The sequence below is a fragment of the Pelecanus crispus genome, chromosome 1 (genome assembly GCF_030463565.1).
Source record: "Pelecanus crispus isolate bPelCri1 chromosome 1, bPelCri1.pri, whole genome shotgun sequence".
Classification (NCBI taxonomy): domain Eukaryota; kingdom Metazoa; phylum Chordata; class Aves; order Pelecaniformes; family Pelecanidae; genus Pelecanus; species Pelecanus crispus.
The window spans coordinates 191,808,168-192,384,883 of record NC_134643.1 but is presented as its reverse complement, the minus strand read 5'-3'; the positions used below and the strand labels follow the sequence as shown (position 1 = coordinate 192,384,883).

General features: G+C 41.1%; 9 protein-coding genes across 15 annotated transcripts; 4 read left to right on the top strand and 5 right to left on the bottom strand.

Moving 5' to 3' along the window:
• The first annotated feature begins 13,060 nt into the window (after positions 1-13,060).
• VWA8 (von Willebrand factor A domain containing 8) lies at positions 13,061-116,877 on the top strand. Its single transcript, XM_075710520.1, has 25 exons — positions 13,061-13,076; positions 23,195-23,325; positions 25,428-25,538; positions 39,224-39,391; positions 41,333-41,497; positions 41,879-41,928; positions 42,261-42,369; positions 45,286-45,390; positions 50,645-50,776; positions 52,122-52,256; positions 52,337-52,414; positions 58,655-58,815; positions 60,008-60,121; positions 68,832-69,000; positions 69,345-69,422; positions 72,577-72,692; positions 73,563-73,669; positions 75,731-75,837; positions 78,957-79,028; positions 91,173-91,249; positions 105,193-105,268; positions 105,962-106,097; positions 107,416-107,535; positions 109,492-109,697; positions 116,722-116,877. Coding segments are annotated over exons 1-25 (2,880 nt in total). The 5' UTR covers positions 13,061-13,075.
• A 96,976-nt stretch (positions 116,878-213,853) lies between these two features.
• On the bottom strand, positions 213,854-237,153 carry RGCC (regulator of cell cycle). The gene is made up of 6 exons (XM_075719020.1): positions 237,099-237,153; positions 236,759-236,947; positions 226,876-226,983; positions 225,313-225,375; positions 215,337-215,535; positions 213,854-214,085 (listed from the first exon to the last, which is right to left on the bottom strand). The coding sequence occupies exons 1-6, from the start codon at positions 237,151-237,153 to the stop codon at positions 213,854-213,856; spliced, it is 846 nt and encodes a 281-aa protein (XP_075575135.1).
• Positions 237,154-254,989: 17,836 nt separating this feature from the next.
• NAA16 (N-alpha-acetyltransferase 16, NatA auxiliary subunit) lies at positions 254,990-328,431 on the bottom strand. Its single transcript, XM_075708922.1, has 20 exons — positions 328,378-328,431; positions 315,643-315,727; positions 313,295-313,399; positions 309,021-309,178; positions 307,589-307,723; positions 301,348-301,501; positions 299,633-299,752; positions 297,395-297,490; positions 293,536-293,642; positions 267,195-267,267; positions 266,787-266,956; positions 266,271-266,423; positions 265,257-265,385; positions 264,471-264,684; positions 261,062-261,255; positions 260,225-260,333; positions 259,437-259,535; positions 258,704-258,847; positions 255,923-256,020; positions 254,990-255,649 (listed from the first exon to the last, which is right to left on the bottom strand). The coding sequence occupies exons 1-20, from the start codon at positions 328,429-328,431 to the stop codon at positions 255,449-255,451; spliced, it is 2,598 nt and encodes an 865-aa protein (XP_075565037.1). The 3' UTR covers positions 254,990-255,448.
• MTRF1 (mitochondrial translation release factor 1) lies at positions 328,402-348,398 on the top strand. Of its 3 annotated transcripts, none has more exons than XM_075708950.1 (10): positions 328,402-328,432; positions 336,373-336,831; positions 340,888-340,979; positions 341,827-341,908; positions 342,140-342,247; positions 342,339-342,511; positions 343,701-343,818; positions 345,024-345,160; positions 346,768-346,866; positions 348,198-348,398. In XM_075708950.1, exons 2-10 carry the CDS (start codon positions 336,396-336,398, stop codon positions 348,318-348,320), a joined length of 1,368 nt encoding a protein of 455 aa, XP_075565065.1. In that variant the 5' UTR covers positions 328,402-328,432; positions 336,373-336,395; the 3' UTR covers positions 348,321-348,398. The 3 variants fall into 3 exon arrangements, with proteins under 3 accessions (XP_075565065.1, XP_075565057.1, XP_009483756.2); XM_075708942.1 differs by lacking the exon at positions 328,402-328,432 and adding an exon at positions 333,749-333,761; XM_009485481.2 differs by lacking the exon at positions 328,402-328,432 and having other exon boundaries at positions 336,348-336,831.
• Positions 348,399-352,267: 3,869 nt separating this feature from the next.
• On the bottom strand, positions 352,268-377,400 carry WBP4 (WW domain binding protein 4). Of its 2 annotated transcripts, none has more exons than XM_075724944.1 (10): positions 377,370-377,400; positions 370,344-370,416; positions 368,779-368,841; positions 368,552-368,675; positions 367,519-367,740; positions 366,567-366,622; positions 363,370-363,436; positions 361,214-361,374; positions 359,953-360,182; positions 352,268-357,473 (listed from the first exon to the last, which is right to left on the bottom strand). In XM_075724944.1, coding segments are annotated over exons 1-10 (1,206 nt in total). In that variant the 5' UTR covers positions 377,372-377,400; the 3' UTR covers positions 352,268-357,265. The 2 variants fall into 2 exon arrangements, with proteins under 2 accessions (XP_075581059.1, XP_075581053.1); XM_075724938.1 differs by lacking the exon at positions 377,370-377,400 and adding an exon at positions 376,200-376,326.
• A 204-nt stretch (positions 377,401-377,604) lies between these two features.
• Positions 377,605-473,552, top strand: ELF1 (E74 like ETS transcription factor 1). Of its 4 annotated transcripts, XM_009491514.2 has the most exons (10): positions 433,170-433,361; positions 433,749-434,058; positions 442,240-442,414; positions 450,242-450,349; positions 450,692-450,694; positions 450,968-451,132; positions 455,767-455,850; positions 458,872-459,064; positions 460,257-460,724; positions 471,879-473,552. In XM_009491514.2, the coding sequence occupies exons 2-10, from the start codon at positions 433,987-433,989 to the stop codon at positions 472,492-472,494; spliced, it is 1,884 nt and encodes a 627-aa protein (XP_009489789.2). In that variant the 5' UTR covers positions 433,170-433,361; positions 433,749-433,986; the 3' UTR covers positions 472,495-473,552. The 4 variants fall into 4 exon arrangements, with proteins under 4 accessions (XP_075583542.1, XP_075583549.1, XP_009489789.2 ...); XM_075727427.1 differs by lacking the exons at positions 433,170-433,361; positions 450,692-450,694 and adding an exon at positions 377,605-377,647; XM_075727434.1 differs by lacking the exons at positions 433,170-433,361; positions 450,692-450,694 and adding an exon at positions 402,757-402,783.
• Positions 473,553-475,806: 2,254 nt separating this feature from the next.
• On the top strand, positions 475,807-504,400 carry SUGT1 (SGT1 assembly cochaperone of MIS12 kinetochore complex). The gene is made up of 13 exons (XM_075716066.1): positions 475,807-475,835; positions 475,910-475,955; positions 479,872-479,962; positions 482,250-482,319; positions 482,669-482,739; positions 487,598-487,651; positions 489,398-489,414; positions 490,459-490,484; positions 491,117-491,213; positions 492,281-492,388; positions 502,057-502,147; positions 503,019-503,200; positions 503,854-504,400. Exons 1-13 carry the CDS (start codon positions 475,807-475,809, stop codon positions 503,953-503,955), a joined length of 984 nt encoding a protein of 327 aa, XP_075572181.1. The 3' UTR covers positions 503,956-504,400.
• Positions 504,401-510,758: 6,358 nt separating this feature from the next.
• Positions 510,759-525,110, bottom strand: CNMD (chondromodulin). Its single transcript, XM_075727563.1, has 7 exons — positions 525,039-525,110; positions 523,622-523,753; positions 520,415-520,555; positions 517,683-517,796; positions 514,780-514,933; positions 513,313-513,515; positions 510,759-510,974 (listed from the first exon to the last, which is right to left on the bottom strand). Exons 1-7 carry the CDS (start codon positions 525,108-525,110, stop codon positions 510,759-510,761), a joined length of 1,032 nt encoding a protein of 343 aa, XP_075583678.1.
• Positions 525,111-548,217: 23,107 nt separating this feature from the next.
• Positions 548,218-551,829, bottom strand: PCDH8 (protocadherin 8). Its single transcript, XM_009484674.2, has 3 exons — positions 549,418-551,829; positions 549,060-549,270; positions 548,218-548,591 (listed from the first exon to the last, which is right to left on the bottom strand). Exons 1-3 carry the CDS (start codon positions 551,827-551,829, stop codon positions 548,218-548,220), a joined length of 2,997 nt encoding a protein of 998 aa, XP_009482949.2.
• Positions 551,830-576,716: the final 24,887 nt, after the last annotated feature.

Genomic DNA, 576,716 nt, shown 5'->3' with positions numbered 1-576,716 from the left:
CCCCTCCGCCCAGCCCCCCCACCCCCTCCGGCACAGCTGGGGGCGAAGGGGGTGCCCCCCGCCTTCCCCAGGCACCCCGGCGGCACAGCCAGGCTCGGCCCACGGCCGCCGCACCCGCGGCCCACGCCGGCCCCTACCCGCCCCGGCCGCCGCTCGGCCCGGCGCTAGTTTCCGGTGGGACTTTGTGCCGCGCCGTTTCCCTTCCCCTCCTCGGCCCGGCCCGGCCCGGCCCGGCGGTCTCCCCGCGGCCCATGCAGTCGCGGGTGCTGTGCCTGGGCGGCGGGGCCGGGGGCCCCGCTGCCCGCAGGGTCCGCCTGCTCCTGCGGCAGGTGCTGGGCGGCGGCGCGGCCGCGGCGCGCTCCGGCTGCCTGGAGGTCAGGGCGCTGCACGGCTCAGGTAACGACCCCGGCCCCCCCGGGGCGGCCCGGCCCGGCCCCCCCCGGGCCTCCCTGCAGCCTCCCCCTGGCTTCCCTTGCCCCGGCCAAACCCCAGGCTCTGGCACCCGGCCCGGGGATGTGGGCAGCCCCGCTCTCCCCTCAGCCAGGCGGCCCGGGGGAGGCCTGGAGGCAGGTTAGCACCTCGTGGGCTGCTGGTTTGTCCAGTTTGCGCGACCGTCCCTGTTTCTTCTTACGCTCGTGAGTATTGCGTGAGGGGAGAGGGCAGAGTTCCGTCACAGGCTTGCAGGGACGCTTAGCGTGGCTTTCCATAGCTTCTCTTTCAGAGCGTTTCCCCCGCAGTGAAGCGAGGAGCAGCCCCGCAGCCTGTACCTGTGAGAACTGCCCTTCCCCATCAAGTGGCTTATTCCCACCTTGCCATGCTTTCTGTTTCTGCAGCGCACGGCTTTGGCCTTCCGCTACAGCAAAGCCACATCCACGTCAGGGGTTGCCAAGGCTGGTGCGTGTCTGAATGTGTGCCGGCAGCGTGTGGTAATGAGATAGGGGGTTGACCTTGAGCTTGCATATGCTAGGAAGGATGACCTGAACTGGCCTGGAATATCCTCTGGTGACCTTTGAGACCGATGACAGGCCTGTGCCAAGCAGAAGCGGCGTTTGGCAACGGTGATGTACGCCTGTGGTAGCTGGCACTTTTCTGGATGAATGCCAAAAGCAACAAATACTACTACTAAATACAGAGCAAGTGATGAGCAGCTGTAAATTAGGGAGACAGAATAACAGCAAGTGATTTTGATGGTGGGGTACTCACTGAAGCTCTTAATTACACCCCTTTAATACCATTTATCTCCATTTTTATTTTTTTTAATCTGTTTATTAGTGGACCATCTCTTTAAATACGTGTTTGGTTTCTCAGAGGTTTCCCAAGAAGGAAGCCTTTGAGAAATTGATAATCATAAAATACCTTCAAGAATTTTTGAACAGAAAATATTTTATTTGTGAAAAGTACAAAAAAGACTACGGTTATTTATCTAAAACCAAATAGGAATAACAGGGAACAAGTTAACAATGTGTGAAACAAGCACCTGAAGAAGGTAGCTCAAAAATTTTCAGCCTTTAGTTGGGATGAATAACCTTAAGAACAAGAAGAAATTCAGCAAAATGAAATGGTAGCAAATGCAGTATTACTAAAAATACTTCATAATTTCCATGTGCTATGGAATGTAACTGAGTGTAACTTAGCAATATTCATGAATACACTGTATATGTATATGAATAATAGGAGTATTCCCAGTTACAGTCAATGATGGTAACAGTATTCATAGAAAGATTGAAATCCCAAAGGTCTAGACAATCTTGTAGTTTATTAAATGCAGGCTAAGAGATAATATTAGGGATATATGCCCTCCCAGCACCTGAGACATCTCATTCATTGTAGTGCTTCCGATGCTCCTCTGAATTGAGACTTTGATATTAGGAATACTATTTTTTTTTTAATTAATTTTATTTTGAAGATGATTGCATGTCTTCTTGCAGGCCCTATCACTCCTAAGGTTACTGAAGTTACAAAGAAATGGTCTGAAATTTTTGTGTGTTTTTGCTATTTCTATGCAGCTGCTGTAATGGCAAGTCTTGTTGTAAGCAGTGTTGAGGTTGCATGTCTCTTCCCTACTGATAAAGAAAATATTTCTGAAAAGGCTGGAAGCTGTTAACAGTCAAGTAAGCAGCAAATTGTTGTCTACCCAATAATTTGGATCTGACATCTCTGCCAGATCAGATTTATTGCCTGTGATGGTACCTTTAAAGTGTAAGGGAGAAACTATTGCCTGATTTTGTCCAGTTATATGTGAAGGAGCCATGCTTAGTTTTTCGTCTCTGTCTTTGTAATGCAAATATGGCTTGCTGGTGCACTGGGGGATGTGGAGGAACAGCTAGAGCTATCTAGTGGTAAAGCTTAAGAGAAATCTCAAAGTGAAAGACAGAGGCACTCAGTGACTAAAGGGTAATGGGAAGCGTTTGGGTTTGCACAACTTATTTAATGAGGGAAACTTAATTTATAGTAACAATTGTTGTGGAAGGAGGACTATGAGATTACTTTTTAATGCAGGTTTCATGTTTCCTTCCAAAAGACTGAAAAGAATCAAGTTTTTGTAGACTGCAGTTATTTGCAATGAATTACTATTTTAGACACAGTATGAGCTGAAAAAAGTGAAGTTCTACATAGAATCATAGAATCGTTTAGGTTGGAAAAGACCTTTAAGATCATCCAGTCCAACCATTAACCTACACTACCAAGTCCACACTAAACCAATCAAGGGTAGACTAGGCTAAACCATGTCCCAAAGTGCCACATCTACCCATTTTTTGAACACCTCCAGGGATGGTGACTCTACCACCTCTCTGGGCAGCCTGTTCCAATGCCTGACCACCCTTTCCATAAAGAAATTTTCCCTAATTTCCAACCTAAACCTCCCCTGGCACAGCTTGAGCCCTTTTCCTCTCGTCCTATGGCTAACTACGTGGGAGAAGAGACCAACACCCACCTTACTACAACCTCCTTTCAGGGAGTTGTAGAGAGCGATAAGGTCTCCCCTCAGCCTCCTCCAGGATAAACAACCCCAGTTCCCTCAGCCGCTCCTCATAAGGCCTGTGCTCCAGACCCTTCACCAGCCTTGTTGCCCGTCTCTAGACACGCTCCAGCACCTCAATGTCTTTCTTGTATTGAGAGGCCCAAAACCGGACACAGTATACCAGGTGCGGCCTCACCAGCGCAGAGTACAGGGGGACAATCACCTCCCTGCTCCTGCTGGCCACACTATTCCTGATACAAGCCAGGATGCTGTTGGCCTTCTTGGCCACCTGGGCACACTGCTGGCTCATGTTCAGCCGGCTGTCGACCAACACCCCCAGATCCTTTTCTGCCAGGCAGCTTTCCAGCCACTCTTCCCCAAGCCTGTAGCGCTGCATGGGGTTGTTGTGACTGAAGTGCAGGACCTGGCACTTGGCCTTGTTAAACCTCATACAGCTGGCCTCGGCCCATTAGTCCAGCCTGTCCAGGTCCCTCTGCAGGGCCATCCTACCCTCCAGCAGATCGACACTCCCACCCAACTTGGTGTCATCTGCAAACTTACTGAGGGTGCACTCAATCCCCTCATCCAGATCATCGATAAAGGTATTAAACAAGGCTGGCCCCAAAACAGAGCCCTGGGGAACACTGCTTGTGTCCGGCCGCCAACTGGACTTAACTCCATTCACCACAACTCTCTGGGCTCGGCCACCCAACCAGTTTTTTACCCAGCGAAGACTACGCCCGTCCAAGCCATGAGCTGCCAGCTTCCCAAGGAGAATATTATGGGAGACGGTGTCAAAAGCTTTGCTAAAGTCCAAGTAAATGACATCCACAGCCTTTCCATCATGTACCGGGCGGGTCACCAGGTCATAGAAGGAGATCAGGTTGGTCAAACAGGACCTGCCTTTCATGAACCCATGCTGGCTGGGCCTGATCCCCTGGTTGACCTGCATATGCCTGTTGAGTTCACTCAATATGAACCTCTCCATAATCTTTCCCGGCACTGAGGTCAGGCTGACAGGCCTGTAGTGTCCCGGGTCCTCCTTCCGGCCCTTCTTGTAGATGGGTGTCACATTGGCAAGCCTCCAGTCATCAGGGACCTCCCCTGTTAACCAGGACTGCTGATAAATGATGGAGAGTGGCTTGGCAAGCTCCTCCGCCAGCTCCCTCAGTACTCTTGGGTGGATCCCATCTGGCCCCATAGACTTGTGAGTGTCCAGGTGACATAGCAGGTCATTAACTGCTTCCTCCTGGACTATGTGGGCTCCATTCTGCTCCCCATCCCTATCCTCTATCTCAGGGGCCTGAGTACCCTGGGGATGACCGGTCTGGCTGTTAAACACAGAGGCAAGGAAGGCGTTAAGTACCTCAGCCTTTTCCTTGTCATCGGTGACAATGTTCCCCCCCACATCCAGCAAAGGATGGAGATCCTCCTTGGCTCTCCTTTTATTGCTGATGTACTTATAAAAGCATTTTTTATTATCTTTTACAGCATTGGCCAGATTGAGTTCTAGCTGGGCTTTTCCCTTACATAACTCAGGTCACTGACGTTTAATTATTTGCATCTGTATGTAGTATGAAGTTTTTGAAAAAATGGGAATACACAATATCAGAGATGCTTTAAGAGGTTGGTGGGAACAAACGCTGGATTTGGTGAAAACTGAAGAGCTGGAAAAATAAAAATCGTTGCCAGTCAGATAATACAGGCAAAGGAAGGTCTCTTGTGTGCTTTGCTCAATGTACATAAACCAACTTACACTTTGTCACTTGTGTAGACCAAAATATATACTAGCTTCATTTGCTGTTTTCTGCAGCTCTGCCTGTCCAGGTTCACTTCCTATGCTTTCCAAAACCTGGCCAGTCCCAGTTCCTAATTAAATCTGTGTTTAAAGCCTAAAAGATAATCAGTAATACATACAAGAGTATCCGCTGAGTATAACAGAGTCAGTTGTGACAACTGTATTAGACTTCAGAATCCTGTAATGTTAATCATTGGTGTACAGGATCTAAGTGATTGTGGTAAAAACTTACAATCTGAAAAAAGTCTATGAATGGGACCATGTGTTTAGAATGGGTTTTGGGTGGGTTTTTTTTTTCCAGGTCTGTCACTGTCCAAAGACTAAAGAACTGGTTGATGATGGATGTAAATGCTTTCTAGGACATTCCCTTTTCCGACTTTACTTGGGTCATTATCTTGTTGAAGTTCACATGTTGACAGCTGGGAGTGTGGTTCTGGCGATATTTTTTTCACTGGTAAAACCTACTTAAGAAACTTAATTCTTTCATCTTTCTCTTAACATTCCTGCTATTGCTCATTGCCTCTGTAGTTTTACTTAGGGGGCTGCACTGTGGCAAGTGAAATGATTCCAGTGATCTGATTTACAGCGAGGCATTACAGTTGTTGCATCAGCACAACTGAGAAGGCAGCAAATGGAGACAGGAATTTTCAAAGCCAGTTGTGAAAGTTTGCAGAGTTATATCCAAGTTACTCCAAATTATTCTAACATTTAAGAGAGAAAAGGTTGGTGGCAAAAAAATCGTGTCTTTCATTAGACACACTGATATAGCTGGAAGAAAGGGATGAGCTGTCAGGCAGATAAGCTTCTGTACGCTCTTCGGTAGCATTTCACAGTTGTTCCCATGAGTAGATGTCAGCAAATAGCTTCTGAGTTTTAATTTTTGGCAGTTGTTCAAATTTTAAATTTTCCTGTTTAGAAACTATTACATTCCTGATACATGTCGATGTGTTCTGCAAGTCCTGCCCATTTTAATAAATAAGGCTGAAGTTGAACCTGCTTGGCAAACTCAGGGACTTAGGATAGTTGCGTAGGAGATGCCATAGTGAGTTTTAAAGCTGTTTTGGCTATTTTGGTTATCTTTTCAGTAAATGGTAAGTTTTAAAAACAATTCTATTGATTTTTCAGTTGTAGTTTCTTTTCAGTTGAAATACATTGTTGAAATAATACTAATGCATTTGATGCCTAAGCTCAGTTTAGAATAGACTGATAGTCTGACTTTTCTGCACTGAGCAAACTGTACTTCAGGAATCTTCATATAGTTTTAAAACACTATGAGCTAACTTTTCACATAAGTAGCACTGGTCGTGGAAGATTTGAAAGACACACTGAAGATGTGGTGGGCATCTGTTACTGTATGACTAAGAGGAGGTTGTGGATATCGCTTTCTACAGACAGCTAGCAGAAACCTCCCACTCATGGGCCCTCATGCTCATGGGGGATTTCCACCATCCAGACATCTGCTAGGAGGGCAGTCTGGCATTGTGCATGCACTCTTGGTAGTTTCTAGACTGTGTTGGTAAAAATTTTGTAACACAGATGCCAGAGAGCCTGGTCAGGGGTAACTCTTCACTTCATCTGCTGCTCACAAGTAGGGAAGAACTGTGGCTGGTTTGGTCATAGATAGCAGCGTGGATCGCAGTGACCGTAACATGATTGAGTTGTGGATCTGGAGGAAGGCTGGGAAGGAGAGCAGCAGAATTAGGATCCTGGACTTAAGGACTGCAGGCTTTCACTAATTCAGTGGATTGGGAGGTAGAATCTCTTGGATAACAACCATGAAGAAGAAAGGTGTCCAGGAGAGCTTGAAGATTTTTAAAGAAGACTTAATGACAGCTCAGGAATGAACCATTCCACAGTGCAGGATGATTTGGTATTTCAGCAGGAGGCCTGCTTGGCCAAGCAAGGAACTTCTCAATGAACTAAAACACAAAAAGGGGGCATACACAAGTGGAAATAAGGACATACAACAGAAGAGGAGTGTAAAAGTGCTATTTGATATGCAGGGACAAAATCCCTACCACCTACCAAACTGCAGATCTTTAGTCCAGAAGGACCTCGATAAACTTGAGGACTGGGCCAACAGAAACTTCAAAAAGTTTAAGAAGGAGAAGTACGAAGTTCTGCTGCTGGACTTAAGCGTTGCTGTGTTTCATGAAAGGCTGGGGAGGAACTAGCTGAGTAGCAGCTTTGCTGAAAAGACTGTGGGGTTGCAGTGGATGTCTGGTTGAATATGAGCCAACACCTCATAGCAAAAAAGGTGAACCACAGACTGGGCTATGTTAGGAGCATGGGCAGTGGTAAAGGGAGGGTTCATCTCTACAGAGCACTGGTGAGGCTATGCCTGGAATGCTGTGTCCAGTTTCCAGTTCCCTAGTTCTAGGGAGATAATGAGAAATTGATGGAGTCTGCTTGAGGGCTACCAAAATTGTTAGGGGCCTAGAGCACCTGATGGTGAGGAGAAGATGAGGGATCTGGGCTTGTTAGGTTTGCAAGGAGAGGTCTAAGGGTGGAGAAATCTGTTGGCAACTTACAATTATAATTACAAAAATGATTAAATCTAACTCTGCTTAATAGTGGTAGGTAATATATCAAGAGGCAGTCATCACACATTGGGGCTTGGGGGGCTCAGACTGGACAATAGGACAAATGTTTTTACTAGGAGAGTAGTGCAGCAAGGGAAAAGGTTGGCTAGAAAGGCTGTGGAGCATCCGTCCTTGAAGGTTTTTGAGACCCAGTCAGCCAGAGCCACAGCTCATCAGATCTCGTCTTGGTAGTAAGCTGATGTTGAGCAGGAAGTTGGAGAAGATGACCAGTATTTCTAAAGTGTTTTGGTAATTGATGACATGGGCAGCTTTGCAATTCTTTGACGTGGTAAGCATATTACTAAGAGATATTCTGAAATTTATATATCAAGTCTATGTGAGATTGTCATGGTATTAAACGTATTTAAAACTGACCTTTCACATCATAACACTTTTGTAATTGAGCATCATCAGACTCCCTACCTTCAGGGTATGCTATTGGCCCAAACGAAAAATAGCTGTCTGCTAAGAAATAATTGTAAGCTTCATACATGACTGGATGTCAGAGAAGATTCTGCGTTCATGTTGTTGATCATCTACTAATGTAGAAAAATGGAGGAAAAGGTTCACTTCCTGGAGTAAATACCAAGATTTCATTTTAATGACACTTTGGACTTTAATCAGTAAAGAGAATCGTTAGCCTAAAGTAGACAATTGAAAAATCAAGCATTAGCTTCAAAACTGAAAATTAAAAACATAGAAGGTCTAACAATAATGTTGAGTAGAGATTAAGCAATATTCAAATGTTGTGTTTGAAGTAATTATTTTGGTTTCTTAGAGGGAAAGACTTTCTTTCTGCTCATAAAAAAGGACAACTTAAGTGAAGTGGATTTTTTTGCTTAAATTGGAGATGCGTTTTGTGCATAAACATCCAACTATTTCAGTCAGCAGCAGTTGTCTGCACTGTCCTGTTGGAAGCAGCTGAGCTCCACTTCATCTGTATGTGAAGGCAGTGGTGGTCAAGGAGCAAACCTAGTGAGTGTGGGGAATGGGTTTCTGTCCCTCATACTCATGTGTTTGGGAGGCTGCTAGTGCCAGTATAAGATGCAGAATAGGTTACGGCATTACCCAGTGACTGCATGTAGTGCTTCTTTTCTGCTTCTTAAGTTCCTAAATTGTAGTTGAGGTGCAATCTGTTTATCTTCAGATATGACCAGTGTTGCTATAAATAATTTGAACAGTGGTGGCTTTTTCTTCTCAACATATAGGAAAAAATAATTAGGGAATAGTCTCTTCTTGGGAGGGGGAGAGGAGAAGAGGGGTAGTTGGTGTGGTACTGGCTTTTAAATAGAAGACCAGTGAAAGGTGCCAAGCGCACAATAAAGCTGCATCTTTGAGAAGGCTTCTTACTGAGATTATAACATCAAAGCATGCACAGTGGGTCAGAGCAAAGGTCCATCAAGTCCTACTATTCTGTATCTGGGGGAGAATAAAAGCACAGAGTCTTCATGCAGGGGTGCCCTGCCAAAGTGCTCTTCCAGCCTCCGGCTGCCTCTTCTGCAGCTCAGGGGCTTGGGGTGGGAGGTGGTACCTTTCCGTTCGGTGGACTGAGTGGAAGAAATAGGCCTCCTCACCTGAAGAGCCCTTGTCAGTTATCGTAAAAAGCAGATGCAGGTATTAATATTGTTTTCTGTCTAAAATGTAGCTTTAAAGAAGAGAGTGTAGCAGGGTCAATGCAAGGCAGTTACTGGCTAGCTGTCTGTGCATGTGTGAATTGCCATTTTGCCGGAGGTGCAATTCACACCTGTCTGTTCCAGATGCAGTGGAAAGAGCTCATTGCATGTTTTGAGGCTGTTTTCATATCTCCTTATTTCAGAGAGTCTCTTCAGGGTCCTGTTACTGGGTCACAATCTGCCAATTTCTGACCCAGATTGCATGGGCTCTTAAACGACCTGCTCTGTCTGTATGTTGTATGCCCCCCCGAATGGGATGTCCCCCTTACCTTTTGCATTCTGGCTTATTTGGCACTTGTTTTGTTTCAGCAGCTGTATCTCTTTCTGTACATTGGGCACTGCTTGCTTCCCACTTTTCCCCAAAGGCTGTGGTATCTAAGATTACTGTTTTCTGCGTGGGAGATAAGAAAGCAGGGGCACATCTTCACTGCTTGCCTGAGCAAGCCTGATACAGGCTACAAAGTCTCCATCACAAAACCACGTGTGTATAGCTTTTGTCTTCAATAGCGTGGTAGTAGCTTTTGAGATGGGTTGGAATATTCATGGGCTATTCCATAATTTGCAGTGGAGTCAACTAATTTGGGATACATGTTCTCAAATTATGAGTCTTGCTAGTTTAACACCACCATTTTACCAAGCAGGCTGTTGTCAGTTCCTTGGCAGCTGGTGAACCATAGGAAAGAACCTGTCTGGGATGACATCTCTGTTCAAAGAGTTTGGAAATGCAGTGGAAATGGAGAAACCAAACATGAGATTTTAAACAAGTACAGAAGAAACGAGTAAGACAAGAAAACATAGCCCAGGTGGAAGTGTGTGATAAGATTAGTGGGCTAATCCCCCCTGTGCTCATTTAGCTAGAAAAATAGACTCTGCTGCCTTGGTTTATTGTTGCTTAAAGTTCTGTTAAACACTGCTAAAATTTTTACTTTTTGGACAGATGCAAGCTGGAGGCAACATTTGTCTCCAGGCAGCAACAAACCTGTTAAAAGCTGAATGCCCTGACAGTATGCTAAGGATTTTGTGTGCTCAACTCTCTCCACATCTTGCAGATAGTTCCTTCCCAGCCCGTTTTTCATGAAAGTTTGTAGGGTCCATTAATGGCTGGAATATTTGTGGAATTTTTGGACACGAGTAGATGTGTTGATCAAGGGTTAGCATGTTATGGACTGACATAAATACCACCAGAAGAGATGCATTTTCCATTTTTCACCTAGACCAAGCTTTTTTTTTCTTAGGGAGTACAGGAAGTCAACTAAGGCTTTTTAGTACTGTGCCAATAAAGTAGGTAATTAAAATTCTCTCCTGTAGATGATATCATCATTCCAATGTACTGAAAAAGTCTGACACCTTGTTGTTTCAGCATCTTGCCCCTACTGTGTTTTGGAAGACTGCGTATGCGTGAAAGAGTATTTACAACTTGAGCTGAGGTGATTTGAGCTAGGAGCTAATTAGTCATATACTCTTGTCTCATTGCATGTTGGCTGGGGAATGGTGAGAAAATAAACTGGCACTAATTTCCTAAGGATATATCAGGCAACCTGCTCTTTTTAGAATGTTAAAATTCTTCCTGGCTGAGCTAATGAGAGAGGTGTCAACTTTTTCAGGAAGCAGTGGGCTCCTAGGATGTTTTCATCAACTTGCAGGCATTTTGGTCAATCCTTTAGCTGTTCCCTAGTGAGAAAGAGTGATTGGAGCTGCAGCAGCAGAAGGGGAAAAGGAGATGATGCTTAGGCAGTAAAATAGTTTTCTCACTTTAAAACTTAGAGAAGTGGGCAAAACCCTGGGAGAGCCAAAGCCTAGATTTTACTCCCTGCAGTGGTTGTGTCTGTTCTCAAGTGACTCTTTAAGATCTATAACAATTCCCAGAATGGGGACCAGGCCCCTAAGCCATTTGCAGGACTTTCTTTTGGAGTGGGTTTGAATGCTTCAGGCTGAAGGGGGCACAGTACTCCTAGGTGCATTTGAACTGCAAATTCAGCGAGGGCCAGGAAGTGAGCTAAAGCCCTAAAGCCCTAGACTGCTGCCTAATTGTTAGCTTAGCCCCGGCTCTGTTTGGGGCCATTCCACTTCTTGGCTCCCACACGGATATGCCAGAGAAAGGTGTTTTAGTTCTAGCAGGGAGAGTGGGAACTGCTTGGTGCTGCTTGTCCTTAGGACTAGGGATGAACCCTTGGCCACCTTTTATTTGGCAGTACTGCTGTTGCCTAAGTCTCCCACTTTCTGGCAAGCCATTGAAGCACTGTATTGTTGCGTAAAATGCGGGAACAACCACCAGCTTACCGCCTTCTGCGAATGTTTTAAGGAAAAAATGGGGGGCTGATTATTTGGACTTCAGGAGCAACATAAAGACCCACGTGCAGGCATGTATGTCAGGCTGTGAATCCCAGTCTCAGCATTGTTGTTAAGCCCTTAAATTTGGGAGCAAATCGGCTATAATCCTTTCTTTGCCGCTTGCTGTTTGTTGCTGTAGGTGATTCTTTTCTGGCTATAAATCTAGTCCTGAATGTGTAACCTTTCCCATGGATTGTGTGAGTCATGTCAGAACCTGGGGATTCTCAGTCCTGTGAGGTAAGCATTTGGGTGTGCTGGAAGAGAACTGCATTTGAGTGTAAAACTAGAGTCACTGCTGAATGAAAGGAGAGTTGCTGTATGTATGGGAGGACTTTAGTTGCCTCTATTAATTTGGACAAGCTGCTGCTTCAGCATCTCCCTCTCTGGTTCCAGCATTGGTCTTCCGAACTCTTTGACTCCTTATGCAGTGCTAGTGATAGGCAACCATAGACTGCATCCTCTTGGATGGATTAGGACAAGGTGCAGATCTACAAAAGGATTTTTAGAGTTGGATCTTGTTTGTGGGCTATGTACTTTCTACATCTCATTTCTGAGAAAAGCACAAGCACAAGAAACAGTTCTAAAACTTGGCCTCAATTCATGGAAAGGTGGTGTGATCAGAGTGCTGTGGCAGAACTGCACCCTTGTGCAGCGGTCTTACTACAGTAATCCTCTCCATCCTCATGCATGCACTACAGTGCCTCTTGGGCAGTGAAGGTGGTGTTATCTTCAGTAGCAGTAATGGAAAAAACATCATTTTACTAAAGTCATCTTAGTTTCATGGTCTTAATACTTGTGAACTCATTTACATGGCCCAGATGGTCTCTTGAAAAAAATAAACTTTGAGTTTGTTGCCAGTCTGCACCTCATTTTCTTGGCTTCACAGGTTTTGGGTATTGTGCTGTTTTTCTGTGTAACCACTGGTGCCTTGGTGCTCACCCATTTCCTAGCTGCAAACTAGGTTTCACTTCTGATTTCATGAAAAGTACACAGGGCATGCCCTGCAATTTAATTCAAGCCTGTGGTTGCAGAAAGGTGGATAAGACAGGCAGGTCCTAGTAAGAGACCAGTAAATAAAATGGCCAAGTGCTGTAGTTTTGGTGAAATCCAGAGCAAGAAATGGTTGAGATGTCTCAGACCTTGGAAAGGTGCCAGGTTCTGCAGCATAGGGTCAGAGGATGCAGGAAAGGCCCACTGACATGAATTTGTTGTTTTGTACCTGCAACAGATAACCGTTTCTGGCTGCTTGAAAACTCAGGGAAATCATCACCACTGCAAGTGTTTGTCACTGCTAGTTCTGCAGACAAACATGCTAAAGTTTTTATTTCAATAAATCAATGATGGTAGCTGGAATGGGGTTCTACAGTGAGCTTGAATTCCATAGCTCCCAACAGAGTAAGTTATGGTTACAACAACAGCAACAAAACAAAAAAAAGTCAAGGAATATTAATTAAATTTAAATTGTCCTGGTACCTGATTTATTGAAAAGCAGCAGAGCCTAATTAGTAAACTAATACTTCTCAAACACATTAGAGGTTGCTTTGTGAACACACAGTCTTACCACAGCAGGCCTATGATTTGAACTTTAATACAAGGACATTAAACACTTTAAAAGTACCTGGGAACTAAAAGACATCTTTTCTCTTTTTTAGGTGGTACTGTCACTATTGGAGATGTGTCTTTTAAACTCAAAACACCGAAGAACCCAGAACTTGTTCCACAGAACTACAGTAAGAATCTGCTTTCCTTTTGAATGAGTTTCAAGGCTTTATTTAAAAAACTTCTAGTCACTCAAGTCATCCCACTGACTTCACTGAAATTATCTAAGAAAAATGTTTTGAAGAAGCATGCAATTTGAGGAAGGCTATCTTTGCTGAGTTCTTTATGGTATCTCTGATTCAGCTGGTTATATAGGAATCTCTTAACTTTGAATGTAACTTGTCCCATTGGTCAGTGGGACAGTAAAAGGATCATTTGTGTATGTTTAAATATTTTGTTCAGAAGGGGTCTCATCCAGCAATTACTTCTAAAAACAATACAATAATCTCAAATTGTTTGGTCATAAAACTGTGGCAGTTTAAAATTATCATTCAGTTGCAATATCATTGTATGTCCTAGGAGTTTTCTGCTGCATGGCAGATGTATGATGTTTTTCTACTGTGATATTTAGTATTCCCAGATTGTCTCATTATTGTTGTCAGCAAACATACAAATCTTTGCAATCCATCAAGTTAATGAGAAGTCAATTGCATAATGGTAAAAAATGCTATCAAATACTTACAAAAGACACAGCCAATTATGCACATTAACAATGTGCATACATGTACTTACAATTAATTCACATTACATTTTGATACTTTATTAAAAATGCCACGGATTTGCAGCCATCCGTATTTCCTGTTTGTTTGCTGAGAATACATGCTTCTTGAGCTTTTCCTTTTACACTGTGGATCAGCAAGTGAATCATGTTTTCGTTGTGGCATTTCCTAGGACAGTATAGGTCAACTATTTCCTGAGGATCCAAAATGATCGGTTGCCATTTGTTCAACACTTTCACATGTAGGCCACTGGATGTCCAAAATTTAAATTAAAAAAACCCACCAACAACTGATTTTTCCACCCAGATAAATTTTCAGACCAAAACAAAGCACACATGGCATTCTAAAGGGGTGTGTAAGTCTTATACTATGCTTAGACAGGGCCAAGCATCGAGAACTCCCAGTGACTGTTGTTGCTGGGCTTGCAAGGTTCTACAGCTGGAAATGGAGTGTAGTCATTCACTTCAAGTGAATTGGCTTTCCAGCGTGTCTAAATTCATTCCATGACATTTTGAAGCAGACACCAAGAAAACCGCTGGGTGGCATTGATAATATCAACAGTAGACTCGCCACTGCACAGCTGACAGGGTAGTGGGTAACTGCTGGGAGAGAGATACTGAGGGCAAGAGGGATGTTACAGGCGTACAGGGAGTGCTACTGGTACAGCATCAGAAAGGGCGGGAGCTGCTGCGTGAAGGTTTACATTGTTGTGTTCTTAGGCAATAGTACTTAAGTTCATCAGGCAGGCTTTAGGTGGCCCTGCTTGAGCAGGGGGTTGGACAAGACGACATCCAGAGGTCCCTTCCAACCTCAACTGTTCCATGTTTCTGTGATTCCTGATTTTTGTAGTAACTGTGGGATAGTAGAGCTGTGTCACTATTGACATGTTTAGATGACGGTTTCGTAACTCTGTTCTGGCGTGCAACATTTCTTCTGAAATGTTTGTCCTTCGAGAGGTGTAGCAGGAATATAGAATCATAGAATAGTTTGGGTTGGAAGGGGCCTTTAAAGGTCATCTAGTCCAAGCCCCCCTGCAATGAGCAGGGACATCTTCAACTAGATCAGGTTGCTCACAGAGCAATATAGAGAGGAAGATTTGTTTGCTTTCAGTCTTTGACTAGTGTGAAGTCTGCCACTAGTCTGGTAGGCCAGATCGCTGATCTGCATCTGGATTGTGGGCTGCTTAATTGCCATACCCCAGTAGGCATCACACTGTGATGCTTTCCTACCAGGTGATCTGAGGTACCAAAGACAATCCAATGCCATGTGTCAGCTCTTGCTGTTACAGGGTAGCCCATGAGGAAAGGGTTTCTGGTTTAGACTGTAGTGACACTTTCCATACTTTGTGAGTTCCCTGGGAATGCGGCCAAACAGTTGAGAAATGCTGCTCTGTAGTATTACTTTCTACAGCTTCTTAAATGATAGATTTTTGCTTTTCATAATTTGTTTTGTATGCCTATTTTATCATTTTGGTCATGAAGTAAGGACATCGGTTGTCTATGTCAGTGACTGATGTGATCTGTTTCTCTTATTTACATATCTTGTAGATTTTTTTGCCTTCTGCTTTTCTGTGCTCTATGAAATGTGTTAATTTTAACCATGCCTCGCTGCCTTCCACCCTTCCACACCATGCCAGTCACTATTACGTGTTTTGGTCAATCTGCACTTTTCACTAAGATAGATGTTAGCTCTAAGTTGCTATAACAGTATCTCTTTCAGTTCTTTGGACTGGGAAGGTAGGAGAATTACGAAAACATTTGGTAGGACCAAAGAATCAGAGATTTTTCTGGTTAACAATTATAAGAAGGAAATAGTGGTTGAAAACTAATCTGACAGCAAAAAAGTTATTAAACATGGAACTGTACAGAATCATGGGATCTTAGCTAAAATCTGATACTACAACTAAAAGTAACGTTTATTAGCACGTATTAAGTGTATTAGTTGTTTCTTTTTGTTTTAATAATCATGACTGAAAAGAGTCTATGTCATGCTTGGGATACTGTTGTTCATCAGTATTCACGTACTTACAGTAGGATTACTTAAGGTATGAAATTTTGCTTATAAACCTAAATATTAAATTAGTTAAAATTAAGTAAGGTAGAATACTCATGTATTTAATAGCAGAAAATCAATATGATATTGTTTTCTAGCCTATCATTTGTGTAGAATAGAACGCTTCTGCTTTTGTTATTGTGCTGATAAAAGACATGTTGAAATGCAGTGGTGTTGAAAGTGCATATCTATAATTTACAGCAAATTTTAGGGATGTTATAACTTATTCTAAACTCAGCATTATTATTCTAGGCTTAAAAATAGCCTTAAAATCTGAAAAAAAAATGGTAACACAGTAAGGAATGTAAATGTATTAAGTACCGACAAAACTTTACATTTGTCTTTTTGTCACATAATTGATACCAAAATATTTCATCCTTTGTGATACCACATTAAACTGATTTTTAATTCCTTTATTGAACCCGGAAACATTTTGCAGAAACAGATAGGATAGGATAGGTATTGCTGGTTACCTTATGTTTTCATGTCTTTGCTTTTCAGGTTTTATGCTAGGTACCTAGAAAGTTCTGTATGAAATACTCCATTTTGTGTGTTAAAGTAAAATACTAATTTTTTTTGGCAAATGGCTTTTTATTGGAAGATGATAATTAAAGGTATATAAAATCTGAATTGTCCTTATTTTTCTTTTTATAAATGACAAGTAAAAATGAGTCATACACAAGGGAATTTTTTTTATAGGATTTCTGTCATAACTGTCTGACATGTTCTAGAAAGAGGGCACTTATTTTTGCACCGCTTGTTCTTTTATCAGTAAAAATAAAACCTACATTTTTAAAATTTCACCATGCCTGAAAAGCACGATCGTTTCTTTAATTATACTTTGGAGAAACTTTGTACGGCTTTCCATGATAGTTTAGATCTAAAATTGAATTGTGAGAACGCACAATGATTTTTTTTTTTTTAAATGTTGAGTTAATGTCAGTGCACTGCTTTTGTTAATAGTTTCTGGAAATTTTATGAGAATGACAATGTACCTGATATTTCATGTACTTATTAATCCTGACAAAACAATTCCTAACATAGCTCTTCCACGGCACTTTGGTCAATGACAGTGAATCCTCGTTAAGGCAGGAAAAAGGATGTTCTCTTGCAACACCACGTCAGCTCTGCTGCTCTCTGAAGGTGCAAGTCCATTTGGGAGTTTGGCTATAGCCATGTTACATGCAACTGCATTGAATTGTGGAAGATTAATTTCAAACAGTGTGTGGTTTTATGCCACATGTCCTGAGTCTGAGCACCCTCCCCAGTGTGTGATCAAAAGTGACATGCATGTATACATGGGGTTAAATGATAAATCCTGTTAGTTTTGTCAGTTGAGATATATGGAAGACTAATTGTTGTGAGGAATTGAAAGAGAAGGTTTGTGCATATAATAATGAAATACAAAAAAAGTAGCACTAAATGGATTTCTGTGCGTGGGAGGGAATTGTTTTAATGTTGAGGAAATTGGGGGTATTTCTCTGGAGTAGGCTTCGTGGTGCCAGGAGTTCCTGTTGTTTATTCTTCATCTTTTCAGGTTCAGTATTGCCTTAACAGTAAGACACCTATGTGTCCTTCTCTCAGAATGGTACGCACCGTGTGCTGAAGCAGTGACAAGTATGTGTGTTCAGTTATTGCTCAAAGTAGGTTCAGATTTGCGCTAGAACGTCCGTTCGTTCTTTTTTCTGTTAACTTTAAATCCGAGTGTCAGAGTGCAACACGTTAGAGACAGGTTGTATTGCAGGATGACTGTAATTTTGTGCTAACAAAGACTTTTGTCATTACATTTCTTCTTTCCTAGCCTAAGGAAAGATGTCTTGTCAGAGATGGTGATTTATTTCAGCACTTCGAGTTTTCATGTAGGCTTGCAACTGATCTGCTACTTGGCTGTTACCACCGAATCCAGAATCTGAAATAGTGGTTTTATTGTCAGTAGAGTTCTGAACATTTTACACCATTTTCCCCGTTTTGTCTATACCGAGAGTAAGGCACAGGGACACACGAGGACATGGAAACCTTCAGTGAAGGTCTGGGTGGAGCTCAGGGAGTTGTCTGCGCTGTCCCTTCTGCCTCAAAGCAGGGTCAGCTGAATCACAACCATTCCTGAGAGATGTTTGTCCTCCCTGTTCTTAAAATATGCTGGTGATGCAGATTCCAAAACATCTCTGCACACTTTGCTCTAGTATTTAACGATTCTTTTGTGAAGAAAGCTTCTTTTGATGCCTCATTTAGATCTTTTTGGACATACTTTTAGTTCCCTGGGGCTGCTTCTATCTAGCCTAACCATGATGTACAGATAACTTTTTTCTTCACTGTGGTTCTGTCTTGTGTACTGGAAAACAGTTATTATGATTTTTCTGTCATTTCTTTTCTAGACGAATTTCAGTGTCTTTAACTTTTCCTTGTCTTCCAGGCTTTCCATAATTATTATTGCTCTTTTCTAGAATCTCTCAAACTTATCTGTGCTGGACTGAGCTGTTGCGCTCAAAAGCAGACACAATTATGTCCCTCCAGTTGGAGTCTGAGCTACAGATAACTGCTCTGGCTATGTATTTCCCTATGAGTTGTACATCCAGCTAAGAATAGTTTCATTTATTCCGTGTTTATGTGTCACTAAGAGAGACTTGGTCTTCTGAATCCCATTCAGTGTCCCTTCCAGAAAGCTATTTGGTTTTACATGATTCCTTTATATTCTCTTTTCATTTATACTCACATGGAGAAATGTGATTTACCTGTGTAGATCTCACACTTTCCTGTAAAGCAATGGATTCAGAGGAATTAATGATAAATGAGTTTCTGTTCTCATCCAAGAAGTAACTTCCCCTTTTCTAAGTCCATGCAAAGACTCGCAACTTGTTTCCTTATCACCGCGAGAGCAAGAATTGTGGAATGGACCGTTTCTATGAAAAATTTATGATGAAAAATAGTATTTCAGTGAAAACTGTCTGTGATATAACCACATTACGAGACTTTGAAAACTCCTTGGGTTCTGTGCGTCAGCATAAAATTGGAAGAGCAGCAGTGTTTTACTTGCAGAGTGCTAAATGAAAGCAGCTGAAAGCAGGCCATATAGGAGTGCCTCCCTCTTCACCTCGGCCACGCTGCCTCCTTTACGGTGTGCTGGGCAGCTTGCTCTCTTCCTTCATTGTCCCCCAGCCTGAACAAGCTATGAAGTAAGTCTCAGTGAGCTCAGAGTTTTGCATGTTTTAACTTTTTGAAATGTATTTATGTTTTTAGACAAAGACTCCTTGTCCCCTCCTTCCTTAACCGTATTTTACAACGGCCACCCCCTGTGCTGGATGTACTGCAAACTGCTGTGGAAAGCTAAAGGACCGCCTTGGTAATCAGAAGAGAGGGAGATCTTTTTCCCCTCATGAACTTTCACCTCCCCTGACAAAAGCAGCCATTCTCAGACTCTGAACATGCACTATAGCAAAGGTTCAGGGTATGCAGAGGTCTTTTTTATTCTGTTGAAAATTATATACATTGGTGTCTTCTAAGTGCCTGTTGGTTATTATGATACTAACCAAACTAGAGTCATACAAGGACATGAGCTCTAATGTATGTAGTACCACATCTGGAGTAGATACTCTTGGGAATCAGTTCATTTAACTGTCTGCCTTCTGAACAGTAGGAGGAGGTAGGTGTCTCCTTCGTTTATGGAATGTCTTCTGTAGGTGGGACACAAGGACTTGCCAGCAGATATTGTCTGCTATCTCCAGTGAATCTTATGGCTTCAGTGAATGTAACACGTGCCAAGAATTCAAGTATGAGTGAACTGGAAAATTTCCGAGGCTAGCATAGCCATTTCAGTCTTGGTTTTATCAAAAGCTGATTTGTGGATCAAACAAGAGCAGCTGCTGCATTTGCTTCAAAATCTATCTACAACATTTTCTTGTTTTCTTATTTAGGGATTTCTCCATTCAGCTTCAACTGCTCACTTTACAAAATGTTTGCGCAGATTCTGCTAGGTGTTGTCCTACTTATCACATATTATAAAGCAATAGAATGCAATTTCTTTTGCTGGCCATCCTTGATAGATAGGAATAGCAAATTGTAGCACCGACTACTCTCCTGCATGTGCCAGATGGTGTCTTTGAGAATACACCGTAGAGGCTTCCTACGCACAATCCTGCAGATTAAGACTATAGGGCCAGCTACTCAACTAGTGCAAATCAGCAGAGTGCCACTAAACAGATTGTGCAAACCCAGTTTGCATTAGATGCTATCTGACTCATGGGATAATTAATAAAAATTGCTGTAATATACATGCTGTTGCTTTTTTCAGCTAATTTTCCCTGTCTTCTAAATGTAATAGAATATGATTGTATGCTGCTTGTAGTAAAGTTAATACAGTACTTGAACAGATAGGAATTTTTCAAGTTGTGTTAGAGAAAACATAAAAGCTTTGCAATGTAGATGACGGAATAAAAGTAGTCTAAATACACAGAAATAATATGCAAGATACTGTGTATGTGCATCTGAAATTGCTTTTGAAAAGCATACTGTGCTTTGGAAACAGTTTATGCAGTATAGACTGCATGTACAAAAAAAATTTGTATTCTGATTTTTGGAAGGAGAAACTGGGAAACTGAAGTAGGCTTAATATCTGGAGCGACGTACAGATATTACATGTTAGAATAGAAGGAACTGACAAGTGGAAGCTGCTGTCATGACAGTTCACCTTAGGCGATGCTTGCTTTGAATTTTTGGCACTGTTTGTAATGGGCTTCCTCTGAGTGAGTTTGCAGATGGTCGGTGTGCTGACTTTGTGATTGAAAACATATATTATAATTGATTCAGCTGTAATCTGTATGCGAGGAGAATGATGTGAGTGGTGAAGCAATGAAACCATTTCCTAGGAAATGTATCAATAAGGAATTGTGTCTTTCCTGTCCGTTTCTCAAAATGAAAAAAAAAAGAACAGTTAGGAAATTATAGGAGATTTTTTAAAGTTGCATTTTGCATATTAATATTTTGGAGAAAACTTGGACTGTTTAAACACAATTACAAGAAAGAATATGAGTGTGTCATATATATATTCCTTAAGGTTTGCGGGGGGATCACGCTCCTAAGATTTTAGATTTTTTGAGTGCTGTACGCTCATGTTCTTTTTTACACAACAGTTTGCCTTGCAGATGCTGCTGAACGTTGTTAAATCCTGTTTCTATTTATGGTACTGCTTTTAGGTCTGACCCGAGTTTTTTTCTTGAGGCCATCCTAAAAATAAAGAAGATAGCTACACGTATATTAATATGAATTACACCAGAGGCGTTTGTAGTCATGCTGTGTCAAAGCTGGTTTTGCCATGCTTCTAATGCATGAGTTTTGACATGAAAGAATTCAGTGTTTCAGCAAGATTTCCAAGCTTATTTGTCCACTTCAAGTAACTTCTTTTTTTTGAGAACAGCTATTATAAAAATACACTAGAGGCACATTGGCATGCTTATACAACAGGTAGGAGTAATAATGAATGTGCCTCCGTGAGACTTCTGTATTGCAATTTTAATGGTACCTTTAATATAATAGTTTTTATTTGTGTGGTGCTTTTCAAATTACCATACCTGTCCAGTAGCAAAGTTTGGACAGAGCAGTTTTTCTGGTGTGATGTATTACCCTTTATTTCCCAAAGAAAATAGATAATAAGAACTTCCTTAATTTTCTTGAAAATCTGGTAGAAAGGAACATGTTACTCTCTGTGAGGAATTTATTTGCATTTGGCCTGTTGCGTGTGGTACGTGTGGTGTGCATTGCTTTTGGAAAACAGTATTGCAGTGAAGAAGAAGAAAATATTCTTACATTCATATGATCTTTACCGTACCATATATGAAAGCTAATCCTAGGCATGCTAGTGACAGTTACTTAGGAAACAAAACAAAACAAAAAAGCAAATGTGAAATGTTTATTTACAGTTAAAGGGATAATTCTAATGCATAGATTGCTCACCTACATGTGTATGCTATTCCCATTCATATTGGTGGTAATGATATAGTGGATTTCTCTGGAAGTAGAAGAGGACTTCAAATGGTTTTCCTGAGTGCCAGACCAAAACATTCAGTTAAAATTTTTGATAAAGTTTTCCTTAGCCAACTTTATGCTTGAAAAATCTTCCTTGAATCTCATACAGTCATTTAATAGTGTTTCTTTGATCTTACAAAAATGAATTTTAATTCTGGTATACAAAGATTCAACAGTGAACTGTAACCCCTCAGAACTGAGGGCCACTTACTGCTTGCTGTGCTTAACCCTGCCCCTACCCCTGCCTTCCCTATCTCAGCAAAGCTGATGTACAACAGAGGCTTGGTTTTTAAAATTTTGGCTTCTAATTGCAACCAGTAATCACACTGAAAAAAGTAAATACCCAACTATTACTTCGAGGATTTCATTGCCTCTTGCTCCTCTCTTACTGCACTTCAGCATCCCAGACACTACCCTCAAGGCTCCAGCTTCAAACCCTGTCATCGGTCTTGTCAGATTGTTCGGAAAGCAACCATATACGTACATGCATACATAAATCTCCCTCCTGGCTTGCTTGTGTTCTCCTCCTCCTACACTAGTGCTTTTTGCTTGTGTCTGAGAAAGGGCCAGGCTTTGCTGGGGGGTGTGTGAAGGAGTATTCTGGGGATAGAGCGATGTACTGCAGCAGGAATGGTACCCCCTCCTTCAGTGTGTTCTTTCTGCATGGTGCTTTCCAGTGCTGCCAACATTTGCATACATGTGGTAAGGTTCTTAGTTTAATTATAATCAGGTTATTGCTTTTTAAAATAATAAGGGGATGGTATTCTTAATAGAAACAAGTGGATCTGCTTTGCGTTGTTTTTTTGTTATGATTTTGGAAGCTGCATGGTATTGATGTAGTGATATTGCAAGGTTTGCATTTTTTAGATAATTTAATTTTCTTTTTTATTGTGTCAAAATGTAAACAGGAATGCAGTTGTCTTTTAAGAAAATAGCAAATTAAGTGTATCACTGAACGTTAATTTTAGTCTGATGCAAGCAGAGTATATACATTTTTATATATATTTTTTAAGTTCATGATTCACAGAAGCATTGGGATACAGGCTGGATAAATTTTCTACAAATCATTAATGATATATCTATATTGTATTAACTGATGCTGAGAAGTTCACTCAACAGTGGGGAATAAAAAACAATCTTTGCATTGATCAGTTTAATGTGAAATGAGAATCAGCATTTTTTTCTGGTTTTTTTTGTTGGGTTTTTTTTTGAAGGATGAAGTTGGGAAGAGAAAAAGGCAATGGGTAAGATAGGTATATAAACTCATATGTAAATTAAGTAGTCTGATATAAACTGTGTGTGGAATTCCCTGCTTTTCAGCTATCCAGCTTTAGGACAGCACATCTTTGTGTCTTTGTTTTATTTTTGGAGATAAGAACAAAAAAAATGTGTGAATGGCCAGGTATCTAACACTTGTCAAAATTAAATAATGTGTTCTTATCTTTGTATTTCTTTCAAAGTGACGGATTCTTTGGCCCAGTCTGTTGTCCACCATTTAAGATGGATAATGCAGAAAGATCTTCTTGGCCAAGACGTCTTTCTTATTGGTCCTCCTGGGCCTCTTCGGCGATCTATTGCCATGCAGTATCTGGTAAGTAAGTTGGCTTAAATTCTTGGAGATAGAGTCATTAATGTCAGTTAGTCATTCCTCTACCAGCCAAATTGTAAAAGGTAGTCCTAGAAAATCTTACAGTAACCTACTTAGGAGGTCAATAATTTTTTCCATAAATATGTTTTCCAAAGTTCAGTTTTTGTTATAGATGAGTAGAAAGTACAGACATTTTAATACATGTTTTTCTGCTTAAACTCGGGGGGGGGGAGGGAAGAGTTGGAAAACTGTGTTACCATATGCTATCACAAATGGAGAAACAGTTTGTTCTAGGCATTATGTATGTTAGAAGATTAAGATATCTGCCTACTGTTACAGACAACAAATCGTTTTTGCTTCGTTATATAAAAAAAAGGAAAGAAGGGAAGGATTTGGGAGAGGAGTGTTCTGAGTAACATTTGGGAACAGTTATCATGAGTGATTAGAAAGAGTAGATGCGTGTATGATCCTCTCTTGGAATGTGGGAAGGATTTGCCTACATCCATCTGCATGAACCATGGCAGCACCATGTGCAAAATTTCACATTTAAATCATCAGTGCCCTTAAATGATCAGGAAGAGGGGGTTGTCTGCCCCAAAAGGTGATGTGGGTAGGACTTTCTCTGCCATGAGCTCTGTCTAGAATCTGATTGGGCAGAAAGATTACAAATGGAGGCGTATAAACAATTGTCATAAAGATCAACCATTTCCTTAAAAGTCAAAAGATCCTAATTCAAAGACTCGTTCTCAGAAGTGAAGCATACAGGAGAGCGCTGCAAGATTTTGAACTTTGCAAAGTAGAGTAATGATTTCTTAATTCAGCAAACCAGATATGCTACTTGATAGCTCGATGCATTCCTTAAAATAAATGAGAAGAGGACTTGGGAAACACCCCATATCCAGGCATGGGACATAGACTGTGTCGTGTTATTTATACTGCTGTTTGTATGCACCTGAGCTATGTTAGAAAGGCTGCAGCTTACTGTTTCAGTGCCATACAACAATTATGTGAAGGCTGGTCTTTGCATGTGAGCTGATACATGCTTTGGTGCCTTTAATGAAGCTATAGAAGCCCGGAAAACTTTGATCTGCTCTTGCTGAAAGCTACTACTATGTGTCCATACACAGGGCTAATTATTGAAGAAAACTCTCCTGTATTTCACCTTCTGTTTTTCCTTTAATTTTAAGAAAGTACAATTGTGTCTACCTGCAGCATAAAGGAATTGGTGGCTCTGTAACCAATAGGCACTGAAAAAGTGGCAAGGAAGTAATTTTCATGGGGTTTAATTCCTTTGCTTGATTTTTTTTCATACAACTATAGTTAAAAGCAGCCTCTTAAGAGAGATCTGTTAAACGTATCATACCTTTAATTGAGGGGTGAGGGCTAAGAGCATTTCAGCATGAATCTGTTTCATAGCAGGTTGCATGATAACCCAGATATGGAAGTAGCAGGAACATCAGGTATATATGGTTTTTTTATTTTTTCTTTAAGATAGAAAATTCTCAGTATGTCTCATTGAATCAAAATAAACAAAACAATAACCCAAGGGTTCTCATTTTTTAAATACTCTATAATTTTACAGATGCAGACTGCATCTCATGACATTAAAGGGAGAGAGGGTAAGAACAGCATAGTTTATCAGTGTACTGGCAAATCATATACAGGAAACAATCACAACTGTGTCACAGTATAAGTGTTACTGAGCAGTGAGAGTTGAAGCTTTTCAATCTTTTACGGAAAACTTATGATTTTTATTCATGATTTGCAGATGCTGATTGTTTTTCAGAGGCCAGAACCAGAAGATTAACTTACAGAATGTTACAGATGTTCAGTGGAAAGAATATATAGCTAGTTAATATGGTTTTGGAACAGGTTTGGGGGAAATAAAAGTTTATTGAGCAGAAAATCAAACCATTTTGTTTGAGGCAGAACACACCGTAAACTTTTTAAAAGTAAGAGATATTAGATTTTGTTCAGAGTTATTTCAGATCACTGTGCTGCTGCCTAGAGCTCTTTTGTACAATTATACCACTAGGCCTATTGTTAAAGTTCACTACTGGGGTTAGAGTCTTATTTTTGTAATAACTTTAGACTATTGTCCACAGGAGCTAACAAAGCGGGAAGTCGAATATATCGCGCTATCAAGGGACACCACAGAAACTGACCTCAAACAGCGACGAGAGATCCGAGATGGTAGTGCTTTTTATCTTGATCAGGCAAGTTGCAGTCACACACCACCTAATTATTGTTTACAAGTAGTTTGAAGGAAGTCATGGTTTATATGATGAAAAATTAGTATGTGGATTACTGACTGACATGTTTCTGATGCAGTTAGAAAGTCTCATATAACACTCTTGATCTCGTTATTACCAGAAATGTTATCTTTACCTAAATCCAAGATTACTCTGTCCCTTAAGCGTACTACAGGGTTGATTTAGGCAGACTACTTTTTATATGCTTCTGTAACGAGGAGTGAGATCTATTCTGGGCAAGTTAGACAAGCACTTCTCTTGGTGTGTCTCTTCCCTAACAATTGTAGCACATTAGATGTAATCCTGAAATTAATCTTCTGATCTAGTTTTATTGAAAAAGAGTCTACTTCATGTATTTTAAGACTGCTCTGTGTTGTGAAACCCAAGCATAGTAAATGGAGACAGTTGGGAGATTTGATTTGAAAGCTCACTGGTGATCTGGACTAAAATAATGATTTAAACACTCCTGCCACCAGTATGGCCCCAACCCATTAGCTGATTTAGTACAACCATAGAGTGACTTAGATTAGATAAGATTTCTCTTTGTAAGTTATCAATGATATGTCTCCCTTTTGATTATGCAGGTAAAATCATCATAGAATCATAGAATCATAGAATGCTTTGGGTTGGAAGGGACCTTTAGAGATCATCTTGCCCAACGCCCCTGCAGTGAGCAGGGACAGCTTTAACCAGATCAGGTTGCTCAGAGCCCCATCCAACCTGACCTTGAATGTTGCCAGGGATGGCGCCTCTACCACCTCTCTGGGCAACCTGTTCCAGTGCTTCACCACCCTCATTGTAAAATATTTCTTTCTAATGTCTAGTCTAAATCTATTCTTCTTTAGTTTAAATCCGTTATTCCTTGTCCTGTCACAACAGGCCTTGCTAAAAAGATTCTCCCCATCTTTCCTGTAGGCCCCCTTTAAGTACTGGAAGGTTGCAATAAGGTCTCCCCACAGCCTTCTCTTCTCCAGGCTGAACAATCCCAACTCTCTCAGCCCTTATTCACAGGAGAGGTGCTCCAGCCCTCGGATCATTTTTGTGGCCCTTCTCTGGACCCGCTCCAGCAGGTCCATGTCCTTTTTGTGCTGAGGGCCCCAGAGCTGGATGCAGTACTCCAGGTGAGGTCTCACCAGAGCAGAGCAGAGGGGCAGAATCACCTCCCTCGACCTGCTGGCCACGCTGCTTTTGATGCAGCCCAGGATACGGTTGGCTTTCTGGGCTGCAAGCGCACATTGCCGGCTCATGTCCAAATACACACTTCATTTAGAATGCCTGTTTTCCTAGATACCTAAAATTTGTATACAAGTTAGGTTTCTAATTAAATAGGGTGGGTCAGTTCCTCTAACGTAGTGTCAATTTAATGTGTTCCCTAGAACAGTTTTCAGTTGGTGATGCTAGAGAGATTAATGATATCACCATCATACGAGTGATTTATGGGTGGAAAGGGAGATGGGAACAGGACAGGAAAGAGAACCTAGAAGCTTTGTTTTAAAGAAACATTTTCCTTTTCTTTTCTCTTAATTCCCAATGATCTCTTTTTCAGCCTCCAAACTTAAAGAAACCTTTAAATAAATTTTTCTTGAAACCACGTGTCCTGGTTTCAGCTGGGATAGAGTTAATTTTCTTCCTAGTAGCAGGCATAATGCTGTGTTTTGGATTTAGTAGGAGAAGAATGTTGATAACACGCTGATGTTTTTAGTTGTTGCTGAGTACTGCGTATGCCAGTCAAGGACTTTTCAGCTTCCCATGCTCTGCCAGGTGCACAAGAAGCTGGGAGGGGGCACAGCCAGGATAGTTGATCCAAACTGACCAAAGGGCTATTCCATACCATATGACGTCATGCCCAGTATATAAACTGGGGGGGGTTGGCCGGGGAGCAGCGATCGCTGCTCGGGAACTGTCTGGGTATTGGTCAGCGGGTGGTGAGCAATTGCATTGTGCATCACCTGTTTTGTATATTATTATTGTTATTATCATTATTATATTGTTATTATTATCATTACTATTTTACTTTATTTCAATTATTAAACTGTTCTTATCTCAACTTAGGAGTGTTTCTCACTCTTACTCCTCCAATTCTCTCCCCCATCCCATCGGGGTAGGGGGAGTGAGCGAGCGGCTGCGTAGTGCTTAGCTGCTGGCTGGGGCTAAACCATGACACCACGATAAGTGACTTTGAGTGATGGAAGATCCTCAGAATGAAGGACAACAACTAATGTAAATAGGGGGTTTTTTTTAGTTACTTCTGGGACTTCAAATTATCTCATACTTATCTGGAAGTATGGGAGTTGCACAATATGAGATAATTTAAAGTACTGTACTGTGGATTAGGACTGTAAGTGGCTTCTCATTTACCAGAGGATAAGAGCATTTGTGTAGGCTGTGAGGTTAACTCATTAACTCATGTTAACTCCACGTCTAACTGCTGTTATGGACAGCCTTATCCTCATGCTTGCTACAGGATAGTCAAGGTAATTTACCCCTGGTGTAAGAGCATTAGTTAGCTAACATTTGTAAGAGCTGCTGTATCAGGGACTATAAGAAGGTCACCAAGATGTGACATGGTCTGTTAACCCTGTATTTTTCTGAAGACTTTGATCCCAATGTATGTGTGAGGCAGCTTGCTTCACTTTGTACAAGCTGTTTTGAGTGATCTCACTCCAGTAAGAACACTCTAGAAGATTAGCTTTCTAAAGTAAAGGTCTAAGATTACCTTTCTTCCTCAATCTTTTGGGAATTTTCAGTTAAAAGGTTTTTACCAGAATCCAGCACAGCAGTACTTCAGACCAAGACTTGACTTTAGTAAGATACCGAAGTACTAAAATCAGTCAGAATCATGATGTCTTTCCTCAGCTCGTGTTACTCATCCCATATGTAACCAATGTCTGTTTAAACTCTGAAGGGAAAATAAGAAAATAAATCATTGGTATTTAGATGAGTACTTTTAAAATATTGGAAAAATGAAAGATGAATCTCACAGATAGTGATGTTCCGGCTGAAGTTTTCTAACCCTACATTTTAGTTAGACACATAAAATATGGTACATGGTTATGTTTAGAACCGTCACAGATCTAATTATAGCTCAATAATAAAAGGGAATAAAGTTTTACAGGTTACACTGGCATTTGAATTTTAGTTAGTTTATTTAATGATTTTGAGGTTTGCAGATGGCTGTACCAGTTCAAAACATTACAGAAGCCAGACGCTCTTTAAACCCCAGACCATGAACTGTTTCAAGACAGAGGAGGCTATCAGTAGGTAGCCTTAACAAAATGAGGTGTTCAAAAAAAGGGTAGATGTGGCACTTCAGGACATGGTTTAGTCTAGTCTACCCTTGATTGGTTTAGTGTGGACTTGGTAGTGTAGGTTAATGGTTGGACTGGATGATCTTAAAGGTCTTTTCCAACCTAAACGATTCTGTGATTCTAAAATATTCCCCAAAGAGGTTGAATTGATCCCATTGCCACCGGTGAGCTAAAGAGAAGGTGAATTCATACAAGGGACTAAAGATACAGACTATGCTTTTCAGATTGACATACCATTTCCCTTCCTGTGGAATCTCATGGTTGCTCGTCATGACACCCAAGGGAAGACAGCAAAGCTTGAAAGTCTGGTTTCCAGAACATCCACTGTATGAATTCTGTGGGTCAAATAAAACTTAGCTGTTGTTTAAGATAGATGAGGCTCTGTGCATGCAAGTCATAATGTAGTAGTGTACTTATCTTACACTTTGAATAATAATGTACTGTAATGAAAGCTGGCATTTTGTTACCAGAAATGACTTTAATATAGTGAATCATCAGGTCTGCAGACCCACAAAGGTTTGCAAAGTTGTCTGTGAGTGATTGTTAAGATATTACGATTGTTTATAGCTCTACATTTAATAGTGACAGATTAAATGCTGTAAATTGATATCTCAGAGGTTTCAAAACATCTGATATATTTTAACATGAAGTTACTGAATATGACTGCAATTAGTTATTTAAGATAGACTTGGAAGATGGTGATTTGGAAGCAGTGATTGAAATTCCCTATTGAAATGTATATTGAAGGGCCGATATATCAAATATCCTTGCATATTAGCATTTCTGAGTACTAGAGTGAAACAAATGGGAGAAAATTTGGGGTTAGGAAGTTAGAAGAGATATCTGATGAGGGGAGAAAAGAAAGGGGGAGTCTACCGCAGAAATAGAGGACCATTAAAATAAAGGTAAACATTGAATTATCAAATTCATTCCCAATTAAAATTGTGTAAAATAAAGGACCTATAATGGGGTAATGGTGAATTATTTGTTTTCATTCATGTACTGACAGCAGAAAATTCTGTTTTCTTGTCTTTACCTTGGGCCATTAATTTTGGTTTTCAGCTGTTAATTCACTGTTAAAAGCCTCAGAAATGTTGTTATTGCTCTTATTGAGATAATTAAGTAACCCTTGGTTTTATTCTGTAATTTATTGCATGGGTTAATTATGTTGTGTATCAAGTAATTAGTTAGAATTACTTTATATAACTTAAATATTTAAATGGCAGCTTCAAATTTTACTTTTATTGGTAGAAGAGATGGTCTTGCAGTGTGGTTTTGTGTTTCTGTAACGCTTTGTAGTTGAGCTGCCAGCTTGATTGAACCAGTATGGAGATTCTAATACCAGCATATTGTATTTTCAAAAATTAAGGAATTATATTTGATAATTTTATGTCTTTTTCTTTTTTTTTCCCCCCTTTCCATTTCTGGTGCAGTTTTGCTTTTTGTTGTGTGTTTACAGCTGTAATACCTCTGGTTTACTCTTATTACTACAGCCTCCCATATTTTTAATTATTACATTAAAGGAAATCCTACACTGTTTGAATGTAGTGGATGCAATTGGGAGAGCAGCTAAGTCATTTTCTTAGTGCTTGAGAGGTGTATTGCTCCAGGATTGTGCCGCAAACTGTGTTGCCTGGAATGCCTGCATCTTCCAGCTTTTGCATTAAATGAAACAAGCTTCCCAAACACAGACCACTTAATAAAGTGTACAGTCTTTTCTGTTTGGGACAATCAAACTAACTGAGGTTGGAGTAAGCAGAAAAATATTGTATGGTTATGTGCTGAAAAATTAGAAATACAGTGTCATGGTTTTGAAGATTTGCTGATTAAGCTGTATCCACTGAGTGGATAAGTATGTGTATCACTGTCATTTCTGGATATACAGAGTTAGAGTCAGTTTTGGTGTATCTTTGAACTATGTGAACATACTTGTTTTAGTAGAATACTTTTGCATCCCTAACTGCACCAGCATCATGTTATACAGTGATAAAATGTAAAGTTGATTGTCCAGATACCAGAAAAATGATCTTCTACCATGGCTTGAAAGACTTAATGTAGTAATCAATTAAAAGTGCAGAGTGACAGAAATGACAGCTTAAACTGTCCTGTCTGTAAAATGAACATGACATGAAATCCCCTGGAGTAGCACTACACAGGCTTGAGTTTGCTTTCTTTTAATCAAAAAAGATGAGAAAGAGCATTATAAAATAAGACATGAGATTAATTGAATGAAATTATAATCATATTTGAGAGTGTGTGTGTGTATACATATGTATATATGTTTGTGCACACATATAAAAATATTCTTGCTATACCCTACCAATGAGGTGGGTAAGAATAATTCAACTTTTAAAAAAAATAACCAGTGAGTGAAAATTGTGTGATTCTGTTACTTATTAACTTACTACCTTGGAGGTGACGGTGGATTTTTGATGAGCTGGTAAGTTAGCCACAGCATAGGCATCGTCAGAAAGTATAACTTAGTTGACTGACTGTCACTGCAATATCTGTCTGTCTAGTACAGGGAGCTAGATAGCAAAGTCTGTAGAAAGAAGAGACAAGCAATGCAGTGCTCCAGAAGTATGAATGTTGCTATTAATTTTCTTGTTGTGTCCGACATTGCACAGAAAGAGGGAAATATTAGGTAGAAACCAGTAGTATTTGGATGAAGTTAATCTGTATTGGCGTTGACATAGGTTAAACCACAACAATCTTGTATTGAAAAAAGAAAATGCATGATAAGGACCCCTATACAGTAGCCTCTTAAGTCGAAGAAGTGATTTTGTTTTAATCATTTGCAATACTTCTTTTACGTTTCTAGAAGTGTCAGCTTTTAACTGGGTTTGTTAGGTTAGCAGTTCAGACTCTGGTATCTTGTTTTGATGTAGAGGTCATATAGATGAGTGTCTGCAATGTCATGTGAGGAATACTAGGAGTGTGTGTTTATAATTCCTTACAGATTAAAATCAAAGGTGTGGGGTTCTTTTTTCTTATGTTTGTGACTTACATACATATTCCACTTTCTTTTCAGCTAGAATTTCCTACAAAGCGGGAAGGGGCAATACTTTGTAACATGTGGGGTCACGACATTCATAGGCAAAGTGGACTTGATGGATGGTACTCTGATCAAAGTGATAAGTTACTTCATCATTTTTAGATATTTGTCAAGTACTTGATTTCCTTTTTATCCTGGTACTCATCAGGAAGAAAAATTTAAATAACCCATCTCCCTTACTCTTGTCCAGAAGACAAGAGTTGTATAGAATGAAGGTAAAAACTCCTAGGTTTCTTTCTTTGTAGATAATTTGTACTGGTAAATCTGTTCAGAAACTCAGATTGCTTGCTCCTGGGCCTGCTTTCTGCCCAGGATGCAAAATGTTTCACATACTTAATGTAAATGTACAGTTGTACTAATATACCTGCTGTAAAGAAGCTAAAATGGCCAGACCCTGCCTAAGTGGGGACATAATCTCTTGTAAATACAGTTTGCAGGCACTGTTACAAAAACACCTGACTGTCGTGCTAGGGGGAGTGGTGATGGAAATAAAACAGATCATTTGATGTGTGGTAGTTCAAAAAAGGAAAAAAAGAAATCATGTGGAGGAAGCTGAAATCAATGACTCGGGAAGCTGAAATCAGTGACTGTGAAATGAAAGACTGTTCCAGTTCTTGTCACATTAACATACTTATGATCTTATCACGTTGATTCACTTCCTAGGGTAAACTTTCCTAGCCTCGTTTTCTGATTCAAACCTCCAATAAATTCAGGTTGTTTCTTTTTCAGTTGCTTTTCTTTCTTTCCGTGCCATGGTGTTGCATCATGAATTAGGTGCTGTCGTGGTTTAGCCCCAGCCAGCAGCTAAGCACCACGCAGCGGCTCGCTCACTCCCCCTGCCCCGATGGGATGGGGGAGAGAATCGGAGGAGTAAGAGTGAGAAACACTCCTGGGTTGAGATAAGAACAGTTTAATAATTGAAATAAAATAAAGTAAAATAATAATAATAACAATATAATAATAATAGTAATAATAATATACAAAGCAAGTGATGCACAATGCAATTGCTCACCACCCGCCGACCAATACCCAGACAGTTCCCGAGCAGCGATCGCTGCTCCCCGGCCAACCCCCCCCAGTTTATATACTGGGCATGACGTCATATGGTATGGAATAGCCCTGTGGTCAGTTTGGATCAGCTATTCTGGCTGTGCCCCCTCCCAGTTTCTTGTGCCCCTGGCAGAGCATGGGAAGCTGAAAAAGTCCTTGACTGGCATAAGCAGTACTCAGCAACAACTAAAAACATCAGTGTGTTATCAGCATTCTTCTCCTCCTAAATCCAAAACACAGCACTATGCCTGCTACTAGGAAGAAAATTAACTCTATCCCAGCCAAAACCAGGACAGGTGCTCACCAGTTCAGGCCATTCTTCCTCACTGAAATGTTAGCTACTGCAGACAGCTGGAGTCTGTCTTTGGATACTAACTAGCCTGGCTGGTGGTGCTCTGGTATACTGTGATTTCTGTGTAATCTTTTTTTCTTTTTTTATAAAGAAGGAGTGAATAACAGTATTAAATGCAACTTCCCCTGTAATTTTCCTAACCTCACGGGGGAAAATTAGCTATAAAACCCACCCAGAAAACACTTGATTAACTCAGTGGGGAGGTAGGCTGAATGGTGAAGAGGTAGCCCCCCCCTCTGTTACAGAGGGAGAAAAAGATTGAATTATTTAGTTCTTAAGTTACTTTTTAAATTTGAATAACCACATTAGTTACTCTTACATTGATTTTTTTAATAAAACCTGAACATCACATTTGGAATATATGTAACTCAGTATATTTGTGGCCTAAAATTGTAAAATGCAAAACTAGAGTTTATCATCATCTACAAAGTGAAAAAATTTATAACAAAAAATAGAATACACATGTTGGATGAATAGTAGGTCTGTTTGTAAACTCATCTTTGAATGGCATTATGCATTCAGAACTTTTTTATTAAGTACATGTTATTTTAAATGACTAACAAGATTTTACAAATATTTAAGGAAAAAGATAACAGTAAGTTTTTATAAAAACTTGACGTTGTTGCTTTGAAACTGGTTGAACATGGCTTTTAATAGCCCTTTATCTTACTACTTAATTTTTGACAATACTTTTATTTTGGAGGAAGTATGTTATCACTTCACTCCATTAAATAGTCATCATTTCAGAGTTGCTCTGCAGCTTTCCTGTTTGCCTAACTCATGAGAGAAAACAATAACTAGGGAATTAAGAGGCCTAAAAACTGAACAAATACATTGAAAGAAATTCTTTGGTAGAGGCATACCATTAGACATGCTGTTATTCTACAGTTATTTTTAAAATCTAGCAAAGTAGATTCCCCAATATGAGACAGCCTTATATGCTTCGCTGCCCTCAACAGCTGTTTGTACATCTATCTTTAGACTGTCTCTGAATTTCTAGATAATTTGCTGTTTCCATATAAATATTATAAAAAACTCGATGATCTTACTAGTTCTGTTGCATCTTCTTAAAAGAGTAACCTGAGGCACTTATAGTAAATTACAAGTCTTGGTCAATGTCCTCTTCCTTCCCCAGTAAAATGAGTAAAAGCTTATAGCATACTCCATTCTGCATTTCTGTCATATCTTTTCCTAGTATCTTTTACTTGTTAGTTTTAATGATTTAAATTTGAAAAACTTGATTAATTGTACTTAACCTGTGGAAAGAAATTTAGAAGATACCAGTTTCCTCTGAGTTTTGTGGTATTTGGTAGCTTGGTAGGTTACAGGGACTCAAATTAATGTCCACCTCCCTGGAAGACAGGCTGCACCATGGATTTAATAGTTCAAGTTCTGTTAGCCTGCTGCAGCCAGTCAGCATAGTGTTAGCTCAAAACCAGCCAAAGTTTTGTGTTGTCTTTACCAGATGGTTGTTAAGGATCTCTTTTCACCATAAGAGACATCTGGACATATCATTGTTGGGATGTTAATGAGATGCAGGAGTGAATGGAAAGACTTGGGTGGATGAGTTTGTGTGGGATATTGTGCGGGTGATGGGAACAAGATATTGTGTTGGAAGGGACATCTAAAATGTAGGCTGCAGATGTAGGGAAACCTTACCTCACTAGTTCTTGTGTTCACTGAGCTACTTGTTCTGTTGTTTTTCTACATTGTAGTTTTGGTTGCTGTGCTTGAGTTGTTGTTACAGGGACCCAGTTTTCAGACCGGGGCGAGTCATCTTCTAAAAACAAACTTATGTTGAGGTAGCTCCTTAAAAATAGACACTTATGTAGTGATTACAGTTGAAAACTTCTAGCAGCATTTTTTTTTAATACAGTTCTGAAACGTAGCCTGTACATCATATTCAGAATGATGCCCAGGTCTGAAAAACTAAAGCCCTTTAGACTTCTGTGACAACCTTCCTCACGGATTTCAGGGTGACCAGAGTTTTCTGGTTTACAATATACATTTTCCTGAGAGAAGATAACTACTGTTTCAGTTCTGGTATTTTAAACTATACTGTTAAAATTTCTTGTGCCTTTACAAACTATTTTGGTTAGCTTTATAAAAATGTCCTCCTTTTTCTGGTGTTTGTGCATTTCAAAATGTGCATTGTGATGAGCTTTTTTTCTCTCCTTCTTCCCTTTCTGAAACTGTATGACTTCATCCATGTACTTATATGCTGTGATTTATGTCAAAATTGGGGTTTATAGCTTCCTGCAGTTGTTATATTTTGCACTGCTCAAGTGGAGGAGCTCACCATGGTTCAACTATGGGAAAGGCAATGAAAGTCTGCTTAGGGTTGTTTCCTTCCTAAGGTGTTTTTGCCTTTAAAGGTAAAAATATATTTTGCCGTATGAAACCAAGGTAAGCAATCTGTGTTACGTATTTGTTGCATAAAGCCATTACTATGAGAGCAGCACTGTGTGAAGGATTTCTGCTCCCGGCCTGCAGTAGCTGCAGGTATTCCCTGGAGCAGGTATCCAGGTTACCATCCTCCCAGAGCCCTAGGAGCACGGGTGGGAGGCAGCAGCATGTGTCCTCCTCTGATGAGCAAAATAATCCCTCGCTGCAGTTACAATAAATCTGAAAGTAAACATTTAACAAATCCCTCTCGGCCTTTTAACAAGAATTAATACTTTTAATCTCAGGTTTATCATCAAGGTTGCACAATATAAGCCCCCCTGTCAAATTGTGTTTTATGTTAAACATTTAGAACAAATGAGACTGGTGAGAGAGGGAGGCAATGCAGCTATTTCTGGGTTTTCATTATAGGATTATGAAGATTTGTTTCTTGGAAGCATTTTTAAAAAATTATTTTCAGTGACAGATTGCAAACTTACTTTCCTTCCTCTGATTTTTTTTTTTATGCATTTTAGTTTCCATACCAATCCATCAATACACAGACAAAACTGAAATAATGATTCAGAGGATGCCTTGTAGTATGCCTAGCTTATTGCAAAAACTTATTACTCATTACCAACCAGAATGCAGAAATTCAGCCAGAGATATGCAGCTGTTTTGGTCTTAAGAGCAGAATTCATGCTATTTAACACAAGCACTTTAGAGGTAGATGAATTGTGCATTTATTTAGTAGTATTTTGGAGAAAAATTTCCAATATTTCAGATATGCTTTCAAGACATATGAGGAGCACAATTTGGAAGAAAGCCAGTCAGAGTACATTAGCACCCAGGTGGTGATGGTGTTACTGTTGTTATGGGATGTGTTTGATTAAGAAGTGAAAAAACATGGTTGTGCATTCAGCCATTCCCAAAGCATATACATATAGGTAGGCAAAGACCGACTGCAGCATATCTTTTGAAATATCATTGTGCTGAGCAATAGAATTTTGAATAAAAACTTCAAATAGTTTCCACACTCTGCAAACTGTGTACTTTTTAAATTTTGATCCTGTAAGCTGATGATCAGCAGGCAACATAGTGTAGCAGGCTACTTCTCAAGATTGCACTGCTAAGGGAGAGCATCTTCTTTCTTGAAGTTAATGGTTGTTATATACTTCCCGATATTCGCTGTCTACCCCTACAGCAGACTGCTTTCATGTACAAGTTCAGGAGAGAGATTTATGTTGATACTGGAAGCCTGTTATTTCAGCAAGCCTTCATCCATAGTGTGAGTGTCTCAACATGAGTCAACAAGATTCTATGGATACTCAAAATATTTTGAAACCATATGAACAGAATGTGTATTTTCCTCTGGCTAGTAAAACTCAGTCATAAAGTCTTCATAGACTTACAATATGCAGAATCCAACCAACTTGGCAAATAAATTGTTTGTTAAAGCATATTCTGGCTGTATCTCCAAACTGTGTTTAGACAAAATAGCATTTTGTTCATGCCAGGTATTGGACTGGCCGCTGGAGACTCAGGTTTTCTATTCAAGCAGGTTGGAGCAGATTTTTGACTTGACCAGTGACCTTCCTAGAGAAGAATGTTAGTACAAAATTTGTCCTTTATACAAATTTTATGGGATGAGGAGAGAGGAATTTTATATTGCCTGTTAGTAGAATATGATGTCCTGACTTAACAAAAAAACCAAAAAATCAATTCACATACTGATTGCTTTTGGAAAGAATTTGTGATTTAGTGGAAGAGAAATAATCTGAGGACTATTACTTGCTTAATGGGATTATTCCAGGTTCCTCAGATACCGATCATGAGGCTAGATATTAAAACGTTAGATAGAATGACTTTCAGAGAAGAGAACTTGATCTGTAGATGTGTACCAGGGTTTGTGAGGGCCTTTTTTCAGTGACGTTTGCTTGAATCCAGATTAGATACAGGAATTATTTCCATCTTAATAATGATGTGAAAAGGTTACGTTATGGCTAATTTGCCAGTAGTTAGTTATGCTTCTGTACTGTACATAAGAAGCATCTAAATTAGTCGCTCTTATCATTTAGTGTTGTCTTTATCTTCTCAGATGGATCACTGATTCTGCTGTATGCTTTGTACCATGTAGCAATTCATTTGTTGTGCTGAACTGTTCTTTGTTTCTAGTTTATGCTTATACTTTTGTCCTTTATACATCTGCTTTCATATGTAATGCTTATTTTTGTTCTTGTTATTTTTGTATTCTGGTACCTCTTCATTATTCTCTCCCATATCTTCCTTCTTTCTCTCTGTCCCAGTTTTTGGCATCTATAGTATTCATCAGAGATTTCTACCTAGCATCATATGACAGGTTCTTCTGTAGGAGTTTATAGGAGACATGCTGGGAAGAGATTTCATTTGTTCTCCCTTTGCAACTGTGCTTGTGTCTAAAATTGTGTTAAAATGTAATAGGAATGCAAAGGAAGACTCTTTGGTGCCTCTGAATGTTGCCTGTGCCTAAACCTGCCCCATTATTAATCTGATTAAACTTTTGCAAATTGGAAGTAGACAAGAATGCAATGAGTTTCAGAGTCTTTTACTGGACAGTAATTGTGAACATTAGATATGAAGTGTAGTTAATTTAGCTGAGTGAATGTCATTGACTGCAAGAAAGTTGCACAAAATTACCAGCACCAGAGTTTAGTTTTACATTTTGGCTCCACATTATGCACTTAAATAAACAGCCACATATAAACAACTAATAAAGTGAAATACAGAAAAGAAATAACTTTCTATCCCAAAGGCTCCAAAGATTATTAAGTTAATGGCTACATTTTTATTCTGATTTTGTAGAAGACCATGTTCAGTCAGGGAGTATAATTCTAAATCTTAGTTTTATTACAGTTTTTAACATCTGATTATTTGTAGCACTATTTTGTTTTTATCATCCGTGTTTGGTTTCAATAGACATGTTCTAGTCAGACTAAAGCAGTGTACTGAGGATGAATTACACTGGTGCCTAACCAGAGCAATCTGAAGGAATACCTGACTTTTTTCTAAATATTTTAATATAATTGTAAACATATAAAACCACCTTGATTGTATGTTTTCTGTATAAATAGCTGTCCCAGAATTGTTAGATCATGTTAAAATACCTGAAAAGTACCAAATAATACGCAACATCAAAAAGAAGAGGTGCCACTTACTAATATATACTGGGTATACACTAAAATGTCTGCAAGGTTTTACATTTTATTCTGTTGGTACAAAATATGGGAATTTATTTTTGTCAATCCGTGTAATAGTTAGGAGATGAAAGTCCAGCTCATGAATGTGTAGCACTGTTACGGCAATCAGCTGTCACTCTTCCTGATTGCTACTGATGTGAATCTAATTGATTCTTATAGAAAAGAATACTGTTTTGGGAAGCACCTGGAGGTTCTTTTTCAGCAGGATTTAATGAGGTATGTAATGTTTATTTCTATTATAATGCTGGGATTTTATTTCTTAAAAGTGTGCAGTTCGTGCGGCTACTGAAGGCAGAATCCTCGTGCTGGAAGGTTTGGAGAAGGCTGAGCGGAATGTCCTGCCAGTGTTAAACAATTTGCTGGAGAATAGGGAAATGCAGCTTGAAGATGGTCGTTTTCTCATGTCTGCAGAGCGTTACGACAAACTTCTGCAGGTATGGAAATGCTGTTTGGTTTTTCCATTTTTGTTTTCCTTGATAGTGCTGAAATACCATTATGAAGGGGAGATGTATGCATGAGCCAAATGGGGCAAATCTCAGCAAGGTGGTTTTTCTGGGATGTTCTGTGGGATGAAATAGGCAGGGTGAAAATGATGTGAGAAGTCAAACTACTGCTTGCAACAACAAAACAAGCAACAACATTTCATCAGTATGTTGTCTGTCCACGTGAAAAAGAGTAGTCCATGTTAACCTTATATGAAGCCTGTATGTCTCTAAAATGTGAAAGCCACAATGTGAGAGTAACCAAAATGTACTTGTGAAAAGAGATTTAAGTTGAAGTTGTTCCCATGAAGTTCAGATAATGCTTCAACACTGCAATAGCGTTGTGCTAAACTCCTAAAATGTTAGGATACCAAAAAAATGAGGTCAAGATGAGCGATACATCAGTGCTGTCTTGCCTTTAATTTATGAAAATGTGTGTAAACAGCCAATCTAAATTACAGGAGATGGTCAGAGAATTTTCATTTGATACGAAATGGGATTTTAGTGTCTGCTGCCATTGCTGCTTTCCTTTTTTGGGGGGCTTTGAGCCCTACTGCTTAAATTTGAGTGAATACCTTTCAGGTTTTTGGGGACCTCAGTAAATTTCATCAGACAGTTTCCATTAGTACTCCACATCTTACTTTCATGTACTGTAGTTCCCAGTTGCATACCTGTCAGTCTCCCATAACAGTCTGACCCCTGCTCACTCATGTTTCTGTCTGTCATACCTAACTGTGGTTAGGTGTGTAATTCAGACCCATGTGGCACAGGAAGGAAATTTGTAATAAGCCTTCTGTCATTGATCCTGATTTGTATGAAGTTGCCAACTATGCTGAAGTACTGTAGTGGATTTCTGAGAATATATCATTATTTCTTATGCCTCTTATCTGTGGTTACAATTCTTCTGATCCATGCCTTTTCCAAAAACATTTTTATAATATTTAATTAGTAGATACAGTTGTTGGAAAAGTAAGCTTTTAAAATGTAATTATATTTAAAGACTGAAAAAGAGAATTCAAACTTAGATAGGCTTTGGTTGCAATTATGCAAAGCATCTGCCTCTTCTTTTTTCCTTTTTAACACTTTCCTAATGATAAAACATTTCGAAATGAGTGCCTCAGGCACACTGCTAATAGTATATGAATTAAATAAATCTCTTGCTACAATACTAAATCTAATATTGTTGTTTTATTGTGTGGGGAATTGCATTATATAAGCTACTGTTCATTTTCTCTTCTCCTGTGTAAATAATTACTGTACACCTAGGTCTGGAGGAAATGTACTCATGGTTTCAAGGAAGACTTAACTGTGATGTGGGAAGACTAAGGAGTACATTTTCTGTGTGCAGTGAATCTCTTACATGACAACAACTGAAATACAACTTTTAATGTCCTCATGAAGGAGTCTAGTTCTGCATTATTGCTTATAATAGAGCATAATTTGTAAGTGAAACTTTTGAAATGCAGATTTTAGTCTCCTTTACAGTTACAAGAGGAGGGGAAAAAAGAATGAAAAAGCCTTGCTCATGGTAACCCACTTCTAATGTTTAGAGTAAAATAAATTTTGTGGTCTGTTTATTTTCTATTCCATGTGAAAACAATGTTATAATGAGGGGTCTTCGGTCAAATTGCTACAGGCCTGAAAGCTGCACCTAATCAAGCATTCTATCTACTTTCATTTTGGAAAAGCTTGCTTTTACCATTCACAGATTTGACTAGTGCAGAGCTTTGTAGCCCCTCTGAATGAACGATGAGAATATTACCGCATTTAGGCTGAAGGACCAGGGCTGTTAGTCAATCAGCAGGTTAGTCATCATAAATTTTTGATGTTGTAATATTTGGGTTTTTTGTTTGTTTTTTTTTTTTTCTTGTTGCTTTATTTTAATTAATTTAGGATCATACAAAATCAGAGTTAGATTCATGGAAGATTGTTCGGGTTAGTGAAGATTTTCGAGTTATAGCGTTGGGCCTGCCAGTACCTAAATACTCTGGTAACCCTTTGGATCCACCCCTTCGCTCTCGATTTCAAGCTAGAGATGTTTATCATCTGCCCTTTAAGGTAAGTGTCTTACAGAAGAGTTGGATTATCTGTACCGAGTACAGCTAATATTTTGACGTTACGTTTTACTTACCTCACCTCTGAAAAGAATCGCTGGGGAATAAATTTATCTTAAAGGGTATTTTTCATACTGGGGCCTAATAAATTCCTGAAAAGCAGGCTTAGCGTTGCCAAGGAATCCTGCAGCAGAAAAATAACTTACGTAAAAGAAAGATTTGATAATCTTTCTTCTTTTTAAATAGAATTAATTCTGTGTCAAGGAGCGAGTAGACTCCTCATGTCTAGAGAGGAAAAATAGAAAATGCCTCGTATATCATGAGCTGTGACCCACAGTATGATCCCGAAATTAATTTACTCTGTGATTTTATGTTCTATTTTCAGGACCATCTTCAGCTATTATATTCAATTGGATCAAACATTTCCACAGAGAGGTAATTTTTCGTAATTAAAAAAAAAAAGAAAAATGGAATGAATGAAGAAAAGCAATGTCCTTTCAGGATTCCTTGCTATTTTTGTGTCTTCTATCACTGCATGGAGACCAGAACTGAAGAAGTTTTTTAATATGTGTAGGTGTATGCTCACACAGCTTTTCGTATGCAGCCTTCATATAATGAATCTTAATGCTTTAGAACTTCAATCACACCTTACTTATTTGCACTCAGAAATGGTTTCAGCATCTTATACTGTATTTAAGTTTTTACGCTTTAGTATTTTAAATATAGATAGCATGTATAAAACTCTGTAATTACTTTTTCCTATGCAGAATTTCTCAGCTCCTGTCTTTTGCTACAACTCTCTGCTCTCAAGAATCTTCTACACTGGGACTTCCAGATTTTCCTTTAGACAGCTTATCGGCTGCAGTTCAGATTTTGGTATGTGCGTACACATGTGCTGTGAAACTATATGCGCTTAAAATTTCTCAAAATTAGATCTGGATTATTTGTGTTGTTAGAAGAAGACTAACATGAACATTTAAAAAATAAACCCGAAAAAACTAGGGATGGTTTGAGGGAGAAAAGCCCCAGTCAGATATCTCTGGATAATACTTTAACCAAGTATATAGCGCAAGACTGAAGGACGAAGTATGGCGTGACACAAGATTTGTGATATGATTAAATGTATCTTAGTGCTCAAAATAATGGTTTATGTTCTGCTAAATTGTCTCACCTGACTTCAGGGGCCAGATGTCACAGTTTACCTGATGACACTGAGGTAGTCAGTGGAGAGAAATAAATGTCACAAGCTAAAAGTGCTTCTGATTTAATGGTATGCATGTAAATCAGATTGATTGCGTTACAGAGACACCTATTACTCTCCATTGACCCAAAACAACTATTCAAATGTGGGTATAGGAGAAAGTTAAGTTGTATGAGATGAAGCCTACATTAGATCTTTGGGTTGGCTGGTGGATTTAGAATAAACATAGACATAGAGGGTTATCTGCAGGTGCAGGTTGTGCACACCTGAAGATGCAATACTTTCTGACAGCTACAGTCTGTAGGGAAATACAGCAGCTGTACACTTGCCGAGTTCACAGTGGCAGATCAAGCAGGTCAGGACTAAAGCTGTGTCAGTCTTTCTGCTTTCTCTGACAGGCTTTTGTCCCTTGGACTTTATAATTATGTGGTAAAAAGTTAAAATAAGAACAGAAGGTGCCTCCTGAAGGAAGTCAGGGTGATGAAGTCTGTATAAAGAGAGGGAGGGGTTGGTACCCTTTTGCATGCAGGAAGATATGGTCAACCCAGCAGGGTAGAACACCAGGACAGCTTCTCAAACCCTCTCTCCAAGGTGCAAGTGTGTGTAGAAAGGATAATTCCCTGTTGTGTGTCCTGTGCAATCATTTTACCTAGGTACTGCTCAGTGGCAGATTACTTTTACGTATTTTATTGGCTTATATACATCCAAACATACCAATTACTTGTGCTACTGTGTGCTCAGTCCCCTCAGTTGTGCTGCTTACTTACAAACATAATTTTTTTCTGAACTAGTGATACTACATCAGATGTTAAGAAGTGATTAAAATTCAAGTTCAGAGAAATGAAACGGTATTCAGAGGGCTTTAGGAAAGAAATACATGTCGGATTTTAAAATAAATTACAACTTTTTATTCTTTGAGCCCTGTAGTGAAAAATTATTTTTAAATGAATGCCAGATGGCTTTCAGAGTAATGGAAGGAAAATGAGCCCTAAGCTATTATCTAAACTATGGAATGAAGGAAGCATTTTATTTTACATTAGAGAATGTGAATTGTTATCATTGTATGACAGTGTCTTTTTTAGGTAGACGACAACTGTTTCTTTTAGAATTAGTTTTAATCACTTGGTTTTCTAAGCCGACTGTTCTCAGTTGTTCTAGCTACAGCATTTTTCCTTCAGATGCTGGGTCACTGCCATCTTCTAGCTTGGTTGATTTAATCGTTTAAAAGTGTGGAGGGAATGCATTGTAATGACTAGCTTCTTATCTTGTATCATGGATTCACATAGTCCCAAAATGTATTTCTCAGGTTGAAAAGTCCTGCCCACTGAAAGGGAGAGTTTTTTTATAGGGTGCTGTTCTGAAGAGGCTAATTTCATACAAGCCATTGTAATTATTATTAATTTGAGATAATGTGGACAAATTATATGTTATGTCTTTATATATAGACAGAGGGCTTTTAAAATGCAATAAAGGGCTCCCTGATCCTTTAAGCAGTACATTTACTACAGTGCCTCAAATGGTTTATTTTTACTGATCTTTTTTTAATATGGAACATTATAAATAGTATTACTGATTATAAGTATGAATTGAATTACGCATTTCATAAAATATGCATCTCCTGATTTCATTTCTAAGCAACTCTTTTTTTCAGTTGGGTGCCTATGTAAATCCAAGTGTATAACTGAAAATCAGTTGATTTTATTTGAATTATGTTATTTACTTTTTACTTACTTTGAAGGCTTAAAAAAGTAGTGCCAGTCCACTGACTGTTTTTCGCCAGTGTTACACACAGCTAGTCCTTAAAAATTTGCAAGTCTTTTTTGAAACAATCAATCAAGCATTACTTGAGGGTTTTTCAAACACTTTTTTCCACCATGAAAGGCTTTATGCATATGTTTCTTGAGTATTCATAATGGTATTCCCATTTCTTTCTGTACTACTGTGGCAAAATAATTGAATCTTTGTCTAGTTCAGGCAGCAACTGACAAAAGAATTAATACTTACAACTAACAAGGAGATAGTAAAGAAAAAAAAAGTTGTTTTCAATGTTGTGTAGAAAGTGCAAGCATACTTAGTAACTCATTTCAAAACAAAACAGTTTTGATGAAACTCTTCAGAAATCTCTAGGAATTGATTTGTTAAGTAGAATCTGTACAATGTAATAGAATCAAATTTAAATACTAGAAATTGCTGTGAATGAGTAGATATTATTCTAATATAGATTTCTTATCATATCGATTCTTTTCTGGTAGTACTATGAAACTCAGTTACCTGTGGTGGGATTTGTCTCTCCTAACCTTAAATGTCTTTAGGTATCTGAGCCAGTCACTGTAGCTACCATTTATGCTCAGGAAAGAAAGTAATTTTTAGGACATAGTTCTTCTGATCTACTTAGACATTTATATTATAATGCATTGCACCTTAGAAATGCCTGTTTTGACATTTGATCGAATACTGCATGTAGTGGTCATTTGTATATTGCTGTTACAATTTTATTTTAAGTTCAGTGCTATATAGGATTTTGAGGTTAATGGCTGGTGATAGAATGAGCCAATAATTTTTTTTAATTCGTATTTTTTAATTTGAATTAGGATTCCTTTCCCATGATGTCAGTCCAGCATGTTATTGAACGGCTTTACCCCTATAATGTTTTCCTTGGAAAGGAAGGCAGGACTGCAGTCAAAGATGCATTAAAAGTAAGTATTGCAAGTATATATTATAATGCCAGGGAGCGATGGATTATGACAGTTGTTCTCCTGACTAACGTTACTTCACTACTTCTGTAAAAAAAAAAAAAGAAATCTTAAGTAAACTAAATGGCTACATTATTCCTGATGCTAAAACAGTATTTAACAAAAAACCTTCATAAGCTAGTAGATTTCATTATAGTGAAAGGTGAAGCTTCTGTGTTCTGTAGCATATTTAGACCTCAGTTCAAAACTATACAAAACCCCCCATTATATTAAGTGGTTAAGTAATTTGAAAGTAGCTACTTACATGGTTAAGGTAGTCAAATGCTTAAAAAATACCTCTGGCATTTGACCGTTAAGGGCCTTTTGTTGCTTGTTGTTGGTCAGATCTGTTTTTGGTTGTTTTGTCCATGTTTAATAACAGCTTACAAAGCCTATGATTTTGCTGGGTTATTCCATCTATGCTTTTAAAACTTTAGCACAGTGCCAGCTTTCTTTCATTTTTGAATATGTTGTAGGAGTTATGGACGTTGTTCAACATTAGCATTCACAGCTTAGAGCATCTTACACAGCTCTTTCAGTCCTGAAAATTAGAAGTTATTTGTACATGCATATTTAGAAATAACCAACTTTGTAGCTAGTGAATTTTTGTTTTTCCTGAAACCAAGCATATGTGTCAGGGAAATAAATGTTTGTAGCCCATCCCTGCTGACACCTCCCATATACTGCCTGTTTGCCTTGGAGCTCAGTCCTGTATTCCCTGTTTAACCAGGCTGGTCTTCTACTTGTATTCCTGAGTTTTGGGATGAACAGTCCTTGCGTTTGAAGGAGGTTGTCCTGAATGACCTGCTAGCTTTCATGAATCTTGAAGTGTAATTGCAATTGATGGGTTAATTTGTGTGAATTGAATCACTTCTTAGTATCAGATAACATTTAAAGAAAATAAAAACAAATTTCATATAATAAAATGTAAGGTTTAGGCATCAGACTTGGAGACAGATATGGGGAAGTAGTAATCTAGCTGATAACATATCTTAATTTCAGGATGTCTTCCCTTCAGCCAGTAGTTAGGCTGAACAACTAGTTTTGGCAGCTGTTAGACCCTGTGCATATTTCTTGAAGAGATCATATTCTCCAGGCATTGTCTTCCCAAACATTATCTTCAGCTTGGGTAAATCCTTTCCTTATGTGCCTCCTTGCTCACTGAGACTCCACCAATACCTAGATATTCCTCATAATTCTTATTCTCGATAATGAATTAATGTGAAATATTGACTTATACCTTCCCTGTGAGTGAAAGTATTTGGTTACAGTGTTAGCCTTGGATGTGTGAAGATGCTTTGAAATGCAAATCTCTTGTTGAGTGGATCTAGTTGGAGTTAAAACCTGTCTTAGGCTATCTCTGTCTATCAGCCAACTTTTTCATTTGATACAAATGTGGCTCCTTGTGTCAGAGTAGTTAGCATCAAAAAAAGTGTTTATGGATAGCACACTAATCAAGCATCAGCAGTGATCTTGAGAGTTGCTTGCCATACAGAATATTTGTACAAGTGGTATGGTTTGCAGCATTCATTAGTTAGTTAGCTTGCAACAGACAGGACAGAAGTACCAAAATAAACTTGAGAATGACATGCCTTTGTGTACACTTATTTGAAGTTTCTGCACTTTGGAAACTGTATCAATTTCTATTCTGATTCTTACAGAAAATCTTCAACTTAGAAGATCTCGCAAAGGAAAATATGGCTTGGTTTGAATTCTGCCCTTTAAAATTATTCTGTACTTGCATGGAATATTGGCATGACAAATTATTTTGACTGACAGATGAACATTTGAAATGTGATTGCAAAAATTCAGTAAAAATTTATTTAAGCTTTTTCTTTACAAGATTTAGATATAGAGAAATCACTGCGTTCAAGGAAAACAGCCTCCTGTTAAACGTTCCCAAACAATAAGCTGAAGCACATATGATGTCTCCCACAGGATTGAAGTTTTCTTTCCCGTACACTACTGATAGGCATTTATAAAACTGGCCATCTTCATTTAGGCTGGTTTGGTGGCTCGTAAGAGACTCCAACTGTTCAGTAGTTATTTCTTCATTGTTCCATAAACTTTTAGTATTTTACTTCAGATTCATCAGAGATTTTGGGTTTGCTTTTTTAATTCTCACATGCCTTTTGTGTGCCCTTTTTTCCCAGTGTTGGAAACACCCACTCTCTAATCAAGAGAATCTTCCCATCAGATTTTAGAAACAACATATAAATCAGATTTGTCTTAATAAATGAGCAAGTCCCTCTTAGCCTACTGTCCAAGTGCTTAACTTCACTCTTAAGACCTTTCTACAATTTGTCTTCATTTTTTTATGCCTTGATTAATTCTGTGTTTACTGTCTTGTTCTTATATCAAATAAAAGCTTTTTTGTTCCCTTTGACTCATTTTTGTATTATTTGCACACCCACTTCAATCTTAGCTGACCTCCTCCTCAAAAACTGTTTCTCTGCCTTGCAGTAGGGAATCTTCAGACTATGTAGGCACTCTCTCGCAGAGAGTTGGCTAATAGTTCAGAAAACTGGAATCTTCTTTCTTGTCTAGAGAATTCTGTTCACTTCTAAGATATCTCTGTTGGAAATTTTGGTCTAAGGAAGGATTTGTTTCTCTTTTATTCCCCCCAAAGTAACTTACAATCTTCGGGGGTTTGCATTAATAAATGCTCTTAGTGCCAATACATACCATCGTAGTGGAATCTGTCCTTCAGACTGCACCTATCTATCCCATCTTGCACTTGCAGTTCATATTTTGCTTCTTGTGAAACAGTTCAGTCCTCTTGTTCCTTGAAAAATTCTCTTTCCTTCCAATGCAGAGAATCATCAAGAAAGATCAGTTGCCTTTGGATGCCTCTTTTGGATAGCTTAGCTGTCTTGTAGGTTCAGCATAGTGGTTATCTGCAAATACGTCTCATTTAAGCTCTCTGTTCCTTTGACCAGCTGGATCACCAGCGTATTCTTTGCAATTTCCATGCTGAGACATAACTGATCATTAGATACTTCCAAGTGGTCAGAATCCCTCTTTTTCCTTTTTTCTAATTTTTACAGTGTGCCTTTTCTCACACGTTTCTAGGCATATGGAGTGTGGCCTCTGATGATTATGGACTGCCAAACCACTTCCCTTGGTTTTGGTGGCTAGCCTTTTCTTTCCTCTTGAGTCTGAGCCAATTAAGGCTGCCCACTTCAGACTCTCCAAGTATCTTCCAATCCTTCTTATACTGAATGTGCTCAATAGTTGTCCTTCCAAGCTACAGAAAATTTTTTCCTTTGCACCTATGAACTTGGACTTTGTGTAGAGGAAGTTGCTCAGGCAGAAGAATGTTTACTGTGTTGTACATCCATTACATGCCACTCTGATTCCATATTTAGCTATCATAATTCTAAATGAAGAACTGTGTCAAAGAGATCTGTCTAACTCTGAAAGCCACAAACAGTTTTGTTAAATGAAGAACTGTGTCAAAGAGATCTGTCTAACTCTGAAAGCCACAAACAGTTTTGTTGGCTGCTCCTGTCCAGGTGTAAGTGTGGTAGCTTGTTCAATTACTACATTATCCATTTCAGCAGCATCTCTGTGCTTACATGTGATGAATTCAAATTGTACAAATTCAGTTAGATGAATTCAAGTTGTATAAACTCAGTTAGGATCTGTACAGAGATAGACAGTCCTCTTTCACTGTCCTAGTTTAGGGTCTAAAAGGCTAGCTGCAGAACCCTCAACAATGTTTTAAGAAAACAAAACAAAACAAACCCCCCCCCTAAAAAAAACAAACCAAAAAACACCTTAGAAATTTTAGACTCCAAGACCTTTGTGTACAAGGTCTGCTGCTGCTGTCTCCGAATCTTCCTTGTTTGATACAGAGGTTGCTGGCGCAGGTAATGTTCTTGCTTGCTCACAGTTATTTTCTTTTGTTGGTGTATGACTAAGGGTTCTTAGTGTACAAGCAGTTTGCAATTTCATGTATGAGCAGCTTTGTCCCTATCCAAAATGCCATTAACTTAGTAATAATATTGCAATTTACTAATGAACATAAGAGTGAGAACATCTGTAGTTCATTTCACAGAATCATAGTTGGAGCATTTCTTAGAATCATAGTTTGAGATACTACTCAGTAGGCATTCCTGTCCTCTGTTATTGTTTAAACATTTAATGGTGTCGGAAGTAGACTCAGTTGTTACAATAAGAATATAATTTGGTGCAGCCCCTTAGTCAAGCACATTTATCTTAAATTTATGTTTAAACATGAAATTTTTGTAGGCTCTTGTTCCAGATTGGGAATTTACAAAGTAATGAAGAGCCAACGCATTTGTATGAATGCATCTCAGTTTTCTTTCTAAACTTTAATAGGCGGTGCTGTGAATCCTACTAGTAATAAAACTACATGCATTTAAAGAATTATTTTACATTAGTGACTTCTGTTTAAAACCCCCTTTTTTTCTAAGAACTCTAAGGACTTGGATAATACTCCTTTTTCTCTTGTTTACTCAGCTTTCATTCTGTTGAATAAAATGGCTCTATGAGTTCAGTAATTTCAGTTAGTGGCTTTTTGGTGCATAAACCCCCTGTATGACTTCCCCTTCCCCAACAAAATAGACTTTTTACAGGATTTTTTAGATGTTTTTCATGCTTTCTATATACAGCATAAAATAGAGTATAATGCTCAAAAGAGGATTGGGAAGACAGATGCATGGGTTTTTGTCCTTGATATACCCAGAACATGCTGAAGGCTTAATTTGTACAGGTTGTCCTCAATTTTCATTGTATGATAAGGCTGTGGAGCTAAGTAAACATAATGTTTGATGGTTATTTTTATTGGTAGCCAGATGTTTAAATCTGCAGTTGGTTATAATGAGCTGTGGAGGTAGGTGATCTATTATTACACATGCTAAGGGCTATCATCCGTTTCTCTTATTATTTTGGTCTGTCAGGCTAAGACCTGGCAAAATCACCATATGACATTTTCACTTTACATCTGTCACTACAGTCAGAGTAAGTAGATGGTATACAATCTTTTTGCTTTCGTTTTAAATGTAAAATATATAGGCCATCAAGAATGTGAACGCAGGTATGTGAAGTAAAAGTTGAAGTAAAGTAAATGGATTTAGGACTTCACAAGCAATTATTCTTGAATATACTTCTGGCCTGGTTTTCAGAAGGAACGGTTTTAAAAACCAGAAAGCTGTATTTAATAACTAATTTCTCCCACTCCCTAATTCCACAGCGTTTTGAGCTTCAAGATTCAAAAAGCCATTTGCTTCCCAGAAGGATTACAAAAGTAGAAAGTGTACAAGGAAACAAACCCTTCAAGGCTGATGTAACTGTCCAGATTGGTGAAAAAGAAGTGACGTTCCAGGTATGAATTTATATATTCATTGAAATGTATATATTTTTAGATATCATTAACTTGTTTTCATCTCATCGAGAATATGACACTTACAGTTCGATACTAAAACTCATTTGCAATGAATATTTTTTGATAAACACATGATATTTATTATAGATATTTATTTAGCATTTAGATACTGGAATATTAGATTATGGATACACAAGATTTTATTTCTAGATAGACTCATACTTTCCTACATGAGATTAATTTAATTTTCTTGTGTTAAAAGAAATGCTAAAGAATAGATGAAAGAAAAGCCTCTAAATTTCATATTTTTTTATTGGATTAGAGTAACAGAGAGTACTTCAAATGCTCTTGGTGCTGCTTTCTCTTTTTCTTTTAACAAAAACAATAGTCTGTCTACACTTCAAATAAAATCTAATGAATGCTTGGTAATGTTCCGACAGGATGTTGGGAAAATGGAACAAAAGTAATCACATCAAATATGATTAGTTTGAGTTTCTTCCAATGAAGTTTATGACCTGCTAGGTGGTGAAATAAGGTCTTATTCAGGAAACAGATGCTGATCTGAGAATTTGAAGTTGATGTTGAATTTGGAGAGTCTAGAGAGTCTGTAAAGAAGGTGAATTAGTGGGAGTCAGAGAGAGATCATATTAACATTGGTGAGGAATATCCAGAGAGTTTGTACCATGACAAAGTGAAAAGGGGAACAGCAGGAAATGGGAATTTGTCAGAAAAAGGTGAGTCTGTAGGGACCTGATTCAGCTCTTTTCTGAGGGGAAGATTTTTGCTTTTGTTTGAAATGTAGGTGATACCTTCTGAAAACAGGTCTGCAGAATGTCTCTTTGGGAACAGGAGGGCATAAGGAGTTTGCTGATGAAACGGTTCCCAGACTAAAATGGGAAGTGGAAATAGAGCAAGTGCCTTAACATGGGGAATGATTGAAACTCTCCAAAGTTCTGGTCAGAGTAGCTCCTTCAGATTTTCACAATACAGATTGCTCTTTCTCTTACGTGTTCCTCTGAGGAGCAATAAATATTGGTGGTTTTTATATTTTGTCTCTAGCACAAAGAGCCTCACGTTCTTTGCAGACCCCAGTGCTGTAATTTAATTGGTTCACATTTTGTTATTTTTTGTTTTCATGAAGATTGGGCGAAGGAGGTGTGAAGGAGGTTGTCTATTAGAAATTATATGATTGAATGTTTTTAAGTGAAAGATTTAAGTTTGATGGATGACAATCATCAGCAAAATATTACAGTAATTTTGAGAAGCGTAACCCAGTCCGTGCAAAGCCTAGAGTTATCACAGTATAGCTTATTTAGCATTTTGATTTTTTTTTTTCTCCTTACAGGTTCCAGCTGGGACTGGGCTGTTAAAAAAGCATCCTCAGTCAGATACCTTCATAAGGACTTCCAGCCATAATCAACTGTTGGCAGAAATGGTGCAGTCCCATATGGTTAAAGATATGTGTCTAATTGGAGGAAAAGTAAGAATTTAAATTTCTTTTCTGCCTCCTTCCCCATGTTCCTTAGAATATAATCTAGTTCTTATTTTTTAACCTTTTAGGGCTGTGGCAAAACAGTTCTTGCTAAGGAGTTTGCTGATATACTGGGATACAGCATAGAACCTATCATGCTGTACCAGGTAAGTAAACTATCTGCTGATGATCATGCTTTAAATATGAGCCATGTTCATATACAGCTGCAGCTTTTAAAATCACTGATAATCACTGATATGGGTTAAAAAAATAAAGGATAGCAAAGATTTCAAAGATAGCAAAGTTTTCTGATCATTATAGAGCATTTTTTACTCTCTCTGTTAGAATGCTCATCTAAGATCTCTTCTTACTGCCAGCCTAAACAGAGGGGGTACTGGGCAGCAATATAGATAGTACAACGTTTTTACATATAAACTAGCCCTGATACTGCTTTCCTTCAATTTTATTGACTTCATTGTGAATGTGAAAGAGAGGTAATCTAAATAAAATGTAAGGAGAATAGTTTAACACAGTGGTCTTTCTCCTAGCTGTAGAGAGTTGACAACTCATTCTGTGATTTGGCATGACTGAGTGTCATAAAGAAAACTTTGTCTTTGTGTTGTCTTGGTTTTGGATGGTTTTTTCCCCTTTTGAAGTACGTTTCCTGCCTTTAGGTCAGAGTGGTGACCACTTGTAATTCATGCATGTTGAATACCTCTGGGAAACCTTTTGTGGTTTTTGGAGGGTTTTTTTTTTTGGTCCATACACTGTTTAATCTTAAAATGGAATTCTCCATTATCGATACTATTTTTTTATTATTATGGAAGACAGTTTCTTTATTGTATTGAGAATACATAATGGGTTTTATCTTTTTGGGGAATTTGTTCTAAAGTTGTTTCTCATGTTCTGTAGGCTTAATCTTTCTTCTGGGTTTTTTTTGATGTGTTTCTTCTGTCAAGATTGCCTAATATCCTCTTACATGTTTATTTTTTCTGATGCCTAACAAGTGTCATTTTAATATTATAAATTCTGTGCCTTTTCTTTTTCTACATTTCTGTTTAGTCTGACAATTACAGTTGTGGTGGGACTGTGTTGCAGTAGAGATTAGCAGATAAGGTTCCATGTTAAAAAATGTTGCATCCTAGAAATATAAAATGAGGGCTGGTGTTTAAATGTAATATACACGTATTACATTCAATGAATATTAACTTCATGATTCATACGGCTATAAGGAACAGACAGTAATCTTCTTCTGCCCTTAGCCTAATTGTTGCCAATTTATTTATGTTATGTCTTAGTACAGCTGTGCCTTTAAAGACATATTTTGGGCGAAGTATGTATTAAGACTGTTTGAGACATGCACAGGCAGTTGACGTAGTTGCCTCAAAATGGCAGCCATGGGGTAAAATGACAAGAAGGAAGAACTGGAGCAGTCGTAAGGGTGTCCATGGGCTTTGAAGGTGGTGGTAAGGAGCTGCTTGTTCTAGCTGCATTTTTCATGAGTTGGTGGTAAGGAGCTGCTTGTTCTAGCTGCATTTTTCATGAGTTGGAAGACATTTACAGTAATTGAAAAAGTAAGGGCAGAGTGAATGTTTTTACTAAGTAAAATGTACAGTTTGTATTTAAAAAGATTAACATAGAAGTAGTAGTAATGGTTCCAGGAGGGTTGAACGTGCAGAATAATAAGGGAATGAAGGTTATGGAGCTGTCAGTTTTCTCACAGTGTGGTAAACATGGCACAGTGGGGCTGCTGTACATGTAGGGGTTTCCCCTTTGATTTCACCTGGACAGTGCTTCAGGCTTTCTCACAGCACTAGAGTTTTTTTGCAAACCCCAAGCTCTGTCATGCTTAATAGTGCTCTCCCATAGCCCGTGGTCACTCAGTACGTGTTTGGAAAGAATTGTCAGTCTTAGATCTTGATACACGCTAACCTCATGACATAAACTGAAAAATTACAGGATTAAAAAGTAGAATTAATTAATTAATTTGCTAGCTTTTCACAGTAGAGATCACACGTATAAGGTTTTCTCCATAACCTTGAGGAATGAAGTCAAGAGGCTCCCATGACCTTGTGAGAAAAAATACACCAAATATCACAGGATTTACAGTTGTAAGTGATAACTGGCAATGCTACAGGGGAACATTGCCAGCAGATTTAATGCAATATATTGGTCTCTTTCTTCCATCCCTTTGCTGCTTTAAATTTTTCCCAGGCAGCACGGAGACCTCTAAAGGGAGAAATGGCAGTGGCAGCTGATTTGGAAGTGCAATGGCATGTGGGGAGAGAGAGGGACACTGACAGAAATGGATGGTGGGGTTTAAGGATTGAAACAGACAACAAGTGAGAGAAAATAGCAAAGAGAAATACTGCTGATGATGAAAAAAGAAAGACAGTCCATTTTATGTTTTCCTGCACCATTGAGAACCTCCCCAGACAGGATCCCGCTGCTTTTCCTTCCCCCTATATGGCTTCAGCTGATAAAGGCGCAGACTCTGAAACTGTGCCTGCATAGATGGAGTCAGACAGATGACTTCTGCCCTTTTCTTACACTTTAATGCAGCCAGGTGCAAGCAGATTTGGCGTCTGAAGCTACGTATCCTCATCAATGCGATGTTATGTTCATAGTAATATACCTGGATTCCCAGCAGCACCTATTACCTTCCGTATAGTGGTACATTAAGATAGGTGTGTAGTTTCTGAGCCAGAACTGAGTGTGTCCGGCTAGCCTGCATACTTCTCTCTGCTCTTGTCACTGTAAACCTATCTTTAAATTATCCCAGGAAAGTAACTTTTGCAACTTGACAAACCTGCTTAAGGACAGGCACACCCTAACACTTGTTTTGTTGCATGCAATACAATATTGGGTACTCACCAGCAAAATTAGACAATTACTTGGTTAAAAAAATAGCCACTGTTTTTCAACATCCTACCTTTGATTAGTACGGCTTCGCTGAATAGGAGCAGGCGATTTGCTTTTTGGAGACACATGAGAAGAGCTGACAATTAAATTAGTTAATTCAGTAAGCATCTTTCTTTCAGAGGGATCTGTAATTCCTACAGAAATAAATTTAGATGAAGGGTTTGAAGTATTTCCCACTAAAATGAACCTTTCCTTTGGTTTCACCAGGGTTTGGTCAAGTTCAAAGGGCAGAGGGTTTTTACAGAGAGGCGTTTTGGTGATATCAAACAGTATCGCTAAGGCAAATAAATAACTGTGAGCTCGTTCACTATAAATTCCTGTGTAGACAAGTCTACAAAAGATCCACGTGTGTCTATACGTCTAGATACTTCCTATGTGCAATGTCTTACATAATCTCAAAAGTTTTTACAGGAAGCAGTATGTAAGAAAATGATTGAATGTAGCTGAGCTATACATCTTCTGATAAGTTTTAAGAATGCTTTTTTTTTTCTTAAAATATATAGTAACACATCAGGGGGTTTGCATAGCAAAGTAATAGGATAATTTAATGACAGAACAAATGTTAAATGTATTAATTCATACAGTAGTTCAGCAGTAATGACCTGGACCAGTGAAGGCTATGAGAAGTTTGATAATGCTGTGAATTTAGCAGATTTTTCTACTTTGGTTCACTTTTTTGAGAGACACACGATATTGTCCTAAATCCATGTCTAAAATTAAGGAGGCTTTCGTTTGTCCTGTGGTTCATTTTTATTTCCCAATAATTTCTGCAGGCACGAAAATAAGTAGTGGGGTACTTATCCTTGGTCTGAAGCAATAGCACTGTTTTTCTTCAGGCTCTGTGAAGAAATGAATTCTCAGATTTTTATATGTATAATTTTAACTTTTAGTTTTAATATTTGCTTCATCATTCTTTCCATCTGAAGCTGATTTAAGGGCTTGAATAGTGTGAAAAGGCATAGCTGTTTATATTGATTTCACAGAAAAAACCTCTAAAAGCTTTTGTGTTGTGCGATGAGAATCAAATTTACCTAAACCAAGGGTTCCCTAACCTTTTGAGCATATAGACCATCTCTTCTACTAACAGCTGGCTCAGAGAACAATTCCCGTCTCATTTGTAATATCTGACATCATTCTATGGATGTCTCATTATATGCAATTCCATGTAGGAATGAATTCCTTTGCTGACAAAGGAAACTCATCCTGATTAGGAAAGGTTTGTTTTTAAGTTGTCTCTTAATGCAGTTAAGCAACAGCAAATGAGAAGCAGCAGCCAGCTAGTTCTTTGTGGACTGTAGTTAGGGAAATTTCGGTTTAAATTGTTTAAAATAAAACATTTTCTCCCCTCAGAGTTTCAGGGGGAGGAAAAAAGCAATATTCAAAGTGATGTTACAACAGTTTCCCAGCAACTTGTTCCTTTTCTTCCCCAGCAAAAACAGTCTTTTAAGCACAGCACTAGTGTTTGTGTATTGTCATGTTTTTGTTTCTAGGATTTCTTTTTTTTTCTGCATGACCTCACCTCATCATTTTTCTTTACAAATTCCTTCCAATTTTTATTTGAGAAATACTAAACAAAATGTGAGTCCAAACTGGCATGCAAAGCAGGAAACATAGATTTTTCACCTCATAATTGCCAAGAACGTGATTAGCACTGTGAGCCATGAAAAATGGCTAGGTTGGAGGCTTGTATTGCTGTAGCTACGAAAGGAAGTGGAACAGAAGTTATCCTACTTGTTTTCTCTCCTAAACTACTTCTTTCCTGTATGCAAGGTATTTTAGAAAATAAAGCCAATGTAAAACACGTAAGTTACAATGACTGTTACAAATTAAAGTAAGCATTTTGTTTCATAAGGTAATATAATATTGCCATTGCTTAGCCCAAAATGAGGGGAAAAAAATAATTCATATATTTCTATTACTTTCCCTTCAAAGGGAGGGATTTTTAGTGTTAGAGTATTATAATACTGTATCTCATAATCCTATTTTAAAAATTGGTTTAGAATAAATAAATAGAAACAATAAGTCACTGGGCAGGTACTTAGCCATAAAACAAATTCCTTACAGAAACTGTGCAGCTGTTAGCAAATGATACTTCTTTTTAATGCATCACTAAATTGAATCTCATTCAACCATTTAAATTACAGTATAAACATTCATTTTATATTTCAGAAAATATTTTGCAGCAAAATACACTTCTGAGTTTATCTCCAGGAAATTAATGCATGGTTCTCAAGTCATTGTTGGAATTACAGATGGACATTCTATATAACATACTAGACTCCAAATAGGTTCATACTGTATGTTGTTTCATTCCTCTAAAGGTGAATTATCAGGTGTATTAGTTAAATAATTCACTTATACAGTCTTTACTAGCTACTGAATGCATACTTCTGATGCAAGTCCTGAAAACACTTAGATTTTTCTCTGGCTTTGCAAAAAATGTTTCATGTTCTGGTTTTAGTCCAGTTCATTAATAAAATAGAAAAGAGCAAACACAGCAGTAAAAAAACCCCAGAAATACAACAATAAAAATACGGTCTGGTTTTGTGGGTTTGAATGTGGAACTTTATATTACACGAATGTGGAAGCACTGAAGGAACCAGGCTTTGTCCTGTTATTTTAAGGCTTTTAAGGAAATGTAGAAAGAGGAAATGATTCAGGCCATATGACGTAATGTGTTCTATTTTTATTCTTGAAAGTTCAAAGGGTTTATAGTTGTGAAAAGAACATATGCAAAAGCTACAGCTACAATAGAAAATATTTTTCTCATCTGATTTTACGTTAAGTTGTGCTCACAGCACAGCCTGAGGAAGGAATTTCATCTTCACAAAATGACTATTACATCTTTGTTGCTCTAGTGCTTACCTGTTATAATGAAACATCTAAAATATCTGTGCTGGAGTCTATGCTAGATTTTGCCTTTGGTTTTGGTTTATCCCTTAAGCATTATTTTGTGATATGCTATGTGCTTTTGATATTTTGTGTGTTACTGGCTTCTTTCTTACTCGGTCCTTTATTCTCTGATGCTTTCGCTGCATTTTCCTTCTGAGAGGTGAAATGTCATGCTAGTTTGTGTTCAAGGTTGATGACGAAATCTTTGCTCTTTCAGGTGACTTCTATATGAAGTAAGTGACTCGTTTGTTCCAGGTGTAAATTGCTGCCCCCTTCTGTACACAAAGCTGTGTACAAGTTGTGATATGCTTGCCTTACGAGTAAGTGGGGGTGGAAAAAAGGCTTTTGTTCTGGTTTCAAAGAGGTGCTATTGGCAAGCCTAGAACTTCCAAAGACTGTTTAACATAATGTGCGTGTAGATTTGTGTGTATATTTCTAATAGTCTTTGGAAAAGTAATTGAAGATTTTCTGCTAATCTTCTTTGGGTATATTCTCAGGAAAAACAGAATGCAGGTTTTTAAGGAGAAAGCATGTACCTCTAGATGAAGAAAATAGAGCATAAATATATTTTTCTGATTAATTGGTATTTGCAGGATATGACAGCTAGAGATTTGCTACAGCAAAGGTATACTCTTCCTAATGGAGACACTGCTTGGAGACCATCGCCACTTGTTACTGCTGCTCTGGAAGGAAAGCTTGTTATTCTTGATGGCATTCATCGAATTAACCCTGGCACTCTAGCTGTACTTCAAAGGTCAGGATGTGAGCACAGATAAGTTGGGTGCGCGCGATCTGTTTGTTGAGCGCCTGCATACTGAGGAATTAAGTCCCTTCTGGTGAATATGACTCTATAACTTCAAGAATACAGTAAAGATCAAGCTGAGCATTGAAGTTTCATGGAGTATGTAATGTTCACTCTTTACATACTTAAAAGCAGAAGCAATTCTTTCATGTTCTTTGTAAGTCTGTAATAACAGGAAATTTCAGCTCTTTGCAAATACAGAATGCAAGTCTGAATTGGAGAATGAGCTAGATTTTACTCTGACCTTATGAAATCTAAAAATTGGTAATATTTGTGCAGTGATTTGAAAAGGCAAGATGTCAGAAAATGTTTAAAATACTTTGAATGCATTCTGCTTCTAAATAAAATGTGATCATTACAGTTATATGTAAAAGTATATTTTATATTGCTTGCAAAGAACTCTTTCTAAACATTATTTCATAATTCAATAAAAAATAAATTAAACTTTGCAGAACAGAAGTAGTAATAGTAAATACTATGTTAATAATAATCTATACTGTCAGGTCAAACTTTTCTGCTATTTCACGTGCCTGCATCATATGCTGTCTTTTGCAAACTTAAAGGGCATCACCAACTTTAAAAGCAGGTTGTAAAAACATTTTGTGCCTTCTTTTATTATATATATTTGCAGAAGGGTAGAAGAGAGAATTATGCTTGCCTGTTTTTTCCCTTTTTAATCAGTTTAGCTTTGCCTTCTGGTTTTTCTTCTGACATGTGCATGCATTATATCTAATCAACTTTTGCATAAAAAAAATAAAACCTGGGTCTGTATGTATGTTAATCATTAAAGCCAACTGAAATATATTGCTTCAAGAAACAAAACAAATATATTACTTGGTACAAGTATAACAGAATGGCTGTTTCATGCCATTTATGCACACTACTGGTAAGACAGAATTTTTTGTTTTTCATTTTCTTACCATATCTATTAAAACTAAGTTGACTAACTGACTATGCACTGAAACTGTTTACTTAGGCATATTATTTTACCTTCACAACTGGATGCATCTTAAATTGGTATAGCTTTTTCTTTCTACTATGACCCATGTTGGCTGAGGCAGCTTTTCAAAAAAGCATGAGTTGATATAAGTATTTTAAAAAGTAATCAAAGGCTAGATAAAGCTTATTCTTTATTTTCAAACAGACTAATACATGACAGAGAACTGACTCTCTATGATGGCACCAGATTGTTAAGGGAAGATAGATACCAAAACTTAAAAGAAGAATTACAGATCTCTGATGAGAAACTACAGGAAAGGTAATGTGTGAGCACGACTATAGAATGCAAACAGTGTTTCATCCTGTAAAGAGCTTAACCTCGTCTTTTTTTTTTTTTTGACAAAAATGTCATGCAAAATGCTTCCCTATTAAATTCATACCTTGTAATTACTAAGAGAAACATATTTTAAAAGTCAGTTTCCTCATGAGCTTTTCTTCTTTTTGTGGCATGGGAAAATTATATCCTGTTTAGAGTGCTTGAACTAAAAGGAAAACATTCAGTATCCTTTAACAGAAGGAGTTTGAAATTGAAGAGATATTATAGTACATAAAAAATAGATATAAACGTATATAATATTTAATTTTGGATCAGTTTATTAAGAGAGTTGGAAAATAAAGCTAGATTGAAGTTAAATACAACATTACTTTCTTTTGCCTCATTAGCTAGAAAGCTGGTATTTAATTTACAACTAATATGGGGCAGGAAATCCTAAGGATGGGTTGGGACCCATTATGCTTATTCTTTTTGTTTCTTCACTTCCACTTGTCTGCTAGAAACATTCCACGGATAGAAATGTTTTCCAGTCCTCTGAGGCCATACTTGATACACAGTCAAACACTGCTGACCAATTCTAGTTCATGGGAGGGATATTGTTGAGTGTACGTCAAAACAAATGCAATCTAATATTCAGTAGTATATAAGGAGCTAAACATACTGTGATTCTTAAATGACTCTAACCTCTGAAAGAACAGTAGAAGTTTTATGTCAGATGTCTGTGCGCATATTTACACTGCAGAGTGTGCATGTGCCCAAACTTTGAAGAAGCCTTATCGGTTATATGTCGCCCTTTTCGGCATTCATGATGTGCCACCCTGTTTCTCTCAATTGTCTCGCTAAATAATTTTTTTTTTCTTTGACCTCCTTCATAGTTCACCCTTTAGAAAAGCTGTTTTTCTTTTACTGCATGGTGATTTTGTTATTTCTGGTTCCTCTTTCATCCAAAATACTGTGTTTTTTTTAAAAAACCCCAGCAACAAACCAAACCAAACTTCATTTTAAGTCTTCCATAGCATGCATTTTTATTTTTTTTTATGTATGGTGTAATCTAAGCCTACTTGTTGCAAATTGTATCCATGCTGCTGAGGCCATACACCCAGATAGATGGGCATTTCCTGCATTTGTTTTATATGAGTGAAGAACTATGTATTAGGGAAGTGGACTGTTTATCAGGATTTTAAGCCTAGACTTCGAAAAGGGAGGCAAAAAAGCTCCAAGGATCCATCTGGGATGGTATCCCAACTTTGCATTGGACTTTGTACTTCAAAATACATCTGGTTACTGTGTGGGTCTCCACCCTGCTCTGTGTTCATGGTCTTGTCCAAGGTGCTTTCAGGCAGAATGGCAGTGGCTATGCTGTTTCGCTTACTGCATGGTACCCTTTAGTTCATGCCAATATACTCAAAAAACCTAGACAATTCATCACACAATCATCTTCACTACTGCCCCTCTTCCTGCATCAAATCTCCCTCATAAGAAAAGAGCTTTACATCTGGATTCTGTGTCTCCCTGTTTGTTCTAACTATGGCTGTTTTGGCAGTGGGCTCCCTTATAACCTTCATTATCTGTTAGACCATGAGAACTGTCCGAGCTGTCTTCTTTAATGACTGTTCTGCAGACCCATCTTCCTATGGTGCCACCTCTGTACACACTTTCCTTCCCTTCAGTATCGTTGAGTAACCTTTTGGTTCCACTGTTCAGTGCTAATTGTGCATTGCTTTTGACTACTTTGGAGGCTCCAAAAGTCTCTTTTTGGCTTTCCTCGGAATGCTGTCCCCCTTTCCTTCAGACTGCAATGTAATGCTTTTACCTAGCCACCTTAATACTTTGCAAGATAGTGTATTGTGAATTGCTAAGTTCTGAATTATGTATTTGGCTGACAGTGAGCTTTCACCCTCTAATCCGTAAATAAGGGGTGTCTGTTATCTTAGACAGGAATACATTTCTGATTAGTACTTGATCTTAAACTAACAAACCCCCCTGTGTAGGCGTTCTTGCATGTGGAAATTCAGTGTGACCATTTAGCACCGTCTTGAATACAGATGAAAATTCTTGGTACCGAATTAGCTGAAGTCCATTGTGCTGAGAATCCCACCTTCTTCTAGGTGAAACGTTCAATCTGGCCCCTGTTCAACTTTTTTCTGTAATGACATATTCAAAAGAAGCTAGGGTAAAGTAATGCAAACACATATCCGCTTCTTTGGTTTTGGCTGTGGGCTTCTTTAGCATCAGTGAATCACTGCTCTGTAGAGAAGTCACTGTTCTGATCAGCCCTTGAGGAACCGAAGGTGTTCCAGGACCTCACCCTTGTTTTGGTCCCTTACATATTCTGAAAACATCACTACCTTTCACTGGCTTCAGGATGCAATGTCAATAGTTGCTCTTTGATTTCAGGACTGCATTCCTCCCTGCTACTCACCCTTTTCAGCAGCAGTTACCTGTCACTACAAGCTTCAGTACCTTCCAGTGTTGCAGAACATCTGTGCAGAATCAGCCCTTCTCTCCAGACACCTTCTTATCAAATGTCTAGGGTGCTGACAGCTGATTTAATCACAGACTAAGAAAACATGATGGTGTTAACCATCCCTCATTTGCCTGCAAAAGATTACCTTGTGGAGACGTTATATAGAATATGTTGTAACCTGAATTTATTAGCAGATTGGCTGGACAAATTCTAACTTTAAATCGTGACTGGGAGATGCTTTCGATATTGATGAGAAATGTTGTGTCTCTTGCTGTGTGTCAGTGGCTGTGGCTAGTGACCTTAGCTATATTTCTGATGTTAAGAGTAAGATGAAAAAAGAGCGTTACTTATCCTGATTTACTGGATTTGACTAAAGTGATTTCGGTACAGTTGCTCTTTGAGAGGCCTGCAGAATATACAGTTCCGTCATTCCCAGTTCTGCTGGGACTGAATCTGGAGTACTTGATGAGTGACACATTAAGACTAGTGTTAATTTTCCAGTAAGGGAGTTCCCCATGGAAAGTGGTTTCAAGTTTTGTTTGAATCAGGAGATTGTTCTGACTCTTTTTTCCTAAATCCGACTCAATCAGCCTCTATTCCCATTTGTATATAGGGAATCAATATGGTACATAGAATACATATTAAGTTACAAAAGTAACTTTTTATTTTGTTATTAACCTTTTTATTATCTACCTGATCTCATGTACTAACGTAGTTCTTAAGAGAAACAGAGGAAGGGGAAAAAACATACTGAGAGGTACATCAATGATTCAGTGGAAGTGCATGACAGTTTTAAATGTCTAAGCAGTCAGGCAGGACCTGAATGAAGCAGCTGAAAATAGTCATAAACAGAGGAGATGTAAGATCAAGAGAAAAAGGAGTATTTCTGAAGGACTAGAATTTGAAAGAAAGAAGCCAAAAGCTTCATTAGGAAATCATTCGATTAGGAGAGGGAAAGGCCATCTTCAGGATTTCAGTTAAAAGCAATAGCTGGAGACTGGAAGGCAGCTGTGATAGAGAAGAACTGATACGTTACTGCCATATGTCAGAGAAACCGAGAGCATGGAGTGCATGCTTCTTCCCCCGCCCCCAATTTGGGTCAGCTTTGCTGTGCATGAGTGTTCTTGATTGTAGTGACTATTTGTAGTCTAGTTTGCAGTTTGTGTCTTCTGTGCTATTTCTAATGATTCATAAATACAAAATAGCTCACTGTTACTCTCTGTTCCCTTAATTTAAGACTTACTAATGAGGTGGCCAGATGCTGTTGTAAGTTACATAAATACAAATATGTCTTTCATAATGGAAAAGAACAACTGATAATGCTTTTTAGTAGACTACTTGGACTCAGTACTTTGTGCATGGAATTTTAAAACAGAATTTCCATTTAAATCCATTTTAGAGAAAAGGAGTACTGTTGCTAACCAATGAGCCAAAACTTCTGTAAACATTTTTTTTAGTCTGTGTTTGTAAAAGGATTTGACATACCTAAAGATTTTTCCTATTTTGAAGAACAGAAAAATTTGAGATATTAATGGAGAAGTTTTAGGGGATCCCTTCTTCAGACAAGCAAGACACATTTTGTCCTAAGCTTTCATACTCCTATGTGAAAATATTTGATAGTAAAAAAAAAAAAAAAGTAAAAAAAATGTTTTTTCACAGTTTTAGTGCCTTTAATTTTTAGTGCTTCAATAGTAATAATACTCATATATGTAGTAGAATGGAGAGGAGAACACTGCACAGTCCATCACTTAACTTCCAACCCTGATAAGTCAAGAGGTTTGGGGTTTTTTTTAAATAAAGGGATGGTATTTCAGATCACACTATGGTCTAAAGAAATCACATGCTTCTGTATACGAACGTAAACAGTATTACAGTAGAGAATGTGAATGTGCTTAAACCATGGCAGTGTCAGTAGCAGTGCTGGACAAAGAGGGAAGTATTGTTTGGTTTTCAGATTGTTTTCAGGTTTTGCAGGTTAAAACACTATTTTTCATAAATTATACCTTTGGACAACTTTATTTAAAGGTTTTATTACCATTGTAAGAGCTAATAAAATATATTCTTATTTTAAATTATGTTCATTATTGTCATTGAGTTATATGTTGACTATTAATTTCATTACATTTCTACATCTGTCATGTCTACTGGCATTTTTCTGAGAAGGGCTTCAGACTGGTGGGTGCAATAGCTCTGTGAGGACTGACAAGTGCAAGCAGTACGTTTGCCCTTGTGAGATTTTGGGATAGTCCTTGGCCTGCTGACAAGCCTATAAGCTACAAGGTAACTAGCAGCGGGCACAGACCACATTTTCCTCTGTTCTTTCTTGTGCCAGTTTGGCTGCGGAGTTAAGTTAGCAAACAGTCACAGTAAGATGACATTCACTCATTTGAGGAAACTTAAGTATTTTTGTTTATGAGTTTGAGGAGAAGAAAAAAAAAGCTGGCCTTGAGAAAGTGACAGATGATCCTTAAAGATCTTTTACATAGACTGAAATTATAGCTGCTGATTCCTTACTCATTTAATGATTGTATGATTCATTTTCCTGAACAGGTTCAGAGATTAAAAGAAAGTGTGCTCAAGTACTGTGCATATCCAAGATTTCTGCATAGAATTTCTTCTGTAATCATCCATTACTTCACTGAGACAGATACTGTAAAGGTAGCACACAGCCTTTACAAGATGAGCAGTGAAGTGTTGGTTTGTCTTACGATGCAGTATTTTAACCTGTTTGGGTGGATATCCCCCCCACAACACGCGCACACACACACAGATAATAAGTCCTTGGTGTGGTGAGCAGAAAGGCAGCTATTATGGGAAAATCTAGAAGTAGGTATATAACAGGATTGTTCAGAAGCTAAAAGAAGTCGCTCATAATGCATGGGTGGGTTTAATGCCCTGCAGACAGTGGATTTTCCATGCGATTAGGTTGAAAGGGAACACACAGTAGATGAGACAAATATAAGATGTGTCAGGGAGTGAATTTAGCAAGCAATACAAGTTTTTAATTGCTTACATTTTCTAGCTTTTACTTCATTTTTTGTTGTGTTTTCTTTTTTTTTTTCCAGTTTAGTGAATTTGTAGATAAAGTAATCTGTTAATTTTAGACGGTGGTGAAATTTAAGAAAAACAGCAAGAAAACAACAATAGGTTATTGTGGTCCTAGTGTTATAACAATTCCCAACTCATAAAATTTGATAGAAAATGAGATTTATTAAATCATGTTACAGGAAAAGACAACCAAACTATTTTGGCATTAGGTGGCATTAGGAATTACTTTTTTTTTTTTTTTTTTTTTTTTTTTTTTGAGAAGCCTCAATTGCTCAGAACCACATGTCAATAGCAAGAAAATCTTTCCCTAAAATCACCCAGAACAGACCGTGTTCTGATCTTCCTCTTGAGAGCTGTGGTGGTAATCCTTGGTTGGAATTAAACACAGATGTCAAAAGAAGGACATGCATATTATTAGGAGAGTGCTCTGCTACCTGTGTTGTCAGGGAACATTTAATAGAGAGAAGGATAGAGAGTCTCTGCATTAATCAACTAACACCAAATCTTCCCACTGCGTTTGAGGCTCATTAATTTAAAAGGTGTCAAATTTTTAACAAGATACACTTACTTGGCCTTCATGTGCAAAGAACACAAGATGTCAAGGGTTTCTTTTTTTACAAAATATAGCTCCATGTAGGAGCTCCATATTGTATTCCTTTAAAGATTTGATCTGTAGTACGATGGAACAACTTTGAAGCTCTTCAGTTGCGCTGATGGAAGCTGGGAACTTCCAGAGCATTGCAGGATTGAGTCATTTGTGACATTTGTTTTAGTAATACACTTAGCTTGACATTTTCAATATTGCAAACATTAGTCCAAACAATAGGCTTTTGAAGTAGCCAAATAGTTTTATTCATGTTTACAAACTGGAAGCCTACAGCAGTGATATTGTGATATGTTCAAGTCCGGAGAGTACGTCAGTGACTTAAACTGATACCACCAAGTTAGCTTGCCCTGACTTTGCATCTCCTCTCCTCTGACTTTTCCCTGTGCCCTCCCTGGGTGTCCCCACCATGCCCTTCAAGTTAGGCAGTGACGTGGAGGCGGTACAAGAGAAATGTGTTCCCTTTACTAGGGAAGCTGACTGCTTCTTCTGTTCTTTTATGGTATTGCAGAAGGACCAGAATTGTTCCTTCGGATTTGGTGGATTTCTGGAGGAGGGTTGTTTTTCTTCTTAGTAATGGCAGGGGGGAGGTGAGTCTGGAAGTATATGTATTTATCCTGTCTAGGAAATGTTTTCTTCTGTAATAAGGTTGGCAAATATTCCCTGACCTTCTTTTATGCTTAGTGACAGTGACATTCCCATTGGTTTCTCTTTCATGTGATGTTTTCAGACATTTATTTCTATTTTTATCAATCAGGGAGTAGCTTCTAGGCTTATGACTTTCAGCTGAGAGTAACTCATGCCACCCCTTGTGTTTGCTTTGATACAAGAGACTGTTTGCTATAATTGCTCTGTTGTATCACAGGTTTTTTGTTGTGACGAACAGATGAGCCAGCTATGCAGTAGTTTTGTTAATTTGTGTTTAATGATCATAGTCTGTCTTCAGATTCTCTTGCTTATGCCGTAGTTTCCCCCCTCAGTTTAACCAGGAAGAATACTTGCCTCCAAGTGTTCTGATTTCAAATGTAGTAATTTCTATGGAAAATGGCATGATAACAGGCATATCTAGCAATATAAACTAATTAAATTTCACTTGCTTTTTCCGATTTAACATCTCTTATTTTAATAAGAGTACTGTGAAATCAATTGTTGAAAACAGGCCCTCCTTGCACAATTTGAGTGGCTTTTGTATCTGACTTGTCACTTTTTATTATTTCTGCCCCTTCTAGAGATCATGCAATTGTGCTGATTGATGAGTAGCAATGAATTCCCAGTCTGAAGAGGTGATAGTATTACATAGATAAGGGAGACAAAAGATGTGAAGAAGGCAAAGATACCAAAAACCATTAGGCAGCAGTCTTCTACTGCCCTAATACACGCATCTAGAAGTTGTGTATTTTAAGTTTGCGTTGATCACAGTAAGCTCCCATTATCTTTGGTGGAATCAAATAAGCAGGTGTTTAAGAGACTGTTAGTCACCAAATCCTGCAGTGTGAACTAGGGGACACTGACTGAAGCTAGCAGGGCAGTGCCATAAAGATTTAAAAAATAATAATAATCAAAGTACCTTTTTCAACCCTGAACAGTGCATGTGTTGCCACAGGAAGTTGTGGAGGCAGATGGGTTTAAGAAGTTCAGAAAGGGATTAGACAAATTTGTGAGTAAACAGACATTAAAGCAAGTAGATATCTACCCTCCAATGTCTTTGAAGATATGATTGTGAGTGCTGGGAGAGTATGAGGGGGACAGACTACTGGTAGTGGCTAGGCTTTTGTGCTTTCCCCAAGGAGTAGCTCCAGCTGTCATAATCAGAGACAGAACATGTAGCGAGACGGGTAGATTGAAGGACCCAGTAGGGCATTTCTTAAGTTCTTGTAAGTCTTAATCTGCCATTGGAGGCACCTGTCTCCCCATGCTGACTCTAAAATGCGCCAAGGGTGAGCTGACTCATTTGGTCTTTGAAGTATAACTTTCAGGAATATTATGAAGTTAGGCATATTAATCCCACCCCAAGAGTCTAGGTGTTTTTCCAAGGGCCACAAAGAGCATCAGTAAGAGGAATGTTCCTAAACTGTTACTAAATCCATCTCTTCCTGGTAGCTAGGCCAATTTCTACAGTGTCATCCTTTCTGTCAGTCTAATTGAGTAAAAGAAGTTACTCATTACTGCAGCTCCGGTAGATCTTGTTCTGTCCCTGATTTGCCTGTGAGACATCCTGCTTTAGGTAAAGCATTTGTAAAAGTCCGTCAGATGAGTGAGATGTGTCCATTCCAGACATACAATGCAATAGACTGTAGCTTAGTCGTTCGTATTTGTTAATCTGGAGGCATGCAGGTCCTGTTGCAGATGAGGAGACTAGGGTACCCTTCTGAGCATAAAAAAAATTGTAAATTTAGAAAATTGTAAGTCATATTATGCAGTGTTTGTCTTTTTTTTTTAAAGTTGCGTTGCAAATGGTCTGAATAGACTGTGATATGATTCAGTATAATAATTCTTTTTTTTCATCCACTGTAAAAATTAAATTTTATATTCACTGCTTAAGCCAGGTAATGCATTTTTAAACTCTTTTTTTGCAGGTCTATCTTTCCTATCCATCCTTCTTTCAGAATAATGGTCTTAGCAGAACCTCCTGTCATTGGTAGTAGTACCCAACAATGGCTGGGTCCAGAGTTTCTGACACTGTTTCTTTTTCATAATGTTCGATCTTTAAGCAAGAGTGAAGAAATTGAAGTTATTAAAAAAATGGTAAGTACGTTCAACGTTTTAGACACTTACTATTGCTTACTGAACACGATTCTTTACTATGTAAAAAATATTTTGCTATTTCAGTGTAGCATAAATGAGTCTTCATTTTCAAAGCTTATCAAAGCAGCATATCTGCTTATCCTTTAATGATATTGATATAAATTAGCATTCTTATTGTGATATTAAATGATACTGTAATAGAAAAATGCTCTTTGTCAAAACTGTATTCCTTGTTGGTTGACATAAAGCAACTGCAGCAACTGTATGCTCATTGCATCTGGGTGTAGCTGTATTGGAACTTGCATATCTTGCAGTAAGATTAATACTGTTTTTCTTTCAAGCAGATTCCAAATGTACCTAGTGTTGCTGTGGAGCAGTTGTTGTCATTAACACACAAGCTTCGGGAGACAAATGATGCCACGGTGAGCTTTTATTTTTTTTTTAAACTTTACTTTCTCTGACTGTGACTGTTTCTTTTAACAGAGGCTGGGTGAAGCATGCTAAGCTATAGTGTTATTTCAAAGGCTGCCTGATTGGAAAACCAGCCCCAGAAAATTATTGCTGGCAATTACTGCAACACATGCTGTAAACTTTTTTGATTTATGATGTACGTTTTTAGAATCTGCATAAGTAAAGCTTTTAGGAAATTGCCCGAATCCCAGAGAAGTCAGGCAGAACAGTACACATGTTGTTGATGGGTTTAGATACATGGCTCACAGTGAAACATGCTTGAGGTACCTTTTGAATAGGTATGGATATAATCATGCGTGTCCAAATGTTTTTTGATTACTTCAGTCATTGGAACTTTGGTAGCTGAAATTATTGGGGCCATTATAAAATGCCAACAGGCAACAGCAAAGGCTCAGAAAAAGGAAAGCTCCAGAACTCCTGGCTATGTTACTGCTACAGGCTATTCTATTAAAGCAGTCTTGTCAAGGAAAAGATGTTCTGCTGACATAGTAACCACAAAATTCTTTAAAAAGATACAGTCAAATCATGGTGAAAAGAAAAAGAAATTAGTGCTATGGCAACTAAAGCACTGGATGTTTTTAATTTAACTAAAATGTAAAACACTTTTAGTGGAATCCAGCAGTTTAACTGGTATGCAAATGTAATCTGTTCTCCTTAATTTTCATAATTTTATCATGGTTAAGTTTTTACAGTATTACTATTTAAGAAGCTGAGAGAGGCTGTTATGCTCTTCTGAGCTTAAAAAAAGTAAGTAAAACGGTTGACTTTTAGGTACACCTTTTGGACAGTGGTGGTGGTGTTATCTGTTTAGCTTCCTACACCTAGTGTATAAATGTATTGGTTTTGACATACTTGGAGACATACCATGCCTGAACAGAGCAATACAAAAATCCTTTCCAAATACATGGATGCCTATAGCATTGTGAAATATCTAAATGAAGTATGTGATGTTGGATGAGAAGTGAGTCACAGTATGGATTGAGGGAGGATTCTTGTAGATCAGCAGTGACATGAGACATGTTGGGAATAGCATACCTGTGCGGAGAGCTGAAATGTGTGCCTTAGGTATGTCACGCTATTTATAGAGTTGCCTAAGTAAGTAAGCCTCTGCCAGAGATTGTCCTGAAATATTAACCATTGTTTGAAGTGATTTTGTTAACAGTAGAAGAATACCTGTAGACTGTTCGGCCTGTGGGCGTTGTCTTCGTCATTGCAGTTGTTTGCTTGATTTGCAATAGAATCTAGAGACCACAGTCAAGATCCTGTTAAATTAGATGCCTCATAGATATATATTACAAAGACTGTCACTAACCCAATTTTGAATTTACAGTTGTTCAATATAAAATAAGAAAAAAAAACCCAAAAAAGGTAAGAGAAAAGAGGAAATTTTGTTCCCAAAACTCTTAACTGACAGTTGCAAATATTTAGATGTGATACAGCTTTTCCTCTGTGTGCCTGTCCTCTATGCTTATTTATTTCAGTGCATGCTATATATTATTTAAACTGTAAAATGTCTATGTCCTTAGAGATTGGACTTAATCAAGGTGGCATAATGTATGAAATACACTACTTCAGTTACTATGCCCAGCTGCCATTCTCCATCCGTGCAGTCCCATAGGTTGTGACTTAGGAGGATTGATTACCTGCCAAAACTTTCTCTACTTGGGAACCTGTCAGCTGTTTAAGATACTTTTGGAGAGTATACAAAGGCAGTGAGGGTTCTGGCTAGTGAGCAGGGGTAACAAGGATACAACATTCACGCCACTCCCTTGCCCATGCTTCACACATGGCTGAGTAGGTTTTGAAATAACTTGAAATGCTATCATTTACATCACAGTGTCGATAATGCTGGGTCGTAAACTACAATAGTTCAGAAGATGCTTCACAATCTTCCATCAATGAAAGCAGGAGGGGCAGGAGTAGTACTCTTTGCAGTTAGCCCAATCTAAGTCATTCTTGCTCATTGCTCAGAGCTATGCTAAAAAGTATTATCCTTTGCTTTCTCAGCATTCGAGAAAAGTTTTGTTTGTCAAAACTGCAGTTTTCCAGGGGAAAGAATTGGTGTTAGACATTTTTCATGCTTAAAAATTAAGGGAGCAAAAAAGGCTCTGCAATTCATGAAGTGTTGCTTTTCTCTATTTTTTTCCAATTGAAACAGCATAATGTATTAAGATAATTGTAATGCAGTTAGAAATAATTTATGTGAACCAAACCAAAACATTTTACCTAATTAAAACGTTTCACTTGACCCAGGCAAACCGTGGCATGACTTATCAGATCATGCTCATTGTTGTATGTTTCCTGCTAAAATAAGGAACCTGTTTGTATTAGATACCTTCATCCGGTAGATACAATTATGGAATGATTTCTTTCTCAGTCTTTATATCTCTCTTTCAATACATGGTCACTTGTTTTGGGGTTTTGTTTGTTTGTTTGTTTTTTAAATTTTGCTGTATTTGTTTGAGGTCTGTTTTGCCAGGCATTGAATCATTTTTGTAACTCTTTGCTGAATGATGTCCAGTTTTTAGCATTTATTTTAACATGTGGACAACAGAAAAGGACACAGTGTTCCAGTAACGGCCCGCCCAGAAGGCGTGTGCAGAGGTGATACAATCTCCTTACTGCTGCCCAGTGTTGTCTTGTTTATACATCCAAGAATCCTGCCAGACCCTTTTGCCAGAGCATTACATGTGGAGCTCGTATTCAGTTTGTCAAGAGCAGATGAGTTTTTGTGACATTGGTCCTTTTACAGTGGCTAACCTCCTTGTTATTGTTAATATTGTTTAGTGTTAGGTTTTATACAGTGAATAAAATTCAGTTATCAGCACATTCTTCTTCCTGCTGCTTATCTAGTGAAATCGTAAGGCTAATCTTTTGATGACATCATGATTTCCATGGCAGTGAATTACTGCAACAAATATGGAATTACAAGCCTGCAGATTAAAAAGCACAAGCTGCTGTAGGAGGCAGAATGCACCTATGAATTAGGAGAAAGGTTGAAATAATTCCTTTTGGATTACTTTTTTCTCCTGACTTGTTTGATTTAAATCCCTGAGATCCAGTCCCAGAGATCAAATAATTAAACTGCTGTGTATTTTTTGACAGGCACAGTCACTGGCTTCATCTTTATCTACTCGACAACTATTGCGAATTTGTCGTCGACTGTCACAACATCCAGATGAAAGCCTTTACTATGCTGTTAATAAAGCCTGCCTTTCCAGGTAGAAGTGCTAGTTTTGGTAGAAGTTCAAGAGCTTCTTGGTCAGTTGCTAACATGCAAGATAGCTTTTAATGCATTTTAGTAGACAATACAGTTGCTGTCCTGCTCCTTAAAGTCTGTCATTTCTTTAGAAGTATTTCTGTGGTATTCTCAAACCTAGGAGGTAAGTAGAAATGACTTTGTACTCTTTTCTCATCTTTTTGAAGATATTTCATTACATTATATAAATTAGGTCACCATTAGCAGTATTACTTCACTGTCTCAAAACAAAACGGAGTTATAGTAATGTCTAGTATGACTAGATGTTTGGTGGAGGCTTGGTTTCAGTTCTAAAAGCTGTATCTAGAAAAGTTACCAACATCTAGGTTTTTTGTTTGTTTGTTTTTTCCAAAAGAAAGCAAATTATAATTACCAAATGGTTTGGAAAACTGAAAGGGCCTAGTTTGGATACCTCAGAGCTCACTCTTTCTCTTTGGTCCTGGGGTCCAAGTGAACTGAGTCAAGAGAAAAGGTATTTCCGAAAAAACATTGTTTCTATTGTAGCTCTTACTGGCAGTGGAATGAGGACATTACATACTTCCAGTCCTAATCCATCCTACGTTACAACCCTGTTGCAATATTCGATAGCACTGAAGCCTTTTAAAATGAGCATACAGCCACAAATGTAGTTCATTGCCTGTGGAAGAAACTCAGTTTCTCTCCTTAGGGATAGGTGAAATGTTGAAGACTATTTGAGTGTGAAAGGAGTAGACATTCAGAGTTTGGAGGTCCAAGTAAAGCTTCATACTGATTTTAGATTACAGAAAATACTGAAAACTTTAAAAAAAAAATTCCTTGAAATACAATCTCCCTGTTATTTTTCTTCATTCAGGTTTTTACCAAACCTTGCCAGATCAGCTTTACATAAAAATCTTCAGGATTCTCGTATTGAGACAAGTTCAAATGACATGAAGAAATTAGAGGAAAAGGATTACACATGTAAGCTTCTGCCATCTTTTGTCCTGTTCTTCATGACTGTTACTCAGACAGTTGAGCATATAAAGATGTATTAATTATCCTCAAAATTAAATGTGGTTTGCTCCAGTTATATACCTTTGACTTTGTTCTGTCAGAATGCAGTACTGCCCTCAGTATGTTGATACTTTTGTATTTTCTGCTGTATTCCCAGCTCATGGAATTTTGTCCTCCATCGTGTTTAAGTGTTTCCCAGTCTATAAGATCCATGACCTCAAGCTTTCTTGGACTGCCCTTTTTTTTTTTTTCCCCCTCATCACTGATAACTACTCTTCCGTACAGTTACAGCGCCTTGGTTTGATCTTCGTATTTCTCTGTTCTCTTTTTTTACCATCGCTTCTTTCTCTCCACTGTTAAAATCAACCTTTTTCTCATTGAGACTCTTGTAAAAGTCTTGGATTATGTTTTGCTTTCATTCTGGCACACACAACTTTGTTAGTTTCCCTTCTTTCTGTTCTCTTTGAATTGCTGTGTTGTTAGATGTGGGCTTTATTGAGCAGGTCTTTGTCTCTTTACCTCATCCAGCTTGTACTCATTTGCAGTAGCTTTCAGTGCTACACATATATTTCGGCTTCTGCCATTTTTCTAACTTCTGCTTTCTCATTCCCGCGTGACCCTTGGTCTTCATGCTAGCTGTATATCTTTTCATATCTTCTGTCAGGCAGCACCCTCTGAGCAATTTGTCATTTTCCATTCACTAAACTTCTCCTTTACTTCACCAGTGTTGTCTCTGCTGTCATTCTTCTGTATGTTTATTCTCAGTTTTGTGATATATTTGACTTTGGTGTTTTTACTGTTAGATCTTTGCAGTATTAGACACATCTTTGGTTTTAATTAACATGTATCCTGTCTTTATAGATGTTAATTGTGTGTATATATGAATATATATGTAAATACAGATATATTAATGTATCTATTATACACAGTATAATATATATGTGCAGCCATATATATGTGTATACACATATATATACACATATACATATGCAGCCATCCGTGTATTATTATATCTGTGTTTGTATTTTTTGTACATATAAAAACCTATATATATAAAATAATTTGAACTCTTGCCAGTTGTGTGATGCTACCTGCTTAGCATTCTTTTTATTTTTTATCTGGACACATCCCTTGAATTTTCTTTATGTTTCTCTGTTTCATGCCATAAAGATAGAACCATATAGAACAATAGGTGAACAACTAAAAACATCTGTCTAGAAATTAGGTTATTTTCAGTTTTACACCATACCAGATTAAGAAGTTAGTGGCAAAAAATTATTACTGTTTTTATTGCACAATATTATTGTTTACACTTAGTTTCTATTTTCCTAAGGACAGAATTTATGGTTCTTTTGATCTAAGAAATTTTTATAATGTACTTTTTCTCTCAGAGCTGTAGTTGAAGGTTGCTTCAAAGAGTACAAATTTAGCCAGTTTTGACCAAAATGTTAAATGTGTCCACATTCTGGCATTAACCCATTTGAGCAAAAATGCAATGCTGAAAGGGGGAATCAACAGTGAGTCTATACTGTTGCAGTGGGTTGGCCTCTGCTCTCAGCCAAGCAGCCCCACAGCCGCTCGCTCACCCCCCTCTGCACACCACTCCCCAGTGGGACAGGGAGAGAGAACAGGGAGAATAAGAGTGAAAAAACTTGTGGGTTGATGAAACGCAGCCTAACAATATTGGTGATATTCCAGTAATAAAATGAGAGTATGAAATTAAACCAAAGCAGCAGTCACAACTTCTCGTGTTTCTTATGGAACTTTTCCCTTAAGATCCCCTATTCATGATTTATTCTAATTGACTTATTTGCAATTTTAAAGATAATTCAAATTCATGATAATGCAACCTCCTGTTAATGGATCCTCTTTCAAGCATTCTCTGTCTTTAGATAGAAATCATTTACTGCAACCCACAGCCTTGTTAAAATTTGAAAATTGTCACTTGCAAGTGTTGGGGATAGACTGCCTGTCTGTTCAGAGGATGCTGTAAGTAATGCATTTGCTTGTTTCCTGAAAAATGTCTAGGTGAAATAAACAATGGGATTCTGAAGATAGGGTCTGTGACGATGCCAATTTATAACTCAACCAAGAAAGTGAAAGTGCCTGATGTTTTGTTTTATGAAAATACGCAAGTAAGTACGAATCTCTGGCTTCTGAGGTACAAAAAGTTTGTTAAATGTGTATTAATGTGTGTGTTCATATATATTAAATAATGTACTAACTAAATTTTAGGGGTATTTCTGAAGTAGTTTCTTTAAGATTTGATGCTCATTTCAGATGTCTTCACCATCCCTTTGTGAAGAGATTGTAACAATCCTTTTGAATATTCATAAAATATGAAGTAACAGCGACTGAAACTGGATTTTATTTAGAATGATTTGATCAGATGTTGTGTTGAGTGATTTTTTTTTTTTTTTTAATTTTTTATTATTGCTGCTGGACTGATCCAGTCTTCAGGCTGGATTATTGATTCCATCCTGAGACCATGTTTTACAGGCTTGTCGCATGAAGTTGTACTTGCCTTTTATTAGAATTACACTGCATATTTGAAAAGCAAGGCGAAGAGTAATCAGTTATTAGCTAATTGGTTATTAATTATTTTAATTAGTTTAGTTTATTAATTAGTCATTACTGTTATTAGTGTTAATTAGTTCATAGTAGTGAAGAGTAATAGTAATTACTGAACACAATGAAAGTGAGTAATTAGTGAACACAATAAAAGGGAAGGGCTTGGTGACTGTGGTTTTTTTGGTTTTTGTTTCCCTTCCCCCCGTTTTGTAGAGGTAGGTGTACTGCAGCTTTCTTCTCCATCTAGTGTGGAAGCCTCAAAACTGTCAGACAAGGATATCCTTAGCAAGAGAATTACCCTCTGATCTACCTTTAGAATATTTTGCCTCTGAAAGGCAACACTGATAGCGTGATCTTGTGAAACATTTTTCTTTAGGGGCCTGGTGTGGGTTTGCTTACTTTTCCTTTCCTATTCTTTTTTCTTCCACTTGCAATTTCTCCACAGGAAGTCTATGCTACCTGTGTATCACCTACTGAAGGTGATGACAGGCTGTGCAAGGGGAACAGGTGACAGTCGTCTTCATCTTCCCTAATAACATTTCATGTGAGATTTTGTTCTGTGTTGCCATTTGAGTAAAGTACTTAATTTGGGTCTGTTGGAAATGAAATCCTGAGTCTTGCTAGGACTTAAATCTGTATTGCTTTTTCCACCTTCTTGCTTATAGGTTCAGAAAACTGTACACAACCTGTGTTCAGATACTATGCATCTGTTTTATAGGATAGCTGTTCCCATTTCTAAATGAATTCTACCCTTATTTTCTGTATTGCTAGTTTGTAGTTCGGTCATTCAAGTGCTGTAATGATCATTTAGCAAAACCTCCTGGAGAACAAATTTGATTTATGAGTCTAATGCACTATTTCCTCTTTATTATCTGAAACTAGAGAAACTGAAACAGAGAAAAAAAAATATCCTCAGCCCTTTGCAGTGCTGCACAACGTAATGAAATACATAGTTTTTGCCTCTGTGTGTTTGGTCTTGAAACATTTCGTGTTCCAGTGGAATTTGGCATTGCTGTGGAACATTGCTGTTGGTCCACAAGTGGCACAGGGATGGAAATAATTTTTAGGTGGTAGGCCAAATGGCACTTTCAGGCCAGGCTTTGGGGAACGTGGATTGATAAATTTGACACAATGTTGATGTATCTACTAACAAGTCCTTTGTGTAAATAGTTAATCTGAAATGTCTGCATGCATCCTAATACAATGCTAATTCACATCCTGGTGGAAAAAGAAAGGAAAAAAAAAAAAAAAGAAAAAGTATCAATACATAGCATCTCTTGAGGGAAAGCTGTTCTGCAGGGGAACTATAATGTACACATATTTGTGCAATTTAGGATAAAAAAAGAAGTCATCAGAAGGAAGTACTCATGCCTTAGCAATAAAATAAAAAATATAACCAGTGTGTGTGGTAAAACTGACTTCCTAGAATTTATGCTGTATCTGGTCAAAGTTATTCTCATCAGTTATAAATTTCCAGTGTATATGCATGCCAGAAAATATAATAATTTACCCAGAAGTCCTCTCCTTAAATTGTGTATTGAGTATTCAGTAGTCTTTTGACATGCCTGGTTAGGATTTTGTGGTATTAAGCTGTGTTTACAAGAGTTTCTTTCCCCACCCCCAGCCTCTGTTCTGGAGAGATTTGGAAACCTAAAACATCTTTAACACATTTAGAAATGGAGCATTTCTATGCTCAGAAATTACAGGCAAGCTACTGATTTTTGTTTTGTTTTGTTTTTTGGGTTTTTTTGTTTAAAATCAGGTACTGAAGATGAGATGATGATGTGAAAAAATATATGTTTTTCTAAAGGCAAGCATTCATTTCTCTAAGTAGGTTGTCTGACCTACTTACAGATGACCTATTTTTACTAGATACAGTGCAGAAATATACATTACCTTATTGCAAGTAAAGTAGTCTGCATTGACACATTATCCTTAAATCCTTTCGATCCTTTTAAACAAATTATTCGTGAGGAGCAAGATAAGGTTAAATGATGTGCAGTGTGTGTTACCTTTTATGATATTGGATGTATGTAAAATACACCTCAAGCACTTTGGCTTCAGTTAGGCAGTCTAATTTAGAAGTTGTAAGACACATAATAAACACTTTTGTACTTGAGCTTGCGTTTTCCTATCTTTGTTTTCCTTGAAAATAAACTTTGATTAGAATAGAAAAGTGTATTTGTCATTAAGCTAGACCTGGTGTTTAATCTTTAATAAAATAAATGTGCATAATTTACATATTCATGTCAGCTGCCTTTTATTCTCTGTTTCATTCCTTCTTCCCAGTACAATTGCTGGAAAATTGTCATACACATATTAATGGAAGTTCTTACACTCTGGGTGACAAGCATTCAACTAGGCTAAAAGGAAATGCATTAGGAGTGATTATGGACAATTAAATATATTTAGGGAAATCAGACACCCACAATTAGTTAGAGCAGAGGAAATTCATAAGGAGAGTTAGTATTTTTGTTTCATTGTTTTAGTCACTGGATAGATTGCCTCTGTTATTACTGGCTGAGAGACTCTTGCTATGACATAAATAGCTGTAAGTATAGAGTTCAAAAAATTTGGGCCCCAAATCCTGAAAGTAAAGTTCCTGTTGTACTACTATCGTTAGTGAATGCATAAACTTGAGAGTATAAAAACAGGGGTGAAAATTCTTTTTTTGTTTCTCTAGCACATGATGGTAATGGAAGATATGCTAAAAGACTTTCTGCTGGGAGAACATCTTCTTTTAGTTGGCAATCAGGTGAGTTAAACATCTCCTACAATGCACGGAACAAACTCATCATTTAATAATGAAATTAAATCTCTGGTTTGCTTCATTGAAATTACATTCGTTTGTACTGCTGAGGTATTTGACCCATTTTTTGATTCTTTGTATACTAGTGTCCATGGCTTTTATGGGCACATATCTGTGGAAAATGTAAATGCCTTAAATGTTTTTTTTCATTGCTGTCAGAGTAAAAAGTCAAAACATTAATATTTATATGTAACATCATTACCATTAAAATCTTCAGTTAATGGCTTTGGTTATCCTTCTTGGCTATTTGTCAAACCTCTTCTTTAAAATCTACAATGGTAGATAAGAGGTGTACACATAAGTATTATCTAAATCTTATTTATTGATAGCAAAATACCAGTTTTCTCTAAAAGAGATACAGATTCACTTTATTCTCTGGGTAGTATCTTTGTTGATGGAGACTTTATTGGTGAGATCAAGGGGGCTGTTGTGTTCTTTTAGTTGGTTGTTGCTGTTTCATGACACCTTCTAACAGTTTATAGGCTGCCCAAGATGAAGTATGGGCGGATGTTCTCCAGTTGGGTATGTTTGAAAGTCCTTGTTCTTCAGAACCATCTTAAACTATTACTGGAACTGTTAGCTGACTTGAACAGAATTATACACTTTGCCAGTTAACTCTGAAAAAAAAGAGAGCTTTTGTTATTATTTCTCTATGTTTGAAGTGTTCAGGGAAGTGATACTTCCCAAGCTGCCAGGCTGGTTTTTCCCTCATAAAGTAATCTCCCTTTAGTTTAGCTTTCCCTTAGCAAGGATACAATAATTTTCTAGCAGATGTTTCTCTTTATGTTTTGCAATAGCCTTTGGAAAAAGTCTAACACAAACCACTAATGTTCTAACCTACATGGCAAGGAATATAAAATGCTAATTGTTATTAATGTGCATATATTAAAATAACAGTGTACAGTTTTATATACAGTCTCATCTATTTAGAGTCCTTGTTAACAGCTTGAATGCTGTACTTGAAACCTCTGTAGATTTTGCTGGATGATGCCAGCTTCTCCCAAAAGGTTTTGTCTATCCATAAATAGAAATTAATCTATTTCATAAATGAAATAAGATCTATTTATTCTATTTCATAAACAGTGCTGTCTATGCCAGCTTCCAAGTTGGTATTGAAAATGTTATATAGTACAGATTGCCTGCAGGACCTGCTTTCAGGGAATAGCAAGAGTGGGCTGCTCCAGAGGAGAATGGAGGCAGGGACAGTGTCCTTAATGACAAGGTTCGCAGTCCCGCAGTGTCCAAGCAAGAAGAGTGGGTCTGGGGGCAGTAGCCACGGTCAGCCAGGTGCCCAGTGGCTGCCAGACAAATCTGTGGTGATGAGGCAAGTCTGAGGTCAAGCTGGGAAGTCAGGCCAGCAGGTCCAGGCTGGGATCAGCAAGGTACAGGGCCACAGTGTAGGTTGGGAAGGGACCAAAGAAAGGACCTGAGTGTAAATGCAGCTCCCAAGCCATGGGGGGCAATGGGGACCCCAGTGAGGCAGCAACACCATGTCCCAGCTGACCTTCAACACAGGCAAGTAAAACCCTAGCTGGGGGGAAGAGCTTGCAGAGCCCGGTGGTACACCCAGGGCCCTGACACATGCTTCATATGGCTCTACCAATTTGGCAAAAAAATTTTGAAGACTATGCGAGTACCATTTTTAGGGTATAAAGTATTTTCCCAGCAGTGCTGTACTCATCTTTAATAATTTAATGTGTGCCACATTTTCTCCAAGCTTATGAAACTCTAATTGAAGGCAGTGTTGAAAGATTTAACTGGGTTGAAGTATTGGAACATACTGCTTTGATTCTAGACATCAGGTCAGCTGTATCTTTAAGCTGGAAAATCGATTGATTTGCTGTGATTTCTCTTTGGCAATCAGTAATACTTACAGGTTTTGTTTTTTGATTGCTAATGTACTTCTGAGTACTTCCAGGTGTACTCTTTACTAATTGGTTCCACTGTGTTTATGTGTGACTGAGAAAAGGCCAACTGGCCTTTTCTTTTTGAAATACTATTTTTAAGTTTGAGCACTGTATCTGCCATTCTGAAGTCTTTTAGGACCACACCAATCATCCTTATTTCTCAGGGATGATCGCTAACCATTTAGAAATGGCTTGGCTAATTCCTTAAATATATTACTGTAAATTCCTTAAATATATTACTACATACTGCAGCATGTGATAAATCCTGTTCAAGTACTTTAAAAGCAACCGTATTACATCAGTATGCTTTCATGCTATATGTGCAGGTACCTTCCCATTGAAGATTTTAGAGTTTTCATCCTCTTTTGGTAAAGCAAATAGTTAAAAAACAGGATTTTTTTGCTGTTCAGGTACTTTAACAATTCAGTCTGTAATAAGAAGGTAGGGGGTTATGATTGCTTGATACATGTATCAGTGTGTACTCATGTTTTGCATTTGGAAGAAATAGATAAATGTTTTTGTGGGGAGATACAAAATGCTGTTTTGAGTTCTGTTCTGTTGTACTTCTTGTTGGTGAATGAGTGAATCATGGAAATTCAGTGTAAATAACTGACAATTCAAATACTCTGAACCTGGGTATTTCAAAATATATGACTAACATCCCTTTGAATGCTCATGTTGTTTCCTAGATATTTAAATGAGTTGAGTTGGCATATACCCTAGAACATAATTTGGTCCATCAAAATAATGACTATGTAAGTGAGTATCTCTGTTCAACTGTGATTTGATGTGCAAGGCTTGACCTGTAGTCTTTCTTTTAGAGACTGGATTTGGTTTTGCCTGGTTGCCTGAATGTGGTTTTCCTCTTTTGCCTCTTTTGTTTTCATAACACATGTACACACACAAAATCCCTGTTAGCTTAAGACCTCTCTCTTTATTTCAGAGTCTGTAAATGTAGTCTCTTTTGTGTATTCTTTTTAGTTAAGAGCTGCCTGGTGAGAGTCCCTTTACCAAGATTGTTTTCAAGATATGAACTTTGATGATTAATATTTGAAATTCAGTAAATTAGAATTAAATTATCTTGGTGAATGTTAGGGGCTGGTTTTCTTAATGAAACCAAGGAGAATTTGAAGACAAGTGTTAGATACCAACATTCTTTAGAAGTGTTCAGCTTCTGAAGTAAACTACTTTATAATCCCCTTCATTCATGTGTGTTCCCTGGAGCTTATATGGCCCTGGAGCTTATATTTCACAGCATAAATGATTACATGAAATATGGTTTTGTCTAAATATTTGTTTACGTTGGTTGTTGATTTATTTTGGATGCTAACTGGAATGTGCTTCCATTTCATATATAAGCAAACAGGTTTCTTTGGGTCCTTGGGAAAGGCAGTGGATAGGTATGAATTTTCAGCTATGAAATAGCTGAAAATTAGGGGAAATGCCAGTACTTTAAATATGGCTTCTGATACTGCTTCCTGAAAGAGCCTGTAGTCTGAGTGTGAATGAGACTATCTATGACCATCTATAGTTTCTCAAAGCAGCTATAAAGCATCTTCTTCCTTAACTGAGAGTAAGCAGCTATTTATTGCTCTCAAAGCAACAGGCAGACAACAGCAAGAGTCCTATTTAGTAAAGGTTACTTATTCCAGACTTTGCAGTGACTGTTTATTTAGTCATTACATATAGTTCTTAGAGCTGCTCCCGAGCTTTCATGAGACAGACTGGAGTATTTATTCTTACTACCAAGGACAATTTTTAGGCTGTGTTTTTGTGAAATTTTTCCTGATGAACGTTGTGCCGCTACTTGGTATCTTTTACTGTGTCCTTGAATTTCCTGTCTTTGGCAAATAGGAGAGAAACTATGTTAATAAACAGAATTTGTTTCTGTGGAAAAACCTTGAAAAATAGCAATAGCTGAAACCCTTTTATTTTGTCTCGCAATTTTAAATTTTACATACAACTTTCCCAAATATATAGAGAGAGGTGTTGGATGTTTTCACCTTTATTGGTCATAGGTGAAATCTTGGCAAACATCAGCTGTCTTTGAAGATACCAAACAAAATATTGATAGTTATAAGGGATTTGTGGCTTTCTTGTCACTTCTGAATTACTTTATAGCCTTGAAGTTCTAAAATACCTAACCACATGTTAAACAAATTTGAGATATTTTATTTGGCATTATTCTGTTGCCATGACTTATAGTATGAGCTGTTCAGATAGCTGGTCTCATAAATTAAAGAGGTTTTGTTGTAGCAATGAATCCTGAACATTTCTGGGTTTAGGGCACAGTTAGCATACAGGAAGTATTTAATAACAAGTTGTGTTCAGTTTGGCTTTTAGAGTTACTCTATTTTCATTCACTGTATAAATGTGGCATAATATAAATTTGAATATAGTACATAAATATCTTTAAAATACACTTCTACCATGATCTACCATGAGTTACCTAAAACAGCACAATTGCACTTTTATGTAGCAGGACAGATGCAGCTTGTACCAGGTCCAAGAGTTCTGCTATGCCTTGAGAACTGCATGTGATCCCTGGCCACGTCTGCATTAATGCTTCACTAGCCCTTATCCATAATACATATGTTTTATTTTGATTCAAGTTTCAATATGTACAGCCGATATTCTTAGGTGCATTTTAGTGTGTGCTCCTTGGCTTGACTGTACTCTGTCAGCTTTGGCACACAGTGCTTGGCCTTTACACTTATGTTGTCTGTTATAGTCTTTGCACCATTTTCAAAGTGTGGAGCATAGCAATGAAAAGTGGCTGAGTGGACATTACTCTCCATATTGTATAAATGTTACCAAAATTATAAGGAATGTTCTCTTTGTCAATCTTCCTGAAGAGTGGACAGAGGAGATGCAATACATTGGGACAGCCTCAGTGTTTATCATGACCATTCCCTATTTGTCATCTTTTGCTTGTTCTTGTCTTTCCAGAATTCTCAGTTTCTCTTTTGTCTTCTAGTTTTCTTCACTGGCAATCTTTATGGCTATTTCTAAGTATTTGGTACTGGCTGGTCTACCCTTGAAAATTAAATATTTGTGTGACCAGATCCATCCTGCTTTTATGGTAAATTACTTAATAAGGAAGAGCTGGGGTTTTTTGTTGTTTGTTTGTTTGTTTGTTTGTTTATGTGTTTTAAAAAAACCAAACAAGGCAACAAATAATATATTTCTCCTCTTCAAGAATTATTATTAAGGCTTAATGGATGCTGGAGTTCCACATTTTGTTCTGGTTTTCCTATTGTTTATGTTCTCTTTTCAACAAGAAACACAAAGTTGATAATCAATAAGAATAATCAGAAATGCCATTCAGTTACTGATTAAATTACTGCTGAATACAGAAAGCATTTAAGTTTTGTCCTCCTTCATTTGATGGTGTGGCAATTGGGATTGTACATCTTGTTCAAAATTGCTCCCACTCTACTTCCCCATGTACAAGGAAAGCACCTTGCAAGGTGATAAAACAAGCCTGTTCCTGGATAGCTTGCAGTGTAAGTAGATGATGTATAGATAAGGGAAAATCAGAAAGAAATATGAAGTAGCATAAGAATGAAGAATTCTATAAAGGTGCTAAATATTGTTGTAAATAGTTTGAAAGAAGACCATGACAAAATCTCTGGCAGCACTTAGCAAAAATGTTGATGTGAGCCCACAGTAAGCAGAGTATCACAAATACATTAAAAGAACTTAAAAATGTAATGGCCGTTTGACACATTTGGTAATTTATTTCTGCTGCCTGCCCTTAACTTGAGAGATCAACTTAAATGAACTCTTGGGCTTTCACTAGGAATTTATTTTATTCTTGAAGAATTTAGTAGGTAAAGATATTTAAAAGGACATGCTTGAATAGATCTTTCCTTCTAAGATAACGTTCTTCTTATCTCATTGTGAAATTGAATTAAGTAGATACTAAGAGTATAACATCAGTCACCAGAAAACTTGGAACAGCAAATGCTTGGCATTTTAACTTTTCTAGAAATAAAGCACTTTGTTTTCCTGCTTAAACTTGTGTAAAAATGGACAGCTTACTTTGCAAGGCAAGAATGTACTATCCTAAACCAATTTTTTATTATTATTATGAGCATGAAGAAACTGAGCTCCAAATGAGCTAAATTAAGCCAAATACTATGGTATTTTTTGCCTAAGGAATTCTGTGTGAAAGTTTTGGAGAACTCAGAAAATATTTCTTTTACTTGCTACAGTCATAACAGTATGTGCACATATGAGAATAGGTGTGCTCTTTAAATGTGTATCTGCTTACATTATTGCTTTCTGCCTTTACAAGTTACATTGAAGAACCAGAATAAAAAAAGAATCAATGAATTGATTTTTCTTTTGGATGTTTCTTCCCACATATTCTTTCTACTGTAAATTTTTCATGTGCTCCTCTCCATTGAACCACAACTGTCTTACCTCGCTGGAAATGTGAAGATCATATTTAGCCTGATAGGGCTCTGGGTTGAAGGTTGTACTTAAATTCAGAAAAAGGCATAAACTTTACAAGCTTACCTAGACCTGTAGTCAGAGATGTATCCAAAGCATTCAATTAATTACTTCTATCAGAGAATTGAATTTATCTCTTCTTACGGTGAAATTTTTTTATTTTACCATCACCATAATTTTTGCATGCCCCAGATGATAAACTCAGAATACAATAATAAGATCCTAAACCACAGAACATTCACTGTTGTGACCGATAAATTGCAGCTGGGGCAAGACCTAAATCACCACTGCTTTTGCACAGCTATTATCCTTTGTTACTAACATCCAAGCGAGGTAGCAATGATAGGGTCTATCGTCATGGTCCTCTGGTAGCAATGTCTGGTGTCTGCTAGTGACACACCTTCTGCAATTGGGTTCATGAAAGGCAGGTCCTGCTTGACCAACCTGATCTCCTTTTATGACCTGGTGACCCGCCTGGTAGATGATGGAAAGGCTGTGGATGTCATTTACCTGGACTTTAGCAAAGCTTTTGACACCGTCTCCCACAATATTCTCCTTGGGAAGCTGGCAGCTCATGGCTTGGACGGGCACACGCTTTGCTGGGTAAAAAACTGGTTGGGTGGCCGAGCCCAGAGAGAGGTGGTGAATGGAGTTAAGTCCAGTTGACAGCCGGTCACGAGCAGTGTTCCCCAGGGCTCTGTTTTGGGGCCAGCCTTGTTTAATATCTTTATCGATGATCTGGATGAGGGGATTGAGTGCACCCTCAGTAAGTTTGCAGATGACACCAAGTTGGGTGGGAGTGTCAATCTGCTGGAGGGTAGGATGGCCCTGCAGAGGGACCTGGACAGGCTGGACCGATGGGCCGAGGTCAGTTGTATGAGGTTCAACAAGGCCAAGTGTCGGGTCCTGCACTTGGGTCACAACAACCCCATGCAACGCTACAGGCTTGGGGAAGAGTGGCTGGAAAGCTGCCTGGCTGAAAAGGACCTGGGGGTGTTGGTAGACAGCCGGCTGAACATGAGCCAGCAGTGTGCCCAGGTGGCCAAGAAGGCCAACAGCACCCTGGCTTGTATCGGGAATGCTGTGGCCAGCAGGAGCAGGGAGGTGATTGTTCCCCTGTACTCGGCGCTGGTGAGGCCACACCTCAAATACTGTGTCCAGTTTTGGGCCCCTCACTACAAGAAAGACATTGAGGTGCTGGAGCGTGTTCAGAAAAGGACAGCAAGGCTGGTGAAGGGCCTGGAGCACAGGCCTTATGAGGAGCAGCTGAGGGAACTGGGGTTGTTTAGCTTAGAGAAGAGGAGGCTGAGGGGAGACCTTATCGCTCTCTACAACTCCCTGAAAGGAGGTTGTAGTGAGGTGGGTGTTGGTCTCTTTCATTTTCTTCATTTTCATTATTCAGCCATAAGTTTCTGTGATAATGACGCTATCGATATAACTCTTTCTGTTGAGTCACAAACTGAGAACTCTGACATGAGGGTTCTGTATACTAAAATTTATTGAAAAGTCAAGGTTGTATTTAATTTTGTAATAATACAATTTTTAAATTAATTATACAATAAAATTTCCAAAGGTGAAAAAGCAATAAACTGGTTTTTTTCCACCAGTTTCAAAATTTGATTAATTCTTCTGTAATGAAACTGGTGCTCTGCTATGCAGGATGGCTGTGTGCTGAAATGGAAAAGGTGTGATGGCAATGTCTCAGCTGAAGGGCAGTACTGAAGAGCACAACGTGGCAAGCTCTTTAACTGCTTCAGTATGACCTGCAAATCATTTAAAAGAAAATAAAAAGAGGCAGCATGGTTTAGATTTTTTTTTTCCCAATACTGTTATTTTCTAAGAGGCAAACTATTAATTTCAAAAACCTGGGTCCAGTTCTTTTGCACTATAACTTTATTGACTTTAGTTGGGCTGTGCAGGGGAGAAATTTGTCCCACTACTGTAATAGCTGCATCCTGAATTGCAAAATGCCTCCTGGGACTTGTAACAACCTTGTTTACATTTGAAATTGCAGTTACTGCTAGAAGATTAAGTCATTTTATCCTTGGTAACAAGTGTTTACGATGTCAGGAGAATTTTTAACTAAGGGATTATTTTGCCTTCTAATTGCATAATTTCCTTTTTGTTATTCATTAGTGCAGATATTTACTTCCCATTTTTCTATTTCATTTGTCCCATATGCCTGACGGAATAAAAATTGTCTAATATTTGCTTTCTGAAATATTTTCGTTCAGTTCAGCTGAAACACCAACACAGGTATTCTTTTCTGTCTAATTAGCATATGTTTATATTTCTGTTAAATTAAGTCACTGCAATAGTACGTATATAAATAACATGTTACATTAGTTATAAGTGTTAATGGCGAACTGGTTTGTGCTCTTAATGTTATTTTAGGCTGCAGTAGTTGCAAATTACATGAGATTATGTTCTGAATCCAGTCCAAGTTCAACTCAGTCTTTTAGTATGTTCATATGAAAGGTAGTTCTGATTCTTTCTGCTTAAATAGTTTACTGCCAGCTATGTGGGTGATCCAGCTTGATCTGTGGCACTGGGTATAGGCTCAGGGGAAAGGAAGGTGACTTTGTTGCCATTTTTATTGTTTCTTGTTTCTGAGGTGCCAGTAACTCATTTCAGATGGGTTTTTTCCCAAATGGGTAAGCATTTTCCACATTTCTTGTTCACCTGAAGAAGACTACCAGGCGATTCTTTATCCCATGAAGGTTGGGTGAACTTGGAATAAACCTACTTTTCTTGGCCTTACATTAATGAATAGTACTTAAGGAAGGAACTCATCAAAGCTCTTTTTTGCAGATTTTAATGGTGCTAAAGAGCCTTCTGAATAGCTTTGGTCTCTTCCTTCCTTTCTATTATACCGAGCCTTCTCAATGGAGTAACTGAGACAAAGAGAAGTGGTAACTTGTCATGAAGTAGGAATGTGGAAGGGTGGAATCAAAGAGCTTTGACTTGAACTTTGCTCCAGCTACTGTTGCCAACCGAGGATTTTATGTGGTACACCACAGCCTCTATGAAGGCACATAATGTACTCTCTGAAGCAGTTCAGTCTAGAAGTTGGGCAACTTTAACATGTTTATAATAGCTAAAATCTGGTGGGAATGCCTTTTGGCTTTTGAATACTGCGTGCACGTTCTAAAAAATGTATCGCGTTCTGAAATTGAGGTACACTTAAAATGAAATAAAAGGCGGTGTGCGGGGAGTCTGGCAAGATGCACAAATACAAATGAAGAAGGGGCAAGATGTGGTCATGGCACAGCTCCCATTGGCTTCACTGTGTTACTTTGGTAACCGTGCTCTCCCCGGTCCTCCACAGTGGTGCTCCACCATGCTTGTGTCCTTTGAGCATTCTCAAAAGTGAGATGCGCTCCTGTTAATACCCTTGGTGATAACAGCATAGATAGAAATACGCAAAACCAGCTATTTGGTCCTCTTTCTATTGGAACTGGAGATGGAGAAAAAAAATCTAGCAGTGTTATTTTGTAATTGGGAAAATACTCTTTTCAGGCATAATTTTAAGAATCTGTCATAAACATACAAACTACATGCGCTTTCCGTTAATGCACATGAAAGCCAATTTTTTTTTTAAATTACAGTAACCATTTTGTTTGATATTAAGTATGTTTTACATTGATTCAATATGTTGATCTATTTCTTCATCTTTGTACTTGCCGCAGCTGGCTGGAGTCCCACTCTGCAGAGAAAAGGATATGCAATCCGCTTGGGATTGTTACAGAAGACTGTGTGCTGACATCTGCCCAGTTGGCTTTAGCTCTCTTAGGAAAAGTAAAGGAAGCTGTTTTCAGCATGGGTGTTTTGTGCTTGACATTAGGACTATTCCTCTTTATTCACCCATTTATGATTTCAAGTATCTGACTGCAAGTAGTAGGAAACATATGGGAATAAAACTGTCTGTGTGCACTACTAGAGGATTCTTACCCTGTTTCTGGTTACTTTTGATGTTTCTGATGCAATTCCTGAAGTTGTGTATTTCCCCCCGAATGGGTATGTTCTTTGAGTTCCTGGAAGAATCTGTTAGCACAGTTTCATCTCCTGTTTCAAAGCAGTGGAGAACTGTGTTTCCAGTGACAGTTTTCAGAAATGACTGGTGATAGATATTAAGTGTGTTGCAGCTTCTTACTACACCTGTCTGTAAAGCTGTGGATTCTTCTGAAGGATCAGCTGGAAGAAAGTTCGTGAGGAGGCGTGTGGCAGAGCACTAACTTGAGTTGGCTTTCCTGTGTTGCAGTCGAGTCCACAGTAGAATCTAGGTAGTTCTATTTTTGTCAGCTCTGCGGTGTATTTTTTTTTTTCTTTTCCTCTCATGGTGAGAACTCTCCTTCCATGATTTCAGCTACTATGCATATGTGCACGATTCTCCATTCTCATAAATGTAGTCAGATGAGAGACTGTGGTCCCATTTTGAGAAGCTTAAACAGTTTGCAGTTCTGCAGCTGGCAGTTACCATCTATCAGCTAGAACGTAGTCATAAATGTCATAACTTGCAGTTCTGAATGTCTCTATTCTGTTTCAGTGCCAAGTGAAACAGATTAGCGGGTCTCAAGTTGGTTTAATCTAATCTCTTTAATCTTCCTGTGGGTTATATTTATCTACTTTACTTTACACTGGTGTGGACTACTATATGCATTCATGCAGTCAGAATGAGAATCTCAGCAGAGAGGCAGTGTCTTGTCAAACAGCTTTTGGCTGGGTTACAATTGAACTTTTCTTTCTACTCATTCTTTTTCTTTTTCCTTTGCAACCCTTGGCAATCTCACTCTCATTCTGAGCTCCCGAGTCTGCAGCCATGTCCTTGCAGGAGGGATAAGAATTTCTGCATCTAAACTGTCATCTTGGTCTGCATCTACATTAGCATTTTAGACCTGATCAGGAATGTACTTCCAAAGGAATCTCCTTACTGCAGTTTGATAAGTGTCAAGGGACGTATGACCTGGATCCTCTTAGGATGAGACTAAAGTGGAGGATGTTCTCCAGCAGCACACCTAATTCATGCCTTCTGCTAATTCCTTCCATGGGACTAGGCTAGGCCTGGGCTGAAGTACCAGCTCCTGAACCGCTTGTACAGGACACACCGGGGTGTTAACAACACCTGTTTCCCTTCAGAAATCCACTGCCATCATTCTGCACAGCTTGCTAATGCAGACATCCTGCAATAGGAGAGTTAGAGATCAGTTTGATCTCCAACCCAATTCTGACTCCATCTGGACCTTTTTTGTTAACTCCAGTGGAATGGGATTAGCAAATATTACCAAGGCAGTGCTCTAATTCCACATGACAGTTACACGATGTTTCCTATGACCACCAAGAATGACCTTTTCCTATTAAGTGCAAGCCAACTTCCTAGCTTTCGCAGCCTCGCAATACCTTTGTGAAATAAAAGGGCTGGAAAAAACTGGTGTTAGTTAAAAGGATGCATCGGCACATGTGACATAACTCTAGGGACACAGTCCTATTTCTGGTTATTCCTAGTAAGACAGATAAGTATTTTGCAAATATATATATATATGCAAAATGAAATGTATATCATTAAACTGTGCTCAGAATTCTTTGATGTGTATTGAAATTGTATTTGCCTATAAAGGAATATGGAGAGTATTTTACCAGTTTTGGAGAGTTGTTATCTTTTCTTTGTTTATAACTCTTAAATGTGTACATCTATATTATGTCTTAATATTATATTTATTTACTGCAGGGTGTTGGGAAAAACAAGATTGTTGACAGATTCCTTCACCTTTTAAACAGGCCCAGAGAGTATTTACAGCTGCATAGGTAAGAATGTTACATTTCCATACTTTGTGTTTATAATCTGATTTCCCGTGTTTTAAAACTCATGTCTCTGAAGCTTAATTTGTTCTTACTGTTTGAACAAAGACCCTGTTATGGTAGGTGGCACACAAACCACAGGAATGTATCCATTTTATAAGCAGAGGCAATAAGCTGACAGGTTGAGGAGGGGGTTGTCCTGGTTTCGGCTGGGATAGAGTTAATTTTCTTCCTAGCAGCAGGCATAGTGCTGTGTTTTGGATTTAGTAGGAGAAGAATGTTGATAACATGCTGATGTTTTTAGTTGTTGCTGAGTACTGCTTATGCTAGTCAAGGACTTTTTCAGCTTCCCATGCTCTTCCAGGCGCACAAGAAACTGGGAGGGGGCACAGCCGGGATAGTTGATCCAAACTGACCAAAGGGCTATTCCATACCATATGACGTCATGCTCAGTATAGAAACTGGGGGGGGTTGGCCAGGGAGCAGCGATCGCTGCTCGGGGACTGTCTGGGTATCGGTTGGCGGGTGGTGAGCAATTGCATTGTGCATCACTTGCTTCGTGTATCATTATTATTATTATCGTTATTATACTGTTACTATTAGCATTACTATTTTACTTTATTTCAATTATTAAACTGTTCTTATCTCAACCCAGGAGTGTTTCTCACTCTTACTCCTCCGATTCTCTCCCCCATCCCATCAGGGTAGGGGGAGTGAGCGAGCGGCTGCGTGGTGCTTAGTTGCTGGCTGGGGCTAAACCACGACAGGGTACAAGAAGCTAATGCAATCACATTGCTTAATATAAGAGGAAGTAGGAGTGTACTGATGTTGAACCATGCTCAAGAAGAGAATAGTATTTTGCTGTCATTTCTGGAGAGATTTCCCTAAGCATGAGGTACTGTGTGAGGGAAAAAGTTCAAAGGTGCTTGTTTGAATATATCACTCATAGACAAGAAACATTTTTACATAATAAGGCTTTATGGTTTTTTTCCTTTGGCACTCCTGCTAAGCACATGTATTCTTTTCTCACCTGTAAACATTTGGATTAGGAAATTATATTTCTTTTCATATGCAAGGTAAAAAATGGACAACAAACAGATTGAAAACAATTCAAAAGGTGAAACAATATCAAATTATCTGCCTGCTTTTTATGATATGAATTTTAAATGAATACATTGAAATAAAGACTGAGTATGTCTAGAAGACTCAGTTTCAATTGAACTGCATCCTTTTTCAACTTCATTCCTAACCTTTACCTCTCTGTCTTCAACTTCCTAGCTTCATCACCCTGTCTCTTTCCATAATCATTGTTTTTTAAATAATGCTAATAAAAATGTACATCTTTGATATTTTGCTCGTTAACAACAGTCTCTGTAACACTTTCACTTTCTCCCCCAGCTTTTTGTCTTCAAATGTCTTGTACTTGTATTCCTGATGCTTAGAGAGCTCTATCTCATTGGTTTTCTATTGCTGGGGGTTTTTTTATACTACCTCTCCTAGACTTCCATCACTTCTTTGTGAAATACCGCTTTTGTGACCCGCTACTTTCAGCTTTGTGCTAACTTTCCTGCTGTCTTCTCTGCTTGGAGCAGCCACCTGCTCCTTCTGGATAAAATACACTATCATCTTTGCAAATCCCGATTGTTTCACAAAATACTACGGTATTTCTGGCTTTCTCTGTGTGTGTCTGAAAAATTGTTACCCAGTGAGGTGTGGTCAAGCAGAACAGGAATATAAATTCAGATAGCTCAAAAGAATGTTGGATAAGCATAATGTTTGGGGTGATGATGGGGTTGTAGAATGTATTAGTTACAGTATGCCAGTAGATGCATCGCTAGGAAAAACAAATGTGCCTTTTTTGTCTAGCCAAGACAAACTTCTATAGGCTCTGTAAAGTACTGCTTATGGTTACAGAGTTTTAGAGATAGATTGAAGTAGAAAATTATGAACAGTTGTATGCAGTTCTACAAAAATAATTCCTGAATATAGACAAATCAGGAATTTCTATTTCCTGGGTAGCATTTTGAAATACTTTGTGAAGAACTCGGTCTATAGAATACCTTGGTAAACTTTATACGGTGTTTAAACAAGGATTACGATATTGGTAGTGCACACTTTTGGATTGCAAAACAGAATAAGAGCAAATTTACATAAAAAAACCCAAAACATTTCACTACTAAGCTTTTAGATATTTTGTGGGGAGAAATGCAGTCAGTAACTTGTGGCACAGATGTATTTTATTAGAAAGTATGCTAGAATGTGCACTTCATCTTTCATAGCCCTGGGTGTTTCGGCAGATGTCCTAGCTAGCTACTATCAATACCATTAAGAAGCCAACAGGAAAGTATTTCTAAATATCATACCTTTAATGGTGCTTGTATACCTGAATTACAGATCTTGAGAAATTTAACATTCGAAGCATGCATTTTAGTTGATTACCTTGTAAGGGAAAGGAATAATATTAATGCTTTCTTCATGAAAAATGAGGCGATTCAGTGTCAGATGAAGGTGGACATTCTCTGCCCTTTCAGAAATGTGTCTGACAGTTGGTACCTCATTAGTCCTTGGAATTTGGGTTGCAGACTCTGTTCAGTTCCACTTCAACTAGTCTCTCTGGAAATGAGCGTGCACTTGTCAGCTGCATATCCTGAGGCTCTGAGTTTCTAGTGAGGTAGTGAATCTGTCAGAAAATGGCTGATGATGGCGTCATGAGTTCTTGAATTTGCCCATACTGACTGTCACTTCATATGATTAGCTATAGAACAAGTAATACGCATGTATGTATAATAATGCCAATATGGAATGGGTGTTGCAACTGAATAGTATCTGTTCTGGAGTAGAGAGATATACCCTTAGCTATAAAATATCCTTGTTGGTGGCTATAGTTAAGATGTAGCCACAGAAGAAACTGCTGGAGTAGATAAAACTGTAAGAGCTTTAAAATTAATATAATGAAGATCTTTACAAAAATGTAGTGTTATGTAATAAATAAAAGTAGTGAATAAATAATAGACAAAAATAATTAGATTGAAATTCAGAAGTATTCTGATTTACGAATCTAATTGCCATTTTTCAAAAAATGTTTTTTTTAAAGGTATTTAAGTGCAAAAAATCAAGAAGATATTCCAGAAATGTTTACTTTCAATAGCTTGTGAGGTAAATAAGGGGGAAATACACTGTGGTGTAGTGTAGTACAGTTTGTTATGCAATGTAATTGATGTAGGTGTCTTCTGTAGAAGAATACCTCACCCGTTTTGCCAACAAACAGAACACAGAAGAACTAAAAATGCCATTAAATCTGGTTTGGGGTTGGTTGTTGATTGTTTAGTTAGGGTAGGTTTTTTGTTTGGTGTTTTTTAGTAGGTTTGGATTGGGTGGGGGTTTTTTGTTGTTTTGGAATTTTTTTTTACTGTCTTGATGAAACAGTATAAGTAGTTCTGCTGATTTAACATTACATATGTTCGGTGACATTCAAGGAGGGAATAAATATTGCCTTATAGGCAATGAGCTATTCCCAGAAGTAATTTTTAAATCTCACATTTTATGTCATATACTTCAAGATGATGAGAGGAGATAGAAGACAGAAAAAAGAGAATGCTTTTCCTTAAACATCCTTTCTGACCTGTATTTACTCGCTCTACCACTGATTCACATGGGAAGAGTCAGCATGACCTTAAGGTTTCAATTGCTTATGGAGGTTATAAATCCTTTTTCATAACCTTTCTTGCAGCACCTCATTGAGAAGTTTTATTTTCTTGAAATTGTTAAGTCTTGTAAGTCATTTTGGGACCATAAAACCGAAAATCTTAACTGGAAGTAAGCTGTGATTAGATTTAATAAGGAAAGAAGCTAAGAGAAAAGTTTGCTTATAAATTATTCAAAAAGTTGGCTGCTTCCTCTTGGATACTTCCTAATATTAGGAGTTGATCAGGAGTTGACCAACTCATCACATTAATGGTGGGGTTATAGGACTCTTTCTGAAATGGGTAATTTGGCGTAGGCTCTGCATGGCCTTTCTCTAGGACTGTTCTTATGAAGCATCTTGCTGCTTTTCCTTGTTAAGGAAGAACTTTCATCTGCCAGGATTTCCCAGACACTCCTTTCCTACAAGAGTAAGTTTCAGCAGAGAAATCCTAAATTTTGTTTAACTTTCAGGGATGGTTGTCTCCATTTTGTGCACCCAGGACACTGGCTATGCATTGCAGAACAAACAACAGCATTACCTTGCCTAATATTAAACTTCAAGGTTTTACTGCTTTCGCCTTGAGCGTGCATTCATCATGCTACTAGACAGGTGAAAATCTATGAGGCCTGTGCAGTCACAGGCCAACGAGATATCTGTGTAGAAATTAAGCACATACTGGCTGACTTTCTAAGAAACTTTGATGTCCTCCAAATAAATGTAACACAGAGTCAAGTATTTGTGTTGCTCCTAAATGAGTGAACCCTGGAAAGCCTCATCATTTTATGAACCTTGCTGTTATTACTTTTGCCATCTGTCATGTGAGTGATGTGGAAAGAAATTGCCAGTGGTTCTACACAAAAGTCTGAAGTGACGTTTGGTAGACTAAATTGTGGATCTGTAAAACAAATTTCATTGAATCAGGAAAAAGATTTTCATGGAAACTGATACTATCTTCCTTTAAATTATGAAGTCTGTTGGACCAAAAAGATTCCACAGAAGGAAGAAAAAAATTAAAGCTTTGGAGAAGACTCAGGCAAGAACATGTACCATGTTAAGACTATAAAATTGTTCTGGACAAGCTGGAGAGGTGGGCCTGTGTGAACCTCATGAGGTTCAACAAGGCCAAGTGCAAGGTCCTGCACCTGGGACGGGGCAACCCCCGATATCAGTACAGGCTGGGGGACGAAGGGATTGAGAGCAGCCCTGCAGAGAAGGACTTGGGGGTACTGGTGGAGGAAAAGCTGGACATGTGCCAACAATGTGCGCTTGCAGCCCAGAAAGCCAACCGTATCCTGGGCTGCATCAAAAGCAGCGTGGCCAGCAGGTTGAGGGAGGTGATTCTGCCCCTCTACTCTGCTCTGGTGAGACCTCACCTGGAGTACTGCGTCCAGCTCTGGGGCCCTCAGCACAAGAAGGACGTGGAACCTGTGGAGCAGGTCCAGAGGAGGGCCACCAAAATGATCTGAGAACTAGAGCACCTCTCCTGTGAGGCCAGGCTGAGAGAGTTGGGGTTGTTCAGCCTGGAGAAGAGAAGGCTGCGAGGAGACCTTATTGCGGCCTTCCAGTACTTAAAGGGGGCCTATAGGAAGGATGGGGGCAATCTTTTTAGCAAGGCCTGTTGTGACAGGACAAGGAGTAATGGTTTTAAACTAAAGGAGGATAGATTTAGACTGGATATAAGGAAGAAATTTTTTACAATGAGGATGGTGAAGCACTGGCACAGGTTGCCCAGAGAGGTGGTGGAGGCCCCATCCCTGGCAACATTGAAGGTCAGGTTGGATGGGGCTCTGAGCAACCTGATCTGGTTAAAGCTGTCCCTGCTCACTGCAGGGGGGTTGGGCTAGGTGACCTCTAAAGGTCCTTTCCAACCCAAAGCATTCTATGATTCTATGATTCTTCTTAGCACTGATGAGAGTAATAGATAAATATAAAAATGTAAGCTCCCAGCTCTCCCGCAGTTGTTAAGCAGAAATTTCTCTGAATTGTTTTCTCGCTTCATGCTCTCTCAGCCATAGATCAGCCGTAGGAAATGCAAAAGTTGCAGCCCACCATCTCCTCTGTAGAGTGGCTGTCACAGGCATTCCTTTACACAATTCACAGTGTTCAGGAATGAGAAGTACTGATCTTTTCCATTGCAATGGGAACTTGGTTACTCTCAGCTAGTGGGAGAAGTGGATCCCCCCTGAGCTACTGCAGATGTGACCACTGAAGCCATGATATGTAAAACTAGACAACCTCAACTCTGATGTCTTCAGTATGTAGATCTGCAGTTACTTAGTTGTGTAAGAGCATTGCTGTCACTTACAGAAATAGAAGCTTTTGATGAGTAGAGACTGCAGTGTAATCTACATCAATAATTTATTGATGGCTTATGAATGGATTTTCTGCTGCTCAGAGCCTCAGTGAATCTGCGGAAGATATGAAATGATGAGTTTTGTTCAAGTCTTCTCTTTCTGTGTATCATGGTAATAATCTTCTAGGAAATTAGTTTATTGTCAAAAAAGAGAATACAAATTTTCATGAAGTCACATGACAAAAAGAGGGAGTGTTTTTTGGTGTAATGTCAAAAAAGTTAAAACTGCTTATAAATACGGTTTGATGCCTTTTCATGAAGTTTTCTTCTTTAGCTTTTAAATAAAAGGGTTTGTGCCCTTAAATTAGCCATAATAAGTCTTAGTTCTCCATGTGATCTCTTTTCTTACAAGTTGTTTTCCACTTTCCTTGGCATTAACATATATGATAAAGCAATTTGGCTTTGCTGTAAATTTGATGTTTCACCACTGTCAATAGAATACTAACTGCTATAGAAATTCTATTTGTTATCTGATAATCTTACTATTATTTTGGAAGATAGTATACTACCTTATTCTGTTTTCCTAATGTTACATTTCCTTTTAAAGAATTTACCTATTGTATTGCATCTTCCTGTCAAAGTTACTGTGTTTGTTCTAGTGACTGATGATTGGAAAGTGTGATACAGGGTTCATTTTAAAAATCTACTACCTTTTGTGTTGTGCCTTCTCTAGCTCCCTAATAAATTACAGTAATCTGATGATCTTTTCTTCCAAAAATTAACTGAGTTTACATGTGTTATCCTTTTCAAAATAAATGTAATTTTGCTGTGATCTTTAACAATCAAATTAATGGAGAGGTTTGGGGTAGGAAAATGAGCTTATGGTGTCCCTACAAGCAATACTTACTACAAACTGTCCATTAATCTTTAGATGTTAATTTTCTTTCCCTCTTCTTCAGCACACATAATCAGTATAAAATCTAATTACCGGTTTCCCCTATTGAGATAATTTAAAACTACCCGTTCAGCTTTATTGACTTCAGATTTTTTAAATTCTAATTTAAAAAGTTGTTTCAGAAAGAATAACTTCCTTTGCCCAAGACACAGATGAACGCCTGACACTGTAGAATTATAGTGTACTTTTTCTCAGAATTGCATTTGGTTATCTTTTCTTGAAAGAATATAAGACCATGTAAAATAATTTAAATGCTGATACAGCTTTGCAGGTCTGTTTTCAAAAATGAACAACCCAGAAAAGCTACCTCCTGTAGTGGACTGTTGTTGAAGCAAGTGCTCTTAAGCTGCACTGGCTTATTAGAGGAATCCATTGAACACAGTGAAGATGTTTGTGTGTGTGGTGTATTTGTATGTTGGCAGCCACAAAAAGAAGGCTAGGTAATTTTTCCTGATGATTTTGAGTCATGAATGTATATGTCTAGAGTATTTTCTTTTAATGTTGTACAGTAACTTTATAGTGTGTCCTTTATTCTTTGCACAGCTCAGGGTCCCTTTTCTTAAATATGTCAATACAGAGTTGCAATGCAAAGCTTCTAAGAGTTCATGCAAGCTAATGGTCTCTGTTTCCAATGTTAGGTTTTCATAAGCTGGCTGACTAGCTCTGCTATTGTCAGATTCCAGGTGTTAGGGAGCTATTTCATTTGTCTTTTTGTAGGAATTGAATTCAGCTTGACTATCCTGTGGCGTGGCTGTTAGGAAAAATAGCTTAGGTTAGAAGATGCTATTGTTTCATTTTCCTCTAAAGCTGAAGTAACAGTTTCTTGCTGTTTACTTAGTGAAATGTATTCTCGTACACAATAAGGGGAGCTGTAGGGTGTCATGTTTCTTCATTTATGGATTTTACAATTAGGATAAGTGAATTTCTTATGTTGTTATAACAAATTTTGTGAAAACATTGCATCTCATTTTGAAAGATGGATCACATATAAGTAATTCTGTAACTTGATTTAAGCATATAACCTGAATTAAACATATAATTCTCTTTGGCCTTTGTTCTGCCACCCACAGTCACACTGAGTAATGAGTACCTTTACACTCCAAATAATTTCTTGGATTTTAAACAAATATATGTCCTGCTGAGTAGCTATAACAGCCTAGCAGAAAAAAAATGGGGATTTAATTATCAGCACATACAGATGAGTCAAAAAGGTTTTACAGTGTCATTTGAACAGAGAAATGAGACAGCTGACTGGCTTTTCAGATATTTCAGAATTTCCTAAACATAGCAGTCAGATCATGCAATGCAATGGCTGTATGATAGGTTGGCTAAAGAAATTCATTTGTAAATGTCAGAGTCATGCAGATTCTTTCTTTGTGTTAAGATCGCCTACTCTTCATCAGGATAATCCATGAGTGGATTAGCTAACCAATTAAAGGCTTCAAATGGCCCTTGGCCTAATTATTTTTCAAATACTCTTAAAATAGGGTCACAGCAGATGGATATATTCATGTCTGATTGAAATGTAATTGAGAAGATATATAATCTTAGTATATAGATATTTAGATAGATACCTCACAGAAATGAAGAACAACAATTATTAGAGCATATATTCTGTGTCTCTGATTTTTCCTTTCAAGTACCATTAAGTTCCATTTGGAAAATGAGAGGAAGGTCAGACCTGAATTTGGTTTATCTAAGCTTGTTACCATGAGCACCAACCCTTAAAACACAAGATTGCTTTCCATATCTGTTCTCTTACCCTTTCAGCCTCAGTGTAAGTACATAAAAAAGACAGTACAGTGTTCTTCAGCACTTGTCAAGATGGAGTAATTCCAGTGAATATGGATGTCTGTAATGTTAACCGAGGTCATGACGCTGTGTCCTGTATTTGGTTGAAAGCCTTCTTGGGGACTCAAGTCTTAAAATAAAGCATTGGAATACCTTTTCCTTTTCTTACGTTAGATGATTATGAGTTAATTATACAATGGATCACATTCTGTTTTGGTGTTTACATTTCAATGTTCTGGGGAGGACAAGTGTCAAAACATACAATGAGTATTTGCAGATATGTCATACCTGGGGGTGTTGGTCGACAGCTGGCTGAACATGAGCCAGCAGTGTGCCCAGGTGGCCAAGAAGGCCAACAGCATCCTGGCTTGTATGAGGAATAGTGTGGCCAGCAGGAGCAGGGAAGTGATTGTGCCCCTGTACTCGGCGCTGGGGAGGCCACACCTGGAATACTGTGTCCAGTTTTGGGCCCCTCACTACACGAAAGACATTGAGGTGCTGGAGCGTGTCCAGAGAAGGGCAACAAGGCTGGTGAAGGGTCTGGAGCACAGGCCTTATGAGGAACGGCTGAGGGAACTGGGATTGTTTAGCCTGGAGAAGAGGAGGCTGAGGGGAGAGGAGACCTTATTGCTCTCTAATTAATGATTCCTAGTTTTTACTTTCATTAAAAAATAATCCAGCCACCAAGCCAGGAAACATGAAATTGCTACTCTACCCTTAATTGGTTTAGTGGTGGACTTGGTAGTGTTAGGTTAATGGTTGGACTGGATGATCTTAAAGGTCTTTTCCAACCTCAACAATTCTATGATTCTATATAGACAGCATTAACATTTTTAATGAAGAATTTCATGCATTGATTTCATTTCTCTAAAGAAGCATCTTTCAACAGGTGGTCCTCCAGATGAGCTAACACAAATTTGAGGAGAAGATCATTCTCCTTTGTCCTTAATTTTTCCTCCTGGCTAGTTTCAGCTCCTGTGTCTCATCACAGGATATCCAGAATGCTTGGAGATTTACTTTCTTTCCATCTTTGCCTCCCATCCTGCCCTATTTCAAGGTCTGTTGATAGAGGTATTCAGCTCTTCCAAACAACTCCAAATTTTCATTTGAAAAAAGCCTGGGAGAAAGTTTCTTTCTCCCATGAATGGAATAAGAAATGCTGAATTCATTGATTGTATTTGTGTAGAGGATGATCCTATTCTAAACAATAAATAGCAATCAGGTGCAGTTCCTCTCCTCTTTTTGGAGTAATTTTTAAAATTCAATTATTTAATAGAATTTGGGTACTTCTTGAAAACTGACAGGGTCAGAATGGACTGGACAGTCTCTGTGGTTGATGGAAATTTCTCCTGATGCATCTCATAGTTCTTCCCTGGAAAGAAAGCATTGCTGTCAAAGAAATAGTAACTGTCACAGACTAGTATGTTCAAGTAAGTCTGTAGAGCTCAGAAAAAGCTGCCTTTAGGGTAAATAATGCACCAGTAGCAAAAAATAAATAAAAAGCAGTGATGTGAGCTAATAAAAAAAAAAAAAAAAAGAATTCTCAGAAGTCTTACTATGAATTGAGTGGTACTGTCAGAAGAGTTGCTGAGTTTCAGTAGCAGATTTTTTTTTTCTTTTTCTTTTTTTTTCATTTTTTTCTTTTTTTTTATGGAGAGCTTGTGAGGACGGCTTGCTTGATAAAAATAAAAACACATTCTTAGGAAAGACATTAGCGAGCTTTTTGTATTTTTCTTTAACAATCAGGAGAAGACAAATCAGTGCAGTTCAGCAGGATGACAGTATGTCAGACAGCTTTCTCATTCACTTCTACATTCCTACAGTCTTGCTTCTTTGTGTCAGAATTATTTTCATCTTGGGTGCCAAATGTGATGAAATTAGGAGGTTTTGATATTCATGTCTTTGTTAGAGCCTAGTTAATATTAAGACACTAATATTAATAAGTGAATGTGAATTACAGTTTTTAGTTCCTTTCCTGTGGGAGTGCAGTCTAATGTTTTGAGTTCCACACATATTTTACATTTAGGAAAATCTGCATACTGTATTGTTCAGAAAGATTTCAGACTTAGAATTTTTTTATTATTCTATATTTCAGTGTCTTTACATTTACGTATTTCATTACTAAGCGGAAATTTAAGAAGAAAAAAAAAAACCCTAAGGAGGCAAACTATTTTAGCCATTCTTTACCATGTTTAGGTCATGTTAGGTTTCTGAAGAACAGAAATTAATGACATGTAATTGCATAGCTTATGATTCTGAAAGGAAATTAACATTTATCTGTACTAACCCTGGCAAAATCATTCTTATATACATGGCTGAATGTAATAGCCTAAGCAAGTACAGGAGTTTTTCGTTCACTTATGTCATCAAGCCAATGGAATTACTATTTGGCTGTATATTTAGCTTCTATAATACATTGCAAATGCCCTGAAATATTTCCTTAAAATATTAGGGCTAAATAACAACAAAGTAGAAGAAAGGAGGGAACCACAGATAAAATTAGGAAAAAGTTAGAAACTGGATTTAGGATGTCAATTGTTCTTTCATTTTGATTCCTTCTACAATTTTTTTTTTTTTTAACTTTCATATTAGTGCTTAAGTAAACTATAAACTCTTCTAGTATTTATTTCCCCCAAAGATACGGTCAATTCTGTCTTCCCTGAAGAATGAGATTATCCTAAGGATTTCTTGTGCTGCTGGTATTAGTAAGCACAAGTTACTATTCCATATCAGGGGGTTGTGAGTGGTCTCTGCAGAGCCAGAGGATTAACTAGCTCACCAGAAGTAAAATACACTATTTTGTGTTACCATAAAACACCATTTGACATTTGTGTCTTTCCTTCCATCACCACCTGTGCCCATCCATGCCACCACATCTTCCTTTCCTGCCACTGTCTGTTCACTTCATTTTTTTCATGCATTGGCTGCTAAGTGCAAATTTATGATCTGAAAAGCATCTTTCACCTTCCTTTACCTTATTCTTGTCCTGTGCTTTCCTTAGATCTTCCCATTTTCTCCTTTCTGTTACTTAAAAGAGATCAGAGGTCTCACGGGTTTGACAGATCCTTCCTCTTTTCTCCTCGGATTAACCCCTTAAATGATTTTTCCATTAATTATTTCTGACTAATTAGTAACCTGTGACTGTGCCTTCGTACACATCAGGGTTTGGTTTACACATGGTAAAATTCTTCCACATCTGTGACTGTATAGTATTGAACCAGAAATGATAACTGCTAATGGTGGTAGGCTGATAAATGCAATCTGAGAATTTAGTCCCTAAATAATCTGCTTTCAAGGAACAATGGTCATTGGCTTAGTGTTATTTTTGTGTTCATTATTGCTTTCTCTGCCCAATGTAGAAATGGGTAGACAAGCAGGATGACAGTAGAAGCTTTGTTTTTATGTCCGTGGTAGGATTTCTAAGATAATAGATTCATGCTACTGCTTATTTTGGTGGTTTAAAAAATTATGTGTTGCATGTGAATACAATATGAATATTACTATTTGGGGGAGTGTTGCTGCTTGTGAGAGGCCTCAGTTGACGGGATCAAATGAAGTGGAGGTGATCCCAGGTTTATAACCTTTCCCCTCCTGTATTAAAGTTCAGATGGTAGCCAAATATTAAAAATCTCTGTTCCCGCCCTATGCTTTATTCCTGTGCATAGGAAACACTGGGATAAATCAGTCATGAGTTTAAAGCTAAACATGACATTATTAGTTGTTAGGGACAGAAATCCTGCTGACAGCAGTTTCAAATAAAGGAAACCTGCATGTTATACTGTCAGTTTAAAACTGTAATTGGAAGCTGGTCATTTAATGGTTTGCTGTAAACAGTACCGTGTTTGATTTCCTGTACCCACAGAGCTTATCAGAATATTGTTGGTTTTTTACAAGGTGTTACAAAATTAAAGATAGAACTAAGGTGGATGTTTGGAACAGTGAGTCACCTTAGCTTAAGCAAACACTTTTGTTATATGGCATGGCTGTGAAAGGTAAGAGACTTCTGTTGCATGAAATCTCACATGCAGTACAAAGGTTACCAACCTTACCTATCAGCCAGCGTGTGGATCTCAAGCAGCATAAGTGAGTCTCTCCTGATGGGTTATGTCACCTGAATAGCCCCTCATTCTGTTGATGCAGACTAATCCAAATTTTGAAATACAGGAGGAAAGGGATGGCATAGCCTACTTCCCCTAAGATTGAATTGGATATCCCGTTGCCCATGAAACCGTGAGAATCATGGGGATCTTCTGTTAATCACCCATCTCTGGATTATTCCTTAGCTCATTGATCCCTGTCAACCCCAAGGTAAATGGGGTTGGTTTTACAGCTCTTGACAAAGGTTTTGACAAGTATTTCATAGAATCGGGAGGGGCTTTCCTTCGGTTACGGGCATAATTTATAAGGTAAATCCAGCGTGGCAATTCCTGTTGCTGGCCCTTTCTGAATTGCAACTGTTTTTTCTTTATCTGTACATTCATTGGTGGTTGAAAAAGATGAAAATAGTGAAGATTAAGCAATATTCTCATTACAGATTTTACTTAACACTATTTTTAATTTGAAGGAAAAAAACCCGTTTGAATCAATTCAAACATAAATACAATTTCAAAAAGCAATACTATGCTATTAGAGCCTCTGTCCCATCTAAGAGCTTACACTATCAGTGATATAAAATGTAGCAAGTGCTAGTAAAAATTATTCCACCTGGTATGATTTAGATAGAACTAAAATTAGTTGATTTTTAGAATTCCACATGAGTATTTTTAGACTTACTTTTTTTCTAGGTGGTATGTGGAAAAGAGCAACTAAGACATTAATGATTTGACTGTGATACTGCAAATTCCTGTTTGGTTCTTCTGGGGAGATTCCCCGGTTTGTCATGACAGTTTAAGCATGCTTAACTAAGAAATAGTAGTAACAGTAGTAACGTGCCTACATGCAAAAGCTACAGATTCACTTTTCAGTGTTTTCATTGCCAGGGTTTATGAGAAATTGAGAACTACAGTGAAAGCCCTGGCAGGGACAGGGATACTCACCTTTGACCACTAAGGTGGCACAGCATTGTTCTCAGTTCAAGTTCTTCAAGAATTCTGAAATTTAAAAAAAAAAAAAAATCCTCTTAGAAAGAGAGAGCCTTCAGTTTTTCATTTATTCATTTTGCATTTTATTGTAAATAAAATTCCTTTGTATTTTAAATTAATACTGTCCATTTTTCCATATTTCAGGGATACCACTGTACAAAGCCTTACCCTACAACCTTCTGTTAAAGATGGTCTTATTATATATGAAGATTCGCCACTGGTCAGTAGTAACATTTGGATTGTATATTTGGAAATGTTTTTCATTAAAAACAAGTAGTTAAACATGCTGGGTTTTCAAATAAGAAAATTCTTTGTGATTTGATGACTTTCATGGCATAATCAGTGAGTGTGGTAACATTTCATTAACTTTTACTTTGGTCACATTTGTCTTGTTTGCTGTGCCAAATGCTGAGTAAGATGGTAGTCTTGAGAGCCTGCATGCACAAAATGAGTATGGAAAATAATTTAGTATTAACCTGACACATTCTAACTGGTAGAATGGTATTTTACTCCTTCTCTTTTGTAGCATTTCACACCTACCTGCTAAGTTGGACTCCAGACAGCTCTTGCAGCCCTTCTTTAGTTCTTTCAGCTTCATGTTGACAGTCTAGATGCAAACTGCTTTTGCACTTGTCTGTCAGCACTCCAATTCATTCTCAGTCAGCCTCCTCACTTCCCTCCCTAGCGCAGCCTTTTCCGTCCCTATTCTGAAGAAACAGAAACACCCACCTTTCTTGTCTCACCTGCTTCCTCTTTTCTCTGCTACAATTTGGTCATAGCTTATCCCTGTTCTGAGTCCCTTCCTTGTCTCAGTGCCACCACAATGTCACTACTACTGACTGAGAAATCAGTAATGCGGTTTCTTGCAGTTATTTTGCGGGGGTTGTGATGTTTTGATTCTTTTATCTTCTAGGTAAAAGCAGTGAAGTTTGGACATATTTTGGTAATTGATGAGGCAGACAAAGCACCAACAAATGTTACCTGTGTCTTAAAAACTTTAGTAGAAAGTGGGGAAATGGTTTTGTCAGATGGAAGGCGAATTGTTGCCAGTAAGTAGATAGCCTTTTGATCATTTACAGTAAAATGTAACATGTTGAGTTACTAAATAGAGATCCAAGAGTCCAAGTGGAAAAAGTACTTGATGCTAAATGGTTAACAAGTAAGGAATTTACAGTCATTTTCTTTACTACTTTTGCAATAGCCACAAAGGTCTTCTTAAATTAGCATTCTCATGATTTTTGCTGAAAAATTAAAAAAAAAAGAAACCCAAACATAAAAAACGTAACAAACTGTTAGTTGACCTCTCTGCTTCTCATTCGCCATAAGAAATAAAGATCTAGTTGACCAAATTACAATCTTGGTTATGCCCATCTGGACATTTAGGGTATAATTTGATCAGATCTAGAATTGAACATTTGAGTGTATCTAAGGTTGAATTGTTAAGGGTTTCATCTAATCAAATATTGCATATACTTATATTATTTAAATATGTCCTGCAGGATGAGAGTATTTTGTAATTTAATGGAATTTAATTCATGCGAATTGGAGGAACTAAATATTTTTCATTATTTTTCAAAGAAAGACTATGTTTGAAGTACTCTCATGTTAGTAGACACTGTACTTAGGTAATGAGTTTCTTTTTAACAATATTGGGAGCAGTGTTTAGGTATAAGTGGAGCAATCATTCAGCACTCGCATGGGCACAACACTTGAGTTTTGCTTGTCATTATGAACTGTAGGTGGGCATTTTTTAAAATATCTTGCTAGCCAGTTTCAACTATTACTATAATTTTTTAGAGGAGGTAAAAGGATTCCCAAACTCCATGTGCCACTGGAAGCATGCTGTAAGGGAACAAGTGGGGCCAGTCTGACTCATTTTGGAGAAAGAGAGTCTTCACATGTGTGAAATCATGTGTCTGTGGCTTCTCACACGTTTTTGTAAATAACCAGGAGGAATTTCAGTCCTGTGTTCCCAGATCAGATAATGTCAGACCTATATAAAAACACATTGTATTCACCATTGGCTTCAGCATTTTGGTGAAATTAAGTATAAACAGGACAGGTAGTCCCAACCCCAAGAACAGTGGATGCATTTCTATTTTTTTAAATGAAACCCTTCAATTAAATTTTCATGAAACAAATTATGCAACTTGAAAATGAAACCTAGAACATTCGTGGTTGAGTGACATGCTAAGAAGCTATTGAGCCTTTTTTGGTCACTGTTCTTCTAGTTCTAAGAAGAGCGTAATTAGATTAGAAGAATTCTTCTAATTCTAAGAATTCTTCTTCTAATCTAATTATGTTCATTTAGTTCATTCATAATGCAATGCTTAAGTATGCAATTAATAAATTTTATTTCTTTTCCAGATCATGCTCATGTAGAGGGGAGAGAAAATGTAATAGTTATTCATCCTGATTTTAGAATGATAGTTCTGGCAAATAGACCTGGATTTCCTTTCTTGGGTAATGACTTTTTTGCCACATTAGGTAAGTGATTCTTATTGAATGGTGATCTTTAATAGAATTGATTAATAGAATGACCATCTTTATTCATTAGATTTCATGTGGAGAAGGGGTCCTTATGCATATTGATCCTTTGTTTCACGTAAGACACTTGGGGTGAGATTCAGCTTGAAGACTAACATGTAAATTTACGTATCTTAATAAAAGTGTCCAAACTTGCCCTGAAGTGAACAGCTGTATGTGGTTACCTGTGTTACAACCAATTTGTTTTATAGGACCTGAACAAGCACAGCAGACAGACAAGGCTACAAGAAATCTTTGTTAATGAGTGTATATTGTATACAAATATAGCAAAACCATGAATTGTAAGCAGCTTGATACCTGACTTTGGTGGTTAACACAACTGCTCACCATTTTTTTCCCCATATCAAACAAGCTACAGGCCAGGTGCTGTCCTCTTCAGTACAAGAGATGGGAGCTTGATGGATGGTTCTTTTCTCTCCTCTCAGCAGTGGAGGCTACTGTCTTTTTTGGTGTTAGCGCTGTGCTACCTGCTTCTTAATCCTCATTAGCCCCTCCATGCCCATGGCTGTGTATGATAGGCCTTATTAAAATACATATTTGACAAAACACTGAATTCATCCTAGTTTCAGGTAAGGCTGTCCAAATTTCACACCAAAGTTTTTCATATCAGCAGCAGCCTCATTTCAGAAAGTTCCTGGTAGGTCCTAAAAATCCTGTGTATCAGCAAAGATTCCCCACAGCTTTATCTCACAACAAAAGCAAGAATTTACATTGCATAAGGGCAAGTGATGAAGAATTCATTAGCCTGCATAATCCAGGGTTAGTCTAAGTGGGCCTCTGGCAAGGCTTTGGCAGTGTTACACCAGGGCTATAAACTGAATAGCCCTCCAGACTCCACTGACTGTGTTATCCATGTTAGCTTAGTTTAGGCATTTATGTGCAGGCACCTTAATTTGTGTGTTTTTATCTGTTAGCTTTCACTGTAATGCTTATTCTGCAAGAAATAACAACACACTCATAAAAGCAGATGCAAACCCAATTCCACACTGCATGATAGCTTTCTGTTTTTCAGATGTAGTTCCCAGTGAAATGGGAATTCTGTGTCAGAGACTCATTGGCTCTGAATTTCACCCAGCTATGTTTCCCCAAGATGTTTTAGTATAGCCTGTTTCTTTCTCGTGACCTAATTTCCCTCCTTACATGGACCCTTTAAACAAAATCAGTCATCCCAGTATTATTGCTTTTGGCCCACATGGCAGAGGCTTGGTTGAGCTTTTGGGGTTCTTCACTGATTTTGTTTTTCGAGCATAAGGGGCTCTTCTGCTTTTAATCCAAGTCCTTTTTCAGCAGGATCTGATCATGCTTCTGCAAAGTTTTGTACAACTGTTAAAGGACTCTTTTTGAATAAACTCAGTTTTGTAGATTATATAATTGGGACCAATATAATGCAAATATACGGAAAGAATATATTGCCAAATACCATACTTCAAGACAGGCAGAGAGAAAAGATAAATCCAGTATTTCCTCTAGACCTCTCAATTGGGTTTGCATTAGGGCATTCCTGCATATCAAGGTTTCCGTGCATCCTGTGATGTTTTGAAGGTGTTCACAAATTGTGAACAACCTGTTGTTCTTTCTTTAAACATTTTTTCTTTTCTTTTTTTCTGCATTTATTTGACTTACGTTTCTTCTTGAAGTTAATTTCTCCCTTGTGATCACCTTCATTAAAATGATAGGAGACATATCTGTGTTTCTGGGAACCTCAATGTTCTTCATAGCAAGTTCGTCCTTCACATTTTGCGAAGTAGTTTTTGTCTTGTTTTGTTTTAACAGCCAGGTACTCAGCATCCTCTTGAGCCATTGCTTTTCCACTTAAGGTGCTGCATGAAACTTAAAGGGGCTGTTGTGATGCTATCTCTTTATAAATTACTTAACTGTATGCTTGCTTTCTTTTAGGGGACATTTTTAGTTGCCATGCTGTTGATAATCCCAAACCTCAGTCTGAACTGGCTATGCTTAGACAATATGGTCCTGATGTTCCAGAGCCGATTCTTCAGAAACTGGTGGCTGCTTTTGGAGAACTGAGGAGCTTAGCTGACCAAGGAATTATTAACTATCCCTATTCAACTAGAGAAGTTGTGAATATTGTAAAACATTTACAGGTACAGTACGTCACATTTCATTGAAAACTTGACTTCATCGCTACTAATTTTCTAATGCTTGAAGGTTTTAGAAAAAGATGCAATTACTGTTCATGCATTTTAATTTCATTTTTCAATAAAAGTTTTGCATTGTGAAGGAATTATCATATTCAGATGTTCAGATAGTCTGAGGGTAAGGAGGGCAGATGTACACAGGCAGATATTTTTTCTGTGTGTTTATTTATAGATATAGAAAATACCTGAGAGTCTGTTTTTCCACTATGTGAGAAAATATCACATTTATACTGTGAATACAGTATGCAATGCTTATACTAGCCTACATTATAAAAATTCCATATTTGGCATACGATATTTCCAGAATAATGCAACTTTATGCTGCTGTACAATTTTCAGTTTTAATAATTTCCTGGGGGAAAATGACCCTGCTGCGTTACAGTAATACATCACAGGTGGAATTTTTCTAAGGGAAATGTTAGAGGGATAACAACTTAGCAAACAGGTACTTAGGAACCATGATTGCTTCCTACACACATTTTAACTGCAAAATCATGAATTCTGACTTAATGATGTTTGGTTTTTAAAGGTTACAGTAGAGTCTGACTTCTGTGTTTGATAAATTGAAGGATACTTTTTGTCTGAAGTATTTGAAATATGAAGTATCTTAATACTCTTTGAAATAGCAATGCTTTTATTTTGTTCTGTGTTTAATCATAAAATAACAATTTAATAATTTATAGATTATTTCTTGGAATTATTGAATCCTAGATTGAAAAAATTAGTGGAAATATTAATGTAATTATTACAATTAGAATATAATTCCTCATAAATTCTTTGGCCTACTGTCCTGTGTTTAACACTGCATAGTATAACAGAGTTGCATGATGGTTTTGTGTTTGTGCTCATGAATATATTCAGATATAATCACCCATATACACAGACATTTAGATCCTACAGCTTAGAATTACTACTTTTTAAAATCTTCAGTTCATCTAGATTTCTGGGGAGGATAGATTTTTGTGCTTCTCAGTCTCTAAGGTGAATGAAGTCTTGACACAAAGTAAATTGGTGCAACTACAATATCAATAATATAAAGAAAAAATAATTATATCTTTATAACTTTGTACTAAGGGTTAACAAAATTCAGACCTAAAAGCTGAGGAATCCATCCAAATAAACATGTAAGCAGAGTATTTTGTTAGGATCCAGTACCAGTTGGTAGGTATTCACTTAGCAAACTAACAGGAACATGTACCATGTTGATAATATCACTGAAGTCTTTAAACACAGAGTTACATTTGAAATGAAAGTGGAAAAATTACAAACTTGATGAACAGTTGCTGTGCTGCTGAAAAGCTGGTCGTTTAGGTTTTTTGTTAAATGAACTCCTTCCCATTTTCATACTCTTGTCTGTTCCTACCTTCCATCATAACTAACCTCCCTCCTTCATCTTCTGTCTCCAAGTAACCTTCAGTTTGCGCTGTCTTCTGTCACCAACTGGTGTGGAAACATATGGACTTAATTCTTTTTGTCTTTGAGTGTGAACAGCATCTAATTGAAGATTAGAAGAGCTGCTTTGCTCGTTGTCTTAAGGGCACTTACTCCCTGCTTCTGTCTCCTTCACTTAACCTGATTAGTATGGTCACTTCAACCTGGGCATTGGGCACGGATCAGCGGGGGAGTTTCCTGTCTGCTAAGTTTTCACCTCTTTCAAAGTCAAGTGTAAATATCCAAATAGATCTCCAACATGCAGCTTTGATTTCTGCTGTAACATTTGTTTTCAAGATCCCAGTCTCTCTGAAAGGATGCAACATTTTGTTTACTGTAACTTGTTTTTCAGTCTGAATAATAAAAAGGCTGGGAGTAGCCAAATATAAACAATGAATATAAACATAATGGTTATTCCAAAGTAAGAAGCTTTTAGGTCTTCAGGTAGAGAAAGAAGAGGAAGGAGGGAAATGAGTCAATAAAATTGCTGGTCCTTAGGAAGGAAGGAGGGAAGTTAGTCATGTTGTTAAACAATTTCCCTTACAGCAGTTCCACAGCCCCACTCTCTTTGTACTATTGTGTTGACTTCTTTCACATAATTTTGGAATTTTTTGCTTCTGCAAAAGAGAGTTGGTTGTTTTGGAGAAAAAAATTGCTGTTGATTACTGTTATCTGAGAGAACATCTGAGCATCGGGGCCAGTCAGTTAAGAAAATATTCTGATTACTGTGAGATCAACATATTAGGCTAATCTCTGCACTCTGATTAGTTGTGGTCTATACTAACTTCTTCTTAAGGAAAGGGTTTTTTGGTGAAGCTCAAGATACCAAACTGGTTTAAAGACCTGAAACTGCAGGCATAGGGAAAGTTGTCTACTCTGGCTGCCTAACTTGGTTGCTGTACCTGTTTCTCCCCACGGATTGTATAGGGAATTTGGGTCTTGCAGCTCTATATTGCAGGTGAGCTGATTATAGCCTTTTTGTCTCCCTCACCTGCAGTTTTCAGATTGTGTCAAATGTCAGAAGTATTGATGCTAATAGTGGCTTATGGGCAAGCTGAGAAGCTCTGCTCTCATTCCGTTGGGCTACCATATGCTGCCCGTAACTGCTGGTGTATGCTATGACTGCTTGTCTACAATCTAATGTACAAGTTTTCATGAGACCTTTTGTGTGTTGTTTTGCAGAGTTCAGGTTTACCCGATGTCCCTGGTAGATGCTAATCAGGCAAGCTGCATTAGTCCAGATAAAATGGAAATAGGTTTTCTACTACCTCTATTTAGTTTGGGAAAGCTGAGATTTTTCTGATAGGCCTTCTTCTTTGTTTGCATATGAGATTGCTTTTTAATAGTAGGCACTGGTATAACAGTTTTCAAGCAGCAAATGTCTAAGGTACTTTCTGGCACTGAAGTCTACTAATCATCAGGCTTTTAGGCCTGTTCAGCAAGCTTTTGTACTAAGATAGTACTTTTTCTCTGTTCAGCCTATTCTTGAAAAGAAACTAGGCATATCATATCACAGTTTATATCCCTTTCCCTCCTTGCTGCCCTACTCGCATGAATAACCAACCACCTTTTACCCTTTTGGCCAACTGCAGTGAATCTCAGTTACCAGTTTTCAAAGATAATTAGATTTCTGCTGGTTTAATCAAAATCGGCGGCTATGTGACAGAGAGGAACAGACTGAAATCAGTATCCCCGTGAATGAAAAGGCAGGGGGAGAATTCAGGTGTTTTGCTTGGCAGTACCCACTAAAGACATGAGCACTGGTTAATCAGTCAGTATGCATGTCGCTCAGGATGAGCCACAGACGTGGTGCTTCTTGCCCTGCTGAGAGGACAACTGAGGAGATGCAGAGAGCTGGCAGCGTTCAGTGAAAAGGCGTCAGGGATACAGGGGGAAGCCAAGGGCACGGAGGAATTGGCAGGTAGGGAGAGATCTGTTAGTGTCGTGGGGGCAGGGTGGGCCTTTGGGATGGTGCTGGCAGGACGGGAAATGTGCCGGCATCTGAAGACACTAGAATAGAGTATGTAGGGAAGTGAGTGGTAGTGAGAACACAAGGTAGAAGTCCAAAACAAAAATCTGGACTCATTACAGACTGGATACCATATAATTTGTCACTTTGTTTTGAGGGTAGTGGTAGAAGTACAGTAGACCTCAATGTGTATAGCATATTTTAGTTAAGATTCTGTATTTGTACTAAGAAACTACGATTTTGCTGATAGTTTTTAAGCAGACTATAGCAATACATGTACTCATGGAAAGTTAGGTCCATAAAAATAGGATTTTTCACCAAGCCGAATTCTGTCACAACTTTGTATCAAATAAAGCATAATATAGATATAAAAAAAATAGAAAATTGTTAGAAAGTAACATAGGTTTTGCTTTTCTTTTAAGGAATAGCCAAGAATCTAAGCTGTGAAAATACTCTAAGGTACACACAGAGGTGTTACTTGTAAGGCAAAGAATCAATGAATGAGAACCAGACAGACTGATGAGTGATCAATATTTTCTCCAGTAATCTGATTTTAAAAATCAATAGAAACCAAATGAATTTTTTTTTTAAATGTTCAACTCAAACATTCAACTTTTTTTTTTTTCTTCAGGTGAACTGTCGTTGCCTTTCTACAGTAAGCCGTTGTCCCAGGCAGTTATTAGAAAGTGGTTGGATTTGTTCCAATTGAAAGCAGAGAGTTGTGATTTTTTTTTTTAATAACTGAAGTAGAGGGCCTTTTGACAAGTGGCTTCTGTTCGGAACAGGTTTTATTGACAGCAGTGATCCATTGTACCTGAGGAAATAAATTTTTTATGATGTCCTACTGATCAAAAGGCATGGATTGAGGCAGTTCATTGAGGAGAAGGGTATCGGTATCAGAAGTTACACAATGATTTGGAAAACCGTGGACATACTTGGACACTACTAGTGAAAACCAGATAATATTTGAAGCACTTGACCAAGGTTTCTGCAGTATCTAATGCAGGGCAGGTAGAAGAGTAGTTCATGAGTGAACAAGATAGCTTGGTGCCAGTTTATTGATTGTGCTTCTGAGTGAGAAGGGAAGAACACAGAAAATGCAGTATTCATCATCATAAATGTTCTAAAATAATTAGTTAAGGAAAGGTTTTGGTTATACAGAGTATGCACAGTTCTTGACATGCTTTGTTCTTGTTATCAAAAAGAAGACACACTTGAAAACAGACTGAGATAGGGTCCTGCACACTGAGTACTAAGTAGCTTTACATGTTTTGAAACTTAACTGTGGTGTACATTTTCATAAGTCTGTGGGCTTTTTTTTTTTTTTTTTTGGCAATATGATGTTTACTTTGACTCCAAGGTGCAATTTACATTATAGCAGTTAGTCCTTTCACTACTGAACATTGTCACAAAGTTTTTGCATTTACATTACATGTAAGGTATTTATACAGTCTTTAGTTAGAATAGCTGTCGGGAGAAATTTTATTTTTAGTTACCTGTTTCATGCAGTAAGGAATGGACATTGTAACCAGTGTGGCACAAGCTGTAGGGCAACTTTATATTATCCCATAATAACCTGTACTTTGCTAATCTGTAATAATGCAGAACTTCTAATAGGTTCCTCATGGACAGGTTTAAAAAGCACGACATAGTTTAGTGTGTTTTTATACCAAAACTAGTACTGAAATATTCTGTGGCATGTACACCACAGATTAAAAAAGGTTTGTACAAGCCTATTTCTAGCAGTAGTATTTCATTCTACCACAGTAACTAGCTAATTTTAGTATTACTTGTATCACGGTTATTTTATTTCAGAGATTACATATTTATTAAGTTGGGAAAATATTAAACTCCTGACTAAGGCTGATGTTTGATTAAGAGTACAGGACAAAACATTTATGAAAATTTTATGTTTTCTTCTGGTTTAGTTTTCATTTCAGGACTCAGATATCTTTATTTTTTAGCGCTTTTATACATTCCTCTGGCACTTCTGTTAACTCTGGGTTTGAAGTTATTTGTACCAGCCTTGCTCACTAATGGGGAAAAAAGAGATAAGACTTCAACTCCCTAAAATACTTCTTCACATGTTTATCTTCATCACTGTCAATGTGTCATTCTGAGATAGGGGGATACATGTCCTGGTCGCAAAGATCTAATATTTGAACAAAAGACATATGAAGAAAAAGTGAGAAGTTTAAAAATAAAATAAAAAAGATTCTCATTCCTGTCTCTTGCCAAAAAAAGGAAAATGAAGCAGTGGTGGTAAAATTCTAAGATATATAGTAATTTGGTGATGATTTTTTTTTAATTCTTTTCATTTACTCCATTTACGTCTTACAAGAGTAAGGTGATTTTTTTCAGATGTTTTATTAAAGAGTATCTGTGAAAAGGCTCAGTGACGTAGATGTGTTGACATGTTCAACTTAAACAGCTGTTGTAATCAACGGCAAATAAAATCTAAATTTTGCACAATACATATTCTGTTTAAATTATCTAAATGTGCCTTTAAAAAATAAGCTTATTGGAGCCTGAAATTATGGCTGCATACATTAAAGTCCATGTTTACTGGAATCTGCCTTAATTTAAATGGGGACAGGCACATGTTTGCTATTGGCGTTTCAGGGCAAATCAAAAGACAGTGGAGGTTACTGACTAAGCACTGGGAATCAGTTTGCAGAAAGGCTAAGCCAGCTTTTGACACTTTTAGTGTCTTCTGCAGGTACCAAAAAAATCCTTTGTTTCAGCTTATTCCTACTACATGACTTTAATTGACTGCTCAGTCAAGGCTTTTAAGTCTTGCTGGCTTCTAGGTCTTAGTGGGAAATGAGAGGCAGAAAAATGTGTTCTATTCTTGCAGAGCAATAATTAAAAGGTGTGGGAAGATGTGAGGGTCCGAAACCTGGAAGAGCACACTGGCCTTAAATCATCAGCCCAGTTCAATAGCAACACTTTCCTTTGTTGGAAATAACTAATGACATTTCGATAAACTGTTTTTTCTTTATGTATATAGCACATTTCAGATAGTAATTTTCACTAAGAAAACAAATGATTGTGCATCTTAATGGATTTTAGTAGAAACAGAAATTCACTTATGACCTAAAGTCATTTTTAGTAAGCAGTGTAACTTCTGCTTTACTGTATTCAACATTAAGAATCAGAATTCTTAAATGAATTGTATAATTGAATATAAGAATATATGTGTGTCAGATCTTCTCTGCTAGCAGAAAGTAGTTCCAAATTTAAAAAATATGTTATTATATATTCCAATGATTACACCATCTTGTTATGAATATGTATAGTGAAAATAATTCTTTAAAACATGAATGATGTTGAGTAGTTAAATAATTGTCTCCTGCTTGTTTGTTTAATTCGGGTTTAGTGTCAATAACTTCATTCTGACTTGAAGCAATGTACCTTCTTTAGTCTGGAAACTAAAAAAAATTTACTTGAGCACTTGTCTAAGTTGAGCAAGGTTACTGTTACAACTATTAATTTTAGAAGTATTTAATTATATGCTGTAACTTAACAGATATTCAGTAAAAGAAATTTGGGGTCTTTGTTTCTTCACAGAAATTTCCAACTGAAGGACTGGCAAATGTTGTTCGAAATGTATTTGACTTTGACTCCTACAACAACGAAATGCGTGAAATTTTAATCAGCACTTTGCACAAATATGGGATACCTATTGGAGCAAAACCAACCAACGTACAGCTGGCCAAGGAGTAAGAATAACATAAGATATATATTAAGAAGACAGGTCTCTCATATTCACATTTTTAGTGTGTTATCTTGCTGCTAACTGACCTGGAATACTTGAAGTTAATCCTTCTCTGGTTCAAATTTATATTCCTCCAAATAAGTTACAATATAAATTACTTTATGATAGCATATTTGCTTATTACTAATATTTAATCTTTAATGTCCATGTACATATTGATAGTTTGTATGGCAAAGAGATACATATATTAATAAAGGGAAATACTTGTTTCTTCTCCTGTGTTTTTAATTGAATTGCAACACATTTCTCTTCTGTTATTTATGACCTAGATCAGTAGCAAAAAAAAAAATTGTCCTCAGTGGTAGTGGGATTTTGTCTTTGATACTCACAAAAGGCTCTACAAACATACTTCTGCAGAATAGGGCCATGCATGTAAGCTCCAAGAATCATTTTTGTGTGTGTCTGTATATCACTATTATTCTTTAATTGTATTAACAGTTGACATATTATACCATATACTTTTTCAGAGGTTAGAATTAAAATACCTTTTTTTTAAGACTACACTACAGATAGCAGGCTTAAGTAGATCATAGTGAAAAGCAATTAGAAAACTTACTCTGGCTTGAACTCTAATACATAATTTATTTATGGAGAAACAAATATTTCCCTTTCATGAAGAAAGCTTTATGGATATATGGAAAACTGAATTTTCCATGGGACATACTACTTTCACATTAGCTAAGGAGGGACTGATTCTTATGACATGATGTCTTGATATTAGGTGTCCATGTGTAGGTTTCTCCTGCTGGAGCACCACTGTTATCGTATCTAACATCCTACATACAACTATTAAAAGAAGATTGGCAGTGTAATGACTGTGGTGTACCTTTTCGTTTTGATGACAGAAGAATTACGTGGCTAGGGAACCAGTGCTTGAGCAACTACAGTGCCTGTCAAATTGGCAGTACGCACTTGAAACTCTTGCCATAGTTTCTTTGCTAGAAGTCCCTTGGTAATTCTGTTTTAAAGAATTATGGCCTTTGTCATAGTTTAGGAAACGAGAGAAAGACTGCTGTAAATGGGAACTGTTCAGTCTAGGAGTGAGAAGATAGAAGAAAGATCTGATAGTTTTGAATTAGGGATAATCACCTGGTCATTTTGAATCCATCACTGAGGTTTTATAGGACAGGTTACAGCAAGGATGACAGACTTACAAGATCCCTGCAAGATGGTCATCAAAAACTTCACTTGTCTGACAGCTGTGGGTGCATACTCTGTGCACTGAAGGCCAAGAAGAGGCGAAACTACAGGAGCAGTTCACATACAGTTGATCAAAGCAACTTTTTCTTAGATCTCACTATGCAAGACTGGGACTAGGCTGGCCACCTGGCTCTGATGATCCAGCAGTCTTGGTCTCAGTAGCTCACTTGCACCCACCACAGCTTGCACTTCAGATTATCCTGCTGTTCCATTCCAAGACAGCCTTGCTGTTGGTCATGAGATTTAATCCTATGGAGCTTGTAAGCCACAGGTGGATCCCCTTGAATTACAGATACATCTTTCAGGAATGGTTTAGGCATAGTTGGTTCTGCCTTGGGGTAAAAGAACATCTAGATAATCTCCCCAAATCTCTTCCAGCCCATATTGCAAGCCCACGTGATGGACACATTGAGGTAATTGGATATGGTGTTTGGACCACTGCAGAAGAAGTTCTTCCTGAAGCTGCTGCTTGTTTAGAACTGGAGTACTGACCTCCTCTATATTGTTTTCCAGGGATTTTAGAGTAGGATAGTGGTGCTAATCTAGTCCATCCCACTACCTTCAGGAAAGACGCAAGTTAATCTTCTTATCTGATTTTTTTGTCATGATTCATGCCTGAAAACCTTTGGAGATGGAGTTCTATAACCTCCCAAAGCAAGTCAGTCTTGTTCCTTAATATCTGTGCCATTAGAAAATAATCTCTAAACTAAACACACCTAGTACACTCAATCTTCCCCCTTTTTTAAGGTTTCTGGTTGATGTTATTTTTCTTTTATGATCCCCCTCTCCACTTCATTCATGTACGTCTTTAAGCATTGTGCGTGAAACTGGGCAGGTTAGTTTCTGCTAGAGCTAAGTAGAGTAGTATGAGAGTATAGAACAGTGAAGTATTTCATGCAGCAGTCCCTTTTAAAAAAGCCGGTATGTTTGCACTTCTTGCAATATTTAACTCATGTCTAGTTTTCTAAACATGAACCTTCATCTTGCCAGATGTCCCTCCTCATTGCAGGGGGGTTGAACTAGATGACCTTTAAAGGTCCCTTCCAAACCAAACTATTCTATGATTCTATAAGCAGGTAGGAAAACAAGCTTAAAATTGAAAGCAATCTTGATAAGTTCGAGAACTAATCTGAAAAATACAGTAAGAAAAGTGCAAGCATGAAGGATGGTGATTACATAAAGTGAAGATGGGGTAAGCACTATGCAGGGTTCTGCAGAAAGGATCTGGAGGTTCATATCCTTGATGAAATTGCCATTCCCCATTTTTCCTCCTGTCACTATCCACTTCCAGGTACTTGCTATAAATTGAATATTTGTTTAATATGAACTGACTTTTTTATATGTAATGTAAATATGAAATATGTACATTTTAACAGCTTTAATTTTCTCTTGAGACTGTGGTGTTTTTTCCCTCCCCAGGTAATCTGTAGTTAATCGTTGGACCTGTCTCATACCATATGTGTCTCTTGTCCATCCTGTGCATTGCAGGGGAAGCAGAGGGGGGGGCCTGCACTTGACTATCAGGGAGTGGGAGGCCCAACATAAGACTGTTCTGCATGTCTGGTGTTTATACTTTTAATCAAAAAGTGTTTAAATAAAGTACGGAGATCTGGTTGGTAAGGAATTTTGCTGGTTTCAAACTATATCTTTCTTAAGTCCAAAAAAGTTTGCTGGGGTAAAATTCTCTTCAGCTGGATAGGTCACAGGCTGTTACTGAAGTCCTTGAATTAATACATTCTGTGCCAGCACTGAGCTGGTTTACAAGATGAGGTATTAAGCAGCTTTGTTGCCTGTTCATGTCTACAGCTGTACTAGTACGATAGCTGGCTGTAGGCAATTTTCATTCAGTGGAACTTTAGTCTTAAAGATTTGTAGCCGTTTTCCAAGATGTTCTCAGAAGGCTAAGTGGGTAACTTTTTAAAGCAGGTTCTGTTGACGTTTTGAACACAGTTGTTTGGTGGTTTGTTTTGGTTTGTTTTGTTTTTTTAAATTAGCCTAAAATTGATTTCTTTTCTAAAATCAAAATATACAAATGAAAGAAATTGTGTTCTGTAGATGTTACTTTGAAAAGTTTTCCGGCAGCAGAAGCCACTAGAGAATTATCTTTTGACAGATTGTCTCCCCTTAGACTGCTGTGCATGAAGAAAATCAGGCTAAATAGTAATTTTTTGTAGAATTGTCCCATCAACTGTAGGTCCTGTGCAATCACCTTTTCTAAACAATATACCTGCTTATATAACCATTTCATGGGCAGTGATGATCTTGTAGAAAACCAGGATGTAAAATTAAGAGTAAATAAACATAAAAAAATATTTCTAAATTTTCCTTAAGCAACAGGCTTTGAGAGATCCATAATCAAAGAATTGGTCAGGAATAATTCCTTAGAACTTGCTTTTAAGTCTTGGCTTTCTTACAAGATTACTGCAGTCTGCCATTTAGTTCTTCTTTTCTAGCAACCCTTTCCAGCTTTTGAGGAAAGGAAAAATCACAGATCATGCTGTACACTCCAGCTGGAGAGAGCAGTGGAGTTTCAGTACCATTCTTACCCAGCCACTGCCCTTTTTACACCTGTCAGATCTCTTTGCTTGCTTTTGCCGGTGGTGACATTTGCATGGTATTCTGTCTGCCTTTTGTGTAAACGGTATTTGGTTAATTAATCTGAAATGCAGCAGTGTGGAAGGCATGCCTTGTGAAGCTTTTTACTAGTACTGTCACTTCAAGTTATTTGCAAAACTTGCTTGTTACAAGTCCTGGGAGAAGAAAATCTCCCTCCTTCACTGCATATCGTATATATTCACTAGAGGAAACCTGTTAAGATGTATACACGTTTTCAGTGTGGCCATGTTGTTCCAGTCCTGCATCTTCACTTTCTCCTGAAGATCGTTCAGGAGGCAGACTAGTTATAAGACCTTTAATGCTACCAGCTTCTTCAATACTCTTAGTCTTTCTAAGACCGGATTTATAAGAGAGAGCAGTGAGATGGAGTGAAAAAGAATTGTCAGGCCCTGGGAGAATAAGATCCATATTATTCTTGTCAAAGAACTTCGTATGATGAACTCTGCTTTCTGTTTTATTCCTAAATTCTGATCTACCTTTCCCTTCTCTTTGCTGTCCATGACGACTTGGTCTGCTGTCCCAGAGAAACTAAGTCATTCAGAAAAAAGAAAGAGAACAAAACCTCAAGAATCTAGGAGAAAGGAGAAATCAGTTTTCCTGAGGGAAGAGAGGAACTGTTAGCAAAGCAAATCTCCAGAAAGCTGAAACAGAGTGGAAATGTTTTGTTTCTTTGGGAATGCAGTCTGTAATTCTGTTGCTATATAAAGCAGGGTATTTGGTTAGAGCTGGTTATTAACATATGTTTTGTTTTAAAATTTAATAAGTATTCATGATTAGTAGTGAACCCGTTGATTTCTAGGATGTTGTCCATGGGAGTAATCTGTAAGGAATTAAAACCGAAGTCCAAATCTTTGTGGAAGTTGATGTTCCATTGAGCTGACGGGAAACAATTGTTGCTGATTATAGGCATATCAGAGATTATGCTACTCAGAGTCACCATAACAAAAAACAAAAAAAATCTCCCTTTTCTTTTTGCACACAAGACAGTTTTGGCTCAAGACATAACCAATGTTTTGCCAACAAATCATTTTGAAACCCAAATGGAAGCCTGAAGTAACATTCCAGTTCATGGATAAACTGACATTTAGTCTAGTGACTTGACTGCCATTTTCTGAGTGCATGAATAAATTTATCTGAGAATTGTGTGTATGTTGAAATAGTGCATCCTGAATGTTTTTTTCCTAATGGTGTTGAATGTTGTATCTACAATATACTGTATTTGAATTTTTTTTGAGTCTGGCTTAATTTCTTAATTTGGGAAAAATCTGGCTAGACTAGCTAGGTGTAAAGAATGTAAAAATGCAAACTCAAGTGAGGAAGAGTGCAAAATAGGTCACTCTTCAAACATTGGTATCTATTGGTACTCTTAACTAGGCAACAAACAAGCAATGAAGACTCTACTCGTTCTTTGACTAAGAGAGGGAATTAAGGAGATGCACTTTCCTCATTACATGCCCCAATGGCATATTGCTGGCAGCTGGGTATGTATCTATGAGCACCAACAATCTATAGCATCCAAACCATTTTCTGTTTGCAAAAAGTGTCTCTGGCTATCTAACTGCCTTGGCAGATAGTCCAAACGCAGAATGGGGATGGAGGCTGAGTGACTGTCCGCCTGTGAGTACTGGCTTCTCCAGGTTGCTTGAGATTTGGTGTCAGTATACCAGTAAGAAATGTTAATGCAGCTTCCATGCATGACTTGCGAAGATCAGAGTATATTAGTGTTCATTCCCTGGATTTTCCTTTAAGTTCTCAGTGGGAAAAAAATAAAGTTAAAATTCCTCAAGATTCAGATGTAGTCCAACTAAGGTTTTTTGTTTTTTGTTTTTTTTTATTTGGGATCTCTTCTTATTCTGAAAAGAATATCAAGAAGAAATGAAACAAACCTCTAATATCTAGAGGGGCCAGGTTGGTTGTGTGGAGAGGGGAAATAATTGAAACAGTAGGAACAAGCATCATCAGACAGGACAGAAGAGACCACGCACAGACTTCTAACAAACAGTCTAAGAGAACTTCTTTTAAAATAGACTTTGGAGATATTTATAGAAACTGGGAGAAGGAATGTCTTCTGCTGTCCTGCCAAGTTCTGTAGCTGTACAATAATGTGCAATGGTGTGTAACACAGAATGCAGTTTTGATAGGAAGTCTTTTTAGGAGCAACTGATCCCAAATAAAAGAAACCAAAAGTGACTGAGTTCATTAGCTTGAAGGTATTCATGCCAATTAACAAAGTTAAACTGCTTTCAGTGGTTGCAAATCACTTCAGAGGAAAGAAATAAAAGTTGTGTTCTCCCTATTTTGCTGTCAAACTACTTTGTCATACACCAGCATTTTCTTTTCCTATATAAATGAATTTTGCTGTGGCCCATATATTTCTTCCCTAAATAAAAGGTGCAGAACTGAAGAAATCAGACCAAGGCAAGCAACTGAGGCTTTCAAAGATGTCCCTGTCCTTTCTGTAGACTCTACTGGCCAGAAAGCAGTGGGATACTCTCACATCTGTATTCCTTTGCCTTTGTTCATATCAGTGGCAAAATATATGGAAATAATTCGTTGAACTTTTATTGCATGGTTAACTTGCCACAGTGTTTACTGTGCTTATTCTGCTGGTTTTTTAGATGAGCGTGCCACTGGCAGGAGTTCCTTTAAGTGGTACTATCACACCCTGACTGATCTGAATAAAGCAAAGCAAGAGATGGTTTGGATATATTTTATTACATATCTCAATTCAGATCAGAAGAGTTTTCCTTTTGAGGCCATGTTATGTGAATTGCTCCTTCTTTTATGGTGCTGTTTAGGTTGTGACTGTATTAGTATTCCAGAAGGCTAAAATTTTTGTGATTTAAAATGTAAAAGAAATTAAATATTTTAGCGAGGAAGCATTTTCTACAAGAGAATCTTCAGATATGTATTGTTGGAAAAATGTAGTTGTTTAAATGATTTATTCCATATCAGTTGCTGGTTAATGAATGTAAAAATTCATTTGTTCCTACATTATTTGACAGACTGCCATTACCAGATCATAAATTTATGGGCTACTGGAAAGTTGATCAGCCAGGGAATGCACAACAGAAACTGCTGTGTCCAACAGAAACTCAAAAAATAGATGTAAAGGTTTGTCTTTTTCTTTTTTTTTTTCTTAAATTCAAATAATACTGTTTTTTTGTGTTGGGATGTGAAGAATCTAAAATGTGATTAATTTATTCAGGAAAAAGAGTATATACAAAGCATGGTCCTTGTTACCTGTTCTTGGGTTTTTTATACTGACTAGAAAAATGAACGTTTTTGTATACCTGGCCCTCACAACATGAGATGTGCTTTAAAATCAGTAAGTTTGGTCAGAAGTTCTTGAAAAGAGGTTTTTAGAAGGATATTGAAAATACCGTATTTGAAGGAACTTTGTAGCTGTTTTGGATGTTTGGAGGTGGCCAGTTTCAGGCCCCAGATCTCAATTTTTGGATAAGATCAGAGACCGAAAAGAAAGCTGTTTTCTGTTTCTATTTTGCATGCAGCTGAATTCATACAGGTCTTTGGCACTGCGAAGTTCAGATCTGAACCTTTGGTACAATTTGACCTGCAGCCAAAGCTTCTAAGTCCTTTTCAGCTTTGAGTTCTTGGCTTAACTTCAGTAATTATTAGTCCAATGAATAAGGAAAAACCTGAACTGCTAATGTGATGTAGGGGTGAGATTTAAACTTTGTATAATAAGGAATTGCTCTTGAACTTCTTTGAAACAAAAAATATTCTGATTTTTTCCTTCAATGGACTGTGTTTTATCAGTACATGATAGCTCCTTTGTGCCACTGAGCAGTAGTAGTTTCAAACCAATAAAAGAGTAAAGAGGAAAGGCATGATGGTTTCTATACTGAAAGAAAATGGCAGTATGGACATTTAGAGAGCTTGCAGAAAAGCATTTCCTCTTCCCTTTTATTTATTTAGTAATTGCTCTTTTTCAATTGTTAATGGTATTAACAGTCTTGAAGAAGACTTCTAGATTTCCATAAAGAATGGTGGGTGAAATATTTTAGCAAGCTGTCATTGTTATCATTTGTTTCAGGGCCCTGTGTACTTAAATATCCAAGGATTTCCACTGGAACGACATGAAGCCAGATCCCTCAGTTTTACAGAAGAACTTGCTTTTTGGACACTGCCTTTGGGTGAAGTTAACTTAGTTTGCGATGTCACAGTAACAAAAGGTGCGGTAAGAAAAGCTAGTAACTTTTGTAGTGATCCCCAATATTATAAGTATATGAAATATCCTAGAGATGAGGAAGAACTAGGCTGTTGACTTCCTAAGTGCTCACCAATAGCCAGTGGCAGAATATAAAAGGGCAATGCAAGGGATTCTAAGTGTAATAACACCACTTCGGTGCATTTACAATAGTGTGTGTTTCTGGCTATGTTTGCAATGGAATATAGGAATAATACTAATAATTGGAATATAGGAATGGAAGATATGGAGTATAGGAATAATAATTTATCTTTTTGCTCTTTTTTTTTTTTTTTAACAGTAGATGTAATACAAAAATAATCAGCCACTGAAATGGGAGCATAATTTCACTGAGAGATTGTAGTCATTGTAGGGACATGCATCCTTCCCAAACTAAGAGGAGGATATGTAATTAAAGTAGAACACAGCCACAAAATTGCAAGTCTGTCTAGTCTTTACATTCAATACTGTATTGCTTCAGAAAAACAATTCTTTGACTTTTTCTCTCTCTAGGTCAATTCAGTTTTAACACAAATCTTGTAACTTGCGGAGTGCTATGGGATTTTTTTTCCTGTGCTTATACTGATTAAAATTCTTTCTCACTGGATCAAGCCTGCCCTAGTTGCCTATACTACTTGTGTCCCAAAGTGAACAAACACATTAACAAACTTTTATGATAGCGAAACAGAAATTACATGGCTTTGGATCAATTTTAAGAATTGTGTGAAAAAGTTCTGTATGAAATTTGCGTTCATTCCATGTTAAATTATTAAATACATAAATTGAAAGGGAGAATGAGATAGAGAAGGAGGGATAACCAAGTTTATAACCAAACAAAAACATCTGGATAGATTTTGTGTATACTAACAGCTGGCAGGCGCTGCAGTCATATCTACACAAATGTGCTTTAGACTACTTGTTTAAAGAGTTAATTGTGTTGTGGCAAGATTCTGCCTGTAAATGTTTAGTTAGTATCAAGAGACCATTTCTCTCTTTATCTTCATGTGTCAATGGTAGTAATTTGGCTGTACATTTTGCTATATCATCTGCCGTGTTTATGACATATATACATTTCCAGAAGAGCAATGCACAGTCAGTAACGTTTCATTAATTTTATTTTCTAATTTCAGAAGAGGAAGCCAAAAATATTCTTTACGTTACTACTTGCAATCCTGTTTCCTTATACTTCATGAACGTTTCTAGTAAGAGTGGATACTTTGTGGATCTTTATGACCTCTTCCCAAGAACAGTTGGAAATGTCTGGCAACCTTTTGTGACTGTGGCACCACTGGGAAATCCACTCAAAGGTCAAGTGGTTCTACATGAAGAGGAGGTAAAAAAAATTAAAACACAGCTAAATATTTAGTGATGAGCAAAGTAGTATCATAAGGGTAGGATTGCTGAGGAGTCTACCTCTATAAATTGAAATAGCCTGGACAACCATACTCCCTTCTGAATGGTCTCTTTTTCACTATACTTGAAGCTTGTGAGTTGCCTTCAGCTTTAGTTTTTATGTGGAGATTCTCCTCTTGCACTTTTTAGCTGGACAATGTCCTGTTGCATTCTCGAAGCTGAGTTCTACCTGCTTATCTTATTTCTCTTACTCACAGAGGGAGACTGGCCTTCATGGGAGAAAGGGAGATAGTGAGTTGAGTTCAGGAGTCTCAGTCAAGCAGCATATGTTTGCAAAGTGCAAAGTAAGCTGGTTTATGCTGTGAACTTACATTCTGCTCCGATCTTGTGCCTTTTCACTTTTCAAATAGTATATGAAAGAGACATTTTCTGAGTCACAAAGTAAAATGTTGCTTGTGTTTACTTTGTGCCATTATTTTTGATTTGTTTTGTGAATCCTGATATTTCTCATTCTGTAACATCTGAAGTACTGAGACTAGAACAAAGACATGTAAGCCTTGACATCTAGTGTATCAGCAATGCAAATTTAGAACCACTGATGACTTCAGCATTGGTTTGACTCGAATCCTTTTTTTTAAAGTCAAGTATTGCATACTTTCCACATACTTTCCACTTCCCATTACTATCAGTGAACTGACTGGAACATTTCCAATTCAGAACTACTTTGGCCAGGAGTGGGAAGAGACAAGTTGACAGAGTCCTGCTGCTGTTCATTTTTAATATTAATAATAGTTTATTATGCTACCTACCAATCATAGTGGTTTGACATGGGCATTTAATGTGATCATTATTGTTGGTTGGTTTTTCCTTTTCCTTTTGTTGTTCTGAGTTTCTTCTGCCCATTTTTCAATAGGTGAGAGACTCCGATCTAAAAGAACCTTTCCTACATTGAGTTGGAGTATTAAGTAGTTTTCAGTAATTTCATAACTAGTGTCTTTGTGGTACTGTTGTTCCAGTAACATTTGTCAAGTGTTGACGCCACTTTCTGGTCTCAAACACTACAGTTAAGCTCAATGCCTTATGAGAAACACCATTCTTCTGCCTTTAGTAGAACTGCCTATGCTGCCTTTGGCTTTGTCTTGGACACTTTTCAATGCCAACTGGAAAAAAAATTATTCTGAAGTTACCTGCTCGTGGTGATTGCCTGTGCGTTTATCTTGAGCAGCTATAGAAGTACCATTTGGGCTATTTTGAGATGCACATAACACATTTGTTTGGTTCTAAACAATCCTTGGCCTTTTTTGGCAAAGTCAATGCAGGAAACTGTAAAACAGATGGCAGTCTATCTCGTGTCTAAGAATGTTTAGAATGTCTCGTGTTTTTTAATATAAAGCCCAGCATATTCTTTGCTTTCTAAGTCTCTGAATGTTTTACCGTGAAAATAATTGTCCTGCTAGTTTTGTTTTTAACCAAATCACAGCAGCGTTTGGTGTCAGCAATGAAGGTTTTATCAAAGGTTCGTCTGTGAAGCTTTAGGTAGTTAACTGACTGGTTTTGCCTGTCCTCATGGAATATATTTTTCAGTGACAGTATGAATTAAACTCTGAAATAAAGTTTTTTCTGTGGAGCAACTATGGTAGCTCAGCGCCCCTTTCCAGATGACTCCAGTTGAGCTGTAACTTTATGTTTTTCTCTGGCAAAGCTTAAATATTGCCAGTGTCAGTCTTGCCTTTCTTAGCAAGTGCTACAGGTGAACAAATCCTGTCTGAAAATAAGCCTGGTTTACACTGCTGGAAAATAATACAGAATTACAATATTCTGAATGCTTTGCATTATCTTAGGACTTTTTACATAGTATTAACATTAAGATAGACCTTACTCATTGAGTGTAAAAATGTTTAATTCAACTACAAACTTGGTTGCAAAAAGTCATTGTATACTTAGGACACCATTCAAAAGTAATTTTAGACTTCTTGAGGATCTTAAGTAAGCATCTTGCACAGAAAAAATTATGAAAAAGGATTCTCTTGTGTATTGCATGTTGGTATCCATGGACTACATTAGTAACTTATTTGGGATTGGTTTTAAATGAGGCACCAAAGCACAGGTGAGACGAATGCTGCTGTTGTAGTCTTCACACCCTCTGCTACCCTTCCTTACGTTAGGGCTCACGTGTTACGATCTCTGCATTTCTAGTTCCCACTGAATCACAAGAGGGATTCTCAAGTATTTTAATTTTTCCACATAGAGCTTAGGTTTTATTCAGAACTCTTCCTGCAGTGGAGCCATGGGAAAAATCATGTGCTTTCTTTGTGCACCTGTGAGATGAGGTGGATATTGCTGTATATGAAATTAAATCCATTATTATTGGTGTTAGCAGGTAAGCATATAGCCTAAGCTAATCATCCAAGTACCTTCTGTATCTGGTGGGAGGATAAAGGTGATCTGCAAGAGCAATTCATCCCAGCTAAGGTAGAGCATCATGAATTGCCTTCTGGAGGTGCCTCTCTGTTTCCACTGGCTACAGAAGGAACCTTGACATACAGTCAAGATGCCTACCTTCAGGTGTAGTAGGGTCACTGCCAGCCTTAAGTTCAGAATTTGCAGCATTCACATGTTAAGACAAGTAGATTAGTGGCACATCTGTATTTTGGGCAAGGCTCCAAGGGTTAGCTACTTGTGCTAAGGGTGCATCAAACAGATCTTCAAGAAAAACAAGTAATGTAAATGATGTATGTGACACTTTAGAGGTTTGTCTACGTGTACTTGCAAAAAGACCAAGAAATATTAACAGTATTTGTAGAAATAAGAAGTTGCATTTAATAAATTTAAAAAGTCCACTTGACAGCTGGTATTTCATAACTAATATAATCCATTAATTAGACAATACAAGAAGCTAAAGATTTTTCCCAATTTTTTGTTTAAATAAAGGTCTTTAGAGATGAATTTTTCTGACTAAGTTATAAAAAAGAATGATTTTAAACAGATGATAACCTTCTTGGAAAGGATGAGATGATGATATTGTGGCTCTTCAAATAAGCTTGTGTGATTTATTTTCCAGATGACATCCATCTGGATTCAATAGAACCCTCCAGTGAAATAAAATGAAAAATCACCATTCCTTCCTGTCCTTTTAAATCATATTTTACTAAAACTAAACTTCTCGGGTATTGAACTTAATAGCAGAAATCAGAGATTTATCTGCTTTTAAGCCACCTTTACATCTTCTTGGAAGAAAGAGTAGATGATTCTGTTCCTCACAGTGGCCATTGGTCTTGGTGAATGCAGCCTGTTTTGACTCTATCTTTTTGGTCAGACTAAGCTGATAGACTTTGAAAAGACTGTTCAGAAATCTCGAGTCATTTCCTCGTAAGATGGGAACTGCATTCATCTTTTCAAAGCAGCAATGCCTCTGCCCTGTCCTCCCAACGAGTACTTCAGGGTGTACCACTATTTCATATAAAGCTTTGTGCTGACCTATTTCACTTTTCTTTTTCTTTCTGCACTGATTGCTTTTACTGCTCAGGAGAGCAAATACAGACTGAAAAGAATTTTGATAACTTTATGCATGATTTTATATGGGATTATAGGAGGAAAATGCACATGGAGAATTGATTTGCATATAAATTAATTGCACACTTCCATTTTTCCTTACAACACTTTGCTCTGTTGAAAGGCTACAACTGGACGGACAGAGTAACCTATGGGCTACCTCAGGGAGCACAACAGGCTTTGCCCAGGCAGTGTCCTGCCAGCATCCTTTAACTCTGCTTTTATCTTTGTTGGTCAGGAAATGGGGTAAGGAGAGAGGGAAGTGCTTTTCCCTGTCCCACGTGCAGCTGGAGCTCTTTGTCAAAGCTCTCAGAGAGCAAGGGAGTGAGGGAGTCTCTGGCACAGAAGCTGACATGGAGAGCCACCTCACTCACTACGTGTAGAAGATGGCAAACATCCTTTAAAAGAAGACTTTTTTTAACAGTTTATGATCTAGCCTGAAACACAAGTGGGGACCTGCATATGGAAGTACCTGCAACATACTAGTAGTAACATCTGAAACCTCTAGTCCCCATAATGTTCCGATGTATGCTTTCAAGAGGAAGGGTGTATTTTCTTCAAAAACTGGTTGACATTATTAAATTCTCTTCTTTTTTTGGATGCTATGTAAGACTTTCCTTTTCTATAAGCACACCTTATAGAAGAGGAAAGGTGTGCTTATAAAGGTGTGCACCTTCTATAGAAAAGGTGAAGACTTTCCTTTTTTATAAGCACAAAGCTTATATCTCTACTTGCTGTTCTCAGTTCACTGAAGTCTCTAGTACTATCAAGTCTCCGAAACCATCTGAAAGACACCACGTGCATTAATCAGAACACCAGTAATCTACCTGCATACATTTCCCTACCTCTGAAGGCATGGAGGTTTGAGCCCCAAACCATAAATTCTTGCACAGACTTTTTTCACTTGAACCTAATAAACACTATGTGTCTGTATCTGTGCCTAATATTTACAGCATCAGGATTGTTCTGTGTGCATCACTCAACGGGTCCTTGAGTGGCACTAATAGAAAAGGTGCTTGTGGGACAGGAGGCAAGGAGAGGTGCAGAGGGGTTACCCTGTCAAGCTAAGAATCAGCCTCATCTGAAGCTGACAGCGAAGAAGTGTTGGTGTTTGTGAGCTTGCTTGCTCACAACGTGAGCATTGAGGGGAGAAGAGAACGAAACTGAGAGTGAGTACGGAAAGAATACAAGAGGGTTAAACTCTATTATTTGTACGGTCCCACTCTGAAATTGGAGTGTATTCCTTCCCCTAGCTCTCCTCCCTGTCTGCGAGACCATAAGGAAAAACTTCCCATACCAGCAAAGTGAAATCACAGCCCTGCTTGGTTTAAGGACTTTTAAGAGGAAAATGCTGGCTAAAATAAAAACAGCAGTAAGGAAAGGGAAACTTTGCAGTAACTAAAAATAAAGGCGCACCACTTCACAAGAGTGGTTACTGCATCTGTCCAGAGTTTGGAATTCCAGACATCAGGGTCGGGAGGTCACCCAAAGGTTACTTTTCTCCCAGTCAAGAACAAACACAGCGGAATTGCACACCAACGTCTTTTCCCAGCCCACTTGAAGAGTTGCCAAAGCTGCTCTTGGATGTGTTCACAAGTGACGCAAAAATCTATTCTTAAACACAGACAGAATATACATCAGTCACTTAGCACAGAAGGAAACCATTAACATCAAAAGGGGTGGAGTAGAGAGGCTTTTTATATTACCAACTGCTCTCATAAATTTAATGCTAAGTGGAAGAATGTAGTTGATTTGTATGTGTTTTTTACCTCACGTGGAAGGCTAATGCATTGCTTTGGTACAGCAGTGCTGTTGCAGAATTGTATAAATAAAATATGGCAGAAAACCAAAATCCAAAGCAAATGCCCTATTTTTTTTTCCTGAACCACATTTCCATAATTTTGGTTTGTAATACATAAGCAAACTTCTTTTTTTAGAAGTATTGAACTCTAGCTGAAATTTCCAAATGCTCCAAATAACATGGTAATATTTTAAATGCTTTACCATATTTAGCTTCAAATGACTGTCATTATTAAATAAAGTTAATTCTCCCAAATAATCCTAGTGAAAGTATGAAGTGTACCCAAAAAGAACAAAACCGCTGTGACTCAGATTGTTTGTATTTGTTTTATTTAGGAGAATTTGTGGGAATTTATGTTTTAGTCCCTTAACGTCTATCGTGCGTTATTGCAGATGTTGTACGTAGACAGTTTACTTTTAGTAAGTCCTTGCAGAACCTAATGTCCTTGCAGAACCTAACGTTTCCTTGAATGGCAAACAAAAAATTCAACCCAAGGCTTAATTAACTTGTTCTTTTGTACCTTTTAAATTTCATTTGATGCAGTTAAGGTTGGCCCTGAATGATTGTTTTCTTGAACTCTTAGTTAAACACATTAGGAGCAGCTATAGTACTTTGTAAAAAGAAATGTTTAAAACGGCTCCATCATTTGACAACATGTGTGGACCCTGGGGCATGGAGTAACAAACTGAGAAATCTGAAGAAGTTCAAAATTTAGCATACCATATTTTCACATGTGATATGTGGAGGGCACTTGCACCACTCTGTTCAGTATCCTGTGTGCTTCTGACCAGCATCCTCTTGAGTCACCCTGCTGTCCTCCAATAGTTGTTCTACCTCTGGCACTGTAAGCTTGTCTGAGCATGCAGGTCACAGAAGGATTGTCAGCACTGGGATATTTAATAGGCTCCACGGTATCAGAAGTATGAACTTGGAGAGAAAGTACTAAGCCATTTCTTCTCTCGCCAGTTTTTCACCTTCAGTGTAACTGAAGTAATGGGTACTTCAGAGGAACGCTAAGAAAACATAAAAACTGAAATGAAATATTTTAGTGACTTGACAAAACAAAACTGGTATGTCTCTCACCTGTAGCTGACTACAGCTTGGACACATAAGCCATACTAGTCTAGCTCCTAGAGCTTATGCAGAAGTGAATGTGAGATACATAGATAAAACATTATGGAAAAACTGGAATATCATTCCAGCCCTCTTTGCATGTATTTAACCTCTACAATTAAATTTCTCTAATTTTGAAATGAACAAAGAAGATTCAGCCTAGGTTTTCCAACAAAATCTAGATGAACTTTTCAAAATGTCCTAAGTTGCTAGAGTTGCAAAAGTGTTTCAGATGGATTTGTTGTAGTCTCTTAAATGGGCTCGAGATGTACACAGATCTGCTTTTTATTTACAGAGCAACGTTGTGTTGTTGCTGGATACAAAAAATGGTGCCCTTCGCCGACTTTTGCTTTTACCAGATGCTCAGGAGTCTCCTAAGCGAACATCTTGGTGGAGCAGCAAAGAAGAGATGGTAAGGAGTAGCACCTGCTTCTCTTACACAAAGGGGTTTTTTTAAATCAAAGCTCAATGTTGGAAAAACCGCCCCAGGATCGTTTGTCTTTCTGGTTTTACGGCCCAAACACTCAACTGTTTCCTCTTATGTGTGTTTAAATGCCTTACACATAAAATAACATTGTTATGGAATAGTGATAAGAAAAATATAAGTAAGTTGTATTGTCTGAGGATAGGTATCTTTTAAAAATCCCTCTTTGGAGCTAGAACTGGGAGTAACGGAACATTTTGTTACAAGGGATTATGTCCAAAATAATGAACTCCTTTATGATGCAGTTATATGACTTGGGACGATGCAGGCTAGATAGCATTTTGAGAGGTAATTAATGGCATGGATTATTCTAAATAAAGGAAAAATGTAGTACACTTTCAGGGGAGTCAGGGAAACTCACTGGGACGAATCTAACAAACACTAACTGCTGAATGACATATTTTTATACAGAGCAGCTACAAAATGTGCCGAGAGTTTTCAGACAAAAACTGGCTGGTGTTCTACAAAGAAGCAGGGTGAGAGTAAATTATATCCTTGTATTACACTGATTTATAACAGATCTCGTGTACATCCCTATCTGATTATTCTTTTCTTGGCCTCCAATTTTACAGAAACCGCCTTATTGTACTGGATGTATTGGAGGGTCAAACTCACACCATCTCGCTTCCAGTCAATCTGAAATCTGTTTTTCTGGTGGCTGAGGACCGGTGGCTCTTGGTGGAAAATGAAACAAATCAGTTAGTTAAGCCTAGTTTTCTTGATGGCTTTATTTCTTGTTTGTGTCTTGTTTATGTTCAGGAGTTTCACTTAGAGTTGTTTTTTTCAGTTTGTGAGACTGGCTAGACTTAAACAGTTGGTGTTTAAGATGCAGCTTTGCTCTGGTGAAAGTGCAGGTAGGCTTTTAGAGTAGGAATGTACAGGATATGCCTGCCTAAATTCATGCCTCTGAAAATCTAGACTAGCTTTGATTGTATGCATGTTAATACTGTTTTTACTGAGGTGGTATTGGTCCTTAGAAATGAGAATGTTTGTCAACCTAGCTTTGGGAATAGAGCCACATCATCCAGAGTTAGTGCCTGCTTGCTTTACCTTCATGGTCACGTGAAAGAAATATTACTCTGCTGTCTTATTTTTATAAATGCACAGCAAATAAAAGTGTGTAAATAGTTACCAGAAGACAAATCTGCCACTTGCTCGCTTACCCTTTCCTGTCTCTCAGATGTTTGGTAAATCATATTTAGTTTTAGAAAAAGGTGTTGATAAACTTGTTTATATAAATGTAGAATGTTTTCACTATTTTAGAAGATAAAAATCCTTGTTTAGAGTCACAAGCTTAATCAGGAATTATTATAAATGTGTATCCTTTACAGGAAATTTCTTTTAACCAAGCGTGCCCATATGGAAGCTGAAGACAGTGAGGTTTGCCAGTTGTATGCACTGAGTGAAGAGCCAGCTGACATGGGATTTGGCTTAACAACAGGTATTGAATGCAAGCTTGGCTTGCTCTTTTTTTTTTTTTTAATAATTTCTGTGTTTGCAGCTGCACAAACAAGGCTCTTTTACTTTAAAGGTCTGGGTAACCTCTCTGATTCTCTTTTTGTCCTCCCCTTATCATGTTTGGTTAATAATAACTTTTCACAAAGCATGGCAAATTCCATGCTCAAACTTCAGGTTGTTTGAATAAAGCATCTTTGTTTCATTGCAGCATTTAAGACCCTCAGTCATGGACTGTCAAGAAATCTACAAGCATACAGGATGGAAAAGGAAAAAAGATGACTATGCAGGAATTAGAACGTAGGAATAGAAAGGCCAGATATGTTGATGAGTCCAGTCTGTATGCTGTTGCAGGTCTGTTACACACACTCAGATGAGCTAGAAGACATTTCACAACACTTATAAAAATACAAAAGGCCTACAGTCAGAACAGAATTCACGGTTTCTGAAGTTCTGCAGATAGTGTGCAGGAGGCCACTGGGGCCATCACACCTGTGTTAAAAGATAGGGGAAATTTGTTCGGTAAAACTCTCAGATGGTGCTAGGCATTGAAGCATGCCTTAGATACAGAAGGCGGCAGAAATCTCCAGTGGTCATCGTTCTGCCTGGTAAGATCTGCCTGTCTTCAGATCTGATGACATTTTTAACCCTGAGCATTTGATCACAGTGCACAAAATCTTTAGTCTACCTGGTTTAATAACACTGGAATTACATTTGCATCCCACCTAACAGTTTATAGGCTTTGGCCTATCTCCAGTGTGTCTCAGGGAGAGACAGGAAAAAAAATAGAGAAACCACTTTATATCTGTTAAAGAGGAAAAAAGTTTCATCCTGGTCCTTGTGGCTAGCATAAGTGTGAAGAATGAGATTAATACAGTGTAAACATGATACAAGCAAATGTTATTGACAAATAACAAAAACAGCTTACTTTACACAAACAGCAACAAATTGGATGCCGAAGACTCTAACCACGGCTTAAATATCTAGGATCCTTTTTATCTCTTGTACAGTTTACTCTTATCAACTTATCAAGCTCCATCAGAGCACAGTAGTTTCCTTCCTCTTACTACCTTATTTAGAAACCATTATAGAGTATCATTCCTGAGATGGGTAGAAACATTATTATAATTTCCAGTCTCAGAATATTTGTGGACAGTTTATTGCTGCATGCTTTTTGTGCTATTTTTATCCTTTGTTATCTTATTTCTTCTCTTCCAATCTAAAAAGTTATCATATCCACTCTCCACTTTTTTCCAAATCATCCAGCAAACCCCGAATGTAACATCTTCAGCCTTTTCTCATTCTTTGAGGCAGAATCTGTGGCAGGAGAACTAAGAAAAGGTAGACCAGTGTGGGTTTGCCACTGACCCAAACCAGTAGCCCATTCATCTTTTGAGGGAGGAAAGATTCTCTCCCGCTGCCAGGTTAACGAGATAGTCTGCCCATTGAAGTGGAAACAGTTTATGCTGCAGAACTGGAGATAGTGGGTTCTGACTGTGTTGATAATTTGAGGGAAGGTAAAGGGCTGTTACAGTTGCACAGAATAAAATTTAGTTTTCCTTAGCTTAAAGAAAATGAAAACTAGACCATTGTTTACCAGAAATGTGGTACAAATAACATTATTTAAATTGCAAAGACAGCAAGACAGCTACCAAGAAATGTCACATTGACACTTACCTATGCAAACCTACATTTTGCCTTTTTGTGCATTTGCATTATAACAGTTTTCAATGAGATCACATGCTGTTCTATTCCATAGGCTTCCTGCCTCATTTACACAGTAGAGGGCAAAATTAAGTGGTAGAAGCAACTACAAAGCTAGTATTTCCTGATTTTAAGTACTTAACTTCACAAAAATAACATTATTTCCTGACTTCTTTTCTGTGTTATAGCATAGTATAATCAAATCTTCTGGTTTTTAGTAATTTTATGCTTAAAGTAATAGCAATGATCGGTGCTCAGCACTCTTACAGTTAACATTGTTTCCTATTGCACATCTGGATTTAATGACTTTCATTTTGTTTAATTTCCCTGTTTAGCGTCAGAACTGTGTGTGCCGCATGCAGTTTCAAGTGACCAGCTATCTTCAGAAAACCTCAGTGCAGCTGTGGGACAAAAGATCAGCTCCCCCAACAGGATTTTCTCAGATGAACATAATTATGCTACTATTGTTATTGGTTTCCCAGACCTCTTGGTAAATACTCAGCATTATTATACAATGAAGTAATATGAGCTTACTTATTCTGTAACCAGTTAAGTACCTGTTTGCCAAAAGATATGGAAAAAGAAGGGAATGACAGTGAATGACAAACTTATGTAGTGTACACCATTTCATAGGGTAGTCTAAACTCGAGGGATTTCACTGGAGTTTGAAATAATAAGAAATTGGACAACATAGAATCATAGAATCGTTTAGGTTGGAAAAGACCTTCAAGATCATCCAGTCCAACCGTTAACCTACACTACCAAGTCCACACTAAACCAATGAAGGGTAGACTAGACTAAACCATGTCCCGAAGTGCCGCATCTACCCGTTTTTTGAACACTTCCAGGGATGGGGACTCTACCACCTCTAAAATTCATTGTAAGTTCTGAATAGTGCTGGCTAGAGGAATATTTTCTAAATCATGTATTTTTATAGATTTTTAATTAAATATAACCACTGAGAAAAAGGATATCAGTATCATTTTGGACTGCTCAGTGTGAACTTTTTGCTCAGTGTGCAGCAGCTAGCAAGACTCTAGAGGTAAGAAAATGAAAAAAGATACAGAAAATGGTAAGAAAACTATACAGCCGCTTCGCTATTTAATAATGTAGTTAAGTGTAAATACTGCATGTAATTGTGCTCACTCCTGTGACACAATTAGAAAAGGACCAGAAAGGAAAGTGAAACTTAACAGTGTAATGACTAAGGCTGTTGCAAGGAGTGGAGGTAAACACAGGGAAAATAAAAGCAGTATGTTTAATTCTTTGGATTTGTTTATATTTACTACCTAGTGATATGTAAAAAAGGATGGTGCTTGTGGAATAAATAATTCTATGTAATGTTTGCTTAACAAATTGGGGCAATTAGAAAAATTAACTGTTAACAGACATGAATTTTGGGAAAGCGAAGTGATTGAAGAAAATATTCTGAAATCCAAAATTACTCAAAAATATGGTTTTTTCAATAAGACATTCCCTGTCTTTGCAATTCGCTTTTGAGTTTTACTTGATTTGGATTTATATTACCACATTGATTATACTAGCTTTTCATATTATTTATGATAGATGTCAGTTTGTTGCTGGAAAAGGGAGGGAGTACCAAAGATGCTACACACTTCAATACCAACACTGGCGATGAAGCATTTTGCTCTCCCTGGTTTAGACTGAGGCCATGTCTTTCCTTATACGTGGTTTTAAATGTCCATGTGAATGTCAAAGAGGGAGTGCTAAAGGTGAACGTGAGGGTGGTGGGACAAACCTTCAGATTCAGAGCTTAGTGTTAATGATGCAGGTGTTCAGTATGAACAAGGTATCTAAGCTCTTATTTGTACTAGCAATGCTCAGCTGACCAAATGTAGAAGCCTTCTTCAAGATGAGATGATGTATTCTTTAGGCTCTACTGACTGTAGCAGGAGATGAAGCACCTGGCTCACATGTGGACACCTACATTTATGTCTCTGAACCTGGAGCCAAATCCCAGCCTTAATGCCTAGCTTTGAATTAATTACTGAAATATCTGTTTGCTTTTATCTACTTAGATTATGGCAGCAGTTTGTTACATAGTTTGATTCCAGATTAGGTTATTTCAGTGCTTTCTGTTCCTAATTCAGCATGAAAAAAATGTTGGTTCAACTTCAGATCTTCAAAGAGTCTCAATTCCTAAAACTTGTGTAGGTGGTCTGGTGTTTTCCACTCCTATAGGAGTTTTTAATGACAAAATAATGAAGGTCTTTTCCTTGTCATGTGGTGACATGAGAGGTAACCACAGTAGCTGCATTTGATTTTAAATTAGATAAGAAGTGGAGCTTATTGAGAAACATTTGTTCTTAGGCTCAATAATAATAATGTTTTGTTCAGTAGAGTCCTTCTCTCTTGCAGTCTCCTAGTGAAGTGTATAGCTGGAAAAGAAACTCCTCTCTGAGTCGCAAACGTGCTTCTCCTTCTGATCCATTTTATTATGGAGCCCGGAGGAAAACAGCAGCTGCAAAACAAACCAATTGTGTAACTTTATTGGCTTCTAATCAAATAGTCAGAATTTTAGCACCTGGAGATGTGCCTTTGAAAGACATTTACCCAAAAGGTAAGAGGTTCACATACTTGTGCTGTACACACTTGTTTTTGTTCTGTAAACTGCAGTCACTCATGAATCTTTGCAAAATGTTTTTGAAGAGTCACAAAGCAAGCATTTGAGGAGGAATGAGAGTAGTTGCACTCATTTTTAAAATTAATTTGGATCTTACTAACATGCTGAATTATACTTGTGAGGAATTAACAAGCTACCTATACTGTGAATATCCCAGTAGATGGGATCTCCCTCTGTCTGCACTGGGAACCAGCTACAGGAATATGATCATTCCAGTTCAGCAGTTGGCCTTCACCAGTATTTCTGACCTCTCCTCAGTGCCACACAGACACACAGGGATAAGACAAACCTGTTGTCCATCTAGCTCAGCATGTTGTCTCCAGCAGGGCCAATAGGAGAGGTTATTTTGGGAACGTATGTGAGCCTGGCCACTTCTATGTCTTTCCCTTCATATTTTCTCAACATTGGCAGTTGTTTTGCTAGGGATGTTGCAGGGGACATCCCTGCCTCAGCCTCTTTGAACTTGTGTGTCTCCACAACAAGCTCACAAGTTCACTACTCTCTGTGATCAACTGATCTTCTACCAGATAAATCAGGTGCCCCTCGTTCTAGCATTGCAGGGTTGGGTGAATAACAGTTCTGCATTCATCTTAACCATCACCTTCATGACTTTGTAAACTTCAGTCACATCTGCCTTTTCTCCAAACTGGAGAGACCCAGGCTTTTTAGTTCTTCTCTTGTCTAAGAGAATGTTACATGAGCAACATTTACATACAGCAAAACCATACTCCACTTGTACACTAATAAAGCAGTTATAGACTACAGACCTTCAGATGTTTTTGTGCTGCCATGCCAAGCTTTCTGTTATCATTGTATCTTTAGCTTCTTCAGCCAATAACTAAAAGTATACCAATTAGTGCTAAATAACAGGATTTGTGAGTTTTGCATTAATTACCTCTAGAAATCTCCAAGAAAAGGTCACTATCAAAAGAGAAAACCCCCAAAATATTTGCATATGGTAGAATGGCAGGGTTTTTGAATGCATCAGCACGAGAAGCTATTCCAGATTTATTCTGTATGTGAACTCTCTGTCCCATACTAAATGCTTTATTCCAAATTAACTCCCTTTTACAAAATAAATGACCTAATATGTCTGCCCTCATTTAATGCAGATTAACTTCCCTGTGTAGAGAAATCCTTTTATTTATTACTAAAAGGATAAAACGTTTACTTGACTAAAGAAGTAAAGTCAAGGATATAAACAGGGTAGAAAACTGAAGTTACCTACATTTGTAAAGAAAAGGGTTAGCTTTTAAAAAGATTGAACTTAATAAAACATAGTTAGAGTTAGCATGACGATCTTGAAACTAATTATACCACTTCAGGCTGTAATCGTCTCATACTTTATAAAGTGCAGAAGGATCAGACTGGGTCATGTTTTTTAAGCCCTCACAGTAAAAAAAAAAAAAAATCTGGCTCTGAAGTGGATGGTATAAAAATTCAGAAGGTAAATCTTCTGAGCTTTTGTAAAAATTAGTTTATTAATTTGGGACTGAGGGAGAGATACAGTGTTCCCAAATGATACCTGAAATTGAGGTCTTGGCAGTTATTTCTAATAGTCTTTTAAGTTGCTGTGGTATAACACTTCATAATGCTAGATTAATATAATTAAAAATCAGGGGAAATTCTTCATGAATCCTGGATACTAGTGACCTGAGCAAATTATCTGTCTGAGGATTGGCTTCTGTCTGACTGAGCAATTTAATTTATATCTGTTGTTATAGCTGAACAAGATACTATTTTTTTTTTCCTCAACTATGGTGAAATATATTAATGAATAGTGATTGATAGGTTTAAATTTATAGAAAATTTCATGAGGCACAGTTTGTACAGTGCTTTATGGCCATTTAAGTTGAAAGATTTAAGGCCTTCTTGAAGATCATATAATTGATTTTTCTTTTCTAAATTATGTTTTAATTTATGAATTACCAAAATTGATCTTGACTGAATCATGTTTAATATGACCTTACTGATACAACTAAATTGGACCTTAGCAGGACTCTAGTTTTTCTATTCCATAGCCTTTTTTCAGGACTTCAGACATTTCCATTTACCAGTTAATGGTAAACTGCTGTGCTACTCAGCATGGTCATGAAAAAAATGGAAAAAATGAATGAACAGTGAGGTGACAGTGTTTGCTGATGATACTGGTTATTATTCACGGTAGAAAGGATTCACCATGAAGGATTACAGAAGCACTACAATGTTGACTGCAATAGAAATGTCAGATGATGTATAGATAAATGTAATGTACGTGAAGGACGAAAGAAAGAGTCCTACCTCTACATCTAAAATGATGGGGCTGATCAGTACATCTCAGGAGCATGATTTTGGTGTTATGATAGATAGTTTCATTAAAATATCAGTTCAAAGCTCGGTAGCAGTCAAAAAAAGCAGATCAAATGTTAAGAAACTAAGGAAGAAACAGAAAAAACAGAGAACATCTTTATGCTGTTGTGTAAATTCATGTGTCCTTAACAGTGCGTAGTTTTGGTCCTCCATTTTAAGGTGGGAGAAGGCTGAAGTGGGGTAAGTTCAGGAAAGGGCAGCAAGGATGAGCAAGATTACATCAGCCAAATCTCCTGCATGTGGAGACAAGATCTGGAAAGGGGCATATGGTGGAGTTCTACAAGAACATGTATGGCATGTAAATGTGGAAGAAACCACAGTTTTACACTCGGTACCAGAGTTAGGGGACAGCTAATGAAGCTAGTAGGAACTTCATCAAAACAAACAAACAGAGGTGGTTCTTCACAGAGCAGGGGACCAACCTGTGAAACTGCTTCCCAAAGGATGTTGTGAATGCTGAAACATGGATCCACAGGAAAACTGGAGAAACTCGTGGCGAGTTACTAAATACATAGACATAAAAACATAGAGACCATATTCACCTTAAGAAGCCCCTAGACTGGAAGTGGTTGGTGACTTGAGGAAAATTCCATGTGTGCTTATCCGTTCTTACACTTTTCAAGCATCTAACTACTCTTGGAGACAGGATACTAGATTAGAGAGACCTAGTATTGCCATTGTTATGGCATGAATCCAAAATCTTTCCAAGTGAAAAAGGGAAGACAGAAGAAAAGAGACATGCGCTCATGTATTCACTTCAAAGGTGAGATTATAAGGTACTAGTCCTTACTGTGCCCGTTTGGGATCCAGTATTTACAACCCTCTCTGCTGGGCTGTTGTTTCTTCTGGAGTTTGCCTCTCAATCTCACTAATTGACAGAATATTTAATTGAATGCACATTTAACTGCTGCCAGTAGCTTCTTAACCGTCTTGGTCCCTTGGAGATTCAGTGTTGCTTATTCCTGATTGTGCTGCATAATTCATGGGGGCCTTTGGATGTTTTGGTGATTTGTCTGTGCTGTTGTTCCTGCATTGGAAACATGTAGTTACTTACCTTCGAAAGTTGTATAAGGCTTTGTTCATAAGTCTTTGTATCCTTTCTTGGGAGATGGTATAGTGAAGCAAAGGCATTCTGTTACATAAAATGGAGTATGTGGCAGTCCCTTGAAGTTCTTGCACTAATGTCTTACGTTGCCTTTGAGAAGTTGTTTTATATTTTTGCTTCAGTTTAAATATCTATCAGGCTTTCTTTCTCATCTTCTTGGACAACTGGTCAGTTCTGGCAGACAGCCTTCCATTTCTATTAATAATTCAAAGTACTCAGCCAAACTCTAGCATACTCCAATATGTCTGACCAAAACTGTTCCAGGAACAACAAGCAAAGAAATAATTGCCTTTGTGTTTTATTGGAACTGTAAACTGGGATAATAGTTATGTTTGAAAAGAAACTATAACAAGTAATAATTTCCCCAAAGACTGCCAAATAGATATGTGGCCACAAAACATAAACTCAGACAAGAGATTGTGGCAGAATCCAGTAAATAAGTATTCATGTTTATTCTAAAAACAAGGCTATAGAAATCAGGGCTATTTGAGAGCAAATATTTACTTGGATTCTCAGCACTTTCTATATATGAATATACAATAACAGTCTATTACTGAGTGCATGTCTTTATTAGTGTGACAGTAACTGGAACAACATGTAGTGTAACACACACAGTTACAGGAACAACCTCAACGCATCATCTGGTCCATCTATTTATATAGGGACAGGATGACACGTTTAGACTCTACTTAACTGATGTTTGTCAAATAATTGGCCTATTGCAATGCTTCGCTCTCCTTGTATAAGAAAAGCATTTCCTAGTATCCAGGTTTTTTTGCTGTAAACAAAACTGAATACTTCGTGTCACCTCCACTCACTCAGGATAATATTGCTGTCTTTATAAGCATCTTTTTGATATTATGGGACATGTGTTTTTTTCAAAAAAAAAGTCTCTTTTTAGACCCCCCAAAAAGTAGTAAATTCCTTACATCTGTTCTTGTAGCCCATCTGTTCTAACCTCTTTGTCACCCCCAGGACTATCTCACGTGTCTCTGTTTTCCTTAAAGTTTGATGTCTAGAGCTGCACATAGATATTCTTCTCCGTCGGGCTTCAGCAACAGAGGAACAAACTGCACTTGTTTAGGTCTGATGTTCATATTTCATCGTAAGGTTCTTGACTGCAGTTCTGGGGCCTGGCCAGTTGTTCCTGTGTTGCATTTAAACATTTGATTACCTTTTCTTCAGCTTCCTACTCTGCAATCCTTTGTCTTTTTATAATTTATTTTGGTTGATTTGTGGTCTCTCTCTAATTTATTAACTTAATTTTTAATTCTTATCCCACTGTTCTGTCCCATCCAGTTCAGTATCAGCTCTATGTTCTAGATCTTTATCAGAATTGTTAACGTGTATCTTACTCTCCATTAATGCCAAAAGAGGGAGCACATTTTAAAATAGTAACCAAATCTAGGCAAAAGAAAAAGGTCTCTGTGGCCCACAAACCTTCATTTTTCCAGACTTTTTTTTCCTGCTTCCAATATGTTTGATATTTCCATTTTTATGAAGATGAGTAAAGTCAACAGATGTGCATACTATAGATATGTAGATACAGTAGACATGCATAAAGTGTTGGTGAGGGTTATTCTTTATACTCGTTTGAATTTTAGATCCTTTTATACTGCTGATCTTGCTGGTCTTTTCTGTGTGTGCTGTATGCAAGCATCAACACTTCTGCAGGTAACATCAGGCTTTACTTCATTTCAAGGAGGTGAAAGATATGTTGTTTCAGAAGGAAATCTAGACTTGCTTTCATCTTGTGACAATGATATTTTGTACCCATACTATACAGTGTAATTCAGTCTTCTGGTTTCTTTTCTGAAAAACTTAAATTCCTCAGTTTACTCCAGGCAGATGAAAGCCGGCTCCTAACTGGAAGCCACTTCTGAGCCAGGCAGAGTGTACTCATATATTAGCAAAAGCCAGCATAGGTGTGCACACACACATGCGCACGCACACACACATGAATTTGTTTCTGAGCAAGGGACCGTAGTATTAGCTGTATTCATTAAACTGCCTGTGAACAGAATATTAAATGTCTGATAGTCTAGGGCTGTTTACTATGAAGCTATAAAATCTTTGAGTACTGAGAATCTACCTGCAAAAAGTGGTTCAATTTAAGGCAACAGCATTTAGGTTAATTTTATTGAGAAATTTTCAATCGGGAATCATAAGCACAATGTTTTGAAATGTTCCTCAATATGCTTTTAAAGTCAGATATACAGCTGACATTATCTTCAGTGGCAGATAAAAGCAGTGAGTTAGGGATTGCATTAATGCCTGATTAGTGCTTTTGTGAGTAGAGCTATATTTGTGTGCAATTTTGACATTTGCTATACACATTCGTTGTTCTTTTATAATTGTGCCTGTCTGGTTGCTCACTACCAAAGTAGTAAAACAATTCTGTATTTGCAAGTTATACTCCTGTGTTGAATGCGAAAGCTTATCATTTTGACAGGTACTGTGTAATGAAATGTTTAAATTTAATCTACTAAATGCAAATGCAATAAACAGTTAATCATGCATCAGGAAAATAACAAGTTTGTTTATTTTCAGATGTCACTCCTCCACAAGCTGCTGGATACTTGGAAGTAACAGATCTCAACTCAAAGAAAATCAAATACATTGCTATTCCTAGGTAACTGATTTTATTGATTAGAGCAGCCTCTGTCTTACAGGAAGGGCAAAGAGAATTTAGTGTGTATTATTACTTCAGGGTAAGCAAATATTTCTTCTGATGTGGAAAGTAAGAATAATTCATACTTAGCGTGTAAAATTCTGCAACTGTTGTAGCAGATTTTTGTCAACGTCTTTCATCTGTTTAGTATGTGCAAATGTAGCACTTAATTAGTAAATATGAAAGCTTTCTCTTCTGATTTTCATTCCCTTTGCTCTTTCTCCCTCTTCACCCACTTTATCCTCTACACTCTTTCATTTTGTTTTGCTATCTTTATTTTCTTCTCCTTTTTCTCTGTCTTTAGGGTCTAACAAAGATAGGCAGAATGATCCAGTGCTAGGTGTTAGGAAACCAGGAATCAAGTTCTGGTCCGATACAAAGTTCACTTTGAAAATAACTTGAGCTTCTCTATGTTTTGGTTCTCCCTTTAGAAAATGTACATTCCCTCACAGGTGTCTTGCATGATACACAACTATCTTCTATGATACATTAAAATAGCCAGATTATGTGGCTTCTGTATGGTTTTAACATCTATCTCTTACCACTGTAGAGCATATTTGCAAATATTTTATGATATAAACATATATTTTGGTTACAAATTGTCATTTTCCACTGCAATAATAATAAAGGTTTTTGTTTTAAATTGCAGTGTCTCAACTTTGCATGTTTAAATAGCGCATGTATGAAACCCACACATGAGGAATTTTATACTTCTTTTTTTTAATTCTATCCATTTGATGTTGGTTTTGACAATATTAATTGATTCTCATTTAAATTAATTCTGCTTCATTAATCATCTGTGGAATTTTTGAATTAATAGAGAATTAATTTTGGACTGTTCACCATTTTATAATTGATCCATTGGCCTACATCTTACACAGTCATTCAAAAATGTAAGGCACTTAACATAGAAATAGGAGTGAACCACACTTTATTTTACACTAGGATTTTATAAGAAATTGCAAAAATTACAAAGCCAAACTTCAACATCATGACCCTTAACCTAGTATGAGGATTTAAGCTATTTATGGCAAACCTGAGCAGAAGTCCAGATTTAAAAATGTACTCCATTAGGAACTGATAAATAAAGTGACTTTTTATATATATGAATAGTTATATGCTAAAATCTAACAACCTTTCCTCCTCCTGGCATAGCTAGCCTGGTCAAATGCTGAGATAACTCTTCCTCAGTTGAATTAGTACACGGCGATTTCAGTCTTAGGTAGAAGTATATGTGTTACCAGTTCTTTCATCTTCAAAGATTATTAATTGTAGTATTAGTACAAGTTGCCAATGTTGTCATTGACAGTACTAAAAAAATGCAAAGAATGTATTCTACTTTATCTAAATTTCCCCTCATATTATGTATCTATTAGGCCTTCTATTTCAGCAGTAAATTTTTGTCTGCAAGTTAACTGTTTAAAACAGTGCTAAGATTCTCTGTACATAAAGCTGTGCCATCTTTAGATGAGTGTTTAAATCTTCATTTTTTTATTAAAGCGCTAGAGAAATGTGTTACTTTAAGTTGATGGAAAGGTATTTTCCTCAGTGCCCAGGTCATGTTCTCTCCTATTTCTTTTGTCGTTTTGTATTTTTCTATAACGTATTTTTAAATTTTTCATGTTCTTTATAGTTTTTTTGGTTTTCTTCAGATAGATGATATATAGCAGTGGGTTAGACAACACATTCCCTTTCAGCCTGATCTTTTATACTGCTTTTTATACTGACAAGTATTTTTCGATCATACCCACTTTCTGTAGGTGGAATGTTTCAGGTAAAATAATGGGTCTGCAGGACTTAGTTATAGTCTCTCACGGAATGAGGATGTAATTTCATTTAATTGCGACCTTAACTACAGAAATACTCATCCTCTTTTTAATTGCAACTTCAAGAAAAATCACATTAATTCTTGTTTTTCAGATCACAGTCTCTCTCTCCTTATACATCTTGGCTCTCTAAGATCTCGGACGCCGATGCCCTGTTGGCACCACTGGGCAAAGTAGGTTTGGTTAGTGTGGACATGGGAGGTGGTGTGAGGCTCTGGGAGACCGGCCTAGACAGCCTCCAGCGGTCGCTGCAGGACTGGAGGAACATGATTGGCCAAGAAGATGGTCGACCTGTGCAGGTAGGAGTTCACAAAGCTGAAGTGAAAAACATATAACAAAATGAGTTGCAAGTGAGTTTTCAGCTGGGAGAGGGGTCGGGGGAGAGATGTGTTGGAAAACACTGTGAAGTGGAAATATGCCTGCAAGAAAAATCAGACAGACATCTTCACTGGGAAAAAAAAAACAGACACAATAGTTCAGTTAAAAAACTTGTTTGTGACCCCTGTAATTATGGTTACTGACAGTCTCTTTGTCTTGCAGTGTTTGTATTTTTGCCAAATTCCAGTCCATTTAAATGCAAATCAATTTTTTATCTCCTGCTGATTTTTAACTGCAACTTTCAAAATGTAGAATAATGAAATTAATTTTTAAGGAAAGCATATACTTTTCCAGAGTTCAAATACTTGCAAAAAATTACTGTGTTTGTACTTTAGTAAAGAAACTTGAAACCTAGGTGGAAGATGCCTTGAGTTCACAGTAGTGCCTTTGGGTAATTTTGAAAATTCTCCCAGCTGAGCAGAGTTACAAGGGTCTCCATACAGCCATGTTCTCATGTGGAATGTTTAGGTAGATGCTGAAAATATACAGCATATACATGTATGCTGTGTGTGCATGTATGTATGTATACGCAAGTGTTAATGTACTGGCTAATATGTGTGATCACCATTGCAACACAGAGGGAAAAGTCAGGACTGTTCAGTTGCATCTTTAATTTCTGCTAGTGATTGGAGAAGGTATCACTTTACTTTGAAGAACTTGAGTGTGCTTTAGGAGAACTTACCCACTTTTGACTAGGAAGATCCTGTCTCTGTCTACCATTGCAGTTATTTCTGTTTCATTAACTTCTGTAACCACTTCACAGTACATTAGAATGGGAAAAAGGGATGAGTCTTTTCTAAATTAGATCTCTCTATTTTTGTTTACAAGGTATCCAGGTATCTCAAGTGTGAATAAGATTTATTAGGGTAAAAACATAGCTCTTCTTTCACTTTCTTTTCCCATCTGAGCTCCCTTCCTGCAGGATGTTCTGCAGTTACAGAAACTTGTGCAAGAACTGATGTATTCTTGTTACTGGACCTCAGCAAATGCCTTTTATGAAAGTCACGAGAAAAGGAAACTATTACCCAGTAGCACGTTTGTGTGGATCCTTGTTGCTTTACCAGTGCCATTTTTCTTACCAATGCAGTAGCACTAGCACCATCTTATGGTCAGATATAGTCAGTTTACACCAGCCCAGTTTCATCTATTGGTCAAGTTGACCAGTAGAAATGAAGAGAGCCAGGAGGAACAGTTATAGTTTCACTTGTTTTAATAGTTGGTTGGGTCATCAATAGAAATTAAATAGAAAAAACACTGATTACATTATCATATAGTTGGGCTGTTGTTTTTCAGTAAGCATTGTTTACTGTTATGTCTCATTTAGACAAAATACAATGCTTGCATAAAAATAATTAAAAGGTGCATCATTTAGAGGTATTTCAATAGATGGTAAAGCATTGTGCCCTTTAGGCACCTGAAATCTCCGCAACAAAATCTTTTTTCATTTATCCGTGATTATCAGCAAAACCACTTATTTTTGTATTCATTCCACTTAATGTTCTCTTGCTGTGGACTGTTGCCCAAAGTGTTTTATGCTATGGCAAGATTATACTCAGAATGCCATTGTTTTCAGAAGTCCCAGGACATACCCAAACCTGTTGAGTGCATAAAAATGTACTTGGTCAAAGATTACAAAAGCATTGGCTTGTAATTAATGATAATATATATCTGAACCTTGAAATTGAATCACAACATTTTTGGCAATCCTTGTGTAGTCTTGATCTAGACAATATTACCATGCAAAATGACATACCAAAGCTGAGCATGGTCTCTTGTTATTTCAGTACCAAGATTGTCCAAAGAAGTGATCTGAGTGATCAAAAAAAAAAAAAAAGTTGTTGTAATCTAAGATTTCTTAGGGGTTTATTTTGGCAGGTTTTTTTGGTATCTGTGTTGTTTGATGTATGTGTGGAACCTGCAGTAGATGCATCATCTCTTACATGCATGAGATGAGTTTCTGAAATCGCAGCGCTGTGTGTTTGGGTGTATGTCAAGGCCTAATGAGTTAAGTAGTTGCAACTCTTGATTTCCTATGGACTCTTCTGTCTCATTTTCAGTATAGCAAGCCTTCCTCATAAACATTCAGGTACCTAGTTGGAAATTAAATCATATTTTCATCTAAGTGAATAGTTAAAAAAAAAAAGACTTCTTTCCATTTTCCCATCTTTCTGCTGTAATCCTAAAACAGGGGTCACAATCTCCTGGAAGATCACAGATCTTAAAGATCAAGGCCTGGCTGTTCTACAGTACACTGCTTCTTCAAGGATGGTTATTGCTTACATCTTTTTGGCCTGCAACAGAGGCCCATTCTACATAGGTGCTCTGTATGATGTGCCTTTTCCTCAGAAACTTAAAAATCTGAAATATTTGGCTCAGACTATATCTGCTGTAAGAGCTCAAGTGGGTTTCTTAAATGATCCAGATTCAGCCGATATAATGTCAAGATCACATACTGTAGGACTGAACTGAGGAAAGATGCGGCAAATGCAAATAGAGTGAGCACCAGCCTTGCTAATACCAGCTGTTTAAAGTGGATAAAGTACTTGGCATTGATAGCTCAGCTACCAGAAGCTTCTTGTGCTTCAGATGGTAAAATCACCTATACCCACCCATGAGTAAGCGCATGCGCTGTGTAGAACCTGAATAATAAAACAGCTTCATCATCCCAGCTCTTTAGTCTCAAGACTGATGGGTGACACTCAGTTTGAAAAATCATGTACTTCTTTGCAGATGACTCAGTCCAAAGGAAGTGTGTAAGAGAGACACTGACACCTGCTCAGGGCAGGTTTCTACCGACTGGGTCAACAGCTCAAAACATTTCAAAAGCCCATGTCCCTGAAGACCATTCCCACAATGTCTATCAGTAATAGTCCACCTGTTGGGGGCAGACCTTTATTTGGACAATTTGTTAGTATGAAACCAGGCCCTTTCAGAGACAAGAAGCCACCTGAAAATGTTCTCTCCCTTTTTGTCTCCCACTTTGCTTTTGTGACTTGACCTGATCTGTCTATTTTCTAGCAAAAAGCCAACTGAACAGTTAAGTCGCGTTAGAGTTTACAGCATCACAAAACTGAGCTGCAGAATGAATCTAGAAAAACACATGAATGACAAAAAAATCTTTGTTTGCTTCTGAGTGGTTTGAACAAATGCACTGGGGACGGTTCTGCAGTAGCGTGTAGAAATTCATGCAGTACTGGCCCAGATTCGTTCTGTTAGAAGAGGTCCTAGAGGTGGACAACTCAGCATGACTTGGATGTATTTTGGATATGTTTCAGGCCTTGGCACTAAAAGGAGACATGAATGAAACGTGTGTAAGAATAGGGAAGGCTTTAGATTAAGGTTTGGGGAGATTTCATTCAAGATATTCTGCCCTGGGGAACTGACTGAGTTTTCTGTCAGAAATGAATGCTTTTATCTTAAATTGCAATTCCTTTTCCCAGTAGTGCTAGAGGCATGTTCTTTTGGTTTCTGCTGTGACTAGTTAACATTTTACTGATACAGTGTTTCCACAAAGCATGAATCATTGTAGCTAGCTAAATGAAGAAGTGAAAAGAATTACTTCATCCATCCATAACTGTTTCCCTTTAGACACCCCTAAACATTTAAGTATGTAATTATTGCAACATCTGGAACCAGTAAGCATTAGCATTGCTTTCCAGAGGAAGGAACTGAGACATAAGGAAGGCAGGTCACTTGTTCAAGTGCATGCTGTATGTCGACACTGCAGTGTCAGAGGTGGGATAAATGCAGTATATACCCATAAGGATATATAAACGTACTTTGTACCTGTGTTGCAGAGCTGAGTAGCTTGATTGTCCTTGAATGCTGCAATCAGTACGAACGTACCTTAAATTGAGAAAAAAAATGCATATAAATGCAGTGCAGCCACCTAAGAAAACAAATGTCAACTCTAGATAGCTCGATGTTGAAACATGCTTAGGTGAGCATAGACATATTCATCAAAACTCAGGAAGTGCAGTAAATGGATATTTTTCTCAGATTTAAATGGCTGTCTTCACAGTCTTATAGCAGTGCTCAAAAATGATAATAGAACACATAAGTTATTCTGTGTCCTGTGAACAGCTAGAAGACATGAACGTATGGTTCATATCAGTAACATGAGGGCAATGTATATATGCTCATCATTAATATCTAAAAAAATTAAGAGTGGTTTTGTTGTGTGTCTTAATTGCTCACATCATCCAGGATGCAAGGGCTTTTTGCTAAAAACAGCGTTTTGATGAGTTCAGCAGCACTCAGTAATAGTCTCATGTATTCTATTTGTTTTCCACTCAACTAATCATGCAGAACTCTACATGAATTATTCACCCTTTATGTGAATTAATATTTAAATTAAGTTAAAATTAATATTTTTAATATTTTTGTTCATTGAATGCATTTTTTTTTCTTTTGATTTTCTGAAGCTGAAGTTTGTACTTGAAAGTTTAAGGTAATGCAAGTTGGTTCAGCAGTTTCAGTGATCCCAACTTGTTTATATTTACTGCTCAGGATCTACTTTAATTTATACTGACAAATTTTAAATTTTCTTTTTCCTTTTTTAAAAGTGACATTTTACTTTAAAACATTTTAACAGAAAATTCAGCCTTTTCCTGATGTTAAGACTGAACTGGGCAAATCTGCAGTTCTTGATTCGAAATAAAAGCCTGACCTTTAGCAAGAGTGGCTAGTCTTTCTCCCCACCACCACCCCCAGCTCTGTATTTTCTACTTTAGACCAAGTAGTTTTGCTGACCACATGAGGGCATCGGTGAGCTAATAACAGGGATTTTGCTCATCTCTTAAATATTGTCGGTGCAAACCCCATAAATTATGAAAAAATACGTGCAGTGGAGAGTTTTTGTAAGTTTGGAATAACCGTGCGATGGCATTCTGCAGTCCTGTGCAGGATCCTGAAAAACTTGAAATACTGCAGATCACAGAGTTACCTAGTCAATAAGTGACTATACAAGGTATAGTTTGATAGCATTTGCAGCTCTGAGATCTGTGAGCCCCAAATACACAGTTTAGGTCCGTGACCCTTTACTGGACTGCATGATTCATTTTAGCAAAGTGAGGAGTAGCAGACATATACCACCCCTTGAAGCAAGGCATCTGAGCGTGGGATAGCATAATGCTAGCAAGCCACGAACCCACAGAGCTCGGTAAGTTCATATCTCTCAAAGTCTTCACTGGGTAAAGCAACTCAGATAAAGATCATCAGTTCTCTGTCAGACACTTTTTCTCATATAAATGTCCTCAGCTGAAATGAGGCCCTTGCTGGAAACACTATACAAACACATCTAAAATACATTCCCTTTCCTGAAGACTTTCCAGTCTAATTAGAGCAGACAGACAAAAAGCAGGAGTGGAAACAACCTTAACTTTCTGTTAGAGCAGGCTGATCCAACACAAAGTTCCTCTTTCTTCCTCTGACCTTCCTGTGAAAGCCCACAGTTCTCATGAGAGAAAATATAATAACCTCAACGCACCATCTTTCAGATCTCAAAAAGTCTGCAGCAGTGCACATTGCTGACGTAAAGGCTGGAGCTCCCAACACCGGTGAAATCCTACTGTCCCAGCGAGACAAATGCATGCTAATAATTCTGCTCTTGTGAAAGGTGTTCCCTAATTACTGAAATGTAGTGCAAATTTAAATCATCTGATCTGTTACAGTAGTGCTAAATATTGGAGGCTTTCCTTTAGAAAACAAAACAACATAGCTGATCCTTAATAATTTAAGTCTCTGCTTCTTAAGGACAGATTGGACAAGGTCCTAGGTCTGTAGAAAATAAGGCTTTTCTGCTTCCATGTGTAATTTTTTTCAACTTTCTTTTGACCATGCAATGTCCTGGCAGTTTTCTGTCCAGAATACTCCAAATTGTCAGTGTGTGTTAACTTATCCCATCTTTTTAGCTGCTGATTATTCAGGGTGTTCCAGAAGAAACTGAATTCAGTGTTTCCCAAGTTTATTGATCTTAGGAGATTTGTAATAGTCAAGATAAATAACCAAGCCAGACACTGTCTGTCTGCTCTGATTATATTTTGTAGTAGATTAGCATACCAAAAAGGTGATGACCTCACATTTTTGTGATTGTCTAGGCAAATTTTAATAATGACAGAGGAAAATGGAATTTACACAGGTGTTAACGGAGGATCTGTTAGATGGAAGCAAATGTATGATATTCTCTCATTACTTCATTTAGTTATCCAGCTTTTAAGCCAAAGAGTACATACTCATGAACAAAAGACTCTAATGCATCTACTGCTGCAGAGTTTCTGAGCTGATTCTTAGACTGACAGCATTTAGTTCAAACAAAGATCCACTCACAGCAGTGACAACTGCATTTTATATAGTGGGGTTTTTTTAGCTGGTGCATATACACTTCATTTGCAAGCCAGATACCCCTTTGTATGGGTTTCAGTCCAAGTCTCCACCTCTTTCCACACCCAGGTTAACCTACCTGTGATTTCACTTTTATTTTACAAATCCAAAATTCCATTAAAGCTATGATGCTTTGAATGGTTGAGACAGCAGTTTAATGCCTGTATGAATTTTAAAAGTTACATTTAGAGAGAGGTGTTCACAGGAGTCAGATAATACATGAAGCTTCATTAGCTCATTTTGAAATCTTGCGAAGTTTTACAGACAAGATAGAAAATCAAAATGAAGCCAAAATGAATGAAGAAAGCCTATTAAATGTATTTTATACTGCAGTGCATCTAATGTTTTTTCACTTCACGATACAATTGAAGACAGAGTGTATGTCATAAATTATTATTGTCTCATCTAATACTGAATATTCCTTTCTGTGGAAAAAATTACTTGTGAGGTCAATTTTGCACTGTTGATTTAAATAGAAATTGTGCTATTAATTTTTAGCACATAGAAAAAAGCGGTGCATGATAAGGTACAAGTAAGAGGCCGCTAGATTTTTTTTTTTTTTTCCTACTTTTGCCTTTCTCTCACTAGTTCGTGTAAGTACATTATAAAACGTTTTCTTTCTGTCTTTGGTAGAATCACTTTTACAATAGAATATAAAACCACCATGGAACAGGCAGATTAGGCTTTGATTTGCCTGATGTGAAACTTCTATATATTCTTTGAGAAAATAATGCATATATTCATGCTGCTGATAAAGAATGTGTTGGAGGAAGGGATGTTCTTGTGACCTGTTAAATGCAGCCTAGGGTAACACCAAGGTTTTAAGGTTGTTGGCAGGCTTGGGGGGAGGAATAAAAGAAAAGAAAGATTTTGTTTCATAGAAAAATCAGTCTTTTGCACATCTGCTGAAATACATTCTGCATTCCATGGAATGCATTTCCTAATCCTTTGTGCCACTGTGGGACGGGTTACTTAATGCCTTTTTCACCTGGACAGTAGTCATGTTTCATTACAGCCAAAGTCACTCTCCTTTCATAATAATGTATGGTTTTGATGGTTTGGTTTTGTATGATTTTGATGGTTTTCATTTCTTTTCCTACAATGATGGACCGAGGCCAGTTGTATGAGGTTCAGCAACACTAAGTGCCGAGTCCTGCAGTTGGGTCACAGCAACCCCATGCAACACTTCCCCAAAGCTTGGGGAAGAGTGGCTGGAAAGCTGCCCAGCAGAAAAGGACCTGGGGGTGCTGGTTGACAGCCGGCTGAACATGAGCCAGCAGTGTGCCCAGGTGGCCAAGAAGGCCAACAGCATCCTGGCTTGTATCAGGAATAGTGTGGCCAGCAGGAGCAGGGAGGTGATTGTCCCCCTGCACTCGGCGCTGGTGAGGCCACACCTCAAATACTGTGTGCAGTTTTGGGCCCCTCACTACAAGAAAGACATTGAGGTGCTGGAGCGTGTCCAGAGAAGGGCAACGAAGCTGGTGAAGGGTCTGGAGCACAGGCCTTATGAGGAGCGGCTGAGGGAACTGGGGTTGTTTAGCCTGGAGAAGAGGAGGCTGAGGGGAGACCTTAACGCTCTCTCCAACTACCTGAAAGGACGTTGTAGTGAGGTGGGTGTTGGTCTCTTCTCCCAAGTAGTTAGCGATAGGATGAGAGGAAATGGCCTCAATTTGTGTCAGGGGAGGTTTAGATGGGATATTAGGAAAAAACTCTTCACAGAAAGGGTGGTCAAGCATTGGAACAGGCTGCCCAGGGTGGTGGTTGAGTCCCCATCCCTGGAGGTGTTTAAAAGACGTGTAGATGTGGTGCTTAGGGACATGGTTTAGTGGTGGACTTGACAGTTCTAGGTTAACAGGTGGACTGGATGATCTTAAAGGTCTTTTCCAACATAAACGATTCTGTGAGTCTGTGATCTGATATGTGACCAATCCTTGTCCATAGTGCTAATGAAGAAAGCAAACTATTTAAGAAAACATCAATATTTTAACTTTATAGTATCTGTAGTGTTTTTATATTCCTGTAATTCTTATTTTTCAACAATAATTTATTGTATTGTATGGAAAATAACATATATTCTTCATTGACTATAAACTGCCCTGTTTAGTATATTGTATATTAATGAAAAGTCAAAATAGCAGATTAATTCTTTCCCCCGATCCCCCAGGTATGCTAGGATAAGAGCGGATATCTTCTAATTTGCGTTTTAGCAGGGTTCTTTCCTTTATGATGAAAAGAATAAATGAAGAATGGGATCTTGACAGTTTAGGTCCTGCCTACATCTGCCTACTTTCCAGGACTGTCTAATCACGCAACTAATTAATCTATTGCTTGCCTCCTTAGTTTGCATTAAACTAAGAACCTAAATCATGTGAACTGTATTCCACCTCAAATCTTTCTGATCAACAGTAAGAAACACCCAATAATGCAGTATTATTATGAATACTAGGATAAGTGTTTGTGAAAATAGTTACTGTTTGAGCACTTCAGCTTTTTCTTTTTAAAAAGTCTTCCTATGTAAATATTCTTTACAGCTGTAAATACTGCAGCTGTGACCCTGTTTGCTTGTATTTTGTAAAATGATGTTTTGCCCATTTGTGTGTGTTTATTAAGTTGTGACACATGAAATTGTGCCGCTCTCAATTTTACTAAATGTGTTGTATGTAGAATGCTTAAAAGGGCTTAGTAGAAAGGTTGGTTACTTGTTCGTCACTGCATGTAGCAAGAAGGAATTCCTTTTATTTCTGTTATCAAGATGTAAAATCCTATAAGGAATGGCCAGCTCTGTTTAAACATACCCAAAAGGATAAGAAAAAATATGATTTGGGGAGGTTTGGGGAATGGAAATATAGTCCATTTTTTAAAGTACAAATTGCATCCCTTTACACCTGCAGAATGTTAGCCTGGAATTAGAGTATTTTTTCTGTTCTTTTCCCCCTTTTAAAGTTGTATCCAGAGTATTAAAATAAGCATTGTGTTTTGCGTAAGAAGACTAAATATAAGTTAGTCCCAGCAGGGCCAGATGTATTAAACTAAGAGGGGAAAGGTCTGTTTCCCTGTACATGGGGCAGCTTACCCACACTGGAAACCAGAGTTTCTTTGCCAGTCCTCAGGGAGAATCTAGCTTTTGTTGCTGTGAGCACCTCAAAGGAGCTTTTCTAGCAAGCACTCCTGAATGGGAGGCACTGACACATCCTGTGCCCTTCGGGAATTTTAATGAAGTTAAAGAAGTAAGCTGCTGTATTAAAAGACCATCTACTCTCTAGGCAACTTGCTGTGTTGAACAGAAGCTTGTCCTGTACAGGGTAGGGTGACAGGAATATCTACAACCGAAAAATCAATCTACATCAGAGACGTATCCCACACTGCATCAAGGAAAAGGTCCTTCACGTTTTACTGGAAGCCATCATTCATTTATTACTTTAATAATCAAACCTAGAAATATTTTCAACCTCGTCTGACTTCTGCTTACAAAGTCTAAAAGATATTTCCTAACCTGTAAACACGAGTTCTTTTTCTGCCAGTGGTTAAGTCTAAGTATGTGTTCTGCCCCTTGTTTTAGAGACCTTTTTACAAGACTGTAATGGAGGTATGGCCACCTAAGACAGGGAGAGTTGTTGGGTTTATCTCCTGCATGAAACTCCCAGGAATAAAGAGAGTTTCAAGTGGGAAAACACAGGAGATGATATTCCCTCTCTCTTTCCCTGTCTCCGCAATAAAGATAGCTCCTAGAATTTTAGTCTTCAGTTTATTGAAACAGACTTGAACAATGAGGAGGTGGTGTATGGGCTTAAAATGCATGGCTGAAAAGTTGGCAGTGTTGAAGGTCGTGAATACTCTGAAACATGAATGATGGAATAACAGACATACTGAAATGTTCATTTCAGTTGACTTTGCTAAGTGTCTTTTACCCATTAAATCGGATACTATTATAAACATGTTAATAGGGAAATCAATATATATTTAGTCTAGATGTACTTTGAATAGTTCTGTAATAGCATCTCATAAAAGTCAGCCAATTTAATTATTTTATTGCCATCAGACATACAGCATCATAGAATCATAGAATGCTTTGGGTTGGAAGGGACCTTTAGAGGTCACCTAGCCCAACCCCCCTGCAGTGAGCAGGGACAGCTTTAACCAGATCAGGTTGCTCAGAGCCCCGTCCAACCTGACCTTGAATGTTGCCAGGGATGGGGCCTCTACCACCTCTCTGGGCAACCTGTGCCAGTGCTTCACCACCCTCATTGTAAAAAATTTCTTCCTTATATCTAGTCTAAATCTATCCTCCTTTAGTTTAAAACCATTACTCCTTGTCCTGTCACAACAGGCCTTGCTAAAAAGATTGCCCCCATCCTTCCTATAGGTCCCCTTTAAGTATTGGAAGGTTGCAATAAGGTCTCCTCACAGCCTTCTCTTCTCCAGGCTGAACAACCCCAACTCTCTCAGCCTGGCCTCACAGGAGAGGTGCTCCAGCCCTCGGATCATTTTTGTGGCCCTCCTCTGGACCGGCTCCAGCAGGTCCATGTCCTTCTTGTGCTGAGGGCCCCAGAGCTGGACGCAGTACTCCAGGTGAGGTCTCACCAGAGCAGAGCAGAGGGGCAGAATCACCTCCCTCGACCTGCTGGCCACGCTTCTTTTGATGCAGCCCAGGATATGGTTGGCTTTCTGGGCTGCGAGCGCACATTGCCGGTTCATGTCCAGCTTTTCATCCACCAGTACCCCCAAGTCCTTCTCCGCAGGGCTGCTCTCAATCTTTTCATCCCCCAACCTGTATTGATACCGGGGGTTGCCCCGTCCCAGGAGCAGGACCTTGCACTTGGCCTTGTTGATCCTCATGAGGTTCACACAGGCCCACCTCTCCAGCTTGTCCAGGTCCCTTTGGATGACATCTCATCCTCCTGGTGTGTCAACTGTACCACTCAGCTTGGTGTCATCTGCAAACTTGCTGAGGGTGCACTTGATCCCACTGTCTATGTCATTGATGAAGATGTTAAATAGCACCGGTCCCAGTACGGACCCCTGAGGGACCCCACTTGTCACCGGTCTCCATTTGGACATCGAGCCATTGACCACGACCCTCTGGATGCGACCATCCAACCAATTCATTATCCATCGAACAGTCCACCCATCAAACCCATATCTCTCCAATTTAGAGAGAAGGATGTTGTTGGGGGACTGTGTCGAACACTTTACAGAAATCCAAGTAGATGACATCCATTGCTTTTCCCTTGTCCGCTGATGCAGTCACTCCTTCATAAAAAGCCACGAGGTTGGTCAGTCAGGACTTGCCCTTGGTGAATCCATGCTGGCTGTCTCGAATCACCTCCCTGTCCTCCATGTGCTTGAGCATGGCTTCTAGGAGGATCTGTTCCATGATCTTCCCAGGCACAAAGGTGAGGCTGACAGGTCGGTAGTTCCCAGGGTCCTCCTTTCTTCCCTTTTTAAAAATGGGCACAACATTCCCCTTCTTCCAGTCAGCAGGGACTTCACCTGACTGCCATGACTTTTCAAATATTATGAAGAGTGACTTGGCAACTACCTCAGCCAGTTCTCTCAGGACTCTGGGATGCCTCTCGTCAGGTCCCATAGACTTGTGTACACTGAGGTTCTTCAGGTGGTCTCGAACCTGATCTTTCCTTACAGTGTCACATATAAATGTGACATGCTGAAGACTGGCTATTGTTTCTTTTATTATATTTGGCACAAGCAAATTGGGGGCAACCGCCACCTGTTAAGATACAGAAATGCACAGTTGTACTACTTGGGACTGCCTTTGAGATGGTGAAGCTTCTTTTTAAAGACATTTTTTTCTTCTCAGTTTCATTGCAATGTATGATTAAGGTTACTGGGAGCTAAAATACTGTTAAGCTCACTTGTATGAAATCAGCTGAAGCTAATTTTGATAATGCTTTTGGTCAGTTTTACTGATAGAGAATGAGAGATTTGTTTGCAAGATATTAGAAGAAAACGAATTCTGAGCTCAAAAGGGAAGTACTGTAATTGTGAAAATAGCTCATATATTAGAATGAAATGCTAATGTAAGGATGGGACATAAATAATTTTAATAATAAAGTACAGCAGCCCTCTCCATAATTCACACACTTTTGTTAATGAGTTATTGCAAGCTCCTTTCTTCTCATAGTTGTGACAGTGTCTTGCAGAGGCAATGCATGTTGTATCTGGGTCAGCTGGATGAGCCTCAACAAATTAACTCCTGTCTTACTGAGGGATGATAAAAGTATCAAACTGTGATATATGACAGTGCTTCCTTACTCTGCAGGGGTTAATTTTATTAAATTAGATGATTTCACATCAGAATTCAATCGCACATTCACTTAAGTGGCATGAATGTGGTTCTAGATCCACTTCCAAACATGGTTAAGATTTGGTTACTACACAATATAAAGTTCCCTTACCACAGTTTGCCTGACCGGCTGAAGTCTAGACAAAACTACCAGCCTTTGACTCATCTTCAGAGTGTCCCTTATTACAGATTGGTATGTATTTAATAGCTGTTTGGCATAAATATGACACAGATGTGAAACACCTGGTTTCATTGTGTTGTTGAGTGCATTAAATCATGTAACTGGCTTCTCTGAGCCTCTTTATCTTCTTTACATTACTGTATGAAGGATGATAAGATCACTTAGTTTCCAAACTGAAAGTGTTTGTATCAGTTTCCCTTATTCAGTTGGCCTTTAGAATCCCAGTGTTGCCAGAAAAAAAAATGAGGTGTAGGCATGTAAAACTGTTTTGGCATCCATTCATGTATCTCAAGGAACTCATATAGACCGAGTTGTACAGATACCACATATCTCTCACTGAATGTAAAATGAGAGTTCAGTTCTATTCCTGTCTGGCTGCCCTTGCTGTCAGGAGTGAATGGATGTGTAAAAGGCAGGACCAGAAAATTAAGTCAAAGCATTAACGAGTCTTGGTATTTGCTGTTGTTTCTTCATTTCCTTTTTTTTCTCAAGCGCTTCCTTCACACCATTGCCTCTTCAGAAAAGCACATTCCTTTAGCATCTTTCTGACCTGCAGTCTTCGTGATCTTCTTGCACAAAATTTTTGTTTCTTTGCTTCATTGACTTTGGAAGACCTACAGAGTCTTCATCCACAAAGTCCTTTCAAATGCACCCATTACCCATTGGTGTAAGTGCGTAAGAATACAATACAGTCAAAGAAAAGAAGAGAACAAAAAGATTGTAAACCAGCGACTAAGATCATTGATGATTAGTGAGAATTTGGACTTTATAGAGAATAAAGTAAGAATCACATGTATCCCAGGAGAGGATGGCAGTTGTGCTTCTTGTGTGGTGAGAACTTTGAAGAAGAACCTGCCCAAACAGGGAGTGGAAAAGTGCCTTCGTGCTCTGGTCATGAATCACCAATATGTATAAACAAGTTTAGATAATGCACAACTGACACGTGTGCCGTGTGTTTTGGAAATTGTGGTTATTTTGGAAATCAAAAGGAAGGCTCAGAAGGAAAATTTCACAGTTTTTCCAGCTATTCTGACCTCATAGCTGAAACTCAAGGCTACTAGGATGAATTAGTCTGTTGTTTTACAAAGCTGTGATGTGCACACCAGGCAGTATGAAATCTTCACAATAATGCAGTAATGAATAGCGCCGTTCAGTGCATGTATAGCTAGAAAGAGCACAGATTTCTCTCAAAAAGAGATGTTTAGTCAAAACTCTTGCTGAAAGAAACAAAGCTGATAAAAGTCTTGCAATAGGTACAAATGGAAAGTATTCAGGAGGGGACAGATCAACTTTTGAGCAAGCAAATTATTTATATATTTGGAAAATACCCATCACAACAGTAAGAGAAATCTCAGTAGGTTTAGAAATTCCAATCAGACAAGCTTGGAAGAGTTACTATGGCTTTCTTAGATTTGTTTGAGCTTTTTCTCTGCTCTCAGTACTTGTTTTTCTTGTCTTCCTTCTCACTCCAGACAAACTAGATTTTTCCCACTGACTGTCTTTCAGTTTGCCAGGTTCATAATACATCCAGTTTTGGATCCTCTGCCTTAAATCTACCTTTCCAACAGTTTCTAACATCAAGAAATCCCCCAGCCCTCAGAGGGGTGACTTATCTATGACTCTTCCATCTCTTATATCTGTCACGCTGAAGAATATATCTTTGTCCAAAAGTTTTTCTCTTCAGTTTTTTTCCTCACCCTTCCTCTGATCCTTCCTTCCTCACATCCAGACTCAGTGATTTACTGTTTACTTCTTTCTAAAATACATTTTCAATTCTAATCTAGATATTTGCTAGTCTAACTTCTACTTTATAGAGGCACCTTCAGAGCAGAGAGTAGTAGTTGTAAAATTGCCTTGAAACACTTCCATAGAGACAGGAATGGGGAGGAGAAGAGCGTAAGTCACCAATGGAATTATCTAAGAGCTCAAAGAAAAATCAGAGAAGTACATCCAGAAGAGCTTCTTCAAAGGGCCCTACAGTGTGCTAATTTTGTGCAGTTTCTAAGTATATGGTAAATTTAAAAAACAATTACCCCAGCAAACCAGTGCTAATAAAAATTGGTTGTTAAAGCATTCAGATGTAGCAAAATTCTACTACCTTTTGTGTGCATAGATGTTACTTAAAAAACAAGTAAATGAATGAAACTGCTGCAATTCACTGGCGTGACATTTACACATCTGCTGGTGGTGTTCCATTCTAGTATCCTTAAGTTTTCAATTATTTTACCTAGTAACATATTAACTATATAAAAAAGATTAGTAAAGAGGTCACATTCTTAAGCTATGATAGATTGTACCACTTGTTTCTTTTTTTTTCTCTCTCTCTCTCATGCAATTTTTTTCAAAGTTTTAGTAGAAATCAAATGTTGGATGTTCTGCTGTCCTTTTAAGAACAAAAGTCACAAATCATTATAAAATAAAAGATTTTCTATTAACCATGTGCTGTTTCAAAGTTACAAATACCTGCTTTAATCAGATCAACACTATTGTAAAAAAGGTTTATATTAGAAACTTGTCTAGTACATATGTACTAGAAATATTATTTCTGAACAACTTAGTATATGTAAGAAATAGATGTGAGCAACAAAGCTCTTTCGTCTACAGAACTTTCCACTCAAAATTTAAACAATACTTGTATTTCAAAATATTTAGTGATTTTTTTAATGGGAAAACTTGACAAAAACAGAATATGGTATTTGGATCACTGATGATGCGTTATGTTTGCCTCAGAGCTTCCTTTTGCAGAATTTTGAGTATTTTTCTATGAAGAATGCAGAAGGATGAAAATGTAAAGGATTTTCCATCATTTTGTTGTTTCTCTTCACAGAATAATATTTCATTTTGATTCATGAGGCTGATACTACAGTTTTGGTTTTATGATTTTATTTTAAACTAAGTTCAGTGATTTTTGTTGACCTGTGTTTCTGATAGTTTTGAAATCTACCAGTTATGCAAAAAAGAACTGTTCATTTTGGAGGAAATCTTTTAAACCAAAAATGTATATAACCCTAAGGGTAATATGCTGTTGTGGTTAAGTGTCTTTCTTCCTATACAAATGTTAAATTAATGTAATTTATCAGATTAGATCTTGATTTTACACTAATGACATGGTTCACAGAGGATGTATTGTACCTCTTTGAATTAATACAAATTCTATAAAGAGAAAGAAAATTATGTTTTGAATAGCCGCCAAGACACTCTTGGTAGAGCACATGTTTTCAGTTCGAAAACATGTATGGAATTCATGTCAGCATAAAGTTGAGTCTGCAAGACAGTGAATTCCAGGATTAAACTGCTCTACAGTCCCAGTGAAAACCCTGATAATGCCAGTGAACTTCTGAGAAGGCAGTAAATTGTAGTTATTGGGGCACATAAATTAATCAGAGAATTAAATGTGGTGTTAGATGAGAAGAAAGTTAATTTGTAGAGGTTAAAAACATCCATTTTACATCTCTGTCATTAAGTTTCATAAAAAAAATTAAGTGGCATTAAATTATAGAAGATTAGTAACTGAAGGGCAGTTCACACATGAATCATTGATTCACTACATGACTCAGAGTTGGTAATGGGAAGAAGTATTTTTACCTTCAGTCACCTACTTAAATCCAGCCCCAGCCTAAAGTGACTCAGCCCTGACCGTCAGACAGCTGCTGGGTGTTCAGCTGTGCAGTGAATCGATGGGGAAAGTGCAGTCAGTAGGCAGGTGTAGAAGAGTCACCACTGTAGGCTCTTGTAGTCATGGCAGGGAAGTTAAGGATTACATCAGCATGTCATTTGAACTAGCCATTTACTGACGAATCTCAGAGAAGAGTATGGCATTTCTTTAGTCCCTGTTCATGAAAGGGAATGGGACTTCTGCCCATCAGTAAAAAATGCAGAGCTCTAGTTGGGTGGGCGTGAAATTTGTGAATGGATGTACAGCCAGGTGTTGCCAGTACTATGAGAAGCATTCAAACTGCAGATGATCCTGTCTACAGGGGGATTTTTAATTATGTTGGCAATTGTCAGGAAGCACTTTTCCAGTGTGGATTAGATTTGAAAGCACTGGGTGGTCAGATGTGGCAGTAGACTTAGATCTGGTGTGGGTCTAATGCGCCACTCAGGAGCCCTGCTTTACTGTCCTTTATCCTGTTGTCTTCAGTAGGTGAGATGTTGCATTTATTGAATTAATTCCAGTCCTACAGCTCTTCACCAGACCTGGTATGTTATTGTTAGGTTGTTAGAGTGTTTTCGTTGCTATAAGAGAGACTTACAGCTCTACATTTTATTTTATAGATAACCATTCAGAGGGACAGTGGTTTGGATGTTAGTTCCCCCAAACATGGAAAAGTGGATCCAGACAACATGCCGCATGTTGGTGGAAATACTTGGGCTGGCGGAACAGGTTTTTCATTCTTTTTTTTCTTTAATGCATCACTGAAGGATGTCTAAGGGAGATGCTGTGCAGTCAAAAATAGATTTATACAAGGCCACGCTCTGCTTAGAGCAATTTTACTCAATACAGTGTCGCTTTATGGTCAGTGAAAAGAAGTATATGCAGTGTCTAACTTAAACTGTATATAGCATATCTCTACTTCAATTACATTTTGTTGTTTCTTTTCATTGGTCATATAGAGAACCAGAAACTTGGAAGCTGTAGAAACTAGGCTGAGTCATTTGCCATTCTCTTAGGTAGCCACAGCTATTTAGGTAGTGTAGGCAAGAGGCACGCAGAATAGCCAAAGTGCCTCCTAATTCTAAAAGGGCATGATAGTGATCACTAGATAAAGTAGTTTGGGAATGGTGTAAACCAACAAATTCTAGGCATAAGACAGGGTCTGAATGAATGGCTTTAAGGACCAGGAGCTTTGAGGAGATGTACAAGACTTATATGATCTATAGTCCCCTTTGTACAAGGTGGAAAGCGTTATGAATCCAGTCTCAAGGGACTATAAACACAAATGTTACATTGGAGTTGTTCTTAACCGTGATAGCTGTTTGGTTTTGAAAATTTTTGGCAATAAATATTTCTTCTGGGGATTGTTGGCAAATTTTTTTGGAACATCTGTAGATTTGACAACAGGACCTTTAAAGAAAATGCGTTCTTATTTATTATTGAATGCATATTCTTAATTATTTTTTATCTCAATCATGTTAGGTGGAAGAGACACTGCGGGGTTAGGTGGCAAAGGTGGGCCATATCGACTGGATGCTGGCCACAGAGTTTACCAAATATCTCAAGCTGAAAAGGATGCTGTTCCTGAGGAGGTTAAGAGAGCAGCTCGAGAGATGGGTGAAAAGGCCTTTAAACAGAGGTAATGTGAAAGTCTTTATTTTTCCTTCCATTTCCCAGGATAATTTGAAAAAGATGGCCAAAAGGAATTTTCTTTCTTAACTGTATTTATCAACTACCTTACCCTGATCATTGTCATTTAACAGAGCTTACCAGCATGTGTTTAACTGAATGTTTCCTTGAATTAAGGCACACTTTTAAAATGTCTGTGTGATTTGGTAGAGTAAGACATAGCTAGGTGCCTAAGGAAACTGATGTGAATATTTATCTTTTTAAAAAAGGGATCTACCTATGAAAGTTTGTTTGAATTATGATGAATCCAGATTGTATGTTGTTAGGAATTCATCACCTAACAGATGTCTTTCAAAATGGACCATTATGAGCAAATTGCTTCTGTTTGAAAGACTTAATAGCCAAATGGTGAGAAGATTTGAACTACCAGAGCTCAGCAGAGACTTACACAAACCACAGATCTTCCCAGCATTAGTGTAGTGCATGGTTACTAATCAACTATTTCCCAGACTGTGCACAGAGATTCAGATTTCTTCCAAGGACTGAGCTCTCAAGTCAAACTCTGTTACTTTGCATAAAAAAAATCAAAGTGTATTGACAGTCATTCCAAATGAGTTTTATGTTTCAGTCCAGAACATACTGCAATGTGAGTATCTGTCTGAAAGTAGAGAGTACTAGACACAGATTCTAGACACTAGACATCAGAGCAAATAAATTTAGAAGCAGCTTAATGAGCTCACATTTTGTTGCTATTAACAAAGTGATTCCCAATAGGGGGCAAATGTGGGTGCTGTGAGGAGCAGGTGAGATTGCCATTTGCTTCAACTGATGTGTAAATAATTAGGCTGTTAATCATAGAGCACGCACTGTACATGAATCACTGTATTTAAAAACAGCAATTTATCTATTGCATTCAGGTCAAGTTTCTTTTTTAATCATGTTTTTATTAGTAAATTACCTGGAGCATTTAACATTGCCGTTAGAGCATTAGTGATTAATTGAGACAGGGAGAATGTATAGATTATGTCAGTGCTTCAAAGGAAAATACACTAAAAGGCAAAATACCTTTTAATAGTGATTTAATTTACACCAGCAAGATACAGAAATTTAAATTAAAAATAGTCACTTAAGGTTTTGTTTTCAGGGGAAAGGCAGACCTTGTTATGTCTTTTTTCCTGGTGCTTTGTGGGGAAGACTACTTTTAACCGTTTCTACATCCCCATTCTTCAAAATTGCTTATCAGTTGCTTCATAATAGAAACAATAGATATGTATGGTCTTGGATACTGTACATCTCTTTGTGCCTATGCACATACACACACATGGCATGCTTTGATGGGTTTCTACCTGCCTGTATGGTGGTTTGTGAAGTTCATGCTAGGGGAAATTCCTGGATACTGCTACATGTTGTGGAAACAGTGCAGCTGTGTCCTGTAAAATCTGAGTGTCTGTACATGAGATAACAATTCATGTCCTGCTAAAACCAGTGAGCTGGCATGTACCAGCTGTAAATGTAGCCTATTCTGAAGCCACATTTGACTTGGATTATTATTCTGTACCTCTTGGTTACTTGTGGGACCTAACAGATAAATGTAAAGAACAGGGAGGTTGGAGCCCTCAGGCTGAAGAAAAAAAACAGGAGGGACTGCATATTCCACTGCTTTGTTTATGCATGATTATCTGGAAGGGAGAATTTTAATATGAAAGCTACCTGGCTAGATAGTGCTTATAGTGGAAAACATTTTAAATTGCCCTATTTCACTAGAATGAAGTTAGCAACTGCTCTTGAATAGATGCAGTATTTTTCATGGTATTTTTCTGAACTAGCTTTCACTGTGGATTGATGTAGAGTCTAACAAAGTAAAACTGCATGTGAGGTTTTTTTTGTTTGAAACAAAATGTTTTCTTCATTGATGTGAAGATACTGAACTCCATTGGCAGATCAGTGAAATAAAGTGTACAGCACTGAAAGTTACCTTTTCTTGCCTATAATGAATAATAGTTGGCTACAATGACTATGTCTATGCAAAATTCAAAATATAAAAAGATGTAGTCATACTAAAGACAACAAAGATTTGATGTTTGATTTAATATTGTCATTGAAGGGCTAGTCTAAACAGCAATTCTCATGTATACTATGTGTTCCAGGCAAGGAACTTGCGATGGTATTAAAAAACTTGTCATTAGAAATATAACTAGCCTATACATACTTGACTATCCATTTATAGTTCATTTAAAAATCAGTATTTTCACAACAGTGTGAGTGAGGTTATGCTGTTATGAAGTGCTTGTTTGAAATGAGCTGTGCACAGATAGGCCAGGACATTCTAGCTCAGGACTGAACCCAGCCATGTGCTGATGGTAGGATGGCCAGATACACAATTGCTGCCTCGCTATATGATGGGGGATCATGGAAAATATCAAACAATGCACACTCCCAGCATATCCACCTGTCCCCTAGCTCATTCTTCACCGGTAGACCTCTGTAATTACATTCCACTTGTGAGTTTCACCAGTTTTAAGAGTATCTGCTTGGCTACAATGTTGAGAAGGATGATACAGAACTTCAAATGGGTACATCTTAACTTATAGAAAAGGCATGTATCTTTTTTTATGGTGCAGGTGTTGCACTCTCTGTTAGACCTCTAGACAGGATAGTATTCAGTGACATGACTCATTTTTTGTGGAGGAGCACATTTTTGTTAATGTTCATTTAAAACTTCTTCGTTTCAAGATTTCGTCATTTTATGAAGCACAAAGATAGGTATTTGAGACAGAGTTACTAGTTGTAGGTCTTCAAGGACAGATTTTATAGCGTGTGTTTACTTAACCTTTGTGTTAAAGTATGGATCATGATATGTTTAAAATACTTAGACGGTGAAGTAATGAATAGGCACTCATGAGCCTTTTATGTACAGATAGTAACACCTGAGCCAATAAAACCTTTAGAATTTGATCACAGTTTTCAGAACATCTGATTTACTTCCCAAACATTAAAGCAGATTAGGAGAGAGACAAAGGATTAGTAACTTTAATAAATGTTAATGTAATGCAATCCCTGTAGACATTGGTGGTCATCTGCCTTTTCAAAAATTCACAAAAGCAGCTGCCACTTCTTTGATTTGTCTCTTGTGTCTGGTTATTACAGTCTGAATTTGCCTGTTATCAAGTAAGCTTGTAATTTGCATATGTAAATGGATGATATTCTTGTTTCCAAAGCTGTTCTTAGCTCCCTGTTCTTTGCTTTAGATTGAAAGAGATTCAGATGAGTGAATATGATGCATCAACTTATGAAAGGTTCTCTGGAGCAGTCCGACGTCAAGTTCAGTCACTCCGCATCATCTTAGACAATCTGCAGGTAATCTTAGATTCACTGATAAAGGAACATGCTGAGCTCAATACATTAGTCCCCATATAGTATCCTGCTAATATCCTGTTACCATCTGACTATCATACCCTTGAGGGCTAAAAGCAGATTCAAGTTATAATCATGATTAGGAAAAAAAGTCTCATATTACTATTTCAAAAGCAGCTTTCAAGTGGATCCTAGTGCTCATCTCTACCAGTTACAGTATTCCCATACCACAGCTTACAGAGATTACTTATTCAGGAGCACAATTTTGTGAAAGAAAATACTGTACATTATTAAAAGAATACGTGGTGGTGTGTAGATCACAGCCTTTGTCTTTACCTCCTGTCCAAAAGACTTTTTTACCTTAGAAGTGCAAATGCTCTAGATGTTAAAAGAAACACTCACTCCAGGTCATAGCTTTACTGCGTATGCAGCTGAAAACATGAATTTTTCTCAGGTTTGTTTTTAACTCTTGCTAATAAGAATAGGCGTAGCCCAAATCTAAGTGGAAGTTGACCAAAACCACCAGTTTGCCTTTCTTCTAGTAATTGGTCCTGTGGTTGTTCCAGATTTTGTTAATACTGGTGTTCATATATGGGGTAAATAAAACAAAAAGGGCATTGTTTCTAGGAGGAATCTGTTAATCTTCAGTGAAAATTAAAAGAAAATTAATTTTACTTCTTATAAGACAACTCTGATTAAAAATATTTCTGTTGAAGGCTACCAACTGCTGTTACGCATATACCTTAGTCTATTAGTTAATCACTGTGCGATGTCTAATCTGTCTCCTTAGTTCAGCAATAAAACCGAAATATAGAAAGAAATTACTTTGTATGATTGACAGACTCCTCCTGCATCAAAAAATCCCATCCCCTGGTGTTGCAAGAAAGAAAGGTAACATTTTTCTTTGCCTTACTTATATCTGTAAGGCATTGTGACTACGAAAACGCTACTATAATCACATACATATACAGAGAACCATTAGCTGGTTTTATTATGAATGCATCAATTCAGAGAGCTCCTCATATAATGAACATTTAAGATGGTCATGATTAGGTGATTCATGCACCTAATATGTGTTTCAGTTCAGGACATAGGCTTTTGCCTTGTAAAGACAGGTTTCAATTGAAAAATTTTAGATACAAATCTCAGTTTTTCCTACATCATTTATATCTAGTTACCTTTTTTACCGTGTTTCTAGTAGATATGCTGTTGGAAGCACACTCTAGGTGTGAAGTGAATAAATGAATCTTCAGTTTAAAGTCTTATTTTAGTCTGCCTTATCTATTCCATGGAGCCAAAATTCTTACTTTCAGGGATCATGTTAATCATAATCAAAATATAACATATTTTAATATAAGGAGATATATCCTGTGGCTTTGTTAAAAAGGTCATTTTAATATCAAGGCAAAGTCTTATAAGCCTCAGTATTTTATGAGACTTTGCTAACTTCCTGGCAGAATCTATAACAGCTAACCACAGAGCTAGTAAATCTACTTTATGATGAAAAAAACCTGAACTCGCTGAATTTGGAAAAGCTAGCTTGTAGAATAAGAGCAATATTGAAAGCAAATTTTTAGCTTTATAAATTTTTATACAGATTTTGGTAGGTTTTTTTATTAGAAGATGCACTTGGAAAACAAAGATAAATGATAACAGGAATTACTTAGTTGCAAAATGCTTTCTGTTAACTGGGAGACTGAGTCCAAGCATATTTGATGTTATCTTTTTGAGGAAAAAAAAAATGTATTTGAATTCTTCAGCATGGTAAGTTATTCAGCCGTGATGAAGGACTATGCCTCTGTCTCCCCTTTTTCTGGATAGTCCTATGTACACCATGGGTTCTCAGCTAAAACTGTTTTCTTTCTGTTACCAGTCAGACATTCCTCATTTCTCAAATAAGAAGTCAATGGCATAGTCAGTTGCGGTAAACTTTGCAGCTCAGATGTCTGTGTGTTTTTAACTTTGTGAAAATCCCAAATTACCTTCTCAGTAGAGAACGCTTTTGACTTTTTAAAAATGTTTGAGTTCGCTTTGTTTTAAACTCAGAGTGTTCACATAATGGAAATATATTGTCCATGTTTATTTAACCTGGATTTTCTTTTCAACATATGCCTTTTTATTGTTAGGTTTGCGGGGTATTTTTTGTATTTTTAAAAATATGTTCCTTTGATTAAATTTTACATCACAACAATCAAGAGGCTGGGATTCAGGTCCAGTTGTTGATGGCTCACAAAAATTAGTAGCAGCAGAAAGAGATGTTTGGAATAGGCTGATCCCTGAAAGTGATACATAAATACAGTCTGAGAATGTAATTTCATTGTTCATTTTACTTTGCATAACTCCCTGATCTCTGTCAGCCCTTTGACCAACATTAACAAAACACTCTGAGTTGTCATTTATCTTCTGTAGAAGTAGTGAAGCCAGAAGTCCAGGAAATCTGGTCAATGATGAGCTTTCTCCTCTCTCCTAATGCTGGACAAACCCTGAATAACATTTGTCTGTCTGAACTTCAGATTCAAAAGCTGACTGACTGATTCAAAATCTCAGTTTTTCCTACATCATTTATATCTAGTTACTTTTTTTACCATGTTTCTAGTAGACAAGCTGTTGGAAGCACACTCTAGGTGTGAAGTGAATAAGTGAATCTTCAGTTTAAAGTCTTATTTTAGTCTGTCTTATCTATTCCATGGAGCCAAAATTCTTACATTCAGGGATCACGTTAGTCATAATCAAAGTCAGCCAGTCACTCAGAAAAGCCTTCTTAGATTTTAGATGACTTGCCTTCCAGAAAGTACTTCCCTTTTTATTGATTATTACAGAGGGAATCTGGGGCAACTGTCCCTGTAGCTTCTGAGCATCATTTAGGCACCTACATTTAAAGTGGGCAAACCTGAGCCTGAGTCACCAATTTAGACTGTGTGGGCACTGTCTGGTCATAGCAGCAAGAATAAAATAGCGGCAGTCCAAGAATAAACATGGCTCAGAAAGCTGATGATGCAAAAACCCTGTGCCCCATCAGTAGTAGTTTTCTGATTTCAGCAGCTAAGGGAACATATGCATAGCGTTTTCCCAGGAACAAATGCAGACCACAACTGGCAGTATTTAATACCATCCTATACCATTATGAGTTACATATTTAGATGTGATCGCTTCACATACAGAACTTTTTCTGTGATATTTACAGACATCACAGTTACATTTTGTAATCTTTTTTTTTAAATATGCCTTTGGTATCTGTCAGTGAAAAGAATTACTGCAGTGGTGTATTGTGATCAGCCATTGCCATGCTGATAAGATATAGTATCTAGCACATTCTTCTAATTTCAAAAGCAACACAATGAGTACAGTATTTTTTCATCTATATGGTCGCACTATATTACAATAATAATGGGTTGTATGCCCTTTCTGGTAAAATATCAAAGCAAGGTATATATGTAATAGTTCTTTTTCTCTAAAAATTGTAAATGCTTTTAAACTTAGGTTGCTTTTAAGCTTATGAAAATTATATAGTGAAAATGCTTTGAAGCTTTTCTGTAATATGTATGCGTAATATATTACACACGTGCTTAAGGGGATTTTTTTCAGCTTTCCTAAAAGGAAATAAATTCTTAGGAATTCTGTGTGAAAGAGGCAGATGCTAAGTAGTGTAAATAATTTTAACATTATTTTGGAAACAGGTTATGTCAGATTTTTGTCGGCATTCTTTCCTATTTTAGGAGGGAATGTCAACTCTGTGTTCCTCCAATAAAATTTCAGCTCAAATACTGGCTTTGGTTACATAAGTTTCAAATGGTATTAAATGGGTTTGAAATATGTCCATAGTTAAAAGCAATTTCTTCTCACACTGCTATTCCTTGAACAGCAAATAGCCACAAAGCTAAAGCATTGTCAGTGAAAACAGTAATGAAACTAGTTGAGAATTTGCTCAATGAAACCGAAACTTTATAATCTTCTGTTGTTTGTCCCTCTTGCCTACTGAAAGGAGGCAAATGACAAAAATTTGACAAAATAGCAGCACTAAGGAAGCATTAAGGATCTGTCTCTGTTTCAGTACTTATAGTGGCTAAGATGACTAGGAACAAAGTCATCTCATCTGCATCATCCTAAGGTGCATGATTCATTTTAGACAGGCTCTGCTCACTCAGCAGCCTGTTGTCTTCAGGAGCATTTTTTAATGGTTAGTTGGAGTGTTGTTGAAATTTGCCATGGTTTTTCCTACTGTGTTTTTCACAGCAGGAAAACTTCTACAGTGTGACAATTTGGTGGAGCATGTAGAGGTCACCTGGAATTTGCAGGTATCTTTTTGTGATGTTACACAACTCTTCGGGCAACAAAGGAATCGATGATCCTATGGAAAAAGGGACTTCAAATTTCATCCCAAGAATATTTTAATGATAGTGGAAACTGCTAGTTGGTGGTACAAACTAATTCATGGATGCCCCGCTGCCAAAGTGGGTTAAAGCTAGGTTGACTGTAGCACCATAAAAATGTATCAGAAGGCACAACTGACTGAATTCACAACCTAAGAAGTCTTTTCCACTTTCCCCTTCTGTGATTTACTAAAAGGCAGAGCTTTCCATGTATTGGCATTGGTTTTGCCTCTCATCAGGAAGCATCTGTAAAGCTTTTGACACTACCTAACTAAAAAAACCGGTGTTTGTCACAGCTATGTAAATTCCGTACTGTGAAATTAATTAATCAAATCATTTGCCTTGTGGCTTCGTATTCTTTCTGCCCACTTATTTTCATAGGTAAGTAGTCCATTAGTCTTGAGTAACTATAGGCTGTAGACAGTAGTCCAGAACAACTTCTTCCATATGCACCAAAAAGAAAAACTCATAGATTTTGACCAAAGCAAAATCAAAGGTTCTCTGAGGCCTAAGAAGCCATCATCTGACTGCTCAGCCAGTACAAAATTATAAAGATTCGTCCTCTCAAATCCCAGGCCTGCAGTTTACTGGAGATTTGTAATGTTACACTTCCTGCTCATCAGAGAGCAACCGATTTTCATTCCTAAGAACCAATGTTTAAGGCAGTTTGTGTCCTGCTGGATATTTGATTTGCCTCCAGCTGCTGACCAGCAATTTGCTGAGAGTGCAAAAGCATTATACATATATAAATTTTAAATCTGCTTACCTTGCTGGGCTTACTATTAGGATGAGCAACTTCAGCCTGAAGATTTAAGCAGAAATTAAATAAATCGTGAAACCCATGTATGCAGACTTTACTGTCTTTAGATGGATATTATGTATTGTGAACCATAATGAAGCTATGTTTTGAAAACTTTCTACATTGCTTATAACATTAAAACACTTGAGTCTTCAATCTTAAGTGCTCACTTCTATGTACAGGAGTTCCATGAATATTTGAGTTCCTGGATTGTAATGCATATTCATCAAGTCAGGCTGTAGATAACCAGTGTCCTTTTAAATAAAACAAAAGAAGCATTTAGTGGACTGTCTCTTGAGTATCACAATTTTCAAGGTTTTTATTTTAAAATAGAAGAAGACTTTATTGTTAATATTGTTTTAAAAGAAACCACTTACCATTACCTAAGGTGAATACTACTTGGTTTTACCTTTAAGTCACCCGATGTTTTTTTCTTGCGCTGCTTGGATGGAGAACACATAACAAATGGTCAGTTATGCTTGTCCCTCTGGTTGTATGTATTTCTACACAGGCTTGTTACACAGTTTTTCAGCATATTTGCAAGAAAAAAGGTTAACATTTCTGCAGTCCACAGTTAAACTCCCATATATGAAACAACTTTAAAAAGACAAAATTACAGAGGGAACACCATCTTTGTCAGCGTTAATTTTTCTTTCAGAGAAAAAGAACAAGACAGCTATGAAAACGTGTTTGGAATTCTTTGACTTATGCCAAAACTATCACATCATTACAAAGAAAATTCATACGTATGTCATGTTCAGTAGGTCTTAAATTGTCTAACATACACTCATGTCACTAAGTGAATTAAGATTTCTTTTCGGTTGTAGGCCAAGGGTAAGGAAAGACAATGGCTGAGACACCAAGCTGTTGGAGAACTAGATGACACCAAAATCATTGATGGGCTGACAGGAGAAAAAGCCATATTTAAACGACGGGGAGAACTTGAGCCACAAGTAAGTGTCCAACAAGAGGCAGGGAAAGGTGGGGAAGAGCTTAACTGGTTTGCTGATTTCATAGTGGCTATACAATATCTGTGTTTGGAGTTTGAGTAAGTTACAGGGATGAGAAATTCAGAAGAATCATCTCTGGCCTGGGAAGTCCCTGATATAGAGGCAACCACAGGATGGAAAATTTGCTTTACCTCTTCTTATAGTCTTCTGTATGTATTTCCTGTTGGCCACCCTCAGAGAGAGAATGCTGATCTAGGCAGTGCTTTGTTTTGATCCAGTGCAACAGTTTTTATGTTCTTATTTTATATTTTAATGAGCTGAAGGTGATTAGCAGAAACATTTTGTTTGTTTTTCTAAGAAAAAGGAAAATGTTTTGTTACTAATTTAATTTGATTTTTGTTAATAAATACCCTGATACCCTAGGAAGTTTAAAAAAAAAAAAAGTGTTTTACAAATGTCTTCTCCTTATTCCATGATATGGAAAGAATTTCAACTTCCACAGATACTTGGATTTGCAAGAATAAAAATTATAATTGGAAAAAAGTGTGAGGAAAAGCCACTAAGATATGATAATGTTGTCCGTCCTATGGCTCAATTCAGCCATTCCTTAGAAGACATTATGGTTAAACCTATGTGAGTCAGCAACAGAGAAACCACTTGAATCAGACCAACAAAACCTGGCCAAAACTGGTGGGGCTCGTCCATAATATTTAACGGTAATACTTAATGACAGATTGCAATTTTTAACTACACTAAGAATTTATTTCAAATAGCTGAGTACAACATCTTTTTGCATGTCAGCTACCCACATCTGATGAATCGTTGGTATTATTTTTTATGCTACTTGGTCCTTATGTCTGTTTCTTTGAACAGTTTATGGAACTTGGCACTGCCTGCATGAAAGATCAATAAAGGAAAAGTTATTAGATCTTCATTTCTCTTTTTTTTCATTTACATTCATTTATTCAATGTATCAGTTTTAAGGCTTTGTAAAAATAGTTCAATTAGGGAAAAAAAGGACACCTTTAAGTTTTGAATAAAAACCAAAATAAATGTAAGATTTAATGGGCCCTCTCTCCCTTTGTTTTTGGGAGGACAGAGATGCTACAGTCCATTAAAAGAGTAATTAAAAGAATAAAGCACAAAAATGCTCGCAACCCTTTACAGGTAAAAAAAAAAAAAATAGTTATTTTTTTTTTAATGTGACTCATTTTTTTTTCCAGATCATCTTTAATAGCCTTGTACTTGAATCCAGACTCATCTCATTGCACACTAAATAAAACACCTCCCTTGAATGTACTGTGCCAAAAATTGTTAAAACAGATGGGGATTGTTTTCAGAAAAAAGTAATAGTTTCAGCATCAGAATGAAGAAGAAACTAGTAGTTAATCAGAACAAGATTTCAAACATTTTTTGAATGTTATTAACCTCAGCAGACAAGTTTTTACAGTCTTATACAGGTCCCTGTTAGTACCGTAAGCCAAGGAAAAGCATTTCCATTATGAGCCTTGGCAGAAAGAGCAAATTTGAGAGCCTCTTTACTGAAATAAAATCTTAAGAATCAAAACTGAGACAGAAAAAGTATTTTCCTGACAAGAATGCATGGAATTATTTTGAGCTATTTTGTCTCCAGTCGTTGAAGGTGAGGGGAAAGAATGAATTGAGGTATCTGTTAAATAACTTGTTTGAAACAGTTAGAAAAAAGGTTAAAATGTTTTTGTTCTTTTTTTAAAAATAATCAGTGTTTGCTGGATAAAAGTATATTGCTTCACAAAGTGTGTTGGGTTGTCTTTCTGAAATGTTTTATCCTTACCGATGTTTAGCTTTCCCATTTAGATTGGATTTTTTTCTGCTGTGTTTCCCTGTCAGCCTGGGAGCCCCCAGCAGAAACCTAAACGCTTGCGCCTGGTAGTGGATGTTTCCGGTAGCATGTATCGCTTTAACGGGGTGGATGGGCGACTGGAACGCTCCATGGAGGCTGTCTGCATGGTCATGGAAGCTTTTGAGAATTACGAGCACAAATTCAAGGTAATTACAGCTGGTCTAGGAGCTCTGTGGTTATTGCACAGGCTATGTGGAGCAGTGGAAAAAGTGTTTCAGCAGTCAGTCTAGCCAAAGAACATTATTCATTCCCACAAGAAATAAAGACATTAATCTGTTTCTAGCAACCTGAAAAATAATACTAGTGAATGGATAAGAAACATTACACTCTTCAGCAGGGGGGAATTCAACCTAAGACTTTTAAGACTTTGATTTAGCAAAATGTGCTGCCTTTTTCTGTATTTATTTGCTTCTTCGAGCAGAAATGCTTAAGCCTACAGAACACAAGTAAATATGAGCTTCAGGACATGCAAGGATGCCTAGCCTTTCCATCTGCCCAGAGTACAGACAGTAGTACTTTGTCGTGGGAAAAGACCAAACTTCTTTGTCTATTATTTGTGGTCTTCCAGTTACCTGAAAGCAAGAAAATAATTTCTTATACTGAAAGATATTAGGTTCCAAATATTATTTAATGGTAGCCTGCAAAGGAAATGTAAATAAATTTTTTACCGTTTTTTGTCTCAGTAAGCGTAAACAAGGTCTAGGGTACATTTCTTTAACCTTAAAAAAGACAGGAATATCCAATCTTGAGTTAATTCTTGACAAACTCAATGTTTAATGGAAGAATAAAGATGTCCAATTCCTTTACTGAAGAGCATCTCAAACATAAGACTTAAAATACATCTGAACAAAATGTAAAATCTCCTAAACAAAATTAATAGAAAACTTAGTCCAGATCAATTCAGCCAGGTCTGCTTCACATTATTGCTCCGGCAGCATAATCCTACAGGTTTCTGTTCTTCAGTAGAATCTCTTGTACAAAAGCATGCCGTATGGAGACGTGTACTTCTAGAATGTCTTCTAAAGTTCAATCATTCAGACTTCCATTTGTCAGGTAAAAGGCTATAAAAGGAGACAAGCATTATGTTTTTAGCCTACTTTCCTAAGGAAAGAAGGCGTGTGCTACCATACTCTCTGGCAGTCATGCTTTCTCCCCTTTAAACATGCTTAAACAGAGTATGTTGCCAAATTTCAAACAGATTTGTAACGGTGGTTCTGTTCCCAAAGACACTAAATTCCTGCAAGCGTCATTAAAATAGGCCAGATAGAGAGTTTGTTTGTATTCCTGTTGGAGAAAAATGCTGTAACCATAGGCTTAGACCTTAGCCCAGAGAAGCTATGTGGCAACTCAACTGTAATTAAGAAAATCATAGGAAATGAGGGCTTTATTGGTTCAACTGCTCATGTATCTCCTGCTCACTGATAATAGAAAAGTTGATGACAGATATTAACAGGGCAGTGTAATTACACAACACAGTTTATGTAGCTTGGTAAATGAGGCATATCTGAGCAACACATATACTAGTTGCAGGATCATCCACAAAGGAAGAAGAAATAGCAGTAGTGGACACAAGGATAAATATGATATATTGGGGTATAGTCAACATGGCTTTTGTAAAGGTAAGTAATGCGTTCTGAAGGGTCTGTATGTATGTGACAAGCAAGGTTGATAGAGTCTCCTTAGCCAAAAGCATTTGACAAAGTCCCTCGCCAGAGGCTCATGAAGAAATTACTACTTTGGGGATAAAAGGGAAAGACTTCAGATGGATAAACTACTGCTTAAAATATAGAAAACAGACTAAGTGGTCATTTTTTAGAGTGAAGAAGTGAAGGAAGGTCACTGGTGGACCTGCGTTGGGATTTGTGCCAGAGCCCATGTTGTTATGTTGTTTTATATATTCATTAGTGATCTGTAAAAGGGGATGGATAAGCGAGGTGACAAAACTTGCTAGTTGGGTGAAGTTATTTGGGAAAACAAAAAGGGAAATCCAGCTGCAAGAAGTTGGAGAAGGACCTGGCCGTAAATGACGACTGGGAAACAAAATGTCAGATGGTGTTCAGTGCTATTAAATGTAAAATGCTGCAGATGGAAGAAAACAATTCTGATTTTAAATACACAGTGACGACATCTCAGCTGTTAGTGCTCACTCTCAGCTATATATTAGTGCTCAACAAAGAAATCTTGTAATTATGTTGCATGGTTCTTTGAACACTCAGTGCCCACCAGCTGTCAAAAAAGCTAATTGACTGTTAGAAATTATTAGCAAAAGAACAGAGAATAAAGCAGAGGCATCAGAATGTTGCTGTAAACATCCATAGTGCATTCACATCAGGAGTAATGTGTGCAACTTTGGTCCGCCATCTCACAAAAGTTCTTGTAAAGCTGAAAAAGAAGAGAGGGTGACAAAGATTACAAAGGGTATGAAAATCTCCCCGTACAAGAAATGGCTAAGGAGGCAAGAACTGCTCAGTTTGGAGGAGATAAAAGTCAAGGGGCTTATAAAACCTTGAGTAAAATGGAAACAGTGACCAAGGGACAGTTGTTCATTCTGCTCTACTAAAGCCATTCTGCTCTTGTTATGAACAATGAATTATTTTACATTTACACAACAGAAGACAGTGGCTTAGAAGGTGATGACACTGAAAAAAGATGTAGTGCAGTGGTAGATAACCAGCTGTCCTTATTTCCGGTGCATCTCTATCGCTGAGAACCCAGACATGACCCTCAGGTGCATGGTAAAGGAGTAACACGTAGAAGTAGACAGCCAGCCAGCCCACTGTGCAGAATTAGTAAGATCATTAAGAACTGTCTTCAGTTCTGGGATTTTAAAATCTGTTTCATTACCTTTTAAATCCCTCTGTGTCTGTTACAGATTATTATATTTTGCTTGGCAATAGTTGCTGTTGGCCAGTGTTTTGCCCTGCACATAGATGAAGCCCTGTATTTGGCCGTGCAAAGAGCTCAAAGTGCAGTCAGTTGTAACAGTAAATGTGCCTCTCTAACAACCACTTGCCGTTTATAAAAACACTTACACAAAAACCATGTGCAGTTATTAGATGTGAAAATTGCCACTCTGATGATAGTAAGACAGGAGTAGTAATGTTATCCTTACAATCTGAGTCAAGAGAGCTGTAAGGCCAATTTTATACTTAAAATAACAGTGGTGAGGAAGATGCTGGAAATTTTAGTGACATACCAAGGAAAAAAAGTTGTCATCAGCTTCTACATCTGTTCAACTTCAATTGCCTCTAGAGTAACTCTCCTCCATTTAAGGGCTCCTTCCACTGGATAGAGAACTGTGGGAGGCCTTGATTCAAGGCTGGCCAGACCCAGCGTGAACTTTGTCAACTTCAGAGCCGCTTTTGCCCAAGGGAAGAAAAGTATTTCTTTCTCTGTGCTGCCTCACTGGGATTTGACTCACTCTAAGCATAATATCTACAAGAGTAGACCAGAGATGACTAGGACAGCAAACAAGATGCGGCCTTATGTTTCACAGGCCACTGAAGTCAACCCCCAAAATGAGCACAAACAGAGGCTTTTATTAACTAGTCACGTTTGAACCATATTCTTAACATGATCCAATGATTAGGCTAAAGTATCTCTCTTTGACCTACATTTCACAGTCCTCTCATATGAGAAATCTCCCATGCATGTGCTGATGGACTCTTTGAGTCATTCCTTTGACAAAAATAAATAAAATTTCTGAAATCTCCAGCTCAAAAATACAGATTTTTTGTGTGTGTGTGTATAATCTGGTATGGCAGTTGCTACACCTGCATGAATGCGATCAATAACCAGAACGTGTGCCAGTTCCTCATTTTTTAATGAGTGTAATTAGGTCTTCAAAGAGTAAGAGAGCCAGTGATTGTTTTAAAATATCAGTGACTCTAGTCTGTAAAACACTAACACTTTGCAAGATGCTGCTAATTTTTCTCAGGACAAAGCCGAAGTTCAGGTATGTCTTCAAAAACAGCATACATTTCTCATGTCTAAAAGGGGAACCATATGAAAAAAGAGAAAAGAACACACAACTGTGTTGTGTGCAATGAGAAATCTGCAATTTATCACTTTTTTCTTTCTCTTCCTTATCCTCCTCTTGCCTTCCAAGAGTGGTTTTATAAAAATATAATTTTTTGGCCTTTAGATATGCCTGCTGTTATCTGTTCCTGTTGTAGCCCCATCTGCAACGGTAGCAACAACATGTGCTGCAAATTTGAGGGGTGTCTTGTGCAACGTGTTGAACCTGGGGGACCATCAGGCTTGTTGAGCAAAGCATTCAAAGGGGATTTATATAGTGAAGTTCCCTTCTGCTATCTAAGTGCAGTGCAAACTTCAGAAACCAATTCTTGGTTCAAGATCACTTTTCTGCTGGTGCTTGGTTTAGTTCTCTGCTGCATAAGGTTGTGAATGAATCAGATGGGCTTTTCCTCGGTTGTTTTATCCTGTCAGCTGAGCTTTCCCCATGGGTGGCACCCCTTGGTATCACTGATGATGTTGATTGTCTGATTGGTTTTTACAGCACTGAAGGAAGGTAGAGAATACTGTCTCCCTGCCTTATTATACAGAAGAGCCAAGTATTGGGTATGTGACTGTACCAAGCAGGTAATAATGAAGTTATCCTTCACAAAAAGTCAGACAAGTGCCAGCAGGTATTTGTCAGCTTTTTATGCTTGCGTAGGACAACCTACCTGCTTCCATTTCCCAGAAGTGCAGGCAGTGAATCATTCCTTGTCAAGGGGGAAATGGGAGGCTCATCCCACAGTCGGGAAATCCATTTAAATTAACAGCCATCTTTCAAAGCCCTCCTCCAATGTCATCTCATCCATGCATCCTCTGAAGTGCTTTATTAAAGAGAAGAGTGGGAGTGACTGAGATAACAGAAGCCACATTCTCAGTCTCATCCTAATAATGGAAGTTAAATATGTTCCTACAAATGCCTCTTGACCCCTTTAAATGTGGGGATACATCACTTAAACATGCAAGTTATAAGAAGTAAGTTATTTTGCAGGATTAAAGTTCTTACATCTTTTGTACATCTCATTTTAGGTGCCAATTATTTGAAAATGAACAGAAGGGCAGTTTGTTCTTTGTTTTATCTGAGGTAGTATTCTGTCTGTCACGCAAACCATACGGATTTATATCATCCCTAATTACTGTTATTTGTACCCATGATGGCAGATTTAGCAGGCATGACCAGTAAATTATCCAACAGCAATTTTATGAAGCCTTTAAAATATTGTAAGTGGTTCAATAAATCGCATGTTGTGTAACTGGTAGGAAAAGCCTGACTTGTTATTTATAGCAATATTAAAGGTCTACTGCAGATTTTATATGCCCATTTCAGCATTCCCCATTTCTAGAATTTACTATGGAGGCAGCACTGTTAACTCAGGAAAAAAAGAACTGTTCCACATGCTTGGCAGAATAGTTTATTTTAATAATAAAGAAAAGGTTTGAAATAAATTCAGAAAAAAATAGTGTTCAGTGTTGTCCAAAGAAGAGATGTATTTATAAAGATCTAGCCCTTCGGCAGAGGCCTGTCTAATTCACACTGCCTTTTACATTCAGCATGCATCTTCTTTCAGCATTTTAAATGCCTTCAGAAATTAAACCTTTTGGCATGGCAGCTGCAGAAGACAAAGTCTTCCATTTTACCCATTTTAGACAGCAGCAACCATCCATTCAGTGCAAAATGTGACAGTGGAATAGGGATTGTTTTAACCTGTAAGGAAAGAAACCAACAAAATGATGCTATTTCGAGAGACGTGTTTACGTATTATGTACTCACAGCTCTGAATAGATCAGTCCTTGTCTCGGTGTACCTGAGGCTATTGGAAAAGGAGCCGCTCTCTACCACAATAATAAACTAATAAGCCTGCACTGTGGCAAACAAGTGTTTCACTGCTGGATTTGTCCTGAGAAGCCTGTGCTTGCAATCTATTTTGTAAAACAAATCAAAAGCCAGTTCCAAGTAAGATCATATCACGGCTCTTCTCTCAATTTTAATCCATCCACATAAATTCTCCTAGGGAATTTATGAGCAAAATGCATCGGATCCCTGCTTCTGAGAGGCCCTTTTTCTGTGCTCATCTTTAGCTCCAGTGCTCGTGCAAAGGAAGGAAACTGGTTCTGACAAAGCGTGTGTGTACCTGCATGTGTTAGGGTTCCCAGCTGGCCAGGGCTGTGGAGCTGTCTGCAACTTTTCTTTAAGATGAGTGCACCAAGATAACATCGAAACACTGAGGGTTCATTTTACTAGAACACAAATTGTGAGGAGGTAATAATTTACTGAAAGAAAACCTGGATGAGAGATTTAAATCCTCCTTCTTTGCCCTTGCAGAGTGGGGTTCTTCACTCCAGTTTTACTCTGTCCCAAACCCTGTTTTGCTGAGTTGCGGTAGACTCCGTGCATTCCTGTGGGGAAACATCTCCCTTCTGTCACCCCTAAAGCCTGGCTGTGAGCCTGCTCTCATCCCTCCCTCCCAGGGAGGGTCTCCCAGCCTGCAGTCTTATGCCGACTTCAGTCAATCCAAGTCAGTGCTGCTACATTCCTGTCCCCACCTTTGCTGGGGCATAAGTACTCATCTGACCTCGCAGTTTGGGGAGCTAAACTGCCCAAAAGCAGCCTCATGGTCATTAGCTTTTGGCCACTCCTGGTCCTTGACTTGAATTCCAAGGGATCAGAGGACCATGAGGACCAGCACATGAGGGCTGGTGACCGCAGCACTTCTCTTCTGCAGAGCAGGTGCTCAGGCATGGCGAGATCTCACCCTGCTTTTGGGGAGGCCCCACTTGACCCAGAACGCAGCAGGCAGGACAAAGCAAACAGGCACTTCTTCCTTGCTGCCTCCCCACACTTTTTTAATCACAAATAGTGTAGTAAACTGTCGGCAAAGAAACATGGAAACAAATAAGAAATATATGTTCTCTGGCGCATGCATGGGCACACACAGAGAATAATAAACAGCTAGCCAAGGAGGGAGCAGACAGGACATGATGTTCCCAGGTGAATGGCTTTACGTGCCTCTGGTAGTTTGCTCAGATCATTTCAGCCTCACTTTGCCCATACCTGGGTTGTATGTTCCCACCTCGTGCAAGAATGTAGAGGGGACCCAGCCGTAGGGTCAACCTCTGGTGTTTCATCCAGGAGCTACAGCGGTTCCCTTTACGCAGACTGTCACACTGAGTTTACACCCAGCCTTTTTGAGATGAAAGGTCAGTCTGCTATTAGCATGTGCCAAGCACCAAAATGATATTCCCAAATAGCAAAGTTTGGCCTATTCCCATGAACTCAGTATGGCAGAGCTGATACCAGGACACCTGGTGGGAGAGGTCCGTGAAATGCTGGGAAGGAGCTCGTTACAAAGGAATCAGGCTTCTTTTTACACAGGAGAATGACAGCATTTTGCTTTAAATAATTAGGTTGTTGATTTAAAAGTTATACCGAATACAAAACTGCTCAGCAAAGGACATGCAGGGTTTCGTAATTAAGAGCCTACTCTGAAGATCTGTGGACATTTCTGATGTTACATAAGAACCACATTAGCGCTGTATATTTTCCGCTCCATTAAATCACTGCTTTATTTAGTTCCTCTGATTTGAATAACCTCTGGTTTTTAAAACAATACACATGTATGCTCTCTTTGTGTGTGGTTCACGTTCTGGATTTATTCCTATATTAACTCAGAAGTATGTTGAATGTAACCTCAACATTATTCTCAAAATTTGTGTATTTTCATTTGCCATGTCTTGTCTCCAGGAAAGATAATGGTTGGGGGAAGCAGAAACACCAGCTAAATATTCATCAGGAAAGAGAGAGTCTGAAGCATTCCTGGTGATAAGAAATAGGTTTTGAAGAGAGAGCATGTGTCAAACTGGAAGCTTTATGTGAGGCTGGGTAGCAAACACAAGAAATGGAAGAGCTGAGGAGAACAGGAATGGGAAAAGCCAACCAAGCAGAATGAAATGGGACTACCTGGGGACTAGGCTTTATAAAGATTTCCTAGGGGAAGTAAGTCTAGGTTATGTGAGGCTGTCATAAAATGGTCTGACCCTGGGCAAAATAATGTAGCACATTTGCTGTTTTGCAGAGGGAGGTGTCACCTTTAAAAATGTTCCAGCTGTTATGGCTTTCTTTCACCTTAAGCAAATTAGTGGTATGGAAACAATTAAAAAGAGCTTTGTTGATAAAGAACGCCATTTCCCCAGTGTCCAGAACCCGACTTATACCAAATAAAGTAGTCTTCAATAGGAAAGAAAATTCTGAAAGTCTTTGAGGATGAGACCTGCCTTTTACCAAATGATTGTGTGGGAACTGGGGATGGTGAACCCAGCAGGGACCTGTAGGCAGTACTTGAATAAAAGATAACAGAAAGGCAAAATATTGCACAAGGGCTCCCTGTCAACTAAAGACAGCTCTGTGCCAGCTAGTCAGGGGAAAATACAGGCATGTTCATGTTGAGGAATTGCCAGCTCAGGTCTCTCCGGGCTCTGGATCCGTGCACTGTGCTCTATTATTTGGTGTAGACAGCTCTTAATGCACTTTTGTCCTGCTTATGAATTCTCCCTGGGGTGACTGCCACGTCCACAACACAAAGGGCAGGTCAGGACCTTCCCGTAACTCAGCTTGTCTTGGTTTTCATGTATCGACAATAAAAATCTCACATAAAACAAAGGCCTTCCCAAATTACATTATTTGTTCAACAAGATATTTGAGCTATTACAGCTCTACGTGTCATGTTGTTGCAGCATCTTTCACAGGAGAATGATGTGCCCACCATCTCCTTTGAAAACGTACAGAGACTCTTGGAATTCACTTCTCTACATACTTTCAGCAATGACTTTGATCTATTATGCACAAAAATAAAGAGTGCTGATTTTCAAAAAAGAAGGCTTGTAATACTTTTTTTTCAGAGCAGAATGAGGTCACAAAAACGATCCATCAAACATGGGAGCTACTCTCAAACAATGCACTTCTTGTTTGTCAGACTCAAGAGGACAAAAATTGCTACTTTAAGAAAATAAGCGGACAATGTGAGAGGGCAAGGTCTTGATCTTATGCACCACCGCTCTCCAATTGGTGGGATCATGTGAAAAACAGACCATGGAAATAAGTAACTGTTCTTTAATGTCATTATTTAGCAATTCTTCCCCATGTTTTCATGTCAGTGAGAAATTGCAAGTAGTTCCCTTAAGCAGCTCATAAACAGAAGCAGGGAACAGTATTTGGGTTTTCTTGTTGAAAGCGAATTGCCTTTGATCTGTCTCATGTCATTGTGACCCAAGGGCCATTCGTGACTAACGGATGACTGATGAAGTTTCTTTCTTGCAGTATGACATTGTTGGACATTCAGGAGATGGCTTCAACATCGCCTTGGTTGGGAGTGACAAAGTTCCCAAGAACAATAAGCAAAGATTAGAGATTCTTAAGGTAAATCCTAGCGATAAGTGATGATGGATAATTAAGGATTTTATGACTGCAAAGGTAAAATTGTAGGTAGGTCACAGGATGCAAAACATAAGGAGAATGAAGTAAAAGACAGACAAGAAAGCGAAATCTGTGTATTTGCATCAAGCTGAAACAGGACCTTTCAGAAACTTGGCAGAAAACAAATTGTGCCAAAATAGTAGAAGGTAGATACGCCTTTTTCTGGACTGCTGAGTCATAAATGTGTCATTTTGACTCCCTGTCAAAGGATATAGGAAGTTCCAAACATTATACAGTGATATAGACAGCTCTGCCTAAACAATGTGGTGATATTATTAGTGCGTAAGTGACTAATTTAAACTGTAGAGGGATACCAAGTCATTGATTTAGCCTGGTATCTTTAAAAAGTGATGTGTCACAGTAGCAGTAGGAAAATGTGTCAATGCTAGACTCAAAACAAAATTGTGTTAAACACACAATTGCAAAGTGAGTGTGTTCATCAAGACTTTACTGCAATAGGATGCAGAAAAATTGTAGGATTTACCTGGTTGGCAGCTCAATAGGTTAGAACTGTGTATTTGAACTTCCTTTCAAAAGTACTTTTGAAAGATCAGCGGTTACTTGGGTTAGGACAACTGGATTTTCTAATGTCTAAAATTTCTTGCCTCCTGCATAGGAATGCAGTCAATGCAAACAGTGTATTTATTTCATAAAAGCTCAAACAAACCATTTCAGCATTTTTAAACCTTGCTGCCGATGTCAGGAGTCAAATATTTGATAACAGCTGTAGCACTATTAGGGTTTGGAAGTCTACTACGAATTATAAACAGGCAGGAGCCGGTCACAGTACTAGGAAACTACGCCCTGTTTTCTTCCTTAAATAGATAGGAATGTAGCTACTCAAATTGCAGCTGATCAAAGTATTTTACCTTCCTTAAGATCCAGTCTAATTCTGTCCATGCATAGATTTTGTTTGTTTGACCCACTGTGTTTTTAAGAAGTGACACCTGTCTTAAAATACAACGTATTATGTACAAAAAGCTGCATGTTCTGTAGCATCTGGAGCACTGTCCACATTTCTGAAGCATCCCCTAATAGAGCATAACTAAATATTTGCTCCCCCCGTGCCAGCTGAAATTAATGTTTATTCATAAAGTCATTCATAAGTCATCTTACATATTTGCACTTGGTTATGCTGTGCACACAGATCATGCATGCCCATGCTCAGTTCTGCATGAGTGGAGACCATACCTTGGAAGGGACAGAGCATGCCATTCGTGAAATCGTCAAGGAAGAGGCTGACGAGTATTTTGTTATCGTCTTGAGTGATGCAAATCTCGAGCGATACGGTATTCAGCCATCAAGGTTTGCCCAGGTCTTGACCACCAATGCTCAAGTCAATGCTTTTGCTATATTTATAGGATCCTTAGGAGACCAGGCAGATAGGTAAGTGTATTTGGTTTATCCCTAATATAACTTTCTTTGTTTCCATTCATCATAAATCTAAACCATGCTTTTATTGCACTGAAGTTAGGCATAGTTGCCCATGCTGGTGTTCTGCACTAAGGTTTTGATCATAAAATCATAAAATAGTTTGGGTTGGAAGGGACCTTTAAAGATCATCCAGTCCAACCCCCCTACCATGGGCAAGGACATCTTTCACTAGATCAGGTTCCTCAAAGCCCCATCCAGCCTGACCTTGAATAATTCCAATGATGGGGCATCCACAACTTCTGTGGGCAACCTGTGCCAGTGTCTCACCATCCTCATTGTAAAAAATTTCTTCCTTATGTCCAATCTAAACCTACCCTCTTTCAGTTTAAAACCATTGTCCCTTGTCCTATCACTACAGGCCCTGGGAAGAAGCCTCTCTCCATCCTTCTTATAAGCCCCCTTTATATTTTGTAAGGCCACAATAAGGTGTCCCCGGAGCCTTCTCTTCTCCAGGCTGAACAACCCCACCTCTCTCAGCCTTTCTTCATAGGAGAGGTGTTCCAGCCTTCTGACCGTTTTCACGTCCCTCCTCTGGACCTGCTCCAACAGGTCCATGTGTTTCTTGTGCTGGGGACCCCAGACCTGGAAGCAGTGCTCCAGATGGGGTCTCACCAGAGCAGAGTAGAGAGGCAGAATCACCTCCCTCAACCTGCTGGCCACGCTGCTTTTTATGCAGCCCAGGATACGGTTGGCTTTCTGGGCTGCGAGCACACGCCGTCGGCTTGTGTCCAAGTTTTACTCCATCACTGTGTTTTTTTTATGTACTATCAAGAAGCAGTAGCTTTGACTTGTGTCAGAAGGAGAAGGGTTCGTGGATCCTTGCAGTTATGGCCAGCTAGTTCAGAGCATCCAAAGGGATCACCTGAAGCCATCCTCCCATGGGAGGATGTGCACTCTCCCCATATGTAATACCACTACATAGTCATGACAGAGACATGGTGCCTTTGCCATTGCCCAGTATGGGGTTTGAATGCATGTGGGCCTAAGAAAAGAGATTAAAGCAAGAGAAGCTGGAGTTTAATGGTCTTTAAGACTGTCAAAAATTTGACTCAGATACTCCCCTTGTGTTAGAGACCTAAATTCTTTGGAGAGTCTGAGCCAATATACCTATTTTTGCTACTACATAATTTTACTTAAAATTGTTTGAGCAGAGGAGAAAATAAGGAAATTCTGTCCCAGGTGATGTTCTATATCCACCAAGGACCAGTACATGCAACAAAAAGCTGGTAGAGCCACAGATATCAACGGTGCCTTTTCTGCTTCTGTTTGAGTCTTCAACTAGAGCAGAATGAGAGAAGGTCCAAAGGGAATTGGCCCTTGGTACGTCATTTTAATCAGAAAAGGGCTGAAAGATACAGCTGCACAGCCAGCGTTAGTCATGTCTGCAGGTCTGTACATCAGAGCTGTGTTATGCATGAAAAAAGAATCCATTCTGAAAGATTATAATTACAGAAGGTCCTTTTACTTCTGCTAGAAATAAAAAAATAAAAAAAAGCATTGACCTTATCCTGCTGTGTAAGAGGAGATCTTATAATTGCCTAGTTCACTGGGTATGGAAAATGCACACAATGCTGTCACTGAAATGCATTTCTATGTACGTGGAAGTGCAGAATTAGACAAAGCCTTCCTGTAACTGCTGTGGGGGAAGGAGAAGGGAATTCTCTGTTGCAGCTTTTTTAAAGCTCCCTTTAAAGCTGAGACTTAACTTAGCATTGGAGAAATGGTGTGGAGCATAAACTCCTTTAAAAAGCAGTCAAGAAATAAATTCCAAGCCTGCTGACTGGACGTGAGGGAGATGGGGTTTGTAGTGTGCATCTTTTTTAGCTTTCTTAAGGGGGGGTTAAGCTGTGCATAAAAATGTGTCAGGCTAATATTGGCAGAAAAATATCTTTCCATCTAATCTGCTGCGATCTTGAAGAGGAAATACAAAGAGCACATTTAGAATCACTGGCAGTGTTGAACTGAGAGAGCTGAGGGCTCATGGTAATCTGTTTAGAGTAAGTAAATGTCTTCATTTCCAGAGTAAATCTCTAGCTGCCCTCAGAAGACCAGTTGTGGTAATACCTCATAGGGTCACTGGTACCTTGATCAAAACGGACTTTTTGCACGTCAGGAAGAGGACGTGAATAGAAATCTCTAGAAAGTCTTGATTGTCTTGCTTGAAAGGACCTCTGTGACTTAGCTGCTCTCAGTGTTTCCTCCCACTGCTGCTTTCCCAAGCCTTTAATTGCATGGTGACAGCGACGTGAACGGCATGGGTTGGCAAGGTATTCAAAAGGAAAAACATCCGTTCTTAAGGAACCCTGGCTTGTGGTAGGGAAGATAGTTTGAAATGGTAATTGTGTCTTGTCCCTTATTCTGCTCCTTAGGCTGCAGAGGACGCTACCAGCAGGTCGGTCTTTTATTGCCATGGATACCAAAGAGATCCCCCAGATTTTGCAGCAGATCTTCACATCTACCATGTTGTCAAGTGCCTAAGCATCACTGATGTCATGCTGCGTGAATTCAAAGAAGAAACCCAGTCCTGCTGGAGATACAAACCCTAAAACTGAGGATAAACACAGTTATTAATAAAATACATACTGTTCTCTAATCAGCAAAGCGACCCAAATCTGCATGACAGCCAGGCTGTAAAATTTCACCCAAAACATCTCAACTGACTTAGCGCGTTTGAAGAATTGCAGTGGGGTGGAGGTGAATTGCAGGATGGCAACAGAGCGAATGTTGTTCCAGAGGGACAAATAAATAAAGGACGGTTTGTGATCGTTCCTCTGCCTGCCATGTTGCCAGCACTACAGTATCATCTCACCCTGTTCTGTTAAACACGGTTCACTGGGATTTGATAATATTATGCAAGGCAGAGCCAGGCAATCTGTTTCAGTGTTTTGTGTGCATATGTTTGAATGGGTAGTTAACTCCATCTCTGATTTAAACAGGACTGCTCTTGTCTGGCAGGAAGCCCTTCCTTCCTCTTCTGTTGCTTTCTTGTCCTGACAGGCATCGGGGCTTCACCACTGGATGCTGGGAACAATGGAGCAGTTTGGAAACACTGACCGTCGCGTGTAAACATTCATTATCTGATCAGGCACGGTGCTCAGAGTTGTCAGATCTAGAGAAAGTGGCTGTTCAGAAGGAAAACAAAACAAAAATAGATTCTTTCAGTTCTGCCTGGGAAAAGTAAGGGGAAAGGGTCAAAATGGTCTTAAGGACCCAACAGCTGGCGTTTCCAAGGAGGGGACTACTGCCGTGTCTCCTTTGCGTGACCGATGATGCTGTCCCGCTGCGCTGTTGCCCAGAATCCCCAGGATGGCCTCAGTACCTGGAGGTGTCTTTTCAGTCAGGAGACAAAAAAGTTACTAACGCTTTGCTCAAGCTCCTTCATGATCTGTTTTGCTTGGGTCTTTTGAAGGTGAAACTGGAGGAGAGATCTAGGCATGAGAAAATAAGTTCTTTGTTGTAAAGGAAGAGGAAAAAAAATCTATTTTTATTTTAGGAAGATATCTGTGGTGGGGTATATTTAATATCCAGGATAGTTATAAACACTTATTTTATAATTCAATTGGTGGGTGTTTGGCTTGTCCCATGAGGCAATAATCCCTCTTTATCTACTAAAGAATAGGTATCTTGTAGTACATCGGGAACACAGGAATACTTGCAGAATTGGATGTATGATTCAACTAAGCAGGAGGGTGTGCATCATCGCTTATACTCTGGTGGTATTAATTTGAGGGTACCTGAATAGAAAAAAGTCAAGGGAGAGTACTTATAAAAATCTGAAGGACAAATTGCTATACTTCCAATATTTCTCTTAATCCCGCAGTTGTTCGAGCTGCACTGTGAGCAGTGTATTTGGAGGTGAGGAGGCAAATTAATTTGATCGTGTTAAATACAACCATCGGTGTTTTACAGGGTCTGTTTCTAGTGGTCATTCTCTACTCCATCTGTCCTGCAGAAAAATTCTTTACCAGACCACCAAAAATGTCCCATATTTAGGATGTGTTTCAAAGCCTGGCCAGCTTCAAAACTCTTTATGGCAAGAGAGGACGGAAGACGTTTTTCAAAGGCTTGTTACTATTGTTATGATAACTATATATGTGAAAACAAAGAAGTTGAAGATGCAATTCCTGTTTGGAGAGAAGAGAATTGGGAGGGGAAGGTTGGGAAGGTTATCCCTGGCTGGGACAAATGCATGTACACGCACATATGCACAGACGCGGCTACTAAGGGGAAGTACACTTCAAAATATATCTTGGTCCTGTAAATACATGATGAGATACTAAATGCAACCAAGAATTGGCATATTAAAAAGTCTTTAAGTAAATGTGTTTTTACATGGAAATTCCTTCAGCACCTCTGCTTTTATCGCCAGCAGTCCTTCAAAAAAGAAGCATTTTATTACAGTTAATTAGCAAATGTACTGTACACTTTCTAGATGACTTGAATGGATAAATTTTCTCACCTCAGATTTACACACAGTATAATACTGTTGTTTTTATTGTAAAAAAATAGTGTTATTTAAAGGGAAACTCTAAGGTAAATCCATTTTTAAATCTTTTGTTTGATTATCCCTGTAAATTGTATTTCATGTCATGCTATTTAAAGTTAGCTTTCTGTACTGTTTGGCTTTATTCTTTGTTTCAGGAGATCTCTGTTGTGCTTCAGTTCACGTTTCATGGGCCCACAGGATACGGCTGTGTCCAGGGCCAGGCTGGCCGGGAGGGTGGCTGGGAGAGGGTGGAAACAATTCCCAGTAGATTTTGGGAGAAAGGGAGAAGAAATGAATGAAACATTATTATTTTTTTCAGTTCAGAAGTGGGGGTTTCAGGTTTTGCTTTTAACAACACTTCATTGCAGAGCATATTTGACCCGACAGCGTCTTTCTAAATTGTAACAATTCAGGGCAAAATTTTCCCCAGGCCGTGCATCTCTCACCTGCTTTAATGCCCGTCACTACCCCAGGGAAATCAAAGCAGCAGCTGTGCTTTTCCCTGTCTCTCAAGGACCGGCAGGGTTATTTCACCGCTCAGAAATTCAGCAAGCCCTCTTCTTTCATGTCCCTGGACTTGCAGAACTTCTTAATACGCATCTATTTTTAGTTAGTAAAATGCCTAAGAGTGACGTGGCTTTGTTTAACTAACAGCAGCACCAGTGACTGCTCTCGTTGCAACGCATGCACCAGCGTTGTGTGTCACTCATTCCCTCTGAAAGCGTGTTAAGGTATTTTTCATCTCTTCTCACAGTTTTTTAAGGCATTTTCGCACTCATCGGTTTTTATGAAAAGGCACTGTTTCGGCCAATGAATAGAGCTGCCGGTTGGAGCGGGTCCTGACCTATCGCTAATGCTTTAACAGCATTAGTCACATCAGCAGTAGTGATTTTAACTACCTCTTATAATGCAGATTTTGGTCTAGTTCTGTTTATATATGTAATGTGTTCATACTTGCTAGCCAGTTAGTAACAGTACACAGTCATTTAGGGTTATTATTGAACTGAGGTGCAAAAAAAAGTTACAGAAAGCCCAGGCAGGTGTGATCTCAGTCAGAGCAAAGCGCGTTCAACATTTAGAGACATAAGCAGCTTCACGCGACTACGTGTAAAAGTGACGGGTTAGCATGAAGTGCAAGGAGAGTTAGGAGGGACTCCTAATCTTTGACTCCAGCAGTCTTTTTTTTTTCTTCACTTCTTTTCCTTAACCAACATTAGGTGTCAAACGTGATTGTGAATGTCGTGCTAGAGCTTATCCATTAGCCTGATAAAATTAAGACTGAAGATCCTAATTGCTGACCAAATGTACTGATGTAATGTTTGAGCAAAAAGGCATACAACAGGAGATTTAGATACTGTATTATATGTGCAAAATCAAACCAAAAAAAGAACCCTGATGCCTAGTTGAAAGTACAGATAAGAGATGCAAGAACACCAGAGGTTTTCTGTATCTGTACAGTTAAGATTTTTTTTTTAAATTATTACAAAGCAAGTATTAAAATAATTCAGACAATTAATTAAAAAAACAAGCAGTTGTGCTGTGTTGGCTATTGCACATTATCGTGTTCATTAATAAATAACGTTCCTATAAAAATGAGAATGTACAAGATATTTACTGAGAAATAAAAATACAGTTTTTCCTAACCATGTATCGAATCCATAAAGCTGATTTGAAAATACAGTTGGTGTACAGAACTGTAGATTAGGAAAGGTTCGGGGTTTAGTTAGTGCTTTAAATGCTACTATTTTAGTGAAAATAGGTAAAGTTCTTCAGTTTGTGTGCTGTAAATATAATGGAAGTTGTTGTTCAGCACCTAGATAATTCTGCTTTCTGGGGCAAGCATGTCTATTTTGGCCCTATCTAAAAAAAAAAAAAAAACCCAACCAAAAAACAATCTTGCATTCTATCACTTACCATTCTTTCTGCCAGCAAACACACTCTCCTGTCCTGACAATGAACCTTTTAGAAGAGGAAGGTCAACATTTCTCCCTCTCAGCCCTTGTGTATGCTGTATAGTAACAGCGCTCAACACGTGGAAGCTTCTTACATGGTCGATTACATGTGGAAGACATTTTGTCCAACGTAATAGGTGTCCAACAATCCCTGAACATCACACAAGGTAGGTTACAGTCCTTAACCCTGGCTTGGTGCTCTGGGTGTTACAGTTAGTGAATGACAGATACTGATGCCCAAAGCATTTGAGCCTTTTGGAATAGTCCAGTGAAGTCAAGACCCTCCCATATCGGTTGAATTAAAATGCCTCCCGCACCGTATGGGACTGTGCTGTTAGGGATATTTTCTCCAGGACAGTTCTCAGTGTAGCTGTTTGATGTGACCATGCTCTTTGCTGGGAATGTTGGTGATGTCTAACCCAAGAATATGTGACTGTTTACAACAGTTTGTAGTGAACAAATTCCCCCAGAAAAAAATACGCTTGCAAAGCAAACCCTTCAGCTGAAGGATTTCATCTTCTAGGAGAGAGGCTTTACACCGGACATTTTAATCCTTAAAACCAGAAAAGGGCTGTCTTTATCGCAGGTCATGCACTGATTCATAAGCAGGCTGTTTAAGAAAGTCCTTTTGCAAAATTGCTGCATGAGTATAACTGTCAGTGGTTTATTTCTCAGTTTGCAGATTGCTGCAGTGTGATGCACAGAATCTATTCTGCACCAGCAATCCTGAGAAAGAGGAAAACTATGTTAGTCTCTGATACTACAAGCATTGAAAGGTTACTTGTATTGTTCAGTCTTCAAACAGGTTAAAAACAGTGTCATCAAAATAAACAGGTAACAAATTGCCTGAGAAGTGCTTTTGCTTTTGAGATTGTTGTGACAATGTGAACAGCATCATCACTGAATACAATGTTTTAAAGTCAACTACATTTTCTGGGAAATAAGTGTATGTGGGAAGATTTGAAGAAGAGATTCAACATTCTTCAAGATTAAGATGATGGTGAGGGTTTTTCCCAAACATGAGGACAGCATTATAAAATTTGAATAACTTCTTTTTCAGGACTGTCTGTTCTCCAGCTTTTGACAGGATAAACAAACATATGAAAATCTACTTTAAAAACCCAAACAAATCATAGAATCATCAAATGGTTTGGGTTGGAAGGGACCTTAAAGATCACCTAGTTCCAACCCCCCTGCTGTGGGCGGGGACACCTTCCACTAGACCAGGCTGCTGAAAGCCCCATCCAACCTGGCCTTGAACACTTCCAGGGATGGGGCATCCACAGCTTCTCTGGATGACCCGTTCCAGTGCCTCACCACCTTCATACTGAAGAATTTCTTCCTTACATCTAATCTAAATCTAACCTTTTTCAGTTTAAAGCCATTAACCCTTGTCCTATCACTACATGCCCTTGTAAAAACCTTAACATTACTCAACGCATCATTAGTCAGAACATTAGGACGAGAGGAAATGGGCTTAAGCTGCGCCAGGGGAGGTTTAGGTTGGAAATTAGGAAAAATTTCTTTATGGAAAGGGTGGTCAAGAATTGGAACAGGCTGCCCAGAGAAGTGGTGGAGTCACCATCCCTGGAAGTGTTCAAAAAACAGGTAGATGTGGCACTTTGGAACATGGTTTAGTCTAGTCTACCCTTGATTGGCTTAGAGTAGACTTGGTAGTGTAGGTTAATGGTTGGACTGGATGATCTTAAAGGTCTTTTCCAACCTAAACGATTCTATGATTCTATGATCTGGCATTGCTTGCATGTGGAAAAATTCTATATCCTCTACCCTACACCTGTGGAAGATCCTATTCAAGAAAACACTCACAGTAGGTATACTGATAGTTGGAAATGTATAAAAGGTCTCCAGTTTTGACCCTGGATTCCCCAGCCACCACATAGTTTTGCTATGGACAGGCTGAGCTGTGCAAAGCCGGGTAGGGCTGGAAACTAGACCCTGACTTTGGCTGCCTGATGCTGCAGATCCCTCCCAGCTGGGTGTAATCAGGCACCAGAGCTCCCCCAGTTCAAAAACAACTGTAAGGGAAGAGAGCGGGGTTGGGGGGCGGAAAGGACAAATTCCTCATTTTCAACCTGCTCAGCTTCCTGAACTGGCTTGTCTTGAGCGCCAGTGCAAACTGAGGCAGGAGAGAGATGGAAACGTGCAGATGAAGGGGCAGGGCTGGGAAGATCTGCCAGGCGTGGCCGCAGCAATAAAATTACCCACAATAAAAACCACATCCCAAAGCCAGGAGAGGCTCAGCAGAGAAGGCACGTCCAGCTCGCAGAGCAGGAGTGAGATGCTGCTGCGTCGTGGCCAAGCCCTGCTGCAGGGACCACGCAACACAAAACCATCCTACCCCCAGGGAGGGCAGGCTCGGAGCCAGAGCTCTGCTTCTAAAGTCAGCACCGCGTTGGAGCCATTATGGGCACATTGGCTTCAGCCCTTCAACTCTGCGCTCAGGCATCCTCAGCCGTAACAGGCAGAAAACAAACTCCTTCCCTACCCCAGGCACGTGTTCAGGAGGAATTGAGGCTTGCTAGCATCATCAGACAAACAGTGGCATAGGGACTGGACTAAAACATGAATGTTCCCTGAATACTAATTTTGTGAGGTTTTTTTTTTTTTTCCTTTTTAAATGCGTACAAGTTAGTTCCTTCTAGCACAAGCCAAAATATTAAAGTCCCTGGAACCTCTTACTGAGGGTGGAAACTGAGCACCTATAAACTAAGTATATCTCACAAATATGACAAAAAGCGCCCTTTTTATACCAGGACTTGATACAAAACCCATTCTTAGCAACAGCCTCTTCAGTTCAAATCATTAAATGAGTATTTCATGTTAACTTCTCTGGCCAGGCTCTCTGAGTAAGAAAAATGACAATACAACATGCAGGCGGTGGTTTGGAAAAAGTCCAAAAATAGCTTTACTTGGTTAGGAAAATGTGTCATACGGGACAGTGATGTGAGGAATGGTGTCCCAGATATTTTTGCTGTCGTCATGACTAAATCGTGCTCCATGCCATCTGTACCAACATCTGCATTTCAGCTTGGATTTGTTCAACGTCCGTAAGGTCACCTACTATAGTTTCCAAATTGACAATTATAAATAAGTTTGGTTTTTTCAAAGAAATGCATTTGCGTAGGAACAGGGATGCTCCCCTGCCATGATTTACAGAGAAGTGTTGAAGCAAGGAACATGCCTCCCTGTTATCATGCTCCGCATATCACGCTGTCCCCGTCCCAAAAATATTTGGTGGTAGCAAAGGAGCAACCTTAGCATTGCCTCCTCCTGCTCGGGCAGTGCAGGGAAGGGCAGTGCAGGGACAGATTTAGCAGGGGCAAGGACATCTAGGCGTCTCCGCTGGCCCGTGCAGCTCACGCTCCGCCATCCGAGCCGGTGCCCCACCAGTTGCTCCTCTCCTGCCCCTTCCTTGCCCCTTCCTTCCCCCCAGCTGGGGGTTGTGTCCGCCCAGGAATCTCTGCCAGCCTAATTTGCTGCTTCTGGCTCATGGGAAAGACCAAAGTCCATTTTAATGAAAAGCCTGCAAGCTCTGCATTCAGCAGCAGAAAGTGCGGCAGAAATTTGAAGCACCAAACTGACTTTTTTTTTTTTTTTTTTGCATCTGAATTATCTGAAACTGCTCTGCAGGTCCCTCCCACTTCCTGCTGTCCCCAACCCCCTTGGTGTTCCTCACCGTATGGAGGGTGAACAGGGAACACTGAAACTCTGTGTCCTCTTTCTCTGCTGTCACAGTGAGGGGAAAGGACTGCGTACCTCAGTGCATCCCTTTAGCAAGAAGTCACATAATGTGCCTAAAAATGAGCAAAAAAAATCATACTGGGGATACAGCTGCCATAGTCCTCCTCATTCCCTCAATTTTCTGACATGACCCACTTTCAATGTGGCGTGGTTGCAAGAGAGCAAGCCAGATGCAAGAGGCAAAGCAAGACCTTAATATTTGTCAATATATTTGCTATAAGACCCCAGCTTAAGGACCGTGTTTATGTTTAACACAGACTTAATGGTACAGAGGCTGAGCATTCAGGCAGCCAAGACCGGCAAGCATGCCCGTAGTGGGGAGGCATGCCAAACTAGCTGTAAGCTGACATCTGAGGGCAGCAATCATGTTAGGAAGAGCAAACACTGAAAGAAGCCCCTGCCTGATGGTTCACGCTCACTCAGGGCCACGCTGACCTGGTGCATGTGGTGCTGCAGCACTGCAGCAGCTCCCCGTGGCCTCACCAGCTTCTCCTCTGCTGTTATCTTCTCACTTGAAGGAGGCAGAGATTGTTTCCTGCTCCCAGTAATGTAGCTTGCACCAGGGAAGAATGCAAATTCGCTGTGGTTTCACAAATTCGCTGTGAAGGCCGTAGCTGAGCACTGAAAAGGCATGGACATGTTAGGTTAATGGTTGGAATGGATGATCTTAAAGGTCTTTTCCAACCTAAATGATTCTATGATTCTATGACTGGTGGGGCATCGGAGTCGGGGCAGTCACTACAAGTGCTGCTGAGAGAATTTGTTAAGTCACCTTACTCTCCCTTATTCTGCCATTTTTAAGTCATCTCGTTCTGCCATTTCACTCAAGAAGGTCTCCATGCCCAAGAAACAGCAGATTTCCCTCTTCGTTATGGTGCATTCAAGAACTCAAAGCTCTCCTCTCCTGTAGTGCCAGCTCAGAAAAAACCTCACCATCTCTCTGCTGCAAATAGTCCCAACAGACCAAGGAGCCTCAATGGAGTTTGGTCTTCTGCAGGTAGGACAGGTTGGAAGCAGAAGATCTTAAAATACACAAGATCTGGATTAACACAGCAAAACACCCATGCCACAACACGAAGGAGCCAAGCCCTGAACTGCAGCATGCGTACCCAGACATGGGCTGGCATTAATGCTGCCTGTGCATTGGATGCCGAGAAGTACAAATTCTTTTATTTAGGTTTTTAGCATGTGATATTATATCTCTAAACTCATTAGTAAGTTTTATAATGCAATGAAAACATAGACAGTCCTTTCTGCTCTGCTTTTTAGTTATAAGATCGACTGTGAATTTTTATCCACGTGCAAATGAATGGATAAATTATTCAGCTAGGGAAGAGCTAGATACTGCCAAAGGCCAAGATATCATTTAAAACTAGTATCTTATGTCATTAATCCAATACTTGGAATCACAAAATACAAGCAAAACATCTCTATAAATGCAGCTCAATGGTTTACAAAGCAGTGGAAAGATTCTGGTGTTTTAACTTGTTGAAAGCAGGTCAAAACCTATTAGCCTTTTTTTTTAAAATCATCCTTTCTCTTTAGTACACCATCTAAGGTGGCTTAGCATTGATAGGTAGATGGACAGGTACTATATAGACAAGATAAATCTCAGTCACTGGGATGTGCAAGACCCCCTTTCCTTTCTCAGCGTTGTCTGGATGGCCTGACTAAAAGATTTTACAAGTGATTTGCTAAAGCAAGCCAGTAATTTCCACTAAGCAGCTAGAGCAAGTCATTACATTAATGCCTAAGCATGAGCCTTACAACAAACTACCATGCGAGCCTTTTGAGAAGCTATTTGCATACTCCACACAGCACACCTGTGATAAAATCTATTACAGAAATCGTAGTCAGCATGTGGTTTTTACAAGCTTCCTACTCCTCTAGCACTGGTGTGCACCCTCATCTGAAGTACGTTGCCTCAGTAATGTGATTTGCAGGGTGAAAAGAAAGGAAGCAGCTATTCTCCAAAAAAACCAAAAAGTCAAAGGATCCTTCCTTCCACCACCAAAAACGATGAAGAGAGAAGAGGGAAAGCAGGAGAGGAGAACTCACTTTGCTAAAATAAATGAGAAAAAAAATAGATACAAGAGGGCTGGCTAGAAAGAGGTGGGAAACGATCCAAAGGCCAAGCTGAGGCAAACAAAAGCAAGTAGTCAAGAATAAGTGTGCCCAGGCACAGAGAGAGACAGAAGAGACCCTAAAAGAGCCCTTTTCTGTCTCTATTTAATCCTCTCAAGTGCAGTGGAGAGCAGCTCTGAGTAGGTGTCGGACTCTAGACTTGGCGTCTCCACATCCCACCCAGCAGCTCTTCCCCAGCCGCGCTCACCCTTCGAGGCCAGGGCTTTGCCGAGCAGTGTCTCCCGGTGCTTTCGGCTGAAACGTGCTCAGCATATACTCCAGAAACCAAACACACCTCTTCAGAGGGCCCAGGGCATCCTGTCTGTCACCCCGCAGCCTGCAAACCCCAGCCTAACTTGAGATGATGGCAGACAGCAAACCAAAAAGGTCACAAAGCTTTTTCCGTTATCGTGGAGGAGTCTGAAAGCAGCATTATTTAACTCAACCGTCTGCTTGTAACAAAAGGCACATTGTTTCTCTGGATGATTTCTTCTAGGAAAAGCGCGTGTGTGAATGTGAGAAACTTGGGGCTAGCAAGGCAGTGAATGTCAAAGTTTAGTCATTTTTCCTCAAAACAGGAATCCAACATCTCATAAGTTTAAAAAAAAAACCAAAAACACAACACCCCCTTTGAATTGCTCAAGTTTCACACTCCGTCCGAAACTAGGTAAGTGTCCTTCGCTTGGCCCTTAAATTCTTCTTAATCTCCAGAGTTTTGGATGGTCCTGGTCCTACACTGTAAGGGACCAGGTCCAGGCCTGAATCTCCACCTCCCTCCACCCAGCTAACGTGCTGAACCACCACATCCCTAACTAGTGATGTAGCCACTAACATTGTCCTCCTCCGCTTTAGGGTGTATCTCACACCATATAGCATTTCCTCCCGTTTCTTATCTCCTGCTTGAGCAGGATCACTGCAAGTGGGGAGAATTCGTTGGGTTTAACCTTGTTATTTGGGACATTGTCCTGTGGATGCTAATCAGCCAGCCTTGTCCACACCGGAGAGGATATACCAGTACGCTGCCAAGCCGCCCGTAAGGCAGGCATGCCTTGTACGGGAAAGGGTGGGGAAAAATGAAACAAGATGGGGCTTGCTCAGAGGGCATTGAAGTGGCATGGTACAGGATTACATTGGGTCAAGATAGGAATTAAGATTCTTGCAACAAATCCATAATTAAGACAGTTTTAATTTAACAAGGGCTAGCGCATACAAATATTTCAGCATTTAAACATCCCTTTGTAGTAACTGAAACTCCCAATATCTTTGTGCCAGTCATGGACCCTTGGTTAACACCGAAAGGCACCGAGGTGAAAGAAACTCTTCAGGGAGGCAAAGACAGAGAACATTTACCCATAGGCATAAAATGAACTACTTCCACTACACATAGTTGGGGGTTGAACATTATTTATTTTCAGTTCAGATGCTGTGGTGTTTGTGAAGACACAGCTGGTAGTGCAGTTGAACCTTATTTTTCCGGAAAGTTAGTTATTCTATTACTATTTATTCAATATCTCCGTGATTACCATAAAGCACACCAGGAGATTTGCAATGATCATTTGCTTGTGGAGAAAACTTAAAGCAGAGACATCCTATGATCGCATTAACCCTTGTGCAGCCAGATGCAATGCTACCTATGTGCCAGTTTTGGCACAACCTAATTGTAACAAAGTGTTTTAGGAAAGGTCCAGCTCTGTCTTGCATGCCCACGTGAAGATGACTCCCTTCATTTAGGCTGATGGGGTCTGTTAATTTATGCTCTGTGTACCTCATGCATATTAAAAAAAAAAAAAAAAGGTAACAAGGAGACCGCAATCAGAGGATTTTGAGGGGTTGTCTTTTCTCTCCTGGTGGGCATGGCAAATGTGTTGGCTCCCATCACTCAGGGGCTACCAGGTACAAAAAGGCAGCAGGATGGCAGCCCTCTGGGTCAGTTTGGAAGATCTGAGAGGGTCAGCTCCAGCCCCCTGTATGCAGAAAAGCAGGAAGAACCTAAGGACACAGACAAATAAAAAGTTCAATAAGATGAGTAATCCATCATCCAAGGTCCTGCTAGCTATGCAGCAAGGTGCCAGCACACACTAACCTGTTTCTAGGTCTGCCCAGACTTAGACCCCACAGTTAGTGGCCGAATCATTTTTATGTGTTCTTCCATCTTTTTAGCACAGCCCTGTCAGAAAACCCTTAGAATCAAAAATTTCTCTCCAGCTCCTCCAAATGCAAGAACAGGGTTTGGCATTAAAACCCCAGAAGTTACAATTTGCAACCAGACACCCCATTGTGTTCTCGTGGTGACCGGCTGGGTTTTGTCAATTTTGTCTCTGAAAAGAACCAGCTCCTTTGTCCAAATAACTGGAAGAATAGGGAGTATAACAAAAATACCCAAAAGACCTCCTGCCTCGGAGGTAACCCCATCCTCCTCTGGGTGCAGACCACCAGCCCTTGTCCCATGGCTGCCAAGTGGGCAGGAGGGCCAGGTCAAATGGGAGCTCACCCTTCCCTTGGCTGGGAGAGCACCAAAACGGTGCAGACCCCCCAGCCAGGCACCTCCTCCTGCAGGGAACTGGGTGGGCACTGGGGCAGGGGAGGCTGGCGGTGGGCACAGAGCAGCCCCTGCACCCGCTTCCCCCAGGCGAGCCATCCACGTCTGTGTTTCTAGCATTTCCTAAGCCCCGTGAGTTCAGGAAATCCCAATCGCTAACCAATCCCTCATTATCTTAAAACCAAAAATCCTGTTAATGGTTTTACCTCATACCCTGCAGCTCTGGAAACCTGCCCGGCTCCTTCTTGAGTTACTTACTTCAGCTGATGATTTTGGCAGGTTTTTCCCCCAGATCTTGGCTACCGTTCCTTGGAGAAACTGTGCCTAACCCTCTTGCGTTGTGGTTGTCCGTCCTCAAGCTTGGCTCCGCAGGGCCTTTACTCCTGCACCGTTCATAGACTAAAAACTGAGTAAGCAATTAAACAGTGCAATGCACAGAAGCTCACAGGCACCTAAAACCAATTAACAACTTCACCATGTGTTCATTAGTTAAGAAAACATTTCCGTGCATACCCATATAATAAAAATACTGACAGCGTTTAAACCTGCTTTCCATAGCCTAGCTTAAAAACTAAGCTTTATTGCAGCAGTTCTCCCATGATGAGGCTGAAAGGCACAGCTCTTGCTCCTGTGAGTATTTTATTAAATGAAGTTCAATAAAGTTCCCATTTACAAGCATCTCTTGTGCTGTTATCTGGCATGCAGTACAGAAGACAAAAGCCTTCTGAGCCAGCACCTTACCTTTTATTAAAAACACTGTTAAGGTTTAGTTTGGGGGTCTTTTGAAGGTCAGCAGGTTTTAATGACCATCCTTATTTCCAACACCGAAAGCCGAGCAGGGGCTGTGCCAGGCACAGCCATGGACAGCCAGGGGGAGAAAGCAGTTCCGAGCTTCAAGCTGAGACATCATCCATCCAGAAAGAAGACACGGATGTAGGACGGGGTCTTGATTCCCCAAAGACATGCATTTGTACCAGATAAAACATAATGGGCTTCTACAGTTTGGGCTCAAATCAACCATCTTTTATTAGGTGAAACCTTTGGGGAGTTGCATCCAACCGAAGTTGCCCGTGATTTGTCCTTCCTGGCACTAAGGTATAACCATGGAGGGGTTTCAGCCGGGCTCAGCATTAACCCCATCAGTGCCTGTTGCATCCTCAGCTGCATTTTGAGTCAAACAGCTCAAACAGGGAACTAAAATGCTGTTTTTAGGAGGGATGGACAACCTACAGGTGGGTGCTCCGTTGCATTAGCTACCACCATCCACAATGCAAAACCCACTGGCAATGGTGACAAGGACATCGGAGACCAAGCCATACCTCCTGAAAGAAAGAATACCGAAACATAATACTCTTTAGGGGGGGGCTCAAATAATTTGCCCCTTCCAAATTTCACTTGCAGACCTGTTCTTTACCCTACCACATGTCTCCTTAGAGGACCATTGCCCCAATGAGCCACGTGGGTTGAAGGACTCGGATCTCTCTTGGCCCCCCCTCACAGCCCATTGATATTTCCTCTTCATCCCAAGTTAACAGGACAAGCAAATCTGGGAGTCGTGCTCAAAGTACGCCAGCTGCTGCACAATGGCGTACGAACAAAGAAAACCCGTGTTCCCAGGCCTGGCATCTCCCAGCAGAACAGCCTCCTCTTTGCGGCTTCAAAGAGCCCAGCACTATTTATGGCACTTCAGTTTCTGTTCTTCAGCAATTTCATGTTCATTGGAAAACGACTTTCTAATTTTGTAATGCTACACAAAAAGCACAGACGGGGTGGATTTGTCAGCTGCTCCTGCCTGTAAAAAAACAATAATTTTACCACCAAGTCTTCCATCAGCAGACCATTCCTCCCCCTTCCCCAACACAGATCTCTCTCCCACCAAAGAGCTTTTTCAGGCTCTACCTTTGCAAGTGGACAAGTACCTCACCTCTGGCAAAGCACTTTCTCAAGGGTGATGGTCACTTCGGGAAGAAATGCACAGGGCAGGACTCACAGAAGGTCATTTTACATTTCCAGGCTTTTAAAGAGCTGTGAAGCCTCATTGACAGCTGGGGTTAAGGTTTTTCAAGACTAGATCAGCAGAGCTGTTGCACTCTTGGCTTGTCCCAGCTTGCCACAGCTCTGCTTACCCATACTTCTGGCCATACTTGTTTTACTGTGCACAGAGAGAGTATTTTGTTATGCCTACATGATATATAGGCTTGTATGACACCATCTCTGAAACCACTAGTCCCCACATACACAGTGGTACAATACAAAAGATGGACTTTTTTTCCCCCCTTCTGAGCTCCAGCTTATTGATTTTGGAGCTCTCAGTTTTTGTTCAGAGATCATGAAACTCTGTTTGGAGATGACATTAAGTGACATTTCCCCCCACCTTTTTAAGTGAAGTTTCTAGCCCTTCTGGTTGCAGGAGAAGTTTTAAAGATATGACACAAGTCAAGCAAATTATTAAAATGCCATAAGGCAAAGAAAAGAATAATAGTTTCTGAAGTCTTCTCTGAAATCAGGTTTGAGACAGTTTGGAGTCTCATTGATGTGTTTTGAATACTTGTCATAGCTTTAGCTTCCTAAAATGTTCACATCTAAGGAAGGCAGACAAAAACATAGATGTCTGTTTGACCTGAGTGAATCAGGGAGACCATCCTGAAAGATAACATGATTTTTGGCTAAGTATGTGTGTCCTCAGTGGTTTGCTATTTGACCTTTCTTACCAAACAGCACTTCAGTGGTAGGATTGGGAGCTATTCCCCAGCAACTTTTTGAGCCACTTTGTCATTATTGAATATTTTAATATCCTTTATATTTCTCTCCAGATTTCATATTATCTACCATGATGTGTTTGCTCCTGCTTAGTTGGGCATGTCCTCAAAGACTCCTACTTGCATGGGTGTCATTACCACTGAGGGGCAAGCCTTGGACCACCAGTTTCTAAGTCTTTCAAAAGTCTTGCAAAATCCGTACACACTGGTTCCAGCTGGGGCATTTCACAGCTGGGCTGCTGGAAAGGTCTGGAGAGCTTTCCCCACACACACACACTTCGTGATGCCTCAAAGTCCAAGGCATCTGATGGGGGCGGGGGGAGTGCTGAAGAAGGTGCTGGAGCATTTCTGGACTTCTGTTCACAACTGGGGAAGAGGAGAAGCTTGAAGCCGAATCTGCCAGCAGCCTCATGTTTCCAAGGCAAGACCATCATTCGTAGTGGACTTAATATCAGCTTTCACCAGAGATAATTTGGGATCTTGGTGTAAAAGAACAAGCATGTGGCATCCAAAGCTAGCATGTTATTCAGGCTCCTTGCAGACTCAGCACAAAAAGCTCAGCAAAGGCAGCAAGGTATGCCATAAATTAATGTATCAGACTAACTATCCAGAAAGAAACAATTAGATGAGGTGTAACTACTTAAAGGCACACAAGTGTGCAGGAACAGGGGTAGCAAAAAAATTTACTGGTGTAGATCACCTGTATGCCATACAATGGAGATGACCGGGTTCTCCATTAGCTGGAGTCCCCTTCATGTACTCTTAGCACTGTAATTAATGATGCTTTCCTCCTTCTGCAAGATTTTCCATGCTGCCAGAAACCCTTCCAGAGCAGGATATATAATTTAGCTCTGTCCCACCGGTGCTGCCCCATCTCATCAATGCAACAGCCACGAGTCCCGGTCTAGGACTTGCTGCAGCCTGGCTCGGATCAGGGGCAGCTCTGGACCAAGGGCTTACTGAAAACAGAGAGCATGAACAGACTCCAGCCCCTCAGACAGGGGCAAGGAGCAGCACTGCAGCCCTGCGATGCTGCTGCTTGGCCAGCGAGCAGAGATTGATAACCACCTTCAAGCTGGGGCCAAGAACCACCAGGAATCCCCCTTCCCACCACTCCCGGCATTTCCCAACAGCCACGTCAGAACACAGTTTTTTTAAGCATTAGCTAAGTACAAGAATACACGTAGCTGCAGTAACCATGACACAGATTTTTTTGTGCCTGACAGTATGAAAATCTCTATATTCAAATCTAAGCCACATATGCAAATGATGGAGCAACGAGCTGAACCGATCACCTGCTGTTTGCTTGGCTCAGTGCTTCAGCAGCAACAGAGCTCAGCCACACGCATCCCCCTCTCCCTCCATGGACAGAGAGAAGAAATCGAGCTTTTCACCTTGCTCCATGCCTCAATTTGCTTCCCAGCTGAGGATAAATCTTCCCACGAAGTCGAAGCACTGCCTGAAAGGAAGGGGACATTTCTCTTCCCCTGTGAAAATGCTCTGCTGTGCCCAAGCTCCGTTGGGTTTCGGGTTGTAAAGTCACAGGCAGTGACTGCTGCTTCTCCTGTGGTTTTGCTTCATTTAAAACCAAGTTCAGATGTTTAAACATTTGTCATTTAAACGGTTTGCAGTATGATTGGCTCTTACCTCAGTATAGTTTCAGATGGGGTTTATTTTAAAAAAGAAAAAAGAGAAAAATATGGCCCCACACTCATCTAACACTGATCTGGTGCACCTGCAGGTCCCTGGCAAGCGGGAAGAGGTGAGGAGTGGTCTTGCTCTTCCCGAGACCACCGAGCCACCCCCACAGCCCACAGTTAGACCAGATTTGGGGAGGGGGGGGCTATGAAACCACTCCATCCTTCCACTGCAACCTTGAGGACCCACTGTTCCTTTGGGAAGTCAAGAGGATGCTGCATTTCTGAAGTGAGCTAACCTGTTCTTGCTCTTTTCCAGAGCATCCCTGAGCTTCCTAAGGAGACTGTTCAACCCAAACATCTCAGCCCCGGTGGGACTGTTCTGCCCAAGTGTGCACTCCTTTCTCATGGGACTACATAAAGTGATAGATAGATTTTTTCAGCCTCCTTTATTCACACTTGTTGCGTGCTACAGCTATCTCCTTGATGGATGCAGCAGTTCAGTGTGAGGCAAAAAGAGACTAAGACATACTAAACACTAATTTAACATGTTTTTTTCCAAACCCAAGCCCTATGTTTGTGAACCCCTAAGACAAAATACTGCTATTCCCATTCAAAGTCAATCTGAAGCTAAATCTTACATTTCTATTGCAGAGGTTTATCTCCATGGGCACCATTAAAGTTGGTAAAAGTGGAATGGAAAGATGCCCAGCCAAGCCATGGTGCACATGTCCAGGGTGAGAAGATATTGGTTCCCTGGATGTAATTTACTGCTAAGTCTCCACCTTTTTTGCAAGGAAAAGAAATAGCTACAGGTACTGATTTTTCTATCACCACTAGTGACACTTTATGGGAGTGAAACAGTATCTATTAAGCACTGATTTTCAAATTTTTCATAAAAACTTCTGCATTGGAATACTTAACTCTTAAAAGCCCAGTGGTCATGGGGCACCTTTGAGCACTAAGGATACCCTTACCTTTGCTCAGCAGTGGACACCTCAGAAGGGATCCTTGGAGAGCAGTGGTGAGAAAGGCATTTCACTGGGGAGCAGGGAGGTGTTCGGGAATGGGGCTGGGTTTAGGTGCTGATCCTGGGCCAGCACTTCCCTCCAGCAAGGACCTCGGTCTCAGAGCCTAAAACCGGCTCATCGCTCTGCTTGTAGGCAGCTGCGGCTCCTTGTCTCAAGCATCGTCTCCCCCTGCCCGGTTTTGGCATCTACATCTTGCAGAAACAGAAGTTTTTGTCAGCGAGAGCAGCAATGCAGTCAGTAATTTAAAAGCCTTGGAAGCCTTTCCACGTGCTGGAGAACTTTTATGATCAGCTGCTGCCAATATTCGGTCACAAAGACAGGCCCCCGCCTCAGATCTTGGCTGCAGACCTGTGTCCTCGACCAGCCACAGAGTATGAGCTTGGAGCAGAAATACTGGAGGAAATCCTAGGGTGTACATTAAGCACAGAAAATCAGAGTAAATGCTCACGACAGTGCCTTTTAACGCTCATCTGACACATGAACTCAATCCAAAATGGAAAACTTCGATATGGCCTACAGGGGACTGAGAAGCAACTTGGCCCACACGCGGTGCACGGGAGCAGAATTTTGCCTGGGATGTTGAAATCCGGTTCTCAAAGTCAGCACGTGTTTTGGGGTGAAAGAAAGCCAAAAAGGGCTCTGAAGGGAATCACAGCTGGGGGCTGCACCCTAAAAGGGAGGAGGCACATCTCCAGTGAGTCACCTCCTTCTGGAAGAGGGATACTTGCTTGCAAGGCGTCTTTATTTCAAGCAAAGTCAGTCACTCCTGAGTCATGCCAAAGCAACATTTCACGGCTGATCAGGAGGAGAAAAATGTTCACGCGGCCTTTCCCAAGGAGAGGGGGTGGCAAGCACCATGCTGGGGCATGACAGTGTCCAGCTGCAGCCCCAGTCCCTTTCAGAGAGCCCTTCCTCCTCTCTGAATCCTAAAACCCAAAAGGGGACAAGGAAGAGGTGGAAGGGGCCTGGAGTTCAAACTGGAGCAGCTCAGCTCCCCAGGAAGGGATGCAGTCGCCCCCCCCCACACCCCCTTGCATTGAGTCAGGGGCCTGGAGGACACCCAAACTGCACCACCCCGGCTCTCGCACAGCTGCCGAGGCCGATCACTCCAGCCGCAGGAGAGCCTGCCAGCCCCAATTCCTGTTAGCAAGAGTAATTTGGGGGGGGGGGGGGGTGGGGGGGGCGAGGGGGGAGCATGGGAGGCAGGAGAGGAGACAATGGCGGGGGGGGGAGAGAGCGGAAAGAGGATATCTCCCAAGAAAGCCAGAAAAGCACCTACACATACTACATAAATAAATAATACTTTTCTGTCCCTAATTTTGACACACGTGAAAATAGACCCTTTTGCTGTGCCTGCTGATGGATCCGGGGGGGGGGGCGGATCTGAGTGCCTGCAAGGGGTGTCCCCGGGGGGCAGGCACTCCTTGGAGACCCTCTTCATGTCAGGATGGAGGCAAGGAGAGAGCTGCAGACGTCCACCCACTGCCCCTTCCCACAGCCCCTGCAGACCCAACAGCTGAAAAGCCCCAGATATTGGGCAACTTTAGCACTCCTAGGGAAAAGGCAGAATTCCTCCCCCCACACTCCTCAAAACTCTATTTCCTTCCACTGAAGCATCTTGTAGCCCTCAAGGTTGCAAGCTTACCAAAAAAACATAAATGGGAGGGACTGTTTCTGCATGGTTTATAAAGAGAGAATACCTGTGCGCACGTAGGAGGAGAAACCATCCACTCAAGCTTACTCGCCCAGGAAAAGGACCCATGTGAAGCTTATTATTTCAAACCACCATCATTTCCCTAAAATTGCTAGGGTTGATTTGGCTTGCAGATGGGGACTGCCAGGAGACACTCTCGCATGGAGTCAGGCCTAGGAGCTCGGGGTCTTTTGAACATCACTACACAACAGCCATTAACTTCAAGCACGATGCTGGCACTAAGTCACATCAGCTTCTCGTCCGGGTTGCTGAGGTTTCACACTATGGAGTCAGCAGCTTTCTCAGCTCTGGTTAAAGCAAGTAGTGAGCTAAATAGGAAAAAATTGTCTGAAGCCAAGTCTTTAAAAGCTGAAATGACTGTGGCTTACACATAATCCACCACTAAAGTATGTCTTGATTTTTATTGAGCTGGCTCTCCGGTGCACATTCCCACATCGACTGCTTCAAATTGCATCAGGTGGGAGCATCGCACTACGACTTGTTCGCAGCTTGGACTGCGGCTTGGTTTCCAAAGGAGCAAGGCAACAAGCCAGGTAGATTCAATCTTGCCGTGCAGCAACAGCCTTGTGTCAATATTTGGGTGTGGTTTGGGCAAGCTTCTGTTAAAAACAGTTTATTTTTCCCAAAGCTTTGGCCAGCAACTAAATATGCTAGAAGGGGCAAGACCCACAAGGCCTATCTGTCGGCTTTTTTCCTCTGGATGAGTGACAGTATTATTAACACTATAATCCATCTATGCAGCATATCTGAACATGATTCAGGATGCATTTCTGCCAGCCCTCCTTTGATGGTACCAAATGAGGGTACCCAAGCCAGAGGGCATGAGGCTTTTAGTGGGTTTTCATGCTACCAGTCCTACAATTTCCTAAACCCCTCTTTACCTACCGCTAGATGGAGGAGGAATGGTTTACTTCAGCTGGTAGAGTTTGAGGTCAAACTTCCTTTAAACCGAGAAGTTAATCCCCAAAAGGTCTGGACGCTGTACCCAACGACTTCAGCAAAACTTAGAAGCCATTAGTGATGCTCGCCTGAATCTGCAGGGAGCTTGACACAGCAGTGGACAGCCATAGCATCCCAAAACAAAGGCATCTTTGCTCCCTTTGGGGGTAACCAAGCGTCCTGGGGTCTTTTTGTCACACAGCCCAGAAGACGATGGGATCGCCCAGGTGGCAGAGGCAAGGTCCCATGGGGATTGCAAACAGAAGCAGCAGAGAAACACTGACCCCATGAACATGTATACACATACATACCATATAAATATATACCTTTTTTTTTCTACTTCTCCTCCGGTTTCATGAAATTAGATGAAGGCATCAAACTGGGCTCTGCATATAGGCTAGCAAATCACTCACAACATGAACTGGGGCTGTCTGGAGATTTTACATCTTTTTTCCATTAGGAACAAGAGACTGTTGTAATTCTGGCACTGAGATGAGCTGAGGGCATCAGTTTCCATGCAAATCCCTATGATATCAGCCTGATTATGGGGAAAATAGAAGTTTGACAACACAGCAGTTGGAGAAAAGCCAAAAAGTAGGCAAAATGAGAGGACGAGCCCTTGTTTGAGCAGTGCTAAGAGTGGTTGGTTTTCCTGCCTTCTCCCTTTAGCATGGTCACTTTGCAACCACACATCGCTACCGTATAGTAGTGTTCTTTCTTCATAAAAAGTCTACATTTGCAAGGCTGGCAAGTCTCTCAACTTGCCATTTGGCTCTCACAAAAGCCAGGAAAAATTAATATTTATCTTGAAAGTATTTATTACAAGAGGCAAAAGATACAATGGAACTGGGTTGGCTTTGGGAAATGGTTGGTAAACTGTAGAGGAAACCATCGGAAATGATAGCAGTGATTTAACAGACACATATTGCAAATGCATTTTTACATACAGATATAAAGCAGGAATTACACTTTTGGGAGTTTCCAGTCTGTTAGCATGGTACTGCACGCAAAGACACACCAGCTCGTGTAGCTCTGGCTCTGGAAGCTCTTCACCAAACTGTTGTATGGCAGAAGCTGAGAAAGAAACCATCACAGCCCAGTGGCCTTGAAATCCTCCCTGCCCTTTCCTTGCTTCTGCAGCGTCACCTCTGCTACCGAGCTCTCATTTTAAGGACCTTCACTGTCATATTTCAGGCCAAGCTTTTATATCTATATGTATGGAAACATATATATGCATGCCAAATCTCAAAAGGAAAGGCTTTCCTTGAGGAACTGGATGAGTGCAGAGTCTGTTTCCCGTTTCGGATATCGTCATCGCCACACCAACTGCTCACCCCTGGGTGGAAAGAGAGAAGAAGCCTGAGAAATAAGAGTTGCCTGAAATTTTTTTGTCAAAAGCTAGATGAGTCGTCACAGTGAAACAGTTTGAAATGGAGGCACTCTGAAAGTGAAAATATCTGCGTTAAAAAAATTGCTCAAGGAATGTTTCCAGAAATGTTTGAGTGTTTTTATTCTCCCCTCCATTTCATGAGGTGCTAATGATGGCATGTCACAAGATAGCACAGAAGCTCAACTGTCCTATTGTATTTTGAGTATCAGCCAGTACTCAGCACCAATTTAAAACACCTTTTTTTAATGTCAGGCTTTCATTACACGGGAGCCAAGAGACATTTCGAAACAAAGATGTTATTCAAAATGCATAGGGAAGACTGCCTCTTCGGCTTGGTAATGTAAAATTTATTTTTAGTCAAAAAGAAGTCAGTTTTTGGAAAGGTCACTGAGAAAGCACAATTGGCAGATGCGGAGGTTAGCTGAATGACTCCTTATTTAGCCACACAGCCGTGAGGACTAGAGAAGAGTGGCAGATGGCCCAGCCATCACTGGGAGAAAAGCTTGTTTTAGTCTTAAACACAAGTCCATAGACTCCGGAAATTAAATGTGAGCCATTGTGAATGCGTCATATCAAAGCAATACTAAAACAGATCTGACATTTTAAATATTTAAATATTTTCCAGGCAAGATTACCCTCTATTTTGGTGCATGTTTCCTTCCTCTCCATCCCCATTCCTGATAGGGATAAACAAAGCAGCCCATACACCCAGGGCCCATCCTCTGAAGCTGAGGACGAAGAAAAGAAAAAAATACAACAGACAGCGAATTCCAATAACTTGGTGTCAACGCTCTTAATTGTAGAAATCTGCGTGGGAGAAAATCCTCCCAAAGACACAGACTGAGCTGCTGATACTGCCGGCTAATTTTTTTTCCTAAGGGGTAAGGAAAACAAAGAGCCCAATAAGGGTAAAATCTGGCTGTCTTTAGGTGCACATTTAAGGTGACTATGTCTCACGATAGGAGAATTTAATGATCTAGGGAGAAAAGTAGGGTTTTTCCCTGCCACACAGTTCTTTTGGATTTTTTTTTTTTTTTTTTTGGTGAATTTCTTTGTGTACCATGGGAGTTTACAAAATTTTTTACATTTTTTACACCACCACATGCTTGCACTTTGCTCAGTATCATCACAGTTCTATTCCCACTCCGAACCATTGGCAATGCTTCGATGTTCATCTTCAGGTTGGAGGGATGGCAGCACTTTAGCATGAGCATTTCCCAAAGATATCTGCTCCAAGATCTGTGGGAAAATGTGATTTTGTGGCGCTCTAGCAAGGCATTTCACCCAAGGGTGAAGCAGAACTGAAAGGTGCTGCTAAACGTAGATGCTGAACAGAGATGATTTGACACTTCACCCCGGAAAACAGAGAGAAGGTAGCCTTATTGCTGCCAGCAATGAGTTTTTCCAGAATTGGCTCTTGTTTTGAGAAGTTACCTATTCTAGTAAGATGAGGCCAACTGCGTTCCTGCAGAAGTGAAACATCTGAGGGCGCTGGGATATTTAAACAGAATTTTCTGGTCTCATCCTCTTCTAGCAATGCTGGTGACCAGCTGAAGCTGAAGATGGGATTTGCTGGAGCTGAAGGAATGCCTCCTCAGCAGCCAGCTTGCAGGTCAGCTTTGGGAGACAACTGAAAAAGAACAACATGGGCCAGCATTTTTCGAAGACCCACAATTAACATTTATCAAGAGCTGGAAAGACTCCTCAAGGTAAAGAAGCCACCCAGGCATCTGCCTGTATGGGACTGTAGGGACTCTGGCCTTGTGGACACAGCAACGGTGAAAAACCTCCGTGGCAGAACAGCTCGAAGACCTCGGAGCCCTCCAAGGCAGCGCAGCACGTGTCGGCTACCCACACCAAGCCCTGCATGGCGGGGAAGGACGCAACAGCATCCTCGGGAGAGTTCACCAGCACCAGCAGAGCCCTCAGACTGCAGCTATCGGGAGGACCGGGAGATATAAGAAAAGCTACAGCAAGAGGTGAATTTGAAAGCACCCACGATTGATGTTTAAACTGACACACAGCAGGCCAAAACGGTACCAAAAATGATACCAGCACTGAAAGAAATAAAATGTAAACAGATAGAATTCAGGGTACGTATGGATCAGCTTATACCCATCAGTGTGCATTCAAAATAAAGATATGAGAGAATATTCAGCTGACACATGAGAGGATTTGGTGAGTATTAAACAAAATGGAAATGGTACTTTGACCGGTGAAAACCAACAAAATTGTGACCAATGGCTCCAAGCAGCCCTGTGAAAAGCCAAAAACACTAGACTAATGCGAGGCAAAAATGTTACTTCTCTGAGATGAAACAAACATGTTTTACATGCAAGGTTAAACTCAGCAAGCAGAGCAAGAAGGTGGCTGAGAAGATGGGACCGTGCCACCACGCCCCTCACTGAAGAGAACTCATCACAAGGACTCTTTGCAATCAGTTTTGCTCTTGTTAATTTTGACGCAGGTGCTTGGGAAATTCCAAAAGCTGCCAAGAAGCTGTGCATATTTCCCACATGGACATGCTGCTTTAGAAAGCAGGTAAACTTCCAGGAGAGACACTGGAAACCAGAGAAGACTTGTCAGCTCAGCTGCTGGACAATCCTGGGCAGACATGTCATGGACCAGCCTTTGGATACGATGACCACGGTCACTTCATAGAGGAGTCATAGAGTCATAGAAGAGTCGCTCACAGACAAGTCATAGAGGAGTCAGCATAACTACAGTCACTTTATGAAGCCAGGGTTATGCATCACCAAAATAATATTTTTCAGGCCAGCGACCAAATTCTGCTACCCAGAAACCTAAAAGCTGGGTTTGGTGAAGTTGATGGGATTCTCAACATCAATCACTGATAAATCACCAGCAAATAGAATTTAATTTACACATAGACTTAAAAATGTTAACAAGTTGGAGTGGCCGATGGATGTATTTTTCCATAGATTCTGTGACAGCAAAACCCTACATTTTTATCAAGCACATTAAACGAAGCATGCACCACTGGACATGCCAAGATTTCCTTCCTCTAACACAAGAGCCAAGTGTAAAACTAAACCTTTTCTCATCAGCATGAACGAACATGAATTAAAAACCCTGTGGTTAAAACACCCCGCAAAACAGACAGGGGAAACAGAAAACTACATGAGCCAGGAGAGAAAGGTGAAATAGGATCTTGGAAAACCCTTACGCATCAAGCCCCTTTCTTATTTTATTGCTCTGCAGTGCTCGATGCTGCTCTAATGCAGGCAAGGCACGTGCAAGGCTGCCGCTCAGCCAGACGTGCCGGCGGGGGGCAGGAGCAGGGCCACCCCACAGCCCCATTCGGCCACCGAGGAGGGATGTGACGAGGGAGCTGCCATCCCTCGTGACACAGCGAAGCACCAATGCTGCTGGGGAAAGCCACAGTCCAGGAAACAAAAGGCTAAAGGCTTGTTACGTATGCACGCTATTTACTCCTACACTTTTCCTATGGCTCTACAACTCAGGGGGACGGGGCCAGCCAGGATACAGGAGATTTACAATCCTGGAGAGATGAGCAGAGTCTCATTAGCTTGGCTCTGGCTCTGCCTGCTTTCTGCCTCTGCGGCCACAGGAAAGGGGCTCATGTCTCGCAGCACTTTCCCACAGAAGCTGTGTGAACGTTGAGCCACAGAACGGGGGTGAAGGAGGAAAAGGAGTCTGCAATCCCTGACTCTCTCTCCCTCCTTTCCTCCTGCCTCTCCGCAGACGGAACGGCTGCCGGGCGGGTTGCGATGCTCATCTTTTGGCCAGATTTGAGAAGGGAGCACTGGAGGGAGGGGTTTTGCTGGGTATAAAAGAAAGCAGAGGGAACAGAAGAGCTCATGGGAAGCATTTCACATTAAGAGGTACCTTGCACAATTGGTGAAGGTGTGAGGAACTGCATGGTTAGATTGGATGGTTGTCGTGGTTTAGCCCCAGCCAGCAACTAAGCACCACGCAGCCGCTCGCTCACTCCCCCTACTCCGGTGGGATGGGGGAGAGATTCGGAGGAGTAAGAGTGAGAAACACTCCTGGGTTGAGATAAGAACAGTTTAATAATTGAAATAAAGTAAAATAGTAATGATAATAATAACAGTATAATAATAATATACAGAGCAAGTGATGCACAATGCAATTGCTCACCACCCGCTGACCGATACCCAGACAATTCCCGAGCAGCGATCGCTGCTCCCCGGCCAACCCCCCCAGTTTCTATACTGAGCATGATGTCACATGATATGGAATAGCCCTTTGGTCAGTTTGGGTCAGCTGTCCTGGCTGTGCCCCCTCCCAGTTTCTTGTGCGCCTGGCAGAGCATGGGAAGCTGAAAAGTCCTTGACTAGCATAAGCAGTACTCAGCAACAACTAAAACATCAGCGTGTTATCAACATTCTTCTCCTACTAAATCCAAAACACAGCACTATGCCTGCTACTAGGAAGAAAATTAACTCTATCCCAGCCAAAACTCCGACAATGGTTTAGCTTGGCTATTGGGAAAAATTTCTTCATGGAAAGAGTAGTCAAGCATTGGAACAGGCTGCCCAGAGCGGTGGTGGAATCACCATGCCTGCAGGTATTCAAAAAACATGTAGATGTGGCACTTTGGGACTTGGTTTAGTGGGCATGGTGGTGTTGGGTTGATGGCTGGATTGACGATCTTAGAGGTCCTTTCCAACCTTAATGATTCCTAGTTTTTACTTTCATTAACAAATAATCAGCCACCAGGCCAGAAAACATGAAATCACTACTCTACCCTTAGTTGGTTTAGTGGTGGACTTGGTAGTGTTAGGTTAATGGTTGGACTGGAAGATCTTAAAGGTCTTTTCCAACCTAAATGATTCTATGATTCTATGGTCCCTAGTGAAATGTATTACTGAAATGCGTTACACCAAGCAAGGATACTAATGCTTGTTGGACAAGTTTCTGGAAAGCACTGAACTCCGTAACTTCTCCCCTGCAATCAGTGGGGCTGGAGCTGTCCAGTAGCAAGCTCAGAAAAAAACCACCAACTTGCTTCTCTTAATTTTGTTCAGCGAGGGCTCGGGAATGCCAGAGGCACTTGCTAGGACAAGGCATTTCCTATGAGATTATTTAAAGCTGCAGAAGTGCTGCGAGCAAGAAGCCCTAATCATAACTCAGCATTAATGCAGGCTTCGGACCACTAACACCACCGGTTTCCTTTGGCCAAGCCATTGGGCGAGTGCCAAACTTTCACCGTCTCCCTCTAAGTTAGGGTTGCTGCATGCCTGCTGCTCTAAAGTGGTATTTATTAGAGCATGCCAAAGAGCTTTGAGACAGCGATGTGTAGCTGCTACTGCGTAATAAACTACTGTTGTATTAGCAGCACATTGTACCAGCTGTTAACAAAATAAATTGTCTGGGATGCTATTTGGAGACTAAGAGCCGAGCTGTTCTGTTTGGCCTCTAAGAAAAACATGCATTTTGTTTCACATCATAAACTCTATACATAAACAAACATAAAGCTACTGCTTATAAATCAGTTTTCCAAGAGCATAAAGCTTTTGAACCATACACAGCCTTAAGAACCAGTCTAGGAAGACAGATTGCCAAGATCAAAGCTTACCACTGTGCAAGAGCCCACTGAAGTCACAGCCCGAAATTGTGGAATATTTGTGGGTATAAGTTCTTAGCACAACCCTGCTGCCAAGACCCACGGGGGAATAGCGACAAGCCCCACCTACCATCATGAACCACTCTACTTCTCAGAGAGACCAAGAAAAAGCAGGGGACAACATGATCACCCACTCAAGTTTAACCTAGATATTAAGCTGAAGGTCTCCATAGATGTTTTAAATAGTGTCCAGAAATTCCTATTTGCGTTGCATGAGGAAGCTGACCCCCCCCCGCCCCCAATTTGTAAGACTTTCTGGAGCACTGATGGAGCTGTCAGCCCAGCTACGTACTGACACAGAGTTAAATCCCAGCCCGCCTGCAAATTTTGCCATGCACTTCAGTGGCATCCAATTGGTCCTCAGCCACGAAGCCACTCATTATGAATAATTAACCTAGAAATTATCTGCAGTTGAGATACCCACTGGCACTGTCCTAGAATACATTTTAAAAAAAAAAACAACCAAACCAAAACAAAAAAACCCCAAAGCTTCCAGACAACCTGCTACACCAGCATGGTTGGCCTGACTTTGAGGACAAGGTGGGGTACGTTAGCTGGGCTGCTGACGCAGAGCACCAGCGGGGAGCGGCGCAAGAGGAGAGCACGCTCTTAGGGTGCCTAAAGCCAAAAAGCAAATGCCTGGAGGTCAGCACCATGGCACCCAAGCACCAGCCCGGGGCTTCCCTTTGTTACCCTGCCTGGCACGGGGTGGGGGACAGATGCCCCAAGTCACAGGGCTGAAGCAAGCTGCCATGCTTGCACAATGTGACGCAAAGCTTCAAAAAAACAGGTCACCCTGGCCAGTTGGGTAGTTTTGCCTCTGCTCTTCCAGCTCCACAAACTGTTACACTCTAAGGCCAGTCGTAGGCAGATTTATTTCAACACACACACTTATCTTTAGGCAGAAAAGATTAAGAAGCCCAAGTGAAAAGCCTGCTCATGCGCAGTCTTTTGCAATATTAGCTGTAGCAAAGGAACATCATCAGGGGATAATTCAGCCTCCCTCTCCTTGTAATGGCTGTTGAAGGAGCCAAGGGCAACATCCTAACTTCAGTGTTTTACCTAAGTGCGTAAGTCAGGTGGGATCGGTCCTGACCTGATTTGATAAGCTAGCAAGATTTTTTCTTTTTGCAAATGTGAAGACTGCATATATACCAAATTACTGTGGTCTGGTTTTTGAGACAAGGGCAATGTTCTTAATTATAAATACTGATCTGAAATACACTATAAACAGAACCAGAGGATGGTGGTCAGTATTACAGCCATACTCTATGGAGAAGGCAACACTCGCTTCCAGCTTGAAGCACATTTAAGCATCCGCAAGCCTCCCAGAGAAGCCAGTGAGTTCTGCATGCCTTGGGAGAACACAGGCACAGGCCTCTAGTCTGTAGTTTTTTAAGAGCTGAACTGACAAATGTTTTCATTTCCAAAACATAGACATGAAAGAGCAAGAGCAACCAAAGCACTAGCATCCCTTTGTATTGACTGGCCTTTTTAATCCCACAAGCCAATCTACAGCATTTAACTGATAGCCTTGAATCTGTAAGAAAGAAAAGGACCTTGAAAAGATTTGGTTTACAGCTCTAAGCCGATGAGATATAGCAGCCAGGATCATCTTACATTATTGTGAAGTTATTTAGACAGCTAGAGCTGTTAGCCAGGCTGCAATGAAGTCATTAATGTAGAAAGTAACATAGCAAACAGGAGTTTTCCCTGTTGAGAATATGGAGTTCGTGCTGTTAGTATGCAGAGCTGGATTTAGTTCAAGAGCTGCTGCTGTCATATTGGCTTTATGATTGGCTTTGCTTCCAAACATCACAATGTTGGAAGTTTCTCTCCAGCAGTCTAGCAGATGTCATGTCTAGCACGTTTAGGCACCTTCAGATAAATGAAATCTCACGTAACGTGGACTCCAGTGTGGTGCAGATACCTCTTGGATGGTCAACCGGGTCCATCTGAGCTGAACACCATCCAAGATGATCTGCATCTGAGTTCCCTCTACAGAGACCCACGCTGGGTAGACCTCTCCCACTGGTGAATTCTTTTCCCTTCACTTCAGCTGTGAAGCAGCTGGACAATGATCTAAAAGCAACAATTAACCATACAAACTAAAAAAATTTGTGTCTGCAGACACAAATGTTTCCCAGCAGGCAGAAGCGCTCTGTCTGGGTTTTCTCTTTGCAAGCATCCACTACTGCAACCAAGGTTTACATGAATCTGTGAAGCTGTGAACATGGTTTCTTGTCCCCCTTCTGATCCTTCGCATTAGGTAGCCCTGCTGAAAATCAGTTCCACGCCCAGCGTGTACTGCAAAGCCAATACCAGTAACGATGCAGGGGGAAGGCACTAGGACAACAGGCTGTAGGGGCTGGTAGGGGTTGAGTCCTTCCCTATAAGCAAACTCCATCACTGCAAACGCAACCGTTTTCCTCCCTCCCAAATACTCACCTGACTGTCAGTGCATCAATGGTGGCTACAGACACAGATGCAGCCAGGGGGAAAAAAAAAAGAAAATCCCTCCTTTGGCTCTTCTCTTTTATTAAGCGTTCAGAAAAATGAGCACTTTACCAAGCTTAATGAGTTATCACGTATCAGCCGAGCCTGGGTGACGGCACCCAGGACACACACAGTCAATAGCAAACCCAAGATAAGACACGTTAGCTCAAGCCTCAGTGATGGAGGTTTAAACTAATCCATTTAACCTTGAATTTACAACAGGTAAAGAGCATACGTGTAAATAATTGTTGCACCTCACCTTACATACGTTAAGCTGTGGCAATACATCTGCTTAGTCTAAGCTCCTTGTTTCCATTTCTGGATGCGTGGCATTGGCACGACAGGGCTGAGTCTCTTCTGAATCCAAATTCAGCATCACAGCACAAGAGGGAGGTCAAAACAAGGATTAAAAGGTCATGCTGGTCCATAAAGACAGTGCAGCCTCCAGCAGTGCTCACTGGGGATAGAGTATTGCAGGAACTTTTCTCAGCAATGCATTTTTCAGTGCCATATGTAATTAGACAATGAACTTAAGCCATAATCATACGCCAGTGAAATGACAGCTACATTACTGTCTTCCTTCTGACACAGCGAGAGGTTCAAAACTGAGCATAACAAACCGGAGGGAATTCAGATCAACAGCTCTGCAGAAGACACTCCCAGATTTTGCAGCTGATGACCTCCAGAACTGCTGTATAAGCAAGCAGAAGTCTCCACCTGCTCATGTACAAATAAGATTAAAAAACCCAAACAGATGGTGACCTAATCCCCAACTCCATCCCCAACTGACATTACACAAAATGAAGAACATGCCTTGCTTTAAACCTTTGCTTATACCGGGAAGATCTTCAAAATTGGGTGTCTGTAAGGACAAAGGATTGCCATTCCGAAGTACTGTACTAATTTAGTGATATCACTCTATAAAGGGAGACGTCCAACTTTACTGATTATAGGCCCAGAACATTCGACAGGATCAAGCAACAACTGAACATGCAGAGGGAAAGTGGAAAACTCATGCCCAATGCCTCACACAATCCAATCTGAGGAACAAACAGCTGTCCATCTCCCCCATACCCTGCGATCGCTTGAGGTGGTCTCTTCCAAAACTCCTGGCTTAACTCACGCTTAGTCAGGGTATTCTGCCTTCAGGACGGTAACATCCACCATTCACCACCACTCCATCGTTCACCCTACCAAAGAGCGTTAAAATGCAGAAAGCCAGCCAAACTGCTGCTACTATTCCAGCAGCTTTAAAAACATGCCTTATGCTAATGATGTTATTTAAAAGAAAAGTGTGAGCTCATCTCCGGTCTCCCGGTTCCCCTTCCGTCAGCTTCTACTGAAAGGCAAAGTGCCTCTCCCACCCCATGTAACAGCAAGTCCTACACCAGCCAAGGGAATCCCCCTCCCTGGCTTTGCACAGCCACACATCCCTTTGCATCTGGGACCCAAGAGAAGGGCCAGGCTCCCCTCTCAGTTTCACAGAGACAGCCAAAAGGAGGATCTGCTCCTGTGTGTTCATCATGTAGTAGCAGTGAATTTCCATAGTGCTCTGGCTTTGCCAGAGCACGCCTACCTTGCTGCTCAAAATGGGTTTCTTGCTGTGCAGGAGCCTCCGAGAAGGTCCCAGAGCATGCAGAAGCACATCACTGTCTCAAACTTGAACCATCCCACCTTCCTTCACGGACTTCACAGTTCACCTAGAGCAACATGAAGCATCACCCTCCTAAATCAGTTCACTCTGTTCTAAGGGACAACTTGCCACCTAAACATATGGTAGGAAACGTTGCAGCGAGTTTTTCCTCTTCATAAAAAATACTCCACCATCTTACATTGCCCTTCTGCCTGAAAGGAGGGAGAAAACCCACACAACCACCTCAAGATTGTTTCAGACTAACTGAAATGTACCCAGTTCAGAATTTCATTTTCTTACCAATGAATAAAACCAGAAAATTCATATAGTGTTTAACAAGATCCAAATGTTTTGGCCAATTTTTAGAAAATCCAAAGCAGGGAGATGGATTTGCACCATCCTCATGGTGTTCCCATTAGCAAATACACAGTAGACTTTCCCCTAGCTGCAGAAAATGGGTCCAAATCCATCCTTTAAGGTCCCTAAGCAACTGGCTGATAGCTGTGCCACAGGCACAGACACATCCTTCTCCAGACACAGACACACCAAAAGATGATAACAGACCAAGGGGGCACAATATCTGAACCACTCATGCAACTCCTCATTAGCCTGCTTTGGTCAAAATAAGACCTGGAGTTCAAACAAGCCCAGCTCGCTTGGTCTGAACAGATTAGAGAGCAATCACAGCACTAGCCCAGACAGCAGAGGCAACTGTAATGCCTGCAGCAGCTGGAGGAGAGCTCACATAATGACATCTCCAGTGCCTAATACATACGGAAAGAATCAGGTTCCTTGTAAAAATACAGCTTCATCTTCCATTCTTTCAGCACAACACTGATGACCAAGAAGTCTTTTTAGAGTGGTAGATTGTTTTGGACCCAAGGGTCTGGTATCAGAAACATGCAGACACTTAAGTGCTTTCTTGGTGATACAGGATTTCCATACCTGTAAGCCCATGGGCCTAAACATCTGACTTCCCAATTAGTACTTCATGTAGAATGGTATGTAATTTTAAAGCTAGCTTTTACACAGGGTTTGAAATAGTACAGATTTGAGCAATAACACCTAAGTCAGTGTTATTTCATTTGTATTAAAGGAAATCTGAAGTAAGTTTGACCAGTTTTATTATTTTCCTGATTGTCTTAATTTTACATAGTACAAAATTCTTTTATTTAAGCAATTTGAAAAGAAAAATATGAAGTTCCACATGAAGCCAGCATCACATTTTGCCTAAGAGGAAATACACCCTTATCAAATGTTTTAAAGCTTGATGTTTTCAATAAGAGCTTAATCTGTACTTATGTTTCAGAGTTTGCATGTTTATATGAAGCTTTCAGACATCTGGATTCCAGTTCAGGGTTTATTTGCATACAAAAATATATTATAATGGCAAAAAGCATTAAAAGTTCTCAACTATATAAAATTACAAATATATTTTCATAAATGCAACTTTAAATTAAAATTCAAGCTATATTTTAAAGCAAAATACAGCTGTAACACTTAAGTTATCTTATTCCATCTGCTGCGAAGTAACAAAACTGATGTCACCAGTTAAATACTTGTAGGAGTTTACAAAGGTTATGTTCAGAAGGTGAATATCTGGGGTAGCAGAGTTATCGGACAAGGGCAGCAGTTCTCAGTGAGAGATGTCACTTAGCCTTCAGAGGACATTCATAGGCAAGCACAATGCCAAAGATTCACTTCACATACCTGGAAATACAAAACAAGATCCTTAAGTTCTATGTTACTTAAGATTGCATGGTGTTGACATACCAGACACCCTGTCTATACCCAGCTTGCTAGACTGCCTGACAGGTCAAAATTATGCCCTTTTTTAATTAGCACAAGGGCCAAAAGGTTAGTGTGTAAAAATTTAAGGCAACTACTGCTCTACTGAGTGCATTAGGCTTGAAAAGACATCTGTACAAAGTTCCAGGTAACTTCAAGCATATAAATACAACAACTCCTTAAAAATGTGATGACAAAATCAGATGGAAGTTGGACTTTTTCCTCAGAATCTCCCTGCATGATAAAGATAGCGTATCACTGTAAGACAAGTGACACAGTGTGAAAAAGTGAGACGGCTGAAATAACTAGAGATTACAGTTGGGAGAAGGGGGGAGGACACAGACCAAAACAGTACAGCAGGTGGCAATCCCTGGCTTCACCTTAGATGTGCCTTGCAAGGGGACAGTGAAACCAATATACTATAGGTAGCCCCTTCAGAGCTAGCTGCAACACGGCTGTGCAAGATACAGCAGTGTAAGTATTTGGTGCTTTGGGGGTTTCATTGTTCTACACAAACCTTCAGACTCAAGTTTTTCAGAAGAGCAATCAGTCAGTGAGGTGTCAGTGGTAAAGATGGAGTTAGCTCAAGCATGTGTCCATGACAGAAGTCAGGAAACCAGAAATGTATTTTAAGTAAGAGAAGTGAAACCAGGATTAAATACAAGTAAACAACAGGGAAGTAGGAAGCTCATAGGGCAGCTGTCTTGAGTTAAGTCCAAGGCAGATGGCCAAGGCTTCAAGAATTACAGGGAAGGGAAAATACCTAATGAATACACAAAACTCTCAGTTCATAGGGCTTTGGGGGTTTTTTTTTGGGGGGGTGGGGGTGGTGGGGCGGGTGTTCACGCTGCTATTTAGGTCTAGTCCTACAATTTCTTGTTTTGAGCTCTATAGTCTGGTTCCATTAAAAAAACCCACAGAACAGTATCATGTCTGTAACAGCACAGGAAGAAGCAGAAAAAAATAGGCAGAGTACATGGTTGGGAATAGAAGGGCATTTTTTTGGTTTTGTGTTTTTCTTTAAAAATCTTAATGAAGAACCTGGAACTGGAAAATACAATTTCTAGATAGGGACAGAAAAAAATTATCTAAATTCCATTCCTGGCAAAGACAAGAACAAACAGGATTTTGACATTTAATCTAAGTCAATAGATAGGTATCTGCTCCTTAATTCTTTCATAAAGCAAAGTCTAGAATAAAAAGGTTTCCCTCACCTATGGTTACTCCTCCAGTTACTTAGCTTTATAATGAAGAAACAAAACCCTACTTTTTAGCTGAGTTTTGAGTATTTAAGAAAGCAATGTTTACTTGATCTACACACTGTCAAGGAGGGGTGAATTGCAGCTGCCTCAGAGGTAGGGACAGAAGTTCATCAGAGTACAGCCTTTGTCACACAAGCTAAACTGCATGCCTTGAACATTCAGGCAAAGACCAGAATTTAGTCTATTTTACTTCCTTATCCACATAACGATCCATGGGACTAGCAAACTAAAATGAAGCCACGTTATGTCAAACTATTACTACCCTTCCCTTCCCCCTCCTCCCCTTACATTGGCTTTCACTCTTTGACAGTACCAAGTGAGATGCAGCCTACTAATAAAAAAATCTACTTACTTGCTAGTGTCCTGTCAAGATCAGCAATGAAGGCTTCCAGTTCTTTTGTGTCTCCAAGCTTTGCTGCAAAATAAGAGACAGTCAATACCGCTTAGACATGACATCTTTCTCTGGCCAAAAGAAACATTGGAACCACACAATCCCCCAAGTAATTTTCAGTGGTATGAAACATGCTGTGGATTATTTTCAGGGAAGTTCAGTAGGGTTGCTGCAATGTCCAAATGCATTCTTAGAAAAGAGGGGAGACTGAATTAAAATTCTAGTTTTGATAGTTTTGCATTTGTCAGAAGCAAAGCAAAGCAATTCTCTATTTAGTTTCCTTAAAAAGCAGAGGCTGAAGTGGAGGAAAAAGCTGTCAACTAATCCATGTCCCTGCTACTGTGGGAGTCTTCCTTATTGCATGTATTCAGATATTGCATTCACTGCCCTAATAAACCCCACCCAGTTAGCTCCCAGTCCTACCTAAATCTAAGCCTCTTAAATCATGTCAGTATCACTGGTTTGCTGTGATGTCAGATATTTTGATCTTGGCCCATACACTATAAATCTGGATCCAAACATCCACCTAAATTTCCGCTCCCGAGAACACTACTGGTTCCATTCAATCTAGTTTTGCTGCAAGTGGCTTCCTTACCTCATTTCTCTGGTCTATTCCAAGCTGGTTCCAACTCTATTTTTCTCTTGTCTTCTCATCAGGAAGAACATCTTGACCTTTAGTGTAATTCCTTGCCAAGTATTTCCTGCCAGTTTAACTGAACGCTTTTTTGCTACTTCTTATTAACTATTACTGATTATTTCTCCCTAGTAGCACACTAATTAGAAAGAAAACATTTAACTTGTTTTTTGTGACTGGTCACTGTGGAAAAGGCATGAAAGCGTGAAAAGCTCTTGAGCATGCATCTGAGAAGACTCGTTGCAATGAAAACACTGTGTAGTACATATGTATGACTGTTTATTGATATGTCTACTCCAGAGTTAATCTAAGTTAACCTGAATGAAACAAGCTCCTGGGGAGTTAGATCAGCTGCAAGACAGAAGCCACTTTGAAACAGCATAGCTACAAAGGAGGAAGGAATTACTAATACATGGATTGTACCAGCCAGTGCAAGGTCTATATGGATCTGAGTAATTGTGTTAACTTGAATGGCAGCATACAGCTTCAGAGAAGTCACCTACTGCACCCCTGCATTCAGGCTACATATTTCTGTATATAGATGGGACACAAACTACTTAGCTGCTTCAGTAAGAACTAACACAAGTTAATTCCGAAGTGAAGTATTCTGTAAGGAATATCACAATTCCTGATCAAAGAACTCTGATATAGTTCGGTGTTTCAAAATCAAGAGTTGCTGGGTCACCTGTGAAGAAGTGTGGATGCAGTGTGCTATTGCTGTTTGTGATCAACACAATAATACTTGCATCTGTAGTGCACTTAACAGTAATCCTTAGTTTTGTTGTCATTTAAAAAAAAAGTCAATACATGCATGTGAATCCTGACTCACAGAAAGAAGTCTGTATGGTTGAGAACTAGGAAGAAATATCAACAGTTAAAATTAAGTTTACCTTTACAAGGAGTTACTGATGGAGATGGCAAGCTTGGAGTAGATGCAGTTGGAGAGTTAAGCTTTTCATCACTGAGGCTGAAGCTATTTCTGTAGAGTGAATCTGCACCTGTAAAAAAGTTACATTATAAAGTAAAATTAACACCTCCTGCAACTTTGCAATCGAATTAAAAAAAAAGAGAGAAATGGGCCATTTTCTACATGGGCTTCCACATCTGTAAAACTCAAATTTACAGTTTTTAAAGCCAGAGGGACAAATAAATAATCTATTATGTGAAAGCTGTTGTTCCCACATCTACTGTTAAAAAGCAAGCAGTCCTAGGCCCAATTCTCACTCCCCAGTAAAGAAAGTGTCAGCTTTCCCTGCAGTCAGCATCGGTTGGAAAATATTACAGGAATGGCAATTACCCCACATCCACTAAACTAGGCCTGATTCACAATATTCTGGCAAATTCTGGTTACCTGAATTTTTCAAAAGCTATTGGAAAAAGCTGAATAAAGAGCTCCAGAAAAAGGACAGTCCCCCAGAACAGAGAACATATTCAGTGTTGTCCTCATCCCTGAGGCAAACTCACCCATTTCTCCATCCTCTGCTGCTTTAGGTCTTGTGTTCTAGAAAAACTGTATGGCATCTTTCAATTTTCTTTTATTCTGTAACTCTCTGGAGTTCACAAAGCAGTAAATCTGTACACAAGATGTTCTGCAACCTTATCTTAGGTGGTCTTTCAAAGAAAGCTTTTATGCCATGGAAAGCAACGGGAAAGGTTCCGGTATCATTCTGATGTTCTTGGATTTTAGGCAAGGCCTTAAGTTTCAAAAGTATCAAAAAATTATCTTTATCTTGCCTCTTTTCATAGAAAGAATTCCACCATGCACAGTGCACACGAAGTATTAGTCATGGCTCCACTGGAAGGAGGAATTGTCATTGTGCTAGACACACTAAAACTGCTGGTTCCTGCAGTTTTGAGCCAGTGACCTGAAAACTGTTGTTCTACAAAAAGAAACCATTGTAACATGAACATGGCATTGGTGTCCATTTATTTGGCGCATTTCCTAGGAAATAAATTTATGTCTCATTATGGGGTGGTGACTACCACTGCTTGCCATTGAGGCCAGCAATTCTGCCTACCTGCAGCACACGTAGCATTTGTCCTTGGAGCCCTAGCCTAGGAGGTGGTTACACTGCATTGTCACACTTCCTTGAACACCTGTCCCATTTGCTATGCCAGGAGATGGCTGCCTTAATTTAATTAAGGGTGTCTTGCTGAATTAGCAAAAGGGGGCAGGACCACCGCTCACCTTGCTAAGATCTGCACATCTACACCTTCACTGAACACCGCCACAATGTTTGCAGATATTAACCGTAGAGACCATCCTCCAGCTGACTACTCCTCTACCATAAGTTCCCCCTATCTTTGGGAAGAAGAGCGTGTGTCTATACCCTGTCTCCTCTAGCCTGCAGTCCTTACCAGCATGAAACCACCTTCCACAGAACTACACAGGTACAGTGACAAATCAGACCAGACAGGACAACTGCATCTACTAAGCCTATCAGATATTGCCTCAGCCATAGGCTGAACGTCTAGTAATTTCTCCTGCACTAGCTTCCAAGCCTACCTCTGTTGCAATACACATTCAGGAAGCTTGTGTGAGATGCTTCAACCTGGAGTAGTTTCCTCTTTCACATGCATGTTGGCCCACCACAGTACTGTTACCTTTCCCAGTTCGCTCTGCAATCAGCTCGGATCCTGTTCCGGCCAACGCACACGCTACCTGCAGCACTGTGCAAATGTGAGCTATGACATGAATGACATCTGTTACCTGGGACTATTGCTTGCCCAAATCAGCCACCAGTTGGTATTTCTTGTTTAGAAAGAGGGGTATGCTTCTTCATGCTAGCTTTTTATTGCAATTTCTTTATCTTCACTCTTAAGTGCCTGTTCTCCTCTCTAAATGTGAGCAGATTAAAACCAATCTACCTGAAACTTCAGATACAAGAAAGATTTGAGGAATACAATGCAGAATTGAGATAAATTTAGATAGAAAAATGGAAAGTAAGCCTCTTTAAAAGTAGCTCCTAAAAACATAAAGAACAACCTGGGGAGGAGAATCTGACACTGCTCTGCAGTGATGTGTGTCACCAGTGTTGTACTATACAATACGAACCCTGTACATTAATGCACTGAAAGTAACAGTTAAAGGTATTACAAATTTCCTCTTGAAATCAGCTTACAGACCAACTTTCTACTAAAACCACATTTCTTTTCAGCCAAGATGCAAACCCTGGTGACCAAGAAACTTCGAATGGAAAATTCTAGCTGTTCAGGACAAAACCCCTACACCACCACAAAAAAAGCCAAGTAACTCATAACACCTCACATGACCAGTCCTGTAGCCAAGAGCACAACTCACTGAAACACTGACAGAATAGACCAAAGATAAAACACTGTCCAGGTCATGTATTTGAAAAGACCAGAACAAGAACTTTCAAATGATTAAAGGTTTTGGAGCTGGCTGAATTAATGAAAAATAATCCAGAGAACAACAGTTGTAAAACTGAGTGTACTTTTAATGTGGAGTCTATGCTACTAGTGTCCAGACACCAAACATAGCGATGCTGGGAATTTACATTACAGACAAATCCTTCTTGTACACCAAATCTAAAGCTCCAGTTGCTCTTATATACAGCTGGAACAAAATGTTCTTTTTGTGAATGCTTGCAAGGGCAACTCAAATTACAAAAGCTTTAATAAGCCATTTAAATTGGTTGCAAACTATTCACACAATTCTTTTTATTTATATCCATGTACATATCCAAGCTAGCAGTCACCTTAGATTCTTTCTGTGTTTTTTTCTCTCCATATTCCTTCTATAAGCAGTTGAAAGTACTGACTGCTCACCTCGTGATGTACTGAAACCAGAAAATGTTATTTCATACTGGCTTCCACAAACCGTATGCTGGGAAATATTTACAACTGGGCAAAGAGAAACTAAGACAGAACTGTTGCTTTAAATACCTGAACATTTTTCGTCCAGTTTCAAAAGGTGAAGCATTTTCATAAAACAGTGTCATATTCTGATAGGTTGTAATATTAATAGTTTCAGGAAAATATCTACGTTTGTCTTTCTCAAAAAGCAAAGACATACTTTAGCTACTGGCTTTGGCTTACACATGCCACCAAGCCGCAGAAATTCTGGTGACAGGAGAAGAAATGCATTGACTTCCCTATCAAGGTCATTATAACTGCTGAAAACAATGTACTCTTAAAAAAAAATACTTGTGATATCCATCGCACAAAAATATCTGCTTTGGAAGAGTGTGGCTGTAGGGCAGAAAGCTCTGGGAAAAGGACACTTCAGTCCTCCCTCTCTGCCAGCTGCCACAGCCAAGATTTGCTCATTCACCTCCAATAATGGCCCTTGGAAGACTTCCACTGCCACACAAACACAACATCCCCTGCAACCCAATAACCAGAGGCTGAGCCAAGGATCTCTCATTGCTGCTGTCCTTCCTCATCCAGCCCCTTCTCTCCCACTGCAATGCAAGTTTATCTATCATTCATTAGTTATTTTTCACTTTGTATTTTGAGTCTACTGCCTGCACACTTATAAAAACTATGCCCTTTTGGCTGTTTAAGGAAAAAAAAAAACCACTCAAACTGTCTCTTTAAAAAAAGACCTTAAAATCTGAGAGTTAAGCTACTGAGTTGATTTACATGAGTCAAACTAAACTAATAGCTGCAAAATTAGGGGGTTGGAATAATATGGGTGTATCTTACTTTGGCAAAGTAATCTGTAGTTAGTATTGACCTTTGCTGTTCCAGTATATGGTTAAACCACAAAGAAAAACCACAGCAATACCATGTAAATATAGAATGTCCCCATGAAATGAGCAATTGAAAGGTTCTGGGCAGTAATTAACTGAAGGAGGAAAACCTCAAACTTTTCATTTAGAACAGACAATGGAAAAGTTCAGCTGTCTGACTTCTTTAATATTATGCTCTTTCTAGTACCATAGTTCAGGATACAATTTTAAAGAGCACTGGAGTCAGTAAAATTTTTACTGCAGTCTTAAGTGGGGAAAGTTTTAGAGGAAAAAATAAATCACAGCCCTAGGGTTTTCAGAGAGGAACTTGAAAATTCCACTTAAGTCTATGAGCCATGAATTTATCATAAAACAATAGTTCAGCATTTAATGAAGAGACTGCACAACTCATTCCTAGTCAGAACATAGCCTATTTGCTAAAATAGCAAAAAAAAGAAAATCAGGAATTTCTAATGCCAACAAGAGAAGTGAGAAATATTCCTGATGCAAAGAGCTTGTTTCACAATATATATGTTGCAGCTTCCAAGGATAGTGTTTATTTTTATCACAATCACAGTTACACTTGGCTGCAGTGTTTATTTTCTGCCTAGCTGACAAACTTCTATTCCAATGCTGACAAAAATCACACCTTTTTCACTATCTACATGTCTAGGCTTCATGATTTAGAAGATTTCAAATCACATAGTTACAAGGAAGTTATCTAGGAAGCCTGAAATTCAGATGTACAAGCGTGCCTTCTCATTATATACAAAGCTTACCTTTCCACTCCCCCACCACACTTACTATCTGTGAGGCAGTGTTTCCAACTCCAACCTTCCCCTTTGCTAATGCTTCCTTTCTGAAGTGTAAGGGAAACAGGTATGCTGGAGAGGTAAGAACAGGAAATCTTACAAAAAAGCACATTTCTCATTAAATTGAAATATCTGGAGAGAAGCCTATACACCTGAAACTTCTGGGTTTTCTTCCTTTTGAATGTGTAAGTAATTTAATAAAACATTATTTCTCAGATGATTCAATAAAAGGTTATTTCTTCATGAGAGTCTTGCTTCATTTTTTCATTATAAATACTGTATTGCCTTCTTGTTAGAGACAGGGCATTAGAAATTTGCAGAAACAATCCACTTCCTTAACATGTTCTCCTCTTCATCATGTCACACTGGGATTTGCTGCTAAGACCAAAGGCTCACCTACCCCACATTCTATCTCTCATAGTAACTCATAGCAGATGCCTACAGAAGAGCTTAAGAGTGGTGCAGCCATACACTGATACTTTCAAGATAAACTCTACCAAGTTCTAGCGATGCACAGATCAATATGTTTTCTAAGACAGCAGTAGTATCTTAGCCTACAGCAGTCCCCAATGGCCACATCCCTCCCGTTGTGATTTTATCTAGTTATTTGAGTATGTAAACTTTTCACATCCACGATACCTTAAGGCAATATATTTTACAGTTTAGTAATACACCATAAGAAGAAATAACTCCTCTTATTTCTTTGAAACATGCTGATTTAATTTGATTTCTTCATACTGGGTGAGGTAGCAGTCACTTTCCTAATGTCACTTAGGATTTTCTGGAAGACTAGCTTGTCCCCACCCAAGTCATCCCTCCTTTGGGGTGACAGTCCCAGTCTATTTAGTCATTTGGAAACTATTTTATTTCTTCAATCATTTCTGTCGCCTTTTTCTGTAGCTTCTCTAGAAAAGATTGCAAATATAAGCGGGTTTTTCAGGATGAGTGCTGCAGCATTAACAGTGGCTTATGCTTCATATCTAGATAGTGGAGGCATTAGCACAACCACACAGAGACATGCATGGCATGTAAACACAAATGCTTGCACAACACCAAGCATTGGGAGCCAACAGATACTGTGCAACCCCTAAGTAAACCTGCACCTACTTGATTTTGAAATTATAAAATTAAGAGTTCTAGATGCACTCGAGGTCTTTTGTTGTGTTTAAAAGCCAGGAGGTATTTGCAGAAAGCATTTACACACTCCTAAAAATAACTACGAAGACACACTTCAGGCTGTATGAGTGCAAGAATTGAATCGATACATTTATTTTGCAATGCTTTTAACAGAGAGGCTGGAAGCTGAACCTGTCTCAAGGAAACACACCCGGAGCTAAAAGTGTGAAACTCTTCTGAGAGCACAGCAACAGATTATCGTTTAGCTTTTTGGTGGTGTTATAGCTTTGGCACAAGAAACGTTAAAGTGCTTCTCTTTACAACCTCTCATAAAGTCCAACTTTCTATTCATTATCCTAAGCCTAAATTTGGAAGGCTGTCCTGACATTGCCATATACTGTACTAGCACAATGCACTGAGTGGACATACAATTTATACAGGCAAGCCTGCACTTATCTTTGCAAGCTTATTCCAACACACAAGAAGCAAATGATAGCTGTAAAAGTTTGTCAATATAGCTGCATCTACACTAGTGGCTTTTGCCAGCACAGCACTCTAACACCAATCCTATTTTATCTCAACCCACATATGCTGTAAATAGCAAAAAGTTATAAGGTATCCCTCAACTTAGAAGTTTCAGCGTGATTAATAAAGCACGAAGCTGCTATACTTTGATTCGGTTGAATACATCAAGTTGAAACATAATTGGTACTCACTCACAGTCCAGCAACTGAAGAATGTCTTTTGGAGTAACTCACCGGTTGCATCATGATTTCCAGCACTGACCCAATCAGCTGTTGTGGTTAATGTAATACTTGTGGGCCAAGTACTAAGATCATCATGAACATCTGCACATGCAAGCCTTTCTATTACTGTAAGGTCTAGAGTCCATTGTGTTATGTACAATACTTAACCACGGCCAAGACAGACCTTGTCCAAAGATCGTTTAGTCAAATAACAGGACAAGATGTGGAAGAGCCAAGTACTATCATGCCCATTTTCCACAGTAGTGTCTTCAAATTCTTATTTTTTCTTAAGAGCCTGAAATATGTAATATAAGAATTTCAATGAGTACTTTTGGAGCTAAGTCCCTCAAGAGGAGATTTTAAGGTTAAAAGCAGTATTTGCAGAGTTAACTATGTTGATAAAAATCTTCTGTAAATACTTCTGTTAAATTAAATGGGCTCATCCTCATGGCAGAATCCCCAGGAAAGGAACAGCTTTCCTTGCCCTACTACAAAACAGTATTGTTCGAATAAGACCACTTGATACTGGTTACTGGCTTCTTGTAAAGTTGAATTCAAGACTGATTCAGGGCCCCTGTAACAAACAGTTGGAACAGTTTAAAATGTTACCTCCCCTTACAGTCCCACTCTAGACTCAAAAGATACCACTGCAGGAGCGGCCAAAAGATACATATGCCTAAGCTTCAGCCACACCATATCAATTAGGCAGATTAGATTAACCAACAAACAAGAAGAGATAGCACTAAAATATGATAGTCTGAACTGTTCTGTACATACATGACAAAGTGTACTTGGAATAGTCTTGGTAATGAATAACAAGATTTTGCAAAGACATAAAGAGCCTTCACGAAGAGGAGAATCATTCAAACTACCTGCAGATAGTATTGTTGTAATTTCTTTGCTACAGATTGGTTTTGTCAGAACTTGCTCTTTCAGCCCAGTTTCTCCTTGATCCTGCAGTGATGTTTAACTTAAGCATTGCCACAGGAAAAGCTACGTCATGCATTCAGCACTACATTTGCACTAAATGATAGAGACCAAAGGAAATATGAACCTAGGGGAAAAAAAACCTGTGAGTTTGAACAGAAAGAGCCTGGGTAAGTATTCTATTCTTAAAATAGATGTAGGGAGTGTAGCTGTATTATATCAGACACTGGAGCCTGTTTTATAAAAGGAGCTCTTTATAAATCTGCAATTCCTCTCCAATCCTACTGGAACTTCAAAACAAGAAGTTGTCCGCACTGAACGATGCCTTTAGGAATAAGGGGTTTACTGGGCCTGTTCTGAGAAGCAAGGAGAGCCAGCTCATTTACTGTTTCCCATCCCTTAAATGTATCCTCATACGCTTGACACCGCTGGACGCCAACAGGTCACTCTTGGTGCACCTCCTGGTCCAGTATATGCCAGTTTCCAGAAGACAGTGACTTCCGATTTCTCTGGAGCCACTTTTCACATGATGCATCACCAAGGGAGGAACCCCAGCACAGGATGGGATTTGGGAGTCTGACAAATTCCTCATACAAGATCCTTGATGACTTTGTATAGAGCCAAACCCTGTCTATCCTGTTAATGTCTTTAGCCTAAATCAGTGCAGATTTCTGACACCGATTTTTATTTCCCAGATCTTCCTGAAGATCTGGTATGCCAATTTGCATGAGCATGCTATTTCTCACCAGGCCTCCTGTCCTGTCAGAGAACACCATCTTCCTCAAAAGGCCCTTCCTGTCCATCCTAATCTAAGTTTTCTGAACCACAGCAGATACACTAAGCAACTACAGATGTCTTTAGCCATGCAAGAAAAAGAAGTTCTTGATACTGTTTGGTTTTTTTTTTTTCTTGTTTTCTCAACAATAGATTATTTCAGTAGCTAGAGAATCTTTATCAATTTAAGTTCCTCATCTGTAGTAAGAGTATATGAGAGGTTAATATATTACAATACTGAACACTGCACAAGAAATAGTTACACTAGGGCCATGCTGCTGCAGTTAATAATAGACTTAGATTTACAACACGGCTCACATATTTCATCAGCTTGACTCAGTAAAGGCAGACCTCACCTTACACAACCTCAGCCATCCAAAAGGCTACTGCCCAGGCTAAATCAGGTGTGCATTTCTAAACCTCCCTCAGAGAAAGATACTTGCAAGAAGTGGTTCACCCACTACATTATGCAACAGAGCAGCATCTATCTAGATCCACATACCTCCATTGACTACAGAATAAAAATAACCCTCAAAGGTACTGCTAGGCAAGGTATCCAAGTTCAGGGCAGGTAAAGCCTTACCAGTCAATGAAATGAAATTAATCCTACCTGTGATGATGAAATAAAGGGCTCTGATAATATGGAGAGCTACGCTCCCACAGCTTAAGCACTAGGAAGATTATATTAATGTTTTAGCGCTAAGTCAACAGAACTGCATGGTAAATCGCTGAACTGATAAAGACGCACAACAGAAATTAAAGGAGCAAATTTATTTTAAGTAACTGAAAACCTAATAAGCTTCTTACAACTGCCTGTACAGTTTAGGAACCAAAAAAAACCTGGGTATAGCTTGTTTAGCAGAACTTACTTCTGAGTCTGCTGCTCCCGAGGAGAACAGCAGTTCCCAGCCTCACTGTCTGGAAGAAGACTCTCTCTCCCTGACTAGCAAAGAAATAAGAGGGGTAAAACTTTTTTCCAAGTTAACTAGAAAAAACTTAGTTCCAATTCTATGTTTTCTTCCTCAAAGCAGGTCATGAGTCACTATCTGCTTCCCACCCTTCCTGTGCTATGTTCTGTATGCACCGTTCATATACATCCAGTATAGCGGGGTGCAAGTTAGCTTAAAATTACCACCTCCGCAACAGTGATAACACTAAACCAGAAACCTGGATGAGTTTCTTCTGGAAAGCGCACTTTAGTTCTTTCTCTCTCAACTGATACTTCAGCTTCTGAGATGCAATGGACTGTCCCTGTTAACTTAAGAGAGTTTTTTTTGTTATTTATTTAAGAGGCCGGGATGCCTCGGTGTTTCAGCAGCCGGCTGGCAGCTCGACCTCCTCCCGCAGGGAGTTTTTCAGCCTTATCTGCTCAGGACCTACCTTGGTGTGGCTTCCCTCCAGCGACTCTTGCCCGCGCTCCCTCCCTCCCTCCTCTGCTCTTCAACACCAGCAGAATAAAACCAACGGGGCCAGACTTCGCACCCTTGAGCCTTCTAATGCAAAAAGTAAATGAAAGCGCGTTTAAAAAAATTAAAAAAAAAAAAAAAAAAAAAAAAGCCGGGTTTCTCGTTTGGGGATCCCTGCCTCTCTCAAGGAGGGGGACGCGCTGGTTCAACACCCGCTTTCCATTCCTCCCCCCCGCCCCCGCCTCAGGGACGGGGCACGGCCGGGACAGACGGCCGGCCGGGACAGACGGACACTCACTCTCCGAGTCGCTGAGGCCGCTGCCGTCGCTGGCGCTGGCGCTGCTCCGCCGCTTCATGCGCTCCAGGTGCTGGCCGTAGTGGAAGCGGCGCCGGCCGGCGGGGCAGGAGAACTCCTCCAGCACCGCGTCGAACTCCCCCAGCGCCTCCGCCAGGCCCCCGCCGCCGTCCTCCCCCAGCGCTGCCGGGCACCAGCAGCAGCGTGAGGGCCGGCCCGGGCACTGCCCGCCCCCGGACCCCCGCGCTGCGAGGGGAGACCCGCCGCCCGCCCCCCAACATCCCCCGGCCTCCCCAGCACCCCCCACCCCGGCGGAGGGAAGGGGACCGGGGCCCGCCTCGCCGCGCCCCGCCGCTCCCACCTTGACCCGCCGGCCGCTGGGCCTGAGGCGATTTCATGGCGGCGGGCGGAGGTGCCCCGCCGCTGCCGCCCCTGCCGCCCCTGCCTCCCGCCGCCAGCATGGGCGGCCCAGCCGCCTCGCCACCGCCTCTTATAGCCCGCCCGGGCTGGGGGCTGAGGCGGAGGGGCGGGAGGGGGAGGTGGCACCGCGGCCCGGCCCTGCCCTGCCCGCCGCGGGGGGCCGGGCGGGCGGTGCAGGTGCGCCGTGCCGGGGGGGGCGGGCAGCGGCGGGGCCTGCGAGCCGGCCTGGGTGCTTGGCCGGAGGCTGGGCTTTGCAGAGACCCTCTAACAGGTCACCGCTGTCCCAAGTGGGAGGTATCGCCTCTCGTCACTCCCGCCAGCGTGATCCTGTCTTACTCCGGCCGATTTCGGCTTGCCGATCCCAACTATTTACGGCTCAGGAGGGGATGGCTGCACTGGCTTCGTGCCGGGCTGCTGCTGGAGGGTACAGCGAGGGTCAGAGCCAGCTGCGAGGAGGGAGTCACAAAAACGCACCGCGGGATGGTCCTTACCCAGCCCCATGGCTGCTCGCCGTGGGCGCAGAGCGGGACGAGGAGGCAGCAGCCTGCCTTGCCTTGCTTGGTTTACGCTGGCAGTGAGCCCGCGGCTTTGCGTTCGGCAGCGGTGCCGCTTCAGCCACCGCCGGCAGCCCCTTCCCCATCGCCATCGCCATCGCCGCCGCCCCGCGTTGTGCCGGCATCGGTCTGCGGGTATCGCTCAGCTCGACCCCGTAGCGAGGTGTGGGCACAGCCACGGGGGCAGCTGGGCCGGTTTGTTACGGAGGGTGACCTGAGGAGAGAGCAGGTGGCCGGGGTGACACGGGGACATGCTCAGGCACAGGGAGCCACGGCCCCAGCTGCGTCGGCCGGGGCGTTCTCCAGTGGAGAGCTCTCCTGATTCTTAGCAGAAAGATATTAGCACTTGTCCTGAAGTCAGGTTCACCTGATGTTTATACATGCCATGGCTACCGAATATTGCTTTTATGCTCTCACTTGTTTTAAATAGAAGCTGTCTGAGCAGCTAAAATACCAGTTCTGTTAAATACCCATTGGGGAAGACTCTGTCACATTTAGTTACGGCCAGTAATACTGAACACAGACATCAGGTGCTGTTCCATGCGTATGTGTCAGGAGCTATGATTATGTTTGTGTGTTGATGAGAATATCCAGAATTAAAATAGAAGAGTTGAGGGCAGGGAGAGGGAAGAAAAAAAATCTCTCCGAAACTTCTTGACATTTTCAGACATGTCGTCATTGCTTCTGCAAGATATAAAATGAGAAAAACAATATGCTAGACAATAAACCATCTGTATCTAACAGATTCGTTCACCTCTCCTTACCGGCTGATATGGAGGCATTTATTTATTTTTGCAGTGGATCAAAAGAAGTTCTCATGGTGAAGTTCAATCGTTATTTATTCTGCGGCTTCCTCCTTTCTTGTGGTCTTCGTCTGTTTTTCTTTCTGCTAATAAAAGTGGCTACAAACAATCCTTTTTGAAGACAGTAGTGACATAGATGGAAAGCGAGGTTAAAAAGTAGGGAACAAGAAGATACGAGGGCATGACGTCAAGAGCACGAGCAGATGAACGACAGTAGACGCAAGGCAGAAAGGAGAACCGTCGAGTACGTGACTAGGTAGAGCTCACAGCCCAAAAAGACAAGGACCTGGCCCTGCAGCTGACGTCAGTTCTCTTTTGCCCAAGCACCTACGCATATGATCAACCCTGCTGACCGCACATGTCCCCATCAAGCACTGGTTATTTAGTCCCACACTTGTTTGTATAGCAAGACGTGACTTAGAGGCTGAAGACGTTTTAGATCAGGCTTGAATCTATCTGTTTTGTGAGGAATAACCGGCAAAATAACCAAAGGCTAAAAATCCTCCTGTGCCCTCCCTATTATTTCTCCTGAAGATGGTCAAGCAATCTCACAGCTGTCTGGGATGGGGTCACGTCGTCATGTCGAAAGAGCACACACGTAGCACGTGAAGCTGTAGAATAAGGCTTGAGCTGTTTGGGGGCCTTGCTGCCACAAAACGGGGAATGACCTGTCCTACTTCTTCCTTCTCGTACGCCTGGCATAGACCTCCTGCATGTCTTTTGTAGCAGGTTCCTCTCATCTTCTGCTGAGCCAGTTCAACACATTAGAACAGCAGAAAAGTGTGAGTTTGAAGTGAGAAAGTGAGTAGTTTTCTGTTGGACTGAGTTGAATGGACTCAGCTCAGGTAGGTGAGCTCCAGGGCTGGTAAAAGGAGAGAGCAGATGGGGACATGGGTAGGGGAAGAGAACAACTGCTTTCCTGTAGTGATACAACAGTTTATCCCTGTTCTTCTCTTTAAATTATTATTTTACACTCAAATTCACCATATACTCAGAATAATTTCTAGGCACGCTGGAGAAATGATTCCATAAAATTCCCTTCTTTACAGCCATGTGTTTGGGAATCTTCTTCCTTAAGAAAACTCGGGCTTAAAAATCCTTGGTCGTGTTTACTGCTCCATAGACAAGTCTCTTAACATCTGTTCCAGTAAGTATTCATGTTTCCTACTGCAGCTCCTTCTTTCTCCTACGCAGCCTGTGATCTCATTGAATGCAGCTGAGATTCAGCTGGTGAATTTTAATCTTCTGCATAAACCATTAGCTTATACATGAGGGAATAAAGGTTGATTATGCCTATCAATCCTATGTTATAGACCATATAGCCATGCATCTCCATAAGTATTCTTGAAGGACCCCAACATGCTCTCCCACTGAATTAGATGCATTTTTGCCATTGATGACAAGATCAGCCCACATCTTGCAAAATGAAGAGGTCACTTTTAAACGCAGTGCCCTGAAACACTGCCGACTGATGCGTCAGGCTGCTCTTGTTTATACAACACAACGCAACTTGTAATGTAAACGTCAGCTACTGAATCCCTCCCTTCTTCTAGGCAGCAGTCCAAGGTGTATTTAAAGTGAATTTCTTCTTGACCATTCGACACAGTGTCTCCAGATCCTCCTCAGCTGGTGATGCAATGTTTACAGTGGTTTCTGGCTGCATTTTTAACTTCACAAACTTGTGAGCCACATAGATATTTAAACCAAAAAATCCTGCCTGTAAATATGCTTCAGGGAAAGACTTTTAAAACATTAGCAGGTAGTCTGATATAGCCAAGTGGCAAGGCTCACGAGGTACTAGTTTTTTAAGTGAAACGTGGAATGATTTGGGACACAGAACCTTGTGTTAACTTACACCAAAGAGAATCCTAGGATTGGTTTACACAGGCATTGGTGCTGCAGGTTGGCTAATCTAGTGGTTTTCAAACCACAGCCCAGAGATGGCTACAGATCCATGAACAACTTCTGAGGCATTCATGTAAGACAGGAAAAAGAAGAAACGCAAATTTACTGGAAGTAGGTTAAAATTCACAGTACATATGCAGCCCCATATGCACATATGCAGAAACTGGAGCTGCAGAAGTGGGGAATTTGCAAGTCAGAAATGGCTGAAAAGTTCTGGTCTAATCAATCATTTCTTTTCACCACTTCAAAGATCAAGAGTACCCCAAAATATCAATCCTGTTAAGTAAGCACCATGTTCCCACAGTTAAAAGCAGATGTTTTGTGAAATCTCATCCCGTCTTCTCACTGGTATTAGTGCTAGACAAAAGCTGGAGTGATAGATCCCTGCCCATGGAAGCAGCCTGGAGTTTTGAACATAGACTTTCCATCTGCCTTATAATATTTTTCAGTCTGTGAAAATAATAATTCTTTAGAAAAGTAGCAGTACCAAGTGGCTAAAGTAGACGCTTCATTTAAAACCTGGGAATGACCAATATAAGCCCATCATTGCCAAACTTCTAGCTGAAGGAAAGCGAGGGAACCCAACATTTAGACAGCTGTGGAGAAGAAAAATGAAAACTGCTGGAGGATGAAAAAGCAATGGTGCCAGCCAGACTGGCATGGGGGGAAACCCAGTTCCTTGAGCTACGGAGCAGGAATAGACCAAAACATCATTGGTGTAACTTGTCTCCCTGTTCAGTGCATTGCAACCCTGCCCTCGGGATGCTCTTTTGAAGGGTGAGACAGTGGTTAACACTCCAGTCTGTTTTATCCTTCACACTGCAAGTGGAGTTGCCTATGTGAGTGAATTGCTAAACTTGTTCTGTAATGAGGACAGCTGCCTAATTAAAACTTGGCTGAGATGAGCCATGCATTTTACATAGGCTACCTAACTACCGTCAGAGGCATAACAACCTGTGTTTGTTGCCAGCTGGGCTAAATACAAGCCTGTGACCTGTACCTCAATCCACGACACCAGTGGGAAGGGTGAGTGACTTGCAGCAATATAATTAATCTCAAAAAACTGCCAAAAAAAATTTCTCTTGCCAGAGATCTTTCACAGCACTTTCCTCTTCTCCCAGCCTTTTCTGTAGAGCTTAAACCTGAACCTGGGCTTAGCACAAACTGATGCAATTCCTTTTGTTTTTCCCTCTCCCTCTGACTGACGCACAGTGGATGCAAACTCACGGACCAGCTCACCGCCACCCGTGACTGTGGTCTTGCGAGCAAAGCATACCTTTTCCTGCTGAATTCTGCCAAAACCTAAACCCACTTTCTCCAACCCATTACTCTCCTAAATTTTCTGCTTATCAAATTAACCTCCTGAACGCGAACACAATATAGCCCATGCAGTTTTCTCTTCCTGTGTCTTTCAGTAACGAGGCAGAAGCTCTTGGAGTTTTGAATAGATATATTTAAGTTATTTACTCTGAAACATGTTTATGGCAGTTTAGCTGTAATCACTATTGTTGCAGCTGGATTAAAAGTCATTGAAACTGATAGGTGTAATTGTAACCTATATTGACATCGCTGGAAGGGGCAGTTTAGTGCAGGCTTCTGTCCACAGCAGAGAGATATGCAAAACCACTCAAGAATTTGAAAGTTCTGGGTCAAGGGACTTTGGCTGAGCGTTGCATGGGAAAGGGAGAGGAGTTCAGGTAAGGAGAGGGATGGTAGTGAGTAAATAAGAGATAAGGAAGTTTCAGAATAACTCAATCAGATTTTGTTTGGTGCCTTTTTGAGAGAAGGTGAAAGGAATTCACTTAATGAAAGGTATGTTCGTATTATAAAACTGACTTGAGGCAATAGTGCAGAGCTGCTGTTGTCCTCAGATGCCTTCTGGTGGTTTCAGTTTCTAAGCATTTTTCTTGTGTATGAGCTGACTTCTCTTTCAGAGGAAACTTAACTGGAAGACCAGCCCAAATGTACTCCAACTCTACAGGAGGCATACAGGCCGCAACCAAAGGCCTGGACCTGAAAACATGAAGATGGTCTTTGCTTGTTTGATTCTTCTGTACTCAGGAAAGTACTCTCTGCACGTTCTTGGTACCACCTCCATTTCTTCTTCACATGGGTGTAACTTAAACCAAATTTTAGCTGTTTGGGTCAAAAGAGACAACTGCTGACAACCTAATTCCTGATCACATTTGAAACACTTCTGATATCAAGCTGTGTGACAAGTCCTTTTCTTCTTTTCCTCATCAGTCACCAGGTTTTTCCAATGATGCCTATGTTTGTTTTGCTAGTACAAAACATTGGTGATATCCAGAAAACAGAATGTCTACGACCAAAGCAAACTGAATGGAGTGCATTATAAAACCAAACACAAGAAATATTGGGCTGTATTATGTATTACAGCCAGGTTTTGGGAAACCTTCAATCCTGAGTTCACTAAAAGTCACAGCAAAAGTTCATGTCCATCAGAAAATCCTCAAAATCCAACTGCACAGAGCATGCACTGACTATAAAGTATATAGGCAGTACATCATAGAATCGTAGAATACCTCAAGTTGGATGGGACCCATAAGGATCATCAAGTCCAACTCCCTGCTCCTCACACAACTACCTAAAACTAAACCATATGACTAAAAGCATCATCCAGACATTCCTTGAACTCTGACAGGCTTGGTGCCGTGACCAGTTCCCTGGGGAGCCTGTTCCAGTGACCGACCACCCTCCTAGTGCAGAACTTTTTCCTAACTTCCCACCTGAACTTCCCCTGATGCAGCTTCATTCCATTCCCTCGTGTCCTATCACTGGTCACCAGAGAGAGGAGATCAGCACGTCTCCCTCCATTGCCCCCCTTGAGGAAGCTGTAGGCTGTGATGAGGTCACCCCTCAGCCTTCTCTTCTCCAGGCTGAACAAGTCAAGTGACCTCAGCTGCTCCTCATGAGTCTTGCCCTCGAGACCTTTCACAATCTTGGTCGCCCTTCTCTGATAGTAGATATCCATAGATAATGTTATAGTGGCAGTGGAGAGATAGAAGCTCTTTTTTAGAGTGAGATCGCTTCAGATGTAGGAGAAACCAACCAAAACACTGATTGAAAGCTGTACGAGTGTTTCTGGATCTTAATGCAAGGAGATGGATGTTGTCTGGTAGCTTTTTCCCTGTAGTGAGAAGGACCAACCAGAGAACAAGCAGAGAGAAGTGGTCAAAAAGCCAAGAAGACAGCAAGAGAAACGTAAGCAAAGGGACCATGGCTGTAAGCCAGGAGGGGGAAAGAGCCTGGCAGCTGGAGTGCTGTGTGGCAACTGGAAGTGAAGAAATTGCCTCCTTTTGACTCTATTTTCAGGAAAACAAGGCCGTGCACGTATCCTCTGCATGGGCAGATTGCACACCAGACTCTGCATAAGACTGAATGAAGGAAAGCGTTTATTCTTCTTCGATTTAGCTCTCCCCCGGCAGAAATCATCCAAAAGAGTCCAGTCGCAGTAAATACCAGTTTGAAAGGGTAATGTGAAAAAAAATGGAAAAAGCATACATATGAATGCAATGTAACAACTTCATTTTCTGTGTCATTATGTTCTGGGCTCTAGCTCAGGGCAAACCACTGTTTCTACCTCTACCTGGTGCTACTGCCACCATAGTAGGTTGGTGTAAGGAAATGTGCTGGATCATGAACTGCAGAAGCTGAGTTCTCTTTCTGCCAGTTTTGCTTCAAAACTTTTCATGACTACCACTCCATCAAGAAACTTGTACCATTTCAAATGCAACTGAGAAACCGTTGTTGTTTTCCATCTGCTTTTGCTCTGAATAGTTGAGAAATTGAGGAGTTAAGGTGGCTGGATGCTGTGCTACTTCAAAAAAATGGTAATTTTGTCAAGAGGAGAAGGAATGTTGACTCAGCAGTGGGTGATTATATACAAGACACAAATGGGAATATAAGACTTAACAGTCTTGTATTTCATAAAAAATACCTGACACACAAACCACATTGGAAACAAATTTTAAGTCTTGTGAAGTGAAATATAAGTGACTTCTTGTGTATTACAATAATAAGACATCTCTCAGTTCATCTCCTCCATTAGAAAAATCAAAGGCAGTGAAATTTTCAGGCAGATGTATTTTACATCAACGTTATTTACTCTGACTAAAAATTATGCATTTTGTACTGTTTCTGTTATGATATTTCACACAGTCACATACACGTAGCCTGTTTGGCTCAGTCATCTTGTACTTTACATCCAACATTGTTTGGGAACTGTGTGTTTCCAGAGCCTTAACCCTGTCCCAGAAATACAGACTCTAAACTGAAGTAATTAATAATTACAATGATAATAAAATATACTTATAGCCAAAATACCTGGCCAAAAAGATACTAAACATAACCAAAGAAAGAAAAATATTCCTTGCCCAAGAAATTCTTACTAGATTTTCCTGGGAACACTGAATATCCTCTGGGTTTTGTGGTGTTTTTTTTTTTTCTTTTTAAAATTTTACATGGGTTTCCCATTTTGTCTGTTTTACTTACCCTTGTGTGACTAGACCAATGCTTTGTTTTCCTATGGTCCAGAAGCATCTTTCTCTTGTATTGCACCAATCTCAAGGTAACTCAGACCAGTACAGCCACAAGAATAGGGGAAGTCAGGAATGGCAGGGGGTGCAGGATGTCATTCCCATCCACCCTACTGAAGCAAGCTATCGAAGTAGGCTGAAAAAATCAAGCCCTACTCTCCCTCCCATGCTCCAATGGCATTAAGGCAGTAGGACGCAAAAGGAGAAGCCAAGACCGCTTGTTTGCTGAAGGCATGTGGTTGCATATGTTAGAACAGAAGTGGAGCTCTTCATTTATTTGTGTTGCAGTAGTGCCAATCATAGACCAGGACCCCATTGAGTCAGTCACCATACAAATGTGGAACAAAAGCAGTAATCCTTGCACTTTGGTTAGCCAGTAAATCACCCTCCTTTAAGGGACGGGGATTTGCATATTTATGGTTGGGAAATAACCATGCTTTAGTCCATTGGAGCCTCTCTTGTTACAAGCGCGCAGGGGGTTGTGTAGATGGGAAGAAAAGAATCAGTGTTACAGTCAGTGACCACGTACTGCATCCAGCTCTTTCCTCTGACTGAGACAACTGCATTTCAATTTAAGCATAATTATTAAAAGCACTGGGTTTTTTCCATTTTTCTCGGCCTCGAATAATTTTTGTGACAAGCCGTAGCAACATCCTGTCTTCCTCACAAATGAAAGTAAACCATGCCCTAATTCTCCCAGCCAGAGGGAGGATCTGTGACAACAGCTTCTTCCATTTGCTCATTTTCTATTTCCAACTTTCATTTCATAAATAACAGGCTTTCAGAATTGCCCACTCCATACTGCCCAGCACTGATTTACTAGCTGAATTTCTACAGCAGAGGATTTGCATACAGAACTAGAGTCAGAGCATTTACACAAGAGGACTGCAGTTAAAAAAAAATAATTGAACATAAAATACCACTGAAAGACACAGGCTTTGCCACTGTAGACACTTAAATACCCAGCTCTGCACATCCAGATTTATCCTGCTATGGTATTGAAAAATATGTGTATTATGCCGTTGCATCCAGGATTACTTAGGCCATGAGTCTTCCTGAAAGGACACCTCAAAGAGCACACACCAACTTCATGCTTACATGGCATTGTGCCCAGCTTAGCATTTGACACAGGCATGAATTTCTTGTTATCAGAGCAAGTTTACAAGCCCTCAGCAAGTAGGAGAAGACAACAAAGGGAAAGAGGTGGTCAGGAGAGATAGAAATAGCTTATGTTTTTGGAGAAAAAAGGTAGTCCGATCTCTGCAGCCACCTTGTGTCATGGTAGGTCATGTACCTGGTCAGGCCAGCATGGCCACCAGCTATTGTGGTCCTCATTCCTCAGGAAGGCCAGGGCTTCTGTCAAGATGGGCAATGCTGACGAGAGGTTGTCTAATAGTAAACAGCCAAATGCAGAGTCAACTTTCTTTTACTCAGTTATTTGTTGCTGCCATTTCTCCAATGCCCCCCCCCGGCCCCTGCCTTCTGCTCCTCTGAGATGGCCAGTATTGTAAGATTGTCCATGAAACATGCTAGGAAGAACCATGCGTGGCCATAGCCAAGCTCTGTTTGAGCAAACCCAGAAGGAGCACAGTTTGTTTCTTCCAGAAAAACATACCTCCTGTGCTGGGAGGTAATTGAGAGGAATTTGTACCTTCCATGAATGGAAGGCCATGAACAAAATATTCATAGCCTGATACAGCTATGTGTGGGCTGCTCCTCAAATATTTGATTAGACATCGGTGTCTTTTCACTGTCCATCTACATATAATTGGGAGATAACCAGCCTACATTTGCCAGGTTAGGTTCCTGCTAAGCTGTTGATTTGAATCTGTTCACAGAAGCGAACAGCAAGTGCCAGAGCCTGAAGCAGGGAGAGAGGCTGGAGGAGAAGTACAGCGGGGAGAAGACAAAAAATTTTTAGCAACAAATTGTCAGATAAGCTCAAGAAATCCTGTGGATCTACATGTTTCAGCACAACGTGTTAGAGTCTAGGTGGTGCATCAGAAGCAAAAGGATATCAGCCTTGCAGATCTCAGTATTGCAATAACTATTTTTAGATGCTTGGCATCCTGAGGTGCCCATAGCTTTGAATTGGATATAGGGGTTCCCTGACAGCAGAGTTGTCCAACCTTTTCATTTTTGAAGAATTCCCTGCTTACTAAAAAAGGAAGTCTCTAGTGAAGCTGTGGGCTCCCAAAGAGAAGATTTACACCTAATGATGTCACTACAGGCCTGTTTGTTTCTCATCACCTCTGTGTCCCGGGGAAGTGCCTTGTAGATACTTGAGCATTCACAAATCAGACAGCTGAGTGCCGTAGGCCTGAACAGTGCAGTAACACTAAGGTACCTGCTGACGTTTCTGTACCGGTTCACATCTGGATGCTCTGCAATGCCTGAGCTAACCACCAGTGCATGTCCTCACCATCTGGATTAGCACTCTAACCCCTGAACAAATGAACGGTCTCTGGGATCCATACGAGAGACCATAAGTAATAGATTTATCCATAGCAAATCTAACTGCTTCAGTGCATTGGTTTGAATTTCCCTAGAAAGACTAAATTTAGACATGTGGCAAATGTTATTACAGAAATAGAAGTTCCTCCAACTTCAGGTACTCTCTGAGCTCATTTCACATACAATCAAATGTGTGGCTTAGCTAAAATGTGATTAAACACCTCCAGTGACAGTTAACAGACTCCTTGGGTACCTGATGCCTTTTGTGGATCCCTGGATATCTTTTGCACTATTTACAGAGGCAGGCCTCAAGCAGGTATAGTTTGCTTGCATTTATAGGTAGGTTTTATGACAGTTTATTACTTGTGATATAAACCCTTGTCTTGAACTGGGACTGCTCTGTGCTAGGCACTCTAAGACAGCTCCGGCTCTGGTCCTCACTTCCTGGTTTGCTTTAAGTTTGACCATTTATCATATGAAATCAGTCCTGGAAATACTGTGTATTTCCTTCTCCCGCCTTACTGCATACCTAAAATACCTCTAGGAACCTCTCAAAACCCAAACGTCCTCGAAAGCTTTAACGGCACGTTCTCAAATAGTTTGTCTAGACTTGAAACACGTTTAAGCAGCGAAGTCTGAGTGGTGAACAGACAGCATATTTAGTCCATGATAAATTAACTGGAGCGAAGGCTAATCTTCAAGGCCAATACATTCTGCCTCAGCCTACAGGCAGCAGAGAAGGACTACAGCTTCTCTCCAGAAGCCTGAGAAGAGTAAGACAGGAACCGAGTTGACCGATGCTTTCTGCATATGACATGGCATCTCCCAAAAGGTGCTCCTGACCGTCTGTGGGCTCAGATAGCCTCTCCCAGTGTCTCTGTTCTCAGCTGGTGAGAAATAAGTCCAAGCAACTATGCTTTCAACTTCAGATGCCCAAATTAATGCCTATGGAGAGCTGGGTTATATGAACACGAGTCTAATTCAGCCATTTAAGCACATACAAAACACTGACGATCTCTTTCCAGTACCGGAAAGAACAAAGAATATAGGCATTTTCCTAGTGGTTTACAACCAGAAAACACATGAAAATAAACAAGACTGCAGCCTTTCATTGCTGTGAAAATATTCTGGAGGCAAGGCTTCCCTCTAGTGGAAAATCCACGAACCGACAACTTTTCATTAACGCCAGCAGTTCCAGACATGAAAAAACAAATGCCAAAAGTACGTACAATGATGCTGTTGAAACGGTAAGTGGTAAGTGCATTCATGTATGAAAACATCATTACGGTTGAATCTTTTGTGCCACACTTAAAGCTCGACCCCTTCCTAGTGTGGTGGTGCATCCTTCCCCCCCCCCCCCCCCCCCCCCCCGCCCCCAACTCCTCTTTCTCTTCAATGGCTTTACGATCTCAGGAATTCCAGGCCACTGCTTTTGTGTAGCGAGTTGGTCAGTTAAGCGCCCCTTAATTGTACCAGAAACTCCTACATGGCTGGAGCAGAGAGCGGCTCTGTTCTTATCAAAATCTCCATATTATGGCTAATGAGGGGAGCAAGAACAGCTACCCCTGACAGCCTTGAAACAGGGTGGTATCAGCGCTGCTGGAATTCCAACAATAGCCGACCCGAATTGTGGCTCGGATGAAAATTTACAGGTGATTAAAGTCAATCATCTCACAATCCTATAAACAGCAGTCCTAAGTGAGGCCTTTTGAGCTCTTCTGGACCGCCGCGGGCTGCACCAGCATCTCCCTCTGATCAAAAAGTCTCTCAGAGCCAGCGAAACTAGCAGACTCAGAAAGTCTGGTGCTACCAGAACTCCATTGCCGAAGATCGACAACGGAGCCTGGGCTGCTGATATTCTTCACTCCTCGAGGCTCTGCTCTCGCCCGTTGAGAAATGCCAAGGCATTAGACGTGAGTATTTCACTAAACTCGAGGGGAATTTTTAACAGGTATACCATTTTCATATATGCATTCATATTTGTGAGTATGCATGCGTGAATCAATTTTAGTTTGTAGATATGTGATTTCATTTCAAAGGGAGTTTTATACTGCTGCATTATTATTATAGCATTACTCTTATAAACCATTGACCAAGTCTGAGACTAAGAGTGGGCCCAGCTGCACCTCGGCTCCTCTCTGAGAAGGAGTTTAGAAAGCAAGGGGGTCTATTCTAAACCTCGTGACTCAACAGGAGGGTCCTCCTTATCCCCTATATACGCAATCCCTTTATGAATCATTCCAACTCAGTGTGATTTAATTTTCTTTTATGCGCTTCCATGTAGTAATAGAGTGAAACTTGCCAGCTTCGAATCTGTAACTAAGTCACTGTTTTGATCAATTTTGTCTAATCACTTTATTAATCATTGATGATTGAGTGCTATTAAAAATATAATCAAATTCTGTGATTTGCTACAAGTAAATTCTAACTGTTACTAAATTAAACTGTGTAAAGTCACTCATTCATAGTAAATTGACATAATCAACAGGATTCACAAACCTGCATTCGTGACACCTAGCTGAGGGATTCATTATTTGGCAAGCGTGGAGATGTTACGAGCTGAACAGATGTGAGAAACTGCCCCTTCCACCAGAATTGCTAATTCTGGACTAAACTTTTGTTATCCATACAAGTATCAGGTACAGGAATTTCCATTAGGGCCTGGGCTTTTACAACAGACTTATTCCCTATGATAAGTTTGTCACGGGGTATGCCTCTCTGCCTGCCCGCTTGTAGGAGCAAGAGAAAGAAAGGTGGGGTACTCATGTGAGACGGCAGCAGTACTGCAGGTCCCTACAGAGACTGGATGCTGGGTCAGTGAGTTCTTGTGACGTTTATGTGGTTAACACAATTATTTGGTCTGTGCAGGGGTAAGCAACAGGGATTTATCAAAGAAACCCACAATAAAAGAGCTCAAAACAAAAGGTTTCCAAAAGATCCACAAAAAAAAAGAGCTAAGTTAACATTTACTATAATTTATAGCAATCAAAATTAATGCATCAATAGTTTCACATCCAGACTACGTAAGGCATTTTGAAGATTTTGCTAAGATAGGTCACAAGCAAATTAAGCCTAACTTACTTATATATAAATATATACACACACACGCACCATAGCAGAATACTTCATGCAATCATATAGGTGCTATATGAGCACATAGCTGTGGAACACGTTGGAGGTTGCAGCAAACGCAGCTAGCCCAAGTTCAAGTCAGAATTGTGCCCATGCCTCTCTGTTGTGTACATAGTGAAGTTAGTTACATACTTAAGAAGCACTGCTGCTACTACTGTCTTCTGCAGCTCCTCCTAAAACTGTTTCAGAGGCCTCGAGGAAAGGCACAGCCCCAGCTGCAGCAGATCTGGACTGAGATGCCCAGCCATGATAGGCAGCTTCCTGCCGCTGAAAGAGGTGCAAGATTTTTGACATCCGGCTAGTCAGCATGGGTAAGTCACAAGCAACGATGGCTCATGGTTCACATCTGCTGGCAGCGAATCCCAAGAGGCACATACGCTACCCAGCGACACACTCGTGTTGCAATTGCAGATGAGCTGGTCTGTCTCAGATTGTTCTTTCACCTGCTGCTTCCTCTACACTAGTTCTGGCGACTATCTGATGAAGTTTCATTAACCACCAGAAATTATACCAGTCAAAAATAAAGCGAAAGGTTTCTTTCAGTTCAGTGAGCTGAATTAGCTCTGCCCAGAGGGGTGGTGGAGTCACCATCCCTGGAGGTGTTAAAAAACCAGGTAGACGTGGCACTTGGGACATGGTTTAGTAGGCATGGTGGTGTTGGGTTGATGGTTGGACTGATGATCTTATAGGTCCTTTCCAACCTTAATGATTCCTAGTTTTACTCATTAAAGAATAATCCAGCCCCTAAGCCAGGAAACATGAAATTATTGCTCTACCCTTGATTGGTTTAGTGGTGGACCGGGCAGTGTTAGGTTAATGGTTGGACTGGATGATCTTAAAGGTCTTTTCCAACCTGAATGATTCTATGATTCTCTAAATGATGCCCTGAACTATCTAATACTGCCAGGCACATCAAGATAAGCGAGGTCCTGCATTCCACAGGCAGCCTTTTCCTAGACTGTTGCTGCATTTGCACATTTTTCCTTCTGCCTGGACAGCAAACACCACCTTAAGGTAGCTGCAGGTTGTTAGGGCACACATCATGCCACGCCTGTCTACAACAAATATTAAACAAGGATTGTGAGAATGCAGTGCAAGGTTGTGAAGCATTTGAATATAGTATTGATAAAAACTGATTAAAAAAGTGCAGTGATATATTGATAAAAAGTGTTCCTTGTTAATCTATTAAATCTGGCCTATATAGAAATGTTAATCTGCCAGAGGAAAACAGTGTGTTTTCTTTGATTACCCAAAGGCTTCTTTCTTTTTAACAAAAAGACCAGGGTAAAAATACTCAAGCGCATTACAAGACCTGGAATTTGTTTTGGTCTCTAGCAATCCTTCTAGACTTTTCAGGTTTGAATCAGGAACAAGTTTTTAAGACTTAGCTATAGCTCTAGTTGTAGATGATCAGGGCTTCACTCCTTGTCTACACTAGCAACTTTCCCTCAGCAGAACTACTGCTACAATCCAACAAAACTTTACCAGTCGTTACCACAAAGACTGCCTCCAAGTGAAGTACGCTATACATAAATAGCTCCATTGACACAGGTCTGCTTGTGGGTGGCCACAGAAGCATCTTAAAGCAACTTACTTACGGCCTGATGAAATTGCTGCCTTGCTCTTTACTCATTAATTGACACCAGGCCAGAGTTACATTAGAAGGGAGATGTGTAGCGTAAGTAGGTCACTCCTTCCACCTCCCCATGGGTCAATGGAATATGTGGTGCTGAACATAGGAAATATCCTAGTATCAGCTATTCTGTGTTCTCTCGGCTAACCTCATTTGACAGAAAATAGCCAGTCTCAGATTTGAGACCTGAGAGGGTCAGGTATAGGGTGCAACTGTGCTGGGGCAAAGGAGATCTGAGGCTCTTCGACTTCCGAGTCACCCCCGCAAGCCAACTCGATCTGGATCCTCCACAAATCCTTGATGCAGCCAGTTATTTTGGTGCCAATGGACTGATAAGAGAAGCTGCCTCCTGTGATGTCACATTTGCTGGAAGAGGAAAGAAGGTTAGGGATGGGAGCAGAACAAGAGTGACTATAACTGACTGTCAAAGTGGATTAAATTATTTTTGAGATGACAAATTGGTCAAATTGCAGAGCAAAAAAAAGCAAGAACATAATTAAGAAAACAAGAATGAAAAAGACACTATGAAAGAAAGAGTAGAGCAAGACCAGCTGATAGATGTTTAAACACTGAAATGTGAAGCGCTGATTCTATGACATGTGAACACTGTTAGTGTTTATATATTATAGCACATTTCCTCTCAGACAACTTAACAGGCATGTTAAGTTTGATGCCTTTTCTAATTCAAGTTACTGAAAAGACACCAAATCTTTTTCAGAACAGTTTAAAAAAAAACCAAACAAACAAAACACACTTTTCCTTGACATCTGTTCTTCTCCATTATTTTTGTTACCCTTCCCATATCGCCCTACTCGCTCTCTGCAATGGCCTAGGAGATTGCCAAGTATTTATTATCCCCAAACAGTTCACAACTGCAATGACAACCCTGAAGAAAACTCAGCAGCTTATGCTTCCAGCAGTTTTAAGAGAAAAACAAACCGCATCCTGCGTGACAGAAGACTCAATTCTTATAGTTTCAGAATTCTCAAGAGAGTTCCTACAATTCTTAGTCTGGAAATCAAAACTATTCATCTATTTTCTCAAGGAATAAACTGCTGAAAAGATAGCCCAGGTATTTTTGCTCAAGTCTGATTTGAAGTGTCAAGCTAAACAGATACCAGAGGACTGTATGAGCAGTCTTATCTATAGCACTGCAGCCTTCTTTTGAAGGCCTGAATTAAATCTCCAGCAATCTAAGTGTCATCACTATAAAAGACAGAAGACCACCACAGCACTTCATGTCTTCAACCTTATGTGGGCTGATGAAGTGCTTCTAGCATACTGCTGGGCCAAAACAATCCCACTGGGGTCAACTACCTCTCCCTGCTTGAGATGTCTTTGTGCAAGTTGTTCCACAGCAAATGGCACATGGTGGATATGTGAAGACAAAAACATCTTGCCATATTTCTCAGGGTAGTGTGTTACTATATAGAGATACACATGTCTCAATGTGCTAAACAGTGCTTTTTTTTTTTTTTCCTTAACTATTACAGAGCTCACTTTAACCCAGCAAATATTGCAAGTGAATGGGAAAAAAACCCAATGGATGTGATGGACTAAAGTTTGACATCCATAAATACACAAAAATTCCAAACCAAAGGCAGGTGTGTACAAAATAATTTATTACAGCATAACATATGTTGGCAATATTTTACAGTGAGTTTTCCATTCAACAATTTTGAATCTAAACAGATGACACACAAAGGAGAATTTTAATTAGAACAGTTTATTTGTCTTAATAAAATCCCCTCTTCATGAACTTATATTTGCCTTTGAGGGGCTAGTTAATATTACTGAAATTATTTACATTGCAGTGAAATAAAAACAAACCAAGATTGAATGATTCCATTACAGTTTCCAGAAAATGGATTTTCTGTACAAGCCACAGTATAGTTATGTTTTGATAGCAGTTCTTATAAAATGTAAAGCTGTCATACGTAGCCATTTTGTCCAGCAAGACTATGCTTTAAATAGGTATATTAGATTCAGACTTCCATTTTGATGTGTTGTATATTAAATAGTTAATGCACCAGAATACAAAGTAAGAAAAAGGTTCGTTATGATTTGTAGTCAGCCTCTTTGTGCTCCCTTGAATAGTTTTTAAATGTAAAACATACCCCTCGCATACTACTTGCTTTGCAGCACCTAAAGCAATAGTATTTGGGCATGAGAAGTTCTGGAGTATTGGCCATAAGTGGACAACTAAGACTTTTAATGGAGGTAATACAGTAAACTTACCAGTGAATTTTTATGATGTAGAGAAGAGCTGTATTCCCCATTACTGTACCTTCTGCATTGGCCCAAAATTGGAGCAGCTTTTTCAACTTAAGTGTCAATAGGTGAACAGATGGAAAGAAACCAGGAATAAGAGGAAGATGGAACAAAGGACAAACAACAGCATCAAATTCATTGTTTTCATAGGGAATTGCTTCAGGATACTGAAACTTAAAAATGTGAAACTGACCATAAACTTAAGGAAACAATAACTATGGAACACAAGGTAGAATAGTTTTCAAAAATCCTTAGATTTTTGTTTGGTTGGTTTTTTTGTTTTGTTTTTTTTACACAAACCTAATCTTCATATCCATCAACACTGGTTCCATGTAAGACACACACCTGACAAAAACATGCAAACCCCCAATGCTTTCATTGTCACTGTGCTTCAAAAGAAACCAAACTGACCAAAATTAAAAAAAAAACAAAACCAAACAAAACCAAAAACCACCACCCCCCCCAAAACAACAAAAAACCCCACCCAACCAAACCAGAAAAAAACCCTAAAGAACCATAAAAGACAAAGAGGGCAATTCAAGCAGCACTTCAGTCTTAATCTGCTAAAAACACTCAAATGGTAATTTATTAACAAGATATGATCACATTTATCTGTATACGTAACAACACTTATGTGAAAGCAGTCTTTAACATCCATATTTTTTGTGAGGGCGGGCTGATGGATTATTAAAAGACTTAAAACTGTACAAGTATAAACATGAAAAATGCTGATTAAGGATAATGTTTACATAAATATTGGCAGCTTTTGTTGGGAGAAAAAACCTAATAGCATACTCCATTTCATTTAACTATCCAAATATTTTGTTTTATACCTGTTAAAGATATTAAAATACAACCTGGAAAAGTAACCCTGATCTGTATCCAGCCAGCACATAATGAGAGTCAGAGTTTTGTATACATGTGTGCATGTAGGTATACACACACACATGCTTGCACACACTACTTCAAATTTCATTAGACAGCAAATCATGGTTAATGGCTGTGTGGTTCACAGATGCAATGCTGCTATCGTCCTCGTTTGTGGCAGGCATAAAGGCAGACGTAAAAGGAAACAGTTTATGACATGCTGCTTGATATTCTTCACATTGAGTGTGGCAGCTTCCAAAACTGCCGTCAAGCAGTGCCTCAAAAACCTTTGTTAACGTCTAAAGAAACAAAAGTAACAGTTAATAAATGTTATTTACAATTGTTTTATTATTAAAAAGATGCATGGTTAAACAGTACTAATCTGAGCAAACACAGGTTCTCTGTTGATATTCAGGTATCTTACAGTTACTTAAGGGAAAAAATTTGAAACCTTGTTCTTTCAAATAGTATTAATTCATCATGATACACAAAGCATGTACATTAATATCGTATACTTAACTGCAGCATAAAGCCAAAAAGTGTGTGGGATCTTAAAATACTGTATATTTTACCTTCACATTTTTGTCTCTCATGTTTTTATCCAATCTAGTAGCAACAGCAATTGCTTTTTCTTGTCTTGATTTGTCCAGGAAATACATCATCTTTGCACCTTATCACAAGAAAGAACACAACATTTAGATAATAGTGTTTCTAAATGCAATACCACATATACAGACACACAGAATCTGAAAGCTTACAATCAACGTGAATTAGGACTTTTTACAAGTTATAATAAACGATATTTCCCTCCCTTATTTATAACTTAAAACTAACGAAACTGAAGGTATTTTGAAATTTATTAGAAGCATAAGGACTGAGTAACACAGGAGATTTGCTCCTGCAAAAGTTAAATGCCTCACTTGACTGAAGACCTGTCAGTCAAGAAACACACATGAAGAGTACATTGATGGCTAAGCTCTTCAAATCAGCAGGCTAAATGAAATCCATCCTATAAATGTAGAAGTGAATAAAAGACATTTTCTCAGAGATACTCTGTATTCTTTTGAAAAGTACTGAAGGCAAGAGAACAATACAGTTACTAAACAATTGTGGAACACAGACCACAAGAAATTCAGACCAGTGTATGAAAATGTGTCCGTATGGCAGAAAGTAAGGACAAGCTGGGCTACTAACCTGGAGCTGAATAAAATAACTTAGGTACAAGGAAAGTGTAATGCAACTTTGGTGTTTTGCCTGGACTAGACTACATTGGTGAGAAGTAAGACACTGTGTTAACGTAACTAAGCACCTTCTTGGACCACAAACAGTTTATCAAAACTGGTCTGGCCATCTCTGCAAAATACTGTGTTGCTCCTCATATCACAGCTGCCTTAATTTAAAAATCTCATCTTAATGAACACATAGCATTTCATATACCTTCCTTTTCCCAAATACAAAGTCCAGACACACCTCACTACATAGTCTACTACAATGAACAAAAAGCTTAAGAAATCATTTTACTGAAGTTAAACCCCCCCACACATTCTGAGTGTATTGTCTCTTCTTGCTCAACTCATTTCCTCAATTATTAAATTTGTTTTCCTAATTAAAGTTTCCTAGTTATTACTGCTTTTTGTATCCAGAAGGTTTCAGAAAATAAATTGCTAGACTGAATATATTTGGGTTTGAGTCATCATTGTCAAAAAACTTATTAAACTTAACCTAGTTACATTTGCTTAAAGTCAGGGAGGCTGTGGTACAGAAATTGAAAAGAGATTAAAATTCAGCTTACAGTTTTTTTACTAGCAATCATTTTAAGCTAAGAAAACACTCATTTGTACTCTCAGACTTAAAGTTTAGGTCTTTCAGACCTTTACATTTTCAAACTTCGATTAAAGACGACAGTTTAAGAGTTTCTAAATTGTACAGTAGGTAAGTCAATCACTTCAAACCTTTTTCAGCATAAACAGAAGACTGACATGTAGGTGAAGACCTAAAGCTACCAAGGACATGTCTATGGTTAGTTCACTCCTGGTTTCACTTCAAAATCTTAATCACACATTTGTTCCTGCTGCCTGTTAATTGATACACTGTTGGATCACAGCGATCAATGGACCCTAAGGAGCTTTTACTCATTTAAGCCCCTCACCTCCACTGAATGAACAGACTCACCTTCTTCAAAGGGGTCCCTGACATCTCTCTAACATGGGTGCCACCACTGTCAATGATCTAGCTTGGGTTCTTCTCAAAGGCACAAAATATGTAGACAGTGTGAAGCCAAACTCAGAAGTATGACAACCTTAGTCTGTACAATTGCTCTGACAAAGTGACTGTACTATTTTCCATAATAATGGAGGACCAGAAAGTAGAACCTGGAAAACATCCAGTTAGATGCCCAACAATGACAAGAGAGGAAGAACACATCTGCAACAATCAGGAGCAATTGCCTGCCAAGATATCCGTACTTGACTTCCCAAATCTTAGGCCTGCTCACAGGAAAGGGGTACAAGTATTTCTCTCAAGATGCTGTCCTGAAACAGGGATCTTTTAATGGCCTCTAAGTCTGGGGTGAGTTACCTAACCTTCCTTTAATGGAGATGAACAATCCTCTGAAGCTAACTTTCTCCAGTGATTCTGGACAGACCCTGGCTAACTTTTGCAAACTAGGTGAGATTAGTACTGTTTTAAGTACTTTAAGTGCCTGATAAATCTACATTTATTTTTGCTTCCTAACTGCTGCTGGAGTGCTAGCAGGTGACATAGTTTTTATTCTAAAACTTCCTGTACTTAGCAGACATGACAAATTCCAATTCCAACTTTGACTTAACTCCAGCAGCAACTTGTAGCTCTTCTACACAAATACCGTAAGCATGTCATATTTCATCATTTTTATTGTTGACCATGAAGCAGAAAAGCAAAAGTAGCATAACAAGTTTGACATTTTTATTGATGCTGTTGCTACGTGACAAAGCTATGAGTAGGAACAGAGACATTCCAGCTGATAAGAAAACAGGGAAAAACACTACTTCTAATACATAGGGGTTTTTTGGTTTATATTTTCTAATCATTTCAAAACTAGAAGCTGCAACAGGAGGCATGACAGTGCTTCCATACTTGAATATCTGTGGTGGTTTGGTCACACTTCTTGGAGGTAAGAAGCAGGTTCCTTATGTATCTAATAAGAAAGTGAATGAGGGGTTTTTTTAAACATGGTAAAAGCAGGCAGAAACAAACAAATGTATACACGTGAACTTCTGTCTCTGTACATATGAATTATGGACTGCAGATAAAGATTCTGGATTTAAATCACTTAAACCATCTCCTTTTCAAGAGCATTAAAAAGTTGAACAAACCTGACAGTTGGTGCTGAATGGAGGTAGCATTGTGTTTGAGAAATTCTTCATTGAAACTTTCCAAGTTTTTATTAACAAAGATTTTCTGCATTTCTTGAGTTAGGACCTTGCTCACAATTTCTGGGAGGTTACTATGGTCAGATACTAGAAGGGGGAAGGTAAGAGGAAGAGAAGCAAAAAAATGCCATTTAAACAACTGTAGAAAACAGTGTGAAACCATTAAACATCACTGCTAAAACTCCCATTTTTAAAATTTGGGCACAGAAAGAAACACAAATTTCAGTTCAAAACAGGTCACCACAAGCATTACCAATGCACTTATAGATGAAACATTCATAAAGGGCGCTCTGTCATGTAAACTTTCTGCTGCAAGTTCACAACATACACTTTGCTTCAGTCAGAATCTTTCTCCCATATCTGCCACTTACTTTCTTAAAACATAAGAATTTCAAGGATCTTTGGAACACCTACTCTGTAAAATCTAGCCAAAATGAGTTATTGGGTCCACCTGGTGGATTAATGGAGGAAGGAGTATAATACAATACATACAGTGCCCTGCGTAGCACAACCTGTTTTCTTGGGTATTACCATGGAAAACAAGCCATTTATTTTTATTTGTCTTCCTATCAGTTTGTTTCAAGAGTATTTATACATTACAAAAATGCGGTTATAACCTTGCACAATATAACTTCCTCTGTCCTTATACATACATACGTACTTCCTACACACATACCAGCTTTAGAGAATTTAATCAAGCACTCATGTAGCCACGGGTTATTACTGTTGATAGCAAAAGCTCTTTTGACAGACTGTAACATTAACAGAAACTTTCCTGTGGGAAGGAGAAAAAACAAAAACATACCAAGATTAAGAATGCAGAATTTTCTCTTTATATCAACTACTGTTTTCTTTAGTAAATCTAGTACAAACATTAGAAACATCAATGCCTACACAGATTTAGAAAGGAGATTTATTTTTCCCATCCAAACTGCCTAATGAAATAAGAAATGTCTGCTGTCCAAACTCTGGCAACACTGCACAGATGATGTTACTATCTGTTTGGCTTTGTCTTCCCCTAGATCATTAGATATTTGCAGTGTGATATTTTTCTACAGCATTTATTAGTATATACTACAACTTAATTTGCTCTTTGGGTTTTTGGGTTTTTTTGTTGTTTTTTTTTTTTAATTTTTACTTTTTAATTGTTTAGGTTGGAAAAGACCTTTAAGATCATCCAGTCCAACCATTAACCTAACATTACCAAGTCCACACTAAATCAATTAAGGGTAGACTAAACCGTGTCCCAAAGTGCCACGTCTACCCGTTTTTTGAACACTTCCAGGTTTAAGGGTGGCTAAGCAAAAAAAAAATTTCCCCTATTATTACTGGCTATGACACAGACTCCAACTTCAGTCAAGTAAATATCTATTCCAGACCATTTTGGGCTACAGTCAGATAACACAGGCTGCAGTGAAGGGGTAAAATTTTGTAGAGCAAGAATAAAATTATGTAGTACTTTACCTTTTCTAAAGTATATTTCAAATGCTAATAAATGTGTTTCTATGTCATCTCCAATAAGATTCTTAAGTGGTATAAGGAACTTAATGGCTTCTTCTAATGGATTTTCTACCTGTTTTAATAAAAACACAATGAAATTTAAAGCTTAAAATAAATGTCAAATAAAACCCACCAAGAACAGTTTCTGTTATTCAGAGCATTTAAATAATCAGAGGCCAAAGGTAAACTGTAGATAGCTTTCCGAATTAAACTGAACCACAACATTTTTATTTGAACAGCAAGATTTAAAAGTGTTTATTCATTACTTCATGTGACAAAGACAACATCATTCCTAGCTCTGCCACTGCTTAATGTACACAGTGTTGTAATTTAGCATTTAGGAAAATTAAATACAACCACCTTAGACAACAAGCTTAAACTTCTGAAGTTACTGTGATAAAGGAGATAGGTCTCTGTGCTTAGAGAAATACTGGCTCACGTCTTCAAATTTGTGAACTGCAATCACATTTCTGTTAGTTTTTCTCTAGCACTGTATGACAACCACAGTTCTTCAGGCAAGAACCAGCTTTTTGTTCAGTATCTGTTTTAATGAAGGATGGCCTACTGCTTGAAAACCCCCAAAATTTCAAGAAAGTAACAGTATTATGAATATAGAATCTAGATTTATTAGAGAAAAAATATTACTTTTCTTTAGTGTAAATATAATACAAAAAGGTACCTTTGTATGCAGAAATGATTTTATAAAAAACCCTGGATTGTTTTAGGAGAACCTGCTAGTAATCCCATATTATAGGCTTTTTATGATAATCACATGAATTTAACATGAAAGACCATGCTAACCCTTTCCAGTTTTTCAGGAACTAGCTCTTCCCTGGGTCCACTAGTTTCCTCCTCTTCTTCATCTCGCTTTTTCTTTTGATTCTTTTGTAGTCGCTCTCTTTCTGCATGTTTTCTTTCCTCTTCAAGCTTTGCTTTCTTCTGTGCTCTTCTTTGCTTGCTAAGCATTTTCTTCAGTTCTTTGGCTGAGAGATTTTCTACAGATTAAGGTAACGAACAGATAACTTATATTAACAGAGTATTTAAAAATCTTGTGTCTCTCCAACAACACTCAGACATGCCACTATGCCCCTCCCCCATATCACAATGGCATACTTTTACAGCAATTTCCATAAATATCAGCACTTGCCAGACTATCATCTCTATGTAGTCCAACATTACCACTGGATTACTATTTACAGCATAACACAACACTTGATCTTGTACATTTTCTCTTAGACAGGTGTTATAGAAACCTCAACTATTTGAAAAGTTAACTACATAAAGTTGTTGCATCTATGACAGGTTTTACCTTAGAAAATGGGCAATGGTTTTCAAGGGTGGTACTAAGCTCCCATATTGACTGTAGCTCAGCTTCTTTCCAATGCTAACTAGAAACACCAACAGATTTACACTCCATCTTAAAACAAGCTTGTTATCTTTCATTAAAGTTTCTGAACAATATACAGCCATGATAATTGCATTGATTTTCTGGAAATGCCATGGCAGAGCTAAATGGACGCCAGCAAAAGCTGATATTGTTTGGGGTGATGAAAGGCAAAATATTCTGGTATGTATTAGCAGGACTATTATAGGAATCTTCAGGCTGCTTGCTGTGTTCAGATTTTTAGACTAGACCAGCATTTAGATAAATCAAGAAGGTTTAACAGTTGCCTGAAAAGCAGAACACACAAAACATGGTTTCCTACAGGTTCACATAGAAGTGAGGAGCCTTCAGCCTTTCCATTCACCCCTCTCTTCTTTGTTCCCTGTCCTTGCTGTCCCACTGACCTGACCAGTTTAGCCAGAACACTGTAGTTTCCACTCTGTTTAATGCAGTGTATCACTGACAACTGGATTTGTGCTAATAACATGGCAAGGAACAGAGGAATGGCTACTGAGGGACTAACACATCTTTTTTGTGGCTATGGCACCATGACCTCTCTGCTGTGGCCAGCCACCATTCCGAGATAGGGAAGCAAGGACAAGCAAGCGTTCTTTTTACCCTGTTCACACAGTGCTGTCTTCCCCTGCAGATGAGCCTACTGAATCCCAACGCACAGCACGCAAACGAACTGACATGACTTCTTAGAATCTTCCCCACCTTAGGTTCTATGACATACTGCTATCAAGATCCTCTGTCACACACTGATCTTATATTATATACAGAAACAAATTAAAACTGGAGGGAAAAAAGATGCAAGTTGAACTGTACTGTGAAACGTGCCTCTTTTTGTGCGTACTTCCTTATACACAGGCAGATATGGAAAAACTTATTGTTCACCTCTGAATGAAAAGGTAAGACTGTACTGGCAATATTAAATAGCATTTTTCGTCTAGTTTAACTCCCCCCCCCCCCCCCCCCCATGTCAACTATTCTTCCCTTTGCAAAGAGCTAGACATTAATTTCACCCCTTTAGTCAACAGCTGCTGCAGCACTGACAGTAGCTGTGATTCTGCAAAAGGAGAAGCAAATATTTATCTTAAAGGAAAAACTTCTAACCCCTTTGTCACTGAACCCTCATATTTCCAAACCACACACCACTGGTTTCCTAAGGAAGTCTGCTTTCCATTTAACACTAGTTTTAACTTGTTTCCTAAATTTATTAATTTTGCTAATACATACTTATACATGTATTCATAGAATCGTTTAGGTTGGAAAAGACTTTTAAGATCATCCAGTCCAACCATTAACCTACACTACCAAGTCCACACTAAACCAATCAAGGGTAGACTAGACTAAACCATATCCCAAAGTGCCACATCTACCCATTTTTTGAACACTTCCAGGGATGGCGACTCCACCACCTCTCTGGGCAGCCTGTTCCAATGCTTGACCACCCTTTCCGTAAAGAAATTTTCCCTAATATCCAATCTAAACCTCCCCTGGCGCAGCTTGAGCCCATTTCCTCTCGTCCTATCGCTAACTACTTGGGAGAAGAGACCAACACGCACCTCACTACAACCTCCTTTCAGGTAGCTGTAGAGAGTGATAAGGTCTCCCCTCAGCCTCCTCTTCTCCAGGCTGAACAACCCCAGTTCCCTCAGCCGCTCCTCATAAGGCCTGTGCTCCAGACCCTTCACCAGCCTTGTTGCCCGTCTCTGGACACGCTCCAGCACCTCAATGTCTTTCTTGTAGTGAGGGGCCCAAAACTGGACACAGTATTCCAGGTGCGGCCTCACCAGCGTCGAGTACAGGGGGACAATCACCTCCCTGCTCCTGCTGGCCACACTCTTCCTGATACAAGCCAGGATGCTGTTGGCCTTCTTGGCCACCTGGGCACACTGCTGGCTCATGTTCAGCTGGCTGTCAAACAGCACCCCCAGGTCCTTTTCAGCCAAGCAGCTTTCCAGCCACTCTTCCCCAAGCCTGTAGCGCTGCATGGGGTTGCTGTGACCAAAGTGCAGGACCCAGCACTTGGCCTTCTTGAACCTCATACAACTGACCTCGGCCTATCGATCCAGCCTGTCCAGGTCCCTCTGCAGGGCCATCCTACCCTCCAGCAGATCGACACTCCCGCCCAGTTTGGTGTCATCTGCAAACTTACTGAGGGTGCACTCAATCCCCTCATCCAGATCATCGATAAAGATATTAAACAAGGCTGGCCCCAAAATGGAGCCCTGGGGAACACTGCTCATGACTGTCTGACAACTGGACTTAACTCCATTTACCACTACTCTCTGGGCTCGGCCACCCAACCAGTTTTTTACCCAACAAAGACTACGCCCATCCAAGCGTGTTTGGTCCTGAAGTTACATGAAAAATTATGAAATGCAAAACAGTGTTAACTAGTATTACTAAGTAATAAATTAAATACACTAGACCAGAATTAAATTCTTACAATTCAGACTGCTTTCCCACAAAATCTATCCATTGTTTCATAATTCATCTGCTAATGACGTTTATCTTTTGTTTAAATGGGTAAATGGCTGAACTGAATTTGATTTTTTCCTCTTAATATTCCGAAATGCCACTCCTCCCAAGTACTCCAACTATAGCTAGGTTCATTCATGTACTAGTTCTACAATATGATGAGATGAGAACAGAAAGGAAGAAAGCTGTAGCATGTTATCTGTCATCTCTTTTCATTATCAAGTCGTGACAGAAAAAACTAGTGTATGTTACAACTCATTTATTCTATACCACATAGCTTAGCTTAATAAGCTTCTATATGTATCATACACGTATGTGCCTCCATTATGATCTAGATACCTGAATTAACTTCCTGTTCTTTGCTTTCATTGGTAAGAGGATTATCATGGAGCTTCAAGTAGATTTCAATTGCTGATCGAGCAGCCTCGAAGTAGAAGGCATGTTTCCTGAGCACATCTTCTAATCTCAAAAGGTCTACATAGGCACGAAGAGTCATCTTTCTCATGCAGTATGTGTGGAAGTCAAATTGATCATCTGTTATCTCAAAAAAATGCTTCAAGAAAAAAAAAAAAATCACACAACTCTTATGCACTTCCCTTGCTCAGTGTATTTTTTTTAATTAGACGGAGATGAATAAAGTTACAACTGATTATTTACAGGCAATATTTAACAGGCATAGAATCCTTCTCATATTGACTGTCCAAGAGAACCTGTCAGTAGGGAAAAAACCCAACCAGAAAAATCTCATTTTGTTAACAAAAACTATAATGTGATTGTTCAAAGCTTTAGGCACTTTATTTTAAAGCCAACTGAAATGTGATTGTTCTGATTAAAAAAACAATTGGCAAAAAAACCAGCATAAAGTTAATGTACAAATAATTGTATAGTTAGGAGACATAGTGTTTTATATTGAATCCTTTTCACTTCAAATAATTGTTTTTCACATAATGGCTAGGGATGACATCTTATCTATTACAACAAATCATCAACTATTACCCATTTTTTAAAATCATTATACTAGAAACTTTACACGCAAAGAAAGTCATGCTGATTACATCAGCAAATGTCTTCATTAGTGTGTGAGAAATATTGGGAAAGAAACTGATGGTGTTTGCACCTACTTACCCTTTCTACTTCATGGCATTTTTTCAAGGCATCACCATACTTCCCTAGCCTTTGATAAGCTGCAGCACATTCAGTCTGGAACCACATGCACTGCATCTCATTTAGGTTTTCCATAGCAGAAGTTCCTTCCTGAAATAAGTGTCATTATCACTTTTTGCTACTATAATTTACCAGCGGCTTCTTTCAACTATGGCTGGTTTCAGGCTAGGAAAATTGGTTGTAGGAAACAATCAATTCTTCAACTACTTGGAATACAAAAGAAAATGAACACAACCACCCAGCTGCTGAGAACACTACTTGTGATACCCTATGCTCCCCAAGATAGAAAGGAATAGATTTAAATAATTTAAAAAAAATAATCTGAACAAGATTAGCGTCTCAACAGATTTTTAAAATTAACTCATGCCTGTATACACAGTCTACTTTTACAATTTGGGGGCAGAAAACAATACTATTTTTAAAAATCTTAAAGTTCAGCAAATAATTTTCATGTTTTTTTCCCCATCAGGTAAGTGACTCTGGGAAGACCTTATTGCAGCCTTTCTATATATAAAGTGGGCTCACAAGAAAGACAGAGAGACTTTTTACCAGGGCCCATACTGACAGGACAAGGGGCAACAGTTTTAAACTGAAAGAGGGTAGGTTTTGATTGGACATGAGAAAGAAATTCTGTGAGGATGGTGAGACACTGGCACAGGTTGCCCACAGAAGTTGTGGATGCCTCATTACTGGAAGTGTTCAAGGTCAGGTTGGATGAGGCTTTGAGCAACCTGATCTAGTGAAAGATGTCCCTGCCCATGGCAAGGGGGTTGGACTGGATGATCTTTAAGGGTCCCTTCCAACCCAGATCATTCTGTGGTTCTATATAGTTATCTACCACTAAGCGTAAGAGCATTATCTTAAAAATGGACACTAATAAAAGTTATTTTTTTTATTTTGGTCAAAAGTTACACAAGTGAAAAATAAACTGCCAGAGACAAACAAAATCTCTCTTCATTAAAGCAATATACTTACCCTTGTGAATTTAGAGCACATCTCCTCTGCATCCTTCACCATATTTGCTCGCAGCATGTATTTAGCACATTTAGAGTTGATAAATCTGTCTGCAGTATCCAAAGACTGTGCTTCATCCATCCATTTGGCAGCTTCCTTGAGGTTACCTACATGCTGTTATGGAGAAATTAAATAGCTAATTTTCCAGTATAAACCTGATATTGACCAGCTCCTGAACGCTATCATTACTGGTATTTCTTCCTCAGAAATAACAAAAGGCAGTATTCTTGTTCACTCCCCCCTGCCCCCAGATTTTTTCAGAATGACAATTTGCCGTAAATTGTGACTTGGTTTGCAAAACCTAAACCAAAGGCTTTTCATTTTCTTCCTGACAGAAGAGTGCCCAAAAAGAGACGCACATGAAAACCAGTGCCCATAACCATTGCTAACTGAAATACTATCCACACATTCATGCCAGTTTGATTTTTTTTTTTTAATGAACTAAAGTACTCTACATGTCCAAATTCTCTTTTTTACCTTGTAAATTTTTGCTTTTAAATAGAATAATTCTATTAATGTTGGAGTGCTTGCAATTGCAGCATTAATGTAATCCAAGGCCAAAGAACACTGGCCAAGTTTGTCAAAGTGCTGTGCCAGGAAATATCGAACCCAAAGCAGTGTCGTTGGGGGCTCTTTCTCTCCATTTTCTGCAACAAAATGGAAAAAGTTACAGTAACCAGTAAGGTTAAAGACTGCATTTGAAGAACAAACAGAAAAAACAAAGCTTAGCAAATTCGGCAAATATTTCCTGTAATGTATTAATTTACTAGAAGGTATTACAACTCTTTTCTTGCAAAAAGTATCAGCACTTCAACAGTTCTCAATAACTGCCATAAACAGTAGTAGGAATTACAGTGTAATTAATGTAAGACCACAGAAACTTACCACATGTACTAAAAAGGTCACAAGTTTTCAAAGAGGCTTCATAACCAGTAACAAGTTCTTGGATTGTAGAAACCTGCATATAAAAAAATATCAGCCTACGTTATGCTTTACTGTCATGTTCACATAAATTAACACACTGAAAAAAATACTTGGGCAAAGTTAGAGAAACTATACTGAGATGATTACTTAATTTGGAAAAAAATGGATGTATCCTCATACAGTTTACATCATTGATTTTAACTAGTGATACAGCAGGGAAATGGGTGTAATCTTTGGCAGCTTACAGCAGAAAGTAATCAAGTACATTTGATTAGTATCTTTTAAGTTGTATTTTGGAATTTTTATTTATTTATGCTATTAGTTTTTAAGTATCTAAACTGAGCCAACTCAAGAAAAGTGCTTTGGAAAAGACTGCATGAACTTCTCATAACAATGAAGATACAGAAGAGACTTCTGTGGTTTTCTGGCAGCTGATATCTACTGTTAAAGATTTTTTTTTTTGTTGTTGTTGTTAAAAAGGTATTGTTGCCTAGAATATGGGCTGCATCTTTTTAAATAAAAATCTATATATAGACTGATTTAACACTAGCACTTTCCAAAATCAGACCTTGTCAACAACCTTGGAATAAACAACAATATTGAAGACTCAAAATTCACCCATACAGTTCTGAACTCACACTACACAGGTTTGACATGTACAATACATACAAATGTTCGTTTCTGTGCATTTCATGACAGTGAACTACTCCAATACCAGGTCCATGGCTTACAAGTAGTAGTATTTCTAAGCATTTAATGAAATGCTCAACCTGTTTTGTAGCTACATTCTAAATGTGCCTCCCATATCCAGCAAGTAATCAGCCTCTTAAGGAAACAAGAAAAACACTACAGAAAGAAAGAAAGATTATGTACATATACCCAAAACACAGAAGGGACTTAAAAAAATAACATCTGACTGTAAGCATAGCAGGACAATGGCTACATTCACCAATTAGGTGAAACCTACAGATGGTAAAAACCTAAAACTCCTATGGTTAAACAAGTAAGATGATTCTATGTTAAAAAAAAAAGTTGGCTGCAAGAGTAACATAGAAAATATCATGGAGAGACAACAAAATTTAAAGATGCAGGATTTGACAAAGCATGCATCCAGTTCAAGATACACTTTGGGAGAGGAGGGGGAGTAAACCTTGTTCTAGAAGATCAAAGTATACAATTTGAAGGATACTACTTTATTTTACCTAACTCAGCACAATAGGCAAGAAATGCCAAACATTTTGTTTCAAAGCAAGCAGAAGGTGACACACCCAAGTCATATGCAGCCAGTGTAAATGTCTCAAAAGTGTAGTAAAACATATAAACACACACACATTCTGGAAAGCTCTGGGCAAGTCTCATAAGAAATGGTTTCTGGTAGCAAAATCTCATCAAATATAATAAAATGTTACTAGACTTTAAATAACTACAAAGTGATAAGGAATGTAAAGAAGTCACAAGTAAATGGACAATGGCAAATAAATGCATTAAGCTGTTCTCTGGCCCCAGACATCTATTTACCAAAAGAAACCTTCAACAACCACAGAAAAATCTTTCAAGATTCTCTTCTCTAAAATTAGTTTAAATGCAGAAGTAAGCATCTGCTTCAGGTAGCAGGCTTGCAGTGTATATGTGCAACAGCGTGTTATTTTCCTGCTGCTTTTCACTGCAACTTCAAAGTACTCCCGAAGTTATTCTCACCCGGCTGTTAGTAAACCCAAATTCCTCTGAGACCAGCCAGCTTTGCTAGACTGCAAGTGAACTGTGTGTAAAGGGAGAAAGACCCCTTCACCTCTTTAACACACACACACACACACACACCAAACTCTACTAAATTTTTTCTACTGCTGCATACTTGGAGTATGGCTCCACAGCTGGACAAAGACCACCAAAAAGAAGAATGATGCTACCATCCCCGAGCTACATGTGCCTGGTCCCTGCTTTGGGTCAGTGCTAGTGGCTGTATCCAGGCTTAAAAGTGATTTACTCCCTGTTCCACCTCACCATACAGATACCCAATTACTTTTTCCATCATCAGGGGGAGCTGGCAGTGGACAAATCTGGGGCAGCGAGGCAGTAGGAAAGCCTCTCCTCCTAGCACGAGGGTCTTCAATCAGCTTACAGCAACAGCAAAATCAAATCCTCCGATCTTGAGGTGATGGAGAATACCAAACTGTACCACGTTTTAAAAGATGCTAAGTTCTTCCAAATTCAGAACTCTGCAGTGGTTTTGGCTTCTACAGTCCAAGAAACTACACTGGAATTGTCATTCTGAAAACTACTCTGAAGAACCACATTTAGAAACAAGTATTCGTTGAAAGCAACAACTACAGAAGTAATGCAAATCAGGTAGTTAGGTTATTGCAGACATTCATGATGAAAATGACAGTATCTTTGTTTCTCATGACTACTCAGAATGTTTTTCCTCCCTTATTATGCTTATGCTTCAGTCTCTTGCTAGTAATTTAGGAAAATAATTCCAGGTTCATGTGCTGCTTCAGGTAACAAACGACCTGGAAATATGAACTCTAATTTCTGTGTCCATATTAACTGCAAATTTAGTAGTAAAATCTGTCTCTTGGATTTACTACCATCTATTACCTGTATTCTAGAGTCACTATTTCTAACCACCACAGCACTCTTCATAAAGATCATTTTACAATTTCTAAAAATCAAGCTGAGGTATCTTGAAATACCATTATACTGACCATGAGTTAATTTCAAATGGTATAATAATACCACCTAGGAAAAAAGTTTCTGTTATTCCCTTGCCATAGATCTGAAAAAGCTTAAGAAGCATAACTGAAGTCATCAACAAAATCTCAGGTTTTGTTATGACAAGAATGGAGCCAATTCCAGAACTGGGGCCACAAGTTTCAAAAGCCTCTTAATCAAAATTCAAACCTCAAAACTTTTCACAGGCCACTGCCTACAACTTTAGCACAGACAAGTGAAGTGCTCCTTTTCCCTCCTACACCTTAAAGATTAAAATTGCACGTGCTCACAAACCAGTACAGATTCTTGGCAAGCGTAATAATGTTTAAAGTTAAGAAAGCATCTTCCACACCCTGTACTACTTGAGGCAAAGACTCCATTAAGGCCTGAATGGTCTTTTTTTTTTTTCCCATTCCTGTGCAGTTTGTTCCCACTGGAAAGGATGGTTTCATAAGTAAACTTTTAGTAAATGCCTTAAAATGAGTATTTGAGAAATACAAACTGAGACTGGAATAAATATCATGCATACACACCTTAATTTCTTTTTAAACTGTAAGCAACAGAAACACAATTCACTTGAACCCCAATTCTGAAGTAATTTTTCCTGTGAGCATTAGTTTTTATGTATCTGATTATACTGAGAAGTATTTTGTATCCTCTTTTGTAAGGGACAGCCTAAGGGAAAGTTACTGTTTTCCAGGTAAATGGCCAATGGCTAGATTCTTTTATCATCACTTGTAGCTATTACAGTGGCACCTATGGACCAGTCATTAAATGGTAATCTGTGCTGTATGCTATGCCATATACCAAATGACTCCTGCCACAGAAATTTTTCTTTAGATAAAGAGCAAAAGACAACTATCAAAGATAAGAACAATAATACGAGAATCCAAAATGGGATGTTAGGGCTACAGTAGCCTAAATCCTCATTTGATATCCCCCCGCCATATTCCATGAGGGAGGTAAGTTGAATGGAATGACAAAGGAATAAAAGTAAAGAGAAAAGCAATACAGAAAGGTTTAAGAAACATATGTAACAAAGGTGAGGTGAAACACGTAATGGAAGATTAAATCGACAGCTCACTAGCACAAAGCAGGGATACAAATTTTTCAAATAGAAGGCTCAAACTCTCTGGTTCATTACTATGGAAGTTAAATTACTAAATTGATTGTATATCTTATTATTACAGCAGTTGGGCCAAATATTTTATAATAGACTTCTGTTTCAATGACAACTTTCAAAACACTAATACTGTATTTCCTTCTTCAATGAAAGAACTGCAACACAAGTAACTTAATTATCAATACCAATCATATAGAAATATCGTGATGTACTATAAAGTGGTTAGACTTAAGCTGTGTCAATAGCTTTTTTTTCTGAAGGATCCAGCTTGTTAATTTATCAGTCTCAATCACTACACTTAAGTATTCTTTTTTTTTAGTTGCTGCTACTATAAATCAGTAAGAAGTTACCAGCATTTCCAGTGCACAAACAGATCAAAAGCTACTGTAAGCAGTTTCAGAAGCAGTCCATATGTTTAACATTTGGCACAGGTTTGAGTCCCTGCCTTTTGAATTCTTGAGAACGTGTTTAGTATTATCTACCCTGTTCTCAAAGGCAAACAACCAAAAGGGAAAGTCTGAAGACTGCTACTGAGATACAAAGTTTCAAGGTGCATCTACAAAGCTGTCCAAACGAGAAAATATACGACTGACCTACAGATGCAACGGTCATCAAGTTAAGAAAATTTAGTTATGCATTAGTGAAGAAGAATTTTCAGGCAAATCCTAGAAATACTTTAGAAAGATGTGCTCTAGTATATGCTTTTACTAAAAAAAAAGATTTAACTGTTACAAAATTTATACATATTTACACTACTGAGACACAGGCAAGGGGTACATTATCTTGCCTTGAACACCATCAGCAATGAAAAGGATACAAAACAGTGGGGAAGAGTAAGACAAGAGCAGACAGAAACAAGATCACACATTACTTGGTACAAGTACGTGCAGAGTGACTTTTAAATCACTAAAATAGCCCATCATCATCATGCATCAAATGAATCACCTCTGGGAATGTCCACACAATAGGAGACTGATGCTTTGGAAAACCACTTTGACTGTTTCCTTATGGAATGCCTAATAATCACACACACCAGCAGGTAAATATTTGCATGGTGTGGGGTTTTTTGGTTGTTTTTCTGGGTTTTTTTGTTTGTTTTTAAGAGAACTGAAACTTCTAACAGACTAGGTATTCACAGTTCTGTACTGCATCCAGAACAATTTCAATTGCTCAGTTAATGACAGTAACTTTTTCTTCTCCTTCAAGCAGCTGCTCAGTCTATCACAACTCATTCCAAAACAGTAACTGGTGTCTTTTAAGAAGAGGATGTTGCTGTCTCAGAAAACAGTCCAACCTCGCCCCACTGTCAAATCTACAAGCTTCTAACATTTCAGTGCCTCAAGTTGTACCTTGTTCTTCAAGCAGAATTCAATGGATGCTAGAAGTTTGAGACCCCCATGACAGAGCTAGAGACATTTCCATGTAGGAACACTCTGGCTAATTCCTTTCATAACCTTCCACAAAGGGCTAGAGCAGAAAAATTAGCCAACAGCTCTTCAGCTTCCAGCAGGTGACCCAATGAGGCTTAAGAAACTTTGAGTATTGACTTCTCAGTAATTACAGCAGATAAGTATAAAAAATAAATAGTAATTTCACAAGAATCTCACCTATTCCAATTCATCTCTCAAAGCTCTTGAATTAAACTGTAAGAGAAGGATGACGTAGAAGGATCATTCTATATTCAAAACCCATCTAGTTACCAGTACTTCGACTGAAAAAAACAAAGAGCTGAAAGTGTGGGTGCTTCTTATTCCACATGTACACAAACACAGTCTCGCACAAACATGCACCTCCTTTGACACACCCAATCCAGAAGCAGTACATAAAACCTTTGGTTACAGGAAAAAGATTTGTAACATGCAGGTATCAGAACTGCCTTGATATCCTCCAAATAGTTAGCAGCCTGAAAGTTCAAACACTAACTGTATTTTGGCCCAAGTATCAGATATATCCTATAGAGGCATTCCTTTCATTTCAGAGGCAGTCATTACATGGAGCATTACCTTTCAGAACTTCAGTTTGCAGACAATTTTAAAGACAAGTATAGCCCTTCCTGAGGAGGGGGGTGGGTTGCTGCCAAACTTTTCTCCCTCCTTCAAAATAAGGGAGTAATTTCACAGAAACATCTTCTCTTATACTGACAAAGCACTTCCACCATTCTAGCAAAAAAATGTCTACTGCAGAAGGGCTGGGGGTGGGGGGGGGGTGGGGGTAGGGAACAGCAGGTAGAAGGGGATATCCTTCATGAACTTGCTCATCTTCCACAGGATGAAAGTCTTCTCTGCTGGAAATGAAGTAGGATGTTTCCTAAGACAGATGTTCTCAATTCTGGAATCTGACAGTTTGGCTCAAAAGTCAGACAGCTGCATTTTGTTATGATTCAAAGCGTCAACATGGGTGCCTTTCACCACTGGAAAGCTTGATTTCTCAGCTGATTCTGAAAATCTAGAGTGCAAGAACCAACCTACAAAGGCAGTATTTCTGCATGTTGCATTTTCACTTAGGTGGAAGAACACGTACAGGAAGAAAAAAAGAGAAGAGCATGTGTTCTTGCCCTTCAAAGAAAGGTTATGCTATCTGTCCTTGAAACTTGGAATTGAACAACCTTTCTTAAATAGAGAATTCTCCACAGTAGTTTATTTCCTGAAGAAAACTTGTTTCTTGCAGGTAATGTGCATGGTGCTGACAACAACGGCCCTGCACATCACAGGAGCTGGTCCCGAAGCACCACATGATTTGCCATCAACGAACTGAACATCTATCGAATACTTATTTGGGAAAAAAAAAAACCCCAACCAACCAACTCCTAAAGATGCAAAATTTCCACTTTAATAGCAGAAAAGTATGTGTCAAAGCTGACTAAGTCAATGCTTTTGTTTTCATCTCAAAGTACAATTGAATTTTGACAGTACTTCCCATCACCAGTACGGTTAAGTAGCAGTACTTGAACAAAGCTTTCTAGTTCCCTGAGTAAGAATAGTTTTCTTTATTCAGGAGAATGGGATGTAGTTGAGACTGATGCGCCACTTTTCCAGCACAGCAGAAGAGGCATCCACTAGACTTGGTAAGAATCCTTATGTCTGCACGAAAAATTGAAAAGTAGTTGTACTTTTCAAGATATCTAGAAAATTGCTTTGCTACAGAGTACCCAAAGGAAACTGCTGTTGTGCAACTTCAGAACAGTCCTCATTGTCTAGAAAAGATGGGATACTTAAAGATTGAATGACAAACTAAGCCTTTCAACAGCAGCCCTGGCAAAGCGTTTTCCTTGGGCCAGAAGAAAACTATGTTAACATTAACAGATAAATTTCTTGTGGACAAATTATTAGGAGTAGCTTTCACAATACAGAAAGAAGTATCCAGTACATACTCAGGAGCAATACTCTAAATGTCTCATGGGAAATGGGGAAGCAACAATGAATACAGTCTGTAAGAATACCATATCACTACTTGAAGTCTTTACTACGATGAGATGTTATCTAAGAGAGGTAAGAAGGTGCTCACAACATGCAGAAGCAGTATCAATGGACCCTGAAAAATATTTATGAATTTAGTACCAAATAAGACAGAAAAACCAAAAGCAGTTGCTGGCTCAGTTCTGGAGAAGGTCTTCGATGACAACGTTTCAAGCAGGGCTTGGGGCTGGTCCATGGCACACAGTAATAGTACTAAACCACCCCTTTCTTGAGTTGTCTCCATTATCAGTCCATTTCTGAGATGGGGGTAATCATTCACACACGCACACAAAACCAGGCAACACAACAGAGCTGAAAGCTGGGGAGCTGAACCCACAAAGAGGAATACTATAAAGAATTGGTTCCTTGCTTTTCTTTTGATGCTATGCTCTTCACACCATTCTAAACAGAACCTTCCCCAGAAACTGCTTAGCGCTAAAAAAGCTCCAATACAATGAAGGCACAAACAAGAACATCTTCCAAAGTAACATTTCTTGAATAATTCTGTTTCAAAATTCCCTTTGCTCACAAGAGGCACCTTGACAGCCTCCCTGAAAAAGGTTACTTGATTACTTGTGATGGATGACACAGCCATACAGCTTGGCAAGGAACTTGCACCCCTTTCTCTAGGTCCTTAAAGACACTGTACAGGAGGATCCTGGGTTCAGAGTCAGTTAAGCTCTGCCCATGTGGTAAATTTGCAACCTGAAGTCCCCATCTCTACAAATGCAGACGTTTAAATGTGAACTTTCAGGCCTGAAAAATATTTATGAATGGTAGCAGAGGCACACTTCTGATGATCTATTGTATCTAGCACAGCCCTATCATGTCATTAACAGTACTTCAATCCAGGGCACTCTGACCATACCTTTCTGGATGGAAATACTGATGGGAAGGAAGTTTCAAATAAAGAAGCTGCTAGACTCAAAAAGAAAAAAACTCATAAATTCAATTAACCACATCAGGGGAAAAAAAAAGGGGGGGAGGGGGGGAGCTACACATTAGAAAAAAGGTTTTACTACAGCCTAACAAAGACAAGAAGCATCTTCATCTATAGCCAAGAGGTGACTGGCATGAATTGAGATGTCCTTTTTATTGAGGCAGCAAAGAACAGAGCATGCCAAACACATGAGCCAGCTGGCACACTTGCACTGCCCAAAAGGTCTGAGTTCAGGCTCTTCCAGTGTATCTACACAGGGAGGTGTATATGGGCAGCCACCTAAAGAAGTTCCATTTCCTGTGGCTTACTATAAATTTAACTAAAAGAATATCTAAGATAACAACCAAAAGAACCAAAAAACCTCTCTGGCAAGGCTCACACTGGTTGATTTTTTTTTTTTTTAAAGCAATCTTCCTCCATTATTTAAAAAGTGTCCCATCTAGCTACTTTGAAACATAAGATATTGACAGTCAGATTTATCCGTGTAAAAAGGAAAAGACATAGGGTATGCAAATGACTGAATATTTCAATTTTTACTCAAGGCAGCTATATACTCACTTACTTAAAACAACTTACTTTGTCTCTCTTGAAAACTTGTTATATAGCTGATACGGATTTACCCCACCCAATAGGTATAAACCACAGAACAAGCCCATAGAGAATGTTCAAATAAATTACTCCAATTGTGAAAGGCTATTCAGCCTCATACACGAATTTCCATTGCTTACATTTTAGTATATGGCTAACATCTGAATGCACTAAAAATCACAATCAATTAAAAATTATTTTACCACCTCATGCCGTGAAAGTAGAAACAGGAAAACATGACGAGCAGTCTTCTACTTGATATAAGTCTCCTTAAATTTCTTATATCTCTCTGACATATACAGATGCCAAGTTTATTTCTGCAAGAAGCTTTACTATTTTGTATAACACCCAGTGAAAGTGTTGCTTTGAAACTAACAGCAGTTCAGATGCAGGTGCATCTCTAGTTTTAGATTTATTCAACTGAGCCATCAATACTCACTCCTCCTTCCCTAAGAAAAGCACTGTTAAATGTGTGCATATGCTCATGCATACACAGGGCAAGACAAAGAAATCTGTCACTTGCAGTAAACCACACATCTAAAGGGAAGTTCCACAGTGATTTTAAGTTGACCTAAATAAGAGTCAAATGCCAAAAAAACCAACCCACCAGTGGGTTTTCATTCAGATGTGTTCCTTGATCTAGTTTGCTAAGCAGCTGCACAGAATCTTGCACCCCCTTTCAGAGGAAACCTAAGGCATTCTACAGTCAACTTCAAGTACCTGTAAAAACACCTTTCCAGTCAGCTTGCAACTGGCCATCTTGACCCAACTAGTAGAAAATTATTATTTACTTTTCTAGAAAGCTAATCCTATGGTATCATGGTTAGTAATTAACTTCAGCATTTCTCAGTGTGTGGCAGCTAAGCAGACATAATTCTCAAGAATTTCACCAAAGAGCTACCAGCTTATGAGGACTAGCTAGCCACAAAGCATTAACCTTGCAGTACCATATTTAAAACAAAACAGAGTAAAAAGCAAAAAAATAACCCACCCCACAACCCTGGGAAGTTACACATTTTCTTTGTTCCCTTACCATCTAAGAAATCAGTTACATGTTTTGTAAGCAGTAGAGAAAGTAGCCTTCTATTAGACATGTTTCTTTAGAGCTGATCTGTACTCTAAGGAGGTTCACACATTTTGGTTTATTGTGTATTTTCCATGGAAAGAATGAGATACAAGGGCTTTACTAGCTTTTTTGTTTTTTTTTTTTGTTTTGTTTTTTTTTTAACACACTTAGTTCCTTATGACTAAACACCTCCATTAGTAACTTGTAATCACTTTCAAACATGAAATACACTCAATGCAGTGTCAGATACGCTCAAAATTTAAAATTTGCTAGAAATCAACTATTTGCTCCTTTTTGCCCTGGATTAGGTTTGGAGGTGTGCCTTATGATACACATCACTGCTAGTAAACTGCACATCTTCCTGAACAGTACAGCTGCATTGCCATAAGAAGTTTGTGAGTAGCATGTACACACTTGACTATACACACCTCTCTTGCCCAGAGAGGTAGTGGAGGCCCCATTCCTGGCAACATTCAAGGTCAGGCTGGATGGGGCTCTGAGCAACCTGATCTGGTTAAAGCTGTCCCTGCTCACTGCAGGGGGGTTGGGCTAGGTGACCTCTAAAGGTCCCTTCCAACCCAAAGCATTCTATGGTTCTATGAAAGACTCACCATCAAATCCTACTCTGATTTAGCATCTCAAGATAATGCTAACTTGCTGTGTAAGTGAAGATTGCTGTTTCTGTCCATTGCTGCTAGCACTGATTAACAGCTACTCCTAAAATAAAACAAGCAATACTTTTTTCTAGTGTCAACACCACCAATGAACACACAGGCTATTTGAAATACTAAACTCCAGAAGAAAAGCCTTCCTCTGTTTATCTAATGAGTTTAGTTTCTATTTGTCATTCAAAAAGTAACTTGTAACAGTATTTTGTGTACTTGCTCTGCTGAAACAGCGTTATTTCTTTTTTAGGGCATGCTATGTACAAGCATAATGAATTACAAAGCTTATAGTACAAGTAGCATTTGATAAACATCGCCATTGTTCTGCAATTTTGACTGAACCATGCAACATTTCTACTCATATGTGACTGCATTAACCAGTTTTAGTCTCAAACACCTGTACTGGAAACATATTTTATCTCATATGTAACAGGCTTTGCACTTTGAGTTATTCTTGGAGGAGAGAACGCTCAGCTAGGGGAAAGCTGCTCAGTACACCAGCTTTGCAGAGAACAGACTACTCAAACAGAATGGCAAACGAGTCACAAGAACATTCTTCACTGAAGAATTTACTGCTGCTTTGGAAAGGTCTTGCACGTGTGTTTACACATTGAAAGTACAACTGCACAACCTCCTTTGGAGCTGTGCAGCAAGTTTAGAAGTACAAGATTAGTCTCATGTTAAACAAACCAAACTTTAAATAGGATGACTAAAAATACAAGAACCAGCCATGAATTTTAAGTGTTTGAAATGTAACAAGTTGAATATTAAAACAACTTCTTAAAAGTTATTTTAAAAGCAACTCCTTGAATATCTTTATAAACAAAACTGTTAGGGCATCTATTTGGGACGGAAAAGTGTAGGATTCAGCCAGGCTTGGAAATGAGGTCTTAGCTCTCAGCCTGCTGGGAACTGTCAGAATTGCTCAAATCTTTTCCATAAGCTGTAGCATCTTTGCGTTGAGAAAATAATAAAAGTATGACTGGAGTAATTAAATAATTTTTCAAGTTCAACTACCCCTCTAGCTACGCATCAATAATATAAAGTTTAACTTCCCTCAAAAACTGAAGGAAACTTCAGTGAAAGTGTATATTGGCTATAGGTGCAGCAAATACACTGCCTACAGTAAAGCTACAGAACACTTCGAAGTACAAACATTAGTGTTCAGCTGTATCAAATATTAACTAATTTGACTATGATGTTCATAACAGATTTTTACATAGGCTATCTTTTTTGGAAGTGAAAGCTAACACAGATCAACAGTTTACAAAACTGTAAATGAGAAGTTACACAATTTAGAAAACTTTTGTGCAGGAACCTAAAGTTCAGTAGGACAGCAACACCACAGAACAGACTTACTGTCCCAGGAAACTCTCCCACAGTGGTCAAGTGGTAAAATGTACAACAAAATTAAAATAAAAACCTAGAGACTACACAAAAGACTATTAAAGGCTCGATTTAAGTTTCTTTCCTGATTTTACACTTCCAAACACTGATCTTTCACTGCATTTTCAAAATTAACTATAGAAATCTAACATGCCAGTCTACCACTGAAGTCTGCATATAATTTAGAGAAGCCTACTCATTTACCTGCTGTTTCCAATTACACAAAGAGAGACCTCTAGAAAAAGCTTATTTCTTAAGTGTACTAGACATCTTCCATCCAGGAATTAGCCCAAAAGGATAAGCAGACTATAAATGGGATATTATTTTTCCCCAGACATACTGTTACAGACATGACAGAGCCTTATGAAACACTCTTACAGTTAGTCATAAATCTGAAAGTTGTGCTAGGAGGACTCCTTCATATGGAAGACTGAGGATCTGAAGTTCACCTTTTTTTTTTTTTTTAATTTCACTCCACCCCACGCCAAATTAATCCATACTTAGTGAGCTGCAAATATCTGATAAGTTAAAACAACTAACATTTTCTTGATGTGAGTGCAGTACAGAAGAAAAACAATACTAAAATTCAGAGATCACTGGCTAGCTCAGACATTGTTCTAACAGCAGTCACGTGTCTAAATTACACTAAAGACAACAGGTTATAAGGTACAAATCAAGGAACCTCTCTAAAGCAACAGAAATACAGATACCAAGCAACGTGATATCAAGTATTTTGTTATACATTTTTTCCTGAAGAGTGCTTGCCTCATTTAACATACAACAGAGAGTGAATGAAATGGGAAAAAAATGGGATAGTGTTCTATGAAAGTACTGACACCCACAAAACAGATTTTTGCTTTCATTTTCATATTGCCTTAAAACATCCAGAACCAGATTGTCTAACATGCTGAGCATTCCACATCAGCTGAGGTCAGTGAATGCTTCTGCAGATAAACGTCCCTGAAACTGTAACTCCTGGACTATATGATCAATGCTTGCCAAATTTGGCCTTGACATCTTACTGCCTGTTTTAAATGTGTCAAGTATGGATAACACTTCCCCTCTTTATCGTACTGTGTCAAGACTAATAACTTGTGAGATGTGACCTAAGCCACAGCATATGACAAAACTGGCAAACAAAAAATTTGCATTATACCACAGTATGTAAATACACTCAGAAAAATATTATTCTTCATTTTAGAGCACTTGACTTTCTAGTTTTACTGTTACTCCTAATGATCCAGTCATAAAACTGTTTACACAATGGAATAACTTAACAACAGCACTGCAAGTTTGTACTTAAAACTTTAAGACACTCATAAGAAAACAAATTTAGAGCAAACCAATGCTTTAGGATGTCACTGTGGTCATCACACTACTAATTTCATGACCAAGTGGTTTTTTGAAAGCTTTTGGACAAGTTCAGGGACCGCACAGAAGAAAACAAGTAATTTCATATGAGCAGAGCATCAGTAGGAGCAACTATGAGCAGAGATGTTGACAGCATTTCTTGAGGGTCTTCAGATGAGTATTTGGAGCTGTTGTTCCCAAAGCAGACCACTCAGACTAAAAAAAGCTCTCTTGATAAAGTAGTTTGTAAGGGAGCTGCTATACCTGTCAGCTCTTGGCTTAAATGTTACCTCAGGGACCCAAATTACCAGCCATCAACGTTGTTTTACACTACCCATTCTCATTACAGAGTGGAAGCAACTTATCCTGCCAGTACCTACAATGAAGTTTCTCATCCTTCTCCTTTCTCCACTTATTTTAAAATTTTCTTATTCCTCCTTAAGATACAGTTATACAGCAGAAATGCCATCTTTTGCTAAGAATGTACCAGTTGTTAAACAGATCCTGAGCAAGTCCATTTACCAGATTTCCCCTCCTGGAATTTTAACTCAGAGACACTACTACTTTCTAAAACTTGAACTGATGGAGTCAGTATGAACAAAAGGCTGTCCTTGGTTGATCTCGCAGAGTTATTTCTTCTTAAAATGCAGGGATACACCTAGTGGAACTAATGTTTTTTACTTCCTTACATAATCCACCAATAGTTGACAGAGGACATCTGACTACAAAAACAGTTGCACCTTGCTTTAAATTCCTTTAGCTTTCCACATCAAGGAGGGAAAATGCCTTCTTTCTTGAAAGGGTTAAAGAAATATCTTCACTGGAGACAGCCTACCTTCCTGTGTAGACAGTCTTACACCTTTTTTTGAGACTGTTGTTTCTGATGTTTCTTCCAGCCAGACATTTTCTCTCATCCAGTATTTCCTCACAGTCTCCATGTTTTTAGTTACTCAGAAAAAGGGCACATGCGCACTAATGCCGAGCTTCAACGGAATCAACCAACGCACCTGCAACACAATCGACGCAAACCTTGATGTTGACTAATTGAAGATCTTCACTCTTTGGCTTTTTATCTCTTGGATATAGAGACCAGCACATATGGGGAACCAAAGAGTATTTCTGAATATTACTCAAGTACAAAGAGAACTTTTTAACGGGAAGTGGGGGTAGCATTTCAAGATCCCTCTCTTGTGAGGAACAATAACAAATCCGGCTGTTCACAGTTATTTTTAATACATCTGGACAGCAGCTTACAGAATGTGAATATTACTGTATCCCATGCAATTGCTTATACTTCAGGTTATTAGCTTCTGGCAGAATGTTTCTGCCAAGAGCCACAGCTACGTTCACCCTGAACAGTAATTTTGCATGAACAAAACTCAATAATGCAGCAACACTCCTAAACACAAGTTTTTGCTTCTTGAATATTCCAAAAAGACTACAGCTTCTTCCCAACAGAATATTTATTGTGCCAACTGTGTGAATTTTATTCAAGTACAAAGATATCAACCTGATAAATGTACTTTAAATAGCCAAGTATACTTGCTATTTAGAAACTAAAAGAAGCCTGATAAAAAATTTAAGCCTCTGTGTTATACAGCAGCCTTTTGAAATTAAACATTTAGCGTTATAGAAAACTCAAGGAGAATGGCTACTTTGCTGATACCCATTTTTTAATAACAAGCTTCAGAAACTAAAGCACTAAGCAAAGAATAAAAACTATGAAACCACTTTTAGCATAAAAGAGGCAGAGCCCAGTAGCTAGACAGTAAGTCTTCTATACCAGAGAAAAGGATTAAGATGCCTATAAAGTATTTCATGGACACACAGACTGCATTGTGTTGAGATGTTTTCCTTGTAAATGCTCAAAGTTTCTTAGCATGTAAATAAAACACATACACAGTCACATTTCAAAACCTTGCATTCACATAGCTTGGTTATTCCAAAAGGCTCCATAAATCATGAAAATGAAATTTTTCATACTATTTTAGAAGTATCAACCATAAGTAAAAAATGCCACTATATTTGTATTTTTTAAAGCCATGTTTTGTTTAGATAACATTGCAAAGTTCTAGAGGAAAGCAGGGTCTGTTGTTAGCAATAAACCCCCAAAAAACCCCACAAGTTTCCTTATGTAGGATGAAGCTACCTTTATTAAAGCTGCCCCTGCTATCCTTCCATATATCCCACTTACTTAGAATTAACTCATTTTAGTCACCTACAATTCTTACTACTTAGTCCATGGTTAAAAGTGACAAAAACAGATTCACTTTAAAATGCAAGTTGCCTCCACAGAATGGTTATGAATTGATGATGCAGAAGTGTAGTATTTTATGGCAAGATCAAGAAAATCAAGTCAGTCAGTCTCCAAAGACAGTACAAGAAGTACATGTTTTAAGTAATGTTAAGAAACTACTTTTTCCAGAAATAACTACAGTTCTTCAAAACACACTATCAACATTGGCCCCACTACACACAAGCACCTCTCTCGTAGCATGTAAATTTTTTCTAAATCATGCGGGTGGATTTTTCAAATAAGGACAGCTAGTGGTCGTCCCCCCCCCTCCATGTTCAATCCAACCATCTTTTAGAGATTGCCACTGCAGAAATGGTTTATTGAACAGCTGCACTTTTAGCTAAATAGAACAACATTTTTAACAATAATATTAAGAAAACCAAAACCAAGTACAAATTTAAAGCTGTACAGATTCAGAAACTGGTACTCAAGCACCTGCACTGTTCCTTCAGCAAAAGTGGCAACTGAAGGAGAAGGGTGGAATGGACAATTACGAACGTGAACCAGTATGTCCATGAGTCAGGGCTCTTAGATAATCCATTTTGAATTGCATGACACAGACACACACTCATGAATCGGTTCCCCGAGTGGCATCATTTGCTGGGAGTCCTACAAATTCTGTGCCTGTTATTCTCACCTTCACCACAGTACACAAAGATCACAAACTTTTCTGGCACAGAATTTATAGAAATTAAAACTCCAAGATGAAGACAACAGATCATGGGACTTGAGTTATCACCTCTCAGAGCAGACTGTTTTAGGGTAAAAGGCCATTTTCTCTTTAAACATATGCCATTGCAGTTGTCACTGTAGCATATGGGAAGGCAATAGGTACTTGGGATAATGAGTACAAGTAAAAGTAATTAAAAAGTACTGATCTCCAAAATACAGCACCTCATTTAAAGCCTAGCATAGGATATCTGTCAAACATTAGAGACAACAGCTCCACGGAGCATGTCCCAGCAGTTGTGCATTAACACAGGAAGTCAAGAGCAGGAGAGCACAGCACCCTCCGACCCCACCAGTGTCACACCAATAGTCCTCGATGTGTAACATTACAAACATCAGCAAGTTTGCTGGAACAAACTGTCTCCATCAGCAGGCAACCACCCAAGGTGAACGTGAGCTACCCAACCTGAGAAATAATCTGGACGCAATTATGACTTTACTAGAATTTTACCAGTACCTCTTCCTCCGCTTTTCCTTCACCAACTAGATAAGGGCAAACTCAACTTCAGTGAACATCTACATCAACATGTCGGCCAAGTGACAGCTGATTTCTAAGAAGTTGGAAGCATTCTTTACATAGCTCTTTCACTTTACTTGAGATTACAAGCAGATGATCACTGACAAAACACCAAATGCATGACTACATTATCTGTTAGAATTTGCACTGTGGAACATTGCAGAAATAAAGAGGGATGCTCTATGTGCCACTTTGTGAGCTCCAAAATCAAGAATGATGTATGGAGGACTGTACTTAAACAATGATTAGATCCCTTCATATCTATAGATAGCATCCTCAGCCTAACCCCATTTCCCTCTTGAATTAAACAACCTGCTCTTTTGGCAAGTGTCTACCCTGAAGCAGCAGTTATAGATGCATTACTTGACATGTGGTAAACTGTGCACGTTCTCACATTTAACCTAATACTAAAGCAAGTCTGCAGTTATTCACCTGTGTCTTGAAGTTAATCCATTTCTAAAAGGCAGAGTCTGTGACAAGTGCCTGTTTTTCCCTTTGTGAATGGTCTGAGAAGGGAGAAGCAAGAAATTCTAGGAATTGATTAGGAGGGCTATGATGGCAAATGGATATAAAAAACACAACTAAAGATTCCAAATCACAGTAACCAAATTAGCGATCTCAATGCTTCTGTATATGGGCACTCATTTATATAGTCATGTTTGTCTTTACTGTGCCTTTCCGCACTGTTTGCTATAGGATCTTAGTGTTGCCAGACCTGCATAAAACACTTGTCCGAGTACTGAAGTACCACTTGCAGACTAGCAAGTCAATAGCTACAAGCTGATCCTAGACTTGAAGGTGAAACCCAGTAAGAAGATACTATCAAAGAATCATTAAGGTTGGAAGAGACCTCTCCAGCGTGCCTAGTCCAACCCCCTTTACAGGGTCAGCTGAACCAGGTTACTCCTGGCCATGTCCAGTTACATTTTGACTATCTCCAAGGAAGACAACTTCACTACCTCTCTGAACAACCTATTCCCACATTTGCCAGCCCCCATGACAAAAGTGTCTTTTCTTTTGCTCAAATACTCTCTTGTATTTTAAATTGTGCACATAATACCTTGTCTGTTCACTGGGCACCAGTGAGAAGCATCTGGCTGTCTTTTTTTCACTCTTGCCTTCAGATATCTATACACGTAAGATCCCACCTGAGCCTTCTCTTCTTCAGGTTAAACAATCCTAGCTCTCAGCCTCTCCTTGTATGCCAGACTCTCCAGTCCCTTCATCAGCTTCACAGCCTTTCTCTGGACTCTTTCCAGTATGTCCAGCTCCTCCTGTACAGGGGAGCCCAGAATTAGACCCTGCACTCCAGATGTGTCTCACCAGAGCTGAGGAGAGGATAAGGATCACCTCTCTTGACCTCATGGTAGTGCTTTTACTAATGCAGCCAAGATGCTGTTGACCTCCTTTGCCACAGAGTACATTGCTGGCTCATGTTCAGTTTGCTGCCTATGAGAACCCCCAGGTCCTTTTCTGCAAAGCTGCTTTCCAGTTGGTCAGTCCCCAGCCTATACTAGAGCATGGGGTTATTCCTCCTAAGGTGCAGGACCTGGTATTTCCCTTTGTGAAGCTTCCTTTCAGCCCACTTCTCCAGCCCATCAAGGCCTCTGAATGACAGCACAATCCTCTCGTCCATCAGCCACTCCTCCCGGTTTTATATCATCTGCAAGGTTGTTGAGGGGTACACTGCCCCACCAAGTCATTAACGAAGAGATTACATACTACTCGCCCCAGTGTTAACAGCTTGGGGACACTAGTGGGACTTCATGCTGCTGATCACAACACTTAGCCTGGCAGTTCAGCCAGTTTTCAGTCCACTTTACTGTCTACTAAGCTGTACTTCAACAGTTTGTCTGTTTTACAGGAGACAAGTGTCAAAAGCCTTACTAAAGTCAAGGTAAACAGTATCAACTGCTCTCCCCTTGTCCACTGAGGTAGTCATTTTGTCACAGGATATCAAGTTAGTCAGGCATGACTTCCCGTTCATAAATCCATCCTACCTACTCCCAGCTACACTTTGTCCTTTGTGTAATGGTTTCCAAGATTATTTGCTCCATCAGCTTCACAAGGATGGAGATGAAGCTTACTGGCCCACAGCTCCTCAGATCCTCCTTTTTGTACTTAGAATCCTAGAATCGTCTAGGTTGGAAAAGACCTTTAAGATCATCCAGTCCAACCATTAACCTACACTACCAAGTCCACTCTAAACCAATCAAGGGTAGACTAGACTAAACCATGTCCCAAAGTGCCACATCTACCCATTTCTTGAACACTTCCAGGGATGGAGACTCCACCACCTCTCTGGGCAGCCTGTTCCAATGCTTGACCAACCCTTTCCATAAAGAATTTTTTCCTAATTTCCAACCTAAACCTCCCCTGGCGCAGCTTGAGCCCATTTCCTCTCGTCCTATCGCTAGCTACTTGGGAGAAGAGACCAACACCCACCTCACTACAACCTCCTTTCAGGGAGTTGTAGAGAGCGATAAGGTCTCCCCTCAGCCTCCTCTTCTCCAGGCTAAACAACCCCAGTTCCCTCAGCCGCTCCTCATAAGACTTGTTCTCCAGACCCTTCACCAGCCTTGTTGCCCTTCTCTGGACACGCTCCAGCACCTCAATGTCTTTCTTGTATTGAGGGGCCCAAAACTGGACACAGTATTCCAGGTGTGGCCTCACCAGCGCCGAGTACAGGGGAACAATCACCTCCCTGCTCCTGCTGGCCACAGCATTCCTGATACAAGCCAAGATGCTGTTGGCCTTCTTGGCCACCTGGGCACACTGCTGGCTCATGTTCAGCTGGCTGTCAAACAGCACCCCCAGGTCCATTTCGGCCAGGCAGCTTTCCAGCCACTCTTCCCCAAGCCTGTAGCATTGCATGGGGTTGTTGTGACCGAAGTGCAGGACCCAGCACTTGGCCTTGTTAAACCTCATACAGTTGGCCATGGCCCATCGATCCAGCCTGTCCAGGTCCCTCTGCAGGGCCATCCTACCCTCCAGCAGATCGACACTCCCGCCCAGTTTGGTGTCATCTGCAAACTTACTGAGGGTGCACTCAATCCCCTCATCCAGATCATCGATAAAGATATTAAACAAGGCTGGCCCCAAAATGGAGCCCTGGGGAACACCGCTCGTGACCGGCTGCCAACGGGACTTAACTCCATTTACCACTACTCTCTGGGCTCAGCCACCCAACCAGTTTTTTACCCAGCGAAGACTACGCCCGTCCAAGCCATGAGCTGCCAGCTTCCCAAGGAGAATATTATGGGAGACTGTGTCAAAAGCTTTGCTAAAGTCCAGGTAAATGACATCCACAGCCTTTTCATCATCTACCAGGTGGGCCACCAGGTCATAAAAGGAGGTCAGACTGTTCCCTCTGAGAAGAGCTTCTCTAAGAGTCTGCTAGCTGTTTTAGAAACACTGAAGTCAGCTAACTGACAAACCAAGTCAAACACACTGTCCTTACAAGACACTAAAAGATCAGCTGAGAAAGATAAATATTGAGCTCAGAATGCAGGTCTGTTCCTTAAGACTTGTATCACAAGGTCTCAGCTCTTGTTCAGACCAGCCATTCCCTCTCCTTTCTCCAACCCTAACAGGCAAGTGGAGCCTGATACAGTACTTTTTACATTTGTGAGCTTTGTCTTTTATGTAACCACACTCGCTTTACACTACTTCATCATGACCAAGAGTTTTCACATTTAAGAAGCCCAGGCTATATTTACAGCAGTCCCTAGACACTGCCATATAGCAAACAGAAGGAAGACATAGCCAATTTCTTCACAACATACAGTGGTTACTTCAAGAGTCATTTGAAACAAACATACAATGATGAACATTATTCTTACTAAATGTTGTTTTTTAAAAAGAACAAAGCCATCACAACAGTGTTTGTGAAATGATTTCTCTAAGATGTTGTAGGTAAAAAGTTATCTATGACTAAGTATCAGCAATGAAGTACCACTGAACATAGTCTCTATAGTATTACAAACTTGGTCTGAATGAGAGACTCTGGAAAATACAGTGAGACTCAGTCTGACAGTCTCTATCACCCTCTAATGATCTTTTCTTCAGTTTGAAAGACATCAAATCTGGCTTGCGTACCAATGTAGCAAGTTAGGAAGTGATTACTGCATGCCTTTGGTATCTGCAAACACGGAGCATAATAACAATAACTTGAAAAAGAACTTGAACTCTTTACATAACACATCCTTACTCATCCACATTACCTGTAGAAAAATCAATTGCCAATATGATAGAAAATGATAAAACAAACATCTCCTTTTCAGCTGGCCTTTGTCCAACATTTCCTCCTGCAAGTCAATGCCCCTCATTTTCTTCTTATTTCAATATCAGAGTAATATTATGCTACAGCATGGTAGAGAAGTGCACTCAGGATACTGAACAGCTGGCATGATTTACTTATACAGTATTTTAATAATCAAAAGCTCTATCCACAGCACAATACATTTGATCACATTTAAATGGCAGTACAGTTTCTAAGCAAGACATTTGTTAGCTCCATTTCTTCAAGCTTCTCACCCTTCAGTCTCTACTACTTATATTTCCTCCAGTCTAGGTGGCTTGACAAAGAAGAAAGTCAAGTAGCATGTGAACTGTTTTTTATCAGACCAGCATAACAGCACAAAACCTTAAGAATCACAACCTCATTTGAAGAATTTTGAAGGATTAAACAATTTATCAGATAACTCCCTTCTAAAATGAGGGAGAAAAACATTAGTCAGATCACTGCTTTGCAAACAGTAAAGGACCATAGGATCTGCAACAAGTTCCAGTAGCATGTACAATAATTTACAGCAAAGCAAGCTTAAGACTTTCTCCCCCTCAGCTTCCAGAGTTATTTTATAGTCTGCCTTAAGTACCTCTGCAACATAATTATCTCAAATCTCAGTGGGTTAACAACTCACTCCTAGAAGCTAACAAATAATATTGCTGAGACTGATGAAACATCCAGCTAACTTGCTTATTCCACGTTTCACCACAGTTACCTTCTCAAGCATCCATGTTTCAAGCAGGTAGCAAGTCTTCAACAGCTTCCTTTTCAACCCAGTTGTGCAGTCAAATATAAGCCTCTGCACATTGCAAACTGAACACAAAGCCAATGTATATATGGGTTTTTCTGCTCCAGAATTTTAGGGAAGATACACTGCATAACATATAAAGTATACTTTAACTCATTAGGGACTTAAGGAAGATTTTACCTCAAAAGAAGTCTTTGAGAGTGCCAAAAAGCAACAAAGCTATACATAATCTTTCTTTACTGAACAGATTTCAGATCCTCATGCCTTTGGTTGCTCAAAGAAAATCTCTTCCAGCAATAACCTTAAGATTTTTTTTTTTTTCATGAAACAAACAGATTTACATTATTGTACTATGGTGTCTTTCCCACTTACGGGACCCTTCTATGACTTCACGCAACTGATCTTAAACAATAGTTCTACTTTAAGTGTGAAGGAAGATCAAAAACATCTTTCCACCTTAACCAAAGTAAGGCATATTCTTTAGTGAAGTGATAAAGAACCAGTTGTACTCCACACCTTCCTCCACTTAATATTTGCACAAGTATGTAAACAAATTCCAACGAGGTAGCTGAACAAGTGACATCCCCCCCACCCAGTTAGCACTTCAGTTATTTCAGTTTTGGTATTTTGGTGCAACATACATTAATTCTTTCCAGAAGCAACTGGTAAAGCTTGCTTCAACATTAGTTTCATAGATATGAAGTACTCGTGTAATGGACACTTTGGGAACAAGTATAAACAGTTCCCAACACACCCCAGTGAAACAGATGGGACACAGAGTAGGCACCTTCCAGTTCAGACATCTATACTTAGATAACAATAATATAGGTGTCTGTGCTCCCTCTACAATCAAAACCGATCTATCAGATCTACCTAGCACAGTCAAAAGGAGCCTTGATAGCTGTTCAACTGATCCTATGTAGGAAACCACATACGGTGGTGAGCTGAACAGTTCTCCATGTCCACTGACATAAATTCATATGCTTGAACCTGGAACTTAACATCATTCCTTGACTGTTAAAAACACATTGCAGAGAATTTGGGAGACAAACCACCAAACTGAAAGTTTTTAAAATCTGAACACGCATCTGCCTAAAATAATTCACCTACCCAAAAAACCACAGAACCAAGAAAACAGAACTAAAGTAACTACTTCAGCCATCTTTTTATTTGATGACAGTCATGCCAGATTTATTTTGTCAAAAGTTATGCTTAGCATACAAGAACTATACTTTTTTCATTTAATTGAGTACACTGAAAATTATTATCTGAAAACAGGAATGTACAGGAGCACAATACACCCTTTATGATAAGCTATGCAAATATAATTCTATGGGCTTTTTCCTATTCCTAGAAATGTTAAAACAACAAAAACACTACCTTCTCTGTCATCAGGATCCTTTATTTAGACACAGCTTATTGGTATCCAGTGAGGTCTCAGAGAAGACTTCAAACAATACCACATGAAACTGAGTCAAGTATCAGACACACTTGTAGTCTCCCTAAACCAACTCAGAGTATAATATGTAAAATATGTAAAAATAGTACCAGAAGGATTTTGTCAAATAATTCTCAAAACAAAAATGAGTATAACTGAAAGAAAGAAGTGTAATGTTTGGCCAACTTGTAAATTAAAAATTACTCCACTGTATTCTTGGTGGATTTGATTACTCATTTGTTGAGCAATTTACCTTTTAGACTCCTTAATTGCTTAAAGGATCAAGTCAATGCTAACATACTAAAACACCGCTAGTTGATCATCAGTTGACCATCATAAAATACAGCCTAACTTTAACTCCTTAGACCAAACATCAGAATTTTTCCCACCTTATTTTCTGATGTTACTTCCACAACTTCAGCAAGTACAGCAAATCTAGTTTAGAACTTTGTCACAACAATGTCTGTATTGGAATACAAAGCATAACTTCCAACCTATAATCATGGTATTCAAAGTCCTTCTAAGCAGTGTAAGTACTGAAGTGTTTCTAAAACTTCCCCTAATAGTCTTCACTTCGATCTGGGCAAGTCCTAAAGCTTTACAGCTCTGTGTACCTGAAGCTCCATTGCACTCAAAACTGTTAACTCATGTTAGTAGACTAGAATCTGTTTTTGAACTCAAAATATGCCAGCCACTTTTATTTAAAACATTTAGTATGAAGTACCAACTTATAGCAATCAGGTGACAAACGACATTTTCCTGAACACATCTGACAAATATTTGCCTTCTGTACAACCACCTTTTTTTTCCTTGCCCCCTCCAAACAGAGGGGAGATATCAGTATTTTTCTTCTAGAATCAGCTAGTCTTTACATTACCTTTTGGCCTACATTTTTTTTTTTTTACCTACTATTCCTTCTGGATTCTTGCAGGTATTGAATTAAGTAATTTACATTTTTGTTTCTTACATATAAAATATTGCAGCACTATTTTTTTTATCCCAGTTAAGTACATACAAACAGAAAACTTCTATTAATATAAATATTGCTTATTTCACCTTTTTCCCAAAACCATGGTTTATGAAAGATCCTGGACCCACCTGGAGTTCTAGAAAGGAGCTTTCTAGGCTTAAATAGCAACTCTTTCATAAAATCCTCATATCTATGCCACTTCAAAATGCAACTGCAGTTGACTACACCAAATTACACCTGTTTTCAAAGAAATAAATGGGGGACTGTTCATTCTCAACTTGCTGAGAATTCAGTAATTCGCTAGGTATTTTCTAGTAGGCATAACAAGATCATGACTACAATTCTTTCCATTTTCAAAGTATACCAGTACTTTACGTGAGAAGCTAGTATTAAGCACCAACTTAGACAAGTTTGATACTGAAATACAACGTTTTCCTGAAAGGTGTAGCACATTAGTCTGCCACAATTTTCTGCCCCCTAACCCCCACAATTTTAGAGAAAACTAAAATTAACTGAGAGACCAACATTAAAGTGTCTCTTGGTTTCAAAGATCCTTCTGTAACACTATAGTTACCTGAAAATCCAACCAAGCGAAATGAGAAAGAGACCTTGTCTTGGTAAAAGAAGGACAAGGAAGAAGAGGAAAACGCTTCTGCAGAAGTTAGCAGCACAAACAAATCCAAGCCTGTTTGGAAGCTGTGAGGCTCTTGGTTTTAATTTTAATTAGGTTTTAGGATTAAGCTGGCAGTTCTGAGCAGCACTGATTTGATACAATGAAGATAACTAGCAACACAATGCACCTTTCTGGAAAACTCTGCCCCAAAACATGGTAGTCCTCTTTTTTTACCCATCACGTCAAAAACAATTAAGTACTAACTAAAAATCTTTTCACACACCAAATGAGTTTATATGTATCTTAACTTCTAGATTTTCATACTTTAAATAGCAGAGGTAAAACTTTCACAGCACTGACTGTACACTGACTGTCTAGACAGAAGTATCATCATCATTTCAAAAATTTCAATGCAGTTTCAAAAGTTTATATTGAAAAGTATGCATTAGCAATAGGCACTGTAGCAAAGCTTGTACTATACATGATACCAGAATTTACTAAAATTATGTCAACCATGGAAACACAGTACAGAATACATTCTCCAGACAGAAGTGTATTGAAAATTTCATGTTAGGACAACTAGCAAAGAGACTCACCGAAAGAATAATAATTTTAGTCCAATTAAAGGAATAGCCACTGCTGGTTGAAAAGCTGCATCACATATTTAGGGGTTTTCCAGCTACAAAAACCTCTTTTTACCTAGACATGAATGTACTAGAATACCCAGAGTTTTATTGCCTGCAGCAAACCTAGCAACATCTGAATAGACTGACCTTTATTTTATTTTCTACACATTTTAATAACATACTTTAGTTTGAAAATTTATTTTTACTATACCTGACTGACAAGCTTGGAACAAAGAACTACATGTGAAAAAACAGTTCTAATGTGACACAATTTTGCCAAAACTGTGAGAGTTTAGAAGTCCAAATATTAAACACTGAAATTTTAGCTCAAGACTGAAATGGGAAACAAGCCTTTGTGATAAATACTAACATATTCATGTATTCATGCTATTCAGAAATGTATGTAGAACAACAGCCAGTGTGATAGTTTAAAACCGTGACTTCTGGTGACATCATAAACCATAAGTTGAAAAATATCCTGACACACTTGCACTCAAAAGTACATAAAAATAAAGTTACTGGTTATCTTTGATTTTTCAAGGACTTCAGTGCATTCTGCACCAATCTGACTTCAAGCATTTTGACATCAACTGTCTACAGAAGTGAAGTTTCATACATATTAAGCATCATCAAGGGATCATTCACATATGAGAAAATAGCACATTAAGGAGAAAAATGTTCAGCAACAGCTACTGGTAAGTTACAGGAAAATTTATATAAAGCCAGTTAGATAGTCTATTAGAAATTCAATATAGAAGACTTCATTAAAACCAAATAAATACTAAATTTTACCTTTTCTGGATTGTAATATAAAGATTTCAAAGTGGTAAACAAGGGTGGGCAGCCTTTACTGAAGTTAACCCTCAGGAACTTATCCATTAGTTGTCTAAATTTTTCACCTAGAAACAAAAGTGTATTTGGTTATATGTCAGTGATTGCAAGTGTTATATGAATATAAGCACTAATTGCTGTGCAAGTCTGGATAATAGAGTAACTGAGAAACTGCAATTAAGGGTTTTCATCTTTCCTGTTACTTAAGAACAAGATGCAAATATGCTCCAGATAAAAAAAAAAAAAAGATCAGAGTAAAATGCTTAAGTTGCTAGTGTTTAGGAAACTGCTGCCAAAGACATGGTAGCAGTCCTCAAACCCGTAAAATCTATTAAAAAGAGAAAGTATTAAGTGCTGGCTGCAGAGGATGTAGCAAGGGCTATTTAAACAAACATCGGAAAAAATTATAATGGTAAGAATAACTAAGCACTGGAATGGATTACCTTGGAGATCTTGTAAAAGCTCCATCATTGGAAGTTTTTATGATTAAGTTAGACAAATGTGTGTTAGGAATAGTGCAGATATAAATTATCCTGCTTTGAGGAAGAAGGATGGATGAAATGAACCCTCTACCTCTCTTCTAGTCCTATTTTTTATGAGTAGGACATGACTTCCGATGATAATATGATTGTTTCTGGAATCAGAAACAGAATAGAAGACTGGGTTTCAGAAGGATGAGTACCATATCAGAATCATCTTTATCAAAATACACTTGCAGAAAGCTAAATATCTGATTTAATTATGTTTTCAGGTAAAAATTACAGTACTTGCAGTACGCCACCTTTCTGAGAAATGCTGTTCCAAAAAAAAAAAAAAAAAAAAGCAGAGAAGATATCCAGAAGATCTTCTCTTCTAAGTGAAGATATCCAGTCAGGAAAATAGCCAGCTTTCATGTTTTTATTCTTATGATGAAAAGTGGTTGTTTTCAATTGTTTCAACTTTGGGTGTGTTTTAGGGGTTTTTTTATAATTTTTAATTGGTTTTATTTGCTTTGCATAGGGATGAAGTTGCTACACTTCACTACCTACTCTGCTGTGGACTTCTCTAATTCTTTAAACAAGGAAGTAGTACACTTCACATAATGCTAACATACGCACAAAACTGTTGAAATAAACTTCAATTCATTAAGAACACATAAATTCGATTAACAGATTGTTTTACAGATATTCAGAAAATGAAAACACTACTGCTTTGCATATAACATTATGTACTTCCACCAATTCTTAATTGTCCTACACTTACTGTTATCAGCACTGTTACTGAGACTAGTAAAAGTAACTCATGTTCTCACTCGCTGTACTAAAACAAACTCCTGTATATAGAAACTCCTACTACCTGTGGATGGGGATCCATAACTGGACTATAAGCACATGCTTTATAACAGGTGGATTAATTAAAACTTGTTTTCTCGCACTACAAGAAGCTACCCCATATGACAAAAAATCCTTCTCAATTTCTTCTGTTGAATTATTTGTATTTATACTCTTGATGGAAGAATTATAATTCAGAATTTAGGAAAGCAAGATTCAAGTTTTCATTAAGTACATATTTATTTATAGACAGCAGAACAACTTTAAAACAAAGTCTGAAAAATGCAAAACACACAGCTAGGCACCTACCCATGAGATGAAGCCAAGCTCAGAATTTAGTCTGAGGCACAGAAAAGACCTGACCACAGGAACAGGGAATTTGCAGCAGCATAAACAAATCTTAAACTGGATGGCCAGACTCCAACCTCCCACACCCTTGATCAGTCTGAAAATTAACTGTAACAGCCTTCTTCCATAAAGGCAGTTTTCAGCTGGACCAAGGAGCTGATTTGTATCAAATACAAGGTTATTAAAATGCAATGCATGGCAAGGTCTGGGAAGGACTGCCCTTTTAATACCAGCCTGCACTTCAGAGTATTTTAAGCCAATTCTGAATCGGTGCTGGTTGCAAGTAACTGGTCAGTGACCACACTGGAACAGCAACCTCAAGGAACCAAAAATTCTGTTCTCTTGGAATCCGCAAATACATGTCTGCAAACAAGTTTGTTTCTATACCTTCACATTCTCACTATTAAATTTTGCCAACAGCAATTCTTATCTGCTGTACTTATAAACACAAGAAATCATTTAGTAAATAGATGAATTTCTAGGGGATCAAAACCAGTCTTATACATCTGTGACTGATACAAGCTTCATAGGTTAACAGAAACACAAGTTTTAATTTAGGAAAAAAATTCTTATTTGTTATGAAACACTGCAGAAAGTAGCTTACTGACAGAGTTTTCTCAACTGATCTAATCATGAATTTTGCTTTCATTTAGACTATTGCTACTGTAGGAACAACTAATCCTTATTACCAAACATATTCCTATTTAAATGAACATTAGCTGTGAAACTACACTGTTAGATATGATAAGGTAACCTAGTGAAAACATACAGTGAAATGAAGTCAACAGCAAAACACTATGGATAAAGATAAGGAAAAACACTTTGCAGGTTATTTCCTTGTTTGATATGTATTACCGTAACAATTTTATTACAGGAGAAAAACAATTACTTGTTACCTAGCTTTTCAAATCTAGCTGAACTGCCTTAAAATTTGCCCTTGTATCTTCAAAGAAACTGCAGTATCTGTGATTAAGTAAGGCACAAGTGTTAACTTCAGAGCGAAATCTCTTATGAAGCTGTTAAAATCTTGAGCTTTTACACAGGAAAGGTGTATGCACATTCAGACTCCCGAGCAACAACAGAAAAGTGGACTAGCTATGCTCTGTAACATTTAAAGGTACAACAAATGTGGTGCTCAGTAAATGAGCTAAACTAAAACCTAACCTCACAAAGTTAAAAGCATGAGCAGGTATGTTGGGAATTTGCAGCTGAACTTTAAAATTTCATGACTTAGATATCTAACTTATGTACTTTATATTTCTTTCCAAAAGCTTTCTACTGCAGTTACAGCAGTTAGACAGCTACACACCAAGTGTCTATTTTTATGGGATTTACCACTTCATTTAGCCTCCTTCCTTCTATTTTAGAAGATCATAGCCTTCTGTTTTAAAAAGTATATACATATTCCATCCAGAACTGAGGATATTTGTGCACTGTATTTCAAAACAACTTTGGAAAGGACAGAGTCACTAAAAGAACTTAGCTATAAAATTAAACATAATTTGTGCTACGTAACACTTTAAGACCTGCTTTTTGTTCCTATTCTTATTAAATTATCAGCACAGTTAGTTTATGTTGTAGATTTAAGTTCCAATGGTTCTGCAACAAGGTGTTCTACAACCAGTAAGACATTCAGAGTCATAAAAAAGATCTGGTGTAAACTGTACAGTACAAAACCTGTTAGAAATTCAGTCCTATACTATTGCAATTGTTATATGCATCATTTATACCTGATTTCAGTGTTTATAAATTACAGGGTAGCTTTTTTATATATATATATTTTAAAGATGCAGGAGGGGTGTGTATATACACACCCCTATACCTTTAATTCAAGTGTACTATACCCCCTACCTTTCACTTCTGATTCTTAGCTTGCATGATGCAGAAAAATGATGTACAAGAATTCCTACAGTCTATATACCATTCTGTACTGTAGTTTTATTAATACAAACATTACATAGTCCGTATCACCATATTAGAGTGCATAAACTTTTTCTATCAACTCCTAAAACATAACACATAATTTTGTCTGTTCCAGGAGAAATGTGTACATCTGATTTTCATACATGTACAAATAGATATTAAATGCACATTCAACAGCCTGATGAAAACTTAAGAAAAAACCAAATAAACTGTTACGGAACAGATATGCAACTTGTTACCTGAAACAAAGTTTAAAGGTAATCTTCTAGGTGAAACTGCTCTGGGATGTCTTTTACTAACTTCTTCATAAATCTGAAGCCTCTCTTCTAAAGTGCCTATTATCAGTAAATATAATAGATATAAGTAACAGAGATAAAAATCTATTCTTCTAAATGCTTTTAAATGTTGAGAATTAGTTTAGCTAGACTTCTTACACAGTTTGGATTTGGAACAACTTAAACATTTCAAGCTATTTTTTCCAGATAATCATAAACATCACTGTGTGAAGCTGTGTATTGAAAACACACTGTATGTACAACATGCAGCTACCAGCATTAACCACTGTAAGGACAAACTGCAAACAGGACAATTACCTTGCACATTCAATCATACAGTACCAGAGTTTCTTTCAGTTCCACGCTGTGCAGACCCATTCACACAGTATTTCGACATTCATAGCTTCATTAACTGTTTTTTCACTCTGCATCCATTTCAGACATACTTAAAGCATTCAGAGAAATATACTGCATTTCTAAATCATAGGTATACAAATACCATACTAAACAAGCATGCCTTTATTATAGGTCCTCTGGTGGCAGCAAAAACAGGGCACAATACCACCAGTGTAAATACTGGGCACCAGAACTCTTTACACTTTAATGTTTAACAAAAATAAAACTACTTAATATTTTCTTCCCACTCCTCCCCTTTCCCCCATAATATGCTTTGGAGCTCCAATGTGGTTAGAACTTAAATAAAACTAATCTGTTGCTTTGAAATGCCATTTTCACATAATTAAGATCAATTTTTCTTAAATATTATTAAATTCAAACAATTTAAAACTAAATGTACAGATCAAGACTATGACACAACATATATTTAATAAATATATCCGTTTTCCTTTCATAAGAAAAACAATTTATCTTGTCACTGAGCTCAGATTTTGGGGAAGGGGGGGGAAATATGTTACCCAGTGGCTCCAAGAAATATAGAGTTCTAAAAGTTATACTAAAATAATGTTTGGATTGGAACTAAAGCATATAAAAGCCCTAATTCAAGTCACAAGTTGGAGCTCCAGAACTTACCATGGGGGAGGAAATAGTCCTAAGACCACCTAAAAAATAAAGTAGCATTATTAGTTTTATAAATTAGTACAGTTTTAATCTACACAGGATTTCAATATGTCAAATAAACTACTGGATTGGTTCTTTAAGTACTACACATTTTCATCAACATATTTATTATATCTAACAGAATAATCAAGTTATTGGGTAATTCATTTTCCAAGACAACAATCACGATGTTCAACTCCGGATACACTAGGAAAACCATTCAAAGGGCAACACTACACTCTGCATGAATGCAACAAATGCAATCATTTTCATTTCCCAATCACAACCCATATTCTCAGACCTTACAAAACCCAACTGTAAAACTTTCCAGAAGAAAGCTGGTTGAGAAATATAATGCAGCTATAATATCTACAAATAATATCCTTGTGGGCTTATGATTTATGATGTCATCAGAATAACTCCAATAAAACTGCCACTAATTAGTGAACAGTGAAATACAAGGAAACCGTTCCTGTGTAAAGATGAACACTTGGAAAAGTTACTACTGCAAAACACTTATTATAGTATAAATTGTTGCAATATTGTAATTTAAAAAAAACCCAGCAATTAGCTATTTTCCTGGAAAGACAGAACAGCAGTAATGTGAACTAGCATTGGAATAACAAAGATTATCACATTTATCACCTTTTCCTCCAAAGAACAGTCATCTTAAAGATTTTTTTTTTTTTTCAGATGGCCTATCTTTAAAAGGCCATCTAAAATAGATATTTGAGTACTTCTCTACATGCCTGTAGAAAGAGCTACCACCTAAACAAGTTTCAGAATGACAATTTTATTTTGTCATGTATGATAGTAGTCTGACAATCAACTACTAGACAGGAATGAATTGCAATTTGGTTTCCAAGTTCATGTGTGGCAAGGAAGTGTTCTTCATGTAAGCATATTAACAAATGCCACCTTTACTTCCAAGAAGAGAAAGACTTGCTGTTGGTATTTTCATGCATGAAAGTTTTTCAGTGAACATTTTTAAAATGGATAAACACAACTATATCATATTCAAGATTAGAAAGTACATAATTTTCTGCCAAGTAAAGCTTTTTAATCTAAAACTAACATATCAAACAGGAGTTTTAAGTATATCCTGTATCATACGTATTTTCAGTGTATCTGCGTATCTTAACTTACTAGGTTGTAGGGCCTTTTCCAAGCCTTCATAATAATACCAGTTTTCTGCATTGCGCTCAATTAACTCTTTGTATACTTCACCAGCTTCTTTCAGCCTTCCCAGCTTCAGTAACATCTCTCCTAAAAACAATGCAGTAAAGAACTGTGAATTACATAAGAAAACATTGATGACTTGGGAGTAAAGTTTACAAAACCAGATACATAAAATTAGGCTTAATCATGTGTAGATACTTAAAAAAAGAGGCTTTATTTTCCAAAGGCATTTACTGTGTATTACAAGTGCTATGTGAAGCTACAACACATATCAACACAGTTTGGCACATTCAGCACCTGGGAAAACAAAGATTTGAATGTCTGTATCCGAGTATGTAAAATAGCTTATTGCAATTATCAAAGAAACAAGCAACTCTTCCTTCCAGGACTCCAACACATGACTAAGTAGCTTCTTACCAGGATGTTTACTTAACTACACCTATATTTTTCACACCAACTAACCAGTTTTTAACCAGTTAAATCACACTGGTTTGCTACTAAGTAAATTGTTCTACCAGGTCTGGCTTGCACAGAACTCATTTTCTTCACAGCAGCCTGTATAGCACTGTGTTTTGGGATTTGTGACTAAACACTGATAACACACCAATGTTTTCACTACTGCTAAGTGGTACTTGTAGAGCATCAAGGTTTTCTCTTTTTACCCCGACTCTGCCATGCAGCAAGCAGGCCAGGGTGGACAATAAGTTGGGAGTGGACACAACCTGGACAGCTGACCCAAACTGGCCAAAGGGATATTTCATGCTATATAGGGTCATGCTTAGTAATAAAAATTGAGGGGAAGGAGTGTTTGGGCAGGCAGCCATTGCTTGGAGACTAGCTGAGCATCACTCTGCTTGTGGGAGGTGGCGAGTGATTGCCTTTGCATCACTTGGGGATCTGGGGTTAGGCGCCCCCCCCCACCCAACACTCTCCTTCACGTAAGCTATCTTTATCTCAATGCATGAGTTTTCTTGCTTTTGTTCTTCCTATTCTCTCTCCTGTCCCAACAAGGAAGGCTGGGGGAAGTGAGTGAGCAGCTGTGAGGGGCTTACCTGCTGGCCAGGGTCAACCCACCACAACTGTGCAAGCAAGGAGCAGCTGAAGAATACGTACTATTACACTATATAATTGCACATACTCAGAACTCAGTATTAGTACTTCAAATCCACAGAACAACTGTGGGTTATCTTTAATCAAAAAAAGTAAACTTCAGTATTCACTTGAGTACGGCAATACAATTAAGTACATTAGAAAGCTTAAGGAAACAAGAATTTGATACTTCAGTCCAGGGGGGAAAAAAAAAAAGAAAAATCAGTGTTTGTATTACAAACAGTATTCTTAATGAGATTATTCTTCATGAGATTAATACTGGGTTACACTAACTCTGATTTACAAAAAGCTACTCTGGTATGCACCAATATAATAACCTGCAATCTACTCTGTCCCTGTGTGAACCCAAGTTAAACTACCTGCATCCACTATCCACTTTGGTAGAGCACGTTACCTGAGCACAAAATTGTCAGTCTGGTGTTACCAGTTTCCCTACAGTAATTGTTTCAAATCAATTAAAGATTGCACATGGGTTTTCGGGGTTTTTTTTTTTTTTTTTACTGCTTTATCATCTCTGAAAGCCAGTAGCAAAAGTTTAGAACAAATTAGCTGAGGGAAGAAGAATGACTTACCTTTGATTTCTTCTACTATTAATTTATCACATATTTGCTTTTCATATGTCTCTATATGTTCTAAAGACTCCTGAAATAGATCTGCCTCTCTCATCACTTGATTTTGATATAAAATCAGTTCACTATATTCATAATCTATTTTATTAGGAGGAATCTGGGGGGAAAAAAGCAATAGGTTAGTTAACATTTACCTGTACCTCAATTGCATGCAATATTACAGAACGCAAGATTCAGACTACAAAATGTATCAGATCTATTCATATACCCATCCAAACATTCAAAATGTAAAACTCCCACTATTCACAATCAAATTAGATTAATTCAGGATAGCCTTTGTTACAGAACAGTTTAAAAGAATGCCTGTATTTCTCTTTTCTCTATCACTGTGGAGAGCTAATAAAAAACAGAATCCTTGCCTTCTCTCATAAAATTCAGTACAATTTGCAAAGATCTTGATAATCTTTTCCTTCTGAAAGACTCATGTACTCCACAACAATTTTGACCTAAGTTCTGTAGCAGAACAGTGGGATAACACAATGCTTATTTTCAGTATACCAAGAATTCTGGATCAGACTATTTCCAAGAGCAATGAACCACCCAAATACTGGCCATAGCTTGACAACTAGAATTTTTCAGACAGGAAGCTTACCCTATTTCTCTCTAACCAAGTGTTCTCTCTACTATACTTCAATCCCCCAGAGAATACAGTGCACAAGCATGCAAGAAGTGTTTTCAAGAATTATTTTGAGGTCTGCTGCCAGTTGCATACCTAGAACTTTGTCTACAGGCTATAGTAAAACTAGTGGGTCATCCACCTTCCAGTGATACATCAGCCACTGAAACAGGATGACATTCAAAAGTATTCCTTTCTAGGGATAACTGCCTAAGGTGTATTTAGGCAATGAAAAAAGTCTTGCCAGACTTATAATAATTATTTCATACTAAATGATCTTCACTAATATACACAGAAGCTACTGCAATTACAAGTAAATTGCAAGAATAAAATGCAGAAGTCAGCAGACAACGCCCAGCAGATCTATACAACAGTTTACTATGTGGAATATACTGCCCTCAACAGAAATTGTAGAAGGAGAGACAGTTATATTCTAACATGATTTTTTTTAATAATAAAAATAGATAAGAAGCAGCTGAGCTTGATAAGTGTGAATGATTCTTTCCCATGATACTACACACATTTTTTCCTCCTGAGAAAGCAACACCTTGGAGTCACATTGGTCACCAAACGGTTTACTATTACTTTTCTGTTCACTGAGTAAAGCTTTTCCTCTGTCTTCTTTAAAGAACCAAGTAATTTAATAAACAACAAAAACCCCAAAACATTAAACCGGTTGAAATTAACATTCACATTAAAAGACTCTTGTCCTAAACCACTACTTGCAGCCCTTCCCTAAGCACAGATCAATTTTATGATATTTAACATTTGTTTACATGCTCTTTGAATTTTTAGAGGCAGCTTTTATAGTACTGTGAATTTTTAGAAGGAAGATTTCTTTTTAGACAGAAACGTTCTGAAAGACAGTGTAACTAAATAAAATATTGTAAAGAAGCTTATATCTGACAATGAACATCAGTTTTCGGGCCGAAAAATAACAGCATTCAAGTATTTTTTAGTAACTGCTAACATATTATAGCAAATGATGGCTAACAAAACAAGGCTAGACCTTGCACATACTAGAGTCAGCAGGTAGCATGAAATCCTACCCATTTCTTGAAGTGTATTTCCTCTAGCTGCAGCTCCATTTCCACCTTTGCTCAATTTTTATCCATATTAAACATTGGAAGACACTAATAAAAACATTGTTACCTGGAAAGCATTTTTAACTGCTTCACAGAATTGACATGTGCAACAGGGAGTTAAGTGTTTAAGCATGTCTTCCTGCTTATCCTTACTACAATACCACAGCACAAACTGCAGAGCACCAATTTAGTTCTTTCTCCTTCACTTCCTCCATAAAAATATCCTCCCCTCCAATACGACTATCCAAATTCCACAAGTAGCACAGCTTTTTGGCACATCATAAATTGGTTTTAGGCCCTCACAACACAGGTTACCCCAAAAAACCTTAAGAAAATATGTAAGACAAGAAACAGCTATCAATTAACCTTCTCGCACCTCTTCTGGCCTGGCAGGACTAACAAAAGAAATTATGAAGTGTCAAAACATCAAATTAAGTCCCTCTTACACATAGGGCAAATCCACCAGAAAGATACTACACTTACTGTCACTCCATTTAAAAAGCCATTTTTAAGAGTAGTTTTAAGAAATGTTCATTTTTAAAAATGTTTTGAAATCTCATCAGGTTAATGATGATTTAATTTGCAATTCATCAGAAGGCAAGAAGCTTATAACTCCAGTACTTAATATGAATAATCAGATTGTCTTATAAAGAATAAGATATACTATAAAAAGTTTTTTCCATGCCACTGTTACCGCTGCACAATACATCTTTACTCCTCCCTCCCCCAGAAGAGTTATGATTCTTGCACATGAGATGTCCAACTTTCTCTTGAACTCAATTCTGCTGTTTCAGAATAAATTTCTTCCTCTCCTAGACCAAAAAAAGAATCAACTTTACAACCGTAGATGCCCTAACATAACTGTCACTGAAAGAATGTGACAAGATGCAGCCAAAACATACCTAAGAGCAGACCCCCAAAACTCCAGAGGTTTTCTGTCCATATCTGTAATTGTGGGCCTGATGCAGAAATTAGGAATAAAATAAAAATTAAGAATAAAAATTTTGTTCTGGAAAAGAAGAAAGGAAAAATGGGACATACAACAGTAAAACAAATTGCATAGTTGTTTTACACCTTGGTTCCCAAAATTTAAATTCTGAAGTGACTCAAATCATTTGATTTAACTTGGACAGCACAAGCTGTTATATTTCCTGCAGTGATGTCTGCATTCAACCTCATAACCTGGTGTTGACTGAAATATTGTGCATCTGGTTTATTTACAGCTTTCAGATGACAGGCAATGTTGATCTGGATATGCTAAGAGACAGAAAATTCACTATTTCCAATGATAACTTAGCCATTAGAATAAAACTGTCAGTGATAAAAAGTGATATATCTTTTGAATTTGTTGCTCAACTGCCTGCCACTACTTGTTCCTTTATTTTTCCCCATTAAGCAACCTTCCTAGCTGTCATTCTTCCCAAGACCACTATCTAAACTGTACTAGAATCACCTAGGTTTTTTCTGCTTACAGTAAACAAAGAGAATCTCTGCCTTTCACTAGACAGCATTTTCTCTAGTCCTCTTTCCATAGTTAGAAAAGACATTTTCTAACTTTTTAAAAACAGGGTCATCAGTAAGTCTTGATCTCAGTAATCAGTGCTCTATAGAGAGAATCCCTATTTCTTCTCAGAAAGAAGGGTGGCTTTTTGTTTTTCATCCACAGGTCCACCCTGAGGGGTAATTTTACAATAAGCTAAGTCAATCCAACTGCAGCCTGGATCAACAAAAGCAGTTCACTTCCCTCTATTATTCCCCTTCCTCCTTCCCCTCTCACCTCACAGTTGTTCAGTTCAGCCAATCAATCCTTCAAAAGAGTGATTATTTTTCTGTCACTTTGGCTTCCTGAACCAGCCCTCCACGAGTCAACCAGTGCTGCACAAGGAAGCAGTGGGAGCACACAGGAAAAAGTCAGACTGCTGGTTTTGGCAACAGCTTGTAGCTAGATTAGCTCCATTATTTTCTAATACTGCATCTTCAGATACTCACCTACAATCACTAAAGTGACAGTTCCTTGATCTTTTTCTTAGTTTTACTGCTTGGTTTTGGCTGTGTTAATTCACATCTGAATGGACAGAGCTGCCTAAGTAATCCAAGTAAATGAATACGATCACCCTACATCACCATTATTTACCAATTATTACAACAGCAGCATTTTACATAAGACATTACATTTACTTCTTTATTCATTAACAATAATGGTAAACAGTATCAGGCCTAATACAGATCGCCATAAAACTCCTTGAAAACATCGGTTTGTTAAAGATTCACCAGCGATTCGGAAACCCTTCAGTCTTTCAAACCTCCTTTTAAACATTGAACATCACCCTTTTATCACAGTCACATGCAATATTCTGTCAAGTCAGTCACAAAAGCTCATCTATTCAGTTGGAGTGCAAAGTACAGGGCAAGAGGGGAGATTTGAAAAGTAAAGCAAGCAAGAAGTATATACCTCCTCAAAGATCAATGGAGTATCCTGAACTCAACTATTTTAAGCACCGGACTTAAATATCCACAGACTCCACAAACAGTACATTTGGGGACTACTGTGGAAGAGCCAAAGTGGGGCAAAACTCAGCTGTGAGTTTGCTTGGGCTCTCCTGACTGTTCTGGACCCAACACATTGCTTCTCTCTTCCAATGGCTGGGGCTCTACATGGGCCTGTACTCCTCGGGGAGCTAGCGCAGCAAAGTACAAGACTATTTGCAAGAGAAATGAAACTAATGTGGTCATCCTTATTTTTAGTGTTTTGGGGGAGAAAACACAATATACCACTTAACTGTCCCTATCAATCTCAAAAAAGAGGAAAGGCTTGGCAGACTAATTTTCTATAAACTCATGTTGTCCAACATTTGTAGCATATTTCTGTCCTTTAATGCTTAACCAGCTTTTCTGCCATTTGCCTGTGACTGATATTATGCTAATCAACAGTTAAACAGCTCATTGTTCAAGTACAAACCATTTTCCTATTTATGGCAATTTTGCAAATATTTCCAGTTTTACTAAAAATGGCATCAGAGCTTGAGATCTTATCAGGATTTCTTTGTTTTAGGGTGAGATTTAAGATTGTGATAACTTGCACAGCAGACTTGACTGATTTAATATGTTCATCTACGGCAGATGGTACTTGAATCTGGCTTAGTCACTAGACTGAAGAGCGTATCGTGACGACTGCCCTCAAACAACCATATTTACACACAACCTTTTAGAGTAAAACAACATTAACAGCAACACTTCTGTTCTCTCCAAGGGGCCAATACCACTGTTAAGCCCTCTCAGTCCTTGAAAGAACCTCAATTTCTTACACTTCATGTGCAGTTTTTCCATCTATTATATATTCTTTCTAATTCAAACAGTCATTTCAACACTTAACTCAAGTTGGGCTCTGCTGACTCATTCCAGAACCATGACTTTTTGGCTATCAAATGCTCAAAAAAGAGGACCCGATTTTCATTTAAGCTTATTGTTTTCAGCTTTTATTCAACACTGAAGTTACAGCTCTTTTGAAGTATCAGGCTATATATACCTGGCATGCAACATCCTTTGTTTGGCCACAATACATGATCAAGATACAAACACTGGTCCCTCCTAGCAATTATTTCCTTTCTTACAGTTAGTCCCATTCTGGCTAAGATCTCAAATGCAGTTATTTCAGAAAGGATGTGAGATTTTTGTTTAAAAAAAAAAAATCACAATCTAGGTCAGGTAATATCTTACTATCTGCCTATGATACTTCCAGCACGCCTCCCAAACTGAATGCATCTGTAAATGTTTTTTTCTTTCCATGTTACAGAACAATCAACACATCCACTCTGTTCTGTTAATTCAGACTTCATAGTTCTGCATTACCAATAACAGAACAAGAGAACAGTCTCTCTCAAAAAAAAGGTTATGCTTAGGGATTTTAGCATTGTGCCATTTGATTTACTCCAACAAGTTTCAGTAACACCAAATCTTCTCAAACAAAGAATTTTCAGCTATGTTTTCACATTAACACCAAGCACTGATTTTAAGTGCATAATATACAGATGCATACAAAGCAATGAAAAAAGTTTTCTTTTCACATTCTTTGTGGACACGTAGTGACATCGAGGCTATGGCAGGAGAAAGGGCAAATGAGAACATTGAACACTAAACAGTATTTTCTGAAGTTTTACCTACTGTAAACTGACAGGATCATCACAGGTTTTCTCTAGCTACAAGCCTCACAAACATTAAGTTACTCAGTCACTCCACATCAGCCTACCCTTATATCCTCAACCCTAACAGTCTACTGCAAGGGGAAAAAGTATTCCTGTATAATTTGCATCAACTGCTAAGCTCCTGGAAATCTTTCTGCTCAAAGCAGAAAGCTCCACAAATAACAGATTTCTACTTAATTCTTAACTGGTTCCTAATGAGACCTTCCTAATTATGAAGAACTAATTCCTCAGATTCTGTCTTATACAGAAAGTGTTCTCTTTCCAGAATAGGAAGGTCTTACCTGTTGGGTTTTCCTAAACTCTTCAAGTAGTTTTAAGGCCATATCATAATCTTTTAGTAAGTGGTATGCAATGGCATATCCAATCCAGGATGCCCGTTGTGTGGGGCGTAGCTGAAGTAGCTGGTATCTTGTCTCCTTCAATGAAAGAAGAGCAATTTAAAAACAACACGTTAAAAAAAAAAAAGAGTTACTATATACCTTTATGATGATTTACCACCAGTACAGCTAACATTTTAAGATATCTTTTTAAAGCCCTAGGCAATTTTTGAAATTCTAAATGCTTTTCTGGGGAAAAGCAGCATGTTTCCTTCTCAAAAATCTGGGGGCTACATTCAACATATAGGAGTCACAGCACAAAGCATAAAATCTGTGTGTTGGGACACAGAAGGTGTCATTTTCAAGAGTACCTCTTAAGGGCCTAAATTATTTCCAAAGACAGAGCTTTGAAGTCTCAGAGCGGGTTTTCCATTAGAAAGCACAAGCTCACTGCCACTGAAAGAGCAGTCCCAATCTCCTTGTGCCCAGGCACGAGGTCCTCATACTTATACCACTGCAGTACTTCTCAGACCCCCTTCCTGAGTCAAATCATATCACTAAATCAGTTATTCCCTTTTCTTGTATTAGCAAATTCAACATCCTTAGTGAAGGAGACCAACTAATGCTGTAGCCCACAATCCAGTCCTCTACTTCACATTAAACAGAGGATAGAAGAGGAGCAGGACTTTTCCCTTTCACAGCCAAATCAGTTCAGCCATTTTGAAACCACTAACCCTGATTTTAGACAAATTTTAAGGTTTTATTTATGATAAAATCAATATTGGGATTCAAGAAATCAGTCATCATGGGGCAAGTTTCCCACATACTCGAAACAAACATAGAATCATAGAATCGTTTAGGTTGGAAAAGACCTTTAAGATCATCCGGTCCAACCATTAACCTAACATTACCAAGTCCACACTAAACCAGTTAAGGGTAGACTAGACTAAGCCATGTCCCAAAGTGCCACGTCTACCCGTTTTTCATACATGATAGTGTATTTCTCACAAAAAGACACCTCCAGTATACACACCCAAACCACCACTTGCAGCACTTCACAATAGCACAGTAAGTACTCCTACTTGCTATGCTTTAAGTCTTATCCTTTTTATTTTCATTGTTTTAGTGAAAAATGAGTTAAGAACAGAACTAGAGTTTTACAAGGTGATCCACAAGTCAAATTGTAGAGAATAACTGCACTTCTAGTTCTGTTCTCAACATTACAAGGAGCTCTGCTGCAATACATTTCATGCTTTCCTGAACAAAAGCTTAGAACACTTTTGAAACAGCAAAACCAAGTAGCAACAGAATTACTACCAATGAAAGACTGAATAATGGAATAGAATAACAAGAAAATGCTAACAGCAATAAATAGGAATTCAAAGAGAATACTTACTCTATATCCTTCTAAATCCCTCATCTGAATCTGCAGGAGAGAGAGATCTCTCAAGATCTGTAGATTATCTTTATCTAGTTTCAGTGCATTCCGGTAACACTTGATGGCTTCATCATATTTCTTATCAGAACGTTGCAAGAGACCGTAGACATGCCAACCTAATGCACGTTAAGGAAGATACACTCACAATTTTCACAAAGTAACTGCAGCGCATTTGTGTTGCAGACCAAACCAGCACCCTTATAAATTGTTTGATCACTGCAGCCAGACCTTACTGACACATTTTAAAATATTAAATGCTACCAAATAAGCAATAAAGTCTCATTCAAAAGTCTTCTGTTAAGTCACATTCATACCCCCCCCAAAACACCGTTACACAAACTAAATGATCCAAACTCCACAGGACCCAGAAGTTATTCCTAGAGATGTACTGTTTAAAATATACTACTGTAATTACAGTAGGAATTCTTGCTCCTAGAAGTGTCTCATTCTAACAATGCAATTGGTGTACAAGTTTTACTTTTCCTCTCTCACCTATCTGCAACTTCAATTAGTTTCCAGATTTTACAGTAAGGGATAAACAGAGCTACACTTTATTCATTGACGAAAGGAAATCTTCACATTTCTGTGTGTCAGAAGTCTGTCACATTCTCAGCATCTCAGACTTCCATCAGTAGTGTGTCATTTCAATAGACTTTTCTCTCACAAGCATCCTTTTTTATCTTGGAAAGATTCTGAATTCAAAGCATGAAACCAACATATGTCATAGCAACGCATTACACTGTGTGTTTACATCAGTCTCCAAAAGTCGTATTAAAAGAAAGATTACTTGGCATGATCTACCTTTTGCTACTCCAGCTTACTAGTAACTCATTGAGGCAACATATTCCACAGTAGTAAACCTGAACTTACTTTGATTTTCAAATTAGAAGTAGCTCACAAGTTCTCTCAAGCAGCTCTCCCATGCACCCCTGAGGCAGCAGAACACAGCAAATCTTTGGGAGAGGTATATGCATCCTTCACCTGCTTTCAATTAAGATATCACAAATCACCAAAATATTTAAGAGTTCTTATGCTACTGAACTGAAATAGACACAACTGTTCTCTCCAAAGATACAATCATTTCTCAACTTTTTGAGATGCAAAATTTAGAAAGCACATAAATGCAACGTGTTACCCTGGTCAAATTAATCAAAGAAACAGAACTAAGTTCCCTCTTTCTTAGAATATCCTGAAGTAAGTTCTAGATATGAAGATATAAAGCTGGTTTGTAATTATCAAGAATAGAAGATATAAGACTCCAGCCAAAAGACTTGCGAGAATTAATAGTCTGAAGTAAACTTTTAATACACAAGCAAGAAACTCCATTTTGCATTTCTACAGGAACACCAGGCTAATTTCAGCCAGCCAAAGCACACAAAAACTCCATATGCATCTTTGAGACTGCTAGAAGAGCTGCTGTTGCTGCCATGATGATTTAAGACTAAACGGGAAAGGGACAAAACGATTTTGGATACAGTTACAACAGTTGGTCCAATACTGCTACTTCTTTCTATAAATCCTGCCTTGCCTATTTGAGTTCAAATATTCAGGACATGGATCAAACTTACATGTAGCATCTTCATATACCTGCCCTCAGAACTACTGATTTTTCAGAGTCTCACCTAGAGCAAGACAATTCAGTCCAAAAGAATGGATATGCACTTTAACAGTGTACTTGGACTAAGAAGACACTTTGAGTAATTTATCAGGCATCACTACCATTCCTGGATTCAATTGGTAATCTGGCTTAATCTTTCATAAATCATATTCTTCACCAAGCAGTCAAGTAAAGAAAAGCATAAACCCATTCATAAATGAGTGTGTACAGTAGTCAAGACTAAGTATAAGAAATGTTAACAGATACAAGCCAATAAAACACAGTGGCACCAATTTATTATAGTGGACAGCTCTAGGCAGTCTTGCATGTGTTCCTACAGTGTCCCAAGTGTAACATGCCACTTTCCGAAACATTTATTCTTGAAATAAGTGTAGATCTCTGACCAGATCATTACTCAAGTGATATCCAAAAAACGGGTCAGAATTCATTTGTAGTTTGACCAGAAAATTTCTGGATTTCTAAACAATTTTACAACAGCCATTCCCCCCAACCCCCCCCAAAAAATTCCTCAATATGGGGAACCACAGAAGAATTAAAAGCTTCTACTCCTCCTTAAACAAATCAGAACACTGAAGTGACCAGCTATATTTTAAATACCCTCTAGCAGGTGCTTTCTAAAAAGCACGTATGACAAAATACACCAAAAGCACCTTCAAACGTTACCACACGAAAGTAAGAACACAGATATACTGCACCTCCTTGAAACCAGCTACTGGAACAAGGTGACTTTAGCAGCTATGCCCTGCCTCTCCCTTTAAACCAAATGACACATAAAACAGGAAATGTAAATATTATTTTAGAGAACCTCCCAAGCTCTGCCTAAGTAGCACTGAGGATCAAGAGCCCCTCAAGCTTCCATCAGAACTTCATGGCTAGTCACAAGCCTTTGCAAAGGAGGTAGAAAGAACCTTTATTAAAAAGCTCAGCCTCAGATCTCAGTTTCTCATGGGCTAAAATACATAGAATATTCTTCTAGTCTTGACTCTCTCCATGTACTGGAGCCCTACCATCAGGAAAGATTCAGATATTTGGGTAGTGACATTATGATAGCACATCAGGTGCTCTTAAAGTGTGGTAAAAGAGGTTTGCTATTTCTTTAGAATTTAATCAAGAGATGACAACTGAAAGTACTGTGACAAACCTGACACCTAGTCTGCAATTAATTCAGCATCAGCTAGCTTGTGCTCACTAGAGAAGTAATTCTGCATAGACAGATTACTCTAGGGGATTCTCTGTAGAGCTGTAACAATACACTTGAATGCAAAAAGTTGGAACTTCTTGCTTTGCCAGAGCTAGTTCTATGGATGCAGCTTAAAAAAAACATTTGTGCCTAATGGGATTCAGATGAGTTTACACTTTCTCTGAATTCAGAAAACAAAAATCCTTGTAGTCTTCTTAAGGCAACGTAAGTTTAAAAGTAATTAAAATAGTGATAAAAATCCACTAAAACTTGTAACAAAAAATATTTCTTTTTTTTTTAATTTGTCCAGCAAGAGGGTCCCTTTGACCACCCCACTCCCCAAATTAGATCTGAAAAAGCACAGATCCCTCCAGCATTTGTAGGCAAGTCTTCTAGACAGTTTTAAGAGTCAGCAGGAATTGCAGACAATAATTAGTGATGCTGAGAGATCCCACTGCAGAATTTTGTTTAGGAATCAGAATCCCCCAAATCTCTCAAGAAAACTTGACCAGATTCTTTTGCTCCCTGATTTAAGGTGCAAGACTTCTTACACATTGATTGAAGTTGCTTTGATATTCCTTAGGCATTCAGCTTTTAACATCAAGAAGGTACAAATTATCTTTGATTGTTCTATGGCATACTTCCAGTAACTCTGATAAGCATATGGATTTAAGAGGTTTTTTCCCCAACCTCAAGCTCCCTAGACATTTAATATAGGAATGGTGTCAAAAGCCATCCCTTTGTCTTAACTGGATGGCCATCAGAAAGTGTTTCCTGTGATACTAAAGGAAGACTTTTTTTTAAAAAAAAATGTTAAACACTTAAATATTTAATGGGAAATTTGCCCCTTAACATGCCACTCAAACACATACAGAACAAGCAAGGCATTCTGTGCCAATCTCAAGTAGCCTCCTACCTGTGGCTTAAACAGAAGACAGCTACTCCTAAAGCTCTTTGGGTAGCTGTTAAGTATTTCACAGGTACAAACTTTTGGAAGACAAGCTTAGAACATAGTAGTAATCATCAAGCCAGTAGACCTAAACCATTATCTAAAATTCAGTGGCAAAATAGACACTTTCAGAACACCTCTAGACTGGATTTCTTATACCTGTAAGAGAGAAGAAAGCTTTAGAAGCAGCCAGATTTTACAAGCCATACCTACTGTCTGCAGAAAGTAAACATCATAGATAGTCTTTTCCTAAGAGATAAAAGGCATTTTTCTTAAAGATTCTGCAAAATTGTAGAGAGGAAAATAAAACCTTGTTTCAGGTATTTGATTACCAATTAATATTCACTGTACACACCTTATTTTAGACTTTTTTTTTATTCAGACCACATTATGTACTTCAAAAGTATGTACTGATGTAGCAACAAATGATACACAGAAGTGAGAACTCATAGCAAAAAGATCAGGTTTTGTATTACAAAGGATACAGACATGACTCTTTACATCATTACGAAGTCCTTTCCGAACAAATTCATATGCTTCTTCCTTCTTCCCTAAGCAGTTCAAGGTCAGTCCTTTCATTGCGAGCGTCTCTGTAAGAAATATCATATACTTTGTTTCTGACTTCCCATATGCCAGTTTCACAGTGCAGATACCCTTTGAAGTTTTATTCGTCACTGAACACAGCGACATTCCCCATTAAATGATAAATTTAGATCAGGATAGCAGCCTAGCACAGCTGAAGGCTGTTATATGGAAGCATTTCCTTTCTTGAAATTGGTCTTAAAAAAAGATCACTGCAGAGCATCATACAGATGTGATGAACACAGACAACACAAACTTTATTAATTAAAAAATACATTTAACTGGCTTTAAGGGATTTAACAATAAGCTAAAGCAATTTTAGAGAGCTTTTCAATGTATGCTAAAGTTCCAGGCAGGCAGAACAAGAAAAAAAAAATTAATTCAGTTGTGTCATACCATAAGAAACAGATCTCTGTCACAGTCAGCTCCACCATTACAGGTTGCTTACAAAGCATTAGTTAAGAGGAGCATATTTCCCACTACAGTATTTTGGAGGTAAAAAACGTTTAAGTAGTAGCATTTTAATCAACATTCCGAGAGGCACAAGATACCAAATCATACATTGATATGACTATTGCTCCCTCTCTTCCCCCATTCTTCAAGTAACACTGTGGGAAACAAGTTGCATGTAATGCATGCACTATGCCTGAAAGCTGTTCCAGATTTTTTTTTTTTGCTAAATAAGAGACCATTTAGGTTGGGTCCCTGCCAGAAGATTAGTCACATTTGCATCACTGTACTCTGGTTTTCCTCCTTTGCCCCAGTATTAATGGCAACAGCCCATCATCTCAAGGTCAGCTATAACAGCAGTTTGAAGTTTCATTGATAGACCTGTTTAACACCGTTTTCTGCAAAAGTACACCTAAAGTGAATGATGACTCAAAATAAGCCAAGGCTTTTGTTTTGTTTTTAACTTGTCCTACATCCACACTAAGAACAGAGAAAGCTAGAATGATACCTTCCCAATAATATCAGGAAGCTAGAAAAAGAATATCCCCACTGTGGGAAGGAGGGCAAGCTACTCCTACCTTCCCACACCAGGGAGATAACTGTCCAGCCACAGCAATCCATCTGTTTGCCACCTTCTCACTAAATTTTTCAAATTCCTTGTCTCTGAAGCTAAGTGTGACAACAGTGCAGCTTCCCATCAGATCATTTCATTGGTTTAGATCTGCTTCAGCTGTTCGTTCCAGGCTTTGCTCCCAAGCTTCAAAGCTATTAGTGGCTCAGAGCCCAAGTAGTATGTGGACTGTAGTTGTCCTGGAAAAGTTTAAGAGGCAGCAAGAGCAGAAAAGACAGAGATGTATACTGAGATGTTATAAAAACACAAGTGCTAGTAGAGACAAATGCATCAGGTCAGAGCTGGACAAGCCACTCTAGCTTTGAAGCAACAAGAAAACCGTACTTTTATCTCTAGAGAGGTAATGAAGGCAACAAAGAAACAGCAGACACTGATGGAAGCATGAAAGGGATTAGTCGAACATTTTTGCAAGATTCGACAGTGTCAAATAGGAAAATAATTTTACTGACACAGTACGTGCACACTCAGTGTCAGGCTGCTTCAACAGCAGACAAACAACAAAAATTCACTGTATCAGAAGGAAAGATTGGCTGAACCATGCAACAGCAACCCTGTAATACAGTAAGACTAGAGTATCTTATTGAGGATTAAGTTCTGACAGACATAAATAAAAGCAACATTTTGCTGTCCTGTTTCCTGCAGTGTTTATCTGAACAGGATCTCCAGATTCTGTCTAGCTTCAAGTCTTAGCAGCAACAGTATTCCACTTAACTTTATTCCTTGTAAGAAGCAATTTGGTATGCAGTACAGAAAATTTAAGAATACAAACTTGACAAAAAAGCATGATTTTTAATTCATTGGCAGAATACCTTCATGTAGTATTCAAAAAAAGGCTGGGCTTGCTATTAAATAGGAATGTAATAAAAGCCCACACTAGCATTCTGACCCAGAAACCTAGAAAGGCAACTTACTTGGAAGCTTCACTGAAGTGTGCTTCCACCATGTATTTTGATCTTCATCACCCCACTGCACAGGAGTGTTTGACTGAGCTAGGGTGGAAGCTTGGTCTTAATGCACAAAGACTGAAAATCCAGAGTAATTACTCAGTCATAAGGACAGAATCATACTCAGCAACAGGCTCCTTTCTTCCCCAATAGTATGGAAGAGACTGATTATACATTTAAGCTCATGACAGGAGGGAAAAAGAAAAAAGTCTGAGTCTGTAGTTACCTCCATGTTCAGCAAATTTCGGGTTAGAGAGGATCATCTTGCAGAACTTGAGTCCATTTTTGTACTGTTTTTGTTCATAACATTTCTGAAAAAAAAGGTGTAATTACAATCACTGAAATGCATTTAAAAACAGAGTACCTTAACATAATATTACAAATGCAGTAGTTCTTTCAGTAAGGTATGGTAATCAGATCACTAACAAGCTCTAGTTGAATATGACTTCATATTACATTGCCTTTTTTTAGCATTCAGAACAGTATCTGCCTTCATTTACATGCAGCCAATGCTCCACCTCATGGTCTCCTTTTTATAAAAAGTTAGTAATTCCTTTTCAACAGAAATAGAAAAGGCAAGTAGGAATGTCTACTTTGATTCAAAAATTCTTAAAATAGAGAGCCAAGTTAGAAATCTTGACTCAACAGAACTTCTGAGAAGCATTAAGTCTCAAAGAGTCTGGACACTCCTTTCAACATCCCACATCCCTGGCTTAGTGACCTCCCAGAGTACGAAATCTCAGACAGAAGACTTTCCTTGTTGCCGATGTAGACTCTTGGGAGGAAGAGAGAAACCATGAAGGAGGATAGAACTATTGTAGCCTCAAAAAAAAAAAGGTATCCAGGGAGGGAGAATTTACCTGGGTATTAAAAAAAACAAATAGCTGTACTATTCCAGCTAGAAATTAGGTAAGGGCTACTTTTACATTTATTTAGGGTACCATTGACCTAATCACTAGGTAAACTGGCAAACAATGCAGTTCAGCTGTGGGAACACAAGGAAAAAAAACCACACATGTGAACCTGGGTCCCTTTTCTTTTTTTGAAAGATATTACCTGATGTAAATAAGTCATCAAGGTCTTAGTAATTTAAATCAATTGCCGATCACTAGAGTTGATCACTTTGAAACAAGTTTACTTAAGTCAAAGGCATGCTTGTATCAGTAAGCATGAAAATGATTTAAGGTCATTTAAGCTTCTTAACTTGAAGAAAAGAAACAAACCAGGCTTAACTTGGCACCATTTTCAGTTAATAAGGTGTATTGTCCTGCTGTAATTTAGATGGCTGTTCTCAGGAGAAAGGATGTCATTTCAGTTATGTACTTGAGTACTTTAACTGTCTCTCATAGATCACTCCCACTCCATCAATCTTCCAGGACAGAGGTAAAACCTATGTTAAATTAATGCAGAGTGTAGTAACTCCTTTGCAGTCATAATACATAATCACATTGCTTCCCAGGGTACAAGCAAAAGAGAAACACGCCTGTGCTGACTTTTGGGTAATTGGCTAAGGTGCCAAAACAAGGGTCCTCCTCCAGTCTGTGGGAAAGGGTTTAATTACAGACAGTTTTTAAGTCTTTGTTGCCTGGAACTCAAGACACTTGCAGTTAACCATGATTAACTGGAGACTAAATCATAGAATAATTTAAGTCAACAAGAACCTTCAGAGGTCACCTAAATCACCCCTCAAAACAAAGGAGAGCTAACCTTGATATTGGATCAGGTTGCTCTGCCTGACTGACTTCTGGCAGGATGGCCAGGGAGTTCCCATCAGAGGCAAATAGTTATACTATGGCAATTAACATTTAAACGACAGCAACAAAAAAGCTTTGAGAATTTTAAACTGAGAACTAGTTTCCACATCTTCATCTGAAATAACCAAGTTGCAGCAAAACTTGGGCTCCCCTGCAGGGGAAGGTCAAATTCTCCCATTCATTTCCCCCCCCCCCCCCCCCCCCCGCCTTAACACAAGATGCTTAGGATCATTTTTAAAGAATCCTAAGAAAATACCAACAGTGTTCTAAGTATGCTTTTTAAATTTATTCAGGTATGCCTAAAAAAGTAAAAGAACACTGTACATTCATCTATGATTCTACAACTCTTGCAATGTTGAGTGAAACTCCAAATATACAGCAATGCTTAACCATAGAACAGAAGCTAGAGTCAAGTGTGCACTTAAAATAGATTAACTATTTCAGGAAATCCATTATCCTTGCTCTGACATTTTTATCCTATAGAGTTCAGTCCCAGGCCTAGAATAAGAACTGAACTTAGATAATTATAGACAAATTTGAGATTTTTGGAGGACAAACAAGATCACATTTTCCAAATGCCAACAGATGGATGGAAGAGAGAAGTTAATGCTCTCCACAGAGAGAAGCACAAGTTCAACATTCACAGTTGGGTGGCTTGCTGATAGACAAGCAGTATACTTGTACTTGTCAATAAACAGGTTAGCTTAAAACCAGACACAAACCACAGCATTTCTTGCCCAGCTGCTCTTTACTAGACTAAAGAGGGGCTGACTACAGAAACTTAATGAGTCAGTACAAAATGCAACAATTCCACTGCTTATGGGACAAGCCTTGCTGGTTAGTCAAAAGGTGACTTCCCAGCCCCACTCCCTCCAAATACATATATACACATACATGCATTTGTAAGTAAGTTATATATTTATACCAATACATTGGCTCAAATGTACATCAATATAAGAGAAAGGACTTTGCTCAGCAATACAAATATATACAGATATAGTGAAAGGCTTACAGATTCAGTTACATGGACAAGCCTGGGGCTTTAAAAGCATCCAAACTTCACGAATAGAGTGCTTTTAAACTTCTGTCTGTCAAAAAACTGTGAATGAGCACACCATGCTCCACCTGTATCTTGTTTACAGAAAACCAGAGTTTGATGCCATATGATACCATCTCATTTTGAGCACAGATGGGAATTTCATCGTTGAGAAACCTGATGTCTCCATATGTATTCTCAAGTTTTGTACTAAACAGGACAAATATAACTGAAATGCATTCATTAGTATCTGTCCCATTGCATTAAGTCTTTGGTACAGTAAAAGCTCAAGCTAATATGCTGTTGGGTTTTTTTTTTTTTGTTGGTTGGTTTGGGTTTTTTTGGTTTGTGGTTTGGTTTTTTTTTTTTTTTAAACAGCCTTATGTATTGTGCTTAATGTGAGGCTCCCCAACACCCTTTTATGGCAATAATTTCCTGCTAGAACTAAAGCCAAATCACGAATGCTTACACATTTGAAACCTCAAAGGGAGATTTTTGGCAAGGCCAAAATGTTATCCAGAACTTCTGTTACCAGATGTTCCTGGAAGGATGTTACCTCTGCTGGCAAACATCTCATCCTGGTTTATTCCCTTTTTCAACACTAAATCAAAAGATATAAACTACTTGTAGACTTTGCCATACAGTTAAGCTAGACATCATTTTATGCACTTTCAGGTAAGAATCAAGTGCCTCTACACAGAGGTTAAATAGGCACAGCATCTAGGAACTAACTATAACTGTAAAGGTAAAAAATACCACTGACAAGGATACAACAATGAAGAGGAAGAGGAGACTTTAATCCTGTAGCAGCAGCAAAGCGCTGTAATACTTAAGGAACTACCATTCACAAATTCTAGCTTATTTTGTAAAGAGACAAAACCCCCTTCCACTAGTAAATTATCAACAGAATCAGGGATCTCAATGGCTCACTAACATTACCACAGGACTTCATGTATCACCACTCAATCACATATGCCACATACATGTAAATTATACTTAACTACTTGCAACATCAGGCTAGTAAAGGGATACTTTTACACACTACGCCTCCCTACACAAAGCATTTGCCACTTAAGAAAAAGTCTTGTATTGAGACAACAGCTACGTTTTTCACATACTGAAGACAATTTAATATACAGATCAGCAATTTTATGTCTGAAGAACATCTCGCTATGGCCCTCAGACATTAACACTCACTTCTGAGAAGCCATCTAAAAAAAAAATCTCAACTGGTTGCTCAAAGAGAGACTGCAATTGCAGCAACAAATTCCCTTCCTTACTCCCTGTCCCTAGTGCCTCTGAATGCACTGAAGTGACATATTAGTTCATAAACCATTTTCACGTGAAGGCTGAATAAAATGTAGTATCACATTTGAAGAATAAGGACAGGTATCACATCAAACCAAACAGTGTTAAGCATAGCAACCAGGCTTCCTTGACCAACTTAAACGTTTTAATAGTTTTAAGTTGTTTAAGACGGACTGTGACTGCAACAGAGCTGCAGCAAAGAAGTTCAATCCAAACGAGACACACTGACCAGTCTCATGATGAGCATCTGTAAATGGGGCCTGTAAGAAAGATGGGGACAGACTTTTTAGCAGGGCCTGTTGCAACAGGACAAGGGGTAACAGTTTTAAATTAAAAGAGGACAGATTTAGACTAGATAAGGAAGAAATTTTTTTACAACATGGTGAAACCCTGGAAATGGTTGCCCAGAGAGGTGGTAGATGCCCCAACCCTAGAAACATTCAAGGTCAGGTTGGTCAGGGCTCTGAGCAACCTGATCTAGTTGAAGATGCCCCTGCTTATTGCAGGGGGGTTGGAGTACATGACCGTTAAAGGTCCCTTCCAACCCAAAGCATTCTATGTGCAATTTTCTTTAACAACAATACTGCAATTTGGAAGTTGGTTTTGCTGTCTCTGGACAAGAACTTGTCAAACACTAAATCCAAAACACTGCCAGCAATTTAACACTACTCTCAGATTTGACCTGTGCAGCCCATGTTCTGTTAATACAGGTCTGCACATCAACAGGCTGCCTTGCCAGAAACATGCTGGACCATGAGAACCACCAATAAGAAAATAAGCATTTCAACTGATTTAACAATTTCTAAGTAGCTGAATGAAGACAGCTTCAAGCTTTATTAGAAGAACATCATTTGTTTATTAGTCTTCCCTGCTACTGTAGTTCCATAAAATCCTGCTTTGTGGACCTCTCAGCACTAGACAGTTTCAACATTCTTGCCAAGTGGTGTCTTCTCTCTTGTTGCCAAGATTTTGGTGCAAAACTCTGGGGCTTTTGGCAACACCTAGGATTCATTTAAACAAAACTTTAATCTTATGTTCTCAATGCTTACACCTTCAGTGTTTTAAACTGTGTGTCTGCTGTGTAATAGTGATGGGGGGGCTGCGTAAGGAAGGAACCAAGGAGCTAAATGTGGAACATCAGAGCCTAGAGAAAAGAACAAGGCTTACACATCAAGCCTTACGGAAAGAAGGCTGGAAGTCAGTTGTGCTGGAAATCTGTCCAAGCCACAATGGTGATCAAGTTCAGTAATAAAAACCCTCAAAGTTATCACTGCAGTTCTGATGAGCAACTTTTCCTGGGAGCTATCTGGCAAGTATTTAGGGTCTGTTCATATTAATACACATTTTTAACCAAAACCAGGCACAATCAATACAGGAACATCAGCATGCTCTCAGTATTCTTCTTAATTGACATTTAACACTTGGACCTTTTAAAAAGCCTTCCTTGTTTTATTGCACATCTATAAAACAATGTCATCTGCATCTAACAGACAGTCTATGTTTTTCACAGCAGTTGATGAAATTAAGTTATCTAAGTACTGTAGTCAGATTTTTAGGCAGCACTCTGTATATACTGTTCCTATGCTAACAAATAATAATTACTAAATCATTCACCAGTTTTATAACAAGGTCTGTCACCATCTTGTTTGAATGATCCACAATTAAGTTCCAAAAGAGTTCAGCATGTGTGTTAGAAATGCTCCTTGTATCATGAAATATTTGGATGCTTTGCAATACTGATACAGGAAAAGAAAGCATCATGATGCTATTAAATTTCACAGGCAGACCAGGGACTTCTGCATAAGGTTCCCCAAACAGCAACCCTCTCTCCACAATTATTTCAGTACTGATGTTTGAGAAAATGGAAAAAAGTATCAGCTGAAATGGGCTTCAGATCATAGAGGCCAAGGAAAAAGCTCATTACTGCTTTCCCACCCTCACAGCATCTTAAATTCCTAGTCCCAGGACAACTCTTTCAGAGTACCAACATGTTCTTCTACCCCTTCCCCCCAAGGCCTACTGGTGTTTTATATATGCATATAAAAATTACCTACTCTCTGCTGGTAGGCATGGTTAGCCTCATCAGCTGAAATTAAAAAAAAAAAAAAAAAATGAAGACAACCTAGCTCCAACCTTGCTTGCTTCAGTTGTCAAAATGGACAGGCCACATAGTTCTTCCTCAGACCTGGGGACTTGGCAATGCAGAACAGCACTGAGTCAGACCACAGATGGTGGTGCAAAATAGGACAAGTGGCCAGCATCATATATAGTGGTAACTTTTTTATCAAAGTACTGATGTCACAGTAATATCTAAGCTTTCACTATTATGATTCTCTGTATACAACAACATTTTTTTCCTTTAACCAGCTTTTAGCAGTTATTTAACTTCAAATCTACAGAATTCACAAAACATATTTCCCCCTGCATACTGTACAGTAACAGTTCTAATCACTGATGTTTGTATTCTGTATTACTGACAGAATAAAACTGATACTGTGTTTATTGTTTAATATTTATTGTATCAGAAAGAACATGTGCGATGAAAGAATGTTGTTTCAACATTTGTTGTCATAGACATCTTTAACAGACCTGTAAACTATGCCTCTTTTAAAGGGGGAAGGTTGTTATCAAAAAGCTTGCCTTGAATTAAAACCTAGCCTAATTCCGCGCTCTGCACACACACTCAGTACAACTTGAATCCCTAGAATACCCTTTGCTTCAAAGGGGCAGAAACAAGAGAACACACAGCAGAAAGAGCTCTTGCTTACAAGTACTTAGCATCTGTAACTTCCTCACTATTTGAGTTAGTGGAGTTCTCTACCGTTTATGAACATGTGTATGCCTCTAAAGCAGAAACTGCAACAGCAACACTAGAAATTAGGTAAATCATAGCCCCATCATACATTTTCAACTAGTTTTTAATCTGCACTTTGTGTAGAAGTACTGAAGAGACCAATCTGCCACATCTCCTGGGATGAAACTGCAATTTGCCTAGCAAGAACTCAGACTGAGCAGGTGCTCCACAAGCTAGTGGAACTGCATCTGTGAGCAGTTAAGCAAATGAAACTATCAACATCAGCACTGTTTTGTGACACCTGAAACACATATAAATCTCAGGCTTTAAAAAAAAGTTATGTTTTTATTTAGGCATCTTAAAGCAAGTCCAAGGCAATTACCAATGCAAGCCTTAAACACTAACTACATCTCAACGTTCCATAGAAGATTTCAAAGCAATTCAAAGAAGTTACATGAATCATAGCAGAACAGGCCAGAGAGATCAGACCCAGCTGGTACAGGCCACCAGAGGTAAGATACAAGTGTTAGATGCATAGGGAGAGGTTTATGAATAAGACAAGCATTACTACATTTCTCACCAGGATGTTCTCGGCCTCCAGTTATTTGTGCCTCACCAATCCTCTGAGCCAAAGGGTGTAACTTCACACGCACACAAAAGTGAAGGGCTTCCCCCCCGACCCCCCCAAAGTGCATAAAACTTTTTGTACCTACTACATCTCACAGCAAAGGGTTCCACAGTATAACTACCTTTTTGTTAAGAACTTTTTGTTTGGAACCTGATACTTTGCAGCCACCATTTCTACCAAAATGAAAACTAGGTGTGATAGCTTGAAAATAGGCAAGTCTGTTCTTAACTTCTCCAGATGGTTCATAATTTCAGAATCTTCTATTAAGTTCTTTCTCCTTCAAGAAGGTCATTTCATACTTGTATCCTTCTGAGGAGGTTCAGGGGCAGGACCAGGGGAAACAGCAACGCACACAGCACTGCAAATGTAGACTTGCAGTGTACCCAAGCAGTGGCATAACAGCATTTTTCTTTTCCCAGGATTCACCAGCTTTCAACTCCTGTACAAGGAAATTGTTTTAATAGAACCTCAAAATCCTTAAAGATCTTAGGGGCAATGCAGTTCACAGCCTATACTAGGTCTACAATAAATTAGGATTTCCAGGTCTAACATTCATCTACAATTTTACTTGCTATGACTCAGCTTACTCCAGAAGCATGAAGCACTTCTGCATGTTCTTCAGGTGACCTTCACTTCTTGTGCCATGAGTAGTTTAGTACAACTTTACTTTTCTTGCTATTCATTGGTTGTTCTGTTCAATATAACCATAGGCAATTAAGAAAAAGTTCCAGCACAAAACACAATAGGACTTAACTCTGAGTAGTTATCACTTATTCATACAGGAACTTTCCTTAAAAAAAAAATCCAGATTGAATAAACAGCCAGCACCATTCCATGGAAGCCTGCTTTATGAGCCTTTCATGATGACATTTACAAACTCCTTTTGAAAAACTAAAACAGGAATATTTATTTGGGACAAAGTCTTCTCCAAATCAGACTCCCTCCAATCACTGACAAATGTGAAGCATGATTTTTCCCTTATGAAAGTCTTACTGACTCTTACCATTTAGTCTACTGTCTGTCCTCCACAATTCTGTCATTTCAGTAGTCTGCAGCTGGCCAGGCATCCTCACCACCTCTTTTGAAAGTCAGTGTCAAGGAAACAGCCTACACTTTTCCTATGCTGCCCCTCCTTAGCAGCACAAGTAACAACCACAGCACAAATCAGTCCTATTAGTTACACCAGAAGATTTTTACTGACAGCTCCATACTCCTATCTTTAAAGGAAGGGATCTTTAACTGAGACTTCAGACACCCTCTACTCCAGTAGTGGATTACAATGGCTACCTCAGCTATGTTATTCACCTCATTTGGGAAGCATTAATTAGCACAGCATCAAGCCTTCCCAATTATTGAGTTTAATAGTTTGGTAACTCCCCCACATCATTACTAGGAGACTGACTACTTGCATGCTTATAATCCATTATTATTTCATTAAATAAAATGAAAAAACTTTCAGAATTTTATGAATAAGAACTAATTCAATTAGCTTCTACAAACACTTGCATATTTATCTTTGGTAAAAGAAGAAATCCCTTAAGATTATTGCAGAAGTCAGGGAACAAAAAGGACACTACACAGAAGCCGAACAGCTCCTCACAGATAAGACACATTAGGTAATTACTAAGATTGCCTCACCCAAAAAAGTGGAAGATACATGCCTGAATGAACTAAGTACCAACAAGTCACTGCTACAAAGGGATATACTTGCCGACTTTTTGTGTTTAATTACTTGAAGTCAAACAAGTATAAATGCCTAAACGGGTCTCAGTAAGAGTAATGCCTTGTATCCAAAGGTGTACTAGGACTTAGGTCCCTCGTAACAGGATGAAACATTCACAGGCTAGCCCTTTCTCAAGGGAAATACATTTGCAGTTAAAGCTGCAAACCTTGTTTTATGCAACAACAATATGTGGAATAACTAAGAAATCAAAGGATTAATTATTTACAGGCATGACACTATCCACAATTACATTGGGCATGACACAAACAGCAGACAACACCTTACACTGTGTGATACTGGGCAGACACCAATAGTTATTACCAGACACTAAGCATTTCTTAAAAGCAAAAACAATTTGGCAAGTAAGCCATGCAAGTATAACAACCCCATGGCTTTCCTCTAAAGCACTCAAAGACTACTACTATGACCTGTCCAGACAGAGCTGATTTGATTCTATAAAGCCAAAGCTTAAAACTAATTTTAAGATGAGACATAGTTTATAATCTGGGTTCTCAGGTGGAAGGGGGAGGGGGAAAAAAAAATCAAAGCTGCTTGAACTGAAACATACTCTGAAGGCAAGATTACAACTCTGTTGTAAATACACAAAATCAAAGATCTGCCTAAGCTCACTAGAAGTAAACACCAAATGCACATTACTAAACTTCAATGTTAACAAGAAGCACTCTTAAGTCACCATGTGTACATGTTTATTTTAGATTGCATCTGCCCCATTCACTTAAAGTCACACGAGCTGAAGACTGATTTCAAGTGGCAAGAAACACACCAGCATTCCTGTATTAATTCTTCTTTATGGATGCCTTTTTCTCTTTCCGTAAAGGGGGAGCCAGGAATCTTTCAAACACTTCCTCCGTGCCTTCTGTGAGACTGAGAAGTGAAAAAGAGCTTGAAGTTGCTCAGCCCCTCCCTCCCAAGCAACATCACATCTGTAAGCACCATCAGAGCTTCCAGGGGAAGAGCACTAGTCTAAGAAAAAGCCCCTGTAGAAGAGTGGAACTAAGGCTTAAGAAACAAAACAGACCCGGAAGTCAGGACAGGGAAAGAAATGAGCCCTAGGCACTACCTTACAGTGGTACTGAGAAACTAGAATATTACCTATGCCACAATTGCTATTAGTTCCCTAATCACATCACAGCTAGTTTTAAGTCAGCTTGTTCAAGCACTGCCAAGCATGCAGGCACACAAATTGACGTGGCTTAAACACTATTTACTCAGCTTCTTCAGCAGACTTCACAGTTTACACTGAACTCCATGAGGCCACACTAGCTTGGGCAGCTCTGTAAGCTTGGTTTGCCATCATGTAGGCATCTTGTTCAGATTGTTGCTAACCCGTCTCGCATGTTACATACACACACCAAGCCACCAACTCCTAGGTAATTCTCATGATCTCTAAATGAGTTTCCCACTCCATAACTGCCAATTCTCTGCAGGGTGTTTATAAAAATACTTAGTCTTAATGTATGAGCACAGTTTCCTTTCGTCTGTTCCAAGTGATTAAATCACTACATACTTGTAAGGTCGTCTTATACAGCCTCCCACATACCCCCCTCCCTCTCCCCCCCAATGTGTAAAATGCCCATAGCATCCCTAGTAATCAAGTATTCTGACAGTGCCAAAGTAGGCAAAAGCTGCTTCAAGTAAGGAGCCTTTAGCACTACAAGCTATACTACTACACTAAAATACTTTGAAACATGTCAAGGAACAGAAGGGTTCAATTTGTACTATGTAGACATTAGTATTCCAGAAAGTCTGCACCACGAAAAATTCAAAGCTAGCTAGACAAAGTAATAAGAAATTAAGTTTCAAGCAGTATCAATATATGAAGTGACAAGCCAGCAAGTAAGAGTTTGAGATTAACACTTTAGGAACTGTGACCAGCCACTACACAGCACCAGTTAAACCTTCTGAAAGCTTTAGAAAGCAACTAAATTTCTGTATCAGCTTCACTGAAGTTTTATCCATCTCTTTTTTCCCTTGCCTAAGCACTTATGCTGTCCACTGCTTAATAAAAAAAAAAGTTGTCTAAAATATGATCTCCAGAAAAGCTTTTCTGTATTTCAGCTGAAAAAACTTCAAAAGTGACTGCCACTGTGAACTTGTTTGCTACTAGTAAGAATAATCACTTAACTGTTCTAATATTAGTAATTTATTTTTAGCAGAGAGAAAGAGGAGTGCTAGAATGACTTACTAAGATGCATACCATAAGCATGCAGTAAGCAACAAATCACCATTAAGAACCATTTAGTCTTGTAAAATCTCCATACTACCCAAAGCAGGTAAAAAACCCCAGCACCTGCTGAAATGCACCAGCTACGTACAAAGTACACAGGCTTACATACGCTGTTTTGAGCTCAGCCTCCTGAAGCGAAAAAGCTCACCTCTGCAACCACAGAGTTACTGAAACTAGCCTAATAAATCCCAATATAGCCGAAGAGATTTGTGCCTGCCAACGCGTTACCACTGTGCTGCACGGACCTCCTCTGCCTGCAGGCTAGCAAACTGGCACAAAACGCCTCAACTTTGTTGAGGCTGGAACTCCATTACTATCAGACTGAAAAGCTGATGAAAAGGGGAGCCTGGTGGTTTGCTGTGGGCTGTGTTTTCTTCGGGGGGGCTTTTTTATTTTCATAAAGAGTTAGCATTATAAAATATACAGTGATTGAGTAGAAACTTACAGTTAAGGTGAACTCCTTCTTTAAAGTTACCTCACAAACACGACACATCCTTTGTGCCATTAAGTCTCAAAGAGCTGAAGCAGCCCAAGATAATAACTGAGTCAAGGCAGCCCAGCACATAAAAGTTGAGACAAGTCTCCCGAAGGACGTAGAGTCAGGATACTTTAATCCACCAGACGTCTTCAACTACACTCAGGACTGCTCGGTGAACCAGATTTAACCTAGTCCCTACACTAAAACTGACGTTCTTGCCGAAAATGAAGTACCTATGGAGATCAACTCAGCAACACCAAATCCCTGCCACGCTTGCACCGCGCTTCGAGCTCTTCCACAACCCTCCCGCACACGGCGACACGGGGCGGGGGGGGAGGGCGGCGGGCAGCACTGCAGCCCCCAACCCAGCCCCCCAGCCTTCGGAAGGCGGGGGCGGGATGACAGCCCCCCCCCCCCCCCCCCCCCAGCCGCCCTTTCCAGCCGGCCGCAAGTCGCCTCAGGGCGCGGGCAGCGGCCCGCCCCCGCCGGCAAGGCCGCCGCCCGCTTGCGGCGGGAGGGACGGGGAGGACGGAGCGGCGGCGGCGCGCTGCCGAGCCCCGCAGCCGGAGCTGGCCCCGGACTTACGGGCGGCGGCGGGGAGGAAGGAGAACGGCGGCCCCCGGGGAGCGGCGGAGGACTGGCTGGCTCCCGCCCTCCTTCCCGCCCTCGCCCGGCCGGGGGCGACACCGACCCTTCCCGGCCCCCCACAGGGCCGAGGGGGGCTCGCCCGGCCTGCTCGGCGGGCCCCAGACAAAGGAAGGAAACGGGGACGAACCGGGACGAGGAGGAGGAGGCGGCAGCGGCAGCCCCGGCTCCTCCCGGGCGAGCGCGGCCGCCGCATCCTTTTTCGCTCCGCCGGAGCCAACTCCGGCAGCGGGCGAAGTAACCCGCGCCGCGGGTCGGAGGGCAGCGAGCAAGGCCGGCGTGCGGAAGAGGAGGAGGAGAAAGCGGCGGCAGAAGGGAAAGAGAGAGGAGCGGGGCCGGTGGCTCACCAGGATCCGCTTGAAGAGGTTGCTCTCCTTGGGCGGCAGCGGCACGGACGGCATGGTGCGGGCGGCCCCGGGGCAGGCACGGCGGGAGGGAAGGAGGGAGGCTGGCGGGGGTGGGGGCGGCCGTCGGTACGAGGGAGAGGGGAAGGAGGGGTGGGGGGGGAAGGAGGGAAGGCAAAGCCCGCACTCCGCGGGGCGGCGGCGCGACTCCTGCCCGGGCGGCGGCGACTCTTTAACTCATTGGCCTGCACCGCCCTCCCCGCCGGCTCCCCTCCGACGCGGCGCGGGAGCGCGGCCCCTCTGCGCAGCTGCCGGGGAGGCCTCGCCGCCCGGCTGACGCTGCAAAATGGCAGCCGGGGTCCCCTCCGCGCAGGCGCGCAGCGCCGCCGGGCCGGCCCCCCGCTGCCTCCCCCTCACACACGGCCCCCTCCCTCCGCCGCGGCTCCGGCCGTGAGGGGACGGGTCGCGGCGCCTTTCGGCTTGCCCCCCCCCGCCTCTCCCCGCTTCGTTGTTTGCCGGCCGGCTGCGGCTCTCCCCTCTCGGCGGCCCTGAGGGGAGTTACCTGCCGTGAGCTGGCCGGCGGCCCTGAGGGGATGAGGGGGGGGAGGCCTCGGCAACGCCCCGAGGGGAGGAGGGGGAAGGGGGCTGCCACCCGCGCAGGTTGCTGGCGGGCAGTCGCTGCCGCTCGCCCACGGGTCGCGGCTGTGTCCGAGGCGAGGGCTGTGGGACGCGGGCTGCGGAGGGCTTTGCGGCGTTTGGCCTTGCCCGGCCCTGGCTGGGAGTAAAGTCTCCTTTGTGTGCTCGCTGGCCTGCTGCTCTGCCCCTAGTAACCTAGATTTAGCGGCCGCCATCCCGACGGCTCCCTTAAACTGGCATTTTGGAGAGCCAGGCTGTCTGAAAGCCTGGGAGGTATCGTTTGGAAGAGAGCAAAGCCTCTATAAACTGCAAAGCTTTGGGAGGCTGCGTGCTTGCTGTGCCCTGGCTGGTATTTAAGGAAACAACGGCAAACTTCGCAGTCAGACTTTTCAGCGAGCGGGGATGTCATCTATTGCATTAATGCATTTTTCAGCAGTTGGTTATGTAAAACTTCCCAGCGCTGTCGTGCACGCTCAGAACAGTAAGCGTTTATTCGTGGCTTGGCTCCTGCGCCACAGGAGGTTTAAGGTCTTTTGAAAAGAAATTTTTCATCTTGTTATCCCCAGAAGTCGTTCTTAAATGAATCTTCGCAAAAATTTAAAAAAACAAAACAACCCAACCAGAAACAGGAAAACCACGTGGCCTGGGGCATTTACTTAGAAGGAAAACTGGTTAAACTGTCAAGGTTACAACCAATTAAAAAGACCATCTTACAGGGAAAAAATTAGGCAGCTTCAATGAGAATCTCTGTTTATGTAATTACCCTTTTAAAATATTAATTATATTTTGGTATGTTTTAAAAGGATGTTAATTTTGTAATTACATGGTTCTCCACCTACTGTCCCAGGTGATGAACATGATAGGTACCCACAGTAAAGCAAGTGTGTGGAAAACAGTATACAACAAGAGCCAATTAGAAAAGCTGTGTACTTAACATATTTTATTTGGTTACATGTAAAGTAGGTGACTATATGACTGTGACTGAGGATCCCAAGCAGCGTGTCTTTGACTTGTCATAAGCCTTGCTGAAGCTGATGGACATGATAGCTGCTTTCCTTTCAGGCTAAAAGAGGGAACAAAAGAGCGGACAATTTCTTGGAAAACAGTGACCTGGAAGATGGCCTAACTTGGCGGCTACTAATTAGAAAAAAAAAAAAAAAAGTGGTAGGCTTAGGAAGCCTTCTGAGATGAAAATAGCAATGGCGAGGAGAATATTAAAGAAGTGCAGCGCATGCTTTCCTAGTTCTTCTTAGCTGAGCTTCAGTTTATGGCCACTGTTTTTGTGGATGGTGGTTGTTTTTGGTGTTGTTTTGTTAATCTGTTTAGATGTATGGTCTGTAGTAAGTTTCTTTGTAGAAGGAATAGCTTTATCATGTTTATTTCTCACTTTTTTGCTCTGGCATGCTTGTAATGATGTCAGTCACCTGGATCACTGATTTTCCACAAGCTCTACCCAATTCACTGTTCTTTCTGCTATGTGGTATAGTACTGCCGTATTCAGTATCTGATTTTTTCAAAGCAGGAATACTGTTGACTTTGCCCTGCTGCATCATTTTCAGAGCCTGTTTGTACCACAGCATGTATTCAGCACTTTTTATAACTAGCCGAAGCCTTGACTTTATGAACTCTATAGTTTTCTGTCTTAGCAAAAGGCATGTAATGCCTCCAGTTGGGTTGCGTGATAAATAGATGCATCTCCGAGATACTGTGCTAGGTGGACTTTTGGTCTGAAGCAACAAGGCTGTTCATGACAGCTAAAGATCTCTGCTTCCTGCTAGTCCAAATACTGGAAAGAACGCTGTCTGAAAGTAGACAAATTGCAAATAACAAGCAGGGATTCGATTTGCATTTAGACATGTGTCTGTATTAAAAATCTGTGTTGTAAGTAGCAAGAAAAGGAAAGCAAGGAGGCAATAAAAGAAACGTTTGTAGACTAGCTGGGAGAGAATAAACAAAGAAACGAGCTTTTGGGGGAGGCAGAGCTCTAGTTGAAAGTGAGGTTTGGGAGCGCAGTCAAGAAAACTTCTTGTCATTTAATCCCACTGTGCTGTGCAAAACAAAGCTCTTTCTACAGGCTTTGTTAATAAACAGGACTGTATTCAAGACGCGTATGATTCTGTCACCAGTTTTTCCTTCAAACAGAAAGAATTCAGAAGTCTGTTGACAAACTATTTGGGGTGAAAGGGGGGGGGGGCAATATTAAAGTGATATATACAAAATAACGAGCTTGTGATTTTGCCATGTCTCTCACTTCACCCTGTGACCTGTTAACGTCTGTTGCTATCCACAGAAATTGTGGCACCAGTGCTTGCAGATGGCTAAACCCGGTAGGGCCCCATGGGCGAAAAAAAGCCTCCGTGTATGCAGGGCCCTGCCTTCAAGCCAAGCACATTGTAAGGCCTGGAGCCTGTTTTGTCTGATGAGCCATTTCTTTGCCTCCAGTTTCTAAGGCAATTGGCAGCTTAGGGTTGCCAGATTTTAAAGTATAGGACCGCCACGTCTGTCCCGAAGCCCTGAAACCTCGCTGTACTTCTGCTGTCGCTCTTCCCTCCTGCACCCGCCGTCCCCGTGGGCTGCCGTGGTGGCTGAGGAAGGCAGTGGCACCCTGCCCCAAGCAGCCTCCATCCCGTAGCCCGTGGTCCTCACCAGCTCCATAGGCAGCTGCTTCAGCCACGCGGGTTTTAAGGCATCAAAGCAAACCATGAGGGAGGTGCAAGCACCGGCGGCAATGGGATTTCCCATCCTGAATACTCAATTCCCGTATCGCATTATAAAAGCATACAGTAAATATGGGGAAAGAGTGTATCTTACATGTTTTGAATATGAGATGCACGGACTAGGTCCTGTGGTTGAGGTATATCTGGCAACCCTGCTGACAGTAGAGTCCAGCCTTTGTCTTGGCCGTGTGGTCCCTGAGTGGTCTGCTGCCTGGGAGGGAGGGCTGAGAATTTGCTAGTGTCTCTATTTTCACACTTAAAGAACTCACTGCCAAGGCGTAATAAAAACTGAATCATGATCGCTTTTAATCAGAGGATTTAATGACAGAACCATCACTGGCTGGAGTAGAAGCTGATTTGATTTTCCTTGGCCTGCTCTCTTCTTTTAAAGTCAATTTTTGAGTGCGTGGTCTGCTTACGGTTTTCATGTTCTTACTAGCTTCTCGGTTGTCCTCCCGTAGATATTCTTCCCGACATTTTTGAGTATCAGATTGCATACTTAGAGTCCCAATGCAAGGATAATTTTGTTATTTCCTTTCGCTATGTCTAAGTCATAGTGGCAGAAGAGCAAGGCGCGGTGGGGACGGCGTCTGGACGATGGCGGCGTCTGGACGACGGCGTCTTTCACGGGGCAGCACGGCAGGCTCAGGCCTGGGGAAGCGCCTCTGAGGTTTGCTGTGGTCCCTTTGTAGATTGGATCAGCTCTGGGGTGGGTCCTATTCTCTGGAAGAGCCTTTTAATCTGTCTGCCTTGCCTTCTGTCCCAGGGGATGGAGCAGAGCCAGAGTCAGTCCTCAGATCTAAACAAGCGGTTAGTTGTCTGATGTGTTGTCTGATGTGCTGATGAGGTTTGATCCAAATCCTACCGATCGCTTTTGTTTTCAGTCTTTTGGAATATTTACCTCACCAAACCCGGCTGGTCTTCTATGTGCCAAATACCAAATCTTTACCTTTTTTTACTCCTGTTGAATGACAGTAGCGGGGAAGAAAGAAGCTCAGAATGCAGTGGGTTTTAAAGTATTTACAGCAGAGCTGGATTTACTCAGATATAAAAGAGGTGAGGAAAGTTGCTGGCATAAAGAAAACTTCAGAAGAAAGAATGACTTTTCAGTCCAAGTGGTGCACCTAAGGGAAACGTAAAACAGGCTCAAGCGGCAGAATTTTTCATCTTAGACATTTGAATAAATTTTCCTCCTATAGCATATATAGCAAAGAGTAAGTAAATTGAATTTGCAGGTGATTATATGTATAAAAAAACAACGTTACTTAAGTCTTTTTAAAATGCAAATATAATTAGGGAGGTAGTTGTTTAATCTGTTTAATATTATCTATTAAAATGTGCATATACGTAGTATGTTTTAAAACATTCTTTATTAGGAAGCTGCAGCCTATTAGTCTAATGATAATCTGAATGGTTATGTTCACTAATATTTTATAACTGATGTTTTTCTTTAGTAGCATAGTAATAATTCATTTTAAATATAATTGAATAGTGAGCTTTGGCATAAAGTGGAACTTAATGTTGTTTTATGCAAAATTCTCCGAAATTAACCTTTGAATAACCAGATTTGAAACGACATGTATTTTCAGCCCACGTTTTGGGAAAATACATGGAAAAGTGCATATAATAGAACAGCTTAGAAGTTGGAAACAGAAGCGACTATTCCCATTTGTTGTTATTCTTGCCGTTCCTCCCAAAGTGTTGCTGAAGTCAGAGTGCGTTACTGTGCAGCTGTGAGGAAGATACTGAAAATGAAGACCTGTTTGTAAGGTCACGTTCCCCTTTTTCTGTTTCGGGGCTTGTGTTTCACAAAGTAAAGCAAACTCTGCCTTTACTGATAGCGTTGCTCAAGCGATGCTCGCAGACCTCTGGGGAGGGTACCCCGGTGCCTCCACGCGGGCCTGAGCCGCGGCATGCCGGGAGTCGTGCTCTCCGTCAGGCATGCTGGGACCGGGAGTTCTTCCGCTCTACTTCCCGTCTGCCATGGCCTTGTGTTTCAAGGCAGGATCCGTCCGGCGCCGATGTGTGCGGACGGTGAGTGCCAAAGCTCCTCCATGGGTGCTGGGGAGCGGAGCCCCCCTCGACCCTCACAGCTGCCCTCCGCCGCTGTGCGACCTCCGCCTGCTCCTGCCTGCTCCTGCCTGCTCCGCAGCTCTGCCTTCCCCATCAACCCGTAACCCTTGCAATGGGGGAGGACTGCCAGGGGGACCTCGTGCACGGCTTTCGGGGGGTGTGCACGGCTTTCGGGGGGTTTGCTCGGCGTAGCTGTGGTGGGAGGCAGCAGTGTATTGAAAGTGACCTCAGGGGCACGGCCTTGAGCTGTTCCTGTTACCGCATGCATTGAAATACGTGCTCCTTCCCTGTGCCTGCATATTCTTACCTGTCTGAATTCAGTTGCATGGAGTTAATAGCATCTTTGATTGTTACAACGTTATTTTTAAAACCTCTTAAAGTGGTCGCAGCATTGATAACTGTTTCTTGACTGCAAATTAGCTTTTTAAACTTTTATTATTTCATTAATGAGACAATTAGAGTTGTCACTTTTGCTTGCTGGTTTTGATTTGTGATGTGCACGGGGTAATTCTGTCATGTTAAAAAGCCATTAAAAGTATATAAAAAGTTTGGAAAGCAATTAATAGGTCATCTACTGCTCACAGCTCTGTAAAAGTTTTATGTGTGCATATTTCTGCACGAATGTAATGCGGCAGCATCTCTGAAAAGGAGATACCTTTTTTATTTAACGTAGCAAAGTTATTTTGAAATTTCTGACTTCCTTGAAGGTCTGTGTCATGCCATTACTTAGGTTTTTTAGGCATTTAAAATCAAGAATTTTATTTTTGAGAGCTCAGGCAGAACTATAGTACAAATCTGTTATTATTTGAGTACCTCACTTCTTAACTACACAGTAAAAAATGAGTTAGATGGTTATGATTAATATATTTAATTAATTTAAATAAAATATAGCATTAATAGTTTTAAAATGAGTTAATGATGGTTAGCACTTGACCAAATGACGATGGGCCACGTGGGCCTGGAGCAACTCCAGCCCCATCAGCAGGATTAGGTCTTTTGGGACTGAGTCTACGTGTGCCCCTGAGCAACTAAGTCCAGGATTGTAGACGATGAGCCTGATTTGTGCCTTTTGCTGTGTTCCTGGTGAAGGGAACATGATCCCTCTGCTACAGAGGGTTTTGGTCACTAGAACAATCCATGAGGGGTATCACTGGCTTTCTGTAAATTAAAGCACTCCTGAAGTTGCTGCTGTGGGTTTGGTAGCACCTCCCGGCTGGGGGATCTGGGGAAGGTGCAGAAGTACAATAAAGCTCCTTCCCTCCTTCTGTAGGCAGTAAAACAGACGTCCAGGCAAGCAAGATGCAGTACTTCTGGTTTTACTGCATATTGCTCTTTCTTCATTGTGGGCAAACGGATGAAAGTAAATAGGTGAGGAAAATGGGTGAGTCAAGTAGTTAGAATGTCATAGTAATTTGTTAACAGAATGCCTGCAGATGCACAGAAGGTCTCGTCACTGATGAGTGAAAAATAATTGTGTCAGAAAACTGAAGCATATGTTTCAAGGAGATCCTGTTGCAAAAGTTTCATGCTCTCATTTTCTCTGAATCCACTTTTTTTGTAAAAATCAGTAGACAGATGGGCACTGGCAGAGGTATTAAGGAGTGCTTCTTTATTTGTTAAACCTTTTCTGTGTGAGTAGTCCTAGAAATCAAATTATTTCAATTGAGTCCTCTTGGTAGACCCTTGCACTCCAGTATAAATTTCTGGAGCACAGTAAGAATTCATAGCAGAGTTTGCAATCTTGATCATGTAAAATGAAGGGGAAAAGATCTTTCCTAGAGCAACAGTGATGCTACGGGGAGCCTGTGTCCTGCAAAACTGTAGGTCAGGTGTCTCAGAAAAATACAGGGGTTGTATTTCAGAGTACCAGCTTCTTACTCACTTTTTGGATAGAAAATGTTTATAACACTTACATGTAAATATATCATGGGAAGGAGTATACAGGGGACATAAAGCACTGCACCCATATCTTACATAGTACGTATATGGGTGAGTAATTTCTTGCAAGTGTATTGTAGTCCCATTGACTAACTTGTTGCATGGTCACCTCAATGTTACTAATGTCCTGACAAAGTTATATCCTGTTATGGTAGTGGGTATAATTTTGCACATAATTCTGGACTTTTCATACATTCTCTGTATAGAATTCTGTACCTCTAGTATAGATTTGTCTTCTCCCAGCAACATCATTCTTTCGCCAGTAGGGCATGAAATGGCTGGATTTTTCCAATGAGACGTATGGCAAAATGAAGCTGCTGTCTGTAAAGCCACATCTACAGTAGCTTTTCCACAGCATAAATAAACTGTTTGATGAGGTGAGGGAAAGAGACCTTTTCCAACCCTCAGTCAGTACAACAGTGCTGATAAGAGTTTCTGGTTTAAACCAGGACTAAAACAGGAGTAGTTCTGTCCATGACAGTTGCATTTGTGTTGGTGTAATCAAGAACAGGATTTGGGCTTAATACAGTTCTTGTGTGTGTTTGTTTGTTTGCTTTTGGGTTTTTTTTTAATAGAAGGCTCTCTTTTTCCAGATAATAACACTGGTCCATGTACTGTCTACTTTTAATTACAGGTGGTGGAAAAATAAGAAACAAAATGAAACCTTTCCAAAGGGTCTGTCTTTTCAAGAGACTGCTTGCCAGTTGCTACTGTCATGGTCAACTTCACAGCTGTCTTCTCCCTCCCGTTCTAAAGAAGATAGGTTATGTGGTGGGACTGCACAACTGTGGATTTTGGAGGTCAAAATCTTTACTGGACACAGCTAGATTCACTCCGTCTTTTAACAGTCAGCATAGGAAAAAACATCAGGATTCTCGAGCATTGTGGAAGCATGAGGGTGTGCAGAAGTATCTAGAGACTCTAAGCAAGGAATACCAGCAGGTTAGTCATCTGTTAAATGCTGACTCAATAAATGACTTTGAGCAAAGAACCCTGAGGAGAAGATGTGCTGATCTGTCCCCCATTGCAGCTGCATTTCAAGAAATCAAAGAGGCTGAAAGAGAAGTTGAGGAGTTAGAAGCTATGTGCAGAGGTAAGGAGAACACATCTACTTACTTATTTCAAAACAGTGGCTTTGCTTGCGATAAACTTCATTGCCCAGCCTTTGAGGAAAGCTTTGAAATAAGCTAAGCCAGTCCTCGAACACTCTCTGGCCCTGTCTGCTCCTGGGAGCTTGTGTGCTGCTAGGGCTTTCTGCATCCAGCCACATCCTTCCTTTGTGTTCAAAAAATGGGTAGATGTGGCACTCTGGGACATGGTTTAGTAGGCATGGTGGTGTTGGTTGGTGGTTGGACTGATGATCTTATAGGTCCTTTCCAACCTTAATGATTCCTAGTTTTTACTTTCATTAAAAAATAATCCAGCCACCAAGCCAGGAAACATGAAATTATTGCTCTCCCCTTAATTGGTTTAGTGGTGGACTTGGTAGTGTTAGGTTAATGGTTGGACTGGATGATCTTAGAGGTCTTTTCCAACGTAAACGATTCTGTGATTCTATGATTCTATGATTTTTCATCTCACCTCAGTTCAGTCTGAGGTTTTAATACAGCCACCTTGGGAGAGTAGGGTTCGTCTGGAATCTCAGGGCTATCTGTCTAGCAGAAATAGTTTGGAAATGTTTGTTTTAAGGTTGTTTTTTGATAGAACTGAGAGCAGTGTGAACTGAAGGAAAAAAAATTAGCGAGCCTAGTACATTTGATAGATGCAGACTTCACCCATGTTATTTAAAATGGGATTCCATCTAGCCAGTTCATTGATAGTTACTGAGCAAATTACATGAACTTTCATTAGGCCCTGAATTGTCAGCTTCCAATATAAATGGCAAAAGCTAATATTTCTTTGAAAATATTGGAGGAGCCCTTCAAGGAATAAATATTGATGGTTTTCTAAGAAGCTGCTGCTTTTCAAGACTCTGCTACAGTAGAAGTTGGGGTAAAAAATAATTAAAGATTGTCACTGGTTTTGATACCGTTCAGGAATGAGAAAGTACACAGGCAGTAAAAGAATTTACAAAATAAGTAACGGTGCAATATTTTGAGAAAAATTGTTAGAAGTGTGAGGAGGTACACACAGCAGGAAAGAAAAAGCGTCATCCGTTCTGCTACACCGATGGGTATTAAGCCAAGAGAGGGAAATAGTGGCCTGTAGAGAATGGGGCTTACATTAAAGAAGTGAAGCAAGGGAAAAGCAAAGGACAGGAGAAGCGGGTAGTCAGCGGTGTAAATGGAGAAGGATGAAAGTTCATAGTGCTTTTCAGAGACGGAACCAAGGGGTGTTGACAAAACAGTAAAAGCCATATTGAAATAAAGCTGTGAAAATGCAACTTGTTTAGAAAGGTCGAAAACATTTGTGTTCTTTAGTTTGAGAAATAAATAGAAGTTTGAGCTTTTGGAAAAAGTGGTGATTATTGAAAATGTTTTTAATCCCCATCCCTCTCAAGTTCTCTTTACTGGAGAAAGAGGAAAAGGAGCGAAGGTGAGGAGGGTCAAAAATGTGATGCTGAAAAAGAAATGTTCTTGGAAGAATTAGAAAGTGTTAAGAAAACACTGGAAAATTCATACTTCAACTTAAAAAGGCTATTTTTGGATCAAGTAAATATAATGAAGAATTTTTCTAATTCCATGAATGATGATGTGAATGGAGTGAGTTCTAGTTGAGAGAAGGGAAAGAAAAGAATAAAAGAAAATTACAGCCAGGAAGTTAATTAAATGGAGCCAAATTATTCTATCTGTACTGTTTATCTTGTGGCCAAGTTAAAACACATATGTTCCCTTCATTTGACTGCTCTTTGTTTTCCGTTTAGCTCCCTAACTGACCCTCTTCTCTGTAGTACCTGAATCCCTCACAATTGCTAGAGGATTTTACATTTGCAGCACTCAGCGAAGCAGAAAAATATTATTTCCTGGTTTGCCACTGGTGATGTGAGTCATGGGGTAGATTAAGTGAATTCTTAAAGGTCAGGTTTGCAGGGAGGTAGGAATGGGATGCCAATGCTTTGAACCTTAAGCTCGTTGGTCACCACCAGACCATTCTTTCATCTCTGCTGACAGTCGTTAAATCTAACTAATCAATAATGATGCTTTTTGGACGAGCTAGAAGCCTTTGATTTGGTACCAGCTTTGGGTTAGAGCTCTGACATACTGGTAGGGAAATTTATACAGTTCTTGCCTCATGTGCAGGGGATGCCAGGTTCAAGTCTTGATCTGCCATCTTTTATTTAAGGGAAAAAAACCCCAGAGCATAATTTAAAAACTGTGATACGGAGGAACTGCTGCTGTCCTTGCCCAGTATACAAAGCTGGTTCAACATCCTGCCCATTTAGCAATTAGGACTCGCTGCTGAGGCCACAGGCCACCAGTAAATGTGCGTGTGTGTGTTAGCTGCTGTGAACGGGAACCAGGCTCCCGATGCCAGAGATGTGGGGCCCGCGGTCCTTGCGCCTGCCTTTGAGATACCTGATTCCTGCCACAGAATCCAGAGCTTGGGCGAGGAGATGCATTCAGCTATTGAGTGTCTGGTTTTATGCTGCATCTGAGGCAGATGTATGGTTTCCATGCTGGCCAGAAGGCGTAAGTCTTTCTCATCCTCTTTGTTGCTTTCTTCCCTCGCTCTCACTCCCAGCTGTTCAAAGCTGTCTTCCCCTGTTCCTCATTTGTGCTGGTAATTGTCCGGTTGTAAATTAAATCCAGTTCAACTTGGCATGGTAAAATACATGCATTTATTTAACCAGACCTGTTGTTTTCTTTCGTTGAGTTGGATTGGTTTACTTTCCGATGAGATGAGTGGCAGAGCCAATCCTCAGCTGGTGGAACAGTGGGAAGAAAGATGAAAAGGAGAGGGTGCTCCCTATTTTGGCAGTGGCAGGTTTCCCACTTGACTCCAACTTTCTTCCAAGTTTCTACTTGGTGTGTAATCTAATATTAACTGATCAGCATCTTTAATTATAGTAAACTGGAGCCTCCATAGCAGAAACGGTTTGGAGCTTCTGCTGGCTTTACCTGAGAATGTTTTCTAGTTTGGTAGTAAGCTCTAAAATGTGAGAAGGGGCAATCTAATCACAGAATCATCAAATAATTTAGTTTGAAGGGGATCTCTGAAGGTCATTTGGTCTGATGTCTGACTCAAAGCAGGGCCAGTTAGAGCAGGTTGCCCCGGGCCTTGTCCAGTGAGTTTGGAATATATCCAAGGATATATTCTTTCTGTTAAGGTAGTTGTACACAAAAATGAAACCTCCCCTCTGCCTGCTTTTCTTAAGGCTGAACAAAACACAGTTTTCTCAGCCTCTTCTCATATGTCCTTTGCTCCAGCCCTTTACCATTTTGGTGGTTCTCAACTAGTCTCACTCCAGTATTTCCATGCCTTTCTTGTACTGGGGAGCTCAAAACTGGACACAATACTCCAGATTGTGGTCTCACGTGCTGAAGAGAGGGGAAGGGAACCTCCTTAAGCAAAGCAAAATAATCAAAGTGAGGTCTCCCACAACCTGATGACTTGCATCCGTAACTCCCACATCTCATTGATCTCTTGAATAGCAGGAGACAGGGGGTTCAAAACCTCATTATTATCATCATACCTATATTTGTAATCTCACCTCAATGAATTGGCTACAAATTGTTGAATATATGGGTGTTTCTGGGCAAGTCTAGAAACAAAAAATTCTTTTGCATGAAAAATTGTAATAAGGGAAACTGAGGCACTTCTTGTCTCCAGGCATGTTTTTGACATATTTTATCAAATTTCTTTTGTGGATTTACCCCTGGACTGTCAATCTGTATGACATAACTACCAGTATAACTGAGAGTGAGTAACTGTCAGGTGGGACTGGCATCTGCTTGATGCAGACTTTAAGCCAGAAGCTGGATATTGAGAGGTAAGGTACCTGCTACTCCTTCCAGCACCCCTGAAAAATATGATCATTTAGTAGCAATCTTTGCTAACTGCTTGGGCTGCTCTTATTTGATATTTCATGCTGGCAAAATGCAACTGCAAGCTTTTATGTGCTTCAATGCATGTCTTTGGACAGCTGTATTACAATTTGCTCTAAGCTAAGTGAGATTGGCTAATATCTATTCCTGTTGTTGGAATTTAGAGCTAGACAGCAGAGATGAGAAACAAATGCTAGAGCTTGCCTTAGAAGAGAAGGAAACCCTGGATAAAAATATCAACATGTTGTGCAGAAAGGTGAGCCTGAGGTAAAATTATACAGCTTTGTAAATAAAGATGTCAGAAAAATGTTCCTTTGTGATCTTACCAATAGACACTGACACTTGCGTTTAATGAAACAGAAGTCCAGCTTCTGTATTCTCCTTGAAAAGAAGTGGCAACATTAATTATTAGTAAGCTTCTTACTGACAATTGTGTCTTAGAAGCGTATTATTTTAGTCATTTTTCTTGCTTGCTTGTCTGTCTGCAGATGCTGAAGGGGATTAAAAAAATGGTGAGTCTGTGCTATTGAGACCTGACATGACATCCTAGTAACTGTTCGTGGCAGCGGAGCATGCATTCTTGAAAGATTTCTGATTGGAACTTGCAGTCTTTCATTTTCTCTTCAGCTGACGGCACCCCATGAGTGGGAAAATCAATTATAAGCAGAGCAGCTGAAACGATTCAGTGGAGAGCTCTATGTTGGGGCTCATTTCTATGTTCAGATTGAAATAATATGAAATGTGACTTTCTGAAAAACAAGATTAATGTAAAAATTGGCTGGATTATAGCTAATAACTTTGTGTTCATAGGTAGTTGGGGTTGGAGTGGGTGACCTGGCATCTGACTTTGCAGGATTGAATTTTCAGCTAGCTTTCCTGTGGATGCAGCAGCATATCCCATTTCCACACTGACTGCACTGAGTTGCAATGGCCATTGGACAGTTTTTAGTCCTACTTTTACTAGTTTGCCAAAAGAAATCAGTGGTTGTATGTGTTCAGGCTGTGGCAATTGTGAAGGCTGGCTGTAAATTTGATTAAGAGGAGATAACAGAGTCATGAAGGAGATAATGACATTCTTTTTTTTTTTTTTTTTTCCTTTTCAGCTTTTCCAGCTTCTAGTGCCAAAGGAAAAATATGATAGAAGTCATGTCATATTAGAAGTGACAGCTGGCAGAACAACTGGAGGTCAGCAGAGTCCCCACAGTAAAGATTACTTCAAACCTCCATCCAACTTTATTAAACCTCTTATGTGTTATTCTTAATGTCTTTTTATACTTTAATGGTATAAAGTAATACTTTCTAAAGAAGACTAGTCATCTGTCTAATGACTGTGGTTAGAGTTGCAGCTAAATCAGAAAACTGGTGGCTGCCATTTTGTGAACTGCTATTTATGTTGTAGCGCCTTTATATTTTTAGGAGACATCTGCCAACAGTTCACTAAAGAAATGTTTGAGATGTACCAGAACTATGCAGACTATAAATGTTGGACCTTTGACATTGTGAACTATACGCCGGCTGAGATAGGTACAGTAGTTCTTCAGAAATTCCACCAAGACAATGAAATTAAAAGCAGTGTTTCTGTGCTATATTTGTCACACCTTATTTGTCTCTCTAGGTGGGTTGCATCATGCTGCGGCTCATATTTCGGGAGATGATGTCTACAGGCATCTGAAATATGAAGGAGGGACTCATCGAGTCCAGCGGATCCCTGAGACGGGCCTATCATCAAGAATGCAGCGTATTCACACTGGGACAATGTCAGTTATTGTCCTCCCTCAGCCAGAGGAGGTAAACTAACTGTTAATCAGGGTGGTAAGGCGGTATATCTCTGCTCACCTATTTTGGCATTGGAGTTGGTGTTATTTAAAACCATGTTATTGTTACTGTTTTGGGATTTTATTGATGCCCAAGTGCTTCGTGCAGGTCCCAGCAAGTAAACCCCAAGTTCTCTGACTCTGGAAGGTGATAGTCCTTGGCTCTGTACCTTACATGTTTAAATGGGTCATCAGAAGCAACTTTGCAGAGATTTGTTGTTGCCTGAAATGGCATGTAAATCAGTCATCATTTCAATGAGTATTCCAGCCCCAACACTTACAAAGCTGACTGCTATGAATACACCAATTTTCAGTTATGTCATGTATTAAGATAGGGAATATATCCAAGAAAATATTCAAGTGTTGCATAGTAATGTGATTATGCAGGTCCTTTTCATTTTTTTTGTTTATTTAAATTATTGGTGTCATTTTCTGTTAAATCAAGGACAGTCTGCTTTGAATTTGAGTGAGTGAGTGTGTTGGCTAGTCTTTCTGAGATCTCACTGATACCAACAGTTCTCACTTAAACCACCATTTTACACAAAAAATAAACAAAAGCAGATCCCATAGGGTTTCCCTGCAAGTTTGCCCGCTTCCTTGTAATGCTTTCCTTGCAACATTGATCGGATCTGAATGTTCCTTTCCTATCCACTGAGCTCAAACTATGGTCCAGGTCATCATGGACTCATATTTCCAATGCTGCAAATCCTCACTTGGATCTGGATACACCCAGTTTTTTCTCAGTTAGATGTTTTCAAGTACTGTTGCAAGAATCATTCAGGCTTGAGTCATGAACAAGATCCTTGCACTGCTGTTTAGAAGCAGTTTTTGATTATTTGCTTATTTCTTAGTCTCCCTGACAAAGCTATTTGTTTTACAAAAAGTTGTTGATCTTGTTTTGTTTCACACACACACATATGTTGTCTTGTGAAGGACCTGGAGTGGGAGTTTGAAAAAATAAGTGAAATACTTAAAGCATCACTTGCTTTGCAGAGATATTTGACATTGCATTTTTTTAAAGTATAATAATTGTAGCTGTTACTCAGGAACAGTTGTAAAGGAGCAATTTTTTGAGAAGTGATTATTTTTTTTTACACCAAGTATCATTGACATTCAAAATATTTTTACAATGAGCAGAAAGTAGTAATTTTCTTTGATTCTAGGTTGATGTTAAAGTGGATCCCAAAGATCTGCGCATAGATACGTTCAGGGCCAAAGGAGCAGGAGGGCAACATGTTAACAAAACTGATAGTGCTGTGAGAATTGTACACCTTCCCACAGGTAAGTCTGGCTGTATTTTGTACTTCTAATCACCCCAAATCTGTACCCTGAAGAGAAAGCTTGCGGTCCTTCAGGTTGTCTCGTAGAGTGAGTTTGCAGGTGTGGGCCTCATACCAAAAAAAGGAGGTAGCCCCTTCTTGTTCTGCCCCTCTTCTAGCAAGGCGATGTGGGAGAAAAGGGATATGTAGCAGTGGCACAGTGGTCAGTGTGTTGCTATCGTGCCAGTTTTGTCTTCAGAGGGAGTGTTTAATGAATACACTGTCTTTGAAGGATGAAAGAACAAATGGATGGTGACAGGGGAAGGATGGAAGATGTAAATAATTCGCGCTGTGTGCTCTGTACCTTCGGGAATAATGGCCGTTGGCAACCGAGGGTGCGCTCTGCCTAGCTGGAACCTGTGTAGTTCCAAGACTGAGAAAAAAGGAGACTTGAAGATTTTCATTCAGTACTAGATAATTCTATCATTTGTTGAACAGGAAGGAAAATGTATATTGATGGGAAGGTAGTGTAGGTACTGGACCACTCTGTCTTTCTCAGGATTTGTTTTTATTGAAATTCAGTGGGCTTCTATCTGTCCAGATGCAGAATCACTTCAGGCACAGGAGATCCTAGTAGTGAGCTGAAAACAGTGGTATCCTATATGCCTTTTTATTTCAGAAATCAAATGAGAAGTAAAAATAAATACTAAATTTCTTCTAAAGACCGTTATTTTACTTTATTTCATTATTTATAATTAAGTTCAAGACTCTCCAGTACTGTTTAGACACCGCCGTCCTCTGCTAGAATAATGAATTTTCCAGTCTCCAAGGGCTTATCTAGACTAAGACTTTAAAACTTGCGTTATGCTCTTTTAAACATGTTTCTGTAGACTGTGCAAATTACATTTTTAACATGTGATAGCTAATTGGAGTGAACCTGTTTTCTGGAGGCAATGTCAGAAACTTGTTTGCTTCATGAAATTTTAAAATATCCCTGACTTTTCTGTAGCACTGAACAAAACCTGTGGTACAGTTGTGAAGAGTTTAAAAACATACTAATGGTCCTGGACAGTGTGTTAAAATGACTTTTTATCCTCCAGCTGAAAGGTCCTACAAACCAGCACTCTAGAAGGTTTCATTTGCCTAATGTGTTAGAAATAATTTAGCTTGTTTGTTCTTTGTTATAATGGGCTTTTGATCTGAGCTCTCTTGAATCCCTCTGTGAAGGGCTAGCAGTGGAGTGCCAGCAGGAGCGATCACAGCAGATGAACAAGGAAATAGCTCTGCGGACGCTGAGAGCTAAGCTGTACCAGCAGATCATTGAAAAACAACTAAGTCATGAGCAGAGTGCCAGAAAACTGCAGGTGAGAACATGTGATTACTGAAATTTGGAGAGGGTACTATGTTGTAGATTTGTTTCTGATCTTTTTGAGTGACAGTGACAGAGCGAGTGAGTGTGTGTCTAACCAGGTGTGCTTACAAAGGAGAATCTTGTATTTTAAAATGGTAAGTCTGGTTTTTTACTTATCCCAGTTCAACGCTAGTGTAGACTTCTCAGGCAACGAAAAAGAGACATCAACTGTAGCTGGAAAGAAAAGAGTCAAAAGACTAGCTGGAATTATCCAAAAGGCAGCACTCGACATCATGCATTGAATCCCCTTATTAGGGCCAGAGTTGCACAAATAGAGCATCAGTAAAAAGTTATTTTCCATGAAAACTAGGATCAGAAGTTCTCAAAGTTGTATTTTAACCTGTTTCTAAACAAAAGTATTTGTAAGATCACACAGACCTTTTGAAAGAAACAATTACATAAACAATCCTGCCACTTTGCAGTTAGGTAGCAGTTTATCTGATACGGTTTAGGTAACCTTTTAAGGAAGAAACAGCTTCCATAAAAGAGTAACCTCAAGTTATGCTGCAAAGTGTGCTTTTCTCTTGAAATGCGTGATCATTCTTTTCCGATTCTTTGAGTATTTTCCCATTTGTGGTGCAAACTTCAACAATGATCAACAAGAATAAAAATACTTCAGAATTACAGAATTATTCAGTACCCCAAAGTTTCCAGCTTAATTATTTATTCACTAATTTCAGGTTGCATTTAAGTGTATCGTTCCTGCAGATTATTAAACCAGTCATTGTAAGCGGCAAGCCATTTATCTTTTGTTATTAATTTTAGCTTGAGAGCCTTCAAAGCTGCATAAAGGACTTCGATGTACATTTATATGAATACTACAGAAAACCAGGCAAAAGTCAATTACCTTTCCTAATGTTTCAGAACATATTCAGTAAATTCCTTGTTTTGAAATACATGTGTGGGTGCAGAAGAAATGTTCAAAAAAGCCCATGAAAACAGACACCCATTTCTCTAAGCAGTTTTTAGCATTTAGTTCTTCATTTTAATAAAGAGTTTAACCACACAACAATGCTACATTTTGAGTTCTGTTTTAAAACTTAGAATTGCTTGCACTCTTGCACTTTACCACTAGAGGACCCCCCTTCATATTCTCAGTTTACTCCTCTTTCAATGCTAATTTCTGACAGCCAAACGTTAGTGGAACTGCTTTGCCAGACGCTGGCTGTGCTGTTTCTGTTATTAATGGTGCCTACTCTCACTATTATTTGTGGGAGCTACAACCCCACAAAGAAGAAAAACACTGTTACGTTTTTGAACTAAAGACACGTATATACATATCTCTTGCCTTATATGACTTTTAAGGGTTACGTAATTCTTCCAGCTACCGAGCTGGAACAGCAGTGTACTGCAGGATGTTAAAACTTGGTCTGTGATACAGAATCACCAATAATACAGTCTAGTAATGCCACAATATTTTAAAAACCCCATATGCTAAGCCAGTAACTGCTAGGTTTGTAGGTGTAACAGGCTGATCCATTAAAGTTTATTCTGTTTTAGAGTAGTATTTGATATTTTTTTAAAAACATAATATAATTGGTTTTTGCTGCGTCACTGCAGTTGGGAACAAGAGCCCAGTCAGAGAGAATTCGTACTTACAACTTCACCCAGGACAGAGTCACTGACCACAGGATCTCGTATGATGCACGCAATATCAAGGTAATGGTTGCTTATGAGAGTTTCTAAAGTTAGATGGTTACGTGTACCATAAGAAAAAAAAATTAACTTGGTGAAAACAATTTAGTAGATATAAGGAAATCAGATAGCCAGTTGTGCTCTGATAGAACGTGGTAGATTGAGAAAGCTTAAACTTTCTTTCCTGCCTGGCTGTAGGGTAGTGTTAAAGATGACTGGCACAGGATATAACTCACTGGCCCACTTCTCTGTGTATTTTTCTCCTACTCTGAGTGAAGAATGATCAAGAGCGTAGTCCTCATTTGTGAACTCCGTAAGTCCCTTGGCTAAACTGGACAAGTGAAATTTGACGTTCTTGAAGCTTAGTACAGCCAAAAGAAAAACCTGACAAGAAGGACTTTGTTTTAGTTAAGCCAAGTCTTTCCTTCTCCCTTCAATGCTGGTGTGAAGAAAGAGAAAACCTTTTCTTTATGTTTGCCTCAGAAACTGAATCGGAATGCTTTCATTTTAAGATTACCCGATATTTTATTTCTGAGTGAATCTCTACATATGGCTTGAATCTTATTTATTGTTTTTCTACAGGGAAACGGATTTTTTTGTATTAAATTTATGGGCAATGTTTAGAATTTTAGGACAAAATTTAGGGTGACCTTCACTATTTTGCCTTAGGTGTCCAGTTTCCTGTAAGTGCTGTAAGATAAGAAGCAACACTTTTCAAACTGTACCCACAGATGTCCTGCATAACTTCAGAGAACACAGGGCACGCTGAATATGGAATGGCTTATATTTAATGGAGTGGGGAATAGGTACACAAATAGCATGGTGGAGGAGAAAGGGAAGAAGTTCCATGACCATGTAAAAATGACTTGTGTTAGTCAAGCTGTTTTCAGTTACTCAGTGTTGGGAACTTGTTACTTGTCTTGAGGGAAACTGAAACTGTAAACTGCCTACCAAAAGTTAGTTAAGCTTTGCTTGCAAAACAAACTAATTCTTGGCATGAGCAACAGCATTTGAATTGGATCCTTCAATCCTTGATTGTTCTTGCTAGGGGATTTTCATGTAGCCCATGGGTTACATGAAAGCGTGGCAGAAAGGCACCAGCAGCTCCTTTTGTTGCTGCTGGAATCAATGTGCTTTTCAGAGGCAGCCAGCACAAGTCCCGCTGCTGTGCACCACGCCCTGTGGCTTTCGCACGGGGGAGCCGCAAAGCCCAGCGAGTGGACGCACAAAGATAAAGCTCCAGGCAAAGTGCGTTCCGGGAGCTCCTCCTTTGAGGAGTCAGCGTTTCGGAATAATACCGATGTACAGTCAGTAATGCTTTTGTCTGTTGGGTTTGTTTTTTTTTTTTTTCATAGGAAATTCTAAGTGGGAAAGAAGCGCTGGATAAGTTAATCAACAGGCTACTGGAGTTTGCAGAGATAGAGGCTGTCACCGAGTATCTTGAAAATTTGCAGGCTTTAGAAGGAGGCGGCTGCTGAAGATCTTGTGTAGAGTCAAAGCAGAAATGTTGTGTTCAGTAGCAAAATAAAACGGACGCATTTGTTAGATGAGATTGATTAAAATCTATGCCTCTGTTTTTCAGTGTGTGACACTACTCTTTTTTTATATTTTGGTGCAAATGGGTTGAATTTATTACAGTACAGCAGCCCTAGCAGAAAAGAACAAGCTTGGAGTACTTGTGTGCACATACCTTCTATCTTGGCAGCATGGCTTTGTTGAGCCGGTCCTTCTCTTGACCGTACTGCAGCTGGAAAGATACAGAACCATGGTGATGGAGCAGAAGAAATACCACGCAGTACAAGCTTTGTTTTGGGGGTGGAAGACGTTCCTCTCCAGGTGCAAGAACCTAAGCTCCCCAAACATAGTCTAGAATCTGGCCTCATGAATACTGCTAACTTTTATCCATTGATCGGATGAGCTTCCTAAATGTTGTCCCTTAAAAATAACTCTGTATTATGAGGGGTTTGTTTGGTTTTTTTTTTTTTTTTGAGTGAATATACAAAAGCAAAGGGAGTGATCTCGGGCAAGGGACCAGAATCTTAAGAGAGAGGCCTGTCAGCTTTCTCCCAGCCATCTCCGGTCAGCTTAGGGTGGGTCTGGACCACATGCTGCGGTGGAGTGTAAAAGTACATGTTCTAGTTTCAGATTAATTTGATGAGCTTCTGGAAAGTGTTTAGCAGTGATAACAGACAGCTGTCTGCTTCTTGGCAGAGAAAACGAGTTCATAGCGTAGATGCATTTTAGCAAATCAGGTAGCTCTGGAATTAATTTTCTGCCTTGATGTCTTTAGGAATGCGTGCCTGTCTCCGAGGGCAATCCAGGTATTTATAGAGCACGCTCGGCTTTAATAGGACTTGCGTTCATGTTTTAACCTACACGCACGTAGTCGTACGCAGCGATTCAGGAATACTCACGTGTTTAATACTACCCAAAAATATGCAAGTGCTCTGCTGAACGGGGCTGACTTGGCTAGATCACGGTGCTCTCTTTTTATCCTGCTCTTCCCAGGTTATGCTGTAAAGCTGCTCTGCACAATCTGTTGCATGTGAAGAATCAATTCATTGTTAGGATTTAAATTACGCCTTGTGGTTGCATATTTATTTTTTGCACATTTATTTTTGCACATTTATATTTGCACATTTATTTTGTAATCATGAATGATACAGGACTGCGAAAATGCCAGTCATTTTAAGAAAAAGAATTATTTCAATACTGAGTTCTTCTAAATGGTGGAGTATTTACTACTGTATATATAACAAACAACAATTTTAACTTTATTCCGCTATATTAAGAAAGACAGAATTTGTGCCAGGAAGAAAGCAGAAAAACTATGCTCAGTTTCTCAGCTCTGGGGTTATCTTTCAGTTCTTTTGTGTGTTTGCACATTCTTATCAGCAAGCTTTGACAATTTTTTACTTGCTTCCAACACTTTAATTACAAAAGCTTTTGGGTTTTGGTTGGGTTTGGGTGGCTTTTTTTTTTTTTTTTTTAATTTCTAGCTCTGTAAGTCAGTCAGGAAACGTATTACCATGTGACTCAAGAGTCATTTGCACACTTGAACTTTGACTACTTGCAGTAAGCAGTTCAGAAAAAAGAGACCTCCAGGAAGGTAACGCAACTGGGCTTGTACTTGGGGAGTGCGGGCAGACTGGCGGTAACTAATACGGTCAGCTCTAATAGGAGAGTATCCAGTTAACGTGCTCGCTTTCGTGATGCAAACCAATTTATTTTATTAATTATATATCTTGAACAATCTTAGAAATGTCTTACAAAGTACACCTTTTAATAATCGGATGGTACTCCTGGGCTTAGTTAATGAACTATGCCTATGAAGTCCTTTACTATGGAAAACTCTTGAAACACTTAAAAAATGAGCCTCACTTATGTTACCGGCAGAAAGATGGTCATATTTTGCCTGCAGGACCTTAGGGATATTTGCGATGAAGTTAATTAATTTTCTGTAGCCCTTCTTTGTTGTTGATGGTTTTGTGCAGAGTGATGAGAAAGGGGAAAGCAGAAGGCAGCTCCCCTTGATTTTCGATGTCCCCGATGCAGGGACTGAAATTTAGCAGCTAAATCCCTTCTCCCAGCCTGTTCCGGGGCATTCTGAAGGATCTTGGTCTTATTGAGCTTATCCTGCGATTGCTCATACCTGTATATGAAAGCAAGATGCGGCTATGCTCAGTTATGGTAGAGAATTTGATCCAGAGCAAACCCCCTTCTACTGGAGGTCACTGCCTGCAGCGCTCTTGTTTTACTAAAACCAGATACATTTGCTTCTCCTCATTGACAAAACATTATTTAAAGCTGTTTTCTCCTAAGTTACAAAATACCACTTGAAGCCATACTTTTTGCTGAGTTCTTCCACCCCAGCCTTTCTGTGGGATGTAAGGGCTGAGGGACTGCGATGGGTTTGGCTGCGGGCAGGCACTTGTCCTCATGGGAGGGGTGTGGGGTGTAACGATGCCACCTCTGAGGCGTTTTTCAGGATGGAACACTCTGAACTTGGGCTTTTCAGTTCCTGCAAGCAACCCTGATTTTCAGCAGTGAAACCGCTAGCAGGAAAAATTATGATAACAAAGCACAGGGAGGAGAAGGAGGAGGAAGGTGGCTCCGTGGAAGGCAGCGAACAGCCCCTGGGGGCAGCAGAAGCGGTCGTGGGAGAGCAGAGCCAGAGCAGGTTCCTCTGGTAGGAACAGCCTTCTCCTGCAGCTTTGTATTTCGTTGTCAAGTCGTGTTACAGCAAACACAACAGCACAGCCCTGTCTGCCCGGCGTCCCCCCAGGATCATCGATGTGCGTCGCGGCGACCCTACGCATGGGCGCGATGTTGCAGCTGGTGCTAGGCACCGAGTCGTCTCTCTTCAGCTCCTGGTGACCGACGCGGAACGCGGCTCCCGGATCTCCTGCATTTCCCTGCCGAGGTCTCGAGCGGCAGCGCCTCACCCAGCAAGGAAGAAGCCCGAGCAAAGCTGAGCCTGGAAGTAGCCCTTTTTATGACAGTGGAAAGACGGACACTTGCCCTCTGCACAGAATCACCATAGAATCGTTTAGGTTGGAAAAGACCTTTAAGATCATCCAGTCCAACCATTAACCTAACACTACCAAGTCCACCAGGGCGTAAGAACAGCCCTGGTACTGTACCTTGATCACTTTAAATTAATCATCAACAGAATGCACAAGGCAACGTCTCAGAAATCCTGGAACTACAAATGAATTTACTCACTTGAAGTAGCAAGCTGCTTGTTCTTCCTAGCTAAAAGGAAGAAATAACCCAGCGCTATTAGCAATGAAACAATAGTTCCTAGTCTGGCAGAACTGTTTGCCTGGGTCATACCTTATTTTTTTTCTAGCTGCTTAGTACAGCTGAATAGTTTTTTCACTTTCTGTGAGAAAGTTGCCAAAAGATCACATTGACAAAAAGATTTTTTTCCAGTAAAAGAAATGTTATGAAATAATTTACATGCATTCCCCACCTTTTAAAAGTGTTTATCTTTAACTCCCCAGGCATTGCTCATCATTCTTAAGACCAGCAAATGCAAAGACTGCTGAATCACAATCTGTTACCATCAGAAAGTTTATATATTCAGCTATATTCTGAATGTTGCTAAATGGTAACTACAACAAACCCTACCTGAACTCTGTTAAGAATTTTAAAATTACGAATTGTAACCCAGGTAATTTGTTACTCATAACTGACGCACAGAATAAAACAATTTCCAGTAACTGCTTAATGCGCTACTGGAAGGCACCCAGACACTATGCTGGTGACCACAAAATAGAAGTATTTCTTTTAAGAAGCATTTCCATATTTACATACCTGTTTTGGTTTATATTTACCCTGGGCCCCATTTTTAACAGAACACGCACACGTAAATCTCTCAGGTTGCCCTCAAACCCTTGAATAGACGAACAATGGTAATACGGATTGTTCAAATGAAAGCTTTATTCGGTATTTTCATATAAACTCCAAGAGCCTGCAATATTTGTAATTGCAACTGAGAAGCTGTTAAAGAGAAACCAGCTGTTTAACTTTGCAGATAATACTTACAAACTAAAACAAGCGCTTTTCAATCACCCCACTGTTTGTCACTGTATCTTCAGTTAAGCAAGCCATTAAAATCCACTGTCTTCAGCCCGTGGTCTGTATAATGCTGTCTGCTGGTTTTTAACGTAGGCTATTTCTGCTTTTACAAGTAAAATCAAACCCGCATTTGCTGACATTCTCTGGGAATCCCCTTGGGCAAATTCAGCCTTTTGCAGCTTATTATTTGCAACACTTTTTGCTTTGTACAGAAACTTTTATTCAAGCTATATCCTGAAACATTTCACAAAGCTAGATTTGTTAATCACACAAACTGTTAACACGATTTCTAAGTTAAATAATTTAGCAGGTAGAAGGTAAGAGGACTTCAGAGGTAGACAGAAGAGAGACTGAAGAGAGATGGCTCGCAAAACAGAACCGAAGGGTTGCCGCAGCAGATAGCAGAAGGTATACAGACAGCTCTCGTACCAACAAGCCAAAGGATTTAAGGGCTGCAAACCCCGTAGGAGGAATGGAATTAAATCTGTCTCAGGAAAACGAATCATCAAGAAAACCAAAAGAGCACACGCAGCCAGTCTTGAAATAGCTTGCGTGTTGCTTCAAAATAGGAAAGGTTGTACTTCTTCAGGGCATGACGCAAACAGGCAGCAGAAGTGCTCGCCATAAGCTGGGATCCGGAGACACGGTGGCCTACGTAAGGCAACGTGAAGCTTTCCGGAGATCTCAGTAGAGCAGGGGGTAAGGTGAGGGTGGACCCTAGAAACGCGGCACAGCGGTGATATGTAGATTTGCATATCTAAGAATGCTGGAGGAAGACATCAATAATAAGAAAAGTACTAAAAAGGGGAGGCGCAACTCAAGGAAACCAAGAAACCAAGCAGCATGAGATGTTTTTCTCTCCCTTTCTGAGATGCCAAAATATGCACTGAAATAACATCTATTTTTTTGGGGGTGGTGGTGGTGGTGTGTTTTTATACGTGCACAGGTGAGTGAGTTTATCTGAGATCCATGTCATGACCAGCCCTCCCACCTTCTAAATCTCAATATTGAGATTGGATGATGCTGCAGCACAGATTTTGCCTACAAGGGTCACACAAAAACCAAACTTGACCCTATTGGAAAAGTCTGGATTTCAGTCTACAAATTCCCAGGTGAAGGGTTAAATTTGGCTTAGCCTAAATAGGAACAAGGATTACTCTATAACTTGGGTCAAATTGAGCAGGTCTCTGCACAGGTCCTGGCATAACAAATACCCAACAAAATAATTTTCTTTTGTAGTATATGCAATCTGTTTGCTTCTAAAACCATCACCAACTTCAGGCAGGCCCTACTGTAAAAACACGCACACCAAAGATAAGCGTCCCGTCCTGCGAAGCTCTTTCTAAACAGACAAGGCAGGTGAAAGATGAGGTAAGGAAACAAAAATACAGGGCAGTGAATTGACTTGCTCAAAATCACACAAAAGAAATCATCAGAAATTGCCATGACTCCCCCTTTCTCTCCAACTCTCCTTTTCATATTGCTAATAATGTCTATGGCAGCCTATAAAACCAAGGATGTAGTCCTCACTCAAGGAGCCTGAAATAAAAGCAGATAAAAACATGCTGCATGATAGAAAATGGGTTAGTCAGGAAACAAAACACTCTTCTTCTGAAAACACTGTTCTTCTGAAACAGTAAAAGGAACATTCCTTTGTCAAAAGCCAGTGCAGCCCAAGGAAGGATTAGCAGATAAGGAGCATAACTGTGGTAATACCTAGAGGATTCCTACGGCAGATTCCAAAGGCAGAAGATTTTGCAGGAGATAGCACAGAAGGGAGAGAGATCTGTGCAGAACAGATGTCCTGGAAAAGCAGCATCTGCCTTAAATCTCACACAGGACTATTTTTGTGTAGAAGAGAAAATATTTTGTTTAGATACACAATAAGGAAATCAAATGACAGCATGGTGCAAAATCAAATGGTGGCTTTGGGTATATCAAATCTGATTCAACTGGCCCTTACTAGAATTTACACTTAAGGACAAAGAATAAACTGGTCTCTCCTCAAACTGACTTTCAGAGGTAGCGGGGAGCGAAGCACTGTTTCTTTGTGAAATGCAGGCTTTAGAAGCCGCACCAGCAAAAGCAAGTGTATGGTGTTTAAATCAACTTCACTAGCAGCGAACAAGAAAAACATTTAATCCTTTTTCCTAATGTAAATACTTGTTTTGGTTTGTCTGTTACACAGTACTTGGCAAAGATCTTTGGTTCATATTACAACTAAGAGCAGCTCCTCAAGGAAACAAGCTTTGAACACTTTTATTTTCAGATGTTCTTAAAGATCTGCTTGAGCAGTGTAGTTACAGGTATCTTAAATCACTGCCTGTGACCACTTCAATGTGACAAAACATTTTTATGGAAAGATGCGCTCACTAAAAGAGGAAAGATGTTCTCCTCGGAGGATATTAAAAGTAGAGCCTACAAAAAAACCTATACTACTCTATAAAACTGTACCAATAAATAATAAAATCATGTCACAGAGATCATAAAGAAATGAATATACTTTAGGCTTGGAGTAACAGAAGCAGGTTGAGTACAGCAGTACAAAACAAATTTGTAAGGAAAAAAAATTGTGCTCGAGAGGAACACACGATCAGCTGTTAACACAGCAGCTGGCAATGGCAAAGGAGCAGGAAGAGCTAGTTGTCGTGGCAAATCACAGGGCACCCACAGCAGACAGCATGATGCAGTCATGTGAAAGGCAAATGTGGTTTAGGGATGTATCAAAAGTTATTTCCAACACGCTAAGGAGGTGTTAGTGACATGACGTGTGGCCTTCATCTTCCTTAAACATAGAGCCTAAGCAAACTCAGGCTGGACCGGATGAAGAGAAGTGCTGGTGGAACACTGAAGATCCTGTCACGCAAGGATGTTTTATGTGACTCAGAAAAGACGCGATGGATTCAAGAGGAAGAAAAGCTACTTAGCTGAAGGGCAATACTTGTGTTAGTTGGGAGGAAATGCGTGTAAACTGGTCTCAAACACACGGAGGCTTCAAGTCAGAGCAGGCTCCTAGCTGCTGGAGTAACGTCAAAATAAGAGTAAGAACAAAAGCTGAAAAACCTGCTTTTTAAGAAACCTGACAACCTCTCCTTGGTAGAAAGGACATTTCTGTTCTAGCCTTGCATGTGAGGTCTTTCACGTGGAGTACATGTTGTACATTCCTGCATCTATGACTGTGAGAGCATCCAGCACGCATCCTGCATCTCTAAAGGACAATCTAGGGCTAGAGATTACAGGAAACTTTCACATTTCTCAAAACAAACATCAGAAGAAATACAACAACCCTGATGAAGCCAAAGAAACACATAAGGTTAAATACAATACTTAAGTCTCTTCTACACACAGAGAAAATGTCGCAGAACAGAAAAAAGGACTTCAGCTTCCTTTGTAATATATGATAAACCAAATTTCCTGTCTTGTACTCCCTTCTCTGCTGATCTGACAGATTAACAGTAATTTTCTCAATGAAGCTCAAGCTCAGCAGTTACCAAGTCTATTTTGCTGTAGCTAGACTCTGACAACTGTTTTAACTGCACCTTCTGTGTTTGACCAAGACTCTCCTGAACAAAACACTGTGAGCTTTAGAAATAGAGACATATTTTTAAATGGATTCATGATTTGAACCTTTATGGTCCACTGTCTGATACCTAGAGAAGCATAGCTGTATTCTTACACAGCCAATGAATCTTGATGATGCTAAATGCAGACCAATCCCACCAAGTGAAGAAATCCAATCTGCAATCCTTAAGAAAACATCCAAGCCATCCTGGACAGTACAGCCATCAGCTCTACTTATGCATCTTTTGTTTTCCTCTCCTATGGTACTGAGAGTGATGAAGCTTCAATACACTTAGCCCCTCTCAGCTTAGCGAACACTGCAACTATTCAACACACTCCTTTCATCAACAGACAAAACCTATCAGCCTCAAAAAGGGTGCTGTATGCTGCAGCAGGGTCAGCTCTTTGGAGTATTTTTTCATTATAGTATCTGGCAATTGTTTTTTTACAGGGAAAGAGACAAAAAGAAAACAAGACCAAAGGAAGAAAACTTGATGTGTGAAAATAAAGAAAAATTCAAGTATTGACAATAATAAAGCAAAATACAACAGGAAGACACCACAGAAATATCTACTCCAACAGGGGTGGCCCTGGTGCTATTATTAAAAGTTAAGATTCAACAGGTTTAAATCTTCTGCAGAGGTTTAATACATTTATCATTCATGTATACAGATCATCTCTTTCAGAATGTTATTTGAAATGAGTGGCACTGATATGACTAACTCCTCTAAAAACAGCTTTCAAATGATCTATTTGAAATGCTGGCACTCTCACCACCTACTCTTTTGCAAGCGATTAGCCAAGGGTTAGTAAGCACAATATTTTTACTCATTAGTTGGGAAACTACTCCACATAAATGATCTCGGGGGATGATTTTACTCTCTAGTACACGCTATTGATCCAGTTCCTCTGTAAAAATAAAAGGTCTGCATAATTTCTGCTAGATTAAGGATTACTACATTCTCCCATACTTAGAAAAGGAGTAAAAAACCTTACACAATATATTTAAAACAGCATACACAGAGCAAATTAAACTTGGATGGCATGGTTAAAATAAAAAATAAATGTATTTACAATATTGCATAAGTAATGTAACACAAACTTCCATTGCAAAATCAATCACATCAAAATAAAATAAAAAAATATTACAACTCACATATGTTTTAATACCTATAAATCCTTAATTTCTATCCAACATTTTCTTTATAAAAGCCTGTTTAAAATATTAAACTTTTAATTCACTCTAGCTTAAACAGAATCTAAAATGATTTGTTAAGTATTACTGATCACTTAGTCTTTGTCTTAAGTTTCTAGATTTGCCATTTTCAAATTTCCTCTTTTTAAATGTTGGCACCCCTTCTGTCAGGTCTCCAAGGGAGGTGACTGTCTTCTCTTTAAATATCACTGTCGCATCTTCTGGAACCTCTAGCACTGGAGGTGGTAGATTGTCACTCTCTGTACTAGGAAGCTCCAGGTCCACTTTTTCACTGGGAGAAGAGAGGAGAACATAAAAGGCTTAATCTACATGGAGAAAACAACATGGTTTACTGCAAACAGTAACATCCATATTTAATTGTCAAAGCAGCTTTGAGCTCGAAGCAGTCTTCTAGCCAAGATCATCATCACCATGACAGGGATCAAGAAAAAAAAACATGTTCGTTGTTTCTTCTGTGTGGGCTGGTATGAAAAGTGAAAAACTAAGACCTCATTCTCTACAGAGCTTATACAATGGCCCAAGCACTCATCACGTAAATAGTTCTGTAAAAGACAACATGTATAAATCTAAGAATGTTGAAAGACAGTAGTCACCGAGTAATTAGTAAAGGTTCACTGCCGAAATACTATTAAGTAGTTTTCTGCAGGTGTCTATCCTTGAGGGTTTGCCTGACAGAACAGAGAACAGACTTACAAAATGAGCCAATGACCCCAAGTTGGGAGAAGCAGCTCTGGAGGACAGGATCACAGCTAATACTGATCTGAACAAATCAAAGACATCGTCTAAAAATGACCAATTGGTTTTAGAAGGCCAACAGCAAAACACTGTATTCTATAAGAATAACCTGTGGCACAAACATACAATGGAAAACAACTGAACAGTTTGCAGAAAATGATCTAATCGCTAGTCCATCAGCGTAACACTACTGCAAAGAGATACACACTGTATTCCTGGCCAATCCATACAAGAAATCTTTCAGTACGACTGTCAGTTTGATGTCAGCTCGTGTACTATACCTAGTTTCAGGTCCTGTGCTTCAAGGAAGACATGGATCGGCTCAAGCACCCAGAAAAGAGCCATGAGAATGACTCCAAGTCAAGAAAATTCAACTGTTGCATTTACTAAAATGTAAACTTCCTGGAAGTGGTTGGCACTGTGCCTAGTCTCAGTTTAAAGTAAATAATGAACAACTGCATTTGTCTCATTTACAAACTGCATTTGTCTCATTTACATGTGTGTACATATATCAAGCCTATGTGTTAATGTACAGACTGATATATATAGTTCAGTAGCTGAATGCACTTTTTATTGGACAGTGCTTTCCAAAATCCTGAAAGAATTTATCAGCTCTGGAGCCAAGGAGCGGTTAGCTGTTCCAATAAGGGAGGTGTTATGTGAACTGATCAAGTGACATTATCATCTCCAAGGAAGTGGATCAGTGCTTAATTTAGTTCAAACAGTGTCAAAACTGTATCTGCTGAATAATTTAGAACTAAAATGCTGGAGAATGGGGCGAGTATGAGGGAAAAGACTGATTTCATTCTTCCAAACCTGTATTTCCAGACTCCTGCAGGGCTCTGTAGCAAGTAACTGGCCATAAAAGACAGCACGCTTCAGAAGAAAATGAGCCATCTCAGCCATTATGCAGTAAAACAAAACAAAACAAACCCCTCCTGATCAGATGCATGTCATGAAAACATCTGCAGTACACCAGCTGGACATGGGAGAGAGAGACAGCTTCCAGATTTAAAACTGGTATAACTAGATTACACGTTTTGTCTTTCATCTCCTTATTTAAATCATTACAGAAAGCGTCTCCCACCACATTGTAAGAGCCTCCAGGACTTACCCATAGCGACAGCAGAAAAGGTTGTAGTGGATTTTGGTTTGGTTTGGTTTTGCTTAACTTTGTTTTGAAATGAGGGAGATTAGGGAACAAGAAAAACAGTTCGACCAGATGTCTTTTACTGCAACACTGGGTGAAAGTAAGACAAAAAATTTGACGTGTCTTCTAGGCTGTGTCCTTCAAGTGAACAGTTAAGAGTCAGTACAGCACCACAAAATGAGAAACAATTCACTGCTTGTGGAAGTAACTCAGCCAAACATACCGGGCTTAGGTAGAAATTGCTTGGAGTCTAAAAAAGCATACTCATTATGTCAGCAACTACTGATCCCACAGGGAAGGAATTCAAAGCAATGCTAACACAGTACGATCTAGGTCAGGTGGCTGCTGGCCCTAGAAGTTCAAGATAGATCTTGAACTCCAGGCAGAGTTAGCCCAACTAATTACTCGTCAGAAAGAAACAGAATTTATCCTGGAAGCTAGAGGCCCTGAGAAAGCTGCCTATGCTGTTCCAAGGCTGGAAACAGTTGAAATAACAGTCACAAGAGCTCCTGGGGCAGCTGAACCAGATTGTTGAAGGAGACATAAGCTTAGAGTAACTATGTTTAAATAGTTGATACTCTGAGATAGCCTCTGAGAAAAATGATGGATGACAATGATCCTTCAAATCACCTTAATTTACTTTGTACTCATGGTGAACTTCTATACTAAAGCCAAAACACCACCACTATCTAACATGGAGAGCTATTACTTAAAATACTCACTGGGGAAGGAATTTAATTTGGACTACGTTTCCAATCACTGCTGTGCTAATTCTGCCAGAATTCAGAAGAAAAAGCTTCAGCTCTGAAAACAAGTATTCTGGAAACAAATATTATGAAAATAACTACAGTAAAAAGATCCTCACCATGGTTCTTCTTCTTCTTCTTCTTCTTCTTCCTTAATTGCTTTCCATTTTCCATAAGGGTTGGTCTTGTTAGGTGCATCACTGGAGGATTCTTGGGAAGCTGAGGTACTCTCCTCTTTATCAACAGTTTCTTCGGGCTTAACTTCTCGCCATTTCCCATAAGGACTTAACTTTTTAGCTTTGGCAGATTTTTTCCCTTCCTCTGATTCTTCACCATTATCTCCTTTCCTCTAAAGAGGAAAAAACCCACCTTAAGCAAAAATGCCTAAATAAAAACACAATGTAGCTTTATTTTACATGTTTTATTTACTATTGTCTACTATTCCTACTTTTCAACCAAGAGTAACTTGAAACAATAAACTCAAACTGTAATGAAATCTTTACATTTCTCTCCTTGAGCTTTCATCACATACAGAGTTGAAAAAAAATCTTAAATGTTACAAAAAGTTGAAGTAGGAAAATGCCATCTATCAAGGCTGAAGTTGGCAAGGAGTAGCCAGTACAAACTTACTTAAAAACAAAGCTTAGCATGTTAAAAAAAAAAAAGGCAAAAATTCTCATACAGCTTTGTGTGCGTGCAGATACACACACTTTACAGCTAATACCTACTAGTAGTTTATAATGATGCAGAGTGATACAAGAATATATATTTTACAATTAACACCTGTCTATGAACACATTTTGTATTTAAACTGTCTCTGCCTGTTCTGAACTACCAGTTTCAGAAAAAACATCTGAGCAAACCAGAGCCATAATCACACCCTTTATCTTAAGTTTTAAACCTGAAGACAAAAATACGTAATTGATACAGGTTTTGTACTATGCGTTGCCAATGTTCTTCTCAATTAATAAGGAAACTACAATCATGTCACTTTTCAGTCAAAAGGCATTGCTTGAAGGTCTCTTGGCAGTCCCATTTACCAATGAAGGTTAGAAACTCACACTGAAACCCAAATCATTTTGTGGATTATTTCAGAGAAATGACAGTGACCTTTCTCAGAGAACATCACATTTCTTGCAGAATTCAATCTACTTCTGGTGGGCTGAAGGAAAGATCATGCTTTCTTTCTGGAACAGTGCCACAAATGGGTCAAATAATTGAATAAAGATTAATTTTGCTATTCAAGTGCAAACTTCTACTTTCAGTCATACGGTTTAACCTCGTTACAATGAGTACAGCCTATCACAAGAGATAAAGATAAATAATCCTATGCTAGAAAATTAATAGTATATGTAAAATAAACCTAGAGAGAGAACTTACCTTGGACTTTGTTTCTGAACCCTGGGCTTCTTTTTCACTATCTTCTGAGTCTGATTCAGATGCTTTGGAATCTGTTTCTGAAAGCTCTTCAGAATGCTTGTCACGTTGACTCTTCTCATTTGACGATGACACAAAACCATCCGGTTTCTCCCATGTGGATACTGTCCAAAATATTTGAATAACCACATTATTTATGTTTCTAATTCTGATCTGTTATTGCTTTGACAACATTACCTTTCAGAAGCAGTGCTGCCTTATGCAAAAATACAGCAAATAATTTAGCACAAGGCTTTTGCCTTTGTTCGGTATGTTTGTTTTAATAAACATAATCAGAAAGGTAACATTTCACTTCTCAGCAGAGATGCTGTCATGACAGCTGAGTTCACTGTTGATAAAGCTTGTTGTAATTAGCACTTAAGAAAAATATCACGCACAGCGAACTGCGGTCCACAAGACTGTGGTCCCTCTCATCCTAACACAGGACAGACAAATTGCCCTCTCCAGAGGTGCCTATTTGATTTGAGTTGTCCATTCATTACAATGACAGGATAAGGTAAAGAACAGTAACTGCGAGCCTCAGCTTTCCGGGCAGATAAACTCCTTCCTTGTGCTACTTGGCTCATTAACATTAGGCCTCTAATTAAAGAGCTGTCAAGTAAACAAGGAAATACAAATATTATTCTGAAAAGACATGAAAGTGCCTACAGGATATGGCCTCATTTTCAATGACAAGGTAGTATTCCAGAAAATATATAGAGAGGAAATACTTAAATAAAGGTTGACTCAATGGTCTTAAAACTGCTTTTAGTAACAATAAGGCAAAAGTACACCAACTTTCAATCTATAATTTTATTTAACTTTTAAATGTAATAAAACTACTATTTTTCCAATTATTTTATCTATTTCCAAAGAAATCCCTAACTGAAAACAACATTTAACAGCTATGCTGCTAGATGTATCTTGAAGAAGTAAGGGTGTAAGAAACTGGCAATGAGTGGCTCTGAACGAACAACACAGTCTCTTAACGGTACTGCTGTCATGTAGCTTTAGCCCAGTAACTGAGAAAGTTCACTTTCCTAGGTATCACATACAGCCAGTGGAGTGAGGTGCAGGCTCCCAAAGTGTGAGTCGTAGCAGGAGCTAAGCCTAGAGATACCAGCCTCCTAAGTTACATGCTTCAGATGAGACACTACCATCAGTCCCCTTGGTTAACAATTTGTCTTGTCTTCAGAGGATGGGATTAGCGTTAACAAGTAATTTTCAAGCATTTCCACGATACTTGCAGCTATATAAAAGTAAAGGATTGCTTTTAAAATCTCACAAGCCAAAATTTTACCAAATACGCCGATTACAAAGACATTCTTCATGAGTGTCTTATGTCCATGAAGAACTTTAAAAAACAATACAACCAAAGGCATAAAATGTATCTGAACTTAGAAGGCAATGTTTAAAAATAACCAGTATCTCATTTCCCTTTCAAAAGAAAAAAATTGCAAATCATTTGGGCAGGGGAGTGGCATGCTGAAAAACTGAAAGGTTTTTTTTTTGTTTGTTTGTTTTTGGTTTTTTTTTCCTATTCTTGGCATCATCAGAACACCGCTTCATACACAACAGCAGAAGGAAAACTCATAGCCAGCATAAAATCACTTACTCTCCAGGGAGGCCATTGACCTTAAAATGACTCAAACAGATTTAGAAACAGATGCCTGTTCTGGGGGAGTTACCACAAAGTTCCCCATGTAGGGAAAAAAACAACGAAAAGTAGGAGGTAAGATTCTGGACTCTCTTATCAATGCTATGTCAGCAAGAGGAAAAGTTTAGGAGATTCTTATTCAGACCTACATACCTGTCAAAACAAAATCCTGCCCCTTTCTGGTTTCCAAACTATAATTTCAATATATATGTATAGAAGAAGAACTTAGAGTTATAAGTTGAATGTCTAAAAAAAACATACGAAGCACAAATGCATACCCAATGACAATACAGCTATAAAGCCAGCATTGACTTAAGCAGCAAGTACATTTCAATAAGGTAACAGCTTAAAAAATACAAAACTTAGTAATGGCCTTAAAATGCAGCTATTTGCAAAATAAAATGCTGCTCTGAAAATCCTCTCTTCTGAAACAGAGCTTAACTGGAAAACAAGCTCTCCTTACCTCCTGTTTGTGTGTTATAGTAATAGGTATGACCATCTTCAGTGACACCTTCTACCCACTCTGCTGCCTGAGAAAAAGATACAGGAGCTAATTAAAAAAGAGAGTTTTAAGGATCAGCCAAAGCACCACTTATAAGAGTATTCAACCCTTGAGTATTTTTTGTTCATGTAATTTTACTGTTTTAAAGCTTGAACCCCTGAAGTTGTTAGAAAGTATTCCCTCTGACTCAACTGAGATTGAACTGCTTACCTTTAAAGTACTGCAAAGTCACACGGACAATTTTTTCAAACAGTGGATAATTCGTATGAGGCAGTATAGTAAAGGTTGCCATACAGTTCAAATTATCATAAAAGCCATAAAGGCCATTATTTTACATGTTTTTTATTTTCCAGTGTTTTTATTTTCACACCTGAACTTGACATTTCCTGGTTTTGTCATTGTCTTAAGTAGACACCAAGAAAAAATGTCTCTGGAAGACTCAGGGTTCTGTGAGGGCTATAGAAAATAGTACCAACAAACACTATCACAAATTAAACATAAGCAAACCAACCCAAAACTTCTAAAATTTATTCCATAATAGATCTTCACCAAAAATACTGAAGAAGCAAACTTTGCAGGAATGCATGCCATGAATTTACTTATCTAGAAAAGCACCGATTTCAACAAAGCACTGTTTTTCCCTACTGATTTATAAATACATATGAAATGTGGCAAAAGTTGTTGGTATGTCTTTGTGGATGTGTAATTAAATAAATATGTTTTGCAGAATCAGCCACAGCTAGATAATCAGTCATTACGCATGACTTAACATCTTTCTTAAGAATCTTATTTTTATCAACACTTACATATACACTACTTCACTGCACCTTAAGTACTAATACTGCCCATTCCCCTATACTGGACAGAACTTCTATGCAGCTTCACCATACATGACTTTTGCATTAATAAATGTCTCTGTGTATTCATATACACACACACCCCCAGATAGGCTTCTGCACACACATACCTATGCATTCGCTTAATACGCTATTAAAACTTTGGGTTTTTTTTAAAACACAAGAAAATCAGGAGTTAAAGTCCTCACACCTGCTCTGTAGAAAGCTGTATATGAAAAGGAAAAATTCTATCAGTAGGGTTCATGCCAGGCAAAAAGCAAGAAAGCCTTCAGTGAGCAAGTTTCCTCAAGGTCTTGCTCTCCAAAGTATCAGTGTGCTAGTTTCAACAAAAGAAGCAAAAGGCAAATTTATTTTAAGTAGAAAGAGAACAAAAGACTAGTTGTAAGTATAACCTACCCTTTTTGTTAGAGTTAGATCCTGAACATTTTAGACCTGGTTCTTAGAGGTTTTCAGCAGGTATTTGACATTAGGCACACTGAGTATCCTACTACATAAATGCTAACATGCATCATGCCAATCTAACTGAAGTTGTAGGTTGTCTTCAACATGCCTTTTCATTACTCTGTTCTCTCCACCTCTTAGGAAGCCTGAGCAGCAACCTAACGTGCTGTAAAACAAGGAGGGCCTGTGAATCTCACTTGCACTACATATTGCGAGCATGCCCTTTAATTTCTGGGCAGTGTGAGTCCTTGTTAGAGATCTGGAATGTTCCCAGTATCTTTAGCTCAGACTAAATAAGGGAGCAATCAAATGCTTGTTTTTAGCAATAGCGAAAATAACTCAAGACACCACAAAGTCACCAAGCAGGGTGAGGGAGGAATGGCAAAATACAGCCATGTGGCATTAGAGAGATACCCGAGGCTGAAGGTGCATGTTTATGATATAGCTGAGATAAGCTAACTTCAAATTGTTGCCAAGAAGGGAGCTCCTTCTCTTCTCCATCTGCTCTCCCCGCACTGGCATTTCTCTGATTACCCAGAGAGCTGATGCAAGGACATAAGCCTACAAAGCACTAACCTAAACTCTGATGTCTTCGCTCCCTGAACTAGTTCACTGTCAGGGCAAATATGCACCAAGGACCATACAAGATTAGTCGCAGGACCACCTCTTTCAGTAGAAGGCTACAGTAAGACTTGCTTATAAATATTGCAAAGCTACGCTTTGACTGAAAAGATGAAGTTGAAGTACTGGATAACAAGTTGTGCAAAACCGCAATCAGGCAGAGTAGGATGGGCAGCTCTGACATGAAGCGTGCAGTCTCTTGGGAATGAACACTGGATGGAAAAAGCCTGCATTTTTGAGATAAAACACTGTCTTAACAAGAGATGGAATACAGACAAAACTTCATGTATCTTTTGTGAATTGATTCAATTGCCTAAAAATATACACAATTATAACCATTTTCTCCTCTGACTGTAAGTAACCCAGTAGCAAGCATAGGCTGCCTTCTCAGATGCAACAATATAGAGCTACAGAATGTCAGCACTCTGAAAAAGCCAGGCTTTTTTGATTGCTAACATAAAATCCAACATTTGCAAACAATACCGACTTTAAATCATACTGTACCTATGACACCTATCTTGAAAATGGGGAAACATAACATTACTTCACAGGAGTGTTGTAAAAATCCTATTTTTAATGTTGTGAAGCACAAAATTCCTGGAGTGGTAAGTATCGGGGGAAAGCCTATTAATAATAAGAAGAAATCTTTCTGTCGTTGGACTATTCCGCAAGTTTTCTGGTGCCTTAAATAAGGAAAATAAAGTAATATTCTAAAAGGTTCCATGACCTTAAGAAATCCATGAAAAAGACAAATTATCACACAACCATATCCTAAAGGAAACACAAAAAATAGGCACTCTTAATTTTTTACTGACAATGCAGTCTCAATGTTTCCTAAGATAAAGGAGTCTTAACTATTTCTGATGAGTTTTATTTTTTTAATTGCCTTTCATTCACAAAGGGTTGAAGAGAATTATTCAGAATTTCCCAAAAGCTTTCAATTTTATAGGCTGAAGCATCAAAAAAGCTATTGTGTAAAAACACAACCACCAAACACAACCACCACCATCACTTCTCTTCCCTTGATAAGCCAATTAGCCAAAAAAATTTTGTACAGGAAAATTTCACTTTTCATCAAGTATATCTTAAAACATTCTATATATTCAAACTATATTTTCCTAGGTTTACTAAGAGCAAACAATTTATCTTCTGCAATCAGAAGACTTGCAAATTGCTTAGCTTATTTCTGGTAAGTGTTCACAGGGACAAAGAAAAGTATGAATAATAGTATTTGATTACCGTTTGTGAGTTTTGAGAGTTGCCTTGGAATCCTTTAGGTTTCTCCCACTGTGATTCTTGAAAAACAAAAACATATTTCACCCATCATTCAATCCTGTTTATGTTTAATAATATTTAGAAAAAACAGATCTAAAGGGTATGACACTGATGTGCGCACACATATGAACAAGTAATATACATACACCTCATTGGAATATAAATCATCCTTGCTCAAACTGTGGTCTGAACAATAAACTGAAGTATCATAATTACAGTTGGCTTTACTGGGATGAACCACCTTCCAGACTCTATTAAACTATTGCTGATACACAGATACTGGAATTTTGGTACAAAAAAAGGTGTTTGTTTTTTAAATTGTAGCATAGGCCAGAGGAAACTAAACACACGAGATTTTTACCTTTTGGAAGTTATCTTGTATGAGTAAAGAGTATGGTAAATACTAATGTCAATCCTTAAATTTATAAGAAACAGTTTGTAACAGTCTCATTAATCATATAAGAGGGTTGCTTTTATGCTCTAAAGTAGATCATAACACATAGCTCCTCAACAGAAGTCAGTCAGTTAGATAAAGCCTTTAAATGTGGAAAGAAACAATCAGACAGCAATCCATAACCGCTCTCATTTACTTGGGCACAATCAATTTATTTCACATTCCTGATAAGAAAGCTTCTTTAGGAAGAACACAGCTGTCTTTTGTATACTTAACCTCTGAAAGGCTAAACATTTCCAGAAACTGGAATTACTGCATTCTCCCATTATTAACAAACAGCAAAACCAGTCTGAAGTTCTGGATGCCTAAGCATTGAATGTTAAATATCAAAACTCCACCTAATTGCTCACATTTTAATAATCAGCTTACCAGTGAGAGAGCAGAAGAGTAAAGAAATGCAGGTAGTCTTTTCTCATTTATACCCAAAAACTCTATCTGCATTTGCTCCTCACTAGTTTTTACCTCCTGTTCTTGTGTTGTAGTAATATGTATAGCCTTCGGGAGAAAATCCTTGCACCCACTCCTTCGTTTCAATTTTTGATGGCACTGAGGTGTCCTGAGGTGTCTTTTTTTTCTTTTCTTTCTTTTCCTTCTTTTCCTTCTTCTCCTTCTTTTCTTTCTTTCCTTTAGTTTCCACTGTGGTACTCTGTGTTTTACTCTGTGTTGAACTGGGACCTACATCATCTTAAAGAAAATAATACTCTCTTTTAAAAAAAGAGTAATAATCTGAGCTTAAATATTAGTCACTCTTAAGCAACAGCAAATAAGAAATTTTGTTCTTATGAGTATTTTCACTCATTAGTATTACACTCATAGCAGGCAAACTTACAAGATTATATTCAAAGAATCTTGCATTGTAGCAATACTATAGTGTGATAAGAAAGTGCAAATATCAAATGACAAGTAACATAAAGAGAAAAACAGTAAGAACCAATGAGCTCTAACTAGACAACAACAAAAATGAAACTAAGAAAGTTATGAAAAAGATAGCTTCTACAGGAGCTTGAAACTACAAACTTTTTTTAAAGGATAATATGTCTTCACACGGACAGAAGAAAGGTACTTGCTGAACTGCAAGCTGAGTAGGAGATTCTCATCTCCACTGTTTGACACCAGTGGGAACCCAACCTCTCCTACTCAACAGGAATTTTTGTCTCCAACTGGCAAAAGTGAAACATAAAATTAACTAAGGGAAGCGGCACTGCTGATTCAAAGCACCAACTACAGCCTACTTTTTGTTACCACATTGTTTAATTTTTCTGCTCCAAATTGGATTGTTCCATGGACCAGAGGACACCATAGCTGAAAACATTCTGTACTGCAACTTCTACTACTGGCAATTTGCAGGCACCCCCCTCTTTTTTGAAAAAAAAACCATAAGGAAACAGCCCTGGAGGCCTCCTCTCATGTTCCTAAAACCTAATTTAAGAAAAAACATTCCCATTCAATATTCTTTCAATTCTGTTTTTAATCCTTTGGCAGCCATATGAACTACCTGGCTTAATTCCAAGCCTTTTCAAATCCTCTTGATATGCTTTCATTGCAGCCTCCTCCATTGCTGCAAATTCTTTTGACATGTTTTCTTCTTCTTTCGCTTTTTCCAAGCTTTTCTTTTTAATCTAAAACACAACAAAACCCCCAAGAGAATAAATTAAACAAGTGTCATAATGAAACAGATATTTTTTAAAATAAGTATTTTTACAAATAAGATATTTGAGTTACCTCACTAATTCTTTTTGCCACATTTTCTTTATGATTCTTTCCTCTTTCATGAAACTCAATGCTCTTAAAAGCGAGAAAAACCAAGAAAAATAATATGTATTATACAATTTTAATGTAGTTAATTTAGTTAGTTAAAATTTAGTTAGACTAAACTTAGTTGAACAAGTACAAATGCAACCTGTTCTGAAAACACTTACAGCAAACAGCATAGCTATAAACTGGCTATAAGAATTCAGGAACACTGAGAAACACTCAACATAAAAATTATGAAAAATCAGTAACGCTCCAAAATGGTTTCATAAAATTTCATAGTCTGTATTTGTAAGATCTAAATGTTTTCAAATAATACTGTTCAGCGCACAGATCAGAGACAAGTAACAGGGAGTCTGGGCTCCCTCTCCATGCTATCCTCCCAAGTATCATATCTTGAATTTTTTTTTTTTTTTACCCTCTCAGTTTTCATACAAACTTTTAAAAACCATATGGCTTATTCAGAGTTCCAAATATTAGCTACTGTCCTTAATTAGATTATCCTACGCTCCACAAATATCCCATGAACTTAAAACTAGGCTGCAGGTCCACAAATCTGAGAGAGAGAGAGAGAGAGAGAGAGAGAGAGGAAAAGGCAAGGTGGGAGAGTTGGGTAACTAAGGACAACAGAGCAGTCTGCAAGCCAAAAAGCTGCCAGAAAGACTGAAGCCAGCAGGAACTGGAAGGAGTTCAGAAGCTCTACAGGTACAACAGCAGAAGTCCTCATGTGGTTCTCACAAAAAATATCTGAGCTCATTTAGGTGTTCAAACGTTAGGTGCCTGACCTAGTAACCCCAGAATTTCTTTGCGCAAACCGATGCGGAGAGGATGATTCATCTCATTTAAAGACAGAGTTTATACCTTACCCAAATCCTCCCCTTTAACATGTATTTCTCTTCACTGACTACAAGAAGAAACCTAAACCAATTAGCTCACACTTGTCATTCCGAACTGCAGGTATCTAACTGTAAGCCAGATGAAGCTCAGCTCCAGGAGTACCCCTGGCATCAAGTCAGGAATGCAAAACTCATTTCTAAGTGAGAAACCAATGGGTCTAGTAGTCTGCAAAAGGCATCTGCAAGTCAGAAACACCTTTCTGTAACCCAGTAACATTTCTGTGGGCTGTGTGAAATGAAAGAAACCTGCTTTAAATGCTTAGAGCGCTGGCGGTACCAGGCCTATCAGATATAAACAGCACGTATGCCAGGTTTTGCCTTCTACTTGCATATGAAGGCTAGGAACAGGCGCGGACAAAGTTTCAAGACAGATCGAATGTGAAGTTACAGAATCTGAAGAAAAAGCAGGTCGGATATTTCAGTTCTTATCTGTACTGCCAAGTAGAACAGCACACACCATCTTGTATGGTGTGTCTGGCTCTCACGTAATACATTTGAAATATCACAAGTATTACAAAGGCATTTTTAAACGACAAATTTCATGCATCAAGAGATTAGCATCAAAAGTGATGTTAAAAGTCTGTAATTCAAATTCCTAGTATTTCAGAATCATTGACGTAGTACGGTAGACCATCGTACAGGTCTGTTGTCTGCTATCCAGCACTTGCAGTAATCGCAGAATTTTTTTGGCTGAGATTTCCAGTAATCGGCCCTGGGGAGAGACAAAAAAAAAAGAAGATGTATAATCTGCAACAATAATTAAAGCCACAGGTTTTCATAAATATATAGCTTCAGAAACTAAATTTAGTCTTTGGGTGATCGAGAGCTAAGAGTTTGTGGTTTGTTTTTTTTTTTTAAACAAAGTATGGGGAGCAAGCAAGAATAGCTATATTGACTACTGCGTCCCATAAAGCACAGTTCAGTATTGGGATTGCGCACATCTGACTCCCAAAGACTGCAAAATTTTTACAATGCAGGTGATGCTGTAAGAGCCAGAAATACAGGACAAAGAAAGCCAGAGATAAACAAGCAGCTCTAGATACCCTAATTAAACACAGAACTGTCAGAAAAGTGCAACTTGCACTGTTTTTCATTAAAATGCACACAATCAATGTTTCTAGGTGTAAAACTTTAGATTTAACGTCAAAGTCTACTTTGGATACTGTACACAGTGAGCTTAGCAACACAAAGGTGCAGTTCTGGACAATGTGAGCTACTGCGGGGAATGCTAGAACAGATTCTGACTGGTGGGGTCACAGAAACAGCAGTAAATTGTTCAGAAGTTTCAGTGTAAAAATATGAGTATTTCTGAACAATGCAATTTAGGTAAGTTGCATATGTGTGAGGAAACTTGGGGAAAATTCTTCAGAGCTCAAAAGTTATTACATAAAAATATTTAACAATAAACCAAACAACCCCTCTGATGGCTGTTCCTGCATCAAAAAACACGTTCTAATGCTAGATGAGGCTTGTGCAGAAATAATTCCATTTCTCGTTAGCTTGCAGCAACAGATGCAATGCTTTGGCTCAACAGAACACATTCCAGCAACAGAGTTCGATGTTTTTAAGTTAAAATGAAAAAGAATGAAGTGCGAAAACAAAAACAATTCAAGATTACACTGAGAATGTTAAAAAAGATCTGTCCAAAAAATGAATCTTTGCCTTCTGTCTGAAGATCAATGTACAGAGTTCAAGGAAAATACTTCCTGACATTTTTATTCAACAAAACCAAAACTTCTTCCATGCACAATGATAGCACTCTCAAACCTTATGGTATATGCAAGCAGATCTTTCATGACAGAAACAGACCAGATCGACTAAACTCTTAAAATTTAAGCCGGTATCAAAATACACTCTCCTACCAGTGCTTACTGTAAAAATAAAACTTCTAGGAGGCTAGGATTATTTAAAAGTGTAAGTACGAAGGATATGCTCTGCAAAAATATATCAACCTATAAGCAATACTGCGTTAGCAACGTGCAGCTTTTCAAGCAATTTTCTGGAAAGCTAGAAAGAAGCAGCTGGGCTTCCCCTGACTTAAACAGCAATCCGCTCATCCCTAAATGGTGTACTGCAAAACCGGGTGATTACTTAGTCACACATTTAATTAAAAGGCTTTTGAGATTTATATATCAAAACATACTAGGGCCAAAGCCTGGGAAAGCGAACACTTCAGCTGGAAAACCAGCTGAGTGGGAGGGAGAAATTCAGAGCTCACAAATACCTCGAGGCCCTCTTTCCTATTTGAGCTGTAGCTCCTAAATTGTCTCTGAGTCCTTTGGCATCACCGAAGATGAACTTCCAGCTCAAAGCTGGGTTAACCTTCCTAAGGCAATGGACCAATTCTGACAGAAAACACATGAATTGTCAAAGAGCCTCACTGCATGTTTCGGAGGTGCAAGAACATCTGCGTATTTCCAAGTTTAACCAATGGCGCCGGCTCTTTCTCTTCAACAGAACCAAGTGTAAGTGCTAAAATTAAGACTCTACAGCTGCACCCACCAAAAGTCAAGACCTGAGAGTCTGACGAGCTGTATTTTCACAGCTATATTTTCCACAGGTTTCTTTCCTAAACGCTACTGGACATGCCATCTGTCGCAAACCACTGTAGCTACACAGTGAGCAATCGTGCTGGAGAACCTGAGGGCACACCTGGGACTTAAGTACAAATCCAGGTCTTGATGACAGAAGCTTTTTGTCTTCATTTCTTATTGGTTTTGATAAAGATTAGAGCTGGCTCTCTGTTGTTACATACAAAATGAATGTAAATGATACTCTGTGCAGAAGACCTGATATCCTGGGAAACTTAAATCCTGCATTTCATGATTGATGGAAGTTAATTGTGTAAATTATGGTCCCAATTCCGTGACTTACGAGCATGAGGAGTGTTACATGCTGAGTAACTCTTAAAGATTTTCTACTTGAGTTCATACCACTCAAAAAAAGAGCAAGCTCAGCTGAAATATCCACCGAATAGTATCTGCCATTGTAACGACGATAGAGCCTGCAAAGCACCAATGGCGCTGCAATGAGAGCAAACCGAAGAGGAGTGTTTGGAAAGGAGCAGCAACTGAAGCAAAACCCCGCTTCAGTGAGATGCTACAAGTGCTTCACAGGCTCCCGTCCCAAGCCTGAAAATTAATCCAGATTGATGACAATGTTTAAGTATGTGATTATTTTATTAATCTGCCAAATACAGGCTTGAGAGTAGATGCTGTTAAAGTGGTACAGAGGTCTTTTATACTTGAATAGTTGTGTAAAAATCACAGGAAACATAGTTATTTTAAAAGGTCATTGCAGTCAAAACAGTACAGCTTTTAAGACTCCTTATCTTCTGCCTGCACTTACATCAGTAAAGCTAAGGTTGATTCTTGTTTTCAGCTTTATAGCTGGGCCAACCACTTAAGGACCAGAAAGCTGACCAGCTAGCCATCACCACCACAGCTATCTTTCTCCCTTTCACTGAAACGAAGGGACAGTCCAGAGTGCATCAAGTCTGGCTTGTCCAGGTTTGCAGGGCTGAGGTTCAGCACCGTACACATTTACCGAGGTGCGGCTATCCAAATGGGAGCTTGGTGACACACGGACCCCGAGAGGTGTGAACGTTTTACTGCGAAGCTCTACCTCCTGGGAAGGGTTCTGACAAAGTCCACTCGGAGCCCGGTTTTCCAGAGCTGGCTGAGCAAGTCAGCTTGGCAACCTGCTACTGGGCACAGGGGGAACAGAGCGGCGGCGATACAGATGGGCGCTGGGCAACTTCTGGCCAAACTGCTGTGAACTTTCAGCCAGAGTTGGAAATTTGGTACTAACTTGCAAGAAATTCGTGTCTCCTAAAGAACAGTGATTTTCTTTCAACTTTTACTAGTCAAACCACTCAGGTGCAACGGTTCAGAGGGCTAAAGGGGAAGGAGAGAAAAAGAGGGAGTGAACATTAAACTGTTTTCTTGGAACTTCAATGAAATGACAAACTTTTTGCTGCAAGCAGCTGTAGAGTGCAAATAGCGTCAACGTTAAAACCGTTTTCAGATTTCTGAAATAATTTAAAACTTCAGAGGGAGCGAGAAGACAGGGAAAAACAAGTAGTACCTCTGCATTAACAGCGCCTGCCACATTCGCTATTTCAAAAGATATGAAAACGCTTTGTCCTGGTTTCGGCTGGGATAGAGTTAATTTTCTTCCTAGTAGCAGGCATAGTGCTGTGTTTTGGATTTAGTAGGAGAAGAATGTTGATAACACACTGATGTTTTAGTTGTTGCTGAGTACTGCTTATGCTAGTCAAGGACTTTTCAGCTTCCCATGCTCTGCCAGGCGCACAAGAAACTGGGAGGGGGCACAGCCAGAAGAGTTGATCCAAACTGACCAAAGGGCTATTCCATCCATATGATATCATGCTCAGTATAGAAACTGGGGGGGGTTGGCCAGGGAGCAGCGATCGCTGCTCGGGAACTGTCTGGGTATCGGTCAGCGGGTGGTGAGCAATTGCATTGTGCATCACTTGCTTTGCATATTGTTGTTATTATTATTATTATATTGTTATTATTATCATTACTATTTTACTTTATTTCAATTATTAAACTGTTCTTATCTCAACCCAGGAGTGTTTCTCACCCTCACTCCTCCGATTCTCTCCCCCATCCCATCGGGGTAGGGGGAGTGAGCGAGCAGCTGCGTGGTGCTTAGTTGCTGGCTGGGGCTAAACTCCAAAAGTCAGGTATTTTTACTCTGCATAATTCATTTCTTGAGTCATGAGAATCACGCAGCCTATGCTGCAATGACTGGGTTACGCACTCCTGCTGCACGTGAACCACGCGTTTGGGAGCACACGAAGGGGACAGGTTGTGGCGACAACGTTCAGAAAGCAACCTGCAGAGTAACTCCAGCAGTGCTGGGGTCCAGGGTCCCGAACCGTCAACCTGTGAGCTGCTTCTCCTAACAACTTACAGTATTATTAATGTTTTAACAGGTGGTGCAGTCAGCCTTCCTTATATAGGGAAGCTTAAGAAACCCTCATAAAGAAGCTATCTTCAGCTGACACAGCTTTGCCAAACTTTACTTTGAGACTGGGCTGGAGGGTTTGGTTCCTACCACACACTGGATGAAATTAAAAGGCTGGGGGGGAGGGAAGAAAAAAAAAGAAACCGCTGTTTCAGGTGGTTTTGAACTCAAGAAAAAAAAATGGCTGTGCAAACAAAATCTGGAAGCATTTGCTTTGAATAGCTCTGTTCTAAAACATCAGACTTGAAATTTGGCAGGGATGCAGCAGGGTTTGTATCAGGGATATATCTGTCCAAATTATAAGCCTTTAGCTTAAAAGACGTCACACACGTGCTCAGCAGTCATCTTTGGTTTTAGTGTCTACAACCTCTGAAGACTTTACACAAAGTTAGTATCTTCCAGCTTTCTGAAGGTTTGAGCACTGAACAGCTTGTGTACACGTCATCTTCTTAAATACAGGTGTGTGAAGTAAAAAATACACAGATTCAAGTTCTTGACTACACAAGGAAATGATGTCAGATTAGCTTTTGTGGCTGTTTTATAACAGCCACTCAACAGGACACTATTCAGAAATAGCAATAAATTCTGTTTGGGAATACTGTGTACTTCTAAAGAGATATAATACTTCTGTAATGGAAGGAAGTAGAAAGAACAAAAGAAAAAAAAATCACCTGTATTTCACAATAGACCCTCCACATGGGAAGCCATTCCAGAACAAGTAATTCTAATTCAAATATCCAGTACTGTAAGACCTAAGAATGCAACGCTAAAATTGGCAGGGAAGGAGGCCAAAAAGGCAAGGGTTTTCATGAACGGTGAAGTAGGTCCCAGTGCCATGGCCCTAATGACCCACGCTCCCAAAGAATTCACAGCAAATCCATTGATTCATAATGCACTAATCCTACTCTAAAAACTCTTCTTAGATATGTACCCTTAATTTTTATTTTGAAAAAAATGGTATTTAAAAATAAGGACTCAGGAAAAAAGCACCCCGACACACCTAGTACGTGGGGCTGTCCTTCTACCTAACCTTAGCTTGTTGATCTTCTAATATATCACAGAATATACATCTATATGAGGGCTCCAGCAGAGCAGTACTGGATGGGAGTTTCATCTACATGAAACAGGGCAGTTCTGTGAAGGGTTTTGTTCTTTTGGCCTTCAATTCGATTGTATTTTTGGCAATCCTTCTGTAAATTCTAATTTACAACCCGAGTGGCTGCTTCTCTTTATTACTATATTAGCCCCCTCTGAACAACACACAAATCATCATGTCCCGCAAGACAATCTGAGCAGACAGCAGAATCTGCACGAGCTGCTCAGTCTGACCTGTACTGGTGCTGAAGAACATTTGCATGGATCTGCTTTGCTAGATCTCTTTTCTAAATTGTAACTTACATAACTTGAAAGGGAACCACTACAAGTATTTTTAACAACATACAAGAATAAACAAGAGTATCAGGGCAGGCAGCATTCTGCATGTATGGAGCTTCAACAAACCTCATCTCCCCTAACTTCAGTTGTCTAAAAAGTTGAGATACCGAGTTGTCCAAGTTCTCCATGTCAATGGATGGAGACTGTTATCTCTGAAACACCGCTCTTTCCATCCTAAATAGGCATCTGAGAAGCAAATTGAGCTCCATAGGTGAGTGCTTCTTCCTTATACAAAGAAGCTAAAGCGAACTTGCCCAAGTCAGCCTTCAAAAGTGAAATATCTGAAGTCAGGGATATCTACTGAGAGCAGAGGTCTGCTGCTGTAGATGCAGAAGAAGGATACGGGCTATGTCAGGAAGCGTATGATAAGAATTAGAAGAGAGAGGAAAAAACCAGCAACATAAATTGGGTCAAGAAACTGTTCAGGTGTAATTTTAGCAATAACTAAAATTAAGAACACTGCTGTATGTATTATCAGTCTGCAAGACAGGCTCACGCAACCTAACCATCAAATACTTCCCCACAGAAGGATCTCTAAAGAAATTTTTCATCAGGTAAAGATTTTTTTTTTTTTGACAGGGAAGTTAGGATATCTTGAAAAGTAACAGAAACGAGCAAATGCCATTCATGTGATATTCTCACTTAATACAAGAGCGAAGCTTGGATTTTTACACACACACACACACACCCCCCCCGCAAATGCAGTCAGGTATTAACACAAATTTCCTAATTAAACACTTAAAAGAGGTCGCGATGGCCAGCACCACCACGGCACCAGAGGCCTTCTCCCACAGGCTTCCCGCAGGAGCAGAGGCGCCCAAGGAGGCGGCGGCCCGAGGGCCGGGGGGCACGGAGGGGCAGCCGCCCTCCCCCGCCGCGCTGCCGGAGGCGCAGTCCCCCGCAGGCGGGAGGCGAAGCTGCCCGGCGTGTCTGGGAGAGATAAGGGGCCCAGAACACAGCAGAAACAAACAACCGGGAGCGGGGGGAAGGACGGACGGGGGCAGAGGGACCGGAGCGAGAGGGAAACGACTCGGTCAGCGAGGCGGGGGTCGCCGGCCGCAGTCGGGGCACGGCCGCGGCCCGGCCGCCCAAGGCCTCCCCACGGCCCGCGGGCACCGGGGCCGGGCCCCGCCGCCGCCCCCCCAGCCCGCGCTGCCGGCCCTGCCCAACCCCAGCCCCCCAGGGCCGGGGGCTGCGCCCGGCGCTGCCCGCTCCCTCCCGGCCCCCGGCACTCACATCGCCGCCTCCCCGGCAGCGCCGCCGCGCCCCGCCGCGCCGGTCCCCTCCGCTGGCCGCCAGCCGCGCCGCGCCGCTGGGGCGGGCCGGGCCGGGCCGGGGCGGGGGGAAGGAGGGAGGGAGGGAGCGCGGCGACGGGAGCCGGGAGGGCTCAATCCGCGCTATCCTCCCCCGCCCTTCGCCACCTCCTGCCTTCGCCCGCTCCTCCTCCCCCGCCCCCGGGAGAGGCGAGCGCTCTGCGGGGAGCCGCTCGGCGAGGGAGCCGCCGCTGCCGCTCGGTGAGTGCCGCCCGCCCGGCCGCCACAGGCTGCGGCGAGCCTGGCGCTCGGGGGGACGGGGTGGCTCTCCCCCCTCCCCGCGGGGGTGGGCGAGCGTCCGCCGGTTCGAGCCCCGCCGCCGGCAGCACCCCGTGCCGGGCTGCTCCTGCCCCGCCGCGGCTGAGGGAGACGGGAGCTGCGCGGCGGCGGGGTGCGAAGGGGCTGGGGGCGGGGGGGGGGGGGAAGGCGGCGGCGGGACCCGGGCGGGGCGGGGCGCACCCTCGGGCCGCGGCCAGCGGCGCCCCGTCCCGCCGGACGCCCCTGCCAACTTTCTGAGGAGTTCAGGCAGTGCGTGTGGCGGGGGGTGCTGCCTGCCGCTGCCGCCGCCTCCTCCTCCTCCTCCCGCCTCTCCCCGCCGTCGTGGGGCAGCGGCGGCTCCGCGCTGCCGGGGCGGGGGCGCGCGCGCGCGCGCGCGGGGCTCTTGGGGGGGGGGCGGTTGAACGGCCGCGCGCCCCTGCGCGGGGAGGCCGCGGCGCGTGCGTGCGTCCGCGCCTGAGGCGGCGGCGGCGGCGGGGACGGACACACGAACGGACAGACAGACAGACACTCACGCACTCACACGGCCCGCTCGGACACGATCCCACAGCCCCCCCACCTCCCCCCCGCGGCGGGCCGCGCTGCCGCCCGGGGGTGTCCGTCCCTCCCGTGCCTCCGGGTGGCCGGGGCTGAGGAACCGGAGAAGCCCCCCCTCAGCTGCTTCCCCCCCTCCGCCGAAAAAAACTCATGCCGGGTGGGTACCCCCCGCCCCTCAGCGCTTTGTGACTTATTTCCCGACGGCGCCGCGGGGGGGAAAAAAAAAAAAAAAAAAAAAAAAAAAATGTTAATTCACCGGCTACAGCTGGCAACCTTTCTGCTATAGTCGCGCACAAGGGCGGAGGAGAAGCCTGCGGAGTGAGTCATGGAGTTAAGAGGCCCTCTGGTTGTTCATGGCAAAAACAGGGGGGTGGCTCATTCAACATGTGGGAAATAAGTGGAGTAAGAGTTGCTTAAATTCGTAATAAAAAGATAAGGCAGAGGTACCCGTACGTATCACCCCCGCCCGCCGCCCCAGCTTGCTATCGAGCAGCCTTCAAAAGGAGGGGGGGAAGTAAACGTTGCTTTTTCCTGAAGGAGGACTTGTGGTCAGACTGTCATAGCTAACTGCAGTAGTTATGCCTTTGTCAGCATTTCCATTATAAGTGTAGTTTTTATGTAGTTTACAACTTGGTTATAAAAATATGCACTGGGTTGAAACTTGGTCGACAGCCTCTTCTCCAGAAACATCTTTTAAGTGAATTTTGAAATTATTCTGCTAGGTGCTAAGTGGAAATCCATGGAAAAATATTTCTTTTTATGTTTCTGTGAACTTTAAAACTTAGCTGCTTATGCACATGGACACATCTACAGCTGTTAGTCCAAAAAAAGTCGTCGCCCCCCCCCCCCCGCCCCGTTAAGTTTGTTAAATTGTGGAAGAGTTTAAAGGCTCGGCCTCTGCACGCATTGCTCTTTACACATTAATTAGTGCAGCAGAGACTCTCCGAAGGCTCTCGCGCGGTCTGTGCCGCCTTGCGTTAGGGCACCCACCTACAGAAGTGACGTGGGGCACTGCGTGTCTGCACAGCTGGGACCGTCGAGTGCCAGGACAGTTTGAATGCTTCAGCACTGCAGACAAGAAGCCGGTGTTAAAATGAAGGTGGAATATGTTAACTTTGCTCTGTGGGATTTTTTTTTTTTTTTTTTACCCTGTCTGTTCAATTGCTGCCTCTGAGACGGGGAACAAGCACAGTATTTAAGAGGTTTCGTTTGGGTACCTCTGTATATACACGTATCTGGATTCTGTGAAACATGCCTGCCACCCAGTGAATGTAGCTGATCTCTGTATACTCTTCTATACATTCACTACCTCTCTGCCCAGCCCTACCCCATCGGTAAGTTTGCAAAGCAAAGTGCTCAGGAGTTGTAAAAATGCCAGGCTCATCTGGCCACGTGATGATGGTGTCCGTCGTGACGTGATCCACCGTTGTCCCTCCCGGCCAGCTCGGGTGCTGATCCAGAGGTGCATCCGCCAAGGTGTTGCAGCTCCCCGGCTGGGCAGCAGTGAGAAGAGGTGACGTGAACGAGGGAGATGATTATACGCAGAGGGGCAGGCAGTTTCACGTCTGAGATGGCTGGAGAATTGGACTTTGCAGCCCTTGCCTTTCCCGTAGGATTTCCATGTAAATGTAAAGGTTTTCACACATGGGCTGTTGGTTTTTCTGGGTGCCTAACCCGAGTCCCTGGGATCTGCTGTGTGGTTACGCTGAACTTGTCCATATGGGACAAAAGTCAAGGGCTGTTTGCTCTCGACATGCAGAATATGTTTCGTAGGTCTAAGCGTGTTAGAAATACAAGTCTTGAGTGTCAGAATTGCTTGCTCAGTGTCTGTAGCTTTTTGCTCTAATCGTTCATATCTTAGTTTCCCATCTTCAAAAAAAAGTGGATAACAGTATACTTTATCTTATGGATTACTGTAGTGATGAGAACCATAAAAGAACTTGGGAGAAAAGAAATAATTCCCTTTGTGGTTTGAAAGCGTGTGGTGATGCTCTTAGAGAACAAGAGCAAAAGGAGGAATTCATCTGTTAATTATAGCAAAGCTTCTATGGGGAAAAAAATGTGACCAGCTCACTCACAATTACAGATTGATCTCCATGCATATAAGCACTAGGAGACGGTTTTAATTACTGTAGGCCACTTAGTTCTAATAATTCCTAAATTCTGCCACGTTAGACACATTTTTAATACTGTTTTTTGTGTGTAATTTCCTAGGTTTTCTTTCCCTTAGGAAAAGAGCGGAAAAGCAGATAGGCAGCCTAGGGTAGTGTACTCGTGTCGCCACCCTTCATCGGCTGGATTCCTAATGTAACGCCCGGGACTGTGCTGTTGGAGCTCTCTGTCGAGGATAACCAGTGGTGGTAGGTCGTGGCTGTGGCCCGTGTTGCTGCGAAGACCCGTAGGATGGGGCAAGGAAAGGGCAAGGAGAAGCAGGACTCCCCCTCGTGTCCCACGTACCTTTCCACCATCCCCTGTGTGGAAAGCCTGGAGCCTGCTGCCGTTCCCTGGCTTGGAGCACAGTTATTTGAGCTGCAGCCCTGTCCTGCATGGGCGCTGGGGGAGAAGTTGCTTATTGCTGTGGGGATGGCCTATGTCGTCTGATCGGTGTGAGGAGTTGAGAGGAATGTGGCCATGGCCTAGCAAATACCTACTGAAAATGCACAAAGTGCAATTCGTCTTTGGATGTTTGACCAAATGTGGGTGGATTTTTCATGGGGGCAGCACAAAGGACACCTCCGACAGAGCGGCTCCAGCCCTCATGTCAGATTTCAAATCTGTCACCAAGAGCTGGAAGGGCGCTATAGCCTTCCAAGTTTGCTAGAGATTTCTATTAGCATTGAAAGACAGCGTTTTCCCTGGTCTTGTTCTGAAAACAGCTGAAGTGTTTTGGCCGAGTTCTTCTAATCACAGTCTACCTCCTGCACCCCTCCCTCAGAGGCAACCTCTACAACACATGGAACAAAATTTAGCCTGAGGCAGACGTTCAACTTGGAAAATTTCAACCCAAACAGTCCAAGTCTGGCCAAGTTACAAGCAGCTGGAAGCAGCATCTTGCATTGGAAGTGTTCAGCAGCTGCCTAATAGGCGGTGCTACAAGCTTCATCAATGCTGTGTATATGTTTATGTACATGGAAATATGCTGCTGAATTATAATATTAATTAATAGGTTACCCAGTTGGCTAATTGGCACCCAGTTGTTTCTGAATTTTTTAAAATAGAGAATCGAACCTAAAACTCTTTGGTTAGAATGCTTTGCCTTACTCACATTATTCATTGTTTTTTTCCTGGCTGAAAAACTGAAAACTTTAAAATGGAGCCTCTGAAATAAATGACAAGCCAGGGCTTACTCCTTCTGAATCTTTCAGAATGACTTAACAATTGTTAAAGACCAATTTACAGTAGAACTAGAGCAAATTGCTTCCCAGCACTTTGAATTGTAAAAAACCACATCTCCCAAATTCCTAAGCTATTCATCAACTGTTCTATTGTAGCAGACTCACCCTATATTGTGTCCCTGATATATCTATTAACTCTGCAGTGAAGTGTGAGTTTCAAACAATTGTGCCATGGAGTCACTGTGGAATAAATACCACAAACATTGGCAAAGTTGCTTCATAAATCTTTCTTAGTTTAGAGAGGAACTTAGGCGTGCCTTTCTTCTATGGGAGTGCAGCTGTTTCTTGTGGGGTCCCCCGGGGGCTGGATCTTGGTGTAAGGCTGTTTAATATCATTATATTTGCAGTTTTTGTGATGGTGTCTCATCGTTACCAACAGATCACATGCACTTTTGTGTGCGTGTGGAATGAGTTACTAGTACGGAGTGCTCCAAATCACTTTTTTAAATGGTTAGCATCTAGCAGAAGGCGTTTTTCATGCAGCCAGATACAAAAGAAACCAGGAATGCAGTTACACCAGCAGGATAGGAGACTGTCTTCAAACTGGCAATTTGAAGGAAGGCTTAAGAATTTTTGTGAGAATTTGTGCGGAGAATCATCTCAACAGGAGTTTTCATTGTAATGCTGCGACTGAAGTGTGGTCTTTGGCTGTGTAGCAATATAAATATTGCACAGAAATAGGAAAGTATGTGGCATTAGTAAGATCATGGGAATTCTGTGTCTGGTTTTGCTGCTCACACGTGAGGAAGGATGTGAAATATTAGTAAGAGCGCAGTGACAAAAGCGATCCAGGGTTTGGAAACCAAGCTTCACGATGCAGGGTATACAGAGTTTATTCTGCTCAGAAGAGACTGAGAGGGGAAATGATGCCTGTATATATCGTTCGTATGTGTAAGGAAAATACATGGTACTTAATTGACCCTACTGAGACATCCAGTGACCGGGAGCTGAAGTTAGGTATGTTGTACCCTGAAATAATAAGTAGCAATGAGGGCAAAAAAGCATTGTAATGGATTTGCTGTTGCTGGGAGTGTTTGAAGTACGATGGGGTTTCCTTCTCAAAGATGTGCTTTGGCTTGGTTCGGTGGAGGACATTTCCAGTGCGTGTCGAATGGGGAAGGACTGTGCTCTGTTCCCGTACTTTGTTTCCTGGATTGAGAAAACAAGATTATTTGCAGTGCTTTCCGTGTATTGTAGCACATGTTGCTGCCTTGGACAAGATTATAATAAAATGTCATGCTTCAGAACTTGGCTGGTTTTCTTTTGGGTCAGGAAGACCATTTTTTCTTGGTGCTTAATTTGACTTCTGGGATTATGATTAATTATTGTATACTATTCACTTTCCTCCAGAGCATCAACATATGGTGGCAGCTGGAGACAGGATATCGGGTACTCACCTTCCTCACTTACTTCTCTCTGTCAGTACAGAGTCCCCTCATGTTCCCAGGTTGGTCTACCGTCTTTCTTTGCTCAGGATACTGACAGCTATATTCAGGGATGAAGAAATTTCCCCTGCCCTTAGATAGGCAAGGATGTCGCTCACCGTTCAGAAGTCAGCTGCTGAGGGCTTACGGCACCTGCAAGCCCCCTCTCCCCTTAACCACCTCTCTGTCCTTTGGGAACGCCTCTCCCGCTGCTGGATCTCCTGCTGCAAGCAGACACTGGAGCCGCGGACTCACGTGCGCATGGCTTGGCAGTGTAGCACCCCTGGCAGTCACTAAAACAACAGAAGTTATGGCAGTGAAATCATTTCATAACCTGAAACACATGACTGACTGCTCAAATCAAGTTTAAGCATTACCTGCAGAGTTCCTTTTCAGGCAGGTTCACAATAAAGTTGAAGTTTTAATTTGGCCTGGGAATTGCACTTGAGCCTAGATAGTTATGAGATGATGTTTTATAATTCCACAGTTTGTTCTTTTTATATAACAAACAGACACATTTTTTCCTCTGGCATCTGAACTAGATTAAATATATTTTAAGCGTTAAAGTATTTCTTTCTGTCAAAAATGTATTTTATTGTACCTACTGTAGGGTACCTGGTATGCAAAAGCGTGCCAGGATCTGATGTTCAGTATTTCACACAGTGGTCTTGATTTGGGCTTTTTCATTCACACTTTAAAACATCCTACGAATGTTTTAAGATAACAAATTGCATTTTGTATATAGGATGACCTTACTGGAAGTTTTCCTGTTGCGAAGAACTGAAACTTGAGGAGCCTAAGTTCTTGTAAATGAGTATCTCTAGACTTCTTGAAAACATGCATATAAGTATGTCCGCTTACTTGGAAATACTTAAGTGCTAAAGTACTCCTCTCAAACATGATTTCTAAAAACACTTTCCTCAGCTGTCTTATTGAGATGTGCATGTTTGAGAAAATAATGGGAGTAGAGCCTTCTAGGGTTTGGCCCATGTGCCTGTCGCGATGTTCATTGGAGTTAATGATAATGCTCTATTGATTTCCAGGAGATACAAGATCCAACTCACTAAGAAAGTACAAATGAGGTTGGATGTTTTCAGTTTTTAAGAGCTCTAGTCAGATTATTTAATAAATTTCTTCTCGGAAAATGGCAGAATCAAGGAATCAACAGTAAATTTTGAATCCTATTTTAATGTTCCAGTAGTTGGATAAAACTTGGGTTAATATGGAGATGGTAATGAGTATCACCACATGATGTCTGTTTTGACAGTGCAGTCATGGGTTGTAGCTTCCCACCTCATGACATCTTACTGTGTTTGTAATACTTAGTGAGTTTTGTTCCCTCTCTGGCTGTGAAGTGAAACAGTGTCTCAGGCCGAGATTAAAATTTACAGAATTGTTAAGTGACCTGTGTCCATCTCAGGGGCATATCAAATTTGAATACAATACTATTAAATAGCCAAGCTATACAACTGACTGACTGTACACTTAACAACACAAATTGTGTGCGTGTAGGATAATTATGCACCCAGACAACCAAATTAACAAAGGCTAGAAATAGTAGTAGGACTGAGTTCTCTGCCAGGATTGGTTTTCTCCCCTCATTGGTGCCAAAAGTAACTATAATCGAGATAGTCAAGTTAGGTGTTTTTATTGAATGTATTATTCTGTATCTGCTATGTGTGTGCAAACTTCCCATGCAGCCCCTAGTCCAGCACATCTGTGGCCGGTGAAGATGTAATTTTGCCTGCTCCCCAGAATTAGTTTAATTTCCTTCTTTTATTTGTGTGCGCATACAGAATTATCTTTTTTCTTGTTAAAACCTACTATTTCAGATTCACCCGCGTGCTCTAGGCAGCGTGATGTTCCTGTCTCTTTCTTCCTTTAATACAATAGTGACATTAAGCAGTTACAGTGTCTGAGGTACCTGGTCATACAGGCATCGATGAAATTTAATGAGGTGTTTCAGCTTGCTTGACCTTGTTCTGCGACTCATTTATGCTTCATGTATTAAGGTAGGAAATCGAGCATGCTCTGAGCCCTGGCAGAAGGTCGCTCACACAGTATCTGCTGCTGCAGCTTCTGTTTCAACATCTGCTGCAACATCAGAGAGACGCTGCCGCTGTGTCACTTCCAGCAGCTCATGCGTTAAGTGTGTATCGGATGCTTTTGGGATGTGCTTGGGCTCTATGGGGGGGACACGAGCTGGTGGTTGAGAAGTGGAACCACTGGTGGGAAAGTTGTAGGATCTGCAACTTGCTGCAGACCTTCAGAGACCTTTTTTGGGCAAGAGGGGGTTGAACAGCATCCTGGCACCTGTTCTTTGCTCTTTAATTTTGTTAAGAGGGGAAATTCAATGAGAAATTGCAGGGTCTCTGTGTTGGTCAAGAGAATGATAGCAGATAGATCCATTTGTTTTGGGGGAAACTGAAGGAGCCTGCTTTGTCACCAGTTTAAACGATTGAAGAGGTGAGGACGTTATGCTACCCTGTGGCATAGATTTGCTATTTTTTTAAGATAAATGACGGGGGAAGTGGTATTGTGGGTAAAAGGACAGCAAGACTAGTCAGAAAATAGATGGTGACAGTACTTGGCGTTCATATACTGCTGTAGGAGCACTGACTGATCCAACGTGTCACGATGATAATGTGTTACCTAAGGAACAATAAATCTCTAGGAAAAGAGCATAGTCCAATGCAGTTTCAGAAACTTCAGTATTTTGGGGGAGGTGAACTGATTTAAACATCAAAAATGTGCAAACTGAGTTACTAAGTACAGATGACTGAATTCATTCATGCATCAAAATATGTTTCCCCTCGAGCCTAAGGAAGACCGCTCCTTGTCTTCACGCAGCCATCTGTACCGAGTGAAATGGCAGTGGGAGGCAGAGAGCTCCAACACGTTCTCGGCCTGGACCCTGGCCCTCCTCCCTCCCGTCCTGCTTCCCGGGGTGCAGATGAACGCAACAGAAATGAAGCCGCTGCTGAGCTCCAGAAGAAAGTCCAGTGCCTGAATATTTCTAGCAGTAATTTCTCCAAACGGATACGCTACCTCGGCAAAATAACTTTGACGCGAATTGGCCTTCAGGCAGCTCTTACACAGTACTTTTCCTCGCTCTCCCCGCGCGTCCCCCCTTGCACGTGAACAGGGGAGGGATACCTAAGAGCCAGGCAGCACTGTCCAACGAAATCATAGAATCATAGAATCGTTTAGGTTGGAAAAGACCTTTAAGATCATCCAGTCCAACCATTAACCTACACTACCAAGTCTACTCTAAGCCAAATGGCCGACCTTTGATTGGGGTGGCTGCCAACTGCAGGCAGTCATCTTCTAAGCAAAATGTTGGGCCTGAGGGACGGCTGAGCAGGCAGAGGCACTGGCTTTTTCAGGCCAGCACTGGAAGTGGCAGAGTTTGCACGGGCATCCCGAGGAGGAACAGGGCCGCGGCCTTGGCCTTCACGCCCATGACTGCCGTGGCTGTCATGGCTACCGACGGTCGCCCCCAGCAGATTGTCACTTCTGCCGGCATTCACTGCTGCCCCCAGACCTGCCAGCTGGACACGGGAACCCTTCTAATTTCTGCCAAAATTATTTTCCTTAACTAATGCGGTTTGCTGAGGCAGGTTCTGGTATCTGTACTGAGAAGCTGCTGGGGGGGGGTGGGTTGGGGACATTAGTGGGGTGTTAGTGGAGATAGTGGAAATGAGGTTTGTCCGCAGCCTGTTGAACTGTAAGCCTTTCTCCAGCCTTGTGCCAGCAGACTTTTGCCAACACTTTACTTCTATGTTTCCTTCTGGGAGAGGGGAATAATACCCGCGTGTAATTGTGTGCAGGGAATAGGTCCCCCAGCACCTGCTTACCTCCACTGAAGTAGTACCTTTTTCTTACGTATTTGGGTGTCTGTCTGTTCTGTGCAGCTGTCTTTCACTGGATGCCCTTTCAAGTGAAACTTTCATCTTGAGCCATCCAAACCAAACCTTTAGGTTTTTTTTTTTTTTAGGTTTTCCTAGCTGAACAAATTTTATGGATTAACAGATTTTGCCTTTAGGGTTTGTAAAAATTTTACTAAGGCTTTTTCAAATTCAGTTTTCAAATGTTAATGTTACAGCGTAGTAAAACCTTTCAACCATGACAGGTATAATATTTTAATGAATGAATGAACTGGCTTCTGACTATAAATATATTGCAGCCAAGATGGGGAGAGCCAGAAATACACTTCTATATTCTTGGCAAATGATCATTTGTGAAAATTTTCCAGGACACATCTATTAATATTAAATATTTTTCATGAAGGAGTGACTGCATCAGTGGACAAGGGAAAAGCAATACATGTCATCTATTTGTGACCAAATTTACTGGTATACTTCTATCATTTTTGTACTCTTTCAGGAGGGGAGGGGGTGACTGCATCATTATGTACCTCATTCAAGGTGAATTACTGCAAATATATTACCTAAAGTCTGACCTAGCTACTTGCTTTGCCTCTGGATGTAGTTTCTGGGGCAGCCTAAAACAGAGGTCGGACAGCTGAACGGTCACAGCATGTTTTCATGATGTTGTGTGCTTAAGAGGTCTCCATTTCTGTGAGAAAACCTATACATTAACTTTTGTAGGTGTTATGTTTTGCCCCTCTGAAATAAAAGTTGCATCAGAAATGGGGGTTCGTAGTCTCTCTTTTATCATTGCTGTGTGATGAGCAGCTGCAAGGTCAAGTCATACACAAGGCTGTTACTGTACAAGCCCCCCTCATCGTCTTTACTATCTAGGTGTGGGGGTTTTTGTCTTTTCCCAAATCTGTACACATTTGTGAAAGAAAATGACTCGTTTCATATTTTCCTGGAGACAAAAAGTAATTATACAGGGAATTGCCTTTATTGTGGAGAATTAGTGATAAATACTATGTACTTCACATACTTCAAGACTCAGTCTAGGTTCCAGGCCTTATGTCTTTGCTTCAATACCTGTAAAGAATATTGCTTATTTTTCTGAATTCTCTAATCCACCCTTTTCTTGTTTCAGATTGATGTGACATTAAATATAGTTAGAGACTGCATAGTTCATTGGAGCTTTTGGTTTAAGATAAGTGGTGGACAACCATATAAAAAATCCTTTTTTTTCTGGTGTTTGAGGTGGAGAAGGATCAGTTATGTACATGTTCAGATTGAGGTTTCCATTCTTTATATATTGTTATCAGACTGAGCAGTAGTCTTCTTACAGGTGTTTCAATAGGCACAAATATTTGTGCAGGTGTGGTTTAAGGGAGAAAATGCATAATTCTGGTTCTTTCATATAGCATTGCATTCATGTTTGCAGAATGATTGCATTTTAGCAGAAGCAGCTATTCTAAATGGGACGTATTAGGAAAACCACTGAATTTGGATACTGTGTTAAAGAAATTGGAGGACTGATGTGAGAAGGTGGCTTTATGAACAGTCACTGGTACTTTTTTGTATGTGTGCTCCCTCTTTCTTACCTAGTCAGGTCTCTAAATCATGTTCTTCAATTTTTAAGTAAACCAAAGACAAGTAGAAATAAAAATCCTAAAGGTGTTTTTCAGCATTCTAGGGAAAATCCTTTCTTGAGATTACTTGTTTTATCTGCCAGAAAAAGAACCTGCTTACCAGTTCCAGATATGCAGGTGAGGAGATGACTACCATACCTGGATTCTGGCTGGAACAAGGTCACAGCTTTGGTGGCTTAAAACGAGACGTCTCTATGCTTTTGCTCTGTGGAGCCACTGCAATCAAGTTCTTCCATCTTTATTCCAAAATGTATCTTGAATGTAGGTTCATATGCCTGAGGAATGGGGAAGAGAGCTGGGGATGAAAGAAAATCAGGTAAAACAAATTAGAAAGGGAAGGAAATAGAAGAAGGTAGATCCAAAGTAGTTTTCTCCTACTAACTGTCAGGATATGAGCCAGGGAAATGAGATGGAGAAGAAACTCTGAACAGTCCTGCTGATAAAATTGAGGTAATTTGAACTGCTATAGAATAACAGGAAGCTAGATCAGTGCATACAGAAGAATGCTGAGTTGAATTCATTACCCATGGTGAGAAATTTAAATTCCTCTCACCCAACTTACTGTGTGGACAGTTGTTTACTGAATGATTTTTGGGGGTCCTTTTTAAGAACAAGATGTTAGCTTTTACTAAATGTGAAGAAAATGGCTCAAATCTGAATGCTGCTGCCTAATAACATTGAAGAACAATCATCTGTAGTTACAGCTTAGATTTCTTTTCCCCTCCTCTCCCAAATATTACGTTAGCATGATGTAGTTTTGAGGAGATTAAGAGCATAAAGCATGGACAGGCAGTTTTTTCACCTAATTAATGATCAGATTTTCTAAGTGAGCGGTAGCCATCAGTGAAGCACCAGAGCTTTTCCAGTTGGGTGTGAAGCTCAAGCTCAAGGTCTCCCAATTCCTTTTAGACAGTCTGGGCTTACTTTGCTGTGCTTTACAAACAGGGAGGAAGGTACAGAAAGCCCTGAGCAACTCTGTGGGGAGTCAGGTGCTGTTGTTAACTTGGGATTGGTGCCGGTGATCAGACCCAAGGGGAGACGTATGGGGAAACTGAGGCAACAAGGCCCCATTGGGGATGTGGGGGGAAAGAGTAGATGAATGAGTAGCCTGCCACCAGCTCCATTTTATGTCACTAGTGATGTTTGGTTTCTTTTTCAGAGGTTTTCAAGTCTTTATGCCTTTGGTGTTGAATAAAAATGAAAATAAATGGATGATGAGGAGACATCTTTTTGGGGCTTGTACAAGCACAGCTAGCAGAAACGTATTTCTGCTCTGCTTAGAGTCAGAGAGATGGTGTGGATGAAGAAGTGTTCAAAGTCAGGTTGGATGGGGCTTTGAGCAACCTGATCTAGTGCAAGATGTCCCTGCCCATGGCGGGGGTTGTGGACTGGATGATCTTTAAAGGTCCCTTCCAACCCAAACCATTCTGTGATTCTGTGATGCTGGATGGCATGTCAGACAGGAGCTTCGTAACAAAACTGAACCTGAGTGCGCCCAAATGTATAGAGGGTGGAATATGGAAGTGGAAAATGTCCAACTGTGGTGTTTCAGATTAACTGAGAGATGTCAGTCAGATCTTCTCATAATTCCTTTGCAATGTTTTTCTGAATATGGCTTCCCACCACACCAGAAGCTGTATAGTGTATGTATAGCCATATGTTATATTGTATATACAGCCATGTAGTGTATGTATGTATACACCATATGTGTACTCTATATAAATATCATGATTTTGGGAAAAGCCTTGATACTTGGGAGTCATAATGTTAACCAATTTATAATGGTGTATTTGTGTCTACCTTAACTATGTTCCGTTTATTTCTCTGTTTGCTTTGCAACAGCATATTTAAATTATCTTGAGGGTGGTGTTCTTCAGCTATGGTCTTGGTTTGCCTTTATTCTTTGAAGTGTCTCTTGGACTGACATTTGACAATATTTCATAGAATCATAGAATCGTTTAGGTTGGAAAAGACCTTTAAGATCATCCAGTCCAACCATTAACCTACACTACCAAGTCCACACTAAACCAATCAAGGGTAGACTAGACTAAACCATGTCCCGAAGTGCCACATCTACCCGTTTTTTCAACACTTATTATTATATTTGCATAAAATTGTTATTAAAATATTATTATTAAAATTATTATCACAAATTATTATTATTAAAATTATTGTTTGCATAAAATTATTATTATATTTGCATAAAATAGAACCTTTACAGGTCCAAGTCAGGAGAAAGAGGAAGGATTTCATCGTGCATTTTAACCTTTCCCATGAAATGTATTGGAATTTAGTAACTTGACTTCGGGGATGTTTTGAATACAACATCAAATGAAGTCATGGGTGGGACCCTCTTATCTTCTCTCCCACTCATGGAACAAACCTCACCTAACACAAGTCTTCTCCCCCAGAAATACTGGCACCCAAATCCCATTAGGAGAACTGACTTCACAGCATTTTTTGACCATTTTGGATATAGGGGTAAGGGGAATGACCTTGTGTTAGTAAAAGTCATTCCCTTTTTTTAGGACTTGTGTGGTTATGCCAGTAATGATGTTCGCCAGTAATGATGTTCTGCAAGGTGGAAGGCTGACAGGCAAAAAGGTGAGAGCCTGGTTATAATTTTCTTCAGTTAAGTAGAACTAGGAAGGAGAAGGCCATATATTTACACCTTATATTACACCACCACTACCCCACCCCCCATTTTGAGGAATACAGAAGCGTGGAAGAAAACAATCCTTGAGCCAACACAACTACTCAATGATTATATGCTGTTTTTCCCATTCTTCTGTTTTGTTTTGTCTATGTAGATTAAAAGGTCTTTGCTGTATTAACTTTGGCCTGCAGATCTTCAGCCTGCTCTTTTCTGCCTATAAACATGAATTGTTCCCTGGGCATTATAAGTAAAGAGCCAGGTTTCCTGTGGATTTGTATCCAAAGCGTGGTGCTCCCTCCTCCCTGTTTCCCTCCCTATACAGTATCCAGCTGCCATTTCACCTCAGAAATGCAAACGTGCATCTCCTGATGATGCAGGTGGTATCTTTCCTGTTCACTGTCTGGTGTTGCTAGTTGGTGCTTAACGGTACAAGTGAATTTTCTAACGTGCCATATAATTTTGTTGCATAATTCCTGCACCTCCAGATCTGACTTCTGCCAGAATGGTGCACGAATTACATACTTGTGTAGCTTTGACAATGCTTACTGGATAATGTAATTTTCTTGAATAGTATGGAGGGAAATTAGTATATTTTTAGAAAGTAAGTAGAAATAATGTACCTAACCCTGTTAGAATCACCTGGAACCACAACCTTTGGATAGGTTATTTGGGATCTTCTGGGGAAGCAGCAGCCTGCTGCATGCAATTAAGGATTAGCAATAACAGAATTAAAGGACGCTTGTTTAGGGTAGGGGAGTTAGTTTTTCTCATAGAACAGAGAATAGCAGGGAGAATGCTGCTCCTACCTTGTGCAAACCAGCAAGGGCTCATATCCTAAAACCAACAGGCCTGAGGATGTGGGCAATTAATGAAACAACAAAAACAACAAAAGGCTTTTTTTTTTACTTTTTTTCCTTCCTGAAGGAGATAATTGAAAAGCTGCTGTAATTATTCTTATCCTGAATATTAAAATCAAATTAACTCTGACGTTACTCTTCAGTAGTGGTTGATGATTTCTATGACCACAGTCACAAGTAGTGTATTTTTGTCTGATATGCAAAGCTTGAATACATTTCTAATGTATCTTGCTAAAAAGGAGGAGTGTTAAAAATGAGAGTTCAAGAAATAAAACTGGTCACAGAGAAGGAGTGGATGAAACTCGGAATTTAGGCTACTGTCCTAGGATGCGAACACTCTGCCCTCAAATTCATGTCTCATCTTTCCATTGACAGTAGAGGGAGATGAAATCATTCCACTCTGGTTAGCGGGATGTTTTCTAGAGCACAGACATCTTTAAAGGTGATGGACCCTCAGTAAATGCCCATTTTTAAAAAGGGAAGAAAGGAGGACCCTGGGAACTACCGACCTGTCAGCCTCACCTCTGTGCCTGGGAAGATCATGGAGCAGATCCTCCTAGAAGCCATGCTCAAGCACATGGAGGACAGGGAGGGCAAGTCCTGCCTGACCAACCTCGTGGCTTTCTATGATGGAGTGACTGCATCAGTGGACAAGGGAAAAGCAATGGATGTCATCTACTTGGACTTCTGTAAAGCGTTCGACAGTCCCCCAACAACATCCTTCTCTCTAAATTGGGGAGATATGGATTTGATAGGTGGACTGTTCAGTGGATAAGGAATTGGTTGGATGGTCGCATCCAGAGGGTCGTGGTCAATGGCTCGATGTCCAAATGGAGACCGGTGACAAGTGGTGTCCCTCAGGGGTCCGTACTGGGACCGGTGCTGTTTAACATCTTCATCAATGACATAGACAGTGGGATCGAGTGCACCCTCAGCAAGTTTGCAGATGACACCAAGCTGAGTGCTGTGGTTGACACACCAGGAGGACGAGATGTCATCCAGAGGGACCTGGACAAGCTGGAGAGGTGGGCCTGTGTGAGCCTCATGAGGTTCAACAAGGCCAAGTGCAAGGTCCTGCTCCCGGGACGGGGCAACCCCCGATATCAATACAGGTTGGGGGATGAAGGGATTGAGAGCAGCCCTGCAGAGAAGGACTTGGGGGTACTGGTGGATGAAAAGCTGGACATGAGCCAACAATGTGCGCTTGCAGCCCAGAAAGCCAACCGTATCCTGGGCTGCATCAAAAGCAGCGTGGCCAGCAGGTCGAGGGAGGTGATTCTGCCCCTCTGCTCTGCTCTGGTGAGACCTCACCTGGAGTGCTGCGTCCAGCTCTGGGGCCCTCAGCACAAGAAGGACATGGACCTGCTGGAGCGGGTCCAGAGGAGGGCCAGAGAAATGATCCGAGGGCTGGAGCACCTCTCCTGTGAATAAGGGCTGAGAGAGTTGGGGTTGTTCAGCCTGGAGAAGAGAAGGCTGTGAGGAGACCTTATTGCAACCTTCCAGTACTTAAAGGGGGCCTATAGGAAGGATGGGGACAATCTTCTTAGCAAGGCCTGTTGTGACAGGACAAGGAGTAATGGTTTTAAAGTAAAGGAGGGTAGGTTTAGATTGGATATAAGGAAGAAATTTTTTACAATGAGGGTGGTGAAGCACTGGCACAGGTTGCCCAGAGAGGTGGTGGAGGCCCCATCCCTGGCAACATTGAAGGTCAGGTTGGATGGGGCTCTGAGCAACCTGATCTGGTTAAAGCTGTCCCTGCTCACTGCAGGGGGGTTGGGCTAGGTGACCTCTAAAGGTCCCTTCCAACCCAAAGCATTCTATGGTTCTATGATAAATGCAGGACAAAATGGGCTGTAAGGTTAAACATATATGCTGAAATGCTAAATTTACAATATTAGACTAAAGTAATAAACATAAATGTATACATAGTAAGTACTTTGGATGGAGCACTGAGAATACTAAGTGTTTTCTGACAGGTTACTCGAGGAGAATATTGAGCTCCCTCCATTAAATAAATTACCTCTGTTAGTGGAAAGCAGGGAAAAAATAACATCTGGGAGACTGTGCCTGCCATAATGTCTTCTCGTTCTCTTAGCCTCAGGTTCCTGATTTTGTTTTCAGGGCTCCCTAAACCACACAGTCAAGAAAGATGATTCCTGGGGAGGCTTTTGGAAAACACATTGTAGTAGCATTTCTCTCTGGAACCAAGCCTTTACATATGTGTGCAATGGTATCTTCTCGGATATGCCTGACTGCCGTACCTCATTTTTATGGGCAAGTGACAATAGTAGAGGTGATGGTTTGGCTTCTTGGAGGGATCCACAGCACTGTAATCTTACAGGATTTGCTGGTAGGACTGCTCACCTAGCCGAAGATCAGCGTAGAAATGCTGTTTATGCAACTCGAAATGTCTCTGAGAGATCAAAATGTTGGCCTTCCAGCGGTCAGCTCACCTTCCCTGCAGCCCTGTGCTCCCTGTCACCCCTCCTTTTTGTGTCCTGAAATCTTTATTTTTTTCCTTCTTCTCTCTTCTCCATGGGTTATGTATTCAGCAGTTGGTTAATGTAGCATGTATTTGCATAGGTAAGCCTGCTACTAAAAGTATTGATCATTTCCTGAGCAAGTGAGTTCTTTAATAGCCAGTTGTCTATGTGAATGAGTTGTGATGGAAAATGGATTCATTCACATGGGATTACTTCTTTGCCCAACCTATTTTTTTTGTCCTGCCTCTCCAAGTTAGCACTTTTATCTTTTTCCATTAATTAGAGCAGCTGGAAGAGCAGTAATAAACACACTTTCCTTTTCTTTGTGTTCACATCCTGAGCAGTGCAGAAATGCCCTGTTGCGTTCTCAGAAGCATCTAAAATATTTGTGGAACTCTAGCTCAACATTTTTCTAAAAATGATGTTTATCTGGATTTCCTTTAATTCCATAAATCTGGCCTGCATCCATACAGGGAGTTGGCACAACTGTGCAAGTAGCCAATACAGCCTGCCTAGGGTGTCGGGATTGAGAGGACAACAAAAATTGGAATATAAGCAAACAGTTTTTCATCTGACTGGAGCAGTGGCAAACCTTGCAGCAACCACCCCGACATCTGCATACACTAGATCCTCTTTGTTATTGTCTAAAACACAAACGTGAATAAATAATTCCCTGGTACTCCTTCAAGATATCAACAATAATTTCCTGTAGCATGGGTGACTTTCTGGGACCGTGCAGTCTCCGCAACCTAACTTTCTAGCCTGTAAAAGAAAAGTAATTTAAAAAAAAAAAGCAGCTGCAAAAGTACAGCTTTGGGTCCAGAGCTGTCTAGCTAAAGGCGGTGCCTGGCTGTTCTCCCTTAGGAGAGGGTTTGATGGGGAACGTTATGATCCCTCCCCCATCCTCTCGCTCTGTATAAAGGCCAAACAATCATAGCAATACTAACATTGCCGTGCTGTAACTTCTGTGCATATCCGTACGCTTGTCTCTGGCTATACCAAATACTTCGTCTGTGATTAATAGAATTCCTTGCATAGAAACTTCTACAAATCTCAGCTTCATTCTTGATTGATTTTTATACTGATAAATATAGACATAAAAATATCCAGTGTGAACACCGGGTATTTTTTTTTCTTCTTCCCAAGTATGTGTTTATTATTCATGAATGTATTGCAACATCCAAAAATGTAATGAGTGACTCACAGAATGAGAAGAGGAAAAATACAGTTATAGCTTTTTAATGAGGATTCCTCAGTGGACTACAGAGTGTCCCAGTTAAGAAACCGCTGTTTGACCATGTAAAACCAACCCAGTCCTTGCTTTTATGTTCCTTCTGTGTGTATTTGCAACATAGTTTCACTTGGTATATATTTCTAGTCATTCATTTGCTCGATACTTTGTTTTCTGTCTCATATCAGGGGTGACAAAATTCCAACATAAAAACCAAACCAAAAACCGCAGAACAGCACGTTTATAAATAGTTCTGGTAATTTTTTTATTTTTGTGTGTGTATTAGAAAGGAAAAGAGCAAAGGCTAACTTTACTGTTACTGGTATGGTAACATCTCTAGTAGTTTTAGATTGAGCTTGTATTCTTAAAAATTATCCTTGCAAGGACTCCAGAGCAAATGTAACCATCCTGGTAAAGCAGCAGAGCTCTGAAAGAGTGTAGTAGTGGAGGATCTGAAGCTCACCTTGTGGGATGGTGGCCGGCACTGACCTACTTCAAGAATCAACATTGACTTTCTTTCTGGAAAGATTGTTTCTTATTCTTGGTAAAATCTAACCTTTTCTTTCATATGTATGGTTTTTTTTTGTTTTAACAGTGTTTATCAATTTCACTTCATGCCTAGCATCCCCTCACCTTCGTGTCTTTCTTGCACAGTAGCTGGAAACCCACCTTTGCTTAAAAGCTTTGAGTGCAAATCCATAGAAATACATAGGCGACCTAATACTTTTCTTTCAAACCAGCTGTACACCCAGGTGATCATTTCCTTTGGAAAGCTGTGGATCTAGCATAATCTTAATGCAGTCAGGATTGTATAGCCTTGTATGATATTAAAGTATATTTTTAAGGAATTTTCGGAGCTGGTACGCGTATTGTGTGAGAATTTGGGGTAAAAACATTGTATTGCTCTGTTCTTTCTAGTTCTCTTAGGATATCCAGTAATTATTACCATACAAAAATGAGGTCATTTTGGCTTGCTTTGTTGCAAATATGTTGTAGTGAGGTGTTCTGTACATAAAATTGCATTACTGTTACAATGCATAGCTATACTTGGTCATTAAGTAGAACTGCACTATCTTCTGCCTTGTTTCAGAAACTGCTTCTCTCTCTTCAAGCAGTAAGCTCTTCTAGATGAAAAAAAAAAAAATCCAGAGTTACTCATTTGTTGATATTTTCTCGGTCTGTTTACTTCCCAGTCTTTCCATTAGTTGCCTTAGTTGCTATAGGGCCCGTGGTGGAACAGGGTCTAGAGACAGTATTTAAAGATGTAAGGAATGTTGGCCTTTTTGAATCAGTTTAGTGATCCTGAATGAAGGACTGGGAAGCAGCAATTTAGCAGTGAGTTGCATTTCAGGATGCAGGAGCACCCTGTCTGAATGTGGTTAGTGATAACATCAGGTGAGGCATGATTTCTCCTGTCTGTCACCCGAGAAAACTAGGTAATGTTGTGTGTATTTTACAAATGTTTGCAGATCGTGGTTTAATTCTTTCTGTTTTGTGATTTTTGTAGGGGGGTCTAAAGCCTGCTGAAAGAAGTAGTATCGGCTATAAATTTCTCCTGTCCTTATTTTGATTTCTTTGTGTGACTGCCTCAGAGCTGTGGGTTTAGAAGTGCAACTTCTGTTGCACCTACTGGCAGGTGTATTTATAGGATGTTAAATGACTTTCAGTGCACTTCCCAAAACAAACAGGCAAGTAGCGTGCGGAGGAAGGGTGGAACAGAGCTAGCTCAGGTCTGAGGGCCGTGGGTTAAGTGGCATCTTTGTCCCGTCTCTCTCCCTGCAGCATCCCCCAGGTAACATGCCTCGAGGTATTTTTTTTTTTCAGCTATTGTGGGTCTTAGAGTGAAAATTTGCCGTAGTGCTGGGCCAGTCTAGAAGTTCATTCCCTCTCGCAGAGGGAGGTCCTATGTCCTGTGCTGGCGGTGCTCATCACAGCCTTTCTGAGCTGATTCAAGGGATGCCGATGTTCTCCACCCACCCCGGTCAGCTTTTTGCCGCATTAAGGTGTTTAATGGGACCAGTGGAAGGTTTAAAAGGTGCCGCATGGACCAGAAACGGTGCAAGGAGGGGATGGGGAGAGAAAAGTGCAGTTGGGGTTGGTAGAGAAGCGTCAGAGAGAAGCTGGAGCCTGCAGCTTCTGGCTGAGAGCAGATCAGAGATGATCCTGTGTCAGAGCTGTATTTACTACCTGGATTTTTGCAGGTCTTTCCCTCTGAAGCCTGCTTGTCAGTAGAAAGGGGGATATAACCACATTTTAAACCATTGTCAGAAATACTGAGAAGCATACTTCTCAGCAGAGGCAAACCCATAACAAAAGGAGGAAGGAAGGAACTTAAAAGAGCGAGGAAAAGTGACTATATAAGTCGATTTTCCTCGAGGCTTGTGATCGCTGGGATGTGACCTAGGAATACCTTAGAGGTGATCCAAGAAGAGTTTGTGCAAGGCTGTACAAGGCCAGGGGTTTGTAGCTGTGTGGGATGTTGCTGTGCTGCTGGCAAAGGCAGCCAGCTTGCCAAATACTGCCTTCACTAGGAAACACTGGAGGCAAACTTGGAAGCGTAAAATGGATGAGGTTAAAGCTGTCTGGTGCTCAGTTGTGAATCCATTTCATTTCAAACACCTCTCTCGCCCCTTCTGCTACCAAGGCATAATTTCTGGAGGCTTGGGAGTTTCCTGATCACAGACTTGCAAAAGACTCCCTTGCATATTTTGAAAGAAGACGACATTTACTATCTGAAGGATTCTAATTAAACAGAGGATGACCGGAATACCTTCCCTCCCAGCTTTTGAAAAGAATAGTGGCCTGTTCATACATGCTTTGTTTACTACTACCTTTCCTTTCCTACAATTCAACTAAAGTTCAGAAGACCAGCACAGTGAAAAAGTAGACTGTTTTCTCTCAAATTCATTGTGCTCTACTTTCAGCCTATACTCAGCGTGCACTAAAACTTCACTGAACCATACCTTTAAATTGCGAATTAAGAACTGATAGCTGCGTGAGCTGCACTCCAGGTATCTGAAACCCTGGGTCCCACATTTCTCCTTTGAGATGCTTTTTTACCGAAATCTCTGAAAATGCAAAAGGTTTGTAGACGGCAAACAATCGTCTTAAAAATATTGGAAGTATATGGTCTGAATTTGTGATTAAGTTGTTAAATAACACAGTGATGAGCACTTTTCTATACCTAACGTCCTGTAGCAGAGACTGCCTTTGGGGATAGGAGTAAGTTGCCTTATAATCTCCTGAGGCAATTTCTACATGCGTAAATATTTAGGTCATTATGCATCTAGCAATGTTAGAAAGCCGCAATAGTTTCAGTCTGTCTTTCATGTGGCACCTACCATAGCAGGAGATGCCAGTCCACAAATCCAAAGTACCGGGACAAAACCACCATGATAGATATGTATTATATTAAAATATATAAACAGCAGTGCTACTGCTGTTTCTTGGTGTTGTATAAAAAGAGGAAGGAAGGTGCAGGAGTTTGGGTGCTAACTCAAGACTTTGGTGAAGGCTGGTTTAAGTGTTGTCCTCCCATACACATACGGTATGATCTTGGGCATGTCTGTTGCTCAGGTGCTCTTCCCTGCCATGTTTGTGAGTGGGATTATTAGGATTTCCTTCCTACATGGATGCCTGAGATTAAAGATGTTGCAAAACTTGAGATACTGGGATCCTACAGAAACAAATACGAAATGGACGTTCCTTAAATCAGACTTTTATCCAGCGTGGAGCCAGAGTTTGATGAGGCTCCGAGCCTGTGTGAGTTGATGGTATGAGCCTGAGCTGAGAGCAGGGTGGTGGGATCGCCTCTCGCGATAGTGGAGAGGAGTTACAGCATCTCGAGCTGCTTTGGGAATGGCAGCACGAGGTCCCACGTAAATGTGGGCTTGCTAGGCTTCTCATGTGGTGACCTTGTGTAGAGTATAGCAGGAAAAAAAAAAACCAAAGAGCTTTTAAAGCTAAAGTTTCTGTTCCCTTTCCTTCATTAAAATAGTATTTTTTCCTCCCCAACCCCCATCCAAAACCAAAAGCTGAAACCAGTCACAAACCTCCATTTAGGCCCATTTTTATGAGACTAAAATGCGTCTGTGTTCTACATGGGTCAGCATACGTCCAGAGTGCAGTTCTCTGGTCTGTCCTCGCGTGGCTTCAGAGCCTCATGCCGTCCCTTGTGCAGGCAGGCTGCCGTGGTCGCCTCCTGTGCCTCCTAGGGAAGCATCCCATCCCATCCCATCCCATCCCATCCCATCCCATCCCATCCCATCCCATCCCATCCCATCCCACTCTTGTAGACCTGGTAGCTTTCAAAGCCATCCGAGAAGGAGGGACAGCGATTACCAAACCAGGGCACGAGAAGAGAAGCGGCTTCCTCGGGGTCACGCGTGAGGCCAGCAGCAGTGGGAGCCGCAGCCAGGTCTCTGCCACCCCGGCCGGTGTGCGGCCCGCTCGGCTGCGCTCCTCCCCTCGGGGTGTACTTTGGCATGCGTTTCTCTGGGAGCCGGGGCCAAGGGCAACGTGAAAATTGTATTATGCATTATTTATTTATTTGTGCAGCCTTAACTTTTCTGCTGGGGGGTTCCACCCTCTGCCGCGCTGTGCGGCTGCACAAACATTTGCACTGGGAAACAGTGGGGGGAGTAGCTCGGTGCGAGGAATATGCAGTCAGGACGGAGCGGAGGGCTAAAGCTGTTTAAATTCGCTTAAGCCGTGCTGTTGGGCAGTGCCTAACTATGTCTTTTGGGCAAACGATGGTCTGACTTTCATAGAGATACTCATCCCAGCAATGGGCAAGGTCACTTCTTCTTTAAGCTGAAATTATAATTAGCAAGAAACCTGATACAGTTCCAGGGATGAACATCCACCTGCATTCTCTCTTGCTAAATGTGTTTATATTTTACATACGCTTTTAAAAAAAATACTGCTTCCAGATTTAGCTCAGAAACGGCAAAATGTTTGCGTAGCTTATGCTCATACATCACTACAAAATGATTTTTCAATTTAGTTGATTGCCTGGATAAGACTGTGTTGTTTTTTTCCCCTGTAAAACATAACTATTAGACTTTCTTTAATAATTAAAATGGCACTCTGCCTGTGCCAATGTTACAGTTTCCTTGTAACCGCTGTGCACCTGGGTCAGATTTCTCCCCTCAGTGCCCCATGATTTCCAAGGGGGTTTGCAGCACAAGAAACAAATACTTTTAGATGTAAGATTGGATTAGAATTAACTTGTTGGAGAGAGGGAAAATACATCTGTTGCGAGAGGTGGAAAATATATAGTGACTAAAACAACATCGCGGTGTTTCCTCCACGTGGTCTGTTTTCAACTGAGAAATACAAATGAAGACAGATTTTGATGAAGAGCTGTAGCGAAGCTACTTTAGTAGTGACTTATTGATACCTTTACTCAGTAAGTCATAAACAATGTGCTGCTGCTGCTTCTCTTCAGATCTTCCACTGAAGCAGGCTGCAGAATAACATGATAAAATACATCTAATAAAATTGTACCTGGATAACTGCTCTTGAAACAATAAACTGGGAGCCAGTTTTGCCTTTGAGTGCCGCGCAGGTATCACAGGGACTGAATGACTTGGAAGTAAACCCAAAATTTTCTTCTCGGTTATTAAACGTAACCAGTAGTTGGAAATATCGATGTCCATAAAACAATGAGGCTTGCTCAGCGAACCGCTTGTGGGACTACTGTTTAATTATTACTGAGGGGGGGTGTTAATGACAGCTGCACTTAATCATCTTCGGAATTATTTCAATGTGTTTGCTAGACGTAGCTTCAGGTTTTTACTCCGGTCTTCAGTGCTGATGGCAAGGTTGCCTCTGCTGCTTTCTTTCCTCTCGCCTGCTTCCCAACTCCTTGCCCTGCAGTTACACCCTCTCCTTGTCTGCACGGGCTTGGGTCTTTGTGCCGTGCCTTCCCTTACGGAACGGCGTGCCGCTTTGGACTCTGTCCTTCTGGAAATTAGTGGAAAAGGAGTGCGCGTGCCAGCCTGCGCGCAGAGCCTGCGCTTACCCTTCCCACTAAAACAAAGCGGAAAGAAGTCTGTCCTCGCCCTCCGCGCCGTGTTTTTAAGACTAAATTTCTGTCAGGCCTTTTGGTGCACCTGATGAGCTGGTAGAGCCCACCCGAAGCGCTTCCGTTGCCTTCGGCTGTGCGCTGGGCGGCTTTCGGCGTGTTGCTTAGGAGGCACAGCGGTTCCTTTAGAGAACATGCGGAGCGTATCGGAAATTTACCGGGGATCCTTGAGAGCCCTGGCTCTGGAGTTAGGTGTGTCAGTGCTTCACTGAACGCTGCACGTCAACTAAATTTCCTTGAGCGATTTGGGCCCTCCCGGGTGTCGCTTTTTTGGGGGGGTTTAGCGTGAGCAAGGCGGCGTTGGTAGAAAATACCAGATGTTCCGTAGAAACGTGTTTATCTCCTTGTTGCTCAGGCAAAGGAGCGGGGTGGGACGTTACAGGCGGCCTCCAAGGTGCGAGCGCTGGCAGGTGGGCCGCCTCGCAGGCCCGCAGCGATGGCGAGGGGCGCGGGGGAGCCGCCGCCATGAGCCCGCCGCTGGGGCAAGCTGGGGCAGCCCGCCACGCTCCCTCAGGCTCCTCACACGAGGGCAAGCGAAGCGGGGCGCGAAGCCGGCCGGCCCCGCTCTGGCCGCCGAGCTGCCCCCCGCACCCCATCGGCGCTGCCCGGGGAGGGGAGGGGAGGGGAGGGGAGCGGAGCGGAGCGGGGCCGCCGCCACCTGCGGGCCGGGTGGGAGGCCGGGCCCGGCGGAGCGCTGGCCGCCGCCCGGGGCGTGTCGTGTCAAGCCGAGCCGAGCCGCGTCGAGCCGCCCGGCCCCGCGGTGACTCACCGGCCGGGGCCCGGGCACCACTTCCCCCCCTCGGCAGGAGCCATTTTAGCTGCACGAAGCTGCGGGGCGGCCGGGGCGGCGCCGCAGGCCCCGCGGCGAGGCGGTACGTGCTCCCCGGGGAGGGAAGGGACGGGACGGGACGGGAAGGGTGGGAGGCCGGGCAGGGGGGACGCGGCTTCCCCGGGCTGCTGCCCTCCGGCTGCCTCGACGTGCTGCCCGCGCCGGGAGTAGCTCTCCTCAGCCTTCTGGGGAAGACTGGGGGCGGGGGGCGGGGGGGGGGAGAAAAAGCGAACTTCTGGTCCGGTGCAGCACCAGGGCGCGCTTGGCAGAAACAAAAAATAAATTGAGCCGCCGGTAAAAGCGCCGTTTCGGGGCAGCAGCAGCAGCACGGTGGGCTGCCTGTAGCTGAGCGCGTCGCTCCGGGCGAAGGGCAGCGCGGCCGCCGCCACGCTTCTCTTGAACGGCGCGCTTCAGAAGTGTTGCAGCTGCTCTGTCGTTTTGCTGCCTTTTATAATTCCGTCGCCTTTGACGTGCGTGGAGGTGTCAGGCAGTGCTGCTCATCCTTCAGCCGCCGCTCAGCTGACTGTGCGACAAACGAGTTTTATTTATTCCGAAACTACGTTGGCCTGGGCCTGGTTAGCCTGTCGCAGACCGTGGGCCAAAGCGGTTCAGGCAGACCGGTCGCGATCAGCTCCGCGGCTTCGAGCACCTTTGCTCGGCCGCTGCCGTTCGCCCGCCGTGGTCCCGAGCGACTGTAAAATGGCAGGTGTGTCGTCTGGAAGATGGGTCGCTCTCTACGCCCCTGACCTTAAATTGCGGTTCTCTTTCTGCTGGAACAATCTCGTGCAGCGGCGGCCGCCGCGGTGGCCTTTTAAAATAGAGGGAGTGAGGTTGTTTTGTGCAGGAAAAAAAATGGGCCGGTACTCACCTTTTCCAGAAGATGATTAACAAACAGTAGTAATGGGGATGGCGTACATGGCAGAGGGACAGACCGATTATAAAATGGGCTTAGTGGTAGTTGTAATGGGAGAAGAAAATCCTGGAGGTAATTGCGGTGTGTCAAATTACTTTTAAAACTTTCAGTGGATGAAAACCACCTTGATTCTCCTGATTATGTACTTCTGAACTCTAGCACAATATTTTGAAAAAGAATGTTTCCACCTTGTTTATAGTTGAACAGAAATGCAGGCTAATATCTTCAGACCCTATATTTCAGTCTGTCAGTTGAGAAATAAATATCTTCTTATTGAAAATGAAATGACAAGGAGCTCAAACTGTTGCGCACAGGGGAATACTTCCCAGTTTCATTTACTGTATGGAGCCTATATCTGAGAAGTATAATGGAGTCTTGTTTAATACTGTGATCAGTTGCAGGGGAGGGAAAGAAGGAGGCAACCATTAAGTAAATGGTCATGCTTGGGATGAGGCTGTCTCTTGTCTTCAGCCTTTCCAGTATTCACCCATATTTTCCTTCTGCATTTTACAGTACGGTGTGTTTTTAACCGTCTTTTGATTTTATGTTTTGCCCTTTTTCTTTCTAAAACAATAGGTTTTGCAAGGTTTGGGGGGATTTATTCAGTGCATTGTTTCATGTTGAAAAATCCACAGAGGAAATGGTAGAACTACAGAGGAACCACTTGGAAAAAAATTGTTTTGAGTTAGCGACAGAAGTTTTTTACTGAAAAATTCTTTAAGTTATTTGCATCTTCCTTTTTTTCATCATGAGTTTTATTTTCAATTCTTGGGGCTGAGCCAAGAACTGTCTGCCGTGCTTGCAACCGGCCAAGCACAAGCCTCCCTTTCCTTACCTGTTCCCTCCCCTTCTTTCTGCTGTACTGGGCCCTGTCAAGACATCCAGCCTTAAAAACCTGAGTTATCCTAAGCTGGCTCCCAAGCTGCAGCTGCTTATCTTGGGCAGAAGGCTTTTTGTGTGCTAAAGGGCAAGTAACTGCTGCTGCTTTCTCTCTAGCAGGGCTTCACAGAGGAGCAGTTCCTATTTGAAGGCAAAGCTGCCATGTTCAGGCTCTCTTGCTGCTGCGCAAGGACTGCGCCAGGGCTACAGAAGCATCTGGGGTGCAGTGGTGAAGTTAGGAAAAAGTGATTTGAAAGTCCTCCAAGCCTTACAGATGACAGCTTGGACAGATCTTCTAGAAGGCGGAGAAATGGATTAGAAGGGATAGAGAAATGGCATTAGTTTTTGTTGATTTTTATAGCTAAACCCTGTGTTTGTCTGAAAAATCTTTTCTTCTTTCCCCCCACCCTAAGGCAGGGATCTTTCAGTTTGGATTGAGTTTGTGGTTGTTGAGAGATGAGCCATGGGAGTGGTATCATTAGATGCCAGTTAGCTTGAACATTATTTCCAGACCCATGGTTTTACAGAAATGCCTGTTTTCTAATGTGCTCTTTTTTTTTTAATCCGATGAATATTAGAATTGCTAAGTGCGTGATCTTGGCATTCAAATGAGAAAAGAAAAGAAGTAAACGTCCAGATTTGAAGAATGTTGTTGGCCTGGTATAGCCTGATGTTTCAGTATTGCTGCAAACTCATACTTCAGTGGTGTGCATTACTCTTTGGACACGTCTGTGTATTAAAAAAAAAACCAAATTCAAGGTATATAAGTGTACCCTTTTCTCTCTTTTCAGCACAGCTGTATTCACGGTGAGCTGACAGAAAAGGCTTTGTAAGAAAAACACAGGATTTCCCTCTGTATCAGAGGAGAAGCTTTGATCTCCAAACCAGCTGTCATTTCTTGCAGGAGTTAGCAAAAGTTTCTCAGCTTTTGCTGGCAGATTTTGGTCTTTTCACTGACAGTTTTGGTAACTCGCTGGAGTTTTGTTGGCTGCGTGAGGAGCAGCAAGGACTTTCCCCCGCTGGAATGATTCAGCACAGGAGTGGCAGGAGGTGGAGTTCACTTTTCCAGCCTTGGTTACAATCCACTCCCTGAGCGCTGAGTATGTGCTATCATATGCCAGTGATTTGCTGTACTTATCCTTTTAATGCCACTGATGTGCTTTAGAGATGATTTGCTTCCTTAAATCTTACTTAAATGTTACTTTCTTAAATCTTACTTAAATGTTCATTCACAGATAAAGTAGTTGACTGAGACTATACATACTGAAATTTGAAGTCTTTTGCTTATCAAAAGTCCGCAGCAGCCATGTGAAAGACTCTAGACATTGTCACTCTCCTGACCTGACGGGGCTAATCTGTGTAGAGGTAAAAACGATTTATTCTTCAATATGGGCCTGTCCTGTGGCAAAGCTTCCCACTGTGTCAGCCTTTGTGCTAAAAGGATCCCATTAGATAGGGACTAAAGTTTATGCATTCTTACCTTGATGTGCTTTAGGCCTTAACTACCTACCAGCTATCTTTAGGGATGAATCGGATGGCTAGAGCTCAGGTCATTTATTTGTCCTTAAAAGAGATCAGTCATCTTGTGTCACGTGTGACTTTGTACTAGGTTCAGGTTTGAATGTGAAAATGAGAGCTGTTTTGTTAGCCTGGAAAGAACCTCCAATTCTTAAACTTGCATGTAAAAATTATTTCTGTCTGTATTGGGGGAAAAATATTACGGTTAAGATAATTTGCTAGGAATAGAAATACTAAATACATAAGTTGGAAACTGTGGGAAAGGGTAGTTTTTAGATGGATTGAATGTCACTGTCTGCTTCTATAATTAGACATTTTAGTCTATTTCTAGAACACCCTATATTTAACTCATCGTCAACGTGTCTGTGTGAATATACCAAATATTTTTTATTTTGAAGGGACTGTTTTGCGCTTCTTGAATGGTTACCGTTAGCGTACTAACGGTCTCATCGCTTCATTTGCGAGCTCCTTCCGCATTTGTCTCACCTTCTTGCGTGGTAGTGGTTTGACTTCTTAAGCGGGCTCAGTATAAATGTCATCCCACACAAGGCTGGGTTTCAGAATCGGAAGAAAGGGGTGAACTTGGTTGTTTCAAATTGTTGTCTGCTGTTGAGAGAAAAAAAACCATGTTACTATATATTGTGGCTGCATATACTGTTTTTGTCATGCCGTATGTTCCTCTAGAGTTACTTGTGTTTTTCATGGGATCTTTTGACAGAGTTAATAAAGCTGACAGGTTAGGAGAAAGCTACGTTGCTTTTATGAGCTTTGTATCAAGTCACTTCTGCTGTTGTCCGGTTCCTGGCTATCTCAGTGTTTATTCAGTTTTATATTGCAGCTAGGGAGAGAAGTAGCAAAACGTGATTGTGAAACTACGGTTACAACTTGTGATACCCAGGGCTGACCGCTGTCAGAAAATTAATGTTTAACTTGCTCTTCCAACCAGACTCAATTTCAAATTAAAAGCAAGTTGATGAGGATACTGTTAGTTTTCTCCTCTTTGTGTGTGCTGCGTGTGCTGCGCTAGATAATGTTGGAGCTAACAAGAATAGTTTCCCAAGGATGCGATAGCATGGTTGGTTTTTAGTGGAGGTTGTCTTTCTGACCAGAAGATGACCCTCTTAGGAACAGCTTTTGTGAAAACTGTGTCTTGAAGGCACCAGGGCTTGCACGTTGTCTGCTGAAGGCAGAATTTTGCCTGACGTCCTCCTCAGTGGTGGTTACGTTACCCACTCCTGTTCTCTTGGTACGGGTGCTGGTTTGTGCTGTTATTTCCCACCCCCTCTCCAGAGCCTCTGTAAACTATTTACTCTCTGTAGCTATTCAAGCTTTGTCACGGTGCCTGTAAATTAAGCGTGCGAACGAGGGTATGAGCTATCAAGAAAATAATTAGGACCCTTACATGCCGTGGAGCGCAAAGGGTGGCAAACCTGCACACATTGCAAGAGTTTACTTCTCTGTCTCCTGGTGCCTCCGAACCAGCTTGTCAAGAGCCCAGCAAGAGGCTCCAGGCGCCCTTGGTGGTGTGCTACTGAGAGGCTGCCATCCTGTTTTTTTCAAAAAAAACAACCAACTTTTGTTTATTGCAAGAGAAAAGAAGGAACTGGGTAGAGAGGAAGTGTCTGTTTGGGGCTTTTTTTCTTTACAAAGGTGGTTTAGACATATGAATGAAAATGAAACTTTCTGTGTTGAGAAACAGTCTCAAGTTTGACTGCTAGGGATGGCTTGCGGCATTTTTAAAAATACTGGCCCTTTTCTATTCAAAAAAAGTATATTTCTTTTAGGATCAGCTAAAAGCAACAATGAAATAAGCTGCTTTTGAAGCAGCTAAGAGAAATACAATTTTAATTTGTCTGATAGGGCTGTAATGTAGAAAGCCATTAATTTAGACCATTTAAAAATGGGCTGTGGAGGTATTTCCAGAGAAGAAAACCAAGATGAAAGTTACTGGTTGAAATTCTACTGTTGGTAGAACATTTTCCTAAATGTGCACTTCTGAAAGACATGTCTAATTTTGGATGCTTGATGTAATACAACATTCTACCATTCCTTTTTATAAAAAGATAATTGTCTTTTAATACGATCCTTCAAATGAGCTGTATTAAATGTTGTTTCAGTGGCAATGGACTAGAAATAATTCTCAACGGTAAGAAATGTCGGAAACTTTTGCCGAACTACAAGATAAGGGCTCGGTCTTGCAAATGTTTTGTTTAAAAATAATAGGGATATTTGCAGAAAAGGTTTAATACTTCTGAAGCCACGTAGTTAGGAAGGGTACATTTTGTGCCTAGATTCTGATGTTTGTAATGTTTAAAGCTTCTTTTATGGGTGCCCTGCGTTCAGGCAGACTTAAGAAGCATTTTGTTAATTGGTACTGCTAGGCTTCATAAACAGAAGAGCTGTGATGACATTTTATTGATATACTGTGATTTAAAATGTGTGCATTTGAGGGGAGAGACGGTAGCAGTTATTAGTTACAAATAGCTAGCTAGGTAAAATAGCTGCTGCCCTGAGAGAAGAGACGCAAACCTACTGATCCATACATGCTGCACAGATGCAGCATGTCTGGGGGGAAAAAAAAAAATTAAAAAATCAATGGGAAGGTTTGTGGGTTCATTTTTGCTGCCTTACAGGAGGGTCTGTAGATGGGGTAAAATCAGGGAAAAAGAAGACTGTGTGGAGGAAGCAGCTTGCCTTCTGACAGAGGCTGCCTTGCAAGAACCTGTTGTTACGCCGTCTGTCGTGAACAAGCCTGGTATTTACTAACTAGATGGGAGAGTGATGCTAGCGCCTCGATGCTGTCTCCGGTATCTGCACACACCGTGTGCGTATCCAGCTTACGTGCACGCTGAAGGTGCTTCAGCCTCACCCTAGCTGCTCTTTTTCACTCGTAAGTGAAGGTTGCGTGCATAAGCACCCCGGTTGCTTGGCGGCACGTCCCGTTAAACCCATGCGGCAATGTTTTATGTGGATATGCCCTGAAGCACAGAAGGGAGGTTTGGACCAAGCAAGTCTTACTCAGGTAATGACCTGTCCTGGAGGTGATGGGTTGTAAATCCTTAAATGGCTCATTTAGCATCTGCCCAGGACCTTAGCTTGCCCTTAGGTTCTTGACTCAACAGTGAGCTGCACTAGTTGAGCTGAAGTTGCAATTTAAACTGTAGGCCTATGTTTTTGTGAGCATATGAATTTGCACTAAGTCTAATTTAATTTAAAACGTACCCTTAGTGAAACAGTTAGAGGTGGGCATGATTGTTCCTAGATGTTTCCATGGCTGGAGTACTCATCCAGCTGCCTCAGCGCTGCTTGAGGGGTGCCACCCTCATTTTTCCTAACTGACAGCATGGGGTTTTTTCCTAGTGTTTTATTGCCTTCCCCGCCCATCTGCAGTCTGAACTGTTTGTGTGAGCAACCCCTTATCTCGTTCTGCTAAGATGAGCCAAGTTGGCAAGTCAGCTGTCCACGCCATGGGAGGTTGCCAGGCTGGTTGACTGAACCAGGTTAGGGATTGATTTCGGAGCGGTGGAGCTGGGGAGTTTCTAAGAGCTGCAGTTGAGAAATAAGGGGAAGGACAAAGTAGCATGGTTGTCCTTGGAAGAGGACCCTTGTCTATGGCAAAAGCTTCAATGAAGTGATAATTAGGACAGTTAACTCTCTTCTACATGTCACATCTAAACTCTCTTAAAAACTTGTTTTCCAAATGAGTTCTCTGAACACCACAGCTAGATCCTTCTGATTGAGAGGAAGAGTGTGTTAACTAATAAATTTGATTTCGCTCCAAATTACGTGGAGGTGTAAGTCTTGATAATATAAAATGGGAAGAAAAGGTGTTGGTTGGTTGGTTGGTTGGGGAACCTGTGCAAATAAAAGTTTTTGGTGGAGGGAGAAGCTTGGACTTTTTTGTTCTTTTTCCTTCTGGGAGAAGAGAGGGAAGGAAATGCAGGGATGAGAACTGTGTCTTTTTGAAAGAATTTTAACTTCTTGCTTTGTTTAAAAATATTCTAGTTATTCCTGTCTGCAAATCAGGTTATTGAAATGAAGTGATGACCTTTGCTCTGAGCCGGGAACAATACAGGAGGAAAGCAGGTGTTTGGGAAGATTAAACCTCTTACCTCAGCTAGAAAATGTTCAGAGAGAGCTGAAGCTCTAAGGATGCCATATTCTTGCTGAGAGTAAAAATGTAAGAACGAGGAAGAATTTCAAAAGTTGATTATGGTCAGTTGCCAAGAGCAATGCCGTGATAAATTATTAACTCATTGCACTGTAGTGCCTCGTAGTGCAAACAGAATAGCTGGTTATTGTGCTCTGCTTGGTAAGTCAACACTGTAAAAAATTCCTTGGTTATCTGGAAAATGTCTTCTTTGGGGTGTTTATTAAAGGCACACTGTAGGATTAAAAATCATGTTCCCCTCTGTTGAAGATGGTTAAAACAAACAGAAATCCGTGAAGACAGTTTCTTTCTGGCTGTCTGGGGAGCCTGGTCGGTGGGTGTCGATCAGCTCAGTTTTGCTTTTGCTCCTCTCTCTATATGGCGCTGTGGTGAGGTGTGATCCCTCCTACCTCCCCCAAAAAACACACCGGTAGCAAGGCAGTCAGACTACTAGTTGCAGAGACAGGAGACGAGTTGACTCATAGCTGTTCTGCAGGAAGAGCCGTTCCGTGGAGACCACTCTTTCCCTGTTAGCTGTAACCGAGTCGGAGGAAGAAATGGAGGGGGCAGGCTGTTCGGAGCGTGCGGGTGTCTTGCTGATGCCACGCAGCAGCAGCTTTGAGGAGTAAATTTTCAATTTTGTAAGAACTGAGACATCCTGATTTTTGTTTTGCTTTTATAAATACCGCAACATTTACCTTGCCATTTTTGCTTAAAACATAACAGAGCTTGAAAACTTAGGCGATCTTAAGGTGCCTCAAAATAATTTATAAAAGAACTCCCCCACCCTTATTCTAGCCCTATGCTTGTGTTTCATTACATTTTTTGCTAATTTAATAGTGTCTAATCAATATAATAGAGACGATTACGCTTGTAAATATAACTTTTTGGTGTTATGCTTAGAGCTAGTACAATAGTAATACCATGAAAATAAATACATATGAGAATTTTGAAATGTTTGCTGTAATAAAATCTGTAGTTCATTAGCAGGACACAGATGAACTTTCAGGGTTAAAAAGAATATCCAGTTTGAGAGTAAACCGTTTCTGGATCAGTGTCAGCATCTGCCACCCCAGTTTTCTTAGGAAAACATTGAATCCTGCCAGTACATGTTGCAAGATATGACCAACGTGACTTACAAACTAAGAGGCAAATCTACAAAATGCTGTTGGCTACATAGTATTGTTGGAATCTGAGATGGAAAATACTTTTTCTTCAGTTCTCTTCTAAGTCCTTTTGCCAATCCAGCAAAATTTAGTAAGGTTCAGATCATGCTGCAAGGCTTTTTTGTTCAGAAAGGCTTTTGAGCAACCATTACTTTTTATCTTTTTTTTAATTTGTTGGCTGCTTGGTATTACTTGAGTGTTTGTCAAGGGTGGGACTTGTGTCTTCAGTGGATGTCAGACATGCTGCAGAAGCGAGCTTCTGCTACAAGTTCTTCCACTGGCTTTCTGTCAGTGTGTGATGGGTCCTGGTTGAGGGCTTGAGTTCCGACTTTCAAGGCATGAAGGGGTCAAGTGCCCAGTGACATGGAAGGACGTAGTTTGTCTTTTGAAGCGCCGGACAGCTGCAGTTCTCTGGGATAACCCAGATGGTCACAGAGCTCAGATGGGAACACGTGAAAGCTGGGGACAAAGTGTGCTTTGTTGGAGGAACTAGGTTTCTAGTTAGAAATGAGGAAAATTTGGAGCCTGGTCATTTTCAGGAAACTGCAGACCACTGACTTTGAGATGGCTGTTCTACTAACAGTGCCAGTCACCGTGTGAAGACATTTTTATTCCCAGGTGTTCTGGGATGGGGATGGAGAGCACCTTAGGATGGAGAGCCTCAGTTCCATAAAGGGTAAAATGTGCCAGAAACTCCATGAAATCCAATGAAGACTTTTTTACTGCTTTTAAGTTTACGCAGAAAATGCTTCTAGACTATAGCAGTAGATGATAGTGTTAAATCTACTACATATCTACCGGTTGGTGTATTTCCCAACTTAATTACACGAGTGACGTATCTTCTGTTGCTTTAGTTGGCAACCCTGCAGATACAGCTCAAAATTGGTTTTCCTCAGTTTTATACCACCAGTTAGCCATTGGTGGGGGAAGGATACAAAGCCATCTTATTAATTTTTCATCCTACCTAGAAGTATAGTTTTTAGGCTGGCTAAGGAAAAGGTGTTTTCTAACAGGTGACATTATGGGGTAATCTGAGACTGAGCAGAAGACTACTTAGAGAGGGGCTGCGTATAGCATATTGCTTCACATGTAGATACTGTAAAAATTACAGCTGTGCTGGAGTTTCTGCTTTTCACTGAAATTTTGCTTTTTCTAGCAGTTAGTTCTTTGCTTGCTTAAGCTATATTAATTCTTGTGCTTATCGTATTGGTACTAAGTGCTTCTTCAGCATTTCAGTTTTCTGGTAGACAACTAGGTGTTACCGTGGGTATTAGTGTTAGAAAAGCCCTGCAGATCATCTAACCTGTCCTCTTTTCTAGGACAGCGTGGTCCCATTAAGTAGACATGCTGGTGCCATATTTGGCAGTGTGGTTTCTGCTGCTGGTTGTGGTTCGTTTCTGAAGATTTCTGCTTGTTTGCTTCTTCATCTATTAAGTCAAGTAACTTGGTTTCTTGGTGCTGTACAAGCCCATTTGGGGAACGGCAAACTCTTAAAACCTCCAGAGCTGGCTTGTGTTGCTGTCCTGGGCCAAGCTGGACGAGAACATGCCAGCAGCCTTTTATACCCTGCTTTGGTGGCCTTCTGGGACCACATTTCAATACACTTGACCCAAATACTTTTTATCCATCCAGCTGTCTGGCTTTCTGTGTGTGGGCTTAACTTAATTTTTTTTTCTTCTTTTTTTTTTTTTTTTTTTTTTTTTTAGAAGGTGTCACGGAGTTTCTCCCCCTCGTGGGAGGCCGTGGCCCGTGCAGGAGGACAGGCGTGGTCGGTGACAAGCGCAAGGGGGGGGGCAGACGTGGCTGTGCAGGCAGGAAACACTCGTCGCTGGGTCCTGGTATCTTCGGCTGTGCTTCCTGTCAGTTAAACCACGAGCAGGGGAGCAGATGCACCCAGAGATGACGACTCCGCTGTCTGCCCCAGGCAGCCATTGTGTAACAAGTCTTCTCAAGAGCGTACCCACGCCTGTATGCTTTTGACTTCGTTATGCATCCAAGACCCTTGTGTAGATACCTGAGAGTAAAGATCAGAATTTAATTAGTTCGACAGACAGCAGTACTTGAACTCCTGAAGCATGAACTGTAAAAGAGTAGCCACGGGAGTTATCCTAAGGCAGTGAGAGCTCAGGTCCCGTGTTTCCACTGCTACCAGTGTAGGAGTTTTTAAATGCGTATGAGAAACGGACAGATTGGGTGTGAAGTCATGCAGTTTCATTAATCTCTTTCTGGGCAGATAATTGCCACATTACTTGACCCGATGAGTTTTTATTGTAAGATCCTGTTATCTTTGGAGTGGGAGTGGTTTTTTTATTATTATTATTAATTTTTTTTTTTCATTTTAATCCACTTGCGGATCTGTGTGTTTCTCAGGCAGCTCTGGCTTTCAGTTAAACAACTTGTTACAAGTGCACAGAAAAAGCACATAAAGCCTTCTATTCTAAAAGATGCAATGTTTTTTAAGTAGGTCTCATGATTTCTGAAGATATGCATGTTATTGCAACGTAGTTAATTTATTGAAGCTAGAACTCTAATAATATCTTCCCCAGCATCAGATTTTAGAGAACTGAGTACTCTGCACATCAAAATTATGTTAGAACTGAAACTGTGCGGATTCATTTCAGCCTTTTTGTCTGATTTGATGCTTTTTTCTTCCTCATGTGACATAACTCCCAGAATATTGTTTTTCTCCCTTAAACTGTTTATTTGTTGACTAGCCAGCATTGAGTAAAGACGTCTTTGCCACATGATAAAATGTTTCTGTACTACGTGCTCTTTAAAATAGAGGCTCTCAGCCTGAGGGGCATATCCTCTGGGTGGGGAAGACTAGAAAGGTTGTAGAGGCAGTGAGATTGGATGGATAAGGGGTTTTGGGGGTGGTTTTTTGCTTGTTTGTTGGGGTTTTTTTCTCCTGACTTCTCTTGGGTTATGAAGCACCGTGCATTGCACCCTGCACGAGAGGTGGGGAGGAGATGGTTCTGTGCTCTGCAGAAGAGCTGCTCTTGCAGGGGCAGGAACTGCTCATAGCTCTTGGTGGTCCTTGACCCTGAGGGAGCAGCTTCTGGTCCCCCCGGGTTTCTGCAGGGCCAGGAGCCAGCACCACAAGGGCAAAACTCTGCATTTTGCCTCTGTGAAAGGCACCAGCTCTCACATTTCTAACATAGCTGTGCTGGAAGCCTTTCATAGTGACAGGATGCTTCTGCTGACCTTTTTTCCTTTCAGTTTTGAGCACCGTTTTTCTTAGTACTGTCTTGTTTGAGAGAGGAAGAGTACAAATGGGGCACAGCCCTCTGGGGGGAACACATAGTAAAACCTCCACAAAACTCTGCTTGAAGTTTATGGCATCTTGAAAAAAGGCATAGTATTGGGTTTTTTTCCCCACCTACCCACAATTCTGATATTAATTTGTTGTATCTGTGACCACAGCAAACGACTGAGACTTCACAGAAGTAGATGAAATGTTAGGCAACAGAAGAGAAAAATAAAGGAGGTTGGAGGATAAATGAAGGGATGGATTAGAAACTGTATAAAGCAACCTCTCCCTGCATTACCTTGTTTATGATACTAGTTAATCTTCCACTTTAACCTCAGCTTTCCCTTGGTTTTTGTTTTTGGGGTTTTTTTTAATTTTTTTCCCCTGACTCTGTACAGGTTGAATGTCGCACTTGGAGAGAGGAAAGGGTAGGGTAGAAGTGGTAGACAGAATGTTTTTTATCTCTGTTTTCTATGATAATGTGCAAGTTTTCATAACAGAGCTGATGTCTGCTGAGGACCTTGCGTGATGAGGCCGTTGTACTGCAAGAAAGGCTAGAGTGCTTGCTTCAGCCACACCATATGCTTGTTTTCCCAGAGACCTAAATGGAAATGGTCAGAGGGCTGGAACACCTCTCCTGTGAAGAAGAGAGTTGGGGTTGTTCAGCCTGGAGAAGAGAAGGCTTTGGGGAGACCTTATTGCAGCCTTTCAGTATATAAAGGGGGCTCATAAGAAAGATAAAGACATTTTACCAAGGTCTGTAGTGACAGGACAAGGGACCACGGTTTTAAACTGAAAGGGAGGGGGTTTAGATTGGACCTAAGGAAGAAATTCTTTACTGTGAGGATGGTGAGACACTGGCACAGATTGCTCAGAGAAGTTGTGGATGCCCCATCATTGGAAATGTTCAAGGTCGTGTTGGATGGGGCTTTGAGCAACCTGATTTAGTGCAAAATGTCCCTGCCCATGGCAGGGGGGTTTGTGCTGGATGATCTTTAAGGGTCCCTTCCAACCCAAACCATTCTGTGATTCTATGAGTTGAGGCCTGGATCAACTCCTAATAATTTAGGCAAGTCAGATAAGTGACTCAAGGAACGTCCTTTCATTTCCAGGAGATGCATCCCACCTTTTCTCCCATTGATTACAGGGAAAACTTAGAGCAACCAAAATAATTTCTTCACAGTTGTTTGAGGTTCTTAGAATTAATCTGAATTTAGAGGACTTGATTGTCATGAAAAATCCTACTTTTGTGGGCAGAAGGAGGAAAAGCTGTCATAGGAGAAAATTGTTTCCTGATGGTAGAAGCTGTGTGGGTGCCTGTCTGCTTGACCGTTCTCCTGTGTATGTGTATGTCAGGGTTTCTCTTTTGGGAGGCATGGGTGGACTTGTGCAGCGGCCCCGTTCAGACAGCGCCTGAGAGAGAGGGCAAGTGCATGTGTGTGCGTGGGTGCACGTTTGCATGTTCAAGTTTGCCGGCGTGAATAGGGACGTGGGATATGGTGGTGCCTTTGCCTTTGAAGCCAGCATGGGAAGAGTGGTCATCTCCTGAGCTGACAAGCTTCATATCAAAATCTTTACAAGCCCAGGTGCTGTAATATCTGTATTATTTGTTCTGTGGCACCGAGGGGAGGTAGAAAGAGGTCTCCAGGTTCTTGAGCCAGTGGCTGCGGTGAGGTTGCGCGGCGCTCTGTTGCAGGATGAGACCAAGTTGGGCACACAACTCAGACCAAGGTGACTGAGCAATTTTGTGTTTTCCCCAGGCAATTTGGTTCCCCCCCAGCCCTGCTGCCTTGCTTCCCCCTGCAGCTGGGGAGTCAGGCTGGCTTGCGGAGCCCTGTGGTAGGGGCTATGACTGGGTGGTGCAGGGACGCATGCAGCAGATGCTTCTGATGCCTGGTTTAGTTCTGCAAAAGACACAGGAACTTGAATGATGAAATGAGGAAGAAGTGAGGCTTGAATTTCTCTACACCTGCTTTGTGGGGGCTCTGAAACTTTCCAGAATACCCTGAGTTTGTAGGTCTTTTCATGTAACACTCATAAATTCTGTGTCTAGTTCATTAGCAGTGCATTCCTGTGTCTCCCAGGAGCAGGTGTGTGCTCATATGAGTGACTTAGGCTTCAGTGTGAACATTTCCCCAGACATTACGAAATGAGAAATACTGGCCTGTCCAGACGCTGCCTTCCCTGGAGGGACCTTTGCAGACCCCACTCTTTTTCCACATTGCTCTTAAGAGAAATCCGTTGCTTTTTTTGTAATAATTGTGTTAGTCTTTAACTCGTGTTTCGTCACTGTTTGAAACCCCATGGTCGGAATTGTTAGTCTAGCAACAAGTCAGGAGATAATTTATATTCTCTTAATAGCCAAGTTAACTAGTTTGAAATTCCCCAGACAAATAGTCTCCCTTCTTAATCCCACTCCATGCAAATACTTTAGAACATAAAATTTAAGCTACACTGATCTATAAGAAGAAAAATGTACAAACGGCATGGGAATATTAGTTTCTGTCTTATCCTACATAGCTGCAAGTTAATGTATTTATTATTGTAATTGCGCTAAGCATCATGAAGCACACATTTTCAGAATAATCTGAGTGAATACATTGCATTTTAGAGTGCATTAAAATTGGCAGCTTGAAAAGTATTACTTAACTTTTAATTACGGCTTGAGTGAATGTTCTTCTCCACTGTAACTGTGTAAGCAGTCTCTTGCCTTGCAGAGGTTTTAAAGGCATGATTTTAGATACAGTATTTTCTGTTTGGTTCTTTACCTAAGATGTTTTTTGCAGACATTTAAGTGAATCAGATCTGTCACATATTACATCCTGGATAGATGTTCAGTACAGCAGAAATACCTGTACTTTTCGTACTGTTAATGCTCCTTCTCCAATTTAGGCAGCTGCCAGCACCTTGTTGATTTAACCCAGCAGCAGCTTTTGGGGAAGGGTAATACTGAACAAATAGGTGAAGGGCATCATTTAAAAAAAGCCAGCTTGTTGGCTCAGGAGATGACCAGTCTGGCTTAAAAGGCAAAGGCACCACCATATTCCACGTCCTTGGACTGGGGGATACTGGTGGATGAAAAGCTGGACATGAGCCGGCAATGTGCGCTCGCAGCCCAGAAAGCCAACCGTATCCTGGGCTGCATCAAAAGCAGCGTGGCCAGCAGGTCGAGGGAGGTGATTCTGCCCCTCTACTCAATGCTGGTGAGACCTCACCTGGAGTACTGTGTCCAGCTCTGGGGCCCTCAGCACAAGAAGGACATGGACCTGCTGGAGCGGGTCCAGAGGAGGGCCAGAGAAATGATCCGAGGGCTGGAGCACCTCTCCTGTGAATAAGGGCTGAGAGAGTTGGGGTTGTTCAGCCTGGAGAAGAGAAGGCTGTGAGGAGACCTTATTGCGGCCTTTCAGTACTTAAAGGGGGCTTGTAAAAAAGATGGGGACAATCTTTTTATTAGGGCCTGTTGTGACAGGACAAGGAGTAATGGTTTTAAACCAAAGGAGTGTAGATTCAGACTAGATACAAGGAGGAAGTTTTTTATGATGAGGGTGGTGAAGCACTGGCACAGGTTGCCCAGAGAGGTGGTGGAGGCCCCATCCCTGGCAACATTCAGGGTCAGGTTGGATGGGGCTCTGAGCAACCTGATCTGGTTGAAGATGTCCCTGCTCATGGGAGGGAGGGGTTTGGACTAGATGACCTTTAAAGGTTCCTTCCAAGCCAAACTATTCTATGATTCTATGGTTGTCTTAGAAAATTCACAAAGGCTTTTTACCAGGGCCTGTAGTGACGGGACAAGGGACCATGGTTTTAAACTGAAGGAGGGTAGGTTTAGATTGGACCTAAGGAAGAAATTCTTTACTGTGAGGATGGTGAGACACTGGCACAGGTTGCCCAGAGAAGTTGTGGATGCCCCATCATTGGAAATGTTCAAGGTCATGTTGGATGGGGCTTTGAGCAACCTGATTTAGTGCAAAATGTCCCTGCCCATGGCAGAGGGGTTTGTGCTGGATGGTCTTTAAAGGTCTTCCAACCCCAACCGTTCCATGATTCTGTGAAAACAGCACAACCATTCAGTGAATGTCTGACTTGGCAAACACCGGCAACCTGGACATAGATGATTACCTTTTGAAAAGCTGGCTGAAATGAGACTAATTATCCAAGAGGGAAATAAGAGAAACGTAGAAGCATTTGCCTCTGAAAACAATATTCTTAAAGTATACCAAGTGAGTTAATGCTGAAAATGCTAATAGAGGAAAGAAGGAAAGATGATGACAAAGACTGCAGATGAGAAAACCCAAGCTTAGGGTCTCTCTGCAGGGATGAAGAAGTCGTCTCAGGAAGGTTTGGAGATGAGACAATTCTGTTCCTTTTTCCAGGTACAATGGAGGTATATTCAATATGTCTACATCAGATGAGATTATTGGGGTAACCTGCACATAGAGCTCTTTGTGCTGTGTGCTCCACGCCCATAAGTAGTTGGCTGTCTAGTAACAAGGTGGTTTGTGTACCAAACAAGTTACAGCGAGAGCCTAGTGTTCACTAGGGTTTGGTTTTTTTTTTTTTTTGCTTTGTTTTGTTTTCTGAAGTCCCTCTGGCTATGTAATATTCACCTTTTCTAACCAAGGCCATGTTCCTCCTTCCTTGTCTGTGTCTGTGTGTGTGTGTGTTGGTGCCTTCTTGGAGTTGTTTCCAGTCTCAAGTTCAGTTTTAAACTAATGTTTTGAGAGTATTCCTTGAGTTCAGAGCAGTCTTGGTTGGCAGGTGACTTTGCGCCCTTTCCTGCATGCTGCAGGAGAGCTTAGTAATCATGTTTACTTGAGCATATCTGGAGTATTTTGTTGCTTCTTGCCTTCCTCCGTGGTGAGCTGTGACCAGGAACACCGGTACTCATGCAGAAAGCACGTAGCAGCTCAGAGCTGCAACTCATTGTGCTGAGGGAAAACATACAGGTACAGTCTTCTACCCCAAATGAGCCTTAGCCCTTCTGCCTGTGCATTTAAAAGCTTAACTCCCTCATTCTATAATTTTCAACAAATTTAAATATTTTAAATGTTAGGCCTGTAGATGACACATGAGTTGCAGCTACAGGGATCTGTAAAATACGATACGCTAGAAATCAGGTGGAAGAGTTACTCAGGAAAGGAGTAACAAGCCCCATGCCTTGATTTCAGAGACTATGTTGAAGGTGTAGAGTTTGCTTTGGTGTCCCATTTAAGAGAACAAGTCTATCATGGCCTACATGAATTCTTCTTAAATGAACACTGTCTGAGCTACAGTAAAGAACCCAATTAAGCCAAAAATAAAGTTGAATGCACTCATGCTAAAAAACCCAGACAGTTACATTAGAAAAGACAGTGAAAAAAAACCCCCAGACTCTTCAGTGGGAGGGTGTTCATGAAGTCCGACTGACATTTCTGACTTCCCTGTCTGCAACTGTTCCTTATCAATCTGCCCGACTGTAGGTACGGTTTGGTACTTTGCACCTCTTACATTACCTTCCATTCCTGTTTCTGCAGGCTTTTTTGAATCAAGTATTTCTGCTTGTGAAATGTTAGGAGGTGTTGTCACTCACTCTTGGGTTGGGCTTTTTTGTTGCTTTTTGGCTGTTTTTTTTAATCTGTATGAAAGCTTAGTGCAAACATCAGCTTTGTGATTTATGTTAATTTTTCTGAGAGATTTGCTGACGGAGATGTGTCTCTCCTGTCCCAACCTCATAAATAACTCCCTGGCTGTGTTAGTATTGGACTCTCCAAGCCCTTAAAAACAAAAAAAACCCTACAGTACTATTTGTCTTAGTTCACTCATCAAACTGTTTCAGAAAGAACTTATAAGAAGATGTGATCTCGATGGTCGTGGCTGAACGGGTGACAAAATGGAGCTGTGGGGATGTATAAGGAAGGTGTGTGATGGGGCACCGTATGGGCACTGTGCTGTGTCTGATTACAGACTGGAGGAAACGGCTCACCTCTTGCCTGGTGTGAAAAATCTCACTGATGAATTGCTGTGGTACAACCATTGGAAATGCGTGACTGAGTACTTCATTTCTTATATTTGTGGGTAAAGTTAAATGAGGATCTTTGTGACAAATAGATTAAAAAGCTTCAGGCACAGTTTGCAAAAATGTGTTTTAACTGATAAGCTTTATAAATCAGAAGGACTGAAAATCTGATGTTTCTATCTACTTTTTACCCATGTGTCATTGTTAACCACAATGCTAACTTAAATATAAATGTAAGTGCTCTTCTAAATCTGGAGCTAGAATCTCTCAAAGACCGAAATGCTTGTTTAATGCTGTGTTAAGAAAGCACCTTATGGTAAGTGTTAGTTGTACTGCTTTGCGATCTGGGCTGTGCCATTTCTCGACACAAGCCTTCTTAGCCATTCATTTTTTGCTTTGCTTTGATTAGGTCTGTGATTCTTGTCTGAAGGGTTAAAAAGTTACTTAAGTAAAGATTTAGGTTAAAGCAGCATGCAAATAACCCTCTTCTTGTGTGTTTCATCCATGCTGTCCGAGTTAGCTTGCTTGTATGAGTGTAATGGTGTGAGTATTACCTTATATTCTCAGCTTTAGCAAAATGGACCACATGTCCCAAGAAGGAGGCTTTCTGAACAACCGTGCATGAGTTATAAGAATATGCATGTTTATTTGTTAAAACTCTATTTAATTCCAAGGTGTATGATGCGTGTGTAGGAAAGCTAAGGTACCTGTCGTACAAGAACACATAAAATACCTTGTGTAGTCCTTTGAAGCATCACCATCACAGCTGATGTTCACGGGGATGGCCATGCATCTCGCATAAAGAGAGAAATCGCTGCTACTTTTTTTTCAGCATCGTACGGTTTAACTCGCCGCTGTCTAGACTACAGACCCTAGACTGTGGAAGTAGGAGTAGCAGCACACCCTCCAGAAAGGGAAGGTGGGCTAAAAGCCGTCGGGTAGAAGGTGGAAGAGCCAAGCCCAGGGCAGCACCGCATCCTGGCCCAGCAGAGGGAAGCCGGTGGCGCTGGGAGAGCTGCGGGCTGGAAACTCCATCGATCACATGCTGAAAACGCGCCTGCCAGCCTCCCGTTCTAGCAGCAGGGTCTGAAGGGAGGTGAGGAATTAGTGTAATTAGATGATCTTGAACCCAGAACGATCTGTTCGGGGTTTCTGAGACCTGTTAAATAAGCAGCAAGTGCTTCCAGGCCATGGTTCTCGTGGGAGGTAGGAGCAGTCTCTCTGCTGCTGGGTCTCTGGATTTGTTCTTGCGGGCATCTCGGAGCTGCTGTTCTCGGTGTAGCCTGCCTGTGTCCTGCAGTTCGTAGAACGAAATCTCACACCATCCTGTAGCTGTCAGGTAAGAGGGAAAAAAGACTTCTCTGCTGCAAACAGTTTTTAGGTGATACGTTCTAGAATAGAAGTTTCTCCTGTTGGTAGCAAGGGTTAAAAGTTGAGGGCAACAGGTATAGGCAGACTTAGGTATGTGATATGTTTGACTGTTTTGCAAGGTGCTATAAATGTTGGCTCCCTGTAATCTGATACCAGGGTAGGACAGGCTAACTTAATGAAGGAAAATAGACAGCAATGTAAAAGAACTGGAAATTCAAGTCTAGCTGACTAATACCAGCCTGCTCCAGAGCCTTTTGACTGTTCATATTGCTGACAGCTGACAGCAAATGAAAGGCAAACAACAGAAACATTGCCTAATCTGCTCTATATTCGTACAGATTCTTTAAAGACGCTGCAAAGGTAAGACCCTTTACGTTTCTCAACCTGGCAGAGTTGCTGAATGCAGCCTTGAACATACACATCGTCGACAGGAGTAAGATACCAAACTGAGGCTTGAAGAGTGTGTTTGGGAAAAGGGAGGCTTCAGCAAGTTCTGCGTGGATTAGTTTGTGCCCCTTTCTAGTTGGTGCACATCAATTAAATCAAATTCACATTTCTGAAACTGCTCAAATACTCAACATAGAAATGCAAACCACACAGTATTTCTATGGGTACAACAGAGAGTAGTTTTGAATTTATTTAAATGTTTTGTTTGTTGTGCTTGACAGTCCAGTTAGAAAAGTTTAAAAATAAATTAATTGCAGAAGGAAAGTCACAGAATGCTAAAAATCTGTGTTGCAGAAGTTGTAACGGGGATTTTTACTGAGCTTGGTCCTATAGCATCTTCTGCAGAACACTGAAAAAGTCCTGTGGGAGTTCAACTCCCTGATCTAGAGTTAACGGCACTTGGCTGGAAAAGGTCACCTGGAATAAGAAACTTTTGACTTGAATTTGATGTCCGCTGGCCTTTTTTTCCAGTTTCCCCCTTTAATGTATACATTTTGTGTGCATTTATATTCCAGTTTAAAAGAAAAAAAAAAAAAAAGGTCTACGTCTTTGGCCAGCAGATTTTTCTTTGGTAAACTTTTACCTGCAGGTGATTTAAAAATAATGGCTGCATTACTAATTTGCGGGCAAAGTAATTTTTAGACGATGGTTGACAGTTTTATATCAGTATTGGGTACAGACTGGCAACTGGTAATTTGTGAAGCTTGGCACCTAGCCAAAGTAATTATATTTAGTTTCCCCTGATCTTTCTTCCTCCCACTGCCACCTCCTCATTCTCTTCTGTGTATGCGTTAATCAAAAGAGCAAAACCTCTTGGGGTCAAGCAGTTCTGCCCCCCTCCACCCTCTTTTACAAGTTTCTCATATCCTGTTGTAGCTGTCTTGGAGCTCAGCCCTTCAGCTGTCTCTGTACTGAGACCCTTCTCCTTTGAAATCAGTGAGATTTGACTTACCTGCAGGTCTCTTATTATAGTTACTTATAGCATCATGGTCTTAATGGTCCTTAAAAAGTGCTATTAAATGCCAGAAACCGCTTGAGGGTGCCTTTTAAAACATTTATTCTCTGTCACTGGAATAATTCATTTGGTTTACAGAAATTTCTGAACTGGATTTGGTATTTTATCAATTTACAGTTTTCTCAGTATCTTTTTTAACCATCTCTTTGAGATCTTGTGCAATATAAAAAATAGTAAGATATCTTTGATACTGCTGTTATTTATTAATGCTGGTAATTTGGTTATCTTATGACAACCCATAAAACCAATCCTGTCTCTGCAAATTTACTATTGGATAAAATAGCGTATACTGGGTGTTGTAGCAAAGGAAGTAATTTTTTGTTTTCCTTTCTCTCTGTAATTAGTTTCACGTACCTCTTGATGAGCCAGACTATGTGGACACTTGAAGTGTCATGTCAAACTTGTAGTCCATCTATTTTGGAGTGTTTAATATCTTATTATTTTTCTGATGGAGAATACGTGAGTCTGGAAGTGAGCAGTTACAAAGAAAAAATTACAGCAAAATCCTGCCTGTAGAGATGTGTGGCTGCAATTTGCATTACTGGAGGTTTGTCTTGTGTTGACAGGTCTTTTCCATTCTGTTTAAAAAGAAAACCTTATGTAATGAGGCTGATTTGATCTAATTACATCGAGCTGTTTTTAAAACATTTTATAATTTTCCTAAGCTTTTGACTTCTGTCATGTCTGTAGCAAGGAGTTTAAGCAAGTACATCTAGGCTGATGCATTTTTAATTGCTTTCCTTTCATCCTTTCAAAACTAGTTGCTTCTTGATTTAATTGAATGTCTCCTTGTTCTCATTTTATCAACTGGGAAATATGAGCACCTGATTTTTTTTCTTCTCTTTACTGATAGTGATGAATTAGCTACAAAGGCAGAATCAAAGGACAAACCAAGTTAGTGACTCCCAAGAGTTCTGGACCAGCAAACTGCGCTCCCCAGCCTCTGCATTTACTGGAGATTAGCACACATGTGTACCATTACGCAGTAGAAGGAAGAGAAGCAGGTCTTTGCTATGAATGTATCAGCAGTCCTGGTTAACAGGGGAGGTCCCTGATGACTGGAGGCTTGCCAATGTAACGCCCATCTACAAGAAGGGCTGGAAGGAGGACCCGGGCAACTACAGGCCTGTCAGCCTGACCTCAGTGCCGGGAAGGATTATGGAGAGGTTCATATTGAGTGAACTCAACAGGCAAGTGCAGGTCAACCAGGGGATCAGGCCCAGCCAGCATGGGTTCATGAAAGGCAGGTCCTGCTTGACCAACCTGATCTCCTTTTATGACCTGGTGACCCGCCTGGTAGATGATGGAAAGGTTGTGGATGTCATTTACCTGGACTTTAACAAAGCTTTTGACACCGTCTCCCACTTCTCCTTGGGAAGCTGGCAGCTCATGGCTTGGACGGGCGTAGTCTTCGCTGGGTAAAAAACTGGTTGGGTGGCCAAGCCCAGAGGGTTGTGGTAAATGGAGTTAAGTCCAGTTGGCGGCCGGTCACGAGCGGTGTTCCCCAGGGCTCCATTTTGGGGCCAGCCTTGTTTAATATCTTTATCAATGATCTAGATGAGGGGATTGAGTGCACCCTCAGTAAGTTTGCAGACGACGCCAAACTGGGTGGGAGTGTTGATCTGCTGGAGGGTAGGATGGCCCTGCAGAGGGACCTGGACAGGCTGGATTGATGGGCCATGGCCAACTGTATGAGGTTTAACAAGGCCAAGTGCTGGGTCCTGCACTTCGGTCACAACAACCCCATGCAACGCTACAGGCTTGGGGAGGAGTGGCTGGAAAGCTGCCTGGCCGAAAGGGATCTGGGGGTGTTGGTAGATGGCCGGCTGAACATGAGCCAGCAGTGTGCCCAGGTGGCCAAGAAGGCCAACAGCATCTTGGCTTGTATCGGGAATGCTGTGGCCAGCAGGAGCAGGGAGGTGATTGTTCCCCTGTACTTGGCGCCGGTGAGGCCGCACCTGGAATACTGTGTCCAGTTTTGGGCCCCTCAATACAAGAAAGACATTGAGGTGCTGGAGCGTGTTCAGAGAAGGGCAACAAGGCTGGTGAAGGGTCTGGAGCACTGGCCTTATGAGGAGCGGCTGAGGGAACCAGCTGGGTTAGCTCAGTTGGTTAGAGCATGGTGCTAATAACGCCAAGTTCACAGGTTCAATCCCTGCTTAATGCAGGGGGGTTGGGCTCGATGATCTCTCAAGGTCCCTTCCAACCCAAAGCATTCTATGATTCTATGTTTGTTTAGCCTGGAGAAGAGGAGGCTGAGGGGAGACCTTATGGCTCTCTACAACTACCTGAAAGGAGGTTGTAGTGAGGCGGGTGTTGGTCTCTTCTCCCACGTAGTTAGGAAGAGGATGAGAGGAAATGGGCTCAAGCTGCGCCAGGGGAGGTTTAGGCTGGAAATTAGGAGAAATTTCTTCACTGAAAGGGTGGTCAAGCATTGGAACAGGCTGCCCAGAGAGGTGGTGGAGTCCCCGTCCCTGGAAGTGTTCAAAAAATGGGTAGATGTGGCACTTTGGGACATGGTTTAGTCTAGTCTACCCTTGACTGGTTTAGTGTGGACTTGGTAGTGTAGGTTAATGGTTGGACTGGATGATCTTAAAGGTCTTTTCCAACCTAAACGATTCTGTGATTCTATGTTAGCGTTTTAAGCTGGTCCTGGGATCCATATTACATTGCTAAACAAGGCCGCGCTTTCAGAAATGTTCTTCATAACAAAACCCGATGGTTGTTAGGATAAGAGACCTTTAGATAGCCTGTCATGGAGAAGTTCTTAGAAAGACTGGCAGTCATGCTGTCGGTTGCCAGGAAGCTCAGTGTGACGCTGTGCTCGTGGCCAGTGTTTTTCAGGTGGTGAAGGCCTGTCTTGCACACACGCTTCTCCCCTTTTTGACAGTAACTACACGCAGATGTTATCTTTGCAAGACCGTGATGTTTGTGCTGCTCTGTTCCCCAGGCTGATAGACCGACTGCTGAGTTCTTGCAGTTCTTGGCAGACTGTGCGAGCTCCCTATGCGCTGCCTGGGGGACACTGTCCTTTTTAGGGGGGGTCCAGTTAATCCCATTTGTTTGGCCTCCAGTGGATGAGGGGAAGATCAAGCTAAGTATTCTCCTGGCAGTACTGAGGTGGTGATGAGCAGCCGCGAGTGGAGGTGACTGAACTGGAAGCAGAGAAGGAACGCTTCCGCGTATCTCCTTGTTATATGCGAGGTTGTGGGGTTTTTGCTTCTTCAGCAGCCAAAATGGCTACACCAGAAGTAAAAAGTCAAGTCAGTAGAAGGGCACACCTTTCATATATTTCTTTTGGTGTATACATATGTGTGTGTATGTGCACGTACATACACAAAAAGAGGGATAAAGCATGTTTATGTAACTGTAACTGATACGTATATGCCTGCATCTGCGCAGACATGTACGGTAGGTGCTATGCAGTGAAGCAACATTATGTGGCTTTTACTACCTGTAGCTGAAGTAATGGAGCTTATCTGTGAGCTGAGGCTTCAGTAACCCAAATTCAATCTCAAAAGTTTCAAAGCCTTACAGATAGCCAGGGCTCTAGGTCACATTACCACTGCTGAAAATTTACCCTCATCTTCTCTTCTATGTGTCTAATGTGCCAAAAAGTGCAATTTGGGCAGCTGCAAAATGGTGTTTGAATCCACTAAGCAGTTTTGAGGTGGGGGGCAGGCAGGGAGGAAAGGAGGTCCAGTCTCTGACACGATTTGGGAAGGGAGGGAGGGCTGATGTTGTGATGTCCAATCTCCCTAACCTTTGCTTATACCATGCACCCAACCTACGGAAATGCAAGATTCAGTTATTTTCTCCTCAGGGGAACGGGGAAGTGGGGGAGAGGATTTGGACCCTTGCTTCCCCCTGGAGTGCCCTTGCTCCCTTGCTTTAGGGCAAGTTACAGCTAACTTTTCCTGTTGAGTTGGCTCTACTTTGCAAGAGCAAACGCTTTGTGGAGAGGTGACAAAACCCCAGCGTGGCCTTTCTCTTGCCTGATCAGATTAGGGAGGCTTGCTCTTTATCTTAGCAGATGTTCAAATACTTTATTCAGAGCTCAAGAGCTTCAGTAGTAGAGCTGGGGAGAGCCTTTCTCGCCTCAGTATCTTTTAGCTTGTTGTTTAGGACTGGCCTTTCAGTGGTAGGTAGTCTGATCTTTTGTTGCTTCAGCATAAATCAGTTGTTTACAGTGCCTATGTCTGCACACCTACGCCGATTTGGGGCTACCTTTACACATTGAGCATGCTGGCAGGAGAGGATACAGAGGAAAAAAAAAAAGCCTCAACCACACTGTAATTTTCTTCACATTTCCCAGCAGCGCTCTGCTGGGTTGCTGGGTTTGTGTACAACAGCTGTGTTATATAAATGTGCTAAATAAAAGGGAATTAAAAAGTATCAGGGAACATGGGAGATAGGAAGAGGAAGGTTTTTAAGGGTGGGGGAGTCTGTAAACAGTGCTGGAGCTGTTACTCTTAATAGTCTGGAAAGGAATCTTGCCTGATACTAAATATTCAGGCTAAAAGAGGTAGTTGCCAAAAAAAAAAAAGAAAATATGAAAATGTGATTTTTTTGGTGACGGCAAAGAAGAGCTTGTTGCTTACGTTTGTGCTTTCTGCTCTCTTTGGAGTAAACGTGCTTTTATGTGAGATTTAGGGAAGGGAGGATTCATTTCATTTCTTTTTTGTTGACTGAATTGTGTGCCAATTCCCTTTTGGTTTATCCTTGTTTATATTTAACAGATGAACCCTCTTGCTCTCTGTCCTCCTTGCTGTATACATACTGAGAGCCCGTGGTGACATAGGCTCATTTCCAGCCTGGCTGCAAAACAGGGATTTATTGATACTGATTATTTCTTTGTCCTTAACGAAAGCTCAGCAAAGGTCACTCTGTTGACTTTTATTATGTCAGCTGCTTTTTGCACAGTTTCCCCTAGGCAGCGTGGATGCTTTCAGATTTCAGGCTGTTCCTCACGTTGTTTTTTTCCTTTCTTGGTGATACCCCCTTACCATGTTGTTTTCCTATCTTCTTTAATTTGTATGACCAGTTGAAATACTGAGCCTTCAGAAACTTCTTGTGCCAAGTAACATATATTAGCTTGTTCTTCTTGCTTGTCATTTTGCTGACTACAGGTGCCCTGGCTCTAAGGACATGGTTCAAAGCCCCTGTTCTGTGCAATTTCATAATATTACTGAGTAGAAATAATCACTGTGAAGAATGCCACAGTAGAGTATATTGTTAAGCATTTATGCTTAGTGTGGACCATACATAAAGATCATCATGGGTTTGGGATTTTTGCATTACGAGAACTGCGATATCGTTCAGCTTTTCCCTCCTTTTTAAGAAAACCAGACTCTATGACGTATTACTTGTACAGTATCTTAAAAAGATGCAACTCTGCAGAGGGTGGACTGGCTCTGGCTTGATCCATCCTTAACCTCCGCTGGTAGAAAGGAGTTAGAAACTTGAGTGAAATGGTGCGTTTACTATCCATGTGTTTGTCTGACCTCACCCGGAATGGTGAAAACTGAAAAGTCCTTCAGTCCAAAATTTCTAGGTGATGTCTTTATTCTTTCCTTTCTTCATTCACTCCCCTCTCCTCCCGCATCCAAGATGGTGTTGAGAAGGGGGTTCGATTTTGCATTTCTGTTAACTTTGACACTTCTAGGCTAGAGCTAATACTGCAGACTGTCTTAGAAAATCGATGGGAAATTTCAATCGCAAGTCATTTGTCCCTGTGCTAAATGAGTTGAGCTGTTTCAGCAGTAACTCAGGATTCAGATCTGCATTTGAATCTCCAAACAGCTAAGCTGGTTGTTAAGTGTACGAATGATCTTACCAATTTCACAAAAAAGGCAGTGAGTGCAGGGTGATTATAGTCTTCTTTAGTAATCCTAAATAAGTGTTCAAAAAACGGGTAGATGTGGCACTTCGGGACATGGTTTAGTCTAGTCTACCCTTGATTGGTTTAGTGTGGACTTGGTAGTGTAGGTTAATGGTTGGACTGGATGATCTTAAAGGTCTTTTCCAACCTAAACGATTCTATGATTCTATAAATGGGACTGGATCCAGTAGCTTGCTGGAGGCATCTTTCAGCTCAGCTGGGGTGCTCTCAGTACCAAGACTTGAGCCTTCGAAGTTTATAGCTGAGCTTCTTCAGCAAATTTTTGGGTTTGTGCTTGGCACTTCGAAGCCTGCTAGACCTGTGGTGCCGCTGTGTTATTTCAGTGTTCTGCATTACAGTGCTTGAATGCTGAGCCAGTATGGGCTATACTGGCTCATGTTGTCAGGAGTTGAAGGAGAAATTGTGGATTTGTTATTTCCAAGGTGCAGTCTAGTTGCACTATTGCAACTTCACCGTTGGGACCAAAAATGTTGGTTCTGGAGGTACTTCTTAGGAGCTTTGTTGAACTGGCTAAATAGGGGTAGGATTAAGTGCAGGGTATATATGGTGGGGAAAAAAGTTGCGATGTGTAGCTGGAAGGAGTCCTACAATGTATCTTCTGGGATACCAGAGTAGCAGTGTACTAAGGGTTAAGTTGGCTGAATGTGCTTTTTGACTGAGGAGGTTGTTTCTAGATATTGAAATCAGTAGAGGAGGGGAATTTCCAGAGGGATTGAAATAATTTATTCGTATGTTCAGTTTCAAGGATTAAGCAAAATTAAGACGTTTATTTATATTGCTGTGTCTTAATACTGCTTTTTATAATATGTTTCTATAACAGTAAAAATGAAAGCAAAACCTTACTTATTCTGTGGTTCTGAATATATGATGTAAATTTTATGGTAATAGATACTGGGTTCCCTTTCTGCTAGGACTATTTGTACGTCGTCAAGCTTATTGTGCATGTGAATACAATTTCCGCATTTTATGCTGTTTGCAAATAACTTATTTTCTACTCACAGATGTATGTAAAATCATGCAGGGAGATAAGTGGCATTATATAGCAAAAACAATAGTCATGCTTGTGTTAGCCTATAGACAGCAGGATCCTGTGATACTTGGAATAATGAAAGCACAGTTTATAAAAACAGATGTGGAGGAAAATATAGCTGGTTTAGAACTGTGCTGGTTTCTGTGAAAAGCTGCTCTTGTTTTCTATATGCCGGAGAAAGTGTATAGGTTAAAGGAAAGTACTTTTGCATTATTTTGCCACGCTGTTATTGTCCAGTAGATCATTTGCTATTACTGCATACCGCTAAAGAAGTAATGAAAAATTTCCTGTAAATAATAATAGTTTGAGTGCCTAACCTTTATAAGGTTAGACATAAAAGCTCACTAAAGCTTGTTTGCTCACTAAAGCCTATTCACTCACTTGTCTTTGACTTTGGTCATAATGTTGTAGCTAGATATTTCTTTTCTTGTAAGAAGGTATCATTTGACTATTTATAGATTCCTTGGTGGTTTTGGGGAGGGGGTGTAAGGGGGAAAGAACAGTCTGCTATATAGTCTTACGTCACTGCATCACTGTGGTGCAAAATTTGTAAAACGGCTTTTGAATGTCCGTTCCTGCAATGGTATCAGATGATTAGGAACTGGAACTTCATGTTACCATAAAGTCTGACTGTTCTAAGTAGTGTTTGTGTGGATCCCTTTGGGATCAAATGCATTACGCTGCTGCAGACTCTTAAATAGTATTAAATCATGATGATTAGTCGTGCATTGAGGGTTTTGCTGGTTTTTTTTTCTTAAATAAAAAACAGGAGAAAATTTCTTTATGGCTTTTAGTAAGTTTGCTGCCACAGTTTTTGTATCTTAGGCATTTAGCGTGCATCTTGGTATGGTAGTATCTACTGTAAAATATCAATATTTTACAGAATAATGAATGACCTGGCACTAATGGCAGTTCCCAATGCATGCAGGGAACTTTTAAAATCTGTCTTATGGTGTCTGTACCTCCAGTTTTCCATATACTTCATAAGCTTACTAGGTAGCCTGCATCTCCAGCATTTCATTTATCCTTATTTTACGTTGACGCTGTTAATCGTTACTGACCTTAGAAAGTTATTGGACCTTAAGAACTTGTACTCTTTGTTCATACATGTGGCTTCAATTAGTGTAACGGAGATGATTATAAGCCGTTGCTGTATTCCAGCTCTGGTTCTCCCTGGACAATTAGCTTAACCCCCATTTTAAAAGAAGTCTCAGTTTGGAAGCTGAGGTTGTTCTTGTATTTGCCCAGTGATCCTTTGGAGTGAAGTCACTCTTCACTGATTAGAGGGAGTGACTTAAAATATTATTATTATTATTTCATCTTAATGGCGAGTTGCAATTTATTTCTAGGCAGTAACCAAAACAGCAGTTGTACTTAAATAAATTTCCATACCTGTCCTCTCTTCTGAAAGTGCTGGTATGTCCCTATTGGCATACATTGACCCACTTCAATTGCTGTCTGTAGGAAGTGTTAAACTATATATGATATGGCTATGTACTTTATTTTTAGGCTGGCATACAGGATGGTAGGAGTCTGGGATGAGATGAGTTGGTCTTAGTCCCACTGTGCTGGCATGCATGTGTAACTTCTTAATGACATAATTGTCTTCTAAAAAGCGAGGCCAAATAATTACACTTAGGGAAGTTACCCAGGATTATATGGTTGCATGTAATGCTTTCAGTGCCATAGCCCTGCTGAGGTACGGAGAAAGCCTTGTTAGCTATTCAAGTCATCCTGCAAAATGGCAAGGGCTGAGGTTGAACAGTCATGATTCCCAAAGCACATCCTTCTCTGTTCATGCATTTAGCTCTCATTAATACAAATGTTCTCTAGTTAGGGTTGTGGCTACTCTTATGAACCCTTTAACAGCTAATTAAAGTGTGCTTTGGAAGTTGGGGAGGTTCTCCATATTTGCATAATCTTGGGTTTCCTGATTTCTTGGAAGGGTAGGATCTAGTGACTTAAATGCTTGAATGCTCTGCCATCACTACTTAGGAATTTGGGAATACCACAATCTATATGGGAAAAACAGCTGTTATATTTTCTAGAGTGAGGGAGTATGAGCCTGTGACATGAGCCTCCCTAATTAAATTGCTTAGCATTGGGGAGAGGAAGATGCCCTTCATTTTTTTGAGTTTCAGCCTACTGCAAAAACAAGGCAAAGTTAAACCTCCTGTACAAAGGCAGATGTTAATCCTTGCCAGTGGCACTGAAGTCTCCCAGAGGCTTTCCTGGGGGTCTCAGTCTGGATGGGTATGTGTTAGACCTCTGCCTCTTTTGTCACAGCAGCCCTTAATCAAAGGCAGTTTAAAGAATTTTGATAAAAACGCTAGGCACCACACATTTCGCTTCCTTAAAAACATGTGGATTTAAATTCCTGGGCACCAACATACTCCCTTAGGTTCCTAATTTTAGACACCTGTTTCTGTTATTCTTTTGAAATGGTAGATACTTTATTAATGTATTGGTCACCTTAGTTGTATAAAAAGATTACATTTCATGCTCGCCTTTTTCCCCAGAAGTGATACAGCACACCTCTTTGTAAGCTCATGTTAACCATGCTTACCTTTGGTGCTGATGAGCAAATGAAAACGTGGGAGCTGTAGGCACTCATCTCTCCAGTGAAGCTGTTTACATTCCGTAGTTTGGGATCTTTTTTTTTTTCTTTGCTATTGTACTGTGCAGTTTTTTTGCCTGTTCTAATTTGCCATGACGTGGTCAGTGCTGTTTCCTTCCGGCTGCTTGCGAGCCTGTGGTAGAGATAAGGATACGTTTACAGTGCATTTTTAACAAGAAGCTGAAGATCTGCTTCGTGTAGGAACTCGGAGACTTTCTGGATTGTACAAAGAATTTATTTACTGGTTCGTACTGTTTGATGCTGTGGGAATCTAGAGCATTTTACTTGCAAAATAACAACTCTGCGAAATTTGAACTGTGTCTGAAGAAGAAAGGTGATATACTTGAGATATCCTACAGCTGAGTTAGGTCAGTCTGCGTTTTGTCTTTTTACTTTGAATATACCTTAAAGATGAGAGTTACTAATGAGCATGAAAACTGCATATATGAATCAAATGAAAAGATGGATTTTCTTTTTGTTAACTTTCGTAACTTTTTCTTAGTCTCATGCTTTGAATATGAAACACTTTGAAACTGATGTCTTACTTCCTGAAACAGTTCTATTTTTAAGGGAATGAAAATTCGCATGTATTAATCAGTAAAAGTAATACCTCTGAAGACACAAAGGTGTCTGACTTCCTTGGAGTTAAATAGAACAGTTACAGTTCAGAGCAAGCATTATTGTGACTGCTACTATCGCACATAGCTAAAGCAATCATTTCTTAATTACAACTTTTTTATTTTTTCTCTCCACAGTGATAAAGGTTATCGGGGTGGGAAGAACAGCTGAGGAAAGGATTTCGCTTGGTTTGTTTCGCTTTGAGAAGAGAAGAACCCAGGAACACCGATGATCTAAGAAGTACAAACAGTGATACTTGATTCATTTCATGATCCTGCCTTTCTGCCCAGCTGGACCTCGGTGACGCTCTCCGTTCTTTCACACTTGAGAACATTTTTCTTCGTATGTGGAGCTGAGACCTGGGAATGCGTTATTATGGCAGCAGTTGTACAGCAGAATGAGCTCGTGTTTGAATTTGCCAGCAACGTCATGGAGGATGAGCAGCAGGTATGGGGCAGTGTAAGAAACCATATTCGTACAATTTGATGCTGGGAATATTATGAAAACATGAGGAAAAAATGTAGTGTAAAACAGAAAAAAAGCAAACATTGAGGTCATTATTGTTGCAGCAGATCTTTGTGCTGTTTCAAAAGCTTCCTGTAACTTGCATGGGCAGAACAGAAATTGGTTAAAATGTTACAACTTCTGCAGTATTGCAGAGACATCCTCCTCCAAAAATGTTTTTCCTGTGTCTGCTGATTTCTGCCAATAGAATCCATGCATTTGTTATGCAGAATTCCCCAAATTCTGGTATTTGACAGTACTTTTAACTTTCCTAGTGTGCCAGGATAAAATACTGAACAAAAGTAACAGTCACGCTATAGGTGACTAGAAGGAGCGGTAGGTACCTGCTCACTGCTTTTTACACATTGGTTTCTAAATTGTGTTACTGTATGCCGGCTATTCAGAAATAAGCCTCAAAGTCATTTAAATTGGTTTCTTTCACACTGCAGGGAAAATATGTCTTGTTTCTGTCTGAGAAGGCTCTCAGTTAGGTGTTGATTATCTAAACCACATCCTGTGAGTCCTGAGGCTTCAGTGAAGGATTCCTATTGTAAAAATCGGGCAGCTCCTCTATAGGTGGTGGTTAATAGTAGGGTTTTGCATTTATTAACAAGAAATTAGGTGGCTGGGTACTGTGGAGAGATGGTTCTTAAAAGGCTGAGAAGTGCCACGACAAACTTCCTCTTTTTGTGAATGTGAAAAGTATTTATCCTCCTCTCTTTCAAAAATACTTTTGGCTTTATAATCTCGTCTCTGGGGTTTCTGTATGGCCTAATATCTGGCTGGGTCAGTGGCCTGTTTCTGCTGTCAGAGTCATGCGATCATTTCAATGAACTGAGTGTTGTCTGTCTAAAGTGCTAACTCAGTTTTGGGTGGAACTAGTAATGTAACTTCCTTCCCTGTATTTTTCCAGAGCTTGTGGTAGCCTGGGGATTTAGATACGGGAATTACACAAACATAGTTGAAAACGAGCCTTATTTATTACCTCTGTTTGTTGTTCGTTGCTGACTTTACAAGCCAATGGGAGAGGGGAGAATTGAGATGGGGAGGGTTACTTCAGTGTGATTTCTGGAAGGGGTAGTGCAAGCAGACATGGTTTTGTTCAGTTTAGCTGTGCGTTCTGCTTCCTGCAATTTCTTCAGATGCTCACCTGAAAAACTTTAAAAATACTAAAGAGCACTCAACAGGGCAGTAAAACCTCCCTAAACAGAGCTTTCTCCAGCTCCAGAACAAACTCAACCTTCACATTGATCTCATAACCCAAATAAATCCTACTCCAGATGAAGCCTAAGGCAAGAAGGCAACCTGTAGCATACCCTAAAGTTGATGAAAACAAAGATGCGAAAGGCCAGAGAGAGAGGGCATAGCAGAAGGTCCATCGCTGCAGTCAGATGCAGGCTCCTCTTAAATAACTGGGTTACCTTAGTTCAGATATCAAAGATGCAGGTAGCCAGCTAGCTGGCTGCACGAAGGTAGATCTTAAATACTCAGTTGTAGAAAAGGAGTCCTGCACAGGGAAAGATCTGGGAAGCTGGAGCAAGATTTAGCTCAGACAAGGATTTATAGTACAACATTAACACAAAAAGTTTATTGTTTATTGCTTATACCTGGTTGATCTACTTCTTACAACGCAGGAGCTATTGCTGTTGCTGCTCCTGAAGTTCTAAAATTCTGGACAGATTAGTTGTATTTAGGGATGGATAACGCTATTTGTGTTCATTGCAAAAATTTTAGCTCTGGAAGTGCTCTGTGTTGGTCAAAAGCTTTTTTTGAGCTTCATCAGTATACAAAAGTGACATATTTATATACAGGTGTCAGTTAACTGATCTTTGGATAATTATTTTTGTGATCCCTCCCAAAAGCTGGCATTGCAAGAACTTTGGTACTGTTCTTCTTGTCAAAGCTTTGCCTGGAGCCTTGTCGTGCCAAGAGCTGTCAGGACATGGAACAGCTGCGGGAGAGGTTTGGGGTCTAGATGGCAGCTATGCTCAGTGTTTCAGGGAAGTCATAATTCATGGCTATTTTTTAAAATTTTTTTTAAAGTCTTGGTTAAACAAAAGTAATTTATGAGCAGTCTATTTGCAAATGTAAGCATTCAGCCAGTGGCAGACGCCAACGGGAGGGACTTGATCATGTGGCCCCATGTGAACGGGAAAGGCTCTCTCTTATCAGCTTTATCCTTTTCAGTTTAGAAAATAGGAATTTTTTTTTTTTCTTGGAGAGTTATTTATCGCACTGTGCATGTATAGTGAGGAAGAAATGGGATGAAAATATCCTCCTAATTTTGAGAAGGGAACAAGTGGCTTGCACTACTGCTACTGATAACCTGTCTGGCTGCTGCTACGTGTCGGAGGTCCTGGTTAAGTAGATGGTTTACCTTTTTTTTTTTTCCCTCCTCTTTTTTTTTTTTTTTTGAGAGAGAGATTGCACACATAAAACTGGGCAGGAGCTCCTACAGGCTTTGGCTGAGTTAGTACCACTGCCTAAAACTGCTTTTCTTCATTTCTGCAGCTTCTCCTCTCAATTTTGATTTAGTCCTTTGTTAACTTACAGTTAATGTGACTTTTGATCAAGACACTCTTGATTTAAAAAGCTGAATAAAAGCAGCCACAGAGGCTGGATCCATAGTAGGAAGTTTTAAATGGTGCCAGGGATGTGCTGAATTATCACAACCATTAAATTGCTAGCATGGTCCCCAGCGTGACTGGTCTGTGACGACAAGTGCTCTCTCATGTGGCTCTGAAGTGTGTAGTAGCCTGTGCCCAAAGGCCTCTTCTGTATCTCTGAGGGATGTTTCTCTCTTCCCTTCTTTTGTAACTACAGGGTCTGAGCCCTTAGGTTGGGCTGTGACTTCTGCACCATCTTCTCATGCCTTGGTTTGCTGTTCCACATTCCCCAGTGTTGACATGGGCTTTCTGAAACATTAAGCCACCTGGTCAAGGCCAAGGTCTACGTTTTTTGGCTCTTTCCAGCTCCTACAGAAAGTCCTCCCCTTATTCACTTGCATTTTTATGAAGACTTTAAGGAAATGATTGTGAGATCTGTAATGAGGTTGTCTCCTCAGGAAAGCAAGCAGCATTTTATTTGCTTCCAGCATCCCTCTGTGGAACTTGGTAATTTCTCAGATGCTGGCTATGGGAATGCCTTTAAGGTCAAGAGGCTGCCTCTGCTGTTGGCACAGGAACCTTCAGCAAGAGAAAACCAAAGCCCATTTTCTAGTCACCAAGGTCCCTTTGCCTAGTTTTGTTTAGTTTTGGTTTGGTTTTTTTTAAATAAATGGCCAACTGTCTTGCAAGTCTGAATTCTGTTGCTCTGTTTAAAAGCCATTTTTTTTTCACTGAGGTTTCTTACTCTTCTTTTTCTTTTCCATGTAGCTTTTCCCTGCTCCTATCTATTGCATGCCTTTCTTCCCAGCCATCACTCACTTGCACAAAATTTATTCCACAGCAGTTAGAAGCTAGTCACCATATTCCTGGGACAGGTTTTCTTCCTTAGAGGACTTGTGGTTTGAGAAGACAGTACCTCCAGAGCAGAAGAAATCCCCTTCCTTATTTTCCATTTCCGCAACCAGGATGGTGTTTTGGTCTTCTGTCAGTTGATGACAGCTGATGAGAAAATTCTCAGAGAAAAAAAGAAACACCTTGTCAGCATGTAAAACACCCAGGAAGAATTTGAGAGCAGGAAGAAAGACTGCTGCCTTTGGCCCCAGGAGGAGGGCAAGATTCATTTTTCAGACGGTCATGGAGCATGACCGATGCTTTTAGGGACCTGCTCATGGGACCTTCCATGGACTTCAGCATCTGTCTGAAGCTGTGCACTCCTCCGAATTGTTAAAGGTCGGTGTACAGGACTGGTTTGTAGATAAACTACAGTGAGGAAATTGATGACTTGGGAAGATTTCAGCAGTAGCTCAGTTCCTTTATGTGTCCAGCAGTCATGTGAGATGCGTTGAAGCCAAGCCAAAGCATTGGAAGAGCTAGGGTGTCGTATTTTAACTGTATTTTGCATGAGAAAGATGAAGCAGCAGAAGTAGACAAAAGGAAAAAATACACAAATTGTTCTTCTATGGATTTATGCATTGATTTCTTGGAAATCCTTGCTGACACTTTAATTTGGGACTGTTTTTTTAATTTTGGGATACTTTGCCCTCTTCCTTTTTGTTAGTGCATGTAGAACCACCGTTATATTAGAAATAAATTATTTTGTGATCTTGCTATTAGAGAGGTAATTTAATTTGTCTTAATTGAATCATTACCTTCTAGTCCTTAATTTAATGTTTTCCCTGTGTGTAATTCTCATTACACATGAGCATCAAAGGGAGCTGTAGTATGGGCTCTTCTGCAGTTCTGAATGTGTACAAAGTTACTCCTGTGTCTTATAACAACAGAGCTACAGGAAGCTTTAGCTTGACTCTCAGTTGGGATTCAGGCACTTTCAATGAAATCAAGAACATCATAGAAGTAATGAGGTGAGATTTTACCTCTCAACAGTCATATATACATCAGCATACATTAGTAGTAGCTTTGGAAACTGAATTAAATGCTTGTTGATAAAATCATAACCAATTGCAAATATTGTACAAAAATTGACGATGGTTTCTGCAAAAATGCATTTCAAATTAGATTTGTTTGCAGCTGCGTGAACGCTTTTCTCTCTGAAAGCGTGTTATATATTTGTTCCAGCCTTTCCTTTTCACAACCATGGCGGGAAAGAAAATCCGTACGTTGTACCTCTGTAAGGTATGAGTTGGAAGCAGGTGTAACAATGGTTTTAAAATAAAATGCCACAAGAAGTGATATTTACTCTGACTCTTCCAGTTCAAAACTGTTATTAATTTAAAGAAAACCACATTTTAAGTGTCTTACCACGAGTGAATGCTTTTCTGTTCATCTCTTGTCTTTCGGAAGCATAGCGTGTCAGTAAGCTCCTTGGACGGTCCGGCGCTGAGTTCAAATGACGAGGTATTCCCCTACCATGGGGTTTTCTCTGCCTGTAGACAGACACAGTGACTGTGTCGGAGTATCTGTATGATGGTTGTTTCTACACATGGTCAAAATACAGTTTAACCTTGCAGAGCAGATCACATCTGATCATACCGATCAAACCAACTGCTGCTGAAATGCGTGACAGCAGCGCTATTCAGTATCACAGGAAACATTTCGGCAGCAGTGAAGGGTGTTTCAGTAACGTACGGATGCTTGGGCTTTTGTAATTGGGTTTCACAGCAGAGTGACAAGTAGGGTGTAATATAAATAGGGCTTTGAGAAACTGAGCTGAAAACGTGTGACAATTGGTTGTTTTTATCTGTGTTTTGTTTATTATTCTGAAACAGTTTTTTATGACTTGTCCCCGCTGAAGAATAACAGCAGCACTGGAGGTGGTGTTGCCGCTTGGAGGCCAAGTCAGTGACATGAGCGTCAGTCATTAGAGAAGGATGGTGCTGAGCCAGAGTAATTTTTTATCCCGAAGAAGCTAATGTGAGGCTTATCCTAAGTACAGGCAACTTGAGATGTTGCTGCAGACGCTACAGCTGTTGAGCTGGTGCAACGGCAGAAGCAGGGAGGAAGGAGCACCTCGCTTCGAAGATGTGGTGGGGAGGCAGCTGGCCATTTGCCGATGAGCGTGTAGGAGATGGACGCCTACATCAGAATTAGAGACCCCAACGCCTCCACCCTTTCATAGTCAACGGAGAGGAATAGGTGTTTTTAGGGCGTGATTCATCCTATCGTAGCACAGGAGCCTAAAACTGGGCAGGGAAATTGTGCCCTGGAAATACTCATTTTTCTCTGTTGGCTCGGAAGGAAACCCAAGGTTCCTAACTCAAGTCCAAGCGTTTGTACCACAGCTGTCTGCAGTTAGGTGAGATGAACTTCATCCCTGGAGTCTATGAGCTAGAGCAGTATGAGAAGACTGAAATTGTCTTACTTGCATCTTCCCTACCTAAAATCCATATTTTTTACCTGCTTGGGAAAATTTTGAACAGGTACTTGGAAAGCTTGCAGGTGACAGGAGCCTGAGTGGAGTGTCTTATGTAATCCTTTTTAATTTTTTTCTTAACGTAGTTACATATATGGGCATACAGTATATGTAACTTCATCCCCAAAATTATATACAGTGACATATTACTGAAATTGGGGTGCTTAAACTATTTTTGTAGCATGAATTTTATCTTGGTAATGGGGCTGCAACAGACCATCTTCCTTCTAGTTTCTGGAACATATAGTTGATAATAAGACCTTTTTTAATGCACACAGTATTTTATTTTAATTCTCTCTTTACAGTGCTTTATCTTTTTTACTGATTTGGCTTTTATTTATTCAAATCTATTTGCATACTCTTTCCTGGAAGCAAATAGGATCTGGGATGTTACGGTCAGTAAACAAACAGGATGTGCAATGTGAACACAATGCTCTTTGGGGAACAGCAAAGACCTCTTGGCCACCAGTGGTTCCAGGTTTCTCAGGCCAAGCAAGACGCAGCCTCAGAGAGAGGTGGCCGCAAAGGTGTGGGGTAGAAGCTGTCCCATTGCTTGACTTGATATACCCATGATCTGGCAACGTGATTGCATGAGAGGGCTTTAACTGCTCTGCCCTTTGTTCATTTTTATTGATCTTGTACTGTGTTATTCTATTTTGAAGCTTATGTTTGATAGAGTAGGTAGGTTATTTGTGGGTTTTTTGCTTTTGGTTTTGGTTTTTTTCTTTTTGTTTAGCAGACTGTCCATGGTAGAAGCCCATAGAAATACTAGTTTTGTTTCATAGTTCTTCCTTTTTTCCTGATTGCCCTTTACCACAGTTGTTGCTGAGACATGTTTTACAAAACACAGAGCAATTTAAAGTTACTGCTTTTCAAAAACTTTAATTGCACTTTCTACTTTCAGTACTTACGTTCCAGTCTCTTCCCTAGGAGAGCCTTACTCCATCGCTGTTGTCTGTGTTGAACCAATAGCTCTGATACCATTTTCCGTTGGTGGTGGTGTGCATAGTGGCAAGATTGTGAGACATGAGCAATCCCTAAGCAAGCTCATAATCATATGGTTGTTTTTCTTCTTGTGTGGTTAAATTAAAAAAAACCTGCTCGATCTGTGCATATCTGTGCTCTTGTGTGGAAGATGAGACCAAATGTACATATACTGGTTTTCTCAGACACATGTTTTAGCAACTTTTTGGTTTGTTTTCATGTTTTTAAGCTTGCCACATTCATAATGTGATTTATTTTTATAGTGAGAGCGCCTTAGAGTTACGCTAGACTTTCTTTGAGCCTGCTCTGCTGTCATCAGCTATGACTTTCTTCCTGCAAATGACATTTTAAAAGACTCGCTTTGGACTTGCTACTGTGTCTGTAGTAAATGGTATTTACTGAAAACCTCTTCCTGTTGAATGGTTGCCTTTTCAGAGAGTGTGCATCTTATTATTATTACTGGTCAGCTTGATTTCTGTTTTCCCAGCTGCCCCTTTTCTTCTGTGTCTGATGCAAAATAACTATTGAGACAGAAGGATGGTGTCTGAAAGCAGACTTAGGAAGGAAAGTGGGGGGGAAGTAATGTCAAGTGGCCGTAAGAATTAGAGAGGGAAAGTATTATAGCATGTATATCAAGCACTCTCTGTTACACCTGTTGCTCTTGTAGCAAGTATCCCCTAAAATAGTGGTCTTCAACTAGTCTCTTGTGGGGAAACTAGGTGCCTGTGAAAGGTTCGTCCGGTCCTGACAGCCACAGGACTCCTCCACCTCCAGCTTGATGGGAAGAGCAAAAGATGAGGGTGCTTGCAGCAAGTTGCTTGCCCAGTATTATTGTCAGCGAAGTTTAGCATTTACTGTGCTATGCCACTCCTCTGTATAGTCAGCTTTGATGCTGCAAAATAGCGTTGTGGGAGTGTGGTATTACCTACTGGAGTTAAGTCAATATATTAGATACTACAGTGATACTCAGCCTCAGGCCCATAGTGGGACACTGCTGCGACTTGGTTTTATGTGCTAAAAATCAACTCATTCTTTGGTACTCCCTCCTGATGGTCTAATATTCAAGTGATGTGGTATAGGTCTCTTCAAGTATTAATCACTAAGTGGTTAGATTGGATGTAGTCTTACTACCATAATTTTAATTTTCTTTTTTCCACCCCCCAGCTTGGTGATCCGTCTATTTTCCCTGCTGTCATTGTGGAGCATGTTCCTAGCGCAGATCTCCTACACAACTACTCTGGCTTAACCTGCGTGGATGAACCTAGTGACATGATCACTGAGAGCTCTCTGGACGTCGCAGAAGAGCAAATCATAGAAGATGATGATATCACCCTCACAGGTTGGCAATAAAAACATTTCTGTGCCATGTTTTTGCACCAAGGTGGCTGTGGCTAATGGTGGAAAAAGCTTAATGACAAAAAAACAAGAGGAAACAAAATTATAGTAGTATTGAATGCTGTTAATTCTGTACAAGACAGAGAAAATGGCGTTAATACCATTAGCAGGTGGCTTGCAATCCCAGCTGCACAGCTGATAACGGTGAAGAGTTTCATCCATCAACAGAGATTAAGACAGAGTCCTGCTCAGAGTACCAACAAGATTTTAATTTGCTCTTCATAGGGTTTGTTTGCTCTTATTTAATGGTTGGTATGTACCGAAGTAAATGTACATACCAAAAAGCAGGAATATGCAGCTTGAGTAGATATACTGCTTTTAGTTTCCTGAGAGGATACAATTAGGCATAAAATGTGCATGTTAGTGTGACTCATTGGTGTAATTCTGCTCTGCATAGTATTCATTCATATCTCTAATAATGATTAACACCTAAAATACAGATGTTCTGTGTAAATTCTGTTAGAAAAGGTAGCCCCAAAGAGAAAACAATTCTGAAGAGGAAAACTTGAAGATATGTCACGTTTTTTAAAAAAAAACAACCCCTCACTGAATGCATGCATTTGAAGCATTTTTGCAGAACAAGTCTGAAAGGTGGGGTAGATACTTCAGAGCGAGGATCTGTTTCTATGTCTTCTTTTAGCCATTAGGCTCCACACCTGGACTGTCTCCAGGGCTGGAGACAGCTTACTGGTTTCAATCATGCTTTTGACATCATTTCCAAAGGCATACTCTGATACAATCTTTTACCACCAAAAGCAAAACAAAAACTCAGCAAAACTTGACATGAGGAACAGTTCACAGAGTAAATTGACATGAGCTGTTCTCAGTAAATGATTTTATCTGATAAATATGGCTCCTGGTTTTTTTTTTCCTTAGTAGTGAATTATGTGTGAACAGACTGTGACCATACAAATAATTTAACTGATTATTCAAGAAGGTTTTACTTACTTAAACATTATTTCAAGTTGAGACCTCTTGCCAACTATTCACTTGCTATTCATATTAATTATTCACACTGTAACTGGCATTTCCTCAGTGTGTTACTTAAGCACCACTTAATGCGGCTGTGTGAATTTCTCATAGCAGATCGTTTTTATGAATCCATATTCACTGTAATATATTGTGTGTGAATTTTTACTTGCATGAATAATTGTGAAACTCCACTCTTGTGAATGCTCTTGTTAACATTTTTTTTTGTTGCTGGTCACATGAGAAGGGTTTGCAAATTGCTGCCAGAGACTGAAAATATGTAATCCTTGTAACCGATGGTGTCCAAGGGTTTCTGGGATACTTTGGAGGCAGACAAGTACAGTATTGTTCCCATCATCCATTGTAGTTCGAGCAATCTGGTTTTCTTTAAAGGCAAAGTCCTTAGAAAACCGGAGCTGCTGCTTTGCAGAGGTTATTGTTGTGAAGGAGACATTAACTAATTATCTGTTTCACACTCTCCATCCCGCTAGCTACTGTGTGTGCTGTGGCTTTCCTTGGAAAGGAAAGTGCCTGGTTTTGCAGTGCTGGATGAGCCCAGGCCGGGCAGGGACCAAGCGCCGCTGCTGAAAGCTCCTGCTCCAGATGCAAGGAGGGCGGCACTGGCAGCTCAGCCCCTGGTTGCTGGCAGGGAGCCATCCTGCCTGACTCAAGTGGGGCAGAATTCAGGGACCCAGGGGTGCGAAGGCAGCCCACAGGAGGTGAGGAGAGGACATTGGGGAAGGAGCTCCCTCTCACCTCCCTGCCCGCTGCAGGCAAGCATTGGGTGGCCGCAGCCGCCCGCTAGAACTGCAAGGCTGCCATGGAAGGGATCTGGTTCAAGCACGGCTTGCTGTAGGCTGCCCCTGAAACGGGGCTAATTGTAACTGAAATTTCCCACCTACTCTATTTTTTCAGCTGCTTTTTTTTTTTCCTCTCTTCTTTGAAGTTCCCGTCTTGATTTTTTTCATGGGGTGTGTTTGGTCTCAACAGTGAAACGTGTTGTTTTATTCTTTGAAGTTTGTACCAGGCGTTTCAGTCACTTCCACGTTTTGCCTTTGAGAAAGGATCAGACATTATAAAGACTGTACTAATTCCATATTAAAATATTCATAAGACTCAGGTTCACAGCAAAATGAAACTGAAACCGCCATCATTTGTGACTAAACATTACAAAGAAACGGCTGCTTAATATGCAGGAATTTTTTTTTTTAAAGTTACCAGTTCTGCAGTACTGTTTTATGACTCTGTCATACGTCAAGCTTCTCTTTTTCTCCTAAAATAACAGAAATTACCAGTAGGTCTTCTGAAACTGAAGCAGTTAGTTGTTAGGGTTGTATCTGCAGAATGATGGACGCTGGTAGGTTTTTCCATCTATAGGATGTAGCTTCAGCCCTTCGAAACCATAGCTATTGTGCATTGGTGATTACTTACCTGTAGTATAAATTATAATTTGCAGAAAACTAACAGGATCTGTTTCCTGTGAAACCCTGCTGAAAGATGGCTAACAACCAGTTTTTTAGTTACATTAATGATCACACTTTAGTTTTTTTATAATGAATAGGCAGACTTGTCTTATCACCCTCCTCTTTAAGAAGTACTTTTACCTGGAAAAACTGTGATGTCAATTTATATGGTCAGTTTGTTGCCAGTGTTATGGGACTTTAAATGATTAACCGTCATGTAGTAAAGGGTGATTAAGAAAATAAATTGGAGCATTTGGCTTTGAATGAAGTTTTATCTCTAAAAGGAATATTGAATTGTTTTTTTTTTTTTCCTCTGAAATGTAGAGGGGATAATGTTTTGTGCGAAATAAATTCTAGGTCAACTTGTCAGATGGTACAATTTGCTACACTTTATTTACCTTCTTAATGTGACTAATTATGGTTATAAGACACATAAGAAGGAGGAACTAATTGGATTATGTAACTTCCTGATTTTTTTTTTTTTTTTTTTTTTTTTAACTTTGCCATGGCTGGCCAGTTTAGTTTAGGAAAATAACAGTTAATCAAACTCTGCCATTTTGCGATTCACCTGTTCTGGTGTTGTTTTGATGGGATCAGGGAAGCAGCTGCACTGAGACAGATTATGGGGGTGAGGGAGGAGGGACAGAAAATTTGTGCTTAGATGCCCTGTGCCCTAGTCTGAATCGGGAGCATGGAAGTGTGCATTTTCATAGATTGATAACGGTGCTTAATAACCAGTTCAGAAGTTATTTTACAGGATTTCAAAGTTTGGTAGCATTTGGCTTGTACATTTGGTGAAGCTCTAGTGTTCGTGGCACAAGCCAGTGTGGTCAGGTAGGAGGATGAAAGCAAAGAGATGTTAGGTGCTGCAGTCCTGCACAAACCCAGCGTCTTTGGTGATCATTTACGATGCTACAAAGAAATCCAAAGGAATAGTTAGGTGGAAACTGAACTTCATGGTGTTAAACCATGAGGATTTTGAGTTGATGAGATGCTAATTGTAAAAAAAACCCAGGTACGGTTTCAATTACTTTGTAAAGAAATTATTCACTGCTGCACATAGCATCTGGTTAAGAACAGTGAGGGTTTTTCCATACAGCTTCCCAATGAGATTATTTTCCTTAAAATTTTAAAACCTTATTTAAAAAAGAAAATGAAGGGTGATGTGTAGGTCTCCTGAAATCACCTGTGTTCTTAAACTCAGTTTCCCAATGTCAGTTAGCAATCAGCTCAGAGCTGATATTAAAAAGCAATCGCTTAAATTTAACAGCCAGCTATTCAGCAAAAGGGGTCTCTGTCCATGTTTAATGGATCTCTTTCTACTTTTAGCAACTTTAGATTTCTTCCGATGTTTTTTTGAGGCTCTGTGGTCCCTGTTTTTGCCTGTGGTAAAACCAGCACTGAATATAAACACAGCTGTGACTAGCACAGCCTTTATCTTGGCCCGGACAAGGACTCGCCTTGTCCACTCTCCGGAGCTGCCGGCCACCGGGGAAGCAACGGGAGCGGGACGGGGTCGCTGAAAGCGGTGTAAAGCTTTGAAAAAAGATGCAAGGCAGGAGTAGGGAAAGCAGGAGTAGGGAAAGCAGGAGTTTGGACTGAGGCGGGGAGCTTCCAGCGTGTGAGGCATAGTTTCTTTCTCCACCAGGTGGGAAGAGCGGAAAGCTGTGTTTGGGCAGGCCTCGCGCAAACGGCGAGCGCTGATTCATAGCGAATCTGGATTCGCAGTAACTGGGCTGTAATTGGCGGGCAGATACAGAGGCTTACATCTGTGGCTTGTTCAGATAAACAAGAACTTGTAGAGTACCCTGGGAAAAAAAATGAAGTTACTTTTGGGTGTGGTTTTCCTTCCCCCCTGCTTTTTCCCCCCCTCTTCCTCCCTTTCTTTCCTTTTTTCTCCCCTTCCTTTTTCCTTCCCTCTTTTTCCCTTTTTCCTTTTTTCCTTCCCTCTTTTTTACTTTTTTTCCCCTCCTTTTTCCCTCTTCTTTTTTTTTAAAGTTTCTACCTATTTAAGATAACATTTGAAATCTGATGCTTGTCAGTAATTACCTCCCCCACCACCATTTTTTGAGCTCTGACTTTGCCGAAGTGTAACAAATAAACTATTTCATCTCAGTTCTTCTTAGATTTGTGACTGTATCATAACTGCCAGTGATTGGAATACCTTTCTGCAAGATTAAGAGAAACACTAAAATAACAGACACCAAATTTCCTTTGGTAGTTGAGTTGTTTTTCTCCGAGAACTGTTTCAAGTTGAGTGATGTGTATTAGCATTTTGCTGCTAGTAGAAGAGAGAGGTGGTGCTCCGTCTCCTCTGTGCGGTACCCCATACCTTGTTTGTGTTAGCTCTTGCGTTCTTGTGATTCAACTTGCTAACCCAGCAAAACCCAAAAAACTTCTTTCGAGCCATTTTAGAAAACTAAATTGTCTCGCTGCATGATCTAAAAAGCATGAAGCCTGGCTTGTGTTAAGTGACAGGAGCTTGGATCATGGACCAGGGGCAGAGATGAGAGGAAAAACCGCACAGCCCTTGTTTTTTCAGCAACAGGGAAATATTAATTTGGCGCAAACCACCTTGTGAAGTCATTGTCTAAGAAGAGGCTTGAAGGGTGTTAGCAAGGGCATTAATGTGGTTAAGAAACTTATTTTTGCCAGTCTGTGTCTGTGGATAGACAGATAGCTGGCACTCCTTACGTTTTTTGTGGGTATCAAATAATATTAATTTCTATGTTTACGTTGTTTAGATGACTATTACAAGTTCTTTTCATTAGTCTTGGTTACGGATGGTTGATTTTTAGCCACACGGTGTAACGGCAATGTAAAGCTGGCAACCTCTGCCTCACCTGCCATTTTTCGGTGAAGAATTGAGACTGCTCTGTCACCTCAGCACCTGAAAGCGAGTGGGAGGGTTTGCTCCTTGTACAGCTCTCGCCAGGGAAAGAGCAAACAGCGGCTGCTCCCTCCTCCCCGCCCGCAGCGCTGAGACCCAGGGGGTGCCACTGCTAGCTTTTGAGTTGTGTGTGGCAGCATAAACCAGCCCTGCTCAATGGCTTTGGCTGAGCTGGATCATGGCGGGTTGCCTTCCCATCCGTTCAGGCTATGTCAGAACTGCTGACAGCTGTATTGGCAGTGCTGCGTGCCTGTATTTAGAGCGATATCTTTATTGTGGACTTCATTATGCTGGTAGATGATATGGAAAGTTCCCATCCAGATAAAACTTAGAGCCAGAAGCGATCAAGTCAGCACTGCCGGGCCAAGCACAGGCATGCCTGCAGACTGCATGGGCTGCGCTCAGTCTGGGCTCCTCCTCAGCTGGCCAGGCATTCCCTAGGGATGCTCTTCGGCTCTTGGGGCTGAGCCGCTCTGCGGCTGAGCTCCCGAGCCTACAAGCTGCACAACAAAATTGTCAGCGGTTTGCTGCCGTGCCTCACTCTATGACTTCCCAAGCCAGGACAGTAGTCTGTACTCACTACCTCCCCTTGTCTCTTTTCATGCTGTTCACCTCCCGAACTCTGTGTTTCTCATTTCTTAAGCCTGTTCGGAGACACCAGCCAGAAGGTACAGCTCCTGAACTGGCTGAATGTGCAAGACATGGGGTGGAGGGGGTCCTGTAGACAACAGGGTGAGTTGCTGTGTGGGTCAAGGGTTCCCAACCACCCGTCTCTGTTGTGTGTTGGCGTGAGCCTCTGATGCTTGGGGCGTGGTAGGACTAAGGCCAAGAAAACATGCAGAAGGTAAGGAGCTTCTGAGCTCCATGTGCTGCCTGTAAATCACAGCTGGGTGGAGGAGGTAGGGCAGATGCATGAATGTCTGCATTCATCTTTGCCCTCTCCTAATGATACGATTCCTGAAGCTGTAAACATTTGGGGTGAAACTGGTTTTTTTTGTTGTATTTTGTTTTTTTAATTATGTGATTGTTTAGTGCTAGTGAGCTGTGTGCTTTGTTGTTGCTGTGTTATTTTTTTTTTTTAAGTACAGAAATTCTGCTTTCTGGCATAAACCTCTTGCCTTTATGTGAAGAAGAATGTTCCAAGGTCATTGCATTGTGTTTTATGGTGCATTTTTACTTGCTCTCTCAGTCAGTCAGTCTCCTCTCTTTTTTTTTTTTCTTTTTTTTTTTTTTTTTTTTTTGGTGACTGCTTTACCCAAAATTCCTCAAAGCTAAATAGGGAAAGAGGGTGTGAAGCTGACTCATTACCGGACTGAGAAAGTAACTGAGGTTCATTGGTGTCCTAGGGAGGGGAATACTAATGCAGACCTTTGTACTGCTTTGATAGATGCAAGTGAATTCCCCAACGTGGCTTCAAATTTGTGGCAAAGGATCAGGAAGCCTGGCCCGTGCATTTCCATCCAACAAAGAGTAATTTCTGAAACAATGTGTTAAACAGTTCTAAAGGTTTACGGTAACAGGTACTGGAACTAACATCTAACTTGTTTGTCATGCTACAATTACTTTGAAAAAAATCCCCTGGTAAGATATTCCTCCAGTCAAACCAATATTATCTTCTTGAACAGCTGTTATTTTGCAAATCTGCTTTAAGTATTGGGAAAGAAATTACATTTTTTCGGGTTTTTTTGGTGTGTAGCCTCACATGACCTTAATTATTAATTAATGCTCAAGAGCTTTGGATTTGTCTAATGACCACCCTCATGAGACTGATGAGGGCTTGTCTAGTAGTCAAAATTTTTGAAAAGTTTGTCAGCCCGCTGTATTGCTTTTTGTGTTTTATGTTTGCTTTCCAGTGTGCTCCTGGAGCCTGTTCTGTTAGCCCTGTGTATAATCCCCACAGATTTGAATGGTTTAGGATTTAGCTACACCTTTAGATCATATGCTGTCTAACAGAAGTTGTGGAATATTTTCTTGTCTGTCCTCCAGGCTAAATGACAGGATATTTTTGGTGAACATCTCTTGATTATGGCATTTGCTTCCTTTGGACCACCATAAGAAGAAATCAGCAGTTTTGGGGTTTTTTTTAAAGGATACTGTCTGGAATGTTGTTTGTGGTAGTAATATTTCTTAGGGTTCATGGGTGTTGTGTTTTACTGCATGTGCTTGATCAGCAAAGGGAGGGGTTAGAAAGATGAGGCAGAAACAAAGGGTTTGGGTTTTGGGGTTTGTTTTTTTTTAATACATACAATCTGAAAAATGTAGTGTATTAAATAAATGGCATGATTGCAGTGTGCATTTTCTCCCCAGATAACCTGTTACTACTCATCTAGTACAAAAGCATGGCTACCACATTTTTTTTTCCTAGAAATGAAATAGGAATAAATATTGTGTTAAGCTTTAACTCCAGTTTGTAGCTTGTTAAGAATTAGTTACTTTTTCTTGCTTTTAGTTGAAGCATCTTGTCATAATGGAGATGAAACAATGGAAACAATCGAGGCTGCTGAAGCACTTCTCAATATGGACTCCCCTGGTCCTATGCTGGATGAAAAAAGAATAAGTAAGTTTTTTATGAAATCAAAGCCAGTCTGTATTTGCCATGTTGGTTTATGAAATGAGGAGGGATTCAGTGCAGCATGGTTGCGTAGAAGGGGTAGGATGGTTTTGCTTCCAGGTAGACTTTATGTACATAGTTTGGATATCAGAAATCCAGTGGTGTATGCAATGAAAGATTTCATTGCCATGCCAGAGTTGAACACTGACAGATCAGGAAAGAATCAAAAATTGCAAAGGGAAGGTGTGAATGAAGCAGGGTTGTTTAGACTGCTGTGTTTTGTTTGGCTGATAGAGGATGAGTCTGTTTATATTCCCAAGATAAAAGAATATACACTTACATTTGCAGATTGTCTTAAATATGAATAAAAATGTGTGATCACCAAATAATTGTGCTTTTTTGGGGAGTGGGTTTTGTCCTTAAATTGCTCTATTTTAATATTGCTTCTGCTTGTGTAAAATCATGTGGGTGGATGTATTTGATTATGATCAGGTCTTCTCTCCCATGAAGGCCTTAAGTGTCATAGTTTTATTTCATTCTATGTTTAAACATTTGCTGTAAAAAGTAGCTTTTAAAAGTCCTTGTGGCTGTGTGAAAATATTCCTATCATCCCTTTCCCTTAAGCAACTATGTTTGGAGCAACTGAAGATGATGATATGGTGGCTCCTATTACACACGTGTCAGTCACGCTTGATGGGATCCCCGAGGTGGTGGAAGTTCACCAAGCCCCAGATCCTTATGCTGAATCACCAGAGACTCCAGAATTTGAACAACCAAAGAAGAAAAAAGGTAAGATGCTACTGGAAAACAGTGGTGTGGAGTAGGAGAGCAGTGGGTGGCATGCTCGCCTTCCCTGTGGGTGTCTGGAACCGTTCTGGGTGTCAGGTCAAAATAACTGAGTGGGCTTAGCTAGAAATACAGAGAAAGCATTTTCTTACTGGGTAGTGTGAGCACAGATACTGGTGCTTAGATACTAACAATGTTGGAGAGGTAGCAGTGATGGCTTATACCACAGGAAACATGGATCTCTGCTTGTTCCTATTTATAGTTTTTTCTTCAGAGCGGAACTGCAATACAAGCTATAGAGCTTTTGTTACCATGAATGCTGAAGCACTTTAATTGGCTCCTATTTAGCTTCAAATAAAGATACTTGGTCTGTTCAGAATATCGGATGAGAATGAGGAGGGTTTTTTTTTTCACTTTTCTTGAATATGAATGGTGGTTTTTTTTTTTTTCTAAATAGCTGCATGCTACAGTAAGCATTAGTCCCATTTGCAGTAGATAACATTTACACAGTGTCCACTGAGTGATGTTCCATTGGAGTTGGTGCTATGCTAAAGAGCAATGAAGTTACATGGTGTTAATCAGACCTCCTGCTCCTGTTTTCCCACCCTGCTTCAGCATGGACCCTGTCAGAGGTCCTGAAGCTGATGTCTACAGTGGAAGAGTGTCATGGAGCGCAGGCAGATGTCAGGTGCTGTTGCAATGAATTAAAAAAAAGAAAAGAAATAAAACAAGGGAGTTATGTTTCTGGAACTAATCCTAGGGCTGAGCTAGTGCATTAGGACTTGGGCAGGTTCCCCTGTGGAAAAAAAGTCTTCCAGAACAGGACTCCTGCTACCCAGCCCCCTGAATGAGAGTGCATTTTTGGTGCTAATGCAACCATCGTACTCCCAAATGGTGGGAGTCGTTATCTGTGAGAGAGAGCGTACTGTCCTGTGGAAACCTTGGGGAAGCCTCCTGAGCCCCACGAGTGTCACAAGGTCTGCTAGGGATGGGTGTGGGTCGGGGAGTCTCCGATTCCCGTAAGAAAGCTGAACTGAAACCGCTGTGGAGAAGAGCTTTACCAGCAGCTGCCCCAAGAGTGCTGCTGGGGAAACTACCGTGCTGTGCACACTACTGCGAGATAACCAACTGTAAGAAGATTTTAAACTGTTTTTTTTTGTTTTGTTCTTTTCTTCTTCTTTTTAATGTTTGCTGTTACGTGGGTCAAAACAAGGAGCCCCTACCTGCCAGACATTTAACCTTGTTGGCTTGACGCTTTCATACCCTTTTTCGTGTTGTGCTTCTGCTTACACCCACTCCTTCCTCCTCCCTAGCTGTAGGTTAGAAACCCAGCTGCTTCACAGCAAATGTGTGTGTTTTGCTTTTGACAGTTACATCAGATAGAAAAAATACTAGAAAAGATGCATCAGCTTAGTGTTTCATTAACTACTAGTTTTTGATGAAGTTGAGACTTCATGAGGTAGATGGTCTGGTCTGAGTGATGCTGAAATGTAACTTCAAAATGTCCAGGGATTTGTAAGGCATTGGTGTACAACAATTACTGCAAAATGTTATTAATTTTGTAGTGCACTTTAGGGTGACATGCAGCGTGTGGGTGGGGTTTTGTTGTTGGTGGTGGTTTTTTACAGTGCAATATGGCTTCCCTTCCTTTGGTCAGTTTTGTGGCATGGTAAAGGACCGTGGTCATTTTGCCATATCCATACCACTCATGATTTTATAGAATTCTAGCATGTATAACCCATCAGCTAAACTTGTAGGGTTGCACTGTGCAGAGCGTTGCTAGCTAACTGAGCCAGAATGGCACTGCCAAGTAGAGCTCCTCCAAGAAAATGTTCTGCAGAAGTGATGGGGTGATTTCACTTCCTTTCTTTGTGGGCCTTATTGCTGCAGCAGGAGAGCTGTATCCACCCATCTGCTGAACTCCAAACCCGTGTTCAGCATGATGTTTGTACTCATGAATGTCTGAGCACTGAGCTGCCGAACTACAGATCAGAAAGACGGGAAAAACAAAGGGATGTCAGAGAAAGAAACTTGGAAATTTGCTATACTAATACCTTCAGTCCCATTTTTGCTATGGGAGGTATCTGGCAGTAGGTGGTCACATAAGTTATACACACGTTATATTTTAGATATATACTGTTTATTATATTTTTACATACATTATATTTTTTAAACAAAACCCACTGAAAACAGTGCAAGAAAATTGTCCTGGTTTCGGCTGGGGTTAAACCACGACAAAAATGTATCGAACTTTTTCTGGTGTGGTATAAAATATTTAATTAGGAGGAGCATCTCACTTTCTAAATAACACATTAATTTGTAGCATGAATTTCTAACCAGAAGTGGTTTTGCAACCATGGAAATAGGAAAGTAGAAGTACCAATTATAAATTCAATTAGCTATACAAAATTACGGTAGCCCCACATAAGGCTTAGCTCTTGCACATTCTTCATCCTTCCTCTTTGTAAAATTCTCTCTTAAAAAGGAACTTAGTGATGTACTCTGAAAGGTAACAAATTCATGCTCTGTTGAACCAAAGGAGGAAGCGTGCTAATGCTTAATGTGCTTTCATAAAATATCTTCTTTTAAACAAAGGAAACATATCTTGTGTGTCTCTGTTAACTGTGTTTTTGATGGTATCAGTCAGTGCCTGGAGGTTATAGCTCAACAGTGTAGTCTAAAACCATCATCTTAAGTATCTCTAGCCCAGATATGGAGCAGTAACATCAATACCTTTCTGTAAACAAGTTTCACATTCTTCACTGATTGCTAATTTTGGATGGGTTTCTGGTAGAGGATTGTCCATACAGAATGTCTAGGCTGAGGTAAGAGAGCCTAGAATTGCTGTAGCAGTAGTATTCATATTTAGTAGCCTAGGTTATGCCTAATCAGAAGTGCATGAATTAGATGTGATCAGTACTTATGTTCCCTGAAGTTGACCAGTAGTAGTTCAGTCATGACCTAATTGAGCCTTCATACACTTCATTCTCTTTTAAGACCTGATCTCATTTGGACACAAGGTAATTAATTACATCAAAATAACACTCCCCACTCCTTAATGGTGTACATTTACACCTGTAAAAGAGGGGAAACGAGATGAGCACCTAACAGAGTCTTTCCCATGACACAACTCTAAAGGGAGAAAAGCACTTAGCCAAAGTCCTGAGGGACTTCTTGTGCAGTGGAAGCTGATCTATACAAGAGTGACTTCATCTAGACATTTTAAGGAAAACAGACATTTCTGCAGCCAATACTGGTGAGTTGAACAAATCCTTTCATATGATGATATACGAAAAAAACAATATTGTAGGATTTCCTCCCTTCCACCTTCATTTAAGTCAAGGAAAACATTACTGGCCAAGACGTTGGCTGAACTTTGTGTCCCATCCTCAGTCATGAATCCTGTCTGAGCAGAAGCAAGAAAATTAGAGGACTCCAGTCATTACTAGAGTTTCCTTACTGTAGCTCCCTCAATTAGCTATCCCTCCTCCCCCATGCCCTGTCAAAAAAAGAAAGACAAAGGTACAAAGCTGGACTTTAGCAAGACTTAGCTAATGTCAAAAGGTGACTGCCTAAGCCAGTGTTTCTTACAACTTCTTTATATATACCTGGAAGTCTAGAACAAAGCAGACAGCACAGGCTGGCACTGGGCATTTTTTTCCAGAGCTAGTGAAAAACCCTCACTCTTAGTCTGCAGCAGAGCCATTTCCTTACTAAAACAGCCCCTAGAAACAAAACCAAAAGTGGAACATCATAGTGTACAGGATTGCACAGGTCTGTTGGTCTTGCCTCTGTAGAACACAAACTCTTTGGAAATGCAATAAATAGACAAAAAGAAAAATATTTTTCTTTATATCTTTAATTGTGACAACAGGTTATTTGGACTAGAAATATGTTTCTCTGAGTCCTGTGTCTGCTTGGTCTATTCTGCCTCTCAAAAGAGGCAATCAATGCTCTTCATTCTTGTCATTGGTTGTATCTAACTTCTTCCTTTCAGTCTCCCTCACCAGATAGAGCCACCATGCTTATGACTTTGAAAACTGGTGTTTTTTCAGAGCCAGTTACTGGTTCTGCTGGTCTTAACAAGCAAACAAGTGACTTTCCTTTACCTGTAGCCACTGTTGAGAAGGGTGTAAAAAGAGAACAGGACTGAAAAATGTTTTATTCACATGACTGTATAGTTTGCTGCTGTCAGTGGAGATTTTGAATCTATTAAACAAGGAGACAATCTTGTTTTATCCCTAAATTCCATTTTGGTGATGAGTGAACAAGAGAGTGCTCTGTATTTTATGTACCTTTTCCTGTTTAAACTCTTGCCCACAGTTAATAGCTTGTTCTTCTCATCTCTTCTGTTTTAAGTGCTCTTAAGAGTACCTAAAAAGCCACAGAAATTTCCAAGGTACATGGACTTTGGAAAAGTGAGCATAATCTTTACTAGAAGTACACTAAGAGCATAGGGGGTCCAGTCCTGCTGTAGAAATTTAAAAAGTTCAGCACAGAACTGAGCTCCTAACTTACTAGAAATTGAATCCTCTCTGAATTGGGGAAACAAATCTCTTCTCTTTTTAGGTCCTTGTTCTTCTTTATTTCGTGGTTTTTTTTAAGCTGCAGTTTGAGTTACTGGTGGTTTATTTCAGGGAAGAAGCCGAAACCGTCTCGTCCAGAGTCCCCTACTACAACTCCAAACATATCTGTGAAAAAGAAAAACAAAGATGGAAAGGGTAAGTCAAAGAGTTGTCACTGAAGTTTTTAAAAGAATGTTGTTTCTGAGCAACCTGTAAAAAGAAAACATTTGTGATGTAAAAAGAAAATGTTTACTAATTTTCTTGTCATGTAAAACCAGGTCTTATGCTCAGGGGTAGTTAACACCTCATCTTAAAGCAAGTAAAAATTAGTGCATGAGATTTCTTGGTGAAATACCCAGTTCCTAGGGAGAATAACATATTTGTCATGTTAGTAGCAAGGGTTCTTGGAAACTCTTCAAGCTGCCACAGAGGCTGCTGTGTTTTGAGTGAAGTCTTGGGGAGTGCTTCGCATTGTATTAGGGTTTCTTGGGCTGTGGTTATTTTGACAGATGATCTTTGAAAACGTTTTCCATCTGTGTGTGTCTAATTCTGCATGAGGAGCTAATCAAGGCTGCCAGTTGGCAGCAGGAAGTACCAAGCCCTAAATTTTGAGGAAAGTTATAACGCAGCCTGAAGACTTGGGCAGGAAACTTGCTGTTTTGATGCTTCTTTCATTCCGCCTGTGTTTAAAAGGCAGAAAGAAAATAAATACCCCGTAACTGATACAATAAATCATTTCCTCCAGACTGAACTGTTCAGTAACGCCCGTCAGTTTTGTCCAACAGCTCTGTTGCTTTGCTCCCCTGTGTCACCACAAGCGCCTGCACGCAGGCCTAGGGACTGATGGCCTTGCATGCTGTGCAATACTTGCCAGGACAGAAGCCCAGCCAAACCTGGAAGGTGGTGGCAGAAGAATGTCAGTCTCTCTTGAAATCAGAAAAATCGCTACACTGACACATGAGTATGGTTTGGGTTTTGTTTTTTTTTTTTTTCTTTTGAAGAGGGATTTTCTGCAATAACAGGAAATAAAGACTTGTTTGCAAGCAATAAATATTTAACAGGTTAATGCTAGCAATTTTGAGTATGCATTGTTGCTGGTTTTTTTTTTTTAATTAAAACGTGATTTTTAAGTAAAAATGAAACAAAAGTATCAGAGAAACCTCCAAATAGTGCTCAAATGAAATAATAGAAAATATTAAAGCAGCTAGCCACAAAATTAAAAGGCAGAATAGTCTAATGTTTCTGTCACTAGCAAGTATACCTCATATTTCACATTTGTCCATTGTTACAAAATTGCTAATTCAGAAGGAATTAAAAGGGAGCGTGTTGCCTGAAACCACTGCCTGTTACAAAAAAAGATACCACAAAAGCATTTGTTTAGCGTTTTGAGGAACACAGAATTGAAGTAAAAGGGATATTAATATAACTGGCCATGACAGGAAAGCAGCTAGAAAATCGTAAGAGTTGCCTGTCTCTCAGTATCCACAATGTTCCCCTAAGAACACGTATGCTAAAATACCAAGCCCTCCATATAATTATTTGATGTGATGCATGGAGAAAACTGAGTTTTCTACATATTTCTTGTTCTGCTGTGACTCAGAGGAGGTTAAAAATTCTGCCTGTGAGTAAAGCAGAGGTGGTTTTTGCAGACAGTCCTCTTCACAGTGATTTTCAGTGGCTAAGCAGTGACAAATTTTCAGACTGCCTTGATGCAGCTGAGCATTTTTAGTCTAGACGACAACAAAAGCACCCTGGATTAGATGGTAAGTGGCTGGGAATGCTCTCACTCCTGGCTGACATTGTGCCTTGCCTAAGCAGTCTTAACCTTTGCCTTCGGGGTATCCGAAAGCAAACGGGCTGACAGTTTCATAGAAGCTGGGAGACATTTGTTGCAAAGGCAGTGTATTTTCTCTAGGGGTGTTCACTTTTCAAGTTTCCGAAGGAGCTGTTAACATTTTGTACTGCCAGTGCTGATGATGTTGCTGAATATTTGCAAAATACAGATTGCAAAATATAGATTATAATACAGTAGTATGGGAGTTTTAATTTGTAAGACACCTCCTCTTGCTGAAAAAAGTTCAGACTGGCGGTTATTAAAGTTGAAAAAAACTGCCGGGTTACATTGAAGCTAACAAAAGAGATCCTGTCGCCTCCTGATGCACTGGACATCACTTTTTGTGAAACTTAAGAAATCTGCACATGCTGTCCCTGCTGTGGTTTTGCCACAAAAAAACATAGTTTTGCTACTTGTGGGAGGTGATAGTTTCACATAAGAAGTTTTTTCTGCCTTTCTCAGACTAACAACGTATTTATCACTGAGAAGCTTGTGTGCAGCTTCAAGTGTCCAAAAGAACATCAGGCACCAAAAGCCTTAAAAAAGCAGGAAAAAGGGTCTCATTAGTTATACGAGTTTAAACTCCTTAAATGTGCTTTTGGAAAAAAAGAGTATGCAAATTTTGTAGTAGTTTTAAGTATTCACAATCTGTGAATTTAATACTGTTTCTTTATATGTGGTAAACACTGAACAGATGTGATGGGTTTCCACATGTAAGTGTTTGCGCCTGCTTGTTTGTAAAATGAAATTTGAATGTTGTCTACCAGCAAGTGCCAAGTGCTCGCTGGATTAAAAAAAAAAAAAAATCTTTTTCTGAAGGTTTGCCTACCTCAGCATATGCCACTGATTGCCCCATAGAAATCTAATTGTTAAAAGTAAGGATTTTGTTTAGCCTTTTGAAGGATTATAACACTCACCTCAATTCAGCAAAGTATTTAAGCAAGGGTTTAATTTACAGCATTTTCAGAAGATGGACCTGAACGTGTTTCTATTTGGGGTAAAGCAATAGGGACTGCTTCTGTAACTGGATTAGGCAGGAGGGAAGTGTACACATAGGTGACTAATGCTGTCTAACACCGGTGGCTGGAAAGGGGTGACTGTAGGCTGACTGGTACCTGACTGTAGATTACAGACAGGGGCTAGGGTGTCTGGGCACTCAGATTGTAATAACTAACAAGAATCCCTTCCCATGCCCTTCCACCACTATTTCCTAGTCTTGATGATACAGTACAGTGTACTCGTAAAGATACCAGCTTCTTAATTTTTAGATTATTTACATCATTAATAAAATATGGTCAACTAATATTTTTTTTTCCCTGTGTCCTGAAATACTTTTATTTTAGGAAATACAATTTATCTCTGGGAGTTCTTACTAGCACTGCTGCAGGACAAAGCTACATGTCCTAAATATATCAAATGGACTCAGAGAGAGAAAGGCATTTTCAAACTGGTAGATTCCAAGGCCGTGTCCAGGTTGTGGGGAAAACACAAAAACAAACCTGACATGAATTATGAAACAATGGGTAGAGCTCTCAGGTATGTGCATTTTTAATAATAGACTGGTTTTGTTGCCTTGGGGTTTGCATGCATTAAATGCCTCATCTAATTTGTGTAACAACAGAAAAGCGTTAGTATTCTATCAGTCTGGGAAATGAAGAAGTTATTTCGGCAAAATACATAAGCTAAGTAAAAGTGACCTTACTAACCTCAACCCCAAATCAGTCACCTTCAGTCTCAGCTCAGACATTTTCAGTGCTGCTGCAAAAACTGCATCTTCATAGTCAGCCACAGACAAAGTAAGAGACTGAAGATTCCAAGCGGAGCAAACCTTTTACATAAAATTTGAATCTCTTTTCTCAAAAAAATCCTAAATTCAGGTGTATTGATGAAATTATTTCTACTTGTTGCAAATGATCCCATTTCCAGTGGAAGATACAGTTTTAGAATTAAGGTCTCGTTGCGCTTCTCTGAACTTACATGTACAGACAGTTTTAAAACGTCTTATCTTGTGCCTCTGCCTATCAGGCTGGGATTTTTCTCATACATGAAAGACTGTGCAAAATAAACAGACATCCACAAAGCTTCAGTCTTACCTGCTGATTGATAATTGTCCAACTGAGCAGCTATGCATTTCTTTTCATTTCCCTTCACCTCACACCTCAGTGTGTGTGATTTCAAATTGTCATATTAATTTGTAAATATAATAGAAGTAGTGCTCTCATGTCCTAGTCCCTTTGCTTTGTTGTAACTAAAATGTCTGCCTGTGCTCACTGGTGAATAAGCATGAATTCAGGTAACCGAAAGAACTGTATGAGTCAAGGGGAGAATTAGAAGTTTCATGCAACTTTTAATGAGTATGAGTTGATATCAGAGCTGTATGAGTCAAGAGGAGAATTAGAAGTTTCATGCAACTTTTAAAGAGTATGAGTTGATATCAGAGCTGCCAAGTCACGGAGTTCTTCTGTGTCTCCTCAGAGTTATCTGAGGTTGAAATTAAAAGGTGACAAGAAATACCAGTAAAAGAAAGATGTTTGAGGAAAAAAATACGCTATTAAATTGGCCGCTCCTTTATAGTGAAGAAACTAGGCTCTTAAAATATTGTTTGCTTGTTACTGCTGGTCTTATTTTCTGGGGTTTTTGTAGTCTTTTGGGGGGGGCGGGGGGGGGGGCGGGGGGTGTTTTTTGACAAAAGACACTGTGTAACTTGATGTGTGTACACTTTAAACAGATACTATTACCAAAGAGGAATACTGGCCAAAGTAGAAGGTCAGCGCCTAGTATATCAATTTAAAGACATGCCAAAAGATCTCATCTATATAGATGATGAAGATGCAAGCCCTAGCACTGAATCATCAGATTCAACGCTGCTCTCAACTCCTGTGGCCAATAGAAACCAGTCGAGCAGATCTAGAGCGTCTGCAAACGCGGGAACAAAGGGAGGATCAACCACAGTGCTAAAAACAGGAAACTCGAAGCCTGCTAAGCTGAAGGAGCACGTAGAAGTTGTACAGCAGCAGACACCTGGCTTGGCTTCAGAAGTTTTGAGGACAATGCAATCTCCGCAGCCAGTACATCCTACTCAGCTTTTTCGGACAGTTCATGTAATGCAGCCATTGCAGTCCCTTGCAGAAGGACATGCAGCTGTAACCAGTAACGTTCCAGATGAAACATTAAATCCCTCTGTTCAGAATATAAGGTAAGAAAATGTACAGAAAATAAATGTTTGAATAATAACAAATTCACCAGATGATGGCTAGATAGATTCTTTGTTGTGCTTCAAAACAATGTTCATCTCCCAGTTTGGTTGAAGTGAAATGGTCTTCGTGGCTGATCCTAGGAATTGGGAGTTACTACAGCATACTGCGACATGTACACTCATAAATGTTCTGCCTTTGGTGCAGGGTAGTGCATCTTGCCTGTGGTATTAGGCCTGATGCAAATCCTTTAAAGAGAAAAAACACACAACTTCTGTTTAAAATTGGTATCATCAGTTCTGTCCCACAGCAGAGGCAGTATTTTCATGGCTCTGGTTTTTCACTGACTGTTTGGTGTCTTCACTTTTGAATTATACATGGTGTGTCTGCATGATCCCTTCAAAAAGATTTTCCTTCTTGCTTCTTAATTTTTCTTCCTAAGAATTTTTTGTCACCTCTTTCATCTTTTTCATTGTCCCTAGTTACAACAAGGGAAAGCTCCATGTTATCTACTCTAGCATTTTGCTGCTGTTACAAGAGCATGTTCTTTTAATTTTAGAAAGCAATTAGCAGAATAATCTCATGGGAGCTGTGTACCTGCAGACTATTTTGGGAGGCAGTCATGCTTCCACGCTTAATTTGTAAGTCAACTGGCTAACACTACACAGTGTTTAAGCATCATGACTCCTTTGCATGTACCTGTTAGCAGCATCCTTAATGAAGAAGCTTTAAAAAACAGTCACTTAAGGCTGGTTTTACCCTAGCTTGAGGCGTCCCCTGATGGAGCTTGTTCATCTCCACTGACTACAAAAGACCTAAACCAAATAAATGTTCTTGTAATCTAGGCTCCTCACAAGAATGTCAGAGTTGTATATGGTGATTTTGGACCTTAAAGCAGTCTCAGGAAAGCTTCAGGATATAATTCAGGAGCTGCACATTCTTAATGAATTATCAACATAACTTGTTTTTTAAGATTTGCTCTGTTAACATCACCATTATAATGGTTATCAGTTTGTGCTGCAAAATGTCAGTAATGCTATTTCCTGCTCCCTTCCTCTGTTCTTTCCTTTGAAAATTGCATCCAGAGCCACCAATAGATTTAGAGTGGTACTGACTGTCTGGGGTTAACCATGCAATTTTGTCAGAGAGAAGCAAGTAATGACACTAATGACAAATAATTTCTTCGTTTCCAAAGAATAAGTTTTGCTCTCTCATCTCTGCTACTAGAGGGATGCTGTAAAAGCTATTCAGTTATTAAAACTCCACTTATATAAAAGGAAAATCCAGAACAGCAATAACAGCTAGGTTTTTCAGAAGAACTGAAAGAAGAACTGAAACTGTTTGGATCAGCCTCCAGTGACTGATATAATAGAATCAATAAGAAACGCTTTAGGAGAGAACCAAGTAGTTGAGGAAGCTGAAGATTTATATATATAGGAAATAACAAACCAAGACTGCAGCTTCAATCAAGAAAATCTTACATTATCTCTTCTTTCCTTGGGCTAAAAAAAACCCCCAAACTTTAAAATTATCCCTGGATTTCCTAGTTTGAATCTTGAGGTTTTTTTAATTTTCTTAAAAAATTATGAAATGTTTTCATTCATACTGCAATATGAAAAATTCACACTGAAGAGAGAAATTCACTGGTTAGTAAAGGCTGCAAGGGAATAAATACATTGGGCCATGAAAGAAAAAATATTTTTCATAGTTACTGGTAGGCACTGTAAAACAAGCTGGAAAAAGCTACCATTTTTAAGTAGACAATATCCGTTTTAATTTGTCTTTTAATACTAAAATGCATGATTTGAAATCAAATTGCATTTTGCTTATTGTTTTAACCAACTAGAATTAGTTCAAGATGCACAAAGGGGAGGGAAGGGTTATATTTGATCAGAAGTTTATGTGAAAGATAATTAGGAAGAATTTACAAAAAAAACCCACCAGGTTTGGAATTAATTTAGAAAAGTAATAAAAATCTGCACCAAGGTGATGTCTTGTAAGTTTTTAAAGCTTAGGAATGAAGCTACTCTGTACAGTGCAATCCTATGATTTCAGGGTTGATGAAGGATTTAATTACTTGTAAAAATTGACTAGGGCAGTATAGTGAAAGGAAACAAGTACAGACATAACTGAAGCTATACAGTACCATTTAAGTCAGTAGAATAATGCTATTAAACATTAATAGGGGGAAGGTTCAGCAATTTGCAGAGTTAAATAGCTCTAGGCTAGACCTACACTAGACTATATATCAAAAAACATATCAATAGCACAGGTGGTATAAAAAGTAACAACAAACAGAAGTATCTGTAAGACCTAAGACGGCGGGCAGGCAAGAAGTCCAGCCTACCATTTGGAAAGCTGCTCAGTGACATTATGACACTCAATTATTGCATTATGGTATTTCACAATCGGACCTTGGGCAATAAGCTGCGGGGGGGGGGGAAGTAGTAGAGATGATACATGTATGAAGTTTGAATGAAGTAAAAGCCTTAAAGCCTTAGGGTTCTCTGTTGCGTCGGTTCTAATCCATTGTTTGTAATTTACAACATTATTCCATGAAGTCTTCAATTGCACTTCCTTAGCCAAGATGACAAAGCGTCCCAGATGAAGGAAAAAAAACCAAAAGACCCATCGGATCTTTTCAGTACAGTACGTAATTACTGAATAGTATAGAAGTATTGCTAATTAAGAAAAAATGTACTGAGGTATCTGAGCAGTTAGAGTGAAAATTAAAACCACAACCCAGATTTTTTTGGTGTGCTTTTAACCAGGATGGGCCAAGCTGCAAACCAAAGTGCTGATGAGTCCTGTGCAGTAGTCACTGCCCATTCCAGGCTCTAAAAATACAATTTATGACAGATACGTTTCTGCTCAAAGTGCAAACTTCACATAGTTTGGTGAGGTAGAACGGCACATTGAACATTTTTTGAAGCATATGTTTTAGGTCTCATTTTGTAATAAGGCTAAAACAAAGGAACTGGATTTGGGGTTTGTTTGTTCAAACAGCTGTAAATCTCTAGCAGTTGAATGTGTTTGTGCAACATGTTCTGAATTGCTGCAGTGGGGCTTCCATAGGGGTTGAAATGAATGGTCTAACAGGTACGATTGCCATTATAGAATAAGAGCTGACAAACCTTCTGTACGCACACTCTCTGTAGGGTTGTGGCTGGAGTCACTTTATAGTAGTTTTATAAGGAAGCATGAGGACAAATAGCAACGTTGGTTGCCAGTTGGTGTTCAGAGGTCAGGGCATGTAGATAGTCAAGGTCATTTGGGTGAAACGGCAACCAGGGTTTGGGAATGATCCTCAGAAGGTTTTCTCATGCGTACTGGTTAGTGGTTGGGCTCTGCCTTGAAGTGTGAACTTCTTGGACCGATATAATTTGTCTTACGCAATGTAGCTTCTAAAGTTTTATTCATATAGACGTTCTTTTTTCTTCTTCTTCAAGGAAATAAATGCTCTTCCCTCTGCAGCAATTTGCTTCTGTTGTGTTGTGAGAAGAAAAAAAAATAGAGAAAATATTGAGGATTTTTGAGGCCAAAACAATTGGCTTCTTAACACTTAACCATATCCTTCAGAGAAGAAGTCTGAACATGCGTCTTCTCTGCTGAGGGACTTGGTAAAAGAATTATATTTGAAGAATGTTGTGAAGGGCTGGTGTCACCATCCCCTCCCTGCGCTAGGCAGCATTACCTGCTAAAGTCTGCTCCCAGAGCACTGCTGGGAGAGTGTGGCAGCCGTTCCCCAGGGCCTCTTTGCGTTTCTCAAAGAAATGGGCATGCCCGTGAAAATCAGATGTTAGTTCTTCACAGGAGACAGGCAGTGGCTTCATTTATAGCTGCACAAAGCTCGTGCAGAGTTTTGTGTACTTCAAGGGGAGGGTAGTGTCTGAAGTGGAAAGGTCTTGGCTTTTGGATGGCTTGTGATGGGATTTTTATACAAGTTTCGGTGCTGCTGTGTGCAGGGGAGAAAAGAAGAAGTATTGCTCGCCAGGGATAGATGCCTCTTCTTCAGCCCCAGTGCTTAAACAGAAAGGCTGTGATGTGGTGCTAACCTAAGCTTGGGAAACGGGGCAGGAGCAGGGTCAGGTCATGCAGACTGGGTTTTGCTGACCAGGGAAGACATACAGTGTCCCCAGTGAGAATATTCGGAATTGCAAACTCACTGCTGTTCTGCAGGTCTAACCGCTCTGGCTCAGTGCATACAAGCACAGTTACTGCAGTCTCCAGGCCTGTAAATGGGAGCTGAATTTGGCATCACGGGTTTCCAGTGATAAGACAAAAATAAAAATGCCTCTCTGGATGAGCATTTTATTTCTAACTTTTTCCAATGAGCCAGCTTTTTTAAGGAAGAGGGAAAAAAAGAAAGTCTCTTTGAATTTAGTGCTTGTAAAATTGTTCTGCTTAAACCAGAATAACTGACGCAGGTTAACCCAGATATCTGCTTTATTGGAGTAATTGTGTTTTAGCTTGGAATTCGGAGGCACTGAAGTAGGGCTGGAATTCAGCTCCATGTTCACTGGACCATTCTGAGCATAAAGGGCATCGTTTCTGTTGCTCCAGAAAGTGTACCTCTCCTGTAAGTCTAGGGACTTACCTTGTCATGGGTAGTCTAGGACATCGTACAGAGCTCCAAGGCGCCTGCGTTTGGGCAATTAAAAAATTGCTCCCTTAAATGACTAGGGCTGCAGATAGAGAGATGCATTTTCATTTACCTTTAATCTAGAGTAGTAGTGATTTAAGATGGAGTGTCTTCTGGATGGAGTGAAAAGAGGTTCTTGTGTTACCAACGGTTCAGAGAAGATCATACTGTGAGTAATTTAAAATTATATGTCTCTATTTGTTATTGACTGTATGGGACACAGCTGAATCTTCTAGATGGCAGCTCTGTATACCAAGAAACTTCCAATTAGCTGAGTGTTGACAGATCCTGTGCAATGTTTAAGCAGACTTCAGGTTTTAAACACAATGTTTCTATCAAAATTCAGTATATTGTTTCTTTGCTATATTTTCAAGTTGTCATTGTGATAGCTTGGACAGAGCATGTTAGAAGACCAGTATCCTGACTGTGTTCTGTAGCTGGGGGAAAAGCTAATACAGACCACAGAGGACCAGTGGGATATGCTTTGTGTGTTCACTTCTGAACTGGAGAACCGCTACATGATGAATCATCCTCAGCTTTCATCTTGACCTTTTTGCAACCTTTGGGGTACAAAACGTTGCAGTAATTCATCCTGAAGGTGACACAAGCGTGGACCACAATGGCAAGATCCTTGTTCAAGAGGAGAAGGAAGTAGCTGAAGGTGAATTGTGTTTTTTCTGGGCATGAACGTTCTATATAAGAACAATGATGAAGCCAACAATATGCCAACACAGTTGGATTGTCCCGCTAAGCAGAGGGAATTACCTTTGAAAGTCATGTCTACCCCAAGCAAACACATATGCTTTCTGCTGTTGTTCCATAATCTGTTTCTGAGGCCAGGCTATGATGTATTGGTGGTCTGACTGCAGCTATGCTGATGCTGAAAAATAGACAGATTTGCCTAGTATGAGTTTATCAACTCTGAAAATGTGATTACTGCTGCTATTTCAAATGAAGTGTTTTCATCTTGTGCCATGTATAGACGTTAGCTTGTGTAAGCTGTGCAGTGAATGTCACCATTATGTTCTGTAATCATACTTCACACCCTATGTATATTGGTTTTGCTCGAGCTTGCATAACCACACAGACACAGGGAGGCAGTCTGGCACTGTCCTAGTGAGATTTTGCATTGACCATCTGCTTTCAGTCCTTTTTCCCTGAATAAGAACGAGAGTCAAATCTGCACAATGTCAGCTAATGTAGCCCATCACTCCCCTGCCATTCCTACAGGTATGCTGAATAAAAACCATCACAGGTATCAGTCGTGGTAAAGAGCTCGCTAGGGTTCCCAGGGACTTGACGGGAACATGAGCGAAGGAATACGATGCCAGCTGAGGACTTCTAGATAATGGGAAACAACTCCTGGCTAATATTTGGAAGGCCTTACTTTGATTGGCCAGCATCGGTGCACGTGCTTTGCTTCTGTTTGCAATTAGACGCTGGTCCTCCATCAGTACAAGTTGGGTCTTCATGCTCCAAAGGAAGGCCTGAAGTAGAAGCTCTCCAGCACACCGACTAGCAGATACTGTTGGATCTGGCTCACCACTGCTGCAGCCTTCCCCAAAGGAAGGGAAGCCGGCGATAGTTGCAAAGAGCTGATCTCTGTCATCTCTTAAGTGGAGGCTTGACTGCATTTCAAGTTGCAGGATGGTGAGGAAAATGCCCTTCTGAGGGAAGTGCTGGTCAGAAATAGGCTGATGTGATCTCAGTGGGCTTCTACAAGTAACTCTCATTTAGCTTACAACAGGGTGTGTTTCTCAGAACATGTTTACAGTAGGGACAACTTCTATCACAGCAAAGACTTTGGTTATAACCAAACATTTCGATTTGATTTTCCTGCAGCTGAGAAGACCTTTTCTTAAGCCCATTTCTGATTTAATTTCTGCGGTAGGTAGGAAGAAGGCTGCTTATGGCAGAAAGGACTTCAAAGTCATCTAGACGGATTAATTTTGTTTCTACACAATGAGAAGCTATCCACAGGAGCTCTCTTTACACGTCTTTGGCACTGTCAAAAAAGGTGGGGTTTCTGCAGGTCTCTGTTAGTTGCACAAGTTTCTGTGTTTTAATTCAGGTGAGTGTGCAGTTTTGAAAAATTCTGGAAAGAAGACTGTAAGACTGTGTGGGTCAGTAAAAAGGACACCAGACTTGAGAGTTGAGTCCTCTGTCTCTGTCCTCATGACGTAAGAAATTACCTTGTCCAGGCAAAGGGCTGGACAAGAACAGACGGGTTCTGCCCTCTCTCTGGAGGAGGCTGTGTTCAGACTGGTCATGAAGGGCCTTTCTACCTCTCATGGGCTTCTCCCCCTCATCTGCTTAGCAGCTCCTGTCTGCGTGGCTTGTGCTGTAGAAAGGCCACTGGCTATGAGGCAATATGTTGGGGTGAAGTATTGACAAGATTGTTGATGACTCTGAGGATCGTGTACATGAGCACAGCAGTTTGCAGTGACGGTAGAACTCCTGAGTTGCATTTGGCTGATGCTTCCTATAGTCACTCAAAGGAGATTGCCTCTCCACTCGGGCATCTGAAGTGGTTCTAACAAGCACATCCCACCCCTTCACCTTCCTCACTCTTCCTAGCGTGACTGAGTTGTTTGCAACCAGTTAGTTGAACAAATGGGGAAAGTCCCTGGAAATTCGCCCATTTATCTCACGGCCATCGTTTCCCCTATAGCTAGCTGTAGGTTGAACAATGTGTATGTTGGAGAGGGAATTCTCCTCTGTTGCCTCTCTCTATTTCTTAATATTGCCTTGTTTCATTTTCTTAGTGTGCTGTGAAATACTTTGTTTACCTTGGCTTGTAGCTTCAATATTTTTTTGGTATCTTCTCCCTTTCTCCATTTCATAAATTTCACATAAATTACCATGAATAAACTTCTTTTTCCTGCCTGTCACTTATTGTTTGCTTTATCACTAGTTACCTCTTGATGAGCTAATATGATACTGCACAATTCTAGGCTGTTAACGGTACCAAATGGACCAAGAAATAGATGATAATTTTCTGCCAAGCTAAAATTACATCAGAATTTTTGTCATTCTTTTCTCAGTTGTAACCAGATTGTTTTATGGCAGCATTTCCTTTTCATCACTGTTGCTCAATGCTCTTGTTCTTTTTGTAACCTCAGCAGGAACTTTTAAAGTAATTACCCAATAGATTTGTACCTTAGAGTAGGAAGGGTGCTAGGAAATTGAAAATGAAATTCAGAAGCATAGCAAAATACACAGTTCAAAGCACCTAAAATAATGTAGCCCAGCGTTAACAGATCACCTTAAGTAGTGTGTACATTTTTTTTTTTTGTAAAACAGGCAAAACATTTTTTCAATGATATTCAAGGGAAATAGTTTGAGCAGATAGATTTTTAGTTTGTAAACACACACAGTTGTCTGTAGTCTTAGCAGTTAAAGCAAATGTCTTGCTTGGCTACCATTAGCATAAATAACAAGGTGTATTTATGGTGCTGTGTGCTACTTAAGCCTGTGCTTGTACAGACATCTGCTGCGTGCTTTCCCTGTAGCAAGTTCACACTCTGTGTGTGTGTATACATCAGTGTGTATATACATGTTTATATATGTGTGTATCATATATAGGTATCTTGACTGATGGAGAAGACAGAGCATCTGGAATAAACTGTTAGTCACAGTATGCTGTACAGGTATGGGACTTGCTTTCAGGAGAAATAAAATGGCTTAACATCAATAGGCAAATACTAATTATAGCGTGCTGAGACAAACGGTCTGGTTCGGTCTTCTCAGAGCTGTTGCTCCTTGTGCTTTGCAGAATACCTTCTGCATTGATTAGATCCAGTTCGCACTTTTTGAGGTTGTCCTTCACAGCTATTTAGCAGCTAGAAGCTTTTATTTTTACTATTTTGTTTTAAAACAAAACAGCTAAAGAACAAGAAAGTAGCTTCAAAGTAACACTTGGATGGCATACCAGCACAGGCTAGCAGCTTCAGCTGCTGCTTTTAAAACTGCAACTATTGAGTTGATCTTAATCTTTCCGGCTCAAGTAACTTTCTTCATGGATTAAAGAGCTGCCTTGGTATCTGCTCTGATACTTTTAACGCTTTTCTGATGGCAAGTGTCAGTTGTCTTTCCTTCGTAGCTGCTCCACTTGCATTGCTGGTCTCTGTAGACTTTCCTGGGTTGAGCTGTATCTGTATGTCATTTTGATTTTACTGCAAGTTTGTTTAACTGTAGGTAGTTGACTGTTTTGGTTTTATTTTTTTTTTAAAAAGCTAGTGGATGCCCTCATCCTGTTACTGCTTCTGACACAGACATTTGGAATTTTTCTATCAAGGTCCCAGGGGAGCTGCTGGGGGGGGGGGGGGGGGGGCGCAGGGGGAAGCACTGATAACCCTTAGCAGACTTGGTGTGAGCCGTGGTGCTGTCATTCTGAGCCTTGCACTTTAAGCTCGGTTGTTGGTATTTGTTGTGCAGCACCAAGTTCTCCAGAAGCTGGAAAGAAAGAAGCGACCGCTGTAGCTGGTGTTTCACCTCCGGCCAGCCCCCATTTCCATGAGCTTCTTCCTTGGGCTGTCTCCAGTTGTGTCAAACAGGAGCTCAAGATGGACTCTGGTGTCAGTCACATCAAATTTTGCGTCCTGGTTATTATGGCCTCTGTGATGAGACCTGCGTGGGGGCCTCGTGGGCAAGGATTTGGATTTGTTTTGCTATAGCAGCATTTGTGGGTACTGCAATCTTCTCTCTTGTGAGGAAGAGAAAGCTACAGATGGAGATTTTGTTCCTTGTGTTACCAAGCCACATAGGAGGTGGGGAAAAGCTTGCCTGCAGCAGGGACTGGCAGCTGGAGGATGCTCAGGGAGTGCTGATGTGCCCTGAGCCTGATACCAGCTGGGTTTACTGGAGCCGCTCTTGCTGGAGCAATCTTTGGAGCTCAGTTAGAGGCCTTTCCCAGAGGACTGAGCTGAGAAGGACCTGGGAAATCCTCTGAAAATATTCCTTCACTCGTCTCTGCTGCTGCACTAAGAAAGGGGGAGTGCAGCTCCCTGTGCGGTTGGACTACTGCCAGCAGCAGCAGCATCTGCATCCTCATTGCCCCATAGCTTCAGCATCACCTAAGTCCTGCTTTGGTAAGCTTTTTGTTGTACTGTGATAGCCAGAGCATGGTTTTAAATTGAAGTTTAGAATATGCTGAGTCTGATCTGACTGGTCAATAGCTAAACGCTGGCAAGCAGGATTTCACAGAGCTGTAAAAAATAGGTACTACATGGGTAGAAGGACTATAGAAAGGAGGACATTCCACGGTAGATGTATAGCAGGCAACCCTTACAGCATACCTGAGGACCAGTCTTCAGAAGGAAGAGCATGCAGTATTGTGCATGGACTTGAAAGTACAAATGTTGACAGAAAATGGCTTTCCATCTAAAGTGATTTCAGCAGGGGCAGAAATAAGCTTAGGAGGAGGAGGAGATAGTTATTTTTGGTTTTAGTCAGTGTCAAGTATGTTCAAGAAAACACAAGGGAGAGCTTAAGACTAGAAAAGGGGAGGAGGGCAGGCAGGAGAAAACACTGAAGAGAAGTAGGAAGGTTGGAGAGAACTTTGCAGGACAAGCAGAAGGAAAGAAAAAGATTGTTGGAGACAGCGTGGTATGGTGGGCTGGAGCAAGCTGTGGGAGGGTGTCAAAGCAGTTACCGTTCCCTTCCTCTTTCCCTCCCCTGGAAATCATTTGCTTCGCCAGGAGTATGTTATGGTTTGGGGTTTTGTTTGTTATATTTGCATGACTGGAGTGTACGTGTTTCGGCCACATCTCAAAGTCAGCATTGTCCATTGTAGTAGTTGTATACTTCAGCAATATGGCCATTAATCCTCTAACCTTGCCCTCTCAGCTGTACATATATAGAAAGTAATATGGTACCCAAGTCTGTGAGCCTGGAACTGATGGAATCATTCCTAATTTAAACTGACATTTTGGGAGCAAATTCTGTTCAGTCGCTTTACCAGAAGGAGCGTACAAGCCTGGCAGACAGAGAACTCTGTGTCGTGGGAGTCTGAGAAGGTCCTGACCAGACTCACTGTTCCAGCGCAGATACTTTTTACATATAGGTAAATGTATATATAGATGTCAGGAGAATTGAGGCCTGACTTACGAATTACTTAGGCTAGTAACTTAGAAGCTACTTAGGGTACCTTGTGAAATTGATGGCAGATGTGTAGCGGGTCGTGCTCGTGATGTTGGTTGATGCGCAAGAAGATCTTAGATGCGATTCCCAGGTTTTCTGATGAACTGCTGAACGTCTCAAAGGCAGACTGTTCAGTTTGGCGATGGTAGCATTGTTCATGCAGGGTACCTTTACTTTGGGAACTGTGTTGCTGAATTTAGGGGTCAGGTCCGGTTCTTGTTTTATTAGGAGGGCAACTGCTACCTCTTTTGGAACCGCTGGGTAAATGAAATGTTTATGATGCCGAGTGATTTTTCAGTAGTAAATCTATAATTATTTTTCAAAACTCAGCGTGGAAGTGTTCTCACCCTGTAATCTTTTCTAATCTTAACAGGACTTTACAGACTCCAACCCAAGTTCCAGTGGTTGTTTCTCCTGGAAATCAGCAGCTGCATACTGTAACACTCCAGACGGTGCCTCTTACTACAGTGATAGCCAGCACAGATCCAGCCTCGGCAACAACGCCCCAAAAATTCATTTTACAAGCCATTCCTACTTCGCAACCCATGACGGTTCTTAAAGAAAACGTCATGCTGCAGTCTCAGAAGCCAGTCTCACCTCCTTCCTCAATTGTGCTGAGCCCAGCACAAGTTCAGCAGGTGCTCACCAGCAGCGTGCAGACAATTTGCAATGGAACAGTCAACATGGCTTCGTCTCCATCCTTCAGTGCCACTACCCCCGTGGTAACGTTTTCGCCTAGCAGCTCACAGGTGGTAGCTCACCCATCGGGCACAGTGATCACTTCAGTTATTAAAGCACCAGAAACAAAACAGATTGGCGTACAAGGAGTGGTAAAAGAAGAAGACAGTGACAAATTAGATGATACTGAGCAGTCGGAGCAAAGATTCCAGCAGCAACCATTTGTGATGGTAGTGTCCAGTCCGAATGGTTTCCCATCTAACGTGCAAGTGAAGCAAGAAAATGAGCCATTGGAACCCAATTCATATTAATAAATAAATAAAAGACCCTGTGGATGATTCTTTTCATAAATGTGATGGGACCTTTTCAGTTATGTATATATGATTTGATTCTGAAGCAAGATTTTGCAAAGCTAAGTTTCTGCAGTTAATTGTTAGAATTCATGCTTTAGAATGGATTTTGATTTTCTGTTAATTGCTAAATGTTATCATATAAATAAAATTATGTATTACTCATGTTTCAAAATACAGGCATGAAGGAACATGCTTTTTATGCTCTGAAGACTTTCTCCTGAGGTTGTTCGCCAAAGTTTCAAACTTCTTTCTTACTGTACGTTTTCAGTCTGTTGCCAATTTACATTGCAGTAACATTATTATAACCTTTTCTGTTTAATCTGTACGTGTATCACAACTTTTGAAGCAACAGTTACTTTTAGTGTGGAACATTTTCATTCCATGTGTATGAATTTTTATGATCAAGTATCTGTTTCATACTGGTGAATTACACCAGTTTTAGATTTGGATAACTATCCTATCTTCTTGCATTTTTTTGCAGCACAAGCTCTTGTGTGTGCAAAATGGAATATACACTCCTATTGAGAGTACACGAAACATTTATTCCAGTAATGGACAATGCCATGTCTATATTTTATATGAAAACATCAGATATATTTAATTACAGAAGTTAACAGCATCACTACAGGTGCAAACGTTTCATGCCATTTTGCAACTATGAAGCTTAACAATCTTGCTTTCTACTTCAGATTACTTAGTAAGGGGGGAGGGAAATGAAATACATACAATTTATGCAGATATTTGGAGATTAATACTGCTACAAGGTCTTTGATTGTAAATAATGTATAGTCAATGTCGCAAGGAAGTTTTTCAGCTAATTTGTTTCCATACAAATTTTTGATAGATGCAAATAAGATCATTATGTTTAGAGGTCTAATGTTATATGTATTCATATTACAGAGTGAATTTGTATTTAAAGACAAATTTTTAAGTGATGGAGCCCTCTGAACCTTGGGTCCTTGTCTTTTGTATTTTTAATTGGTTTATTATGAAAATAAATCAAGTGGAGAAACATATTTCTGTACTTAGTCTGAAATGTTTTTATATTACTATGTTTTGATGACCATCATAAATAACCAAAATACACTGAGAGATAGGACGTGATTAATCGGTGTGAGTCTGTGATGGGCCATGAGCAATTCACGAATCACTTCTAAACAGACTCGAACGTACCCAGCATGCTGGGGGTATCCTTTGAAATAGCAGTACTGTACGTTTTTGTAGCTCAAATGAAAGCTGAGCTAAGTCCAAGAATGGGACTTAAACTTCTCCATCACTTCCCAGTACTTTACAGACAACCAACCAAAAACTTTCAACATAATTCTGGGGTGCCATTGATCACAAAGGTCTTTGTAGCGTGTATGACAGAACTGTTGGCCCAAACCACTAGGTCCTTAAAATCTCGCATATTGCAGTGTTTCAGCAGGAGGTGGATTAAAAATAAATTAGATTTAGATGGAGATTAGTGGAATGTAAAATTAAAGGAAATGGGACTTTCTATGATTGAATTAATGCAGAAGTTTTATTGATGGGTACCTAAGGTTAAATTTAAAGATAAGCATATGAGTACTAGAAAAACTAATGGGAGCAGAACTGTGGCAGAGATAGTTCTGTCCAGTCGAATAGAAGTAACTCTTCTGCATCAAACGAGCAGTTCTCTGCCACAGCTGCCCTGTTTCTTGGCAGTTGAAACCGCCCTGTTTAATTCCGTGCTTCTTCCCTGACTCCCACGCAGTCAGACTTCCACCTGCAAATCCAGCGCACCTCACCCTGTTTTCAGGAAGGCTGGCCGTGCCCAAACCCAAGCGGCTGCTGCCAGCTGACCGGTGGTTGCGGGTCTGGCAGCACTCCCCGCAGCTGGGGCGGGCTAGCAATAGTGCTAGGAATGCGAGTAAGCGTTGCAGAAGCGTATCCGATATGGTTCTCATCCTGGGGGCCATTTCAGATTGACGAAAGCACTGGAGGGGGAGGCTAGGTCTTTTCATCAGAAAATAGGGATTTTCTCCTGTAGTACAAGTATTTCGTAATACTAGGAAACTTGAAGTGATAACGCTTGACTGACTAGTGTTTTGCTGATTTACTGGAAGCGTGGGAAAAAAAAAAAAATCACACCATTAGGGTTACAACTTTGCCAGCAAAACTTCTTGGCATACATGTAACTATTACAAAAGGAAAATGATTTGTCAGCTTACTTTATGTCAGTTAGAGAAGCGGAGAAAGTCTCCAGCAGACAGTAAGGTGTTTCCAACAGCAGGCTCTGCTGTGCAACCAGCAGTAAATGAAAATCACTCCCTTCCCATCTCCCTTAGGCTCCAGTCTACCAGCCGGGTGCATCCATACTTCTGGCTCTCCCGAGTACGACAAAGGAAGGGAAAAGCTGGAGTACATCATAAAACGAGGGCTCGGCCTTTGGAGTTTGAGCAACTCCTGCGCTCTCACATCTGCCTTTGTGCCTGCGGCAGCAGCCCAGCAAAACACATCCCAAATCCCAGCCGCTGCTGACTCAGAAAGTAAAAAAAATTGAGGCCGCACGCGTGTGAGGCTGCGGCGGAGACAAATGCGCTTTTTTTCTGAAGCGTTTCAGGGAAGGGAGCTCGGGGAGGAGGAGGAGGAGGAGGAGGGAGGGAGGCCGGCCCCAGGCTGCGGGCGCTGCCTCGGCGCCGGGCCCGGCCTGGCCCGGGCCGCAGCGGCCCAGGCGGGCGGAGGCGCTCTCCGAGGCGCAGCGGCAGCGGCGGAGGCCGGCACCCTCCGGGCCGGGGCGGGAGGACGCGTCTGAGCTTCAGACAAGCCCAGTGCCTCCCGCCCCCTGCGGCCACGAACGCCTCAGCCTTTCCCCCGCTCCGTTCCCCTCACGCTCGCCCCCCAAATGGCGGCTGGGCGGCTCGGCCGGCCGCCCGCTCTTTCCCGTGTCTGCGCGGCCCCGCTCTGGGAAGCCCTGCCCGCCATGCGGGGCGAGCTTCGGCAGGGAAGGAGCCGCCAACCCCCGCCGGCGCCGCCATCTCCCTCAACGCCGGCGGCGCAGGAAGAGGCGGGCGGAAAGGGCTGGGGAGCCGCTCTGCCGCGGCCGGCCCTCCCGCTCTATGGCAGGGGGAGGCGGCGCGCTGCCCTAGGCCGCCATGGCCGCCGCGCCCCGCCCGGGCAGGCGCGGGAGGAGCTTGCGGGGCCCGTTGGTGCCGTCGCATCCCGTCAGGCCTTGCGCGGCTGCGGCCTTGGGGTTGGCGGCGCGGGTACCTCAGCAGCTCCAGAAGTTTCCTGGGGGCGGCGGGCGGCATGGCGGCAGCGGCTCCGGCTCCTCCGCGGTGAGCTCCCCGCCCCCGCGTCCGCGCCGCCCGCCCCCGCCTCGCCATCTTACGCCGTTGTGTTTCCTCGGCAGGTTCTCGGACGGGGACGTCGACCGGGACCCGGCGGCAGCGGCGCAGGTGAGGGCCGGGGGCAGGGCGGGCCGGGCCGGCGAGGGCTCGGAAGCGGCGGCGGCGGCGGGCCTTGCCCCTCGGGTGTTTGAAGTTTGGCGGCCTGCCTGAGCCGCCGGTGTTGGGGTGCTGGAGGGAGCGGGAGGTTGCAGGGTGCCGAGCCGCTGGTAGGGGCGAGGGGAGCGGCTGCAGCGCCCTGCGGTTGCCCCTGCTGCGGGGGGGGGGGGGGGGGGGGGGGGGGTACGGGGGGGGTTGCTTGCAGAGTTTCCCCTGGAAACCTCTCTCGTGTGAGGTCTGCCTGCAGAGGAGCCCGGCGCAGTTCTGTCAAAATACTTGTGCTACTTGTGTTGCAAAGAAGGGGGGGGAAAAGAAAACCCCAACCAAAAACCAAACTACAACAAACCAACTTTCTCTTCCATGTCGGTAGATTGTAGTTCAAATAACTAAATCGCTTGCGATTTATGGTTAAAAAAGCCTCAAGCTTACTGGAGAAATGTATTCAACCTTTATTAGTTTTTATTCTGGCCTGATCTATTTTTTCCTCTTTTCTATATCTTGTGGGGACCAGAACTGATTTTCATGTCGTCTCAACATAAGAAATAAAATTTTTATGGTGGGAACAATCATTCACTGGAACAACCTCCCCAGGGATGTCGTAGAGGCCTTATCCTTGGAGGTTTTCAAGACATGACTGGGCAGTGTGTGAGACGATCTCATCTGGGCTCCCTTTCCCATGAAAGGTTGGAGCAGATGATCTTTAGAGGTCCCTTCCAACCTGGCCTGTTCCGGTTCTATGATTTTACCTGTTTACATGTATTAATGTGCTTTCAAAGGTTATTTTTACTTAAAACAGAGGGTTACTGAGGAGACAGAACTGGAGACTGGATAAGTATTTCTATTTAACATACTTGGAAGGGGAGAGGATGTAAATGGTTAGCTCTGCTTGAATAGAGTAGGTGGCAGAAGCATAAGATGATGCTGAATTATCATTCCATAAAGAAATCTTACGGGTTTTTGGGGCTTAGGCTGTAGCTTGTAAAAGTTTTTCAGAAGATAAATTATATCTAAAAAGCAATTTGCAAATGTATTTGGCATAGTAAAACTAATTTAAGATCCCAAAAAAGCAAGTTTCCTATTGTGGGGAAAACAAACCCAACCAACAAGCAAACCAAAAAACCCTCAATGCCAAAAGGTCATTGGAAATATTAAAGAATACTGTCAGAATATGCATTTTGTTTTTTCCTATATTAACATAGTTGCTTTGCTTTTCTAGTTTATATTTCTGTTCTTTGTACATTCAACGCTTCAAAACGCATTCTGTAGGCATTATTTAATATCTGGTACAGTAATACTAGTGTCACTTTTGTAGCCTTTTTTGAAAGAACTGACTTGAGTAGGCAGATTATGCTTGATAATCTCTGAACTGCTAAGTCCCATAGTGCAGTGTAGCATTTGGCTGACTTAAAAGCTTGGATCTACAGCTAGTATACCATGTTTGCACGATCTTAGGTGTGGTCTTTTAGATCATGTACTTAATATTTCTGATCTGGGACGTGATACCCTATAAATGGTGCTGTGTGATGCTTCCACACCTGACTAGACTTCTGTCTAGTTGGCATGGCATTTCTGCACTGTGTCCCCAGGACTTTTGATTCCTTTAACTGCTGGAGAGCATGCTTTGGCTTTCTGCACCTGGATCTGTTACAACTGAAAGGTCATCGCCATCTTTAAGTCCTGCCTGAATGATAAAACTGTGAACTCTTTAATGACTTTGTTATCGTTTTAAGTTGAAAAAATAGTTTACTGCATGGAATAGTTATGTTTCCTATTTGTTTTTATTTCTAAAATGCTCTGCAGTGTGAGTCTTGATGATTTAGGAGAGAATCAGATCTGTATGTTAAAACCGTAACTGCTGAAACAAACACTCATTGACTTTATTTTGGTGAGGTGTTTTACCAAATGAGAAGCAAGGGTGGTGACCCTCTTAAATTCAGGCACGAGTGATTCAGGAGACTTGAAAGCACCTTTAATTCATACAAACTCTTACCATCAGCATGGAGGGACTTGAAAGGTCCAGATGTGTTTAGAAATAGATTTGCAGCTTAGTTGCATGGTAAGGGCCTTTAGAATAAAAAAAAAGAAAAGAAAGCGTGTACTTGAGTGTTTGTGAGGACAAGGCCTAAGCTTGTTCTAAGTAACTGTTGCTGAGGTTCATAATCGGGAGTTCCTGGTGCTTAGTTGAGTATTTCCCAGTTGCCACTTGGCTGTCTTCTCAAATAGCTGTGTTATAGGAGTAACTTCTTTTTGTGTGTGTGCATGTGTGTCTGAATGCAGCGTGACAACTTAATGACAAAAAGCCAATGAAGAGATGAGTTTCGCGCTGTTCAAGACGCTTGGGTTTGGGGTTTTTTTTTGCTTTCCTGGGGGTGAGGGCTAGTTCCGTAGAAGAATCCATTCATATGTTGTGCATTGGTACTTCTGTCATCAGCGTAAATCACAGGAAACAATGTTCAGAGTGAGAGGTGATCTGTCACAGAAGTCACTCTGCTTGTGATGTGCCTGTAGCGTTTGGTGTCAGAGTCAGACCCCGCTTGGTTTTGAGGATCAAAAGCTGTACTTCCTCTCAGCATAATATGCACCTATTTTAATATATGCGTTACCTCATGTCCCTCACATGCGGAATACCTAAAGCCATTAATATTTCTGTAATATCTGCTTTTGCATGGCTTTAAATCTTGAGAGGGCATTTGTATAATTTGATCAAGTGTTGCTTGTTACAACTGTCTACTGCCTGCCACTCTCTTTAGAGACCGCAAAGGTTTTAGAATTCTGTGCTATACCTATTTGTATCTTACGCTGGTAAGAACTCATGCTACTGCTAAAAGAAGCTGTTGTGGCCACTTAACTCCTAGTTGGTGTAAGCATTTTATGTGACAGCTGTGAAACAGAACAGAACAATGTGAATTAAAACTAAGGCGGGTCCTTCTGCTCTTTTTCTCTGGCTTGGTGGGATGGTGTTTTGGCAGCTGTACTGTACTGTATTCATGCAGGTTTGAAGCCTGTACCTTAGTCACCCTCGTGCTTGCTAAATTCTGAGTAGGAGTCCTATCAACTTAGCAAACAGAGTTGCTCTACTTAGTGATGTACTGTAGTGGCTTTGGAAGACCTACTGCCTTCTAGCAAAGAGAAGAACTTCTCACTAATAAGGGGAGAATTGGAGATGCTCTTTCCAGGTGTGTGCATTGAGTCATTGTGATTTTTATTCTGTTGTGCAAAAATCATAAAATTTTATCATAGAGAGCATAATACAATTATATCAATCCTAATTGATATAGGATTCTCCTAACAAGAGGATACTTTAGGCTTATTTCTGTTGTGCAACAATATATCCTGTGAGCCCTGTGCTGCATAAGTCTTTTGTTCTCCTGCTTTTGTGCTCAGCATAAATCAGAACAATCTCCTTTGCTCAATAATATCGCGTAACGTGGTATTTCATCACGTGTTACAATGCTTTGAGCATGTTATCCCCGCACAAGTGTTTTGGCATAACTGCACCTTAATTTCCAAATTCCTGACGCTGCAGTGCTTCCTCACATCCAGTGGACCTGTATACAAATATGCTGAGAGTTGTGGGAAGGTCTTTGGAATATGGAGGATCACCTGTGCATTAGACTTCATGTTTAAGGCATTTGAAAGTCCTGTTTCCTTCTTGGTAAGAGAAGGCTCCTTGAATTTAATATAATTGGCAGGTTCCTTGTACTTCAAGCTGTGATGTCTAAACTTTGTGAATGGGAACTAAGCAAGAGCTAAACATTCATGCCAGCTCAAGATACTTTCTTCTGAAATGTTCCCTGACAGAGTTTGGTGGTGTATTTTTATGGGGACTTCGAGTTGCCATTTCATGTTTTTATATGTGTCTTTACAGGAACTGACAACAGCTTTGGAGAAGAATCCAGATGATGCTGAATATTATTGTCAACGAGCTTATGCTCATATACTTCTACAGAAATATGCTGGTAACATCTTAGAATCATAGAATTGTTTAGGCTGGAAAAGATCTTTAAGATCGTCCAGTCCAACCATTAACCTAACATTACCAAGTCCACCACTAAACCAGTTAAGGGTAGAGTAGCAATTTCATGTTTCCTGGCTTGGTGGCTGGATTATTTATACTGAAAGTAAAAACTAGGAATCATTAAGGTTGGGAAGGACCTCTAAGATCATCATTCCAGTCATCAACCCAACACCACCATGCCCACTAAACCGTGTCCCAGAGTGCCATGTCTACACGTTTTTTGAACACTTCCAGGGACGGTGACTCCACCACCTCTCTGGGCAGCCTGTTCTAATGCTTGACCACCCTTTCCATGAAGAAATTCTTCCTAATATCCAATCTAAACCTCCCCTGGCGCAGCTTGAGCCCATTTCCTCTCGTCCTATCGTTAACTACATGGGAGAAGAGACCAACACCCACCTCACTACAACCTCCTTTCAGGTAGTTGTAGAGAGCGATAAGGTCTCCCCTCAGCCTCCTCTCTAAGCTAAACCACCCCAGTTCCCTCAGCCGCTCCTCATAAGGCCAGTGCTCCAGACCCTTCACCAGCCTTGTTATCCTTCTCTGAACACGCTCCAGCACCTCAATGTCTTGTATTGAGGGGCCCAAAACTGGACACAGTATTCCAGGTGTGGCTTCACCGGCGCCGAGTACAGGGGAACAATCACCTCCCTGCTCCTGCTGGCCACAGCATTCCCGATACAAGCCAGGGTGCTGTTGGCCTTCTTGGCCACCTGGGCACACTGCTGGCTCATGTTCAGCCGGCTGTCTACCAACATCCCCAGGTCCTTTTCGGCCAGGCAGCTTTCCAGCCACTCTTCCCCAAGCCTGTAGCATTGCATGGGGTTGTTGTGACCGAAGTGCAGGACCCAGCACTTGGCCTTGTTAAACCTCATACAACTGACCTCGGCCTATCGATCCAGCCTGTCCAGGTCCCTCTGCAGGGCCATCCTACCCTCGAGCAGATCGACACTCCCACCCAATTTGGTGTCGTCTGCAAACTTACTGAGGGTGCACTCAATCCCCTCATCCAGATCATTGATAAAGATATTAAACAAGACTGGCCCCAAAATGGAGCCCTGGGGAACACCGCTCGTGACCGGCTGCCAACGGGACTTAACTCCATTTACCACAACTCTCTGGGCTCGGCCACCCAACCAGTTTTTTACCCAGCGAAGAGTGTGCCTGTCCAAGCCATGAGCTGCCAGCTTCCCAAGGAGAATATTATTGGAGACTGTGTCAAAAGCTTTGCTGAAGTCCAGGTAGATGACATCCACAGCCTTTCCATCATCTACCAGGCAGGTCACCAGGTCATAGAAGGAGATCAGGTTGGTCAAGCAGGACCTGCCTTTCATGAACCCATGCTGGCTGGTCCTGATCCCCTGGTTGACCTGCACTTGCCTGTTGAGTTCACTCAATATGAACCTCTCCATAATCTTTCCCGGCACTGAGGTCAGGCTGACAGGCCTGTAGTTGCCCGGGTCCTCCTTCCGGCACTTCTTGTAGATGGGCGTTACATTGGCAAGCCTCCAGTCATCCTTATCTTCAGACAACGCAGAATCCTCTTACAAGTGTACTATGACACGTTATTTGCAGAAGATGTCTTCAATCTGCAGCCAAAGATAGTAATAACAAAAAGTGTTGTCTGTAACTTAATATGCTGCTTCTACAGTTAGGATATAATTTTATAGTTTTGTTTGTTTTGTTTCTGCAAAACTTCCAACAAATTGGGTATTCTGCAGCCCCAGCTTTCCATTTGATTTTAGCCTAGTATTATCTTGGCAGCTTTTTGGTTTTTTTTTTAAGTAGACTTCTCAGGCAGATTTTAAGCTTTGCGTTGTAAACATCTTCCATCCTTATGTTTTTGGTAGAGACTGAATCTGGTCATGGTAAGAATGTGAAAACTGAATAATGCCTGCGAAAAAGATTAACTGAATAACTAAAGATTTGGTCTATTTTTTTCTTTCCAGTAAAAACCAAACAGATTCACATTTCAGATCTAAATAGAGGATTTGACTAAATGAAAGTCATGTTTCATCTTACATAGAGCTCTGTAGCTGAATGAAGGGTTCATCCATAGCAGTTGTGGCTAGATTTAATTCAAACAGTGCGATTTTTTTTTTTTTTGGCGCAAGCTAAGACAGCTAACATAGTAGTGAGAATTTTTTAAGGTGTACTAAAAGACTCACAGTTCACTGCTTTTTATAACACATTATTATGTTCCTCACCTTTAAACTCATTTCCAACAGATGCAGTTGCAGATGCAAAGAAGTCCCTAGAACTCAACCCCAGTAATGCTGTAGCGCTCCTTAGAAAAGGGTACGTATCATACCTTGTGCTTTGGGAATATTGTGATAACCTGTAAGGCAATGCTAGTATTTGGATTATGGCTCTGTACAAACTTTTTATAACACTACAAATTAATAAATTCAATGCTGTGCTGCTTGTAACCCAGCCATAATAAAGCTGTGGTTACAAGAAGCAGTTGAGTTTGGGGTGACTATCTTAACATTCTAGCCATTTCAAAAACATACCTCTTGGGCGATTTAAATTCTTACATGTGTAATTTTAATCAATATAGTGTGTAAACTAACAATGTGATCTTCATAATGTGGATTAGATTGAAAAGTAATTACTGTTTCCTTGTGTTTTTCTTTGTTCATGTCAGGTTAGGTGAATATCATATTAAAAACTATGCATCTGCTTTAGAGTCTTTCAGAGAGGGACAGAGGTTGGACAGTAAGTATTAAAATTTCTTGTGTGCACAGTTCTCCTTTGCTAATGAGAAAAAACTAATGTATTAGTTGAAAGAGAAGACCAAGGGGTTTTTTGTTTTGCTTTTTTGTTGTTGTTAATGAGTTAGGTGCTTGAGATGTCTGGCTTTTGGGAAAGTTTGTGCAATCACTGCATGAAAGTGTAAAACTGCTTAAAAATGTGTATCAAAATTCTTAGCAAGTAATATATTGGGGGGGGGGGTGTTCTTTATAAAATGGGAGGGTGTTTTCCTGCTTCCTGGAGGTTTTATGAATAAATGGTTGCAGTGGTGTGGCATTAAGTGTTGTAGAAATGTTTCTGAACAGAACAGGCTCTTTAAACATAACTGGAATTTCTTACTTGTTAAATCATTTGATAGACTGGTCTTTAGAAAGAGCATGCAGCTTGATGTGTATTCAGACTGACAAAATGGATTTTTTACCTCACATTAGATATCACTTAATTACAGAAGCATGTTTATTATCTTATCTTTTTTCTTAAAGTGTTGGCTTCCTGGCTGGATTAGCACACACGTTTTAGTTTGGGAAGAATTAGAGCTTTTTTTAATACCTGAATTTCTTTTAGAACAGGAAAGGAGTACAATATAGAAAGCTTTGGTAGAAGACATTGGGAAGCATACAACAAAGGAATTGCAGGATGGTTGCAACTCCTTTCTCTTCCCTGCTATACCCCATTTAAAACAAAACCCTCTCCTCATTCTGTTCCTTCCTTCCCAACAGCAGAAGAAAATGGTAAGAAAAGCACCTTGAAAGGTTACACAGAGCAAAGTGCACTAATCTGATAAGTGTTGTCATGGTCTTGGATCTTTCTAGTGTGTTGTCTTACCTGGAACAGTGGCTGGGACCTGAAGGTTTAGCAAAAATGTAATTACTTGGCCTCCCCCAAATAAGTGATCTGCTCCTCTGATCTAAAACTGGAGTTTTCATGGGAGTGCAGTTGCTGCAAGTGATTGTGCTCCTTCCCACTCTTGTGCTTGTTTAGCCTCTTCTTTCAATGCATTAAGTCTGGAGAAAATGACTGTTTTTATTTTCCCCCTGGATTAATGTGTTGAAATGGAGCAATGAAGGGTCTGAGTGCTGAAGCCAGCAGAAGTGAAGCAACAGGGCAGTGTTGGGGCAGTGGTAATGGTGATGGAAGGGGGATGTGGGGGAATTGTAGCAACTGTTAGCTGTCAGCTTAGGCTGCTCTGGAATATGAGCTAAAATACAAGAAATGTCCTAAAGTTCTTTCTGTTTTGGTCATTTGGATAACTAGGTAGTCTCCACTAGTTCGTACACTAGAAAGACTAGAGTGTCTTTGCAGTCTAGCCAAGTTCTCTATTTAGTATCTTGCTGTGAAAGGAAGTGATTCCTTCCAGTGACTTCTGTAGCTTTCCTTACTTGATAGGTAACTTCTCATACATCTCCCAACTCATCATTCCTGAATTTAATTGAATGATTAATCTGTATTTTTTCACATTTTTGCCCCACTCCAAGTAACCACTGTCAATTTGAGGCTTTTGATGTGCATTGATTTTGTCACCTTTTTAGTTTGTCAGTTGGAGTTGTTCAAAATACAGGTTATACACAAAATCTCCTCAGGCCAGAGCATCGCTTTTTTTCATTCTGTTTAACACCACATCCTACTTACGTTGTAGGGTGCAACAACACGCAGGGCTGCAGATATCTTTTTAGATAAGTCGGTGAATACCTCTTAGCTAATTCGGAATCCCTGATACACAGCACAACCTCTTCCTGTGTTGAATTGCTTGACTTCTACCTGTTTGACTTTAATTTGCTGTTGTTTTGCTGCTTACTCAGTTTAAGTGTTTCTGAAGCTTCCCAGCCCTTCCTGATTACTCTCTCATCTGAAGATTGCTTCTGCTGTGCTTCCCATCTCTTGTTAAAAAATTCTGTGATCCACTGTGAGACGAGGAATCTCCTGAAGGGCTTTTTAAAAATACAGATTTTTTTTTTTTTTTTTTTTTTTTTTTTATTCTCTTCCATATATTACCTAATTTGCTGGCAAGTTTATGTTGGTAACGGAATTTGCCTTTGCAGTTCTGTGGAATGTTTGATGGATCCCAGGTGAAACCAATTGTGAGCATAAGCATTTTGGCAAAACGATTAACTTCCAGTTAAATGCAGCTAGTACAAAATGAACAAAGTGCAGAGGGAAAATTTGCCACATACTGCTAAGCAGGTGATAAAGAGGGAAGACTTTAGCTGTTCCTGCCTCAGAGAGGATTGCTGTGGTGGGGAATGCTTTGCTGGCAAGGCTGGTTTCTTTGCCACGCAAGGGGGCAGAAGTACACCGGTACATGTTTCTGTTCCTTGCTGATGTAAGGGCTGTTTTAAACCTTAATCTGGAATGCTAATAACGATGAGCTTCCTACTTGTGCTCATTACTGGTAGGGCTGACAGGCCCAGGGTGCTACAGCAAGCTTCCCATTACCCACCTACAGTGATATCTAAATAGGTTTTGATGTGATGAATTGCTGAATATACAATGTTTCTTTATTTTATAAAATAACATTTGGAAGCAAGATTTCTTTCACTGAACCATGAGAGTAGATGTGTGTGGATTTTTGGAGGTCATTAATTTGCATTAGATTGAAAAAGCAGTGCCATCTGTTACTCTTCAGTATGTTATGTGGATTTAGGACAATTATACTAAAATTTCCTTGATTTTTTTTCCTGTGTCTACCTAATGAATTTAGTAAAAGTGGAATGTGTCGACTCGTTAAAGAAACATATTCATACGTACTTTTCTTGTATTCTAAGAGTTAGTAGATTTTCAGTAAGTGAAGACCCAGTTGGGTTTTCTGAACGAGAAAGTTACTGACAGAAGTTGTTGGTAGGTTCTTTGGGCGGATAATGCAATTACAGAGCACACAAAAAAATTTCTTTTGCCTTAAATTATAAAATGTGCTGGGATGCAGGGAAAGAGGCAGTGGTTGGCGAGGGGGATTTTCCAGGAAAATAGGGCAGATAACACTGGACCTTTCTTTTAAAGTTTGTGTTGCATAGCAGTCTTGTCATAGGCCATAGCTAAAAAGAGAATTCCTCACCTGCTGCTGAAAGTCAGAGACTGGATCAGTGGAGACTTGACTCAGTTTCTCTTTGCTTTAGATTCCTGAACTTATTTCATTTAATTTCCCTTTTGATTAATAAACTTTGTTCCCGTCTGCAAAACTTGGTAGTCTTTTTAGGGTACGGGTGCTAAGTTTTAAAATTGTAGATTAATTTAGGTTGCAGGGAAATTCTGGAGCTCCTCTAATTCCATGCCCTGGCCAAAAGCAGCATTAACTTTGGACTTGGATGTGTCTTGCTCAGGTCCTTCTACCGTTGATTTCCAACTATCTCCAAGGCTGAAGATTCCACAGCCTCTTTGGGCAGCCTGCTCCAGTGTTTGACCATTCTTTTAGTAAAGAATTTTCCTTACCTAATCAGAACTTGCTTTGCTGCATCTTGGGTCCTTTGCCTCGCTTCCTTTCCCCATGTACTTCTGAGGGTGGTCCGTGGTCAGTCATCTCAATACCTTAAGTGTACATAAGGTAATTGAAGACAGCCCTTGGATCCTCCAACATAACCCTCTGACAGTTAATTTTGGAAAATTCTGTCTGAAAGTTGGTATCCTCTTTTCAGGATTTGGTAGGAATATAGAAGACTGCAATCAGTGACTGATTGTATTGTAATGTAAGACCACCATATTATTATTTGCGTTTTTATCTTTTCCTAACAGCAACTGAGAGGTACATCAATGTTACGTAGCTTAAAATTTAGGTATCTGTTAAGATGACTGGTGTGAATGGCAGAAGAAAAGGGAAGAGGAAATGGCTTGAGAAGTGGGGTGACAATTTTAAGACCTAAGGCACACCTTAAAGCTTATGTACATTTTATATTTGAAGGGGTTGGGGTGAATACTTTGCATAACTGCAGTGGAGTCACACTTGGTGTTACATGCATGCCTGGGAATGCTTTTATCAAGCCTCTTCAAGCCCTCTGCTGGCTAGCTGGCTGTGTGAACTCCCTCAGTGTGAATTCTCTTATAAAAAGATAAAAAGTTTAGCTATTCCTAGTAGTTGGTCAGTAACATTGCCACTTTTCTACTTTCCTGACTTTGAAAGATTTTTCTGGGAATTTTGTTGAAATAGGATGATTACTTTGTCATTACACTACTACCTTTTGAGCTAATTTCCAGTGAATTAATTTCTATCTGGGGAGCTTGCTTCCTAGAATATCAAGGTCTTACTAAACTTCTCTGTGATTTTGATTCGTAGAGTGGAATTGGCACCTATGTGTTCCTAACAGCCCTGAAACTTCAGATGTGTTTGTAAAGTTTGTGTGAAACCACAAGGAGGAAATACTTTGTGTTTGTGAAAAATTGTGCAACTTTGGGTTGTCCTCAGAACGGGCTGTCTTTTCTGATACTTCTCTAGAGACGAAGAATGTGATTGAGTGCTTGGAAAAAAAAAATTTAAGAATAATGGAAAAACATGTAAGACTCTACTTCTTGCTTTCCAAACAGTTATACAGAGGTTAAGCAGACTGGAAAGCAAGAGTATATTTGGGTCAGTTCAGACAAAATCTAGTGCCCTACAAATTAATTTGAAGTTAATTAAATATAACAGAATTAAATAGTAGAGTTGTATAAAAATACTTAAAGCTTCACTGGAATGACAGAGGTTACAAGAAGATACTAGGAAATAATACCATTTTTTAGTAAACTGATGTGAGTTTGGGATGAATTTGTTCCAGCTGGCAGTTGTGAGGAATTGTTCTTTATGCAATATAGGTAGTACTTGAAGAGTTTTAATGTTACTGTGTTTGATCTCTTCTAGATGTAGATGATACCTTTACTATTTGGATTAAAAGATGTGAGGAAACACTAAATGGTAAGAGAAACCACATTTACTTGATAAGGGATTTGATATGCCCTGTGCTTTGAAGCTGTGTCATGTTTTTCAAAGATTTACAGCTTATCTCTTACTTTAAACGAAAATTTCTTTTGTTCTAAAAAAAAAAAGTCACTTTTTCCTACCTCTTGTTTCTCACGGAGTATACATCCTGAACACTTCTATACTTCAGATTTAGAGGAACATTAAAATTGGGCGTTTAATGTAATAATCAGCTGTGACAGAGGAGTACCTCTTTAAAGTTCAGACAATCATCATTAATTTTAACTCGCTTTCATATTCAGGTGCCAGCTAATTTTAACTGTGGAAGCATATGTCAACTTGCTTTGTAAAAAACAGCATCAAAATCAGTTTTCAAGTCTTGCCGAATATAAAGTTGGAAAGAGAGGTGGAAATTTGGGGATTTTACTCTGATTCCATATGGAGGGTCCCTTAGTCAGGTGCTAATTGCTGCTCTGGTGTCTTATCTGTGGTGGTCAGTGAGTGTGGGTGTAGCTTCCTTTCATACTTTCCTACAAAGTGATGCAATGAACTCATCCACCGTGCTTAAACTGCCTGTAGATTTTAATCAGATATAACACAATAACTGATGTAGTTTTTTCCTTCCCTTGTGAATTCTTCCCTTTATGTGGTGCACGCTGGAGAATGGGGCAGTAGAAACAATGCAAGTTCATGTCAACGTGTTGACTAAAAACCAAATAGAGGAGAACCTTTTTGTGTTTTATAGGAATGAACAAGTTTCTGCTTCATGATATATTTTTGTCAGGTTTATTTTTATTTGGAGAAATTAGATGAGTGATTGGTGCGCATGGTCTTATTTGCAAAGAGTTATCTTGAGTGACAACTTTTTCTGCTGTCTCAAGGAAAGAGGTTATAATACACATTTTTCTCTAATGTCATAATTACTTTTTGCAGTGTTTTTTCTGGATCAACTCAGTTGTCCTGTTTTATCTTTAATATTCATCCCTGTCTTTTCTTTTTTGAGCCATTATCTTAATTCTTTGATACTCCAAAAAAAAAAAAAAAAAACAAACCCCAACCCCAGAACCTGATTTCTTAATTGCAACTTAAAATTCTTTTTTATTAATCTTTATCTCTTTTTAGCAGTATGCATTTTAAAGAAGCAATGTTTTCAAAAAAATGTTTTCAAACATTTAATCTGAAATATTTTAGGAAAAAATATTTAGAAGAGGAAATACTGAGGTATAGTTTAGATCCAAGTATTACAGTATATTTAAGATCATATAAGTGAATTTCTCTGCCAGATTTCCATCTCATTTCCCAACTGTGTTTGCCTAGCATGATACAGATTTGATAAGAAATTTGTGCTATTCCTATGGATGGGTGATAAACTAATACAGACTTGCAGGAAGTGATTTTTTAAAAACTTTTGTTTGCTGTGGTGTTGCTTTCATTAGAAAAAGGTCTGTATAGGTTTCTGATAAGCAAGGAAAATAATGGAAAGTTTATTCCTTCTGTTAATCAGAACATGCTTTATATTACAGTTGTTCCTTTGCACAAGCTGCTGATTGAAGTCTGATTAAAAAGTAGAGTGTCATAAAAGCAAAATACTAGAGGTAGAACTGGCATGTTTTTAACTCTTCTACTGTTGAGACTGATGCTAAACGCCCAGTGTCTGGAGTAACTGAAGAAAGCTAGAATAAGTATATGCCTTGTAAGTTCAATATGTCTTTTCCTGAAAGTGCAACTTTTTTCTTTCTGCAGCATCACAGACAGAAGTGGTAAGGTGTTTTCCTTAATATGTTTACTTTTTTGATTTCTTTGTTAAGCTAGAGAATACTTCTAGGCTTCACTGGCTTCTTACAACTTTCAGGCTTTAAAAATTATCTTTTCTATTGCATGCGATTCTGAAGGTTTTAACTTTTCTTCTAAACATGTGTTCTTTTATTTGAGACCAGGGTTGCAAAATTTGAACCCTGAAAACTCATAGGAATGGCATACAAATCTGGCAATTACTGTGCAGTCATTAAAGTAAATTTTAACTTTGTTGCTTGCAGTCTGTAGCCTAATTCTACAAATTAACTAGTTTATCTTGCCAATACTAGCTTGCTTGTGGCTGCGAGGAACTAAATTCTTTTTTCCAGTAGCTTGCAAGTGGTTTGTATGGACTTTTTTCTGCTGTAACTCATTCAGCTTTTGGTTTCCTTTCCCCCCCCCCCCCTTTTTTAAATTGGAAATGTTGAAATTGCCCCTCCCACTTTTTTTTTTTTAGACAAAAATGGGAATTTGCATTGGACGTTTTGCTCCCCCTTTAATATTTACCTCAATTTTTTACATTTTAAGAATAGGATAGAGGAGGAAAGTGTACAGAAAACATGGTGGGTGTATGTAAAGACAAATCTTACAGTTAGAAAGATTTTTATATTTAACAGTTATACCCTAAGTTCTCAGATCTGTTTCAGGTTTCCTTCGTGACTTTCAGATTAGCAGCATAGCCACTGTGTGTCTTTCAGGTATACTTCTTATCCAGGAAGAAAATGAGTTAAAGCTGAATTTACTGCTATTTATAAAATGTCTGACCAATATATTCTAAGTTACAGACTGACATTTGATGTAAATTGAAACTTTTTAATTCTTAATCTGGCATAAATGGCTAGAACAGTGAAGAGCTTTAGCTGGAAGTTAATGCATATACATAAATCAAGAAAAGGGGAGCAATCGATATGAAAATGATTTGTGTCTTTGAAAAGTACTTCATGGTATATTTTCACTTACACTGATGTAATTTTCTTTCCAATGGAATATGCTTCAACTAGAATACACAGCAGCAGCGTCTGCCACCAAAGATCAAGTAAGTTGACTTTAGCTTTACTGAGAGAATTAAAATAATTGACATAATAGCGGTTCTTTGACTTGGGGATTGGAGAAGCAAGATAATGACTATAGAAATTCTTTTTTGGTACCTTTAGAACATGGCGGTCTAAGTGAAACGTTTCTCAAACAGTGTCCTCACTTTTGTTCAGACTGAATTGTACTTTCAGGAGTTTATGCCTCACTAGGAGAGTGGGGAATGGAGTAAGCATTCTGGCTTCTATTTCTAGTTCTGGGGCTGAGCTTAATTCAAAGACTGCCCCATTGGGCCTAGTATAGGTAAGGTTTTTGAGAGGCTTTTAAGGCCCGGAACTAAAAAGTGCCATTTAATTTATAGAAGGCAAACAATATTATGACTTGTTTAAGAAAGTGACCTAATTTTGATACGCTGCTTGATTAAAAATGATTCTTTGTTCTTTAACTACTTTTTTTTTTTGTCAATTCTGCAGCTGCTGTGTCAGAGGAAAAAATCTAATTGTGTATGTCTTCTCTCCCCCATTAAACTACACAATGTACTGTTCCAGCTTTTGGTATTGTTGTGTAGATCTCTTTGCAGTCAGTTTTTTAGTGTTTTTCCTCTCTCTCTTTTTTTTTTTTTTTTTTTTTTAAAAGATATGACTGGTACCAAACAGAATCTCAAGTAATCGTGACTATAATGATCAAGAACGCGCAGAAAGACGATGTCAGCGTGCAGTTCTCGGAGAAAGAGGTGATTTGTATTGGTTATTGATACGCATCCCTAGATTCCCTGAAATGTAGTAATTAAACCAATGAACATTATCTGCTGCAATAGCATGAAAAAAAGGGTACAAGAGGTCTTCTGTCTGAGGTTTGGGGTTCCCCCCCCCCGCCCCATATACAGCTGTGCTGTAGATGTGTGTATGCTCAGTCAAGTGAACTGGGATCTATTGCCACAGCAGTGCCTATAGGATTTATACACAAGTGATAGTGTGGTGTGCATGCTGCAAAGGGAACATCTGTTTTTCAGCTGCCTATGTGTTTGGAGGGGTGGGGGAGGAAGTGATCTGAACTTAAAACGTTTGAGTGTGCATGCATCTGGAGTAGGAATGGACAGAGGCAAGGTATTCTAAAAATAGGTATGAACGAGTAATACCTTGCTTTAGGACAGTTATAGACAAAGAATGAATGTTGGTGGGTGGCTTTTTCTTTTGGCATTACTAAAATTGTTAATGGCAGCAAAATATGTATTTCAAGGAAGTACAGTAATCTCTTTATCGTAATGCCATATGGGGTATTGGTGATGTTCATGTTTAATTTAGCTGAGAATATTGAAGAGTTAGGTTCTTATTCTCCACTAAGTTGCTACTTCGCGAACTACCAGAAGTACTTGGTGGTTACTGTCTGCTTTAGACCGTTAAATTTGTGTGAGCACTTGCCATGTAGTTTGTGTGTATTAGAAGGGAAGTTGTAAATTGTTTTCATGTTCCATTATTAATGTGTTGATACTTCATTTGCCATATAATTCTCTCCCCAAAGGATGCAGATCAAGCTGACAAGATAATAGGCTTTTTGAGTACTTGCTAGCTAAGAATTGAAATCTCCTGTTCATTTTCTAGTGTACTTTAGAAATGCCTTGTTCAATAATGCAGTAATGCAGTGGCGTCGTCTGAAATTCTGACGCCTGATGCTTTAAGTGCCCTAGTGAAGGGTCATTAATTTAATCACTTAATCTTGGTGCCAAATGACAATCCTTTACTTGGGAAATGGAAAACTGCTCTCAAAGATGACCAGAAATGTGTTTTCAACTGTTAACAGATGAGTGCATCAGTGAGACTTCCCTCAGGTGAAGACTACAACTTAAAGCTTGTTCTTCTTCATTCTATAGTGCCAGAGCAAAGTACATTTAAAGTGCTCTCAACAAAGGTAAGCTTCTTAAAGTGTAAATTATTTCTTTGACTCTTCCTGATGTTGAAAATGTCTCTGCTCTATTGTCTTGTCTCTCTGCAACAGTCATAATATCTTGCTTCTCATATAGAATTGCTTTTTCTTTCTTCAGGCTGCCTTTTAGCCAGTGGCAGGCTTTCTAAACTTGCGCAAATATCAGAAATAGTAATATGATGGTGCTTACTGAAGTGCAAATGACGGTTATGTGGAGGATGCTTTTACTTGTTACTGTAGAAAGAAGACTTCAGTCTTTACTCTTACAATTCAGGTATTAGGAAAGTATAAACACCTTTCTACTCAACTTTGTTTCTTCTATATTACAGGTATACAAAAATAAGATTACTGTGGTCTGGCATGGCATATATTGTTGGTATAACGCATAGACAGACATATGCTTTGTGCATAGAGCCAAGCCTGAATCTCTGAAGCAGGAATGTATTGTTGATTCTTTCCTTTTGTTTCAGCAGTGGTTCTGCAGAGCTTTTGGAAATTCCTTTGTTTTCTCATGTTCCATTTTACCTGTTTGTTCTCAGAAGGTGCCTGTAATAGTTCTTGCGTAATTTCAGGGAAGAGGGATGACATGAGAGGATTGAGATAGAAAGTTGGTCTCATTTTTCTACTCCTCCCACTAAGGAAGCTGGGCAGGTTATGTGATTGAATCACATGAGGTCTTACACGTGTGGGAGATAAGCAGAGTGCTCAAAGTATATAGAAAATCTGCTAGTCTGTTAGTATTTATATAAATTTGAGTGGAATGGGCATGGACCTTGTCAAGAGGAGTGACTGAGGTTCTGTTTGCTTTATGTTCCTATCTAGCTTATCCTATGCTTTTCATTTGTCTTGAAGTTTATCATTACTTTCATTAAGTATCTGCATGTGACTGAGCACTGTTGAAATGAACTTGACTTTGTCTTTCTATGCTATCGTCTCTAGCCTGGGTTAATCTCTGGAATAATCTCTAGCAGTCTAGAGCCTGGTTTAGAGTGAGTTTCCTAAAGTGGTCTGAAAGCTTTGGTTATGTTTAGGCAGTGTCTGACTTATAAATATTTTGCATTTGTTTCCAAATGTTACTGTTCCTATATAACTATGAGAGAATATTTTTGAGACAAAATGGGATAAGAGGGAACACGTAAGGTGTTCTAACAGCAGAAGTCAGTGCTTTAACATGTTCTTCCTCTTGCAGAAAAGAATAGTGCAAGGACATCTGTGTAGGCATAGTGAAGGAATAAAATTTAAATGATGCCTCAGCTAATGCTGGTTCTGACCAGCAGATGGAGTCTCACTGAAGAAAAAAAATTAAAAGCAGGTCTGTTATGCATGCAAAGACTTCTTTAAAGGCTTAGAATATTTTACTTTGAAAAACATAAAGCGGAATGGTGTGGCCTTAGTGTTTGAATACTAGAAATTCAGATTTCTTTTGATGAGTTTCATGTATGTGCTTTGTTCTTATAAGCGGTACTGAAAATACACAGTTGTTACTTTGAATAAATTATCTTGTTACTTAGAACTCCTCACACCCTTTACAAATTATTTTGTACCATTTACATGAAGCCCTTTTGTAAGGACTTGGAAAGAAAGACATAATCTCATTATGTTCCCAATTATATGAACTTTTTACTGCACACTCCTAAAGAAACTGTGTCTTCATGGGATAGGAACAGATCTGTTCCTGTGGATTAAGAATTTCAGATAAGAATAACTGCATGTGTTCACACTGCTTTATTTTGTATTGCTGCTTTGAATGTGAGCCATGTTGCCATTGGCATTGTGTAGTCTTCACGGGGCAACGAAGGGTCTGGTCTTTCCAGTTGTATGAGGAAATATATGAGCAAACAGGGCGGAGTGTATGAGCAGGTTATGTTGTGGATAGTTTGGGTTTCCCATGAACTTCATACAACTAATAAATGTAACGGATAGAGGATGAAACAAAGGAAGTGGCAGATAGTAGAAAAAGCCCGCATGTTTTGGTAACTAAGAGAAGCTGGAGAGGGTTTTCTCAATACTGCTTGAAATTCAGCATCACTTGACAAATGCAAAGGAATAAAGGTGAAGATGCAAACTCAGGGAGAAAATAGCCTTAGTTATGTTTGCAGAATTACAAATTCTAAAGCAACTGCAAAGAGCAGAAAGAACTTACAAACTCTGGGATTGGTTCTTTCAGGGAATGTTAACAGTGGTGAAAAATGAGGTTGATACCTTAAGAATTGTTTATTTCCTAGCAATGAAACAGAAATTATACCTTTCAATAAATCCATGCTGTGTCTAGCTCTGACATACAAAGTCTCTGGAAAAGAACAGAACTAGCAAATGGTACAGAGGTAGCATAGATAGATGTTTAGAGGTGTTTGAATGGTTTGTGTATGAGCAGAAGTACATTAGTGTTCATAATCTGCAGACTTTTGACTTCAAGCTGTGAGTTAGGAGAGGTAGAACACTTGATGCCCACTCAAAACGGCGTAATGTGTGGGTGAAGTGCAGTTTTGAGATAAAATCTTCATCTCTTTCTTTATGTATCCTAGTATTGTATATTCTCTAATTGTCAACAGTTTTACAAATGAGACAGACTGCCTTTAATAGCGGCTGTATGTATTATTGCCATGCTTGGAGCCATTTTTTTTACCTAATTCAAAAGTTTATTCGCTATTTAATAGATATCACTACTTGCAAATTTAGCTTTGAGCTGTTTATGGTTCCTGTTCACATTTAGTCACGAGTTACTTAGAATTACCCAGTGGTGTTCAGCATATAATTCCGATGATCTAAGGCCTCAACTTAATGTTCATGTGAGAAAATGCTTACTACAACTGTATTGAGTCCTTCTCTTGAGGGAATTGCTATATAGGCATAGCATTTTTTTATCTTGTACATGAACAGCATAGTTGATGGATTGTAACTACATCAACTGATGTTATTGGTTGTACTCCTCATCTGTCACAGGTGTCTGACTGGAGTAATCTGATCAAGCAAAAAGTAACAGCAGCTCCAAAAAGCATTGTGTAAATTTGAGATTTGTGTCTTACAAATGGAAGCTGATCTGGTCTTTGTATGCAGCATGAATTTGTACACAATAGGTAGGATTTTGTGTATTTTGGTGGTCATCCTCAATTGTGTTCAGGTGTCAGGTGAAGTGGGGGAAAAACTGTGCCACGCTGAAAACTGCACGTTGCATTCAGCATTTAACAGGAGGAAGGTACCCTTTAGTGGTGCTACTTGGTTTTTTACTTCTTTCCAGAAGAGGGAGCCAAAATGTAAAGGCTGGACCAAGTTTGTTCTTTGGAAGTTGCCTGCGTGCAGTTATCCTGTAGCTCAGTGTGCATAATATCAGCATGCTCCCTTCATAAAAGGAAAAAGGCATAAAAACTTAAAATAAGTGGCTAAACATGTTTAAGACAAAACTAGCTGATCTAGAAAATATGGCAGGAAAGTAGAAATGCACAAATAGTGTAAGGATTTCTAATGTTCTGAAATAGTTCTTTATGCACAATCAGCCTCGCTTTCTTTTCCCTCTTCTGTTCAGTCTATCAATCAGCATATTTGGGATTCCAGGGGAATATTCTGCCACGTTCTGTTGGAAACTTGTATAACGTGAGCAGTTTCTCTAGGTCTTCTGTTGTGTTCTAGGTGATGCTCAGGGTTTTCTTCTCCTTAGACCAAGAAGAGGAGAGTGAGGATGAGTATGTGCTTTTAGCATGTGTGCTTATGAACTTGAAGGAAACTTGAGCTAGTGCTTTCTCTTTTTCTTCCCCTCTGCTCTTGAATCTACAGATAGTCTGGGGACAATTACTGTGAGTTTTCAGTTTTTAGTGGTCTGGGCTTTTTGCAAGCAACAACTTGCAGCAATTTAGAGCCATTTGAAAAAGTGGTAAGAAGTGGTTTGTTTACCCCAGAACTGTCCTTTAATTAGAGATCAAAGTTGTGCTGCAAACAGGGGAGGTGTTAGAAATCCTCAGCTTCTTTTACAGTTGACATTTGTTACTTAATAGAGATGTCTGAGGTAGAAGCACACTCTCAACAGCTTCATGCCTAGAATATGGTAGCGTGCATCAGTGGAATGTTTCTTTTCCTCAGACCAACATTTTGCCTTGCAAACCCTGAAATATTCTGTGCAGCTTACCAGAAAAGCACACTGATGCCTGTTGCTAAATGTAAAGGAAAAGGCAAAGAGAGAAACCATTTCACACACTCTTGGACTGTCATCAGAGTCTCTATTCAGAGGCAAATGTACACAAATAGATAAACAGAGGAACAGATTTATTTTAACTGAAGTAGGTTCTCACTGTTGCAGTCCGATCCTTAAAAGATACTTTCTCATTTTGGATATTTTCATTAAATTGCTTGCAGACATTTGAATGCAGAGTTCCCTGCTCTTATGTACTTGTTTTCTCTGTGAGGCTTTCATGCAGATTCCTATCTCCTGTATATATTCTTGGGTGTTTTCTGTAAATTATAAACTGATATTTAAGATATGAGTTGGATACTTTTCTGAAATTTCTTGCATCTCTTAGGCAGGGCTAGTTGGAGCAGTTTCCTGGCTAGACCATAAAGAAACCTTCCCAATGATTGGCATGATATTTACTTGGCTCAAAACAAATTCACTTTTTTTCCTTCTTTATGAATGCAGCTGGGTGCGGGGCAGACTTAACTTGTTAATACTCAGAGAACTGTATTTTAAACAAGCATGTAAGTCAGTGCCCATGCTTTATATAAATACATAAAGGAAAACTATGCATAAGGGGTTTTCTTTGTTTTGAGAGAAGATGGATTTGAGAACTATTGGAATAGCAATGGTTTACATTGAGGATGCAGTGACAAACAGCTTTAGGATACCTAGATGATCTGTATTGCTAGCTCCTTTTCTAAAATCCAAAATTTTAACAAGTGGTTGCTGTGTAGTATCAGTGTAGTGGAAACTTTGACCTTTTTGCACTCGGTTCTCCATAGTACATAGCTAGCAAAGAAACCGAAAGGTGCACACTATAAATCCCTTCTGTCTCAATATATTTGCTACAGAATAAATTTAATTATCATTTATTTGTGATAACATTGTAGAGTTATTTTCATCTTAAGTATTTTTGCTTAAAATTGCAGACCAAACATCTCTGAATTAAGAATGTAAGCAATGTAAAAAAGGTCTTTGAATAACTAGGATACCAAAACTGTATGTGTCTGTGATCTTAGATGTAAGTTTGAATAGGTCATACATTTTTAGAAGATAGTGCTATTTGGTCCTACCCTTAAATTTAGGTAATGAAATACATGAGCTGATTGCAAAATCATCTCTAAACGCTTAAAATTTACAACTGGGACAAAGCAGTCAGTAGTTCAGTGAATAACTAAGTAGTTGATTGGAAACCCTGAATTCTCGTTTTCATGTGTTTAATATAGCAAAACATCAGAAATTTAAAAGGGTATTTTTTGATGCATCTTAAAATTAATGGCTGAACTCCTTTAAGCTTTGCCAGTTCTGATTTCCTTCATCTATCTGGTCAGAGCTTGACATAAATTTGCCAGTGGTAAGTGAACTTCCCCTTAGCATGGACTGTAAAATATAAACCACAGTAGAAATTAGAAAAAAATTCTTATAACTTGTCAGTGTACACCAGAATCTTCTTTTAGGGAGGAAGATAAACATTCTTTCCCTTTTAATGTTTCTCAGTTAAACTGGCAACATCTGTCCCAGGACGTAAGTTCAAGTGAAATCTAATTCATCAAAGGTTTGGGCTTTTTAACAGTAAGCTTCTACCTAGAAAATGTTGGCTAACTAGCATTGTGTTTATCTGTAGCTAAGGGGAGAAATTCTTTCTTAAAACTAGATTAAATGCTCTTTTATGCCAGTCATCTTAAAGTAAGGGGTTTTTGTGTTCTTACACTACCAATGAAATAGTTTAGAATACCTATGAGAGTAACTCTGTGGCATCTTTTCTGATCACTAATGCTTGGATTAAGCTGCAAACAAACTTGTCTAAATCTCTGATAGGTTTTAAAAAATCAATTACTTCTATGACTAGAAAATTCTGTGAGTAGAAACTACTCTGTATCCTTTCACTGCAGATGGGGTTTCTTCTAGGTGATGAATCCCCCATTGGACCCTCTTCTCAGAGGGGTTGGTTTCTCTCAAGACAGTATTTCAAACAAGTAGTGTGTGAATTACTGTCAAAATTCCATGGGGTTTTTTTTTTTCCCTTTTTGCTTTGCTCATTTGGAGCCCCAAATACCAGGAACTTAAAAATTACAGCAGAAAGTGGATTATTTCTGCACTGGAACTTCTCATACATCTGGAGTATTGTGTCCTTCAGTTTGGGGCTTCCCTGTGCAAGAAGGGCACTATCGTAGTGTAGCAGGTCCTAGTAGAGGGCTGCCGAAATGGTCAGGTTGGCTGCACAGCACGAGCTACAAGGAGAGACTGAGGAATTAGGCTTGTCTTTAAGTGGCATGCAAAGCATTTAATTTGCAATGAAATTTTCCTGTCTTTTATTCTAAAGTTAGCATGAGGCACACAGGCATACATTTTATGAAATATAAATGTTAAATCAAAGTAGCTGGCAAAGTGTTGATGTATTTCTCTTGCCCGAGTACTGGATTTTTTCAAAGGAGAGGAAAAAGCAGTACTTACGTGTTAGATATGACAAAAATGTCCGTACTGATATGTTACTTGTCTGTGTGATAGCTATCAGTATCTGCTTTAAAATGTTCATTAAAATGTGTTTATTGCCGTTTGTGCACATAATTGGGACTTGCACAGTTGTTTCTCCTTAGATCAAATAAAGCTCTCAAGTTGAAGTAATATGCGCCTTCACAAGCAGAATTTTATAGCTTTATATTTTTGGAAAATGTGGTTGTATAATGGTATACAGCTAATGATTTCCCTAGTTTTGCTCCCACCTGACACTTTGCCTAATCAGTAACTTCAATTGAAGTGGATGGAGTAGATGGGGTAGAGATTTGATCATGTCATAAATACATTCTGTCTCAATTCTTCAGCTGTTTATACTTCTAGCTTGGCAGGGTTGAAATGGTTTAGACTTAAGAAAGCTGCATCTTACACTGGGAATTAGTTTGTAGCATTTTCTTTTCCTTAGGGATGTTTGTCATGTAGTACCGGCTTAGGGACAGTTTCAGAGAGGAAAATATAAGAACTAGCAGATTAAAAAAGGAGAGTGGGATTACTGGAACAGCACAAGTAAAGATCTTCCTTTTTTACTTCATTTTATGCGTGGGCAGAGTACTCTGATGAATAGCCAAAGGTCTTTATAAGGGTTATTTGAGGAGGGTTGTATTCTGAGAAGAAAAATGTCCATGTTTAGTAGCTCACATCAAGCATTATACCGCATTAGTGGTCATTCTTGGTGTGGGTGAAATAGTCTGTATTTGAGATACTGAAAGATATTGGTGGAAAGCCAGAAGTGTAAAGGTAGACAGCGAAGGAAGAAGCAAACAGAAAAGAAATCGAAGAGGTATAGGGTTGAGCAGTCTCAGTATCAAGCATTTACTCTTTTTTAAAATAGATCATATGGGGGGATGCACTAATAAGCAGAGTATGAAAACTTAAAATTAAGGCTTCCTCAAGTGTGCAACTGAATTGATAAGAGTTTCCTTAGGTTGAGAAGAGTTATAGGAAGCAGAGGAGAGACAAGTTGTTTTAAATTAATATTCACGTTTCACTTGTAACTAATTAGTGCCTCTGTAAGTGGCTAATTAACTTAAATGTTTGACTCATGAGATCCAAATCCACTGGGGGAAAAAAAAAAATCCAACCATGCTAGTTCTGGCAGTGGTGGAACTACTTGTTTGTCTTATACGTAGATACACAAATATTTTAGCTTCCTTAAGCTAATCGCAGAGCATTAGATTTATGAGTGTAGCTGTTCAAAAATGAACTTTAAGGTTGTAATTTCCAAAGTGTTTTTAGAAGAGTCCAGTGAAGGAACCTTTGCTGACTTCTTTAGTTCTACTGAAGGCTAATCACTGGCACAGTTTGAATGCTGCTTATGCATAGTTTTGAAAAATCTCTGCGTCCTTACGGATTGCAATATTAAAGTCTGGAATACAGGCCTTCTTTAGGGACAGTAGGTCAAGCAACTAGAGTAATACAACATTTTATTTTTATATGATTATTTTTGGTTCTGTGACTTTCACTATTTTAAAAACTGATACCCTGATGCTTAATTTGTGACTTGTAAAGTTGCTAAAAACATTGGAAATCCAACAGATGCGGGGAGTGGGAGGTCAGATACATGTGGGTGTTGAACTTACAAACTTACTGAAACTCTCCCCTGCCTTGAAGGGTATTCCATGCCTCATGTCGTAAACTTTTTGTTGTTCTCAGTTAGTACAAGTTAGTGGTGGAAAATAAGTATTTAAACTTGTCTAGGGAAATGGTAGCTTCCCCAGGGAGGCGGGGGGCGGCGAGGGGAAGCAATCATAATTGAATATTCTGATTCTTAAAATGCAGCATGATTGCAAACATGGAAGCTTTGAAACTTAAATGAGCTCATTTCTTTATTTTCATAAGGTATCTCAGTCTGTTGCTTACCAGTGACTGGTTTGAAGAAAGGGTTAAATAAAGTTCTCATTTCAGATCAACATGATGCTGTGCAAGGAGCTTGCTGTTAGGATCTCTAGGGTTAGCTTTTACAGTGGTGCCTTTGTTCTTGGGTCTGCAGGGATCCCCAGGTTATAGTGGCTTTAGGTAGAACTAAGAATTTGCTTCTGCTGAGCTGTTCACAAATAAGGAACTGCTGAAGTTTAGCAAGCACTGATTTCAGTTAATTAATAGCATCATATGAACTTTGTGACGTTTTCTTAAGTGAATTTGTTGTTTGGAGTGACATTAGACAGTCCTTGTTTTGCAGACATTATTTTGCAACTTTGTAACCCTGTAACCAAAGGATAAGGTTAATTACAAAAAAACATTTCAATATGGTTGTCTAATGGGATTATGTGTAGTTGTGAATAGGGCATGACATACTTCACTTAATTTTGTTTCTCCTATGATAATTGCAACCATATCCATTTTTTTTAATTGACAGTTTTGTCAATGAATGCTAGACAGTTTTCTCCATAGCACTGTGCGTTCGTTGAACCAAATGAATACAGCTTCTGAATTTCTTCAGTGGGAAGATTTGCATAGTCCCAGGGTGTTTCTCTGGTTTGTGTACTACACATCAAATACAAAACTCTTTGGTGGATGAAATGTAAACCTAGATAAAGTTGGATTTTGCAGTTCTTCAAAAGTACTATTTAATTATTAGAGCTGACTGGCAAGAAAGGGATGCTGGAAAGATAATACCTGGGTGCCTGGCAGTGTAGAGACATTGGGACTGATTTGTTACTTTTGGGTACCATGACTTACGAAAAGAATCAAGTGAATAGTAAGCGAAAGAAAGAAAGTGGTACTAAACAAAAGGATAAACGTCTGATACAAGAGCTATGCAGCCACATAAGAGCTTAGCTGACATGTGACTTCAAGTCATGTAACTTCATCTTGTAAGGTAGGTAAATTTTGTTAAAATACAAGCTTCCTATTAGAGATTGTGTTTCTGAAACCAAATTTATTTCTTGCTGCTACAGGATCCAACTAATTCAAGCCTATTTGGCAGAAGTGTTTGCCATCTGGATTAATTTGTTCTTTGTCTTGTGTTTTGTAGGTTGAGATAAAAATGAAGAAGCCGGAGGCTGTAAGATGGGAGAAGCTGGAGGGGCAGGGAGATTCTCCTAAGTTAAAGCAATTTACACCAGGTTTGTTCTCTGAACTATTAAGTATTAAATGGTTTATTTCTATTAAGTTACTTGCACTTATTAATAATATTTTTTGTATTAAATATTGTTAATAAAATTACGGCTTCATATTTACAATGAAAAGCCTAGTAGTCTTTTTTTTACTGCCAAGAATTGACAGAAAAAGTCTGCAGGGCATTACTAAAACTTAGGTATTAAATTTAGTCACAGCTTCCATTAATCTGATGGATTGTTAAAGATATATGCTTGTCATTAGTTCCTCTGGGCTTATTTGTTTGGCTGTCTGGTTTGCTCACTGTTTTGCAGTTCTGTCCGTTGTTAAGCCTTTATTGTTGCTTAAATAATTAAGTAATATTTACTTAAGTATTCCATCTCTCTTGGAAACTAATACTTTTGCAGTTTTTCAAGACAGATTAACAATCTATCTTTGAGAGAATTTGAATTTCCTGATCTATTGATTTCAGATATTTTTTGAAACTTAGCTCAAATTTTCCTATGTGTCTAGGCTGCTGGCTTTTTTTTTTTTCCCCTTACTGTCAGCCAATATCTCCTGCCTCATTTTGACTTTAATTATTTGTGTTGCTGTTATCCAGTATTTTGTTGTTGGATAACTAAATTATGTAACTGTGTTTACTTAAAAGTAAACTTTTGCAGCTGCTGAATGTAGCCTCTAGCATTTCCTAGTTTCCTTTATTTTTAAATAAAAAGTACTTACTGCAATGCTTGTATCAGTAAGGAAGAATCCATTTGCATTTTCAGATTCATGTTCCGTTATCATCTCTGATTCATCGGATACATATATGTCTGTGTGTTCTCTGCTGCTCTGAAAGTCGTGAGAAAATGTGTAGTTAACTGACACTTCTGTTTGCAGATACCCAGCACTTATATCCATCATCCTCTCACTATACAAGGAACTGGGACAAACTGGTAGTTGAAATCAAAGAAGAGGAGAAGAATGAGAAGTTAGAAGGAGATGCTGCTTTAAATAAACTCTTCCAGCAAATTTATTCAGATGGTACAGATGAAGTGAAACGTGCCATGAACAAATCATTTGTAAGTCTTCACTCTTTTTCTCTGAAGAAATGTGTAACTTTTGCACACTGACACAATTTACTAAGCTTTGCATGAACTGGGAAGCCTCTAGCTACCAAAACCTTGGGCCTATAATGAATGGCAGTGCTTGTGTTGAGGTACTGGTACAAGTCTCGCTGAAAGCTGCTGTGTTGTACACTGATGAATGTGACTCTCTAAATCCAAGTTCGTGCCTCAGTGAAGCTTGTGCTTTGTCCCTGGTCTCTTTGTTTCAATCAGTGTTATGAAAGGAAATAGAGGTTTTGGCTCATCTAGAGCTTGAAATGTTGACATGAGTGAAAGGATCAAATTCCTTTTAATTGTTTGTATCTGGTTCCTTTTATTTGTAGCCCTCATGTGCAAGAACCTGACTGGCCTTTTAAAAGCCTCTTGCAATGAAGTAACATCTCATTGTGTCCAGTACTGATAAAAGCATTGTTGGGCTGAAGATTATGGAATGATGGCTTTGTCAAATTTTATTCTATATATGCACAGAATTCCTGTGTAATTTGTTTCTACATTGAATCTAAATTCTTCACCTTTGTTCAGAATTTGTTAATCTGCTGTAAGAAATGTGGCTTTTGTATTACTAGAATTCCTCTAGCAAACTAAACAAGCTTTCTCTCATATTGCAGATGGAGTCTGGAGGCACAGTTCTGAGTACCAACTGGTCTGATGTTGGTAAAAGGAAGGTAGAAGTAAATCCTCCTGATGACATGGAATGGAAAAAATTTTAATCCTGTTTTTAATCTTTTACCATCTGTGTTGCCATAGTCATGTACTGACCACTGTGTATGGACATAGCATTCTTGGATTCAAAGCACTGAATGTTCCCTTGGAAACCAGAATTGTCTTTGCATTTTGCGTGCTTTAGAAATTCCTTCATCTGCAGATGTTAAAGATACACTCAAGAGTGGAACCCTGTTTTCATCATCTCTCTCTAATTTTTGGAAATTGAGTCAATCACAGTCTAAATTTTCTACTGCCTTTATCAGCTCTGCTTTTTGGGGATGGGGTGATCTCTCATGGGCTGGTCAGGATTCTTGCCTTATGCCCGATATTTCTTTTCAATAACTTATTAGATCTCAGCAACTTTGGGTAAAAACACTTTTCAACAACAGTGTTAAACTTGTTTGCTCTTTAACTCTGCTGAATAAAATTGTAAATAGAACTTTTTCTATACGGAAGCTGCTTCATTTCATTTTTAGTAAACTTGTTTTTTGATGGGGGAATCACTTAAAGCATATAGGTGAGGATGTGTATGTACTGCTTTAAAAATAAAAGCTGACATGTACAGGAGCAAAACTGGCATTCAGTGAAGAGGATGAGATTGCTATTCTTGATGCAGATACAAGATTTCTACTTATGGACTCCTTCCACCTGGGTGATGGGTTGAACTGCAGTCATATGTGATGGAAGGGAGAAAGTCAGTTGTGACTAGAAATTTCTACAGAAAAGTGGGTCCTTTGTCTGCCTTCTATATTCAAAAAGAAGGATCCGTTGCAATTGCCTGAAATCAAAGATAGCACGCAGTTGCTTTGAGTTCTGTTATTTCAGAATATTGGAAACTTTGTATTTTAGAGAAGAGCCCATACGTCCTTAACTGTTTCCATCAGTTCAGCTTTTCCATCGTGATTGAATTTTAAGTAATAGTATTTACAGAAAAAGAACTGAGAAATGTAAGAAATACCATCTATGCTTGGATGCAAGTCTGCAAGGGCCTATAGATGCTCAAAAGCTGTCTGGACATGGTCTTGGGCACCTGGCTTTAGGTGGTCCCACTTGAGCAGGGGGTTGGACAAGATGACTTCCAGAGCTCCCTTCCAACCTCAGCCACTCTGTGGTTCTTTGAAGGGGATATGAACTTACAAAGCTGTGGTAAACATGCCTATTCTGCATGCTGCTGTCTCTTGGCAATTCAGATACACCTGAATATTCTAAGATTATAGAAAAACCCATGAATTGCAAATATTGACAGCCCCCTGAAAGCCACTTCATTCCTTGCTAACCATTGGATGCTACTTCAAATTTGCTACTTTTCCTTGCATTCCTAATTATGTAGGCTTTTCCAGATTGTTTGTTATTCTGTCTGTTTTCTTTGTATTTGATATGTTATTTTACCACAGTGAGAATTGGATGAGCTTGGTAAAATGCTATTAGAAGTCTGCACCTGTTAAAGTAATAAATATATGTAAAAGATGATTGAAAAGTAAGGAAGAGGAAGAAAGAATGTATTCTCTTCCTTCTGAGGACTAGAAATCTGGGTTGTGCAGTGTTTTTTTTCCTAGTATTGTTACTATACCTGTGCAGTAGATAGATACCAAGATTTTAAAATCTCACAAATCTTAAAAATCTTGTGTTTGGATGTATGCCATAGCTATGAACTTCAGAACGTCATGCTTGGTGTCTGTAGGCTATGACTACAGTCTTGACATAACTGCAGTTTCTTGATGCACTCAGATCATGATTATCCTGTAGTGCAAGCTGGGCAGCGATTTCTTTTTGAATCATTTTTAGCTTCCAAATGGACTCATCTTTTCCAAAGCTTGAATTTGATGGCTTTCAGAACTGAATGTTATCCTGGTCTTTGAATACAATGAAGGCAGATGGATTGAAATTAGGAAGGTTTTTGTATGTGCCTTACCTCTTACTGAGCAATGTTTGCTTCTTGGAAGAGTTTCTTGAAGGGTATACTTGTGGCATATTTCAGTGAAGATTTGTTAGCTTCAGTGGGGAATTTCTTGCCCTTCAGAGAATTCTGAATAGCTAGTTGCTCAATATCTAGAGCATCTTGCCACCCATATGGGATGCTAACATTGAAGTTGACTTGATTTGGAACACGGACTTGAACTTCATTCTCCTAGATTAGTGCTTTGCTACTTTTTATTTATGCTGTGAAAGGCATTTCTTCCTTTCTAATGTAGAGGGAAGACAAATGTCTGAGCGCTTCACTTTGTCACAAAAGTGGGTTCTTGTCTCCTGGCCAGCCTTGCTTTATAAATGTCATTCAGAGCACTTAACAGCGCTTAGCAAAGACTGGCTATGGGAAGAGCCTAGATAAAAATCTCTTAAATAGAAATGGAAAAGTTATTTGAGGATGTTTTCTGCCAATCAAGTTGTTCTTACTTACTGAAGAGAACACAGTAGGGGTTCCTCTGTCTGCTCTCACTTATGGAAAGTCCATGGGAATATTTCATCAAATAAGCACAATATGTTCTTGTATTAAGTGGGTACTGTTTCAGTGCTTTGGGATTCAATTCACTTAGCTTAAGGCAAAAAGTAAAATCAAATGCATTGCTACTTATGTACTCTTGAGGCACATGTAATGCAAATATAATGCTTTAGCTTCAGGCTAAAACTTGTAGCAATCAAGTGCTAGACCTCCCTGTTCATCTCAGTCCTGTGAGCAAAGTTTGCAGGTCTAAACATAATTCCATCATGTTTCTGAGCACAGACAGATAATCTGTGTGTGTGCATTCCACCCTAAAATTTAGGTGAACCAGTAATGGCAGCTCTTCTTGCCTTACGGGGGTACTGGGGGTTTTTTTGTGGGGGGAAGGATTGGGTCAAAGCAACAGGTAAAAATTCCTTGTAAAGTTGGGGGAAGGTGCTTCATGAACTTTGTGAACAGTATATGTTTTGTTCTTGGCAAAACACATGCACAGAATGATTCCAAAAGCTCTAGGTCAAGGGAAAGATATCAGGGAGCTTAGAGGTTGAACAGAGGCTGTGAAGGTTTTCAGCGACAAAGGGAATTTCCTTCGGGACTAGAAAGGATGAGCAGAATTTGTTGCAGCACCGGCAATGAGTTGGCTGGAGACAGAGAACTGCCTGCAAGGGCAGAGTGGATGATGTTTTAATTGTGTTCAAACTTAGCTTGAGGGTTTTTTTCCAAGCCTTTTGGTCATCTGTAGATAGTACTGTCTAGAAGACCCAGGCAGTTTCAACTCAGTGCTCTAATTTGTAGTCCTATCACAAATACAGCAACAGGACAGCAAGAGGTAACGGTAGCTTTCCCATTTAATACCACAGATGGGATTACTCTCTGCTACTGTTCTAGGGGGGTCATAGAAAATGCCTGTCTGTTGTAGCTTAAGGCTGCCTCTCTCATCGTTGGTATATGTGCAAGTGCTTATAAAAAATGGGTTGAGCCTCTCAGAAGCAGAAGATGATGGTTCAGTCTAACTTGCTCTTTCTGAGCAGAGATTCTGTCCACCCCGATGTGCCAATCAACAATTAATTCTTTGCCAACTGTAGTTTTATGCCTCTCCTTCCCCCCCCCCCCCCCCCCCCCCCCCGCATGGAACAAGTGATTAGTCTGTTCTTCACTGAAACTTTCTTGGAATTTATTTGTGCTGCAGCAGGGGCAAAGTGTTACATGGGAGGCAGAAGACAGATTCCCGCCTTCCATGCCCCCCAGCTGCTTCTACCTTTCTCACTGTAGATACAAGTGGAGGATGATTCCCATATCAGAAAGGACAAAGGGAGAGACTCGGGTCCATTCCTTCTAAGTGGGAAGAAAGGGGGCTGTAGATGCAGGAAAGAGACTCCTGTCTTCCCATCACTGGCTTTCAGTCTTTTTAACCCTATGGTATTGTGGCCTGTTTTCCTTCTGTTGTCCACCAGCCTGAATTTATCCTCTTTTTCTGCTCTAATCTGCTCTGCCATCCTAATCCTCCTCGTACACAATAACATGAGTAGTTAAGTTTTAAGGATGGTAGAATTACAGTGCTCTGACTACCATCCATCCACCTGTAGTGGGAAACACTGCTGGTGACAAGCTTGTCCCTCTTTCCTCCTCCCCTAAACTTTGGCCAAAGGAAGGTTTGGAACTGGTTTCTGCTAGTGCAGGGTCAGATTGAAGGAACATCCACCCTCCCCACCCCCCCCAAATGCAGACATATTGTAACCTCTTTAGTGTGCAAACTGTTATATTTGTGGTGGCAGTGGAAAACTTGTCTTCAACGTTGGTAGTAAATGCTATACAATAGGGAGTAGGATTGCTATGGATAGTTAGAACTGTAGTCGAGCCACTGCAGGGAATATTGCTACGTCTTTTCATATCTTTAGGTCTTGGTTTTACTGTCATTCCTATATCGCATCAGAAGGTTTCCTTCAAAATTAGATGTGCTTAAAGAAGACTTTTCAACCTTGCTGCAGCAAGAGATCTTTACATTTTTTCCTTTGAGTCCGATAGTTAAATAAAAATTTGCTTACTTGAAGCATGAGCTAGGGAAGGCATTTTGTTGCATATCTTTTGGAAATGGATAAATTGTGCCCTCTGTGTTGTACTTAGGCAATATAGTAGTTCTGGCAATTTTACCAGTCACAGACCATGTAAGTAGTGTATCTGCTTCTCTTATGATCACTGGGGCTTTCTTGGTATGGTGCATACAGAAGAGTTCTCAAGACATACATGCATGTGACAGTTTAACACATCCATGACTAGGATGCTTTTTTTACTTCACATGCGTTGTGACTGCCTATAGAAAACAACTGATCTAAGCTTTTGTTTAGGAAGAGTTAATTTTGTTAAGAATGTGTAGACATGGAAGTCACCTAAAAGACTTTTTTTTTTGTAGCATCTTCTGAAGAAATTTTTTTTTTTTTTTTTTTTTTTTTTACTGGGGGGACATGAGGAGAAGCAGGTCATGAGTTGCCTCAAGATGGCCTTAGATGCAAAAGACAGCAACAGTCTAGTTTGTATATTCAGTCACACTTCCTTCTCTCTGCCTTCAGTGTTTCACTTGCTGATCCCCTTGTTTTCCTTTCCAGACAGCTCTTGAACATGTACGTAAAGGTACTGTTACACTTTCTGCATTGAAAAAAGCACAGAAAGCGATTGCCATTTTTTAATGTATTTGTTTAATCTGCAGTAAAAAAAGAAAAAGGAAAACCGACTTTTCTAAGCGTATGAATGACGTACTTCTAAAACAATATAATGATCAAGGTCATTTTCATTTTAAAAAGCAGAAACTCAAATTTAACAGGCCTTGAAATCCCACTTTAAGAAGGTTTTCATTTAAATATTTCAAAGCAAGTCTGTCTTCAGATTAAGGGAAGGTGAAGCTTATATTAAAAAAAAAAAGCTACAATAGAACAAAATACTGAATTCTATTCTCATCTTATTCTCATTTAACACTTTGCTTTTTAGATATGCAGTTTAGCATTCCACGTGAGGTTGTCTTTATTTTCTTTAAGCCACGATTATGTCAAATTAATTCCTCTTTTCTGTGTGTTACGCAGTGTTAATAACATTACTAGGCTTGCAACATCTCAAGAGCTGTTTAGTCACAAAAATGAATGCTCCAGAAAGTGAACTTTTAAGAAAAATTGGACCATTCTGTTTATAAAGCCCATGTAGATGGCTCTATAAACTCAATGGCAGAGTTCAAGATACATGGTATGGGTGAAGGCAGTGTAATACCTCTATCTTTGTTTTTCAACGCTAGAAATCCTAAGTCATTCATCTTTGTGTTTCAGCTTAGCACCTTCCTTAGAGATTTAATATGTAATAGGATCAATCCCAATAATTGCAGAGCTTGCCTAAGCAAAAAGGGTGAGTTCAGAACCCTTCCCCCCCCCCCCCCCCCCCCCTTACTGGTAAGCAGTTTCTCTTGTGGGGAACAGAGGTTAGCTTCAGTGAAGCTAAAGGAGCTAGCATGAATGGCTGCTACCCATGTGGAATAAAGAGGGGTTGTAATCTTGTGTCAAAAGTGTCTAGTTCAAGGATTTATAAATACAGTGGCTGTTGTAGATTCTGAAGGGTCTTGAGACTCTTTGGTCTACAACTGCATGTAAATACTTTTGCTGTAGTAGCTGGATAGCAGATACTTGTTAGACACTACAGTGGTATCATGGATACAAGATTCTTGATGCTGGGGCTTCTTTGATGTTGGGATGTGCGAAGGGTTTTGATTCTGCGGCCACGCACATTCCCTTCCGCCGCCCCTTTTCCTGCCATTTGTTTCCGATTTAGCACAATGTGCACTTTCCCGTGTCCCCCGGCGCAGCTTTGTGGGAAAGGTATGCTGTAATTGGTTTATAACCATTCATAATGACCTGGCAACTCAGTATGAATAGCAACAGGGAGTAACTTAACTTGTGATTTATTTAAGTAAGCTACATGGATGAAAGGTACTCCCAAGTGTACAAGTTGAGCTAGTTGCCTAATTGGACGTAAATTTTCACGTCTAGCTCGGAGAGAGGGTTTTGTTATGAAATGCTGAATTTGGATTTATGAGCAAGCTTCTAGACTGCTAAACCAGTTTGTGAGCAAAGTTTACTATTGTCTTTTTGGGGGGGGGTGTCTTAGTTTTTGAATTCAGTAACTGCTAGTATACCCTTGTCATTTGTAGAGCTAATGGAATATTAACTTAAGATTTTATTTACAGTTAGAATATCTGACCTTGCTTTTGGTGCAGTAACACACACTTTGATTTAAAAGCCAGGATTGGTACCGCTGCTTTGGTTGTAGTCTTTTACCTGTTTGTCATCATTGCATTCCTGCTTATTTTGTCAAGGCTCTGATTGCTTTCTCTCACACAACACCCATGATACGAGCGACCCACCAGCTGCAGGGCATGATGATTCGGCAGGCGGTACGACAGCCTTGGTAGTTGTAAGGCCACGGGTAGTAGCCCATGAGAGGCTCGCAAATTCTCTGGCACTGTGTGTAACTTCGTCTGCATTCAATGCAGCACACACCTAGGTGATCCAGCATGGGGTCAAAAGCCATCCCTTCACCTTCCAGTTGCTGAAATGTAAAATATTAAATGTCATCCCAGTGCCCTCATTCTCAGAGAATGTAGAATATCCTGACGCTCATGTTAACCCTACAAAGGGTAAAAACTGAAATCTTGATCCTGTTGAAGTTAACAACACTCCCACTAACTGACCTGTGCATCTTGCTTTACTTTTTTTTATCTTGCTCTGTTCAGTAGAATTGGTGCGGTCACCGATTTAAAATGGAAAGAAACAACAGGGAGCACTAACTTAATTTTTTTTTTTTCTTCTACAGTCTTTGCAAAAGATCCAGCAGCAGTAAACTCCCAAGTTTTAAATATTAGTGATGGAAAAGATTTCAAGACAGTTATCTGGGTCTTTTATGTAGATGACAATGTCTGAAGTGTATGCAGTGCTTTTAATGTTTTAATTTTTGTATTTTAATGCTTTTTTATAACATTCCCAGGAAACTATTCAGTAAGTTATTACCCTGCAGTTTCCTGAATATTTCTCCCTTGTCTTTCGGTCTGCTTTTTTTCCCCCTTCAGCCACACTTAAGGGCATTGTGGACAGTGAGAATTCTGGCTGTTCTGTATCTGACAGTGGAGCAAGGCATGCATAAAACGTGTAAAAGCAGGCTCTTGCTACTGCCTTGACCATTCAAAATTCCTTTCCTCCTTTTTGGGAAAAAAGTAACCTGGATATTCTGCTTTCTGAAACTCCTTTGTTCTTTTCCCATTGGTGTTATTTCAAGAAAAGCAGCAGCAAAGAGTAAATACCAGAGTAACACTTAGCTTTTTATCTGAGCATTTTTCATTCGGAAAACTAGCAGCACACCAAAAACGTGAGGCACATAAAGGTGCCATCTCTTGTCTGGGCTTGTACAGGATGCTAGTGACAGCTCGGTGTCATTTCCTTGGGCAGGATTCATCGTCCTTGAATTCAGATACCTGCAGCGTGAACTTCCACACCTGAGCTCATCGTCCAGACTCCACTTGTAGTGGGTGAAGAGAAATAGCTCTAGGGGAGGATTCATTTCATCCTACGGGAAAGACCTGCAGTGTCATTAACAGTCCTTTTGAATCGGATGAACTGGTCTCTAAGGGAAGCTTGGGTGTTGGCACCTAGGCAGTAACTGTCCGCGGAGGTGAATCCCGCCCTGCAGGCTGAGGCAAGCCCCGGGGGCCGTGTCTGACCGGACGTTCTGCGTTTGGCCCAGGGGCCCGATGGCTGGAAGAACGGGACCTGAGGCAGTTGTTCTGCCGCTGCCCTCCGGAGACAGGGCCCCTCAGACCCCATGGACCTGGTCACGTTAGTAGCAGCAGTGAGAAGTTACATTCCAGTGCCGCTGCTGTTTTACTGACCTCGTGAGAGAGTCGATTTAGATCCGCTTTATTTGGAGTGATTAATTTAAGTTTAATTAAGGGATGTCAACTTGGCAGAATGCTGTCACAGTATAATGATCTCCTGCTGTTGCGTAAATGTCAAGTCAGAGCTGGGACTTATTTCCAAAGCAGGAGGCATTTATCTTGCCACAGTGTTGTATTAAAATAACTTACTCCTGCTGCACCAAATGGTGGGTGTAAATTGTCTGGCGCTGGTGCAGTAGACTGGAAGGTGCCTACTGTACAGCCAGTTTTCCTGCAGCGCGGCAAAGGTGTTGGGACGCAGCAGGGTGGCTCCTGTGCTCTTTCTGTGGGCTGCTTTGTCTCGAAGAGCGAGAACAAGTTTTGCAGTAGTCATCCTCCACCCACTGTTGCTGTCTCTAAACAGGCTCTCCTTTGAGAATTGCTTGCTAGACTACGGCCATTTAACTCTGATAGAGAAGAGGCTGAGAAAACAGATTTCTTTGGCCTAACCCTAATCTCTTTGCAGCCAGACACTACTACTGCTTTCCTCTGTGGTAGTCACTTCTGATACTAATTTCCGTTTGAGGGCAAAGTATGTTTCTAGCTACTGGATTCTCTCTTTACATTGTCAGTAAATGATGGGGATCAGCTGTCTGATCAAGAGCAGCTTTGGTTTGTTTTCACATGGTGCTATGCTTGTTGGATCTCTCTAGTGCTGCTTCCTATGGACCTGAACCCTGAAAAGCAACTTGGCATCAACTTGCCTTAATCTTGCCACCTCAAGCACTTGTGCTTGTTTCAGACTGAAGTCTCATGAAAACTGGGGGGAGGGAGGGAGAAGAGGAAGAGGAAAGACTTTTTTGAACTTGCTTTGCAAGTCTGTAATTTTGGAGAAAAGCTAAACAGGCGAAGACTGCGCAAATTAAAAAAAAAAAAAAAAAAGACAAACCCCACATCACCAGTATTACCTGTCTACAACAGTCTCGGGCTCTGAAAGAAGATTACGGTGCAAATACTTACATTATATGGGTTTTCTGGATTAAGCGTTTGATCAGTTTCTTGTCCCATTGGCCTGGTTTCATTAGATTGGCGATCAAGCTCTTGAGTCAGCTGTGTGGTAGGCGACCTGGTATTTACTTCTTCAGTAGCAGCTTCCAAGTCTTCCCTATCGAAGTTTGATTCTGATTGGCGTTTGTTTCTCTTCATTTCTCTCCTTTGGTTATCTGAAAAAGTGATCATAGGAGGATAATCTTACCTTCAGCGTGTCCTTGTATTTATCCACACATTATCTAAGGTTTCAGTGATTTCTTTAAATATTAAAGAAGGAGGGGGGAGGCAGAGGGAAAGGTGAAACTGTGGTGGCAAACTTGATGAACATCCCCATGGGACCTGCTTGCCTTCCTGTGTTGCATCTGCAGCCAGCGTCAGTCCAAAGGGGTGTGAGATTGCTTTCCCCCCACCCTTCCTCCCCTTGAAGCAAAACGGGTGTGAGGAGGTGCTTTTTGACCCTCTGTGTCGTCACTGATGATAATTCAGCAGCAGTTGCCAGCACTAGCAAGACCAGTTAGATATATCTAATTTTTTTAAAGTGCTTTTGTGACAGACTGGTGCCCTGCTCCCCAGGGCAGCTGGTGAACCTGGTGGAAATAGCTTCTGATCTGCTTTGATACTGTTGGTTTGTTTCCCAGTGGGATAGGAAAGCTCATGAGAAAAGTGGAAAATCTTGGCAGTTTGGATCTACACATGCTCTAAAATGTTGTTTGTTTGGGTTTTGGTTTTTTTTTTCCCCTCTTTTAGTGTTCTAATATTAACTGGACCAAGCAGGAGTAAATCTTTTCAAGCTTTCTCTTCTCCTCCCAGTCCTGGAAGTTACCTGGAGAAGTTGCTGTCTCCCTGGTGACTCCCAAACACCCGTGTTAAGCATGGCTGTGGGTGACAGGAGTACTTCAGTCCTAGGACCGCCCCCAGGACCTCATAAACTTCATCTACCAGTTGCCTAGCTAAAGTATCTTGTCCCTCCACTCCAGTGAAGCCTCTGGAGAAGCAAGGTGGGACACAGGACAGGGTACGATCCCAGATCAGGAGCTCGATATTCCCCAACTACTGGCCAGGTATGGTATTCCTGCTGCCTGGTGTCAGCTACGTAAAAATTTTGGAGGCTAGTTTAAGCTGTTGTCTTGTCCTTCTGAAAACTAGAAGGCTGACCTCTCTGGTAATGCTTCATTTCATAGTAAGTCACTCACGTTGGCTGTATAAATTGTCTGAGGAAATGCAGGTATGGAAGACCAAATGTCTAGGTAAGTGTGGATGAACTCCAAACCCGCAATCTCGGCACCAGCCCATGAGGGCTTGAGAAGACAGGCTGGGCAAGGGAGGAAAGGATGCTGTTTTCCCCGATGTGCAAGTCTTCAGTGGCAAACCTGATTTGGGGGAAGGTGTTTAGATGAAGGGAGGGATAACATACTTTTCAAATACAAGAAGTGTTACCTTTGGGATACGTTGGTCGAAGCCAGAAAATTGGAAGGTCCCCGCAAAGCTCTAAAATTTTGGGGCTTAGGAAACCGTTATGCTTGATAGGCTCGTCTGCAGCCACCCAGATAAGGGAGTTTTCATCAAATCTCACAGGCATGATTTCATCTTCCTGCAAATAGAAGAGCATAAATCCTTTGCTAGCTCAGTGAACAGTCATGTGCCTGCTTGCTGTTAATTCTTGAGCATCAAACTGTATAATCATCTGCTGCAGCTAATACCGAGCATCCTCGTATTTCATGAATGTGAACCGATTGTACTGAGCCAAAGCCTGAGTAAAGGTTGCCACCGCTGAAATGAATGGCAAAACTTCTGTCAGCTTTCCTGGGGCTAAGATTTCACCCGTCTCTCTCTTGCAAGGCTTTTGCCCCAATGTACAAGGACTAGGTGTCGGAGATCTTTCAGCCCAAAGTGCCAGATTTTCAGGTGGTAGAAACTGTGAAGATTTACCACCTTCAGCAGAGCAGCACTGAAATACGCCAGCTAAAACCAAGATCCTAATCTTTTATGATGCCCCATTCTCATTTGAAGTACTCCAAGAGATAACTGTATTTACAATAGGGGAGAAAAAAGATCTTGTTCAAAAGTTTTAGGATTACAGCTTGAGAGCTGCTCCAGCTTCCAGTTTTAAGTCAATGTGATCAGTCTGATTAAAGGTCTCGTTTGGTGAAAGCAATTCAATTGACCAGAAGCTTGAAGTGCACGTTAAAGGAGCCTGCCTTTTTGAAGTGTACCCTGCAGGTTTTTGGTTCATATCTTCAAAGTAACGTAGGAAAATGCCAGTGATTGATTCTTTAAAGTTGTTAGTTCAAAGTATTATTTTGCATAAAATGTGTAAGTATTTTATAGCAACAGTGAAATATTAAAAGAAAACCAACTTGTGAATCATGAAAACCAGTATGATTTCAAAGTTAAAATTCTAAATTGCTTCCATAAAAGTCATCAAAACTTGTTACGTAACTGACTAGATCAATTTATTCCATTGAGTTGCTGTTCCTTTAATGTGTTTATTGATTTCTTTTGTAGGTCTCAAGTCATTTAAGTTCGCTATCCAATCTGTCTAGTGAGAAGTGCTCTTCATTTGTATTCTCCCACTTAAGCTTTTATCAGCATCAGAAATATCTGAATCTAGTTTTCAGAAATAAAAATATCCTTTGTTTCTGTTTGAGATGATCCTGACTTGTGAGCAGGCAGAATTTGGGTAGCTATAAAAGCTTACTTTAATCAACCATTTTTGTAGGCAGTGTTGGTTATGATCCATGTTGTAAGAAAATGGCATACGCATACTTTCTCCTGAACACATGTGTATCGGAGAAAGGACGTGCTCTAGAAAAATACATACCGCTTTGCCATTCCTGTCGTACATCTAACCTGGAAAGTCGAGCAACACGGAAAGGTTAATATCCCAATGGCAGCACTAAATTAGCTACTTGTTTTGGCCTCGGTGCCTATGATTTATAGCAGCGGCTGTGTAGGTGATGCATCTTTGGAGAAGATAACACAGAAACCAGGACAAGGAAAGAGGTTTACTGTAGCCGGGTAGAAGATCAGAAATAACTTTTTTACTATTTTAGCATAATGTCTTCAGGACTGTGACTTTACTCTTAGAGAAAGATGAAAAATTGAAACCTTGACTTTAGGCAATAGCGGTAATGAAGTCGAGAAGCCCAGCTTGCCTTTAAAATAAGGCAAGGCAGGAAAGATCTAGGTCTCTGCCTGGAATTTGGCAAGACCTCTTCCCCATCATGGGGAAAATCGCACCAACTTCAGGGACCTTTCTAACATTGCTGGTGCCTTGCTGATTGGATTTAGAGACACCTTTTTTCCCTTCATTTTAAAGTAGGCGTTCATTAATCACAGCAGCGTTGCAGGTAGGTGCAGCCTTAATGGTGCCTATCTCCCAGCTAATCGTATCTGCTTTTATTTTCTTGGGAGTGGACCAAACCCAGGGAAAGGGGTTGTGGATCTCCTGTGCTCTCCTGCCGCTGGCTGAGCCCCTGCCAGTGTCCAGGCTCAGCTGTACTCAAGTCACCAGAGCCACTGCTGTGTGAGCGATGGGTTTGGGGGTCTGAGCTCTGGGAAACTCGGGTGTTCCTAGGCTTTTTTACAAATGTGAGGTAAGGAGAGGTTTTGGCGGTATCTGGGTGAGAACTGCAGTTTTTTGTGGTGGTTGCGATGCAGATTCCATGAAATTTGGTTAACACGGTGTCCTAAAATGAAGTCTGATGCCGTCATAAGAAGGCAAATTCTTTTTTTTTTTTAACTGTTATTTCTTCTGAGTTAGCTGAATTTTTGCAATAATGTTTTCCACAATTCCCCTTTATTGACTATTTCAGAGGACCTGAGTGCTGGAGTCCCTGCTTCTGCTCAAGAGTGTTGAGAGAAATCTCCTGGGATCTACCACTGTCCCTCTTTGCATTGACTAAAGCAGCTGCTTCTTCCATGCTCTCCCTTCCAGCCTTGTGCACAGCCTGATCTCGGGCAGATACGCTTGTCATTGAGGTCTCCTATGGATCTGCTAGATGTTGGTCTACAGCTTCCCCCACGCCCTAGTCTGCAGGTTCCCGCCATGCCCCTGGATGCAGCATAATGAGTACATCTGTGACACCAATCTTGTTTTTCTTACCGTTCAGGGACCCCTTGCAATCGGTCAAGGAACCCTCAACTCTCCACAGAAGACTTCTCATTGGGAAGGGGGTGGACTAGATGACTTTAAAGGTCACTTCCAACCCAAACCGTTCTATGATTCTATGACTTCTTCAGTGGTTTTCATATGTCATTTTTATTTGTGTTTAAATACTCCTTTAAGTCCCTTTCCATACAAAGATTTGTTTTAAAAAAGTAAATAAATCACCCCTTACCAGCTCAGATGAGAGGCTCGCTTTAGTCATAGCATCAACTTCGGGGACGTGAGCTTTTGGCTGAGCTTTGATGTAACATTTTTCTCCTTCAGCAAAGCGGATTCCAGTTATGCCCTGCAAAAGCAGAAGGCAGGGGGTTGTGTGCAGCCCTCCAGCTCCCCACCGCCCCCAAGAAGGCACTTGAGCTCTGCTAAAATTGCCGCTGAATTTTTAGTCTGAAGGTTGAATCTTACTTAAAAACAGATGCAATAAAACACTCTTCTCTCATCATTTTACTGTGACAGTTTTGGTCAAATGGGTCTAGAAGTTTTTGCTGGATTTCTGAAAGGTGGGGGTGTTTTATGTAAGTGCTTCCACGCCCGCTGTAGGCTACTTGAAGTAGCTCTGTTAAGGAATTAGTTGACACGATTTGAACTGTAACTTAGCACCTAACGCAGGCAGCCTTGAAATTGCATTAGCTGGCGGTGTGGTACCCTTATGACACAGGCTTACAAAAATAGGGGGCAGCTTGGTCCAATTTATACACTTAAGTGGCTGTGACAGCAAGGGGAAGCTTGTGACAGGGAATTTGGTGCAGAAATCTGTGTGTGGGACTTCCTTCATCTGGCCTATGGGGGTGAAATGCAGTTGCCTAAACACGATGTCTAATTTTAAGCAAGAGAAGGGTATGCCAGTAGCTCCGGAGGGCTGCAGGTCTCCTGCAAGTCCAGGGTTGTATCTGCCAGCTATGTGCCAGCACCTTGGGCACCAACATTTGGGCCAGGGGAACCTCGTCTGTAGTTTCTGTGTTTGTGCTGTAGGCTTTTGGGTACCTGTTTTAAAAGAGCTCTGGTTTATGTTGCGAATTTAGATACCTCATTGTAGGTGGCAAAACATCTATGTTTTTCATAGGGTTGCACAAACTCCATTCAACCACCTAAATAGAATTATCTAGTGCCATTTGAGGTGTGCTGGTTTTCTGTCATGAGTGTCATCATGACCCCTCTCACCTGCCTCGTACGGGCATCAAAGATGCCATAGGCATCCAGTGCAGCTTGAGATGGATGGTACTGAGGCATCTGAGTCTCATCCTGTGTGCCTGCAAGTCCTGCACAGTTGGACAGACATCCGTCAAAACAAAATGACTAATTCTAAAGTGGTGAGAGAGGGGATGGCTACGCAGGGATGAGTGCACAAGGGAATGAGACTTCGTGGTGCACTGAGTGTGCTAGGAGCATCCTAATATTGCCAAATCCAAGTCTTCACTGACCACGCAATCGTTCGAGTGGTTGATCCAAAGCTGCTAATATAAGTATTTGGCTGATGGAAGCGCACCTCTTCAATTTCTTTCTCCTTCATATGCATTCTTGGCTGAAAACCCAATTGGCAGATTCCTCTTGCTCTTGCTGAGCCTGGCCCTCTGTCATTACAAGCAGGCACCGTCCCTGGGAGGTGCCTTTAGCTGGTTGGTGTTAGGAGCTGATTTCTGACCCAGCTGTGACAGGCGGTAGCTTACCAGCAGCACGTGTGGAGGCAATGTGAATTTAGCATCTCTCCAATGGGCTGGTACTTTTGTGCAGATGTGGAATGGTGAAGGCAAGTGAGAAGAGCTCATTGTGGGTGCTCTTATTCAGCTGCTAATAATGTTACTATGGTGATGTTAACGAGAGTTCCATAAAGGCTGAACCGCAGCTGTCAGGAAAGTTGGGGTCCTGGGTCTCCTGGTATGGATTTGTTTTTATTTGCTGAGAAGCCAAGGAGCTGAATTTCCTTACCTTTCTAGATTCAGCAAGGGGGAGGTGGCTGCTCCAGAAGCCCTGGGCAAGTCTTCCTGGCAGCAGCACCTTTATTTTAAGTGCTGCTTTGGCTTACAGAGGACTTAGCTCTGAAGTTGAGTGTTTCGCACCTGAGAACATTAATTGCAGGATCTGGGCCCTCTAAATAGGTTTCTGCAACATCCCATAGATGTGCCTTTAGTAGCTCAGAGGTGGTACAGCTCAGTGAACCGCTCTCTCCGAGCTGTTGAGCTCTGCTGAGTTTTGGCATCTGTTAGTCCAGGCTCTGGGCTGAGCACCCGCAGCCAAGTTGCTGGGGTACCCAGATGTGTTTGCTGCCAGCCCGAGTGGCCCAGCACCGTGCGTTTGGTGCACGGATGCATAAGCTATGCTAAATGCCTCCATCCTCTCCCCTGGGGATGAACCCAGGCCAAGCCATGGAGAGCAGCTCCCATCCTGGATCTCGGGGCAGAGCAAGCTGCCCAGGTCCAGCGCTGTGTCGTGGTCTCTCCTTGGTGTCTACTTGGCTTACTGTGTTGACCCTGTGCCCCTAAAACGGTGATGTTTTGGGGAGGGGGAGGTGTTTTTTTCCAGTTCAAATCATATGAAATCATGCAAGGGCTGTGTCCCAGCCTGCCAGAATGTTTTTCTAGCAAGACCCCAAGGGCACATGTAGCTCTGTTCAGTGGTTTGAAAATGGAAAGCGTTACACGGAGCCAAACCTGATGCAGCCTAATCCATATTGCTTCCCGGAGTGGGATGTGGCACGGCCTATCCCCAAAAGGCACTTAGACTTTGTTTTGGAGAAAACTGCCTGTCTCGCTGTGAAATCAAGCCAGGAGAGCAAGAATGTTTGTGTGGATAGTTGGGGGCTGGAACCCGAGACTGGCTGGGGCAGAGAAGTCGGGGCAGGGCAGGTTATCCTTAGAGTCCAGCACTGGAGCATGTTACGTGAAAGACAAGGGTGGTGGTACTTACAATCTGAAAATCATGAACTTCAACAGCCTCTTCGCTCCCGCTTCCTGTTTTGAATGTCTCTAAGTTGTTTCCAGCATCTATTTCCATTGATCCGTCTTGTACTTTCCCATTAATGCTCATAGTATAGTGAACATTGTACACCTGGAATCGATAAGAGCAGTAGCACACATCAGTAATTGCTTATTGCCTTCCTCCTACACCAGGCAATGGGTGAATCTGACTGTCATATCCCTATTTGGCTCCTCACTTTTATTTCTGTAGGCATTTGATAACCCTCCAACAACCAACACCACCCTACCGCAACACTTCACCGTTGGGGTGGGCTGGCAGTGGAGCGGGTTGCCCAGAGAGGTTGTGCAGGCTCCATCCTTGGAGGTTTTCAAGACCCAACTGGATAAAGCCCTGAGCAACCTGCTCTGACCTACAGCTGTCCCTGCTCTGAGCAGCAGGTAGGACTGGAGACCTCCTGAGGTGCCTCCTCCAGAGACCTCAGGGGCCGCACACAGATGTATTAGTACCGACAGTTTTACTTCAAAAGGGACATGGGATGAATCCACATCCAGGCTCACTCCAACTCAAAACCCTTCCTTCTTCTAGGTCATGGTTTAGGAATCGCTTCTTACACTGGCATGACTCCCAACGGAGAGCAGGAGCAAGCGTCTTACTCTGAAGGAGGCCAACCCCTGTTTATCTGTGTGTCCAGTTTTGGGCCCCTCAATACAAGAAAGACATTGAGGTGCTGGAGTGTGTTCAGAGAAGGACAGCAAGGCTGGTGAAGGGTCTGGAGAACAAGTCTTATGAGGAGCGGCTGAGGGAACTGGGGTTGTTTAGCCTGGAGAAGAGGAGGCTGAGGGGAGACCTTATCGCTCTCTACAGCTACCTGAAAGGAGGTTGTAGTGAGGTGGGTGTTGGTCTCTTCTCCCAAGTAGCTAGCGATAGGACGAGAGGAAATGGGCTCAAGCTGCGCCAGGGGAGGTTTAGGTTGGAAATTAGGAAAAATTTCTTTACGGAAAGGGTGGTCAAGCATTGGAACAGGCTGCCCAGAGAGGTGGTGGAGTCACCATCCCTGGAAGTGTTCAAAAAAGAGGTAGATGTGGCACTTCGGGATATAGTTTAGTCTAGTCTACCCTTGATTGGTTTAGGTGGGCTTGGTAGTGTAGGTTAATGGTTGGACTGGATGATCTTAAAGGTCTTTTCCAACCTAGACGATTCTATGATTCTATCTCTTAGGTTGTTTTGCTGATGCACAGGAAAATGAGTTCCTCCTGAATAAGGACATGTTTCTCAGCTTGTATGGATGTGAACTTTGTTTAAATTGGATGTGAAGTTGTATAGACTCGTATTTTCCTTGTCAGCGTGTTTGCTCTTATCCTATTTTCAGTGAGGAAAGCTGCAGCGTGGTTTGTATTTGCTGGAGGACCACAATCTGTGGAGGGGTTTTTCGATGCTCTCGTGTAGTTCTGCTAAAAGTGCTGCACAAGCAATTTACTTTTGGTCTTAAAAAAGCCTTACAGCATTTTAATGAAAAATTTACACTGGCAGTTAGAGACAAATTTCTTCTCTCACCTTCGCTCAGGGAAGTCTAGGGTGCCACAGATTTATGGTTCCTCAGTTATACAGATTCAGTCCCATATTCTCCGCTGTCTAGGACTCCTGTTGAACATGGTCCAGAAAACTAAAGTATGTGGTCTCCCCTGCTAGGGGCTGAGCTAGAGTTGAGACTGTTACCCCTGTCAGTTATGGGAGAATTTAAAGATTTAAAATAAAAATAATAATAATAATTTTAAAATTGCCTTAAATTTTTTTATGAATTACCCTAAACTTAATTTTTACAGTTGCTTCCTAAATGTTTGGAAGTCAAATGTACCTTTTTGAGTTTGAAGGCAGCTTGGAAAAATAACTCTAAGCTTTTCCCGTGTCTTCACCTGGAGATCAACTTCGGAGCTTAATGACAACTATGACACATTTTGCAAAGCAAAATTTAGATGATGGGAGCAATAAAAAAAAAGGGAAACTTTGTCCTGCACTCCACAGATGCACCCACGTGGTCAGAGCTGCATGAGCCGTACCCCCTCCTGCCTACCTCCCCATTTGGGTCCCTCTCCCTTTTCAAAAGCCTGGAGAAGCAGACGGCTCTTACAGCACATCCTGGACGCCAGCAACGTGTCCTGTCTTTTTGGTGTAAAACCTTATACTTTCTTTCTGATTATCTGAATTATCCCTACGTGCACGGGTGTACCGCACAGGGGCACCTCTGCTCTGGCTGCTGGGAATCACACAAGGCTCTCCTTGATGGGGACTGGTGCGTGGCTGGAGGCAGTACAAAACTTCTTCCAAAGTAAATGCAAAGATACTAATTGCACTTATGGAGCAAGTTACATTCAAATGTGCACCATTATGTTTCAAAATATGTTTTAAACCAAAATCTTATGTCAACAGAAAGAAAAGTTAATATATTAACATGTTCAAATGCTCTGAACTTTGGTTCTTAAACTGAGCAGCAGCTTCTCAGTTTTGTTCTTTGCATACGGGATTCTTCATGTGTGCCAGAAAATGTAAATAATAAAACTTACGTGACTATAAAAATTGTTCCACAGCGGCTAACCATAAATGCCTATGTGTATGCACAATCATACAAACCACCAGAGTGAAATAAAGGAGCCTATTAATGGGTTAAATATAGCTTTACGTATTTGAGGGTCCAGGTAGAATCTGGACCAAGAACGCTGGACGATGTGAAAAAGGAATTTACACATTTCAATGCTTTTTTTGTCCTGGGAGCTGGAGTTTGCCCAGGATGTGAATCCCTGGGGACTTGTTGGGGTTTGAGTTTGCTGAGGATTTGCGAGCAGAAATCAATGTAGCGTCTGTGCTCTCAAAGATAGGCTTCATGTTTGTTAAGAAATGTGCTTCCAGGAGGCTCCAGCCAAACAGCCAGTGAAGATAATGATTATGGGTTTGGGTTTTAGTTGTGGAGGTTTTTTTTTTTTTAAAAAAAAAAAAAAGCGTGGAGTAAATAAAGATCTGCTTAAAGACCTCTTTATCGACCTTGCAAGAAACGTTTCCAGCCTATGCTTCTCCTTACATGAAGCCAGCTCAAAAAAACCAAACCAAAACAAAAAACAGAAAACCAACCCAACCCAAAGAACCCCAAACCCAGCTCGAGGTGAGGATGTGCTTCCAGGCCGGGCAGCCCCCCGCGCTCACCTGCCGCTCGGTGGCTTTCCAGAAGTAGAAGGCGCCGATGGCCCCGGCCAGGAGCAGGAGGGCTCCGGCGATCAGCACGGCGGCCCCAGCCTTCAGCAGCCGCCCCGGCCCGGGCGCCGCCGCCGCGTAGGCCTGGGGAGAGCGCGGTGCTGGCTGCGGGCAGGGCCCCGGCAGGGCCCCCCCGGCCCGCAGAGACCCCCGCCCTGGGATGCCCGATCGGGCCCCGATCCTGTCCTGACCCCCAGCTCCGCTGCATCCTGCTCCTGACTGCACCCGACCTGTTCGGTCGCGACCTGGCACGACCCATCCTGATCCGCCCCGATTACGATCCATTCGGTCCTGATCCGATCTGACACGACCCGTTTTGTCCCGATCCATCCCATCCCACCCCATCCCATCCTGACCCCACCTGCCTCATCCCATTCCATCCGGTCCCGACCTGTTTGGTCCCGATTCGACCTGGCCTGACCTGAACCGATCCACTGGGTCCCTCCCCGTCCCATCCCGACTTGACATCTTCGGTCCCAATCCATCCCATCCCGCCCCAATCCATCCCGTCCCTCCCCGTCCCGTCCCGTCCCGACTCGACATCTTCGGTCCCAATCCATCCCATCCCGTCCCGATCTGTCCCATCCCGCCCCGACTCGACCTCTTCAGTCCCGATCCATCCCATCCCGCCCCGATCCATCCCATCCTGTCCCAATCCATCCTGTCCCACCCCGACTTGACCTCTTTGGTCCCGATCCATCCCATCCCGTCCCGATCCATCCTGTCCTGCCCCGACTCGACCTCTTCGGTCCCGATCCATCCCGTCCCATCCCGACTCGACCTCTTCGGTCCCGATCCATCCTGTTCCCTCCCGATCCATCCCATCCCGCCCGGATCCATCCCATCCTGCTCGGATCCATCCCATCCTGCCTGGAGCCATCCCATCCCGCCCGGATCCATCCCGTCCCGCCCGGATCCATCCCGTCCCTCCCCGTCCCGTCCCGTCCCGACTTGACATCTTCGGTCCCAATCCATCCCATCCCGTCCCGATCTGTCCCATCCCGCCCCGACTCGACCTCTTCAGTCCCGATCCATCCCATCCCGCCCCGATCCATCCCATCCTGTCCCAATCCATCCTGTCCCACCCCGACTTGACCTCTTTGGTCCCGATCCATCCCATCCCGTCCCGATCCATCCTGTCCTGTCCCGACTGGACCTCTTCGGTCCCGATCCATCCCGTCCCATCCCGACTCGACCTCTTCGGTCCCGATCCATCCTGTTCCATCCCGATCCATCCCATCCCGCCCGGATCCATCCCATCCTGCTCGGATCCATCCCGTCCCGCCTGGAGCCATCCCATCCCGCCCGGATCCATCCCGTCCCGTCCCGTCCCGTCCCGTCCCGCCCGGCGCCGCCCGGCAGCACTCACGGGGGGCAGGCACTGCTCCACATCCTCGGGCCCCGCTCGGGCGATGGGCACCTTTTCGGAGCCCTCTGCCATGGCTGCCGCGGGAGGGAGAGCTGCCCCGGGCTCCGCCGCCGCCCCGCTCCCGGCCCCGGCCCCGACGGGGGGGGCAGCACCGCCCCGGCCCGCCCGACCCCGCTCCCGGCCCCGACGGGGGGGCAGCACCGCCCCCGCCCGCCCAGCCCCGGCCCCGGCCCCGCTCCCGGCCCCGACGGGGGGGGCAGCACCGCCCCCTCCCCGGGCACAAGGAGCCTCTTGAGCTGCCCAGAGGCCGCCGGAGCTCCCCGCGGCTGTGACCCCCTACCCCCCCCCGGGGTTTGTCTCCGGCTTTTGGAGACGGGGGGGAGTCAGGGGGGTGGGGGGTACGCGCACCCCGCATGCCATTGCAGAGGGGTGCCCCGGCAGACAGACGGCCGTCGTAAAAAAGCAGCTTTTAAAATAGAACGGCATTTGGACGGGTTTTTTTTTTTTTACACTCGCCACAGGAATTCACAGGCGCTGGAGCTGGCAAGCTGCTGTTCGGTGGCTGCTCCGCAAAACCCCTCGCCGTGTGGCACAGGCGACCAGCCCTGCGGCCAGCTGAGCCCCGGCTCCGGGCTGGGCACAGCCTGGGAAAGGCGGCAGCGAGCCCGGGCCTGGCGCTCGTGGGGGCAAAGCATGGGGAGGGGGCATTAATTTCCTCTTTTCCCTTAAAAAGGTCATGGACACCTTGCGACGTGAGCTCTAAAGCGGACGAATCGCTGGGATTTCTTCCATTTCCTCGTCACTCATGATGCTCGCTTGTTTTTTGAGCATCTAAAGTACAGTCGGATCATAGGGGAATTTGGATCGGAAGGGACGTTCAGCTGCCTCTCGTTCTAATATTGCACATGGGAAGCCTAAACCCAGGGCTACTACTGGCTATGCGTGTCTGTCTGCGTGTCTGTCCGCATCTGTGTGCCCTTCGTGCACCGTACGGACGTCCTGCCCGTACGTAAGTGCGCACACGCGTGTCCGTGCGTGCACTCTTTGATGCTGGGAAACAAATAGCGCTGCACCCCTTTGGGGCTGACAGTATCAAACACAAGAGCAGAGTATCCTTCTGGATAAAGCTGGCAAAGCTGGAGGCAGCAAAAGAGCGGGAAGGGGGCAGCCTGGGTTGTGCCCTGCCCTGCCCTGCCTGCTCAGTGGCCCAGCTCCAGTTTCCCAGACAGGCAACAGCACTGGAGAGGGGTGGGGGGGCTGTTAAACTGAGGAGACCCTGGCACATGGGACCTGTCCTGGTTTCGGCTGGGATAGAGTTAATTTTCTTCCTAGTAGCAGGCATAGTGCTGTGTTTTGGATTTAGTAGGAGAAGAATGTTGGTAACACACTGATGTTTTAGTTGTTGCTGAGTACTGCTTATGCTAGTCAAGGGCTTTGCAGCTTCCCGTGCTCTGCCAGGTGCACAAGAAACTGGGAGGGGGCACAGCCAGAAGAGTTGATCCAAACTGCCCAAAGGGCTATTCCATACCATATGACGTCATGCTCAGTATAGAAACTGGGGGGGGTTGGCCGGGGAGCAGCGATCGCTGCTCGGGAACTGTCTGGGTATCGGTCGGCGGGTGGTGAGCAATTGCATTGTGCATCACTTGCTTTGGATATTATTATTGTTATTATTATTATTTTACTTTATTTCAATTATTAAACTGTTCTTATCTCAACCCAGGAGTGTTTCTCACTCTCACTCCTCCAATTCTCTCCCCCATCCCATCGGGGTAGGGGGAGTGAGCGGGCAGGTGCGTGGTGCTGAGTTGCTGGCTGGGGCTAAACCACGACAGACCTCATCTCACTCCGGAGCAATGCCCACGCTAAACCAACTCTGCAATCCCAATTTTTTTTTCAAAGTATGCATCTTCGTTTATATTTCTCTTCCCCTCTCTTCTCTATTTTGCTTATCTGGCAGGTTTATGCCTCCTTGCTCAGTTGTTGCACACTACTGACATCTTCCCACCCCATCTTAAACCTTCTGGGATCTTGGGCAGCAGAGGCCAGGCCATGACCCTGTCCCACCACGGCTCATCCCAGCTCTGTGTGCCCCGAAGAGGCAGGTTTGGCCCCTGCGGTTTATTTCCTACACTTGTCTCTCCTCTGCGCCCCACTCCGTAACTGCAAAAATCTTTGCTGTTTCTCACGTCTAAATCCCCTCGCTGACGTGGCCAGTAGCTTAAAAACCATCATCGAGCAACGCAAAAGCGGAGGAAACTCAGGCCCCGCTGATCGCCTTGCCTCCGCGTGCTTGGGGACCGAATCCCAGAGACACGGTCCCCATTTTCCTCCCCTTCAACCCAAATTCATCCTTCCTGTCAATTACTGTCGCTAACAATCAGACCTTAAACAAAAATTTTACGGGTACCGTTGCCGCCAAAAATAAACACAATCACAGCTCATTAACTCAAAAGCGAAGCCCAACTGTGCAACTTCCTAAACTAGGGCATATTCTAACCCGCTCTCGAATGACATACTGTTGTAGGTTGGGGCTAATAATAAGATTATGATCCTCTTCATTAGCAAGCATTTTGTTACACCAAAAATCTCGTGAATGGATATGTCTATCTTGGCAAAATGTGAGAATCCCAGCCTTTGATCTCAAACCTCCATTTAGCATCGCTGCTTTAGAAAGACAGATTTATTTTAAGGAGCCTGTGCTCATCTCCTGTGGGAAAAAGTGCCAAGGAGGGAGCACTTGCCCGGGAAGAGCTGCTGCTCGCTGGGCTTTGGCTCCTTTGAGCCGCAACCCCGTGACTGAGGTGGGGGAGCAGCTGCCCCCCCATCCTGGTACCCATCCGAGTGCCTGAGCGCTCCTTCCCCGGGATGCGAATGGAAGGCTGGAGGGATGCTGTGCCATTTCAGCCAGCAAAAGGGCGGCCGAGGGCGCGGTGTTGAGGAGCACCGTTAGCAAAGACACTATCGGTGCAAGAACGAATAGAATAGGTGTAATAAATACATCCGTGTGGGTATTCGTGGAGGAGGGGGTCAGAGGGCTCGTCCCTGGTGGGAGCCCCCACCCTACCAATGGGGCAGTGGTGGCCCTGGCTGGTTTTGGCTTGGTGTCCTGGTTTTGGCTGGGATGGAGTTAATTTTCTTCCTAGTAGCAGGCATAGTGCTGTGGTTTGGATTTAGTAGGAGAATAATTTTGATAACACACTGATGTTTTAGTTGTTGCTAAGCAGTGCTTACACTGGTCAAGGACTTTTCAGCTTCCCATGCTCTGCCAGGTGCACAAGAAACTGGGAGGGGGCACAGCCAGGACAGCTGACCCAAACTGGCCAAGGGGCTATTCCATACCATATGGCATCATGCCCAATATATAAACTGGGGGGAGCTGGCTGGGGGGCAGTCATTGCTGCTCAGGAACTGGCTGGGCATCAGTCAGCGGGTGGTGAGCAATTGCACTGTGCATCACTTATTTTGTATATTATTATTATTATTATTATTATTATTATTATTATTATTATTATTATTATTATTATTATTTTCCCCTTCATTTTCTGTCCTATTAAACTGTCTTTATCTCAGCCCACGAATTTTACTTTTTTTTTTTCCAATTCTCTCCCCCATCCTGCTGGGGAGGGGGAGAGTGAGCAAATGGCTGTGTGGTGTTTAGCTGCCTGCAGGGTTAAACCACAACACTGGGGCAGACTCCTGTGATCCCAAGCAATGGTGCCAGCCACAGGCCAGTCCCCAGGGATGGGTGCCCGGCTGCTGGGCCTTGGGGGGGCTGGGGCGTGAGCTGCGTCCTGCTCGTGTGGGGAGGTGTGGGTGGGAGAACTGGACCTTCAGGAGGGAGCCTCTCTGCCCAAACCCTGGGAGAGAAGCTGTGCAGCTTCAAGTCAATGTGCAAATCCCCCGAGTAATCCTCCAAATGTATTTTCCTCATGCAGGGAACAAGTCGAGATTTTTTTTTTCCCAACTCAGAGCATTGCCGCCTCTTCTTCTTTTGTTCCACAGGCAGTGGAAGAGCAGCATGAAATTTCAAGCAGACAGAAGAGGAAAAAAAAAGTTCCTGTTATATGGTTTGCAGCTTACCACCTCTAGTTAACCCCTATGCTCGTGCTTTGCCTTTTGTATGGGCATATCTCTGTTCTCCTTGGAGAGTGCGGGGAGCGCATCTTTTGCCGTGTGATTGATTAGGTGACAAGAGAGAAAACGGGATTTTTTAGACAGATGCAAATTCGTACAAACAGCCCAGCATTCAGCAGCTCCAGACGCTCGCTGCGGAGTGCAAAGATGAGTGCAACAGCCAGTGTTTGCAGGGCTTAGGACAAAAAAAACCGTGACTTGCCTTTCACCGGCTGAATTCTTTATTTGCAATAAAGATGATGATGATACTAGTGTCGGAGCTCAGTCTCCTCTCTAAATAACATGTGTGTGCTCAGCTGGATTAAGCCAACTTCTGAGACTGGAAATCATAATAACAGTCTTTTACAGGACAGCCCTTCTGGTCGTCTAATACTATTATCCTCTGCGCTGAAAAGCATTCCAGAGTACTTGGAGTGCTACGATGAATGTGAGGTTGCTTAGCTGATAGTAGTAGCTTGTCTCAGGGAAGCACATTTTCTCATTATTTTTCAGTTTAAAGAAAATGGTTAGAAGGAGAAATGGAAATATTAAAAATGAGAAGGATTTGGTGATGCTGTGTGCCTTTCTGTAAGTCTCTAGTGGTGCCTTATGCATTTTATCTTCATTTTCTAAGTGTCCCAAATAGTCATTTGAACTCCGTGATGGCCTGAACAGAAATTTGTAAGGGTTACTGAGACTGGGCGCCTGATCCACTGCTCTGCTTTTCCATGCGTTTACACCACCATAACTCGGCGCTGATTCATGTCACACTTAACTTGATGTCTCTTCAAAATAACCAAAGTCCTTTGGGGAAAAAAGTCCTACAGAAAAAGAAAATCTTGGCTTTGGTGTTTAACCCATGCCAACCTGAGGATTTTGAGAAACTCTAAGGATTCTTGCTGGCGGTGAGACCAAAGGATGAAAAACCACGTATATATGTCATCCCCACAGCTCTCGTCTCCGCGGTGGCCCTGGACATTGCGGTGCCCCTGGGATGCTTGCTTTTCCTCCTCTCCCCCCCTGCCCCGTGTGCGGGGTGTGCCGATGCCGTCCTTCCTTCTCTGACCAGCAGCACACAAAATTTCAAACACCAAAACCACTGCTTTTCCTGGTAGGCTGTGAAATTCTCCCTGGGAAGCCCTGCCACGTCCCTCGGTCTGATGCTACTCTCTGGAGAAGATGGGCATCCCCCTTTGCTCTGCGTGGGGGGCATCCCCAGCCGGACGGAACGGCGCAGCTGAGCTGGCCCCGCTTGAAAGGATGGCCTGAAACATGCTCGGTGCAGGACCTCACTCATCCCAAATCCTCCTTCTTCTCTCCTGTGTTCGGGTGAGGACATATGGCCCATCGCAGTTTGCTTTTCCTCACCCCAGGACACTAAAGGCTGATTTGTTTTTCCCGAGGGCTGAATTCCATCTATCCATATGTCTTCATCTTATTCTCCTTAATTTAGCTAGTGGCTGTGCCTTCTGTTTTTCTTGAATTAAAGAAATAAAATAACTAGCTGTCATCACATGCTTTCATTCCTACCTTTAGCGATGTGGTGTCTTTTGTAGCTATTCTGTGTAAATCGCTCATAGGCTACTTTCTTTCTTAACCTCCAACCATGGCTTTGTGCTTTGGAGGTAGTTATTATCTTAAACAACTTGGTAGCATCAATCTGTTTCTTTCCCAGAGGCTTCTTTACACTTTGATGAGAAATCTACTAAGTTTCCTTTTGCTTTGTAGCAAAGGCTGAGCCTGGCCTTTTTTTTCCCCCCCTCATCCGAAAACACCCATGAATCAACTATATTTCTCTTTTTCGATCTATGCACTGCTCTTCTAATAATTTCATGACCCGACTTTAGAGAATATTTCCAATGAGATTGTCCTGGAGGCGCCTGCAGCGCCAGAATGTTTTTCACAAATCCAATCTCTTGAAACTTGTATTTTACTCACCCTTCTGACAACACTTGAAACAGGTTTTTTTTCTTTCATTACCTTTGTGAGACATTTGTGCAGGTTGATTCCAGCAAGTTTAATCCTTATTCACCTATGCTCTGTTCTTTCATTTAGCCTCTTACATCAGGCTTTTTTTTGATCCAATCTGTAATACTTCTTCCCCTGGGTTCAGATCTCTACTTTTTAAAAAAAAAAAAATTTCTTCCAAAAAAACTTACCTCACATCAGATGTAAGAAACTAAACCTGGGAGAGTGAACAAACCAATAAACAACCATGTCTTCTGCTAAATTTTAGTGCTGCATTAAGGGTTTTTTTTTGTCGCTTCACATCCCTTTTCTTGAGATTGCTGGTCCTCAGAAATGACCATGGACACTATGACATGTCCATCACCTGGTCCAGGGCCTCTCTGTTCCCCACTGAAGGCTGTGAGAGCTGCATTCCCCTTGAGGACCTCTGTGCTTAAGGTGGGACATGGTGGAGAAAATGGGTAAGTTCTCGCTGGAAAATCCAGCAGACAGTGTCATGGCTCAACTGGAGCCATGGTCTGCCTGGATAAATATCTTCCTGAGAGATAAAAGATAGGGTAGAGAGAGACCAAGAACAATCATAATTTCTGGGCACTCCCTGTCCTCCCTCCATGGCTTTCCTTACAAAATCAAGCTCTAGCAACAACAACGATAGTAATTTTTGCCTGGGTAGGGCCAAATCTCCTTTCCCAAAGGTGTGATTTGATAAGGCTGGAGCAGCGGGGTCCTCATGCATGTCTGGTGTGGACTGCTGAGAGGAGCAAATGCACCTGGAGGCCAGGTGAGGTAGGAGAAGGGATGGTGAGCTCCTGGGAAAAGCTGGCTGCCATGGGGCTCAGAGCCTCAGCTGCCCCCAGGACCCCCAGCACAGCCCTGTTTCTCAGGGCTTGCCCTACGGCACCACAAACAGCCACCTCCATGGTGTCCCCTAATCCTGAAAAGGGGGAACTGTCAAATAATTTAAGCTTCACATATTATAGTCCGTCTGCTCTGGGCCACACACAGCATGGGGGAGAGCTGAGGAGCTGGAAAACACCACCGCAGGTAACTGGACTAATTGGAGAGGGGGTGGCAGTGGCCTCTGTCCACCAGTTTGTTCTCCATGGGGTCCTGCAAGTGTAGGGGTGAAGCCCAGCCCCACTGCCAGACTGGGGGGACTCCAAGGAGGGCTGAGGGTGGGCTTGGCCTTTCCCTGCTCCCTGCTGACAAGGCTTTCTCCTTGCTGACAGACCTTCTAGTTGCTGCCTCAAGCTGCTTGCCTGCCCTTGCACAGTCTGGCAGAGTCAGTAAGGACTTGTCTCCAGGCAATTTTTGAGCTTTTTGGAGGGAAGAAGAAGAGTTAGCTTGCAGAGAGCTAGACAAATGTTCTGCAGTATCATGCTAGGTGGAAAGAACTGCCTCACAGCTGCTCTGCCTTCCTCTCTTTGAAGGTCTCCACCATACGTGGCCTCAGCGGCCCAGAGGAGGTGCTCAAGGTAGCTGATTTCCTTGATGCTGCCCATGGAAAGCCAAACTTGTTCCCGGTCATGACAAAACACAGCCCTTCCCTCCTGCAACGAGGCAGCTGCAGCTGCCCCAGAACATCTCGTTGCCATAAGGGAAGCCCGCCCTTCCTGGCCAAGACCAGCAAGTGGCTCTGTGGGAGCGACGTCTTCTGTGCAAGCTTGGCCTGATGAAAAGAGCTTTGTTCCCCCACTGCCTGCGCTTGTTGGCGCTGAAGAAACCTGGCCCCCAGCTGTGGCAATACTGGTTTGAAAGGCGGAGGTGACTGGCATAGCCTTTGCTCTGTGGTCGACATGCAGCTGGGTGGTCTCATGTGCAATGAATTAGTTAATGTGTGAAGAGGTCGGAGGAAGGTGTAAAGCACTGAGCATTTCTCTCGCCTTCTGAGGATAATGCATTTTAAAGATCAACATGGGTTTGCCTGCAATGTGATTTGTTTAATTATTTAAAGCCTGTTAGCATATTTTCCTCAAGGGATGGAAAATTCTTGGCAAAAGGATCCTTACACCAGAACAGAGATCTCCATTGTACGCTGAAGGTCTGGGCTCACACCCAGCCACCCGCACCGATCCCAGCACATTGTATGGTGGAAACACCGTGCAAATGCCCACCTTCCCAACTCTGGAAGATGCCTCATGCTAGCCTCTTCTCCACACCTACAAGCCACCAGTCACTAAAGGGCATTTTGTAGGGCAGTTGGGGTTATAAGTGGTAGGTACCTGGTATGAGGAAGGCTTTATAGGACAGTTCTCAACCTCAGCCCTTTCCAGGCTTGTGCTTGGTTGGGTATGTCTGCATGGTGCAAGGTGGGATAATGTTGACATATCCAGAGAAGTACATCTGGGACTCTTGTTGATGCCCAAGGAAGAGCTTTCTGGTTCAGGAGTCTCACCTCCACATGGCTGCCACAGGGCTGGATTGACTGGCTCCCAGGTGCTCTTGCTCTGCCTGAAAACAGTTTCTTGCTCCATCTTACTAAGCCTGCCGTGACAAACAGCACGTGCAAGGCTGACCCCACACCACTGAAATCCCAAGGGATGGTGTGTCTCCCTTCTTCACTGCCCTCCCAATGAAGTGCCAGCTTGGCAGCTCTGGCTCCTCTATGCCACCTCCGAGTCTGACCTGCAACCTCCCTTTTAAAAAAGGGGAAAAGCTCTCGATTGTCCTAAACTTGGAGAGCAACCAATGTGTTTCATGGGAGTAGAGACATGTGTGTGCTGGGCAGGGTCAGATGTCTGAGCCAGGAGTTCTCTTCAGCATGCCCATCATACCTAGAAGGTGTTACACAGCAAACAAGCTGTACCAGACGCAAGCTCCCTCTTTCATCTCCTTCTGTTACATTGAGCAATGAGCGCTAACAGAGGTGCCAGCAGCTGCAGCCATCCTGGCTGTGGGACAGGTTGGAAATATTTTGGACTTGGTGTGAGAGAGCACTAGGGCTTTCCTGTCCTTGGCACCTTTCATGCTGGTTTCAGGATGAGGAGACTTCCTGGAGAAGGGATGAGCTGTAGGTTGTCTTGCAGCTCAGAGATTTAGTGAGTAACGGGGACCCTGCTCCCCCCGGCTTGGGGACCGCATCCCCACCTAGATGGGCACATGCCACCCAGGTTTTCCCAGCACTGCTCGGTGCTGCAGGTGCTGATGCACCCGGGTACCGGAGCTGGCACCACGTTGCCTTGTCTGTGCTGGTGTCTGCAGCACCTTTTTTTTCATTGCAGCATAAATCTCAGGAACACTACTTAGATTTGCTCTGCCATTGTAATGGGGGACCCCAGAGACTGATGCTGTTTACACTAGCAAGGCCTGACGTCCTCGTGGCATTTGGGCTGGGTCGCCGCAGATGCAAATTGTTGTTGATTTTTATTTTGTGCTTACCCATGAAACTCAAGGCTCAACCTACTCAAGGCTCAACTGGGGCACGGTGGCTGGTTTCCACGGGGTCCACCCTTCAGCCAGTTTTACAGCTGAGTTGGTCAAAGTGCAAAGATGTCAAGAGCCCTGAGTGAAACACGCTGAATGGGTCGCTCATTAAGGGCTGAACTCCAGACCTGTGTTCCCAGCCCTCTGCTCTAATCACCAGGCGAGACGTGGGAGAGCCTCATGGGGCTGATGCTGATGAAAGAAGAGTCAACAGCTTTATTTTGCGGCTTTATTAGCAAAACGAAGAAAAGCCAACATGCCCGACTCTATTATTGAACCAGTAATCTCTGCGTGCTTACATCCAGAGCTTCCCAGCCATTTAACTATGAGGGTGAACAATAAAATATGTTAGGTCCAAAATGGCTAAAGCAGAGGCAAAGCAGGAGGTAAGCCGTCTAATTGGAGAAGTTGCAGCGGGAATCTCACCCCAGGGGTCTGTCCCTTGGGATTAATGGTTTGCTGACATCTGGGTGGTGTGTCACTGCTGCCTTGCCCTGGGTTCCACCAGGGCTGATGGCAGGGAGCCAGGGAACAACAAAAAAAAAGAATTCCTCAAACTAGCACAACAGGGAAGATAAAGATTCTTCTGCTGTCAATGTGGAGGCCTTTGGGAGAAAGAAACTGTCAGCTCCTACCCAGAGACATACGGTTGTGACTTCTCTTGGCTTGCAGAATCACAAAAGGAAAAAGCGGGGACAGGGAAATACGGTCTTTGCTGCTGCTGCTGGGGTTTTCCTGACAGAGAGATCCCCCACTGTCTTGTCCCATCCACTTTTAAAGGCTTGGGAGCCTTACGTCAACTACTCAGGACGGCTCCTTCGTGGCGAACACACGAGTGCCTGTTGCACGTCACATCCTCTCCTGTTCTGGCCAAGCTGTCCCAGGCCCACCTCTGCCCAGGCATGTGCCTACGTTTGCGGCGTGCCAGGGTCTCAGGGGAGAGCTCCTGCTTCTGCCTGCGTCCTTACCCAGCTGCAGGCAACACCGCGCCCTTGGCCACTACCAGGGACGGGTAGATTCATTTGCACTAAATAAGGTGCCTGAACTAGTTAAGAGAAAGAGGGGGCAGCTGGAAGTCAGAGGAATCGCCATTTGGAGACATCTGTTTCTTTCCCTCTTCCTTTGAACGAGGCACTGCCGGTTGCTAGTTCAGATGCAGACCTTTGGGGGCCACCAGATAGGTGAGGTGTGCCCCGCTATCGGCCAGTTGTCGTGAATTTGCACTTGCCTCTCCCTCTGGTAGTCCATCAAGATGAAACCGAGTCACCACCCCAGCCCCTGTCCCTCTGCTTCCTCTTCCACTTGGGATCCCGTTGGAGCCATTTACTGATGCAGATGGAAAACTGAACATGGAGAAGTAAAAAGCAAAAAAAAGCATCCAAATGAGAGCCCAGGGACTGAATTGGACACATAGGCTGAGGACACCCTGGGAGGGACACCATCCCAGGTCAGCTGCTCCACAGCAACGTGCAGAGTATCACACAGGCTCAGAGCCTGCCATAAATCTAACTAAAGTACTCAGCCTGTTTTGAAATCCACCCACAGCCTTACTTTTTACAAACTTGGGAAGAAAATGGCAAATTAATCCTTTTTTTAAAAGGATGAGTCGGTTCCTTGTCATTCTCCGCGCAGCTCAGGATATGATAGTTCCTGCTGCATAAATACAGATTGTTTCTTTTCACAACTTCCCTTTCATCAGACTGCTAGGAAGGCCTGGAGGTTGTTAAAAAATGTGAAAGAAACTTGCTTCCCAATTAAGGTCAATCTCTTTTATCAGAGTCTTTGCATATAAAGCTCACTTTCAGAAGGATTTCTATAAACTCCATCCCCAGCTCTGACAAACTGGGAGATGCCCAAATCTCCGAAGGAGCGGTTGACTTCTTTCCCGGCTTGCAGCGCAAAGCAGGGATCTGATCTGTCATGATGACTGAGAACATGTCACAACAATCTGTTTGCGTTCTTCAGGAAAGAAAAACATCTTTCTCTCCCGGAGCTGTAAGCTAATTTGGAGATTTTGCAAGCTGACATGCAACCTGATTAAAATGACCTCAGGCCAACAATTCTTCTTAAGCAACTCGACAATTAAAGTCTAGACCTATCTGTAGCCCAGGATTTTTTTGCCTCAAATCCCTTTTAGGGAGGAAAGAGTTCTGTGTTTTTATTTTTAAATCTACATATTTGGAATTTTTCTTTTACACTTTGCTTCTACTAGCAGAATGTGCTAAGGGATCTATATTTTTTCACATTTTGAGCAGATGAAACTTGTACACAGAAGCCTCAGTATCTTGCCTGCTGGAAAAATATACTGAATATCCGAGGAAATAATACATGAATAAACTCGAGGACTCTAAGAAATACCCAAGGCGCTTTGTGGCCTATATAAAGCTGCCCTTCAAGGTAAACATGTTGTGCCCTCAATTTTCCAAAGTCAGTGGATATTTTTGTAATGACCGTCGTACTACTACTCAAATCACTTTTTGGCTTTTCGCAATTAGTTAAGCAGTGGGATCAGTTTATTAATCTGCTGAGTTTTTGTGAACGCAGCGATTCGTCAAGCAGCAAGCAATTGAAAAAAAATGGGTGCCTTCTGGCAGGACGTTTGTCACACCGCGAGCAACCCTTGAATTTAATTCAATGGTTTGGGGAGACTTGGAAATTTGTCCATGAATGTTTTAGTGCCCATTTCTTTAAAAAATCACTGTCATGGTCATTCATCTGAGGTAAATCCAGGAAAGATTTCTCTTCTCCTTTGCTGATTTGGCTCAGCCTGGACCACCGGCTGGTTTCTAGCTTGTCAACTGGCTAAACTGATTGACAACTTGTGTTTTGCTAATGCTCTTCACAGCATAATGAGATCCCCTGAAGGGCTTTATTTATTAATTCAAGTTATATACTTTTGAATTATGTGCTGAACCAGAGTGACTTGCAGACTAACTTTTCAACATCACTGAAATATCCTGTACAGCTAGGGTTATTTGACATTGGTTCCAGGCCACAGAGCCAGAGTGGGAACTTGCCTGGATGCAAGGGTGACATGGTGGCAGGGGATGCCGGTGGCTTTATGTTGGGGACCCACAGTGGGTCCTTGAGTGCCAGTCCGTAGCCCATTGCCTTCTGTTTTTCTAGCTGCTTAGGGGGGTTTGAACGCGTGGGGGTTTTTTTCACCTGATTGCATGACCCTGCCTTGGCTCTATCCCTTGCAAGGCTTCCCCTCTCAGACAACTTCGAGAGGAATTTGCCTCCTGGCCCATTTCTTTCTGCAGACACCGCTCCAGCTCAAAGGTGGAAATTTCCCCTGAGGAGGTGCGGGAGATGTCTCCCAGGGGCACAAACGCAGGGACAGTGGGATGGAGGCTGGCTCCCAGCTCCCAGCCAGGCTGAGCATCCCTTCCTGCTCTCCCTGTGCCCCCGGGGAGCCCCTGGCCTGCCCCACCATGCCCTGCTGTCCCGGCCTCTCACGGGGCTTCATGTCCCAGTCCCAGTCCTGAGTGGGAGCTGATGGAGCCCACTCAGCTGGCATCCCTTCAGGGAATAATATCGCCTTTGGTGAATTCACATCAAGCGGGGAAGGACACCCTCCTCGCCCCAGCTTGCCCCCAGGACCCTGGCCCCGCAGGAGCTGGGCCAGAAGCTTTTTAGAAATTCGCAGCTGAACCTTGCTGTACTGGGTGTAAAGCGGCTGCCGACTTCATGGCCGAGCCTCCTGTCCCGCGCCAATATCCAGGCTGGAAACCCCATGAAAATAAGGAGCTACATGAACCACAGCGCTCCTAAATCTTGCAAGACGTCATGATTTTAGCATAACCCCCGTCCTGCTCCGCTTTCACAGTGGAGGATGCTGCAGCCTCCTGAATCCGCTGCTTCCACTTATTACTGATCTTCCTCAAATCCCCCCAACCCCAGCCCCAGTTTGGGGGCCCTGCCCTGGCCGCTGCAGGCAGGGCAGGCACTGCCGGACCCGCACCCCCATCTAGCGGCGGCCCCGGCCGGAGCCGGCGGCAGCGGCCGGGGGATGCGGGGGTCCCGCCGGCAGCTTTGCCCCCCGCATCAGGAACCACCTCCACCCCCCTTTCCCCAGCCGGGAAATGCTGGAGGGTTGGTTTAAAGGAAAGCAAACTCCCACTGGAAGTCGGAAAAGACACACACACACACACCCACCCCCCCCAGTTTGGGTACCCCGAGGGGTGGCGGATGGGGTCGGGGTAAACACTCTCGGGGACCAAAAGCGCTTTGGCTTAGTCGATGCGCTTTGATTAATTTGTGTATGAGCTCCTAATGACAAGGCGACCTGCCAGGGTGCAGCTTCGCCGCAGAGCTGGCACCAGCTGCAGGCTCCGGCGCAGCTACCGGCGGAGGCAGATTCCTTCGCTATCTCATTTATCATCGTTGCTTCCAGTCCAATTTTGTTCACGCCTTATATTTTTGATTGTCTTGGATTAAACATTACCAGAGGAAATAATACTAATAGCCTTTCACAGCGAAAAAATCAACTTCTAAGGCATTTGTTATGGAAAGGATTATAATAAATTAAATGCTTAAACTAGCACTGTGCAAGCATTTTTGTCTTGGATCAAAATGTTTGCACTGGCTGTTTAAACATTTAATTTATTATAATGAGAAATATCATTGTAAAAATAAGCATGTTAATTAAACTTGAGTTTTGCAAATGTGAGTCATCCCATGTGGACACAGTATAATGAATATAGACAGGTAGAGTCTGCATGCCCTTTTTTTCTCATTAAGAAAACGAACATTTACATCTTTAAACCCTGCAGCTATTAGTTATTTTTAATGAACTGTGTTGCCATTTCAAAGTTAAGCTCTTCTATGATGCAATCAGATATTGCTAGGTCAGGGAAGAACTTTGCTAATTAAGTTGCAGAGAAGTTCTTTGCCACAGATAATTGATTAAAGTTGTTACATGGATAATCAGTTTACGCAGTTAAATAAATAAAAATAAATAAGTTCTAAGAAAACCCAGGTCATGTCAGGGTGGTAAAACAAAGCAGAACCCCAGCCATCCTGGGGCCCAAAGCAGCCATGAATTTGGAAGTGGCAGACCAAACCTCTTTGTTATGATCTGACAGGGGAGTGAGGGACCGCAGGGACCTTTATAAAGGTGATTTGGACAGTGATGGTTTGCTGCTGGTGTGGGCAGGAATGGAAGGAGGCAGGATGCTCTTTCCCTTTCGACTGAAGAGATCGGAAACCATTTTTCTGCCTTCCCGTGCCACCAGTCTCTGGTGCATCCAGCTGGTCTTGTCCTGGGATTCATCCTATATGCCAGGTTGTATGCTGATACCTAAACACTTGGATTTACTCCCAGCTCTCTCACAGATGTGTTGTGTGGCCTTGAACAAGTTTCTTTACCTCCTGGGTGTTCATAAAGTGGTCTGAGCTATGGCCCTGTGAACGGTAGAGGTAGTGCTACTCTGTTTTAATTAACATCCTGCCAAGGGGTGTGTTTGGAGGCATCTCAGATCTCTTGTTATCGTGCATTACTCAAACAAGCAAAGGTCACAGCAGGCTGCCAGCCCTGGCTGAAACCCATTTCTGAAGTGGTCTAGTCCCCAAGGGAGGAATGAGGAATGGCTTTGGTACAGCAGTGAAATTAAACTCTGGGGAGGGAGGAGACCTCGGTGAATTATTATCTGTGAACCGCAGCAAAGAGCTGGGGATGGGATGCCCCCGCTCAGGGGTCACATGCCAAATGCACTGTTGTCCCACACGTAGAGGTTCAGGCAGTAGCAAATTTGTAGGCAGAAGCAATTTTAAGATCTTGATCTGTGGAGGTGCCTCTTCATGCTTTTTTCTAGCTAGTTGTCCAGTAAACCTGCTTTTAGTGTCTGCTGTAGGATTTTTGGAAGGTCAAGATTCTTGAATTTCTTCCAACTCCAGTGGCCATGTTTTGAATGAAAAGAGAGGATGAATTAAGCTGAGGATCCTCTGTACACAAATGAAATTGGTTATTTTACTGGGGATTGTCCTCCAAAACCATTGTGTGTTTGCAGCCTCTAGACAGCTTAGTCCTATGTCATGTGGGTCCCTCTCTCCTGTCCCCCCAGACTCCCTGGTTTGTTTGTCTTCCTCTCACTGTGAGTGGGAGGGAGAAGTTTCCAGGTGAAGGGAGAAAGCTGTTTCCCTTTATTCTTCTCTTTGTGTCTCTCTGTCCCTCTGATGGAGTTTTACAGAGTTGTCCATCATCATGGCCTCTGCTGACCTCCCGCAAAACTCCCCTCTTCTTGCAGGAGCAAATTCAAGTTATCCCTGAGCCTTGCTTTCACCGTAAGGAGTATTTCTACACAGAGCATGAGCCTGTGGGGAATGGGAGGTCTTGTTTGCAGGACCCTTTGGGCTGGTTGTTCTTTGGTGAGCTGCCCCATCTCGAGGAGATGGAGCACATGGCTGGGGTTACAGCGACCATCCCCAGAGCAGCCAACTCAGGCAGGGCCAGGGCTCATCACCCTGGCAGAAGGCTACAGCTCACAGGCAGGTGGGTGAAGTGTCCCAGGAGCTGGGCTGAGAAGATGGGCAGGGGCTGCCTGGCAGGCACCTGCAGGGACAAATGTCATTTCTTGCACTCAGCATTGGGCCATCCATCCTGAGACTGTGGGAAGCTGCAAAGGTGTTGGTGCCCATCTATCTGTGCTGGGTGCCAAGTCTGTTCCCACTGTGTGTCCACTTTAGATCCAGAAGAAAGCCTAGAGGTGGCTTTGCCATGGTGGGAAATGGACCTCTTGCAGCCACCTGTGTGCTCATACCAGCACAGAAATGCTCAAATCTCATGGCACTCGGATAACCCAGAGGACAAGTGTGAGCATAAAACCTTATGCTGAGGCCCAATACTTTGATTTAAAAAGCAACTGTAAACTACAAGTCAACCGTTTCATGGCTGGAGGTAGCTGGAAAGCAGACATTGGGTTGGGATCTGGAGTAGTCACCTGGGACGGGAGAATGACTAGAAGGCAGCCTCCACCTCTTGCCTCCGTCACATTCACCCTGCGTAGGTTAAGGCAACGGAGCACAACTGGGCTTGGAACAGAGACCTGTCTTTAAATCTGAAAGATGGAGTTACCACAAAAGTGTCTGCATCCTTAAAGAGCATTTGACTATAGTAACCGCACAGGGCTGCTTCTGACCTCACGTGTGGGGCCGGTAGGTCCTCCTTACTCAAAAAGTATCGGCAGGGCACAGCAGCTGCCTGCCAACCACGGCAGGAGCTGACAGGCAAGCGGGGTTTTGCCTGCTAGAGGATAAAATGGGTGCTCGTGCCTGTGACCCTGAGGATGTTAACGCCCACTCAAAAATAATTAATAATTACCAACTGAATGAACACACTGGCTTCTCACATCCAGGCTAAGTCACTGCTTTTCTCAACTTGATGGCCATCTGCTCTCTTTCCAATTCAGCTCCCAGGATTTTAATCCTCCCCAGGCACCACAGCGTGGGGAAAACTCACTGAAGCGAGTCCCCCTCCTGATCCCTGCATCCCTCCCTGCCTGCGTCGGGGTCCCTGGCTCCCTGTGAACTGTCCCAATATGATTAGTGTTGGATGGGCAGTGAGCCCTGAGAGTGGTGGGAATACCACTGCCATGGGCATCGTGGGCATGAGTACAAAAACAGCTTTGTGCATCCATCAGGAAGGACGGGCAAACGGAGGGATCCTTATCACTGCTTAAGGAGGGGGAGCTTTTCCAGGGAGCTTTTCCAAAGCATCCTCTTAAATAAGGAAGGTTTAAAGATCTTGGCGTATAAGGTGGGAAGTAACATTTACTTCTCCCCAGTTACTAGTCCACATTCTTCAGCCTAAATTTGGGCTTAGGTGACATTTGAGGAGTGAGCAGGCATTACCACTAGTGATGCCAAGCTTTCAAATTATCCAAAAGGCATTATCTTCCCCCTCAGCCAACCTTGAAATTGCCTAGAAGCCTTCAGAGGTTTTACATTACATATAGGCTGATCTACTTGTGGGCTGCTGCCCAAAAGCACAGTCCTGCCTTATTCCCAGGCCCTGGGGGCCTCCTCTCTCTTTGCCCTCTCCCTGACAGCATCTGACATTCGCCTGACTCCTGGTTGAGCTAAACCTGCAGAAATCTACCCAGTTTTGGTACTTTCATACATCTGCCCATGGGCAGATGACTTTCTTGGGTGCTGGTGGCAAAGGAGTCATGGCAAAATGAAGCTGGAGATGGAGAGAAGGGTGGACCATCCCCTTCGGTGACAGCGCACCCACCTGAATTTCTATATCCACAACGTGTGTGTCTATGTGTAAGGCAGGTGCTTAATATGCTGTGATATACAATGGTGAGGTAGTCAACGCAGTTATGAGAGACTAGGGAGTGATTTTGCCAAGCGAATGCAGGTGTCTACTGTGAGATGAGCCAGACAGCCCTCTGGACCCCCCTGACCAGCCCTTGTTGTCTGCCACAGGAGTGTAGATGCCTACCATTCATGTAGACCTCTACGCATTGGCCGCAGAAGGCACATCTGTCTGAATCTTTAGATAAATCCCACCCTGGTGTCTCTCTGCCTTCAGAGCCTGGTCCAGACAGCATTTTCTGAGCATCTCTCACTCGTGTTGAGGTCACAGGATTAAGCCCCCATCCCAGAGCTCACAACCATATCCACTTAACAAGTATGAGTGCTACCACCCCATTTTCCTAGGAGTCCTGCATCTAGAGCATGCACTGCAGAAACCAGAATTAGGCACCTCACAGTGGTGTTTGACTCCATCACACATCATTAAACATAAAACATCCTTGAAAGCATTCAAGAGGCACAGGAGAGAAGAGCAGGTCAGTGGGAATTTGGCTTTAGTTTTTTTGGCTAAAGCGCCACAGAAGGCATCTCTGGGATCTTGTTTCCTTGGTGTGTGGTGGGTTGACCTTGGTCAGCAGCCAGACCCTCACCCAGCTGCTCACTCACTGCAGCTCCTCAACAGGACAAGGGGACAAAATCAGATGAAAAAGCTCATGGGTAGAGACAGATACAGAGAGATCACTTACCAATTACTGTCACAGGCAAAACAGACTCAACTTTGGGAAAATTAATTTAATTTATTGACAGTTAAAACAGATTTGGATGTCTGCCCAAGGTCTCCAGGGTGGCAGTTGCAAGCCCACGGTCCCAGAACATTTCTGGGGCAACTCAGGAGACAAGGCATTTTGTGACTGTGCCGCTGTAGCATCACTCCTGTGTGTCCTGGGTATGGCAGATACATCTTCACGGCTGTGGAGGTACACCTGGAAAAGAGGCTGTGGGAATTACCCACTACTGTGTTTTAGTCCTCTCCCTTGATGCCAAAGAAATTGGATGCTGGCACCTGGTTGTGAGTCTGCTGGCCTTCAATGGCCTGGCTTGATGCTACTAGGTATCTTCACCTTCATTTAATCAATTTTGGTTACAGCTCCCTCATTTTGCCACACTGTCAGTATGCTCGGATTAGATGGTCTCATGGCAACTGCGAACAGGAAACTACCTGGCAGTGTTTGAAAGCACGTGGGGTGAGATTTGTTTCACTAGATGTTGGATGTCCACAGTGCAAACACCTACAACCATTACAGGCTGCAGGTAGGGAGGGATGGGGAACTTCTGAGTGCAATACACCAGACCTATTTTACCTGGCTGGTTCAGGAGGAGATGATTCATGCCCTAAAAGTGCCTATTTCTCTCCACTGACTGTGAAGGGAGCCAAGGGTGCTTTGCTCTGTTGCAGGTGACTACCAGAGACTTCTGCAGGAGTAGGCTCAAGCTCGGTGTTACGGCTTTTATGATTTCCAGCTGCTGTAGCCACTTTGGGCCGTGGAATTAATGCTGGCTCAGTGAAATAGCGCTGCCTCCAGTCCCGTGTCCCTGCTCCCCCTCCTCACCTCTGCACCCTGAGCCAGAGAAAGGCAGGCAGGAGAGGGCAGCTTTCTGTGATGGAGAGGTTGTGTGGTCGCACAGTCTCGTCCGCTGCACATGACTCAGGGCTGATGTCACACCACGCTCGGCAAATAAATGGAATTTAATCGACAGGTCTGCATTAATTTCTGAAGTAAGTTAGCAAAAATGTCAGTTATGTTAATCAAAAAATAAAAGAAAACAACTAGGACACACACAGAGAAATAGCATCCACGGAGCAACCATTTGATTCAAGGGGCCCTGCCCAGGAGCTAAGCCTCGGGCTCCCTTCTCCACTCACCTGCACTTTGGATGATGTGTGCTCTTATCTGATGGAGCTTGGGGATTTCCCTCATCTAATTTTAGGCATCTAAAAGTTAAAAGAGTCTGGGCTGCTGCCCTTTGCTCTTACAAGCAAAGGGGAGATTGGGAGCTTCAGTGATTCACCTGAGCTGTACCCATTGCCTGTCTCCAAGCCAAGATGAGAAGCTCTCAGAAGAGGTCCATATCTTTCCACGAACCAGAGAGTCCCTGCAAAGCAACTGGCCCAGACTTAAATGCTGAATGGATGAATCCCACATTTTACCAGCAGCACGCAGGACCCCAGACTGGACAGATCCCAACCCCAGCGAGACTGTAGCTGCTTGCTGCTGAAAGCTGCTCTGAAAATGGGCACAGTTGACTTTTTCCCCCCGCCCCATTTCAAGACTGCCTCACATTGGGGTGGCCTGAACTCCTGGTTAGGAGGCGAAGAGCATTGACCCACCCGTAGAAGTGCACAGGCTGGATTGCAGGCAACAGCATGATTTCGGCACCTCAACCAAACACGATGAAGTGCCCTTCGGCTGACCTCCTGCCAGCTTCCCCCAGGAGAGCCCAGGGACCCGCCGTGGAGGTCTTGCAGTACATATCCCAGGCTTTCAAACTAGATGACAAAGCAGCAGCTTGTGAGACTGCCCTGCTTTTTTGCTGGAGAGCCTTTCCCTCCCCGTGTTCCGAGATATGACTAATTACTTCACATGCAGGCTTGCTGCTCTGCATCATGGATGATTAGCCGGCAGGGAGGCTCCCAGCCTTCCTTCTCAGCACCCACCCTTCAGCCCCAACTTCAGCCCTAAATTTAACCAAAGTAACCCTCTCAGTTCATTAGATGCATCATGATTTTTATTACCAGGTTTAGATGAATCGCCGGAGACGCTCACCTATTTTCCTGACCATAAAAGCTGTATCACAGACATTGCTTCCCAGTTGAGTCTTGTACCAGCCTTATTTCAATTCCCTTCAAGTACAGTCTCTGAAGCTCTCTGCCCACCACAAATCTTCATGCAGTGACTTTTATGAAGCCCCTGTTAAAACTCAGACGGTGTGTGCATGAAAACTTGGTTGGGCTCTGCCACTCTTGCTATGTGGGCTTGAGAAAGCTGGAAGCCAGGGGAGAAAGGGAATTCCGTCAGTTAAGGGAGCTGCAGGTGGGATACTGTTCTCTACTTACATTTTGAGACACAAAGTCTAATGGGGCCTTGTTTATGTCTAAGAAGGCTTTATATTTTTTTTGTGAGCGATCTTGTATATATATATATGCGCCATACTAATTAGACATATAATTGAAGAATTCATGATAAAAAACCAAAAGCTTTGTCATGTGCAAATTTCTGGATTCTTGATTTGTACAAAATGCAAAAATATACACTCCAACTGAGTAGCAGTTCTTCCTTTTGGAAAAGTTCAGTCCAATATTAAAACTCCAGGATAAGTGTTATCTCTGTTATAAACATTTTTTTGAACATAGGAAGAAATGCTCATGCTGAGTTTGTTTCATTCAACGCTATTCTATACCTGATTTCAACAAAGGGATTTGAGATCTGCTTTTAACTTGAAACCTTGAGGGGAGGGAATTTCAAAGCTTTGTATGTTGTTTTTCAGGCCTTTGTCATTTCTAGAAGGAGGCAAAATATGTAGCTGTATTGAGTCTGGCTGAGATGGAGTTAATTTTCCCCATAGCAGCCTTCATAGTGCTGTGCTTTGTTACTGGTAGCTAGAAGGGTGTTGATAACACACCCGTGTTTTGGCTACTGCTGAGCAGTGCTCACACAGCATCAGGGCTGTCTCTCCAACATCTCCACCCCCCCTCACCAGTAGGCTGGGGGTGGGCAAGATCTTGGGAGGGGTCACAGCCAAGACAGCTGACCCAAACTGACCAAAGGGATATTCCATACCATATGACGTCTGTTCAGCAACAAAAGCTAAGAGAAAGAAGGAGGGGGGGCATTCATTATTACATTTGTCTTCTGGAGCAACCGCTACATGTACTGATGCCCTGCTTCCTGGGAAGTGGCTGGATATTGCCTGCTGATGGGAAGCAGAGAATAACTCTTTACTTTTCCTTTGCTTCCGCGCACAGCCTTTGCTTTTGCTTTATTAAAGTGCATTTATCTTGACCCATGAGGTTTTTTTCCATCTTATATTCTCCCCGCACTCTCCTGCTGAGGAGGGGAGTGATAGAGCAGCTTGGTGGGCACCTGGTGTCCAGCCAAGGTCAACCCACCACAGCAGCACAGACAATCTCAATGTAACCAACATCTATTCTTTCTCTGGTTTATGCACAAATATAAACCACCCCTTCTCTTGGTGTATAAAGATACGTACAAAAATGCAAGTTACTGTTCTTTAGTAAGGCTGCCTTAACAAGGGATGAACATATAGGCACATACCTATGCAGCTTGACTCAAATCAACGTCTCAGCCAGATCAGAAAGTAAAGTGCTCGAGTGGCTGCTGATGCAAAGATACTTGCACAGCATGAACACTTCAGTTGATGGACATAGTTTCATTTGCTTCACTAAGATTACACCGCTTCCCACCAGTGAAGGATGGGGCTGGAAGAGCTGAGACCAGGTAGCAAAAAGCAAACGCCAGCTCCATCACACAGCCCTCCCTGCAACCCATCATTAAAATCTCTAGAGCTAAACCTCCAGTGAGGTATTGCCGGAGATGAAGGATGTGCGAGACTAAAAGTAGCATCGTTCATGCTCCTCCCCACTGCGCTTCTCTGCACAAAATACTTTTGTTGACCTGTAAAGACCTCTACGCTCTGAAGCATGAAATCCATGAACAGGTCCCTCCGACACATCACAAAACCTTTATTAGTGTTTATCAGTGACACAGATTACAGGAACCAAAGGCAATTAAATAACATTTAACTTTAAGTTGACCACAGACTCAAGAAATACAAGTCACATTTGGCAAGGCAAACTTCTCAGTACACTGGGTTGCTTAGGTTATTATTACACCGTGAAAGAGGAATTTCCCTTACAAGGTTTTACATATTCAGGATACTATTATTATTATTAATTATTATTATTACTGTGTCTTTCAGACAGTTCCTTTGGCAAGAATTCCCATTGTTTAAGCTTTTATTATATAAAAATATAACCAATTTTCATTATGTACAAACATTACATTACACAATATACAGGTTAAAAACACTACAAAAAATGGCAGGCCATGGGTGAACCAAAGCAAAAAGAAAACCAATGTAGAAAACATGAAAAAAAATTTAAATACTGCACATTTCATAAAAATTACATTAACTACAAACAATTTATTTTTGTTTGCAAATATCAAACAGTACTGACGTGATTGGAAATCTTTCCCAACAACTTCATTTTTAAGGCACATCTTGCATATTTACATGTACAACACCGGATCTGGTCAATAACTTAAAGGCTCTCGGGAGTGACCTAGTCGTGTGCGCGCAGGGACGTGTGTACTCGGGAGGGGAGCGTGTTGGGCTACACTTTCTCAGGTGTGTCAGTCTGGGGGCCCAGGTATCTAGTTGAGGGGGCTGGATAGAGGGGCACCCCAATCTCCTGAAGGTCGGGGAGCCGTGCGGGGCGTGGTGGGGAGAGCAGCGTGATCGTCCGGTCAAAGTCCCTGTGCAGCACTTTCTCGTAGACGCTCTGAAGCCCCACTGTTTTGGGCAGCTGGGCTTGATAAAAGTTGTCCCTGCGAAGGGGATCCCTGGGCAAGGACGTGCTCTTGCAGAAGGTGGAGAGGGGTGCCGAAGGATGGGGAGAGGGGTGAGGGTTGGCCCGGCCGCAGGAGGGGCTCCAGCAGCGGTCCGAGTGGCCCAGGATCTTGCACTCGGCTGTACATGCCCACAGACCTACAGGGAGAGAGAGGAGAAACCTGTCGTTACTGCAGGAGTAAATCCACACAATTCATAATCCTCGGAGTTATCAATCATGAAATGATTCAATGCACTGACAGTGAGAGTCGGGAGGCGATGCTCTACAGCACAATGAAAGAACACGCTTGGGAAGGTTATTGTGTGTTGCTAGGGTCACTCCTCACAATCCCCACTTTAAGGGAAGCTTTTTGGGGAGGAAAAAAACCCCAATCCTACTACTTCCAGCATCTGCTAATTTGTGCTGGGCACTCAGTACAGAGAGGAACCAGCATCTAGCAGCCTGCTGCGAAGAGACGGGCAGTTTGAGTCGCGCAGCATCAGGCTTCCCCCTCCAGCTGCCCTGCCTAATTACTATGCCCTGGGGATGGGTCCCTCCGTCCACCTCCCCGTCCCCACGCCTGTCTGTCTGGAGGGGCCAGCTGGGAGCAGGGGCTGAGCCCTTACCGTTCTGCATGTGCGTGATGAGATCTTTCTTCAGGGCATCTCCGCTGATATCCGAGTCGCTGTCGTTAAAATCGCTGTCGCCTTTGCCGCTGTCTTTGCCACTGAACTTCTCTGCCTCTCGGCCAGAGATGGTGTTGAACGAGTGCCCCTTCCAAATGGCCACGGGGGGAGCAGGCTCCTTGCTGTAGCTCGGAGCGGCAGCGAAACCCTGCTGGGGTGGCGTGGGGGGATCAAAGGAGAGGTGAGAGGGGAAGTAGTGAAGGGTAAGTCGACATCAGAACCGCACCTCTGCGATTCACATCCTCTGAGACCCGCCCCCCCCCACTTTCCGACCCCTTTCCCTGCATCAGGATCTTACCTCCCCGCTCGGTCCTCTGAGCCTCTTCTGACCCTCGTAGAGGCAAGTGCTGTCGCTGCCGCTCTCAGCGGTGGAGATCTCTTCGGCAGCTGGAGAAGGGTCGGGGCTGGTGAAAGAGGTTTTGCTGGGAAAGGTTCGTACCTCAAACACATTCCCCCTCTGGCTGCTCTCCTCCTGCCTGCCCTTCTCCAGGTGGGAGATGTCTATCTGCTCCTTCAAGGAAGCGTTGTTTTTGATCTCGTTCCCCTTCTTGCGCCTGTTGCAGGTGGTGGCGATGGTGATTATAGCCACCAGGAGGAGGGTGCAGCTGCCCGCCAGGACGATGATCACGATCAGAGGGATGTCCCACTGCAAAGCCTTTCCTTCCCAGGAGCTGGGCTTGGCTATCTCCTGGATACTGGAAGGAGCAGTGGCGGTCACTAGGAAGTTGACTGTGGCGGTCGTGGCCAGGGGGGGTCTGCCGTTGTCTGTCACAGTGAGGATGACCTTGAACAGCTGTCCCAGCTCTTCAGAGAGGTCGCCCCTCAGCACAATGTCCCCAGTACTTGGGTTGATGGCGAAAAGGTCCTTCTGGGGCTCTTCCAGGAAGGCAAAGGTGAGCTCGGCATTGGCCCCATCATCTGCATCTCGAGCTTTGATCTGGGCCACCAGGGAGTCACGAGAGGTCTTGCTGGACACACCGATTTCCACCGTCCCATTGGTGAGCACCGGGTGGATGATGACGGGAGGGTTGTCGTTCTGGTCCACCATCCTCACTTTGACAAGGGTGCTGCTGGAGAGCTGTGGGGAGCCTCCATCAGTGGCCTGGATCCTCAGGTCCAACTGCTTGAGGATCTCATAGTTGAACGTCCTGAGGGCATAGATGGCCCCAGTGGCGGGGTCCACTGAGACGTAGGTGGAGATGGGAGCCCCCATGACCTGTGTCTCCAGGAGACGGTAGGTGACCTTACCGTTGTGGCCAAGATCGGGGTCGCGGGCCACCACGGTCGTGATGTAGGAGCCCGGGGGGTTGTTCTCTGGCACGGCCACCTCATAGAGGGGCTTGGCGAAGAGCGGCGCATTGTCATTCTCATCGCTCACCCGCACTGTGTACTGGCGGACGGTCTTGAAGGGCGGTGAGCCCAGGTCCTCGGCCACCACGGTGAGGTTGTACTCGGGGATGCGCTCGCGGTCCAGTGCTGCTGTGGTGACGATCATGTAGCTGTCCTCGTAGGCACGCTGCAGGGCGAAGTGGTCATGTCCGCGGAGGCTGCAGCGGACCTGCCCGTTGGCGCCCGAGTCACGGTCTGAGGCACTGACGAGGGCCACGAAGCTCTCGCTGGCCGCCGCCTCGCTGACATAGGCCACGCCAGCGGCGCTGGCGGCACCACGGAGGGCGCTGATGCTGATGCGTGGTGCATTGTCGTTGACGTCGGCGAGGCGCACGATGACGGTGCAGGTGGCTGCACGGGGGCTGGCGCCGCGGTCCTGGGCACGCACGTCCAGCTCGTAGGTGCGGGTGCGCTCGTAGTCCACGGCGGCCTCCAGCGTGAGGCGGCCCGAGCGCGGGTCGAGGCGGAAGAGCCGCCGCGCCTCAGGGGGCACTTGGCTGCCAAAGGCGTAGACCACCTCGCCGTTGGGGCCCTCGTCGGGGTCGGCGGCGTCCAGGTCGAGCAGCAGGGAGCCGGGCGGCGCGTCCTCGGGCAGCTCCACCGTGACCGAGCCCTGGGTGAAGGCAGGGCTGTTGTCGTTGGCGTCGAGGACACGGACGTGCACGGTGGCCGTGCCCGAGCGCGCCGGGCTGCCGCCATCCTTGGCCACCAGCTCCAGCGTGTAGGAGGGCTGGCGCTCGCGGTCCAGCTCCTGGAGCAGCACCAGGTCGGCGCAGCGTGCCCCATCCGCCCGCGTCTGCGCCTCCACGCCAAAGTGGCTGTTGAGGGAGACCTGGAAGCTCTGGATGGAGTTGGAGCCCACGTCCTCGTCCACGGCCACCTCCAGCGGGAGGCGGGTGCCAGGCGCGGCGCTCTCCGACACCTCCAGCGCCATTTGGGCGCGGGGGAAGCGTGGCGCGTTGTCGTTGATGTCGCGCACCTCCAGCTCCACGTGCACCAGGCGGTAGCGCTCCCGCCAGCAGCTCACCACGTCAAAGGCCAGGACGCACTGGGGGGCCTGCCCGCACAGCCGCTCCCGGTCCAGCCCCGCTTCGCCGATGCTCAGCTGCCCGTCCTCCTCCCGCACCCGCACCAGCGAGCTGTTGCTGAACTGCCGCATCAGGCGGAAGCTCATCTCCCCCGGCGCCTTCACCGGCATCTCGTCGGCCAGCGTACCGATCACCGTGCCCGGCGCGCCCTCCTCGTCGGTGCGGTACCGCACCGTCTTGCAGCGGGACAGGGCCAGCAGGCAGGCGGCGGCCAGCAGCCGCAGCGGGCTCATGGCACTTGCGCGGGGCTCAGCCCGACGGCGCGGTCCGGGGGGCGATGCGGGGTACCCGGGGGGGCTGACCCGGCTCCGCGCAGCCGCCGCCGCCGTCTGCGCCCCTCCGCGCCACCGCGCCGCCTTTAATAGACGGCCGCATGCAAATGAGCGGGCGGCGGAGCCAATGGGAGGCGGCGGAGCGCGGGCGGCCCCCCCGCCCCCGGCGGTCCCCGAACCGGGGCGGCTCCGGCGGGCGCGGGCGCGGGGGCGCGGGCGCGGGGCGGCCGCCTTTGTTGTCTTTAGCTCTCCGCGGTTTGGGGTTTTTCCTTTTTTCCCCGGCTTTATTCCTTCCCCCCCTCCCTTTATCCCTCCCGCCCACCTTTTATTTCTTTCCTTTTTTTTTTTTTTTTTTTTTTCCTTCCCTCCCCCTCCCCTCTTTCCCGTCCCTCCGGTGGCGCGGCAGCGGAGCTGGCGCGGGGAGCAAAACGCGCGGCGGGGCTTTGGTGATTGTGCCACAAAGTCGGGCAGGTGCCGTGTTGTCGCGGCATGCGCGGCGTTGTCGTGGCATGTCGCGCCGTGGCGTGGCGCGGCGGGCGGGCGCGGAGGGGTGCGCGGGCGCGGGGCGGCGGCGGGCGCGGATTAGCGGGGCGCGGGGGGCCGGGGGGGGGGTTGGCGGCGTTCGGTGGTGTGTTACTCGCGTGAGAGCCTGTGATCAGCGCCGTAAGTCGCCTTTCAGGAGGTGTCCCCGCATGCTTTAGTATGCATGTCACCGCCCGGGTTTCTTAAGCCTGGGGCACTAGCAGCCGAGGGGGGGGAAAAAAAAAAAAGAAAGGGAAAAAAAAAAGTTCCAAATAGGATTTAGCATAAGCTTGAGGAGATTTGGAAAGGTTTCAAAGATCAGGCTGTATCAAAGGCTTATGAAGCCCTCGTTAGCTGTAGAAATATAATAGCGTGGCAGGCTATCCCATTCGAGGAACCAATGTCTGTATTATTTCACTATGACAGGCTAAGGGGAGAGAAAGTTGAACAGTTTCCACAGAGGAGTTGGACTAAGTTGAATATAATGAGCAAACGCCACATGTATCCATTATGTCCCTCTATTCATTCCCAATCACTGCCATAACTCTTTGACTAAACGATGATGAGCGCTGAATTACACACAATGCCCTGCTCATATTAAAATACATTTAAGACCTATCCCTCCTGGTGCCCTGTTACGCCTATTCACAGGATTTTCTTTTTGTCCTAATAGGGCCTCTCTGGGAAGCAACACCAGTCTCGTTCCAGAAGAACAAAATAACAGCATGAGGCTGAAACCTGGCACGAAGCGGGGGGAACGAAACCATCTGCCCCGCAAGGCACCGAGGCCCCGCGTGGAGCCCGGCGCAGCCCCCGGCCCCGCGGTGCTTGGGCGGCCATGGGGGGAGACCCGACGGGGAGGGAAGCTGGGGGTCCCGATGGGCATCCGGCTCTCCAGGAAACTGCATGCCCTTCCTTCTCTTCTTCCTTCCCTCCTTTTCCCTCCTCTTCTCTTCTCTTCTCTTCTCTTCTCTTCTCTTCTCTTCTCTTCTCTTCTCTTCTCTTCTCTTCTCTTCTCTTCTCTTCTCTTCTCTTCTCTTCTCTTCTCTTCTCTTCTCTTCTCTTCTCTTCTCTTCTCTTCTCTTCTCTTCTCTTCTCTTCTCTTCTCTTCTCTTCTCTTCTCTTCTCTTCTCTCTCTTCCTCTTCTCCTTCCTCCTTTCTCTTCTTCCCTCTTCTCTTTGCTCTTCCTTCCCTCCTTCCCTCTTCCCTCTTCTTCTTCCTCCTTTCTCTTCTTCCCTCTTCTCTTCCCTTTCTTTCCTTTCCTTCTTCCTTCCCTCTCTTCCTTCCTCCTTTCCCCTTTCCTCTTTCCTCTTTCCCCTCTTCCCTCTGCTTCCTTCCCTCTGCTTCCTTCCTTCCTTCCTTCCTTCCTTCCTTCCTTCCTTCCTTCCTTCCTTCCTTCCTTCCTTCCTTCCTTCCTTCCTTCCCTTTCCTTTCATCTTTCTTCTCATTCTTTCTTTTCCTTCTTCCTTTCCCTCTTCCCGTTCACCTCTCCTTTCCTCCTTCCTTTCCCTCTTTCCTTGCCTCCTTTCCCTCTTCCTTGCTCCCTTCCTCCCCTCCCTCCTTCCCTTTCCTCCTCCCCGCCTCCCGTGTGTCCGAGAACCCAAGAGACACGTTTTAAAAGAAGAGGGGGGACAAACTGAACGGGGTGTCGTCTCCCCCCCGCCCCGGTTTCCCTTGGAAACCTCGGATCCAAGCGCACAGGGAGCGATGTAGCGTCCCGGGGGGCTGCATCCCCGGCTCCCTGCAGGGCCGCTCCTCTTAGCAGGGGGACCCCGGGGCTGCGCGGCTTTTTGCGCGGCTTTTTGCGCGGCTCTTTGCGCGGGGCGGCACGCGCACGGGGGGGGGGGGGGGGGGGCGGGCTGCCCGCAGCGCCAGCTTATGGAAATGGGATTTAAATCGGGCCTCCGCGCTGGCTGCGGGGAGGGGGGGGCAGGCTCTGCCGCCGACAAAAGCTCCCCAAACGCCGGGTTGCTATAGGAAAAGTCTCCGCGCAGCTCTGGGATCCCACCCGCGGGAGCTCCGTGGGGGCGGCCGGGCCGGGCTGGGGTCCGGACCGGGCCGGGGTCTGGGGGTCCGGGGTCCGGGGTCCAGGGTCGGGCTGTGCGCCTGGGAATGGGGCCGCCGGCCGGGAGCGGGCAACGGGCAGCGGGGCGGCCCCTCGTGTGTAACAGGATTATCTTTGCCATTTCAAGTTCCATACAGCATGTAATTTATTTTTAATTAGGATTAGATCGAGCAGGGAAGGAGACCAGACCTTCCCCCCGCCCCATCCCCCCCCCCCCCCCCCCCCCCCCCCAAAGGCATGGCTATTCCACGAGGAGCTCATATTCTTTATAAAAAAATCAATCAATCGATGAACCAGGACCTGCGTTCACCTCCCACGCACTTTGCAGGAGAAAAGGGTGCGAAGGGCTGCATTTGCAATGTGTGCTCAAGTATCTGCATCAGAAGAGGCTTGGAAATCCTTCCCCTTTCCCATCCACCCGGTCCCCATGTCACGTGCTTTCGATCCAAACCCATTCTTAAGTGGGTCCCAGTGGGGTCTTGCTCCTCTTGCCTTTTTTTTTTAGAGGGCAAATGCACTTTCTGTCTGCTTGGGTTATTCTTTTTCCACAGTCATGACTTTGATTTAAAAAAAAATACGTACCAGTAGCTCTGCTGGAGCAAAGCCTTGTCCCCAATAGTTTGGATAGAGTCCATTACAGAAGTGTTCTGAAAGGCTAGTGAAGAATCCCGTTTTACAGCTCAAAAATAAACATACGGATCAGCTGCATTAAAAGCGCTTCTTTGAAATATTGTGGTTAAACAGCCCAGATTGGTTGATTGCTCCATGCAGGGACATATGTTCTTGCAAACTGTGCGTATTGTTACTAATGGGGATTCTCACACCACAGCCTTTCCTTTGAATCTGAGGCGCTGGTGGTTTCTCCGGAGCCGTTGCAAGGTTGTTTTAATAATTTACCAGCTCTCTTGCACTTAGTGGTGTTGCGGAGACTCAGAGCCTGCTAAGAAGGAGGTGTTTCGCAGTGTCCGGAGGTCTGATCTCTGCTGCCAAGCTCCTTCCCGTTCCTCTTAGGCACAGAAATCAAAGCTGCTCCGGGTGTCAGGCAAAGGAAAAAGCAGGACTCCCCCGCCCATCCCTGTGAACCCAAATTCCTGGGTCATGCGTTGCTCCCAAGGAGTGGAAGCACTCCTAGACCACCAGCCTGATGCCAACAGCAACCAAGTCAGCGATGGCCAGCAAATCACTCCAGGTACCTTTTTTTTAGCTTTAAATTTACTTTTTCCCCTGATTCTGATCCCGCTTTTAGAAATGAAGTTTGTGGGTGCTCTTCCCCTCTCCCAGGATAGCTATTGGCTTACTGAGGGTGACAAAAACCCAGGATCTCCTCCTCCTTTTCCCTTCACTCCTCCAGCTGAGCACAGGCACTTATGGCTCTGCCCCTTTTCACCACCACCTACAGCACGATGAGTTTGCATATGTCCCAAGGTGTCGGTGTCCCTGGTGCAATGGGTTTCCTCCTCTCAACAGGTGCCTGGGGTTCTCAACAGGTGCCTGGGGTTCTCTCCGGGGATCTCTGTTGATGGAGATAAGCTAGGAGGTGTTACATTTTGGGGTTACGAGAGAAGGTAGGGCTCCCACAGAGATCTGGGCCGGTACCGCAGGAACACATAGACCTTGAGGGAGGATGTGCAGCTTAACGCATGCACGGGGTGGTGGATGCAAGCCAGGCTTTAAGAAGAAGTGGCTGTGATATATGTGCTTCCCCTTTCCCAGGAGATCTAAGGGGTACCAAGCCCTGGCTATGGAACGTCCCGCTCTCCCTGTGGCTCCAGTTGTCCTCAACATATGCTGCATGGTGACTGCATGCCCTCGGGGCGGTGGGGTGGGATCCCCTTGTAGCACAAGCCCTAGGGTGGTATGACTTTGCCGTGGGTTTGCTGAGCCTGACAGGGAGAAGCCAGGCTATCCAGGCATAGTTTCCAGCTGGTTCCGCTCATCCACATACCCAGAGGGTCTGGCTGAATTCTCTCCAGCTGTGAAGCTGGGATGCAACATGTCCCCCCACCCCTCATCTCTGAGCTTGCAGACAGGTGGCACGACCTCCCTCCCTGGAAACCCATCTCCGCACTCAGCCCCTGCCTCTTTCTTCTTGGGCATCCCGGCGGGCTCGGCTGCCTTGGAGTGATCTACAAAAACAAAGGAATTCCTTCTGCTTCACAGCCTAAACAATCCTCCCTGTTTAATCATTTCTGCCGCAACCAAGGAAGTGCGGGTTAACCTGTCAAGCTCCACAAGCCCGGGCTGACCAAAAACCTTGGAAAACAAAAGAGTGGAACGAAGCGGCAAGAGGTTTTGTTGCTCTATGACTGTTTGTGTTGGAGGGTAGCACGCGGCATTGTGCTTCTGTCTCCGGCCATGCAGGCTATAGAAGACGGAGGCTGCGATCCTTCCTGTGAGCTGCGCATTGGTACTAGGGTTATAAATCATCCTGATCATTTGTTTTTTATATTTGCTCCAAATGCTTCCCCGCCTGTATCTCCCCTCTGTGAAATGTGGGTTAGAAGAAAGAGTTTGTTTTGCAGAAGAAAGAAATTGCATGCCCATACCCCCCACCCAGCAAGCAGTTTTGATTCCACAGGGAATTTATTTTTTAATTGGATTAATTTCTAGCCTCTCCCGGAGTAGCAGCTGGGGTCTTTGATTCAAGAGGTTAAAACAAAGGGGCGTGAAACAAAAGACCAGTTCTTCGCATTCCCCACACAGCATGGGCCTCGTGCCCGCTGCCTGGAGGTATCCCTGGAGCAGTGCATTCCTAAAGGTCCCCCATGTGGCCCTCAGTCGGGGTCTACTGTGGGCTTTTTGGGGTGCTCCCTAGTGTGGCTTGCCTGCAAGGTGGCTAGATGTGAGTTTTCCCCTCCAATCTTACAACCCAGCTTGTGGTTCCACATAACCTTACACCTTGGTGACCCTTCCCCTCTTCTGCCCCCACCCCCCCCTTTTCCAGCTCTCTTTACCCTCTACGTTTTCTGCCCCAGAAGAGGTAGATGGGGCTTTTCAGCTGTTAAACCACTAGGCAGGTGCCCAGGTTAATTTTTCATCTCTCTCATCTGGAGCAAGCTATGGAGGCTCAGCCCCACCAAGGTCTGGGGTGTTTAGGTGCTCAACTTCCATTGAATGCGATGGGAATTGGACATATTCTAGCCTGGACGAGGGCTTGAGGCTCTCTCAGACTCAGTCCCTCATGTCCACAGAGCACTTCTGTACCTCACAGCAGTATTGCGAATACAAATGCACTGCAGGCTGTGGGTGTCTTGAGCAGATCACAGCCCAAGTCCTTCTGTTCGCCCACCATCAGGACTGTTAGGAGATCAGAGATGCCCTTAGAAGGAACAGCCTTTATTACGCAGGTCCTTTCTGGCTATTTTGCCTTGGTGCCTGTGGTTTTAGGGGTAACAGAGTAGTTATTCACACCAGGCTCCGATGTAGACCTGAAGAAATGCCTACCCTCTCCTGAGCTTGGGGTCTGGTCAGGTTGCTGGGATTTTGAAGTGGGGAGCCGCACAGCTTCTCTCACTTGCTGTTGTGAATTGGTGCCCCCCGCTCCATGGCTGCTGCTGTACACCTAGCTGGGATGTCTTTCATACCACTTTGAAGGTGTCCGGGCTGGTATATTTGGCTTTTCTCCAGCAGCTCCTTGTTTCCTCCTGGGCCTCGTTCACATTCTCCTCCTTGAAGGACTGTTTGGGATTTCAGACTCTTACGAATGATGAATGGGCAGAAGAAATCCACCTCTCAGCTACCACGAAGATGTAGAGTCCTCTGCGGATACTTACATGTGGCGGTTGTGATGGGCTCCACTGATTTCTCTGAGAGGCAGCTCCCTTGCTATTTGGCATGCAAGGTCCCCTTCTGAATGTCCTTCTGCTGCCCCTGGCCAGCCAGTGTCACCCACCCAGTGTCACCCACCCAGTGTCACCCACCCAGTGCCACTCACCCCGTGCCACACTAAACAAGCACAGCTGCGTCACTCCTTGGGCTCTGTCTCCTTCCTACTGTTTCTGAAGTCCTTCCCTGTAAGATCATATCCTTGTATAAGCACAAGGCTAGTTACACACATGCCAATATATTGTTACTATGCCAATAAAAATATCCTCCCCATTTCTCTGCTGTCTCTATATTTTCAGTCTTACCCCCCCCCCCCTCCCGACTTCTTGTGTCCCCACTCCCTGCCCGCTGATCCATCCACAGGGCAGGAGGGGACACTGGGAAGCGATCCTCGTTGAGGTCCTGGAAACAGAGAAGTTGCATGAGCGTGACGCCATGCTCGAGCTAATTAGCCCAGTGTCACAGCGGGGTTAATGAACGTGGGCGCAGCGCCACAGCTTCTGATTCCTGGGCTGGGAGGGCTTTGCAGGTTCATGCCCCAAACTGCTCCTGGTTGTTTCCTGGAGGATTACGGTGAGGGGCGGCATGGGGGGAAAAAAGCGATGGAGAGGCAGGGACTCAGCCTTGTGCCGCGAGTTGGAGAAGAGTCCCTTCCTCCATCTCGCCTCTCCTTCTCCCCCCCGCCTCTTGCCCCCCTTCATCCTCCATCTTAATCGCGCCTCAGCTTGCCAAGTCAGAGCCCCCCAGCTGTGAAGGACTAAGTCTCTTCTTCTCCCAACCTCCCGAGCGGCAGCAGGCTGCGAGCAAGAGTGTGCCTCGTGTCACTTCTGCTGAAGAGGCTGTGAGAGCTGGGGAAGAGCCCGGGCGCAGGCGGCTGCCGCGCTTGGCCGCCTGCCAGGGCCAGAACGCTATTCACTCCCCGGGAACGGGCGAGCATCCTCCCTCAGCCGGCCGCCTCCAAGGGCCGGGAGTCTGCCCAGCCTGAGGTTTTATTTCGGCATGGCGAGGAGCCCCCCCCAGGACTGAAGGCAGTGAGGCGGGGGAGCGGCGGTGAGTTCGATCAGGCTGCTCTCCTTCATCCTGAGTTTGGGATCATCTCCCTTTCCTATCTGCAGGTGGGGCTCAGAGTTAAACATCCCTGTCTCCACCTTTAACGTGCTGGGTTTCTCATAAGGAGCGATTTTAGCTTTGTTAACTGCCAGCGTGTTGCTGCCTGACATGCTGCCAGCTCTGGGCAGGGCAAGGCAGGGAAATGGCACACAACAGTAAAGAGGAGGATGAGGGCAAACACAGCCTGTTACAAGAAATTTGGAAAGGCTTTAGACATTCATGCTGAGCTGACAAGAAGTAAACTTTTCAGAAGCTTGGGAACTAGTGGAAATTTGGTTCCTAAATCATTTAGGTACTCTCGGGTATTTCACCCAGGATTTTTGCTTTAAGGTTTTCTACTGACACATTTTGCTGCATTTCATGAGTTTGGGGTGTTGCTCAGGATTCGATCAGGCTGCTTTACAAGGCCATGGGAAGACTTTTCCCTCCATTTTTTTTTTTTTTGTCCGAACCTGCCATTCTTTAACCTCTGCACGACTTTGACCTCCAGAGCTACAAAACATTCCCGTACTCACCGCCTGTCTTTCATGCACAGCGTTTGCTCATTTTCCACGTATGCTTTGCTGAAGTGGTCTAGCTGAGGAGCCACAATGCTGTCCAGAGCGTCGTGTTTGCCCTTCTTTAGGAGACAGCCAGTCAGTCCCCAAATGCCACCCCTCCTTCCTGCACCTGTAAATGTGCACCACAGCAGGATGAGGCGGTGATTTGGAAACCACTGCAGTCTCTACAGCTACATCTATAACACTGAATAAAATGCTTCATACTCTGTCTCTGCTTAGTTTACTTCTGCAGATCTAGCCCATGATGATACAGCCCCTTTCCAATTTGGGGAGAATTACCTGTTTGCCTTTTCAAGTTTAACCATCTGGTGCATTCACTTATTTAATTGACTTTAAAAAGAGGTGCACAATTTTACATGCCACTCAGTGTCTGTGGTTTTTGCACCTGGAAATACAGACACCAGCACATATTTCACATGTGATCACCAGGAAAAAAAATCATCTGGCCCCAAAGTCTGCAGAATGCTGTTCTGAAAAGTTAAATAAATCATTGTCGCTTTTTAAGTGTTGTAATAAATGTGTGGAATGATCTCACAAAAAAGCTTGAGGCTTAGAGAATAGGCGCTAAAGAAATGCATCAAATTAGACCAAAAAAGAGGCACAAAATCCATGTTATCCCAAAAAATAAGGGCTGATGGCTCAAGTGACTTTTCTGGTTGCTGCTATACGAAACATCAAATTCATGTTTCTGCCTAAAAGAATTTGCATGTCTGCAGTGAGCAGATCTGAAAGCTTTGTTTTGCAGGAGAGGTATGCGGTGGGGGGTGAGAGGTAGAAAATGATGCAGTCAGGCACAGTTTGTAAGTGAAAGGTCACAGATGGGTGAAGCCTCGCAGAAGTTAAAACTGACAAACAAGCATTCGGCGATGCTCCTGGAGCATCCTGAACACTTAGAACTGGAGAGGTTTGAGTTTGCCTCAGCAGCGTTATGTTTGTGTATGTATGTGTTATATATTATAATGAATATGATAATTATGTGAGATAACTTATAATATATGTGTATTATATATAAGTGCCTCCTCAGTAGGCTAAAACAATGCCATGAGAGTCTAAAGAAATGTGAAATCTAATTACTGTAGCTGTGTAAGTGAAGTAATGAGGAGCTTGAGAGTGTGACTGATAAGCAATTAGATACTAGACTAATGAGCAAGCTGTCTACAGTCCATCAAAAGAGTAAGGGAGGCTTGTGCAAGACACCCCTGGCATTGCAAAGAGGAAGATATACCGTATCCAAATGCAGCTTTCCAAGATACATAACACAACACGAACACATGATGTTCGCTAATGACTGGAGACTATGCGCTCAGCTCAGTTAAAACCAGTTAAAAACCATGTGGCAGACCCATAAGAGATAAGGACAGCAAAAAGTACAAAATATAAGGAACTGCAAGTATCTATAGGAGAGCTGCAGCTTGGATTGAAGGTGCTGGATTAGTGACTCCCCGGTATTGGGTTTGCTTGCTATCTTACCATGGAGAAAGCAGCTGGGGTGAGAAATCCGTGTCGGGCTGGCTCGTATGGGTGGCAATGTGAGTCTGGTCCTGGCAGAGCTGGGCTGGGAAGGGGCAGCGGAGAGCCGGGCAAGGGAAGCAGGGGCAGAGGTGTGCTGGGCAAAGGAACTCAGGCCTTTCTATGTCCCATAGGGAATCCTGTAATAACAATACTTAACATTGTATAGAAGACTGTCTCCAGGAGCTTATTCTTCAGCAAGCATTAACTGTTTAAGCTGGAAATTTTCCATGCTGGGTGTCTGCTTCAGGCTGTTGGTTCTTTCGAAGAGAAAGTTTCAGCTAAAGCAGTTCAGCTGTCGCCAGAAAGGAGGCTAGGATAAATTTATCCTAGGCTTTTTTAATGGTTGTTTTGCCTGTGGGATAAATATCCAGGCTCTCTTCTTTTTCTCTTCTGGTTTGTTTGCTTTTTTTTAAACCATGGAGTTTTCATGGTTTCGTTTGAGGACTTGAAATTTTGCAAGAAGATGCCCTGCTAAAAGCAGGCAAGTGACTTGTGCTATTTTTATGAGCATTCAACCAAACTGGGCCATACATTTGACACACTGCGGCCTGCAGGTGTTAAGCAGAGTAGAGATTACAGGTAAATTCTCCCCCAGGTTCTACCTGCAGTGAGTACACCATGACCTTAGCTAGGACTGGCTTTTGTTTTAAGTATAGGCTGGGCAGATCCAGAGGCCTGAAAGCACTCTGCATCTCTCTCTGGTCTCAGGCAGGTGGAGAAGAAAAACTCTGGGTTTGAAGGAAGCAGGGATGAAGGTTTGGGGAGAGAAAAGTCAGAAAAGTCTCTTCCAATCATAGCACCTTTTTTCCTGGTCTGCCACAAACTTGGATTGCTATTCCAGGTATTTGTGAGACAGAGCCAGCTATTCCTCTGCTATCAGGAAACAGCTGTCAAAACCCACTAGCAAAACATCCCTTACCCTCTTGATTTCAAGAAAGGTTGGCCATGATAGTCCAACACTGGTCTTGGCTCTGTGCTTCCTCAAATGGGGCATGGTTGCTCTCTACAACTACCTGAAAGGAGGTTGTAGTGAGGTGGGTGTTGGTCTCTTCTCCCATGTAGTTAGCGATAGGACAAGAGGAAATGGGCTCAAGCTGCGCCAGGGGAGGTTTAGGTTGGAAATTAGGAAAAAATTCTTTATGGAAAGGGTGGTCAAGAATTGGAACAGGCTGCCCAGAGAGGTGGTGGAGTCACCATCCCTGGAAGTGTTCAAAAAACGGGTAGATGCGGCACTTGGGGACATGGTTTAGTCTAGTCTACCCTTGATTGGCTTAGAGTAGACTTGGTAGTGTAGGTTAATGGTTGGACTGGATGATCTTAAAGGTCTTTTCCAACCTAAACGATTCTATGATTCTATGATTCTATGGTCTGTGCGATGGACCTAAGGCTTGCAACTCTGGGGATGACTACCGAAGAGCTGGTGGTGAAGTTATGCTTTTCCAGTATCTGTACTTTAACCTCTAGGGAGATATGCATCGTGGAGTTTGCAGTGTCAGGCCCTCCAGAGTGGGGGGAAGCAGGCCTTGATGTTTCAGCTTAGTTGTGGAAAGTTAGTGGATATTAATCTACTAACCTGCATTTCTTTGTGTCTCAGCTCACCAGCTGTAATGCGGAGTTAATGATTCACCCTCCTTCCACGGGTTCATTATGGAAATACGATAATTAACATCTGTGAATCACTCTAATTTAAGAGTGGGGAAGGCCAAAGAAAAGTCTATGAGAAAATTAGTGCTTCCATCCTGAGCAGGACTTGAGTGGTGTGAGGAAACTGCAGCGTGAAGCAAGGACACAGAACATGCCATTGAAAGGAACGAGGGCTCTCGGGTCTATGGAACAGAGCAGGAGGCCAGTGGAGAAGTAAGACTTCACTGTGCAAATAAGGATTGTATCACAGCATGACTGGGGCTGCAAAGACCACCTTAGGCCCCATATTTCCTAGTTTAAGTGACTGACTTTGCAGTCTTGCTAACGTACTTCCAGTGCAGTTCTCTTGGGTGTCATAGACGTTGATACATATAGCTCTGTGGAGGGAAAACCCTGTCCTGTATGCCCTGTAACCACGCACGTTGCCTGTGGCGTGATGGGGGTTTAGATCAGTGATTGCTCATTAAGCAACAAACTTTGGCAGCCCAGGTGGTGACTTCTTTGTTCACTGTCCTCCAGGTACGCGGTGACCTTCTCGGCTTCCTTTTCCCTGCAGCAGTAAACCTTCTCTGCTCTTCCCTTGGTGAGGAAAGAACTGCTGCATGGGGCTTCCTTGTTTTGCTGCCTCAGGAACGTGGTGTTTGAGAATAAATAGCACCAAGGCGTTATAGAGGGACTGCAGCTTTTTGAGGAGGAAAATGGGCTTCTCAGGTGGCCGAAGGCTGAAGACCCACGTGAGCCTTGAGGCTGTGAGGAACTCATTTTGGGCAGCCTGTGAGGAACTCATTTTGGGCAGCCAAAAATGATGCTCATGCACAGTTTGTTTAAGGTGTGCCTCGTGAGTTTGGTGATCTAGGTTACACTGCCATGCCATGGCCTCTCTGTGTGTTCTTGGGCAAGACAGTTCCTTGTCTTACAGTTGAAATAATACTCCACAGAGGGCAGTCTAGGTTAGGTCCCTTAGAAATGCTGCAGTGAAAAGAAATCAAAGCTACTGATTTTATTTTTCTAAAAGCCTTCCAGATACCGAAAGTCCCAGTGAGGTCACTATTGATGGGAATTTCATCCAGAATGACTCTTTTGGAGAGGATGGAGGTAGGGAAAGGGGTTTCAGCCTGTGAGGGAAGCTGAAGGTCTGTTTCCGTGGGATGTCAGGGCTGTCAGCAGTGTGGCAGAAACGAGTGGCAGGGATGGAGGCAGGTAGGACTGTCTGTATAGGGACAACATATTGGGGAGATTGGTGGGGTGGGAAAACTTGGGGTGAGTGAGCAAGGGTGGGAGAGGGGGACAAGGTGGGGGGGCTGGGTGGTGAAAGGAGTTGGTGGGAGGATTTGAAATGGAAAGAATCAGGGGAAAATGTGGGTAGACCCTAGGAAAGGGGGTTGTGAGATGGAAAGTCTGGGGTGCAGGGTTGGGAAGTGTTAGGGGGTTTGAGGAAGCCAGGGGAGTTTGAGGGCTTGGGGGAAAGGTGACTGGGGAGACATGGTGGGAATTCTGGGGTCCCAGAGGCTTTGGGACCAGCAGCTGGAATGGGAGAAGCTGGGAGCTGTGGTCTGGGAGTAGCTGGGGCATTTGAGCTCTGAGATGCTTTAAGAGATCTGGGTCAGCAGAAGTTGGGTACGGGCACTTCTGTGGGAAGCTGCGGGATCTGGAGTGGGAAGGGCTGTGAGAAAGGGGCTTTGCTTTTAGGTGACAGCAAGGGCATATGTAAGGCTGAGTTTCTGGAAGAGGAGGGATTTTGGGATGGCCACCAATAAGCATCGTAGTGTCCTGGGGTGCAGGCAAGGTCATGAGCTGGGGACTGCTCCCAGAAGGCTATCACATGCCTTTTTGCTGTCAAAAATATGGTAATCCTAAGCATGCTGGGAGCTTCATCTGTGCGTGCATCATGCAGCTGGACTCTCATGTTTGCTATACCACCTGCACAAATCAATTACCGTTAGGGGGGAACAGACCTGTCTGGATGTGTCCATGCCTCGAGCGAGTCACTGGGTGATCCTATTAATATAACAAATTCTCACCTTCTCTCCCTGCTCCCCCTTCTGTGGCTTATCCCACTTCCTTTTCACTTCTGAGACAGTACAACCCTGTCTTTGCAGTCACTCCATGGTGTTTCTAACTTGCTCTCGGAGAGTAGCCCTGGAAAAAGCAACAGATACCTTTACAAACGTAAGGAACTGCAGGGAAAAGGAAGCCAAAAAGGTCACCGCGTACCTGGAGGACAGTGAACAAAGAAGTCACCACCTGGGCTGCCAAAGTTTGTTGCTACGTTTGTTACAAACGTAGCTCTCTTATGCTGCACAATGTGTTGTTTAGGGGCATGGTGTCAGGACATGGGGAATGGTTGTAGGATGGCTCTCAAAAGCATTTAGAGCTGCACATAGGCAAGCTCAAACCATGCGTAGCACGTTGGCTGCCATCCTGTGTTGAAGCACAATGTCCGACCTAATGATGTTAGTAATGTAAGCTGTCCTCCTAGCCTGTCCATTTCAATTTATTTTACCTGAATTCCCTCTTTAATCATAAGCAGAGAGGAAATTACTTATTACAGAGTGCCGTAGGTATACATGGTGCTTTACAAACATATGAGGAGGCAGATTGCTGCCCTGAAGAACTTACAATCGGATTTAGACAAATACAATAAGAAAGAAAAAAACTATTGGGGTTGAAACTTTGTGCAGACAAATAAACGCCTGTATACAGTTGCATCAGTCACAGTACATGGAAATATTGTCTTTTTTTGATTCAAGTGTTCAGCTCTGTCACATCTACTGCTGAAGCTGACAGACTGTTAGTTCCTTAGGTAGAAAATGCTTATATTTTAATGCTTGTTATGTCATGAATTATTAAACTGATTTAAATGTAAAAATCAACTGAAAGGACAAACTTATGTTTAAGGCTGACCTGCAGCATCTAAAATGGAGACACTGACCAAACTAGTAGAAGCAAGGTCAGATTTTGTTTAGTTCAGATAATTTATGCCCAAGTTGTAATGCTGATGTAATTTATGTTGCATTTAGTGCTTTGTTTCCTATGAAATTTGACTGTGCAACAGTGTGATATGAGTAATATTTTAAGACAGGATTTTTACAGATGATGCTTGTAGCTAATACACACAAAGCTTTTACTGGTCTTTCTTGTGAAAGGAAGAGAAGGAGGAAGAAGGAAGGAAGGAAGAGAAAAGCATAAGGCTATAGCCATGTAGGATTGCATCCTTTATATCAGGGATAGGATTTTGCTCACTTTTTTTTTTTTTTTTTTTTTTTTTTGGTGTGCTTTTCCTGAAAAAAATAAGCAAATATATTTTGGAAATTATAGACTGGCTAATGTAGCCTTAATATCCGGGGCAGTCCTGAGGTAGCCTTCCTGTCCTCTGCTCCATGCCTGTTTTTTCAGGATTTTTGTTTATCCATTGGCAAAGAAGTCCAGCCCTTGTGCTACAAATCAGCTGGAAAAGATCTTGCTTGGTCTGCTGTGAAAAAGTGCTGCCGAAGTATGCCCTATACGGCAAAGGGAATGGTCCTTAAAGGCAGTACGTAGATTTATAAAGTATGACAGCAGAAATAAGATGCATTGGCTATCTTTTACGGGCAGTCATTAAAAAAAGCCCTTATTTATCAAATCCGAGACAACGGTCATATAATGGGTTTCTCGGATTCAAGGTGAATCAAAGGAAAATCGTGTCCAGGAGGACAGAGATGCTCAGCCAGTACCACTACGGCGTGGCCACATGACATACCCAGCGGCAGGCACGGGGCTGTGAGTACAGCTGCCCACAGACTCTGCCAAGGAGCCAGATGATGCTGGAAGAATATCTTTCACAGCTCTGGATCTGGCTATTCTTGGCTTGTTCTCTGGCTGTGGGAGCTGGAGCTCATTGCTGGGCAGATAAACAGAGAGACTAATAAAGAAGATGAGGAGCTGTTGATCGCTTGAGCAAATCGGAGATGAGTTGTTAAGCAGAGGAGCGTGGCAATCCCTACGAAAAATCACCTGGTGGTTGACATTTGATCCAGGATGGAAGTGCGTGTATAACTCTTGGAATAAAAATCTCTTCTCCCCCCAAGCAGTCCCTCTCCCCATGATTAAATCCTGTGCATAATTACAAAAGTGTAAAAAAACTCTACCTCTTTCAGACACTGATTTTTTTCTAATTCCCGTAATTGGCAAGCGGGTGTACATGGGGGAAAAAAGGGGAGAAAGCTTTGATTTTTTTTTTCCAGGCTGAAAACGTGCAAGCCCTGTGTGGGTTAGGTCCTTTAGATATTTAAAAGATTGAAACAACTTCAAAGGAGACGTTCTGTTCTATCAGGTTCAGTATATTTTAATATTAGCGAGTCTTTTTTTTTTTTTTTTAAGAAAAGAGATCTGTTCTCTTGAGGAAATAAAACATTCTGAAAGATTTTATCCAGGATGGTTTTTCATTGTTTTTAAAGAGACAACACGGTATTTCAAGCACGCTGAAGCTGGTAAATGTCCTAATTTCTGCTTATCAGTGTTGGCTGCTCTGTTATCAGTTTGATAGTTGCTGGTTATGTAAATCAAAATTTTTTATCAACAGACTGCTGTTTTTTGGAAATGAGAAGGGAGAAGCATTTGGCAATACTGTTTTTAGTTACCTGTTATGAATGCCAGCATATTGTGGATGAACAGGGTGCGGAATGCCAGCCGTTCAGTTCAGAGACACGAGGGACTTCTCCTAAGGAGGATTTGCTGAATTCCCTGCATGTGGCCCAGAACATGATGGATTACCAGAAGACAGAGCTATTCCCTCTCCAATGAAGGTGTCTATTTGAGCTACCTCTCCTGCACTGCCTGGTGGACTAAGTGCATTTCTCACGAGAAATGTACTTTAAATACAAATTAGAAAAGTGTGCTGGGCAGAAGGAAAGGAGAAAATTTAACAGGAGGATGAAAAATCATTGGAGGAAGGTCACTGTGGCAGCTCGAAGCAGCAGCGTGGGGACTAAGAAGTTGTGAGAGGTGAATGGCAATGGGTACGGGCACCCCTGCCCCACAGCTTGTGGTCCTCATGGGACTGCCCTTCCAGGTCCACTGACGAGCTGGTGCAGGTGGCGAAGGTCTTCTCCAAACCCTGAGGGACATGGTACCAATGGGGACATGGACTCTGCAGAGCAGTATCCCAGGTGCATTTGCTGTGGGGAATTTGGGCTGTGCTATTTGGTCTGTTTTGGCAGGAAATGGAAAGGTAGAGGCTATGTCTCCATCTCCTGTTGTCAGCCCTGGCTTTGGCGTCAAAGCCTCTGTGTGGGGTTCACAGCCAGCTGGTTTAACATCTGGACAAGGAGTCTGCAGGGAAGTGCCTCTACCCTCTTTCCTCTTTTTTCATTGTAATCCAGACAGTGAAAGCAATGAGAGACTGATCTGCCCCTTGTGAGCCCTGAGGAAATCCAGCCACCAGCTTCTGAATATTCTAGTTATTTTAGATTAACCTTCTGGCCTGTGTGTCTTTTGGGGTCTCCAGACCAGAAATGAGGCAGCGAGACTCTGCAATGCTTGAGCAGGGTTGTTTTTTCCCTTGCAGTGCATTCACCTACCCACCATCTTCACCTGGTTCAGACTCAACATATTCTAGCTGGGATGCTTTAGTCTGGGAGAAAGCCTGGAGAAAGGCTCTTTGCTGGATCCTCCCAGCTTGGGGAGCTGGGGACCAGGAGCACGGGGCAGAGGGTTGCTCCACAGGGTTTCCTCTGTCCCATCCATCACACCTGGAAGGATGGGGAGGAGGCTCTGTGTTTGGTGGAGGTGCTCCCAAGTACAGCTGTCCAGGGGATGTGGGATGGTAGAAGCGGTGATTGCTCTCCTACTGGGTGTCCTCCCTTGGACCATGGGAGGGCAAGCTGGCTCAGGGCATTCGCCTGATGGGATCAACACAGCCAGAGGACAGAGCATCCTGTCTTGTTAGATCCTGTCATTACTAACAGTGGTTAGACATGTGTTTTCATGTATAACGTAGTACGTGTGTCCTCAGTTATCCAGACTCCTGTAGCTGAGATAAGGTCATGTCCCTGACGTCTATTAATCACTCTGAAAATTCCCTCTGTATTTGATGTGCCCTTGTCCTTCAGATCATTGGTAAGGGGATTTTATTTTTTACCACTGGGTGATTTTAGGCTAGAGTGGTCCTGAATGAAGTCTTCTCAAGGCAAAGTAAAGAAGGAAAAAAATAGCAGTCTCCTAGCTTCTGCAATGCTCATGTGTGTCTTACGATCTCTGCATGAAAAGTGTTAATGGTGCACAGCAATGAGCAGAGTACGTATGCTTGGTAAAACAGATGCTAGACATGTTTCCTTAAATAGATCTTTTGGTAATTCAGCTCAGTGTCAGCTCTCTGCTTGCTCTTGGTGTCCGGTCTGTAATTCCCCTGCTAAAGAACTTGCTGGGGATGCTACAACTTGGCCCAGAACTGTGACCAAGGACTTTAGCTTCCCTCACAAACAGCCAAAAAGGAAGGCCCTCAAAAAGTAGACTAACTCTAGGTGACTGCAGATAGCCTCAAGACATAGTTTTCATTTAAAGGGATTTGAACTGGGTTCATTCACACACTGGATCAATGCAGCAACTGAAAGCTAACATTTCACATGGCACATCACTCTTTTTGGTGATTACTTCTTAGCAGAGACATCCAGGTAGTACCAAATGTACCCCGTTCTTTCCTGGATACCAGGTTATCCCACAGGAAGGTGCATTGGCAATTCTGGTGATGCAGACACTGAGTTAGCTGCACAAAAATTTATGGCTCATTCTGTTCTAGAAGCGGTCTGATATATAAAATATGCAAAATGATTTAAAAAGTCAGATAAATAACAGAGTGTGTGCTCTCATTATTCATCCTCATGTTTAATTTAACAACATCTTTCATTTTTGTAATGAATGTGACGCTGCTACAGAATTTCCAGCCTGGGGCACTGCAGTGCACCAAAACCAGAGGCAAGATCTGGCAGAAATTCTCAAATCCATGTGCTTTGCTGCCTACCTTTCACTTGCCCAGCCAGAGCTCTCAAATATGGCTATGGGCTTGGCTTCTCACAGGGATGTCCGTGGCCTGGAGGGCTGACCAGACCTGTGAGCTGGGAATGGGTGGCTGAGGACTGTGCAGTGTCTGAAATCCTCCCAGCCTGCAGCCCCAAGGTCTCCACCTCCTGGCTGTAGTGAGGAGCATCTCTCACCTCACAGTAGGGTCTTTCCAAACATTAATTTAATTTTTTCTTAAAGGATGGAACAAAGCTCATTCTTTTGCTGCAAGAGACATCTGGAATGCAATGGAGTCTGTCTTTTGCATGGTGGCCTCCTGGTTAGGGCAGTTATCCAAGCAGTTAAAGACCCAGGTTTGTTCTCTGCTCTGTTGGAGACGGTTTGAATCTGCAGGTCACAACAGACACAACTACCAGGTGATGAGCTTATAAGGTGGGGAGGAAAAAAATACCATATACATGACTCCAGAGAGAAGGGATGGAAGAGGGAACAGGAATGTAAGAAGCAAGATAATTGTGTGAACCTCTATAAAAGCCTCTTCAGGCTGTTATATAGAAGAGTACCCTCAGCACCTTGTTTTCCAGATCCTTTTTAAAAGTAAGAGGCCTCAGGGTGCATTTTGTGAGGACTTGAACCGCATCAGTGTTAGGTGTGTGCTGAGAATACATCTTGGAGAGGGCTGTGCAGGCAACCTAGTTTTTCATATATCTTTTTTTCTGCATCCTGACAGTCTGTAAGGCTGAGCTCCCTACCTGGAGCAGATCTAGGCTTGCCAGGAAGCAGAATTCTAATTTGTAGAATGTTTTCTAATGTTTCCAACTGGAAAGGGAATCCCATCTGAATTTAGGTATTTCCAGGGCTAAATAGCTTTTGAATGGGGTGATTTGGATTTAAGTGCCTCAGTTTCACTCAAGTCCCATTTTGGATAGCCAAAACTCTAAGAAAATGACCACTGCATTGATGGACTTCTCTGGTCCTTGTGTAAATACTGCCAATAAAAACAGAGAGACTCATTAAACACTTGCAATGTAACGTGAGCTATAACACTGAGCTTGAAAAGGTTTAAGCTATCTGCAGCAGATTCTGTCAATCCCTGTTCCTGGTATCTCTCTTTAAAAAGGGCAGCTGAGGGTAAGCAAGCTTGTTGTATGAATAGAAACAACCCAAGAGAATAAAATTGTGGACAGTTGAGGCCAGCACCTTGAAATCCTCCATTGTCTCACTAAGCTGGTACATGCTGAAGTATAAATGGATGAGGACACCAAAAGGCTAAACCAACAAGGGCTCGTAGTGGGAATTGAGCTGCCCCAGCAACCAAATAGCAGTGTGGTGACCAGTCCAGCTATACCAGCTTCTTACCAATACATAACTATTTTTTTCAGCTTGAGTAGCAGGGCTGGAAATAGTTGTTTACTAATGTGGGTGTATTCAGTTAAGGTTTTCTGTTAACACAGCTATGGACTGCATGCATCTGTGAGCATCACTGTGAGCACCCCCTGTGTTTTTGGGCAGCCTTTGTAGCACCACGTGAGAGACAGTTGGCTCACAGTAGCCCTGGAGCATTAATTGGCTTGTGATGGCTTTGTCTTGCTAAGATGCAAGACTGGTAAGCAAGCAGTTAAGAAGACACTGTATTGGAATATCATTCCCAATTCCGATCATGAGAATTTTAGGGGTGACCCCAATACTTGAAGATTTTCTTTACCAACTACAATGAAAAAATTTATGAAACGGAGAATGGTGTTTTGGGGTTGGGTTTTTTCCTGGTCTTTTTTTGTCTCTTTTGGGCTATAAGAAGGTCATTTTGGGGCTGTTTAGAGAGAAGTGAACTCCTGCTTCAAATGACCTGCTAAGAATTTAGTATGCCTGTTGGCCATTGCCAGTAAAATAGAAAGAAAGATTTGCAGAGGAAGAGAACAAGATCTTAATAGTGGGTAATGGAGCTGGAAGTCCCGATAGCAGGCTGTTGAGATGCATTAACCCCATTTATTATAGGGAGATTCATCAGGAGAGAAGCTTAAATGGGCAAATCTAGGAAAATGTATTAAAATAAATCATTGAAAAGATAACTTTTGACTTACTGTGTCCACAGACTTAGTGTTTCATGGAATAGAACAAAAAAGAATGATTTTCTGAAAAAGTGTGCTTGCAAAGCAGGGCTATATGTGTATGTGTTATGATTCCAAATTCATTTTTTTTTTAGCCTTTGAATTAATTAGCTACCATGTTGAATTCTAAGTGCAATAATTAAGCAAATTAATGCTGCAGTGAAGTTATTAATGAGGCAAAATATGCTAATATGCTTTCGATAAAGAACTCCGTTTTTCTCTCTTACCAAGAAATTGGAAAAGCTCTTTTATTTCAGGCCAGACACCTTATCTGCAGTTCTTAGAGAGAAGGTTCACAGTTGTATGCTGGTGAACAAATGTTTAAAGTAGGGGTTAATATCTGCATTTTAGACACTTGCAAAACCTTGCAGAAATGTTGCAGTGACAATGAAGTTATTAGGCTGGTTTCTAGCAACGTCAGTAATGAGGAAAGGAAGGTGTTCTGTGACCTGTGCTTCCATTATGGGAGAGGATAATACGTGTTAAAAGATTGCTATTTTTATGATGATATTTTAAATATCCAGTTCCTATAAAGCAGTGAAGACAATTATTACCAGGACATAATAAAAAATACATTTCTCTATTCAGTGTGTCTGGTGCCATTATGTTTTCAGATTGTAAAGAAATATCCTGCATTGAAACATGATGGTAATTATTTAGTGGCTTGGAAATATATGCATGTAACAATAATAATAACTAATAACTGGTTTCTGTAAACCTTGCCCAAGCATTTGGAGTTGGGCATGTAATCCGTAAAGCCATTTAAAACATGCTGGAAAAATGACAATAAATGACTGTTCCTTGAAATTCTAAGAGTGTCCATCTATGAAGGAAATTAACCATGTGATAACTTAGAGATCCCTTGTATGGCTTCTGCTCTCTCTGGCACTGCCTAACAACCACTTCTTTTAATTCCTGACAATCCAGTGGACATTGCGCTTTCCCAAATGGTCGTCTTGTTTATAAGCAGCTTCTATGACTTCTAGGTATTGCTTCTCTGTGAAATCCTTTCAGCCTCTTCTCATTCACTCCTTACCTATTGCTTGCTGTATTTTATGCTTCTTGCTATTTGCATCAGTTTGGTCAGATTTCCAAATGCTGACGGATTTCTAACTGGTTCAAAGAGGCCCTTGAGCCAAGCCAGGCAGCTGGGTTCATTAGTTTCTTGCTTTTGTGTTTCATCCTTTTTTTTAGAATTTTATTTTTGTGTTCAGCAGTATACATGCCTTAGAGATTTTCTTATCAATTCCATGAATAGATGTATCTTGCTACCACTCAGGATTTCACATCCTTCCTTTAAACCTTCAGGATATTTTCCTTCTCATTTGCTGACATGTCCTTGGTTTTTCAAATGTGGTTAGCAGGTCCCCTTTTGGTACCCAACTAACCCCTTGGACACATTTTAGTTATTTTACAGTCAATAGAATTGATTCAAGTAACATTATCAACTGTTTTTTAACCCTATGCCAAGAATAATCTGCCCTCTTTATGTGCTTATTTCCTGGAAACGCTAATTCTAGAACATTGAAGTGGTGAGAAATCATTTCTCTAAATCTTCTCCCGGCAGGTAGTTTGGAGAGTAGTAGAGGTTCACTGTTAAAAATAATTTGTTAGGAGTTTGCTGCTGCTTTGATCTGTAACTGCAGCATCTACTTCTTCCCATTTTCTTGATCCAAGGCTGACAGTTCACCCATATTTTTATATCCTTATGGGCTGGGATCCGTATCAGATGGTCTCTGCTGTTTGGGTCTCACCACTCAGCACTGGGGGTGCTGGATTCATTTAATTACAGCATTACTCACCCATGTCTTTAGTCTCAACTGCCTTTCTGGTGCATGCTGACTCAGGCATTATGGATCTCCACTCTTCCTTTGTGCCATTTCTGTAGTGCCCTCTTCTGCAGGTCATCATCCAAGACAGAACTTCTTGCCTGTTTTTTGCTTTTGGGTTGTTCTCATTCACATTTTGGCATTTCCAGGGTTGACCCCTGATGAGGAGCTAGCTCCAGTGAAGGATCTGTGTGTTTACACATTAGGAGGCACATTGCTGTTTGGCTACCAACAGCACAGCCAAGAGGTCCCCATGCTAACTGGACAGATTCCTTTTGCAGGTCAGAGTCTTGGACTGAATAGCCCATCCAGCTCGTCTCAGAGGGTACAGGCCTCCAGTCCTGCCTGTGTCATGCTAAGCATCCATTTGTGGGTAATGAGGGCATCTCAGATGGAGCTAGATGCCTATTTGTGGGCAACTGAATGAGTCCTGATGTCTCTTTTGTCTCAAGGCCACCCTGGAGCAGTGCTCTGTCAGGCTGTAGGATAAGTGTGGGGAGCACACTGAGTCTCTTAGCATCCTGGTAAGGTGGACAGCAAAGAGCATGTAATTCCTGGAGGAAGAGGGAGGATGAAGCATGACTTAGAGATGTGCAGTGGGAAGCAGGGAGTGCCAGCTACAGACTTCTTGGAAGAAGTGTTTTACCTTCAACAGCCATCTCATAAATACAGAAGTCATCCTGAAAAGCAGAGTAGTTAGAAAGCTCTTTAGCAGTGGTCCCTGATACTGGCACTATACAAACCACACACATGCAGAGCAGAGATGACGGATACATCTTCTGTATTGAAAAAGAGGACAGTGTGGGTAGTTTTAGTAAATTATCTTTCAGTTGGGTTTTTAGAGTATGACAAGGTTGTTGTTGGAACCTGGTTTAGAGGACATGGGAGGGTGTAAAAAAGCAGGGGGAATCTCTGGTGACATCTGGCAGGTAAATTGAACAGGGCCAGGACACTTCTTCCTTATGGTCTGAGTCTGAAAATACTATTTGTGCCTTTGTCTGGCCTTGTGTATGTGGCTTAAGGGAGAAGATATCCAGAATAGGGTCTGGTGGAGGTTATCAAAGCATACAGCTTCTGCAATTGCAGACAGCGATGATGTAGTTCTTAAAACCATGTAGAAAAGAGGTCACTTTCCAAAGAGATTCACTTCAGGAAGAGCACCCAGCCACAGCATTTAGTGTTAGTTTCAGTATGATCGTACCTCAGTTGAATTTGGACTGTTGCTATTTTTTTTTTGTTCCTGAGTGCCTAGGAGTCTTTGCCATGGATCTGGACCTTGTGCTCACACTGCACAATTGTGGAATGAAAAGGTCACCTCTGCATTAAAGATTTCACACTGTATAGAGCTGAGGTTTGCGCATATCACCCTCTTTCCCCTGAAGACTGTCCTCTTGGTTAAACATGAGAGCTCTGATATCAAAGACTGAAGGTCTTTCAATTCAAAGGCCAGGAGGTTTTGCTATAAAGTAAATAGCGCCAGTGCCTAAAGAAGGTCTAAATGACTTCGGGGGAAATATGCCAAGAATGACTGCAGCCCGTTGTATATTAGTTTGCTTTTCTGTATGATATCCTTTGATCCAAAATGTGTTGCTGCTTCATTTATTGTGGAGGTTCTCACATGATTTCCTTAGTCAACAGCAGAACTCCATCAGGAATTTGTTAGACAGTGTTTGTACAGATGTAAAGCTCTGCCTAAGTGATCCTATTATTATTTATATTGGGCCTGATCCTGTAAACCCTTAGTCACATAAATATTTCCCAAGCAAGTAGTCAGCTAATGTGACAGAGAGGACTGCAGCAGTGAATTTAAATTTGCAGTGCCAAGGCAACAGTCATAATTTTACATGTAAAAATTTTCCTTGGTACATGTGAGTTTTATTATTCAAGTTACATTTTCGTTTTCCCTGTTTTTTTATTTATTATAATGAACTACACATCTGTATTATGCACTATGCACACTCCTTTAAAAATACTTTAAAATAAGTAAGGAATACCTTATTTTCAGTGTTCCAAGAATTGACTATTCTAAACCTTCATCTCTACTTCATTTTATGTTGTCGGTAATAATTCCCTTCTGTAGCCTCGAAAGATACAGTGTCAGTGTGAGTGATGGTCCAACACAGATATCAACCTTATGTGATGTTGTTGAATTTTGGGTCATTACTGTAGAATGTAGCATTTCTGAGGTCATGGTTCCCAACTGTTTGGTTGACAGTGCAAAGAGAGCAAAGATATGTTCTACAAATAGGGTAAGAAAAGCAGAAAAAAAAAGTTTATATTTTATCTTCGGAGAGCATAGCTGTAGACATTTGGAGCAGGTGGAGTCAGAATATATCCTCTCAGTTGAAATGGAGTTAGTGACTCTTCATCTGAATGCCAGGTGAAACAGGCTAGTTATAGTGAAGGTTGAAGGTGGTGACTGTTTTCAGTATTAAGCTTTGAACCATTGGTTGGATGAGGTGACTCTAGAGATCCCTTCCAGCCTAAGTGTCTCTATGATTCTATGGGGATTTATTGATAAATCAAGGTTGGAAATGACATTAGATGTTTCTTTGGGTTAAAAAATTATTGCCACTGTTTGTGTGTGTGTGTGTGTAAAAATGTGAATACTGTTCCTACTGCAACTAGTAAATACTTTGGCACCATGTACATGAGTGTCCTGGTTTCAGCTGGGATA

Bases quoted from the DNA above. Each gene is read 5' to 3' on its own strand.
- VWA8 (XM_075710520.1), top strand. The intron at 69,423-72,576 runs GTGAGCTTTTAT...ATTTTTTGACAG, and splicing joins GGGAGACAAATGATGCCACG to GCACAGTCACTGGCTTCATC. The intron at 105,269-105,961 runs GTCAGTAGTAAC...TTTATCTTCTAG, and splicing joins TATATGAAGATTCGCCACTG to GTAAAAGCAGTGAAGTTTGG.
- RGCC (XM_075719020.1), bottom strand. From the start codon at position 237,153: ATGAAATCGCCTCAGGCCCAGCGGCCGGCGGGTCAAGGTGGGAGCGGC. The intron at 236,948-237,098 runs GGCGAGGCGGGC...GCTGCTGCTGGT, and splicing joins AGGTGGGAGCGGCGGGGCGC to GCCCGGCAGCGCTGGGGGAG. The intron at 215,536-225,312 runs GTAAGTAGATTT...TTTCCCCAGCAG, and splicing joins TCTTGACAGGACACTAGCAA to CATTGGTGCTTCGCTGTGTC.
- NAA16 (XM_075708922.1), bottom strand. From the start codon at position 328,431: ATGCCGTCCGTGCCGCTGCCGCCCAAGGAGAGCAACCTCTTCAAGCGG. The intron at 301,502-307,588 runs GTAAGACCTTCC...TTTTCCCCCCAG, and splicing joins AGTTTAGGAAAACCCAACAG to ATTCCTCCTAATAAAATAGA. The intron at 256,021-258,703 runs GTTTGTTCAACT...TCTTGTGATAAG, and splicing joins CATTCAGCACCAACTGTCAG to GTGCAAAGATGATGTATTTC.
- MTRF1 (XM_009485481.2), top strand. From the start codon at position 336,348: ATGTACTGTCTACTTTTAATTACAGGTGGTGGAAAAATAAGAAACAAA. The intron at 336,832-340,887 runs GTAAGGAGAACA...GTTGGAATTTAG, and splicing joins GTTAGAAGCTATGTGCAGAG to AGCTAGACAGCAGAGATGAG. The intron at 345,161-346,767 runs GTGAGAACATGT...GCGTCACTGCAG, and splicing joins AGAGTGCCAGAAAACTGCAG to TTGGGAACAAGAGCCCAGTC.
- WBP4 (XM_075724938.1), bottom strand. From the start codon at position 376,261: ATGGAGAACTTGGACAACTCGGTATCTCAACTTTTTAGACAACTGAAG. The intron at 368,676-368,778 runs GTAACTCAAATA...GTTGTGTTTTAG, and splicing joins TGGCAAAAAGAATTAGTGAG to ATTAAAAAGAAAAGCTTGGA. The intron at 367,741-368,551 runs GTAGTTCATATG...ATTTTCTTTAAG, and splicing joins AAGGCTTGGAATTAAGCCAG to ATGATGTAGGTCCCAGTTCA.
- ELF1 (XM_009491514.2), top strand. From the start codon at position 433,987: ATGGCAGCAGTTGTACAGCAGAATGAGCTCGTGTTTGAATTTGCCAGC. The intron at 455,851-458,871 runs GTAAGTCAAAGA...CTTTTATTTTAG, and splicing joins GAAAAACAAAGATGGAAAGG to GAAATACAATTTATCTCTGG. The intron at 459,065-460,256 runs GTATGTGCATTT...CACTTTAAACAG, and splicing joins ACAATGGGTAGAGCTCTCAG to ATACTATTACCAAAGAGGAA.
- SUGT1 (XM_075716066.1), top strand. From the start codon at position 475,807: ATGGCGGCAGCGGCTCCGGCTCCTCCGCG. The intron at 475,836-475,909 runs GTGAGCTCCCCG...TTTCCTCGGCAG, and splicing joins GCGGCTCCGGCTCCTCCGCG to GTTCTCGGACGGGGACGTCG. The intron at 503,201-503,853 runs GTAAGTCTTCAC...CTCATATTGCAG, and splicing joins GTGCCATGAACAAATCATTT to ATGGAGTCTGGAGGCACAGT.
- CNMD (XM_075727563.1), bottom strand. From the start codon at position 525,110: ATGGCAGAGGGCTCCGAAAAGGTGCCCATCGCCCGAGCGGGGCCCGAG. The intron at 514,934-517,682 runs GTAAGGGGTGAT...TTCTATTTGCAG, and splicing joins CGAGCCTCTCATCTGAGCTG to GAAGATGAAATCATGCCTGT. The intron at 513,516-514,779 runs GTAACACTTCTT...TCACTTTTTCAG, and splicing joins TCGACCAACGTATCCCAAAG to ATAACCAAAGGAGAGAAATG.
- PCDH8 (XM_009484674.2), bottom strand. From the start codon at position 551,829: ATGAGCCCGCTGCGGCTGCTGGCCGCCGCCTGCCTGCTGGCCCTGTCC. The intron at 549,271-549,417 runs GTAAGATCCTGA...ACGCCACCCCAG, and splicing joins TCAGAGGACCGAGCGGGGAG to CAGGGTTTCGCTGCCGCTCC. The intron at 548,592-549,059 runs GTAAGGGCTCAG...CTCTCCCTGTAG, and splicing joins CATCACGCACATGCAGAACG to GTCTGTGGGCATGTACAGCC.